We start from the raw sequence: 571,776 nt of genomic DNA, 5'->3' as shown, positions 1-571,776 counted from the left end.
ACTTCACCGTTTCATTCGAAATGAATTGACTTTCTACTGGATACATAAGTTTTATACCAATGTTGCCCCCCAAAAAAAATCGCACAAATAATTTCTTGCAGTGCGAGATACTGTGGATGACTTCTCACCGTTTCGACGGTATAATATGCATGAGATATACAGATTTTCGTTGTACAAAATGATATGTAAACGCTTTATTAAAAGTTACTCGAGTTTATAAGTTTTGTTTTTGTTTAATTTTTGAAGCATACAAATTTAAGTGCTACATTTCTCAGTTAGCTTAAGGCTTACACACATTGGCTGCATGAATAAATTGTTGTTAAATAATGCATATATGTATACACTTGTCCACATATATATGCGTTCGGAAAGGGTAAAAAGGTGTGTAAAACTCGAATATATATTCAACAACGACCACGCATGTTGATAATTTATTCTATAAACAAAAATTAACTGTGGACTAGTTTGGAATGTACACGCGCTTATGTAAGTTGAAGGTACACTTTTTCGTTAGTTGCATTCTGATAAAATTGCATAATAATGTGGACATGCGGCTGCACTATAGTGTGCGACCGGTTATTTCGAATCTTTGAATGTAAAAACAAATTATTTTAGATTTTATGTCGAATGTCGAGGTTCCAGAAGAGTTTATTTCAAATCAAATAATGTCCAGCTGAAAGTGAATAGTAAATGGTACAGTCGAAGTTTAGTTTTCGGGTTTTCCAAAGGTATTAATCTTATTTAACCCACACTTTATCCCACAAAAATGGAATCAATAATTAAAAACCAAGCGAAAATGTAGCCAAAACCAAAATTTAGTTTATCCACCCTATATCACATTTGGAAATCGTGACTGCAGCGCCGTCATTGTGACCGCTGTGTTAACTAAATTTAAATTTGTGGATTCCATAATTTGTGGGTTAAATAAGATTAATACCTTTGGAAAGCCCGAAAACTCAGTGCCGGACTAGCCCTATGGGTGTTCGGGCGATTCCCGAAGGGCCTTTTGATTTGTGTATGAAGAAATGGCAATGAAATGGCTTTTGAAAATGTTCTTCATACAACGCCCGAAGCGCTTTTTTGAGCCAGTCCGGCACTGCGAAAACTAAATTTCTTCGACTGTATGGTATAAATAAAAATCTTAGATAACTAGGCCTCCGCTACCAATTAGCATAAAATGGTCTGATTGTTTCATTAAAAAAAACTGCAGAATTTTCTCTACACTGACAAAACATCTCACCTGTTTTGAGTAACTTCGTCTCCAGGTAATCTAAAATGACTGTCACAGATATAGTGGTCCATACGAAAAGTACAGCTATGACTGACAGTCACTCTAGATTGATTACCTGGAGACAAAGTTACCCAAAACTGTAGAGTATTGGGAATAACGTTGACACCAGTCAACCCTAATAGCATTGTTGTGAGTTTACGATATCATTGAGTATTAAACGAGTATTCGAAGAGATCGCTTGTCTATTACCCGTACGTTCAATTACGAAACATTGCAAAAACATTTTTCTCATCTTTTTTTTTGTCAGTGTAGACCGAATTTCTTTGATTGCTCTATGGTCTGATCTGATCTAGACTCTGTACAAAAGGGTTGAGACCATATATAGATCTCATCGGTTTGCGAAACTGATGACAGCACAGCTCAGTGCAGTGGATTACTCTGACTATTTTGTGTGCATAGCCAACCTCGCAAAAGCGGAAAATTATTTAAATTCCTGCAAATGCAGCAACAAATTTTAGACATTTTTTCGAGCAATTCAACGCTTTTATTTTCCTTGACTTCAAATATAAACATTTCACTGTTTACTAAAAATGTTTCATTCAATTTTCCATCAGCATTTTCTATGGTAACTGTTTAACTAAAAAATATTTCAAAAACGTCCCCTGTTTGCCAATTCTGTCAACCCCAAAAGTCTATAGCCTTGCTCTTTGCGAAGTTGGCTGTGTTTAGTTTGCACACAATTTTTGGCATGCGATCGCACTGCCAGTCGTCAACCGAAGAGATCTATAAATAGGTTCTGCTATATTTTCACGTATAGGTTTGTTCCAAGGCTGTATGAATTGTCAAATTTGATGCATAGAACCATAACCTCAATAATATTTGTATGAAACATCTCGTAGGCGATGTTGCTATGGATCAAATCATCGTGGTTTGGGTTGTCAAAGTTCGTGTTTACAGCTATTTGGAACAAACCTATTGAGCGCTCTATGTTTTGATTTAAAATTTCTCTTTCTCATAAGTTTAGTTTTTAGATTTCTCTGATGATGCTTCTTTGAGTAGTCTAATTACCACCAAAAGCTGATTCTCATTCAACAAAGTTACTACTCGTTCCTCCTAGTGAGAGACTTCATTAGTGTCAAGGCATATAATATAGGGTAGATAAGTAATGTCAAAGTAACTTTATGCGGAAAGATCACATCGATATAATATAGGGTAGATAAGTAATGTCAAAGTAACTCTATGCGGAAAGATCATATGGATGTATGTGTAACTTAACTTACGTTTTGAGAAAGCGCGCGCAATAATGTCATACAAATATTTGAAAATAATTGAAACTCTGTATTTCTCAATTTCCTTTTTCTCTTCGTTTTGTGTTGTGATTCGTATTTTTTGCACTTGTATGTGTGCTATATTTCCGAAATTTCGTTCTTCGTGTCTCATTATCTACAGTAATGCTTGATTTCCTCTTACTCCGTTTACGCTTTGCACTCCGTTTACTCTTTAAACAATAAAAAAGAGGCGTGGTTTAGCTAAACGGAGCGTAAACGGCGTAAGAGAAAATCAAGCATAAGTATATTATATCGATGTGTCAAGGAGACTGTGTAATGATCTAGTGGACCAAGTGACGTTTTATCTACCGTCGGCAGGATATCAAATAAAGTGCCCCAGAAGTGACCTTTTACTATGCAACTATCTATACTTTTCGTAGATGTATTCTTTCAACGCACTGTGCGTTGATTCTTTAAATTATTTGTACATTTTCAACGCTAAAGTTGAAAAAAAATTAATCTACAATTCATTGTGATGAACAGGCATCAGCGAAGAAACGAAAGCTTTCAGTGGTTCCCGCAATGTCTGATTTGTTGCTAAGACTTTAGCCTCCAAGCATTTTCAAGTGTTTCCACTGTTCATAGAACAATGTACATTCAACTCCATTCAAAATTTGTATTTTAATCTACGAATAATTGATTTAAGTGGACTTAAAAAGAAAACCTTTTTTTATAATCCATTTTAATCCGAACACAACACATGAAACGCATGTAAATTGATCGTGAGTTGAATAGATAATTTTTATGTCATCTCTAAATGGAAAGAGGTTATTAAATTGCCTATTAACGCACGCTTCACCTCATCGTCTGATTTTTCAATAAAAAAAAATTATTCATCCGATCATTGTAGATCTCATTGAAGGCAATAACTACGATTTGAATGTTATTATCTCTTCGCAATTATAAGCCACTTGTTGTTAAAATCAGTCAAAAATTAATCCAGTCGACTCTGTACGTTACAAAATAAATAAAAGAAAAGATTTGTAATTCGCATGAGTAGCATCACATTAAAACGAAATTGCTAAAAATATAAATTAAAGTCAAACTTTCGTTCGATAACGATTAGTGCACTGGAAAAAAAATTGAAAGTAAAATTTGAAATTTCTTTAAATGAATGAATAATCAAATGCTTTTTTATTGCTATTTCTTTTTGCGCGCATATAACATTCAATAAATTTTAGTTAAAAGTGCATTCAGTTGAACACTTAAAATAAATGTGTTTCTTTTTGTATGTTTTAATTATCCGTTCCAGTGATGATGCTGTGTTATTTTATCGATTTGTGAATTTAAACCAACTTGCATTGAACATGATTTCATTTTTCGATTTGTGCAAATGTGATGTTATGAAGAAGGGTTTTTTTTGTGAGTAGCACGAAATCTAATATAAATGAATTAAATTTGTATTGCTTTTCATAGGCAGATTTTTTTTTAGATTAAATGGATTTTTGGTAATGTTTGACCGAGTGGACTTATATCTTTTGTTAATCTTTTGTTAATTGATCTTGCCTTAATGCTAGGTCCCACCTTATGGTCAGGTTCCTTGACTCAGGGACTAAAATAAGGATTTTTGTGCAGGTGGGAAATTCCACCAAGGGGCACTTAAAAATTCATATTTGGGGCGCCAAATTATCCAAAAATAAAAATGCGATTAAACGTTGATCTTAGTTTATCGTTACACTTACGATTAAAACAAAAAAAAACACACAAGAATAGGACTCTGAAAATATTTCCTACTATGGGTAGATTCGCGATTACGAAATGTATATCAAAATAATTTCGATATGAAAGTAGTTGGTGTAAGAAATTAAAATATCTTTATGCCAATTAGGATCGTAATATGCAAAATTTGCAAACTTTAGATGCATCTCTTGCATATGACATAAAAAAATATTTCAGAAAAGCCAAACCGTTTCGTTTTCGGAACCTGCAATTAGAAAATTAATCTCTTTTTCAATTATTAATTGAAATTCGCCTTTAAAACTTTTTCGACTTTAAGAGGTAAAAGCGACAAATGAAGATAAAAAACGGAAAATATGTTCGCATATACCGAACTAGGCCTCACCATTTCGGTGGGTCAGTTCCCCTGACTGACTGATTTTCAATAGATTTTCTTTTGTTACTGGCGACAGATGTTATGGTCACACTGTCCTTTTTTGCGTACTATTGGCGGATAGTAGGCAAAAGGAGGAATGTGTGACCATAAAATCTGTCGCCAGTAACAAAATTATCATCCAGCCAGATCAGCCACACAACATCGAAGGACATTCCACCTTTACTTCGAATCCATAATAGATTTTTGTAATTGTTACCAAAATATCATAAAATGGTCTTACTCAAAGCAGTTCTTTGTCTTGAATTTTTCAAAATTGTTCATTCCGTTTATTTTCTTAAAAACAAATTTTCAGAGTAAGGCGTTGAAAAGATGTCATAAATTTGGTCTGGCTGAAACGTTCATTCGTTGGAATTGTCTATATTCTAAGACCTTCCTAGCAAGTAAATTTCCTGAAAATTTGCCCCTGCAACTCGAGCGAAGCGACTTGTCGAAATTTCTTTTTTTTTATGAACACTACTGATGGCAGTAAATAGATGATAAAGAGGAGAGAGAGATATTCTGTTAGGAATATTTTTTAAATCGCGCGGTCCATAAAAGCACATCGTCCAACTCAACCCCAGGAATTACAAAAAATATAGGAAATTCGTTGAAAATGTCTCACGTTGTTTTCTAAAGCAACGACACCAAACTTCTTTTGCGAATATCTCTAAGGCCACCAAACTGTTATAGCCCATCTTCGAACGAAACCTCAGGAATTTGATTCTTTGTTGATTTAAAAAGGTTTTTGGAAATCCGTTGAGAATTACTTGAGTTATCGTGTTACGAGCGACAAACACATTTAAGGTTTTTGGTCTACACTCATGTATATTTTCAATCACAGGATAGGGAACATTTTATGTTACAAACATTTTCAAGTTTTATTATCATCCGAAAGACCCTGACTTTGAGTCAAAGAAATAAACGTAGTAGATGTTGGAAGCGCCGCAGGCAAATTTTTGATTGAATTTTTGTTTCTTTTGGATTACTTTAATTAAGGTCAACATGATTTTTATTGTGGGGAAATCTGGATTGACAGATGGGAATTCGGGGGGCGCAGGTGGGAAAATTGAGAATTGAGAATGTTAAATAAATCCACTAAATGTAATTCACGTCCTTTGTCACAAATGTCACAAACTACTCCCATAATGAAACACATCCATTGATATTAGACGGTGCGAATGTTTACGTGAAAACACCGATTTAGCAGTACCCCTAAGTCGTGTGCTTGTGTCGTAAATGTTCGCCAAAGTCCGATTTTCAAGAATTTTATGATACACTTTTTCCAAACTTTTCTTGTTATGGCTCACTTTATATGCATTTCAATAACATCATATAAAAGAATAGTGTCGAGAAGTAAACTTGCTGATGTCAGATGGATAGCAGTTACCGGGGCTATTACTATCATTGAAACAACAGTTTTCTCATCAAAATGTTGATATTTTTTCAAAATTTATCCAATATCCATCTATCGATGAAATGGACTGATTTTGTGGATTCAGTTTGATCGGCATTTTCGTCTTACTAGTGTCCAATGTGAATTTGAAATTCTTCACCATAGTGGCAACTGCAAACTTTACATTCACCAAAGCAAATCTATAAAACGATTACCGTTTCTGAATACTGATCAGCACTTCAATTCGCAATATTTAAATACCTCATTCCTATGCAATTGCGGGGGCCTTCTCCGAATGGCAAAAAGGCCAAGTTTGGTCGCTTAGCAATTTCTTCAGTCGTGAAGCGATCCGGGTTAAATGTGTATGGATCCTTCCAATATTGTTCATCATGGTGGATTTGATAAATGGGAATCATTAGTCCCTGTCCTTTCTTTAAGACATGTTTCGTACCAGGAATAGGATAGTCTTTAATACATTGTCTTAAAGTAGTGAACGCTGGTGGGAACCGTCTAAGACTCTCTAAAAATCGAACAAACAAATTGTTAAACGTGTCTTTGCTAAACAAGCATTAGTGGTTTCACATACCATTAATAACTTGATTTAAGTAAGGCATTTCATGAATATTTTCATAAGTAATCTCTCCGTTTGAACTCTCTGTTCTTTCCGAAACTTCCTGTCTTACTCTCTCTTGAATATCCGGATTGTAGGCTAATTCGGTCATCGTATAAGAAATTGCTGTGCTACTGGTGTCAGCTCCAGCAAAGAAGAATATAAATGCTTGTGCGATAGTTTCATCATAAGTTAACTTGCGCGGATCTCCTGTGGAGTCTCCATCGACAACACCTTTGTTTTTCAACTGTATAAGCATGTTCAAGAAATCGTTGCGAACAATATTGTTTGTTTCGCGATATTTGATATTTCCACCAACAACATTGAAAAAGAACTCATCTACGGATTTGTCAAACATGCGAATGCCAAAAAGTTTCGCCAATCTTGGAGCCATACCAAGCAAGAATGAGCTAGCAGCCGAGACACCTTCCTCACCAAAAATCTTTCGGAAAACATCGACAAATTCGGGGTGTTCGTTTATCAGTGTATTTGATTCCATACCGAATGCAGCTGAACTAACAACATCGATTGTGAATCTGTTTGCAATGTTTTTCATTTCGATGGATCCGTTCTTGTTCGATTCAGTTTCGATTGCTTTCACCAAACCAACACCCTTGTCTGACACCGTATGGTAAATCAATTTCATCTTTCCAGAAGTAAAAGTCGGGCTTAGTTTGCTCCGCATGAATTTCCATTTTTCTCCACCAATGGCAAACAAATGACCAGTTAATGGCTCATCTTCGCTCACATGAACTCCACGGTCAGTGAATGAACTGAAATCCTTCACCGTTATACGCTTGATTAAATCAAGATCGACGAATACCATGCCGGGTGAGAATAAAGCATAGAAACCAGCAATAACATCCTTTCCCTTAGCATTATCGTAAACTTTCTGCAACAAATCGTTCAAGTGAATAGTACGTCCGACACCGTTTAAGTTGCCTAATATCCATGATTCTGGTTTGATATGTGGAATGCCATGTCTCTCAAAGTAAGAGAATTTTCTCTTCAAAAAGAAGTAAACAGTCGCTACTACAACCACGAGAATTGAAATTAAAGCACTTGACACGTCCATTTTCAATGTTTTTCGGTTAGGTGAGTACAACTGGTCGAGCTCAACTTGCGTTATCAACTAATTTCGTTGACCCATCACGCGTCTTTTATAACAAAAGTCTTATCTTAAAGAAGAGTTAACGCTACACAACCAAAAAAAGAAGTTGTGACACGGTGAGAATTCAATTTTTTTGAAATAAAATCAATTATTGATTACAGACAATCCCCATATGTTGGTAAGTATTCGTATAGATGAGTCGAAACATTTCTTTATCTACATACACTATATTGAGCGTATCATTTTTGGTTAGTCACAAATCAGTATAATATTCAATATTTAGTACATGTGTTTATCACGTCATGACGTCTTCCCATGACAAAATTTAATTTTGAATTCAAACTTTGAAATACAATCTTCTTTTCAATTCATTTTTCATTATTCATTACCAATGTGGGAAAATAACCGTTCGAGATAAGCAAAACGTGCTTCAAAGCGTGCAAGAAATTCCACAATATTTATAATGAACAGCACATCGTAGTATGATGCTTGTAGTTTATTTATGGTGCACGGAATAAGACTCCTATAATTATTTTACAAATCATCAGCCGTTCGTAAAATAGAGTTTGAAAGGAAATTTTGAACACAAGTATTTTTGGCTAATCAAAGTCGAGTAAGCGATAAGTGGAATGTGGTCAGTATCAGTATAAAGATTAGACAGAAGAAAAAGCTTTGCAAGTTACAAGAAACATTCACTATCGGAATGTTGACCTGTTTGACCTGACAGTACTCGTGGCTACGATAATGATGTCCTCGGGTGTTCTTTGATGACCTACCTCAGGCTGCGGTGTTGTACCGTCATCTATAATGTGGTGAAACGGCGGGAGCCTGGTTTTCTCTACGAGAGGCTATTTGTCGGTAGCTCGATGCGCAGTCGGAATTACGTACTACCCAGACATTCTTCGGTTCAGTACAACCGCTCTTTTTTCGTTCGGTCAGTAGCCGATTATAACTCTATTCCGGTCCATATTAGGGGGCTACCATCGGCGGCGAAGTTTAATGACGCTAGTATGGCATATTTTACGTCGTTGTAGATTTCGATTGGGTGTTGCTTGGGCGTGCTGCCACCCATGTGATCAGAGTCTTTTGTCTCTTTTACGTTTCCTTTTTACTGTTTTATTTATAGGATTTTGCAAGCGAGTTTGTGTGACTATCCGGTGCGTGTTAATGTGAGTCAATTTAGTTTTTATTTAATTTTTGTTCTTTTTTTGTTTATTTTCTTCTACTGTAACCAAACTCTAACGTCTACTTTCCGTCTATATAGTTCGTTTTTGACACGACTTTTTCTCTTTTTATATATGTCGTTTATAATTAATTTGTAAATATGCTATTTTTTGAACGTTGAACGTTGAACTTTTGACATTTTTTGTATTTAGACTAAAAATGTAATTGTAAACAAAAAAATGTTCTACACTATTGCCGGATTTTCAAGTTTTATACTTTTAATTTATATTTCAATTACGATTACGACCCAAATTCAACCCAAAAGCAAACCTTTTTCGTGAGAGAATTAAGAAAAAATGACATGAGAAGAAAAGAGAGGCATATAGAGACGTATGTTTGACTGATCTTTGAAAATCAGAAAACAATTACAGTTTTCATGTGTCGGGGCCGAAAATGAGGGAGTTTCGAGATTTTTCTCGGGTTTTCGACCCCTTACATGAAAATTTTTTTGAGTATCTGTTTTGGACGATTGATTTTAGGCACTTTTGCATGTAACCCTCACTTCGTTCGGGCTACAACTCGCGAAATTGCCTAAAATGAATCGTCCAAAACAGATACACAAATAACTATTGTTCATTTCATTTGATACTTTCGCCCTCGAAATCCGGGGCGAAAGTAAAAAAATGCAAGTTATGTATTTGAGCGAAGAGAAAGAAAGAATACATAAAGCGAAAGTCAATATACATAATGCGAAAGTCGACTACATAATGTAATAGTCGACTCTTGTCAATAAGTGTACTGCGATCAAAATTGAAATAAAGCGTGCGCCAGTGCTCTTATTGAAATTAACATACGAAGTTGATACTTTTTGTTGCTGAATGATCTGTTAGTTATTTGTTAATTTTTGTGTGTGTTGTTGTTGTGATGGCTAAATAATTAAATTTTTGATATACCAAGGGGCTGCCGCCCCCTGGACCCTCGCATTTTCTGGCTAAATGCCTTCATATTTCACCAACGTTACAATAGTTCCACTTTTTTTAGTTTCACTTTTTTTTCAGCTAATTTAACCGAACAGGTCATGAGGTCAGGTCAGATATTTCAAGTGAAAAATGAAGTAGATTGGGCTAGGTCAGGTTAGGTCGACGATAACTCGGGTCGGGTAAAGTTCAAGTCAGGTTAAGTGAACCTGATCCTGACCTGAAGCTCTCCACATAAAGGGGCATAAAGCATGCAAAATGAGTTTTTGTTATTGAACACATAAATCCGAACTGAATTTCTCAGAGAGTGGCATATGCGGCCGAGAGGGTGACCAAAGATGAATTTTCATATATAATTTTTAGGACGTAATCAAGTGTCCTTGCTTTGTTGTTAAAATGGTTGAGTCATTTCTTTGTTTATGTTGTTTGACTAAAGACAAAATATAATACTATTTTGACTTCAGAGTAAATTCAGATCTATTAACAAGATATTTCAACTATACAATAGTGCTCCGTCAGGAATCGTCCTTGATTCCTGTATCACCATTGTATGGATTCCACCTCGTAGCCGTTGGAACTAATTGATACATTCGTCTCGCCTAACACTACAGTCTTACATTGTTTGTTATATATCGAGCACCGACTATATATAATGAAATGTGGGGAAAAAACATTCGCTTATACTCGTACAAATCGTAACAAATCTTATTCAGTCTAACCGAACCTTGTAAGAAAATTGAAAAATGGAACTATTGTAACCTTGCATATATGGAAGGTGAAGACAGTTTCACGTTCAAAAAGAAAGTGGGACTAAAAAAGTGGAACTATTGTAACTCTGCATATATGCAGTGTGAATATAGTTTCACTCTTTGGAATTGGCTGAAAAAAGTGAAACTAGAAAAAGTTAAACCATCTTCACGTTCCATATATGCAGTGTTACAATAGTTCCACTTTTTTAGGCTAGAAACTCTAGATATTTAGCATTCTGAAATCTAGAAAGCGGAACTATTGTAACGCTGCATATATGTAACGTGAAGATAGTTTCACTTTTTTTAGTTCCACAAAAAAAGTGAAACTAAAAAAAGTGGAACTATTGTAACGTTGGTCATATTTCAACATTTTGTTCTGCTGTTTGCGATCAACTTTCGATGTTGGTATCAAAAAAAATAGTATGAACGACTCGGGGCAAAAGTAAAAAAATTCAACCTGTGCGATTGAGGCCCTTGCCTTCGGCGCGGGCATCAACTCTCGCACACGGTTGAATTTTTTTACTTTCGCCCTTGTCATTCAATGTACTATTTTACTCAGTTTCTAAAGATTGTCGATATGTCAGAGTTTTTAATGTACCCAGTCAATTAAGTTCTTCCCAAATTGCGCAATATTTGAATTCGCGATAGAAATTTCAAATTTTGCGCCAAAAATTCATAATTTGGGAAGAACTTAATTGACTGGGTACATTTAAAACTCTGACATATCTAAAACTGTGTAAAAATGAAATGAACAAACTGTAATTAAAAATATAAATGTTTATAATTTTACGATAGTATAGAATCCGCCAAAAAACCCTAAAGGGTAAAAGTGTGACGCAAGTCCTTGTTTCTACTTACAAAATAACTGATATCGCTGAGGGTGACGCATTTTTCGCCTCAACGCAAAAGTGTTATCAACAAAAAATTGAACCAAAAAATTTAAGATAGAAAATTTTAGAAAAAAATTGCGTCACAAGTGGCAGATGATTCAGGACATTATTTTCTCTATTTGAACTATTTTCCTCAACATCTGCCACTTGTGACGCAATTTTCTTCTAAAATTTTCTATCTTAAATTTTTTGGTTCAATTTTTTGTTGATAACACTTTTGCGTTGAGGCGAAAAATGCGTCACCCTCAGCGATATCAGTTATTTTGTAAGTAGAAACAAGGACTTGCGTCACACTTTTACCCTTTAGGGTTTTTTGGCGGATATCAGTTCTTTTGGAAGTTTAGGTGTAAGGGTAACTAGTTTTGTAAGCAACTCATGTCGACAACAGCTGAAATCCAACAAAAAATCCGATGGAAGTTTGGAAGTGCCAGAGGAATCATCTTTCATCCCAAAATTTAGGAACCAACCTTGGAACACCTTACTTATATTGAAAATATCCCAAATTCATCGAAAAATCCGATGCAAGTTAGGAAGTGCCAGAGGAATCATATCTCATCCCAAAATTTAGAAGCCAACCTTGGAACACCTCACCTATATCGGAAATAACCCAAATCCATCGAAAAATACGATGGAAGTTAGGAAATGCCAGAGAAATCATCTGTCATTCCAAAATTTAGGAACCAACCTCGGAACACCTCACTTATATCGAAAATAACCCCAATCCATCGAAAAATCCGATGGAAGTTAGGAAGTGCCAGAGGAATCATCTGTCATCCCAAAATTTAGGAACCAACCTCGGAACACCTCACTTATATCGAAAATAACCCAAATCCATCGAAAAATCCAATGAAAGTTAGGAAGTGCCAGAGGAATCATCTGTCATCCCAAAATTTAGGAACCAACTTCGGAACACCTCACTTATATCGAAAATAACCCAAATCTATCGAAAAATCCGATGGAAGTTAAGAAGTGCCAGAGGAATCATCTCTCATCCCAAAATTTAGGAACCAACCTCGGAACACCTCACTTATATCTAAAATAACCCAAATCCATCGAAAAATCCGATGGAAGGTAAGAAGTGCCAGAGGAATCATCTGTCATCCCAAAATTTAGGAACCAACCTCGGAACACCTCACTTATATCGAAAATAACCCAAATCCATCGAAAAATCCGATGGAAGCTAAGAAGTGCCAGAGGAATCATCTGTCATCCCAAAATTTAGGAACCAACCTCGGAACACCTCACTTATATCGAAAATAACCCAAATCCATCGAAAAATCAGATGGAAGCTAGGTAGTGCCAGAGGAATCATCTCTCATCCCAAAATTTAGGAACCAACCTCGGAACAACTCACTTATATCGAAAATAACCCAAATCCATCGAAAAATCCAATGGAAGTTAGGAAGTGCCAGTGGAATCATCTGTCATCCCAAAATTTAGGAACCAACCTCGGAACACCCACTTATATCGAAAATAACCCAAATCTATCGAAAAATCCGATGGAAGTTAAGAAGTGCCAGAGGAATCATCTCTCATCCCAAAATTTAGGAACCAACCTCGGAACACCTCACTTATATCGAAAATAACCCAAATCCATCGAAAAATCCAATGGAAGTTAGGAAGTGCCAGAGGAATCATCTGTCATCCCAAAATTTAGGAACCAACCTCGGAACACCTCACTTATATCGAAAATAACCCAAATCCATCGAAAAATCCAATGGAAGTTAGGTAGTGCCAGAGGAATCATCTCTCATCCCAAAATTTAGGAACCAACCTCGGAACACCCACTTATATCAAAAATAACCCAAATCTATCGAAAAATCCGATGGAAGTTAAGAAGTGCCAGAGGAATCATCTCTCATCCCAAAATTTAGGAACCAACCTCGGAACACCTCACTTATATCGAAAATAACCCAAATCCATCGAAAAATCCAATGGAAGTTAGGAAGTGCCAGAGGAATCATCTGTCATCCTAAAATTTAGGAACCAACCTCGGAACACCTCACTTATATCGAAAATAACCCAAATCCATCGAAAAATCCAATGGAAGTTAGGTAGTGCCAGAGGAATCATCTCTCATCCCAAAATTTAGGAACCAACCTCGGAACACCTCAATTATAATTCATAATTACTAGCTGAAAAAAAATTATTTCTTTTCACACACACACAACACACGCTGTGATATGGCATTGTATGAAGACTTCCGGGAGTCCTAGCTCCCAAAAACGCTTGCATACCCCCATTTTTTAAAATCTTATTTTGATCTAGTGCCCGAGATTGACCTATAACCAAAATTTCAGGAAAATCGTAAGAAACGTTTAGAAGTTACGAAATCGTCCTTTTTCATAGGAACTAACTAACTAACTAACGTAGGCAATTTGAGTTATCTGAAAATACGAAATTTTGCTTATTTTCAAACAAACATCAATATTTCGAAGTTCAATATCTCGGCCAATTTTGAAGCTGCAGTAACGTGTGATAGCTCGTTGAACTCGTATGGATTCCAAGATTCCAGATATCCTAGTTTGAGGGTCGTTGGAGTTAAGGGGGAGAAGTCAAAAAGTTCCTGTAAATATGCTCCGCCGTCCTCAAAAAAATTTTGTTAAAACATTTTTGGTAGTGGACTTGCGTCACGCCCGCTAACTAACGTGCGGGCATGATAATTTTTTGCTTAAAATTATGTTGTCTATCGAAATTATTGAAACTTCAGTCCCCCATTGTAAGAGGTTAAGTATACATTGTATTGGTGATTTCGGTTGATTTCTTTTTTTTCTCGAAATTCAAGATCCCATTAGTTATTTTGAATGTAAAATTCGATTTATGGTTAAAATTTTACTTTTTAATAATAATATATTGCTCCGATGATCCTTTTTATTATCATAATTTTTCAATTCATTTTCTCATTTAAATCAGAGGACATTCTCCTTGATTTTGTAAACACCATTCGGGCTGTAATTGTTCCGAAGAAATACCATTCTGTACAAACCGTTGTCTCTGCAACAACATTTTCGGTTCGATAGCACGGTACGTCCGACTCGAATCTGACCATAATCGTTCAGCCAAAGCAATTCCACGAGGCCAAAGCCGTCCGTCTAGGGCGCTGTCATCCGCCTGTTCAGTCCATAAAAGAATTTCTCCACCTGCACGAAACATTTTGAAAGGAATGAAACCGACTACTATCTAACTCACAAGTTCCTTTACCTAAAATCTGCGATTTATATGCATCAAATGTTTTGAAATCGTTAGCATAAATTTCTTGCCAACCACTGTACGGCGAACACCAGTTATTTCCGGTAGCTGTCCACGACTCATATCCACAATCTAGATACATGACGTCGCTGTTCGAAACGATTATTTTAAAATTGTTCTCCAACAGATTTAACACACTAGGATCGTCCAAGTTCGACCAGACCTGTGATTGATTTCCTGTTAATCTTTTCTAAATTTAAATCTGATGTCGAAACACACTTGAATCACATATCTGCTGTTGTCTAAATAATGTAAGTATTTTGGTTCAGTCAATGTGCTGGTAAATAAAATGATATTTGTGTCATCTCGAGCCCATTTATCTAATCGTTCCAAGGCTTTATTTTGGAAATATGACCACAGTTGCATATAACCGTCATCGTCAAGATTCCATCCGCGATTGACCATCCAGGTCGTTAAGTTGGCACTGCTTTCCCAGCATTTGAAGTGAACCTCATCCCCTCCCATGTGAAAGAAATCGGGATAATTGAACATTTCATTCATTTCCCTGTATATGTCATCAAGTACATCATACAAGCGGTCTACGGTTGGATTGAATTGACCGCATGGTGGTTCGTAACAGAAATTTTGCCACGGCTGTATACCGAAGCAAGTTGTAAGTTCCGTAAATTGCCAACCTTCTCCGACGTGCGCTGGGGCATCCAATTCGGGAATGACTCTAACACCGCGATTGTATGCATAGTTCACTATCTGTTTGAAATGCGCTCTAAATGCAACCAATCCGATGAAAATAAATTTTATTTTACCTCTGCAATATCGTCTGCCGTGTACACTTTCGTCTCATCGTAAGCACCGTAATCAGACAGATAACTATGAGATTTAATTGACATGGGCCAACTGTGGGAATCTGTTATGTGCCAATGAAACACATTAAGTTTAACCATTGACATTGTATCTGAAAATAGATAAACTTCTGTAAATTGTCCATCAAGCAATGGGTCGATCTCACATATATATATATTCTGCAATAAGGTCATGGTTGACAAAACAAACAGATTCTATTAGGAAATGTAAGGACCAAGACCCTTTTAAAAAAACGGTTAGTCATCTGATGTCGACAACGATGACATGTGACTTTCTACGGTCAAACTCAGACGTTGCCAAATTAACTCAATCGCCCTGTAGACGTTCCGTTGCACATGCGAGTGCTTGAGTAGGGAACGAATTGAAGGTTAAATCTCCAGACTGACAGAGCGGCCGAATCCGCGACATCATCCTAATAAACCATTGAAACCGACTACAAATCATAGACTCTTGGACAATTTTCGAAAAAACAATCAAATTAATTTTGTAAGGCTTGAATTTCGCCTGTCCGGAACCTTACCTGAAAATTTCACTTACCTACCTATATTTCTTTTGATTGACTCTTTCGAAATGAAATTCCTTGATGTATCTAAAGATATTCCTCTATGTTTGTAGACTGGACCATCTGTAATTGTTATTCCGCAGTGAATCTTAAAGAAAACTATTTTTTAGGCCGAACTATCAAAAGATATCGTCCAATCGAACATACCACTAAAGTGTTTGAGAAATCGTCATAAAATATGATTTGAACAAGTGTCTCCAACGCATACCGAGCTCCGAATACTGTTTCACTTGAAATCATTATTCGAACACTTCCATTTTCTTCTGAAGTCTGCAAACTGTAACTCTCAGTCGTGTCCATGGTTAAGTTTGTGTTTTCCAAATCCGTAACATTTATATCAACAAACACATCAAAATCTCCCGGAGACAGTTCAGTGAGTTTCGATCTTTTATAATTTAGTTGCCGATAGAATCGATTGAAATTGTCGGTCCAAAAGTTATTTTTTACATTTCTGGAATTATTTTCTCGAAACCTTATCGAATTGATTTTGATGTATTTAGACGCGTCTAGACGCTGTTGCTGCACAGATGGCCATACGCTCGTTTCATTGGGGTCCATACAGGTTTGACGACACCAAGAAAAAGACATATTCTCAGCGGTATTTTCATCGTATTTTACTTTAACACATTTGTTGCTTTCACATTTGTATGCCCAAACTGGGCTGTAAATTGAATTAAAAGTAATATTGTTCGTTATCATTGTGAAGAGGCAGGAATGATGGGTAATCATTAAAATAAAAAACGGATGCAGTGAAAATCGTCATAGGATCAAAAGGAGCTAATTCATCAAATCAATTAAATAATGACTTAATGCAAAAATTGGACATAAATTTTAGTTGTCATAAGAAAATCTTTTCACTGCTAACACTTTAATACAGAGGAACAGGACCACACCCAAAGTAAGCTGCACCTTGCTCATGTTCAAATACTCACATTTTAATAGCGTAGTTTTTCGGCTCGGTCGTTGTCGAAACAATGACTATAACCGCAACAACTGCACCGATAAGCAAAGTACTCACAATGTAGCACAAAATGTTTTCAACAGAAAAAATCCTCTTCATTTTTAAAAAAACTGAATACCGGAATGCTAACTCGTTCAATGCTATCAAACCATTAACTATTCTCCGAAATTCAATCAATAAGTTTAAATTGTCTTTACAATCAAAAATCTTTATCGATGCGCTAGTCATATAAGGAAAATAAAGATTAAAATTCCAATAAAATTCGAAAAATGTGTTATTTAATGACGGACCAATAGAAAAGAAAATTAATTGGGTGTATAACCCTTAACGCACGGCAAGCAAATCAACGATAGGATAGTGGTAATTAAATCTATCAGTTGATATGATTTCAGTATTTATTATGGATTTAATCTTCCACTTCCTTTGCTCTAACATATAAAACAGGACGTTAGCTAGAGCTTATCATTAATTGTTATCGCTGTTGTCAGGCTATAATCTAATCATTATAGAAATGTTCATTGCTCTATTGTGAATTTACTTTATTTGCCCAACATATTAATCGCCCTCTGTAGGATATCGGAGAAATTAAACCGATAAAAGGTAACCCAGAAAAGCTATTGCTTCTGATTACAGTACTACCTGGTGTTTGTTTGTAAGCTTTAATATAAGACGATCGTAACAACAATAGCTCGCAGATCATTTCTGTTGTCGTTCTCATTGCATATTGATTTGATCATCCAGGGCAGATGCAGTTCCACCGGTTTTAAACAACAATAGACTGGCACACCACAAGTGATCGCAATTTGAACAGACAAAATAAATTTAGATGCTCTCTGCGGAATCGAATCGTTAAGTGTTAATATTTTCAATGCTTTACAAATTAGCCTTGATGCATTTCAGTCTGTTTTCCTTTTTGTAGAAGTCACTCAAATTTAGACATGGAAACCCGAGGGGTAACCGACTCGGGTAATTGACTACACACCCTCAAAGGAATTGCCGTAGTATCCGGTAAATAATTGGAATTGACCGGAATTGACTGGAATTGATCGGAATTGGCAGTAATTGATCGGAATTGATATGAATTGACTGGAAATATGTGGAATTGTAAGGAATTGAAAGTAAATGAGAGTAAATGCTGATAAGTGTGATTATTGGAAAGAAGGACCAGCGAATGCAAAACCACATTATTTCCTTTTTGTTTTAATTTTAAAAGCTCCCGCACAATAAATAACAGTGTACAGAGTTGATCAGTTCCATTTTAGAACAGGTCCAACGTCCTTTTATGTTCAAAAAATGCACACTGAAGGATTCTTCTTCAGAGGATTCTTGTGAGTCAGATACGGGAGAGTTTGAGCCGCAACAAACAAGTGAATATTCGTCGGGGAAATGTTAGGCTGGGGCATTGCCGTTGCGAAATGCTCCAGTTTCAAACCAAATTTACAAAAAAAATGCATCACAGACAATATCATCTATAATAGATGATCTATTCCATCAACTTTTCAAAAGTCTAAAATCTTACGATGTCGATCACTTGAACGAAACAAAAAATTCAGTGCTTTGGCTTTTGCTGACGTGTGCTGAACAAATCCATTTCCTGTCGAGCGAGGTACGAACAATGTTTTGTGCATCGGACAACTGAAATAGACAAAACACAGCAATTTACTTGAAAACAAACACACTTCACATTCACCATATTAATCAATCGTATAGTCATGGAAAAATTCATGTAATTTCTTTCCCGCACCATAAATCGTCAAGAAATGAAGTTTTTTTCATGCCTTGGGCATAAATTACGGAATGTTTCTCGTAACTTAGGCCCTCAGCATGAAAAGTTGTATACGCATCTGTTGTGGATGGTTTATTTTAGGCACTTTCGCTTGTCGCCCTCACTTCGTTCGCGCTACAATCCGCGAAATTGCCTAAAATATACCGTCCACAACATATACGTAAAAAACTATTCCTGCACGATATATAGTTCGGGAAAAACTGACATTTCCTAATGAAAAATCATGGCAAAATATGTCATATTTCAGTTGTCGGATGCACAAAAGTTTTTCGCCATTTCCTGGCTTTGTACGAAAAATACTATTTATCTAAAATAAACAATGATGTGCGATGTGAAATCATTTTAAACAAAACTGCAGTCAATTGGACGGTTTAATCTAAATTGAAATTGAAAAAGTATGAGTAAAAATTAAAGATTCTAACAAAATGAGTCACAAATGTAGGACAACATAGTTGTTCCAAATTTATATCTACAGCCTGGGACAGTCAAAAAAGTGCATTTTTATTCTATACGTGTGTCATCGATTTCAGCTGTTTTGCCATTGTAATTTGTATTGTTAAAACAGCTGAAATCGATATACACGAAAATCATAAAAATGCACTTTTTTGACTGTCCTTGGCTGTATTTGAAAATATCGAGCAATTATTTCGAAAATTCAAATTCGTGGAATTGAAGGAATTGATTGGAATTATAGGAATTGAAGGGCGAATCCGGCAAGTAGTGGTGTTAATCCGTTAATTAAAGAAATAAAAGGAATTAAGAGCAATTAAAAGGAATTGACAGGAAGTACCTTTAGAAATTGAAAGGGTATTGAAAGGGAGTTGAAAGGAATTGAACGGAATTGAACGGAATTGAAAGGAATTGAAAGGAAATAGAGCGAATCCGGCAATTAGACGAGTTGGTCCGGTAATTGAGGTAATTAAATGGAATTGAAAGGAATTAGAAATTGATTTGCCACCATTTTGGCCAGTCGGTTACCCCTCGTGGAAACCAGACATGTTAAAATAATGATCTCTATCGAGTCGACTCGTTTCTAGTGTAACTCTATGGGTTGGTCCCATCTGTTGGAAGGGAAATGCTATACGAAATGAAAAACAACGACTCCAGTATACTTGATTTACTAATAACAATTTTATTTAAAATTACTATTCTATTTACAAATTAAAAATGCAGTTGCTAACACAGCAACTGCACACTTTAAGTTCTACATTTTATTTTATGGTTTTACGATACATTTCAATCAAGCAACGTTGGAATTTTTCTATTTTATAGAATCTTGTGTTTGCTGAGTTTTGCTTACTGCTAAAGCGTTTTTTGGTAACTCTCGAAGTAAGTAATTGTGACTGTTGAACATTTTGTAAGCTTAAATATTGCAAGTGAATCGAGAATAAATTAACTTTTTGTTTCAGTAATAATATTCTCCAAATCAAGCTGAATTCACGCCGTAACTGCGGTCGAAATTCAAAATGGAAACTGCGGCGGTCTTTCTGACGTAGCGTCAATTTCATACAATGAAGCGTTGAAATGTATTTTTTGGTACACTTTTTCATCGAATCGTTCACTTAAAATTCAAATTTTAGGCACACTTACGGCGTGAATTTAGGAAGTATAAGACAGGGACCTGGGTCATGAAAAACGCTGCGACTGTTAGTGTGAGCTTAATAAAAACAGACAAACATCGAACCATTCCCATTAATCAATTGGATTTGGCTGGGTCTCAACGGTTTTTCAACGGAAAAAACAGAACCCGAAACCTCTATTTTTTGTATACGAAAATTAAGTACTTGGGCTGTTGGCTATCATCTACCAACAAGAGTTCCACTTATAAATTTAAAACGCTAATTTCACTTATATTAACATTACGACGATTTAAAAACTAAACATTTTTTCGTTGTCTTTTTACACTGACCACACTTATTGTTCTTGCTTCGTTTCATTTAAATTATTTTTCTCTATTTACAAATTAAAAACGGTTCCTAGGGATTAACTTAAAACGGTAAAACTTAAATATAAATTTTTTTGTATAATAATGTCGACCTATCCAGTAAAAGTACTCGCTAAAAAAAATGTTATTCACGGAATCCTCTCTCGTGAGGAATTGTGTGCACAAAAAGTATTTTCTGGGACGGTCATTTTACGGATGTAGGTATTCAATTGATTGACTAAATATCAGACATTAGTGTAAACCGAAAAGGTGCGACTTTGAAATTTAATTTCACTCTCTTTTTAATCCTCTGCACTAGAAGTTACATTAGAAGATGCTTTTATGTGTAGGGTAAATGAATACAATAATTATTTACGTATCTGTTGTGGACGGTATATTTTAGGCAATTTCGCGAGTTGTAGCCCGAACGAAGTGAGGGCGACATGCGAAAGTGCCTAAAATAAACCGTCCACAACAGATGCGTATACAACTTTTCATGCTGAGGGCCTAAACTACGAGAAAAATTCCGTAATTTATGCCCAAGACATGAAAAAAATGTAAAATCCAAAATTGTATTTCATAGTTCGTTACGATAAAAGCAAGATCTTACTGTGACTCTTCTTTCTCTCTCTATCACATACGTCTCACCATGCAATACGATTTGTTGCAAAAATGGTTTTTCATTTTTCAATTAATTCACTAAACGTTGCCATGTTCTGCTTAACTTAAGGTTCGAAGAAATCGTTCAGCGTCATGCTGTTTTCAGCGGCTGTTTTCAGCCATTAATTATTGCTGTGAGATATCATTGATGTTGGAGCAGATAATTTCGGAACAGATGACCTCAAAAAGTCAGATCGGCATTTTTACTTATAGTGTTCCAAATAATTGTTTGGAACACAAGAAGAGATATAAAAATGAAAACTACCAGTGTATTGGTGGATGTATTCGAACACTTGCTTATTTATTAAGAACAATTCAGAACATATTACACATTCCATTTAATCCGTGGAATTACCGGAACCAATTTTTTGTTAAAAGGTTTTGTTCCTCAGTCAATATAGTCAATCAAAAACGCCAACATCCGGTTGAAAGAGTGATTACTGATTACATAAATATTGATGTGATTGTTGTTGCACTAATGACTTAGTCTGTGTAAAGAATTTCTATCTTAGCCGAATGGTATATGGATGGTATCCGGATATCGAAAATATTGCAAAAAGTTTCAAATCAAATTGACTAAACTTATGGACGGATTGCTGTCTGATTTAAAATATTCTTCGATTTACATAATTCACATTCTCATCGAACTCAACATTAATTTGCAACAAAAAATGGCGCTACTTACAAAAATAAAGTAAAGGAAATATCCCTTTCGCTTTAGTTCTTCGGCTCTTTATTATAATCTACGTACACTCGTACAACCTCACCCGAATATTTCCGTTGTGACGGCATAAAATAGAAATCGGGCTGATCAATGCCAGCAGAAGAAGCACTATGTTGTGCACTACGATTTCTTCGATCTTGCGTATAGTATCCGGGATGACTCTTTTGTAGGTGTTGTTGTTGTTGGACGACGGTTCGCGGTAATGAGTACGTACGATCAGCATATGAAGATCTGGGTATATGTTCACCATTCTGGTATCCGCGTCCATCACCATTGTTGTGATGATTGCCATGATGACGATGGCTGTCGGCATTGTCGTGTCGGGACGTTCGACTTTCGTTGTAGTATTGTGGCTTTACCGGTGAATGGGACATTTGCAACGTTTGCTGGCTGCTTGAACTGCGGTTTCGTTTGTGTTTCTCTTCCGTTTCACCAAATGCATCAAAAGCGTAATTTGTGTTTGTGGAATAGTCTTTCCAGGCTGAATTGGGAATCAATTGATCCTGAAAATACGGAGATTGATTATTGTCAGTAGTCCTCTCATAAATCGGTTGTAGAGAAAAAAAAGGCACCAAGTCTGTGATCAATATTGCATTTGTGTAGAAGCATTCCAAAGCTGCAAAACGATCGAGGAATCAGTGATTTAAAATTGATATAGATAACGCCTGAGCGATCACGGAGAGAACAGTAAAAACAGTCCTCAATTCTGTTGTTTTCGGCGTTATGTTACAACTCTAAATCACTGAGGTCATTTTTCTTGAGAATTTTTTTAAAATCCATATGGTTCATAAATCCAAAAAACGTTTTCAAATGTCGAGCTTATAATAATTAAAAGCTCTGGCAAGAGATTTCACTCTCCAATGACAGACGAACATTCTTACTCTGTCGAACGCTGGTAAGAATCAAGAATCTTATAGTGAAGATGAAAGCAAGTAGCGCAGATAACTACTATCCCAACTTTGTACGATCTTCAAGGTTTTAAAATCCCATATAATGTAGGTAGATACTAATTATTTTGAACGAAATGTACATAGAAAATATGGAACAAAATGTGCTGTAAATTCCTAAAGCTTCAGCCTTTGTTAATCCCTTGTTAGTCTTTCTCTTTTTGTTAGATTTAACAGGATACCAATGAATTGATCCACATTATTCATCTAACAGCGGGATTAATCTTTTGAGTTTATTTTATAATTATATTATAGATTAGCGTCAGGGTTAAGAAGCGCTAATCTTCATTAAATGGGTTAAATTGCTAGCTGACCCTGAAACAATGCAGAGCTTCATCAGAGTTTTTCATTGATTTTTTGAGAATTTATTTTTCCGACATTAATCCCTTCACCGTCTACAACCAAACCATTCACTAAGAACCCACTACACAATGACCCACTACACAATGACCCACTAACGATCAGAATTTTACATTTTTTTTCGATTTGAATTTTTAACGTTTTTCAAAATTATGAACCAATTTATCGCAGCTTGAAATCAAAAAGCGTTTGAAAAAGTGAAATCATAGAAATAGAAATGGAGAAAAGATTAAATCGAATAAAGGAAAAGCATTTACCCAAAAGTTTATGTTAAAAATGAAGCCAAGCCAACACACTGTTCCAATTTTATTATTTAAAAGTAGAGATCAGCAAAGTATAATTTTGAAGGAAATTGTCAAACACGTCTACTTCCGTATAGTTTAAACGAAAATAATATTTAAAAAAAAAAACAAAAATTTAACAAAACAACAAAATAAAAACTAAAAACAAAATTCAACGTGAAAAATGTTCAACCGAAATAAAAATAAAATAAAACTTTTCGACTACAAGCTGCTTGATGGAGGATGATACATTCTGTACTCCATTGGTATAACATAAACCAGCTAGAAAAAGTCATCCGATGAATAAGTAACCGTTCATTGATCGTCGTTCGAATAAAATTTCTGTAAAATGAATTTTAAACTCAAAGTTATTTACCTTCTGATTTCGGCTGCTCCGCGATGTTTTGTAAATTGTACAAGTAGCTTGAAGCAAAGCCACAACAACCAGTGCAGCAATCAGTCCAAGAACGATATATAATCGAACCTCGGACAATTGGAAGAATGAAGTGGTCGGCTCCGATTCGTTCAACGAACTCTTATCTGCAAAGAAAAGTGTTGGAGAATACCGAGCAACATTTAAGACTTCCATCTAAATTACATTCGAGTGCTTCAAAGTCAAGATAATTCGGATCGACCGATAATGAGCCCACTTTGCCCGAGACAAGACTGTCCTTGAGGATCTTCTTCACAACTTTTCCATCTTTCTGGTCATTTCCATCTTCGCTAACAAGGTCATTTTCAACGTCGGTTTTAAGCGATCGACCCTTTTCATAAGCAGCCTTGTCGAATAGCACGTTCATTGATGCGATGACCGTATCCTTTTGCCTGCAAAAATCATTTTTTAGTTCCTTCCGTTCGACCACAAGTTAACTGAGAAACCACTCACTTCTCGAAGTTGGTGACGTCGACCTTGTAATAACCGGGGATGTTATGCAGAACACCGTTAAAACTATCCGCAATTTGTGAGGCTAAGCTGTCGAATTCCGGTGTTCCTTTCGAAGGTGACTCGAACGATTCAGCCAAATTCATTAGTTTAACCCCAACAGCGTACACCAATCGATTGGGCGCTGGCGTAGTAGCGGCAATCAATTCTTCCAATTCTTTTTCGCACGATTTGATACAAATTCGATTGGCGGTCACAATGGGAATTTGTTCGTGTTTCCTCGTTTTCTTGTTCACAGGATTGAAGCTTCCACCTTGTATGGGGAACATCATGTACAAGCAGTGGTCGTTTGTAAACGATAAATCTTGTGGATCGCTGGTGGTTCGTTTTCTGGTGAATTCCAAGATTGTTGCTCCATTTTTAATGCTTCCAGATGCATTGTAAATGTCTTGATGATCATCAAGCTTCGGTGGTGAATAACCGTTGATCCAGGTGTCCATCAAAAATGGTCGACCATTTCCATCCACCCATCCGATAACTGCAAGTGGAAATAAGACAAACTGGCTTTTATTTCTGTTCAGTGCCTAACTGGCGCAAATAAAAAAAGTTTTAAATTTCAAGCAATTCCTTACCAGCATCCGTCTGTGACATTTTTTCATCTTCACTGAAGCCAATGCCGGTCCAATATTGCGTATTCGTCGTTTGTATTGTGAATCGCATCTCGTCGCCTTTGCCAACCGTTTGCCAGGACACAAAGTATTCGCAGTTGAACTTTTCTGGCGAACAATCTCTGGGATGACGCCAGAAGCCCATACAATTGTTATCCAATTGATGACTTATCGTCACAACCGACTGTGTACCATTGGATACTGTTACGGGTTTAACTTCCTCTAAGAAGTTTATTTGAGTTGATCCACGCTGTGACCGGTGGCCATGGTACTTCAGTTCGTCTGGTTTGTAAAAGTCTGGCACAGAAGACTGTTCTTTTTCAACTCCAGACGCTGGGAAATGGACGTATTTATTCGGTTCTTGACCACGTGCCCAAATAACGTTCATTAAATCATCCTCAATGCTGTGATCGGTGGGTTCATGTGATTCGAGCGGACGACGGAAGACTATCGTTGTAACACCATCGATTTCGAAGCCACCAGTTGCGGTAAGGTCCGATTTTCCACCCCAGAATTCATCCGTTCGAGGCGTTGATCTATAGGAATTATACGAAAGCTTTAGATATTGTTTTCGAAATGGGGCTTTTCATAGTCGTTACCTATCTCGTGTATAATAATCCATGATTCTACTGCTTGTACCTCTGGCAGAACCAATGACAATGTCTGTACAATCCATAGGATTAAAATCGTGTTTCGGGGTGTATTTGCTGACAGGTCCTAGAAATTATAGAAGGTTGTCTTAGTTGCAACGATGCGAATAAAAAATCTATTGTTGAGTCTAGTTTTACTACTATTGATCATAGTCCGAATTGCTACCGAGTTTCTCCTTTCGGCGTGACTCAATTTGGATTCCAATTTACGGACTTTTTACAGTTCAGCAAATAAATCATGTTTTCAACCGATTTGCTAATGGTTTTTCTGTTCATATTTTTTGTTACGTATAATACAAAGGAAAATTAATTATGGACTTGATTTTACATGAAACGTGTAGAATGTGTTGACTCGTCACACATCAGCACCTTCGCATAAAATTTTGAAAATAATACATTTTAGGAAAAATCAATTTAATTTACCAAAACTACGTAATTCACTACCTTCTACTACCACTACTTTATCAAAACAAAAACGAAATGTCTTTAAGTGTATAGGTGTTAACATCGACTACCTTGGAATTAACGAATCTACAATTCTCAATTTACTTCACGATAAACAATAAAAAGATTAAAAAGACAATGTACCTGGCGTAGCTGATACTTTTGAAACATTTTTTTTCGTCTGTTCAGCTTCACTAGATGGTTCCGGTTCACTTTTAGGTTCTGGCTCACTTGATGGTTCTGGCTCACTTTTAGGTTCGGGTTCACTCGTTGGTTCTGGTTCACTTTTAGGTTCTGGCTCACTTGTTGGCTCTGGCTTACTGTTTGGTTCCGGTTCACTTGTTGGCTCTGGCTTACTGTTTGGTTCCGGTTCACTTTTAGGTTCAGGCTCACTCGATGGTTCTGGCTCACTTTTAGGTTCTGGTTCACTTTTAGGTTCCGGTTCACTTGCCGGTTCTGGCTCACTAGTTGGTTCCGGCTTACTTGTTGGCTCAGGCTCACTGGATGGTTCCGGTTCACTTGTTGGCTCTGGCTCACTTTTAGGTTCGGGCTCACTTTTAGGTTCGGGCTCACTAGAGGGTTCCGGTTCGGATGTTGGTATACCTATTTGTAATTATTTGTTAGTTGGTGCAATATTGCGTGATATGTATACATTGTGAATATTGTGAGTAGTTAAGTTCGAACAATTCATAGTATTAGTAGATAAAGCTACTCAATTAAATAAATTGTTATTGGACAATGTGCAAATCTGGTCATTAAAAAAGGTAACTTTAACAATATCCCTATCAATAGGACAATGTGAAAGACGCGAGTTCTATTTAAATATAAGAATCAGACATTCGAATCAGAGAAATATCGAAAAATTTACAAGTCTTTGAAAGGTGTTCAGCCACCACATGTCATATTCATTTTATAATGAAAATTTTATACTTCCAGTAGTTTAAATTAGTTTTGTGCTGCAAATAACCCATTTTAACATTTCTGATTTCGAAACTACTCAAAAAAAACTACTTTCTTCCGACTGCTGTATATTTTGTAAAGACTTACTTTCCGTTGTTACATCTCGCCGTTTTCGACCTGTTTTCGCACTAACACGATAAGAAACACTTGTGGCCACAGTAAGTCCATCTTTCGATGTTGTATCATCTGCAACCCGTTTCGACTTTGGTCGAAATCCGCGGGGAGCTGGTTCTATTCTTGGTTTTATTGTGGTCTTCGCAGGTTCAGGTTCTGGCTCGGCGGCTGTAAATTTAAAATGAATTTACAATTTTGAACCATTTTCTCCTGAAAGCCGAATGTGACTTAATCATGTCACTTCAGTAAACTAGCTAACTAATGTGCCATATCCACAAAATCACATTTAAGCCTTACTTGAACTGGGTTCTGGTTCCGACTTTGGCTCTGGTTCTGAAGAAGGTTCTGGTTCTGAGGCTATTCAAGAAAAGAATTAAAAAACAAATTTGAATGCGGGTTTACGTTAAACATTTTCTTACTGGGTTCGGATGTGGGCTCTGGTTCCGATGACGGCTCTGGCTCAGACGATGGCTCAGGCTCAGAGACTAATTTGGATTAAAACAATTTAGCAAATTGAGTAGTACAACATTTAGAATCTTTGATTACCAGGCTCCGGTTCAGCAACTGGATCTCCGGCATCACGAATAACCGGGAAGTTTCGGCAGCTTGCTGTTAACTTTCTTGGTCTCCAACCCAGACCCACCCACGATGTTCCATTTACGACCATAACAAACTCAATTTCCTTTTGCTCTTTTAATATTCTCCAATAAACTTTGTAGTCTGGTGACAATTGCTTACTTTTGTACAGCGAGTAGTCAATGTCGGTACTCTTAATTGGAGATTCTAGAAAATTGTGTATTCAAAAATTAGTAATGTGACCTTGCCAACAGAAATAATTAAATTTGGTGTGAAAATTTACGCGACTTTACTAACGTGAATTTGAAATCAAACGACAAAATAAAAAGATGTGAAACAAATATTTACTTTTATTGCAGCCAGGGCCGAACCATCCCAAATTACAGTAACATTGTTTCTTTGGCAACGACGTTCCATCGATATCGACGCATTTTCCTTGTATTCCACAGTCTTGATCAGCCTGGCATTCATCCCAATATTGGCACCGGTTTCCATAGTAATTTTTATCGCACTTGCATCGACTACCGAAGTGTTTTCCATGTCCCGAACAAGATTCCCGGAATTCCTTTCCTATAGTAAATTTGATCATTAGATTTTGCCGATGCATGCTCAGCTTCCAATTATTTAATCAAATTACTTGAAAGAACGTCGATATCAGCACATGACCAAAATCGGTAACCATTTGCCCATTCATCAGCTTGTCTTAGTAGACGCAATGTACAATTGTTGCAAGTAAAGTCTGAAGGTAATCTCACTTGAAATTGCTGGGCTCTGTATACAGTATTGAAAAATGCAGATGACTTAACGATCTCTAATACTAGTTTAATAAAAGGGTCTTACGTCGCATCGGTTCGAACGAAATCAGATCCACCCACAGACGGTGTGAGATCTAAGACTGGCCTTTCCAAATTGTCTAACAGTTGAAGTTTGAAGCCACCCTGTAATTAAGTAGAAATTATTATTTTACTTTTTGTGGAGAGAGCTTTAAAGCTAGTTGGTGTGAACCAATCTAAAAAGTCTAACAAAATTAAGAAATTCTTTTGATGTCTTGAAAATGACCCAATCGCGTATTTTAAACATGGACAAAAGGTCAGTTCTTCAAAAGTTCTTAACTCCTGTGATGTTTTGAACTGAATAGAGGTCAACAATAATTAGCCAAGGCATAACAACCGCGAAAGTAATAAAAGTGTCTAAAGGTTGCGTTGATTATTTCCACTTTTCCATGTTTCGATAACCGGTTCGTGCACACAACATAACAAAATATGCCATCAATGCAACATGCCTTCAATAAAATTCATAACAGTTTCTGTGCAAACAGTGTGTAATTATGATATCATCAAATTAAAAAAAAAAAATTTATAATTAGTCATGGGTAAAACAATGTTTGCATGAACACATTAGATAATTTAACAGAAAACCGAACACAAAAAGCGATGAAAGGTGCACTCTATGTATAGCACAACAGTATATTACACACATTAGACAATTACTTATTATAATAACTTGCATCATCTTCATCAACACAGTGGTCCATATCCACAAAGCAATGACACCATCGCCATGGCGGGAATTGTTTATGATAATGTGCTGTTTGTTTTCTCGTCAGAATTTCAGTGTTGCGCGGATCCCACATTTACGTTTCTACATTAAATGTGTATTCATGAAGATTAATCTCGGTATTTATACAATGTTTCATTTGATTGTTGCTTCAATACGTGAGATCATAAAACGACTAATAACTTTGATTCGAACTGTTCTCAGGTTAGAGTTTTTCCTTTTGATTTTATAGTCTTGATCTTTAACATCATTAACCTCTGCAAACGAAGTATGACATAGCGTGATTATTGTGGATGCTGTTGTGTTGGGTGGTAAACATTCAAAGCGTTACTATGTCTTTCGTTCTCAATTCGCACTCTATTTGAATATACGATCAAAATTCTCAATTTCCACGAATTCTTATAATCGCTTAGCTCCGCCAGTACCATCCCACAAATTCTTTTTATTCAATTGTTATACAATAAGTGATTTTATATATATATCTCTCTCATGTAATTACAAAATCTCAGCCGAATGCTTTCAACGAAAATGATAATATCCATTTTACGATTTTAAATTATGCGAACAGCATAATATATTTTCGTATTCGCCAATTATGGCACATGAAATGATCGTTCAATGAACGAAACGTTTAAGTAATATAATACACATGAACAGAACCAGCTATCGAATGCATTTTTCGCTGTAAAAGACATGGTATGATGGATATATAAATACACACCTGCGATTTAATAAAATATTTTTTTTCGATTTAAATTGGCACCCGTAACGTATCGTACTGAGTGTGTGTGTTAGGCTGGCGTAGACTCTAAGCTCATTATAATAGAAAAACTTACATTCCGAAACCGAACAGCTAAATTAATAATAAAACTGAACTGCATGGACGTTTTTTTTTCGTTACTAAATGAAATTACACATTACATGGAATTATTGTGTTGTTTTTAATGACGAAGCATATTAAGTAATTAAATTTAATCATTTCAAGAGCTTAACCACACGTCATTCGGTTTTCTTTTCTCTACTCTGGAAAATGTATTTTACTGTTTCGGTTTAAAGTTTGTGGATTGCATGTGATGTGCACAAAATCCTTGCCACAATCGTATTTTCAAAACAATTCGGGTAATTAGACGGCGATTTTGTAAAATATTTCTTTTATTTCGTTAAATATATTCAGTGTCACTTAGACACATTTCATTGATAAAACCACTTAACCTTAATGGCCACAACAAAATTTTTGTTTATTTTTATATTAAATCAATGTCTAAATTTGCACGAAGATGTACAATTGCTCCAAGTTCTGTAAAGGTTACAACACGTTTCTACGTCTGTGATTAAGAATTTCTTACAAAACGGACTTTGTTATGGCAATTTATGTTACGATGTGCCCCAAATACATACATTTTAGTTATTAAATTCGAAGAAGACAACTTTAAAAATTGAAAAAAAACCTGGGCCCATATTTGCATAATATAATCATGGAATGTAGACTCAAGATATCCTCATGCCATGGTAGTTTTTAACGGGTAAGACTTATCAGAACGTTTAGATAATTTTATTTTAAATTGCAACTGGACAAAGACCTGTTTGAGGAAAAATGATTTCCTGAATTTGGAAAAAAAATTCCCAAAATTGAGATTTTCCTTCGTCTAAAGGCAAATTTTAGAGAACTTATCAAAATCTTAACAAATTCAGAAAACTAATTCACTAAAAATAGGCTCTGCAACTGAATAAGTGCTGAATGACTACTGTTTTACCCTCATATCACCCACTAAATTGTACACTCCCAAACAATAAATATTTCAAGTGTAAATTGTGTGCAAATACAAAGATATCACCGCTCCACATCATTGAGATATTATTTTTTTCTAAATAAATTGTTGAAAGATAAACGAATTTTTTTACCTTTGTTTAGTGATTTTAATAATATAAAACCAACCACAAGGTAACACTGTCGACCATTCATTCCGTACTTTTCGATTGCATCAGAATTAATATGATGGATAAATTAAACAGCTTCGTAATTGCTACATTCTTTTTATATGTTTGTTACGTAACAAGTGCATCAGCAAGTTAGTATATCGAATGGTTCAGTTCAAATAATAAATTTATGGAAAAAAATTCTATTGCGAATTCGTTTCAGTAACGTGCTATAGTTGTAGTGATGAAATCGCATGCCAGAGGCCTTCTCAATATAATGTAACAAAGGACTGCACAGGTGCATGTGTGACTATTTTCAGTGGATGTAAAAAAAACTCAATCGAATTGAATTTGAATCAGATATTAATCTTCCACTGTTACAGTTCTTCCGATTAAAAAGTCATGCGTCTCAGATTTAACAGCAACTGAAACCGAATTGTGTAATGATGCATCAAATCCCTTGTGTTATAAGTGCACCCAAGGTAAAGGTTTCATCTCCGTGTAAATGATTTTACTAAAATTCCTTCCTGCAGCCAATTGTAACAATCTCGGAAGAATTGACCATACATGCTTAACGTGTTCAACAAACAATGGGGACACGAATTGTTTGCATGATCCAACGAAAATCGTCGGAACACGTTGCCCTGCTCCCACAACCGATGAAGCATATTGTTTCGTCACGTCTGCAGGAAGTGAGGCCACACGAGGATGTATAACTTCAACGCGTGAACTTCAAAGCTGTTCAGAGAATAGTTTAAATTGCAGTGCATGTCCTGTTAGTGGAACAAATGCCTGTAATTCGTATCCTGTCCCGACCGATCGAATAAAATGTGTACATTGCAGCGGAACCAATTGCAGTACAACGACAAGTGCATCGCGTTACTGTACCGACCCATATGATAGTTGTGTAGCGCTCAACAACTATGGCAATCAAATCCAGGGTTGTGCCGGAGACATGACGGTAAATAATGCTGATTTTTGTAAAAATCATAAACACAGTTGCAATACTTGCAACTCAAACGATTGCAATCGTGCTGTACCTAAATCTCCGACGGATTACAAAGGTTTGTAGTGGTAATAACACGGAAATAGTTTTCTTATTTTCAAACATTTTTTTCTCTTATTCAGTGTGCTTTAGCTGTGAAGGTATCACATGCCAACGATCTACATTGTATACTCAGACAACAGACTGTGAGAAAAGCGACACATGTGTGACCTTGTTTGAAAACTGTAAGTTGAAACATGTAAAGTGTTGTTGGCGTCTAAGCACAACATTTTTGTTTATCCAGACATTCCAACTAAGAAAACTTGTTATGCCGATCTATCTTCCGAAGAAAAAATCAAATGTGATACCACCAGCAATCCATTGTGTTACAAATGCACTGCTGATCGATGTAACAGTTTCGGACGTGTAGATCATAAATGTTTAACGTGCAGCACGTCTACAAACGCAAATTGCTTACAGAATCCGAAAAGTCTTCAAACTACCCGTTGCACAGCTCCAATTAGTGACGATGCTTACTGCTTCGTAAAATCTGTAAGAATTTACGGATTTGCTTTTCCATTACCTATAACACTATCATTCAACCTTACAGGCCGGTAATGTGGTAACTCGTGGATGTCTGAATACACCACACGAAATAGCCTCATGCGCCAATGATAACCAGCAATGTTCATTTTGCTCCGTAAACAGTAATTCAGCGTGCAATACGATTGAGTTCCCGTCTGGTCGACGACAATGCCATCACAGCAGAGGCGCAAATCCAAGTTCTCTATCTACATCTCAATCAAAATACTGTGCTTATGCCAGTGACACATGCCTAATAATTAAGTCCAACGGAACATTGTCTCAGATTTGTTCGAGGGAAATGAATTCGACCGAAATTAGAATTTGTGATAGTAATCGTGAGTGCTGCAGCACCTGTTTGTCTAACAATTGTAACACACAAATACCGAGTTATGCATGCAGCACCGATGAGAGCCACAACAGCAGCAACAGAAATTTCAACAGTCCATTGTTTGTTATTATTGTAGTGTCGCTTACAATTACCGTACTGATGAGCTTTTCTAGATGTGTTATCCGTTAAATGTTGGTGGTAAAATTAAATGAGTTCCCGTAATATAGAGAAGAATATGAAAAGTTTGAATTTTATTTGGCCTTTTTTTTGCTGAAATGATTGAATTCGTTTTCCTATATACAGTGGTTATACGAAGCTATTAGAGACAACAAAGTAAAGTTTTCTACAAGCCACCAGAGTAGTTTTTGGAATGTAAATCTACTTCCAATAATTTCAAAAATTACATCATCGACCGTAAAATCTTAAGTGGACAGATAAGGTAAGCACTTTCATGACTAGAGGTACTCAATTCGATTGGAATTCAATTTCGTAATGGTGATAAAATGTCTAGTGGAATATATCGCTGAGAATAATTTTACTTACCCGATGAGGGTACGCCAAATGCCATGTTACATTGAATGTAGATCCCGCTAGAAACGAAGTACGTGGTGACCCTGAAACAAACATTTGTCGTGATTACGTGATTACATATATCATGAGAAAAAGCATCAGTTTTATAATAATTGTTCAAAGTGAAATAAATGCGGTCACCGTCCTTCACATCCACTTAATAAAAACAATTACATTTTCAATCAAAACAAACATAACGAGACGGGAGAATAGATCATCGATATAGAGTTTTATTTGAGTTAATTACTTAAAACAAAAAATAAATAAAAATGATTGAACGGTATATCGGTTATTACATCTCGTTTATATTTCGTACATTTTGAATGTTTGTTATCCTTTCTATACAAACGCTTCTATCACACGTAATGTAATTACCTTTAATACGCTTTCACTTAAGGTTCATGGAATTAAAATTGCACATACTTGGCATCGAAATGTAAAAGATACCCATTTATACGAAAGCAGCAATTGAATATTACACATAAATTCTCCCATGAACGGTGTTCAAATATTTTGCTTATTTCAATTATTTTCAGGTACTTGAATTATGTATTATGGTGAGATGATAAAATATGTGTTGTGTAATGCACACATAGTCCATTTTGGTTCATATATAAATATGGATATGGAGACAGGTATAATGAAATTAAAAAAGTGTTTGATGCATGGATTCCGATGTAGTAATAGCACTGTGGAAAGGTCAGTGTATGTTCGTTGCGTGTGGGAACAACGATATTTGAAGAATTGAAAATTCTACCTGCATCCTTCTCATGTAAATATTGTTAAAGCTTTTAAAGAAAAAGCTTACGATCCCTTACGATTACAGATTATTACCAAGCAAGAGTCCCGATTTAAGCGGCCTCGCTACTAACATTTTGACAGTCGTAAAATTTCGAAACCAGGGTGTAGATTCTCATGCCGTTCGTAACTTTAAGAATTCAAAACTTGACAGTTCTTATGGGATTTTATACACGCCACTGTCAAGTTACGAATATTTAAAATTACGAAAATTTGAGAATTGTCGCCCAGTCTTCATTTCGGACTATAGCGATTTAAATAAAAAGTTTCACAAATGCTTTGCCGAAGTTTGAATCCATATAACGCTAAATTCAAATGTTTGCAAAACTACTGTCCGATCTGGCACTTTCTATGGGTCGGACAATTTAAATGACTTGCAAAACTAAAGTGGTCTCTTTCAATTTCCATTGCATTTAAACAATATACGCACCTTACAATGGAAATCTCTGACGGTCGATTTAAGACTTAATGAAATTTACATACTCAACATGACGCATTCGAAAGTCAGGTGCTGTATTCACGCAGAAATAATTTACGAATATTGTCTGATATTAAAAGTCCAAAAATGTTTGTTAATTGCAGATGCTTGAGCAACTATACATACAGTCTGCTATAGGAATCTGTATACGCGAACATAAATATTTATTTTTGACTGTTGATTGGATTATTGCAAAATTGCAACTATGCTAAAGACTTCATTTGAATTGACAACTATTTTTATGGAATCAATAAATAAGTAAATAAGAGTTCACCTTTACAAAGTCCTTCAAAGGTAAACCACATTTTAATATTCAAATAAATCAAAAAAATTCAAGTTACATAAAATGCAGCAAAATGATTTTGCTTTGTATAATGCCAATCGCTGCTTGGAATCATAACGTGTCACATGTTCATTGAATGTATTCGATGCAGAAACGAGCAGACACTATTGATATTTATGTTATAATAAACGATAATTTAGAAAATCAATATGAAACTCTCGGAAAAAATGTAGAAATTAAATGGTTTTGATCTAGATATTCCAACATTTTTACCAGTGGATCAAGTGACTGGCACACGTGTTAATGAAATTATTCGCATTTTTATTATATTGCAAACAACATTCCGCACATAAATCAAAACATAATTAAATCTGACCTCTGGCATGCAAGAATTTAACACCAAGACTTTTTGTCGCAATACAATTTAACGAACCTTCAGGCTGGTTCTTTTCGGCCAAACAATACAACATAATTATTGGACAAATTCAAGTCTCTATTATCTACAAGATTGTCGTCATTGATTACTTTTCAACTATTTGTTCTTTGTTTCACGGTTTATTTGCAAGTTTATTTATCTTGAATCAGATAAGTGAATTTTTTTTCGGATTTATTGACAATAAATGCCCATGACATTGAAAAGGTAAAAAAAATACAAAAGACGATTTTTTTAAACATTTCGAATAAATTGTACTTTGAACCTTTTTAGAAATGATGAGTCATCTGGTATCAACAGTTACAATAAAAATAACCGATGAGGTTTGACTAATATTCCCTCTTACTGCATATCAAAACTATCGAAGTAATAGATTTTGTATGAAAGGATAAAGAATGATTTAAACAATCGAAGTAAAAGATTCGATGATTATTCTGAGATACCAAAATCGAATTTACTTTTCGTGCAATTTAGCACAGATATCGCTGGAGTTTTTTTTGAAAACTTCTCAGAAACTTTACTCTCAATGACTACAACACACAAATTATACATCGTTTATCTTTACAAATAATTTGAATGAATATGAGCTTGTAGTGTTGCTACAAGATAAACAACAATTCTCGCCTTGATTTATAAGATTTTAACACAGTCCTCCAAAAAGAAACTCAACTCACCGAACATACAACACAGTAGCAGCATTGCATAAAGATTTTATGTTAAAATTATCAGATTTTAAATGTGAGAATTATGTGTGTAATTACACACATAAAACCATATTGCAGATCAAACAACGAGTGTAAAATTGATATATGATTATTGGTGTACCTTTACGAAATAGTCGATAATAAATAATCTCAAATTATATTTTCCCGCATACGTCTTACCAAAATTAGCACAATTATTATGAAAGCCAAAAAATTCAAAATAAAGTTATTCATCAAAGGTTTCGTCACATAGTCAGTTTTTAATGGACAAATAAATTCCAACTGATAAATTTGTTTCGGAAGCTAATTCTGTTTTTCCTCTAACTTTACATTAAATTACATTTCGCTTGACTGCATCCGATTTTTAATAACACGAGTTACAATCAACGCGGACACAGGTAAAGAGAGAGACACCTCAACATATTTCCATTTTGTTTTTGTTTTGATCATTACGGCCTAATGATTTAAACATCGCAATGACCTCTAATTTGCGTGAAATTTTGGTTAAATGTTCCTCATTGCTCATAAGTACGATTGTGCAATATGGCTTGGGTTAAATCGAATCTATTCAGTTAGTCTTGGTGTTTAAATTTGCGCATAATACAATTTTAAAGTTTTAAACACTTTGTCTGGTCAAGTGAAACGGTAAGTTTTATCAGTTCATTGACCGACAATAAATATCTTTTTACTAGAGACAAAAAAAACATGAACCCCTTCGTCACAGACTCCTTTTAGGTATCAGCTAGGTGGGTTTTTATTGTACAGTGACACGAAGTATCAATGTTTATTGCAATTTACCACGTAACTTACACCATATTGCTTACGAATCAGCATATCGATCTACCAATTTAGAGTTAATTTTATTGTTGATGGAACCCCGGGCAATCGTTTTCAATTCGGAGTGATCGAACAACTGCTAGTCTAATTAAATTAATTGAAAAAAAAATTCAACCAACTAAATAATTTAGTTCATACAATGTATGTGTTTAACAAGAAATCCCCGCCGAATCAATTGAAGTAAATGTTTGTGTTCCAATATTTCGTTTTCATTTCTTTTAAATGAAAAAGTGAAATTTTCAAATTCTATTATCTATTAAAAGCATCTGAAATCTCAACTTATAATACTTCTTTAAGTGAGCAATAGAAGTGTACCAGAAATTCGTTGAAAAGCACACGAATTACCAATGTCTATATACACAATAAAGTCTGCATGGGATATAACATGATGATGATGGTGGTATAATATATTGTAAATAAGTTAAAATTGTAATGAATAGAGAGGTTAGGTAACAGGTGAAATATTTGTTTATTCTCACTTTAAAATCTAAAATGACTATGGCTCTTTCAATTGAGTGGATTTAACGATAATAAATATACGCACACCATCAGCTATATCATAAATTATCCGATTCTCATTTTTTTTTTGGTTACATAAGTTCGAGTTAATATTCAGGTAAACACCTTTTGATATCAACACACAACTTTTTTATTTCTTTGATTTTTTCAAAGGACAGTGTTATTATGTCGCTGTTCAATTCGACTCTGTTTCATTTTGATTGATTTCGTATATTTAACGTTCAATTGAACTTTTGAATGTGATGTCTTTTGTACACTTGGACTGAAAGCTGGTGTTTTAGCCAACAGGTGATGGTGTAATTTTTGTAATTGATGAATTGCATAACAAATAACACTTTTTTGTGTGACGTCTAATGATCTGAGATAGGTGTTTTTTTTTTCGTTTGATTAATTATATTGGTAATTGGGCACACGAAGGAATGATAAGTACGAATAGTACACAGGAGTTGTGGATATATTGAAATAAATAATTGATACGCCATTGTTATGTGAACAGAAATTGCTCAACCTTTTGCCTCACAGTATCAATAATTGTTGTTTGTATAACAATTACAATCGGTTATTTTTATATCGAGCACGTGCAAATGGATTACAAGCCAATCATCCCATAAAAAGGGAGTGTTAAGTTAAACCCACACGCCCAATTTTTTCTTGGGCTCGTTTTTCTAAATTGAGTCCAAAAAAGGTCTTAAATTAAATTTAATTAAGCAAATCTTTCTATCAAATTTATTAGTTTGTCATGTCATAAGTACTTCAATTTTACTATCAGATCTATTACTTCATTTGATAGAAGTATTTTCAATCGTTTGTTCCCGGGTAAAAAAAAAAGTGGTCGTGAGACGTCTTTTCGATACAGCTTTTTTGTATGGAGGTGAGACGTCTCTTTTTTGACCTTTGAGACTGGTTTAGTTCTCATAATTCATCCGAAATTCATCATAATTCATCCGAAACTGTGGAGAAGTCTCGTTTTAAATATTTTTCAAAGATGTTTGAGACTTTATGAGATTGTCAGAGTAGTCTCGTTTTCAATATTTTTCGAGAATCTGGAAGACTGACAGAGAAGTCTCATTTGTAATAATTTTTTTGAACTTCGAGAGACTGACGAGTAGTCTCATTCAGACTTGTTTGACAGAGTAGTCTGCTTTTCGAGACGGTGTGAGACTGAATGAGTAGTCTCATTTCGACCTTTCGAGACGGTATGAGACTGAATGAGTAGTCTCATTTCGACTTTTCGAGACGGTATGAGACTGAATGAGTAGTCTCATTTCAACTTTCGGAGACGGTATGAGACTGAATAAGTAGTCTCATTTCAACTTTTGGAGACGGTATGAGACTGAATGAGTAGTCTCATTTCAACTTTCGGAGACGGTATGAGACCGGATGAGTAGTCTCATTTCGACTTTTTGAGACGGTGTGAGACTGAACGAGTAGTCTCATTTCGACTTTTTGAGACGGTATGAGACTGGATGAGTAGTCTCATTTCGACTTTTTGAGACGGTATTAGACTGAACGAGTAGTCTCATTTCGACTTTTTGAGATGGTATGAGACTGAACGAGTAGTCTCATTTCCACTTTCTGAGACGGTATGAGACTAGATGAGCAGTCTCATTTCGACTTTTTGAGACGGTGGTCTGATGATAATTTTAAAAAAAAGACTGTTTGAGACGTCTCACATTTCGAGTTTTTTTTTAACTTTTTGAGTTTTTTTATTCTTTTTGAGAGGTCTCACATTTTGAGTTTTTTTTTATTCTCTTTGAGACGTCTCACATTTTGAGTTTTTTTTATTCTCTCTGAGACGTCTCACATTTTGAGTTTTTTTTATTCTCTTTGAGACGTCTCACGTTTTGAGTTTTTTTTAATTCTCTTTGAGACGTCTCACATTTTGAGTTTTTTTTATTCTCTTTGAGACGTCTCACATTTTGAGTTTTTTTTATTCTCTCTGAGACGTCTCACATTTTGAGTTTTTTTTATTCTCTTTGAGACGTCTCACGTTTTGAGTTTTTTTAATTCTCTTTGAGACGTCTCACATTTTGAGTTTTTTTTATTCTCTTTGAGACGTCTCACATTTTGAGTTTTTTTATTCTTTTTGAGACGTCTCACATTTTGAGTATGTTAGACTGTTTTTGAGTCTCATATTCTCTGTCCCGTTTTTTGTCATTTGTTACTTCTCTGTTGAGTTCATAGATGGCCACAACTTTTCATTTCTCTTACAATTCACTAGATCCAATTTGTACAGAAAAAGTTGACTGAAATGATTGTAATAATGTTTAGTAATATTTTGATTTTTTTTACCTTTTTTTTATTTTGTGATGTATTTTGCGGTCACCCATCCAAGTACTAACCGCGACCAATGATGCTTAACTTCGGATCGGACCACCAACGACGTTACGCTTGCTGCTAAATCTGATATATCTATTGGCAGTTTTATTTTTGAACCGTTGTTACAATTTCCGAGACTAAACGAGTGGTCTCTTTTCGAATAATTTTTCTTTGCACCTTCCGAGACTGACCGAGTAGTCTCGTTTCGAATATTTTCCGAGAATGTTTGACGATGAACGAGAAGTCTTTTCGGATTTTTTTTTGTTAGACGTGATGAGGCTGACCGAGTGGTCTCCGATTTAATACTTTTCGAGACTGAACGAGTGGTCTCTTTTCGAATAATTTTTCTTTGCACCTTCCGAGACTGATCGAGTAGTCTCGTTTCAAATATTTTCCGAGAATGTTTGAGGATGAACGAGACTGAACGAGTGGTCTCTTTGCTAACATTTACGGGTGTGCGAGACTGGAAGAGTGGTCTTATTTGGCAAAAATATTTTCTTAGACTTTTGAGAACGGAAAAGTGTTCTCATTTCGACAAAATATTTTCTTGGACTTTTGAGAACGGAAAAGTGTTCTCATTTCGACAAAATGTTTTCTTGGACTTTTGAGAACCAAAAAGTGGTCTCATTTGGCAAAAATATATTCTTAGACTTTTGAGAACGGAAAAGTGTTCTCATTTGGAAAAAATGTTTTCTTGGACTTTTGAGAACGGAAAAGTGTTCTCATTTGGCAAAAATATTTTCTTGGACTTTTGAGAACGGAAAAGTGTTCTCATTTGGCAAAAATATTTTCTTGGACTTTTGAGAACCAAAAAGTGGTCTCATTTGGCAAAAATATTTTCTTAGACTTTTGAGAACGGAAAAGTGTTCTCATTTGGCAAAAATATTTTCTTGGACTTTTGAGAACCAAAAAGTGGTCTCATTTGGCAAAAATATTTTCTTAGACTTTTGAGAACGGAAAAGTGTTCTCATTTGGAAAAAATGTTTTCTTGGACTTTTGAGAACGGAAAAGTGTTCTAATTTGGCAAAAATATTTTCTTGGACTTTTGAGAACCAAAAAGTGGTCTCATTTGGCAAAAATATTTTCTTAGACTTTTGAGAACGGAAAAGTGTTCTCATTTGGAAAAAATATTTTCTTGGACTTTTGAGAACGGAAAAGTGTTCTCATTTCGACAAAATGTTTTCTTGGACTTTTGAGAACCAAAAAGTGGTCTCATTTGGCAAAAATATATTCTTAGACTTTTGAGAACGGAAAAGTGTTCTCATTTGGAAAAAATGTTTTCTTGGACTTTTGAGAACGGAAAAGTGTTCTCATTTGGCAAAAATATTTTCTTGGACTTTTGAGAACGGAAAAGTGTTCTCATTTGGAAAAAATGTTTTCTTGGACTTTTGAGAACGGAAAAGTGTTCTCATTTGGCAAAAATATTTTCTTGGACTTTTGAGAACGGAAAAGTGTTCTCATTTCGACAAAATGTTTTCTTGGACTTTTGAGAACCAAAAAGTGGTCTCATTTGGCAAAAATATTTTCTTAGACTTTTGAGAACCAAAAAGTGGTCTCATTTGGAAAAAATGTTTTCTTGGACTTTTGAGAACGGAAAAGTGTTCTCATTTGGCAAAAATATTTTCTTGGACCTTTGAGAACGGAAAAGTGGTCTCATTTCGAGAGCCTGAACTCTTTAACTCGATTTTATAACATTAGATTTTGAATGTGCGGCATAAAATTTGAACAATTACGAACGAAAGATTCATTTTAAATTTATTTTGTTTAGGCGGGTGATTTTAACATGTTATCTGGTAATACTGATAATATCATCTTTATCATACAGTCGTGCCAACTACCTATCAATAATAAGAAAATATTTTGTCGAAATAAGAACACTTTTCCGTTCTCAAAAGTCCAAGAAATTTTTTTGTCGAAATAAGAACACTTTTCCGTTCTCAAAAGTCCAAGAAATTTTTTTGTCGAAATGAGACCACATTTCCGTTCTCAAAAGTCCAAGAAATTTTTTTGTCGAAATGAGAACACTTTTCCGTTCTCAAAAGTCTAAGAAAATATTTTTGCCAAATGAGACCACTTTTTGGTTCTCAAAAGTCCAAGAAAACATTTTGTCGAAATGAGAACACTTTTCCGTTCTCAAAAGTCCAAGAAAATATTTTGTCGAAATGAGAACACTTTTCCGTTCTCAAAAGTCCAAGAAATTTTTTTGTCGAAATGATAACACTTTTCCGTTCTCAAAAGTCCAAGAAAATATTTTTGCCAAATGATAACACTTTTCCGTTCTCAAAAGTCCAAGAAAACATTTTGTCGAAATGAGAACACTTTTCCGTTCTCAAAATTGAAAGAAAATATTTTCTCGAATTGAGAACTCTTTTCCGTTCTCAAAATTGGAAGAAAATATTTTCTCGAAATGAGAACACTTTTCCGTTCTCAAAATTCGAATAAAATACTTTCTCGAAATGAGAACACTTTTCCGTTCTCAAAATTGGAAGAAAATATTTTCTCGAAATGAGAACACTTTTCCGTTCTCAAAATTCGAATAAAATATTTTCTCGAAATGAGAACACTTTTCCGTTCTCAAAATTCGAATAAAATATTTTCTCGAAATGAGAACACTTTTCCGTTCTCAAAATTCGAATAAAATATTTTCTCGAAATGAGAACACTTTTCCGTTCTCAAAATTGGAAGAAAATATTTTCTCGAAATGAGAACACTTTTCCGTTCTCAAAATTCGAATAAAATATTTTCTCGAAATGAGAACACTTTTCCGTTCTCAAAATTGGAAGAAAATATTTTCTCGAAATAAGAACACTTTTCCGTTCTCAAAATTCGAATAAAATATTTTCTCGAAATGAGAACACTTTTCCGTTCCCAAAATTTGAATATATTTTTTTTTTAAATGAGACTACTCGGTCAGTCTCGGAAAGTATTAAATCCGAGACCACTCGGACAGCCTCATCACGTCTAACAAATGAAAGTCTAAAAAGACTACTCATTCATCCTCAAACATTCTCGAAAAGTAGTCGAAACGAGACCACTCGGTCAGTCTCGGAAAGTGTAAGGAAAAATTATTCGAAAAGAGACCACTTGTCCAGTCTCGGAAAGTATTAAATCCGAGACCACTCGGACAGTCTCATCACGCCTAACAAATAAATGTCAAAAAAGACTACTCATTCATTCTCAAACATTCTCGAAAAGTAGTCGAAACGAGACCACTCAGCTTCTCTCGTTCATTCTTATTCATTTACATAAAATAAATTAAAATTGAGACTTCTCGCAAACTGAAAAAGTCAATGAGACCGAAATGAGACCCTTGAGACTACGTATTTTTCGGTCTCACTGAGACTGAAATTTTTACCCGGGTTTTTAAATCTTTTGTTTCATTTTGATGGAACAAAACACAGAAGAACAGACTAACTAAAAATTGTGATTGAATTACTCTGCGATGCTTAATGAGAGGTCATCGTGAGTTTGATTAAAACAGCGAGATCATTCGGTAGAGAAAGTAATCGTTGTTTTCGCACAAAAGAAAATAGAGAGAATTGACTTTGCGTCGATTTAATTGTTCATTTTTCAACACGATAATAAGCTTTTGGTTGCTAAGAAGATCATATGCAGTAGATTACATCGCTTAAATTAACAATGATCACGATCAAATTTATATGTCGTCAAAATCACTATGAATGGACATCAGTAGATAATATCCGTTGAGGCGTTGGGGATGAATAAGGTTTTTTAACAACTTAAGCTTATTTAAGACTCCAATGTTTCATGTTCCTTAATTTTAATTTCATTTAATATTCACCTCAAAATCGAGCGGCAAAATTATTTGATGTAAACGCATTAAAATTGAAGTGACGATATATCATATTCACAACATTTACTTTCAACATTCAATATATTATTATCAATACCATCGACATCATTGATATACAAATGAATTACTTCAGAAAACATATTCAACCGTATTTTACTGTACATATACATGGACGATGACGCGATGTTTTTTTTCTTCAGCGATTAACCAACGATTAACCATCAATTTACAATATATTACATGCATTACATGCGATTGCGATACAGACAATAATTCTGAGTACAACAGACCCGTACTTGAAAGACCAGTAACACTTGACACAGATTCATATGGATGTTGTTTGCTGGTATATAAGCTTTGCGTTTTGATATTTTTTTCTTCTTTAATTTTAAAGAGAAAAAAATTAAGGAAAAAGTCAAACTCATTGATTTGCGAAATTGTTGCATTTATGAGTTGTAATATTAAATAATCAACGGTACGTTACATAAACGGAAAACTTTAGCGGTTGGATTGGGGTAATATATGCTGATGTACACAGACACAGCGACTTGGTTCAATTTCGGAGAGATCGGTGATCATCAATTTACCGTAATTATGCAGAAGGGCAATGCTAAATTGAAGTCGTTGTATCGTTGCGAACCTGCTAAAAGGTTATATGTTGTCTTAAAATTATATTGATTCAGAAACGAGACATTCAGAGTCAGTGCAGAAAATAGTTTTAGGAGAAAATTACAAATATTGTGTCTTATAATACATATCTAAGACCACAAAATATTAAAACTGGCAACGATCTTTATGTTTGCCTATTGGTAATTCGTGATTCATTCATATAACCTGCATGAAAAAATAAATTTCAATTGATGAATGACTTAGAAATTAGTATTTATACCAGCCATTGATACAAATGAAAGAAAAAATAAAAAAAAAATATTCAAAGGCAACAAAAGAGAAACAATGCAGCATTTAAATTAGCATAAGTGTTTGTAAAGAAGGTGGTATACGTAATTAGAATATTCAATATTGTTTGGTTTGTTCATTACTGTAACTATTTATTGTCTGTTCAGTTGAGTTTACTTTCGAATATTTGATTGGAAATCATTTTTTTATTTACACAAAGTTATTCGGAATGGAGAAATTGGTATTGTATTATAATGCAACGATTCGACATACATATATGCCCAGTTTGATTGCAATGAATCGATTTTTTTTATTGCAGCGATACTTTTGTTTCTTCTTTGCTTTAAAAAAAAAACCATGCCCAGCAAGTGTTATCGAAAAGTGCATACGCGACGTTATTTATAGATTTAAGTGGCAATACTTTATTTGCAACGATCGAGGTGATGAACTTATGTTGGCCTATAAAACGAGAATGTACTTTTGTATGTGTGAGGTAAAGTTTCAGTAAAGTTTCAGTCAATCTCAAAATTTGTTAATTATAAGCATAAAATGGAAACGAAATAATGACGGAAAGATTCGCTCCACAATTCTGTGTGATTAGTCTTGATTTGAACGATTGTCAAAGAAGATCATTTCTAATGACATCGTTGATTTTCCGCCTCAGCAAATTTCAAGCAAATGAATTCAGTTTACTGTTGAAAAAGCTCACTTTCGCGTCTTATCTGATAGAAATATATTTTTTGGAGAAATGGTTAAGACAAACATTTCGGATTTAATTAATGTACAAAATTTAAAATTTTAATCATCTTGTCAACTCAATAAAGAAACACATTTAGTCTTTTATGTTTCGTAAATGAAAATAAAAAAAAACGAAGAAAAATAATCTTCGAAAACATTCAATTTTATACATAAAAAGAAGGTCAAGCAACTCAAAAATTGAAACTCTTTACTGTTGATTAAACTTGATTTGGCAGCAGGTTACACCTCATTCATAACAGAGATCTCAGTTAGTTTTCGTTTATTAAAACACATTTTCGTTTTACCTATATATTCCATATGAGGCTCTGATTATTATTATTTTTTTGAAAGCCAATGACATTCTTTGCAGCAAGTTAAGTTTAAGAGAAAAAACTTTTTAATGTGAATAAAATTTGGTTTTTTGTTTAAAATCAATAAAAATATTTTTGGAGGGAAATTTCGTGATTTATTGAGCGAATCGGCTGATCGTATCTTTTCCATTGCGTGAGAATTAGTTTATCGTTGTTCATTTTATTACCATTCGTACAGATATACAATTCAATTTAAAATTTAACTTTTTTTTGTGCCTTGTAACCATACTTTGAAAGTGACATAATGACTATGTGTAGTAAATGAAAATGTAGAAGCCAAATTAATTTCATTTATAAAATATCATTTAGATCAAATTACAATCGATGGAAGAAAAGATCAGAGTTTTGTGAATGAGACGATAATAAAAGTTGTGGAGAGATTAATTGTGGTGGGAACATTATAGCACACAGTTCCAAAGAAACACCTACCTATGAAAGAAGTATCATTATCATTATTACTCCTGTTGCAATTAACCAAACTACATAGACAAATAAGAGTTGAAGATCTCACCTGTTTTGGGTAACTTTGTCTCTAGGTAATCTAAGATGACTGTCACACCTGTAGCACCCCATACAAAAAGTACAGCTGTGGCAGTCACTGTAGATTACCTGGAGACAAAGTTACCCAAAACATGTGAGATCTTCTTCAACTCTGTTTTGTCAGTGTTCGATATAAACTTTGCTCATTTTTAACAAATTCCACAAGTTCCACATACCGTCATATATAGTTCCATTTTACATGCTTTTTATTTCCCTAGGGTCGAAAATTGCTTATTACATTGTTAGGGAGAACAAAGAATTGGTTTGGAAAATGTATAAAACGCGGGATAAAAATAAAAAAATAATCAGGATTTCGGTTTCGCCCCTTGATCAACAAATTTCACACGAAAACTGGACTCTTTATCTTTTTATGCCTTGTCATGAAAATAGCTAATGTGCGTTGGCTCACAACATTTACCTAATCTAGTACCTTCATGCTAATACAAATAAGTGGATAAGTGTGGGTGAAAAGAAAAATCGAATGAGCAAAAATTTTAAATTGTTGGGTGCACACACGTACATTGTACAGTCATCATAGCACCAAATTCATTATTTCATCTTTGATCATTCTGTGAATTTTAACCGATATTTATGTTAGAAAACAGAGGTTTTTAAAACTCTTTTTGCAGCCAAAAAATCGCGTTGCTAACTTGTGCCTTGTACCCATTTATCCTAATTTTACTAATTCGAAAAAAATTAAATTGAATTTCTAATCGTAAAAATTGTACCACTTATCATAGGTTTACTCGCATGTCTGTCTAAGCCTTAAATGGATTTTGTTTGGTCAATTTTCGACAATAGAATCTGTTTGCTGTGCAAATAAGGTATGACAATAATAGCACAAAAACTGTTAAATTCGTCAAACTTTTTGTGATATACTTCAAGACTAAGACTAAGTATACTTGAAACGTACGTTTTTAAGCAAAACAAAACTGTTATAAAATAAACATTTTGACGAAGAACAGCAAAAAAAATTTCGCACAAAAAAAAACTTATATTCAAAATTTCAACGTTGATTTTGTGGAATTGTTCGTGGCAATTGTTTCGATTTGTTTGTTCTTGAATTAATAAACATTCTTGCAACAGTTAATTCGCAAAGCTTGCAAAAACCCGATCTTGAGTTTGAGAGCGTACAAATTAAGTACTGAACTGAAGTGTCGTTAGATTCTAGCGTAATAAACAAGTCAGCGTCTATAATTGGCAGTAGATGAAAAGGTCATCAGCAGATATATCATTCTTCAACGGTTTACGTGTTTCTTCATCATATTCTGTATTTCCCTTAGCGTTTTTTTTTAATTATTAACAAATTATAGATGATCGCATCGCGTGAGTTAAGGAAGGATACACACAAATCTTCTCTGCTCACTGAATTTTCAGATAAAGTTTTTTTTTGATACTCCATAAATGTAGCATATTAGATTCTCTGTTATGTTTGGAACATTTATTTCCATTCTAATGGATGCATGGTACACACCGTCGACATTTATATCTTTCTGTCTTCGTGATTGTTATTAAAAAAAATCAAATTAAACATTTCTTTCCATAATATGTCAAGATGTTTCGAATTGACTGTTGTGTGTATTGTTTCCATTACGTGATTAAAGCCAATTGTTTCTTTTAAGTATTGTGTATCAGCATTAAACATTAAGTACTGTTAAAAATGAGTACATAAATAACATGCTATTGCGTTTAGTTGGGTAAAGAAAGAAAAAAAAATAAATAAAATTAAATACCAAATATATGGTGCAATTTCATTACGAAACAATGTGCGAAAATGTATTAAAATCTTTAGAAAAATAATTTTAATTTTTATGACACGGCTCTTCAAAATCTAAACCCACCATTCAAACGAAAAAAAATAATAATAAAAATTACATAATCGACCTTAAATACAGATGAGTACAGAGACGTAATTTTATTTTTGTAAATATATTTTTTTTTTATCTTCAGTTTTCCTTAGGTATCACAAAGAGTTCTTTTTTATAAATCAACGCACATTATAATCCATGATCCATCATCGACCTATTACTCATAAAGACATTTATTTACCATTCCTCGGTTTTGTGGTTGTTAATAACCGCACCTTCATCAAAAAAAAAATCTTTTTCTCTTCTCATAATTTTTTCTCCTTGGTGCTCATCATTCAAGTATGTAAATTTTATTTAATTTTTTTATTTTCATTTTTCAATTATGATAATTAGTTTCGAGGAGATGTTCACATTAGCCGACATTACCTCCGTGTATATATATATGCTTACAATTTCTATGGAACTACATTTATATTTTGCTGAATGTTATTCGTGTCTGTGCTTTTGTGAGGTCTAGCCCATCATAATTTTTCATCTAAATTCGAACCAATTTTATATTTCTACGCAAAACTGGCTTCTATAATTTTACAATAAAATTAAGTATTATCAGTAAACGTATATTGTCGTCGAAGGACTCATTTACTCACACCCACTCTCTAAATATTTTAATGACTAAAACGCCAAAAATATATATCGTCATTTAAATGTCTACATACAACCTGTTTTGTACGTAAGAGGTAATCCGGATCGAATGTTTTTACACTGGCAAAACATTACTATTTTATTAAACTAGGTGGTATCCAAACATTGCCTCAAATGTGTACATATATGTGTTCAAACATGTAGTGTAAGAAGAATGTTGCAAAGCCGCATTCCATATGCGAAAGTGTAGGCTTTTGCAAAGAAAAAAAAGCATTTTCTTATTTGTTTTTTGCGCATTTTATCCAACAATATCTCCAAAGCTCGATACACAAATATCGACTTATTTTATATTCGATTGATTCTCATCACATTATCTCTTACAGCTGGTGAATGAATGCAGATGAATTTGCAGAAAATACTTTACAAGATTAAGACACAATTTTGTAGCATAGTGAGTTGATTCCAGTCACATAAAAGTCAATTTAAGATCAGATTATTATATAATCGTCGCGATATTTACAAAATGTCGTAATTAGTCAACGATTTATGATATATTTTCTTATAATATAATAGTCATTTATGCCGAGTTATTGTTTCGGTGGTATCGGATTACATATTTTCATGTTGTACGAAATATAGACTCCATTCGCGCGTATATCTATACATAAAGTGAATGTGTAATAATATGCTTGCAATATAGCAGATCATACAATAATAATAATAATAATTTCAATATTCTCGTTCACATGGCTTTGAGTGATTAAAAATTTTCTTTGCAAGAGTTGTATACTACCTATACCTATTATTCGTACATATATGTAGCGACGGCGATCTACTTTATTTTATTGAAAACAATCAATTTTGATTTGATCGTGTGGATTTTGTATTTCATTATAAATTTGACGCGCAAACTATGTGTCCTTGAAATGGTTGTTATATCACACATTTTCATTTTAATAAAGTGTTTCTTTTTCTCTTATTTTTTTTTTTTTTTTGCTACTCTTGAGAACCTGTTTAGCTTTATAGTTTAGTGATCTGAATATGTTTCATCATAAAAATTAATTCGTTTATCATGACAACTTGCGTTTGAGAGTGTGTGACTTTGAATATAGTTTTGAAAGAGTCTCCAGAGATATGAATTTATTTGAACTGCTTGCTGCATGGCATTTTAGCAGGTAATGTCACTTGTTGTAGCATGGAAGTAGGGCTATATAACATGCGAAATTGTCTTAAATCAGTCGTCTACAATTTTCACAATTTTACATGCAAGGGGAATCGATAAAATTTTTGAAAATTATTCATTTACGTTGCAACAGTTGTAAATTACTGCTAAATCTTTGCTGATATGTCTGTGAAGTGAAGGCATCTAAAGTTTAGAATAGGCTCGTTGAGGATTCAACACCAACACGAATTGTAAGTAAGTAGTTTTGCAGACACTTAGCTTTGTTGCATGACGGGCCTAAAAGTAATTTATTCAAACATGCTATACGACAGAGTCTGCAATTTGTCACTTGGAGAAGAAGAAGTCAAGAAATTCGTGTGAAAAATGGATGTTAAGACATTTTTATAAACTCCTAATTTGACGTTTCACTTGATAACAACCTCTTATGAAAGTGATCATTCATAAATCCAATCTCAATTAGGTATTGACTCAAGGTACATGATCTGCCAATCATCTGTTATAGACAAAGAGGACAACATTAACCGATGAATCCCAGCTGATGCTCTTTTTTATAGCAAAATGTAAGTGGATACTAATGCAGTAAAAGATTTTGCATCAAACATAATCAAAAAGAGTAATAGATTCAATCATTTATTAATGACGATATAATGGCCGTTTGTAAGAGGTTAGTCGAAACAACAATTCAATGGTTTTTTTTATTTATATCTGCAACGCGGATATTAGACTTTACTAATATGACATCGAAATGTTCTACCATTCAAGAAAATACAACCAATACTTAGCTTACGATTTATGCGGTGTAGCCATTATTAATTGATTGTCATTCTCCATCGACATGACATACATGTACACCTAATGTAAGCTTAATCGTGTTGAATAATTTATTTGTTAAAATCTTGAACAGAGTAAGTAAGAATAGAGAAAAAAAAAGACTCGTAAAACACATCAATTAAATGCCAAAAAAAACCTTCACCTGATTTTTTATGTAAATTGAAAATGGCTCTGTTTTTTCGTTTGTTTATTAATAAAGCAATTCATTTTAAACCATTTTTGACAATAAAACTATAAGTAGGTATATCCTCCTCTTTATTAATTTTTATTTCCATTCATTTTTTAAATCATTAACCATTCAATCCACGCCGAACAATTAATACCCAACTTAGATGCTAAACGGAAGTTTCAGAGGAACGAAAATGTTTTTAAAATGTGTAATACATAACGACCTCCGTTTATTTGATTTCAATTTTTTTTTTTGGGTCGAACATGGTTAAGTTTTGTATACATAGAACATCGAAGCACAATCAATAAGTACTTCGCTTTGACTGAGCATATAAATAGATATGGTGTAGTGATACAGCCGGAGCCAAAGTGAATTATTAATATTGTTGCGGAAAATTCGCATTTAGGACGATAATTATTCTAGCACACGATGCAAAAATCAAATATGATTGCTAAATGAATACTAATAGTTATTAATATACGCTTCCGGGGTCGGTGTACTGAGATGGCGCATTTTGTAAATTTGATGAAAGTCAACGTAAGTCAATAAATTAATTTCAATTTGCAATTCAGTTAAAAACGGAAATAACATTAAGCTTTTATAGGCTGCAAGCATACGGGCCATTAGTATAATGAAGTTTGCTACTACGTTACAATTTGATCTAAATATTTTCAACTTATTGATGCAAAATCTTTTACTTCATTTGTTGTATCACAAATTTTTCTATAAAAGACCGCAATTTTACGTAGTTAATTGCTTATTTGTGCGCAGTGGTTGACAACAGATGACATAATCATACAATATATCTCGATCTCAATTCGAGAACATTATCAGGAACTGTAACAAAAATAAATTCATTGATAACAACAGCAGAAATTATAGCTGCAAAAATCTGTATTTAATTGAGCTATTCCGACAATCTGAATAATATTCAGTGAATATTAATTGATCAGCTCATAAAAAAATTGAGAACATAATCGTCCATTAAAGTATAATGTCGACTTCAGATTTTTAGCGTACTACTGAGAGAAAGTTAGGAAGAACGCATGAAATTTGACGTGCTAATAATTTTTGTATTTGGTTTTTGGTATACGAAAGATTTTTTGACGTATGATAATTTTTGACGCGTGAAATGTTTGGAGAAATGAGAAATGAGAAATGAGAAATGACTCGTGAAATTTGAATCAGAAAAATTACTGCCAAAACATTCAACTATTCCGTCTTTTTCTAAATTTCTTATTTCTCATACATATCTCATTTCTCTATATATTCGTTATGGATTATTTTTGGAAAGTAATGTTGTTGTTTTTTCAAAATATTCGACTTCAGAACTTATTCCGAATGCTAGCGAGATTTCTTGTTAAGTACTTTTTGACCGTGTATACTCCACCAGTTGAATCTAATTTATTAACTCATCAGTGATGGATCCAGACGTATCATTTAGAGACCTTTATTCTTCTACAAATATTCAAAATCTTTCGAATTGTATTTTACTCAGTGAATCAGTTGTGAATTAGTCATTCACTCTGTGCTTATTTTTCAAACAAATACAAAAGAATTTCCATTTATTAACATCGATTTCGTATGCGAAAGACTTTTATTTTTTGAGTAAATTGTAAATATTTAAAAGTTCATTTACGTAAGTAGACGTATAATGCAGATGAGGTCGATATTAAATCTGGTGGAAATGGATGGGTCCTTAAATAATTGTCCAATTCAAGCATCATCTACTCATCATTCCTCTTAGAAACTTACACTAAAAAATAAATTGAATAAAAAAAGCTTACCTGGCAAATTACTCGGCATGCCACACGGTCCCGGCGTTCGAGAATTATCCAAGAAATCCAAATCATATTTCCGTGCCGGCGGATAAGTGAGAGCGACATGGCCCCATGTCAAATTTATTAAAACACTAGATACAGCTAGCAGCACAATTTGTATCACAAAAAACTGTTGCGACGCCATGGTAATTTATGAAATATTTGCGATTTATTTACAAATTGTTTAACACTAAATTATTATTTATCTGAACATGATTTCACTAAATTTTCCGTTGTTGTTAGATTATCTCAGATCGCCGTCTTATTATTTAAATTTTATTTTTTTGATTTGATTTTTTTTTAGAAAACGCACATATCACGAACAAACGTTTGATTTGGATGTTTATGTTAAGTTAAACATATTTTTTCATCTTTCCAATATAATATTAAACTCGAAGCCAAATTATTATTTTTTGTTGATCCACTTAATTATTATGATAATTCTATTGAAATTTAATTCCGTTTTTGTGTGTGGTATGCGATGTCAAATTTATTATTAATATTTTTCGTCTATGTTTTTTAAATAATTTACTCTTATTGCGGCTGGTGTATGGTGAGATGATGCGATCGGACAGTGTGTATTTAGCGGGCCACTTTACTTTCTCGAATGAATGTTATTGATATTCAAATCTGCAAGAAAAAAAACAGCAATGAAAAAAAACGAAATTTTTAATGGAATTTTGACAAAATAATTGTTGAGTCAATGTATAATTGGTTAAAGCGCTTTTAATACGCTCTTATCTAACTGTAATTATCCGAAATTTTCGGAACGGAAATATTCTACTATTACTTGAATTTAAGTTTGCCTTTGAGTTTGCTTATGGTTCTGGTCGTTTTAATCAAACATGTTACACTTAGAGTGAAATTAAATTAGAGAAGAAAATTGGATAAGAAAACCCAGAAATAAAATAAGAGTCAACAAATGGGTGATGCCCGCTTGTGAAATGTTCGGTTTTTTGAACTTTTCTATCCTACTCGCTCTAACGACTTCGAATTATATTTGTTTCACTCGCACTTATGGCAATTCCAAGTGAATATGGATATTTCGATAAAAAAATGACTTTTCCCAACTCAGTGACAAAAAGTGAAACTTTCGTTGGCTTTCTGGAGAAAAACGTTGTGTGCAACTCGATGATAATAGTTATTTGTGAAACAAGCATCGCATGATGGTATTGCTAATTCAAGGCGAAGTCGAGGTTAGCAAAATATTGTGTGCCATAATATTAGTACAGTTCAGGCAAAAAAAGTTTCGAGTTATCTTGATTCACATCGTTTGATTTATTCATATGATCATTTCGAACAATTTTGTAGAAGAAACTATAAAAAAAATATTCACTCTCCGAGCGGCACGAAGTAGTTTCATTTTCTTATAATTCGCTAAAACTGTACGATGTTAGTGAATTATAAGAAAGTGAAACTTCTTTGCGCAGCTCGGAAGTGAATATTTTTTTAAAGTTTCTTCTACAAAATTGTTCGAAATGATCATATGAATAAATTAAACGATGTGCGTCGAGATAACTCGAAACTTTTTTTTTGTCTGAACTGTACTACATAATATACCAGCTGCATACAACGTTTTATGGAATGAGGAAAATCCAATAAATATCGGAGATAATTATATGTGTGGTCAGCAACATTAGTCCAGGCCTCCCACTAAATTTTGCCCTGTCCGAAATTCGGACATTTCGGACAATTTGTATAAAATTTCGGACATTTCCTGAAAAAATTTCGGACAAATGTTTTCCAGTTTTCACTAAAGAATCGCAATAGGAATAGTCTGTGAGACATTCCCTCACCAAATTTCAACGTTTTATATCAGCAGAATTTAGTGACAAATTCTAAGCTCAAAAATTTGTTTGGAGTATATTTTGACGTGACATGAATTGATCATTAACCGGTATATGACTTGAAAAATGTTTTACTAAAAGTATTGTTAAATTTGAGGAAGAGAAAAGTTTTAGAACGGTTTTATTCATATAAAACTAGTTGAACTTCCAGGCAACATACTTTTTTACCTCAGACGACCCTCAACTTCAATTCCAAAAATTTTGTACTAATGCTTAGAATAGTACATTACTATACCAGTGAAGTAATCTGATATCTCGTATCTCGCTGAAGCCCTCGGATACTTTTACTCATCGTGATGTATTTTACTTTACTAGTAAGGGAATGTAGCCTTTCTCTCACTAGTGAAAACCCTTTCCCTCGCTCGTAAAGTAAAACGTAATAATATACACTGGTATAGTAATGTACTATTGTTCGCTTGTTCGCACTTCAAATTTGTGCTTGATGCCTAATACGTTGACCTTCAAAACATCAGTCGTATTTTTACTTTTCGAAGTTCGATACGCCATGGCCATGTTCCAAAACGTTACTGCCACATTCATAAATCTATTTTTGACATCAGTACGTCACTTTGCGACCACTTTATGTACTTAATTACCCTACAGTAACAGTAGACTTTCGAAAAACCAAGAAAAATTTTTCTTGGTTTTTTTGGGTTTTGGAGCCCATTGAACCTTGAGGGATTTGTAAATTTTCCTTGTTAAATATAAAAATCCTAAGGACGTTGCAACTTCCATTGAGACACCTCAAGCATATTCCTTATGGTATTTTCTATGTTCCCGAACCAACCGAAAAAATTTGTCAATATGGGATGCAGAGTTTTTTGAATTTGACTGCCTTCAGAAGTTAAAGTTATCCTGAAGAAACCAGGAGAGCGTGTCTATCTCATCGATTATTAAAATATCTATGTGGAGGTTCGGATTGTGACGAGTGAAATGAAAGTAGTTTAAGTTAACAAATTCAGTAACGATTTAATCAAATTAAAATCGTTTTTAGTAAAACACTTATTTAATTAGCGAATGACTGTTGTTGACTGATCATCTATGTTGATATAAATTTTAAGACAAAGAATTGATACGCGGAAATTATAATTGAAAAATGTATCAAGCGCGCCGCAGGCGATTTTTTTTGTAGAGTCTTTTATAAGTTTCAATATTTAAATCCGGTCAGATCTTGAAGAAAATTTCGGACATTTCGGACAATTTCGGACAAATTGTAAAATTTCGGACATTTCGGACGTTTCGGACAAGTGGGACGCCTGCATTAGTCCTTTATCGTACTAGTGCGATAAAAACCCTTGCAAGTCCCTTAACAGGCGGCGTAAGTTGATAATAAATCACTGAATTGATTTTTCCTGTCTCGGTACAAACAATACCATTAACCCTTGATGTTATAAATAATTATTTCACTTCTAAGCTTTTTGTATCATGAGAGTCAAATCTATCAAATCAATCATTTAACATGATCATCATCGTCTTCTACAAAGTACAACTTTCTGCTTTCATCATAATTTTCCCACATTAGATGCACGTACATGACCTGATGTAAACAATGTTACGACGTTTGGGCTCGATTCAATGTAAATTGGAAACATCTAATTAATCTGTTGAACATTAAAACCGTCCTACCCCTTCGTCATTCAGACGTCTTCATTGAACCTGTTAATAAGTGCATGCACCGTCTAGTTGAAATGCGCTTACATAACACCGGAACTGCATCGTATAAAATGTTATATTATGTTGTAACCATAAAAAATTAATTCAAAGTTGTTTGCAGAAAACGAACTGTTTATAACCAGATTACGTTTCAACGCAGATATAATTAATCGAACGCTAACATTTATTACCTCTCCGCGTTTTGCGATGAAATAGCGTAGAGTTCATACTATAAACCGAAAAAAAACCGCGTTAGAGAAATATATTATAAGATGTTGTGTATTGAATGTGTATTCATGGAATTTTCAAACACTTTACTATGGTAACGAAATGCGGTCGTAATTAAACTTTTCAACATCTCTCAGGTATCGCATCATCAAATATTCATTGGTCGATTCGTTACACGAGAATATATGTGCGAATTTTTAATGAAAAAAAAAAACACAAAATAATAAATTCCTTGTTACGCCGTGATATTCGCATCATAGGCACACGGTGCACCTAATATATCGGAATAATTGTAAATTTGTAATGAACGAAATGGTGGAAAAAAAATTCTTGCATTAAATTTACCTGTATATACCTGTTGATTTGAGCGGTCATTATTACATATCTGATTATGAAGACGTTTAATTTACACCATACCAAAATTAGTATAGGCCGTGTTCATTACTCGAAAAAAATTGAGTATAAATAAATAAATTTCATTAAAAAAAAGCTTTCTCTTTTTAAAGAAATTTTTGGCGTAACTATAATAATTCCTTGGCCAAACATACTTTGTAAAACTTACATACACAACACATTGCGGTAAATTGCCTCTGGTAATAAAAACTCGTAGTATCGGTTGATTATTACTGGATAATGCGAATGAAATCAATTTACGGCAGACATACTGAAACGACGACGTGCGGATGATTTTGGAATTCATAAACAGATTTTTGATTTTAAAAGAAATCTAAACGTTACGAAAACTTCACGTGATTTTTTTGTACCTCGCCTTTTCATTGAAATTTGAAAATTTTTGCATTACTTTGTACCAAACCATTTCGACCAGCCAAAGTACACTTATTTATACACACGTTCTCCATTTGAAAACGTTCAATAATTGCAAATAATTGCGCAACAAAAAAGTAATTAGGAAAATTGCTGTAGTTTACGAATGAATTAATTTTCCTCATGGGGCGATTAACATCTTTGTGGTAATATCTCTTCATGGTTGGATGTTACTTTTAATATTTCTCTTTCTAAATTCAATTGCAATGTACAAAATTGAAATGTTGTTGCAATCTCGGCGAAATTTCCATATTTCACGTGCATTAAAAACTCATATTTAATTCTTGTGATTCTTTCAAATGTTTTTGTGCTAATTTTAAATTTAAATCTACTTTTATGGTTACAGCACGTTATACACTCCTTGGTTGAATCTCCATTTGCCATTAGATTTTTGAAATTTCGGTTTCGTACCAAGATTTCTAATTTTTGGATACAATCAACCTCTCTTCTGCATCAAAGAGGAAGCATTAGGAAATATTTTTTCCCATTCATAAGCTTCTTTTCGATATAAGGAAATTTAATGTTTTAATGACAATCTATAATCTAAATCTGAAAAAAAATCCATCGAGGTGTTCAGTTCAGTGTATTGGACCTGTTTTTTTTTTCCATGTTTTTACCCGTGTGGATAATATACCAGTAAAACCGGCTAGTTTTTATTCTTACATAAACACAAACTGTAACTGCCTTGCTTCAATGGGCACACGATTCACCTTACAACGTTGAAAAATGATCAAATTTAACCAAATCGGAAGTGAAGTGTACTTGTAAATTGGCTTCTTGCAGGTCTTGTTTTGCGCTCAAAGTACGCATTCATACAATAACCTCTTCTATTAGACCATAACAGGTAAATAGCTACTGTCTGCACAGCTTACAACCTCATCTAGTTTATTAAGTGAGGTCGTCAACCATAACACGAAACATACAACATTACGCACACATTGCAATTCAAGATGGTAATCGAAAACCTGTGTGTAACACTGTAGAAGAGTTTAATTCAAAGATTTTTTTTTACAAAATATCTCCAGGAAGAAACAACAAGAAAAAAAGCGAGTCGAAAAAAATCAATTTTTTTTCTGAGTCGGAATGAGAGACGCACAAAATTTACATACGAATGGTCCAAATGGTGGTATTATTCGAAAATATAAATATTCCATATGAATAAAACCGTCGTTCGTATGATATAAAAAAAAAACTTTCTAAGCGCGTGTTGTGTACGCAAAGGTCTGTTTTAATGTAATCGAAATATTTAACTTTGACTATAAATTAGATTTTATTATCGTTATTAATGATATGTGAAAGAAAAACGTATATATACGTGTAGTGTATAATATACTATTCTCATGTAAAAGCTTTATCTCCAATAAAAAATAAAATAAGAATATGGATGCTGCTTATATGCAACAAACAAAATACCAGTTTTAATATCAACATCGGACATCTAATGTTGGTATTATGAACCTGAGGATATCATGTTTTACTCATTAGGTTCCGCATTTATCTTTCATAATATCCATGTTTTTTTAACATTTAAAAGTAAGAAAAAGAAAAAACTGGGACCTGAGATAGGTGAAGAAGTTCTTTCTTATAATACAACATTATATTGCTGTAAAAAGATTCACTCAAGAAAAAGCTCACAAAATTGGCAGATCTTCATTAACCTTTGATGAATTTGCTATTCATCTGTAATCGACAACGCGACAAAAATAAGCGACGAACTCTGACTGTGTTTTCACTTGTATAGTAAACCGTATTGCTAAACGAATGATCTGAAGCTGATGCCATGAAGGTTAGCTTTTAGATTTTGTTTACTAGATTCTTAAATGTTATTGTGACGACGCGATTTATGAAAAAAAAAAAACATTCGCGGTGACTGAACATTCTAATTAATAAACGAACTGAACATACGGATAGGGGGTAGAAGGTAATTATTTTCTGGCCTGGTATGATATTTTAGGCTTCTCTGTTGTGAAAAGTATACAAGAGAGACGTGTTATGAATTTGTGCCACCGAGAATTGAAATACGACTCTTTTCAGCACTCATTTTAGTGTTGTAAAGTCACTTATTTCAGCAACCATTTGATGTGATATTACAACACTCAAAGCAGTGTTGATATGGAATTTGTATGAGTTGTTACAGCATTCGTTTGAGAAAATGCAAAGCAATGTGATCGATCAAATTTGAAGAGTGATTGTTTACAATGAAAATTATGATTTTTTGTGCTCTTGTCTATTTCAATTCTCGGTTGGCACAAAGCATGTTGTGTTACACGTATTGTAATGAGATTTTTTCAATCAAATCAACATTACAATACTTGTAACACAATATACTATTACAACTGCCTTCCTCACTTTTTCATGTCTTGGAGACGAACACTTTGTTCGGGCTACAACTCGCGAAATTGTTTAAAACAAATCTTCCAAGACAGACACGTAAATAACTAATATAATACTAACTATTTTGTGTTTGCAATGTTATTGTAACATTTGTTTCAAGAATGGCCAATATGTCGTTACATAAAACAGCTTCTTGCTTTGACTTATCTGGACCAGAATGTATTCGTTCCTTTAAGAATGTGAATGTGAATGTGTACACATTTAAACAAGGAATTTGCATATGGATATGAGGGTAAAAGTTCTGTAGAGTAGTGAATTTTTCTCATCAATATTAACAGATTATTGAATCTATTACTTCATTTGTGTTTGATAAAAAATCTATAACTTCAATATTTTTATCATACATTTCGCTATAAAAGAGAAGACTAAACAGGCAGAGCTCATTGATTTTTATTGATGTTGTAATTGTCGATAGCAGATGACTGTCCGTCCTTATCTTTTCAAGTCTTCATATAATTTTTTTCTGTGGAAACTTCTCTTTTTAGTTGATTGACTAGTTTTTCCTCAAGCTAGATGTAACTGTTACTATTTCGGAGAAAAAAAAAGTTTTTCTCCTACATAAATCCTGAACAACAAAAGATTGATCGGCCAATTATGAATAAAATCTTGATTTGCTGGAATTCAGAATCCACACACAAACTCATAATTAATAACTTTTGATGAAGTTACCCATTTCAAATACCTTTTTGAATTCCAACTAGCCATCATTGTAATTTGTAATTGTATGCTTCAAATTGGACGTTATTATTATTATTAGGTAATATGCTACAATATAAAAATATAATAAATTACTCTCGTCACTGTCAAGGTTAACGTTTTTTCATGTGTTTGATAGTTTAACAAATTATCATCCCAAACGAGCAAGAATGCAAAATCTGCATTTCAACCGAGAGACAAAGAGGAAGAAAAAAATACCCAACAGAAAAACTTTTAATTTGATCGATGATCTCACATCAATTCTTGCAAAGAAGCGAAGAAGTTACACCTTTATCTGATGATTGTGACTTGAATAGATGGTAAATAAAAAAATTATTTTAAATCCAAACAAGATGGAAAGATTTTATTTTTAACTCATCTAGGCTCTTATTGATGAATTATAAATGGATTTTAGATACCGTGGGGGTAATAATGTAACTGAAAAGATACGTTTCGTTTCGGTGGCATGCAAATATATGGAATTATATTTATTTGCACTACATACTACGTACACATTTTAAAATTCATTGTAAATTGCATTTGGTGTTCGAATAAAGTGATAATAACTTAGGACAATTATGCACGGCGTATTGTTTAAATTAATGACTACAATTATCTTCACATTTGAAAGTCTTGTAAAATTGAATTTGAGGTTGAAGAATTCGTGAATTTTAATATTCAGATCGAATAGCCAAGGCCAACATATGCTTATTGGTGGCATATAATCGTGGGATTTGTGCATAAATTGAAAAGATTTGTCATCACATTCTGTCGATGGTACAACGTCATAAAACATTGATCTAAATGAAGATGATTTATATTCGTAATTTTTCCAGTTTTGATCTTCCTGAAACTGGGCATTTTAAGATGGCATTGAAAAAAACAAAACAATTTTCATTAATCAACCTAAAGTCGAAATAATATATTAAGTCCGTAAAATAACTTACGTAATTGTTTGGAACTTTGTTTTTTGCCTTGGACGGTTCCATCCCTCGCGTTCGGCTCAAGCTGCAAACACCACACTCGGCAAAATAAAAAGTTCCAAACAAACATGTAAGTTATTTTACTCGCTCCCCCGGTAATAAGTTTTACGTGGTACTGCAATGTAAATGGCACTTCGCTCATATGAAATATCCATTTACATTTCCTAATCCCGTAAGGCACAGTACGCACGTGAGTCAAAAGTTTACTTTGACGAGTGGGAACGCTGCGCTCACCTTTGGGTCCCAACTCGTCAAAATAAAAATTGGGACCCACGAATGTAATGTACTATTAACGCTCATGTCAATGAAGTAATGGCTAATTTACCAGGAGGGCAATGAGTAAAATGACTTATGAGGTGTTAAAATGTTTGGTATTTTTGCGCGAAATAAAGGTAGGTGGTGAAATATCTGGCGAAGCAGTTTCTATCAATGAATGTCGTAAACCATACCGGCACACATTTCTTTCTTACTTAAAAGTGAAAATATTTGTTTGTTTTTTTAAAGTGCCAATCGTCGACGTCTGAAATGGCTAACTGCACTAATAGGTAAAAGCAAGTTTCCAATTTATCGATTTGTTTAAAGAAACATTTTATTATTAAAGGCTTAATTAATTATAATTTATTTCCTCTGCCTCGTAATGACATATTTCCTTAGGAATTTTGCTGTTTTGTGGGTTTCTTAAAAATTTTGAATTCATTTATGTAAGAGGTGGGGTTTTCTACACAGATGTTGTTGCCTCAAACGTTTTAATTCTGTGTGAACAGTCTGATTTGGCTGAACAAATACCATTCAGTCTGCAGATATCTGCAGATATTTTTGGAAAAAAATCGATCACTTCAAAAGTGTTGATGCGCAGTAGTTATATGTGGGACTAAGAATTATAAGCAGATAAATTTCATGCGCAAAAAACTCTTCTCCTCACATATGTAAATATTATACACAGACAAAAAGAATTAATTTAATGCAAAAAATAGCATTTCATGTGCAAAAAAAAAATTAAAGTCAACAAAAACAATCCGTTCTTGCATTTCATCACGCTTGCTTACGTCATATGACTTAAACCGCAACTTTTCCATATATAAATAAATAAAACATAGAAACATTTGAAAGACTACGAAAAAAAAATGTAAATAACTTACCTTTCAATAAGAAAATTCCCAAGCAAACGTTATCCAAATATCCGCTAATAGAAGTTAATCTGATCACTTTTTCTCACTGTTACACGAAAACTATAAATCACAAAACAAATTGGTCCACGACTAATAGTCGATTTAATAGAAAATCGATTTTTTGCAGCAATTTTTGTTCAAAAAATTAACACAAAAAAAAACAGATTTGAAACGCCACAGCAAGACTGTCTAGTAGACACAACGTAAAACGAACAAAGCGAATAGACGTGATCGCACCACGAACTCCGGAAAGTGACTAAACATTCCTCAGCCTCAACTTTTCAGCTAAAAGAATGTTGTTGTATTAACGATCCTAATGTTAATTTACCTTTACGAAAGCGAAGTCAATTTCGTTAGCCGATCGTTTCGTATATATATATGTTTATCATGGCTTTCAGAGACGCGATCGGAGAGAATTTATTGGTATCTTTTTAAATGGTTGAATATACGATGAAATTGCTGAGAGAATATATTTTTTTTAATTGCACGTTTCTTAAGCCTTTACTATTGCATACTACCATCATCAAAAAAGCAGTAAACATTGAGCAAAACACCTTGCACATGCTTTGTTTTTATTAGTACCTAAATTTTAATTCATAATGTGTGTCTTTTTAGTATTGTTTTGAGTCATTTATAGTTGTGGATCTCGGGGAAAATAAGTTGATTTGGTTGTATGTAAGGAAATAAGGAAATATGAAATTCTGTTGTTGATAGGGTTTGTTGCTTCACTCTTTATAGATGTCGCTGTTTAAAATCATTTTAGAAATGATGAAAAAATCTTAGAAACCGAAAACATAAACCGGAATTCATGGCTAATTATTGCCGCTAACTTCTGTTTTAGTTCAGTTTTTGCCAATGATTGTATTTATAGGGTAGAAAGTTGGTGGCAAGCCTGCAACAGCTAACGTTTTGAATCCAAAACTGGATCATTTCTATCTATATTTCTCTCAATTATTAAAATCACAGGACTGCTCGTAGCATGAGCACTAATTGACAATAACCCGAATAACCCATACAACAAAAACAAATCATCTACACTCGCGGAAAAAACAAACAGACATATTTTCTGTTGCTTGGTTTACTGGTTTTTTGTGAATTTTGCATGTATTTTTATATGGAGAAATGTAAAACACAGAAACAGAAAATGTGTCGGTTTTCAAAATTCCGTGTTTACGAAAGAAACGTAGTGTCTACCGTGATTTTATCAGCCTCATAGTATTTTATATGTTCATGCTAGGAGTAGTGCTGTGTTAAAATATAAAGCGTCGTTTATATCAATGAAAGTATACTCTACAGGTATGGTCTAATGTCAAAATTTGTATGGAGCGGAGGAAATAGCGTTTTCATATAAAGAAACTCACCTCTCAATGATTTTTATTGAAAGGTGAGTTTGTTTATATGAAATCGCTATTTCCTCCGGTTTGTATGGATAGACCATACCTGGTTTGTATATTCATTGGTTTATATTACTCTTCAGCAGGTAATTGTATGGGTGAAATTTTCTACTGCTATTTATATTAAGACATTAACTCGAGCATAAAGTTTGTATTTTGCCTTCGATACAATGCACTTCAAGCATGAGTGTTATTCTAACAAATTTTTGCGCTGTAAAAAAATCTGAAAACATTTTTATACAAAATCGTACTCTATTTGGCAGCTGGAAATTGAAGCACTTTTGCTTGAAGTGCGTTGCTACGTATAATATAACAACTAGTAGATTGATAAATAAACTTATCAAGGATTGGAAATCATGCTTAAATAGACATATCGACATCCGAGAAGGGCTCTGTTCGAATTCGAAGTTGTTGGTCCATTTTACATTCATTCGAAAAAAAGTGGAAGCCTGAAGCTATTTAAGGCTGACACTTGATGAATTTGACCTGTCACATACGGCTATTCATCTGTTATCGATAACGAAGACAAAAATAATGACACGCTCTGGGTAACATGGTCCTTTATATAGTAAAATACATGATAACAAATTGAAGTACAAGATTTGAAATCAACCGATTAAAAATACTTTGATCGCCGTCGATTGAAGTAATACACCCGATAATATAATACTGGCCATATGCTTGCCGCCTGGAACAGTTTTTCATGACTTGATCTTAAACTGCAAATACCAAATTGAAATTTTGAGATTTCAGTTTCAGACCTTAAGTAGACTTGAGCTGAAATGGGTCAGATCGCTCTTCCGAAATTTAATTTTTATGTGAGTTCTACTCACTGCAACTATCTACATTTCAATTTCGACTAATATTTAAGTCTAAAAATTGTCAGATCATTTTCAGATTCAATCAGAACTAAGATCAGAATCAGATCAGATCCAAATTTTCCGATCAGATTCATATATAGACTGTAAGCTATAAATTCCAGTTCAATCTGAAAATAAAACAGATCAACCTGATATTTTTCGACTCCAGAGCTCAATCAATCATTGTTTTAAAACGATAAATATTGGTTTATGGAAGACATTTTTGTGGAACTACTTAAATATTATAACATTTTGAGCGTTTTGTGATGCGACTACTCTCATTTATTTAAATCATTCTGTAATTTTGAAAAAATAATTCACAATGTACGGAGGCAACTTACGCCATCTCTGCAAGTATCTTGAAAATATCCGTAGGTGTCATAAAAAATTTCCACTTTTAAAGTCAACTCAGTCAATACACAGTCAACACAAGCACTGCTTAGAAAGAATCATACTAATTTCTGTTTATTTATTTTTATTTTGGTCTCAGCGCTCAGATATGTCTGAGTCACATGAGGATATTCTTGCCAGCTTTCAGGTAATGCTCATTTAAGCTGGACGCCAGTTTTTCGATTGATTAATTTAAAATTTCGATTCCCTGAGGTTATGTCTGACAATGACTGACAAAATTTAATTTCCCTTTCTTTATTCATCACAAGAACTAATTTTGTTGTTTTGTCGTTCGCAGAGCATTACGGGAATCGATCTTGCAGAGGCAATTTACCATTTGGAAGAATCTAACTGGAATTTGCTGGTATGTAAATTAAACTCACTTTTTTCTTTTTCTTTCTTTTGTTTCACAACATACACATACATGCGTTCGTAGTTACGCAGCGTTAAAAAAGAATTCACAAAAATTGAACATTTCTGTCACAATATTTGTTTGTTTGACTCCGATGGTTACTCTAAAAGACGCTAATTGTAATTCGGAAATGTTTCGTAATTCTTGCAGAACGCTATTCATCGAGTACTACCTCAAGATAATATCGAACAAGAATTTTCTACGTTAAGTGCGTCACACACGAATAGAAATGCTGTGGACGAGGGACTCAACAATCTCGATGTTGAATCCAACGTTGATGAAGTAATGACCGTACCCTCGTCTCCAGTATCCACATTTCGGAACATTTATCATTCAGGTAAAACAGCCACAATCAGCACTCTACACTCACAACGACTCAACGTGATTTCACTGTTTCAGAATCATCTACATCTTCCAACAACCATCACACAATTGGCGATCATAGTGAGAGTGGAAGCAGTAGTGGCATTAGCTCCAGTAGCAGTTCCAAATCACCAAGGGAATTATCGTTCAACATACACTTAAAGTATGAGATTCACAAAATTAAAATTCTGGATACGTCAACGGTTGCTGATCTCAAAGCGAAAATTATGTCTGCGACGTCCATTCCCATCTGTAGACAGATACTAACCGGATGGATACCGAATGAGGCCAATTGCACCGAGTCAACGATTCTACGTACATTGAATTTGGATCCGTCAAATGAATTGATATTGAAAGATGCCAATGATGAAGATTTTATGGACGAGGACGGTTTAGAGACTAATACGCGTGCAAACGAAATATTTACGGTGAACATTACACGGCAACCGGATGGGGATAAATTTTCGCTACAATTCCCCGGTCGGCAGAAATTTCTGGATGTGAAGACGGATGTTTATACGCTAACCACCATTCCCGTTCGACACCAAGTGTGGACGGGCTGGCCGGACAACATAACCAATCAAATGACATTGGCTCAATCCGGCATCGAACCAGTTGTCAATGTGGTATTGAGCCGGGCCACCGAAAATCCATCCGGTTCACAGCCATCATCGGCTACCAGTCGTTCGTCGGATGTTATTGAAGTGGACAATTCGGATGAAAATAGTTCGGACGATAACGATTTTCAGGATGCTAACGATGATTTCAATGAATATTACACCGACACGTCGGTAGCGGCACGACGTCCAATCGAAGATCTGAGTAAATTTTAATTGATCGGTCCGTGTTAAATGTGAATTTAATTGAGTTTTATTTCAGTAACGGACGAAACAAGTGATGAAATTACTGGTTCGGTTCAATTTGTTGAAAACTACATTGCAAGGTTCGTATCGAAAAGTGTTTGTCTTCTTATGTTACGATGCAACAATGAAAATTGCAATTGAAAGAAAGTAACGTAAAAGAGCAGCGACTGAATTCGACGTGCGTATTTCTCTGTTGTTTCGTTGTTTAGCACAATGACATCATTCCGTAATCTAAATTGAATTGCGTAGAAATAATTCGTATCTTAGTAGAACAATGCGAAGTTTACATTCCGCATCGTCAAGATAGTTCGATTTATATTTATCGTAACGCTTTTCAATTTTAGGTATGGCGATCCACATCCGGATTTCTATCGAGGTAGCCTACAAGACGCATTAAACGAAGCTTGCTACAAGCCCGCAAGAGATGTAATGTCCATTCTCTTACTCATTTTTTACCTAAACTAACCATTTCGTTGTGATTACAGCGCAAACTACTCGCCATTTATTTGCACCACGATGGCAGCGTACTTATTCACGTATTCTGTGAGGTGCTACTCAAATGCGACAGCATACAACAAACGTTACTTCACAACTTCATTCTGTACGGCTGGGACTTAACACACGAGAGCAACAAAAATATGTTTCTGTCCGCCCTATCCGCATGCAGTAATCCGACCGCAATGATTACAGTTCGTAACATACCTGTAAATCAGCTGCCCGCTATTGTGATAATTGGCAAAAGTCGGAGCACATGCGAAGTACTTTCTGTGATTCACGGCAACTGTGGCAAGGATGAAATGTTCAATAAGTTACTGGAAACGATCAACATGTATTCGGATCAGCGTGACATCGAAGTTCGCGAAGAGGACGAACGAGCCGCACGGGAAGCGGTCAAATTCGAGCAGGACGTAGCGTACAACGAAAGTCTGGAGGCTGACCGCCGAAAAGAGGAAGCAAAGTTACAGAAGGAGCGCGCTTTGGCTAATGAAAAGAAGCGTTTGGAATCGGAACGGCAAGAGATCGAAGCCGTTCGAGAAGCGAATCGTTTGGACGCCGAGCGTTGTGTTCCCGTTGAGCCACCAGCTGATGCAAAAGGAATAACCAAAATTCGCGTACGAAAGCCGACTGGTGAATTTATTCTGAGACGATTCACCGTCGACACAAAGCTTAGTATTCTGTTCAAATTCATCGAGTCACAAGGATTTCCCATGGACGAGTACAAAGTTATTTCCAGTTTTCCGCGTCGTGATGTGAGTACACCTAGTACACCTACAACATAGAGTCTTCTGTATTTGACCATATTTTCATGTTGTTTCAGCTAACCACCGTTGACGCAGCCGAGACACTGGAACACTACAAGCTATGTCCGCAAGAGACAGTGATCTTAGAATTACGATGATGGATTATTCTACAGAAAAAAGCCGATGCTTCATCTCTATCAAAACAAACTCTCTTCTGTTGATTAAAAACACATTTAAACTTAACTTTTAGTCATTTGTATCAACAAGAACAACCACAAAATTGAAATTTGTCAAAGTGGAAATTTGAAGTTTGGTTTTTGTTTTCAACGATTCGACTCGTTTACAAGTTCATTGGGATGATGTTTTTTATGCCCAAAATCAAACCGTGTAAATTTTACTTTGCTTTTTGGCCAACAGAAACGAATCATTTTGAGATAATGAGAAACTTCACACTTATAAATCTTCAGCGACTTAAAAAGTCTTTCCTCAATAAATGCTTTATCCATTTTTCGACAACGTCTTGGTGATTTTGCTTGACCTCAAGAGATTGTTGATCTATAATTATATGGACATGATCGTTATTTGTTTGAAATTTGTTGGATTTGTCAGGCTTTATCTACTGGTCTTGTCTCCCGTAGAATTGAACAATAGTGTAAATCTACAAGAAATATGCTCAGCCGTTTTCGAATTCCGAACGCAGAGGTAGAACAATTAGAAAATCTAAAATCCAATTACGAGAAGGGGTGCGACGAAGTTTAATAATCGATACATCAAACTAAACTGATTTCTCTATCTGTCCATCTCGCGAAACCAAAAAAATTCGTCATTTATGGCACAAGGACACAGCATTTTCATGCTTCGGGGCCGAAAATGAGGGCAATTTTTCGAATTTTCTCGGGTTTCCGGCCCTCTGCATGAAAACTCACATGTGCACCTGTTTGGGACGGTTGATTTAAGGCACTTTCGCTTGTAAGCCTCACTTCGTTCGGCCTACAATCCGCGAAATTGCCTAAAATCAATCGTCCAAAACAGGTACACAAATGACTATTTCATGTGACGTATTGAGTTTTTCAAGCTTGCTGAGGGAGCCGAAAGTAAAAAAATGTCAATTTTGGGAGCCGAAAGTTTTAATTGACATTCTTTTACTTTCGGTTCCCTTAACAAAATCATGAAAAACTTGATACGTCACGCGTAAGTGAACGGTCCGTGTGACGTAAATAACTATTTCATGCCTTGGGTCTATGCGGAATTTTTCTAGTAATTTAGGCCCTCAGCATGAAAAGTTGTATATGCATCTGTTGTGGACGGTTTATTTTAGGCACTTTCGCTTGTCGCCCTCACTTCGTTCGGGCTACAACTCGCGATATTGCCTAAAATATACCGTCCACAACAGATACGTAGGTAAATAACTATTTCATGCCTTGCTTGGGGAGAAAATAGCTACTTTTGTCCCACTAACCAATATAAATCAATTTTCGCCCAACCCAACCTCGGGCCTCGGCATGCACACTTTCCCTTTGTTATGTAAAAATTATTCATGTGGGTGGTTTGGACGGTTGATTTTAGGAAATTTCGCGAAAGTGCCTAACATCAATCGTCCAAGACTAGGTACATATGCAATTTTGCATGCAAAGGGGCGATAGCTCGAGTAAAAAAAATCCAAAGTTGACCTCATTTTCGTTGTCGAAGCATGAAAATAACTATTCAAGATGCAAAGGAGCAATGAATTGGCATCCGCTTGAAATGGGAAGCTACTGTAGGACCATTCTTGGCGCGGCACTGGCTTTAGTAAATAAAAACAAAATTCGATTTGAATAGTTTTTAACATAATCCGGCTTAAAAACTTTTCCATAGAGAGGCTGATAGGAGGGGTTTTTAGCCCCGTACGAAGTACAAGGGGCTAATAGGATTACGATGCCGTGTGTAATTGATGGAATTCGAAGCAGACGGTAAGGGCAAAGTGTTTGCCTATGTTCATAGATAACGAATCCGCAATAAAAATTTGGTCCGTCCGTCCGTCCGTCTGTCCGTCTGTCCGTCTGTCCGTCCGTCTGTCACGTCGATATCTTGAGTAAATCAAATCCGATTTCAAAATTTTTTTTTTCCCTGCAATATAGTCGAAATAGTGAGGCTAAGTTCGAAGATGGGCAATTTTGGGTCGACCCCTCCCGAGCTGGGGCCCCATAACTGATTTAACGTTTTCCGAAGATATCTGCGGCCATTCAAAGTGATACGTCAAATAAAAGGTATCAAACAATACCGATCGACAAAAAAAAAGTTTATGGAAATCAGATGATCGACTCGTTAGTTAGACCCCTTGGAGTGAACTAGGTACAGGGTGGCAAGCCGTTTTTGCTTGTAGGTTGGCCAAATTTCGATGGATTTTGCGTTAATAGATAGGTATTGACCGTACCAATCAGGGAAAAAAAAGTTCATGGAATTCGGTTTACAGAAGCGTGAGCTAGGTCTCTTGGAGTGAGCTTATATGTGGCTACTCGGCCGTACAGTGAACGTGGTGTTTTTTGTTAATATATCGAGTAAACTTTGACCGAATTTCATGATTTTTTTTTGTTTGAAAGGTATTATTGAATGAAAAGCAGCTGTACTAATTTCCACCTCCTAACAAAATGGCCGTCGGCCGCCATTTTGGATTTTTGTAAAAACAATAGAAATCGGTGAAAATGATACTTACAAAGTTACTGATCATGTGGGAAGTGATTGGTTATGTGTGTGGGGTGTTTCAAGCATCCCAAATATGGATATCTATTTATAAATATATACAGCTATATTGAGCTATATAACGGTGTAGATAGTTCTTCTGAGCTATATACTAGCATATTTATTAGTAAAATGTTTATTTATAGGTAAATATAGGTTAATATAAATTGTTGTAAAAATTTTTAAGTTTGGGTTACAGTTGAAAGGAACGTCGTACGGGGCTTCGTAATTGCGCTATGCGCAATTTTTAGGACGTGCACATTTCATAAGAATTTTAGGTTAGTAGGTTTAGGGTAAGAGTAGGGCGACCGACGAACTAGGGTCGCGTACGCAATAGATGTACGGGTTCGTACGGGGCTCAGTCGCAGCGAACGCTCCGACTGTTCTGACGGCTCGTTTTTCGTTTGAATTTCAGTGAAGGCACCTTTTTATACGTTGAGAAGAAAATACTTTTATTACTTCAACGCACTTTGTTATTTATTTGTGCCACACGTCACTGGAATTTTACTAATTAAACCCAATCATTGAATATCGACTTTATCGCGACGAAGAGAAGCCTTATTAACATCGTTTCCCCTCAATGGTTTCAAAAGCAGCATTTTTTGTGATAAAAATCAATGAGATTGAGTTATATTGTCATATTAATCTTAACTGTTGATCGTCTGTTTTATTGGTAACGTTTAGGCAGGATGAATATATTCAGGAGTAGATTTATTTCCAGGTCCAATGTTGTACTCTGAAAATGTCCATGCTCAGAACCGGAACCCGTACCGAGATTTAGACACCAAAAACTGATCGGTTTTCAAACACTTGAAATTTCAATGAATGCTTGAAAAGGGTAACATAAATTAGTGGAAGACCGCAGAAGCGATTATGTTGGTCTAAAACCAATTTCTACGCTTTTTGATATGTGATTCTTAAAGAAAAAAAATGAAATCCTCAAAATTGTCTGGAAACAATTTTTTTTCTATATTAATTCGATGCTACTTATCATTCTTAGAAAAAAATTGTTCTACAGCATGTATGAAAATGAATGCCGTTATTTTTAGAGGATGATGTAAAGGTCCAGTAAACTTCCTCATCTTCAATTTGTTTCATAAAAAAATCGTAAGTTTTGGAGCACAGCGGTAGAACAATTTTTTAGTTGGAATAAGCATGTCCACCGATTAGAAATTATATTTCGGTAAAATGTCAAAAATTGCATCGGGGAGGCAGCAGTTTAGCCACTTTATGAGCTTTATAAAAAAAACTATGTATTTTTGAGACATGTCGTAGAACAATTTTTCGTTTAGAATTATGAGCTGCATCGATTAAAAATATAAACATTTTTGCTGTTTCTTGACTAATTACAGTCAGAGTTGACTAATTGTGTGTCTAAGTCTGTGACAGCTGTTATACCAGCTGGTCCACGCAGAAAAAAAAACACAGTACTTAGACATGGTTACACAGTTTACATAGTTGATGCGACTATTAAACCCATATAAGGATGTAGTGGCCCGTAAACGAGGCACACACATACAAGTAAAGTCACGTCTCATATCAAACATATCAACGTAATTGTAATCAGCAGTTTTGGATTAGTCTACCACCAGCACTCGATCAAACAACATAAGAATAAATAAACGTAACCTAAAGTGCACCGACTCGTCTTATTATTTATAATATCTAAGGATATTATAAAGACATAGCGTGTGTTTAAATGACCACCAATGGCCACCAAGTAGGTGAATCAAATTCAGACACAAATTTGGTTGACTCTAACTGTATTCGAATTAAGGAAACAGGTCTGCAATTTCGTAGCATTTTTTTATTTCGATCGTAGTCGGACAGAAGAACTAAGTAAAAATCAAATTTCCATTGGATTTTTTAGAATTGGCTGAATCATTTCCTAAATTGGAACTCTACCTGTATATACGTAATTTTCAAAGCGGGCTCGGTAATTTGAATATATTTTTATTTTTTACAATGAATTCGGAACAATTACAACATTTAATTTAAATTCATTTTTGATTTGCAACATCATCTCTTTTTTTCTGCTATATAGTTTATTTAAATGAGTTTCTATGTGTATGAGATTATTGGGTTAGTTGGGTTAGATCACTTAAATTTATGGAAAAAATGATATTCAATCATCAGTACAATGATAAAATCATACAAATTCTTGTTGCGGGTTAGTCACAATATGAAGGAAATTATTAACCCATAAGTGGAAAATATAGCATGCAATCAATTTATATAATTAACAATAATAATAATAAAATCGGTATCATCGAATTGTCACCCCAAAATGACTGGAGTTCCATCGAAATTATAAATTCATATTTTCAAAATATTTTGGCAACAAAAAACGAAAAAAAAAAATTCCAGAGAGCCATGTTTCACAAAGCACAAATTCGATATTAAGATCCTAAATTTTACGTTGTTGCTTTTTGTGATGTTGGCAATGTAATGTGTGCATTTTAGTCACTTCCCGCAAGGCCATGAATCTGAAGATTATAGTTTCGATGCAATTGGGGCTGTATGTCATAGACCAAGTTCAACAATTCATCAATCAATTTCGGACGATTGGTCGACAGTGTTCGTCGCATTTCTTCGATTTTCAATCGAGTATCTTCATCAATTTTAGCGGCGACACCTTCTTTCGATCCCATATGCTAGTGTCACATGATATGAAAACAGAAAGCAAATACAAATTGTAATTAGACATTTATGCAAATTGAGTTTTAATTGTTTCGAAATAAATTACGTGATTTACTGATTAATACGAACCTTGGCTTCAAATTCTTTAAATTGACGTTCACGTTCGGCCCTGTACTTTTCGATTTCGTCTTGAGCCTCTTCTTTAGCCTGTTTCAATCGACGTTGTTTACCTACCGATATGCACGAAATGTTTTTATTGGTAAATTGAATCAGATTTATTATTAAGTGGTTCTGAAGGCCACAAATTGTCAATAGCACAGCAGTTTTTGACCATTCTTTTATTTCAGATGGTACACTCACGTTTTCTGGCTTCTTGAACCTTTTCTGCAGCTCGCTTTTCAGCTGCCAATAACTGTTGGATTCCTTGAGTCTGGCTTGCCATTTTTCGACAATTTTACGTGTACGTGTTAAGCGGATGTATCTGGTTTTGTGTAAATTACTTTACTGATTTTTCTTCGTTTGATGTTAACGTCAACCTTATCGATTTTTTTTGTTCACTTAATGTGTGCAGCGCCACCAACTGCGACATTCGATATCGATAGAGAAGACCCACACTAAAAAACTATTTGACAAGTAAGTATTGTGCATTGTGTGAGAAAATATATCGAAACAGAATGGGTAATAGTTATTTGTTCACTAAGGAGGAAACAGATTGGAAATATCATTTCGAGGGTCACAAATTCCCCGGGAAAATATAATTTCTTACTATTCCCGAGGTAGCACAACGCTTTTCACAACGAAGGCTGCGTTTCATCTGCGTTGTGAAAATTTACTTTTAAACGCCCTCGAAATACATATTCCAACTTTTTTCCTCGTTGAACAAATAATTCGTCACTGACGAAGTATTTCGCACTTGTTATACACAACAAAGTCTACGTGCTATATGTTCGCCTAAGGATCATTACAATACAATGACGCGTACAGAAATTGTTTTCCGTTAAGATACCACCGTTACCACTGTCAATGTTCACTATCCAATCCATCTCTATCTGCGATATAGGTATCATTGCTAAAACTGTCAGAAATTCGCTAGTGAATGTTGACGAATAATTACTGTACGTGTTTCAATAGGTCAAGTCCAAGGTTATTCGAAATGTCAAAAATCATTTTCAGGAATAACCTGAAAATATGTGCAGTGAAAATGAGCAGGCACTTTGTTCACGTTTGAAAACATAAACAAATGTTTGAATGTTTCCCATGTGCAGTATGCTATTTTATCTACCTAGGTGAAATAATAGCAGTGAAAAGGTGCTATTATTTCGCCGTCGGTAGATAAAATAGCGTATTCACCTCTGTCCAAATGTTTATTTAGACCTTGGGGTTATAACATTCGCCTTCGGCTCATGGAATAACAAGTGTCTAAATAAACATGTGGACAGAGGTGAATAATCTACTATTCCTTTACGAGCGAGGTAAGGGTAAGGGGTTTCCCTAGGAAGCGAATGGCCGTATTACCTCCCTAGTAAAGAAACAATTATAATTTCACCTTTTATACATTGGAAATCTATTAAATTTAACATTTTTGGTTGATCCAGACAAAACAGAAAATTGAACGGCAGCTCATTAATTTCAACTTTTTGCCGTGAGTTGAGGTTAGAGTTCTCTATGGATGACTGTGTAACTGTCAGTGTTCGGATTCGGACTCGATCTATAAAGTATTATGATGAAAGACGAAGAAATATTTTGATAAGTACCCCAACGAAAGTTATATTAAATGGTCTTACGTTTTCTCGCTCTGATCATAACACTCTATAGGTTTGCTCCAAATAACGAGAAACCCAAATACAAATATTGATAAAGTCATGTCACTGTCTATGGATGCAATTCGACAATTCATACGACCTTGGAGCAAATCTTTATTTTTGTTTTTAAATACAAATTATCTCATCATTCTTTTCGAAATGTTACCTGTAGCGATATGCTATTCAATTTTGACGGCTCTTCTATTTTTTTCTATTGAAATATCGGCTGGGTTGTTTAGTTATTGTTGAAGGGAAAGAGACAAAACGCAATAGTCAAAAAATCGCGGAAAAAAATGCCACTCTGTGTGTCTCAATAAAAGTGAATTATTTTACTGAAGAGCCAGCATTTATTCGTACTTTTTGCAATTAACATACAGTTGAGTAACACGCCGGTGACGAATGAAAAAAGATTGATCGAAACCGTCAAGTGCATACACATGAATTAAGTGAAAATAATTTTGGTTATCTTGAATGCGAAGAAAAATCCCTCCTCCCTTTATAGAACATGGCGTTCATGGCGTTGTCAAACTGTGTACATTAAGTTTTGATTTTTAAATTTCTGAGTCTCATAGTTTTTTTTTTAATTTTGACGAATAAATTTTGCGTTCAACATGTCTTGTTCAGTGTTTAAAGAATTTCCGGAATCCAACGATAGTCATCTTGTCGTTGTTATCAACAAAAACGGAAATGTTTCTGTCGACCAATCGGAATTGCATGATTTTTTAGGTATTTGTTTTGGATTTTGATGTTACCACCAACAAATATGTTAGCAAACCGCTTCATGAATCTAATTCCAGTGAATAACGATTCAAACAAATCCAATACAACGGTGAGCGTTGTTCGTCTGGCCTCACCAACGCCAAGTATTGAGGAAGAATTGAACGAACAGGAGGAACTCGAAAAGGAAATGGCAAAGGCTCTCTATGCAACGGATGACGAATCGGCGGACAATGGGGAAAAGGAGGAGGTCATCAAAATTCCAAACTTGAGCGTTGTGGTGGAAAAGTATTACAATGCCGATGAGGCTAAACAATTTGCATCGGAGATATTGAGTAAGTGGTTGTTGTTTTTAGTGTTGTGAGTTGTGCGGTTTCACAGTAATTATTTTCAGGTGCTGCTGGAATAACAGATCCTAAGCAAGTGGTCAAGGATCTAGCTCATCAGCGGCGAGCTGTCGTCAACGATCATTGTTACACACCTCTAACATCGCCCAGTCAACGGAAAAGTGAGTCACGTCGGAATACACCGGTTCAGGTCACCAAAAAGCCGGACGTCAAAGCGAAACCGATTCCATCCACAGTACAACCGAAGAAGGCTGAAGCGTCTGAAGAGGAGGAGGAAGTTAGTGATGAAGAAGGTGACGAAAGTGATTCGGAAAACACATACTACAGTCCGAGTGAAAGTGATCGTGATAGTGATTTAGACTTTAATGTTAGTGGTCGACCGACTCGGGTACGAAAAATAAAACCCACCAAAGTTTCGCGAATCAAACGGCTCAAAGGCACGGGAAAAGTTACAAAGAAACGGGCAAGTGTTGGCGACGATGATAAATCTGACGAAGCAACAACTTCGTCTGGCAAAAAGAAACCGGTTAAACGGCGGAGCCTATCAACGAATAAGACGACGACAACGCCAAGCACAAGCAGTGCCAAACCTGCCGCATCTATATCGAAGGGTACGCCAGTTGTTTCGGCTAGATCGGACGTCGACGTCGATCTTAAAAAGGATTCATCAATACCTTCTTCACCGTCATCTACAGTCGTCACTCCTGGTCCACCAGTTCCTGCATTAACACCAATTACGAACCCGAAAGCGTTGCCACAGAAGAAAGACAAAAAGCAACCCGCTCATGTTGACGCATACTTAAACAACATGTCGTCTCTGTTCTCCACACCGGATATAATTAAAAAGGTTGAAAACGAGATACGGGCAAGTCCTACAACCAGCATGCCTACAACCCCATCAACGCCAACGAATAAAACATATTTTATGCCATTGAATCCGAGCAGTATAAAAAATCCGCAGCAGCTTCCCGCCCAAATTTCTGTACAAACACACACCGCTACACCAGATCTGGAATTCGAGCAAGATAAACAGCTCGACTTAATCGACTTATTCGTCAGAGACATAGTGCAAGAAGAGCTAAAGCAAACTACAACACCCCATATACCGAATATAGTGAAAATGTTGGAGAATTCCGACGGTGTAAAGATGGTCGACGCTATCAATCCGACGCAATCCACATCGAATACATCAACAATTGTGAATGCATCAACAATCCGGGGAACGCTTCTCGATACGCCTGACATATTAGGAATAGGAAACGTTGACGACTTTTTACCCGACGATGTTCTTCAAGACGTTGCCAAATTGGTAGAAGACAAAAAAATTCAAGAGGTTATAGACAAACAGGTCCTCGAAGTGAAAGCAACCACATCTACGATACCATCTGCTGTCTTGCCACCATTAAGCACGAATATTACAAAACCTGACTCAACGCTGAAAGCTCCAACTCGAAGCGAAATTCCAAAATCTGATAAAAAGACGGATTCATTGAAGAGTAATTTGTCGCAATCAGCAACAACAACGCCAGTTCAGGCCAAGGAGCCAATAAAAATTGTTCGCAGTGACGGGCGAGTTATTCTGCTACCACCGTTAGAAGCACCAACAACACGAGCCAAACGACGAGCTTTAACTCAATCCTTTGACGCAGTGGCAAAAGAAGAGTCAGCAACGTCAACGCCGAAAAGCAAACCAACGCCAAAGGTCGTTGAAGAAGTGAAAGAAAAGGAAAAGACTCGTCGCTCTTCGACAACCAAAAAGGTAGCAGAACCACCGAAACCAAAAACCATTGTTCCCGAATCTACAACTGTTGAACAACCTGACGATGACGACTACGACGACGAGGATTCCGATGGCAGTCACAACGCAGAGGACGATCCTTATCGGTGTGTGAAAGACGTTTAATTTATTTATTTTTTGTGTGCAATAAAATGTTTTTAATCGAAACCATTCCATAAATTTTAGTTTGTGGTGCATTTGTCGACAGCCTCATAATAATCGATTTATGATTTGCTGCGATAAGTGTGAGGATTGGTTCCATGGGAAATGTGTTAATGTGACAAAAGCGATGGGTACGGAAATGGAGGAACAAGGGAAGGAGTGGGTTTGTCCGAACTGCATTAAAAAGCACCCTGGGAAGGTGAGTTTTTCACGAATTTTGTTTATTGGCGTGTGTCAAGCACAGTTTTCAATTGAAGCGATGTGTTTTTATGCGCCATAGTTGTCTACCTCCTTTTTTTGTTCCACTTACAACCTATCCTCTTATTCCTTGTCTTGATAAATAGCAGTTATTCCGTCACAGGTTATCGAGATCGAAATCGAGAGACAGTCAGATCAATTTGTTCTACTTTAGTTCACAACAATTTCGTTTTTGAGGGTAGTCACATCGTAGAAAATATCAAAATAAAATATGTTGGGAGGTTTACCATGCCAAGCAAGTCAAATTTTCCATATGTTTGGTACGACAAACCTTTCGATAAAAATTGTATTTTTACATTTCATTCATCGTTTGGTTACCAGCACCTTCATTTTGATACCAATTTGGATTTTCTATGAGAAAATGCACCAGGCATACCCTTGTTTAGGAGAAGTGTTTCGCTTCGGCTAGCAATACGAATTGCTTTTCTTATAGAATTCGAAAAAGGTTTCAAACCGTTCCCTTTGATGAGGAATCTAATACTCTTCAGTGGAATTGGGCATTATCTGAATGTTATTTTCGGGTCGCACTTTTCAATTAATAAAAACAATTCAAAGTCGATCTGATCTATCGCATATTACTCGTCTTGTTCAGTGTATAACTGAGAGAATCTGTCAGATTTTTATTTGACAATTTTACAGCACTCACCTGGCCAGGAACAAAGTCCACTTATTGACATAAGTCATGTCTCTTTTAAATATTTTCTGCGATATTGCGCCAAAATACACAAAAAATTACTAGTAGCCTCACATTTCGTCTACAGGACATTGTAAATATTTCATTTTACATTTTTTACTTTTGGCAACTTATAGAGTGTTATAATGAAAGGGAAGAAGATATTTTGACAAGTACCCTAAGGCATGTTAAAATAAACTGGTCTTCTGTCCTCTCGCTCTCAACGTATTAGGTTGAAAGAGAAGCAAACTTTGACAAGTACCCCAAGGCGAGTTATAATAACTAGTCTTCGGTTTTTTCGCTCTGATCATAACACGTTTGACTGACATTTCATCTGTCAAATCGAAATCAGATTTCAAAACATAATTTCGTGTTGACGCTCGGTGTGAAATGGGTCTCAACGTTCATTGTGTGAGCTTTACTTAGAAATAAACGACAAATCAATTTGCAATCCTTATCCCATTCCCATTCTTAACGAACTAAAACCAAACGATTGCCCATTATGAAGAGAGAAATCGTAGGCAGGCTAAACGAACAGATCCCACAAATTTTCCACTCTCCTTTTCACACGATTGTATTCGATTTGATTAATTAAATTCATCCAATTTGCTTGCAGAAACCTCCGGAACGAAAGTCGTCGACCAGTAAGAATTCCAGTCTAAACAGCTCCCTACTTTCGTGCATTGTATGCAAGAGCCAAGCCCGCCCGAACTCAATCTACTGCAGCGACGATTGTATCAGAAAGCATGCTCAGACTACAGCCACGAATGTTACATCGTCGTCACAAAGTGATTTGTCCAGTACATCGGATAGGTCAAAGAAATCGACACCAGCCAAATTCAATGCGAAGGCCGAATACACGATAACGAAAAACAATCGCGTCATTGTTTTCGAAAAGAAAAGCGGTCGCGTTTTAACTGGCAATACGGCTCCGACGCCAGATACATTAAAGCAGTGGCTGCTCGATAATCCCACGTTTGAACTTGTCAAGCCCGGAAGCAAACAGGCGCAATTCATTAGAGTGAAGCAGGAACAAATTAACCGCGAAAGGCAAGAGCAGAATAGTTTGTTGGTACAGGGGGATAAGCAGAAAAAAGGTAGTCAGCAGCAGCAGCAACCACAAAAGATTCAAACAACATTGAAAATTGGTCCCGCAAAAAATGTAATGATTGTGAATCCAAACCAGAAATCCAACGCAACAACAACGACTCCTACGTCGTTACCAGCTAAGGTAGTAACGAAAGCCCAGAAGCTTGGTCAACAGGCATCGCCTAAGCCAAACAGTCCAGTCAAACAGAGTCCGGTTCAGTCGAAAGTAGCATCGAAACCGACAACACCCAAAACTCCAGCACCTCGGGCGAATCAAAACAAGCGGAAATCCGATCCAAAATCTGATTCGAAACCTACTGACAACAAAAGTGAAACTTCTTCTGAAACCATACGTGTTACCGTTCACCGACTGCTAAATGAAGCAATTTCCCAACGAATGTCTGAAATCACCGATAGTAAACATCCCAAACTCACCGCTGAAGAAATTGATAGTTTTGCTGCGGACACGGAACGAGAGATTTACAATTTGTTCAGCAAGGACATAGGTGCCAAATATAGGGCCAAATACAGGTCATTAGTTTTCAACATTAAAGATCGGAAAAATGACAGCCTGTTTCTGAAGATATGCGAGAAAACTATCAAACCGAACCAGTTCGTACGCATGTCAGCTGAAGAGCTGGCTAGCCAACAGTTGGCACAGTGGCGAGAGAATGAAAATAAGCACCAGCTGGAGATGATAAAAAAATCTGAACTCGATCTACTGGCCGCCAGCAAATCATACGTTTTGAAAACGCATAAGGGCGAAGAAGTTATTGAGAGTAAGGTGACTGACCGGCTTACCTTGGATCCTTCCATATCCGTTGAAGACGTTGTGTCAGTGTTAAACAACTCAACTGTAAGTAGCACGAGCGAAACTGTTGGTCAGATAACTCCAACAAAAGATCAGCGAATCGACACTCGATTTGATAAGTACTTATCGGTGGACAGTAGCATCAGTGGCAGTAGCAAATTGGGATCGTCTTCATCAAAGAAAAAGGACGGACATCGAAGTCGAAGTAGAAGCAGAGACAGAATTCAAGACAAGCACGATCGTAAGTCGAGCTCGAATAAACACAAACGAAAACGGAGCCGAGATAGGCGCAGTGGCGAAAAGGACGACAAAAGTCGCGACAGAGACCGTGAACGCGACAGTAAGAAGAAAGATGACAAAGATAGGCGAGACAGAGAGAAACCGAAAACAACTGACTCGAAAACCGAGCATAAGAAATCAAGTGTGAAAGTGAAGGAACCACCAAAACCCGTCAAAAAGGAAGACAATTTTAATTTAATCGATAAAATATTGGAGGCTCAATCTACAATCGATCGAGTGTTGCGAGCAGAAGATACAAAAAAGACCGAAATTAAAAGTGCAAGCAAAGGTGTTCAGCCACAAGGTGACCAATTACTTGAACAGAAGCCGAAATTACCACCGAGCAGTGAATGTGACCAAGAACCAACCAGTACAGTTACCATACCAACTCCGCCGGAATATTTATTCGACAAGCAGTTAACCGATGTCGAATCGGCTCTTTGGAGTGGCATGATTACAATGGTCGACATCGCAACCTTTCAAATATCAGTTCATGGTGTCAGTGGTAACTGTGAAAGCGTTAGACATGAACTACCTACCGAATTAGACATCGTTGGTCGAATCATTCCAGATACAGTTTGGGAATACATTGATAAAATCAAGAAGAACAAAGAAATCTTGATCGTGCGACTATCAGCTGCCACCGAGGAGGATAATGACGCATATTGTGAACTGTACAAGTATTTGTACACGAAGAAGCGGCTGGGTGTGATAAAGACCACGTCGAGAGTCCTGAAGGATTTTTACATTTTTCCATTGGCGGCGCACAAGTCAATACCGTCGGTTTTACAACCTATCGACGGTCCAGAGTTTGAAAGTGGACGACCTGATTTGCTTCTGGGAATCATTGTCAAGACGACTCTGGCAGTCACGACAAAACGAACCATACCTACACCAAACGCACCAATTGCAACTAAGGTAATTAATCCTGAACTTTCTGTTGAGACCAGATGGGCAGAGAACGCTTTACCAATGACGATTTTCACTTAACCTTTTTTCAGGTTCCACGTCTGTCAGAATCTTTGATAGTGAAATCGAAAACTGTTGATGAAAGGTTCACTCCACCGTGCAGTCCAAAAACTCAACCGAAATCCCAGTTAGAAATTCCAATAGCGATGGAGGGTAAGCACAGCACAATTCTAAGGCATGTGACAACGAAAACCTATAAATTTCTCTTGATTTTCTTCTAGACGGTGACGAACCGTATTCGCCTGGCGGTAGCGATGACGAAATACCCTTTCAAAATGCAAAAGCCATTCCTGCAACTGCTCAGACATCATCCTTGTACGCTCAATTGGAACAAGAAGAGATCGAGAGAAAAATGGACGAATTGAATCGCCAAATCGAAGCACAAAAAATGGAAATCGCTATGCTTGACTCCGAGGTGGTCAGTGTGGATGAACCATATTCACCCTCATCGTCCCTGTCTACGAGTGCGGCACCTTCCAAAATACCAACACTAGCCAACATTTCGATTCCATCGAATCTGCAAGAGATCCTAAACAGCATCAAACACGTGTCGACTCTACCATCGACCGACCAAAGCATCGTGCCAAAATCGGGCGCATCAACTACATCAATCCCAGTCGCCGACGATGACGAATACACTCCAATACCAAGCGATGCAGAGTATAATACAGCAGATTACGTCCCAATGAAAACGTTGCACACGAAGCACTTTCAGCCCACATCCATGGACATAATGCAATCGACGTCAAAGGAGCCGAGCAAGCTGGCTCAACTCACCGACGAAGAACTGTTGAGCATGGTTCCCGACGATATTGATTTGCCGCCGGTTTCATCACTGAAGAAACCATCAAATGAATCTGTGACGAGAATGTCAAATTATGCTATGTTTGAACCACCACCTCCGGGCGAAGAAGAATATGTACCAATGGGATAAATGTTGGTAAATAGAATTAATGGTCACTAAGAAAAACATTTAATTTATGTACAATTAATGAACGCATAGCTTTATTTTTAAGGGCAGCAATATTATTTACTTCTATTGTTGAACAATCAAGTTTTAATATGTTTCTAAGTTGAAGTAAACTAAGTTAAAAAGGAAGAGTTCAATTCACACAATTTTTCATTTTCGATTTTCTGGTTTTTCGAAAATTACCTTTCGAGTTTCGGTAAAAAAATAATAATTTTATTTTTCATTGATTTTGATTGTAATGAAATATAAAATCTGGAAGCTCCGTAGGGTAGTCATTGTGTATATTAAACTACTTGATAAATATATAAATGTACGAAGATATGCATATAAGGTCAGGATAAGTTATTCTGACTTAACACACACACACAACAAAAAATTAAAAGAATTTAAGATTAAAGAAATCCAAACATCTCAACGACACGATTTTTCATTTCTAATGTTTTTAGCAATTCGGTAGTATTCGGTAGCGACGATCTTACACTTCATCGCTGTTCCTGTGGATTGAGCACATAGTATGTTCCCACATTTTTTTACGGGTTGAAAACCACCTTAGGTGGAAAAAGGTGACAAAAGATGCTTGTCTACTTCCAAAGTGATTCGAGGTACGATACGATCAGTTTCAGATTGACCTGTTTCATTTTAGGTTGACCTGAATTCAGGTCAGGAATTAAATCAGGTTTTTTCAATACAGGTTCAGGTCAGGTCAAACCTGACCTGTTCCGAACAGTTATTGGAGGTGATACGAAGGAGAGAACTCCTTCCATCCTTCCATCCTTTAGGAAAAAGTTTGAAATTTATCAACTTTGGTACAACTTCTAGTGCTTATTTATAGAAATTTTAGAATTTTGAAGAAGTATGTCTTAAGTCTTAAGTTTCCATAATGTCTACATAAGTTTTTCAAAATTAAATTTTTCTTTTGATTTTTTAGACAAATTTAGAAATTATTAGAAAATTGTTGAAATTTGTGGAGATTTTATAAAATTGTAGAAATTTCTAGAAGTTGTAGCGAATTCTAGCGAATTTTTGAAAATTAGCTCTGGAGCAGCTGGCAGATTTTATCAGCGGAAACATTTTCTTCTTCTATCCTAAGCTCCAACAGTAGACTTAGATATTAGCGTCACATTCTTACATTACATCACAGGAGATCGTAAATCTGTCTTGTTCACGCTCGACTATAGTTTTCCATTCGAAATAGTACAAAAGTATGGAAAATAGGAATCAGGGTTTTCCAAACGATTTTCTCTTTGCTCATGCTTCAATGATCTTTGAGGTTGAGGAGAAATATAATATATACTTATAACCAAAACCGTACCAATTAAAAAACCAAGAACTTTTGCTCTAAATTTTATTTTTTATTGGAACTTAGAATTTCACTTACAAAATCAGCCTTAAATGCGTTTCAACTTAAAAAAAAAACAATCCCAAATCCGTCTAATGAGAAACTGGCATATATTGTATCATTGAAAAGAAAAGCTTAAAAATAGCGGCGGTACATTGGTTTACATTGGTGCAGTTTATTTCTTTGGTACCTCAGCCTGCTCCTCCTCACTTAATTTGCCACTATCCTTGTTACCGCTGTTCAAACGAGCTGGACCGGTCTGTTGAATTTGCAGGACGCGTACATTTCCTTCATCGACTGCCTTCACCTCTGGCGGAGCTTTAATGGTTAGAATGCCATCGGACGACAATTGAGTGACCACGTCTTTGATGTTGAATCCTTTCGGAAGGGCATAACGACGCTTGAATTGACGTGAAATGTAGCCGTGTTCATCTTGGCGTTCCTCATGCTTCGCCTCAACCACGATGGTATTGTCGACAGTTTTCACGGAAATTTCATTCGGCGCGAATTGTTGGACATCCATGCACACTTGGAAACCGTCCTTTCCGATCGATGACTTGGGAACGTTAGCAGAATCACCGGAATTGCGGAGTCGGGGACATCGCTGATAGCCGGTGTAGTATTGGTTCAAAAGCGACGGGAACGAATCCAATTCGTGCGAATAGATTCCACGACCAAAGTTGTTCCAACGGCTAAATGATGGTTGGGACAATTCGTCGTTCAATTCAATCAACAGTGGTAGTAATGCCATTTTGGTATAATTATTTATCACTTTGAACAACTTATTATTTGTTGATTTTCAATTTTTATTTTTCACTGACTCTCTTAACAACTCAATTTGTTGATTTTCAATTTTTATTTTTCACTGACTTTAAGAACTTTTTGTCAAAAAAATTTCTTATTTCACTTGTGTATGAGTAGAGGTGGGTTGTTTTCACTTTGATTGCTTTTTTCAAACTATGCAGCCTCACTCTTGTATACGAACGTTTTTATACCAGTTTTCGGTATAACATGCACATTCAACAAATTTCTACGAGCTTCGAGAGTTTTCGTATGAAGATGAATGAAGTCGAGAGAGTTCAATGTTTACTGTAACAATATCATTCAGAATGTTATCGAATATACTGGAATTCATTCGCATATTGTATTTTCGAAGCCGCTAGAAATGTCATTATTGTTTTTATTATTGTTTGTTTCGTATCGTGCATTGTTACAAAAAGCATTGTCCGATTGACTATTATCAAAGAAATTAATTATGTTTAAAATGTGTACTGTGTACCACCTGAATGAAGTACCAAATTGCGACAGTTAAGTATTAAATTGATGGACATATTAATACATAATATGACTCTTCCTTTGGAGGTAAGATCGAAAGAAGCCAACCCCATTACCTTATAATTGATATCTCACGATTCACCGTGTTTTTGTAGACTCTCGCGCATATTTTCGACTATCTGGACAATTTGGATGATTTGAAATCGGCGACACTTGTATGCAAGCATTGGTTAAGAGCGACCCAAATTCCAAAGATTTTGAAAAACTACAAACTTTCATTCAATTATGTGACCATTGATTCTAACAATGATTCGGAGCAATCAACGCTGTTTGCTAACAGTTCACGGGTCTTTTCGAATATCTACTTTGGCAATGCGAAATTCGTATCGATTGACCCGGAATTTTGGTGTAATTGGAGCGACTTCATTACAGAAATTACGTTCGACTACAAATTTCGCTCTTCAGACCTTCCTGGCGGAAATTTCGTAGAGTTGCTGAAATTTACGCCACGACTGAAAACTTTGAATCTGGTCTGTGCATTGGGATTCTTCAACGGCTTCATGGATGGCTTGACATCATCAGTTCGGGACATTGTCCTCGGAAATATAAAAAATGTACAGGAGCTACAGCTGTACTTCAGCGAAGGTTGTCTGGTAGACTTAACATTTGGCTCGTGGATCGATCAATTGACGAATTTAAAAAACATTGACTTCGACGTTCATTCAAAGAAACGTCGGATAACCACTGAGGCGTACAGCGCAATTTTCAATTTTCTTGTAAAGTACAGCACCAAAGTTAAGGGTCTGCATATTTGTGACAATAATCGAGCGCTTTGCAAAGATATCGCCGAACAACTCTTTGCTATTAAGGACTTAAAACTCAAGGCACTGGACCTGACAATTAATTCTGTAATATCAACGAAATTCACAAACTTCTTGTGCACCCAATCTGAACTACAGTACCTCACCGTTAATGGTTCCTTCTCATTGAGCAGATCACTCCAACAAATGTCGAAATTAAAGGAAATAGCGATCTCGAATGGACCAGCATTAGATGGATTCAAGGTGTTCAACGGCATGGATAAATTGTCATCGATAGGCATTGCTGGATTAGAATTTTACGATGAAGATGAGCTGGATGACACCTACAAAATGAATGCAAATCCAAAGCTAAGTGAATTGTATCTCATTGACCCAACTATTGATTTTAACTGGATGTTTGCTAAACGGATGTGCCAGTGTTTTGCGAATGTTCGACTCTTGAATTTGGACGGTGCAATGATAGACGATAATAGTCTGGTATATGTGTTCCAATTAAAGAAATTGCAAGAACTGAAACTGAGCAAAACCGATATTACTGATCGAGGATTTGCAGGCAAAAATCAATCACGAAAAAAATTAAAAATTCTAAATGGGCAAGCAGTTCCGGTAGATGAATCAGTTGTTTCGATTTCATCTCTAAAAGATCTGGAAGTTCTCAATATCGATTTCTGCAAGCATCTCTCACCACATTCATTCAATACTATGAAACTGAACAAATTAAAACATTTTAGCGCCCAAGGAACTCAGTTCAACGGCAAACATATGCATACATTGGGAATGAATTGCCCGAACATTGAATCGTTAAATTTGTCGAACTGTAATCAATTGCGCGGAAATGGTATCGAGATGGCGGCAGTCTTGACGCTAAAATCATTGGAGACTCTAGAGCTGCAATCTTGCTTGCACACTGATTTAGCTTGTATCAAGCACATTATGAGGTCGGACAAATTGCAAACAATCAATATTTCCAAATGTGTGGCTATTGATACTCGGAGTATTGCTGAAGAAATGTTTAGCGAAATGAAATCGCTACGAAGAATAATATTACACAAGGAACGGTTGTATCGATGCAGTTTTGTAGCAGCAAAAAGTTGAACTGGGCAAACGTTATATCCGCAATGTATGAAAGTCTAAAGTTTTTATTTTCCCGTTGTAAAACTACGAATAAAAAAATCCAAACACCTCAAAGACAAGGATCTTATCATTTCAAGCAACGTGACTGAGGCGGTAAGTCTTTTTATTATTGATAGTGTGATTTTGGCAATTCGTGAAACGAAATGAAGATGGAATGGGTCAAGATCACACTTGAAATATGGCAAAAATTTCTTGTCTGCTTTCAAATCAATTGATAGCACTCACTCATTGCTGCTCGTGAAGCTATTTATTCTTTGTTAATAATAATGTCGGCTCCCTGAAGTAAGCGCCGTAACTTGAATAAAAAGACAAAAAGCTCGAGGAAAATCTTAACCTTAACAGATCTCAGTCTTCTTCGAGGCCTTCTTGCCCTTATGATGATTTTAAGAGAAAGGCAATCACACAATTCCATGTTATGGCGGCTGATGCGTAAAGGGAGCGAATTGGAAAATAGTGAATTGACTTTGTTCTCAATAGTCGGTTACAGTGGATGCTGCGGAAGTAATTCATTACGTGAATTAACAATTTTGTGATAAACGCAAACTCACAAGTGTCATCTTGATCAACAAGCTTCGGTAACTGTGTTTTCGACAAGTGTACACATGTAATGGATCATTTACTTAGTGGGCAAATTGCTATGTAATCGTCAACTTTCGCATTGGTTAGGTATTAAAGATTTTCAGGTGTTCAGGTTCAGGCAAATTTTGATAAAATTATGAGAAATCAATCATTGGCATTTTTGTTTAACGCTCGCAGTATTTAATTCCAAAATGTGTAAAATGTACAGAACGAATTCCAACAGAATTAAAAAACCAAGAACTTTTGCTTTAAATTTTATGTTTTATTGGAACTTAGAATTTCACTTACAATATCAGCCTTAAATGCGTATCAACTTAAAAAAAAAACAATCTCAAATCCTCCTAATGAGAAACTGGCATAAATTGTATCATTGAAAAGAAAAGCTTAAAAATAGCGGCGGTACATTGGTACAGTTTATTTCTTTGGTGCCTCAGCCGACTCCTTCTCACTTGATTTGCCACTATCCTTGTTACCGCTGTTCAATCGAGCTGGACCAGTTTGTTGAATTTGCAAGACGCGTACGTTTCCTTCATCAACTGCCTTCACCTCTGGCGGAGCTTTAATGGTTAGAATGCCATCGGACGACAATTGAGTGACCACGTCTTTGATGTTGAATCCTTTCGGAAGGGCATACCGACGCTTGAATTCACGTGAAATGTAGCCGTGTTCATCTTGGCGTTCTTCATGCTTCGCCTCAACCACGATGGTATTGTCGACAGTTTTCACGGAAATTTCATTCGGCGCGAATTGTTGGACATCCATACACACTTGGAAACCGTCCTTTCCGATCGACGACTTGGGAACGTTAGCAGAATCACCGGAATTGCGGAGTGCTTGGAATCGGGGACATCGCTGATAGCCGGTGTAGTATTGATTCAAAAGCGACGGGAACGAATCCAATTCGTGCGAATAGATCCCACGACCAAAGTTGTTCCAACGGCTAAATGATGGTTGGGACAATTCGTCGTTCAATTCAATCAACAGTGGTAGTAATGCCATTTTGGTATAATTATTTATCACTCTGAACAACTTATTATTTGTTGATTTTCAATTTTTATTTTTCACTGACTTTAGGAAGTTTTGTCGTTTGTTTTTCAAAAAAAATCCTTATTTCACTTGCGTATCAGTAGGTTGTTTTCACTTTGACTGTTTGTTTCAAACTATGTTGCTCGCACTTCTCTACAGACTTTTTATACCACTTTTCGATATAACATGCACATTCAATAATTTTCTAAGTGCTTCAAGAATTTTCCATAATTTTCTTTCATGTTCTACACTTCAAACTAGAATACAATCGAACATACCAGATTTCGTTTCGTGTCACATATGTGTTGATGTGAAGTTTGTGTTGTGTTGGTTCATAAACATACATAAACACGAATCGAATTCTGGTATGTTCGAGTGGTCTGTTTTGTAGTGGTGAGACATTATGAGAGAAAATTATAGAAAACCGGCGAAGCTCGTAGAAAATTGTTAAGTGTACATGTCATATCGAAAAGTGGTATAAAAACGTTCGTATGTAAGTGAAGGCAGCATAGTTTAAAACTAACAATCAAAGTGAAAACAGCACTCAAGTGAAGTAGGAAAGATTTCTTTTTGGAAAATTCAAACGATAAAGTCAGTGAGAAATTACAAATTGAAAATCAACAAATAATACGTTGTTAAGAGTGATACATAATCATACCAAAATGGCATTACTACCACTGTTGATCGAATTGAACGACGAATTGTCCCAACCATCATTCAGACACTGGAACAACTTTGGTCCTGGACTTTATTCGCATGAATTGGACTCGCTCCCGTCGCTTTTGAATCAGTACTACACCGGCTATCAGCGATGTCCCCGATTCCAAGCAGCACTACGCAATTCCACTGATTCTGCTGACGTTCCCAAGTCGTCGATCGGAAAGGACGGTTTCCAAGTGTGTATGGATGTCCAAGAATTTGCGCCAAATGAGATTTCCGTTAAAACGATCGACAATGCCATCGTTGTTGAGGCAAAGCATGAGGAGCGACGAGATGAACATGGTTACATTTCCCGACAATTCAAGCGTCGTTATGCCCTTCCGAAAGGATTCAATATCAAAGATGTGGTCACTCAACTGTCGTCCGATGGTATTCTAACTGTTAAAGCTCCGCCAGAGGTGAAGGTAGTCGATGAAGGAAATGTACGCGTCCTGCAAATTCAACAGACCGGTCCAGCTCGATTGAACAGCGGTAACAAAGAGAGTGTAAAATCGAAGGAAGATGAGATGGTCAAGGAGCAAAAGAAGGATGCACAACAATAACTGGCAAAGAGTTCATCATATAAGTTTAGTTTAACAACCAATTTCGTTTCGATTTTTCGTTGTTTTTGATTAATGTAACCCTGGAGTCTGAATTTTTGCTTAAGTAAATTAACTTTTGTGATTTAATGAATCAATAATAAACTTTAGATTGAAACGTACGAGAAGTTTTTTTTTCGTTGATGGATCAAAAAAAATCGATTTTTGTCTGACAACAGTTTATCGACTTTATCGATTATTCATTCTAATTACACAAACACATGTAGAAAATCTCCAATGAAACTTTGGACTTATAAACTTTGGTTTATTGTATCTCTTCATGCTAGAGTCGAAAATAGAACCATCAATGTATTTTAAACTTTTTCGATACGTTCTCGTCAACTAGCACTTCTGTATTACACTCCATCTCTTTCAGTCCAGTTATTTCGCTTTTCGCTACATACGTTCTGCGATGAATCCGCAACAGCTCCCTCGTATCAAAGCTTAACATGCACGTTTTGCACTGCCATCTCGGAGCATTCGATTCATTCGTGAATGGTTTTACATGACTGACCTTCGGGACCTTCTCAACTTTGATTTTTTCCACTTTTGCTACCATTGGCTTTTGTTGCCTCGATGCCATATGCAGATGATTGTGCTCGCGTAATAACTCCCTTGTCCGAAACCCAGCCGTACAAAGTCGGCACTTCCATTTACTGTTCGCATTGTTGTTATTTCCGGTTTCCGGTGAGTTTTGCGTCTCATCCAGCGGCATGAGCAGTGAATCGGTAAAATTGTTGATTTCAAGTGGGTCAAGGCTGTTTATTTGACTATGTTTCTCAATCAGATATAATCCCAGATCCACTTCAGGCTCCTGATCAATGTACGGAAATTCATTCTCATCAGTGTCGATGTTCAATTCTGTTTTAATCGTTGAAATGACCGAATCATTGTCCTCAATCAAGATCGCCGGCTCATGAAATGACAGATTGTCGGATGAATGTTCATCTCCTTCATGCTTCAACTTCAATGTGTTAGTACCAAACTCTGCGGGACAATAGTTACACTTCCAGCGAATCTGCTTGAAACTTTTATTTGTTGGTGAAGGTTCCGTATCATTGTTTATTTGAGATGTAATCGTCGTAGAGTGTAATCGTCTGTGTTCATAATACCGCGAACGAGTCGCAAAACTCGCTGAACATGAATTACACTTCCAGCGTAAATAGTTTGTCTCGGGAGATAACTTATTTTGCAAAATTTTGGTGCTTTCGTCGACATTTACTTTAACGTCAAATAAAGCTGCATAACTTGGTTCCTGTTCCTGTTCGGACTGGACAAGCATTTTGTGGAGCTTCCGTTCCGATTCAATATACTTCAAGCGGAATTTGTAAGATTTCAGTAGTTCGACTGCACACATTTTGCATATGTTCGACCCCAACTTATCGTCTTTTGTCAACTAAAACATTTGAACAGGGACAAAAGTAGTAGAATGTGATTTCATTTCAGTCAATCGTAATGTTAAGACACTTACGGTCAATCGGAATGTTGCCGTAATCAAACGGTGATACCAGATGTTCTTGTGACGTTCAAACAGTGGTACGATTCCAGACGAATCACCCAGCTCAGTTAAGCAACAACGGCACAAATGAGAAAACATTTTCTTCCCTATAGTTTTCAGTGATTTGTGTACAAAATCAAAAGATCAACAACAACAAGCCATTCAGACTTTTCACTGACAGTCTTGCTGCCACTTTTATTATAGGTCACGCAGGAAATGTCATTGAGATGCGAATTCGATTTCGAAAAATGGGTCGAAAAAAGTGCGGTGCTAACGGGCTTCAAAAAAAGAATAACAGGCGCGGATAACAAATAGACTTACACTCTAGAGATGGCATTCATTTCACTATCTTTATTTTTCTTACCCTTTCGCCATTATATCATTTTAAATGTAGTCCACGTTCTCGTGGCTGTTCATCAATTAGTTTTAGAGAAAATGCTTTAAAAAAAGGACTCACATCTATGTCATTTCGCAGTCGCTAATGTATTCAATGAATTGTTAGGATTTCTTTCCAATTCGAATCAATCTTTCCCGAATCTTTCTAAATCGGTAGTTGCAACACGAACAGGCCTAATTTGGTGTCATCTAAATACGTACAAAAAGGGCCTTGCGAAAGAAAACATGGATCGAGAATTCATTGGTGACCGTAACCGATCCCATTCAGATTTGATTTGACGATTCTGCCTAGTCCACGGTTTGCTTAATTTTGACAGACAAATGGTTATGACTGGCATTATTACGAATAGCAGTGCAGATGAACTGAAATGAAAAATGTAATTTGATTCGATTTTTCCCTTGAATGAAATAGTACCTATCATACCCATTTGTGTCCATTTCGATCAGGAAGTGCTCATATAGTAAATGATATTGAATGGAAAACCAGTTCCAGAACCGAAGGAGTAGTCTATGTGAAAAAAGAGGCCCTATAGAAGAGTTATGTATAGATATCAAAATATGGGTGAAATAAAACGCTTCGCTTTGCACAGCTTCAATGTCTCCGTCGGAGTCGGATTAGGACCTACTAGGTAACTCCTGTCAAAAGAACTTATCAACATAAGGACTCCGTATACTTGAATATTCTTCATTCAATTCGGTTCCATAAATTTCAACTCATTTTCGAAGTAGTATAGTAGTCGGTATGCCTCTGAAGACTCTTAAACTTTTGGTCTAGGCTCCTATGGATAGTCAAGTAATCAACCATAGAGATTTTGTAAACGCACTGATTTTCGCAGCAATTCGAAATGTATGAGTTCAACATAAATCGATCGAGTGGCAATACCGGCCTTAACGGATTTAACATGTAATTAAAATGAAAAGTCTTCTTTTCGTAAATTTATTGACCTTTGCGACGCCTCGAATCAACAAAATTTATACGAAAACGCAACTTTTCATCTTTTTATCATATAATTTGTAATGAGTACGTTACGTTAGTTCACAAACTTTAGAGTCTTGGCTTCACATGGCTTTTTGGTGTCTTTACCAAGGTATAATATAGTATGGAAGTAATGCGGCCTAGCACATAACTTCGATGCCAATGACATCTTTTTTTTAAATGGCTGACCATGATTTACTTGCGTTTTTTGCTATATCATTTGGCATTACCTTCACACTATATTTACCTTGGTACTCACGTCTTCTTTTAGTACCTTAAGTAACACTCACAAATTCAAAATTCGCAGTATTCTCTCGTCATAAATTCATTTGTAAGGTTTCATTGATAGGTTTCGATTGAAAAATTTAATGTCATTAGATATTCGAAAAGCTATGATGTTCTCAATTCATGTCAGTTTTGTGTATTGTTTTCATTGAATTTCGACCGACTACACGATTTGTATTAATTATTTTGAATCATCCGCATTATCCATTCAAAAGTTGTGAATGAATACTTGGCTTCGGCATATATTAAGACTATGAACTCACAAAAACATTGAACGACCCTAACATTTTTTTTGTTTGTTTCAGATGTTAGAGAAGAATGGCATCGACAACAAGAAAGTATACGAAAAGGAATGAATACAAATGTTTAATTCAAATATCATATAATCCTGTTGCTCTGTACATCTATACAACAATGGTCTTAGCTCAGTTTATGACTCTCAAGAAGAATTAGAAATTGAGAGATGTCATTATGTTGAGGATTCGGTTTTGATTTTGCTTTAAATTAATACTTGCCATTCCTATTACATTTTTATTATTATTCACTAGAATTTTACGCTTGGATAAACATGACTTGAGAATGAATAAAATTGAAATTTACCGGAGTGGTCACTTATAAGGAACGAGATAGTGGCAGCTAAACTCTCAATTTCTTCGTGGTTTAGTTTTGGCGGAAAAAACAAAACTACGAAGAAGGGGAGCTAGCCGCTCTGTTCTCTCGGGGTTCAGTTTGAAAATCGAGAGAACTTTTGTTCCTTATTTGTTTTTCCGAAACGTATTTATCAAATTAAAAAGTGGTTGTGGTGAGCTGCTGAATGAATTGTTATTGATGAAAATTCATAGCTGAACTGAACTGATTTAATCTGCACATTGTAATCGTAATCTATATGTTAGCTAAGGTCTACTTAAACTGGTCTCAATTTTGCAGCTTTGTTCTGACCTTGCCTTTATGAAGAATTTACCTTTCCTCTTTGTCTCAAAACCAAATTGCTTCGTTATTCGTATTATGAAGAACACACAAAAGTTCGGTCTAGGTATTTCTTCTACATGTCGTATTCTCCACAGCAGTGTGACTAAAGTCGAAAATATAAAGCTAAAAAATATCGAAAGAAATTTCAAATGTGACCATTATCGGTTTGGGGAAGGCCGAGCTATAAATCTTTCCAATATTTTTTGAGTAATCAAATTGAAAATATTTCAGTGTGAGGTACAAATAACTTATTTTTAGCTTTTTTCTCAAAGTCACTCACGGCAACGCACTGTTTAGCGACAGTGCTACGCTCACGGTCTATTGAAAAGTATTCATACAACAAGCAGTGGATCTGGGAATGGGTCTGATATTTATGATGACTGACTATATATATAGTTTACGCGCTAAATCATTCTGTTTTCATATTTGCCAAAGAGATAAACAAATCCTCTAACTCAGTGAGCTCACTTACTTCAATATCCTCTGGCTCGACGATTTATTTTCTTCCTCTGTTTGTCGGTTGTTTCTGAACGACACCAACTGGTTAATGTAGTCAGCAGGTTCACACTGATTGTAATGAGCAACTAGGTTTGTTGTCTGCTCCGTGGAGTCAGCTGATTCACATCGATTGTGACTAATTTGCATACTTTGAAATTTTCAAATTTAGATTTTGTAAACCAAAGAAAGGATTGAAATTCGAACTAATTGAAACAAAATGTCTGGTTACTGAGCTTCTTTTCAAAATTGATTATCAGAAATCCAGTTTCCAGTTATTTAGTGATAAGAGCTCTGTAATTGACAAGTAAAGGATTTAAGTCTGGTTTTCACTAAAACATGTTCGCCGTAAGAGAGTTCTCGTACGAGGAAATTTTGTAGAAATCAAACCTTACCCTAAACTTCGGTGCAGAATTTCCGAATAGACTGTTATGATCAGAGCGAGAAAACCGAAGGCCAGTTAGTTATAACTTGCCTTTGGGTACTTGTCATTGCATTTTTACAAAGAATTTTTTGACATATCCCCAAGCAACGCACTTCAAGCAAAAGTGGTACTCTAAATAGGGTACTGAAACTTGACAGTGCTCCATACAAAATTTTACGCTGTAAAAAGAGTGGGAATAAAATTTCATACAAAATAGTACTCTATTTGGCAGGTGTCATTAATAGCACTTTTGCTTGAAGTGCGTTGCCCCAAGGCAAGTTAAAATAACCGCTACTACTTGGTTTATTTTACTCTGCCGTGATTATACTCACAAGTCACAAAAAGATGACTTCTCGCATGCCAAGACAGCATCAAACATTACAAATAAATACTCATCATGCGAGTCATCATGCTAATGCACTTGGGGCACGTGCACTTGGGGTCTTGCAATATACTCTCAGCGCCGTTATTTTTTATGTTGCAGAATTAGTAAACAAGTCGGAAGTAAAAAGAGAAAATCCTAACATACCGTTGCTTATTCTAAATACATACCACCGCGCCTGACAGGGTGGTCGTCAAAGTAAGAATTTGGAGCCTCGAACGTAATGTAGAGTAAATATGTGAAGTACCTGTTTTCAATGAAACCTGTAATTACTGATGTCACTATAGAGAAGTGCAATTTCCAATAGCATTGATATGCTCGTGACCTTCGAGATAACAAATTGCAAATAAACGGAATAACTCAAATAAATAAAACATATTCACTCCTATCGCTTAATCTCCATTTTGCACATTATCATCTCGACAGATACAATATTTATTCTATCTTTGGTTGGTTAATAGAGATAGAGTATTTTTAACACAATTCAGTATAAAGCTTCTCTGAGCTGGTACGTGATTTCGGTTATCATATGTACCATAAAATGAATTTTTTCTAACAATCTCCTCTTCCAACTTATTCGAATGGATCCACGATTCGAGTGATTGAATGTTTGAAGGTGTGTTTCGTTAAGTTGAATTTATTTATTTTCAATGGACATCGGCTAATTCGTTGTCTGACGTGTTACAAGACATTTTGAAGATGTGTATGATGACACTATCACATTTATGATACCTCACAGCCGTGGACTGGATATACTTGATTGTTACAATACGAATCGTATCTCAAATAATAAAAGTCTAATCAAATTGAAATTTTTGATAAAGTGTACTTGTTAACATTGTGGATTACAATTATATGTTCAATAACGAGTCTTTGGATGTAAAGTGAACCTCTCGAACTGGTTGCTTGAAGTACCTCTACGTGAAAAAAAAAATGTTTTCTTGTTTGTCGAAACTATGGCTTCTCGGGGTCTTGTTAGCATCTACCAATTCAGTTAGTGCATGGGGTAGAGATGGTCACGCACTTATAGCTAACATTGCTCAAAGTTTGCTTACCACCGAAGCAACTGAATTCGTGCGTACGTACCTGCCTTCAGATAATGGAACCATGAGCAATGTGTCCTCTTGGGCTGACAATATTCTTTACGCTGATACGGAACCGAACTACTTGAACTGGCAATGGTCATCACCGTTACATTATGTCAACACGAGAGATTGGAGCTGCGTTTATGATCGACTAAACGATTGCAATTGGAATAGTACTCAAGGATGCGTTGACGGAGCTATACAGAACTATACGACAAGATTAGCAAATCCTGAACTAGGTCCTACACAACTGGAAGAAGCATTGAAGTTTATTATTCATTTCATTGGCGATGTGCATCAACCTTTGCATGGCGGTTTCGCTAGTGATCTGGGTGGAAATACCATTCGCGGTAGGTTTCAGTGTTGTTACATTTCACGATTGACTATAGTTCAATTAGAATTTCGTTAGGTGATTTTTTCGGTCGATCGGTAAATTTTCATTCCCTCTGGGACACCACCATGATTCAACACAGAATAAATCAAGATTTTCAGTCGCAAAGTTCGTTGTATCTTGAACATTTAATGAGTCAAATGAACGGACGATACGCACAAAATATTGCTGGATGGACGAATTGCACGTCAACGGATGACTCACAATATATGGCATGCTCGTCGATGTGGATCCAAGAAGATGCTGAATTATGTTGTGAAATCGTTTATCGGGATGAGTTATATCAACAGATAACATCCCAGACAGGTTTTAATATCAGCGAAACCTATTACAATACACGAATCGATACGATTGAATTACGGCTAATTCAGAGCGGAGTACGACTAGCTGCTACTATCAACGAAATTGTGCGGAAAAATTACACTGGTTCTGGAACGTTGCCACAGTTATCGCTTCTGTTAATTGCCTTTAGTTCGATTTTATTAAATTCTATGAATTAAATGAATTTAAAAAATATCGCGTAAGATTTGGAACAGGAAACATTTCTTTACTTTGATGTGAAAACCACTATTAAAACTAACATTACATTTTACTGCCTGCCCTTTGGGAAAGTTAACTATTACATAGCAATTCGCTCTTTGCGAAAATTATCCATTACATGGGTAATCAACAGGCAGTAAACCAGAATGGGTTGGGTGCTGGTTCGTAATTCGGTAACAACTTTGCGATACACATAAACTCTCTCATGTGTCTTTTTTAACGAGTATTTTCATCAACATTCTGATTTTAATCGGATTTAAAATTGAATCCAGTTATAATAACATTAATCACAACAATCACCACGACTAAACATACTCCAATGTTATTGCAAATGTTCGCACTGCGTTGCTCATCCACTTTATTCAGGTCGAAGATCAAACCAAGCACCAAACAGAGAACTGCTTGAAGTATCTTTTAACGCAAAGTTTGATTAAGATCATTAACGAAAATGTCAACATGAAACTTACTTGTAAGCACAACGACAGTAGCACAAGACTTAATAAAAGAGTATAAAATTGATGGTCCGGTCCAGCTGTCAGAATGTATTTCAGTTGTGCGGCATTTGACGAAATACTTCAAAAGATAGAAACAAAGTGTTGAGTTCAACACGAAGCCCAAAATATACTGCGACACGGTGACACTCAGAAATAATCTCATTACATACTTACAGTGCTAGATCAAGCATACCCTGCGCAAACGATTTTTTCGAGGCATAAGTGTTTGCATTCAGACCTTTGAACTACGAAAAAGAGAATGAACAGAAAATGTTAATTGATTTTTTTTTTTCAGATTGATCTGAAATTTCCCCGATCTGAATCTGATCTGATTCTGATCTGAAATCTGAAGACTTCTATCTGATCTGATCTGATCCAATCTGAAGAATAAAATTTGAAAATCCAAAACTTGCTACAGTCAGAGGCAGTGAAATTTCAGCATACATTTGCTTCAGCTGATTTTCAGCTGATCGACACATACAATCAAAACTCTTTATACTTGTTTATACAGTTGAAGATGCTACACGCATGCACGTGGTAGTGGTAACACCGTATAAAGACGTATAAACAGTTTTGATTGTATTCGTGGATCAGCTGAAAAACAGATGTAGCAAATTCAGGTTAAAATTTCACTGCCCTCTCACTGTACTATTATATAAATATTTTTGATTTTATTAGTTCCCCTGCACTCGCGGAGCCCAGCAGTTCAAGAATTTCTAATAAATTAGTATTTGTTTAGTCGTACTGATTTTCAGATTGATCCGAAAATTTCCAGATTCAAATTTTCAGTTTTCAGATCAGATCAAATCTGCTTCCAATTTTCAGATATCAGATCAGATCAGAGCAAACCGCCAGAGATCTAGGTCTGAATCTAAAATTTTCAGATCATTTTTTTCCAGATTCAAATCGAGTCAGAACAATCTGTTTCGTGCCCTAAATGCCATCAATGTTAAAAAATTTCGTGCAAATCGTATCGCTGATTTGGCGAAAAAATTAAACTCTCATACATCAAGTCATACATCTTCTGTCATACCCTCACTCCACTCAAGGGTATACAATAGGCTTAAGTAATGTTGGTGTAGCCTTGCTGTTATAGACTACCTCAATTAACTAACTAATTATAGAACTCAAATGTTTGTTTAAACTAGTCGACGCAATAAAGATGTGATAGGACAATGGTAATCAATTCAACAAGTACCACTACCTGTCTTGATGCTAAATTTAAAAACACTTAACTTAATCTATCCTTCATAACAGCATTATCTAATTTCGTACGTGATTCTCTAACATTAATCCATATCCATAGCACTGATTACTTCTTTTGTTTATCAAAGATGATATATTTTGCTATTCGAACTACTCCTCAGTTGAATTTCCTTCGAAAACATGAATGGCGTTACGCTAATATTTTTCTTATTTGCACCGGTATTCGGTAGCATAGTCGAAGTCGAAGACATTGATTGGGATACAGTGAAACCTATCCAATATTATCCAAAATTCTGGGATGATAAACCAACAGCAAATCGTCCATCAGAACAATTTTTCGATCAACAGCGAAATGGAATGAATCGGATAGTCGGCGGTCAAATCGCACAGTAAAACAGACGCATTGTTATTCTAGATTTGTTTCTGCTAATATTTCCTCTACTCTAGACCACATCAGTTTCCGTACCAAGCTGCTGTCCTTATGTTTCTACCATCAATTGGAGGAACAGCTCTGTGCGGTACATGTGATGTCTATTTATATGATTACACAAACACATATTGAATTCCGTTTACAAATCAGGAGGTTCTCTTGTAAGTCAGCAATCAATTTTAACTGCCGCCCATTGTGTCTTTGGAGCTACATCGGGTACAATTGTCTTGGGAGCGCATTTCCTCGCTAATGCGAACGAGCCGAATCAACGGCGCATAACCATTGCTCCTGAATCCATTATAATGCATCCATCTTTTAATCCACAATCATCACGGGATGATATCGCATTGGTTCGTTTACCAGCGCCCATCCAATTCATTCCCGGAATTATTCAACCCGTTGCCCTGCCGACTGCCGCACATGGCGGACAAAATTTTGCTGGATATTCAGGGCTTGTTAGTGGATGGGGAGTATTTAGCGACAGTCAAGGCGTAGAATCTGATGTTTTAAGATTTGTGTACGACAATATTATGACAAATGTAGCGTGTTCTCTTTTCTTTCCTGGTCTAATCCATAACACAATGATTTGTATGAGTGGAACAAATGGAAGGGGTGCTTGTTCTGGCGATAGTGGAGGGCCGATGACTACTCGGACAGCTGGAGGTCAAACGCTACTCGTTGGAGTTGTCAGGTAAAATCTTTGTAAAGAAGATTCTGAATATTTTTAAAGTATATTTTCGGCTTAGTTTCGGATTCACCCCGAGATGCGAATTATCTGTGCCGTCCATTTTTACCCGCACTACCAGCTATATTAATTGGCTTCAAGCTAACATCATTTGAAACTAATAAAAAATAAGCGAATGTTTTATTGCTCTGTTCACAAGGTCTTTTGTATACCACATGAAAGATTTGTAGTCGAAACGAAAGCTATCCTAATTTAATGGAGAAAATCTTTTCGGATTTAGATTTTCAAACAGCCATACTTTTCATAGCAAATTCAGACTGATGAAAGGAAAAAAAACGGAAAAATTTGTTGTTGAAAGAAAGCAGAGATGTCGTTATTACCAAGTTAATTTTCTTTATATTTCGTAAACTATGTTATATTGGCCCCTCTCAGAAGGTATAATACACCAATGTACGTGAATATAACACGAGAGTGATGAATGTTAATATCGTAATTATACTCACCAAATGATCGGTGTTCTCAGTTGGAACATTTCCAATTTGTTTAGGGTTATCTGGTTCTATGATCTCAACAGATCGACCTGAAGACAGTTCATCAAATATTTTAGCAGAATTACTGTGACCGGCCATTATTATTGATCATTTGTCGATTTTAAACTGATTTTTTTTTAGTGTTTTTTTGACTCAAGAGTGGAACGTTTACTAACTGAATATAAATGCGATTTAAAATTGATTGTATGTTGCACAACAAAAAGAAATAACAAAAATGATAAAAAAGAGTATAATAGAAAATGTTGTAACTCAATTTATTTTCGTTTTTATACAAATGATTCAACAATTAACAATCAATCGATGGGATGGGTTAAATGTGTGCGATATTATGAATGCTAAGTCTGGTCGCGCTCTTAAATATCAGATACATAAAGTTTTGTCACAAATAATATGAACTTACTTAGCAAAGTCAAAACAAAAGTATTTTTCCCCAGTAGTCTTTAAGATAAAACTTGTAAGATTTCTAACGTATTTCCAGCAATTCACATCAAGTTTATCCCTCACTTAGGTAATCGCTTTTATGAAACTAGCTCCACATAGGTCAAAAAATATTTTCGCCCAAACAGAGAAAGTCTTAATGCAATAAAGACTTGAGAACAATTTTATTGCGCTGTTCAGAGGTGTGAAAATTGTCATTTTCACGCCTCAGATATGTAACTTTTTTTTTGATATTTCATCGCTCTATCTACCTATATGGCAAGATAAAACGACAACTGCGATATTGGGCTAATAACAAATGTTTGCGATAGAGTAATGTAAGTTTTGTGTATGTTTCGATATCGCAAGTGTTCCGAATTATAAATAGATTTTAGTTATAGGTAAGTAGAGCGATTAATAAGAAGTATCCAAAAAATGAATTGTTGTTCTACCTTAGAGTGCACTGGCCCGTGGATTGTTATTTGATATACAACCATTTCGTCACAGCTGGTTTTGTAACAAAAAATTAGTCTGCGTTTGACTAAGTTCCCCAATTAATTTTGGCTGTCATGAGTGAGTCTCCATGGCTTGGTATAACATTACATTGCTCAGTAAAATAAAAGCGAGAAAAGTGAGAAGCTGTCGTTTGCATCTTAAGAATGAACATATAAAACTTAGACTTGATGTGCCTTTGAATTAAAGTGTTTTTTAAGGTGACAAATTTTCAAAAATGAAAAACCAAATTAATTAATGGATCATTTGAGGTGACGGGTATTTTCCTCCTGGACATGATTCCCAGAACTGATAAAAATTGAATTTATCACTCTGGTCTTCGTCCAGGAATTACTACCCCAACTATTTGCAGCCTGGGAACGACTCCATTAAATTTTTCCCTTTCACAAAATGTGACTCAAACGAACGACCCCATTGAATTTGTGCCAAAATTTTTGCTCCAAATGTTTTGACTGATTATTACCCGAAGTATAATTCTCGGCGATAATTACATTTTCAGTCTGGTGATAATTCACCGGTGTATTACACTTGTCTCCTTCTCCTTAAATCTCCCGCCTCTTCTTCAATAAAGCCTTTGTGACATTTTAGTTTATATCAAACGCGACCGGCAAAGTTAACAATTATGTCAGTAAAGCATCTCCGACGGGTCACTGACTATTCAAAATCATGTGACACCATCTGCGTGTTTCATCGATTTTTCGCTGAATATTTACAAGTGGCATTTTCTCGTAGAGTTGCGAAACCATTTCCTCGGGTCCACATTAGCAATTCGTACGATAAGCTGTGTTTTCGTTGCTGATGAAAAATACTCCCAATGACAGATGTTGGGACACGTTGTTATAAGGGATACATAGAGCTCCTCCTGGAAATTAGACTACTTATTACGACAAGTCTTTACAATTCACATTCACATGAACGTACCGACTCGAATTCATCCTCAACCTGCGTGCATGTTTACTGTATTTCAGGTAATACAATGAGATGATAGCGACTAGAAAACAAATAACGTAAATTACAACGGAAATCGTTCGGCTGGGCATATTGCACTTTGTAACGGCATAATTTTCTCCAGAGAACTCGACCTAAAAGGAATAAATCTTTACATTATCCGGCCAAAAAAAATCGTCTTCGGTATTAGCACCAACAGACTTTACTTGCAATGATAATTGAGTCCCAGTCAACTCACCAATAGAAAACTGGGGTTCCGCTTTTGTCGTCGGTTAAATGAAGCGGCCGTGTACTCCTCTATGCCCCACTTATTGTATGAACGACAATAGTGATGTGTATGTCCACAAAATACGACACTTGGATCCAATTGTTTACCCAGAAAGTCGGTTGCATTCACCGACAGAACATCCCATTTCTCTTTATTAATTTCCACCTCATACGAATCGTGCTCCTCGCATTCATCGTCCGACTTCCGGTACGTAGGGAAATGTTGCAAAAGAACCGGTTTCGAGTAGAAGGGCAACTTGTCTGGTATCATGCGACAATCGCTACTGTTGCGGTTCTGTTGTTTCGCACAGTTTAATCGTTTTGAAATTGCAGCAATATCTGCTTCGGCTTTTTCACAAAGGGAACATCCGTCCTGTTCCAGTGTCACCGAATTCAGTAGAACGAAATGAGTGTCTTTGATTGTAAACAATGTGTTAGCACTTTCGGTGAATGCGGTTTCGAAACGACGGAGAAAGTACGGAGTCAATCTGTAAATTGAACCAACCAATTTATGAACAATGTTTGAGTGAAAATCTAATCCAGTCAACTTACGAGTAGTGAAAGCCGATGTCATGATTTCCCACAGCGCTGAACACTTTAATGTGCTTTGGTGTCTGGAATGTCTGATGGAACCGTGTCAAATAGTTCCCTTGAAAGTATTTACCATCAACATATTCGCCGTCATCGAATAGGTCACCCAATATGAAAACGACGTCGGGTTGGTGCAATGAAATTGCTGTATTGTACGCTCGTCCCATTTGCCAATCACGCAATATCATATCGGGCCAGTAGCCACTGATTGGACCTACGAGATGTGTGTCGGCAATAATCATTGCTTTCAATGGATTTCTTAACTCCGATGGCCATTGACACTATAGAATGTGTAGATTAAACGGATACATACAGGAGAAGTCGGAAATTGTTATTGACAATGTTACCTGGGCGAATGTGTGGTGATTGAGGAAGAACTCGTTCAAAATCAACTCATTAAAAGTAACGACAACGAAGACAATTACAGCAATTATTGTGGTAAAAAGTATCAACAATCTAGTGTTACGCATGACTATAAATTTCAATAACAAAAACACTTGTTGGCAAATAAGTTGCTCTTGTCATTTATTTTGACATTTCGAGTGTAATGCGCTAATAGGGGGTTGGTGTTCTTAATAGATGGTGCTGTTTACTGGCTAAATGAAAACTGGCAACTATTTATTTGGAAAAGCATTTCAATTTATTTTAATTTGTGTTTGCTTGAAAATGTACCTGGCACTAACACATACGGCTATTCATCTGTTTTCGATAACGACGACAAAAATAATGACAAGATCTGGGTAATGTGGTCCATGACGCATGTTAAAAAGATTGAAGTACATGATTTGAAATCAACGGATTAAAATCCTTTGATCGATGGACGTAATAGACCGGATAGAAGAATGATGTTTAAAAACTAAGAATAAATGTAATAGAGTTTTTCCATATTTTAGTATGTACATTATGTCATAAAATTACTGCTGTCACTGCGCTTATTTTCATGTGAACCAACTTCATATGGTGACATTAGTTATGTAATGACAAACTTGAAGTTGGTTCACATGAAAATAAGTCGCAGAGAATGAAGTACTATGAAAAAAATGTGGCGCCTCTACAGGCCAACCCACTTGTCCCATAATAATACTGGTCATATGCTTGCCGTCTGTAACGGGTTGATTATTCAATGAAAATCATTTAATTCAGTGTTACATAGATAGATCTCTTCGTTTGGTGAAACTGATGATCAAACGAAACGATTAGCTTAAGCCAAAGACAATTATTGATAGCAACTAATTTGAATTCTGACGCAAGTCCCTACATTGTTCGTTCATACTTTGACTGATAACATTTTAGGGGATACATTATTCTCCGCATGAACGTGAAAAGCTAAAAAAAAAGTTAAATTTACGAAGGAAAACCTAAAGAAAATAAAGTGATACAAATACGTGCCAAGACAAACGATTCGTCAATAATTTTTTTTTTATAATATAAAATAAGTGGGTTGGCCTGTAGGGGCTCCACATTTTTTTCATATTACTTCATTCTCTGTTATCTATACTTATTTTCATGTGAACCAACTTCACATTTGTCATTACAGAACAAATGTCACCATATGAAGTTAGTTCACATGAAAAGCGCATTGAAAGCAGTAATTTTATGACAGATTGTACTAAAATATGGGAAAACTCTATTGCATTTCTTCTTAGTTTCTAACACGGCAGAGTAAAAGTAAACCTGGCAGGAGCGGTTCATTATGGAAACGTCAAATGAGGGACCTAATCCTTTGTATGAAAATGAACTCAAATGAACACAGACATAAGTTGAAAAATTTAATTCGCAAAAAACATAGGCCTACTAGATTATTCAGGTTCCTAGTCAAACAAGCGCTCCTGCCTGGGTTACTTTTACTCTGCCGTGGTTTCTAAACATCAGAACTTGCATAACGCTTGCTTGTTAATTGCGAGTATGATTCTAGTTGCATCTAGTTATCACATCACAAGTCACAGAATGCATGCGTGTAATATTTATACGAAATAATTTAGCAGTTCGATGACAAGAATGTCGATATTTAAAATATTGAGTAAAAAGGCGTAATTCTTTTGCAATTTCTTTATTATTTAGTAGTGGCACAAGGTCGTTAACTTTAGTTGATTCTGATATCAACGCAGTTTCTGAAGGTTTGAGCAGGATTTGGATTGAAGCACGCATCAGGAGCTGGATAGAAGGGTTAGAATTATTGAATATATTCGATTCGATCAATGCACTGTGTGACGTCTTACCTGGTGGGTATGATGTTCTGTAGGTGGCACGAAGTGTACATCTGGTACATCTAACATTAGCTGGTAGTTGGATACGAACGTTGAATGCTCCGTTTTGTTGATCGTTTCCTGTGCAAGCAGTATTTCCTCCTCGGACTCCTCTGTCTGCACCGGCAACAGCCAATCGGTGGGTGAAACAGGCGTTTGTTTCAGTTACTTGTGGGCAGAGCTCGAATTCAATGTGACCACGATGGTTGGCGTGCATCTGCACAACGGCGTTGATAATCTAAATTGAATCTTGCCTTTAGTTCTGAGCTTTTCCATAATTTTGTTGATAAAAGGGTTTGGTGCGCAAGAGCATAAATGCAGAATAAAATCTACCGCCCACGGTGTCACAATGACCGCATCCAAAAGTAGTCTCTCTGCAGCAGAGCTTCAATGTTTCAAAAATCAACACTTACTTGTCCAGCATTGTATGTTGCAGTGATGATGCCTTTGTCGTATCTTCCACCTTGAGCTGCATGTGAGTTTCCTTGAGCATCACCGCAACGTCCGCAAGTGGAATATTGAAGGTTTTGTTGAGCGTTTCCGCACCATACTCCAGTATGATCCCACCAAAATGGTTGTTGGGCTTGTGGGAAACGATCCAAACGGGTTTGAATCGAAGTTCTGGAAAGTGGTTCTCTCATGTAGAAATGAGGCTCGACCACGGCGAGTCCTGCGATGAATACGAGTAGAAGATACTTCATTTTTAGTTTAATTCACTTGTGAGTTTCAATAAATCTGATTCATTTCGAGCTGAATTTCTCTTCTTATAGTGAATGCAGGAGTATCATTTGATAAGATTATGCAGAATCAGAATGTTGATAAAGACTTTGATTGATTAATTTACTACGCACTATATATGAATGGTTGTTAAAAGTAAAAACGATACACTCAGATTCTGATTAGGTTTTCCCCTGCGCTAATCACGAAAATATTAAAAAGTATTATTCCATTCCTAGTCGCTGGTGCAAATGAAATTCTCAAAGACAGTTTACTTGAGACCGTGAATAAATATTTCAAGGACAACATCACTAAAGGGTATATCGGCTATATCTTTCAGGGAAAGAAAAGTTTATCAAAATCGGTTCAGTGGTTTCTGAGATTGAGATATAGGAGAAACGCCCTTACGTTATGTCGCCAACGATTTATTCGAACTTTTGAGACTTTTATGCTGTTGACGATCATATTAAACAAAAAAAACTTCTCATTGCTCATTAATGTTTTGAGGATTGTCTAGTGGTATTCTAAACAGACTAAAGGACATAAGGCTAGTTGTATAAGACCATAATAATCGTTGGTCACCGCTTAGTTTTGTCGTTGTTGTCGACTATCGTTCTACAGCCGAGTAGTACAAACCTTTGACATCAATATCATTATTTGCATTGACGATTGATGATGCAAAACATATGAAGACAAACACCTAAACCGTGAAAAATAACTCAAGCAAGACTTTCCTTCTCTTCATGTTTTCATGCGCCATCTAATTGTACTTTGTATAGAATTTGATGATTTCGAGTTTATGGTGGTTCAAGTGAAAGTACAACCAGTACACCAGTACAAATACGAATCTGTTACTTCTTTTGTTCAAAGCATTTTCAACGGATTTACGCAAAATATTTTACGTCTGCCGATAACAGAGCTGTGAAAGGTTAACGCTCAATAAAAGAAAATGTCAGGGAACGGTGCCATCATTCGTTGGATTGGGTTTTCCTGATCTAGAATCTCTTTTTTATATTTTATTCCAAGGATTTCAAGACAGAGTTCTTCTTACCGGGTGTTCTGTGATATGGTTCCTTGCTCGAAAAGATTATTTTACTTTAGACGTCTGAGTGTCGGTGGAAGAGTAATTAGACAATACCATACATATATGATCTCTATATGACAGAACTAAATTTTAAGATATTTCATGAACTACAAGGCCTAAACGTCATCAGCATTCATCAATTTTAACTCATGAACCAATGTCAGGACCCCAGTACAGGTGTAGCGACAATCTAAATAGAAATATCGTCAACTTTCCAAGCACTTCAAAAGTACTAACATTTCTGAGTGTAGCACCATGCGTTCACGTGATAAGTGATGTATAATCTTTGTTTTTGAATAATCTTAACATTTTATTAAGTGACATGAAAATTACAAATTTCGTATTAATCGCCACTAAGTGGTCTGATCTGATCAATTGAATGTCGTCGTTGGATATCAAAAATTATATCTCTGAAGTTCGTTAATTGCTAAAACTGTTCAATAGATGCATATCGCCAATGAACGAAAAATCATCTATTGATGTGTATAATTTCGCCGATTTTGAATCCATTGAATCGTGTTGATACAGTCGTTGTATAGGCCCCCATGTTCTCAAATGCCAAATAGTCACCGATTTCCATTTCCGGCATAATTTCATTTCCAACTATTTTATCCTTTGTATTGCACGTCTGACCCCAAATGGTTGATGCACGTTCAATGGGTGTACTCGATTTTATAGTTTTTCGAATGACACTGAATTTCAGTTTTGATTCGTAAATGAAAGCAATGCAAAATGAATGGTAGATGCTGTCATTGATGTAATAATGAACATGACCGTCGCTGGAGACTTTCTTCAGTATCACTTGAACCACCAAAGTGAGGGCAGACTCCGAGAAGTAGCGACCAGGTTCAGAGATAATGGTCAAAGACGGATCTGGAAAATAGAGATCGATGCCTCGATTTATATATTTGGCATAATTGGCAAGTAAACTCATGTCATTTCCCATGAATCCACCGCCTATATTGACCAGCTGTAATTTGAATCCATATGTATCAGCCACATCGAACAACTGTCGAACTGAGTGCAAGGCTTTTTCATAAATTTTAAAGTCGAGAGTTCCCGATCCAACGTGAAAACTAATTCCGATCAAATTCACTCCGAGTTCTTGACATTTTCTAATCAAATCCGGTGCTTCAGTCAATGGATCACAGCCAAATTTGATTCCCATGCAAATGATCGATTTCTCGGCATCGAATTTGATACGCAGCACAGCCTTCGCATTTGGATGTATATTTTTGATTTTAATCAGCTCACCCATACTGTCAAACGTTACCATATCTACTTGCTTATCAGCGGCATACTGTAAATGAGAAGCCTGTTTCACTGTGTGCGAATAAATTATTCGGTTTTGATTTATGCCCATCGTTAAGATTTGATCTAATTCGCTAATCGATGCACAGTCAAATCCAGTTCCTAGGTCTGCCAAAGTTTTTACAATCACCGCGTCATCGTTACACTTGATCGCATAGAATGGAACAACGCGAGGAATTTCTTTGGTCCAGTTTTCATATTTTAAACGAACATCGTTTACATCCAAAATATAAAACGAATTATCATCTCCGGCAGACAATCTTTCGTCAATTTTTGTACGAATCAAACGAATTAAATCCATCGAAATTGAGATATAATTGAGAACTGTTGAATACTCGGAAAAAGTTTCAATTTTTTAGTTCCGATAAGCGGAATTTTGGTGATAAGAACTATACATGCGTAATCGAATTACCCGGCGCTGTCTGTAGTTTCTTGGGAAAATGATTATTTTGAGTCGATGAGGCTAATGGATAGTTTTACTGTGATTTACCGATTACAAAATAGTCAAAGCATGGAAAGTCTGTTGTCTCGGTAAAATGAGGAATGACTCACAAAGTGCAATTTTCCTTACACAAGTTCTCTGGTTCTCCATCCTTATCCTATCCTGGTTTAGTTCCTATGTAATTCTAAATTTTTATATTCAGTCGTGAAGAGTAACTAACACAATTAGAAATGACGTGAAGTTTTTGTCTTGACTGAGATCTGAATTGCATTGTAATCTTGATACAAAAACAAGATGAGCGTATAATAATCAGATGACTTTCGAAAGCTAACTTCTTGTGAAGTTATTCAACCGAAAGTCTTGGCAACGATAACCGATAATTAAAGTGCTCGACAAGCCAACAACACTATCAGACACAATGGCCAAACGACTCAATTGGCGGCTTGAAGAGAGAAATTCATGGAAGTCAAGAACCGTAGCGGAGATAAGACGATATTGAATTAGGTGCTTTAAGCACCTTGCTTGTATTGTGCTTTTTTCGACACATATAATAGAGAACTTTAGCAAATCACACAATAATGACAAAACCAATAATTTCCAACAATAACGAAAACGATATTGACACGGAAAAATTTTATCATTGTGAATGAGGCGGGATGGGTAAATATGTTCACAAATGGTGTGTTATGTGGTGGCAGAATTCAAACTTCTTTCATTTTGTGTTTAAAATTTTTGAATCCGATTGATTTGACATTTTCAAATGAAAGTCACACAGAGGATTATAAGCGTTTCATGTGAAAATGATAAATTTAATATGAATCTCTCGATAAACCAGCGTTGCCAATAAGTGAATTTCGAATTTTGATAAATAAATTCTAGTTTTAGTCTTCACAAGTTGTCAAGGATTTACTTTGAATTAGCACCTCCAACTTGGGAGAACTTATAAATGTAAAATTGAATCCCTGTGAAATAAAATCGCTGATTTAGCCTGGTTCAATCAATGGGAATTTTTGAAAAAAAAAAAGAAAGAAAGACAAACGAGAGGAAACCGCACCAGTCTTCAGTTTTAGGACATGTGCTGAGAAAATCACTTTCCTGTTGAGGTAGAAACAACGATTTATGCACTGGACAACTGAAATAGACAAACGCCCAAATGAATCAAGACTCGAATTTATGCTCCAGTAGATCATGTAATCCAGTATAGCTCCAGCAATCCAGTATATTTGAGTTTATTCGAGTATATCCTATCCGCTATATTGTGTATAAATGTGTTGACAGAATCGTCAGATCGTTGATTGTTTGTTTAATTTAGAATTGTTGTTTACAACGTGTGTCTCTGAACATACATAGATTTATGGAAATCTGTAGACTAGAACATTCTGAAGCTAGTGGAAATGAGATGGAAAAATTAGCTTGCCTTTTGACGACACAATTTAGAGAACAAGTTGTGTTGTGGTGAGCATAACCTCACAAACAGCACGTGGAGCACATGCTCACCCGAAACACATTTTGAAATTCATTCACTGCTTTTCAGATTTTTTTTTCGGGTAACTCCCTGTACCATCCAAATAGACACGTTGTAGACAAAAATTCTAAATTTTAATTAAATAAGATTGTCCACATAACAGATTTTTATGTAAGTACACCCGCTACTCGTAAAATTCACCAGCAGTCACCAGCACTGCAAATGAGATATCAATGGAAAGCTTAGATAATGTAAGTTACAACTAGCATATTAGGTTCACATTAAGCGTCATCAGTACCAGCCCAGACCTGTCAAAAGTTCACACAGATTTTGAAAATTTTTGTTGTACATTTTTTCCAACATCTATCAATGAATCTAATCAAACTAGGCATGCCCCGAAAGTATTTGAACTCAGCTTTCCAATGAGCCCACTCTCACCCGGAACGATCTCCAAAAAATTAGGTTAAAAACACCCTTTTTCCATCTTCGGATATCTTCAACCAGGAACCAAGTGTAGCTCGAGACTGTGTGATGCATGTTTTGTGGTCTACTGGCAAAGACCTTTCAAACCATGCGTATATTCATCCCAGACGAAATAATAGCACTTTTTCACTGCTATTATTTCACCTAGGTTTAGATAAATATTTTAAAGATGAATATCTGCTGTTAAGAAAGTTGTCCGGTGCACAAATTATATTATTCTACTTCAATTTAATTTCTTTTAAAGTATTTCAGAAGAATTTTGAATTCTGCCACCACATAACACACCATGATTTGTGAACATATTTACCCATCTCGCTCCATTCACAATGATAAAATTTTTCCGTGTCAATATCGTTTTCGTTATTGTTGGAAATTATTGGTTTTGTCATTATTGTGTGATTTGCTAAAGTTCTCTAATATCGTTTTTTAGACGATACTATCGTCCAAAAAAACGATATTATCGTCCAAAAAATTTTCATCCAGGACGATAATATCGTCTAAATTGGAAAATTCTAAAATATTGTCTGGACGATACTATCGTTTTCTGGACGATATTACCGTTCTAGAAAATCTAATGGATCTGGTAGACCATGGTTGTATTGTTAATGCATTGATAATATCACAGAATTCACTATTAACACATCTCACTATTAAATGCTTCTAGTTGATTTGAATACGTTTTATTTCTTTTTCAAACGGAACACGTTTCTTTGAGATTTTGCTCAGCGTTCTTTTTCGGATATGGCCTTTTTGCGTTGTTTTCTGATTTGTCGAAATACGTCAGACGAATGGTTCGCGATTAGTATAATAGCTTCGCGCTGTGGGATAGTGCTAATGTTAGAAATAGTCCGTTGCGCAATTGTAACGTTAAAAAGCACTTCGCATATGTCAGAGTCACGGATGTTTGCAAAATTTATGCAATCAACCTTAATATGGTGAATCTGTTCATGATGTGTCTGAAATATTCTTAAAAATTATTTCGTTGAGACTATTTGTCAAACGTTAGACGCCCATTTAGATTTTGATTTTCAGTTATTGGAATCCACTTCCATGCTCCGAGAATAGAGAAACTAAGAACATATTCTTAGTTGGATGGACCTCTCTAATAGAACTCTGGCAAACTGCATTGGAATTCTTTTGGAACGGGGACTCTGCCTGCGGCGAGCATTCATTCTCTCATCTACAGACCACCTTCCTCAGACGGACAAGCATTACTGACCATTTAATTCGGAAAAAAAGAAAACACCGAGGAATTGCGCTGTGGGCCGTGCTAACACTTCTCCCAGTGTTAGTGGAGTGCTTAGGTGATCTTCTCTTTGGTTTTTGTTTTTCGTTAGTTTTAATGTTCCTTTTTGTTTTTTCAGATTAGTGGCCATGGCTTTTATTAGTGTTAGTGTCAGTATTTTCCGTTTGTTTAGTTTTCAGTTTCAATTTTAGTGAGAATGTTTGTGAAGTTTGCTGTTGTGAGTTTTTGTGCAAAAGTGAATGAATGGGTGAATGGATCTGTACGTGAGCCGATGGGTTGAGGTTTGAATTTGTTATTTCATTAAAATGTTGATTTTTGTTCTTCTTTTTGGTTTCATTTGTTTGCTTGATTTTTTACAAAAAGTTTACCCTCCCTACCGTAGAACGCATACAATAACAAAACTCTCGACACTGTCGTTCCTGACGAGTCCCCCAGTGTTCTGTTTCCACATAAAATTCACGGGAATTATATGGAAGTGAACTAGTGAGTTTTGAGATTAGCTGGACGAAACGGTGTCTCTAGGTACTTTAGGGATAACGCGACTTAGACAATTTGATTTTGATCGGTTTAACGTAATTTTGACTTAACGACGACAGAGATATGGCCTTTTTGCGTTGTTTTCTGATTTGTCGAAATACGTCAGACGAATGGTTCGCGATTAGTATAATAGCTTCGCGCTGTGGGATAGTGCTAATGTTAGAAATAGTCCGTTGCGCAATTGTAACGTTAAAAAGCACTTCGCATATGTCAGAGTCACGGATGTTTGCAAAATTTATGCAATCAACCTTAATATGGTGAATCTGTTCATGATGTGTCTGAAATATTCTGTGTTGGCTCCAAAATATATCGATCATCCTCTCATTCTTGTAAAGAAATAAATAAAAATGAAAATATTCGAGAGTTTTTTATATTTCATTTATATTTTCTTCATAATTATGTTACACTCTTGATTTTATCATTTTTTGTTAGATTTTCTTTTAATTTTATTACATTTAATTTCAGATTGAAGTAATATTCATCTTGTTTTTTTTTGTTCGTTCACTTAATTTACAGCAGGTTTTTAACTTGTTTATAACCATTTACATATAGATTTCTGTGTTAGATTTTTAACTTTAATTTAAAATTTTTATTTTTTCTTTAAATGTTTTTATTGTGTTATTCTTAAGTCGAAAGTTTGGTATTATATGATATGACTAAAAGCTATGAAAGCTAAATTTTCTTTGTTATTTAGTAAAATAGAAAATATTTTCTTGTAGGTTAGGTCAAAAAGTTGTACTGTTCGAATGAGAGATATATTGATTTTTGTTTAGTTCAGTTAATGTCGAGTTAATAAATATTTCGAAGACGTTTTTTTTTTCTTTAAATATAATTTAAGCAGTAGAAAACAATTGATAGAATAAACTTTTCATCTAAAAAAACCATAATTATAGTTTGTTTCATTTATGTAAATTTGATAAAATTTTAATTATTTTTTTTTCGTGCTATACGAAATGCGGATTAATGTTTAAAATACACGTTCCACTGTACTTCACAATTATTTTACGTTAAAAATAAGTGTTGGTGCATGACTACAATTCGGATTGTCGATTGGCATTCCTATCTAATGTTAACATTTTAGTTTATTGTTAATAATTTTCATTTAGTTGTAGGGAAATGTAAAACGAGAACTTAACCGTTTTACGTTGGTGATAGACTTGCAGTTTGTCAGAACAACGGAAGATACTAACACTTGCATGGAAATGTTATTTGCCTAATTTCCGAAAGTTTCTTCTGTATTTTCATGAAAGGAATAATTGATTACGTCCTGGTATGGACATTTTTATCTTGATGTTTGTCTAGAAATCCCACTAGTCAACATAACAATGCCGAAAAAAACATTTAGAAGTTAGTTTACTCGCGAATACCGTCAGGCAAAGAATAATTTTTGTGAGGTACTGAGAATAATAGTACTAGTTTGGATATAGTTTGTACATGTGTAGAGTTTGCAGCTCGAGATGAAGACGAGAGATGTAACCACCCCACTTATCATAATAAAAGTATCCATTCTTAGCATATTTTACTCGCCCCGGAAGCGAGTTTGAAACTCATGTTGTTGACAAAAAACGAATTTCCGGGAATAAAAGAATTTTTATCGAAAAATCATAAGTAAAATTCACTTAGTGAATTTGATTTGAAGTGAATTGTGAACTTTTATGAAAATTAGTGGAGCTTTCACTGAAGGAAGTTTGATCACCAGCATTATTATCAATACTATTACTTCTTTTGTTCTAACAAGAGAAAACTTTTATTCCTCTTTTTTAACATGCATTTTACTATTATATTAATGTCTTGTTGTTAATTTTTGTCGTTCTTATCGATAACACATGAATAGCCATCCGGAAAAGGCTATCCTGATGATACTACTGCCATAATTTGCATAATAAACTTAACTGAGAACCGTTAAATGGAATAATCCGCATAAGAAACTTAAGTCTAATAGACTGAATTCACGAGAAACTTAACTCTGAAAAAGTGATATCAAAAAAATTGCATAGAAAACCTAAGGTTTCTGAAAAATGAATTTTGAAATCATTATAAAAGACTTAACTCTGAAATGTGACTTTAAATAATTCGCAGTAGATACTTAAGTATTTTATGCAAATTACAGCAGACTAGAAGTCTCTTGGTGAACCAGGAATATGTTCATAATACGAAATTAAAACAAAGACTAAAACCGACCCTAATTAAAATTCGACTATTTTAGGTGGTCTGCAATTTATATAATCATAAGACTTTGTGCATAAATCTATCCAGAGTCAATTATAGGTCATATGTTATAGCATATTTTTTTAAAACCATCAACCTTTTGCATCGACGGAGAAGAAATTCTCCTTTAGAGATGTTTTTTGCTAAATTAATTTATTAAAATAATGGTCGGTGGTCGGGAAGTTTATATAAGTAAATATTATCATGTTATGTATGGGACATTAAGTCGCTAAGATATTTTTTTTGTCGATTGTTTTTATTTTGTTTCATTATTTTAATTTCCATCGTATTAAAGTTGGGATTGTCTCATCAGCATAATTCTTATCTTTTTCTTATCATCAAAAAAGATCAATAAAACATTCTTAACATAAAATTTAAATGACACAACAATTACAAGTTTGCGCTTAAATTTTTCTTTATATTTTATTTAAATTGACATTCACATACACATGTAGATTAGAGATAATATTTTTTTCTTTATTTTGAATATTTTTTAGTTTCTTTTCTACTTTATATTGTTGTTGAATATACGTTTGATTTTCAATTATATTTACAATTTTTTAAAAATATTTTCTTTTTACCTTTAATTTTATATATTTATAAGCATCCAAGATCATAAATTTTTTTAGACTTGAAGGATCATTTTTACCAATGGGAAACGCAATTGTATTTAGTAATAATTAGAATAGGATGCCGAAGACTTGTATGTTGTACATAATTTAATATTTCTTTTTGTCTTTCACGTCATTATAATCTCACATAACTTCGACAAAAAATGGTGTCAATTGTCTGATTCATATTACCATCGATATTTTCGTGGTGAATTGTTGGAAATCGATTATGTGTTTCAACAATTCCAGAACGAAGACTTTCAACAATATTCCATGAAGACTGTTATCGCAGGCAAAATTTACGAAGGATCCCATTGCAGTTCTTGAAGAAGTTTGAAAACATTTTGCAAACATTTTCATTGTTATAGCGTATTGTAACCATTTGTCTGCTTCAGCGCATAAGCGTTGTAGCGCAGAGTGCAAACACTGGTCATATAATAATAACTTTCTATCCAAGTATGTGTTAATAAAAGTTTGTGAGGATTTTGGAATATGTTGCTTTTTCAACAATAATTTACATAGATTGGAACATACAGAGTATGATTTTCACTGAGTATTGGAGATTACAGTATAAACGGACCTATTTAGATACTTAGGATTATAAATATGAAGAAATCAGCAATTCTGTAAGGCGGCAAATGGCCAAAAATTACAATTTCGTATAGGAAAATATTGCCACTTCAGGGGAGCCAGTACCACCTCTTGCATTCGCTAATTACGGCCCTGGTTTATCTAGGTTAAAGGCATCACTCGAATAGAATAGTGCACTATCATTTAACAGCGAAAACATCTAACAACAAATTATCAATGAAATAATGGGTTTGTCTGCACTCAGTACCACAGATATGTCGAGGTACATATGTACAACAATGTTTATGCACAACAATTCTCCTTTTTAAATTTTGCATCGATATAACCTTTGAAATGTGACAAACGAGAATGCCTGGAACGTTTGACATATAGAAAATGATATACCTTCGCATTTTATTCTCACCATTTGGAATTTGAACATAATCTGTTAACGCGACGTTACTCAGAATTTACTCTGATGATTGATGTTATTCTTATTATATAGGAATTTAAGTTGGTCGGTCCTTGGATTTCATAATTTCATACCGTAGAAAGTTAGCCTTTGATTCTAGAGATCAGGAAAGTATGCGTTAAAACTTTTTTTAAGAATATAGTGGTAAAAACGTAAAAAAATATGCAATTCTGATCTCACTATTTTCTTAAATAATTTATTTAAAATTTCGGACGCCATTTTCAAGTCCACTTTCTAAAATATTTTTATGTTTTAAATGTTGTGTACGTCAATCGGAACTACCTTCTCACGATGTATATAATTTATATTGAGCTAAAATTCAAATATTCTCTGTTTTTAATTTAATAAATATTTTTTCTTCAAAAATATGATTTTAAGTTTTCATTTTCATTAAGATATGTGGCAGCTTAAACAATTACAAAAAATGTACATTCATAAGACTAAATTTTTTTTGCTTTAAATTTTAATTTTCATAATTATTTTTCTTTCGTAAAATTTAAATTTAAAACACTTTCTGATGTGCATGTGTGTGCATCAAACGTTATTTTATGTGTATAAGTACGACCAGCGTACAAAATACTTTATTTTCCTAATAAAATATCTCTATGTTTTTGTTTAAATAATTCTTTTTGTTCTTACTTTTGAGTGGGAACCAGCCCAAATATTTTTTCTAATAAAACGTCTATACGACTATCATTCAATTTTCTACACTTAAAATACTGCTTGGTGTATTTTGTCATTAAGTTGGATTTTTTAGACAAGTGAAAAGATTGAAAAATTCAATTATTTTTTTTAACAGATGTATAAGTCTCAAAAATACAAAAAAGAGCTGAAAATCTTACCTGTCGCATGTATCTTTGTCTCCAGTTGCCACAGCTGTATCAGATAACATAGATTATCTGGAGACAAAGTTATCTGCAACAGGTAAGATTTTCAACTCTTTTTCGTCGATGTAGATCTGCGGGATAATTTAATAAATAAATAAACTTAGGCCGAATGGTTTAATTTATATAAAAATTCGATAAATTGTCAGAAAACCCCATCTCCTTATGGTCTTATTTACTTTAACTATAGTTAAAGAAGCTTTTGTGTATTTATCAGAATAGTTAATAGAAAAGGCTCATTAAATACGAACTGGTAACGCCCTCCCCCACTTTCTAATGATAAAGCTTTCGCGAACTAATTAAAAATGGGCCAAATTGAATTTTGAGCAAGTAACAAAAACACTTTAATTTCTTATGTTCCCAGACATGCAGGGGTATGTAAAAGTCAATATTTTTAAAAAAATTGGATGTCGGCATGGATAAAAATTGAGACACACACGTATTTCTCACCAATTTATATACTTTGAGTTGAAAGTTATTATTTGGTTTATTTTTTTATTTATACATGCTTAAGCCCGGTATACAACATTGAAATTTGTGAAGAATGCGTCGGTAACATTTCACGGATAGCAAGAACATCGACGTAATTATCGAATCTATTATTGTAATATCGATAGCAGTTGTCAGCTGTCCGTAAAAGATAGATTTTAATAGTGGATCGGTTGAACAAATGACTTATATAACTTATATAACTATAAGTCGTTCTTAAAAGTTAGAAATTATAAGAAGATTTATAAGAAGGACTCATAAATATTTTCATTGTTGAATATTCGACAAATATTCATTACCATCAGTACTTATTGTGGTTGTGATAATTAATGAGTACGATACCAGGTTAGAATTATATTGCAGATAGAGGCCATACATTTTTTTAAGTAAAAAGCGTCAAACTTACAGTCAGAGTGTTTCAGCATGAGTGTTTTTCAGCTGATCCACACATACAATCAAAACTGTTTATACGGTTGCAGCTGCTACACGCACGCTCATGTTAGTGGTAAAACCGTAAAAGCAGTTTCGATTGTTTATGTGGATCGCTGAAGCAAATGCATTCGGAAATTTCACTGCCTCTAACTGTATCAAAGTTTGATAAAAAATAGTCAAAACGGCGTTAAGACTTATAGGCCTAAAGAAATTTGTTTGAAAATAATTCGAAAATTCCATCTTTGTTTCTTTTTAACTCGTTTTGTTGTCTATACTTCGGCCATTCGGAGGAGACAAATATAAAAATTATTTTTCTGAAATAGAGGAAGAGGGCACAAAATTTTAAAAGAGTTTTGGTTTTTTGTTAAATTGTTTGGATACAGTGATCTTCTTAGGTTTTACATTATCATACCCTCAAGTGTTCCTCTAAAAACATTAATTTTGTTTGGGTTTCTGTTTATTAAGTTTAACATTGAAAATATTTAAGTTCATTTTATGTTGACATATTGATAATAATTTAATTTTTGTTTTGTTTTATAGATATATTTCTTTGATTTTGATTTTGGTCCATTTCAGTTTAAAGTGCATGCGCTGCGTGTGGTCGCAAATCATTATTGTTCTTTTACTTATGCATCGCTAACATTGTAATATTGCATTTATATTTTACTATCAAACTGGCGTGACAATTTAACATGATTAGACACACAGAAGGGTGCGAACTAAATTTAAGATCGACCGGAGAACAGCTGGTACTGCAAAAATGTCATGAAAGAAAAAATATTTTTTTTTACAAATTTTGTTAGATTTTTTTTACAAAATTGATACTACGAACTACCAACGACTAAGTTAAATACATTTGTACCAGCGTACCTACGTACAAATAAAAATTACAAACAAAAATAATCTAAAATAAAATCAGAACTACAAATAAAACGGATGACAGAAACGATATCCAAACCAAACAGAAGCGAATTCAAAAGCCCAGCCGAACGAACGAACATAAACTTTCTGTAACGGAATTAAGTTTATTAGCGTATGAGCTGTACGGAACACTGTCAGCAATAATTTCTGAATATCGAGACTGTCCTACTTTATATTATTCATAAACAGTTGACTTAAGTCGAACCCAGTCGGAATCGTGTTTTAGAAATCTTTTTATGTATTTGTTCTTAATAGAACAATTGTTTTGTCTATCCAGATTAAGCAATAGATTTTTAGAGATTTTTTTTATAATTTCTTCGTTAAGCCACGGGTTAAGCAGACTCAAAACTTGCTTTGCGTTTACCAAATATAAAGTTTAAAAGAATATACATGCTATGCTGGTCAATGCTGTTCTGGCAAGCTACGTACAATTTCTTGGAAATTTGTATTTCCACTAGTGGAATTATAACCTTTATACTGATTGCGACTCAGATAACAGAACCACACTTGTCGAAGTGAACAAGCTCTAAGCAAATACGGCCACCTGCTGCCATACACTGAGAAAAAAGATTACGTCTGACACGTATAAAGTGGGGTAAAGAAGTTATACACCAGACACGTATGGGTACTTCCACACGACACGTATTTCCATCCATAGTCATTGTATAATATTACGATGACTAAGGTAAGAAACATGCCACTCGTATTTTATACAAGACGTGTGTATAACAATACGTGTCGTACGTTAGCAAGCATACGTGTCTGGTGTATAATTTCCTTACCACACTTTATACGTGTCCGATGTAATCTTTTTTCTCAGTGTAGCACTCACTGGCAATGCCATAAAGTTTCCAATGTGTCAAGTAGAGGGCTAGAAAGGTTCAGTTTACCTTTTCAATTTCATAAAGAAAGTCTCACGTTCTCAAGTTTTTTTGTGTACATTTAAAGCAAAGGCCCATTTGAACTGTGGTATCATTTTCCGTCCAAACGCTTTTTTATTTGACACATCACTACCATCTCGTCACCGCTACACTTTTAAATCAATGAGAGATATATTGTTCTCCTTTAAGCTGTAATACGAAATCTCCGAAGCAAATGCAGCGAAAGTACCATAAATTTCCAATTTATCAGTTTCCGTGTACGTAAACAAAACGACATTCAAGCAATTTTTCATCGTTACAGTGCCGAATGATGAAAAAGCGGCAATGAGAGCGACTTTTTTTGGTGTTGTCTTGAGTCTTATACTGTTGAATCGGATGCGGATGTTATTTTGTCATGTATACGCTGTGATTTTTGTGCACGAAAGCAAGCTTCATTGTGTTCGGTTACAGCCAATTTTCTATTCAATGACTTAAACAAAAGCGACAATATGAACATTATTCCGTTTCCGCATTTCGGTTAATATACAATTATTTATTGATGTTAAATATATATGGCGGTTTAATGTGTTGAAAAAGCTTGTTATGTAATACACACATCAAAACAGTTTAAGCTTTTGTTACGATTTACTGTACTGCTGTAGGGTTGAAAGATGTTACATGCTCCTAAGAGTGAGGTTCTTTTTATGTAAAATAAGGAACAATGCTTCAACCTTTGTGTGAGATGTTGAAAATGACGTTTTTAGACAAGAAAAATCTCATTCAGTCTGCTAGTATTAACCCTAGTTCCTTGCTCCCAGTTAATATTTTTGAATAAATTATTGCCCAGCCAAAGTAAAGACTCGTTTGGGTTAAAAATTTATTTTGCTAAAACAGTCACCGTTGTTTCGTTGAAATCATTTTCATCTGCGCTGAACTTTCATAACGTATCATAATTCAACGATACTTGACTGCAAAATAAACAGCATCAAAGCGTGAAGTATAAGCACCACAAAACATCGAGTACACGTTAATGTGACGGTTATATGGCCAACAATAACCTTTTATTCTGCGAAAAGAACACACATCTTTTTAATGGAAACATTTTATATGTGATTATTGTTGACTTGATGTACTTGTTTACACGCTGCAAGGTCTCGTAAATTGCATTTTTTAATTATTGTAACTTGGTAGATGAAAGTTCTGTTTGTAAATTCAGTTTGAGCACTGAAAGTGTCAGAAGTAGATTGTAACACACGATAGTGTTTAGACGAGATGTGTACGCGAACATGAAGCCCTGGTACACTTACCAGTAAAGTTGAAAATGCTTTAAATGAAATATTTTTCAAATAAAAGTCCTTAACTGAAGTGAGTCAAAGTTTGTTTATTTTCTTTCCCATCGTTACACGTAGAGAATGCAGTGGGAGTCAAAGAAGAATTCATAAAAAATATTTTGGTTTTCTTTGGCTTGTTAAACAATTTCCGTCGGATTTGTCAGAGGCGAATTGTTAGTTATCTTTAGGCGTATAAAGTACCGAATAACTTTGCCATTACTTATACGACTCCCACAGTATTTCTTATGTCTATAATGGTAACGTAACAAAATGTAAACTTCGACTCATTTACGTTCTACCTCGTTCCACTCACGGGACTATTTCACAAGGAAATATGTTAATTAGTTCACACACACATTTCTTCCCGCAGAATTCGTATGTTGAACATTTATACCAGCAACAACAGCAAAAACTGTACTGAAGTGTGTTTGCTAATGCCTCGGCTAATACGAACAAAGATTCGATTCGATATACTTAAAGCTCGCAAAATTTATGTTAACAAAAGAAAATTGGAAAAGCTGTTAGCCAAGATGAATAATTTGTTTGTTTTTTTTTTTTATTTAATACAATTTTTAAACAAAATAACTTACTCTGTTTCGGAAATTTTGGTTAGATGACGATGAAGTTGACTTACACAAAAATCCAGGCATACAAAATGTTCGGCACTATTTCAAAGTTCAATAATTGCAGTTAATGTGGGTGGGTTAATTTGATTTTCAGTTTTTTTATGGATCCAGGACTTAGACTTAGCAATTATGTTGATTTTATTGTTTCTCCATTTTATTTTTGGGTTATTGCAAATGATAAAAAAAATAGATTTACAGAATGAGGGTGTACGAACACAAAACAAATAATTCTAAATAAACGATTTCAGCGACATCTATATGACGTGATATCTAAAGAATGTTAAGCATTTGATATTTTTTATGAATTAATTTTTTTCGATTTTTTTTTTTCGTTTTTTTAATGATAAAAATGCTAAAAAGCTAAGATGAAATGATAAAGTTTAAAAAAGTGTCAGTCGTTCAATATATATTTGAAATTTTTATTAGAATCTGTAATTGAAAATGTTTCTCGTTTATTCATTTCTCTCTCTTTTTTTTCTCAAATTAATTCCATTGAATTGTTTTAATGTTTTGTTCTAATGACTTGGGCAGATTTTTTTCTCGAAGGCTATTAATAGTCATAACATATACAACGAAAACATTAAATTTAACAAACACTGTGAATAATATATTTTGATCATATTTTTAAGCGAGTATGATAGAGCGCCATGTCGACATTATATTTATATTTCAAACAAAAAAAGAAATTATAGATTATAAAGTAACATCACACTTTGACACACACAAGAGATATAGAACAACATACACTTAATAATAGAAGTTATAAACGGTAGAGTAGAATATACATGGAAGGAAGAAATTTTGTGTAATAAGAAACAAAACGAAAAAATTGTGATAATAATAAGCACAAAGCATGTAATGGCTTCGCTTAAGGCAGAGCTTTAATTTACATAACCTCACAACCACAATCGACAATTAACATGTTCTGGTGGGTGGGAAAGTGTGGCATTAGATTTTATTTCCTGCATTATTTAACTGGGGACGAAAATTTCAAACTCTTGGTATTTCTGAAAGACAAGTTAACCTCAGTAAATTTGTATTCTACAGATTTACAAATACTGTTTTGCACACGTAAAAAATCCCACTTTCTTTTGTGTGCTGTTCGGAGTGATTTCTCTCATTTAAAATAGCATTATAAATTAGAAAAAAAAGAGAAACGGATACGAACAGCAGTAACGACATACAATGGGTTTTTTTTAAGTTCAGAACATATTTGAGATTTTTTAGAGTTTTCAAAGTCATCGATTTTCTCAATCAATGAAGTGTTTCCAGTTTATGATCTTCTGACGCAAAATTTGAAAACGACTCAGTGAATTCAAATTTCGCGCCAAAATATCATCAACTAAGAATCACTTAATTGACTGGGAACATTGAAGACTTTTAAACTCCAATAGATCTAAAATTGTGTTTTCTTAAGGTGACTGTGTGAAATGAAGCTCTACCTTAACTGAAGACTCGAATTATATCGTTTACTAGTTTATTACGAGAGAATAAAAAGCGTAAATTCATTGCCAATTTTTACTGTACTTAATTCACTTTACAATAATCTTATAATAAATTTTGTCTCAGATTAATTCTATAAATTTCGATTTAATTAGCTGATGAGCTTAGTATTATAAACAAAATTATTTCAATAAAATTCATCGTAATTTTGTTGACAGGGACGACAGTAACAATGTTTTTGGTCGAAACCATTCGTTTATCAATTATCAAAATGTTTTCAATTAAAAGTTTTCATAATAATTACTTGAAGGATTTATAAAAACTATAAACCGATGTCAAATTATTTATTAAAAGATTTGCAATCGATTTCTATAAGACTCGAATTGTATACCTTGTAGAAAACTGGAGATTCCGCATGACATTCGGTATAATATTTTCATTGTTAAATTTATGGAGAATCGATAATCAACAGCGTTATATACATCAATGTAGCTAAAACGCGAAGCAAAAATGTTACCCGGATTTTAATTGGATAAGGAAAAGTACCGAACGGAATAGCGATTATAGTCGTCAGATAAAAACAGCGTTGTGAATTTGTTTACACACTTCTATGCTATACTACAAGAAAATATTTAAAATTCCTAGAAATTTACCAGAATTTTGTTTGCTTCTTTGTGATATTTCTAGTTTGAAGTTTTGAACCTGACGAAATTTTTTTTACATTCTCAGTAAGACAATTTCTGCTGTAGCTTCAAAGAACTATCACAAACCGTTATTGAACAGCATTGAAAATTCATATTTCCTAAAAGAATCGAGAAATCCCAGAGAACTTAAAAGCTCTGTGAAGCTAGTGCAAAATTTGCCTTTACGTTGGTTCGACTTAATAATTTTGTATTTATACACAGACCCTCGTAACAATAAATTTCGTATGAAATAGATTCTCAATTCCTGTAAACTTTCTGAATATTTGAAAACAAAAAAAAACTTTCCTACTTTTAGTCACCATACCAATCTAGCTATAATTTTGAATTTGTGAACTTTGATTAAGAATTACACAATAAAATTCGTTAATTAGTTCCATAACTTCAAATTTAATTATTTTTTTGACAACTCCATAAAGGTAACGCGCGTTAAATCTTTTCATCTTTTAATAGTTCTTTAAGTTCTACGATAACATTTTGCATTTAATATAATTTCATTTTATGCTAACTATCGGCTATAATGTAGATTCAATCTGGATCTTAAAAGGTAATTTTCTCAAGAATTTCAACCATAAATTTTTATTGTTTAGTATCACACTTAATTTATTAATTTTATTCATTTCTTTCAATTTTAATTTTAAATCTTTTTTCAATCTTACTAAATATTAGCAAGTCGTAATTATGTCATAATTATGCTTAAAAAGAGATAGGTAAATGGTTGTCGACGTACGATGTAAATTTTTACAATAAAAATTTCTAAAATAAATTTTCCTTTTTTACTCTTTTATTTATTCTCATTTATTTACGTGATGTTGATATGATTTTGCAGAAAAATATTTTAGGTTCCGAAGATTTTCTCTTTCAAAGTTTAATTTTCGAGAATTAGTATTTAGTTTAACAAGCGGACAGAATAGGAAATTCCAACAAGAGCAAAGGCTGCAACTAGAGCGAAGCGAGGGTAATTCGTTCGAGTTGGTATTTTTTCCTATTTTCCCCCGAGATGAACACAACATTTGTCATGTGTGTATTTCGAAAAAATTCGATTTTGTCCTCGAAAAAAACATGCAAAATAAATATCAACAGAAAAAGTCCTCCCATTTTGAATTGCTAAAATACATCATCTTCTCAACGTATTTGAGTGGACAAAAAGAGAATTTTTGCGCGACACAAACGACAAATAATATTTCAATGTTATGTCTGAACGTTCACCTATTAACTACCCAATGATGGAAGAAACAGTGAAAATACCTTCGCTAATAAAACTATCTACATCTGTCAACACCAGCAACGACCAAAATAAGCGATAAACTCTAGCTGATGTTCTTTTATATGACAAAGTGGAAAGATTTATTTCTTATATGGCAAAATGCTTTCCGGTTAACTGGCATTTACTAAAGCAGCCAGACCTGTACCGATTTCTTCGTATGACGAGTATCAGATAGCATTAAACAGGAAGGAAGTGGACATATTGCATCAGTAAAGTTCATAATTAGTATAAAAAGGCACTGACGTTCTGTAGCGTAATTTGATGATTCGACCTGCAATAATAACAACCGCCTATAACGTGTTGCTAGTGGAAACCTGACTTGCAACAAAGAGAATCTAATTACCCCCTTAGATTCGCTTCTACGTTCACAAACAAATTCTTCGGGTACTGTAAACTGTATTCAGGCATTAATAAGCTATTTAAATTTTAACTATTTATAGTTGGTATGCGCTACCCGTAACTGTTAAGCATTTAATTAGGAAACGATATCAGCATTAAGCGACACATAAAATTCTACACATGAATCAGTAGTTCTCTCTTCCCACATTTTAATTGCATTAGAATGTATTTTATCGACAACAGCAAGTAAAATTGATGTCGAAAAAAAAACTTTCGAAATAATGGTCACTGGTCAGTAACTATAAATCGAAAATTCACCGTCGCTCATATGTGGACGACGTTAGATGGGAATTTGGTTTGTAACTAAATTGCATGTGATAGATGCAAGACTCACAAGTTTATGTAAATTCAAACTTTGCAAGAATGGTTCATAAAACTTAAAGTGATAACTATACAGTTTGTGTAATTCATGAACAAAGGGAATTGTTTATCAAGAAATTTTCTATTCAAAATTTTGATATAGTTTACGTTGTGTGGAACGATAGTCTTTAATTTAAACCAAAGTAATTACAACTAGTCGGTTTCTCATTCTCTGTTTTAGATGGATAAATTAAACATTTCCATCCTAGTGAAGACATGTGTGTTAATTTAATTGCGCTGAATAAGGGAACGTTCAGACTTTGACCTGCTGTCTCAACTATATTTTAAATATTTAAAGAATGCTCTCGTCTCGATTCTGCAGTAATAATAATTCCATCTATCATAATATGGGCGGAAATATCTGATTGATTTGAATGTTGATAAATAGTCTTAACAAAAATATTTAGAATTTTATTACACTGACATCCTTTTTTCCAATTTTTACACTATACATATAACATTTACTTACCGTATGATGAATACTATAAGGTAAATATTAAGAATTTTTAACAAATACTTTTTGATCGAGAATACTTTGGGTGATCCACTCATACAAAAGGAAATAATTTTTTTTTGATGAAAACAAAATTTTCATTTGAAAACTGTTTTTTTTTCTTTCGCTCCAATTTTAATTGATTTTTTTTCTATTCGATACAGTGGTAAATAATTTGAAATGTGCAGCGTTTTGGTACAGCTGAGTCCATCAGCTGATTCAACAACACACACGCCCTGTATAGATGACGTCAACTTAGCAAGGACTCAATGTGTAGCTTGTCTTCGTCTTGTTTACTATACAAATAGTCTGTGTTTGTGAACCAGCTGGTTAATTCAACGGGAACCAAAAATTGCACATGTCAAAATTGAAAAGACTGTATAAGTGTATGTCATTGATTGGGTAAACCATTGAAGGAGATAATTTAATGGAACATACATTTTCCTTTTTCCAATATTATTAACAGCATGAGTGCGTTGGTGAAGGCGCTTTCAAGATGAATTATGTACGAATGACTGTACTTATGAAAACTTATGAAAACTATTGACTGATGACATGACAAGAAATGATTTTGACTAGCACATAAAGCTTGACGACTTAAACGTATCGTCTTTTGAGAGATCTCATATTATGATGAATTGTTTTCATTTTTTATTAACTGAAATATGTGGCTAATAGACGTGAAAAGCTTTTATTTGCGAGCTTTCGCTCATATTAAGCTTCATCAGAGATGAAAAATAGCAAGAATCTGGTTTTGGTGTTTTTTAAAGAAATTATTTTGGTCGAAGAAGAACATTTACGAATTGAACTATTTTCCCTCAACCTCTATTAAATTAATCCAACAACGAACTGCTACGCCAAACCCATCATCTATTAAATTGTATCTTCGAATTTGCTAAAATATCTATGGTATTATCGATTCAAAAATACGATGGACCACTTACAGTCTCAGTAGAGAATAGAAATTCCGGAATGCAGAATATATTTAAGCTTGAATTCAATTATAGATTGCAGTTAATGAGTTGTTTCGGGTGCATTTCCACCGGTAATACCAATTTTGTATTCGAAATACTCCAGATAATTTCTCACGATGAAATGTTTTGATGGAATGGTTTACCCTCAATGCCTCTCGTACAATAATAATAATTTAGATTAGAACACCAAAATCTACTTACGAGTAGCTACTCTAAAAAATTACATTTAATTAAGCAACGGTGTTGAACGACTAAAATAGCGAAAAACAACTATGAAAAAGTAAATATAAATGTAAGTCGACAGCGCTGCGTCTATTTTATAATACTCGGAAGATCTAACGTAAATCCCATATTTGATTGTTTGATTTGATTTTTTCCTTGTAAATTGTAGATGACCTCTACCCAGGTCATTAAAATTTAATTTAAGTTAATCAACCTTACGACTAAGAATTCTGTCAATTTCAATTACTAAACGTAATATTGAGTGACGGACACTTTCGAACATAATTAAAACGACCGCCAACATGACCATTGTATGCATGATGTTGTATCGGACTCACACCACCAGAAGAAGCAGAAGTTAGTTGTCTTACCATGCCGGAACCGAGTTGCTGCAACAGACCACTGCCGGAGCCAAGCGGACCAGACGACAGAACGGTCGATTGACGGCGTGATCGTATCGATTGCATGCTGGACGACAACAGAAATGGTACGCTGCTCGATGTGTTCGGCATTGATCCACCCTAGATGGTCGATGTGGAGTAGAAAATTGTATTTCAGTATTGAATGGTCGCACAAGATTTAAAATAAATTTTTTTTAATGAAAATTAAAACGAAGGGAAAAAACATTTCTTTTTTAAAAAACAACGTTCAAGTTCAATGCAAGAAATCATTGATGGGAAAACAGTAAATTCTCGGGAAGAATCACTTCAAAACGATTAATATTCAAAAAGCATTTTCTCGACATTTTTATGAGATAAGTTAAGATGATGGTGTGAAACAATAACGAACATCCATTAAACAAACGAAAAGAAAAACATTTTAACGAAATCAAAATGAAATGGAAAAACAAAAATGATGCGTTGACTAGAATACTAGGGGGTTTGAGAGGTGTAATGTAATGGTTTTAGTAGCATGAAATGGAAATTTCTAAAAGTTTTATGGTGCTGGTTGCAGCTTCAAATAAAATAAATCTACAAAATTATCTACCTTACCTACGAATAAGTGAGTTTATGTGAAGTTCGGCTAATGAAATTTCAAGTTACAATAATTATTCTACACTTTTTTTTTCGTTGGGATCCGTTGAATATTTAAACATACGAATATCACAGAAAATTCCGTAAAAAAATACCCTCTGCATAAATAATGGTTTTGTGATGTTCTAAGTCTGTGCAAATTATTTTTCTTTTTAGCCCCACTTTGTTCTATTTTCATGTCTTGGCATTTTCTTTTCTAATTTTTCTTTTATTTCGTTTATTTAAAAGAATTACTGAAAAAAAATTCTCGGAAGGACAAATCCGCTCTTTTATCTATAACTTTTTTAGGATAAGCTAGACAATCAACAATCAGTTTTTCGATTAGTCAATGATGTTGGTAATTTTGGTGTATCAAATTAAACAGGCTTTAAACTTTATTTTTAACTTATATGAAATCAACCGATTCCGTATTTCATACTAAATACTTGTCTCGGACCCATCATGTTATGAAGACAGGCGAGAGATCAGGAATGCAAACTTTAATGTACAATACTGTTGGCTGTGGCTCTAGATCTGGTTTTTCGCAAACACTTTCTAAATCGTTAATAACCTTTTTCTAAGTCAATGACGACAAGAAAAAGAGACGAGTTGTGATAACGGAACATTTGTTCAAACTAATTAAGTAGAAGATTTTGTACAAACCATCTATATGTCCATTCATAATGTTACCACTAATATAGGTACGAAAAATCAACAGATGTAATGATTTTTTGGTAATGAGCTTCTTCTTAGTAAAAGATTGAAATTTACATGGACTGTCCACGTGTCCATGGTAGACGTACTACCAACAGTTTTTTTTCTTTGAAGTTAGGGCAATCCGTTTTCCGGAACATTTCTGGTATGATCGGACAGAAGTGTGTGAAAAATGATAAATTCTTAGGATAGAAATATCTCAAAAGCCTTTCAACAATACTTTTTCGAAATTTCGAAATATGGCTGCATGTCTTCCAAATGTTTCACTTCTTTTGTTTAACTATACTTTTCGTTATAAAAGAGAACACTTGCCAGTGCTCATCGTATATTCCTGTCGTCGTTGTCAATAGCAACTGACAAACCCTCGGACAAACCGTTCAATATACTTCCAACTGTTGAGGGACTGCCAATTCTGAATTAATTTCAATTATTCTAATCATCTTAAATAATTACTAGACCCCGAGACCCCACAACCTGGCATGAATTAAAATAGGAAATGAGGGAAAATACAAAAATAAAATAAAATTGTCCAAGCCGCATATTGACCACTATTATCAACCAAACTTTGACACAAAACAAAGCCTGTGCGTATAGTGATGGATGCATCTTGAATGAAACCACGAATCTTATTTGTACTCACGATCATGCTCCGTGCAAGCTGCGAGAAAGAAGTAGAAAAGCAGTTTGTTCAAATGGATTTAATGATTTCAGATGATTGATTGATTGATATAATAAAGTATCGATCGTCAGTGATTATAAGTAAGTGTTATTAATGGGCACTACAATTAGACAAAACACTTTACTCTATAAGTCAACATACATAATCAGAGGTTTAAGGAATTTAAGGTAAGTTAAAATGAAGGAAAGTGGAAACAAAATGATTAAAACATCAATTGCATTATATTACGCATTAACGAGACACAAAATTTATTTTCGATTAATGAAAAAGTGAACAATTAATCGTTATTATGTCTAGGATTTACATTTATTCTTTGGTTCCAGAAATACTTTCCATGTGAAGATATCGTATATGAAATGAAAATTTTTTTTTTGATTAGGTCAACAAAAATGAAATGATTTTATTGAAGATTCGTCGTTGATTCTATAATTCAATTGAAAATTCGAACAATGAACGATGAACTTATTACGTTTATCTACCTAGGTGAAATAATAGCAGTGAAAAGGTGCTATTATTTCGCCGTCGGTAGATAAAATAGCGTATGCACCTTCGTCCACATGTTCATTTAGACACTTGGGGTTATAACATTCGCCTTTGGCTCATGCCATAACTCCCCAAGTGTCTAAATAAACAAGTGGACAGAGTTGCATAATCTACTATTAATACACGTGACAGAAGTATATAAAATGTTATCTAACTTTGTATTATATACCTCTGAAATTTCTATAAATGTTTATGCAATGACGACTTCTTGAAACATATATTTACTTTAACGGATAAATAAACTTGAAATAAAAGATGCAATCAATTTTGATTCATTCGGGTTTTTTTGGTGTTACATATTTCCTGTAAGTATGATTTTCTTAAGTTTCTCTAGTATACAACAACAGTAGAAACGTCAATGAATGTTCGAACTGAATGACCGTTTTATTGTTGGTAAATTTTAGATTCTTGCCTATTCTTGCAAGGAGCTGGAATAAATTTGTTGAAATAAAAGTATTTAGTGAATTTACTCCAATAATTCCTGGGAGTATAAATGACGAAACAGTCATTTAGGGAAGAGACGTAAAATTAGTGGACCTGTTTTCGTGTGAATTTTGTTGATCTAAGCCGAAGCCAAAGTCAAGAAACACAAAGTCTTTAAATGGTAAAGGCGACGAAACAAGAAAAATGATATTGATGTAAAATATGTTGGGCGTTCTTTGAAAGGAACTCACTCAAAAAAAAGTGTTAAGACATAGTTTGATTTGTTCCAAATAATCGTTAAAATAAATAATAGACTAACAAGCAAGGTCGTGTGTATAGGTACTTTTCGCTTTAAAAATCAATATTGCGAAAATATTAAATTCACCAACATTCATCCTAAAACGGAAATATGACAATCCAATATTTCTCAACGTTGACGGCAGATCAATTTATTTCAAATTTGTTTTCCGATTTTTTTTTGTTGAAAAATTGCTAAATTTCAATAAGTTTTCAGTGTTGAGCAGGATAACCATCCAGCAAAAATAGGTGGTGCTTAAAGCTTTACACGTACACATAATTCAACGGTTACAGCAACACATTTTCGTATTAATATTGTAGGAAGAACACACTCGTAATATATTTCACCTGGGTAATAGCACAGTCACGTGAAAGAATCCACAATTCAACGACAAACGATATAGGATGACATTGAATAAACCAGCATAATCAATCATAAATGTTTCAATTTTATTTACACAAAAAAATAAAGAAAATAAAATTCAAAAAATTAAAAATCCAACAGAAAAGTATAACAACAAGTTCAACAACAGTCATCCAATATTTATGGTTTTATTATGCGTAATGATGCGGCTTTAATTTTGATTATCGCCATGTTTGCAATGCACTGTGAATATGCAAGATGAAAATGGTTTTTATATAAAAAATATTTTTGTTTTGTTTTGTTTTCATTATGTACAACACTGAATGTTTTTATGGTATATAGGACAGCACTGGATGGACGGCCACAATGTTATATAAAATTATGTAAAGTCAATAAATTAGTGTTGGTTGCCACAAGACAAAATGCATTCAAAAGTTGCTCCAAACATATCCACTTTGTATAAAATGCATGTCACACACAATTTTTCGTGATTGCTTTTGGGTATAAAGGCGCTTTCCAAACTTATATAAATTTATAGAAAATAGCACAAAATGTGAGGTCTTTTATGCGTGACTTACTACGTAGGCGGATGACGAAGGCACTGAAAGACTCGATCCAGAGCCTCCACGAGCACTGAAGCCATATCCCTAAATTATGTACATGTTTTTGTAAAATTTTAATTTCGTTTTTTTTCTTGTTTCTCTTCTGTTTATAATTCGGTTCAATCAATGTTTCAATTTTAATCTGTTGCAAGTCTAAAAGCTTTTAAGATCCAGTGCAGTTTCTTTTTATATCAAATCGGCACTAACGATAAAGAATGACAAATCAGAACCGAGCCTTCCACTACAGTCAGAGGCAGTGAAATTTCAGCATGAATGCTGATTCACACATCCAATCAACACTGTTTATACGTGTGTGCGGTTGAAGCTGATATACGCAGGCGCGTGGTTGTGGTAATTCCGTATATATACGTATAAAGAGTTTTGATTGTAAGTTTGGATCACCTGAAAAACAGCTGAAGCAAATTCTTGCTGAAATTTCAATGCCTCTATCTGTACTACAATCTCAGCACAAATTTGTCTTTCCTCATTTGTACAAATAAAATTTAAAAAAAAAAATCTTTGTAGGAAGTATGGGTGTTTGTTTGTTTATGCTATACATCGTTGTTTAAAATGAGATGCGTTTATTTTGCGTATGAAATTCTTATAAGTGATCACCGCTTTTTTTTTGTTACCAGCACTACTTTTCTGTTTATTGTGTTGTTCACGAAAATAACATCCATGTAATCCAATTCGGTGACAGTGTTGGAGAAAAAAAAGAAAATTTACACCGTAAACTTGATTACCCAGTTAAATATTGGATCGATTCGCTTTCACATTTAATTGGTAACAAAACTGTAAAATTGCAGGGGAAAACTAAGTTCATCAATTCAATTTGTTACCAACCACAAACTTTAAAACTGAGGCATAAGTTTGTGCTTTTTCTTCCACTAATTTTCCGCCCGCAAGGTATTTTATTATACACTTTAATGATTATCACAAGTAGCTTATTTTGCAGTTCAAATTACAATGGAAATACTTTTCAATTTGATTCTACCATGGTAGTTCGTAGACTCTTTAGTAATTCTTAATAAATAGAATAGTTTGAAATATGAAACGAACAGCTCGAATTTAAAAAGTATCTTTGTATCTCGAAAAATATTTTCCTTGAATTTAAATTCGTAATTTAAAAAATGAGAAAGAGAAAGCTAATCGAACTTTGATGAAGTACATTAGCAATCTATTCGTAGAGGAACGTTTGACAAAGTACTGTAAAGACTGTCATCATTCGATGACGAAAGCTTTTTGATGTTTGATCTGGACCTGGAAGATTCAGAGGTAGTCAGACATTTTTAGATAAACTGTCAGCTATCAGGTCAGGTTCGAAGTGATTACTATTCTCATGTTCCAGATAAATTGATTCAATTTCAGCTCAAAATTCTGGTATTTTCAGGTCAGATTAGGGAAAATTTCATTATTTACCTTTGCGCTTTTAAAATAAATGGAATAAAATACGAGCTGAATACATTCCTCATTAAAATATAATCGACGTCAATTGCACGACTTTGCACGTTTGTATGTTGTGTGATTTATTCTCGTTGCATAAAATGTGCACAACTTAACGATGTTTCAGTATAAAAAACCGGATTACATGGAGTATTACTCTGAACACCACAACTTAAATTATAAAAATGAAAACATTTACTTAAGGAACGAATAAATTTCCTTTGAACTAGGAACTACTTTGAAATATCTAAATTGTACAGATCGTTGCGCTCAATAAAATAAATTTTATTTGAAAAGATTAAAAGAAAACTCTCGAAAAGAAAACTCTAAAAAAAAATTCTTTTAATTGTTCCATTATAGTAAATTTTAGCTATCCACGTCTTCTAACCTATTTCCTGAATAATTAGATCAAAGCGACGGTATATTCAATACCACTGAAAAAAAAGTACATTTCAACTTACCGTTGGCGGTGATAAATTAATTGTTGAGCCGCGTCGTTCTTGTGGCCCAATACTTGAATGTCGTCGTATTGGCAAACCACTGCCAGGCGTTCCTCCGGGCGACGATGCACAAGATGGTGCTATGCGAATTTTCGGTGTCATCAATGTGTTGTCAGACAATCGACGATTAGGAAATGCATTTGCCACTCGTAGAAAATTTCGATCCGGTGACGATGGTGAACCACCGAACCACCAGCCACCCAACACACCCGAACCTGGATTGTGAAAATGCATATGGGGTGTTAGACAACGTTGGTTGTTGGAACGCATGGATGAAGTGGAAAATAAAATGCTTCGCTGGTTATATAAATGTAAATTCATATATTGCCACATGCATTTCGAATTGAAATATCACTCTATCATCCCAAATGAATACAGAAATAGTAACTACAGTTTGATGGGTTAATCGATTTCATCGAACGAATAATGTTTCCTGTGTTATAACATTGTACTATTCTGACTATATGTGTAGGCGAGGTCGTATATTTATTTTTATTTCAAGTATACGCGTTTAGGTCGTAGGTCGTATTGGTATTGTGCGGTTTAGGATTTGCGGCAGAAATGGTTATTTATTTTAAATTTCGTTTTGAACCGATGTGTATCGACTATTGTTTCGTTTAATGGTTTGGCATGCATCACAAAGACTATGATGTCGAAACTGTTCATTAAAAGTTCAAATTTCAAATAAAATTAACAGATAAAAATTTATCTTTAAAGCAGCAATCGATTTTTAGGTTGTTTTTAACGATCTGGATTCTCTATTATTATATAACGTTCAGCACATGATCCATTCTCAATATAATAGTCTACACAATAGTTGATACAAAAACGAAAACGTGAGTCCACTTTAGGACGAAACATTTTTAACATTCATTAAGCAAGCTCTAAAGCTGTAAATCCTTTGTACCTATATCGCTTATATTTAAAACAGATCGTGTCGCAAATATATACGTTGTTTCGGCACAGATCGACACGTGACGCAGTTCTTCATATAGTCTCATAAACGATTCAGTCCATAGAAAATATTTAGTCCACAAAGTGCGTCAACGCTTGTATTGATATTGTTTTCTGATGACGTACAATTTCACGCAATTGTAGAAATGTTTTAGAAAACGCACGCATTTTACGTTCAAACAACGTGTAAGCGACAGGTAGGCGCTTGACGTAAATATATTACGTAATCCCGAAAAAAGTAACTTTCACCCACACAGCTATTTATGTAAAACCAAGAAATGAAACCAAGAATGGTTCGCATTAACACCTTGCAGCATTTGGTACGTTCCTGCAACACGTACTCGTTCTAGCTTGTATAATTGACAAAACGTAAATTTCACAAGATTACATTCTATATCCATACACATTCCTTTCAACTTTGTAACAAATTTGTTATCTTCACATCTCGTCGTCTGATTTAAAATTCTCCATCCTAAAGCATCTAAATTTGGAACGCTATAAACCCAAATTAACTCAGTTCAGAGTTTCCATTTCAATGACACGCGTGGGATGCAAGAAAGCGAATATCTTTTGATTTGAAAATACGCCGAGAGAAGGCTGATTTAAACTTAAATACCCCCGAAATAATAACAAATTTCGAAAACTCCCAGACAGAAATTAAATTGTAAATTTGTGTCGCATTTAATGTCTGAAAAATAAATTTGCAATTTACCTGTTGAGTTCTTACGTGCCATGTCTTCGGCACTGGAAGTTTTTCGTTGGTCGATACGTAAGTTGGGTATATTGAATGGCGGCACATGCATATTGTCCGATGAAAATTGATGACGTAACGGGCGATGTCTTTCCGGCGAAGGTATCGATAGATTGTCCAATTTTAGTTTATTGCGTTGTTGTCGATCGATGTGATCCAACATTTCCTGTAGAACCTGGAAATGATTGACAATGTAATGACATCACCCATCGGAACAAACAAAATTGAATTTGACTAGCGACTGTGATAAAGTCACATTAATATCTGCGTGACATGAATATGGGAAGTGCGTGATGTGTACTTAATTGACCAAAGTGTGAAAAATGTTAAAACTTCATAATACATAGAAAATAGGGTGGCTCAATTAAGAAAAAAAAACTTTTCCGTCTAGTAACCTCAGAAATTATACCAGATGTCGTTACTACCGCCGGCGGCTACGATATCTGGTATCATTTTCATTTGTTTGGTTCCTTTGAATCCTTTGTTAGTCCAAAGAAAATCCTAAATTTGACTAAAGAAAATCCTCAAGAAAATCTGTGATCTTATATAAAATTCTTTAGAAGGCTCAAGAAAATCAGAAAAAAAGAAAAAATCCTTGGAAAACGATAGGAAAATCCTCAGAGGATCGTTTGTTGAAAATCCTTTTCCAGCGGTAAATATCTGCCCATCGAATGAATCATATAATATTCACATGTGTAAGCCCGTGGAATCTTAGTTCGTTGTACTCAACAGTCCATCATTCCTTATATAAAACGTTCGATGTATTTGGCTTGGTTTGGCTAAACAACACACTACGTTTTGATAAGACTCAAATGAAGTATTGAGCAAACATTGTAGAGCTACAGTTTGTTCATGTCATTTTTACACAGTTTTAGATATGTCAGAGTTTTAAATGTACCCGGTCAATTAAGTTCTTCCCAAATTATGAATTTTTGGCGCAAAATTTAAAATTTCTATCGCGAATTCAAATATTGCGCAATTTGGGAAGAACTTAATTGACTGGGCACATTTAAAACTCTGACATATCGACAATCTTTAGAAACTGTGTAAAAATGAAATGAACAAACTGTACGAAAATCTCATGAGTAATAAATTTTTTGTTCGAAAATGAACCACCATAAAATTCGTCGAAATTACCTCCAGCAATATTGTAAACTGTTCCAAATTCAATGATGGATTGACAGTTTGTGGCAGCAATGACGGCATTACACGAGTTGCCATTATACTAACAGAAAGTCCATATTTTTTATCACTCAACATGATCCGGTATATATCTGCGAATTACAATGAAAAATATGAAATACACAAAAAAAATGTTTACAAAATAAATTTTTTTGTTTATATTTTCAATGATGGAGACCGAAAAACCCTAATTAAATATTGAAAACGTTGCTTTTGCGCTACGATATAGGGCTTGAGGTATCCCCAATATGGGTTGGTGGAATGAGAGATCCAGAAAGGTGTTTCATAATTGATGAAAATCGGAATTTTTAATTTCTCTGATACTTTTTTCATGAGTTTTCGGGAACGAGGGATATTACTTAAAGTTATTAAAAGGTTTTTCTTAAAAAGTTCGTTTCATTTAAGCTAACAATTAATATGAAATTATCAAATTAAGGTCGTCAAACTGAATAACGAAAATGGACGGAAATAAATTTATAACGAACGTGGTATTTTTTAGGCTAAGATGAATACCAGGAAATTTGACTTTGGGCTAAGTTACAGGGAGAGAAATAGAGAAACATAAGAACTGACAATTTTATAGATATTCATGCAAACATAATGTTAGTCAAAATGTGGTAAATCATGTGGAATTTACCTTTTAATAATAATCGAATGGAAATGAAATCCTTTTGCTATCTTGGAGAACAATCGGACTTTTAAAAAAATTGATACTCATCTGTTACCAAAAAGGACGGACAAAAAAAATCGAAAGCTGTCTAAAAGTCTCTTATAGCGAAACGTATGTTAGAACATATGAAGTAACAGATTTTACATAATATCGAATATGCTTAGATGAAAAGAAGTAGGAGAGCTAAGACGACTTTGAACGTCCAGCACACTCAATAATTTAATCTAGTACAATTACAACTTTAGACAGTATGTCTGAGTCCCGTCTTTTAATGTACAATTATTTCAATAAACGTGTTCGATATACGTTCGACTATAATATTGAATCAGTGCATATTTATCAGAGAAACCATAACAGACAGCGCAGTTCCATCTGTTATCATTTCTTTGATACTTATTTACGCTCTTAATAATTTCATTCATCTGCTTAGAACAATAATTTCCCACTTATCCCTCTAGAGCATTTTTGCTTATCTCGGTATATAATGTTCTCGGCAGACAAAAAAGTGTATGTACCTCTTGCCAAAATTGTTATCTTGATTTGTGGTCATTACGGTTCTCGCCTTCGGCTCGACCAGCAATGCCTACACGTCACGATAACAAATTTGGCAAAAGGTGCATAATCTTATGTCTGAAGTGACAAAACGCATGAAAGGTTGTTTAAGTCAGAACGCTGTCATTATACTTAAGTTTCTGTACGCGTCATGTCATGCAGCAGTGAAACTGTTGCTAAACTGCATGGTGCGCCACCCTATATGATAAAAAAACGGCATTGCCAAAAGTTGTTCAGATTTTTTTCGATAATGACGTTACTTTTTCTTACAGAAATGATGGCGCCGCGCCATGGTGCAATTTTAGCATCAAACTTTATTCTGCCCCATTTGTATGGTATACCACCATACCATCCTAATTTTCGTTTAATGTAAAATTCAATGTTTCAATATTGTTAACAACATTTTTTGCAGTTATCATCAACTAAATGTATGGAATGTACATACACACTTTCCGAAAGCTTGTTAGAACTTTACTGTATTCAGCACCATTGACAAGCACTTCACCTGAAATCATTGAATCTACATATTACTCTTACAATGTCCTGAATATATTCAAAGTTTCTGTAATCACAATCATCAAAAGCGTTGGGCTTTTGACCTTGTATCAATCCCATTTTAATTAGCTGGATACTTTTTGGATGAATATTTGATGTGTGTTTGTTGTGCTCTACATATATATACATTCAGATTTGCTGAATACACACAAATTGAACTTGTTCTATATTTATGAACTTATATAAAATCCATTATATCCAGACAAATAGGAGCACGAAACACTTTAACTCTCTAACATACACACATAGAAACTCCGTAATATGACCCAAGATTTAACTCTAAAATTTACCATAAATTCGTAACCTTCGTCATATCCAGTTCCTTTGAAATCCCAAACCCCCATCCACATTATAGATCATTCAGCATTTTGATATTCAATTCCATAAAACCATATAACAACCCGAAAGGTAAAATTTATTAAGCCTCCTGGCTGTATCGCTTTATATATCGTATATATTCATTCTCTTCGCTCACATTTTGTATAACTCGAACTGTGATAGATATTTGGATATCGTAAGGCATCATATTCGCATTGTATATGGCACATTGGTATAAAAAGCTTATGACAATACAATGTGGATTCAAGAAGTAAATTGGTTTTCTCGCTATTAAAATTTACATAGGAATAGGATACACATCTCAGTCAGAATGTGGAAACGATACTACATATACCTATGATATAGCAACAGCAACACCATTCGATGGAATCATAATAGTTGTTAAGGTAAGATCTGCGATGTATAGATTACAAATCGGAATAAAGTGAGTGTAAGTGGTCGATGTTTCGTGACTTCTAATCTCAATTTCTTTCTTAAAAAGGGAATGTAAAGAAGCCGTTTATAAATTACGCATCGGGGTAAATGCGACTTTTGAACCTGTGTTCGCATATTATACATAAAAGCCGTAAATTTAGTATGGGACCAATGTACGTCGCTAAGTTCGTGGACAATCTCAAAACATCGTAATGCATCGACCAAACAATCGCCATCATATTGTCATTCACTCTGAAGAATTTATGGAACACTGTCAATGCGGGGAGTATACGATTTTGCCTTTTATCAAAAATCGCCCGCGTCAGATTGACAGATACAGTTCGAGCTAGAATCGTATTTCATGGACATTTCTTGTCGTATCGTTAAGAGGTGACTTATTCTCCATTTAATGCAAGCAAACTGTTCATACATTTAAAGTAATTCTACTTTCAATATTTCCGAAAGAGCTGTGCAGGTGTGTTCACATTTTTCATGCGATTAGATACTACGTTCATTCTGCTTCTTCAGCTCCTAAATAGAATTAACTTCCATCTCTAAAGTTCCTATTCTTATCGAAGTTTACACTTCACACTAACGCAGTGGCATATATAACAATGTCACTACATCGCTCCCATGATGCTATTTTAAACGATGATCGTATCGTCACACTCCGCGATAAAAATCATATTTCGCTCTAAGAACGGTTCACATTATAAATGCTATAAGCCCAATCTACCAAAAGTAAGTTGTTTGTACTCTATTCGTCTACATCACTCTATACCAAATTCTAATTCAATTAACAAGGAAAATTTTCAAACGGTGTAGTCAACAATGACAAAAAAACTTGTTGCTTATCAACCATTTGCCAATTTATAATAAAAACGAGGTTATTATCTATTTATAAAGGACGCCCAAAGTCAACCTACCCGCTCCAATTCCTGTACTTATATAAATTGAAAGTACGAGAGCATTTTGAATGTAATCTTTCCCAAAGTACTCCACTTTCACTACGTTGTGCTATGTGTTTATATTTAGTTATATTTCGTATAACGATTTACGCCTACTTCCCAGTGTTTATATATCAAGTTATAAGTCGGATGAAAATACAACAGAAAAACTCCAATTCTTCCTGCTTTCGTATGCAGGGTGGACCATTTTTGTGTAAAATAAAATGTAAAAATTTAATTTTTCAAACAGTTAACAAACTTTTTATCGAAATTTCCTTCCACCATCCGGTACACTTATACAAGCAAAAGAGATTTTCGTAAGATCACTATTAGTATGAGTGGACCGGCTGGTAAAACAGCTGAAGTAAATGTCAACATTAATTTGATTGACATTAACTGTTTCAATTTTCGTTTTAAAACCAAGGGATTACATGTGCATTATGATGAGAGCAAAATAAAATAATTTTGATGCACAGATAACCGAGAATTTCACTTCATAAAACAGTTCTTATCTATGACATAAAAATCATTGACGATCCACCCTCGCGTACGTACATTGTTTATGAATTTCTATTCGCAAGTCAGTATGGGAAGGTATTTAATATAAAAAAAATCGTAATTGAACAATAAGGAAACAAAAGACGCGCTAAGGCATAAGTAAAATTAGATATAATTTAATGCGGTTTTATTAACGACGAAGAAACACATTGAAAAGAATCTTTGAAACACATTAATCAATCAATACATTTCAAGCAGATAATGTAATTTGTTCAGCGTATTTATAATGTTCGTTCATGTGTTCATAGTCTCATTTTCGTGTAAACGGAACCATTTAAAGTCTTGAGTTGAAAAGGAACGTTTTGAGTAATTTTATGAATGCTAAAATATCGTTTCGGCAACAGGTTTGTGGTAGTGACATCACGTCAGGTATTCTTAAGTATCAACTTTACGAATAATCTTCTATTCTTATCAAATACTAAGCGTTTTTAAGAACTGGAAGCCAAGGGTATGAAAATCTTTGAAAATTCATTTTATAATCACTCCTCAGTTGTGGTTGATATAATATACTCGAACGATCTGTTTTTACATTTTAAAGAGAAACTGAGAAGTTGCTCAACAAGTTGTTGAACGAGTCAAAATAAAGATTGTCTAAAAATGTATTCAAATTAAACGCTTGAAAGTTAGTGAAACTTAAAAAGAACAAGTCAATTAGAGGGATTCTTTTGAATTTCGACTGACTGAAATCGGCGCTATTTTTTCCGGGACTTTTTTTATATATGTAGGAACGGGTACTATGCAGGTGGCATAGTGTTCCTTATTATTGTATCGAGTAGCTTACACACATCTCCTGATATAAGTCAGTCGTAATATAACCATTGCCATGAACTGAACTATTTTGTATTTTTCATCTGAATAAAGAAATTATTCTATTAATTGGCAATCAACGGAGTACTTTATTATTCTTTTGGTTTCCCATATGGGGGCTCAACCGGGATTACAAAGGCTATTGAGTGGACGATTTCTAATGATTTAGTGCAATGAAAGTGGGCGATTATGTGAATTACGACTCAAATAAGTGATACGATATCAGATGATACGACGGTCAGGCTGATATAAAGAGACGATAAGGCAAAGAGTTCAATTGAGAAAAGCTGATCAAGTTGGACAAATCGAAAAGTTGAAGACTGAGGTGCAATTGCTACGGGGTGCATCTGAAAGTTGTAAAGCGAAGAAAAATTGACACGAACCTTCGAGAAAGGCTGCACGCGGTCGATCATTCGAGAAGGGTTGCACGTGGTTGATCAAACGCATTTTGTGACAAGACAATGGAAAGTGGTCGTTGTGTAAATTGTGGAGGCAAAAAGCATCGTACGGCAGAATGTCCACATAAAGAGAAAGGCGCACGGTGTTTTATATGCAACGAATTCGGTCACATTGCAAAAGGGTGTAGCAGACTCACGAACAAAAACATAGTGGAAAAATCATCGGCTGACGGTACGCGAACGGAAACATCTGCGACGAAATGTTCTACAGAAGGGAAATTCTCACGAAGTGGTAGTCAAAACGAATTGCCACCAAACAATGCATTGCCAGTCGTTAAGGTTGATGCGTTACACAATTCATTGGAGAAGACACTACACGTCGGATTACAAATATCGAGCTGTAATATTAGAATGTTTCACGGCGACACCGAATTGAAAGCTATGCTGCATACCGGATTAACGAAATCTGTAATAAAATATGCCAGTATAATGCGATTGGATTACAGGCCAGAGTCAATCAGAGAAAGCCGAACGGTACGTTTGTGGGGCAGTGAGATAAAGTCGCCAGAGTTTATTACGCTACACATGTCAATTGAACGAATCGGTTATTACATAACATTCAACGTGGTACAAGACAATGAAATCCCACATGATGCGATTTTGGGAATGAATTTCATCAAGCAAGTTGATATAACAATAAGTAAGGGGAAAGTTCAAATCTCTAGGTCGGTGATAGACAACAAGGACGATACGAGAGACAGAGAGAATGAAAACGGTGAGTGGTGGAATGATATAAAGAAGTCGGACATTTGAGGACAAATGTTTAATTAAAGAAGGGCTGTGTAGGAACGGGTACTATGCAGGTGGCATAGTGTTCCTTATTATTGTATCGAGTAGCTTACACACATCTCCTGATATAAGTCAGTCGTAATATAACCATTGCCATGAACTGAACTATTTTGTATTTTTCATCTGAATAAAGAAATTATTCTATTAATTGGCAATCAACGGAGTACTTTATTATTCTTTTGGTTTCCCATATATATGCCTAGTTTGGCCTTGGTGCCTAGACCCCAAAACCAGACACAGATATATTCGATCTTCCATACCTGGCTGGTTTTAAGTGGCCAAAAGTCGAAAAATTAGGTTTCGTAGTCCGGATTTCATTTCCGTAAAGTCCCTCTTAGTCAATATCTTTGCGTTAAGAATAAAAAGCCGTAAATAGTTTGATGTCACTCTCAAGATATAAGTCACTATTTCTGGGAAAATGTTTTCCCTTATTTTTTCAAATTTTCACTAACTTTCTTAAATTTTGCCAAATTTTCTCAAAAATACATTTTGTGATAATTTAGGAAAATTTATTACCCTTGCAGGAAAATTTAAGAACTTTTTTGAGGTAAATTTGGAAGAAAATATTTTTTATACTGCATTTTATATGATGTGTGGCATACTTTTACCGGAAATAACCCTCATGCCAGGTTGAACCAGAAGAAAGTTTTTTGTATTACACACATGGAATTTTGAAAACCCAAAACATTTTCAATTTCTGTTTTTTACTTGAGTAATTAATTTCTTCATATAAAAATACATGCAAAAGACATAAAAAGCCAGTAAATCTCAAAACAGAAGTGTCGGTTTTCAAAATGGGACAACTGGGTTGGCCTGTAGAGGCGCCACATTTTTTTCATGGTACTTCATTTTCTGCAGCTTATTTTCATGTGAACCAACTTCACATTTGTCATTGTAGAACAAATGTCACCATATGAAGTTGGTTCACAATGAAGATAAGCGCAGTGACAGCAGTAATTTTATGACAGAAAGTACTAAAATATGGAAAGACTCTATTACATTTCTTTTTAGTTTCTAAACATCATTCTCTTATACCGTGCTTGTATAAAAAAAACGTTAAACTTTCAAATTCTTCGAAATTCTAATAAAACCTAATAAAAAAAAATTAAATTTCTTTAAAGAATATAAACAAAAAAAAAGCAAATGACAGTAACGATACATTTAAAATGTCATTATTCGTATACCCACTACAAAAACTTTCTTGAGATTTATGATATATTTTTCAACTTCCGGTGATGCACAAGGAATATTAAAAAGCTTCGCAATATGATATATATCTACAATCGCCATTGTGAGATTATTATAAATATAAACGTGTCTATCAACGCACATAGCCGCGAGAAAAGTCGACGACAAAGCAGAGAGAAAAGATTGCTGAAACCTAGCAGTCTACCTTCAAAACAAAAATGTAAATCATAATGTTAAAATTTTGCAGTTCACCACTTTCAAATTAAGTTTTCCGTTTTTTTCTGCTTTGTTCAGAATGAATCACTGCGATTTTTGTATGCGAGCAAGGCCAAACGAAAATTCAGCCATTTCGAAACACAAAAAATTGCCCGTAATTGATGCAGACGACGCCAAAACAACGGAATCAATTTGTAAACATCAGAAAGACTCGCAAATAAAAAGCTTACTGGCCCACATTGACAAAACGCCGATCAAGTGTCCGATATCAGAGTGTGGCCAGTTGATAGGAATTACGTCGATTATGAGACATTTTTTACGGGACCATCGAACGAGGATACCGGTTAATTTTCTTGAATGTTATGACGGCGAACGGATTTGTTTGAGTTTCAACGAAAGTGTGCTGAGTCACGGGGAGACGGTTTCTTTTGGCGTTCTAGCTTATGGTGGCAATAAATCGTAATGATAAATTGTTTTCACTTCTTTGAGTTCTGTGAGGCAAATGTTTTTAAGGAAAAAAAATAATAACGTTACAGTGACGTGTCGACAAGACCTGGTCAATCCGGACTATCATTGGTCAATTTTATGCTGCCTGACAATTATTCCGAATTGATCAATCACATGGCTGTAACAGTGCTAGGATGCAAATTAAGTTTGGCGAATTTATTTTCCGAAGATTCATATGTAGGTCGAACCCCACCCAAAGATGTTTCCGATAATTTGTAGAGTGAACTAAAATTTGTTGTCGAAAATATGAATCGGTTTCAGAAAAGTTTCATTGTAAATTAAGACTAAAACAATTTCTAGATCAGCAGAACGAAATCAGCGAACAGCCCGTTTGAAGATGTCGTGGCTATATGGCTGGCCGCCGCAGAAACAACAAAGAAGGTCCATTGTACGGTTACCGCATTCAACGTATCGTGCTCGAGGAGTGTTCTAATGGAGGTACGTTTGAGAATTTATTTCGAAATCCTTTAATTTTAATGCTGGGGCTATGTTGGCATAATATCCTAACATAGAAATCATTTGCACCGCTCTTTCAATATTTGAAGAAAATTCACTTTTCCAGATTCAAAACCTAAAACTAACAAACCGTAAGCAAATTTTTGAGGGAAAAACTGATCTTCTCATTTTAACTCGTGGTGATATGAACAATCTATCAAACAATCAACAAAATTCCATCGAATTGGAAGTCAGTATATTAGGGATAAAATCAGCTCCATGCGAAGGAAGCTAATTTTCGATTATTTCTTTTTCGTTGTTCACCTCTCTCACGAGTTCGTGCTAAAGAACATCAAAAGAACATTTTGTTGTGTAAATAATAGTTGTGCACTGGTTTTCTATTTAAATAAATGTTTTAAGAAACGATGAAAGTTGATTTAACTGGTGAGACTTTTGAATTTAACATGAAATATGTTACCGAGATTAACGTGTTTACAGGTTCCCTGAACTTTGAAAGACCAGTTCGACTCGTGTAGATGTTGGAAAAGCTTCGTGTTGTAGTTCTTTTCATTTTATGTCTAACTAGCCAACAAATGAGTTTATAACTCACTCCGGCAAGATAATTTACGTCGCAAAAAATAGGCCTCCAACACAAATTGCTTTTAAGGGGTCGTCTTATTTTCAGAGAGGAAACGTTACTATGTGACAATGTTCACAACATTCATCTAAGTTTTCTTTTATTTCCCGGACTTCTTCGTCGTCTATAAAAAATTGAATTCAGATCTTTGTCGAAAGTCAAAAAAGTCGTGAAAAACATAAAAACAAGAGAAATGTTCAACCACAAAATACAACCGATTCGCTCAGAAAAAACAAGTAATAAGTTAAACGATGTGGCAGCTGTTCAAGTTACAGCGTTTGAATGTTCATTTCAAAGTATAAAAAGTTACGTGATAAAACCAAACTTCGTGGATTACATATTTTCATATCACCAAGTAAAAAGTCTGTTAGCCTGTTGTAAGAAGGCTGTGTCATCTATTAAATATAGACAATCACGATTTGCTTTGGCTTCTACTCCCTTATAGTAAAATATATGGTAAAAATAATGAAGTACAAAAGACTTTGTATCTAGTGCTAGGAGGGATTCTTTTGAAAAACAGCCTACCGAAATCGGACGCATTTTCCAGTGGACTTTTTTCTATGTACCTAGAAAGGACTTCGACCCTAGAACCCAAAACCACTTTCAAAAAAATTCTTCGAAGCTTTTGTGACTGGTGAAAGGTGATCAAAAACCGAAAACTTGCACTTTTCTTACCAAAATTTCTCCGGGGACACGAGCCGTACAGGGTCGCATGGGGTGTCATTAGAAAGGTAATCACATGTACTATTGAGCCGAATAGAGACTTATGGGGTTTAAAATTCATCGACACTGAAATATGTGCAGTTGAAGTTTTCAACCGAAAACTTGCACTTCTCTTACCAATATTTCTCCAGTTACACGAGCCGTACATGGTGGTGTGGGGTATCATTTGAAAGGTAATTTTATGTGCTTTTGGGCCAAATAGGGTCTTATGGGGTTTGGATGCATATGCGATGAAATATGGGCACTTAAACATTTCAACTTTTCATATTTCATCGCATATGCATACAAACCCCATAAGACCCTATTTAACCCAAAAACACATAAAATTACCTTTCAAATGATACCCCACACCACCATGTACGGCTCGTGTAACTGGAGAAATATTGGTAAGAAAAGTGCAAGTTTTCGGTTGAAAACTTCAACTGCACATATTTCAGTGTGGATTAATTTTAAAACCAATGAGTCTCTATTCGGCTCAATAGTACATGTGATTACCTTTCTAATGACACCCCACACGACCATGTACGGCTTGTGTACCCGGAGAAATTTTGGTAAGAAAAGTGCAAATTTTCGGCTTTCGATCACCTTTCACCAGCCATAAAAGCTTCGACGAATTTTTTTGAAAGTGGTTTTGGCTTCTAGGGTCGAAGTCCTTTCTAGGTACGTATAAAAACTTCCACTAGAAAACACGCCCGATTTCGGTAGGCTGGTTTTCAAAAGAATCCCTCTAGGCGATACGTTTAACAATACAAGTGATAGATCTGATTAACTTTGCTTATATGCCTCTGTATCTTAAATCAACGTCACAAGTTGCAAGTATATCAATATAACCGCTGGAGCAATTGCTACAATTGTACCTGCTAAACAAACAATTCACTGCAAATATGTGAATTTCCCGTCGCAAAGGTAATAAGATTTCTTTGAAACACCGTTCATCCGTTCTCACATCATATAGATGTCTTTATAACATTGTGAGAGACATAAACTGTTTGTGAATCGGAATGCATGATCCAAATATCAAATGGGATATTTAACGTGAAACTGAAACAGGACTTTACCGTCGAGTCATCCTTTTATTTTATTTCATTCATCGTTTTCGTCTTGTCTGTTCGAGTCACGGCGAACGCATCACTCTGGTGTTATATTGTTAAAATGAGAAAAATATCGAAATGTTCGTTACGACACGTACCCATAAGTTTTGCTCCGACGATAACAAATATATTATAAGAAAAAAATATCACATTTTCATTATACAACAACAAAAGAGTGAAATTTTAATTAAATTTCGTCTGGGTTTTAATGTTTACCGTTATGTTTAAGTATACCCGATTACTTTATTATAATTAAAACTTTCGCAATTCTGTGATGCCTTTCGCTTTCTGTGTACTTTCTTTCATCATAATTGTCTTGGTGGCAAAAAAAAAATCATATTCGAAAAGACGAACGATCACACATTATCCACCATAAAAAAATCGGTTACTTACTAACAACTCGTAGTATGATCTCCGGATCGGACAAACGAACGTCCCATAGCAGCGGCAAGACATCGTCGATGATCTGAAATTTGGTTGAAAAAAATTAGTATTTTAATGCCGTTAAACTGTAGTAACTGTGTAAATAAGATCGCCAGTTTTGGAATGGTCTCGTTGGTTTTGGTTCTAATGTTTTGTTCATATTTGTTATATGCATACACATGTAAAACTGCATGTCAACAAAACACCACCCTATCATCGTATTTGAGTGGATGAAACTGAGTATTTTGTTTTTATTTTTAGTTTGTTGAATTAACCTGTTACAGACGGCAATCATATTAACAGTCTTACTATCTGATCTATTACTTCATTTAATCGAAGATTTTTAAAGATTGATTTCAGAAATCTTTTACTTCATTTGTTTTGACCACGCTGTTTGCTATATAAGACTTCATTTGTCAAAGCTTGTTGTTTATTATTGATGTCGTTGTCGATAGCAGATGACAGCTGTCTGTAACAGGTTAAGGTAGTCAATTGTGATTTGTAGTATCGTAGCACATTTTCATATCAAGGATCAATGGTCAAGTTTAGTGTGAACGAACATTGAACATTTGGCTTCGTAATTAGTCGATAATTAATTATTAATTAGTCGGTTTTTGAATTTAAATTTAATATTTTCATTGGATCGAGAATTATTCCGAATTCACAGTTATCCGTTTTCATTCCGTTTTGCCTCTGTGTTCATGACAGTTGGCATTTCATACAATAGAGTATATTGTTTGAAATGACAACTGACACGTACATGTAGACGAAACATGAGAACGGATGACTCTGAAGCCACCTTTACTTCATGGGTTTTGTGATTTGTGGTATTTTATATGGGTCGATAGGTAGATGTTCACTAGAGCTCCCAGACGTACTCTTTTTCGAAGTTGCAACTACTTTTATCGACTGCGGCTAGCGCGCTACTATTTCATTGATTTTGTACTCTTTTTCTACATTGAAATGAAATTCTCATCAAATTTTCCACACGAGCTAAAAATTCTGATAAATAGCCCGTTCATTTTGTGTCAAGAAAATGTAAAAAAAAAATCGCTGCGCGGCTATAACATCGATTTTCTACTAAAATCATTTTACGTGTTTCATTACGCAACATTTTTTTTAGCAAGATATGGAAGTGGCCAAAGAAAACTTTTTTTTCAAAATGTCGGTAACGCTTTGACGTTTTTGATGCAAAGTTTGTTTTGCAAACATATACAGCATAACAACGGCGTTAAGAGTAATGAACCCTCTGCAAATTTGTAGCCTTCAATTGGATTGTGTGAATTTGTGTAATCTGCACAGGTTTCTACAAGTGGGATAGGTTATCCACACCCATTTTTGCATGCATTAATGGTTTTACTTTTTTCAAAAAAAGATTTTGGTTCAAAGAAATCATTAAAAAACAAATATTTTTCCTCTCAAATGTACGCTACAAATTTGCGAAAGGTTCATTGCTCTTAATGTAGTTGTTGGAATAATGGCTTCAATTGAGAAAATTCGACTTTTAGTAATCAACATGTCGTTTTTGTGGCAGTTACAACACTTGAAACAGTGTTACAGTTAAGACGAATCATTTGAATGGTGCTAAATTGAAGCCTGACCTTGGTGGTAACTTTTCATTGAAAGGAGAAACGTTTGTGGTTATCCTCAAAAAATGCTAAGGCATTAAAGCATAAAACGATGGTTACACCTCGTCCAAAAAGAGTTAAAATACAAAGCTTTTACTGAAAAACCATTTTTAATCGTTTTTCCTGCTTTGGAAACCGTACTCTTTTGTACCCTTTTTCAAGTCAAAAATGTACTCTTTTTGAAATTTTCGATCTGGGAACCCTAAACTCCAAAACCGTACCCACGTATGAACGATGAATATGACTGCTATTCATATGTTACCGGCAGCAATGACAAAAATAAACAACAAGCTCTGATTAATGTGCTCCTATATGAGCTAACTGCGTTTAACAATAAATGAAGTGATAGATTTAGTGTCTGATTGTTAGAATCGGTATGCTTGCCGTACTAGAATCAATAAAATGATACGCTCACCGTGTGTTAATAGTTTAAATATTCGTCAAATTGTCCTGTAACTCTAGACTTTTCTAGTTAATCTATTAATGATGGCAGTCGTGATGAACTCATCTTGTTTCACTGCCTCTAATGAAATGTTGGATTTTTTGAGTGGATGGCATTTCAAACGTCCTTGAAGATGATTTATACAGGTTTCATGTAGTCAATATAGAAACCAACAAAAACATGAATTGTTTTGGCAGATTTTGAGCGTGTAAATCTTGTATCTTCTCTAGATAAGTTCATTGTCCTTGATTTTAATATAGTTATCATGTCGTTAATGTCGGCGTTATAGTAGTACATTGACAATGATGCTGGTGGAATTCTCCACTTCCCTCGCGAGCAAAAGCATTATAAGAATTATCAACTTGGGCGAGTCCAAATTTCCCGCAGTAAGAGTAGGTGTTTCCCACAAGCGATGATACCCGTAATATGTTGGAGCAAAAAAAAGAGATTTTCCTAAGAATCAAAATTTACCTGCGACTTATCCAACTTGTCTAACGTTCGTTCTATGCAGTTCAGAACATTCGCCATAATCTTAATATCACTTTGATTTTTTTCAAAAACTAATTTCAATTTCGGCAGCACCATCTTCCTGATGGATGTTTCATCTAACGTTTCATATACATTCGCAACAGCAACCAACGCTGCACTCTGCAAATAAAATCACCGACAATTTGAAATGTAATTTGGTCTCTGAATGAAAATCAATCTATACAGAGGCACACACACTCCCTTCTAAAGCTATATAGCGATTATATAGTTGATAGGTAATCTAATATTTGCCAAACACTTAAACAATTTACAATTATCCCGAAGCTTCGTGAAATCGCTTAATAATCCAATCGATACAAAACTCACCTGTACTTGAATGGTTGTACTTTCAAAGGCATTAAATAACAAGGGCAGAACTTCCGATCGAATATCATCTCGTGGTGTTTTCTCCAATATCACATGAAGGTTTTCCAATATGGTAACGGTGGCTTGAATGGATTTTGGTGCGGCAAACATGGCTCTATAAATTAATTATTGTAACTATGTGGTAAGTGTGGTGTACGAATTTAATTTGTAAAAACGAAAATTTAAATGATGAATAATGGGACTCGGTAATGTAGAAATTTCATGTAAAACGATGTAAATGAAAATGAATTAAGTCTGATTTAATAGCGTTGATGGGTTGGCAAAACCCATCATCTTCGTTTATAAAATAGAGGCGCAGAACAAACCGAAAAGTGGGTAAAATTATTGTTTCGTATTCGGTGGGTGTGGATTCGTGAACGAGTGCTAAAGCTGGTTGAAGAACGGCTGCTAATACTTCGGCGGTACGCATCTCTTGCTGAAGACATGGCCACACATGCTGCCACCATAATTTCTGGAAAGTAAGAATGGGAAGTTAATCGGTTGAAGTAGATGACTACATTTTATCAAAAACGTTATTGCTTAATTGAAAGCCTGTGCTGACTATGACATCCATGGTTGCATGGACTTCGCTAGTAAATGTGCAATCCACACTCTCTAATTTTATTCTAACAGACTCAAAAATGGAAAATAAACGTAACTTTGTTATAACATGTGGACTGAAGCCATCGGTCAAAATGTCTACGTGAAAATTTCAATGAGCTACTGTCCTGTTAGGCCAAAAAATGTACCGCATTCTGTGTGTGTGCTTTGGAGTGCTTCTGGAGTTTTTTTATTCCATAGGAAAAGTGGAATATAATTGAAGCTTAAAGCTCTGCAGCTCTTTGAACGCGAATACTACACGGCAGGTCTGTATCTTTTTTTATTATTAGAGCTCCTTATTTTTATATTCGTTGTCAATAAATTATGACTCTGTGTTGTCGAAAGCCATAATATGCATAATTACTTCACGAACACGTTTCGGTTCTTACCAATTATCAAGAAAAACGTTATGTTTTTAGCTTTGAATTATAACCGAATAAAGAGTTAAGATTGTGAAGAACTCTTCTCCGTTTAAAACAATAAACAAAGATCTGCATATCCATTAAACATTTAATACCAAAACAGAATCTTATACGAGCGATAAAGTGATACGTAGCGTATACTTTGTTCACTTTATGCATACAATATATACTCCATTTTAGGTTCATAATTTCGGGATTTTTTACGATTATATCGAGCTTTTTGCGACTGAAGCATTTAAATTAAAACGATTTTATTGCAAATTAGCGTCCAATGTTTTACGGCATCAATAAACATAAAAATGTGTTACATCAGCTATCAATACCCCATTATGTAAATATATGTTATAACCGATTCTTTTATGTTCATTTAGTCACTTTTCGATGTGGTGCTCATTGACGCATTTTCGTAACACCACCATTTTTACGTAACGGAACAGACGGAGCATTTGGATATAAAAAATTGTATATGTATGCAAGCGATGGGATAGATAGAAATGTTTTATGGTAATGATTAGGATATCAGAGGGTTTACAACGAAAAAAAAAAAACAATTCACTCACCCTAGGTATAAACGGTAAAACTTCTCGCAATGTATTCCGATAAAAGTGTGCTTTTTGTGTTGGATCCTTCATATTTATCACATCTAGAAATTGCAGAGCATGTACAGCTGGATCACTATAAATAGATGAGAGAAAAAAATTCGCTCATAAAATTAGAATTTTTTTTCCTTTTTTGTAAAACAGATAAGGTAATTTTCATCCCATCAGGGTTAAGTGCTAATTTATAACAGTCTGAAGTATCTAATAGGCACATGTTGTTGTATCTTGTACCTTTTTTTTATACAAACTAAACACTCAACCGATTCGTAAAATTTTCAGACGGTAAATATTGCCTAAAAATATGTACCGAAATATGCTGAGCTACATGGATTTATATGATTCGCGATGTTATATGTTGTTGGATTAAATTTCAATTATTTCCAGAATTTTTCTAAAAGATTAATTGGGGTGTTCTGAGCTTTTGAGACAAAAAGCTGACCAGAATTTGAAACTTTTTCGGCAGACGACTGTCCTGATCCGTTTTCGATTTTCAAGATAAGTTCCTTTTGATTTGAAAACTTTAGAAGAAATACCGACTTATTGATTTGAAACATTGAACGAGAATGGTTATGACAAGAGTATCACCAACACAATTATCGACTCTATTTTAGGGAAATCTACTACTTCGTTTGCTTCAGCATAAATTACATACAACGACTAAATCAACAGTGATTTTTGGAAGACAAGAATACTTTTCCCTTGAAATTTGAGGATTTAATTCAGAATTTTTTTTTTTTTTTTCAGTTAATCCAACAGCCTTTTACGGCCAATAAACCGTAGCATGAGTGGTATAAATGTTCTACTCTTATGTGATGATCACTGTTTTTTGTCGTTGCTTCCGATACCAGATACAACCATCCGTAAAAAGCTTACTTGTAAATCAAATTAATTGAATCTTTCCTCTCACCTGGGTAATATCGAAAAGTAATCCAACCGAACACTTCATCTACTTTTTATGATTTTCTTTGGCTTTCCACTTCATATTTTTTAAAATTCATTGTGGTTTTATTAAAAAACAAAGACTTACCTGAAGTATTTGATTAATTGCAAAAGCTGAGCGGTTGGTCTTGAGGCGGGCTCTTTACATGTCAGACGTGATGTCGCTTCTTGCAATGGAATGGGTACACGAGGCAGCATATTGTGTACTGCATCTTCAAGCTATTTACGTGAGGACGACGGTTTTTCGTTTTATTTACAATTTTTTTGTTATACTTTGTATGAGTAATTTGCCTCGTAATTTATGTATATTTATAGCGGTACACAAAGAATAGAGGAGACATGAATTATTCATACTGGTAAAGATAAATGCTTGTGGTTATGTATACAACAGAAGATGTTGAATGATGGAGTTGATGTGCAACAACGCGTTTTCAATTTAAAAGCATCACAACCAATTTAGTTGAGTGAAAATTGTTTTCTCTTTAGATTGACGTTGGCTGTAAAGAAGGACACTCTTACAATTTTATGGAGAAAATAATTCCAGTTTAACGGAACGTAGATAAAATTGCAGTTGAGAAAACCATTTATTTGCTTAGGCTAGGGTGCTAGAAGGAAATGCCTGAGAAATTGAAATTTATATTTATCAAAATCACCAAGTGGATTGATCTGTAGATGCGCCTTATTTTTTATCGTAGTACGTCATTTTCTGCACATATTTGCATGTATGCATGCTCTGATGTATTACAAAATGTACTAAAAAAAAAAATTGGAGAAAACTCTAATACATTTTACCTTTAGCTTCCAAACATCATTGTCTGGGGATATAAAAATAACTGACATCAAGATTCAAAAAATGCAGACCAGAGAGTACATAAGAACAAAGTTTCTGTTGTTAAAAATCAGATCCTTCACTCTATATGTATAAAACCAATCCAGAACGAGTGCTCAACGAGATTCAAAACGTAAAAACAATTCATTAAAAACTTCTCTTCTCTACTCCAAAACTTTCACATTTCCGTCCACTTCAACCTCATTCCAGAGAATAATAGTAATTTTCGAGGAAATAATTATTGCACATCAACCACATCAACAATTTTGCATCTCTCCGAAACATTTTCCAATTCATTAACTTACTCACCATTTCTAATTGCTTCAAATATGCAGAAGCTGAATTATTTGCCTGAATTAAGGGTCTACCTTGATTGAATATCGCACACATAACCAAACCAAGGGAAAACATATCACTTAAAATGCTGCAGTTGGAGTGAATTTGATTCTCGGGTGCTGTGAATATAGAAAAAGTTTTTTTCAGGAAGTTTTCCTCCCACTTTTCTCCTTTTTTTAAATTGAAAGTGGAAATGAGATATTGCAGCTGATAAATGAAAATGTTCTTCAATTATACAATTTTGTGCCGATGAAAGTTCAAGTTTACTATTAACGAGAAATTTCACGGTAATTATCAACTGTAATTTTGTTTAAAACTTTTTTTCATCTCTGTGTATTTTCACGAATTCGCATACTACACAGTACATACGTCACCATCGAGATGGAGGGTGTTTAGTCGACCGTATCATTTTGTTGTTCTTCCGAACCAATTGTGACATTAATTTTGAACGATAGATTCGCAGAAAAACTGGAGTTTTGGAAATTGGAGCATTAATTGTGTTACTCTTAAGCGTAAAAAATTGAGGAAAGTGCTTTTTGCATCATCGAATGATGAAGGATTTTCGTCATTCATAACACGTGAAACTCAGTGACACTAGCGCACGCGAAAAATGTCGAATTTTCGAACTTTTTTTAAGTGTGTGAAGTGCACTTTTTCCTATGATTTCCCTTCCTTCTCATGAGCGTGCATACTTTGCGAATAAACTCTTACTACATTCGATTTTTAAAGCGGAAATAAACGAGAACTTTCATTTTTGGCGATATTTTCCTTGTATTTGATTCTAATTATTGTTCTCAGAAATTCAAGCTCACTTAATATTCGACTCAACTTACAGCGATGTATTTCACTTACCCATAAAATCTAAATTCGGTTGTGTCATTTTCGAAGCTCGTGAACTCCACGGCTGACAAATAACTGGTTCCACTGCATCAGTCTCATTAACTCTTTCTGTCGGTGAATGGTAATCGAAAATTAAATTCCAATTCGATGCAAACTTATTAATTAAATGTTTTAAAAAAAGAACAGAAAAATATTGATCATCTCATTCAAAACCAATTATGGGTCACACACCACAACGGAATACATGTTCACATGAATTACCGTCGGACCGAAAGTCGACAAACAAAATTGTTTGTATGAACCAAGTATACATGAGATAAATTTGGTATTCATTATGAAAACATGGAAACATGAACAAAATTTACAAATTAAACAAAATAAACTAAAATGCCATTAATGTACATATTTTCGTCTGTTGTACATATCGTACATGCATAAATGGTTGACTCTATGAGAAATTACGTACCAATAAATTCTAGTCCAGCTAATTTCCATGTACCCTTTTTTGTCACCAAAATTGATGAGGGACAAACATTTCGGTGTATTACGTGACCAGAGTAATGTAGAAATGACAATGCTTCGGTTATCTGGTGAATAAAAACGAAATATTCCTTTGTACAATAAGAACGGAAAAAGTAGAGTTTTCTTTATGAGACAAGTGTAGTGTATAAATGGACTATGGAGTTTCCCTAATATTCAAATTATAGATAAATACTGAATACTATAATGCTCGAATTATTATTCGATTCACATACATAAACATAAAACATAAGAAACGCATATACCTCTCGAAAGTTTATACTTCGAACATACGATCAGAAATTAAGTTGACGAAAATGATAGTATTTTCGATTATCTGATTCTAGTTTCGGTGTTAATGAGATTTTTCACTTATCTGAATTAACACGATTCAAAGTACCTAAGATTGTTGATATTATCCAAAAATTTTATTGACATTGGTAATTTTGATGTATCATTTCTGAATGACTTCATGAATCAATCTACCATGTGTCATGATTCTCTAAAATCGTTGACGCCACCCTTGGCAAAGGGCTGTTGGTATTACAGATTTTATTTTATTTCGAGCCCCCAAACAGAGAATTTTCTACCACTAAATTTACTGCGCCCTAGGCAAATGTCCCGAGGATGTGGCGGCGCTGATTATCGCCGGCAAAATTTGGTGATAGCAGTGTTTTTCAAAAAATGTATGTCCAAACAAAAGAAACTAAAGAATTTTTGTAAGCACTAGAAGGACTTTAAACAAAAAGATTTTTCCGTTTTCGTCTCTGTTTATTGACAGATGCGTTTTAACAATTGCGCACATTTATATAAACAATAGAGCAAATGTAATAAAAGTACTGTTCCTGTTATAGTACATGTCTTCTTTTTTCGCCTAATTCTAGACTAGTGTCGGCAAGCTACGAATATTACTGGCCTCTCAAGTCGGAATATTCGTTCCACCCAAGTGTATAACTCCTAAATCAACTAAATTTTCATGTTGTTTTTCTTTTAAGAAATGGTGTAACAAATTGACGTGATTGTTTCGTGGATAAACTACCTGTGTTCACCTTGGGGAGAAATAGAAAATTCGCTCGCTACTAGTGGAATTTCATATTTTTCCCTTTACATAACGAGAAGAAAAGTAGAGTCTAAGTGAGAATTTTGTTAATCCGAGGCGTAGCCGAGGTTAATAAACACACGAAAATGAAACTTTTCGAAAGCAATGCTTGAAACATGAAAACTACTGTTTTCGACGCATGTAACTGTAGCATGTAATAGTACATTTCGTACCTAGGACTAAAAGTCTTTTTTAGCGTGTGAGAAGTTTCCAGACAGAGCCGAAGGCGAGGTCTGGAATCGAATACGCTAAAAACGACTAGTCCATGGTGCGAATAGTATTTTTCATATTGGACTGAGAAAAAGTGCCACGAAGTCGCACTTTTCGGGTCCTAGGTATGAAATAGTATTTTACATGACTAGGGATAAAAAGATGAAAAGTAGAGTTTTCGTGTGAATTTTGATGATCCGAGGCGAAGCCGAGGTCAATAAACACACGAAAACGAGACTTTTCATTTTTATTCCGAGCTATGTAATGCATTTTACATGCTGAGGGCGTCGAAAGAAGTGCTTAAAAGATGAAAAGTACGGTTTTCGACGCATGTAGCATGTAAAATAATATTGTTTCCCAAAAATATCGATCAAAAAAAAGTTGCAGATTCGATAATAAAGCCGATATGGGCCCGACTTTCTATTCTTAGTCAAACTCTGTCAATAAATTCCAATATATTTTTTTCCATTTTAATTGGATTGAGCTATCTTTGTGCTGATAAAACCGAAAAACATTATTCTTCGTTTGATACGACCAAATCTGCCATATTCACTTGCAAAAATCCGTCATCATCCAATCGATTATTCAAAAAATAAAAATCTTTTTCATCAAACTCATAGCTTTTCATTATATTGCCAATTCGAATGAATAAAATATTATTGTATACTGTACTGAATAAGAGAAGACGAAAAAAACACATACACACATTTTTCCATTCATAAACCATATTTCCTTTTCAACCAAAATAAATATAATTTATATTTTATTGAACTTCTCTTTTGCCTCTTCATCATATAATACCCACAACAACTCAAAATTCAATTTTGTTTTATTAGTTTAGGATATCTTTATATTTATACCTTTAACGTACTTACATACAGAGATACAAACAAATCAACTTCTAGAGCCCAGGCGCAACACACAAATCCCCCACCCACCGGACCAATAAATAAAATTTTTCACTGAAGAAGTATAAAAAAGAAAAAAAATTAAAAAAAAACGAAAATCTGTAAAGTTATGTTTTGGAAATTTTGTTTTCCTTTGATCAAATCTATATGAGTTTTCCATGATGAAAATAGGTTTTTAAGTGAATAAAAAAAGTTTTTTTTTCGAACTTTTACCGGTGAAATATATTGCAAATTGACAAAAGTTTCATGGCAGTCGGCTATTCTTTGCAGTAAATGCAGATTATTTATATTAGTGAACCAAATAAGGGTTAAGTAGCAACAAAATATTACTTTATGATTGAAGTAAAAAGGTTTTCTGAACACGATCTTTCAGAATCAGGATGCAAAGAAGCTGGCAACCATAACTTATAAAATTATGTACTTTTCGATTTGAATTTCAAATTCCCCATAATAGGAAGACTTATGAACTCCTTCACGAATACAGCAGACAGACGTAATATTGTAAAGTAAACCACTGTCAATAAAATAGTCAGATTCCTGTCAGAGTATTTGACACTAATGATATTTGACAAACTAATTAATTAACCAAAAATTAAGCAAACAATTTTTTTTTTCAACTATCTCTTTAGACTATACCATCCCAAACATGTAAATTCTAAAGATAGTAGCATCTGGCCTGGGCTCTGGGTTATTTTAATTCATGGAATTACCGATTTTTGTTTTTCTTCACAACATTATTTAAATAATTTCCGACAGAAAGAAAGGTAGAATGCCAATTGTCATCGAAGTAATGGTACACGTAGAACCCTTATTAGCTATCGGGTTTCTTTTATTGTGAATATCAAATTCGACATAAGAGCGAGATAAAATTGGTGCGTACATCGAGCCAGTTACATGACGAATATAAGACAGTTAATTGAATACAAAACGATAACGTGGAATACGAAACGTAACCTGTCTTCCACTGAAAAAGTTTTGGCGAAAATGTGCTAGTCACATGTAATCGATAACGATGACAAATATAAACGATGAGCTCTGGCTTTGTATTAGTGTGTGTTAAAACAAATGAAGTACATGATTTTGCATCAGAGGGTTCGCAATACCGTAAACAAGTGAAGAAACGGATTAAAGCACTGTGAGCACAGGACGATACGCTTGTCATTTCTTTATGGTTAAACACACAAATTTGCAGCAGGAAACCAAAATTATCGACAACTTGTTGAATTTGTTGATGAGCTATTGATTCGCGAAAAGAAAATTATTGGAATTCTATCGTTAAGCCCACTCCACATCTTCTAAATCTCGGTTTAAAATAAACATAAAATTTGCTTCATCGGTACTGGGTTCTTAGGTATCCAAATCACTTCGTATACAATCAGCAACGTCGTTACAAAGAAATGTTGCTCTAGTCGTTAAAGAAAATACGTAATCTAATTGAGTCGTTTGCTAAGCATATATGAGAGAATGTATTCCTTTTAAACTTCGTCACAACACAACAACATGATTTTTTTCATTTTATTTATTTAGGGTTTTCTCTCGTTGCATGTTTGAAAAGTATTTGTTCGAAAACAACTCGTCTGACGCTTATTTGGTAAACGAATATGTTAAGGAGAAAAAAATATAGGAAAAAAAATGGAAAACATTTTCCTTTTTGTTGCAAATTACGCGTCCCTTTGCGTACATTTTCATACATTTTCATCTCTCGCATTTTTGGTTGTTTATTTGTAGACGTAGATATATGAACCGTAGATTCAGCTGTATGTACAATGTACAGCTGTAGCTGTATGTACAATGTACAGCTATAGCTGTATGTATCAGTATGTACGATTCCTTAACTGGCTGGGTAACATTATTTTTCTTTTCATTTCTGAACAACAAATGATTTTGTTAAAGTTCCATATCCTCACCTCATACACTCATATAACATAGTATCCAGAGCGTATTGTGTTTGAATAATATTTCGCTTTTATTTTTCATAAACTGAAGGAAAATTGTGTGTATTTTCCATAAAAATACTGTGTTTATTAGGCCATGCGTTTACGATCTCGGTTATGGAATTGTTCAACATTGTTTGGGCCCAAACATAGAAAAAAGAAAACATAGGGAAAAAAATGATTTCGAAAGAATTTTACGAGCTAATGGTTAGGTGAACGCGTTCAGATAATGGGTGGATTTCTACCGAAAAGGTAGCTGGAAAAACAGTTTTCCGGTAGGCTGAGGGGGATTATGAATTTATGAATTCGGTCAGAAATATTATTATTTACGTTCTTTTGTTGTGCGCGTCTCGGGAGGAATGTTAATTACATTGTATGGGTGTAGGAAAGTTAATGTGTCGACGTAAATGAATGGAATGGCATGTAGGTACTGTACATTATACATGGTCATACATTTTTATCAAAATGCCAAATGTATTGTATCCATCGTGCGAGACATTTGTCTATAAATCTTTGGGTAGAAATACGTTAGCGTGGAGCAAAATGCTGGAAATGTGTGACCGGCTCATAAAATTGTACGTGGATGTAATATTGAGAATCATTTGTGCATGTGTAACTTTATGAGTGTTATATCAGACGAAGCGGTACAAAGATTTTTATTATTTAGAAAGTTTATCTTATATACTTCTAACAGTCCATCAGTTCAGTAATAGCTGTACAAACGCAACTATATAGTAAATTTTCAAAATGCTTTTTCTTGTTTTTCCGCAGCCCTTGAAAGTAATACTCGTTACGGTTTTACATTTTTAGCAATTGCTTTAGCAGTGAACCAAAATGAGTATTTAAAATCATGGACAATTTTGAGCTTTCCGAAAAGCTTTAGAGCTTTTTTGAAACATTGACGTTAAGCGATTCGAGTAACTCGACTGTTGATAATTTGTTGAAAATTGATATTTTTATACGATTAATAATTATTATTAAACATCACTTGACATGACATGAAAATCCATTTGTTTTACCATAACTGGCTTCGCTCGCAAATGCAAGAAATGTTGTGTGGACGTGCTGCGTTAAATTGTTTCGCTTTGAAAATTTATTGTTTTATGAAAAAAAATGTAAAAATTTATTGACAATTTAATTCAGAATCAATTTCATACTTTCATTTACAAAACAATTAATTTTCAAACAACAACAAAATGCAGCGCCCGCACAAAAGTCAAAGTACTGCACAAAAGTCCAAGTACCGCACAAAAGTCCAATTCAGCCGATACAATATGAGCTGTGTATACGTATAATGCGCACAAGCCATTTCATATGCACAATCAATGCTCAGAAGTAACTCATAAATAATGAAAGTGCAACTTTAGAGTGCATTGGGTGTCATGGTGTAGCTTCGCTACTATCCATAAAAGTTTCTGATAAATTGAATAGATTTATTCCGCACACAGCTAGGACACATCATACATTTATATATATATTCGTTATGCGAAGAATGTCGAGTCTGGTTATTTATCAGCATGCATCATTTGTTATATTTCAATATAACGAGAAAATAAAAGACCGTTGTATCATGCTTAGCATACGTCATACGAAAATATTTTAAGTTTCCACACTTTACGAGTGTACATTTTATTTGTTGTCTCACCTACTGTCCAAGTTGCTCAAGTGGGTCAGGCTTTCATAAAATTTTACATACCACAAAAGGTATGGCACTGACCTCAGCGGTTTTAACATTACTCGCCTAATAAAATGAAATGATTTCTTCATCTGAATGCCATTCAGCAGGACAATTCAACGTAATAAAATAACTGAATAACTGAATAAATAAACATTTTTATGTACAAACGGCAACAATACAATCTCTAATCTGGGATGTACAGCGTTAGAACGTATTTCAATGGTCTCGGTATGCATGAAACGAATCAAAGGACATTCGAAGTTTAATTGACCGTAAAGTTAAATCGACACGTTTTTGTTGAATGGGATTTAGGAAGTCTAGCCAACCGAATCCTAGTTGTCTCGTCTGAATTATTGCAATAAAATGCTTTAGACCGAAACTGTGCTTATTAACCACATATCTGACCCGTGGGGACAATAAAAAAGGAAAGAATTTAAAAAATGTTTCGCAATATCAGTCGTTGATATCAGACTCCATTTTCTTACTAAATTTAATTTCAATCTAAATGAATATTCTTAACTTATCAGAAACATATCCTTTACGATCGTCACTGATTGATTTAGTCTAATTTATTTTAAACAGAATGAAACACGACCTGCCGTGGAATGAAATAATTTGGTTGAACAGAGTACGTATTTCGATTGTCAGATTTTAATATCCGTGTGGTACGTGTTGGGGGAATTCGTGGAATGTGGAACGCACGTAGGAAATCTCTTTATGTTGCCATCAGTAAGAGTTTGTGATTAATGAGGAAGGGCAAGTGTCCCAACTAACTTCAATCGTCGAAGATACTTTTCAATAGACCACTCAGCTGTTATCGACAACAACAGCTTTGGTCCACGTTTTCTTATAGCAAAATATATATCAACAGATTAGGTAAAAAAATATGCCATATCTACGCTCCAGGGTCTGTCATGTGACCGCAAAAAATAAAAACTTTTCTTCTAAGTACCTAAGTACATTACCCCACTTTCACATTAATAAGTAGTGATTAGCTACTGGACAGGGAATCATTATAATGCACGTAACATAGTTACTTTATGTAAATGAAGCAATAGACTTGATAGCGCGTTAGGCTTGCTATTAAATAAATAGAAAAATTCTAAAGTCATGAAAAAAGCCAAAAAACCAAATTCTTGAAATATAAAAAGACAAGCATTTGATAAGGAAAGTATATTTCTGGATAATGTGTCATGAAATGTCTGGTCATAAATGAAAATCAGTTTACTAAAATGTATTCCTTGGCTAATTTGAATATAAATATTCTTGAAACAGGGTAGAACGCAAGAGATTGTATAACAAAAATGACAATTTACGATCCGAAATACGATTTCCTCATTATGCATAAACTGTAAACTGCTCCTTCCACACAAGCACCTAATTTTTCTGCTGCGAACATCTGAGCGTCTAAGAAAAAAAGAACTCTCCGTCCATAAATTAATAAAAATATCAAATTTCATTATTTGAAAGTCATCGTTCACATAATAAAATATATGAAACGGTAAAAGTTTTCAACTCTGGAAAATAAGCGCAGTCATACACGGATTAGGAAAGACTATAAAAATATGAAATTTACTTTATTCTGGCTTTTTGCCTGAACTTTTTTTTTCGCTCTCACAAAGTTTCGGGGAAAGTTTTTTTTTAGAATTTCATTTTTATTATCCTCCTAGAAGTTATGGTACATAAATCCAATATTAAGTACTCTTGTATATGGAATGTTGGAAATGTTTCTTTTCTGCTGAACCAGTCAAATAAAAGTCAGAACGAAAAAGAGAAAAATATTTTATATTCAAATGATGTCGTTTTCCCAGCTATACGTTCTACATGACGTGTAATTACACTTTTAGCGTCATACACGAGCGAAGCACATTATACTCGATTGTCATTGTACCATGTTATTAATATGAGAACATTTTGCATTTAATTTAACTCGAGGACTTATTCAGATTCGGTTTTGTATAAGCATACAACATACAGCAGATCAAAAAGGGGTTTGTAAAAGTGGCTCTATTTTTCTTAGCATGAAAGCGAACAAAATGTAATTACACACATGGCATCTTTCAAACAACATCCTCATTATTCACAATTTTCTTTCGGATAAACATTTAATTACAAATTTATTCAACGGCAAAAAAACGAAACATTTCACACAATAGAACGCATTAAAAACTGATCCGATGAGATTAAACATTAAATTAATTAGCGTCGTAGATACGGCTATAAATGAATACCAATTTGATACTTGATACGAAATCATAGCTGTGTTTCTATGTATGTCGGAGAAATTGGCTGTGTTAAGAATGTAGATTTTATAGCCTTTTGTCAACTACGGCGGGGGAAAAGGCATTAGGGTTTGTCGATGTTTCGCATTAGTGAGCTTGTGTGTACTCAGTACTCACATTCCAGAACATTGTCAAAAATTTTGACCCAAAATTTAACGAAATCACTGTCAACTGTCAGATAACGATAAGCATAAGAGTGTACCACAGTCATTAAATTTGTTACTTCTTCTGATTAGAATATCTCCTTTTACTTCATACAAAAATCTTTTACTTCATTAGCATAAGACCACAGAGCCCATCTTTCATTTTTGTTGGCGGTGAGCAATAATTCACATGTGATTTGAAAGGTCACTCCTTTATTTATATGTGTTCAAAATAAATTTTAAATCCTACGACAAGACCGCGCTTATTGTGTTTATTTGGCTGTCAGTAGAGTAAACCATCTGTTCCTTTTTACCGATATTCGCAACGTAAACAACACAAAATTTACCTGTAAAATTCCATATTTGAGTTCAATGTCCAGAAAATTATATTCTCTAGCATGTGCAGGTCGCGGAAGTGTTACTGGCGGTGGTGGTGACACTTGTGAATTTCCTGTGGGTGGTGGTCCCGTTGGTCCGCCAGATTCCTGTTGAACAGGTGATAAGAAAGTTAATTTATCGGTCGACTTTATTTGCTTTTTTTAAATAAGGTTCTAAAAGAACACATCTGAGTTGATAAAGTGGTACCTAAATTTTCTAGCAATATGGTACTAAAATTATATAAACATAATATCCACTAAACCATTCAAATATGGGTGACAGCTGCCTTCGTAGGTGTTTCAATCTGTTCTATCTTAAGTATTTATTATATCCTGTTTGTGCATTGTAGTGACCTAGAACAAATTCTAGCTTTTTTCCATGACCTAATAAACTCGTTTTCATATCATTAAATTAAATTTATTTAATTAAAATTTAATATTTTTGGACGCCACAAAAACGATTTGCAATAAAATGTTCATGAAATTAATTAAAGTGTCTATCATTGAACATGCCTCAAAAAAACCGCTACTCGCAACATTTTTAATTCAATTTAAAGGAAAACAATTTACATACCCAACGATCGACGGTGAAACAAATAACAAATTTATTCAAAAAATATTAAAGCGGAAAATGAAAAACGAAATAAAATTTCCCTGTCAATATAATTTAAGTCAACTCAAGTTTGGTACTCGTTTAGAAGATTTTCCTACCGTCATACTACACGTACAATTCAACTTCAACCGAGCATAATATTTTGAGTTCACTCTTGCGTAGCTCATCATTTTCCTTTTATTAAAATAAATAAAATAATAAGACTCTTCAGGACGTTTATTGTTTTATCATCGTTGCGCTGTGTTATATACACGTAACATACACCCAGCGTCAAGCGATTTGCAACTCTTATCTTTTTTTATTATTTTTTACAGTGCTATTTCGGGGAACTAATTTGAAAGTTGAATAAGATTTGGTTTTGTGAGACTTTTCCATTTTCAATTTCGTGTATAAGAGTGTGTATAAGACGTTAATCTCTAGGAATTACACTGAGGGTCCACGAATTTTTAAATATTTTTATGATTGTGTAAGAATGTGGTTTTAATTATTCACAATCCGTCGGGAAAGTCCAACATTTTTTATAATTTTATTGCATTCCTGTTGTAAAATAGGACCCTTCTGCGTTTACAGAAAATTTTCTACGCTAGTTAAAACATTTAAAAAAAATTGTTTTTGATTTTGCATGGTTAATTGCAATATTTGAAAACACTGTCAAGAGGCTGTCTGGGAGACTGTCAGACGGATTAATGTCAACTCAATTTGTGCCAATGTTTCGCTTCACTGTTCGCTCACACAAATACTCTGTTTGTATGACGCTACAAAGGCTTCATAGCCACATGCATGGTAATGATAAAAAAATATTTAAAGCATTTAGCCAGTGCACCAGCTGTAGGAAACTTAGTCACAAATTTGGTTGACATTAACTGTATCAAATTTGTATCGAATCTGAACGAATTACCTGAAATGCCAAAATATTTGCCAGGCTCGCGAATACTGGTTCCGTTGCAAAGGCTAATGTTTCTGTACATTCCTCTACTGGATGCATTATTTGTAGAATCTGAAAACCAAAAAATCTCTTATTCTGATTATCACGTAACAATTGCTACATAGTCGTAAAAAAGTTTCATCTGGCTGTTTGTTTCACTAATAAAGTTGTTCGTAGCATCGCAACAAAGATTGCGATAAATAGAGACTCTCTATAAGAGAGAGTACCCTAACAACTCGAACACACAAAATGTTCAGTATATAATTCACGATGTAAAATTGTCTTAAAAATAGAAATCTTCACACTAAAAATATCATTTTTCAGTGGATATCATGAAGGTTTTTTCAGACATTTTACACGAATTGTGTACTCATATTCAGTTGTCTTCGATTCATGTATCTGTACTTTAATTCCTTGAAAAATATCAACCAACACGATTGTAGTGTCGACATAATACCGAATACTTACGCTAACATATGCAACAAATGCATTAATTACAATACTGAACGTAAGATTGTCCAACAAATAAAAATGAAGCCATCAATTCCAACACCATTCAACAAAATCGAAATGTATTTCCAAACATGTATTCCAAACATAATTCCCCTCAAATGTTTCCGAAACATGTATTCGCCGTCAGCCATTAAAAATTACCTTCGGATGCCTGAATCGCTCTAATTGCTTAACAGATGCTCGTAATATCTCTGTAACAGCTTCTTTCCGTTTGGGTTTGTGTAATTTTTCCGCACACCTTTTCTCAAACAAGAAAATCGAACATTCCTGAAAATGGAAAAAAAAGCAGAAAATTTTAATTTTGCGTTTCAATTTTTGTTTTCCGGGACTAAAGCAAATAATGGATTTAATCATACGGAAGAGAAAAAAAGGAATTTAATTTGAGAAAACTGTGGGTTGTGAGAAAAACGATTCAAATTATGACGCCAAATTGCCGTAGACACAGCGAGAAAAAAACTATAATCCGATCATTTTTGAACGGTTCATCAACGAAGCATTATAATAACATTCAATCTGGACAGTCTCGCACGATTAATACCAATAAAAATGTTTTGCCACAGAAATCAATTAGCCGTGCATTTACCTTTCCTGATGTTATATTCGGAAAAGGAAAAAAAAACCGACATACAAATACAAAACCACTCAAGCATTTCCCTTTTGAGAACCAATTTGTTTTCTATATATACAACCACAAAATATCGATCCAGACGAAATTCCATTTCACAAAACATAATTTATATGACATTACGTTTATCGTGAATGGAAAGGCACAGAAGGTATGAACATGGACGTGTATAGCAAAATATGATACATAACACTTAAATGGTCGATACAACTTTCTTTCCGACGATACCAGTCCTCCGAGAGTTTACTTATCGCACGTGTAGGTTCTACACTGTAGGATAATTATACATTCAAGTATTCCGCGCCTCGTGTTTACATAACAAACGCCTGTTATGTAAACCAATCCAATTGTAGACTGTCCATGCGGTTGTGTGTATTTTTATATATACAAAAAACGATAATCGATATAAATTACGAATTTCAATGCAAAGAAAACTTTCAGAATCGACACCATTATTCCTCGTAAAAATGTTTTTCTTTTCGGTAGACCACACTGAACTACAAACGCCGCATGTTTAAAATAATATGGGAAACCAAAATCCCCACGTTCCTTCTTATGGTTTTCAAAGTGACAAAATGTCCTTTTTGTGTTAGGGATAAGTGCTACGAATTATATCCAAAACATTGGAGTTAAATGGAAATACACATTGACCGAACGGAATTACCTTTTTTTTATTTCTTTTCAAGTTTTTGTGGTCATATTTTTGAAATAATTCTCTGGTTTGGTTATGTTGACGGCAACAGTCGATATCCACACGCAATTTGCAATTTTATTTAATACAGTTAGAGGCAGTGAAATTCAACATGAATTTCCTTCAGCTGTTTTTTTATCTGATCTACACAAACAATCAAAACTGTTTATACGTCTTTATACGGTTTATACGGTGTAGCAGCCTCACCCGTATAAATTAGTATAAACAGTTTTGATTGTTTAATGTATATGTTGATCAGCTGAAAAATAGCTGAAGCAAATTCTTGCTGAAATTTCACTGCCTCTGACTGTAGGAACATTGTATGAACATTTTTTATTTCAATTGTTGAAGCAACAATAATCTAAGACATTTTGAATTTAGGCCCGAAACACACGAGCAATTTTGTGTTTTCCATTGTAATCAGATATTCACCACAGGCTAAACAATGGAAAACGTTGTTGATACCATCAACGGAAAATTGCTCTGGCCTAAGCTGAGAACAGAGGGGCAATTTTAAGTTTCTGAGGTAGACAATTATGCTTCATTTTCCATTGTATTCGGATTTTCCCTACAGGCCAAAGAATGCTGTTGTGACAATAGAAAGTGCAGCATAATTGTCCATCTCAGCAACTTAAAATTGCTCGTGTATTTTCACCATAGGACACTGAAACTTGACAGTGCTCCATACAAAATTTTACACTGGAGTGGGTAGAGTCATTTCATAAATCAACTTGGCAGTTTTGAAATTGACTTTGTGCCACCGAGAATTGAAATACGACTCTTTTCAGCACTCATTTTAGTGTTGCAAAGTGACTTATTTCAGCACCCGTTTGAGAAAATGCAAAGCAATGTGATCGATCAAATTTGAAGAGTGATTGTTTACAATGAAAATTATGATTTTTTGTGCTCTTGTCTATTTCAATTCTCGGTTGGCACAAAGCATAATGTGTTACACATGTTGTAATGAGATTTTGTCAGCACACTACCCAATTTTCCTTACTCGCTGCGCTCGTAGTGCTGAAAAAATCAACATTACAATACTTGTAACACAACATACTATTTCAATGTCTTTATTGTGATGCTGTTGCATGTTAAAAGGCCATATTTATTGCACTATTTCACATAAGAATGAAAGTTTTTATTTAAATATTTTTGTAGTCTCACAAATTTTGTGAAACAAAGTTTTATCTTGGATTCACCAAAGTTTATACACAATTTCTTTTGTCTGGGTCACTATATTTCTTCAAATTTCCTTAAAAATGCATTTCTTTGATAGAAAGAACTTACACATTCAGAGCTAAAATTTTCTGCTTGTTTTATTCGAAACTGAACTTGACACTATTTACCAGACATTAGTTTACAAACGAAAACTGTTTGTGTGTGAATTCCACACTATGGAAGCTTATTTTTTACTTGTGGAGATTTGTAGATTTGTAAAATTTTCATGGCCAATAACATTATACTTTAATTTAAATCAACTTCCGAAGGGGGTCATTCAAATAGTGCGCACGCCGTATTCGGTGTGGAGTTGTGTGTTTCAAATATTTGTAACTTTTCCCTTTTTTATCGGAAAATTGGTGTAAGAATCGTCGCTTTTAGCGTGTGCCCTATTTTAATGACTCCAAAATTACATTCAAAATGTTCTTTTAATGTTAATAGTGTGAAAGTAAGTATAATAATAATTAAATAAAAATTGCAGAAGACATATCGTCAGTAAAGATTTTGCAATATGTTTAGAAACAGCTATCTGTTAAAGACAGTAACAGTAACAGTAAGCTCATTTTAGCGTACCCTTATATAGCGAAATGTAAACTTAAACTAATGAAGTACAAGATTTGGTATCTTACGCTAAGTGATAAATTCATCAAAATAAGTAACAGTTTAATGGTTATATGGAGCTCATCGTTTATAAAAAGTTTATCACTAACATATTAGAGAAAATTTACTAAATATTTCATGACTACCATGCGCTTGCTATTGGTGTGAAATTAACAATTCTTTCTAAAATAAAATAATATGAAAAAACCGCCGATTTCAAATGCAAAATGCGATGCAATTTTTGTTAGCCATTTGAAGGGAAAAAAAATTACAAGCAAAAGAACCACCACTCCCATTGAGGAAAGGGTAACATATTTTCTGAACATACAAAAAAGTTACAGGAAAAAAGAAATTTCTTACAAAAAATTACATTAATCAGATTTCTCGACAAAAAAATATGAATGGTAGGTTATGTTACGAACAAGTGTGGGCTAGGTATGAATTGAGCCCATTTGTGAACACATAATAAAAAGAAATATGAAGTTTATATCGTGCACAATATGGCATCTACGGTATTTCATTATGTACATGTCTATGTATATTATTATGGAAAAAAACTCTTTAAATATATGAAAACGTTGAATCAGATAAAGAATACATTTTGAGGGTTGGAACAGGAAATCTGTTGGGACTGACTCTATGAGCAACAGGAAGGAAATATTTATGGAAAAACGTCAGAGAATTTTATGTATTTTAATATGTTTTTCCTGAATTTTCTTTTCCGTATCATTATTTCTTTCTTGATAGATTATATGTCACGATCGATGGATGAAATAATACCAGTTGCACTTGGGAATATGAGTTTCAAAATAAGACTCGATTCAATAGTTGCACTACTATTTGTCTTCACTAAACATTTTATTTATATTATGACTACGGCTATATGGCACAACATTGGCGTATATTCCCATTGTTTCCCGCTGTTCGTTTATCAATTTTGTGAAGCAATTTTATTTTTGTTTAGAAGTAGAGTTTCAATTTTATGAATTATATTGAAATATACGACACGACACAACACGCCGAATGCCAGCTCTTTTTATTATATATGTACAACCGAGGTAGAGTTAACTTCCATTTCTTTCGGAATAAACTTTCGATTATGTCTTGAGTTTGATGCAAGGTTGCTGCTGACATATAACATAAAAATGTATCGACGATTACATTGGAAAATTTCAATTCTAACTTCTATTCCCAGTAGCGGATGTCGAGTTGTTTTATATTGCGGTACAAGGTTATTTTTACGAAAGATTTATTAAACATTTCTAGTGATGTCTTTCTGTGTGGTGCAGTGCGGCAGGTATTGTTGAAAGAAGCCACTCAGAGAGACACACATATTGAGTTATGTAGAAAAAGTTTTTTTTGTGAGGCTTTTACGATTTCACAAGAAGTGAGGTAAAATTTATCCTCGTTTGATCTGCCCACCTGAACGGCAACAAAAATGAAACTGACTCAACATCGATTTCTCAACTGCATATTTACATGCAGTCTCAATGGTATCTTATTTGGACATATTCCTTACATTTCAAATCAATTTATGAATAGAGTTTGAACAGAAAGGAAACTTTGCCATCATTGATTGACCTCTACTGCACGGACAGATGATTTGAATTTTGCGAAATTGGTGCACTCAACCTTTCTAACGTTACATTCAGAGAGATAACAGCTCGTTTCATGTAACTTAATAAATTAATGCCAAAGAAAATTTGGAGACAAACAGCAACTTGTTTAAACTATGCCAATAAAAGCAATTGATTTAAAACTTTTAAAACGACGAAACCTGAATGCTTTAAATAAAATAAAATCTCTGCTCATCCAAGACATAAATGATTTAGAGCTTTTTAAAGCAACGTGATACCTTCACATCGGCAAACAATCCATTTGTGCTGGTTGAGTACCTTGAACTAAACGTTCTTATTTTGTGCGGTTCATAGACAACTAATGGTTTTTCTTTTGTTATTTTGTTTTTTTTTTCTTGTTGCGTTGTTGGTTAATTAAGTGGTTTATTATGTTCGTGTCTGTTGCCTGTTGTCGAGGTAAGCTGTAACTAAATTTTGATGCAATGTTTGTTGGTACTTAATTAAGGATAAAAGTTTTCCTTTGGTTTTCTTGTACTGATATAATAGTTCGGTAGGTGAAAATAACAGACCATCCAAATGGATCTGTTCAACCCTACTTGTAGACACCCAATAGCGACGTGTATTGGAAAATTCGAATAAACGGTACCACAATGGTACCCATTACCCATTTATGTTTTTTGGAGTTAGTATCCTTTAAGTTTGGGAATGCTCCAGGAACAATAGGGCTTAAAGTGAAGAGTTGTCGCTTGACACTATTTCAATCAAAGGAACCTTTTTTCACTAAGTAGTACAATGAATAGTCAAACTTTTATAAATAACGTATAGGTAGCACCGTACCCCGCGTATATGTAAAATCAGCATCAATGACTGATATTTTCAAACAATCAGCAACATCTGTCTCGGCCAATCATTCAAAAATTACCAGCAGTAAAACCAACGTAAAAATATTTGAATTACGTCCACCATTCGGCATTGACGACCAGTCCCAGATACTTGCTACATTCAAGGCTAGTCGCCTAAATTCTATTGTCGCTGTCAAACCTTCACTTTCATTTCGAAAGAGAAAACCAATTCCCAGAGAATATGAGGTGAATCCAAGTATGAAAACAATGTACCAGTATCAGTTTAACGATTCGGCCAACACAAAACTTGGATACTGTGCCAACAAGACGGTTGCGAGTCTTAACGAACAATTTAAGCGCTGCCAACAACAATCCAAAAATGCAATAGAACTTTTTAAGTTGAATATGCCAGAACTACCTCCTCGAAAGTACAGAAGCGACTATAACAGGAGGATATCCGAGTATGCGGCCGAAATAAGCTATGTAGGCACTAAGTTTATATTAAATAATATTCACGATCATTCTAAGTGTGGACGAGTACCGAAAAAATGTGTCCATTACATTGAATTTTGAATAAATTTGATGTTATGTGAAGTCCACCTAAGATTTTCAATTCCACAAAATGTTCCACACTCGAAGAAGTATCGAGTGAATTTTTTCCGGGAAAATGGTTACAATAACACTCATTCCTTCCACTCCCTCACTAAACCATCCCACAAATACTTTCTCATCAAAAAGTGCATATTAGAATGACTTGTTCCTCCACCCTATACTGTACAAAAATTAGATTAATTCATAAATGAATGTGTGCCCACTTGGCAAAAACTAATTTTTAGGAGTACAATCGGTACAATTACCACATTCTATGAGCATATATCATCACAATACCTGTCAAAACCACACTAAATTATTATAGTACCATTTTAGCGGCAGTTATAACAACGGTTGAGTCCTTTTTAATTTGAACACAGCGCACGTGGGCCATGCTTCATCTAAAAAAAAAACAATAAAATCGCAACGGGGCTACTCACTGCCAAAATGACGTGACAACATTCATATTGGATTTGTGACGCTAACATGTACCCAAGCCAGTTACCCTTCGTAAAATTCCTACCAATCCTCAATGTCAACATAACCCTCAACAAGTGGAATTTGAATTCATTCATTCATTCACGTTGCCACATTGACGCAGTGTAATTTTGTAGAGAGAAGAGCGTTTGTGTGTTGATTGGAATTATACTCCTCCGCATTCCTGAAATTGTATTATGTTTCATCATTATCGTCATCGCCGTTTTACACACGCACACACCGCTTCTCGTTTCTGTAAACGGACACGACCTTCCATTTATTCCCACTCCGTTAGCTTGTCGAGATCGTACATACAATTTAATTCTTCAAATTGATTTATTTTCTGTTTATTTTTATAATTAGAGAATCGCAATGGAATAGAAATCAGGTAAATGGTTCGTGGGCTGCAATGATTGGAGGCGTGTGTGCTTGACATTGACAATAGCTGATGCACTATGGTATCAATTGCACAAACACTGAATTAATTACTTCATTGTGTAGTTGTTGTGGGTGTGGGAATAGTATTAAGTATTCGGAGTCAGTGGGCCTGATGTTTCACAGTAATATTCGGGGCTGACGAAGATCTCACTTTTCAGCATGTATTATGCGACCTCACTCCATAATTTCAATTCTAACTCCAATTTCTTCTTCAGGAATTTAAAAAAAAATTCTAAAGCTGAAAATTACCGGGTTGTATCTACGTACCGCGGTGGCACTCATTTTGCGAGCTACGTACTCAAAACTCAACATACACCGCATTCTAAGCTACCGAAAATTTAAGGATAAAATATGTCGTCCCCCTTTTATGGACTTGTAAGATCTCTTTGAATTTCTCATAAATTGTTTCACACAATGTTCCAAGATCCATTTTGTGCAGACAAACCCTTTGATAACTTAAACTGTCCGGAACGACTTTTTCAAGGGTATACAGCTAATTTTAAACCAAAATAGTCGCAAATAAACTTTCGTTCTTAGACCCTTTTGTGCAGTCAAAACCAACACACTAATTCTGAATGAGCTGAAATATCTTTTTGTATTAAATTATTTAATTATCAAAATTTTATCGTTGGCTAATTTCCAGGCTAATTTGACATATTTCACAATTATTTCAGTTGTTTATCAATACGTAAATGTTTGTGTTCAGCAGCCCTCGCTTTATAGTGATTGAAAATGAATGAATGTTTCCCATTCACATTTTCGGATTTAATAATTAATTTCCATTTCCCCCCAATAAAATGTTTTCAGATAGTGAACTGCCAGCGAGAGCAGATTATGCGTGTGTATATACTATGTGTTACATCCAATGTTAGACTTTAATAAAATATTAATTTGATGTCGAATGTAATTTGTTGTCGATTTGATTTTCAATTTAGATAGAAAATTCGGATATGTTTAAATATTTAAATTTGTGGAAGTTCAAGGTTTAGTAGATGATTGATGGATCTATTTACTGCCGTTTATTTCGTATGTTACGTTATGTTACGAAACTAAAACGTAAGAAAATGTTGAAACGTTTTTCAATTTTTTAGTGTTTCTGATGTACTTCTCACCTTGATAGCAGGGCCTATTTTAGGGTAATTGAATTTCCGAAAATTCACTAGTTTTTCAGTCAAGTCAATAGAAGTTTATCGGTTGGTTTTATGACTTATATGTTTTTGAGAATTTTTGTAATTTTCGGCGATTTAATTCCCCTACAATAGACACTGCGCTGTACATTTATTCGTATCGAATCTAATACTTCTTTTGATGTTAAACTCATATAACAGATTGATACAAACTAATTTCTTAGATAAAGATATTTATTAATTACATTAGAATATGCTTGTTTGCGAATTCGGGAATCGTCAATCCCGTTGCGTTAAATAGGGATAAATTCAAAGAACTTACAATCCGATCGCAAAGGTTAGTCATTCGGAAGAGCCACAACGTTACTGTTAATTAAAAATCCTGTCTCGTCTATCGATCGGACATATTTTACAAGTTCTAACGAGCCACATTAATTGATTGTTTTTTGTAACGTCCGAACAGGCCAATGAAATCTTATAAAAAATGCTAAATACTTTCAGAAATAAACTTTATTAAAAAAAGGCTAATAATTTACTCAGACATTATTTGAATAAAATTCGGGGGGGAAATGGTCTTGAAGAAAGTTTTTGTATTTGCATGACTAGGCTGTCGCTTTGCTTATAAAAAAAAAGTTTAGCAACAAGTTTTAATTGGCGCACGAAATAAAAGCGATACAATCAACTGATCTCGAAAAATTTACACTACATAATTCAATTGCTCCCTCTTTCATTAGGTTTCTGGCTAGGGAATAAATCATCGAATGTAACAATGTTGGAACATAAAAATTATTTTATAATGTAAAGCTATCGTTACTGTTACGACATGCTAAAACGAAATATATTTATTTGTAAATCTATCAATATGAAATCATTAGAAAGTCAGTCCATACTGGAGAAAATGTCCTACTTTTTACTGCTGTAATTTGCATAAAAGAGACTTAGTGAAAACTTTAAACGATCACCAAGTTCCTCATGCAAATTATGGAATCTTTTATATTTTTTAATTTACTATACCACTTTAATGAGCTATCCCAAGTGAAGTTCCCAAATAATTTGGCCCAAATACACCATTTTTCTTATTGAAAATTCTGGAAAATCGGAAATCGAAGAAAATTATGACTCATGAAAACTCGACCAGCAAACTTTTTCAACACTTTTCTTCTGTTAATGTTAGAGTAGAACTCATAGAAGGATAAAAGATGGTAGGTAGACGTAGCCTTGGTTTGCCAATGCTTTAGAAATTTTTTCTTAATTTTCTCAAAATTTCTTGATTTTCTAAAATTTTCTTAATTTTTTCAAATCTTCTTTATTTTTATTCTGAATGTTGTATTGCTTCGCTGGTGTTCCGAACATTGTGATATTTTTTTATGCATGAAGATTGCAAGAATACTTGAAATGAAATTGAAATTTGGAAATAAAATTTGTGTAGTACACGCCCAGACGAGATTTGAACCCCAGACCTTTTGCGTATGAAGCAAGCGCTCTACGATCCAAACCACTGGCCTGGATTTTCTTTAATCTTCTTGATTCTCTCTAAAAGTTTTCTTAAACATAGGCAGTGGTCAGGTCATAAGAATAGTATAGGGTAAGGTAAGCCTAGTCGAAAATTTTCATAATTTGATTTTTCATACCTAGGACCCGTCGGATATGAAAAGTATTATTCGTACCACGGACTAAAAGTCTTTTTTAGCGTATTCGATTCGAGAACCCGCTCTCACCTACTTTTTGTCCTAGGTACGAAATATACTATTAAGCAATCGGAAGATGACTTGAAAACTTTTGATTGGTTTCTTGCTAACGTTAGGCGACTAGAAGTTTTTGTGATTTACCTTTGACCACCCCTAATTTACATACCATTAACCGATATGATTACTTTTTGCAGACACTGACATATTTGTGAGCTGAGCATTGTTATTATTCGGTCTATTACTTCTTTTGGTCTAATAAGTTTCGAGGTATTTATGCGAATTATTTTACTTCACTTTTTGCAACATGCAAATAAGTTCAACTTGTCATAATTCTTAGTTTATTTCTGTCGACACTATCGATACCAGATGAAATCTGTCCGTTATAAAGAGTGCCATGTCTCTTGATTCCGGATTCGATTCAAATTACATTATGTGAATGAAAGAAGATGTCCCGGTGTTATGGTAGGCATGATAGCGAAGAACTACAGACGTGACCAAATAAAAAATACCAAACATGTACATAGGTTGTATTAGAAAGCTTAAGTGCTCGTTAATCCTGTACCGAAATTTCTATTAATTCCATAAAAATCAACAGCAGCAACAACGCCGGTTAAATTTCATTTGTTCGCTATTACTTAAAATATATACAAAGGATGTACATGAGACTATATCTACAGTAAATATACGAGGAAAAAATACATAAAACCAATAAAATAAATTGCAGAGATTTCATTAATTTTCTTCCTTCGTTTTCTTTTGACGTAGATCCGTATCTTGTTCCACTCTGGAATTATAAGTACAATTTTTTTTTGTTACATCTTGAATTGTGGGTTTGATTTAGTTATTATCTTTTGTTGGGGTAGCGGGAAAGTTGACGGAATGAAACAAAGAAATTTACAAAGTTTTTTTCTCTCTTTCCTCCGTCTTCTTTCGCTGCTTTATTTTGTCTCTGAAGAAAAGTTTAAAAATAATGTCAAATTAAGAAAATATGTTGACATTGATCATTAAGCAAATAAATATAAAAAAAGTTTGAATTTACTTTTGTCATCAAAATTTATGTTAACCATTCCGAAATTTAGATACGTTCAGGCAAAGTCTCGTTTATATGAAATTGCCTAGGGTAACGTTCGAAAGCCTGCACTAAGTAAAGTAAATCACATCAAAAATTTTGCACCTTTATTTAATCCCCAAAACGATTTAAAGTCAGAGCCCAGACTTTTATCTGCGTATATAAAACAAAATGATAAACTAATCAACTACTAAAATGAAAAAGATACGTTCGTTTCGGTTTGAAAGCCAGGATTATTTTGTTTTCAAAAATCAGCAAAATCAACTTGTTGCTCTTATTTCCATGCGAAGAACTCAACTACAAAAATTTTACAAAATTTCAAATAACTTTCCATGTTCCATAAACCACCAATATTTGCACATCGCAAACTTTTCGTTTGTATTCGCTCGACGAATGCATCTGAAACTTTTAATTATTTTTAATTTAATGAGAAAAAATGCATTGCAAGTGTAAAAATTCCCAAATTGTAAATTGAATTTGTAGTTCGTGTTGAGCTGGGATTTGAATGAAAAATTGGAACAATGTGAGTATTAGCGTAACACCGTATTAACCTCTCCGTATAATCTCTTTTGTATTAAAGGAATAACGAATAATTTTTTTTCTGTTTACTGTTTGTGCTTCGGTATGTTGTGTTTCTCAACACTGAAACCGACATCATTTGGTAAGGTCGATAAGGTAGAGTAAAAATTACAAACGGAAGCTACAACCAGTTAAATTTATACTTAAACTTTCACTTACCGTCTGTGCATATCAGCAGTTTTACTCTCGGATCTATTACTTCATTTGATGAAGTATCAGTAGATTGATTCAATGTACTTCAAGGAAAAGTGATCATAATGGGTAGCTGTCCTATTTTGTACTATTTTGTATTAAATACTGTTTTTACAGTGTTGTACAGTGTTGTGTGACACACTGTCAAGTTTCCCCTATTTAAAGTTTCACTCATGCTTGAAGTGAGTTGTTTTCAAATCTTTTACTTAAATTCTTTGAAATGCTTGTTAATGTATAGGAACGAGTTAAGACCTTCTCGTTTATGCCTGAAGTCGTTATCGATAACTAGAGGACTGTCGATATTTACAAAGACTTACGTTGTTCACAATTTGTGGGCGATATTAATCTTAAATCGAACCAGTTTAGTGGAATCATAATGCGCCTGTTACACAAATAAAACTTAAACGATAAACCATAATGCCCCATTCGATGAAACGTTTATTAAATTACCAATTTATTTATATCGTAATTCTCTGAGAAATATACGGAAACAGAATGGAAATATCTTCGAATTAAAATCATAATCTGGATAAAATGCGCTCAACCATGTAAATGATTGAGGGAATATTATTCGGAAAGCCTATTAAGACTTCCGGTACTTTCATGAGGATTTTGTCGATTTTTTTTCTGTTTGAAATTATTTATTTGTATAACTCGCAGTAGTAATATTTTATGTCTTCCATCGTATTCAGTTAGCTAACTCCCATAAAATGCTACCAACAAGAAAACCAAAACTGAATTTCAGTTGATTACATTATTAGATTTGGTTTTGTAAATAAATTGATGAAATGTTTGCGTTTTCATTTAACAACATACAACCGAATTTATATGCGGAAAGACTGAAGAGCTTAACAACCTCATTCCGCAAGTTAGTAGAAAAAATCGTTTTATATCGGATATTTTTGGATAGCTACCGTTTGGATTCGTTCAAATTTTGATAGTTTTGAAAAATTCAATAAATGATAGGTGTTCGCTTATATCAATACATAATGTGTGCTAATATAAAGTAACATATTTCGTATCGAACAACATACAATTCTTTCAACAACTGAAGTAATAGATTTATCGATTATACTATATTAAGTTTTCAATTTATTATCTTTGGTGAGTTTGGATTCGATCAGTTATATTCTCATTTCATTTCAGCAAGGTGAAAGGTGCCAAAAATTGTAACACAGAAGCTAGATGAAGAAAATAAAAAGCGCAACAGAGACACATCCCGCAGCTGTAGTGCCATAGAATTAAACGAGTGTGCACAGTGTACGTATACGGTGTGTTTGAACGATGGCTATTTAAAAATGTAATGTAACTCAAATTTTATTGTAAATAAATGTTAGTCGATGTCCACTGATCATAAATCAGGGCAAGTGGTCTGAAAGTGTAACTTTTTGAAATATTTTTGAAAAACCATATTTTAAGGGGTAATGGGTCTCTCCTGCACAACAGTGTCATCATGCAGGTCGTACAATGCAGTTTAAATTAAAGGCGGCTCAATTACCTTTCGAACGATACCAAACTTTCTATATTTATGTTTATAAGCGTAATGTTAGAAGAATATTTTCATATGAGTAGGTACTTTAGATGTTGAGAGCTAATATGGATATGAGTCGTCATTCTTTGATGTTAATTTCGTATTCTAGGAACTGTTCTTGTTGTTCTTGACTAAAAGTGGCCAAATATCTCGAACATTTTTTAGTTTGTTTAATTTAATGTTTTTCAATAAATTGCTTACCACCGCGAACACTTTTGAGCATCTAGGCAACCACATGGTGCTTAGAAGGGTATTATTTTGTTTCAGGTGAATTGTCCTGGATCGCAGCTTTACGACGATACCAGATTTGCTATGTGTAGTGTGCCACAGCTATGCTGTACAGCTCGTTTTATATGCGAAAGTCGGTCTACTCGAAAGTACAGAGTTCGTAAGGTTTCGAAGATTTTTTAGTCAGTCTACTCTGGAATAATTAAACGTTTTAGCTTATATCATAAATAGAAACCAAACATTAACAATAAAAAGAGTTTTCAGTTCAGTCGAAAATCTTACGAACTCTGTACTTTAAGCAATTTATTGAAAAACATTGAATTAATCAAGCAAACTAAAAAATGTTCGAGATATTTGGCCATTTTTAGTCAAGAACAGTTCCTAGAATACGAAATTAATTATAAACACAAATATAGAAAGTGTGGTATCGTTCGAAAGGTAATTGAACAGCCTTCAATTTAAACCGCATGGTACGACCTGCATGCTGACACAGTTGTGCAGGAGAAACCCTTTACCCGTTAAAATATGGTTTTTCAAAAATATATTTAAAAAAGTTACCGTCCACTTTCAGACCACTCGCCCTGATTTATGATCAGTGGACATCGACTAACATTTATCTACAATAAAATTTGAGTTACATTACATTTCTAATTAGCCACCGTTCAAGCGCACCGTAGCGTACGATGTTCTGAGTACCATATCCACAAACGAATAAGGAAAGTGGAAATGTAATGCATTCATTGCATTTAAGATTATCTTTGTCAAAAGCGGAGGAATGCAAAATAAACATTTTATATCAAATGCCATCAAATGTACCGAAAGTAAAAGTATCAAAAGATGTAAATGTAATCCATGTAATATCTACACGAAAATATTTCGTGTCAAATTTAAAATTTATGTAAGAACTGGGAACGCTGTATACTTTGTATTTATACATAATATTTATATGGTGAGCCTTCAAAGAAAGTAACTGTACGAAAAATATACTCATGTGTAAGTACCATTTACTCTTTCAGCAATTTCCCCGGTAAAGATGTGTGAAATTCAGTTCAGTCAAGCAAATACAATGTTAAAGATTGAAAGGAAAGTATACGCAAAAAAAGCATCAAATATGTCAGAGCCAAAGCTCAAAGAGAATATATATACAGTTCCAGCATATGTGATGTCATTGTGTTTTCCTTCTAAAATATTTTATATTCGACAAAAAAGCTTTTCCCTTTGTAAGAATAAATATTTTATGCATGAGTTCGCACCATGTAAACGTGTATAATGTATATTCTATAACGCACAAGCTGAAGTTGTTTTGCTTCTGGTGGTTTGCTGTGTAATGTGCATCTATATGGATGTGTAATAGGTAGTACGATAAAGGACTCACAATTTAATTTTAGAGTGACATTAAGGGGATTTGCCTTTTCATTCAATTTCAAACTTGTGTGACATGTATCTCAATAAAGTGAACAAAAAAAAAAATTGATGTGGAGCTCTTTATTTTGATAGTATGAATAAGCAAAATTGTAATATCCATTTTCTAGTTCGACGTCTGGTTAAATATTTAAAGCGAGAAAAATTCAAATGTAAGCCCATGTTATCGGTAACGTTTTAACACATTTTTTTTTTATAGAATCCATCAGAAGCGTGCCATAACACACAGATTTAACGATAGAAACTATCGTCTGCATAATTTAATCTCTCGTATAGACATTGAACTTTGAGTGTCACCAAAATCCTATGTATACCAACAGTTGTGTTGATCCATTCAAGACCCATTCATAAAAGATTAGAATTCGATGAACCTCAACACAAGCAATAAGATTTTCAGAAGAATTGAAACAGGTTCTCACTTTGACGGACGGTTAAAACATCAACAACAGCAACGAAAGTTAATGATGACCTCCGACCTAACCTTCCCTTTATAAAGCAGAATGTATGCTAAAACAAATGAAGCGAAAGATTTTATTTCAGTGTTTCGAAAATACTTAGATTAAATCAAGTAATAGGATGACTGTTCTGATGACATTCTTGCCGTCTGTGAAAGGTTGAAATAAAAAATGAGGTTCTGTAGACACATCAGACTGAATACAACAAATTCTTCTTCATTACTAAGCTAAGTTCATATACACATTGATGTACACGTACAATCGCAACAAATCAAATTATTGGGAAGTTGAAGTAAATTTGAAACCTCAGACCATTTTGGATGCTAGTTTAACGTAATGTTATGTATAAACAGCTAAAAAAAACGAACACCTCTTGAACAAAATTACAAGGTTGTTTGCACATTACAAATGTAATAAACATCCCAAATCAGCGATCCTTTATTTATTACCGCAGACATACACCACATAATACCGAAATACCGAAAAGTCAAAATAATTGTATGTGCATAATTTTACGAGTTCGAGAGCAAGAAAAAAAAATCATGCCAGACGAACCAAACCCACATCAAGGGTATACTGGATAAGTTGAATTGGCTTTCAATCAAAGAAAATAATATTGAGTTGGACGTGATGTTGGTGTTTAAAATTCAGAACAATGCGCTACGTCTCAAGTCTATTGCGATATCTTGATTTTTATTTGCTGTTAAAAAGGCGTGACGTAGAATTTGGAAAACATGGGCATATTTTCATGCTGAACCTTCATGATGGCATTGAACAATATTATTTTACGAAAATGTCTCAAAGGCACAACTACAATTAAATTAAAGATAAATGCATCGTAGAACAAAGTCAACAAAATGTTGACATATTTTTTAACATTAACTCTCGTAGTGAATTCAATAATATATTAACCTTTTACAGGCGGCTTCAGATTGCCGATCTGTTATAGACAGCAATGGTGAAAAAGATGAGCAGTTTTGTACTTATAGACATATTATGTAATTTTGACGATTAATTTGTAGTCCTACTATCTGTACTAGTCAAAATTGCAATACGTCCACACAATGGGGGGTTGAAGTTTTGACCAATTCGACGCAGAACGTTATTCTAAGCAAAAAATTGTTCTATAATATGCCTCTAAAATGCTCAGATTTTTTATAAAATTAATTTTGTTTACAAAGTACGACCCTAAATCGACCCAAATTTGTCAGCCGCCTAAAATGTGCCGTAGAACGTTTCCAGTCTCGATGGAAATAAGTATGTGGAAGGTGTTATGCAAGAACTAAATGCGTATCGACGATTCTGATTAAAAGAATTTCTAAAAAGAGTGTAAAATCAAAAATATAGGGCCGTCATTTTGTAATTTTCTTACGGGCCGCTGTACGTTTCGAAGTTTTGACGAACTTATAAAAAGATCAGTGCATTTTAGAGACATACCGTTGAACAATTTTTTTGTTTAGAATAGTGTTTTACGTCGATAACTTATAAAAACTTCAATCCACCATTACGTAAGTTTCGAGTAAAAAATACCCCAAATCTCCTTTGGATACTTGAAGCTTGAATCCAATGTAATTATGAGAACGTCGTATGTTTAAAAAACGAAAATGATTTGTGAAGCCCACAAAACAGAGTTTCATTGTTTGCGAACTCATCGATATAAGATAGCTAAGAGAATTCTCTTATAATTTCCATCAATTTTTTTTCAGGATCTACTTCGTTAAAAACACAAAATGGATATTTACTTACATTGTCCAAGACATCAACGACATACAAACGCTGTAAATTATTTATGAACGGACAACTTAAAATGCTTCCCCGAACATGTCCCATGTCAGAGCCTATAAAAGGGATGAAAAAAATATGTTGGAAGAAGATGTCACAGATCATGTTCGTTTGTGGGACATTGACTTTTTTTTATTAAATCAATAAGAAAATCTCAAGGGTGACATTTAGATCTGTTCTCACGTGTAGATACATTTATAGAACGATATCCTATTTATAGATAAAGTTCTTTGTCGGATGTATCCGTTGAATGCTGATTATTGGTGAGCAAAATATATTGTGTATAATACCCATGAAATGATGCTAGTGTACCGTATGTGTCTCAGAAACTAAAAAGAAGTAAAACGAAATGTTTATCTACGAAGAAATGCCATTAATTCGTTGTACACATGGGTTACAACTAAATTTTAACAGTCCTTTAGTTTATACCGTTGCTTTCACCATTTTAACTTTATTTCGTTCGTGTGGTTGATGTGATGTTTGCTGGTTAGGTTACACAGTTGAACGTATTAAATGCATGGATAACATTGGGCGACAGCTGTATAACCGTCGTAAAAGAGGATTTATTTGCTAACCGTCAAAGTAAATCGAGATAAATGATCGATTCCAATTGTGGTAAAATTTAGTTGGTTTTCATTTTTAAAGAATGGATGCAAACGACAGAAGCTGTTCAGTTTAGGAAATGATAAATGAACCAAAGTTTCAATATTCCATTGGTGCTATACTTTTACGAAACTCATTTGCTTCAGCATTTTGTTTGTTCGTTTTCTGTTCGTCAGATCAATGGCTAAGTGTCATAAGTTAAATGCAAAAGATTGATGGAAAAATGTCTGGAAATTGTCTGATAACAAGTTCGAAAAAGAATTTGAATAAGAGTTGATGCACGTGTAATGACATTCATTGACCTTAAGCTTTACTGCTTATTATACGAATCGATCTGACTTTAGAAAATTGAGTCTAGATGTGATTTTTTAAAAGCAGTGCAGACCTTTTCATATATATTACATTACTATACCAGTGAAGTAATTTGATATCTCGTATCCAGATGAGTAAAAGTATCCGAGGGCTTCAGCCCGAGGTACTTTTACTCATCGTGATACGAGATATCAAATTATTTCACGTGTAAAGTAGGGCGTTTTACTTTACGAGCGAGGGAAAGGGTCTTCACTAGTGAAGGAAAGGCCACATTACCTCACTAGTAAAGTAAAAATTTTACTTCACTAGTCAGTGACTATTTTTAAGAACATATTATCGCGAATTTTCCCACACATTTCCCAGAATTTCAATGCATTTTCCTGAATTGTTTTATGTTTTTCCAAATTCTCACAAAAATATTTTTTGAGAAAATTAGGGAAAATATTTTCACAAAAATAGTCCCTGCTACAAGCTACTGATTTTCAGGACTTTTGAAACCCACCGACTCATAGATAATTTTCCAAAAGATATAACCTGGCGTCATCCCATACCCATCTCCCCTCAACATGCTAAGAACGACTTCATCTTGCTTAAAAAAATTATTGAAAAAAACTGCACTTTACAATCAACTTAAAAGATCATTTGTTGGACAATGTTGATTTCTGTGACGATGGAAATTTTTGTCGGAATACTTACAGAATATACAAAGACATCGTTATGCTTTTCAACTAACTAAATAATTACACGGAAATACGAACAACCAGCAAAAGTACTTTGTGATTTTACATTCAACTTACAAAATTCTTCAAAGGAAGGTTGAAATTTTTACATCATTCTTTACTTAAGCTCATAGTGGCTGCAAACGAAATCACTGCCATTTTATCAGAGAAATTAAGTTTCTTGTCGTTACCTCGTAAAGCGCATTAGCATAAAATTGTCCATTTCAAGAAATAAGGCAAAATTATCAAACTGACTACGTAATTGCTAGGCAACTCAAAAAGATTCCAAACTTTATCAATTTGGTTTTTAAGTTAATTAATTTCGTCATCGTTTAATTGCTCATTAACATAATAATAAAAAGATCCTCCAATTCACATAATGTAATTTGAATTTATCACAGCGTCGTTTTCCAAGAGAGTACAACAAAAAAAAGGAATTTATTTTACAATTCAAAATGATAATGTGAATTTCAATTTATACCTTCTATAAACATCAAAATTCCCATGCCTCGCCTCACCAAAACATCTGACACCTAACAACACACACCTCCTCACGCTAAATGCCTCTGGAGCAAAATAAGCGTACGTATAGATCCTTTTATAATATCTAACGTTTTGATAACGAACTCATAAATATTCAATCTTTCGTACAGTTTTCTGTTTCGCTATGTCCCGTATATAATATACCTTTTTGGCAAGGTAAGGATACTTTCCATCATAAGGGTATAGTCTATATAGAGCAGTGAAATAAGTATATATAAAAAAAAATAATCTCCCAGTCTTGTTCGAGAGATAAATTTATTATTGCTGTGAATAGCGCGATGTGTATAGCCTAAGCGAAATTTATTAAGACAATAAATGCACGAAACAAAAATGAGATAGAAATCACATTACAACTTTTTGATGACATTGTACAAAATATATTGAATTTGCAATTGTTCTACTCTTGTAAGGGCGACGCTCTTCTTGTTGACAATTTTTCGTTCAATGGAAAATTTATAATGCACAACAGATAATTATGTAGCGAAGCAATGATCATATGTGTATGATATAGAACTAACGTTGGTTTCTTAGATGATAGTAAAAAATGCAATCAAACTCGGTCTATTTAAGATGCTCACAAGCGAGGGGAAAACAACACGAGCGAATGGTGGGACAGTGTTAGGCGAATAAAGGCGAATAATGAGCGAATCAAGGCGAATAATTAGGAAATAATATTGTTGTTGTTGTTGTTTCCCCTCGCTAACAAGTATCTTTATTGCCTATCCACCCGGAATATTGTCGTTACACGTACATTTCACACCCGCGGAAAGCGATCGTTACATGTGGGAACTTTTTCATTGCAGCACAATTGAAGGAATATTCATATGAATAGTATATTACGTCCGAGGTTCCAAGTTGTGTATTTGATAAGTGGGGTGTTACAGCAGATTTTCATTACTTATCAGCAAACATGTATCACATGAAATATTCTTAAGCACTGAAATCGAAACAATACTCGCGATGTTATTTTAGTTTTGATATCACAAACTTTGTCACTTGAATTAAGTGCACACCAATCTAAGCAAACTCATTAAAAACTTTCGAAAAAAATAAATTTAAAAAAAATAATTTTGCCTATAGCCATAATATCAATTTTTTCAACTTCGACGAACACCCTGTCAAAAGTAAAGGGACCCAAAACGTCAAAATAAAGCAAAGTTGACGTTTTCGTGTTAGTGGTGTGTGTGATGTAATTTTTCAATGAATTTCGGGTCATAATTCCTCTAGGTAGTCTACCTCTATGCGAACACCTATGGCCAAACAATTTTAATTTTTGCATTTTTCACTTATTTTCAAAAACAATCAACACTTTTGTCTTTATTATCACTTCACTTCACAGCAAAATTTATTGTAACACCACCAAAATCGACAAATATTACGCAAAATATGAATCTAGCACTTCATAAAAACAAAACAGTCGAAGTAGTTTGTCAACATGTCATCAAAACAGCAGTGTTGCCAGTGACGATGCTTTCGGGATTAATGTTATGAAGAAGTGTGGGCCGATTTCATGAGCAGACTAGATTCGTTTATAAACGTTTCAATGCGACAATAGATTGTTTTGTTGGTTTTGTTGTATCGGTATTTTTTATGTTTATTATTAGTCTGGCAGTGAATGAAATAGCGCGACATAAATGTTGTGAAATCGTACATTAATTTAGAATATTCTTTTGGTATTCAAGTATCTGCTAGTGTCTTCTTGAACACTTTTGGTTTTGAACTGTCAGGTCCTTGGGTGGAAAAATGTACCCGTAACAACAATATTCCGGGTGGATAGGCAATAAAACAGCATACATTAGTAATGAACTACCTCCGCAGCATCCAATGTAATCTACTATTTCTTAGAAGTCCTTTTCAAATTAGTTCTTCTTAACGTAGCTTCCAATTTATGTTCACAACGGAAAATCACTGAAAAAAAAATCCTTGTTTCCATCAGAGTTTTCCATGATTCCTTTGAAATTCGATATTTTATTTTCGTTTATTTATTTTTACGATAATTTGGTTTGTAAAGGATATCTTTTTTGCAACAACTACAGTTAATATCAACCGAATTTGTGAGTAAGTTTTGTTCTAGCAAGTCGACTCGCACAATCACACGGTTCTACACGCGGGTTTGTGAATGTAAAACCTAACGTAGGCATATAGATACATGTATATAAGGTGTAGTGTATCTATGAATAAAATAGTTGAAGCAAACTGAGCCACAAATTCGGTTGACATTAACTGTACGTATACAAGAAAAAACGAATATCGGAAGAGTTAGGTCAGTTTGCATATTCGTTAATTTAAAATTTAAAGAAAGGAGACACTGGCTAACCAGGGCAGTGAAGGGCCGAAATATCGTCAATAACAGCTGATGGGTTTTAGATCCGTTCCGCGTACGCTTCGTATACTATTGATTATTGAATTGATAAATAACACACTAATACCATCGACATAACAAAGTTTCTAGACAAAAAATTGCCTTGTAGTCACATGGTCTCATGAATAAAAAAACAATCTTTGGAGTCGTGTGAGGTGTTGTCATGCCTTTTTTGGTTTCAATAAACAAGGGAATGGAAGAAATGAATAAAATATATTAAAGAAAGTCTGAGTGTATTAGCCAAAATTATCAGACAGATCCTCATATAAATTTTCTTTTTTTCGGTAGATATTTTCGATGTGTATCCTCATCACATTGCATACGGTATGTGTGATGTATCATCCCATACTTTCCGACGAGTTTTATGGTTAAAGTTCGTTCGTTTGTTGAATAAAAGAAATGATGAAGGTATTTGGTTAAAGCCAGTGTCGTATATTTTAATGTGAACAACGAAAAGAAAAAGTTTTATTTGAAATTTGAATATTTTTGTGATTACGACTCCAATAATGTAAAATGGATTCGATTTTGACCCCGAAAAAAGTTTTCAATTTATTTTTAGGCTTCAGTTTCAAGTATCTTCAACAATCCATTACTCTCAAAATATATAATCAACCCTCACTTCTTATCGCCTCATCAACAAAATGGTCGAATAAAATTTTCAGCAAACAGGAGAAAAAAAATAAACAAAAACGATTTCCAACCGAATTAAAACTTTGCCCGTGTACTTACCCGACCATCACTCTTCTTATATCCATCGTGAATTCGCCAAACTAATTCTGGTCCAGCACATGCTGTCTGTTTGCCAATTTCAAAGTGTTGAGAAATTGGATTACCATCGATTGGATTTTGTGGTGTTGCCGGGCCACTTTTGAATTTGGAAAACATCGTTGCAGCCGGCATACCATTGATTTATTCTTCAAGCTAATTAAAATGTTCTTGTCGGATTTGTTTGTTCTTTGTTTTTTTTTTCCTTTTTCAAATTAACATTTAGTCACGATCTGGCGATACAAGCTCGATTTTTAACTCATTAAACTCAATGATTTTCAACAAGCTTTTCCAATTCGATTAAAGTAATTTATCACAAAACAGATTTTAATTACACAACATAAATACCGATTTGCCGGCAAAATACGTTTCAGCTGGTATTACCATAATTGTAATTGAATCTCTGTGTGTAGTACCTGCAAAGGATAATAAAATTTTAATAATTTTTTGCATTTCATGTTATTTACATAAATTAAATCTGTAAATCATAATCATATGTGGTCGGTGCATTTTGTAACCGCTATTTTAATTAATGAACAATCAATCAAAGTTCTCAGTTGGTTAAATATTTAAAAAAAATAGATATTTTCCTAACTAGCATTGAAATATCGCGACTTCCTCGCGTATTTTCAACGTCGTTTAGGCAAAACATTGTTCCTAACTTATGCTAAAAGGATTTTTTAGCGAATGAGAGGTTTCCAGCACGAACAGGAAAATGACTAACGCCATAAGGACTGAAAAGTTTAAAAGTTCAATTTTCGCGTAAATTTTGTTAGTGCGAATCCGAGGTCAAAAACAACGCGAAGACGTGACTTTTCATTTTTCGTCCGAGTTACGTTTACGTACAATATTTTACAAGCTTAAATTCCAAAAAATCCATCAATGCCACAGATTTCATTCAATACTAAAAATTCATTTTTTTTTAATTCCACACCACCAAAAATTTGGTTCAATGCTAAAAAATTTTAGCCTTTTTTTTAAACAAATTTTTATTCATTTTTATAAACCTAAATTTGTTTCCGAAAATTCCAATTTAATTTTTTCGAGGGGTGACACACTTCTGGAATAATAGTATGTTACATACCAAGGACATACAAGGACTAAGGACGTTTTCACCACCGTGGTCTAAAACACACCTTTTTGATCCGTGGTTTGTATACTATTTTTCTTCCTGGAGTACCAAAGTCACATTCCGAACAAAACATAACAACAAAACTGAACAACATACCGGTGCAAAAGCATTCCATATTAATGCCGAAAGTAATCCGTATGAATGCCTAAAGAAGTCCGTTCCGTGTGCATGTATTCTCACAAATGTCGAAAAATAAGCAATCTGTAGGAATGCCGAAAGACATCCGAATGAATGCCGAAAGCAGTCCGTATGAATGCTGAAAGCAATCCTTATGAATGCATTGTCACAAAACACTAAAAACATTACATTCGCGTACATACAACAACTTGACACATTTGGGAAAGAATAAAGATAGGATCGAAAATGACATAAGCGGGAATGAAAATTGAGAGAAAATAGTAGGGGAGAATGTTGCTCTTTCGGTACTAAATTTGGTGAGTGAATGTGACGGTTTTGGTACTACAGGAAGAAAATGGATTTAATGGAATAAAAATTGGATTAAATGGATTAAAAAGGAAAAAAGTTCATTTTACCAACTACTTTAAAAGTCTTAAAAGGGCTTGATTTTGATCGAACCACGTACTACAACTCATAGTACAACGTTCAAAAGCGTAAAATTACACTTTTAGCAGTTTTTGGTTTAAAGTGGAATAAGTGGATCAAATCAATTTAATACCAAAAAAAACTTTTTATTTATCTCACGAGTACTTAAACTCACTGGGAATCGTGTCAATTTAATTTTCGTAATTAGTTCACCAATTTTTTTGGTGGGTAGTCTAAAAATTTCGGTAACACTAAAGATTTTCTTTGGATTAAATGGATTTAATGGATTAAATGAAAGTGCGTCACCCCTCGAATTAAAAAAAAATCTACTAAAAATCAAAGATTTCCAAAAGGTTCCATCAATTCCAAAAATTTCTTTCAATACCAAAAAATCGTTTCCATACCAAAATACCATTTATTTGCAAAATTCCAATAATTATAAAAAGTTCCAAAAATTCCAATACAATTGCTAAAAGTTTCTTATATGCAGAATGAGCACCAGCTGAATATCACCAGCTGGTGTACAAACAAAAACGCTTTGTATTGTTTACAATTCAAAGACAACCTACACACAGTGCATTTCTACGTTAAACGTCATCTACGCGCACATAACACGTATGAATGAAGTAAACACATTGTTAGGAATGTGTTTTGATTGTTTATCATACAAAAAGTGTGTGTTAGTAGATCCAGCTGGTAATATTCTGCATATATGAAACTTTTAACAATTGTAATTCCCCTCAATAGCAAAAATGCCAATATTTCCAAAAATTCCAATAATTCCCCTCAATACCAAAAATTCCATTTTGTTACAAAACTCTTTCAGTTTCTACCAACATTTTCGATAATGGTCAACCGCTCGCTAAAAGGTAATTTCAAGGTATTTCGTGATACCTCCGTAGTTTCAAATTCTTTTTATTCATTCCACATACAGTTAAAATATGTAAATATGTTGAATATCTGTTAAGATTTAACCGCAGTTTTCGGTCGTTTGCATATACTTCACTCCTAATTGGACTCTTGGCTTTTATATTTAAAGAATTTTTCAATTATAAACTTATGCTCGAATGTACAGTACAAAGGAAATTCACAATATTTTATTCGTTCATACAAACAAACTACTTTATATTAACATTGTTAATTGGATTATGCTAAAATAAAAATAAATTTAACGTGAAGGATCATCAAATGCAAACTAACAGAATTACCGCTTAATTGAACTTTCCATAATAAATATCGATTCACCCGGATACATGATCTAATTCGTACAAATTCAAACACGCAACGTACTACGTGCAAAAGGCAATAATTTTATTAAATCATTCCACTGGATGAACAAAACTTATCTTTCGCTAGTATAACTTAATCAACCACAAAAAAGTGCCTCACTCACATTACGATGCATGTATGAATATTACATACGCACCTGCCCGAGCCATACATAGAACACAGAATAGCTTGCTCCGAAATGTTGTTCAATAACACGCTTCAGCGGGTTACGTATTATACACACGGAAGCCGATCTCATGTTCATACATCCACAGGAACTTTGAGATGAATCGAACATACATCCAGACGTACCATTACACATCATCTTTTTATCGTTACATACATCTAATTAGAATTTTCCTTATTAAACCAAATTCTTATATGAGCTTAATTGCTTCCTGGCTGGATACTGAAGATTTATGTGCCTCTACTTTTGGTTCCCTTCATTCAATTCATTTTTTTTATTTTTCTCTTCCTAAGTACACATAATAGCGATGAGATAAAATCCCAACACAAATACACCCATGCAGCATTAAATGTGGGCTTATTTGTATGTTAATACGCACATATACAAAATTATATGTTATCATCAGTGGGATAAATTGCCCTGAAGGTAAATAAATCAACAAGTTTTCTATATTTCCACAGTATTTACCCATATTCCTCTCTTTTTTTTTCTTCGGTACACACACAACATGTAAGTAATAAAAGTAGGATAAACACACTGTAACGCCGTATATTCGGTATACACATTTTCTCTATAAATGATTGTGAGGTGAAGTGGAAATTCTTTTTGAAATTGTTCGGTGGAAAACTTTGACGAATTAAGTTTTTGATGTTGTATGGGCTATAGGCAATTACAAGTTTCGAAGTAATTTTCCTCAGTTTTGACAAGCGTCGAGGAAAAAGAAAACTCCGTGTTAATTGGATTGGAAGGTTTGTGGAATGTTATTAGCTACTTTTAAACATACAAAGGCCTGGACAATCGAAAATTGTGTAAATACAAAGTAGTAGTATAACGTGTCGACAAAAGCATATTTCTAGGAAATTGTGAAAACCTTCGGGAATAACTCCATGGGATAACTAAACAGCAATTAATACACAAATGTCTGCCAAGTACCACAGTTTACATACCACACACAACCGTCCATTTTTCTGTACTTAATATTCAGTCGGAACAATTTGGTTTACACAGGATGTAAGCAAAATTGGTACAAGCATAAAGTGGTTACATCTAGTCCGGATTCGAAAGCTTAATATCGTGAAATGTAAAAAGTTATTTATGCAGCGGGTTGCGAAATGAAGTGGTTTATGTCACTAGATGTGATCAGTGAACTTTTCATGAAAAGTACATTTTAGCACTCATTAATACGAGTATCAAGTCAAATAATAATAAAAGACTGGTCTTACGTTACCAAAACGTTTCACATTTCACAAACGAAAGTTGCATAAATTTATAAAAAGTATCGCAGCCAGCATTCAATGACAAAATTTGTCAGTTGAATTAAAACCTGTTGCAATAAATATTCATTTCATAAATTGTTATAGTAATTTTACAACCGCCACGACGTAAATCATAAATTATCAATAGGCCCAAGTGTTTCCGAATCTAATGCTGATATTCGCAGATAAAACATTGAACTCAAAAGTAAAACGTGAGAAGTGGAAGAACAAAAGATAACGTAAATTTCCTTAATTCTCTCAGTAGAACTCATGAACGTGTCGATGGAGGTAAAAAAAAATTACTTTTACACACACGAAAGCTTCTCATAAATTAAATAAAGCAAAATTCGTATCTATCAAGAGCTTTATTTCGGTAAGATTATTCGCAGTCTGTAATGCGTGTAGAAATTTATTTATTTGCACTACCCTTAAGCTAGGCAATTATTTTTTATTATCACCACAAAAGCATTTCGAGTTTTTTTCGTCCTAACATTTTTTCTCTTCGATCGAATCTCTTTTTTGTTTCTACTATCGTTTTATGTTTGAGCCAAACACTTGAACACATTCATGCCTTTCCCATTTCCAAACGAAAAAAAAAACGTTTTCGTGAATATTGAGAAAATCTGTCGGTAATCCCATGAGACACAAAAGTAAAATATTTGAATTACATATATGGCTTATGAACGGAATTTAAATGGTTGATTTTACTAACCCCAATCAATTTGTGGGTCGGTTATCGTTTGACATAAGGAAATAGTATTTGTTCTGTGCAATTTAGGAGTTTACTTACTCGATTTAATTCTGCAGGCTGGGACTAGAGTGTTAAACTTTTTGCTACCATGTCTTATCTTCGGAAGAATTTTAAAGATTTTTTCCCATAGAATTGTAGATAAACGAAAGAATTTTAGAATGTTTACCTTAGGAAAATTTTCAGATAAATTGTGTACTTACGGTATGTCTTCCCTAAGACAAAGAAACTTGAATATTTTATTGTACTTATTCCATCACGCGTCCCGAAAAGGTTAACTCATTTCCTTACTTTAAGTACCCAAGTTAGATACAAGAACACCACACTAAGAGTATTTTCGTATTACAGAAAGATTTCACAATAGTTTAAAGTTTAATTAATTGAAATACAAACTACAGTGAGATTCAACGTAATTTTTACACTTTTATGCTGTTGATTCAACAGCTCGACGTTTCGATGCGTTCTTAGACACGTATTGTCAGAGCCGTACTTAGAGGGATACTAGGAGCTCGCTCAGAGACTTGTAAAAAATTCGGGCAAAAACTGAATAAAAAACATAGCTAACGCCAACCCGTACGAAACACCTATTCGTACGCCTTTAGTGTGAAACTCTTTATATCTCTTACTTGATACTCTTCTCTACTGAAAAGCTATTCGCCCTTTAAAAGCACTTACATTATCCACTCTTTGCCTTGTTATTACATACAAACAAATTGCCAGAGACAATATCGACAGCCAAATTTCATACATTCCTATTTAAACAGCTATATAACGCCATAATTACCTATATTTTACTATAAATAAACATTTTACAGATGAATATGATATTATATAGCTCTATATGCCTGTATATATCTCAATATAGCGGTATATAATTATATATAGATGTCCATATATGGAATATGGAATATGGAAATAGCACCGACGCTTTACATTCGTTAATACCTTTCAAACAAAAAAAAATTCATGAAATTCGGTCAAAATTTACTCGAGATATTGACAAAATACTCCACGTTCACTGTACGGCCGAGTAGCCGGATAAGAGCTCACTTCAAGAGACCTAGATCACGCTCCGGTGAACCTAACTTCATAAACTTTTTTCCCCTGATTGGAACAGTCAATACCTATCTAATAAAGCAAAAATATAAGTAGACGAAATATGTTCGAATTTGGGCGCCCTACAAGCAAAAACTGCTTGGCGACCTGTACCTAGTTCACACCAAGGGGTCTAACTCACGAGTCGGTCATCCGATTTCCATAAACTTTTTTTTTGTCGAATGGTATTGCAAATACTTTTTATTTGACGTATCACTTACAAGTGTAGCGTTTAAATGTCTGGAGATGTCTTCGAAAAACCGTAAAGCACTTATTGGGCCCCAGCTCGGGAGGGGTCGATCCAAAATCACTCATCTTCGAACTTAGTTTTTTTTTGATATTACCAAAAAAAGAATTTTAGAAATCGGATGTGTTTTACTCAAGTTATCGTGCAGACAGACGGACATTTTTTTTCGCTGATTTGGCATCTATGTACAACCACAATAGATTTCCACTTACTCAGGGAGTCCAATTCGACATGTTACAAACGTATGCGTAAACCTATAAGACCCCAGTACTTCGTACGGGTCTAAAATTTCTGCCACTGAGCGGCCTCTGAATATCCTTGTCTGGCTATGTTCCTACATGGAAACGTGCTTCTCTCTCTCTCTCTCGAACATCTGAATCCGAAAAATAAAAGCCTATAATTTTGAATCTCAATGTAATCTAATTATTATTATAAAAATTAAAAAAAATTTGATACTCATGCATCAGCTCAATTAAAGTGTATGACGTATATGGATGGACATAAATTACATTTATTTATTTATTTATCGTATGTGAACCATAAATTACATTAAAACCCTAAGACCCACCAATCCCCTTGTACATATATTTGTACAAAATTTACAAGAAACTTCATGAATTTTTTCTGAATTTTACCATACGGTTGAAGTTTAGAATCATCTCAGAATCAACAATTTAGTTTTGAGGCTTACCACAGCATCTACTCTCACATTATCTATTGAAAATATGTAAATATGAAGGAAGCATAAAAATAACAATATCAGACCGTAAACACAGAACATTTTGCAGAAAATGTACTTTCAAAATTTCGTTTAATATATTAACCATGTGAATAATTCCTTTCCTACTTACCATCTACTTAAATTTTCCTTGCACTTTCAAAGAGTTCTGTCTAAGAACTTGCATATAATACACGGGTACTAAAATGTATTTTTTCATTTTTTACAGTTAGTTAAAAAATTCAAGGACTACAACAAAATCCGGTTTGAGAGAGTCAAGGCAAACCATAGAAATTTACTTAAAATAAAATCAAAAATTTACGATTTATTTATGGAATATTAATGTGCATAAAAGAAACCGTAAAGTAAGAACTTTAAGCTTTTTTCATCAGCTTTATGTAACATCGCTTTAATCCTGCGACATAAACTAGGAAATATTATAGCTATGAATGTGTTAGTGAGGATCACACTATTATATGTATAAAGATGATTTTGCGGAGTAAACGAAATAGCGTACGACGTTCAAATCCTTTTTGGTTTTTAAAGCTTACAATCTAAAAATTTATAAAATTGATCTTTTTCATGAGGACTTCATAACCTAGTTCATAGTTGTTGTGAATTTCAATTTTAAATATTTGGATTGGCTAGACTGGCAGTGCCCCGGCGCCAAAAAAACATGCACGAAAAAGACTGAAGTTTGCTAAAAACGACAAGAACCCAAATTTTAAAGTGCCCCTGGCGCGTAAAAGGTAAAAATTAAACTCATTTAAAAAATGAAAAGAAAATTGTGCGATTTTCGAACACATCTCGCAACATTACATTTTGATGACTTATGAAGAACAAGCTAACAAAAGCGCGAGTTATAGTTATACGCTCGACAAAAACAAGACTTATGATAAAAAACACAACAAGATTTGTTAGCTGTTTACATTGAACAAATTCATAATCTGTAGACTGATCTGTAATAAAACTTGAATGGTTTTCACCCAGAGCAGATTTACCTTTTCTTCAAACACAAATCATTTCCACCAAATGTACATTTCTATGGTGATGGAAATCCTATTACTAACCAATATATTTAAAATGGAATCTGAAACCTCTGTACATGCCGTAAAATAGATAGATCCATAGCAACACACTCAAGCAAACTAATAATAGTCACAGAAAATGTAGGATGTCGATTGACGAATTCGAAAATCAAATATTGTTCGATTCATATTATGATGATGATGATGATGATAATGCCACTTACCTCACGCTAGATAGGCTAGCAGAGATACTAGAGGCTTTCGAATTTAGATGTGGTAAGCAAGAACATGTAAATTTATTCATAAAATTCATTAAAATTAATCGATTTGAATACATTCTACGGAAATTTGCTTCTTAATTTGGTAGGTATATTTGTGGTTTGCTATTGTTGGAGAATTATGAACGGATCGTCGATTTGTTGTCGGTAGGGACAAGGTATTAACCGTAGCTTTACACGAGCGTTTCGTTCGGTATAATTGTTATCCCTTTTGTATTAAATATTCAATGGAAAGAAGAAAAAAACCGAATAGAAATCAATTTAAAAACCTAATTGACACCGTAAGTCTGCTGACAATTCAAAATGAAAAGTGACAAGGGGTGAACAAACGCAACGTTGAATCACTTTCATTCACTGTAGTCTTATTTCAGAAAATATGTTAAGATTATAGCGAAACTCATCTTTATACAAAGAAAATATGGGAAAAATCTATTTTGAGTACACAGTCTAATGTCTAACACACACAAGGTATTTACATGAATCGAGGCCAGACCCGATGGTAGCAGAATGTTGAATTCACGACTTATAAAACGAACTATGTACAGACAATGAACGTACGTTGTTTTACTCAAAAGACAAGGTAAAAGGATTCATTTACCGTATAACTAAGAAACCTCAACTCATGCTTCGAGCAAAATCTATTGTTTAAAGTATTACCTGGTATTCGATATACAATTATTAAACGTATAGCTTGTGCAGAATCCGCAACGCTGAACATCTCCAGCTGGTCGACAAAGACAATACCTTTGTATCGAAAACAATTCAAAGGCAAGCTACATACGTTAATGTCATCTATGTGCGCACATAACACGTATGACTGTAGTAAACTCGTTGTTTAGATTATGTTTTGATTGAGAGTACGTTTGTTGATCAGCTGGTGAAGTTTGGCTGTTGCTGATTCTGCACAAGATTTACGTTTAATAATTGTACAATATTGTTTTACTAATGAGGTATCCTTGGTGCCACAGAAAAACGAACGCCATTTAGAAACACCATGCAAACACCATGCTTCAGCGAAATCTGTTACTTCGTTCTTCAAACTAATTTGGTAAATTAGATAACGAATAGCTAATTACTAGTTGTCGTAGTTGTCGCTCACATTCGTTTCTAAAAAGGGAAACAAGTTGTGAACTTTTTGATCGATTGAATCGATGTTAAATGTGACAACCACGACAACAATACTTGCGTCACGTGACGCATCACGTGGTCATCGACAAAAATTTCGTCCACTGCTATTCAGAAACTATTTCGGTTTTTTCTTGTTTGCAATTATGAAGTAAATTAATTAATTTTGTTATGAAAATATTTTGCCTGAAAGTTTTTTTTATTTATTTTTGTTGGAGAAATTAATTTACCGAATGGATACACAGAAATCGATATAATAAATACGTATACACCCACCCAATACGTGTATAACATGTGGTGGTCATTTACACATACAAAAGTTCTAATTCACGAGCAATATATGCGATAAGGTTTGAATGTACATTTTTCAATTCATCCCTTTTTGATAAATATTCGCTTTTTGTCACATCAATTATTGTGGCATTGCATGGAATAAATTGGCTGTACCATAAATGATTAGCATTCAGAAAATATTCGATTGATTTCGGTATTCATATTACAATTTCGAACAGGGGTAATCAACATTTTTCAGAAAACAAATTAAAACTTGCTGAAAACGTCTTTCACCAACTAGAATCTATGCTGAAAGTATTCGTATAAAACGTTATTCTTGCGTGAAGAATTAATAGGTCGGATATAATGTAAATGCTTGTTACAAAATTGTAGGTATAAATGTTGAAATTCTAAGGGACTTATATGGTCGTTCAGACTTTATGAATAAGTCTGAAAGTGGGGCACAGCCTTATGTACATATTCAACCTGCATCACTTATAACGTTCTCTGTTTATAGGCGATTAAATTAATCTTGTAATTACTACATCCAGTTCAGATCTACTGTTCAGTTTTTGAAGTAACAACCTGAATGGATGTTTGTTTGTTTCGTTTTACTTTGAAGTGAACGCTGGAAACAACTCAAAAATCTGTCGTAGTACTTAACGACTGAAGTACTTGAGTTTATCGCATTACCATTTCAAAGCTCTCTCACACGAAAGTTGAATATAGTAACAAACTTATTGTGCACAAGTAGCATTTCAGAAAAAATAACTTATTCGTTAGAATAACGTTGTAGCAACGTTGTCACAACGGTTTTGCAACCGTTGTTGCCCGGTTATAGTTTAACCTAGGTCAATTAACCGTTGGATAACAGTTAAACAACGAAAAAGTTAAAAATTTAAGGTAGAGCAACTATAATTTTTAACTTTTTCGTTGTTTAACGGTTATCCAACGGTTAATTGACGTAGGTTGAACTATAACCGGGCAACAACGGTTGCACAACCGTTGTGGCAACGTTACTACAACGTTATTTTAACGAATAAGTTATTTTTTCTGAAATGCTACTTGGGAGACAGTTTGCGAGAATGACGTATAACTTATAAATCCGAATTTATAAGTCATTAGTTATAAGTGAAAGTTATAAGTTCATAAGTTTGTAGGTCCAAAGTATGAAATTCAAAGGTTATAGAGATGGGAAGATTGTAGATCATATTAAACTTAAGGAACCAACCTAATGTGACGTCAATAATCCCAAAAATGTAGAAGTCAACCCACAAAATCATGTAACATCCATAAAAATCTTGAAGTTCGTATGGGCTGAGAAGAGTAAGGAATAGTTAACGAGTGAAAATATTTTGCTCATTGTAATTTTTTTGACTTCATTCTGAAGAGCTACAACTGACGACAGAGTCAGGACCATCATTTTTTGATGGTATGTGCCAGACTTTTCACACGAGCTGTTAGGTTGAGATAGACATTATGATGCAAAAAATTTTCGTCCTCTGTCGCTCCTAACTCTTCTCAGCCCAAGAACTTCGAGAATTTGATGGATTTTACATGATTTTGTGGGTTGACTTCTATATTTTTGGGATTATTGACGTCACTGTAGATTGGTTCCTAGAGTTCAATTGCTCCATCTGATCCCTTATCTTCTCATCTCTATAACTTTCGACTTTCGACCTATAAACTTATGACTTTTACTTTATGGGTGGTTGACTTATAACCACCTGACTTATAACTTATAAATTCGGATTTATAAGTCGACGTATAGGTTATACGTCATTTGCGCAAACTCTCTAATAGCCTTAATAGCAGTTTTCATAAATTTTAGTTCACCTTTCACAAAGTATACGTATCGCCATCTGTTACTTCACTTCTTTAAACATTACCTAGTGTGTGATACTAAAACTTTTAGTTCGTATGTATTGCGCTTTCTCAGACAACAGTTTAGATGTTGCGGGATGGTCTGTCGAAACTAGGGTGTACCCTTCTAGATAATAGAATCAGTTTGACTTTCACAACATGTAGTATTAATATCCAAGCCATGATACGAGGAATTATGCAGATTGGCCAACTACGCGCTCAAAATTTGTATTAAAATAATAGTAAGTATCGGTGTGTCCTCCAGGCACTCCGATATATTCATTCATATTGGACGCAACGACTAAGGGAGTCTGAAATTCAATTTCTTCATGTTGCCTATGTGGTGCCAGAAATTTGCAAAATTCGAATAATATTGAATGTGGTAACGTGTTCCACTGTCAAACGAACAAAACAAATTTAAAAGGAAATGTCTCATCCTGCCATTAAGATATCGACTTATTTAAGACTACTTGACAATGATAAAAGGAATTTATATATTCTTGGTGATTGGTAATTGGTGATGAACGACCCTATTTGCTACTTCTTTTAAAAGTTGTACAAATGAACTCATTTTCTAACGCTTTAACCATAATATTTAAATAATAGCTACAAATCGTTACGTTCGTAATAGGTACAGAACAACCGGTTAAACGACTAATGACATAATCATTACATTGCGTTCCAGCAGAAATGTGTGTTTCAGTTTTCTCTTTTGTTTCATATAAAACGGTTTGGTCAAATAAACGACAGAAAAATTGTAATTTTTTCTCTTGTTTCAATATATTCGATAAGTATATTCAACACACAAATGACAAAAATTGATTACCTAGTCAGTCGACGATAATATGTTTGTGACATTACCATAATTGACTAAATTAAACATGACATGTGATGAACCGATGAACAATATTACTTTCCAAAGTGATCATAATCACGTTTTGATATTTATTTGGGTGGAGATTTTATTAGTTTCTTTTTTTCATGTAAAATTATTGACTTTGAAATTGATGTGGAATAAGAAATTGTTTGTCGGAATTTAAATTCCATCTCTAAATTAACATTTTTATCCAAATGCCGTTTTGTGACAAATTTTTTTTGATGTTTAACGTCTACTACTCACATACAATTTTCCCATAAAATAATTACTCATGTGTCCATGACGAAAACTGCTAACAAGTTGGAGAAGCAATAGTATCGTCATGCATAATGATCTTCCACTACGAACTGTATTTACTCACTTTACTTAATAACATTATAATTCAATGAGAAAGTTGCGGGAAACGATTCGTATGCATCATAGTTTTATTTATTAATTTTTTTCAATGATTTTTTATAAAATTGTCCAGATTTTTTCTCTCGAACGTTCCGAATATACAAGCCGCATTAGCTCGTTGTATAACAATTGATAGTTTTATGAATTAAAAGAGTCATTTCTTTGTGTAAACTTCGAAATTTTGTCCAGCTGAGATAAAAATATTGAGAAATTTGTAAAACTTTATTTCTAATAGATCGTACTAGAATCTAACGTTCTTTCGGCCTGGTTCTATAGAAACACTTTCGAAAAGTTGAATAATTTCTTTGGTTGATACTTTGTAAGTAATTCACAACTCTTTAATAATTCATAAGTCAATATTAGTACTGAAAGCTAAGTCAATATATACTGAGGAATATTTCATAATGTTCGGTCGTATTAGCTATAATTCATTTACATTTGCACACCTAATAACCGAGATGACAGCTCAATGTTCTAAGACATGTGTAATTATCATATCATATTCTTGTGGATTCACATTAAATGCAAAGACTGAAACGGCAACATCTTGCGTTTTCAATCGGGGGAGAGGGTTCAAAAATTGCAAGAAAATCCAATTGCAAATTCCAATTACAAATTACGTAACTCTTTAGGATTAAAAAATTCCTGAAAGAATAGTGAAATTCGACTTATTTTTTTATATTTTTTATAGGCACGCGATTGTGCGGTGTTCAGGAATTTCGCGCAGTGGACAACATTCGATCCACGAAATCAATCAAATCAGTTGATTTTATAATCGGGGCGACGATTCTTGTATTTTCGTAACTCAAAATATTTGTAACTTGACAGCTATGTGTATAAAATCCCATGAGAACTGTCAAGTTACGAGTTTTTAAAGTTACAAACGTATGAAAATTGATGCCCAGGAGGAGATAAAAATGGCAGTAGTGGTTTGTTTATTATCGTTAACAATACCACTAAAGAGTCTCACATGTGAGTCGAATGTGTCACTAACATCGTGCGAACATTATTGTTTCAATCCGAATTCTGTACATTAATTATATTATATAAATATTTATTAATTATATAATGCAAATCTTTAGATGATCTAGAAACTAAAATCATTTTAGACGTAGAGTAAAGTCTCATTAAAACAATTAAAATAATTTAGCTGCTGAGACTTCGGAATATCGCATTCGCATACAAAAATCTACGAGTACGTAAATATCAAAAATCGAAAATTTACTGTCACAATGCCTAAAGATGTGCTATGAAACAAGTGCTCTCGAAAACATCTGACCATAAAGAGTTGTTTATGTATTGTTAACAGATAATCGAATCATCGGAATATAAAGGAAAAGTAAGAACCAATGAGAAGTTCAATGACGCGAATGACATTGACTGCAATGGACATTAAGAGACTAGAAGGTAGATTCGAAACAAAAAATTTGAAAACTTTATTAGGTTCCACTATTCTGCTTAAATTAGAAAAAAAAAGTTTTCCAAAACAGGTTTTTCATACGGATTAAGTTTCCATGCGAAAAACGATGTCCAGGAGGAACAATATCTTATCATAGAAAGTTGTTATATAATTTTAAAATTTCAATTTTGAAATTTTGCGCCGTATTGACGTTACCTTGTACTATTTTATATCCATGGCATACAATGTCAACCAACGCATATATTTGCATTAAATAAAAAAAAACAATCTATTTAGTTGTATTTTTGACTATACAAAGCACACCCCTGTTGCCATTTTTATCTATTCTTGATTATATAACTTACTGACTTTATTTGTTGTGCTGAATCGAAATTGTGGGTTTCGTAATTGTTCAAACTTTTCTCATATATTTTAGAGGTGGAGTCTGAAGTATGTCGATTTTTACGTACGTACTTTGTGAATGGTCCCTCAATGATAACGAAATATGATAACGTCATTATGTTAAAAAAAACCGACAAAATCGTAAGACTTTCTTTGAATGAGGAAAATTTCATGTTTTATGCAGTTTCTATTGAACAACATTTCATTTTAAATTTTAGTTTACTTTTGACGCTGTTTTGTTAATTTCCCATTTGGAATTCACTGTCTCTTCCTACCTATACCTACACTAAAAATTGTGTTTGCTACCAGCTAAAAGTCAATGTTTGTAGTTGTGACAATACAGTGTAATTTATAGTCAGCGTTAAGGTACGTCTGAATACACAAGCATTTTTGTTATAGGTAACTTAGCGTTGCTGTGAACGAGAAATGGCAGATCAAATTGTAGCTAGATTTTCGGAAAAAGGAATTCGCTTCGTGAGAATAGCCCTCGTCGACTCATCGAATCTTGTACGGATACGTATTATTCCCATTGCAAAATTTTTAAAATGCATCAACTCAGCTGCTAGAGGATTTTGCATGGCGAACGCCGCATTGGGTATGATGAGACACGTGGATCAATTTCCTGCAGGACTGCCGCCAGCAATTTCTTGTCGCGGAGAAGTATGTATGGTACCGGATGTTACGAGTGGAATCGATAAACTGTGTAGATTGCCATATGGTTCCGGAGCACACGCACTATGTATGGTCGACTTGGAAGAAAAAGATAATCCAGGAGTTCCCTTCGGTGGATGTGCAAGATCAAGCTTGAAAAAGATATTGAGAACGGCAACAGATGAATTCGGGCTGTCATTCCTCGTTGGATTTGAAATTGAAGTTTTTTTCTTGGAAAAGTCACTCGATTCAATCACTCCAATTGATTATACAACTTATGCTTCAAGCGTGGCTTTGCGTTCTGAACGAACGGCCAAGATGATTGATGAAATCGCACAGTCGATTTCGGATCAAGGAATCGAAATCTTACATTTTCATGCGGAAAGTGGACCAGGACAGTTTGAGTTCGTTACTGATCCGTATGACCCATTAACTGCTGCAGATAATTTGGTTCGTACTCGCGAAACTATTTATAACATTGCTGAAAAGTACGGTATCAAGGCAACGTTGGCTCCGAAGGTTTTTGCTGATCATGGTAAGGATGTTCACATTTAAATTAGTCAAAGTTTTGCATTGAATCATAATTTCGTTTCAGCTGGATCAGGTGCCCATTGCAACATATCAATAGATAAGTTTCCGAAACTCAATGTTACCAACACAGGCCCTAATGCACCTGAAGGAATAAATTCATTCGAAGAAAGTTTCTTGGCCGGAATTTTGAAGCACCTTAGTTCAATTTGTGCGTTCACCCTTCCCAATGTTACATCCTACAGTCGTACGCAAGAACATTGCTGGGCCGGCTGTTATGTTTGTTGGGGAATCGATAACAGAGAGGCGACCCTGCGTTTGGCCTACATTCCCGGCGTGAATCGTAAATATCGATTTGAGGTGAAAAATGTTGATGGAACATCCAATCCGTATTTGGCGGTTAGTGCAATAATTGTAGCTGGACTGGACGGAATTCGTAGGAAATTGCACTTGGAGCAGAAAGAGGTGACTGGTGCTCCGAATCCACTTGAATTGAAGAGAATGCCGTGTTCAATTGAAGAGGCATTGAGTAATTTGGAGGAGCCCACCGAATATGAGCTGTTTTGCGAGGGAATGAATAAAACAATGGTCGACTTATTTATTGCGGTGCGAAAAGGTGAGGTGAAGCACGTGCGACAGTTGAGTGATGAAGAGCAATTGAAATTTGCGATAAAACATTTCTAATTTCTGTAAATTGTTCACTATCTTTGAATTTTACGTGAAAAGGTGAAATAAACAAGCGATTCACATGAAGTCTTTTCAGTACTAATTTTCTGAAATTCAGAATCTGAATGGAAACCTCCAGAGATGGTCGGATGTTTTGAAGTCAAAAATCAATTTGATAAAAATAACAAAAACATTGAAGGCCACAGGCAACACTAATCCAAAACTTATTGACTCGTTTCAACGTATCGTAACAAAATCAGCAGTTTATCTGTTTAATACCTACAGATTTGTAAGAATTACCTATATTGAAGAGTGTTTTATCAAATCCGTGCTCAGTCCACTACTATCTTCACTCTTTTAATATTTATAGTTGTCATATATCCGTCTAACTCACACTCACGGTATCAATGCGTACAGTGGACTTGGCTCGTTGTGATATTTTAGATGATATGATAATCAAAATGACAATGTCATACGTTGTCTCACGCTGACTGTAGTTACACACAGCATATCAACCATGACTTCATTTACATCAACTGCGGTGGTATATATACATCATACAATATCAGTTTCGGGCGAGAATTTTGATAACAGAAGCGAAATTAAATTAATTTGCTTTTGACACAAACATTCATACTGATGACAATGGTAATGAAAGGTAATGTACCCTAAACAAATTGTTTGGTAATATTATAATTGAGGTAACTTCAGACATCCTTCATTAACAGATTGATTAAGTTGTCTAATAATGGAAAAGGCATTCAATTTTTGGTTTGTTTAAGATTGAAATCTTCGTTCAAATTATGCTAAAGAAAGTCCTAGGTCAATGGTCGATTAGCAAGTAATTTAAATTAATTTTCTACTTAAATAAGGCTAATTGAAGTTAACTGCTCGGTAATCATCTTTTCAAGTATATAGTTCTTTCGAGGCATTTCTAATTTACCCAACTTAGATACGACGGTACAATAATTCATATTTCGCGGCTGTAATCTGCTATTGAACTGATTGGTTGATTTATTGAATTTGTGTTGAAAGATCACTTTCCGATACTGGTAAATTGGCGTGTTACTATTTATAACATAAACGAATATGACCAAAACAAAAGTTCTACTTATGTGGCCTACCCACATTCTACTATCGTATTCATCCAGTTCGGACATAACATATTAACCTAATATCAAGTTTATTTTCTCACTTTTCGGGTGTGTTATCGTTATTATTATCAAATAGTTTTCACACTCTCCGTCCGGTGGTATATAAATATTAGGATGTTTTGTTTATCTGATTTTCGTAAACTGCTATATTAGTGTATAAATACGACCTCTTTGTTGATTAATCGATTTAATCAGCTCAACACATGTCCGCACAAATATTTTATCAACGAAACAGGGACATCAATAAAATGACAATAGAGAAAGATTCAGGCCCGGACGGGGCACATGGGCAGAATGCGTTGAACTCTACACATTTTCTGACAAAATTTCTGATTTTTGGCGTTGTTTGGTTAGCCATGCCCAGTCATGGAAAGGTTAAAACTTTGCGACATTTTTGCAGTTTGCTAATACACTGTGCAGTTTAGTACTGTACTTAGAGTACTACTTTGCAACACATAAAAAAACTTAGCGTGAGAGAGATGTAAACTTTTGAGAGTTTATTCTCTCGTGCATCTCTTTTGCAATAAGTTTTTAAAATGTTTGAAAAGTTTGTTATTATGAATTTGAACTCGAATTAAAATTTCATAAGTGAGTGGACATTTTTTTTTGTTAGAACGAATTTTTGTTCCATATAACATTCCATAACTAATGTCATTCTAGTCAGACTAAGTAGATGCATATTGTGTGTCTTATCGGAAAAGTGAAACTCTACAAACTCTACACACTTTCATGTGCACTAGAACCATAATAGTATTTTGCATAACAAGGGGCGAAAGTAAAAAAATTCAAACGTGTGAAGTTTGCAGCCCGCGCCGCAGGCAAGGGCGGCAATTACACGATTTGCATTTTTTTACTTTTGCCCCGAGTGATGCATACTATTTTTTATGCCAAATACTGCGGAAGATTTGTATTTTCGGTCCGAAACAAAACATAATTTTAATTAAACTGTTGAGTTATCAACAAAATTTGCTGTAGAAACATCAAAATGCCGAAAAGCGCGGGGGTCCAGGGGGTATAAAAATAAAAACAATTTAACAAATGAAATTACTGTAAACATACATTCACTTGCTCACAAAACATTTGGCTATCGTCAACACAACACTACACTCAATGCGTACTTTCAATCAAGTGAACATGTGTTTTCGAGACATATGAGGACCGAAAGTAAAATGATGACAGTGACATTTACTTTCGGCCCGCAAATACGCAAGCCCACGGGGCGAAAGTAAAATGATGACAGTGACATTTACTTTCGGCCCAAGGCTTGAATTTTTTTTACTTTCGGTCACCATTTGAGGACCGAAAATACAAACTTTCGCAGTATTTGGCATAAAATAGTTATTTACGTATCGATTGAGTAGGCCGAAAGAGTTACGTATTAAGTTTTGTATGCTTGCTAAGAGGACCGAAAGTAAAGAAATGTCAATTCAAGGGGCGAAAGCGAAAGCTTTCGCCCCGCGAATTGACAGCTTTACTTTCGGTCCTCTTAGCAAGCATACAAAGAATCATGAAATTCGACTAACATTTTCTTACAAAAATTTCTACTTGTGGATGTATTTCGAGTGCTGTAACTTTCTTATTTCAGGGGGGTCGGAAAACACTGTGTTCACTCAATTTATTCGTGAATAATCCCACGACTTTCATGTCACTTACAGGAAAGTCACTTAAAGCAGCTAAATCTGCAATAGAACCATAAATAATCATGATAATCTCTGATGTGATCTCCTTTTCTGAAATTATTATCTCAACATTTTTATTTGTTTTATATCCAGCACCCATTTTTTATCTTTCTATGGCAAACCAAAAACCTATACCTAATACTATTTATTGAAGGGCGAATTCAGTTGCCGTCTATAACTTGGTCCTGTAAATTTAAATTGATTTGAGATCTTGGATGAAACTGAACCGAACTAAAAAAATTGTGGTCAGTCTAAATATTCGTGGTGGCACATATATTTGTATTACAACGAAAAACTGAACGAAAGTTCAAAAATTTTTGTGATAGGCCAAATAATTTGTGCTAGCACAAAAATTGTCAACATAAAAATTGTCACTATCTTAAACGGTTTTTTTTATTCATTTCTCTTATTTCTCCTACTCTCTGCTTTCGAGATGGATAGATAAGAGAAACAAGAAATTTAAAATAAAACGGGAATTTAAAATGTTAGAGACTGTAGATTGTCGAAAAAAAAACATTTTATTTCAGAACAATGTCCTTTTCAAAACTATTATAGAAAAGAATCCCGACCATATAAGGACAAACGACAATGTCAAAAAACTTGTATGAAGCCATCTAATTTTATTTCACGATAATAATTGTGGAGATCGTATCCTTTGTATCCTCTCACCTCCCATTTCAATTACACATATAATGTATTATCGTTTTACACTCGGTGTAGTATGTTTTATGGTATACGAGATGATGGATGAAAATAGGTAATAAATTCGTTCTGCACAGCCGTCTGTCTTACGTAATTGAACATCAATCATGAATATATTGATTTTCACTTTTCCGAACCAAAAATTTTCATCCACCAACTTTGCATCAACTCCAATTAAAACGAAACAAGAAAATTGAAAAACAATTCATTTTCCAAATCAATTACCACCTGCTTATTAATCCCACACCTTTTATCTCGAAATAGATCTAGAAGGTATTGTTGTACGGGGCTGCAATAACAATGAAATTGTATTGTATGTTTAGTGCGGTGTTCAGTTATACATAATATACTCGCTTCTCTTCTCACATTCGTCAAACAATGGGTTATAATAAATGTTATATATAAGCAAAGTAGATACATCAAATGTTCTTAAAGTTAGTGATTTTAATCAAGAAATGTTCTATTGTTTCGTTTATAATGCCATGAAATTGTTCGATAAACAAAATAAAAGCATTTTATACCTGAAATGAAAGAACAACAAAAAGTTATTATTAATATACAACCAACCCAAATGTTTAAAGAATATTTTGCAGGTTTTAACTTGAATATGAAAACAAATAAGAAATTTTTATGCTTCACGGGAAAAATTATGGCCTGTTCATATTAGTGCGTATAAAAGACGGGCGGATGTAGGTACCAACAAAATGGTTGATATTCTTCAAAGCTAACGAAGGCTTGTTGAGGCTAACAACAACGGAATGTGTAAAACTTTTCGAGATCAAAACAAAAATATTTTTTGTCTTAAAGCGTTGCATTCCTGTCAATACTTATTGTATAACTGTACCAATTTTTGTATGAAAAATTTCAATGAATCTTTTCTCATGCCATTCCTAATTTTTTGGCGACTGACACACGATATTATTTCGTTTTACCATCGCATCGAGTTTCTTTGAAAGCTCGATTATACTGAACTTATTAAGTTTAAGCTTCCGCATATAATAACTTAGGTATTAGGTTTTTTAACAGGAAAATGCTCCATTCAGCACTCGTTTTATTTTGGAAAGGTTTTTTTGAGAAAATATATGGCTTGTTTATGAGTTAGTTCAAAGTTGAGGGTTTTCTTTTTGGTCAAGTTTCGAAGGCAGGGTTCGAAAATTTTTGATTTTGTTTGGAAAAATATTTATCATCAACAAAATTTGATGATCAGATTATGGATGTTGATGATCAATGTCAATTTTTTTGATTTTTGTATTCTTTGTATATTCTTGAACATTCAAGAAGTGAGGGACAAGCTTAATATCGAACAAAAAGATTTTTTTTTTTTCAAAATTATGATGATTACTTCAAGAAAATCATCACGTTTTTTCCTTGATCATAAATTGATTTGATTTCAGAAATGTTGATTTGATTTTGATTTTTGAACCCTGTTCACCCTGAAATACATTCGAATTTTTTGAATTATTCAACTCAAAAAATAAACTAATTTTTACAGAAGTTTTGTAATGAATATTCGATGGAGCTGTGCTAAAATTGCCTGACATTTTTCCAAAACTTATTTCGTCACAAAACTACCCTTTCGGACATCCGCTGAGCTGTGATCGAATATATTATCATCATCAACAACAACAACATCTAATCATTTTGATTCTATTTATGGTCGACAATTTACGATTATGGCTAGTAGAGAGACTCGTATAACCTTGAAACAAGGTCGAAGCATTATAATTTGATCGATTCTATTCATTTTTAAATAATTGTAGTTTTTCAAGAAATCATTTCGAAAACATTACAGTATAAAAGCTTACACATGCGCATTAGAGCTGTTTATTCGCGGTATACCTGCGGGTAATCCGTTCAAATGCACGCTTCTAAGCTTGTATACTGTAATGCTTTCGAAATGATTTCTTCGAAAACTACAATTATTTAAAAATGAATTAAATGAGTAGAATCGATCAAATTATAATGCTCCGACTTTAATAGGCAGGTACGATCAATATTGCAGCTTTAAATACGTACTTATGTACTGACTGTTCTGAGTAATTGAAGATCCTAATGTTTTTGGTGCTTTCTGTCAATTATTGCTACGTAATTTCGTCTTCTTCGCTCAAAAATCCTTGTTTTTGTAAAAAAAAAAGTATTGCTTCAATCATGTATCGATATTATACGGTTGGGCTGAACACTTTTTTTTAAGTTAGTGAACTCGGGAAATTTCTGTCGGAAATCATAAGGGGATATGCTACGAGTAACATGATCATTTGAGTATTTTCGAACCGACTACAAAAACTTTACCTTGTCTTCATCGAATTACCTGTTTCGATGTGTGGTTTTTATCCGCAAGGGAAGTTTCAATTTTTTGTACGGTAAGTCATGGTCGGGAAAGGTGATCCCGATGCACAATGTGATAGTGGCATTTTGGAAGGTATACCATTCAGCTATTCTAAGACTAATCAGTAGAAATGTTTTAACCTTGCAGATGTCAGAGTAACTCAGCCTCACTCTACTACCGCTACATGGGAAAAATTAACTAATTTTTTAAACTTATCATTTATTATTGTAATATGTTTTTTAGGCTATTCTCTGTGCAACACGAGAGTCACCAGAGTCAGGCGTTTAGAAAAACAAAATCACATCTGTAATACGGTCCACCATAGACATTTTTAACAGATAAATGGCGTTTTATTGATCATACACACCCAGAAGATTTTGAATTTACATGCAAATTAATCTCGAAATTAATGGTTGCATATCCCTTTATGATTTCCCACAAAAATTGTCCAGGTTCACGAACTTCTAAAAAAACGTTGTTCAGCCCCACCGTGATTAGTGTTACTCTATTATAAAAAGATGTCCTTACTTTGAATTGAGGTATTTTATAGCGAATGTATTGTTTATTATGTTATGATTACTTGAATTTGAATAGTAATGATCCTAAATGACACAATCTCAAACTCTCCTAATTATATTAATTTGTCTTCCGGAAAAGTACCTCAAACTTTCATCCTCTTTTACGTAACACAGCCTTAAAGCGATTTTCCAATTCCATTTTTAGAATTTCCATTCGGAAAATCTATTTCTGTTTTTGTTATTTAAAAAAGAAACACCTTCAATTCAAACAGAAAAAAGTGTTTGAATAGAAAAGATAAACAAAATAAATATATGTGCAAACATAAACACACACAGAAAAAAAAACCAACAACAACAGCGAAACAACTGAAATGAAAGTTAAGTCTTTTGTTTGTTTCCTTTCACACAGAAAAATAAAAAGAAGAAAAAAAATCTGCCTGTGACGAACACTGATATAAACGCTCGACAAACAATCTATAGAATTTCCATATTTTTCCGATTTGAACGCACAGAAAGCTCTTTGCAATTTTAAAATCGTCTGTTATCGTCATAAAAGAGTTGGGAGAGATTTTCTTATTTTAAAATGCGAAAATCAAAAGAAAAGTCAATATGCTGCAACCAACATTAAATTAAATGATGCCCGACTGTTTGACTATTTATTAGACAAAACAATAAGAGTTTTTTTTTTGTTCATGTAAACACTTTAAGTGTATTCTTGTGATTCTTGTTGATATTAAAATAAAAGAAAACCTTTGCTCCAAAAATCCTTTTTTCAAATTAAATTAAATGTGATAATCACCCTTTTCTTCCGTTCTATTCTATTCTTTTCCCCCATTCAGTTATACTTGAAAGGCACTCTCTCGTTTATTTTCTATTTTCATTGAAATAAACGAACGAAAAACGTTCAACAAAAAGTAACTAATCCACTACAAAATTCTACAAATAACATGCTATATACGTCCAAAATTAGCCAACACGTAGTTATACATATATATAAGAATTCCAATGGTGAACTTTGCGTTGGAACGAGAAAACGTTTCGTTTCAGTCGTTTGAAATAAACGTAAATACAAAAGAAAACTTTTACTGGCCTGTTGCTCTCTATATTGTTGCGAAGTGGAAACAATTTTTTTAGAGACGTAGCAAGCAACCATCATATCCCAGCATCATCGGTCTTCTATATAAGTATATACAACCCAAAAATCTGATGATGCCAGAGAGATGTTATACAAAATATTAACTGCGTATACATCGTTTGAATGATTGAATATACACAGAAGAAAAGATGAATTGTGGAAGGGACTCATAAGCTCACCCAAAAATATATAAAAAAAAAATCGAACATTTTCAACTTGAGGTGGTTGACTAAAAAAGCTGACAAAAGTAAGGGATGATAATAAAGGATTTTTTTGTCGCATTTATGTGCGAGTTGTTCTATTGATGATGACCTACGGCTATTTAGTGCGTCACAAAGGTTTTCTTTATTTTATTTTTTAATTCTGATAAAAGAAAAATACGAAAAAAAAATTATATTTGAAAAATAAAAACGAGGAACCCCGGCCGTTTTGATATTAAAAGGGAGATAGGATACCCGTAGGACATTTTTTGGCTAACCGAACCCGATTTGACAATAAATTTTTTTGTACAAGTAACATCGTAACGAGTTGGCATTCATCGATGGCAGAAACTCCGCTTTTATAATGTAATTAAATTAGACAAAAGAAGTTGACTATTTCAAGGAATGTTCAGAGAATCAGTTTCTGTTTTCGATGTTAGATGAAAATTCAATCATGATGGTTTAAAGTCAATGAGCTAATTTATTAAGCCAAATGTTAGGGCAGGTCCGAATGCTGTGATAAACGTATGGATCTTCGTTAAAAATACAGAATTTTCAGAAATTCCATAGAATGTATGACAGCACAGCAACTATATGTACACAGCTGAAAATTTGATAGAGATGGCAGTTCGATTGTCTACATTTTGATGATAACCAAGGCAGCTCGCCTCCAAATTTCGTAAACAATCGGTGTGATATTGCTAGAGAGCTGCCTTGTGATAACACTCGGTCTAATTTGAATTTTATCGGCTTTATTCTCCAAAATATTATTTTTTACAGCAAAAAGTGTATTTCTTTTGAACATTTTACTGTAATATCAAGACAAACCGTTTCTGTCGACAACGATGCAGCTGGAAAAACTTCTACGCAACTCAAGCGCTACCCAACCGTTTAACTGTTTCCACAGACTGGAGCTTCAAAGTCCAACTTTTCAACTGGTAGTCGTATTGTAAATTGCTTTAAATTTACGTGAAACAAAAACTTTGTCGGTAAAATAATTGATTCAACAAAGGAAGAAAAGCTAAAATATTAAAGAAGTTTTCGTATCACTTTTTGTTGTTGTTTGCTACAAATTTAAGTAATTACAGGTGTGTCAGTGTGTGCCAGTTTCGCATTATTAACTTTTTTTTTGCCTTTTTCATTTAGCCAAGTCAGCCAATTTTCATCAGCACAGGTGTCACTGTTTAATATTGTATATTCCGAAAAAAAACCTGTAACTCCTAATATATTCACGAAACGAAAAAGCAACGACCGACAACAAAGAAATGTTATACCAGACAATGTTCCCAATAGTATTCACTATGCCGAGACATTTTTTGCGTTTATGAAAGATTTAGATTGATAACATTACCAAAATGGATTTTATTGTCGTATGAGCACAGAGGATTATTATTACACAAATTTGGATTTATTTTCCGTCTAGAAGTCTGCTGCTTTTACGATGATGTGGGTTGTGTTGGGTCGTCGATTTACTATTAGTGTACAAATTGGAGGTGATTTAAAACGCTGTGGACTGGTCTAGGATGGAAAGATGTTAGATGTGCACGTGAAGATGTGAAAAGTTTTCATTCTATTTTTACTTAGATCAACAAAAATTATTGCTAAGCAGATTGCTGTCATCCCTTTTTTTAATTCTTTTACTTCGTTTGTTTAAGCAAAGATTATGCTAATATATCGAGTGTATAAGCTAGAGATATTCATTAATTGTTGTCGATGTCGGCAATAACAGATATAGACAGTCTGACGTACGTTATTGCAATATTTAACAAAGTTGCGATATCAATTAGCTAACTTTTATCAGAAAGTTTTTGCATGCTTCGAGGCGTGGTTCAGAAGTCACGTTAGGCCTGTGTTTCATATTGCACTTGATAAGCCGTAAAGGGCTGTTAGTGGTCTCTGATAATTACTAAAAAAATCTTTTTTTTATTGATTAAACCCTAAATTTGTATCAAAACATGAAACAAATTCCACCCACTACTAAAAACAAGGCATCAGAACAGTCGGAGCGTTTGCTGCGACTTAGCCCCGTACGACCCGTAATCCTATTTCGTCCGTAACCATAATACGTCCGTAGCCGTAATACGCCCAGAACCCTAATACGTCTACAACCCTCTAATGCGTCTGTTACCAAAATGCAAGTCAAGTTGGGCATGGTCAAATTTACTGAAAGTGTTCATTTTTAAAATTGCGCATAGCGCAATTACGAAAGCCCGTACGAAGTACCTCTCAAAAAAAACCAACAATTTACGACATTATTTTAGAAACCCAAAATTTTTTGCCAACTTTCCATTGGGTATTCAATTATCTCTCAAATGAAACAAAAACTAGCAAAATCAGATGAGATTTATTCGATTGATGTGCAAAAAACACTTAGGGCCGAGTAGCGGCCTTAGCCCAAGGGCCCAAATTTGAAACTTTTTTGCTATCATTCTATTCGGCATTCAATTATCTCTCAAATGAAACAAAAACTAGCAAAATCGGATGAGATTTATTCGATTTATGTGCAAAAAACACTTAGGGCCGAGTAGCGGCCTTAGTCCAAGGGCCCAAATTTGAAACTTTTTTTGCCATCATTCTATTCGGCATTCAATTATCTCTCAAATGAAACAAAAACTAGCAAAATCAGATGAGATTTATTCGATTTATGTGCAAAAAACACTTAGGGCCGACTAACGACCTTTGAGCCCTCCCAACGAGTCCGCGTTGCATCTTACCCAAAAACAATGTTCAGCAACTTTGTTCTACTCGTCAATACCTTTCATTTGATATATAGGGCCCTAGATCTACCATGCCCTACCCTACCCTACCATGCCCATTTTCGAACTTGACCTTACTTTTGTCGATACCAATCGGGAAAAAAAAGAATTTTCAAAAAAGGTTGTGATTTACTCAAGCTAGAGGGGTCACGGACGGACGGACGGACGGACGGACGGACGGACATTTTTTTTATTGCGGATTCGTCATCTATTAACATAACCAAATGCTTTGGCCTTACTGTCTGCTTCCAATTCGACGTGTTACAAACGGCATATTAATCTTATAAGCCCCCAGTACTTCGTACGGGGCTAAAAATTCCATATCGTAACTCCTTCTTCTATCAATAATATCCATTTCAATTATGTGATATCCATAGAGGACGTCCGTGATTCAGTGTTGTTATGGAGTACTAAAATATTTAATATCTATAAATATGAATTTTTAAGGTGTCAATTGTATGACCAACCGACCTTCCCTCTAAATAAAACATAATTAATTTACAAATATGCGTATTTTTTGTGTTACAGCTCTGTCTAGCAACACTGAATTGGGAACGTCCTTTGTGGATTTACTTTATTTCGGTGGTTCCTAAATTGTCGCGTATTCTAACTCGAATACAACACAACACTAAAAATGGTTCAAAGCAGGGCCTTTTTAGCGAAATACATTCCCGAAAATTCCTCAATTCTGGTTTCTCTAAAATCTAATTAAATGCCATCCGAATGTAATAAATGTAGCTCAAAAACATAAAAAAACACTAATAAAAGGCCAAAAAAACTATGGGGGCGTTTTTAGAGAATCAGATAAAATGTGGCGGAAAAATTAGGTAATTTTCGGGAATGTAATTTACCTAAATTAGGCTCTCGCTCAAAGTCGATTTTGCTTTTAAAGATCGCAGATAATTTTCACAATATCGAGAACCGATTCGCTGCCATTACGTCTACCATGTGATAGCAACGACATACCCACTTACACCGGCTAATACTATGTGCACCTCTGCCCAAATGTTCATTTTGACGAGCGGGAGATTGTGATCCTAAGTCGACGGTGCAAACATGGACACGAATTCTCCATCCGATCTTATGCATAATGTAAGTTTTAACATTAAAAATATTGCGTAAATGCATTGTAGCGATGTCAGAAGAGGTTATAGAATTAGTCATTGTTCAGGAAGTTGAGAATTTAATTTTAAAAAGCGGAGACTACACGCCCTCCAAAAAATACTAAGGCTGACATACCCAAAATAGGAACTCTATTCATCGACATAAACATTAGTTTATCGCCAATTTTTGTTGTCATATTATTAAGTGTCTTCACAACATAAAAGTGGATAAAAGAAATTTGGGTAATACTTTACATTAACATATCAAACCGCTTGCCAAACAACATAGACTTTTGTAATCGCATCACAACTCTTTAAAAGGAAACACACACAATAATCGATATATTGTGGGAAATATCATTAACCTCTAACCCAACGAAACCGAATAAATAAATTCAATATCCGGGTCTCTTCACGACGAGAAAAGAAGAGTGTCCAACCAATCATGATATTATTCGTATTTATATCGATCGTACATTATTTTACACATCGATCATTGATTTTTTTGATTTTTCCTACAGTCTTTCTCAATTGAACAAACATTTTGATAACCTTCGCACATTGGATCATATTTCACTTGCTTCAAAACCGTAGGCAAATATTGTCATGAGAATGTTGTTGACTTAACCAATTACTGGCAGTACACGCACAGTGGAAATTATCATTAACTGCCACATCCAAACAAACATTAACCATTAAGCGTTAACATATTGCTAAGTAGATTTTAGATTTTTATCTTAATTACACAATCTGTGGTACAGCCCGATAAAACGCATTATGCAAAAGAAAAATTGTTATGCTTTTTCAAAAATGCTCAATACAACACTTCATCACTTCTCGTCATTGGCATAATGGTGTATTATACATCATATAAATACAAATCATTAGGAAAATCATATAGTTCGGTGTGGGGTATTATATCGAGGTGTATAAATAATACAAATTACAAATAAATAAAGGTGTAAATCAGCCAAACGATAGAGGTTCGGTATATTATGCTGTTAAATATATTATGTTTTCTTAACCAACACTAAAAATCGATGATGTTACCATTCATACGTTAAACCTGAACATTTTTATGAGATATTTTTATGTGACAATCATCTGCATATTTACGTAAGGATGGCTTGGGTCTTTATTATTTTATATATTTTTTTCAGCAATAAAAAGTGTAATAGTTTTTAGGTTCCATTATAGGGCTAGCACAGGGTGACCGAATTTTAACTAAAAAGAGAAAAGTAACTAAAATGAATCGACACAAAATATACAACGAGTATACAAATAGTCGTTGAATTAGGCAAGGGTTCTAATCTTTTACAATTTTCATTGATACTACTCGGACCCTTGCATAATTCATGAGTTACTTGAACTCTATTGGTCTCCCTCCTTCTGTACATTAAACTAACATGGAGATCAATCACGTTTATATTTCGACTCGCGGCACTCGGTTGACCAAATCCCGTCAGTTTAAATTTTTTTTATATGAAGTTGCTAGAGGCGTCATTGTGACAGAGATGCATTTCATACTCAATGCACCAAGCCCCGTTTTATCCACTCTGCCACAATCAGTGAATGAAATCCATGTTGGCTACAATCAACAATCGGTATCCTACTTCTAGTGTTTTTAAAATCGTTCGTAACGATTGACACTAGGCTAGAAAGACCATGGTAAAATTCAGGATTGTAGAATGAAAACTTTATTTGAAATTTGCCTTTTAGCAAGGACTATATTTAGAAATATTTCATTTTCCTTTCATTTTATTTATTTTTCAATAACATTTTTCCGTAACTGTTTCCCAATTTTCAAAAAAAAAAAAAATGTAATATTTGAAAATCTGAGAAATAGGAAAATATCTGGAAAATTTACGAAACTATGAGAACATCCTAGGGAAATATTGGAAAATCTAGGAAAATATGAATAATGTTTTATTACATTTTCCAAAATTTTCCTACAATTTTTCCAAATTTTCTAAATACTTTCCCAAAAATAGTCCTTGTTTAGTCATCTGTTAATAAGCAATATACTCTAGCCCATCAAACCTGGTAGACAAAAGGTATGTTAAAATTAATGAAGTCCGATAATTTGCGTATGGCGATAATCGATACTTTTAATCAATAACACAATCAATCATTACACCATGATACGCTTGCCGTTTGTAGAAGGCTAAAAAAACGTTTTCATTAATACAACTCTTGAAAAATTACAACTTCCAAAATTGGTGCTAAAAAAGTCTGGTTCACAATACCATTTCCCCTCTCAACATTCATTCATTCATTGCGCCAAGAAAACCTTAACCGAACAATGTGTCACGGTCAAAATGTGAAACATAATTGGTACTAACCAATTTTTGCATATTTGTTTTGTAGTCAGGTTTAGCCTGACTACAAAGCAAACATGCGGACGTTAGAATTCCATCAGTTTCACTTTTAGCATTAATTAGATACCGAACCAACAAGAGATGAGCTAATGTCGCGACAGAGATCTCAGGGATTTTACATAATCATATAAAAGTGTTAGCATCGCTGGCGTTGGCTATCAGTCTATCAATCGAATGCCGGTCTAATACACGTACCATGAAGGTAAACGTTCAGTTGAAAAAAGTGTTTGATTTTAAGTTTTTTTTTTTTTTTGAAAAATAATTATTTTCTGTGTGCTTTGCTTTACATCTTGTTGATTTATGCAAAGAATATTGGGTTTCCGTTCAATTTTATCGTTAATGTCCGTTGCGTTTGAAATGGTTGTTCAGAAATTATAGATTTATGTTTTGGATGAAAAGACGTTGATTAATGATTTTGTTCAGAAATTTTCATGGAAAGTAAATTGAAGTGCTGCAAGTTTCAATAAAAAAAAAATCGTCTCGAGTGTACTTTTAAAGATCACCGAATAAAAGTGATTCGAATTTTTCTCTGAAATTAATTCTACCTCTTAAAACTCAAGATTCTTAATTGGACAGAAATTTAGAAGAAAAATTCACAATTTTGAGGATATTTTTTGTATTTAAAATACGATGTTCTGCTATATAATCAGAATCACTTTTTAAAGGAAAACTTCAAGTGTCCTAAACAATTTTCTGAATTTAATGGATGTTTCGAATATTTAGAGAAATAATTTCATCGAAATTTGCAAAGTATTATGATTTGGCCAGCAAAATTTATTGAAAAAGTCTAAAAATCCTTTCCTTAAATTGTGTGATAACCGAAAAAGACTATTACAGCAAAATCAATGCTAACACTAATGAAAAGTTTGCTATAATTTTAGCGATAATTTTTACATGTTGACAGAAATCTGCTCATTCAGTTAGCTGTACTGAAAATCTTGTGTGTTGTCTTCATTGACATTCTTTTTTCAATATTTGACTATAAATAAACGTTAAAAGACTAGCAAACAAATCCAATTCAATATTGTCCCAGCGCAACCATAATTTAAAAAAATAGACCTACTGGTACATCTACACTTACACTTTCTAAAAGAGAACTAACCATTGACGACACACTTCATCCTTTTTACATTTTCACATTGTAACCTTTTTTTAAATGCCACGGAACCGTTTTCCTGCTTCCCTCCCTTTCTATATATAAAATTATCAAGCGATAAACGGTATACAACAGCAAAGCTATAAATAACCGTAGAATAATTAAGTGTGTAGGTAATAATCAAATCTATACATTGATTTATAAAACAGCATCAGTGAGGGTTTCTATGGATAAAAATTTCCTCAATAAACGTTTTAGTGGAATGGGCTCCTCGCATTATCCAATTAAATTTCCGATGTTTTCGATATTTGCGAGAGGAAAAAAAAACATTAATTTGATTTAGCTTTTGAAAGTGATATAAATACAAATGGAACGTTTCTAAACTTTTCGAATTTCAACTTTTAAAACTAAACGATTTCGATGAGATAAAGTGGTTAAAGAACTTTTGGTTTAATTTTTTTTATATTTGTGTTGATTATCGTTGAGTGGGAGCACAATATTTCGCTCAGACACTGTCATGTAACATAATTTATGTTATCGAGAATTAAATGTTTTGCGACATACCACGCAATCCACCAGAAGAATCAAAAGAATTAGAAAACGTTGCTTCTTGGAAAAACTTTTCACTAAATTTTCCTTTCCTTCACAAATAGGTCTTCATTCTGTGCATCGTTCTTTGTGTGTCCTACTCCGAGGCTTTCTTGAACAAAGGAGGCGGCGGTGGTGGTGGTGATCTATTCGGAGGATCAGGAGGTGGCGGCGGAGGTGGTCTTGGTAGTTTATTTGGAGGAGCAGGAGGAAGTGGCGGCGGTTTGAGTAGTTTGTTCAGTAAATTTAGTAAAGGAGGAAGCGGAGGAAGTGGAGGTGGTTTCGGTGGATTTGGAGGCTCTGGAGGCGGTGGCAGCAGTTATGGAGGTGGTAATGGCGGCGGAAGTGGAAAAGTTACAATTATCAAAATAATTGATAATGGTCGACCATCTGGACATCATGGAGGTGGAGGTTATTCATCCGGCGGTGGATATTCATCTGGTGGTGGATATTCCTCGGGAGGCGGATGGTCTAGTAATAACAATCAAGGATGGTCAGGAAACAGTAATCAAGGATGGTCAGGAAACAGTAATCAAGGAGGCTGGTCGGGCAATAACAATCAGGGATGGTCAGGCGGACAAGGAAGCTCCAGTCAATGGAGTAGTGGCGGTCCTGTAAGTGGATCATACAGTAGTTCGAGTGGCTATCACTATTAATTAATGCACAAAACCAAAAGTAAATTTTCTTTTGTTGTTCAATTAATTTAAAAATTTGTTTTATTCAACAATTGATTGTCCTCATTCAGAAAATGGTACCTATATTTGTTATTGTAGCATGTCTGTTTATAGATACAAACAGTAACACAGCATTATTCTTTTTCGCTACAAATTAGCTAGAGAAAAAGTTTGTTAATTAGGATAACATTTTCAAACAGATGCAAAAGAAACTTTAAAACACAATCTCCCCAACGAAAGTAATAAGAAAATAAAATCTTCAAAAGAACAAGTTACAATTCGAAAATGTTTGATTTCAATAAAATAAGTTCTAGCTGGTAATTCCAGTATGACAACGTCATCTGCCACTGACAATATTTGAATAAGTAAGGTGAGTATAACAGGAACACGGCTAGCGAATGTACGAAATTATGTCAAGGACAAACTTTTAATTCCTGAAATTTAAACGTACGAGACAAAAATTTTTCCACCACGCCTTTAAAGATAACTCGGGAAAAACATGAAAACTGGCCCTTTTATGAAATTGTTGATCTTGGTTTCACCTCGTATCAACAAATTTCAGATTAACTTTTCATATCAGATAGAACAGAGTCTTTTACTTTACTACACTAGTTTTGACGTACATTTTACATCCTTAATAAGGATTCCTTATTTCTGTCGTGATTGTGCCTATAAGATGTCAAAGCTGTCCGTCGTAATATTGACAAATAAAATTTAAAAATGCTTTCGAATGCTTCCATTTAGAATTTTTATGTTTCATATTTGATCATTAAGACGAACGTTAAAAACTTAATAAAATTTTGGACCAAAAATTTGAAAATTTTCATTTCATCACTACTGTCTAATGAAATTCTATATGCGTTAAATAGATGGAATTCGCTCCTACATTTTCGAAGTAAAATCTCCTTAAATATACTCTTCAACAAATTCTCAACAATCAACGGACGAAATAAGCGAAACCTTTTCAGAAATTTTAAGCTGTTTAAAATTTCAGTTTTAAAATCATAAAACTTTGAGGCGAATACTCAAAAACTGGAAAAAATCACCACAGAACATTTCCATTGGTTCAATCTTTAGAGGCGATAATGTGCGTAACAGAAAGATTTTTCAATGCCATTGACAATGACCTAGATTCGAGAGAAAACGCGAAGAAAACAAAACTCTAACGCGAAGTCACTCACTTAAATCACAAAAATAGGAGTTGTTCGACGGCACGTAAGCACAATACACAAATAACATTTTCCACCACAAGGTCATGAATCCTTTTTTGGTTTCAGAAAAAATTATGGTAATTGAATGATCAGGTTACGCGGATATAAAAATAAATTGAAATAAAATTAATGAGACCTTTGTCGTTGTCGCTATAAGAATTTTTAATTTTTTTCTTTTCAGTGGGGAATTAGATTTTGATTTTATAACGGTAATAAATCTTAGGAACAAAAATTCCCGACTTTAAAACCTATATTTACGAGAAAAAAAAATACTCGACACTCGAACCCCAATTTTGATTTTCTTAATTACATTGAATACAAATTCTATGCGAAACATAAATCTAGAAAATAGTTAACAAAAAAAAATAAATTTTTCTTACTTACACAAATATTTACATTCTTTGATTCCAATTCACTTGAACTAATTAAATAAATTATTCAAAACATCATCGCGTAACATAATAATATCCAATCAACTCTGAACCCCCCAGTTAATAACAAAATATCATCATTAGCTTTACTCCTTTTCGCATCTATCAACACTTAATGTACCCACAAAACAACATCATCAACCTGTTGCGAATGAAATATAATATCACACAGCGAAATACACATAGAGAACCGAATTGCAGAAGGAGCTGATTCAACTAGTTGGTTATAATAAATATACCGTTTACTTTGCCAGGAGAATGTGTTGTGTGAATTGTATGTTTTAACGTTAAACCCGAAAAGCAGACTGTCGATTTTGAATCGTACTAAAGTTTGGTATACGTTTCATATACTCCGTCTGATACGAGTCAACATTCTATACACACAATCCCTGGATGTTCAGGGGATGTTCAGGGGTAAAGATTTTTAGTACACAAACATTCACCGTGTCGTATATTTATCGTAACGACCTATACCTCTTCTGCCTATAATACATTTTGTATTGAGAATAACATTCAAAGTGAAAACGAGAAAAGCTTTCGATTTTACCCGAAAGCACCATGCAACGAAGGAAAAAAAACACCATAGAAAGAGGAAATTGAGAGGAAAAATAAAGCCGGAGAAATTTTTTTCTGCTTCGTCTCCTTCTACTTCTTCTTCATTTTTGAAACGATGTGCGTTTTGTTGATGATGCTTTTCGGATTCTGTCTGTTTAAGGCTTGAGACATAAATAAAAATAAATAAAATTTTGCTTACGTTTTCCACCTAGCGAAAAGTATTAGAAATTGAGGTAGAACGACAATAAGACGATCCGAAAATATACTTTACGAACGATGAAACGAAAAAAAAAAACATTTTCCTTCATTGAAAATCGTTTGCGTATGATGGAAAACGGGAGGGTTGGCTTTTTAAATATAGCATTCAATGTTATATATTTGCCTATTATTTGTTGTAACGACTATATATACACATACACATATCAGTCGATAGTATAGTATATGCTAAGATTATTTTTTTCCTACAAAATTTTTTTTTCATATCAACTTGAAAAAAAGAAGGAAAAGTTGAATGATTTCGAAATCGATTATCATGTAAAATAGGGGTTTTTTTTCTTTACATTTTCTTTTATACCTCTTTGAATAATTTATTTAGAGAACCAATTCAAAGGGAACAGAATATATGTATTTGAATAAAACGGATTGATATAATTTGGTGTGGTGAGAAAATGATTGTTTGGTTTACGTTATTGGGTACACATTATAAATAAGTGCTCACAAAACTGACGTAATTATTGTTTGTATACGAGCTGTGGACTGTGGATGAATTTAACAACTTGGAGATAAATAAACTATCAGCCAAATTATGAAAATTGAACTTTCGTTGGTGGAGAAGGATATACATTTTTAGTCCAGTTTTATAACAATTATGTCGAAAATTTCAAATTATTTACCTGTAATAGAGTATGATATATGGAAAAACCTTTTGCTAAAGGACGGTTTAACCGATTGTAAGTAGTTTCATCACTCATTCATATGTTATCGACATTGACGAAACGATCTCAGAAAAATGTGTTCTTATACAACAAAATGGTGTAAATTTTTTTGTGTCAACGTCCAAAAGTTGTTATATCAAAAGAAGTAATAGATCCGATAATTATAGTACTGATATGATTGAATTTTGTGAGTGGCTAACTTTTGCTAACTTTTCGGTGGATCAACTACACGGTGAGCTTGAATTTTTTTTTATTCGACCTCTCGTGGACATGAAAAGTTTCTAGTGGTTTTTGTAGAGGGCGGCACCACGAATAAGAATAACATAACAAGAAAATATTTCGATGGGAAAATTTTTAATTAGATCGATTTTTCATTTTTTTGGAACCTGCGGGAAGCTTTGAAGACTGTTCGGACTCCACTGGTGACTCGTTTGATCACAAAAATATAGTTGCTGTTTAGCCTGAGGTCTAAGCTTTACGGCGATACCAATCGCGATACCAACAAACATCTTTTATGAAGCAAAGTCATACAACTAGGTCGCTGCAAATTTGAAAGGCCTTATCACATGTAGATGATTTCTATTTTCTCTCAAAAAGTATGTTTAGTTATTTTACATAATTTGGAAGTTAATTAAGGTCGGAAAATAAATTTGTATTTCATTCTGATATAATCTTTGTTGTTAGACCTGAACGGCCATTAATTTGTCTTCGTATAATGTCTCATTTTTTAGTGGAAACAACTAAAATGTTGCAGAGTTAGCTTAGAATGGCTATTGGAGAAGGTTTTTTAATTTGTGACTTTATTAAAATATGTAAAATAACTAAACATACTTTTTGAGACAAAATAGAAATCATCCACATGTGATAGGGCCTTTCAAATTCTCAGCGACCTAGTTTAATGACTTTGCTTCATAAAAGAAGTTTGTTGGTAGTCATTTATATCATGATTGGTAACGCTGTAAAGCTTAGATCTCAGGCTAAAAACCAACTATATTTTTGTGATCAAACGAGTCACCAGAGGAGTCCGAACAGTCTTCGAAGCTTCCCGCAGGTCCCAAAAAAATGAAAAATCGAACTCATTAAAAATTTTCCCATCGAAATATTTTCTTGTTATGTTATTCTTACTCGTGGTGCCGCCCTCTACAAAAACCACTAAAAACATTTCATGTCCACGAGCGGTCGAATAAAAAAAAATTTCAAGCTCACCGTGACTAGTGTAACTTCTTATTTTTCGTACATTCTCCCAAAAGTAGTGAGCGTCCTCATAAATTAATAATATAACTGAGACATTTTGCAAATTTTCTGGCAATTTATCGTTAAGTGGATCAAGAATTTCGGTTGATATATTTGGTGTCGTAGATTGCATTTGGATTTGTAAATTTTTATGCCAGTCTCTATCAAATTTTCATTCTCGAAAAACTTTATACATTTTGATTCCGACATATAACATCACCATTCAGTGTTGTTGTGAATACAGTACCCCTTGAACTTGAACAAAAAATTCAACTAAAGAAAACAGAAATACAGTGATTATTATGAGATTTATAATGCATGAACGATGTATAGAATATATCTCTTAATGAAGGTATGGAAGTGTTGTAGGAGTATTGTTTTCTTCAGTTGAAATATCTTAGACAGGAATATCAACGGTGTTTGGTAATTGATACAAAAATGTCAACAATATTTTAAATAATGACGTCATTCAAAGAGAAAACAGATAATACAGCCGGCAATAAGTTTTAAAATTTTCCTTTAAATTTGTTCAAAATCATCATCCACATTTATATTTACTATTAACAAATAAACACCAACGTTTACACTATCTTTAATATTAACACTGCCAACTGCAGTATACTGTTATATCGTGTAGCTTTAAAACGAATATAACGAATATAATTGTATTTTTACATGTCCTTTTAGCATGAATCATATGTACAGGTATATGTACATTATGAGTCCGTTAACATCAGGGCCGTAGCTATGGGGAAGCTTTGACGGGCTCAGCCTCCCCTGAGGTTGTCACTTTTTGAAATATTCCCATAGAAAAAGAAAATTTGTAACTTAAAACCTAAACCCTCTTAGCCCCTACTGACAGCGTAGACTAGATACGGCACTGGTTAACATCAGGTGTGTATGTTCAACACTAATATTTGACTCTCATAAAAATTAAAAAACGAAAAGGAGCAACCGAAGTCATGCCAGTTCTGTATGGCACTGACTGTGTTACCATCGCACAAAATAAAATCGTCTGTGAACAGAAATGAAGACATATTTTACGTTAAACATCTCCATCAACAGTCTCATTAGCAGCGATTATGAAATATATTCATTCAAACGAAGAATGACGCTAATTGATGAAAACTGAAGACTAAAATTGATGTGAACTCAAAAAACTCAATGTTAATTTATGGTTCACTAATAAACATCAATGAACGTTCCTTTAAACTGTGCAAGCTCAGCTCTTATCGAAGAATAATAAAATCATAAGTTGAAATGGGTTTTTCATATAAGACGTCTTTGCACACAACCACACACAGTCAAAGTTGATGTATTGCCCACAAAAGCATATATAACAAGCATGTTAGTCTTTATGTTATACGTTAGACATATCACATATGTACGTTATGCTAGTGTAGCAGGAAAGTCTTATAATTTATTTAGAGGAATAAACGTACAGTCAACTTCAACAAAACTTTATCTAGGAAAATGCAAATTTATGAACGAAACTTAATTAATATTAATATGAAAATCACGTTTTCTTGTTGGTAATGAGAAACGATTAATTTGAATTAGCAACATTTGGCAATTACGAATGGTCATGTTAAATCCAATTAGCTTTGTATGTACTATATACATAATGCTTTGAAGAAGTCAATTTATTGAGCTTGTTATTGAATTCCAGAAAAAAAACATCTCAAGTTGCATTTGAAGTGAACAATTTCAATGAAAATCTCCACTTTATAGCAGTTGAACGAGTTCAGCTTTCCCAGAGTCTTCGTAGATATTCGAGACCGGAGCAGTATCGATGTGTCGGTATTAGAGGAAATGTCACAGGAAATATTGACTTTCCCTGGATAAAGTACCATGGGTGTCATCTCACACCCGCGCTTAGTTGCAACTGTGATTTACTTGAATATTAACTTATTATTTTGAAGACATAGCAAACTATTTTTTTCTTAAAAGGCTACATAATTATTGTTTTGGGTGGCAAAACGATTCAAGGTACAGCAAATTATTCAATACGTGAGGTTCTCCGTTGGAGCAGTAACCAAATTACCTAGGGTAAAACATCTTAATGCGAGCCTCTCACAATAGGAAGCTTTCGTTGCCCTCTTGAGGCCCCACACTATTTTTCAGTGCTTCATTCTTTGTGCGGTATATTGAAATATTTTATTTTTGAAATACTGATGACATGTCACTGCAGTGAAGTTGGTTCATAAAAAATAGATCGCTGACATTAGTAATTTCTCGAAACGTAATCACGAGCAATATACTAGTAACAAAAGATGACGTCGTCATTACCATTAGAAATAATAATGTTTCGATTACGAGCCTCCTGAACAAGGAATTTGGGACTCATAAAAAGTGCTATTCTTTGAATGTTTTACCCTATGTTCACTGGTCAAAACTAAATAGCTTCAATACGAACAACACACACGCTACGGATAATAGCGGCAGAGTCAAAATGACCCAAAATTATATCGGCTAAATTTGAAGTTTTTGGAGAAAATGATGTATGGACGACTGTATGGACGAAAATAAGGGTGTGTTGTTTGTATTGAGGCTATTTAGTCAAAACATGTTTAAATCCTGATTTAAAGTTATTTTCAGTAGCTCATAGTTGAAAAATTATTTCTTATTGTAATGATGACGTCATCTTTTGTTACTATTACTAGGCTTGTAATTTTGGAAGCGCGTGGCCTTACTGAAAATTCATGTATCAACAACGTGTATTCAATTTGTTTTGCTATACTCACATAGTGTTGAACTTTTCGATAATGACGTTACTTTTTCTTAGAGAAGTGGTGGCTCCACCCTGTGTTCTAGTATCAAATGTTAGGCTGCCCCAGTCGAACTATGACTAAAACTATCCTATTTTAATGTTAGTTGAAGAAACCGTAAAATTTAATATTAAGTTCCTATCTCGGCTACCTCCTTACAATTTTACAACTTTCACGTATAGTGAACACTGTATAAGAATTGTATAAATCAAAAAGAAACCCAATCTGAATCCTTTTTTCCCAATTAATCCAATAGAGTTGCTTACAAAAATAGATGAGCCCAGACCTACGAATAACAGTGAAAGGGTTTATCCCTTTCAAGTAAATCAGAACGTATATAATTGCTGGTTTAAAAAGAATAAAATATGGTTGGGGCAGAGCGCCATTTATCACACAGCCAATCCCTTATGCTCGCCATTCTTCAATATAATTTTTGTTTTCGATGTTTTGCTTTCGAACAATAATACGGAGCTGAATACTAGAGTAGGTACTTTGTTGTGGGAGTGTTTTATAGTACAAAACTATTGCGTTTATTTCATCGGAACAATAACACATAAAGTAGGAGCATCAAATCGCGCACGTGATCATAATATCGTCTCGATACGACGTGGACATGTATAGCATCCGATGGCAAAACATTCACGACATAAAACTCTCTGGTTTTGTTTCCACCTTTTCTGCGATATAATATAAATACATTTTGTCTATTTACATCGAATGATGAAATGTTTTATATTATATTCTTTTTACCGCACACCGGCATTGACCAGGTGACCTATTTTGTTATTTAGGTCATGGCTTTTCCACATTATAGAAACTGCTAAACAGAGTTAGAACAAAACCCTCGACTGTTTCACCTTGCACATATTATATTTATAAATTGAAGTTATATATTTTCTCGGGAAAGCGGAAAGGGATCATTACCTGTTGTGTTGTGTGACGGTGTTCAATATTGTGGTAAATATTTTGTTTAAAACCAATCATGTTCACATTGTTAATTTGTTGGGAATTATTGGAATGACATAAATATGGAAACAGAAATGCTCGCTAATTAATAAATTTTTGATGAGAGTAATTTAATAATATTAATTATACCAGCATGGAAGTCAGGTCCGTCATTTATGGGATGTTTTGTGTGTTATTCCTTTAATCCAAGCCATGGCTACTCTCATAGTTAGTATTTTGTATCTTGTCGCAACAAACATTCAGAAAATGCAAATCTTACCTTAATTGAGGATTAGACCACTACAGCTCCCACAAAACGTGACAGAAAATGCACCTTCAGGTGTATATGTCTTCGCGAGAATACCTTCTTATACGAGGGACACCCTAAAAGTTTCGGTAATCGGGTATTTCCGACGCATAAAAGTATTTAATTTGAACATATTCGTAAATTTCAACATTTTTTAAGGTAAATAGCCAACTCAGCTCGAAAAAAGGGTGTACTCAGACATTAGGGCTTATCATTAAAAATTGAACTAAAATTTCACGACTTTGGCAAGTTTAGACCAGGATTTCTGTTGTTTGGGTCGCAGTATCGATGTAATACCAGCATAGTTCGTTAAAAGAATCCTAAAAATATGTATCTAAGAAATCCTAACAGATTTCATCAGAAATTTCGGGAAAATTGAAAGAATTAGATTCACACGCAAAATCACTGCGAGAGCGGCCCTACAAAATGGATCAGTTTATTTCTAAAATTTGAGGTGCAACATGGCCTGTTTCCTAGTGAAACAATAGCTTATGTTTCAGTTATGAAAGTCCATCCCTTTCCAGGCAGAACGTTTTTCCGCTTCTGAGATATTGAGGCCGAGAAATTTAAATCACGAAAAAGCCTGATACTGAAGTCTCACTTTGAGATCACATTTTGCTTGCCTTAAGGCCTATATCGTGGCTGTTTCTTGGTTAATTTGCTTTGAGTAAAAGTGAGGAATTTATAATCGAAAAAAATACAGTAAAAATATAAGTTCTCGGAACGTTTTTAGCGAAATTGTTCTAGGACTACACAATTTGCCAAGGGACACTGACTAAGATCAAACTGGTTTTATCTGCGTATATCAAATTATTTCACTTGAATTATGACTTTTCTGATAGCTGAGAGTCCAATGCAACAGCAAAGTACTTTCAGTTATCGAAACCGGTTCTTGAGGCAGATCTGTGGAGCTCTGAATCCGTCAGCATTAGATGTTTTTAACTTATCGCATTACTACGAAGTGTCAACATTTGAAGGCCGCATATATGACTTATTACCATTAAGATGGACCATACTTTACATGTTAACATAAAAATACTTTAATAAAAAATAATTATTTAAGAAAAAATTAAAAACGAACAGCACTTCAGAAAATGAATTCTTCCATTTTCAAAAATGGCTGACAAGCCTTTTTATAAATGTTCCTCAACTCACAACAAAATCTTTTTTTTACGATGTTAAGACGTCATTTTACTTAAAAAATGTTGAAATTTACGAACATGTTCAAATTAAATACTTTTATGCGTCGGAAATACCCGATTCCCGAAACTTTTAGGGTGCCCCTCGTAGTACTTTACAGGGAGATAAAAGTGTTTCTTCCTACGATTATAAGAAAAGTGAAATTCAGCATGTTTTCTGATTTAGGATATGTTGTGGTTTTAAATGATTTGTTTAGAAAATTAAAATCTACATTTTTATTTGTTTAATGAAACTGTTGTGGAATCAATTTCACCCTGTAAACAACTAATACTTCAAATTCTAAATACAATATGAATCTAATACTTACATCATCAAATTTGTAATATGAAATCTTTTACTTCATAAGTTTAGGCAAAGCAAACTTTTAGTCAAATTTTACTAGATTTGAGATATTAATGTCTTGGACTGCAATAAATGTGTATTTAAAAAGAAAATGACGCAAGTCCGTTCACACTGAAAAATTTGACAAAATTTTTTTTCCGCAGGACTGAGGAACATATATATATAGGATCAGGCAAGGCCGTAGCCTAATAAAACATCCGACTTTTCTCAACGTAAACGAATCAAGTTTTTTGTTATAAATTTCTTCCTAAAATTTTTCTGGTAAGATTTTTGTTGATAAAACTTTCGCCTACTTTCCTCATCAGCTGCCATTTGTGACGCATATCTTTTTGCGTGTCGAATCTGTAAGCGTCACCTACACCGATATCAGTTCTTTTGTAAGTGGATAACAGGACTTGCGTCACACCTCCACTGTAAGTGGTTTTGGGCGAATACACTTTAGAAACCGTACCCAAACGCTCAAAAAAACGTTTATTTTAGAAATGGCTAATAACCTGTTACCAACAGCCACGCCAAAAATCAATAATGATCTGAGGTTATTGCGATCGTATTTCAAAAACGGCGGAAGTACAAGATTTTGTATTAAATATAATGTGAAATTTTCAGCAAAATGTGTAACAGATTTAATAAACATCCAACGTACTTCAAAAGCATGAGTGTTACTCTAAATAGAGTACTGAAACTGGACAGTCTCTCGAACAAAGCACTGTAAAAAACAATTTCATACAAAATAGTACTCTGTTAAGCTGTTGAATGATCCGCTTTGCTTGAAGTGCGTTGTTACATGACGATACTACAATTTTTCTAAAAGACCCAGCATAATAATAATAAGAGACGAAATGTCTGTTTAGTTTTACCTCAAGTTTTACTAGTTCAAAAGTTCAATTTCTTATCTAAGTGGAGCATTGTGTGTACATATTTAAGGAACAACATCTAATATACTTTCTTTGCCGCATCCTTTACCCGCATTCAAGCCCTACAGCAATATTCTTTTTATTGTTAGGATGAAAATTCAAATTCACTTTTTCCATCGCACATAAACAATGAACTAACATCGCGTATACAAAAATAAATATTTATTTGCAAACAATATAGCCTCGTTCCATTCTGGTACATCAGAAGGGAGGAGATGGATGTATTTCAAATATGTACACGAATTTCTGACTCAGTGAATTTGTTGTGCCTGAAAAAGGAAGAAAAAAAAAATATTACGAATGACACACAAACGAAATCCCGGAATAAATTTTATTTCCAAATTTATTTCTAGAAATAAGACCGGCAAAAGGGAAGAAAAAAAAATATTTTGAATGATGCGCGAATGGAACACATTCAATATTCTGATGTTTATATATAATATCAATGAAGTCAAGAGATTTTCATTTAACATCTCGATCGCAGAAAGTCAGATACTTCTCGCAGAAAGAGTGTGTTCGGATTTAACGTATCAATATTGTACCTTTTGTGATTTCACATTCTTTTATCAATAAATTTATATCGCGCATAGGAAAGCAAGCAGTAAAGGTTTTCAAGGTTTCTCCTACGCAGAGACGAATTTTTTTACAAGATTTTTACCGTAATATATTCGCTCTTATCATCAACTTTCTTTTGAAGATATTAATCCATATATCCATTCTTCACGGCGAAAGTGATATTAATGGCATTAATGGAAGGATGACCTTTTAACTTATCACTAAAAAGTATCCACATTTCCACATACATTTCGTTCAACAAATTAAAATCTAGATTCTATTATACTCTAGTACTTCTTTGCACGTTGCAAACGTCGCGTACCTAAACAAAACATCCAAAAATTAAAATCTACATAGAATTTCCATTTGTTAAACGAAATTTTCGTGTAAACAATTTCAAATCACAACATCTCGCATATCAGAGATTGTGTTGGTATTCACTGCCAGTGTATCCTAAGTTGTATTAAGTTAATAACACTTCACATATTTCGTACTTGAGATAAGATCTCACCTCATCGACTCTCGTATACTAATCACCGCAGAGTTTGCTGCGTTGTTCGCTATCAACGTATCAACATTATTGACATCAAAGCAAATGTTTCGTGAAAACACTTGCATTTTCAGTATGTTCGTTCGCAACGGAATCCAATTACATTAAATTTCAAGGTTCAGCTCGTTCAGCTCTTTACAAAACAAACTTTTGATGTAATTGAAAGTTACACCACGGAATAGTTGGCTCTAATGAATTATTCAAAGAGTTCACTTTGGAATAGTTCGATGATATTAGAGACACACTGTCTATGTGCTCGTTCGATTGTACCGTTGTATGTCATTAAAACTTTTCTTTTTGGCAAGTCGTTCACAATCAAACTCCATTCAATCAAACGAATTCCATCAGAATAAAACTTTGCAAAAACTTTACACTTTCTGCGAAAATTAATTGACCTAATTATACCGAAAAAAAGAAGCAACGAAAACAAAAAAAAAATGAAAGAAAGAAAATATAAAATGGATGTGTATCATCTCGACTGAACAGCTCAATTAAAAGTGAAATGTTCGCAAAGCTTGCGTGTGATATTCTCAGGCAAATTGGATGACTTTGACGATTTTCTTGTCACAGTTTCCAAATGGTGAAAAAAAAACTTTTTCTGAAGATTTCGGATTATATTTTATATTGATACATAAGGCTTTCTGGATTGTTTCATGTAATAGCAGATTGAGATGGGCGGGCTTACTATGAAAAATTTGTATTTTCTTAGAAGTAATTTCACGCTCCGCTTCTAAATGAAACGTAAAATTATTTAACTAACAAAGAGTAAATTAATCGCTCTTGGTAAAATTATTACAAACTTCACACAATATTGACCACAATAAAAACGATTATGAACTCTATTTTCATAGTGGCCCTAAATGAGAAAAAGTTTTATGAAAGGTTACCCAAAAAACTAAAGGGACCCTAGAGGATACAAAAAAAACGTACACCGCAATATCTGAACGGATCGATTCTCATACAAATTTTTTGAATTTTGTTTTTTTTCCCTAATTTTGAATGGATTTTCACAGCAGTCATCAAAGAAAAAAAAAATTGAAAGTGTTTTTAAAAAAGGGTTCTGTTAGGAGTGCGGACTCAGAGGACTCATCAGTATACCATGCTAACACATGCGCGATGAGGCTACTAAAAAAAGAAGTACAAGATTAACTAATGACAAGATCATGTGAGGTGTCTAGTTCTAACAAAACAAAATCGAAATGATATGTTGACGTACTTGTAGACATAAAATGCAGAAAGTCGTTAAAAATTGGAATGATCCCATCTAATTTATTATTGTTACAGCTTACAGCGTAACACACGAATATCATGTTTTCAACATTATACCTACGGAGATGTATTCGTACACACATTCATCATAATTACAATTTCTTGTTTTTAGAGACTATGAGATTCTAACAATAAACTTCAAAAGAATATTATGAATGCGAAATGTAATTTTTATTACGTTTATTTTAATGGAAATGGAAACAGCGCACATACCTGAATTTATGATTTTTCAAATCACGGAGCGTCTCTCATCGACGGGCCCCATAATGTACATTAAAAAGCCTTCGCTCTCATAAAACCGTCTCGCAGTTTCATTTAAAATATATGAGTCTGTAAAAAAACCATGTTCGTCACTCGCATAAACATTACATCTGTAGACGTACCAATTAACGCGAAACAAAAAAAATGTCGAAAAGAAAACTAATTTATGAACAAGCAATATCTTATAACACCACAATGAAAACACATCCCTCCCACCATATCATATACTGTGTGTACATATCCCTCATGTCTATATCTAGATGTATATACATTATTTCTGTCGTCACCCTAGTCCATAAAAATATTTTTACATCAATATAACCTGTTGCAAGGTTCAAAAGCTTGTTATTTCACAATTTCCATCCAATGTTCTACAACCAAACATTTATACAAGCCGAACATCAACAAGTTCATCGTCATATTCGTGGAATGTATGTATATATCCATATCCATCCATCCATCCACCATTAGAGACTTGCCTAACGCAAGCACAATGAATTCTTGTTGAATATATTATATATCGCGTAGCGTGCGTTCGGAAAGACCAAATAAAAAAACCTGGAGCTAAACATTCAGTGTATTATATGCATAGTATATTAATATTAGTGTATACAGTAAACAACACCATAACTGTCCTTGACTAGATATAAGAAGCAATAAAAACCATGGACTGTTATGATACATCTCAAACGCACACGTTACTCCAAATCCAAACGATGTACTAAAAACACAATCAACGGAATTATGGTAGGGATATGGAAAACCCCAAGGTAATAGTAATACGCATGCGTTTTTACCTGCCGATAATGTGTTCGCCCAGGTATATATTCGATTCAATTTTGGATAGAACGGTGTGCATGGTTCGGGATAAAAGTACTTTAACGAAAAGCTTTTGTAATGAATCGATAACATTACAGATTTTCCGCTTTCGGATGTAAAGCAATATTAATTGGATGTTATAGCGTACATCCGATTCGTTTGTAGACTTGGCTTTAACAAATCCTTGGCTGGGGTGTACCTGTAATAAACTGATTGAATTTCAGAAATTTTTCCTTCCTTCCTTTTGAACCACTAGCTATTTTTAATATTTGACATTGTCTAGTCTAATAGACGACCGGTCGCTATAGAGTGATATCGCGAAATCATCGAACAGCTTTGGGACAAGGGGTCACGGATATTATTGAGTTATATCTCCTTCGATTCGTTGAACTATTGCGAGTAAAACGTAGTACTACGTTTGATGAAATTTATTTTGTTGTTGACGATCGAGGTCATGAAGTAAGGGTCTGCCAAAAGAGCCCCAAAATCATTTTCTTGCTATTAATCTAGGGAAACAATGTTGAAATTTTTTAGCTAGCCTTGTAGGCCTTAAAGGGACGCACATTTTGAGTATACACACCACCAGGTCCATGTTGACCTGTTGGTGATATCAATGATTTTAGGTGAAAAAATAGGTGATTTTCCCGAATCCCTGACCGCCTGCAGTGACACAAGTTCATAACATGGTATGTATGGCAAGATAGCCTAGCCTCAGTAGTGCCATGCTACGGAAAAACATATTTTGATAAGTCTCACTGCAGAGAATTTACTATTTTAGTTTTTTTAGTTGATTTATGGCGGCAGATGAGCCCTTAGAAGTTCTCCGACGTAGACAAATTTTCTCAATTTCCTGTCACAACCTTGGACAGCGACGGCCAACGGCTTCCATAGTATCGTTGGACTCCTAGTGGACTACTCTCTACTATCCATTGTCAACCTTGTTTGGTCGCTGCTGTCCAAGAGATTCCGAAACCGAAAACCATATACTGATTTGTTTTGGTGATGTTGTATTGCTGGTCGAATAACACCAACAACTCCGTCGCTACAACCATCGCCGCACCCAAATATTGTTCCGTCACCTATGTCCCCAAAGTATCAGAAACTTTACGTCAGCAAGTCAAATACTTCATGCCAGAAGTCGTTTTTGCCAACAAACCAGAAAACAAATTAGGAAAATTCTATTCCAAGAATAAGGACAAATTGGACCCAATGGAAAATTCAGGTGTAGTGTATCAGATAGACTGTTTCATCTGCACATCAAGGTACATAGGTGAAACGAACCAAAAATGTGGCACACGAAAAAAACAGCATCGAAATTCATGTTCGGAAACCAATTTGGAAAAACCGAAATTAGCATCGGCACTAGCTTACCACACAAAATCAACTGGACACCAATTCAATTTTGACTCGATGAAGATTGTTGACAAAAATTCAAACAAGAAAAAGCTACAAATATCCGAAGTTAACCACATCATCATGAACGGCGACCGAGCATGTAATTATAAAACGGATTCCGCACATACAGCCCCTACATATTCGGCGGTCCTTAAACACTACGCTGGTAACAGTGTTAGGCACACACACACGAATTCGACCAGTCATACAACGACGATCAACTGACAGTATACGACAAGTGTTATTCGAGTTTAATTGTTGAAACATTTTCGATTTTCACGTTAATTTTCGGTCTGTTTTGTTTTGGATTTTCCGGAAAATTGTTTTTAACTAAGATTCTAAGGTATGTCTTATTAGAACGAAGCAAATTTGTAAACAAAAATGTTTTTCATGTGACTAAAGTTCAATGTCTTTTTTAACCAAATAGAGGCCCTGAAGATGACCTGGATACAGGTCGAAACGTCGGCAACGTAAAACAAAAAAATTTTCGTTTTTATTGGCTTTGAATCCCTCAGCGATACAACACTTCACATATACTGATTTCGACATATCGAAGCGTTTTTCTATTGATAAGGTAAAAGAATAGTAGACGATAAAAAAAGACTGCCGTAGTACCGTTCCAGATGCTGTTCCAGCTGAAGAGCCCTCAGAAAAAAAAGAAAAAATCTGCATTTTGGCACCAACTTTTTTTTCAAGACATCTGTGGGCTTGTAGCACAAAAGTACTGGGTTCATTTATATGTGCAACGATAGTGGGTGAGGCCAGCTACAACACCCCATACTCAGTTCCGTGGAACAAAGAAGCTGCAGAGAATCCGGACTCTCCGAACATTCACCATAATTTTAGTCATAAGTCTCGTGGATGTACTCGCACCAAGCAGTGCGTATACTCTACCTGTAGGTCTTTCCAAGGCCGACATTTGTACAACATTACAACAATTTAAAATAATTTTTTCTTGAGTTATTGCCGAAAAACTGTTTTCGGTACTCTCTGACATGTCTTTACTTTTGAGAGCTTTTGACAGAAAATAATTTTTTTTTTGAGAAAAAGTGAAAGATACGTGTTTCCTAGAATTACAAGACGAATCCAACGAGCTATCACTCATTAAAATCGGAGACCGCTTGTTCCCCAATCGCCTGAAGTCTTGGCTCTTAACCTCTCACAGACCGCAAACATGTCGTAATACCATTGGAACATTTAATTGGATCTTTTACTTGGAATTTTTAGATAGATTGAAAGAAAATCTTTCACTTCATTTGATTCAACATGATTTTTGCTATATAATTAGAGGACGTTAGCAGAGCTCACTATTTATTTTTGTCGTCGTAGTCAGTAACAGGTGTACAAAAATTTTTCTGTCATTTTTTTGTAATCCGTCAGGAAAATCAAAAATTTTTATTAATTTTTTTGATTCATTCGATTCGTTGACTTATTTTAAGACAAAAGTTGTTCAACGATATATGGAAAAAACGCATTTTTAGGTGGCTAAAAGTGAAATCAAAACTCACAACATTTTCTGTTTTAATAAACGCCGAAACACTGTGTCAACAAAATGTACCGACTTTTTTTTAGTACGGCTATGGTATCGCTTTATATTCATGACATTTCAATTTGTATTTGTATACGTGTATTGGTGTTAGCAACTTACTGCCTGCTGACAGTCTGCTGACAGTTTCCTAGACAGCATTAACAAAAATGTCGTTTCGTTTGGTTCGAGAGTGAGAAATAATTTAGAAATGAATTTATAAAAAAATTCGTTCGTTTTAAATTCTTTCTAATGATGCGAATATTTTTTATTTTGGTTGTAGAACCAAAATAAATTATAAAAAAAATTTCATTTTCCCGACGGATTTTCTACTCGGGATGCTGCTATACTAATAAATTACAAAATATTTTGCTGCATGTAAAGTTTCAAGGCTAAATGCATAAATATCTGCATGGTAACATTTAAATTAGGTAAATGAAGTAAATGGAATTCGAAAGCTAAAATGCATTGGATGCTTTTAACTGGATTACAGATTTCCTCTGATTTTTCCATTGACAGAGCAACGTTTTTGTTCACAAACATTTCTACCTCTATGCAGGTAGTGAAACCCATAAAAACTTTCGATAATTAAGTTTTTGATTCGAATTGAATTAAAGTGGTAAAAGGTTAAAAAACATACATCAAAAATAATGATAAAATTCATCCCCTATTTACCTTTCGCACAATAATCCAATAAAACCATACCCACAACATAGAAAATGAACATCCGGCAACCATCAAACCATACGTATATATTCTTTGTTAACTTTTTTTCTTCTTCTTCTTTCCACATTCCACACACAAAATGGTAATGCTACAATATGAGTGTCTCATCTCAGACTTAATATGAATATAAATGGTTTTGATGTAAGTTAGTCTCTAAACATACGGAATTTACATAGTTGTTACATAGCTTGCGGTATAATTTTAGTAACTTTCGGTTGAATTTGATGCGAAAGGGTTTTAATGTCTTGCTTCAGGTGAAGAGAACATGAGGTTTTCGTGGTTAATTTAAATATAGACGATATTAATATCATGAAAGCGTGTGTGTGTATGACTTTGTTTTAGTGAGTGCTTGACAAAAAAAGGGGCACATCATCCAACTCATTGACCCAGTTATATATGAATGTTATCATTTAGCTGTAGAGAAAGTGTCACTTTTGTTTGTATTTTTCTTTTTGAAAAACGTTATAAACAGATTCAAGACAACGGAATATAGACATTTTTGAATATTTTCTTTGGCAAATTCTAACCCAGGGTACCGCCACAATGTTCAGAGAATCATCAGCACGCATTGCTATCACAAGTCATTTAACATAAGAACAGTTCTGCATATATAATTGTAGTTAAAAACATAGCTAACGCCGACCCGTACGAAAGACCTATTTGTATCAAAAGACTTTACTGTGAAACTCTTCATTTCTTTTACTTCATTCTCTACTGAAAAGCTATTCGCGCTTTAAAATCACTTGCATTATCCACTCTTTGCCTTGTTATCATATACAAATAAATTGCCGGAGGCAATATAGACAGCCCCGTACGAAGTCAACTTTCATAAATTCCTATTTAAACAGCTATATACCGCTATATTTACCTATATTTTCCTATAAATAAACATTTCACAGATGAATATAGCTCTATATGCCTGTATATAGCTCAATATAGGTGAATATAGATATATGTAGATGTCCATATATGGAATGCCTGAAACACCCCACACACATAACAAATTGTTTCCATGTTAACAGAAACTCTCTAAGTACCATTTTTCCCAAGATATATCACTTTTATTAAAATCCAATATGGCCCCCGGCAGCCATTTTGTTAGGAGATCGGAAATTTTACCGACGCTTTACATTCGTTAATACCTTTCAAACAAAAAAAAATTCATGAAATTCGGTCAAAATTTACTCGAGATATTGACAAAATACTCCACGTTCACTGTACGGCCGAGTAGCCAGATAAGAGCTCACTCCAAGAGACCTTGCTCACGCTCCGGAGAATATAATTTCAAAAACGTTTTTTTTCTTGATTGGTACGGTCAATACCTATCTAATAAAGCTAAAACAGACGAAATATGTTCAAATGTGGCCGACCTACAAGCTAAAACTGCTTGCCGCCCTGTGCCTGTTTCACACCAAGGGGTCTAACTCACGAGTCGGTCATCCGATTTCCATAAACTTTTTTTTGTCGATCGGTATTGTAAATACCTTATATTTGACGTATCATTTACAAGTGTAATGTTTAAATGTCCGGAGATATCTTCGAAAAGCCGTAAAGCACTTATTGGGCCACAGCTCGGGAGGGGTCGATCCAAAATCACTCATCTTCGAACTTAGCCTGTCTTTTGACATTACCAAACGGGAAAAAAAAGAATTTTCAAAATCGGATGCGTTTTACTCAAGTTATCGTGCAGACAGACGGACATTTTTTTTCTTCACTGATTTGGCATCTCTAGACAACCACAATAGGTTTCCCCTTACTCAGGGAGTCCAATTCGACGTGTTTCAAAGGTATGCGTAAACCTATAAGACCCCAGTACTTCGTACGGGTCTAAAAAATCATATTCAAATGAGAGTTAATGTAAAATGGGTTTTACAAATTTATAGTTTTTTGAAAAAATCATTCCTCTCCTTTCTTACCGGATCCAGACTGCTACAGAAACACTCTGCGCTTATAAATGGAAAATGTGTTTAACTCCGTTACTAACATCAGTAAATGAATATCCGAAAAATCATTAAGTATTTCACAATGTAACTAAATTGTATTGAACTTAATTGCATTATAATACTCCCATTAATAGGTCTTCTGCAGGAAATTATTTCATGTACGAGATTCCATCATGTCATAAATTAACGATTAGAGTTTACAATATAGTTTACAAAGTAAAAATTTAGCATATTCATGATCGATATTTCCATAAATTATTCGTTTAATGAGTGAAACAAAGAAAATAATAATTTAAGGGGTTTACAATAAAAAGTAAACAAGTACGTTCCCCAATAAATTCGATGGTTCCCACATGATGCAGTGTTCCCACACGTTGCCATTAGATCATTACATATAATTTAGATTGAAAAATATTCTCTTGTCAATTATTACAGTTAATTATTGATACGACGTTTCCGACATTTAACCTGTCACAGACAGCAAGGATATTAACAGTTTTACTTAAGGTTCTGAAAGAACAGGTTAAGATCACGAAGGCGATGATACCAACATTTCTCTGTGGCGCCGTCTACGTTTAAGAAAATTTATATGACGACTTCAAGTTAACAAAAATAAAAAAATAAAAATTATTTTATTCCAGTTGAATTTTCACACAATTTGTAATGAGTGCGATTAACAAAGTTGGTGTCACGTCACCCGCCTTTTTTTGGTGTCTTAACCTGTTCTTTCAGAACCTTGGTTTTACTATCTGATTTATTAATCCATTTGATCGAAGATTTTCTTAGATTGACTTCAGAAATCTTTTACTTCATTTGTTTTGAACATGCTTCCTGCTATATAATACCTCATTAGTCAGAGCTTTTCGTTTATTTTCGCAGTCGTTTTCGATAATAGATGACAGCCTTCTGTGACATTTAAAAAAATGAAATCACGAGTGTCCCTATTTTTGAACCTTGTAGCGTAAACTCAAAATGATTTCAAATAATTTTTGCAGAAGTTTTCTTTTATTGTATTCTCTGTTAAAATACCTTTCGAAAGGTATGTCACATTAAGGCGACTCACATCAGCCTTCTATTTGTCGCAGAGCCCTTCGATTCGTTGCAAATCACTAACGCAATGGAGTAAGGTGGATCGATTTTAAAAATTTGATTTTTATCCAAATCTCATATAGTGTTCCATAACTGTCAAAGCGAAGCCGTTGAAAAGCTGAGTTCAACCTCTTTTAGGACGAACTATTTACCATAGTGCGAAAGTTCATAAAGATTTTCAGATCTGACTTGCACTATCAATAAAATCCACATTTTCATGACATTTTCCACCCAATCTTCAAAAACTCTTTTGTTGTAAATTCCTCATGAAATTTTGAGTGAAAAAACGATAAATTCGATCAAGCGTAAGATGCATCTTCTGTCCGAGATTTCACTTCGAAGTTGAGCAATTCTTCGTTGGGACCAAATTTCTGCTCTGCAGGGCCGAAAATTTTATATGGAAGTGGTTTTTTGACCTTAGAAAATTTTAGAAAACTCGACCTCTGCGACTTATTGCTATATTAAAAGTTTTAATTAAGAACCGCATTTACAACAAAGATTACATTAAAGGTTTTCCGATAAATCATTTCTCGTGGTGCCAGTGCCAGGTGGGTTAGACATTTAAATAAAAAAAATGTCGAAATTGCAACACCCCACAAACTAGTGTCAAGTCTAGAATCGAAACTGTTTGTACGTATCAGATAAAACGATTCACTCTACTCGGGAAAGTCACTGAAATCTACCCAAAATAGACAGTCAGTGGAAGTGCTCATTTTTTACTGAGTTATTTCGAATTCTATGTGCTATCTACCTTCAATTCCTCAACATTTTCTACAAATATGACCTGTAAGTCAACACTCTTCAGTAGTAATATCGGCAGGCTTTTAAGTGATAACAAATTGATTTGGATTTCAAACAATTTTTTTTAAATTTTGCTACTTAGTTTTATTTTTGGTCATTTCTGCTACATTATATCCCTTATCGTAACAAAAAATTTTGTGAAGGTATCTGCAAATTTCAGTTAATCAGTCAGGAAATTGGATAATAGATTGCTGTAGAACTTACAAATCAATGACATGATTCATTCATCACATCTATGTGTTTTCACTGAAATACGTGTAGTAAGTGTAAGCACAGATGTGTAAGCCACATTGAAATAGTATATGAAATAGTTTATTATGCACCTCCTCTCTAAAATGTTTTCATGCCTTGGGACAGAATAACAGAATTTTTCTCGTAATTTGGTGAATTTGGTGCATGAAAAGTTGTATGAGTATCTGTTTTGGACGGTAGATCTTTGGCACTTTCGCTTGTCATAAGTCATAATAATATTAAGCACCAAGTTGCCAAAAGTATTTCATTTTTTAACTAGATGTGACGATAAACTAGAAAAACACATTTCAGGGCCCGTGCGTGTTTTACTTGTTAAAAAACAGCTTCTAGGTTTTATCTTTCGTTGTGGAAAATACTTTTCTAATCAGCAGTCAAGTATTATGACGCTTTATAACGCTCTCGTCCGAAACAGATTGGAGTATTGCTCATCAGTATGGAATCCATTCTATCGCAACTCAATCAACCACATAGAGCGAGTCCAGAGGATATTTTCGAGAAAGTTTTTCTTCAAATTCAACATCGAGAAACAATCGTATGACAAAAGGCTCACAGTTCTCAAGCTGAACTCGTCAGAATCCAGGCGATTGGAGAACGACGAACTGACTCTTTTCAAATTGGTTCATCACCGCGTCGATTCGCAGCTTTGCCAACAGCTTACGTTTGATAGTCGTTGCATATCTACCCGGCAAAAGAAACTGTTTTATCTTCCAAACTTTAAGACCAATATACAACGTAATTCTCCTTTATACCGCCTTCAAGAACACCACGACACTTATTTTTCGCAGTTAAATTTGATGGATGATCGGTTTTCGGTTTTCAAGAGTCTCGTCAAGGAACGTTTTGATTTAACGTTGTTATTGATCATTCCTGATTGTACTTTTACATCGTATGAATTTGCTATGTTTTTTGGTTTATGATTTTCTTAATGCTTCATTGTAATTTGCCTATTGACATATTATTGGGCTTCGGCCTGTCTGTCGATCGTTAAACTGATACAAATAAAATAAAACGGCTGCTTTTAAGAAAAAAGAAAAACACATCGTGCGACAAAAAACCTACTTTCCCAACGTGTTACAATCCACTGTAGATCTTTACATCACAGATAACCTTAATACTTTAAATTCTGGCAACACTCATCGCTAACGCATTAATATATGGCAATCAACGCAGTTCGAATTCGAACCATTAGCATTCGACATAAACACAAACATAGTGACAGCTAACATTTTAGAATGAAAAATCAAAAGAAATCACTCATTAAAATTGCTGCGAATAACAGAAGAAAAATGAGCGAATCCGACAGGCTCAAGGTATTATAACGAAACGTAGGTATATCAACAATATAACTAATTGCTGTCAACCTAAAAAAGCCGCTTTGATATTCGACCACTTTGATGTAAACAAATTTTCTATATTTGCTTGTTCGTAGGAAAGTGGCCGCAAGGCGTTCGAATTTCCGTACAAGGTGTTCTATGGGCCGGTATCGGCAATACCATACACATTCGATCGAGATTTGCAACACAGTCTGCTAGATTCCATAGAGTTTGTTTGCAACACAATTGGTAACTCGGCCAAAGAAATAGCAAGGGTAAGTGCGATGAGTCCACTATCAAATTCAGAAAATGTTTTATGACCTGGCCGTTAACGCTTTTCTTTGCCGTTTCAGAACGTTGAGATATCGACAATTCTAAAACAGCTGTTCTCCACTTCAATTATCCTACCGGTCGGCCAGACAGCGAATCTGCCTGATCTAGAAGATGTGAACGTACTTGAGGCGCAACAAAAACTACTGTTGGATTTGACGATCACGTGTGCGAACAAAGATTACCACTTCAGCTTGCCAATTGTTGGTTACGGTTTGTCGATTTCATCAGGAAATGAGGTCTGTCAAGAGGATTTGTAAGCAGTTCACCAACATTCAAGCTCTTAAAAGTGTTTACTTTGCTCACGTTCGTTCGTACTTGGAATATGCTTCAGTCGTTTGGCACCCTCATCAAATGTCTCATATGATGAAGACGGAGTCAATCCAAAAAAAAATTCTAATGTTCGTCTACCAAGTTATCTAGATCGTTGTGCTTCCATCAACATCGAACCACTATGGCGTAGAAGAATTAACTTGAACGATCTATTCGTTTTTGATCTGCTAAGCGGACGTCTACGTGCATCGTCATTAGCTTTGAAATTGAGAATTAATCATCCGAACAGGACTTTTCGGAGGCATGAGTTCCTTATTGTTGAGTACCACCGAACGGATTATGGTCAGCATGAGCCTATAAACAGTATTGTGAGGATGTTCAACTGCTTCTCCCAGGCGTACAACCGTTCGATGTCAAGGGACGTGTTTCGTAACTGTGTTAGATCAGTGATGCTGCCATCTGTGCCGCTGGATCAATTCAATCTACACCCGCTTGCCTCATCGCTCGATCTTGGTTGATGTCGTTAACTTCGCTGTGTGTTTTCATTTTCATTTAATTTTCGTTTTGGACTTATGCTTGATTTCCTTACGCCGTTTACGCTCCGTTTGCACTCCGTTTACTCCTGAAACAATAAAAAGAGGCGTGGTTTACGCGTACACGGCGTAAGAGGAAATCAGGCATTATTTTTGTTATTGTATTGTGTTGCTTGGGATGTTTGGTTATTAAAAGAAGAAGAGAAAAAAAAGTGATGTTGTAGTCAGATAGCTTATTCCGGTTGACGTAAGAATAAATAAATAAAAGTAAATAAATGTTAAACTTCAAATCGACGATATACTCGTCTACAAAAGTTTCGTTTTGCATTTTTTAGACAATGGAGTCGAACCATCTTTAGTCAAATGAAAACTAGATGAGGAAAAACACTTCAGATTCGTTATTGAAATCGGATTTTAGACCCTTGCTCAACTGGATGTAGTAGATACCTCGAAAATGAAAAATCGTTTGTTGATTTCCTTAAATTTGTCTTTATAATTTCATCTTTAATTAAAATACTTTCATGTTAAATAAAATGAGATCATCTGCCAAGGACAGTGGTGTCCGCTAAAATGCTAGCAATGAGTTGTTTGTCGTGTAGCGCCGACATCACCTCGGTTTCGTCCCATTGCAGCTGAATTTTTCTAAGTTTTGGTTCCTTGTTTTTAATGACCTTGATAATGCCACGATTCTCAATCAACGCACACATGCCAGCAAACTCGGATTGATCCAACGGAGCGATGCTCCGTTTCGAGCAGATTTTCGAGTAAACAGCATGCGATCGACCGACGGTGATGTCCTTGTTCTTATCGTTCTTCAATATGATCAACAACGTTCCAACGATGATTTTTTGCTGCAACGGAAAATGGGTGCTTTCGTCGTCGAACGTTTTCGAAGCACTGCCATAAGTGGCATTCACTACGGCCAAGACGTCTTGAAGTTTAATTTTATCTTCGGGCCTGTCCAGAAATTCGACTCCCAGATCGTTCAAATCAATGTTCTGACCTTCCTTTTTGTTGGCCGCTACTTCGATCACCCGTCTCCCAATATCCAACGCACGACGGACGTCTCCCGACACTGCTGAAACTTTGGCTGCCAAAAATTGAATCGTATTCGGAGCGAATATTTCCATCGCACCGGCGTCCTCAAGACGTGACTTAAATATGTCAATGATCTGTTCTTTGGTGTAGGACGGAAAGTGCAGAAGCTTCGGTTTCAGCTCACATTTTGTGTTCAGTCGAGTTAGTAATCGATCAGTCAAATCCAGTGCATTTGCAATGCCAATTAGGACTATTTTCGCATTGGTCATCGCCGGCCATTCGAATATCGAATAGAGGACGGACTGTTTGTTTCCAGCCAATTGGTCGATTTCGTCCAGAAGGAGCAGAACCATTTTTTTCTGATTCTTTCTGGTTATGTATTCGGTGATACTGGTGATGTTCTCCTTTTCCGTGGAACATTTCAATTTTAACTGCTCGCAGATCTTCTTATAAATATTTCCTATCGATGAGATGCCCGTACAGTTGACGGAAATTGCATTGAATTTGTCTGGAAATGATTCGTGTAGCAGTTTGTTAACGCACGACGTTTTCCCTGTACCCGGCGGTCCACTAATGTAAATGCTGGCCGACTTCTGGCTGGTTAAACAGTTCTCTAAAAATTCCGATAGCTTTGCCAACTCATCTTCTCTACCTGGCAGTTTCGTTGTTTCATTGCTGTTGAGCAGTTTTCTTGCACTTGCGTATTTTGATTGAGGCTTCCGTTCATTGGCTTCCTGTAACGGTTCGTCTAGACTCAACCGTTCAAAGAGTCTGGTAGGCGAACCCTTTGTAGCTGCTGGCTTTCTCTGCTTCGGTGGAGAGTGTTTCGGTGGCTCAGTCTCGTGGATTTCCTCAATTACACTGTTCGCTGTTGTTCGCTTTTGTGTCGTTTTTGGCTTTGTTACGTGGCCAGTATTTTCGTCATTTTCTTTCAATTGGACGTTTTCCTTCAGTGATATTCGTGTTGATCGACGTGTCGCTCTGACTTCGGACATAATTTGAACCAATGTAGTTAAAATGTAGGCTTGTACAGTGGCGATAAAATTGCAAATTCTAAGACGTTAAAACAAAAACAAATTTGATGGCGCGATAAATGATTTTTAGGGTTATGAACATACGAACTGTCATTCTGACAGATGGAGAGATGATGACCCTGACGACGCTGACGACCGAACAGATGGAAACAGATTTTCTACAAAATCAGCGTTGCCAGCAGCATCGACATGTCTACACAGTTTACCTAAAAACCAAACAACACCGATGTTACGACGAGAACACTGACACAACACGAAATCGTTCTGACAAGCGAAAAACAAACATTTTTACGAAAACAGATTAATTACACAAGCGGCATAATGGTAACAATTCCCATTAAATTGGTTAAATTCTGTTAAATTAATTGATTACATCCCTCAGCTTTTCTACTCATTTTTCAAGTCATTGGTCGGCAAGGATGTTGTTGTGGAACTGAAAAACGATTTAAGGTATAAACCACTAACCTCCAAAAATCAACACAAACAGTAAACATCCGACTAAACGTTTTCCACAAATTACTTTCAGTATCTGCGGCGCCCTACATTCTGTGGATCAATATCTGAACATTAAACTGACCGACATCAGTGTAACCGATCCGGAAAAGTATCCTCATATGCTGTCAGTGAAGAATTGTTTCATTCGTGGCTCGGTTGTGCGATACGTTCAATTGCCCGGCGATGAAGTTGATACACAGTTGCTGCAGGATGCTGCCAGAAAAGAAGCGGTCACAACGCGATAAGTCTGTGTAGTGGTGGCGGTATTGAAGCGATTAATTTAAGGAATTTGATTTTTGGTGAAGAATACATTCTAATTTTTGGATCAAATTTCTGGTATTTTGATGTGCCTGGTCGTGAAAGTTGATTGTCTGATGTAGCAAAGAAATCCTGCTTGTCTTATTTGAACTTTGAGGAACTATGTAAAGGGGCCAGAAGATAAGTTTTTCGTTTTTCATTCGTGTTGATCCTTCCATTTGTTACATGTGCATCTATCACTCACATAACCATTATCGACTCTTCAGATTACTACCACTCCACCCACAACGAGTGTGTGAGTGCGACTCTCTTTACGTATACTTTGTTGACAGCAAATAAGACTGTACGCACAGGACTGGTTTAAAATGTGCATCATAGTCGCGTCCGATTAATGTAGAACATGCAACTACATGTAGCCTGTAGGAGTTATTCATAAAGACCAGGAAAGTTAATTAGAAAATTCATCGAAAAGTGATTCAATCAAGTGTTTTCGAACAGTTCTAATATGCTCTACCCCCCATTTTCAATGGTACATCATTATCGCATTGAATAATTTCTCCAGGTTTGTTGTTTAAACATTAAATGAATCTTAGTTGTCTTAACGCGTGTAAATACCGCTTATTACAGCCAGGGTCAATCAAAAAATGCATTTTTATGCTTTTCGTGTTTATCGATTTCAGCTGTTTTAACAATACGAATTACAATGGCGAAACAGCTGACATCGATGAAACACGTATAGCGTAAAATTGTACTTTGTTGACTGTTCCAGGCTGCAAGTGGATTCTGTTCAAATCTTGAACTTCAAGACCCACTTAATAAAAAAATTTCTTCGGTTGTCCAAGAATTTCTGTGAATTATGGTCGTCGATTGAAGTCCCATCTCTCATTCTATTTACATATCAATCGATGAATTTTTTGAATTTTAGCTAAATCGAAGGAAGACACATAGTGCAACGTAGAGGTGTGAACCAATTAAGCTACCTCGTACTGTGTAGCGGCGGTTATTATCAATTTTTGCGCTAGTATGGGGCCGTTCATAAATTAGCGTTACAGACCCGGGGGGGGGGGTCTGAAAAATGTTGATTTTTGCGTTACGTAATTTATGAACGGCCCCTATCTACTTTTGTTGAAAAAAGGCGTTGCATGTTTAACCCCGTAACATTTCATTAGGAATAAATTAAATCAATTCAGGGCCCCTAAAACAATCGAAAATTGTTCCAATTTTTTAGGTTGCTCCTTTTTGTTTTACATTTTCGCATTACATCTAAAGGCAGGAGACTAATTTGCCTAAGTAAACTTCAGTTGACTGAGAATAGTCACTTCGTCCTTGTTCGGAACTTCTCATGTTTTTTTTGCCAAGTGTGGCGTTTGCAGCTCAAAGCGTGCATAGAGCATTCTGATTTAAATGCATTGATTCTGCTGCTGCTCCTAAACTATTGCACACAAAATTCAGGGATAGTATATTCACAAGCCTTTCCGGATGGTATTACGAATGTGAAAATGCCGCAGGCTAAGAAATCATTGTATCGAAAGCAACGGTGGTGTTATTGTGATGAGTTAATGGTAAATTACGAATGAAAAACTCCGAATGTTCAAATGGATCAACTTTACAATTTCTCAATTTTATTTCGTTTCATTTCATGATACTTGTATGCTATTCCAAATTCTATTTTAATTGTACCTTCCTATCTAATCGAATGAAACAACAAAAATCATAATTGGGAAAAATTAATGAAAAACTTAAGTTACGAAAATGATCCAATGGAATGATGCAATGACTAGCTAGATTTTAGTCTTCTTATTGACTGGTTCATCGCAATCGGGAACCTGTTGGGGTGGCGAGTCCACTGTTTCCGTTGAGCTTACGTCTGATATCTCGGACGGTTCGAAAAGACTCGTATCAACAGATTCCAATTTGAATTTAACATCACGGGATCTGACAGAACAATTTTTGTTTTTATATGAAAATCGAATCGGAATAACCGAGACGGTGAGTCTTACATGGTTTTATTAATTGATCGCTCAATCATAGGAACAATTAAGTCACCCATGTGTTCCGGAGTCGGATTTCCTGTCAGTTCAATAGAGTTGTAGTTCGTGTTTCTGTATTCGTCGGGCAGCAACGCTTCCAGCAACGCAACGACGGCCAAATATTCCCTTGAAAGAAGTCAACAAAAAATGTTTGGTGAATGATAAGCACCGTTTTCATTTTTCCCATGGAAAAAGGTTTTCGTTTGAAACTTACTGCGGAATTATCAATTGGTTGTGACTGAATTTGATCCTGTTGAATTGTCTGACGAACGCGATCAGTCTATTAATTCGATCCACTTCCGATCGCAATATTTTCAATCTTTTTTTCAAAAAAACTTTAATCAAACCCGAATCTTTTGTTTTCATTTCTATTATATCAAGTTGCAACTTTTTGGGATGTCATCAGTGTCATCGAGTGTCATTGAGAGCTTAATCGATTCACAATACATCGGGCGCAAAAATTTCGAATTTACACTTTTGAATGGAGACGAATGTATTTGTTGATAAAATAGAATTAATGTACGCAATTATCAAGTTTTGTGTTTATTTGTGATTCCCCAATAAATAAATACGAACAAAAACAATCAAATGACAGAATTGTCTATTCGAATCGCAACTCCACAACTAAACTGGTGTTGTCCATACGTCCTGCCACAGGAAACACTGAACTCATTTCTAACATTAATTACGTAGTGTCAAATCGCCGCTATTGTCCGCGAACTGAGCATTGAGGCTTTGGAGAACAGTCACCACTAAGTTAAATTAATTAAACGACAACAAACAAGCAAACACCATGGGTTACATACCGCTGAAAATTCAGCTAAAGACAGCAAACCACTAATAAATTCAATTAATTATGTCCATTCAATGCGGGCATGTAATTCTTTTTTTAAGTGTTATTGGGAATGCCTCAGACCTAAACAATCATACAAAAAAGAAAAGAAAAATCTAGTGGTCTCGCTTAATTGTATAGCCAAATCGAAGAAAGATTACGTAGTGCGGCGCAGAGGTGTGAAGATTCTCGGCGATGCGCCATCCAGTTGGTTAAAGGCTTCAAATAAGTTTTTCACTTCGTTCGGCCCAAGGATTTCTTTTACTGGTGGAGGTCTCCAGAGAAAATTTTAAAAACTGTCCTCAATACATTTTTGCGTGCAAGTAAGGAGTGGGTCTACAATTCGTTATTTTCCGCGAGCGCATTTTGTGAATGGACCCTTGAGGTGTAAACACCAAGGCTGTATACTTGTGGAGGTCACGCAGATGCGCGGGTTACACCCCACACTTGATGATAAAATGGCGAATAGTAATTTATGCAACTAGTTGCGAAAAGTGGTTGTTTTTGTCACTAGATGTGATGTTATCAAACGAGTGAAGCGAGTTTGATAACCACATCGTTAATATACATACGCAACGTACATTGTATGCTATAACGTCGTATACAAAACTCACCCTAGTTCAACAGTTATAAGCAGTTAATCAAAATAAAAAGCGAAATAAAATTATTAGAATGTGACCTTAATTTTTGTTAGTTGTACAGAAGCAATACGTTCTTCGTTAAATAACAGGCAGGAGCGCTTGTTTGACTAGGGACCTGAATAATCTAGTATGCCTATGTTTTTTGCGAATTAAATTTTTCAACTTATGTCAGTGTTCATTTGAGTTCATTTTCATACAAGGGATTAGGTCCCTCATTTGACGTTTCCATAATGAACCGCTCCTGCCAGGTTTACTTTTACTCTGCCGTGATAATTATAATAACAATTTGAAACTAGCATAAGCAGTTCAAAAACATAGATTTGTTTTCAGGTATTAAATGAGCGTGAGATTTCTTAGGTTTAGGTTTAGGTTTAGGTTTAGGCAAACCAGGACTACAATTTTAGATTGCCGGTTGTCGGATACGGCGTGTCGAGCTCTTCGGGCAACGAGGTATATTACACTTTAAATCGACAATATACTCGTCTACAAAAGTTTCGTTTTGCATTTTCAGACGACGACATAGTCAAACCCAATTTTTCCGAATGCTGCCTGAATAGAAACAGTCACAACTGGCGGTGTTGAACTGATTAATTTAAGGAATTTGATTTTTGGTGAAGAATACATTCTAATTTTTTGATCAAATTTCGGGCATTTTGCTTTGACTGGTCGTGGAAGATGATTGTCTGACGTCATAAAGAAATCATTTTGGCCTTATTTGAAGGAACTACGTAAAGGGGCCCGAAGATGATGTTTTACTTTTTCCTTCGTGTTTATCCTTCCATTCGTTCCATGTGCATCTATCACGTAAGAGTTATATACTCTTCACATTTCTTCCACTCCCACACACAACGACTCTCTTTACGTATATTTTGTTGACAGCAAATAATACTGTACGCACAGCAATCTATAAATCTATGTTCATGCTAGGAACAGTGCTGTGCTGTACGACATCAAACACATAAGAAGTTTAATTGCGATTACATTAGTCGAGGAGGAAACTATTCGAATAATTGATGGAGTATCCGGTAATTAACAGGAATTGAAGGAAATACAAGGAATTGACTCGAAATATGACAAATTGACCGTAAATGAAAGGAAATACGGATAAATAAGATGAACGAAAGAACTAAGCGAATGCCAAAAAAACTTGATCTTCTCATTCTCTGCAGGTTTCCGGTCTTGGCTATTCGGTTTGTAAATTCAGATCATTTGCTGATTGTTTACTTTCATTTACTTTTAATTTCTCGTATTTCCAGTAATTACTGGATACTTCGGCACCTACGAAACTGCAGTAATTTCGATGGTTTTCGTTCGTTTTCTTTAAATCTGAAGGAAAATTGTAACAGAAAATATCGTGGAATTATTAGAAATTAATTATAGGAAATAAATGGAATTAAAGTGCAAATCTGCTAAAACGGAATTAATCAAGAATTAGGAATTAATCCGGTAATTGAAGGAATTGAAAGGAATTCGAAATTGATTTGCCACCCGTTTGGCCAGTGGTTTTTTTTGATACCAACATTGAAAAATGATACTTTCGCCCCGCATATGAGGGCCGAAAGTAAAAAAATGCATCCCACGGGGAGAAAGTACTTAACGAAGAGCGAACGCAACTGAACGAACAGCGAAAGTGACTGACGTCACAGAAAATGAGAGAAATGAGTCGAGTTGTCAACAAAATCCGCTCATATTATGCAGAATACTTTGATCAAAATTGTAAAACACTGTGCGCCAGTGTTCTTATTGAAATTAGCATACAAAGTTGATACTTTTTGTTACTGAATGATTTGTTAGTTATATCTTAATTTTTGTGTGTGTTATTGTTGTGATGGCTAAATTATTAAATTTTTCATATACCAGGGGGCTGCCGCCCCCTGGACCCCTGCATTTTCTGGCTAAATGCCTTTTTATTTCAACATTTTGTTGCGATGTTTGCGATACGTATCAATTTTCAATGTTGGCATCAAAAAAAATAGTATGAACGACTCGGGGCAAAAATAAAAAAATTCAACCTGTGCGATTAGAGCCCTTGCCTTCGGCGCGGGCTCCAACTCTCGCACACGGTTGAATTTTTTTACTTTCGCCCCTTGTCATTCAATGTACTATTCCCCTCGACGTTAAGTCAACAATCTTCTGTAAATTATTGACGAAATTTCTTCATTCTGTCGTGCAAAGTGCATAGCGCGGACACTCCTTGAATGCAGTGTAATTTGGACAGGAATTTTATCCATTTAAATATATTGAAACTCAGCGTGAAAGTTCTCAACCTTTCCGTTTAATTTTCCCTTCTCTCTTCTGTTTCCCCATCACAATTAACTTCTTGTCAGTTTTTGATTTTTTTAAATTAAATTTCGGTTTCAGCAACCCAGGTACAGTTTCCTTTTCCTTTGGACTTTTCGTTGGTTTGACCAAAAACCGATTTGCATCAACCGACTTAAATCGTTCGTCGTCCACTGCCATAGTTTCGGCTTTGTTAGCTTTCTGTTCGGCTCTTCGTTTCTTAAAACCTTGACTCCGTTTCTTCTCATTATCTTTTTGCTGCTTCTTCCACCTAAAAATTAGATTTAGGTTTTTGTCATTTTTAACGTTGGAAACTAACATTCAAAGATCGTCGACTTACTTGGACTCCATTTCGTCCGGATCAAGTCCATCTTCAATCCACTTTTTTCGACGATAATTGTGTGTTCGCTCATCAATGTCCTTATTGTCCAACGCAATTTCGGCTTCACGTTTCGACACGCTCACTTGCATAAAAATTCGCTCCACCAGACGTTCTGTATTTGGACGAAAAAAAGAGAGTTATTTTTCACAGCAGATTTTTATCGAACAACAAGCCCTACGGTCGATGGGATGCTCGGTTAATTTCGTGTTTATAGCTTCTTCGATTGCAGCCAGAAATTCCAGATCCTTAGGAAAACGAAATATTGAGATCGCCAGACCCTTCCGTCCAGCCCGTGCTGTTCGTCCGACTCGATGAATATATTCCGTTGGCATTTTTGGCAATCGATGATTGATTACTAGCTGAACGCTTGGAATATCCAACCCACGACTGGCCACGTCCGTTGCGATGATAGTACGTACATGATTGGATTTGAATTTGTTCAGAGCTGCTACACGTTCTTTTTGTCGCATGAACCCGTGCAAGCAAACATTTTCCAGACCGACTGCATTCAGCGTCATGGACAGTAATTGGCAGCATCTAAATAAATAAAAATTGAGAAAATTGAGGCAATCCGTTTCGGATAGAAACTGATTTGAATTGACAGTCGAATTCGGTACTCACTTCTTTGTGTTCGTAAAGATCATAACATTCGCCGATTCGTTGTCTTCGCGATACTTTCGTAACGCTTCAATCAGAACTTGATCTCGGTCATATTCTGCACATAAAATGTATCGTTGATCCAAAGTGTTGACGGTAGCAATAGCTGACTGTTCTGACCATTCGAACGGATCATCGGCGATTGGAAAAATGCTTGATTCCTTCAGGAAATCCTTCATGGTAGCCGAAAAAAATAGATTTTGCCTTTGCTTAGGTAGGCAACGGTTTATCACGTCCAGACTCTCATCAAAACTTCCATTCAACATTCGATCGGCTTCGTCAACAACCAGGAATTTCAAATTATCAAAGGAAAACGTATCGCAGCCGGTAAGATGATCTGCCAATCTTCCGGGCATGGCTACTATTATGTGCGGTCGATTTTGCAACCTTTGACTTTCGATCATTTGATCCGTTCCACCAGCAACGACACAAACTCGCACATTCATCGGTTGACCGGCAACGGAAAATTGTTCAGAAATTTGGTAGGCGAGTTCGTGTGTCGGTGTTAGGATCAAGGCGAAATAACCAACGGGATCTTCGCTGAGTTTCTGTAGTATGGGTAGCGCGAAAGCGAATGTCTTGCCGGATCCGGTTTTTGCTGCACCAATTACATCTTTGCCGGAGAGAATTTCAGGAATACAGTTCGCCTGAATTGGTGTAGGAGCTTTGAGACCTTGAATGAGTTTGAGTTTTTATTGTATCCCATTTTGTAGAGAACACTGAAGGTATTACCTAATTTCCCAGTTTGTTTTACTACCCATTTTGCCAGGCCTATTTGTTCGAACGATGACATCTCATTAATTTATTGAAATATAAAAACTTTCCCAAATAAACAGACTCGCACGTGTGTTATTATTTCAAGACGAAAGACATTTGGAAATGACAGTTAGACGGTGTTGCCAGTTTCAAGAACGTGGTGGTGTCAGTGATGTCAGATCGTTGTATGCGCTATTTTACTCACAGACTACATTCCAGTAAAATGCTAATTTAGCGTATCGAAATTGAAATAAATTCAATTTCCACTCCGTTTGCGTGACAGTTCTTTTGTTCTATTTTACAACTGTCATGTAGACGGAGGCTAAACGGAGTGCTCTTTTTAAGTGGAAACTATACTTTAAACTTTAGCTGTTGTGACGCAAATATGTAAGTTGTTCGACGCAATAGTACATTGAATGACAAGGGGCGAAAGTAAAAAAATTCAACCGTGTGCGAGAGTTGGAGCCCGCGCCGAAGGCAAGGGCTCTAATCGCACAGGTTGAATATTTTTACTTTTGCCCCGAGTCGTTCATACTATTTTTTTTGATACCAACATTGAAAATTGATACGTATCGCAAACATCGCAACAAAATGTTGAAATAAAAAGGCATTTAGCCAGAAAATGCGGGGGTCCAGGGGGCGGCAGCCCCCTGGTATATGAAAAATTTAATAATTTAGCCATCACAACAATAACACACACAAAAATTAAGATATAACTAACAAATCATTCAGTAACAAAAAGTATCAACTTTGTATGCTAATTTCAATAAGAACACTGGCGCACAGTGTTTTACAATTTTGATCGAAGTATTCTGCATAATATGAGCGGATTTTGTTGACAACTCGACTCATTTCTCTCATTTTCTGTGACGTCAGTCACTTTCGCTGTTCGTTCAGTTGCGTTCGCTCTTCGTTAAGTACTTTCTCCCCGTGGGATGCATTTTTTTACTTTCGCCCCTCATATGCGGGGCGAAAGTATCATTTTTCAATGTTGGTATCAAAAAATAGTACATTGAATGACAAGGGGCGAAAGTAAAAAAATTCAACCGTGTGCGAGAGTTGATGCCCGCGCCGAAGGCAAGGGCCTCAATCGCACAGGTTGAATTTTTTTACTTTTGCCCCGAGTCGTTCATACTATTTTTTTTGATACCAACATCGAAAGTTGATACGTATCGCAAACAGCAGAACAAAATGTTGAAATATGAAGGCATTTAGCCACAATATGCGGGGGTCCAGGGGGCGGCAGCCTCCTGGTATATAAAAAATTTAATTATTTAGCCATCACAACAATAACACACACAAATTAACAAATAACTAACAAATCATTCAGCAACAAAAAGTATCAACTTCGTATGTTAATTTCAATAATAGCACTGGCGCACGCTTTATTTCAATTTTGATCGCAGTACACTTATTGACAAGAGTCCACAATGGGTCCACAAGAGGCCTACGTGCATATCTGTTTAAGCAATTGAACAGATGCCCTGTTTAATAAATAATAATATTGACAAGAGTCGACTATTACATTATGTAGTCGACTTTCGCATTATGTATATTGACTTTCGCTTTATGTATTCTTTCTTTCTCCCCGCTCAAACACATAACTTGCATTTTTTTACTTTCGCCCCGGATTTCGAGGGCGAAAGTATCAACTTTCGATGTTGGTATCAAAAAAAAACAAATGAGGTCCGTGTATACTTTGGCGATTATCGCAATTTTAATTTCGTTCAGCGTTGTCAAGTTCCTCAAGTTGCAATTTACTTCGGTTCGAAAGGATCATATATTGAAAATTAAAACTTTGATTTACGTGATTCATTTATTTTAATTCCTTTTTTGAGTGACCGGTATTTTCCTTATCTTGAGATAGACGTTAGCAGTTGTGCACTTAATTAAAAAAAAAAATTATGCTCACGAAAGTCTAAGATTCCGTTTTAAACAATTTCTTTTGGTTTTACTTTATCTCAACAGCCAAATTAACTTAACAATTAGGTGTTGGATGGTGCAAGCAACAGACGGCCGAACACCATCTATGTTTTTGTCGATTACACCTGGGAATAGCACAATCTCGTCTACAAATAACCATGCAGCGAACCCAATCTCCATAGCGTCGATTTGTGGCCACAAAATTTTCGACCGATCCTTCCCCATTCAAATGACCTATGACGGAATAAAATACGATAATAACGATAGGTAACAGCAAAACTAATTTCATGACGGCAGTATGTTGTGAAACGGAAACGGGTAGAGAAGGAAACTTTCAACCTTTTACAAATGTCTCAAATTATAGTTTAAGAGTAAACAGTACTCTTACACTTTCAATGCGTGAAAGCGAATGATTGACTGCGTTCAAAAGTTGTAAATGCGAAAAGTCTTATCAATTAAACAAAAAAGGTTGCAGAAAAAGTCTTGTATTTTATCGCTTTCATTAAAGATGAGTACACACTTCATGCAAAATATTTAAAAATCGACACTCTGCAAAATGATTCTAAAATTCGTAGTGAAGTTTAAAATGAGCGACTCAAATTTTCGGCTTTATGTGAAATAATTTTTTTTCCGTTGTATGATGCAAAATATTGAGCTTCAAATCATTTTACACAGTGTCGATTTTTCAGATATTTTTCACAAACTGTGTACTAGCCTTAATCGCAAAAAAAACTAGCAGCTGATATACACTGAACGAAATCTCATGTTAGCCGCATCATATATTTCACATTACAATAGTTATTTGTGTATCTGTTTTGGACGATTGTTTTTAGGCAATTTCATGTGTCGGGGCCGAAAATGAGGGAGTTTTGAGATTTTTCTCTAGTTTTCGACCCCTTACATGAACATTTTTTTGAGTATCTGTTTTAGACGATTGATTTTAGGCACTTTCGCATGTAGCCCAGCCCTTACTTCGTTCGGGCTACAACTCGCGAAATTGCCTAAAAACAATCGTCCAAAACAGATACACAAATAACTATTGAACGTTAACACATTTTTTTCTGAGGAGGCTTGTTCATTTTATTCATATTATACAACGCTTTTCAAGCAAAAGAGATTCTAATGACAGCTGCCAAATACAGTACTCTTTTGTATAAAAAACAGTACCAAAATTTGTTTCAGTAAACAGCCTCGATGAAGTGGGTAACAGTGGCAGAGACCCAAATAAATCAGTAATAAAATTACAATGAAGGGGATGACATTAGTGTTGTTATGTCTGTTAGAGCAAAATATATTCCTACTGCTCGACTAAAAAAAAAGACTTACAAAAGAACTACTTTTACTTTTCTAAGTCCCGACTGGCCTTACCCTCGATTAAAGACTAATCATAATTTTTTGTGTGTAAGAAAATTACGAAAAATTGAAAGGTTCATAAAATGTAAAAAAATACACCAACGTTAATTCATTAATCACTTAAACCGACATATTTTGACTAAAATGGTACATTTATAGATAAGAACATTCTTTTCGAAATGGGACTTTTATATTAGTAGTATATATTTTGCATACTATATGCATGACTACATGACTGCAAATGTGAAATCAGTGATTTAAAGCGCATGTGGTTTATCTGACAAGTCTAAATAACTAAGCGGAAGTAGTTATCTATGCAATTCCGTAGCAAAATGTTCACTTTTCATCCGTCATTTCGATGATTTCAATATAAATTTTTTTCGCTAGTGATTAAAAAATGTTGAGATGATGCCTAAAAAGTGAACTTTGCGACGAAATTGCAAAAAACGTACATCTCGTGACAAAAAGAACTACTTTCGGCAACTTGGTGCTTCATTTACTATTACGTCACCTAGTGATAAATGTTCATTTTGACGATTTGAATTATGTACCACGCCTTCTGTTCGATACATAAATTCCAAATCGTCAAAGTTGAAGACAAAGTAAAGTGATTTCGATCTCTATTTAGGTCCCAGAACTCAGATCTGAAGTCATTTTGTGGGTACATTTTCAAGAAACTTTATCTTCGTTGAGGACAGCCGTGTCAGACGTTGATGATTTTTTGTTAGGCGACAGTCTCTTTCAACCTATTGATAAGGGTAGCGTATATACATACCTTTTTATTTCGCATTTTTCGAATTCTTAGGTGAGATAAATTTTATCACATGCCTTGCACAAAATGGTTTTTGCGTTGCTAGAGTTTTGACAGGACCATCAACCTAGTTCCATTCCACCTATTCGACTGAACTGTTCTCACCGGAATAAAATCTATTATTAAAATTCATATTACCATCGAACAATTATGAATTTCATTTCTTTCTGTATATTGATTTATTTGAGTGTGTCACGCAAAGTCCTTTCAGTGAGGTATGAGCATATCAATGACTGTGAGTTCAGAAATAAAAGTATAATTGCTGGTTTCGATGAAATAACTTTTATTTGTGGTGCAAATGATCGTGAAGACAGTGTTTTCTCTAAATCGAACGAGACCGATTGTTCGAATATCCATTCATGGTACGATACACGGTACTATTGGCATGGGATTATTGACTTTCGAAATTGTAGTTTCCCACAGATTAAGAGGAACTATTTTGAAATGTTCGAAAATATGCACACCTTTAACATTTCAAATGTCGAATTGGAAACACTGCAATTTAACATATTTCGGGATGCAAAAAATGTGACGATTCTTGATCTGTCCAGAAATAAATTGGTCGAAATTCCTTCCCATATTTTCTTCAATGCTAAAAAATTGAAATTTGTTGATTTTTCTAATAATGCGATCAGTTGCATTGATCCAACGGCTTTTGAAGGTGCTACAAATTTGGAAGAATTAAATCTATCGCGTAATAACATCAATGAACTGGAAGATGCACGCACCATAAGCTTACCGAAACTGTTGAAATTAGACGTATCGTACAACAATTTCACCAAATTAACCGAGCACATCTTCGATAAATTGAGCAATCTGGAGCTATTGAATTTATCCTGCAATGCCATTGGAAAAATAGACATTAAAACATTTTCCTATTTGATCAACCTGAAGCACCTCAATTTAAAACGAACGAATCTGTCGAATATTCAATTTGGAACATTTTCCCAGCAACGCAAATTGGTTTTCCTCGATTTATCCGAAAATCAATTGACCAAACTGGACTTCAAACTATTTTCACCGGTACTTCCTGATTTGCAGACACTGAGTCTGGCGTATAACCAGCTGAAAAATTTAAACGGTTTTCGGAGCGAGATTTTCCCAAAACTAAGTTCATTGCAAATACAAGGCAATCAGCTAAGCTGCTCATATTTGGCCGATTTTTTCGATGTAATAAACTGGGAAAAAATCCATCCGAGTCCGGAAGTGAATTCGACAATTTTGTACAAATCGAATATTCTCGGCATTGGTTGTAATGAGACGACGGCTGAGATGGGACTCGAAGCAGAAAATATTTTTTTTGACGGATGGAATACAGTTAGACAAAACGATGATACTGCAATCATAAAAATATCATTAACATACATCTGTGTTGCCTTGACATTATTTCTCATTTTGTTTACTGTGGCCAATTCATACCAAATCTACGATCACTTCCGAAGGATAATCGCAAGTTGTAAGCGAATCAGAGCGTATTCATCTAATGGAAAAGTTGTCGAATTTACTAATGAACATATATTGATAACATAGATTTGTTTAAAGTTAGAGCTGACGGAAATAACATTAACTTTTTGACATTAAATTACGCTGTACTTGAACTATTCGAATTTCATTTAAGTTGTCCACATGCGCATTTCGGCTTATCGAACAAAATATTAATTCCAACAGGAGAGGAACATCAGAGCTGTTATAGCAATTAATCTCTCCAGCAAGTTTTTCAATATTCAGAAAAATGGTCAACAGAGCCCACAAGAAGTGAGAGTGAAAATGGACTCCATTTTTTGTTTAAACTCAACAAACTGCAAACCAAGCCCCAGAACCAAATTTAAAATTCGAATTTCTCATATAAATTAAGTTTGTAAGATTGGTGTAATGCTACTGCGCCGCAAATGAAAATAGGGAACGATTTTCCGTTAAAAATATGTTTTAGTGCTTGGCTCACTAGCCAGTCAGAAATTTCCCCATAATCTTTAGTTTTAACGTGCTACGCATATAGCTATACACAAAAACAGCACACAATTATTTGATTTGAAGAAACGAAAAACATTTTACTAAAATAAAAAATTTGCTATGAAAATTGGATAAGAATTTTAACGTAAGTAAACGATTGAAAAAAAGGTAATGCATTCCATTGTAACGATTAAAACACAATCCCAATTGTCTATGTGTGTGAAGTATCTGCGAAAAAAAACTGCGAATTTTAAATATCCAAAATGTGTTTCCTTGTACAAAGGCTTTTCCGAAACTTTTTGTAAAAGGAGAATGGTTTTTGGAATACATACGGAGATGTAAACCATTTTTCCTTTTACAAAAAGTTGCGGGAAAGCCTTTGTACAAGGAAACAAATTTTGGATATTTAAAATTCGCAGGTTTTTTTCGCAGATACTTCACACACATCAATAGTCTCCGTTCTTCAGTGTAATTTTCACAGAATTATCGCAAACGTTTTTATGTGTGTATGCGGATGTGGCGGTCGAAACACTTGTCTACCATTGTCATCTCTATAATCCTCATATGCCAATGAGCCAATACAGTCCATATGCAATTTCTCGGCCATCCGAATAGAATAAACACTAGAACAATCGGCACACAACAACGGATATCCCAATTTCCTCCCATTCTCCATGCATTTTTCCATCATTCTCCGACCGATAGATTGTCCACGAGTTCGACTGTGTACAGCTAAGGCATGCACGTGAAGCGCACGATTGACATTGTAACGTTCGTAAATATTCGCCTGTATGTCCAGATGTGCCAGCAAATACAAAATTTCTGACCACTTTTTGTCTTTGCATGATTTTGCTTCGTCGAGCATATCATCAGCTTCGGTTGGTTCAACAGGTCCGGCAAGTACAGCCCCAACAATTTGGCCATTACGATCAGTGTCAATTGCTACAATTGACGCACCAATTGATAACAGTGAGATGTGAAAGTCCTCATCTTCGGGCGATTGCTGTTTCGGGTCATTGCCCAAAGTAATGGGTTCTTCGGTGAAATAGTATTTTCGAAGGAATTTCAGGGTGTCTTCGGCGTCATTTTCATTTGCAACGCGAATAATTATGTTATCTTTGGTGATATTCATTTTGTATTCTTCCGTACTTTCGTCCGGTGTTCACTTTCTCGATGGAATTTACTGATTGCAGATAGCTGGTGGGATGAAAATATTTCAATATTTATCTGTTGGAATGATTCAACGTATTTCTTCGAAAGTCGTGTGCGATCTTAACGGATTGAATATCTTTTGAAACGCAGATAAGGAAAAAACAAGATAATTTAGGAAATAAGTCTGTGCAAGTGATCGACTATTGTCTCAAAACTTAAAGTGATAATAACATGAATCGATATAAGAGGTTCCGATATACAATTAATTGTTTCTGTTGTTTCTGTTTACCTTATCTTGTTTTCGCCAGAGTCGATTGAACTTATTTATAATTTTTTAGAGAGACTTCAATTTCAGTTTTAAACTTGTTAAACGTGTTCCGTTATGCGCAAATGAGCAATTAATGATGGAGTTCAAAAACACACCGACAAGAATTTACACTTTGGAAAATATTGTTGAATCGTTTGTCCTACGTTATGCATCTGTTCGTCCCGATACTCATTCATTGACTGAAATTTAAAAAACCATTTAAAAACACTTAGTGAAGTAAAACCGATATTTGTAAGTAAAAGACAAAATATTAATGCGAGACAACAGACAACATTGTTTGATAATACGAACATATTGTGAGTGGAGTGATGTATAGAGATGTTGAATAATATATACGAGTGAGTGAGATTGAATGAAATGCAAAACTATTCGGAAATTAATTCATTTCATTAACTATGGATCATTTTTGTGCATAGGAATTATATGCATGGAACTTGTTGGCAGGTCTGATTTGCAATTAAAACTATGTAGCCACCAATGAACGCGATACGGTTGCCTTTGTTTCCAATATACTGAGTTTATTTTACCATCCGCCACGGCAGAGTAAAATAAACCAGGCAGTAGCGGCTCATTTTTGAAACTTCAAATAAGGGTCACTACATGAAAATGAACTCAAATGACCACGTACATATATCGAATAATTTTATTCGCAAAATTATAAGGCTACTAGATAATTCAGGTCCCAAGTCAAATCAAGTACTACTGCCTGGTTTACTTTACATTGCCGTGAATCCGCTCGTGCTCAATAGTACATTGAATGACTAGGGGCGAAAGTAAAAAAAATTCAGCCCGGTGCGAAAGTTGCTGCCCGCGCCGAAGGCATTTTTTTACTTTCGCCCATCATATGCGGGACGAAGGTATCAACTTTCGATGTTGGTATAAAAAAAATCTACCCTGTGGATACTCGTTAATTTCGCTTACATTCTTCTATATCCTGCAACAAATCAATGAATTTCTTCATTTGTGAGGAAATAGATGTTTTAGTTTCACTTTCGGGATGAGTGAATCTTTGAATAATTCCAGGCTAGCGTCCTCAGTTAAAGACACAAGCTGAAGAAAGATCAACAAGCAAACAGTGAATGTTTTGACCTAACATCTTATTAACCAAACAGCATCAGCAACTACAGGCTTCATTGTTTTATCTTCAAACATTGGTAATATAATAATAATAGCAATGTTCCAGTCGTTTAGATCTAATTTTGCAAAAGATACACGAGATATGAAGCAACTCAAGCATACAATTGCTCGGTTTTGTATTGTTCTTAACTGATAATCGTGACAGTTAACTATGAATGGCTAACGATTAAATACTTACACTCTTTATCTTCAAACACAGAATCATACAGAATAGTTTCAGAGTACGGAGGTTGTGGCTGTCTAAATTTCACAAGTCCAACTTCTTAGATTGCTGCTATAAGATTTAATTCCTCGTACATTTTGATGATAAATGATTTACCAAAAATAACCAAAGTTATACTTGCAAATATCGACACTAAGTCCCGCAAAATACTTATAAATGAATCAGCTTAAAAGACTCAGAATTTATTTTATTTGAACCGCTTATCCATCACATACATTTAACATTGAGGCGAAGTATACTCTTTGCAGCAGACGCGGGTACACCATTGATTGCAATTTGGTATTGCACAACCAGGTGTACAAATAGCCATGCAACCCGCCCAATCTGTATAACGGCGTACTCTTACTCGTGCTGGAGATAAATTTTCCACTGGCTCTTCACCATTCGAGCAGTATGCACCATCAAACAGTAGGATAACGACAACGGTGAACAGTAAAACGAATTTCATAGCGGCAATCTGATACGAAATTGTAAAAATGAAACTTTGTCTGTCAGAAGTTATATCACCTTTTCCTTACAGAGGACACTTCTCTTATACTTTCAGAATGTTTTAGAACGAATGATTGAATGGACTGCAGTCAAACGCTTTATATAGAAAACATCTTATCAGTTGTTTATTGCAATAATGTTATTCTTTACTTGTGAAGAGCTGGGAAAACAAGAACGGTGAGTAGGGTGACCATTAGTAAAATTAACAAAGTGGTAGAGAAGCGACATCGACGTCGAATCGATTTTCCACACGAGTGTTTTACATGTATATGCCTAAGTAGGATAGGTCACTACTCCTAGTTCTCAAAACAGCCATCAGAGGTGTCTAAAAACAAAAATTATTTGTCTGCAGTCCGCAAAAAGAAAGCTTTAGATTTTTCGGAGCAATGTTGTGTTGATGATATCCAGCCTACAAATTTTTCAATTGACAAATCTTTGTCACCCTAATGCTGTGAATCAACTCCGTTAAAATTTTTATTAATTCAAGTTCAACATAAACAACAACATTTTCTGTCTAAGAGATACCAGTTCTTAGAATTGCTGTGTGCTCGAATTTTACTTCTATCAAAAAGATCACTTAGATCAATTTCGTTTTCAGTGACGATTATAAAATCAAATTAAATGTTGACAAATCATAATTCAATCCATCACAATGTTGTCCATTGTCGGGTCCACCTTAACACTATCTTCATATTGGTACTGTGCCAAGACGAAAGTGAAATAAAGTCGCAACATTTATAGTCTTAAAAAAAGTTTATTCAATTCAGTCGAACCTAGTGTGTATTATCTTCAAATTCTTTTCCAATCAGTATATCTTGCGATTGTTGTCTTTCACTACGCAAAGATGTTCGTAACGATAGAAATATTGCGACAGCAACACCAGCTATGATTACCATTAAAACGAATACTAATATCCATGTTTGTAGATGTTTTTTATCGAATATTGTGCACTTATCTTCGACGTCTTTGCTGTTGTTGTTTGACCGAATACCTGTAAAAGATTATGTTTTGCTTGTAAAAATGATGGTATTTTATAGTAGAGGATCTATTTGAAATTCGATCACATGAATTAAACTTTCAACAGTAGCAAACAGTTAGAATTTACATTAAATATGGAATCTATTAGTTGTACCAATCTACAATCTATGAATACTGCGTCAAGAGGAGATAATCGCGTATTGCGCCATTGTTGTCGATAACAAATGTATGTAAGAACCTAATGTTTATGTTTACCTGCAACTTTTGGCTCAATCAATCATTCAAAAACGAAACGAACAATACCTTCATTTCCATTCGCACTCGGTGAATAAAATTTGGAATTTGCATGACGTCTTTTAGTTGCCTTTCCAGACCGGTCTCTCATTAACAATTTCATTTCAAAACTTTTAAAGTTTTTTTGTCATCACAACACAACAAAATGTTTTTCTCTCGATAAAATGTTCACTAAGGAAACGTATACACAAGCTTGACGATGAAGCGGAACACTGTGAACGAAATGATGACTCAACATTTGCGTAATAATGGTGATAAGACCAGTGAGTGATTTAGAAGCAAAACTAGAGAGGAGAGACACCTTTACTGCACATATAATATAAACTCAAATTTATTGCTGATGTTCACACGCTCAGGTGTTACATAGGTATACTACCATATCTTTATGATGTTCGTACTCGCAGAAATTTTTTATTATTTATTTACTAAGTTCTTTCACGTAGCCTATACTCTTTATTGTTCTTCGAGTCAGGTTCAGTTTTGCGAATTAATTCAATTTGATTTTGATTTAAAATTTTACACCGAAGAAAGTGCCGTTATTAGGAATTGGTGAAACTACAGCCATCAAATTATTTTTCATTGCAAATGTCTAGAAAATCTATGACCGAGACTTTTCCATTTATACATACCGCATAACAAAAAGTCAATAATCAATATTTGATGAAAACTTAAAACAATTTATTCGCTTGAATCTCGACTTTAGACGGAAATCTGGAAATTCATTTTTAATGTGAATTGTGGACAATAAAACCATTTCTGCTGGGTGAGCAAGACTAAAAGATTTTTTGTTCAAAATATTCTGCGAATACGATAAGTTTACAATCTCGTTCCATATGAAAACCAAAATAATTAAACTCGCATGCGCAGAATGTTTTACAGCAAATTTAACTAAATCGCAAATGGTAAGTAGTGAGTGTGACTGGTTACAACTTCTACAAAAACTATACTATTGTTTCCTTCCAACTCGTACGAATGTTTATATTTGCAACGGATTCGTAATCACTCTTAGTCATCGTTGAGGTTGACGAGTCGAACCTCGCAATGTGTTGTATCGAAAGTAATTAATTGGCATATTGATTTGTATTGTTTCAAAAATCTAGTTTTGATCACTGCTAAATGGTGAATGTGATTAGCAGTAGAACAACTATAATAAAAGGAAATATATCCCACTATGACTTCGGACGAAATGTAAGTGTTTCGCGAATCCTTTATCAAAGTTTAATAAATGATTCGAAGGTTTCATTGGTTGAATCTCTTATAAGTTCACACCCCCCTCAACCATTGAACTTATTTATCAAACTTGTCATTTTTTTGTTGAGTGAATTGAACAAGCGGACGAATGTCAATTTCAAGTCGTACAGTTGTTTACATGCATTTCATGGTTTGCACACTCCATTCATAATACTTTGTAGGCCCCTGTGTAATAATACGTAGATTATTAACCTGTTTGGTAAAATCGGTATAACTACGTCTTTTTTGAGTTTGCGAGCTGGAGAATGTATACTACGTCACCTCATTTCATAATTTCTATATCGTTAAAGTACAAATTTGGATAATGTTGCATTATTACCACAACACGTACACGAGTTCAATAAATGACTAGAAATTTTTTAATTATTTTTAATTTTCAATATTTTTACTGTCCTTTTTTATTCCGGGTGCGTTGTCATATTGTCGTATTGAAGGTAAACGAAGAACTTAAATAATTTGTTTGAAAGGCGTGCAAAATAGGACAATAGAAAAAACATTTTACGAATTGACAATCCAGAGGAAGTCTTCTGAGAGGGTAATCAGTATGAAAGATTTAAAAAAAGCGGACATTCTTGGTGTATATATCACCAAAACCTCATTACATTGATCCATTAGGGTCAAATAAACGTGCACGATATACTATATACACAATTTCAATTTTAGAAATCATCCCAGTATCAGGAAGTCTCGGACTAAACTTCAGAGTCTTTTAGCCGAAGGCATTTTGCAATCGATATCAAAGGGTTTTCTGTTGTGTAATGCATGTAAAAGTAAAATTAAAGTTTCAACAAATGGTGATTTTTGTCTGAATCAACATCTGAAGACTAAAAAACATCTGTTCATTCTTCGAGAGAGTTCCACAGACTGGCCGGAAATACTTAAGAAAACAGGTGATCCCGACGACAGATTCCATGCTCAACGAGAGAAATATGAACGAAAACTAATTTTGGCGAGAGTTCCGGGTCCATACAAAGAGTGGATAGATGTCAAATATAACGAATTCGCCTACAGATTTTATTGTCAAATCTGTAGCACATGTACTATGAGCAACGTGAAACGTGATCTCGAGAAGCATATGCTATCAGAAAGTCATCAACAAAATCTTCATAAATACTTGAACAAAGTAAAATGTGGAAAAGGTGAGAGAGTACCCAGTCAATCTAACTCTTTCGAGGCAACTAAATTTATTTTTTAATTTCATTCAAAGGTAGCATTACGCTGGAAACTTTTGTTGATAGATACATTGGCACGCCAAAGAAATCGCTAGAAACTAAAGATGTACCGACTCCGAGGACTACCCCTGCATCCACCATTAAAAACAGCAAGAAATTACAGATACCAAAGATTCCACATATGAAAAGAGATCCTCAGTCAACGCAAATCAGTAAAGTGGCAAGGAAAGACTCCATTCGAATTTATTACCAGAACGTGCAAAGTATTCGTGGAAATCGAAAGAAGAGTCAATTCAATCGAAATTTGGCTAAAAATTACGATGTAATTGTTTTTACCGAAACATGGCTAGAGCAGGCTTCAAATTTGCAGATATTTGATGAAGGTTTCGACGTCTATCGTTGCGATCGATCGACTGATAATACGTACAAGCTGGGATACGGCGGAGTATTAGTTGCTGTTTCATCGAAACTTTACAGCGATTTAGTGATTGTTCAAGGATTTGATTTCTTGGAATACGTCTGTCTCAAATTACTGCATAATGATCACTTCGTGTACATTTATTGTCTGTATATACCTGGCGAACTGAAAAAAGATATTGCTCCACAGCATATTAAGGCAATCGAAGCTATAAATTGTGATAAGGGTGACACGTTCATCGTTGTGGGAGACTTTAATATGCCAGGTATTGAATGGAAATCAAGCGCTGACAATACATTTTTCCAGCCAGATAAACTAGATCCTATTTTTCAATTGCTACAGAATAAAAAATTGTATCAATTGAACAATATCAAAAATATCCGGGGCAATGTACTTGATTTGATATTTGTGAACAATCCGAATACTTCTAAACTTTCGCCAGTAAATGAGCAGCAGTCATTGATGCCTATCATCGACGTTCATCCTCCATTTGAAATTGTAATTGATAGTTTAAATTTTCCATCAAATTTAACCGAAGCTGCAAAGAAGAAAGCCTACTCGATTAGGAAGGCTTACATTCAACATATGGAAAAGTTTTTTGACGATCTGGATTGGGATTATTTTGAGCGGAATATGGATCACTTGCTTAGTAATTTTGTATCTGATACGCATACGCAGGACAGCAGCCAGACAGAATTTGCAAGGCACGCTCAGGGCGGGCTTTGGACTGGAATAAAAAATTTGTTTGGTGAAAACAAAGAAAAACCGGTTATGTAGACATCTTAGGGTTCACTTCGCCCTAGCTAGTTACGACACAGCGTATATGTGCGTATATGTAGACTGTAGAGATTAGTTTTTCACACAAAAATTAAAATGACAAATGAAAAGGCTGTGAAAAATCTAATGCGATGGAAAGAACCCATTCCGTTAATATTCTGGAACACAATATCAGAGGAGAGAAGTAGGGTCTAACATGTCTAACCGTGAGTCAAGTACTTAATCCTCTTGTTAAATATTATAACCAACGTGAGGTCGAGGAACTTTGTGGCCGTTGATGGTATTATGTTCAATGAACCAAATAAATATGTAGTGAGAAAAGCCAACTAAACGTTTTCCGTAATTGCATCAATCTACATATTAAGAGTCTTAAAGTTAATTCTGTCTTCCTTTTTTTTGTTAATCTTTCTTATCTGTAAAGAAAGACACACTTACACTTTAATAAGACACACATATTCACTTACAGTCATATAATTGCATGCCTTAGTAAGAGAAAGCAAGCATACGAGCATACGATTAATAAACATTGTATACGAGACGAGTCGGTTTATAAAACTTTGTGTAAACAATTAATTGTGATTTGCAAATTCTTTCCATTTACAATGTGCCTCAAAACACATCTAACACAACAGTTTGTTCAAATAGTTTAATATGCGGCTGATATCACACATTCACACACCAGTCAAACTTGTTTTAATCTGGCAAATTTTTGTTGATTGGAATAATATTTGGGTAAGTCAATTAAATCATGAATACCTTGACTAGTACTACACGAATTTCCAGTCGTTGTGAAAAAGTTGGCGTTCTCATTGCGCCTTTTCGTAGTCCGGCCAGAATGTTCTCTCATTAACAATTTCATCTCGGTGTAGCAAATTAGGTATTTTGACTGTGTTCAGTGCAAACACTTTTCTCAAGCAAATAATCTTAGGATGGTGTCCATCAACGTTACACTCTCGTCATTACATAAACAAATCGGCTCTTTTACGAAAATAAATAAACACAAAAAAACAGTTCACGCTAACGAAACATATAAATGCAATAATGCTAAGCAAATCACACAGCGTCAAGATAATAACCAGACTAACGAAAACTGGAAAAGAAAACGCTCTGTGTATATCCGCTGTTACTGATCACGACTTTTACTACTGTGCAAAATACGCTATACATGTACATAACAATGTCAAATTATTTTGGTTATATATACAATCGCCTGCCCACTTCATTTCTTACAATAAAGTGATTCTTCAATATGAATTTAAACCAATTGGAGTAATTGACGTTTGAATTTCTGACGAAATTTAATAAATTATGTTTATTGGAGTGGGCAGTGGACGTGCAAAGATTCTTTTCGTCGTTTGGTGACGCAAAGTAAATGAAAAACCAATAGGTCATCCTACATAACTTATCCAGAAATTTCTTATCATACAATCCAAGTCAAAATCTTAGAGGTCTGGTAAGCTCAAACGCAAAGTTTTTTTTTGTCAAGACAATGACCCGCCTGGAAATATGATACAGATGCATCATTCATTTTATCTATACATGGTTACAAATTTTGGTGAATGGGGAGTCAGAAAGTGTATAATTTATGAGTGCCACAAATTTAAATAGGTTACATGAAGTAGTAGATTACGTCACGAGTGCTTGTTTGCAAATTTTGATTATGACTAGTAGAAGTTGTCGGCCGAAGGAACGGCACCAATCCCTTTGACATTTCTAACTCGCCCTTTGACAGTACTTTTGCTCATACGGTGTGTTGTCAATCTCGGGTTTGCCTCAGATTGACAATTTTCAGATTACACATTTAAACACTTGTTAGAAAAATAGCTATATACCAATGGCCTAACATAACTTTTCTTGCTTTACGATTTTTACGTATAAATTGTATGGCATACACTGTATGCGTAAAACATCTGGTGCAAGAGTTGAAGTAAATATTTCGATTCTATTTTTGAAAATCTTACGGAATCAATAACTTCGAGTGCAGCAATAATAATTTATATAACCTCCAGAAAATGTATTGTATATATAGATCACTTTTTGCAATCTTTACGAATGTAAGCACAATAGCAGTGCATCATTCTCCATATGGGAACTTCAACCTTTTACAAGCAGCAATATAGCCATTGAATCTATATTGCACCTCATTTATTTTGCTAAAGAAGACGAAAATCTTTCACAGACCACAAGCATCAGTGCTACTATTGCATCTATTACTTCATTTGATCTAACTATTTTCAAGAGATTGCTAAAGAATATGGCACCAGTCAGAGCTTGTCGTTTATTCCTGAAGTCTGTATCGATAACAAATGATATAACCACCGAGGTTCAGTGTCGAGGCAAGCCACCGAGGTACAGCGTCGAGGCAAGCCACCGAGGTACAGCGTCGAGGCACTACACAAAAATTTGTATTTGGTACAAACACATCATACTCTATAAGATTCTGCTGTTTTTTGCACATTAATAATAAGAAATCATTAGATTTATCCAAAGTAATACAAACAATTTCACACTCTTCCGATAAATATTAAGTTAAATAAGGTGTTGACGCTATATTACGTAGATGTAATTTATACCCGTTGCTAAATCGAAAAGTGTTACTTTTGAAGAAAAAAAAATTACTCACCCGGACCAATAGTACCATTAGGCATACGACCGATTGAAGCTTCTACTGTGGCATCCATATACTGGTAAATAGTAACAGCTCCCTGATACTGGGTCATTGGACCGATACAAACATCATTGGAATGCGATAAATTAATGACACTAGCTGGCCGAAATGCCGGATCATTAAGGCTAGTGCCAGTTTGACTTGGCAACGATGCCGAATTGCTGTTGTTGGTGTTTGGCAATCGTTGATTTATTGGCCGCATTAAATAATTATCCGCCGTGATTGGTGCGGATGGCATTGTGTGATGTGGATTTTGCATTTTGAATGAGTTAATTGTAATTCAGTACACGGAACTTCGACTATTTTTGTGACAATGAACCAGTCACGTAGCTATCCTCTAAACTGACTGAAGACAAAGCTTGTTCATGGTTGAAAATTGTTGCACTTAGATAGTGTCGCTTCAGGTGCATTGGATTTTATAATAGTATACAGGTTTTGTTATCGAAAAGACTACGAAAGACAAGAGAATCATTACTGTAGATGGTAATGAACAATTTAAACCATTAAGTAACATAATTGACCTCTACAAGGAGATTAACGTGAAATTTCTTTAACAACAGCTTGAAATAACGATGTAGCTACGTTTGTACATAGAAGTAATCTCTTTTCAAGTCTTTATTGGAAGCTTGCTCCATGCTGTGAATATTTCAATGAATTTTTAATCGACTCCATACTCTATGATACTTGTTATGGTTTACAAAAACTGATCCTTTATTTTGTAACACTTACTCTATACAAAAATAAATAGCAACGTCACGCACAAATCAGCATGCGTTATACAAACGTAAATACCTGGATTGGTTGGGGTTTTTCCGGTTAATTAATTATAGTTATACCGGCAACCGAAGAAACAAGAATAAATCACATATTTCATGAACACCTCGAACGGCACAGCTCAGACGTAAGCGTGCTGTGAAATCAGAAACGGTTCACACAACATTTCCACCAATCCAAAACTATTAAAAGCTCGATGCATTAAAATGGTAATTTATCGTTTCAAAGTTGATTAAACATTTCATCACATCGAGATGACCCTGCTTCCATACTAGCTAAAAAATATTTAAAAAAAAGTTTGAAAAACAAGTTAAATTTGTCGCCAATTATCACCTTTTGCCACAAAATAAAAACTCGCTCTCGCATCTTGTTTGGATTTTAAAAATTCGAAATTTTTCTATTCCAGTCATACTCGAATAATCATAGGGTGCACTGGCAATAGCTTACAACTAAATGCTTGGTAAAAGTGAATTTTAACCATGAAACATGATACGTAGATCCAATAAGGCAAGTGCAGAGATCAAAAGTGAATAATCCAATCAAACAACGTCACTTTCCTTACAGTAGAGAGTCTTAGCCAATTAGGTGATTATATTTGCCTTATGGTAGAGAAAAATTTCCCGTTATTTCTACTGCCTTACAGAGAAAGTGCATTGAGGAAGGAAGTTTTCATCTGTAAAGCAAAATTTCGTATACCGACACAACAATTGTATTCTTGTGTTGGTTTGCCTAACAGATGAAAAAATGGAAATACAATGACAACGGCGCTCTCTGCACTTGCTTTATACATCGAGCATTCCGGAACAAAGAGTCGAGATGTTGTTTTCTCGAATTAAAAAGGTTCTTTTCTAAAAAGCTTTTTTTGGATTTCCGAAGCTTTCAACTTTATTCGTCATACTACGAACGGATGATCCATTTAGTAGGGCTTGATTATTGTGTAATATATGACAACGTCTAGTAGAATGAAAAATGAAAATAACCAAACGGTTTCCTCAATTCCTTAATTTAGCTGTGCCTTTAGCCGGTACCCTAATCTCCCATCCGTTTGATATACGAGTTTTCAACCAAGACGTCAAAAATCGCTTAATACAGTCGGCTACACCCTGTTACCGATACATTATACACATTTTCCAGCTTCTCATTCGAATAAAAATATAAATAATTTTTAGAAATGTCTTTGTGAAGTGAATCGAGACTCGAGTATACACGGTATATTGTGGCATATTAACAAACTATAATCCAACGATAATATTAGCAACACACTTGTTCAACTTAAAAATTGAATTGAACATCCATACTCAGTTGTCGACGCGATGAACTTTACGATGGTCGTTTATATGTCGTATCCGTGTCTGTCCAGTAAATAAACTTGTTCGTTAACATTATCAGCATCGCAAATAAAATATTGTGCGAGCTTTAACATAAAAAAAAATTGTTATTCAAAAATCGTCTCTCAACAACAGCAGTGATAATATATTGAAAGTCGATAGGTACATACAAACAGTAAACATATTGAGTATAATACCTAATACCTGCGATACTTTATTCAAATATCAATCTACCTGTTCCATGCTTAGTGTTGTTGTTTTTGTTAAAATTCGTCTGGTCATTACAGTCTTGTCTAATTGCTTCAGTGTATAGATTGTGATTTAAGACCTTGAACTGTATCGCGATGTGAATGCGTGTAATGTTGCGATGTTGACTTTGTTGAGTTACACAGTTTGCAGCGCTGAAAAAAATAAAGAACAAGAGACTGTTCCACATAAGCATACTTTGCAATCAAACCGAAGTAAACAATCAGACAGGAAGTGATAAGATCTAATGTAGTTAATCGAGCTCTTTTTTAATTGACTTGTAAGATTGCAACAATTATATAAATACATTGTTGTGGTCGGAAAAGCTGGTTTTCAAGTTTATAGTGAAAATAGGACCAAAAAATGCACTTCATTTTAGAGGAACATCTAAATAGCACTTTAAGTCAAGAAGTGAACACCGACCGGATCAGTTAGTCGATCTGCACTAAGTACACCTACTACTAATTTGCATTATTTCTCTTTCTTTACCACGCATATTATGTTCTCTATTAGTTTGATACACTGTTTCTCTATGAGAGTTTCTCTATGCATGCATAGTATTTGCTGCGATGGGTGGGGTAATCACTAATTGATTGTCCGGAGAATTTTTAGAATTACATGAATAATAGCGACCTCTCAATGGATTAATTAGGACAGTTAATAGTTATTTACGTATCTTTGGTGGACTGGTGGACGGTAAATGTTGGCAATTTCGCGAGAAGTGCCTAATATCAACCGTCCACAACAGATGCCACAGATATGACTTTTCATGCTGAGGGCCTAAATTACGAGAAACTAATGAATTAAAAAATAAATTTCAACGCATTGTGATTGCAGCGGTCTTACGGTGTGAATACATACGCTTCCGCAAAGTAAAATTGTCAGTGTCGTTTACCTTGAGGACTTCTCTGTTTTCCTTAAGTATCGTATTTGTGTTATTGCTTGGTTTGTGCGGCTCGCTTATCCGATTGCACTCTCACTTGCTGAAAAAAGTAATTATGTAATTATTACTTTATTACTAAATACTCTATAAATTCAATAAAATACTTTTGTCTAAAAAATGATCGACGATAACAGTTCAATGAACATACATTCAACGGCTCGGGCAACTCCCATAAAAACGACCACATTAATAAAGCTAACGAAACCGGGCTAGAAACGTTTATCTTTTTTTAAAGTAAACTCCCCAAGTTCCAGCCACATTCACCTCTTTGTTTCTTACACTTCAAAACACTAGCTTCGTCATTTACTTAGAACAACATGCACAATCACTCCTGAGATTACTATGTCAAGTGGATACTTGTTTTTGGGTTAAAGTTTGTTATCAGTAAATACAATAATTCAAAAACTTAATACGTCTTTTCGAGGAATCGCCTATTACAACAAACTGAAGCTTATCTGCGAGGTTATCTGAATGAACTTATTTTAAGAGCGAATTCAGATCAATTAATTTTCAGCCTCCAGAGAAATCGAGTACATTTTCAGTTAGTGAAAAACGACCTAGCTTGAAGTAAAGCTATTAAGGCCAGCTTGGGTAGCCTGGGTTTTTTAAGTAATTTATCAAACGTTGACCTGTTGTAAAAATTTTATAGTAGCAAGGAGATATTTACAACATTTATCGGTAGAAATTGAAGTACCAGCGAAAACATACATTCAATACTTTGTATATTCATGTGTTGTCACTATTTTCACTTTATTTACTTTCGGTTGAAAACTCTATAGTTCACTTTAACAGACTCGAAAACAAGTTATATAAAATAAACTGGAAGTAGAGCCTAAAAATATCGTTTGACCCTGGGTACCAGGTACACCATATATCAGTCAACTTCTTAAAACCAATATATTTAAAAAAAATCGTTTTGATGAATAAATTTAAAAGAAACAACGTATTACTTTTTCATCCTTAGATCGGAAACAGATGGGGGTATTTTTATCTTTCGATTTACTTGCTTGAAAAACACTCGATTGTCGATTATACAAAAAAGAAAGAATACAAAAAGTGCTACGTTGATAAAAAAAATTCTCAGAATTAAACATTCAAGAGATTAGCTTTTGATATGAAAGTGCGAAAAACAAGTAAGCTTTGTGGATACAAATTAAAATTTAGATTAACTCTCAACATTTTTGAGTTTTTTTTATCGAAGTCCATTTTTGTTGATGTTAATCCTGAAGTGCCACGTATTCTCACAAGTGTTCTTAGTGATAAAGGAGTAGTAAACTTGTTCGTTGAATAATAAATTAAAGTGGCAGTAAAAGAGATCTTTTAACACTCAACACACTCACATGATATGACCATGTGCTTTACCTCTCCAATTTATCGAATCCCTCATGCCTCATAGATCTTAAACACTAAATAGTTTCTTGCATACTGCGACACGTTATTAACTTAATTCTTAGAAGTTGCTTGCTAATGAAAAACAATGAAGAGTGATGAATTACGAACAGTGAATTGTGAATAAAAAAGACGAAAAGTGCAAAATGTCCATTGATCAGGTGCAGAATATTACAACGGACAATGTGAATTCTTCTACGCAACCCAAACTAAACAGTTTAAGCAAGCCTGACCAGTTGCCGAACATTACAACGGACAGTGTGATTTCTTATAAATTACCGACACTGAACGACTTAAACGGGCCTAGTGATAGTAAATTTGATTGCCATAGCTTAAGTCCTAGCATTAACAATGTTACCATTGAATCATTGAGCGATGGTGACAGTTCCGTCATCGACAGTGATTCTGATATCGATGAAATTCCAAAGACAGCATCTGAGTTTTTCAGAAACAGAGTTGTCTGCACTACGAACGGTAGTCATGACCAGAATCAAGGAGTTATTGTGATAAATGAAACCAATTCCAGTGATAAGAATAACGTAGCTAAGCAGCCACAAATTGGCAGTATTGCCGTCCAGAATTCATCAGATATAACATTCGGCAATAAAACGTTCTACCAAGGACCAGTGACGATTAAGCAATTTTTATTAGAAAAGAACCAATGGCGACCGACTGAATCCGGTGAAGAAAACAGAGGCTTCGAGGCATCAAATAGAGATATCTCAGCAGACAACGGTAAGCTCTTTAATTGCAAAACAGTTAAAGAAGTAAAAGATTCAAACACTTCAGACGATACTTGAAACGAAATTAGATCTCGTTAACATATTATAATGGCGATATGTTTGTTCATAAGATGTTAAAAGCCAGTATGTTAAGCACACTACGTTGCAATTTACTCACAAGGATTGTGAACGCAATTCATGTAATTCACCAGTAATTCGTTTAAGAACGGTAGAGCAATGAGATGTTTTATTAGCCACGCCTTATTGGGTCGAAAGTCCTCACAAATGGCAGACATCTCATGATATTATCCTTAAATCTGTTTCTTCATTTGTTAAAAAAAAAATCGTTAGCAAAAATGTTTGTATTTACAGTATTTCTCCTATACAGTTTCATTGCATTTGTATTCTTGAGCCACAAGTTTCCGAACTCAGTAAAATGGAGCAACTCAAAACTGTTTTTTTTTTAGATAAACCGACGAACACCAATCAAAACAGCTCGAAGAAGAAAAAGTTAAGAGAAAAAATACTCCATGGAAATAGGCCGATCCTTATTGCAATTGGAATCACTGGAATCGCTGTAGTCATCGGAGCTCTAGTATTCTCCAAATTATACATATCAACGGTCGACGACGGGGACGTAAATCCAGGTGATGGAGATGATTGGAGGAAAAATATTCCAATTAACTCAAGCATAGGTATTTCGTAGTAATATGTCAAAGTCCATTTTAGCAACCAGACTACGCTTTCAAATCCAGTAAATTCTCAGTTGATTTTCCTAAGTTGACAATTTTAATGACTAAAAAAACAGGCTCAACAATGGATCACATCTGTATTTTATTTCGAATTATGATTTGTTGAAACGGGACACGGGACATGCACAAAAAGAAATTAGTGGAATCTTTGGATTATTGCCGCTACCACTTCTATTGCACTTGTTTTACAGACCAATTCAGAATCAAAATTCTTGCATGACCTATGCGGATACTGTAACATGAAATAGAATTTAAACTCATCTTTTAGCACTAACTATAATTCGATAGTTTTTACCGCTCAATATTTTCATTTATAAATTTGTAAATGCTAGACCTATTTCTAGAAAATGACATAAAAACATCAGAATACGGATCATCGCTTCGTTATGTGACCAGATCCGAGTGGCTGGCGCAGCCACCAAATTCAAACCTGAATAACTTGGAACTTCCATCACAACGTGTAATTATTGCTCACACTGCGACAGAGAACTGTACAAATCAGGTATACGTTACAAACACTCAGGTTTCACTTCAAATTCATATATTGATTGCATTTCCAGGCAACTTGTACATTCCGCGTTCGTTACATTCAGACGTTTCACATGGAGTCCCAGGGATGGGATGACATTGGATATAACTTTTTAGTCGGAGGAGATGGTGCCGTTTATGAAGGACGTGGCTGGGACAAAGAAGGCGCTCACACGAAAGGATTTAACAAACGTAGCATTTGCATTGCGTTTATCGGAACGTTCAACAAAATGGTGCCACCGAAACGACAATTGACTGCTGCTGAATTTTTGATTGATCGAGGAGTCAAATTGAACAAACTGATTCCAGATTATCAATTGTATGGTCACAGGCAATTAATACCTTCGGAGAGTCCGGGGCCAGCTCTGTATGAAGTAATTAAGACATGGCCGCATTGGTCGGAGAAATACATTCCATGATAAACACAATCAATCCGAACTTAGACTTAAATTGGAGAAAAATACTTAAACTTGAATGTTGTTGATTTGTAAATATTTATTGAGTAAACAGAACACGTTTTGTACTACTTGAAAATTGAGATAATATTTTGATTCGAAGAAGAACCATACAAAAAAAATCCAACTGCTCCTGCTTAAGATAACGATGAAAGAATATTTATAAATATTGTGATATTATTTAGCAAAGTATTCTTCAGTACCGTACAAGTTACCTGAGAAGTGTTAAGTTACGGTGTGCTGCAAATGAGAGATTGAGGTATATAAGTGCCAGTAGTGCCTTGTCTAACATAAACGATTTGTTGATTTGATCCCATGAAGTACCGCCAAAATACTTGTAACAATGTGTGAGATGTTCCTTATACGAAATGCGACAGGAAGTCATAGGATAATCTTCCTGTTACAAAAGACCGTTGGTAGATGAAAAAAAAAATTGCACGATATTTCACGGTTCATTTAATTTTAAGGGGAATAACCTGACGGGATCGAACATTTTCACCAGATGCTTCTTTATCTTATCACGTCTCTTCTTATTTTTGTTTCGTTTTTTTTAACATCTTGTTCTGGGTGTATGATTTAGACTGGATGTTGGATTTGACTTATTTTTGTAAGCCAGTTTTGGAATATGGACTTTTTATTTGTGGGTCCTCTTGTAGGACAGCATTTATTAATTAGAATATTGGAAATTAAAGATAAAATTTCTGGTTTTACGGATGGCTATGCCATCTGTGATCGAAGAGCTGTGCCTGATGTGGTTATATATAGAAAAAATTACGTTGAAACAAATGAGGTAATAATATATTTTTGTTGATAATATTTAGATCAAAGGAAGTATCAGACTCGGAAATTGTACGGTGACACACTTAACGTCAAAGAGTACTGAAATTTAGGAACCAAAGCCAAAATGTCGATGGATGCATTTCTTTGCTTTAAACTTGGCTAATTAAAGGACTAAGTTGAGAACTTCAGACGAAAACTACTCTCAGAGAAATAGAGGAATTCTTTTGAAAAACAGCCTACCGAAATTGGACGCATTTTCCAGTGGACTTTTTTGTATGTGCCGATAAAGGACTTCGACCCTAGATACCAAAACCACTTTCAAAAAAATTCTTCGAAGCTTATACGGCTGGTTAAAGGTGATCAAAAACCGAAAACTTGCACTTTCCTTACAAAAATGTATATAAAATTACCTTTTAAATGATACCTCACACAACCATGTACGTTTTGTGTACCTCGAGAAATTTTTGTAAGAACAGTGCAAGTCTTCGGTTGAAAACTTTAACTGCACATATTTCAGTGTGAATTTTAAAACCAGTACATGTGATTACCATTCAAATGACACCTAACACTACCTTATGCGGCTCGTGGAGAAATTGTTGTAAGAAAAGAGTAAGTTTTCGGTTTTTGATCACCTTTCACCAGCCACATAAGCTTCGAAGAATTTTTTTGAAAGTGGTTTTGGTATCTAGGGTCGAAGTCCTTTCTAGGCACATACAAAAAAGTCCACTGTAAAATGCGTCCGATTTCGATAGGTTGTTTTTCAAAAGAATCCCTGATTAACCTGTTACAGACGGTAAGCATATGAGCAGTATTATTATAGGTAATGTCAAAAGGTTTCATTTGCGATATTTTCGAACTGTTAACGTATGCAACTGTAACGTACATAAGCAATATGGTACCGTGTGATATATGTAATATATGAGTGGAACGAAACTAGGTTACCAGGGGTAGCCACAATATACACGACAGTCTGGAAATATGTCCAGAATTTGCTGCATACTATCGTCACTTCCGTTACGTATTCCCTTGACATAGAAAATAAAATGCAGATGTTACTAAATCTTCTACTCTTCTTACTTCTAAGTATAATATTTTTAGCATCCTTATGTGGATCTGACTAATAATAATGATATCAGATAAAAGGCGAGATATCAACCGGCTAAACCATTGATTCAATTTAAATACACTTGCGATCGACTTACTAAGTGTGAGATGAACTAATGCTCTGTATATTTTCAGTTGTCGATGCCTAAGGACATATTTATATTATATTCGAATTTTGTAAGACTTCGTAATATCGCGGATCTGTATCAAAGAAGGAATTGCATGTTCTATTTGCTTGTAAAATGTTGAGAGTTAGATATAATAAATTAAAACACAAAAACAGTGTTCTTTCTCTTTTTGGCTGAAAATACTTCGATAAGCGCGATAAGACATTATGTGTCATTTTCTCATTGATAATGTTCTTAGACCGATACGATGTTCTTCTGAACACGATCTGACGAATTAATTTAGAACAAAATTACTGGTTTTACCGAACTGCAGCCGCTAATGCCAAATGAAGAATAGTACAATCGTGTCGTAATTCTTAGGGGCTTACGTGTTATGTCATAATCGAATTGAATGACATTTATTACACAGCAACATTGTAAGGTATTTATCTGTCTAGGACGATAATCTCGAGCTTATCCCTCTAGGGAGTTTTTGTTTATCTCGATATATCTGTTATCGACAGATAAAATATGATATGCACCTATTGCCAGACTGTTATGTTGACGTGTAGGCATTATGGCCCACGCCTTCGGCTAGGGCAATAATGTCCTACACGTCAAAGTACCAATCTTGGCAACAGGTGCATAATATGCATATATTATTCCATTAATGATTCAGACGGGTCACATCACATCCACCACATATTGTTATAAGTAAATCAATCTCTTCAATATACTCACATTTTGATATAGTAAAATGTGAATTACTTTCTCGATTAATTGATTCATGCATAAAAGTGGTTCCCCTGCCAAGGGGAAAAACCAATTGAAGTAACTTAAAAAAATGTCTTCATTTTTGTAAGAACTGCGATTTCTTTCTATCGTCTTTCTATATAAAGATCACTTATCTGGAAGAAACTTTAGTCTTGCAAAAATTGTTGAAGTGTTCAAAGTAAAATGAAGTCAAACAAAATGTGTACGTCGGTTTTTGTAGTTGTCCTTGTGGTAAAAACTTTTGGCTACTTAATACAGTTCAGCTCTGTTAATATTTTTGATTACTTACAGATATTAAAAAGCTCGTTAATTCAGTCTCATGAAGTGGGTTAGTACATTTCCAAAACTTGTGATATTCTACTCATAAACCAGCACCTGAATGTTCATTTCTTAATTATTACAGTACCTCTTCATCGGTTGCTGAACTCCAAATCAGGGAACCATTTCTACACAACGTCGACTGATGAAGCAACGAATGCAGTGACGGCATTACATTTTACGTACCAAAGTATAGCTGGCTCCGTAGCGACCAGTCCATTGGATTGCCAATTGCAGCCGGTATACAGGCTGTACAGATCAGGAAAGAAGGACGACCATTTCTATACTACAAATGATTTTGAAGCAGTTACTGCCGCTTCAAAGTTTGGCTACATACGCGAGGGTGTTGCATTTTACTGTGCATCTGCGATAAATCAATGCGGTGCAACGCTGGCCTTCAACAGATACTTACAAGGCAGTGATCATTTATATACGGCAGACTTAACTGAGGGTCACCGAATAGCAGCTGGTGGTGGCTCATTTGAAGGAATTATGTGCTACATTTGGCCATAATGTGGAATGTTGCCGTAGTAAACAAATAAATCTAATTCAAGAAAAAAGATCTTTAATTTGAGAATCGATTGTGGAAATTCTATACATCGTCTTCCTAAGCTTTTTTGCACAAACTATTTGCACTTACCCATGTACTCTAATGTTAAAAATATCGAATGTCCTATTGTAAAAACAACGAAATCCAATCCCATTATTTGAAAATTGCTCGTGTGCTTTCTGAATTATAGATTCAGATTTTTCGGGTGACCAACGAATCCACAGAGCCACAGCACTGCTGTAGCAATGCTGTGACAGAGCAATTGTACATACGGATCGTAACACCTTTCCATTTCAATTTGTTGAAAATTTCTCAAATTCACTCTCAACTCTTAAATTGACTCTTCGTGATGCAGAACTTTTTTTAACTGAAAGTGTTACCCTCACTGTCTTTTATAGCGAAAGTTTGTCGAAGACTCGCTTCTTATGCAAATCTTGGGTATGAATTCAAGACTTCGTCTCATCAAATCGATAAATATAACTCGAATATTGATATTTCGTTCGCATACATTAGATAATTTTCGAACTGCGTAATGTTTCGGCGAATAATTGTGTAGACACAGGTTTTATGGAAATCAAAGATGACGACAAATGCATCGTTAATCATGATCCACTATTTATCGATTCGGCTATATAAAGTTTAGTTTAACTTCATCCAGATCAGATGTAAAGTATAAGCCGTTCGAAGATGTCGAAGATACTACTGTTGATTGTAGGATTTATAAGCTTTGTTCAGGTAAGGAAAATTTATGAAGAATTTCTGTGTCTACTCTATCACTGAACGACCGGAATATACACAGGCCGCACCAAGTGCCGATCCATGTATTATCATATTACCTCCACCAAGACCTTCAGCAACTGTTCCACCAGCAACATCTGTCACACCAGAAGCACCTAGCTCTACAGAGCCAACACTGGCACCAGTAACACCTATAGCAACAACTGCACCTACTCCAGTTCCAGCAGGACCGCCAGCGCTCACTCCTGAACAATTAGCAACATTGATGGAGCTGTACAACATGTACTTGGAATTCCTCAAATCTCAACAACAAACAGGACCGGCACCAGTTCCGTTCCCACCACCCGCATAAATGTCTTTAGTTTTAATCAAAAATGTTGCCCACTTTTCGAATTTACTAGAGTAGAGAATAAATAATCTACTAAAATATGACCCCTATAATTGTAAAATAATGATCTTTCGGTGTGAGCAGTAAATTTGAAGCAGAAATGTTGGAAGAGATAATAATTAATTGACGGAAAAGTAGAATTGCATTTTTGTAAAAATTTACAGAGGGATATATAGATCGAAAAATTATGGATGCTGGATGCCACGGGCGACGAAATTTTCGTTTCAAAGTCTGAGTATGTCGTTCCAGAATTTAAATGCATGTTGCTTCTTTGCAAAAGTAAAGCAATGACGTCTCTATCCTATTTTCAAAAAAGAATCCACTTAGTCTTCTGCAATAGGTAAAAGCCTATGCTTAAGGTTCGTCAGGTTTAATAAAATTTGAAAAGAAGTACTGTTAACTGTTTACAGTTTACAACATTTTCAATTTGCGATTTCTTCGTTTTCCTAATGTACTTATTGTATTTCATATCGTATCATATCGCAACTTTTTGATATACGTTTTTCGCAGTTTTGAGACTTTTATTTTTGGAAGAGACTATTGGCACAGGGTGCCATTAGCCACATATTATAAAGAGACTATTGGCACCCGCTGCCGATAGCATATTCGTTTATTTTTACCCGCAAAGTCCTGAGATCATGCTCATTATGTCAAAAAAGTAATTATTTCTTAAATGACAGTCCACCACTCATGCATGGTTAGCGTTATAAGTATTACCGTCTTTGCATGCGAAAAATCTGATGATACGATAAGAAATAGTTGCGATATTAGTTTTCGCCCTAACAAACATCACGATTACATGAATGAATATTGGAATGTAGAATCGAAAAGTTGAGAAAAAGAACAATCAACATAAGGTAAAACCAGACTCGATCATTTTATTTTGCTTTCATTTTATTCCTTTTACGATCAGGAAAACTACCAGAAGTGTTGCTGCTGGTTAACATTTATATAAACCCGATCAAAGGTAAATTATTAGTGCTAAACTTTGTATAAATTTGGTGTAATTGTTACAAAGAGTACATAAAATTGAAAAGTAAAGTTTTTCAGTCAATTTTCTTGATTGGTCCATGGTTAATGGTTATTCATATGCTGATATAGCCATAAATATATATATAAACATCCGTCCGCTAGCTGTACAAATCTTATAGAAGCACAAAAATACTAAATATATGTAAAATGTATAAAACGAAATCTTTTTTATTCCACACTTCAGTTACATCTTTTCATGGCATATAATACTTATACGAAGCTCATAATTCACACTTCACCAATGCAATATTTTAAAATCAAAAATAACAATCGCAATACGTTGCAATTATATTATCTAAAATTATCTTAAATTATGCATTCACTTGTCTCATCTCCGAACGACCTTGAAAGATTTTTATTTGCATTTATTATTTACGAGCAATTCTATCGATGCGTCCTTGCAAATCGGCTATTGTTTCACTGGGTAAATGTTGTGCCAATATTTCTTGTAGCGAAATCCGTTCAGAAGCGGGAATATTTTCACGAGCATATACCTCGATGCTAGGTTTCATCTGCTCCAAGAAATTAAAAAAAAGAATTTCATCCAGATCTCTTTCCTCAATTATTTGTAACAACTCACATCAATAACAACCGCGTCTGATTCGAATTTCTGTTCACTTTGTGCTTGTCTGATTGCTTCATCCAGATATTGGAAGCCTATTTGCTGAGGCATAGCAGAAGCAACCGCAATTATAGCGAGATATATTAAACACTTCATAGCGGCAAACAAATTTGAGAATATATTAGATAATTCAAATGAAACTGAAATCACTGTGTTAGACGCCGCACCTGATCACATCTATTTATATGTAAAAACAGACAATACCCCTACTTCCCGTCCTGTGTTGATAGTTATTGTTGTATGTCTAATGTAGTCGTGAACAATTTTTTATTTCCATTTTCTATCTTGGTCTTGGCACAAGTACAGCATCTTTTTATTGGCTTATTTATTAAATCGAATCCATGTCAAGTATTGTAAATTTAAGCACCTTTGCAATTGATAGGACTTGGACGAGATTACGTATTTTTCGAGGGAATCCTGTAGGTTTCATATTTCGGTGATTTAGTAGAACTCTGAGACGTTACAGATTTCCGTCTTTTTCTCGGGAATTGAAGAATTTTTGAACATTCCAGGGATTGTTACATTTGGAGTTCCCATATCCCAGATTAATCAAATATGAGCTAATCTCGGATGAATCTGTTACAAGGTAAATTTTAGCATTTTTGGATTCCGAAAATATCATCCTATATTTCTTTTTTTACATTTTTTTTATAAATCAGACAGAATGAATAGTTTCAACTCCCTCTCAACATACTCAGTAAATACCCTAACGTTTGGAACCTCTTAGGTAATCAGAATATTTAGAAAATTGTCAAAGAGTAATCTTGGAGCCGCGACCGTGACTTGTTAATTCACTCGTATAATAATCAGCACTTCAATTGCCAAATACTTAGCATCATTGGAATTGGAATCAAAGTTAAGTTATTCAAAAACCAACAAATTTACACAGAAATAAAAAAATTTCCAACAATTACATTGGCTTATTTACCCAAATTTGTTTTTATGTTTAGCTCTCCATCGGCATGATGATGGTTATAAGATTGTTGCAATGAACATAAACTCTAATTATTTACACATGGGATCTATTACCTAGAAAATTAGCATCATAACTAAGATCTAACCGCTAAGTACATACAACAAATAATAAATTGGTAAATAACGATTTGATCGTTGAACATGATACTTTAAATTGTTCAGATTTTTGGCTGATATAGAATAACACATTGTTACAGAAGCAGCAAACGTTTATTTTGGAAACGAGGACTTTCAGTAAAGAAAAGCTAATTTGTCGGTGAGTTAGGCCTTCGAATGTTCCGACTATACCTACAGTTCAACATCAACAAAAAAAAAGTTGCAGTGAGATATGCGATTATGTATAAAAAACGATTAATGTTTGCTCAACAACCAGAAAAAAGTTTAATTGAAAAATTAAAGTGCTTCAATCTCAATAGAATTTCCATAGTTGGTCTAGTGGGTAGTGGATATAAAGTTACATGCGCTGAAGATGACATATGACCCTCGATACTTTTAAGTACACTAACATTCGAGTAGTGTTGACTATATAAGTCGATAAACTTGTTTCAAGTTTTTCAAAACAAATCACTATAAAACCGCTAAATCGTTTTCTGACGATTTGACGATTGATTTGATGACTAAGTGATTCTTGGCATGACACTGAAGATTTATTAAAACAAAAATAAAGAATAATTGTGGTAATGGCACCCATTATTGCATGTTTAGCCGCGGTTTTTTTTTTTTTTTGTATTATTTGAATCCACAAGAACATAAAAAAAATTGACATTTTGAAACAATTTTAGATTTAAATACAAAATTGCTGGCAATTACCAAATTATCGATAGACAAAATTATTTATTTGTTCTTGATGAAATTGATTGACTAATCATTAATTTTGGATTAATTTTAGATGTTTTCATTTTCAATGATTCCATTTCGGTTTAATGAAAACAATTATATGCGAAAGGTCTTTCGTTCCAGCGAATGAATGTTATGGACGGCATATCGTTATATTATAACCGTTTTGCATTGTATATAATGTTTGAAGGTGTTAAAGATGAATTTTACAAAGAGATAATTGAAATACAAATTTCGAACGAAGTAAGATTTACCAGAAACACAGTTTAAATTTTAATTATTTTTCTGAGACGTAGAAGAGAGTAAATTTGCAATTTTGTTTGTGATTTACTAATTAGTCGAAATACAAAATTTCCAAGGCTGGATTTCGTTTCCAAAAAATATATGCAGCGAAAGCATATCAACCGATCACCACTATCGAATGTGTTACTCGATCCACAAGTTATTTTCGACAGATTGAAGTAAAATCATTTGTTTTACCATCCACATTATCAAATACTACGCAACGTCACAGCGAAAGATCATTATTTTTGTCATTGTTGGCCATAAACAATTTCACTTCAGCACATTTCGATAACAGATTGGCAATTAAAACCAATACTTATTGTTCTTTATGACCTTTATAAGAAATTGACTTTCAGCTTTCAACTATACATATTTTGAGTTAAAAAGAGTAGTCGGTAAACCAACCCAACGTTATAGTATCTCAAGATAAGCACAGCGATTTTCCTTAAGTTACCTTAGTGAAGAACGAGCAGATGAAGTTTCTATATTTTTCCAGCTAAAATCTCATTGAATCAAAATCGAAGTGGTATCGAAATTCATTCTGCGTATCCACCGCCCCTTAGTATTGTTAGTTGGTTCACGCTCTTCTAACTGAAACTTTTGTTATCTAAAATTGTCAGAATGAGGAAAACAGGACCTTAACCTGTCACACACGGCTATTCATCTCTTATCGATAACGACGATAAAAATAATGACAAGCTCTGGGTAACATGGACCTTTATATAGTAAAATACATGATAAAAAATGGAAGTACAAGATCTGAAATCAACCGATTAAAAATACTTTGATCGATGGTAGTAATAGACCCGATAGTATTACTGGAAATGTGCTTGTCGTCAGTAGCAGGTTAACTATTCTAGCGAATAGATGACAACGTAAGTTAAAATTGATTCTCAAATACATTTGGTTCTCTTCAAGGCTCTCTTATCCTCATAAATCTCCAACTAAAATTTTCCGCTATTCATCAGGGCGTATGAAGGTCGTATATTACCGGAAGTTTGTGACATAGTCTAAAGTGCTCGTTAATAGTAGATTACGTGCCTATATTTTGTCCTGTGTGATTGCAGTCTGCACACTTGGCAAAACGAATCCACACAAATTAAGTAAGTTATTTTTCTCACCAAGCCCCCGGTAAGTGAGTTTCAACGCTCGTGCCATTGGGGTAATGTTTCGATTCCCGGGGATGCAGTTACATATGACAGATGTGGCAAAGTGTCGGCTTAAACTAATGAATTAAAGTTTTTGTTTCTCAGCGGTTCAACCGTTCAACAAAGAATATTGGATTATTTTTTGGGTGTCTTCAATAATCCTCAATACAACAATCTGATACCATTTATCAAACGATTCATAATTATGAAACAACAACTAACACTTATGCTTGGTGGGGTAGTTCTAGGATAGGTTTTCCGAAGTCTCTAGATCCCAAGTATAATCCAGCATTAAAAGAATTTTTAGCCATCTTTTGGAAGTACTTAGATCGAAAGGAGTAATAAGTCCCATAATTATACAAGTGGATTCTTTAGTCGTCTATGATAGTGCAATGGAAGATACGAAAATGCCACTAAAGAGCTGATCTGAGCGAAATAATCCTGTACTGGCATTACCGCGCTAAATAAATGAACTCTCTTACCTCGGTTTCTTGAATTCTCTGTAGCACAGGTTACAAAGTCACTTCTGTTTTGCCACATTTCTTTTTTGAATAAATTTAACATCTCGACATTGTCTTTGAAATAAATTTATTTTTCCACGATAATTAGCGGATGATGCAGTAGTTGTATGGCTGCCATCATCATCGAAATCACTCCCAATGTTCAATGTTAAAAACAATCCCAAAATCCAATTATCTTCGATCACTTTTAACATTGCTCCTAGTCTGATTTCCACGCCCTCCTCTTTGATTACTTTTTCCAGTATTCGCACCGGAGGACGACGACGATGAACTGCCAGTTTTTTGTGTATCTCTGCCTGGAAATGTTCCGACTCCACTCTTCGTCTGAACATTCCCAACGGTACTCGGTTGACTGACTGACACAGGCGGACCACCACGCATTGGACCACCATTATTGTTACTATTTCCCTGTGTGCCATTGTTCATTGTCATCCCCGGCCCCATTGGATTTATTTGTAAATTGACGTTCGGCTCACTCATGTTCAGTTGTTCGTTGAAATTCATACAAAAATCACCAATTCGGTGAATGTCACCATTCTTTCCCGAATATAACGTCAAACAAGATCTCCAGACTGATGCATAGCCTTTGGTTAGACGAACAATATCTCCGGGTACCAGCAGCTTTCCCGGTTCATCCCATACGCTCACATTGATTGAAGCGGTAGGGTCGCCGACTTTAAATGTGCGTACTTCACGGTTCTCTTTGGTTACAGTTGCAGGACCTACTTCTAATACGATGAAGACTACGTTGATGTTCTTCAGACCGTTTCGAATATCTTTGATGGCAATATTTTCGTTACTGGAAATGTTTCGAAAGATTATTAATTAAGTTGATCAATTCGACGCTTCAATTATTTTTAACACACCACAATTGGGCCATAATTTGTTTGCATTAAATTGAAGTCCTGAATTTTCAAATTGTTTGATACAGTCACGGTTGTAAAAGTAAAATGTTGTGAAATTGACAGCTGTCAGACGTGCAACAGTGTTGCCATTTATTAGTTATTCTAGCGGAGATCGTCGGTGATAGTGGTAATATGATAGATATACGCACCCAAAAAAAGTATCATATCATGTCATCTGTTTTTTAGTTTTGAAAAAATATTACAAGCAAAAATAAAAAAAAATAAGTTTTTAATGGATTTGAACCGGATTTGATCTCATCAGATCAAAGTTATGAATTCTTGATGTGGCTGCCCTCTGCGTAATTTCCAATCAAACCCGCGTCAGATTATTTTTTTAACATTTTCATTTAATTTTTAATTCAACCAACAAAAATTATTGTTGTCTAAGAAAATAATTGAAAAAAAGATATCTGAGGAGCGGAATGAGGTCAAATTGGTTGAAAAATAGAAATCACAATTGCAACTGTGACAGTTGAACTGTCACATAATAAGTACGGATTAAATGTACAACAATGTACGTATAAAGTGTACATCAACGTACGGATAAAACCACCAAAAACGCGATAAGACGAATGGTTTACTCATCCGTAAATTATACATACAAAACGTACTTTCTACTGGTTACTCGTAGAAATTGGGCGATTTTAATGTACATCCAAAATTTCATTTTTTTGGGTGAGTGAAGCTTAAGAACATGACATTATTCATAATAATGTATAAAATGCTCAAATAAGACCATAACACAGACTGGCTAGATTGATTGCTTCAAAGTTTATAAAATTATCTAAAACTCAACAAATTGTCGAATTTCGATGTTATTCGTCCTCGTGAGCATCGTCAGCAGTTGATTGAAACCATGTTTTTGGGTAGTTAAATGTGAAAATGTACTTGCAATAGAATATAGATTTCAAGTAAGCCAAGTTCCATGCTCACAAACCGACAGACTTTTTCTATAGTTTTATAGGTTTCAAAGGCTTGATTTCTACTTACAAAAAAAAACACTCCGTTTTGCCTCTGTTTAGCTAAACCAAAACCACGCTTCTTTTCTATTGTTCAAAGTGCAAACGGAGAGAAAACGAAGTGGAAATGAGACTAACTGACATACAATTTTCTAACTATCTCACAAAAGGATAGTCTGAAGTATGGTTTCCACTCAAAAAAAGTACTCCGTGTGAGAGCCGTGAGAGAGCGAACTGTCAAGTAAACAAAGCAAAAATTTAAAAAATTCAAATTGCGGAGTGGAAATCAAGACTTAAGTTATCCAGTGTTTATTAGAACCGCTAAAATGGTTAATAATCTCTAGTTTGAGATAAAATATTCTTGAAAACTATAGATTGTGGATTTGAGCACTATTTCACAGGACTCTCTACGATTGATGCTGTCGGCAAGTCGGTCACTTCTGTCACTACACAACAATATTTTAATGGACGATCGAAGGTCAAAATTTCTTAACAAGTGATTGTTTTTGTTTATTTGGAAGCTCAAATAACCGATGTTGATAACGTTGATATATGACAATTTTCACAATCTATTTACTCTACTCCGTAAAACCGCCAACATATTTAAATTCGTGGACAGTTCAAATCAAAATTTTCATTCATCTATTTTATGTCAGCGCTGCCAACCTACGACTGTGAAAAAAGTGACGGACGATTCTAAACAGCTGATTGATGTGTTTGTTTTGATTAATCTTTATTTAATAATTTGCATAAAAATCGAGAAAAGACCTTCAACGAATCAGCCATGCAACTAAGCAGGTAAGTCAACTGAATGAACAGAAATAGAAATTACGTTTGAGTGTTCAGTCGATGGAGTAAAATTGATAAAATTGTGCAGAATAGTCGGAATGTTTCCGGGAATGTCAAACTAACTAATAACAAAGATGGCCACTTTTGAGGGAGCATGATCATTTTAATTCCTTCAAGTGCTCAAGAAGTAGTTCGTGTTAAAAAGATTACAACGACTATACGTGGCCCAGTTTGGTCGTTAGGCAAAATATGAAGTTAATGTTGAGACGGCGGTGCTAGTAAATTTTGTGATAAAAGTGTTAACCTGTGAGTGAAAAAAAAACACATCATACGGAAACATGGGTTCAACAACGGCCTTGATAGAAAATAATGACATTGCAGCGAATAATCAAATAATTTATTTCAAAAAAGTTGGAAGTGCTGTGTTTTATGGTGTCGCATCGTTTATGATTACGGTTGTCAATAAAACCGTTCTCACCAGTTATCACTTTCCATCATTTTTGATGCTCAGCATTGGTCAAATGACAGCCTGCATCGTATTGCTGTACTTTGCGAAACGTTTCGGAATTGTGTCGTTTCCAGATCTCGGACGGGACACGGCCCGCAAAATATTCCCGTTACCATTGATCTACTTGGGTAACATGATGTTCGGATTGGGTGGAACACAGGCGCTCAGTTTACCAATGTTTGCCGCATTACGACGATTCTCCATTCTGATGACAATGATTTTGGAATTGAAAGTATTGGGCGTACGACCGTCGACACCTGTACAGATTAGCGTTTATTCAATGATTGGCGGAGCACTATTGGCAGCCAGTGACGATTTAACTTTCAACATGGAAGGCTACACTTATGTGATGATAACGAATGCCCTGACAGCTGCCAATGGAGTGTTTGTGAAGAAAAAATTGGACAGCATTGACATGGGAAAGTATGGTCTCATGTACTACAATTCTCTATTCATGATACTACCATCCGTGTTGGGAGCCTACGTTCTTGGTGATATTGATAAGGTGTACGCTTTTGACTCGTGGCACGACCCACTGTTTCTAATTCAATTTCTGATGAGTTGTGTCATGGGCTTCATTCTGTCGTACAGCACAATTTTATGCACGCAGTACAATTCTGCATTGACTACAACGATCGTGGGCTGTTTGAAGAACATTTGCGTGACATATCTGGGAATGTTCATTGGCGGTGATTACGTATTTTCCTGGTTGAACAGCATCGGAATCAATATCAGTGTATTCGGTAGTTTGCTGTACACATATGTGACTTTTCGGCGGAAAGACTCGTCGCGAAAAAGTAATGCACCGGAAAAGGTGGACGTTGTATAGCAATAAGTTTGACAATCGATTCGACAACAGATTTCGGAACTAAAAAAACTTTAGAGTATTTGCCATGCCAAAGCCAAGACAAAAGAAACGAATGTTGTTTTAAGTTAAATATTAATGTTAACAACACGCCCGCAATTTGAAGGGATGCATTGATGCCATTGCTTGACTACTATAGCGGTGTGTAAAATGAATTGTAAATACTAAGCGTAACCTTCTTTTTAATAATATCATCTCAAGACTCATTACTATTTTAAGTGTAATAAATCGGAAGTATATTTTGTAACAAAAAAAAAATCGTGCCATTTTTGTGCTCGTCGTTATCAGCTTGTTACAGTTTCAGTTACACGACTCGATAAGGCCATTTGTTGTACGACAATATTTTCTATTATCGCTTGAAAACATTTTTTCTCTCTCCATAGATTCGAAATCAAATCACTGTTCGAGTGGAGAATGAAAAATCAGTAGAATACCGAGAGACAATTTGATAAACATGAATGCAAGTCACATGGTTGAACTGAACGTAGACACATAGTTTCGATACCTTTTTCAAGATCAAATCGATGAATTTCAATTCAGTAGAAAATTCCATATGTTACAAATTCACAACCAGAATCAAGTCATGACAATCGACAATCAATGTTCTGCAGGTAGATTTTACCCAGGTAGTCGATTTTAATTCGAAATTAATTTGCTCGTAGAAAATCACCTCAATAACTCTTAGCCCAAACGATACATAAATATTCATCCAAACACTAGATACTTATGCCCCAATTTTATCGTCTCCTCATGAACCACTGACTAACGATTATAATTCTACTATTTCCTGTATGTAGCTATGTGCAAGCGATTTTAAATTTTGAGCTTAGTCTTCGAACCTGTTTATTCTGAAGCAAAAGATAGAATTTTAACGCTTAGCTGTGGCGAAGAGTTTATGTTCCTTGTTGCATCGTTCCAGCTCCGACTGAATGCGAAATATGATGACAGTTGCTTAAGCCGTTGAGAACTATAAAGTCTGGGTCTTATTCAGGGCCTATTGTTAGGAATTTTATTCTTAAAAATTCCACAAAATTCTTAAAAAATTCCTAAAATCTCCTTCAGAAATTTTAGGATTTTTAAGGAATTTTGCAGTATTTGTAGATAAAATTGTATGTAAGTTTTAATAATTAAATTCCCAGATATAAGCCCTGGACTTAGTTAGTTCTCGTTAAGTGTTACAGTAAGTATATTAAAATCATTTTTTTTGAAAAAGGAAAACTGAGTTGTGTTAAGTCCTAAGATCAGATGATTTTGTATTGTAAGGGTGTAGCAATGGAAAACTAAAGAAATATTCAGGTGATCAATACATGCCTATTGTTCCACTTAAGTTTCGTTTTCCAAAAGAAGTTAATTATCATCTGTAAAAAAGGTATGCACAATGTCAATTCTTATAGTACACCGCAAATGCAGAACTGCATCTTATTAATTACGAATCGCATTGGAATGTTCAGAATATTCGTCTGTATATTGACATCATCGGTAAGGAAAGGTATTTTTCATCGAAGCATAAAAAAATCTTAATTAACCGATCACAGTGAATAAAGAAGACCGTGAAAAAAATATCATCATCACATTAATCGACCTTCAGTGATACAGTGTTTCGATGTTTCTTCATTGCTCAGTCGTCAATATTTTAATGCTGAATTTACGAATATTTACGTATGAGACGAAGATTGTACAAAAACATTTTTTGATGATGTACGAGTTGTATAATGGTTTTGAGTTTCATTAGTTCCTTCCTCCGTTTACGTTTTTGACTGTATGCTTTGCTTATTTGTTTTATATCTTTTATTCATATATGATAGTTGAATGAAGCAGTAGTTATTGTCAAGTAAATTAAAACGAATGAAGATATTTTGATTATTTAAACTAGATCGTTTAAGAATTTGGGAAGTTTCTCGGTTATATGTGAACGTAATTTGACTTTATTTCAAATCATTGATCCGTCGAAAAACCAATATATCTTCTTACACTTATTCATTTTTGAATAAAAAACAATACTTCTTTGGTACACCATTTGTTTAATGAATAAATAACCTTTCTAAAGATGAGAAGCTTTTCAACCATCAACGCTTGACGAACATTATTTTCTGTAAAAAATTGGTCATGGATCTTATAAAAAAGGTACACACTCATTCTATCAAAGAAATATTCTCTCGACAAATAAAAAAAACCGGAATTTAAAGGTAACTTCACGGAAATTTGTTTTTAAGGCCGACGAAATTAAATTGTGTTTTCAAATCGAACATTGAAGGAATTCCTAGACTCGTTAGCTTGATGAGATAGAAGTTTACTTTTTTCCGTGTGAATACATTTGGAAGAATACCCTGGGAGTCCATGGTATGACTACTTTGCCTTCTACATTATGTTTGTTGTGTAGAACGATTGAAACTTTAGGTCGATTGGGAATGGATCTGATCTAACATTTAAGGAACAACATGAAGCAATCATACCATCATGCCACTTAATCTAATATGTCTACAGCATTCCCAGCAATTTAATATCATCACTCCGAAAATATTGTAAGGACGACTTAAGAGTAACATTTTTCAATGTTTTCTTTAATTTTTAACCGTTTTGAAACGGCTAGAGCCGAGCATCGCCACAATAACATACAGTCTAGTACTTCTCTAGTTTAAACTTTTACTTCAAGTGTTTTGACAACATATTTTATTATAAAACCTTATTGAATGGGGATTATCTTCATTTTCGCCTTTCCTGTCGATAGCAGATGATTAGCCAATTCGTCTTTCACTACATTAACTCTGATTTCTTTGAACTATATCTGGGGTAGGTCTTCTAGACTTTGGTATGGGTATCCGTTTCAAGAAAAAATACGGGATCTCGGTTAGAAATTAAAGATCCCTCAGGGATCCACCAAAATTTCTCAAAAATTTTGGGGGCCACTATACAAATATTGTAGATCTTCTAAATTGAATCTTTATATTTTTCAGAACCTTATCTGCTGCTGTGGTTTTATCGAAAGTTCAGAGAACATGCCGACCACTAATTCATCTCAACCGTTTTTCAACCACCACAACCGCAGACGACGCTCAAGAACCACTCATTGAACCAGATAAATTTACAAAAGAATTTTTATCAAATCGAATTCCGGCTTCGCAATTTCAAAAAATACTTTTAAGTGCCGGAGCATCATTGGCATCGTTGATCGATCCACACAGGTTGGGTTAATTTTAAAACGATGAAAAGCTTTGGTCTTTTACAGTTCGCATAATTTCCAGGCATGACATGATAGCATGTTTGGGCGAAACAACCGGAACTGATGCCTTGTATCGTATTTTAGATCAAATGAAAAGTTGCGATGAAGGTCAACGAATATTGGCAGAAAAACCTCGGATCAATTCTAATGACATCGATTTGGAATCTCTAGGTAAATTGCCGGAAGATACCTTCGGATTTCATTACAAACAATTTTTGGATGACAATGTAAGTTGGAGACAAATCGCATTTGCAAGCGAAAGAATTGATTTGAAAACCATTTTATTGACAGCACGTAACACCTGACTCACGAATGCCCGTACGTTTTATGGACGATCCGGAATTAGCCTACGTAATGACAAGATATCGAGAGTGTCACGATTTGGTGCACACCATTTTGGGCATGCCGACAAACATGTTGGGAGAAGTGAGTGTTAAATGGGTGGAGGCTTTAAATACAGGACTACCGATGTGTTATGGAGGAGCAGTTTTTGGAGCAATGCGACTGCGACCAAAGTACGTCCAATCGTTAAACAATTGAAGTCATTTGAATTATTTTGTAATTTTACTCACAGACAACGACAGTCCTACACTAAATATTATTTGCCATGGGCTCTAGAATGCGGGAGGAAAGCCAAACCGTTACTGACCGTGTATTGGGAACAACGATGGACGCAACGAATCGATGAGTTGAGAAGCGAGTTGAATATTAGTCTGTTAAATGTTCCTACTGCGACTGTACAGAAATAAAGAATTGGCGGAAGTACAGGTCCTGGTCTAGAGAAACTTTGTTTAATTTTGATCGATTGCAGTTTTCTCACAGCTGGACGGTAGCTGGTAAGTATAAAATAGTTAATGTCATGTGAGTCTCATGTCTCACCATTTTCAAACGCCAGAAAATCTGAACGAGGCAGAAAGTTTCTAGAGTAATTGAAAAACGGATGACAGAGTCCTGTAACATATGCGAAATTAGACTTGTTTTGCAGAACGATGGAGGAAAGACCTACACGGGTTGGAAGGAAAGGTCGAAATGTTACGATGATGAATCTCTGTCTATGTGAGATATGTAGGTCTTTTCTTGGCGATTCAGTTTCTCCACTCCGTGTAGTTTTGAACTCAGTTCCTGCGCGAATGTGTACACCAGGCGAGATCTCAACAACAGCTAGTATGGTTACAGTTATAAATAGACTTTGAATGACCAAGCCAGGGATATCGATTCGATGAAAACTGTGTCAGTCGATAAACAATGGGTTTTGGCATGATGCAGTTAATACAACTTTTAGTCACAAAATTAAAACTTTTTAATAATAAATAATGCACCAGCCGGTATTACATACGTAAAATAATGATAAAAGTATAGGCAAGAACAGATAGGAGATATTGAGTAGATATTGAGTTAGTAAAGATCGTTATCAACAGCTGAACTGGCTGTCCTTTCCTCCTGGCAAGAACGTCACTGTTATAAATATCGCCTAAATTTTAAATTGCACAATTTATCAGTTTCCATTCATTGTTTGTTGATCAACAGTACAATCAGGAACTGCTGCGGTCACCGTTTCACCAAGCGGTGTCAAACCGACCTTTTCCATCAGTTCGGACAACTTTTTCGCTTTTCTGTCCTCGTTATTCGAAATGATTATGTTCAAGTGCTCAGCCAAGAGCTCTTTCTTCTCGCGAGCCTTAAATAAATTCGTCTTGGCGATTAAAAATGCCGTCTCGATTTGCTCGTAGCTTTTTCTGTCATATGAAACAAAAGATGGGAATTATTCTTACGGACAAATTTTATTCGAAATCAATCACAATGATTCAAACTTTGATCTTAGACGAATGAATGAATAGGAAAACATAGAATCTTGGTACAAGTATGTTTAACTCACTCAGCATTCATGTATTTAACGCTAGCATCTTCGATTTGCTTTCGTAACACCGAAACATCAGCTGCTAGCTCTGATTCCAATTTTTGTAATTCTTTTCTGATTTCTTGCAATTTCTTAGCTTCAGCAGCGGTTCGCTCGGAGCTAAAAATTGATGAAAAATTTAGTTGTACCAAACAAATGTACAAAATTTCAAATCTGTTAGAAATTGTCAATTATAAGACAGTGTCTTGAAGTGATGCTATCAAAAGGATTCGTGCAGAGCCACACGAACTTTGTCAATTATTCTATTCAACATTTCTTGCTCTTACTCATACTCAATTGACTAATGTTATATTAATAACCTGATACTCACTGTTGCTCAATCGCCCTGTATAAAATTTCCTTTTTCTGCTTATTTTGCTCTTCGACCATGCGTCGTTGGCTTTCATAATCCTTGAGTGAAATGCCCTTAAATGCAACAACATTTTTGGATGAGTCATCCGACTTCTTAATTTCTTGTGCTGATTCCACAATTTCGTCAATCGACACCGATTTCGGTGGTGGTAATGGCTTGAAATGTAGTGCATCCTGCAGGTGATTGTTCGACAAATCCTGGCTAGTTTCGTCTGCGTCATCAACAGGTTTATTTGTTGTCGGTGTTTTCGCAATCATTTGTTGTTGTGACTTTATTGTTGTCACTTTTGCCGGTGGATGTGATTTTGTCCTTTCGGGTATGTTTGGTTTATCTGTTTGAATGGAAGGGTTGGTGGTGAAATGTTATTTGGTACTGTTAAACTTGTTGCTCTTTATCTCACTATTCTCTTTATTTGTTTTCGGATTGGATTTCAGTTTTTCGATGTAGTCTTGAGAGAAACCGTGAAATTTGCCGGACATTTTATTCGAATAATTTGGAAAATTGAATTATAGTATGAACCCAGACACGAAAGTTGATGAATTTAAACGAATTTGAAGAAAAACATTTAATTACAATTTTTACAATAAACAAAACAGAAGAAAATTTATGATTCTTTGACACGACAGACACGAAACAACAAATTGGAAGATTGGTTTGCATTCCTATACACACTCGACACTCTCTTGCACTATTGTAAACGCGCGCATATTAAAGGTCGGTAAATGTAGATTCAATTTTTGTTAGTCTGCAGACGAAATAAAACTAGAAATCATTGAATAATATACTAAGAGACATCTATCTACTAGATAGTAAGGAATCTCAACTCACCTAAATCTTTAGGTTTTAAAATGTTAAGACTTTAGTAGATATCATAACAGCAGGGTGTTATGTAAAGGTAGACCAATATAAAAACATATGTTGCATTCTGGTAAAACATCTTACCAACATCCAAATAGTCTTTAAACTTTAAGAAACTGCCAAACGAGAATTTAGTCATCTTCATTTCCTCCAATCATTTGCCTAACAATAATCAAATAAGCAGGAATATCTCAAGTCTCAAGAGCACAACCTACACAGTGGAGCCAGTGTAGGGTTTTTTACCGATTTTCTTTAATAATTTACGATCACGGCAGAGTAAAATAAACCAGGCAGGAGCGGTTCATTTTCGAAACGTCAAATAAGGGACCTAATACACTGGATGAAAATGAACTCAAATGAACACTGACATAAATTGAAAAATTTTGTTCGCAAAAAATATAGGGCTACTAGATTATTCAGGTCCCTAGTCAAATCAGCGCTCCTGCCTGGTTAGCTTTACTCTGTCGTGTTAACGATAGAATCGCAGAGTCTTAGAATCGAGATAAATTCTAGACATTACATCAATTTACAATCATGCAATACCCACATCTATATCCAATCATTAAATCTGTTTACTTCTTTTGATTAAATCTTTTACTTCATAAGTTGACGCATAAAATTCAATATAAAAGAGAAAGTAAACAGAAGTAAAGCTTTCATCGTTCGCAGTCGATAACAGATGATTAGCGGTTTTTGCATGGTTCATTTGTAATAAAATTTGAACTTGGAAAAATTAAAATTAACTTTCTGTTGTTACCGACACTAACACTTTAATAACACCCTGCTCTCACTGTTTTCTCTCACATGAAAAGTGACAGCTATCAGCTGAATTCGGAGAATTAAAGGCAGTGTTTTGTTTTTACTTACCTGTGCATTACACCTGCGCAATGATTTAATTCAATATTAATTTAAGTGAAATTGGCACCTACGAAAACAGTTTGAAAATCGTTATGGAGCATTCTTATCAGCAATTGCCGTCAGATGTAAGGAAATGGAATTGCACCAAAATTTTTCTTCTCTTGATAAATATTTTATATTTGGTGAGTTTTCCTTTATTTTATAGTTTTCATCTCTCTAAAGGGCAACAGAAAGATTTTTTTTATTTTGGATGTGTGTGGGTGGTTAAATATTTGAATATTATGAAATTTTGTGTATCATACGTCTCATATCACGTTGCTGTAAAAAGCAGACGGCTATCATCATATTGTTGTGCGATGACCTGTTGCTTATCTATTTTTATAATGGAAATTGTATGTCACAACAAACGAAGTAAAAGATTTTGTCTCCTACTGTAGTAAATATTTGGGTTGAAGCAGCATAATTAAGTCGATAATTATACTGATATGCCTGCCATGTCAGAACAGTAACGAAATGATTGATCTGGCTTAAGTTGTTCTTAGAACTACCAAACATTGTTATTTTCCAGATTTACGGAATTTATTTACAAAAATTATAGGGATACAACTTCGCCGCTTGACGACCGTTTTGATAATTTCTAATTCTTTTTCAGGCTATTTCGCTGACCGCAATAATTATAGGTGTTCTGGCTCATATATATTTGTTCTTTAGTGCATCGTTCCTTCTGTCGTTCGGCTTCAGTTACAGTCAATATTCGTATTACTTGTACATTTACGGATTAATTTTGATGCCCGTTGCCTGCATCGGAATAGCTGTAACATTTCGACATAGCTACAGACTCACCAAATTTGTAAGAGAAAATACTGAGACGGAAGTGAAAAGGCGCTTTCGACTTTAATTCTCTTCGAAAATTTTGTAGTATACACATCTGTTATCAACTTTGACTGTTATCGAAATTATTGGCATTATCATATCGGCCGCTTTTTATCCGTTCCTGGAACGTCATATTCGAAATATTCTGCAGGATACCATAAACGACTGCGATGTTACAAGCATTGCCCATTACGCCATTGTTCATGTTCAGATGATTGTAAGTAGAAAATTTGATCTTCTAATTGGGGGACAACCGTTTCTTTAAGACGACAATTACATGAAGAATTTTGCGCTTTCTTCAAACGAAAAATATTTAATTTAAAGTTTAAATGCTGTGGCTTAAATCATCCCGATTCCATGACAAACGACACGAGGATACAAACGAGCTGCTATTCTCACGACAAATACACCGTTTACGATTCTTACTGCTATCCAGAAAGATTTTACGAGGTCAACTGCTTCACTCGAGTTTACAATGATTGTCTAGAGACATTGTTCATAATTCTAGTGTATGCAGCAATTACGATCATTACGCAGGTGAGTGACAGTGTAGTTATTCAATTAGTCCTTCTTATCGTTTTGGTAATAATATCGCAGGGAATTACGATTTACTTTGCTGCACTACATGGACTACATATTCAACGAGAAAGGAATAATGCTATTGAGTTAGCCACAACAGCAGACGATGTAGTTATGAGTCGGTTTAACAGGAAATATGATTTTTCTTAAGAATGAGAGTACAGATTACGGAATGACGAAAGTTTTTCATAAAAGTTATGTTTTATTTGAAATTTTTCTCCATCTCAAGGCCCAGGCTTGTCAAGTCCTTATTTGATTAGTTGAATTTCTGATCAATTTAAAATGAATTTTACCGTTCTTGTTGTTTGGAAATTGGACACATTTTTGACGCAATAATTTACAAACTAACTTATCAATAAAAAGTTACTATGAAATAGGATTCTTTAGAAAACGGAATCGGAAAACGGTTCTTTGATGTCGAAAACGTGAGTCAGCAGTCTTCAATCCTCGAAATATTTTTGGATCACATTTTTTACGTGTTCGTAGAACCTACTCTCAAATTTACACCACGGTACATTCATAGCGTCACCTCATGCATGTTTGTTGTAGTTGGAAAACTGAGGCTGATGCCAGTCAGGTCCCTATTTTAAACTGCTCATATGTCAGTATATTTGAATTTTAAACCAAGAAGACCCCATCTGCCCCGAAAGTACTTGCAATTACCTTTCCAACGACACCTTGTATGACTACATAGCTTTTCCTATAGAAAGAAAAGGTTTCGGTCCTGGAATCGAATTCACTGAAAAATCCTTTTATCAAAAATTAAAAATACGCCCTTCCAATTTCGATAGGTACGTTTTCAAGTGAATCCCTCGAAGCAACCTTCCATTTAAAATAACAGATCCATTCACATAATTATAGCTTTAACATATTTTACAAGAATCTGACTTGATTGAAGTATTTTTGAGACGAGATAAAATCTTTTACTTAATTAGTTTCATCAACATAAATTTCACTTATTTTTGTCTTTGCTGTTGATATAACGTTGATTAAGGCGTGCGACCAATAATTTGTAATAATAATGAGGCTGAGGCAACTGTTATTTTTACTCAACTCGTGTTATATGCCAAAAATGTCTTTCTGATCCCGATTTTCCACTGTATATGTAATAATCCTCTTACGTCTTTTCCTTGCAGCGATGAAACTGATCTCGGTGTGAGAATCTAAGTCTAAGATTACTTTTGGGAACGTAACGTATCACTAAAAGTCGCTTCGTCGTAGAATTAAAATCTTTCAATTCATCTGTTATCGATAACGACGACAAAAATAATGACAAGCTCTGGGTAATATTGTCCTTTAGAGCTCGTTCAGGAACGATTTTTTCTTCACTGAGTTTCGTTCAGTTAACGATGACAGGTGTAACTGTGAGGTTAGATTTCTCACGATGTATTTTGGTCGTGAAATGTTACCCAAATGTCATGAAACTTCGGTGAAGTGAATTTACAATGGATGTGTTGTGGTCTGCGGATATAAATCATTTCGATTTCTGTGGACCATTTGATGATACGATATGCCAGCGTCGACAGTTCAAGAACAGAGATTTTCCGATGTCAAATCGATCTGACACCGACCTAACAGAACTTTTTCGTAGAACGGATTTACATATAAACGGATGTTGTGCTAAAAGTAATCCTGTACGAGCTGGGGGCTGCAAGTAACCACAGTACAGACAGTATATTGCTGTCGAGTACATCAGAACCACCAAGTTTCATGTTGCCGAAACGGAAGGGGAGCGTATTTGGGAAATCTTGGATACGCGCAATTATATACGAACAAGATATCTTCTCGTCGACTATTTGGATCATGCACTGGAAATGTTGCTCGGTTTTTTTCAGACGGGGAGTAAGTACAGTTAGCCCGGTCTCATCGATCCGAAAGATTATTAGGACGCAATGACAGCGTGTCGGTACATTGAAGGAAGTGAAGATCATGCCCAGGAAACCATTCAATACTATTACGAGGCATATGAGGAGACGCCTGATGCAATTCAGATGATCAAAGAAATGGTCGAACTGGATGGTCGATCTTAGAAAAGCGCACTGTAGACTGTGCGAAAATATTTTTTTCTGACTTTTCATTGCGTCGAATGAATTCTGAATGAGTGATGTTCGTCATGGTCAAATAAATTTCTAAGAAACAAAATAGTTCTGTTGTCAGTTGTTTTTGGCACCTCCTTCCTCTTCATTTTGTATATAAGTTCCGTTCCCCTCCACTTTCGGTCTAGTAAGTTGGTCCGTTAAGACAAGTTAAGGACGCAAGTGAGTATCACTGTAAAGTTGAGGTCCTCCACATTCATAATAAATAATAATTTAATCAAATAATTGCATTAGTGAGGTGGAGGTCACAGCCCTCGTCAAAGTTCACCTACGTTCCATCGATTTTGAGAAATTTTTCGGAAGTCATTCGGCCGTTTGTCATACAATTTTTTGAAATTAATATTTTCCCCGAGAATACTCGACCTCAGCTTTCCAACGAACCCATACACGCTCGTATCCTCGCCACCTTACGGAAATGAAATCCGGACTACGAAACCCCATTTTTCGACTTTTTCGGAAGATCAAAAAAATCTTAGACTTGTTTTGGGGCCTAGGCACCAAGGCCTAACTAGGCATATATAAAGAAGTCCCAGAAAAAATAGCGCCGATTTCGGTCAGTCGAAATTCAAAAGAATCCCTCTGTGGGAATGTAAACATAAACAGAAAATTAACTCGTAACTTTCACTAACGTATCTGAACGGCAAACGTCAGACAACTGTTAGTGTAACATTAAACGAATCGTCAAATCTTCACTGAGTGAAGAAAAAATCGTTCCTGAACGAGCTCTTATATAGTGAAATTCATGTTTAAAAAAATGAAGTACGAGATTCGAAATCAATCACCTCTATCTGCTATGTCTGCACCTGTAAATTTTTTTACTAAAAAGCTTATTACTTATTTTTGTTGTCGTTATCGATTACTATCGATTATTCAACTGGACTAATGAGCATCTCTTTCGTAGGAGTAATCCAAGAGTTTTCAATGTATTTTTATCAGTTTTTCAAACTAAAACACTCACTGCTAACGCACAGTGCTAACAACATTCGCATCTATACTACACTACACACAGACATAATATTTCTTTGGTGAATATTAACGCTCAGTTGTTCGTTCCATGTCGTGCATACATTCACGTTACGTATACATTTTATATTATTAATGTATAACCGAACACGCAAATATATGTGCTATCGAATGTGGTGTCTGTTATTACTTGTAATGTGGTTCTGCTTCAGTGCGATTTTGTTCGTGGTCAAGGAGGTGCACGTTGTAAATACGTACCGATCGGCATTTTAACAACCGAACAACAACAAATCTAAAAAAAAAAGTTATAAAAAAATTCACTTTATCGTTATTCTGTTTGCGGGTCTCTGATCTTGGGTGAATATAAAGTTGAATTTTGTTTTGAATACAATAAAATAAGGTGCATTACCTGCAGGTCTGCCTTTTGTTGTGCAAGAGGAAAATATTGTTCATTGTGAAGTTTGTTGTTTGTGAAATTTTAAATTAAATCGGCCGGCATAGAGAACCAGAAAATGTTTTTATAAAAAAAGTCGTGATTTTGAAAACTGTGTAACGCAATCGATTTGTATCGCCAATTTAATTGCTTTAGTACGCTGAATAACGTCGGTTTTGAAAACAACAATAATATAATCGGACAGTGAATAGAACTACTACAGCGCGGGTAGAATAAGTGATTTCATTTTGAAAAGAAAATCAGAACAATTGAATAAGTTGTGAATTAAGTGCATCGTTTACGCATTATTGTCTTGGGAGTAATTGATGCTTGGTGTTATATTCTCAAAAAACATCGTCTTTCTCTTACACGTGCGGTAACAAGTAAGTTGAATAAATTATTATAACATATCCGCTTTTAATTTGTTTTAATTCAAAGCTGTGAATCGCATTTGTTTTCCCATGAAGGAAGAAGCGATCAAGCGGAAATTTTTTAGTCATTTTTACAGAATTTTAAACAATGCCACTGTTGACTATCGTATTTCACTTAACATTTTCAACAAACAAAAAGTTTTTTTTTTAATTTAAATTCAAACAACTTAATGTTCTGAGGGAATAGGCAGGAAGCAAGGGCGTTTCAAGAAATAAGAAAAAATGGGGGTTGAAGTATAAATTTGTAGTTCGACTAGGCTTTGAACGTTTGTTCTGGTCCTTAAATTTGAATAATTGTGGTTGAGCTAGGTCGATGATATAAACTTTGCAGAACATTTTAAAAAGGACAGCTGGGTCAGTCTTTATTACTTCAACAGAACTCGACACCTTAGATGAACAGTTGAATTTCGATTCAATGATGTGATAAAAATGCTAGGGTCCAAGAGGATGTTTGCCTCGAATTTTGTGTACGCCTATGCATTTGTGCATATAGGTACAGTGCTCGTTGATACCGGAAAGCAAATAAACGTTGCACAAAGAAAAGTACAAGGAGAAGACGAAAAAGGGACGAACAAAGAAAAGTTTTTTTTTTACAAAAAACATTACATACATGCATTGGTATATGCTGCACATATTCATACGTATGTGTGTACAGATTGAAGATTCTAAAGTTAGAGAATTATTGCAGGATCTTTCCAAGAATTACCTTTTAGTGGAACAGTTTCTTTTGTTCAATTAGAACAGCATGTTTCAAGTTCTGTTTCTCATTTTCAATATTACAAGTGAAAGGTTCCACTTTTTAGAGATTAAATTTCATTTCAAATTCACTAGTATTGATCTTTGGCAGAACAGACTAGTATTAAAATGGTTGGGCCCTTTTACAAGAGCAGTTTTTTGGTCGCTGACATGAGATACTACAGAGACGATCTTCTAGTGAATGATTGAACTGCAAAAACAAAATATTGCAGATTCCCAGCAACAATTACATTTGAGGCTCATAAACCAACTCGACACTAGTTCAACACTTGCACAAAATAGGAAAACGTTTTATTTCGACAATAGATAGTGAAAAGTCTAAATATTTTCCATTTAATGAGAGCGTAATATTTCTGTGTTAAGTAAGTTATACAGACACGTACTACTTTATAACAAATCATTTGCGTCACACAATTTGACTTTGACTTTGTCGATAAATTCCTTCTTAACATGAAATACGAAAAAACAGAGCATTTTCCGTACGTAGCAAATCATTGAAAACGATTGAAATAGTTTTATGTAAATGGCATGCAAAATAATTAGCTTTTCTGTGTTGTTGAGTTATAATATTTTTTGTTGTTATCAAACCATTAGTGATTTAACGACCCAAGAAAAACCTTAAACGTTGCATGACTCGAAATATAATATACAAATTTGAAAAAATGAAGTATTTTCGAACAATTTACCGAACCACTGTTTGGCAACGTTGAAAGCAATTCAAACGAAACTATTTTCAGTTTTGATTATTTGTTTTACTTAGAGACAGGTACAATATATACAAATCGATAATACAAATAGGATTGCTCTGTGAAAACAGTAGTTGAATGTTCGCAATAATTCAAGTCAAGATCTTATGCCAGACCCAATCGGGTGTGTGTTTGTTGTGTTGTAATGTCGAAACTTAGAACTTTGTAAATAAACAAGGCGTTTAGTTGGATTGTTTATTTATCTCACTCATTGAAATTATGAAATGAAATTTTGTGCTGTGATATTATGCATCATGCTACTGGCGGCGCTTAAAAAGTATTCAAATTTACTGATGAAGAACAAAAAAAAAAAATTAAATGAAGGTACCGCCCGTTCTAGTAAATAAACGTTGCCTTTATACACAGTGATCAATCGATCTTCAATTCACTGATTTAAAATCATTTTGTGATTAAATGAGATGCCGATGTTCACAAAGTTTTAAATTTTATTGAATTATGCGTGGACGTAAAATTATGACTCCATATTATTCCCAATCCACCAGGGCCTATTTTACGGAAACATGTTTCTCAAGTTTTTGAAAGTTTTGAAAATGTTTCTGAAGTTTCTCAAAGTTTCTAGAAAACTTTAAGAAACTTTAAGAAACTTTAAGAAACATTTCGGAAACTTTAAGAAACATTTTGGAAACTTTCAGAAACTTGAGAAACATGTTTCCGTAAAATAGGCCCTGCAATCCACAGTCATCTTTTTATAGCAATCAAAGATTATTCTCATTGTACCATTTGATGTAGGGTAATGTCATTCGAGTCTAAGTAAGAGTATCTAACGAAAAGTGATCCAACGCGTAATCTTCGTCGGTTTCGAAGTCAAAATTCTCATTCATCAAAGTTCAATTCTCGCTCATTGCAATTTCAGTTCAAGTGAATTAATTAACCTTCATTCATTTTATATGAATTACACAAATGAATTGTAAACATCTTTTAAAAACAGAGACAAGGCGCATACAATATACTACGATATTTTGAGGATTTCTATTGTATGCTATTGAACAATGAGTTGAGACACGTTACGATCATCTCTGGCTTTAATAGTTAATACCATTTTAGTGTTTACTTTTATCTAAGCAAAAACAAATAACAAAACTGAACATTATACCACACACGAGAGACATGTGAAAATTTAGCATAAATAGACGGGCTCATACACTCCATAATGTATGCTGAGTTACAAAGAAATAATTTATTTAAAAAAAAATTAAATTGAATTAAAGCAACTAGAGTCGGTATAATACTTAAATAATGAATGACTGTGTGTGCCAAACATTTGAATTGTTATACATTTCATATAGTTTTATCTAATCCATTCAATACATTAGGCTGGTAGATTCCACAACAGATCATGAAAGTAATTTTTTCTAAAAAAAAAATTTTTTTTCTGTTGCAGAAAAGCACTTAAGATCTGGTGCAATTATTCATCTAATATTTTATGAAACAAACGTGGATATATATAACAAAACTACATGGTGATGATAGTGAATACTGTGAAATAAAAGTTTTAATTCAATTAAAAATGAAATGAAGTCACACGACCCCATAAGGTGTAGCTAATTACTTGGGTAAAGCATTCTATTGAGTTTTCCAAATTAATTAAAAATTATTCAACAAAAAAATGATATAAAAGTAGAAAGTGAAATTCTCAATCTCAACAAGCAGCACCAACAACAATAACAACCATCAACCAAAAATTCTTCTATGTGAAAAAAGTGTAACATCGATTGATTGATAGCAACACAAGATGCGGTGGAAAAATAGTAAAACCAGTGCCGAAAAGCGGAGCTATGACGATCCACCGAATAAACTTGATGAAAAGAAACAATCGGTGAGTACTACTACACAATTACTTTTATATCGACGCTATCAGATAAAACAAAGTTCTCAACATCAACAACACTTTGATTTTTTTTATCTCGTTTACCGTAATAGAAATTATAATGAAAGCTATAATCAGGTTATTGAAGGTGTAAAGAGAATGATTTCTTTAGCACGTCTATGTTACGTTACTGACATGGTAAATATGTAGCCAGTAACATGAAAACTAGAAATGGTCTTTTAATCAAATTGGCTAGAGAGGAGTCTTTAGGGGTGACCCACGGCAATTCCTTTACACTTCAATGCTGTGAAACGTTTTCCAACCCACTGACAGTTCATACTTTGTATTTTTCTAGTTACGTATAATAGTTCTGATAGGTCGTTTGCTTTACATCTTAATTAAATTTCTGCAAAAAAAAATGTATCTCGTCAAGTGTGATCCATTATGGAAAATTGTAGTAGAATGGTCTAAAAATCTCATAGTGGACGTCATTGATGGACAGCCCCAAAGTTTTTCCATGGAACTGGATTTCGGAACCTCAATAATTTTATGAATGAGACAAAATAGTGATGAAAGACATTTTATCCAATATAGTCTACCAATTCAAAAACATATTTCCTTCTCTAAAATTTTGAGTACTTTTTTAGAATTCTGGAAATTTACCTTACAGATAGGTCTTGTAACTTACAGAGCCACAACTAATGCACTCCTCAATTTTATAGCCAATTTTTTTCTGTGTAATCGACGTATGATAATGATCACCTAACACACAACTTATTATCAATTCGAATTTCTCTTTATTCCAGTTACGATTTACCACTCGAGTATATCGAGTTTATTTGCGTGTATTGAGTATAAAATTGGAATAATTGTCAAATCTGATTTATTTATCTGAAATATTTTTATAATTTTTGAAGAATTCTTAGCATTTAGTTTTAAAAAATAGTCCCTGAAGTACACAGCTTTCTGGCTTTCAGTGTATATACAAACTCTGGGTACACACACCTACATATTTTCAGTTGAATTCGTGGATCTAATGTTTGCAGAGCTACCAAAAGTCAACAAAAAATTACTTCGCCTTTTTAAAGCGTTATTTACAGTGAATTTGCAAACATGAGAACCTTGATGTTCTGTTTGAAATTGAAACATCAGATCTGTAGATTAGAATTAAAATTTTTAAGCCCAGCCTCAATCTGCAATACATAATCATAATCAAAAAATTTGTTGAGTAATTGAAGATAGTTTCATACTCGAGTTTAAATGTGGTACTGGAAATACCTTTACTACAGTACTTGAATACAATGCGTTTAACGAATTCATTTTTTTTGGTACATTGAAATGTTGAAGAAACATTTCAAATCTATTACTTCATGTGTATACAAACTTAACACGAAAAACGTACAACTTGTGTGACTTCGGGTGCCAATGATTAAATTTTTCTTCGCTCGCGTGGCAATGATTTATTATTCCAAAATTATGTACCAATAAAAAAAAATTGACCTCTAGTTTTACTATGGTTACGATTTCAAAGAACCAACAAACATATCAGACCTGACGAGCATTAAAATATTATTGTATTATACATCAAATTCGTGTTCATTATCAATTTTAAATCATTAATTTTTGTTTGTAACAATCACTGGAAGATCCTCAATCATTAATAATTCTCGTTCTTTTTGTGTGAATTTAAAATATTGGACGTCGATTCTTCAAATTGGCCATTTGTGAAAAACATCACGTTGAATCGTATGCATGCGCTTATTATATAAAAACAATACAATATAATACTCAAGGTTAATGAATATTAATTACGTAATTTATAGGTTTTCGTTTTATATTTCATTAAAAAAAATATTTTTGTATCGTTAAACTGTTGTTTGCAATTGATACACAATGCGCTAACCACTGGTTCACATTAATTGTCGGGTGTATTCGGTGTGCGTGATTTTAGCTCTATTCCTATTAGCTTGCAATTATTGTGTTAAACCGTTGAACGAAAGTCAGATGCATTTTCTAACGCTAGAGAAGGGGAAAACCATTTTTCGAACAACCATCCAGAGATGAACAGATCGCTACAATTCTCCTTTTCTTATAAATTTAGGTTTATGAATTATTCCGTTTTCTTTTGTTGTTACAAACTATATTCAAAATTCTAATACAGCTTTAAAACATGATTCTATCAAAAGTTCTATACTCAAAATGTGTTTGTATAACAATGGAGAATGTACCTAGTCATTGCAGTAATGATGATGGAATTGAAAGTAGTTTTGAGATTCGATTACTACATCAATGTTTCAATTATAGATAATTTTACTTTCTTATTGCAAATCGATGATAATCCAACAGAATATAATTACTCGGAGATCCAATCTATAATACTGAGAGCACACGTGTTTTTCGTTGGTCCAGGGATTATGTCCAGGGATTATCTTTAGATTTATTAAAATGAAAAATGTATGGAGTTAGTAATGTTCTGAAAGGTGTCATGGAATGTTCTTTTACAACCTTGGCCAAGCCATCACATTAATATATAATTCTTTATGGGTATCAAACACTGTCTACCATTGAGACAATTATTCCTTTTCTTTTATGAGTGTTTTCCAGTCACCCAACGAGCTATCGAAATGTTCAAGATTTCTGTTACCTTTCGTTAAGAAAGAACTGAGCTACATCGACTTTTCCTAACGAAAAGTAAGAGAAACCTTGGACAAAATTATTCAATAAAAACGAGAAAATTTTATGAAAATTCGGGAAATTCGAAGCTTAGAAAATTTTGGAATTTTGGATCGGTTTTCTCGAATTTTCTACATTTCGAAACAGTTCACGAAATTAATTTAAATGAAAAAAATTATGGAAAATGTGAAAAATTTCAGAAAACTTTTTTCAGAGATAGGCAATGTTACTCAACATCGTAACGGACAAATATTTAAACCAAAAAAGCTCGAGTCTGACATTATTCAAACTTTGCTGACGACATCTTAAACAAATATATTTCTAATCAGATAAATCGAAACAATTCAATTAACAAAATTAACATTTGAGTTCAATGTGATGACATTCATTCTTTTATGGTTTGTCGTAGCATTAAAAATTTTATCTGCAACACTCAAAATGTGAAGGTATCACACAATGTTAAAGAATTTAAAATTAGCGTAATATTTTATGAATATCTGCCAATAAAAGAAACAGATTCAATGCAAACAACAATATAGGAAAACTGGAGTTCCATTTGTTTATTATTATCGCGAATTCTCGTTCACAATACCTCAATCTATAGACCACAGTAACAGAATCTAATTCAATTATCGAATTGTATTGATTCTGTATTGAAAATGCAAATAAAATTCGAATAAATAAAGAAATATTTTTTCTTCTTGATATTCTGATAACGGATCAGTTTAAAATGTTGATCTTCTTTGCAGACAAAACAGTTATTTATGGGATTGATTTCTTCGTATCTTCTTTCGTTTTTAAATAACAACAACAGCAGAACCGAATAATGACTTCTATCTATGTTATCAATCAGCATAATGTGATGGATAAAATATCACTTTACTCTACATTGCTGTACGTCGTAGATTATATGCTTTTTTCGTGTATTATTGAGTATTTTTATTCAATATTTTTCGTTCTGTTATGTTATTGTGAATCTAAAAGTGGATTTAACAGTTGGCTTGCTTTTGTGTCCGAATGAATAATTTGATTATAATAATGTTCGTATAATGTGTGTAGTATATACCTTACTTGTTACGGCTGGATACATCATTTAAATATATTTTCCATCAGAACGTAATAATAATTCAGTCGGTTTTCATATTCATAAACTGTTATGATGGTAAAATTTGATTTCGATATCGAAACATTTAAATTGTTTTAAATTACTCAAGTCGGCGACAATGCCGCGCAGTGTAATTTTTATTTGTTGAAACTTTCATTGTATCCTCTGGTGACGAAAGAAGATGACTTTATTAATTTTAAACGACACAGCTGGTATAGGTCGTATTTTGTACTAGTTGTCAACCGAAGGTGACTGGCCCGCAGAACCTATTTTCGGAAATTATTTACAATTTACAATTTACAATACGTTACACATGATAAGTATAACCGTCGTCATTTGTTTTGAGCGCTGTAGCCGGAGCTTCGTAATAAAATAATTGTCAGATGAAATTCAAAACATGCGTCCCTTCAAAATGTAGTAGGAATTCAATATCACTTGTGACTTACCTCTTACAGAAACGTTTGGTAAATTTTGCAATTTTCAGACTTTGTTTTCACTAATCACTAAAATAGGGAGAATTGGATTTATTACACATGCAGTTACAATTTCTAAGTTGACTTTGCGTAATCCAGGGAAACTCCCATTTCAGGAGAAGAATAAAGTTATTCTAGTGTTGTGTTAAAAAAATACTTTGTGGTGGTGAAGGAAAGTACATCTAGAACATATATCTTTCATTTGATGGTTTGTCGCGGAGCAGCAGCATCCTTCAAAATTGACGATACCACGAAAATTTGTTCAAAAGCTGTACAGTACTCACAGTACTCAGTGGGAATAATGATGATGCAGCTAGATAAGTCTTGGTAAGCTAGGGCGGGGCTGGGTGTGGATTTACAAACTGTTAAAATCGATCTACTCTAGTGGTGGTACAGGTACATACAACTCTATCCTTCGGTTTATTTCAATCAATCATTTTTTTTTTCGAAAAAACTTCAATCTTTTGCGGCTATTAATTAATTTAATTATTTATTTATTTGATTACAAGCGATCGTTTACATTATTACAAAAAACAAATCAGAAAAAATTAGAAAAGAAAGTAAAAAAAAAATAACAAATTTCCGTCAAAACTCAAAACTCATCAATGTTTCATCACAGACCGAAAGTTCCATTAAAATTGTAAATATCGGACATGATTAACGTTTTACAAGAAACATTTTGCAAATAGCATTAGGAAATCTATTAGAACAAGAACAAGGAAGTTGAGTCAGAAACCAGCCGGGTGAAAAAGGAAATGTTTTTTAATTTGACGAAACACTAAACACTCAACATCCTTGTCAGCATCCTAGATTTATTAAATTTGTTGTGTTCGCATGCGTCAATTTACTATGAAATCTATCATTTCTGCTGTCCAAACTAGTCTTTAATGTTTTATACAAAAATTTTTACTTCGATTGTGCTACCATTAATGTTCATCTTGCTGAGTAATAAGGCGACAGCCAGGGCTCATGGTCTATGGTTGTTCTCGTTGCCGATAGCAGAGATGACAGGCCCTTTGTGAAAAGAACTTTTGTTGATAACTAGAGCATTTTGAGTAAGAGATACATTTTTCTACGGGACAAATGATGGAAACTGCTTCTGGTGTGACTATTGACCAGAAGCAAGTTACCAAGAATAGAGAGTAAATCACACAATAATAATCAGTTTTGACGTGTCTAAGCTCACACGTCTTTTTAAATATTTACCGTCTAGAGGATGACTAAAGGAATTTCTGAAAGAACGAGAAAAATAATCTAAAAACAAGAAACAAACAAAATGTTTTAATCGATTTTCATCCGTCTAGTGTTATGATGTTAACAACAAAAAAAAATTTATAAGTTTTACCATTAAAAGCCATGATTAGCATGATAACTTCTTGTGAAAACGTATAATGAATTTCCTAAAAATAATTCCATAGAATTATATTATCTTGTATTTAATAAACATAATAAAATTACCGTGATCACGGTTTCAATACGGGTATAACGAAACATTCATTCAATACTGAATCATTAACAGACGGACTTCGGAAATAACCTTCATTAACATTGATTTGCAGAATGATGATGACTCTTGAATTGAATAATATATTTGTTTGGATTTGTATATGTGTATAATATAGATGTTAGTGGCTTTCAAACGCAACAAGTGTATTTTGAAATTCTGGTCACCGTTATAATGTAATTTATATCCATCCAATGCCAACGTTCATATTTTTATGCATCAAATTTTCAATCAGAAAATCATTGAAAAGAATGTAAGAAATAAAATGGAAACTGATAATAGCGAAACGAAATATCGGCTTAACAATATATGATAGATATTCAATGAAAAATATTAAACTTTTAGAATTTAGATTGATTCGAATTGAGGAAATTGGGTTATTTGAGGCAATTGGTTGCGTGTATTTATAATCCTACTTACGAAAAAACCAGCTACTTATCTTGTAAGAATTAGTGAAATAGATACACGTCGCTTTGACCGCAACATTATTAAATCTCTGTGGTTCATAACTTGATTTGAAACTACTTTCAGCAATCAGAATCTGTATTTTTATGCGGGTTCGACTCACATCTCAGAATTTAGTTGCTTAACCTGTTACAGACTGTTCCATCGATCAAAGTATTTTAATCGGTCGATTTTAAATCTTGTACTTCAATTTTTTTAACATGCATTTTGCTGTTGTGAACCATATATAGTACCATATTACCCAGAGCTTGTAAATTTATGTAGCCATAACACACTCTGCTGAATCTAATTCTAGCATTTTCTAGCATTTTAACCATTAATGTCATTCAAATCGCAAAGTTCGTGTGGGTCATTTAGCTTAAATCAGGGGCGTCGCTCTTTAAGTACAAGCGAGGCTCGGGCACATCTACTCGAAGGTGTGTTGATACTGTCAGATAGTTCTTTTACAGCACGATGAATAAAAGGTTTCTCGTGGGCATCGCTTGCCATTAATATAAGTCAGCTCCTCTCCCTGACACAACTCAATTTTCTCACAATTTCACAGAATCACACAGAATCAGCAGCAGTTGGTTGTCTTTCGGCTGGTGTATGTAACATTGTTACACGGCACACTCACAAGCAATACAAAACCAGCTGTTGCAACTTCTGCATAAGATTTTTTTTACCGATTTGTACTAACGTGGATTCATCACCCTCAAATTAAGAAATTCATGTCGATTCACTCATACTTTCTGTCACAGCAAAAAAAAACAACTCTTTAGAATGAGGTCATGGTCACGAGGTAATGAGGTAGCTATCAGCTTTTTTTAAATAATTTATCCAGAAGTTTATATCATTCTCTATGTTGTTGTTACGATCAGATCAGCATGCATAAGTGTGAATAGGAATTCCAATTTAATTTGATTAACTGAATTTTGTTTCGTTTTTTTTGCCGCTTTACGTAAGAACTGAATAAAAAATCGTATTTTTACACATAATTATAGCTGCGACAAAATGAATTAAATAAATTGCACATTATATTCACTTTTTATATCATTTTTCTTTTGCTGTTACCTCTACACTATGAACGATCTCGTCCCACATAATTTTTTCTATGCAATCCGTCCATGATGTAATTCTCATTTTCACACCATTTCTTGCAATCCATTCAATTAAAAACCATTACAGTTGACAAGAAATTCACTCTCTGAAAGTAATTAAAGCAAACAAAACCCGATTAACGATCTCAACTTCTGTTACAGATATCCAGCAACACATCTATGCCATTCCTGCGAGACGACATAACATTTCATCGTTTTGCCACCGATGTATCGTTGGACAGCCGACGTCCGTCGGAAGAGAAAATTTCATCGGGCACGGCAGGTCGTGACAGACTTGCTAATGAACCGAATTTCACACCGTCTGTGTGGACGACGAACTATAAGAATAATTATTCGAGTGCAACAAACGATTTCCATTACATACCAACGAACGATATTAACAGTACATCGAGGAGCACCATCCATCACAATGGCAGCACAGCTAAATTGATTTTACCGGCGGATGATGAGAAAAATAAACAGGTGAGTTGAGATTCGATCGGCGTATATTTTGTACATTTTTTCACTCGGAATTTTACTAATATGGACAAATGTGGCCATGAAGAAGACAAAAGCCTTAAAACAAAAAAGTATTGCTTTACACAGTCCGGAAATCTGGGCCTATTGTGAAGAATTATTCCTAAAAATTCCCGAAAATTCGTCAATTTTGTTTGCTCGTAAATCTTAAGAAATTTTGTTTGGGACTAATTGGCTGGCTCACCGAAGATCAAAAACATTCTATAGGTTTTTCATTATTTGACCTTACGTGAATTAGCCAAAAAAAGCCTTAAAAGTTAAGTAATTTTAGGGAATTTAATTCACTTAAAATATGCCCTGCCTTGTAGTGACCTGCAACTAAATGATGTGAAGGCACCAAATCCATCTAGATCTAGCAAATAAAAGCTTTGTTATTTTGATCACCCTTTCTGTCGGCGCTCACTAATTCAGACTATACATGCTGCAGTACCACCTATTTTTCATAAGTTTAGTCACTGAACCTTGTGTAGTATTGAAGCGTATCTCAGGTTTCTGTTTATTCGACAAAACGTTTCTCTTCGCGCTAAACTTAGTTTTTCTAAATAGTAACGCGGTCATGTCATTCTATGTAGGAAAACCAAATTAGCCGGTCTGTATGTGACATCTTATATTCCAACTGAAATTCTCCATTGAGGGACCATCACACCAAGAACTATTCCATTGAGAGTGTTGTGAAAAGACCCACAAAATTTTGTGTGCAGAGAATATTATCACTCCCGAGAGCACATAATAAAGCGATAAGGTAGAAAAACGACCTTATTGTTAAAATATGTATAGACGCCGCGCCAGTCTACATATTATTGTGTGTAAATAAACGATTAAAGAAATGATTTTTTTTATTCGTAAAAAATATATCAAAATTTCAATCACATCATAAGTAATAATGCATTTAGCACGACCCAATAAATTCAAACAATGCAAACGAAAATAAACAAATTATTCGTGATGTTGCATAACCCAACAATTTTAGTTTTATTTATTTTATTTTTTTTTTCGTTAAATCAACAAATTAATCATTACAATTCTATTCAATTTCAATTCCGATTTTAAAATTGTTTCTCATTTTATTTAAATTTGAATTTGAACAAAATAAAATCAAGAGAACACACATCAATAAACCGGAAAATTAATCCACTTAATTCCATTACATAAAGTGAGTATTTAGCAAAGTTAATTAAGTCCAATGTACCGAAAGGTTCTCATTTGAACTCATGGAAAACGTTTATTCAGAACGGAACTGTTATCCTACACACAACCATGAAAAGAAAAATGAATGTACCCTATGACTGTACCGTTTATTAATACAACCTCCTCCTAATCGACATCTTTATGAATGATGTCTAAATCTCTCTACCCACAACATTGAAAATTATAAAATTGCCGAGCCTACAAAATTTAATTACTGAAACTGTAGACATAATTGAAAAATAGTAAACAAATTTAAGTGAAAACAAAACGAGACATGCAGGTCGTAACCCAAATAACAAAGAGGAAAAAAAGACCAAACTTAAAAAATTAAAATATTTTTTTTTATTAATTGAAATTCTGTGTTTGTGATTGAAAAATAGTGGTATTGTCGCGCAAAAAGCGATACATTTTCTTTGATTGCCAATAAACAAATAGAGTGTGGAAAAGACAAGGCTAACTTTTTATCGATCAATTCGAAATTGACATCGAAATGTGCTTAATTTGTTATCAATTTGAAATTGCAATAAAACCTTATTCATATCTTGACTACACACGGCATATATACATTTAACATATAGTATCTGGTAGGATAGTTATTTGAATTGAAATACTTCTTTTACGTTGACAATGGTAATTGATTTATTCATTTTTATTCTAATTCGAACGTAACACACTCAAACTATGTGACTCACAATTTTAGACAGAAATATTAGAGAATTTGTCATCTCAAAAGAGTAAACGGACTCAGTTATAGTAGTCGAAGGTAACAAGCCTGTGAATAGACTGAGAGCTACTTTACCTAAGAGGAACAATTTTTGATCTGTCAATTTTGCTTTTGATTATTAATTATAGGGCCTCAATAAGAGTAAATACCTAGTTAATATCTGAGTCAACTTGGAACGTGGACAAAATTAAATTGGTCTCCAGGTAAGGCTCGGAACAGGTTTACCTGAACCTGACCTGAAAATACCTGAAATCTGATCTGACCTGAACCTGATTTGATAAATTTTGACCCGACCAGAAATGACCTGAAACCTGAAAAACCTGAATCTCGAAAACCTGACCTGACCTGATATTTCAAGTGAACCTTATTTTTGACCGTGGTTGACCGAGGTTGACCTATTCCGAGCCTTATCTCCAGGGCACTATGAGCCTCATTGTATGAGGAGCTCTCGCCCTATAGAAAATTTCAGGAAGTCCATTTTAACTGTTCGTTTCTTTACGTGGACGCATAAACAAGAGAAAAACAAATTTGTTTGCAATATTTCGCTCTTCTTATTCAGAGCTTCTTCAGGCAATTATTCTAACAAAACTAACAAAAAATAAAACAAAAATTTGTGCCTGATTTATGCCGCGATAGTCCACGTAAAAAAAACATTTTGATCAACCGGCAAAGAAACTTACCAAATCTGTCCATTTTAACATTTTACAAACGAAAAGTGTGACGTGACAAAATCATTATATATATTCTAACGTTTGGTGCAAAATCTATTACTTTATTTTCTTTTTCTTTACACTTGTCTATTAGATTGAAAAACATTACTTAGTGCTATTTGCTTATTGGAGTTGTCGTTGTAGGCTAAAAGATGGATAGTCCCATCCCCTCGATCGATCCATATTCAATGAAAATTTCGTTTTGATATGTTACAATATTTATCACATACTCGCGGTGTTCGGATGTCAAAATTACTTAACTAGAAGAATAATTCAAAAATTACACTTCAGGTTTATGTTGATGTCTCGTTTTCGCTTATGTGATAATATATATTACACATTTGTCACGAAGAGATCGAGGCTCGACTTCTTCGTGACAAGTGTGTAATATATATTGCTATAGTCCGCTGTTTACATGCGCTTATAGGGTGTCGGGGAATCTCGCACACGCGATCATAGTATGCGTCCGTTTACGACATGTAACGAAAAGTCACGACTGTGCGAGATTCACCACTTAGAGGTGAATCTCGCACACCATGAATTTGTGTGGTGTGCGAGATTACCCTACCCCGCTTATAGGTATACAGAAGATTAGACAAGGTAACGTATCCTTTAAGTAAAATCTGTCATTAAGTCTTGCATATTCTTCTCTTGGTTGGTCCATGAAGGAGACGTCTTTCTAAATACTCGTCCAACAAGAACGACTTGTCTTGTTATGAAGGTGAATATTTTCTAGGAAAGTTGGAAAGTTAAACTGAGTTTCGCATTTACAACATCGAATTATCATTTTTTAATTAAAATTGTATCGAATCGTCTTGTTCACCGAATTCGATATATTTCCGACGAAATTTTAATTACAATCAAATTTAATTAGAAGCTACCATTCGGAGTAATGTATCGGGTAACAGTTACAAAACCAATAAATTTCAAAATTATACACAGAAACCTACGTCATATCTGCAATTTACCAATTTATTAATAAATTTCGTTTGTTTCATTAAATCACTTTTTAGCATTCTTGCCTCATTCGTGTATACATTTATAATTTGTAAGGTGTGTAGAGTAAGACTGGAGACGTAGAAAATAAGATGTTTTTATTAATTACATCGATAATTTGTGGTGTATTACTCATCATTATTTATGCAAACCTAAATTTAAATTCAACACTTGGTATGGTACATGGTACAGTGTGTGTTCCAGGATAGACATTTGTTTTAATAATTTCGCTTGCGCGGGTACCAGCTGTTAGCATAGGTGTAGTATACACACAAAGGCGTGAATGAATGCGTAATGAGTATTTGTCATCGTTTCACTGACTACTCAGGAAGAAGCAAAAATGATTCCATTGGGTCACTCCGAGAATTTATGAGATTAAAGGGTTACTAAATAGTAATAATAATTTTTGCAATCTATAAGCCAGTTAACTTTCTTTGAAGATCAAATCAATCGAAACTCGTACAAATATAAAAATATGACGCAAGTATCAAAACATCTGGTATCGCTGACGATATCAGTTTCTATAGTGGCAGCAGATGTTTCAGGTATTCTCAACGTTTTCTTACGATATTCCAAGGTTTAGTTTCTATTACACAACAAAAAGGATGTTGTTTGAGAAGTTTCTTTGAGTAGAAAATTTCCTAATCGAACCACTCTGCAGATCATAGTCGATTAGAAAGTAGGACCAGAACTATGACTAGCATCAGTATTTTAATTGTATTCATTTGATGTGCATTTTTAATATCTGATTACTTCACAACCAAAATTTCTGGTTAGTAAATACATTCGTCTTATAGAATTTAAATTTACATCTAAAGTTTACTGGACCTAACTGACTAATTTTTAACCTTTCTAAAGCTGCAAGCTTATCACAATTTATTCAATAAATCTAGTACTTCTTTTGTTTGACGCAAAATCTTTTACTTCATTTGTTTATTGAATAAATTTTGGTATATAAGAGAACTTCGGCCAGAGCTCATCGTTTTTTTTTGTCATTCATGGTGATAACAGATGACTTTCCATTTCTAAAACAGAATGGGTTTGCCGCTGCATCTGCACAAATTGTAAGAGTTACAGTAAAACATTGTTGGTAAAATAAAATTTGTATTAGTTTTTGTAATCTTATTTGCTTGACGATATGGATCTGGCCAGGTCCTTCTGAGTTCTAACATGCAGTATTATTATATGAAGTGTAAAGGGCGTCGACACACATCTTCTAGTTAATTGATATATTTACAATACACGCACGCACATGTTCAGCGATAGACCTATGCAGAAATATTGTTTATTTTCAAAATTATTGCCACAAATTTAGTGTTATTGTTATCCATTTGTTATGGACGGCTTAGGAACTAATGACTCAAAATTATTAATACGTCAACGTATGGCAAACTGTAAGACAGTTTTTTTTTATTTCTATATTTTACATTTCTCTTCACTCGTCATATTTATATCATTTTATTTAAAGCCATATTGCCTGCAATTAGAGCGTGATGGATGCATGAAATTTTTATTATTTTAATAAATATGAGTTATGAAAACCGAAGTAAAAATAATTAAAGTATAAAATTGTAGGCATATGAAGCAGAATGTGTGTAAATATGGATTTTATTTTATTGTTCTTTATATATTTGCACAGACCACATTTTGCTGTATTTGTATACAAAACTTTATTCATCATTAAACAGACAAACGTATGGTTTGGTTTTGTCTGTACATTTATACGGCGAGAAATGAGTAAAATCGTGATGTAGTCTACCTGCCTTAATAAAAGAATATTGAAATCTTTTTTTCAGTTACAGTGGAGCGTCGTTCGTATCGATTTTCTGAACAGTTCCATCTGAAAAATCTTAGCATTAAGAAACATTGATTTACTTGCTTACGGGCGACGGGCCCATAGCATTAAAAATCTCGGGACACAAGGTTTAAAACTCTCGTTTTCTTGTGTTTATTGACCTCGACTTCGGCTCGGATCCACAAAATTCACGAAAAAGTATACTTTCAACTGTTTTTTTCTTGTCATCAATTGTTGCATGCGTTTTGAATACATAACGAAAAACCACCTACCAACGTGTATATCTTCACCATGTCTATTACTAGGTTTTCTAACTCTCTACAAATGTAAAGCTTTACATATGAATTTCACACAGAACAAGGAAATTGAAATCTGTCATATTATATACGAAGGCTAACAATTATAGATGATAAATGTATAAAAAAAAAATGAAAACAATGTAAGCCACATTCACCACCTACATCTGTGGCCAACATCGATTGAGCACACTGTAAATATAGCTGATCGATTTATGACGATCTTCAGTTGAAAACAAATTGTTATGATCGCTTTTATTACAACAAACTCACCAAGGTTTAAGGTCAATAGAGACCTCAAGTTTTATGTAACTTGTTGCGGTTTGTTGCATACAAAAATCATTTGTATACTGGAGAATTGGATTACTCTTTTTTATGAATTGCAAACATCGAAGTTGCATTTTATTTGAATTGTGCTCATAGTTGAATGGCAATTTACCTACATTTTCAATAAATAAATGCTTTACAGCCGAGAAACTAGATTTTCTAAGAAAATTGTATAATTGTATGCAATTACTTTGTAGAAGTGGAGTTTTTAACTCGTTCTAGCTATTTAATTCAAACACCGTCGAGAGGTGTTATTAAAGTCGAATACAAAACTTTCTTAGCACAAATTAGAAGATCATAACTCTAATAAGAGAGGATTTCTACGGTACCATTAAGTGTAGAGAGCAGCAGAAATGCAAAGTATAATTATTATTCATACAACGAACTCGTGACATTGGTCTCCAATAACAATCAATGTCAATCAACGTGTTCTCTACAAAGCAGGTGTAACGTAAGTTCAGTTGCATCTTACATCTCAAAAGTTACAAATAAGTCATCAAAAATTAATGCTGGTGCCCACGTCTGAAAATTTGGCCTTTAATGTGTTCCTGGATTAGTAGAAGTAGAAATCGTATTTCAGTTCAACACAATTGCCGCAGAAAGCACAAGGTAGTTATTTGGTTTTATAACTATTTATGTTTGGTGTGTAGTTTTGAGGGTTACACATAACGAATTTAGATAATGTCTAGTTGTTTCACCTTTGACAGACAGCAAGTTCACAGACCAGTATAATTATTGAATCTACTACTTCATATGGCTCAGAAATTTTTAAAGGATTTAATCAAAATCTTTTGCTTATCTTTTCTTTGTTGGCGATAGCAAAAGACATAGGTACTGTATAAACGTACGGCTTTAGGATTCAGTCGCGTGTCTTATTATTGGAATTGAGGTTTTGATTCTGAAAATTTCTACCAATTCTAAAAGAAATTAAAACATTTTGTTAGGAAGTTTTTCAGAATTTGAAATTCGAAATTAAAGTTCCCGATTCCCATCAACATACTTAAAACATTTCGAAAATCTTTTTGAGATTTAATAATGGGATTCCAAGATACGAGGTTTCACTTTTGCATTCGTTTTGTTCTATTCGTTCCGCGTGTATTTTATCACTTCAGAATCATCGACTCTCTTTACATTTATTCCATTCCTCATATTGGAGTGGGTGCAACGACTATCTTTAAATTTCTTTTTTTTTTGTTGAAAACATGTGGATCGATGTGGAACAAATAAGACTTGAAACAAATAAGAAGTTTAATTGCTAAGATTGGCTGGATAAACGAAGCTTTCAAGTCTAAATGTATAGACCGCACTACCGTACCTTTACGCCTTTCCACAATCTTTTCTGAAAAGCGTGAGCATTATTTGAATACAAAAATAATATTCGATGCCTGCATAGTTCTGTCACGCCTTACACTAAATATCTGCGAAACGGCAAAAGTTTTATACTTTTCCCTCCCACGTCACACAGAACCTTTTTTCCATAGCTTTAAGGGTTCGTGCTTGTGGTATTACCACATCATCCATTAATTTATTTTCAACAACAAGAATCTAATTTTCTTTGCTTCATACGTTCTTCGTAAATTTAAATTATATTTTCAGCATTTGTGTCTTCCATTCGTGTATTCGTTACCATACTGAGTATGTGTATGATATGGAATTCAAATTGTAATTGCCGGTTGAATAATATTTTTTTAGAAAAATTCAATCGGCTACGATTATGTATACGAACCCGACCAGTATTTTCTATGGAAGAAAAAGTAAAGTCGGAAGAATAAAAAAAGAAGAATAAGCGATCCCATATCTTGATCGTATATATACTACGAATGCACTCTCGAAAACCGCCTTTTAGATAGAACCACATCGCTATTTCGTTATGCATTTATATTTGTAATAAAATTGAATAAACTTGAATATTAAAAGATACTGTTAAAGGTAATCGGATGACACAACATATCACGTTTGCGTGTAAATATACAAACCATCATCCACTGCGCCCATCATTCGTTCGGTAATAGTGAAGTGGTTCGGTTTGTAAATGGTTCGGCCTCAACATTTGAGCGAAGAAATCTTTTTGAATAGTTTATACATCCAAAAATGTTCTATAAGTGACTTAACGGTTGTCTGTTCCGGAAATTTGATTCTGAATTTAGATCGTGCGTGTGATGGATTTTTAATTGTATACAAAATAGAAACAAGTGACAATATAAAATATAGTCAGAGTAAAAGAGACTTTAAAGAAGACGTACCTATTCCTATGTTCTTCCTGTGTACTCTGTGCCTTTGTGAACTGTGGCACATTTACGGTTTTCCTTTTAGTATGAAAATAGTTCATTTTCTCGAGTCAGAGTACAAGTGACTTGAAAGAAGATGTAGCTATGTGCTTCCTGTGTACTCTGTGTCTTTGTGAACTGTTGCACATTTAGGTTCTTCCTTTTAGTATGGAAAAAGTTTATTTCCTCGAGTCGATTCGATTACATAGCTTTTTACTGACTGTATGATCGACGCTGCATTAAATTATGAAGATGTAAAGGTAGAGGTTACAATGATTGAGCCTATTTTATCGTCTGATACCAGATCTGAGTACTTCACTAATATTTATAGGTAGACTTGACTTCGATGTTAAATGAAGGCTAACTTACGCAGCCTTTTTATTAAATTTTCTTAGAAACAATCCGGTTGCGGAGGGTTGTGACCTTGCCTATCTGTAACTGACTTTTTTGACATACCAAAATGAACGTAATTATCTCATCGCTGGTAATGCTATCGTAGAAACATTGAAAAATTTTGGGGGTAGGCCTGCGTATAACTTTCGGATGATGGACTTCAATTCTATTAAAATTTGCATTTTAATGTTGATGTTATAAGAAACGGTTGAGTATGTTGCTTGTAAATTGCGAATTGTGGCTGTGACGTACCTAGAAAATGAATCCATGTGTAAAACGCAGGTCCGTTAATGGTAATTGAGTATATAAGTTTTTGACCTCGACCATGAATTCACGTCATCGTGATTCTTTGAGTTCTTCGTTTGCATTTTCTAGTTTCATTTAGGTGAATTATAATATGTAACTGACCTCTCCGCCTCCCACTACCCCCCATTGAATATAAAAGTGTTATTGCTAGTACGATCAGTTAAACAATTTATCAGATTTCTATTTATATTTGTACATGATTGCGTTTTCAATAAAAAATTTTTGTAACAACAGAGTATAACATAATCGTTATCAAAATCAAGATCTCACTTTTTAATAATTTTCCATAATTTTTCTTGCTTATTAATTTCTATTTTATTTACATGAAAATATCCACAATTTTCGCGCGTTATACTAACAAGCGCATGAAGCAATTTAATATTATATAAGTGAAGTAAAGCAAGCTGCAAAATAGATTAATATTTATCCCTTCAGTTAAATATGAAATGTAATTTTTTTTCTTTCGTTCATGAATATATTCATAACATTACATCCCAATTCCATGCTGTATGCATTTGCCCATATCACATTGCTTACAATACAATAACTTACCGTGTGTCTTGCTACTCTGGACTTCACGGTTTACCACAGTCGAATAAATCTACCTACGATTTCAGTTTCTTATTATAACTCTTTTTTTTCGTTTTTGCTTCGAATGGAAACCTATAGCTGGCTTTGCCATTTTTTCTTTATTGTTTTTTCATGTTTAGTCTTCGATGGTTATTTGTACCGCGCACGTAATGCACTAAAATTTTTCATCTAATCCCATTATTTTAAAAGAGGCATCGCACGCGTATTATTACATCTTGTGATGAATCACTTTTGTTGGTAATGTTGAAAGCACAACAAATGACCTTACAATAAGTTGAAGACGAAGTCAATGATTTGTTTATGACGTTTTTTTTTACTTGTTTTGTTTCTGTTAAAGTGAATTTTGTTGTTGGAAATTTAATTCTTTTTGTGTTGTTATCCATATGCCTTGTTGTTGAACAGCATAGGTATGTACATAATGCATGTGTAACAAAAGTGAATATCGTTGAACTACACAAACTATACTCCGATATTACATGATCGTTCTTTTGGACATAATTGATTTTTGAATGCTTCCATCAACAAACAAACAAATAAATAAACAAAATTGGAAACATTTCAACCACAACAATTTTGGCGGCAGTTTTTTTTTTCTTCGAGTGGAGATAATGTATCTCAAGTGGCTTTTTTAATGAAAAAACTGTGCACATGCGACTTGAAATTTTAATGTTTATTTAGAAAAAAAAAACTGAAGAGAATAAGACATTTTGTGTGTTCCCACAACTTAATCTATGTTATTATGTACTTTGCTTGCTTCGCATTTAAGTAACTTTATGTTGAGCACCTTCATAAGCCAAATGTAAATACCTAAGTGCAGGATGTGTACGTGAAGATAAACACTAATCAAATTTTGTTATTTTCGTAATGACAACATTAGCATTCGGGCGAAAACCATTCATTTTCAACACTGACGATAAAAGCTATTGCTCGAGTCTCCTAGATATTAGAGAAAACGTCTCTGCAATTCTAACGACAGTCTAAATTCAAAGTAAAATTTCTGAATCTGTTACTTCTTTAGTTCTGAGTATTTCAACTGATTGATGCTAGCAGTAGATTAATATAAAATCTATTACTTCATTTGTTGTTAGCATACACTTTGTAAAATATAAAGGCAAGTTAGCAGAAATTGTTTGTGTCGTTTACGATAACAGATGATCTGTATATGATCTGCTTCTCTATTAAATCACTTGATCCATTAAAGAAAATCAGTCAGCCGCCTAGTCTACGATCTTAAACCTACAAAACCTATTCCAAATTCATTTAATTATTATAGATATACCGATAAACCAATTGTTGATACAGATCTCAATATGCAATTTAATATCTAATTTTATTGAACGCATTTCCAACTCTTCATCAAACCAGTTAACAATTCTTACTCTCTAACAATTATATCCGGATATATTGGTCTCTGCGCCTTAATTGCATTGAATCAACAACATTTCCAATTTAACAAACTCCTTTACATACAATAATCAACGATTTATATTAACTGTTTAAACCAGATATCAATTTTTCATCAATTATTTTCTCCCCAACGCTAACTACACTTACCGTACTACTCTGCCAGAAGTACATTAACACACTACAATCAAGCAAAGGTGTCAGGCATAAATAATTTATTTCAAGAAAAAATCAAACCACTTTATCAAATTCCGATAATAATTTAGCCATAAACAGAACCAGTTACAACATTTTTGTATTCTCTGTACCGATTTTGTCTAAATAAACATTTTATAGTGGCTTGTGCGTATGAGCCATAACGAGGAAGTTGCAGATTCTTTTTTTCTTTTCTCACTTTAATCTGAAATTTAATCTCGGCGGTAAATCATGTCTATGTAACGAAACCGAGTGTAAACAAAATGAATCGAAATAATAACAAAATACGATTTTAGTGAACATATAAACATACCACGGTGTTACGTAATAAAATCTGACTCGATTACGGACAGTGTTTATGATATCTGATAGGGCAGAATCAATTCGGAACACATTTTTAGCATTTCTGGTCAGCGTTAAAGCGTGTCTGATCTGGGTACAGATTCCAAATGCTATATCACAAAAGCTAAAATGATTATTTGTAGATACGTTTTCGTTGCCATTCAGATATTGTATCCGAACTAATTACCTTAGTGTAATTAGGAAAACGTGCCTGGAAAGGTGTGATTGATTTTCGTAATTGATTTTCACAAGCGAGTTTGTTGAATTAAATTTAATTAAATAGTGGAGGCAACTTGTCTGCGTTTCCTTCGTGTTATAGACGTTACATAGAAAGTATAAGATTGGATAATCCATCCGTACATATGACAAAGCAATTTTAACCATTTGTACTCGACAATCATATTTTCATATCACGATCAAATCTGCTACTTCTTTTGTTTCAAGTAACTCTTGATGTAGTATATCAAATCGAATACTTCCTAATGAAGGTCATCAAACAAAAGATGACATGCCAACCACAAAAACCTATACGAATCAAAAGAGAAACCATTCTTTCATGATTACGGTGCAATTTGTTTTACCAATTGACTTATACAGATAAGTCAGTGCTTTTGCTTTCCGTTCAGAATTGAAATAAATTTTCCTAATTATATCCGTCCCGACTGTAATTAAAATGGTTTATTGCAATTTTACCGTTGTTGCCGAAGATGTAAAATCTAATCATCATGTTACATCACCAGCAAACCGTCGTTTTTTTACAATATTTCTTTGTCATTTTCTCCATTGACTGGGGAGTATGTTTTTAGACCCGTACGAAGTACTGGGGTCTTATAGGTTTACGCATACGTTTGTAACACGTCGAATTGGACTCCCTGAGTAAGGGGAAACCTATTGTGGTTGTCTAGAGATGCCAAATCCGCGAAAAAAAAAATGTCCGTCTGTCCGTCTGTCTGTCTGCACGATAACTTGAGTAAAACGCATCCGATTTTGAAAATTCTTTTTTTTCCCGTTTGGTAATGTCAAAAGACAGGCTAAGTTCGAAGATGAGTGATTTTGGATCGACCCCTCCCGAGCTGTGGCCCAATAAGTGCTTTACGGTTTTTCGAAGATATCTCCGGACATTTAAACGTAAAACTTGTAAGTGATACGTCAAATAAAAGGTATTTACAATACCGATCGACAAAAAAAAAATTTATGGAAATCGGATGACCGACTCGTGAGTTAGACCCCTTGGTGTGGAACAGGCACAGGGCGGCAAGCAGTTTTTGCTTGTAGGTCGGCCACATTTGAACATATTTCGTCTGTTTTAGCTTTGTTAGATAGGTATTGACCGTACCAATCAGGGAAATTTTTTTTATGAAATTATGTTCTCCGGAGCGTGAGCTAGGTCTTTTGGAGTGATCTCTTATCTGGCTACTCGGAAGTACAGTGAACGTGGTGTATTTTGACAATATCTCGAGTAAATTTTGACCGAATTTCATGAATTTTTTTTTGTTTGAAAGGTATTAACGAATGTAAAGCGTCGGTACTATTTCCGGTCTCCTAACAAAATGGCTGCCGGCGGCCATATTGGATTTTAGTAAAATAGAAATATCTTGGGAAAAATGATACTTAGAGAGTTTCTGTTAACATGGAAATAATTTGTTATGTGTGTGGGGTTTCAGGGATTCCATATACGGACATCTATATATACCTATATACAGCTATATTGAGCTATATATAGGCATATAGAGCTATATAATAGCATATATTTATCTGTTAAATGTTTATTTATAGTGAAATATAGTTAAATATAGCGGTATATAGCTGTTTAAATAGGAATTTATGAAATTTGTCTTCGTACGGGGCTGTCTATATTGCCTCCGGCAATTTAGTTGTATATGATAACAAGGCAAAGAGTGGATAATGTAAGTGATTTTAAAGGGAGAATAGTTTTTCAGCAGAGAAGAAAATGAAGTAAGAGAAATGAAGAGTTTCACATTAAAGGCTTTTGATACGAATAGGTGTTTCGTACGGGTCGGCGTTAGCTATGTTTTGTTATAATTTCACGCCGAGTGTAACCAAATAAATTAAGTATTTTCGTACCTAATTAGCACTTAGCAAATAGAGTTACGCTGAGTGAAATACATAAATGAAGATGTGAAGATCTCTTCGTGTATAATACATGCTGTTTGGTTCAGTCACTGATTTTAACAGAATTTTTATGTGAACAAGCATTGATGATTAATATAATAATAAACATTAGATACCATGTTATATCGTAAAAGATTTCCAGAGACAGATAGCTAACAACGTATAGAAGTGAATCAGTATTGTCATTATTGTTAGTTGAGTTAAAATGGATGAGAAAATGTTCATAAATTAATGTGTGTGTCCGTACATCATCTATCATGGGATTAAAGTAACATTTTTGAATGGCTTACGACTGAATAATGCTAAAGGAAGTTAATGTGTCGCACAATGATTCCGTTGATGAGCGCCGATAAAACGAATATAATACACAAGCGATTCGTTAGCGATAATGGATCCGTCGATGACCCGATATGCATTGAATTACTTGTATTTTGCTAGAGATGAGCTTCCGTTGTGGTATTATCGTAAAGTGAGTAAACACTGTAACTTTTCAGTATCAGTGACATTAATTACGCCTTATACTTAACTAATACCCGCAGAATGTGTGTCTAATAATTTATTTTTAGATTTTCTCTCGGAATGAACAAAATTCCAATTTTAATTTGATTGAGAGATGTTGTATCTCTGACCTCCCGAAAATATTTTATTTTATTAAACTTCTGCTTCTTACCTTCAAGAATATATTTAATTTTTCATCGAAATATCTTTTATAAATTGTGGGTTTAACCATAAATCAAATAAGCATGCAACTCTCAACAATAGCCCATCAAATCAAATTAAAATTTCTATTTATTTTCTGTGCTAATGAACTAAGAAATTAATTTTTTATTTTTTTTTTTATTTACAGTCAAAATGTTCAATATTCCGTGGCATCATATTGTGTCTGTGTTTGAACATCACCTATGCCAATGTCGTGCGATTCCCACGCGAATTAGAACGTCATGGTACTGCATTTTTGATACCATATTTCACCATATTGTTGCTGATTGGATTGCCGATTGTGCTGTTCGAGATAGCGATTGGCCAGTTTCTCGGCCAAGGATCAGCGCACTCATGGAGAGCTTCACCCATATTCAAAGGTAAGAATATAAAAATCGCAGTATTGTCATTAGGAGGGATGCGTACAACAATCAAATAAATTGAAGTTTTGTAGAGGGCAGGCGCATAGGCACGCGATATGACATTATCATTAAGTCTGTTACTTCTTTCGTTTAACTCTTGGAGCAGTAATGATCTGAGTTTGATAATTTATAATCAAAACATATACAAACTAGAAATAAACTTAATGGATACAAGGCGGTAAAAATTAAATGTAGCTTAAGTGATCACCAACATCACTAAATGGTATAACTTCTATATCTCTGGAACTACCCAACTCAGCTTTTTTCCCTGAAAGCTGAAGTTATTTGGGATTTTTTGAGTCTCGTACAAGTCAATCCTAACAATGCAATAGTTCGGAAGATATGGTCAAAAATTAGAAAAATTTCGACTAACTTTGAGGACACCCAATGCCATTGGGTCAATGGTCGCAATTTAAATAAAATGAAGAAGGATTTTTTTTGTTCGAAGTGGGTCGTAACGAGTCCTTTTTCAAAAATTTCAAAATATGGGACATCTAAGCTATTGATTTGGACTCAGGAATTGTATTGAAACATTTCAGATTACCTGATTTTTAAATTTGAAAACTCCATCGTGAAATGCTTTAATTAGATAGATACGAACAAGCATACCGTTCTTCTCATTGAATGCAAACAAATCTTGGTTGAATTTGTGTGAGTTAGCCAACATGTGTCACACTGAAATATATTTTTCTTAAAAAGATTTTCCTGAAAATTTCATATGCTTCATTCATTACTAAAGAATCTTTAGATCCACACATTTTTCACTGATTTTTTTTATTATCGTCATTTCATTGTCAACAAATTAACAATAAGAGAAGCCTCTATCGACAGCTTCTTGCATTGTGCAAGCTGCAATGAAGCAATAACAACCTAATTGGGTTTCAAAATGATGGGAAAAGCTATCATAATAAATCGACTAATAAGTCTCTCTACAAATTTATTACTAATTATTCGTGTCATCACACTATTTACCATCAAAATATATAACAATAAGCTCATTACACATTTGATCCAAATCAAAACATCAAAAAGAAAAATCCTAAGACAATAATTATAACATCCAAAGGTTTGACGCGAGAGAAAAAGACAATTAAAACTTAAAGGAAATGAATAAATTTATTTGACTGGCAAGTAAAAGTGTGTAAATTTATACTGTTGTCAATGGAGTAGATTTACATTTTCATCTATATAATACAGAAATAAGTAAGTTAAACAGATACAATCCGAATTTATTTACATTACAAGTGGAAATGACACCATGGAGAAAGGAATTCCGCAACAAGTAAAACAATACAATCGGAAACATAGTTCATGTTTATTCGAAAATGCAACGTCGCGTCGTATTTATATATTAAGTTTGAGCTGTAGGTCGCTTACGACATAATCTTTTACTGTTCAAGAAGAAAGAACGAAATATTGTTTATTTGAGTCTCGCAGGAAAAAATATGGAAAATACAACAAAGTCTTTTTATTGTGGGTAAGAGAAGAAATTATCGCCAATATTCTTTCTGAGGAATTTTTATCGTTTTGACTAATAACATTGAATGCCAAGCAACAATTACTCGTATAGAACGGAATTCTTTACCTACCATTTACTAACAAAACGCTATTAGATCATTCAGAACCAATCGGTCTGCTGTTGTCCGTTCAACATTTGACAAGAAATGCAACGTTGAAATGAGTGTAGGTAGAATACTCAGTTCTGATGATGATATACATGGAGAGTGGATATGTTCTAATTTGGACTAGTTACGTCTTAGAAACTGCTATCATCTTGTACGATAAAATCTTCTTCTTTTTTGTTAAAAGGATCATCCGAGTGATCATCTAGTGTTTGATGTATAATCTTTTACTTCATTTGTTATGACATACATTCCACTACACATGACAACGTTTGCTAGAGGTTATCGCTTATTTTTGTCGTTGTGGTTTGATAACAGATGGAAATTTTATCTTGAAATCCTAATTGTTGGATTGGACAAAGGCTATTCAAAAATGTTTAGTGTGCTTCATAAAGAGGGCTTTAGAAGATTTTATGGCGCCATTACGTAAATGAAACGTAATTTAACTTTCTAAAAACTACTTCAATTCCAATGGAATCAAGAGTTAATATTGTTCTATTCTGGCTGTTGTTTCAAAGCTACTTGCATTACCTTGAGTATCTAACCTTTCACGAACGGCAAAATTTTTTTTTTTTTTTATTTCTTAAAAAAAAAAAAAAATTTCTTTTAATTTGATGAAAATGATTACAACAGTCTTGATAATTATACTTGGATTTTGATTGTCGTCTGTGAAAGACAACCACTCAGGTCGCGAAAATTATAGATTTTAAGGAAATCTAACGGAAGCGAATAATTCCTTTCTAATAAAAATGGTTATGTTTTCAGGTGCAAGCGTCGTTGGACGATTGTCTTCATGGCTTACCACAATTTGGACATCGCTGCAGGCAGTTGTAGCCGTGGTGTATGTAGGTGAATTAATATTTAGGTCAGTGCCATTTAGCCAATGTGCGTCCAAAGTTAGATTAGAAGCAGACGTGAGTATTGCAATCAATAATACTGAAAATTACACGAACTGACTGTGCAACAAAAATCGAATTCATTTCAGACTGGCTACGTAATCATAGCGAAAAGTGGCCAGGAATGCTTGAAGTAAGTCGATTTGACGTCGAAGTTAAAATTGTCATTAACTTTTGCCTATTCGCAGACAAACATTTCTCACGCCTGTGTGGGAGCATACTCTCTATTTTGCACTTCTTACGATGAGCCTGATCGTTTTGTGGATCGTGTCAATGATATGGTAGGTCATTGAGATTATTATTAAAGTGAAAAACTATCATCGTGAAGCACTAATTGATCGTTTTATTGTAAAGCACGTACAGCAGCAAAACGCTACGTCGATCGATAGTTCTAATCGGACTATGTACGCTTATGTTGCTGGTATTCCAAACTGGATGGAGCGTGACACATTTCATTAGCAAAACAATTCTGATTGAAGTGTTGCCATTCCGAGTATCGAGTTTAATGGACAGCGCTCTGTGGTTCAGTGCGTTGCTGCAAGTTATTTATTCAACGAGCATAGGGTTTGTCGACTTAGTCATGTTATCTGAACTGCTTAACTGATCCTGTTTTTCGGTTATAGGTTCGGAGTGTGGCCAGTGGTGACGGGAAAGTTTTTGTACAAAGGCGATGCCGTTCGGTAAGTTTTATTTCGGAGAAAGATTTCAGATGCTAGTGATCAAAAGGTATAACTTTCTCTCTTCCATTGTTTTGCAGAACATCAGTGGTGTACCTGTGCTTCAACCTATTTGTAATTACGTTGTCAGTCACATTTTTCGTTACCCAGTACAACAATCCGATTACACAAAATTCAACGATCAACATCCCTGAATTGAAGCCGCTAACTTCGATCTATGATACAGCTCTATCCGATCCAGATCCGTTATTGTCAAGGTTGATTCCCGGTCTGGCATATATCATTATAGTCCTTACATCGGTGATAACAATTTCAATCAACATCTACACCGCGTCACGTCTCAGTCGTCGTCATCCAAATTACATTCTTAGTCTCACCGGCCTAGTTACATCAATTACAGCACTCATTTATCCGGACTTCTTCATTTCACGCTTATTGGATGGACGGATCGTCGGTGTGCTGGTAATATGTGCATTAATTGTTGAAAAGTTTATTTTTTGTGGCATATACGGCGTGCGAAACATTTACACTGATTTGGAGTTTTCCATTGGTCGCCCCATCATGAAATTGTGGGTGTTTCTGTGGTGCACAATTCCATTTATTCTCAGTGGACTGTTGATTTGGTGGTCTATATCGTACAGTCCAGACGATCTGGCAATAACATATTTGCCACGATGGGCACCAGTCGTTTTGAGCACGATCATCATTTTAGTACTGGCCTGCGTTGAAGTGTACAAACAAGTTGACTACAATTGTTGCAGCATGATTCAAGAAGCTGCTCAACCATCAAAAGATTGGGGTCCTGCTGATCCTATCGTACGCCATGCATGGAAACAGTGGAGAGCTGTATGCGAAGATACGGGTCAAAAGGATTTCACATTGAGACGGCGTGGCACAAGGGACTACACACATTCGATCAAAAAAGGCCAGTATTCGCGGGGCAAATACGGTACACAACAAAACGTTCGACACGGCTCAACGCCCGGCAGCAATTCACCGAATTACAGTGGATCGATCTTCGAAGATTCAGCGATCGAAGAGGATGTGAGCAGTGACAAATATCATGGATATCAGGGACAAATGAATGGATTCGCTAACGGTACGAAGCCGTTTCGCACTTCAAACGGATCGAGAAATACGTTGACCAGTAATAATAGTCGCCGGAATACAAACACCAGCGCCGACAAAGCACCAGTTCCAACGGAACAGCAAAAACAATTCTTTTACATTCGTTCTGCCAATGATAATGACTACAACAATGTTTCGAAAGTGGAAATTGTTTCGGCACCGCCCGCTACCAATCACACAACCCACAATTATCGTAAATCAGCTGCAAAAAATCCATTGGCGAGGGTAGATTCGAATCCAAATTACTCGTCCAAAGTGACCGTACCGGATGCGGGCTACGGTAATTTTAAGAAAGATTCGCATAAGGATGGCAACAACGTTGACCATATTTGTTGGAGAAAGTTTTCGATCAATTCCGAGGAGTTTAGCACGGAACTGTAGTTATTAATCGCGTAAGTTCCATTCTGATTTTCCTTTTTTTCGTTTGCAAGGAAAATGTTTTTTCTCCGTAGGATTAGGTTAGATATGCAGCCAAATAAATTCAATTTTATTTATGTAAATATACGATACATTTATACGATAATTTGTAATCTATCACAATTCATCAAAACGAAAAAAAAAAATGACGAATGGACAGTGGTCAGTTTGTCCCTTATATCAACATCGAGCTTGATCACCACAAAAAGTTGGGGTTGTACAAAAAGTCGGCACTGCTGCCTCCATGCATCACGGTTAGACCGTCTCGCTGAATTATATCATGATTGTCGAGAAGTTTCGGAAGTGGAGAATCGGTCCTGATAGCCGCCAAAAAATCTGTTACGTACGACAGAGGAACTTTTTCTGCTTGCAATGTTTTTTGCCAATCAATCGGAGCGTTGAATTCTATTTCCACAATTCTTCCGAATTCGGGATCGGCAGTGCTAGCTGTTGCAATTAAACCATCAATATCATCATATAATCGTTTTTTAAATATCCTTGGAAATGCCACCTGTCTAATCCGAACATGAGTATATTCGTGAATTGTTACAGTTATTATGTCAATCAGAACTGCATCTTCTCTCTGTGGTGTAGTGAGTTTTCGACTTTGCTGCAACATTCGCACGGCGAAATGATTTGAATTTATGTGAACACAATTCACACCGGAAAACCCTCTCAATTCGATTGCATCCGAATCAAAAATTTGGACGCTAACAGCAATTGGTTCGGTACCGCTGATTCTCTTTGCGAATGTACGTTCCATCATTTGGTTTATTGTTTTGTTCACCTGTAAGTTATGAACATATATTTCTAGAACTAATGTTCTCAGGCCGCCGAATGCTGATAAGCCCTTATTTCTGGTATAAAACTCATATTTTTCCTTTTACAATGGCTATCACCACAGCTCTGCTATGCTAATACTGACAAGTCTCTACTATTTGTAACATCATTTGATGTCCTGAAAATGAAAAGCGCCGCAGGCTAAATTTTTGTGTTTATTTACTCATCAATTTATTGTATTTATCTTGAACCTGATTTATAGAAGTTTATTTAGACTTTCGAAGTCTCATTTTAGGAGATTTAGAAGATTTTAGGAGGTATGGGAGGCCTGTTAAGTACTCTGAATGTGGAGGGTAAAATAGAAAGCATGGAATCTTGGATCTTGGATACGAATCAGGTGGAAATTTCTTTTTGAATCTTTTTAGGTAGGACAATGTCAATTCTTAATGAAACTTACTTCCGAATTTTGTATAGCCCATCAAGGCTGTATCCTTCCACATGATCACTTGATGCGTGATCTCGACGTCGGTCGTCATATTCTCGATAGATATGTATATACCTGGCAGGTTATCTTTCGGCAATTTCATTTTCGTCATGTGGACAAGCAACACCAGTTGCATTTTTGTATCTTCTTCGGCGCTGTCTTTTGTCACAATACGTTTGATCGTGTTCAAAATTTCCATCCGGCAATATCCTCCAATGCTGTATTTGCAGAGATTACTGATAATCGTTTCAGGCAAATAACTAAAATTCAATTGAATTATTCGTCAATCAAGAGCGGTTACATTACTTATAATAGCACAGCTCTGCTTTTAGCATGAACATAAGAAATATTCGGAAACTTATACAATCAAAATAGGCCGTGCATTTGTTGGTGTGAAAAATGAGTTTCCGTGCTAGAAGCAGTGCTATGATTATAGTAAAATTATGGAAATATACTCGTAATATGTCAAAATAGACGGAGTGCACAGATTTATCTCCTCTTGCAATGATACAATGCTAATGTCGGAATTAGCAAATTTGATTCTGTCTTGATCGATAGAATTAAGAAATTTATTTAAAATTTCGGACATTTCGGATGGTTCACTTATACCACATTTTATCAAAATAACCCACAAGTACTTAAAAAAGGCAGATGTAAATAAACAAACAAATGTCAGAAATGAGCCACTGCCACAACTACTGTAGACCATTGAGTCCCATTATCGAAACTTTTTTTAAATTTAGGCTCATAAAGATTGAAGATATAGTTGAATTTAAATTTAAAAAAATAGAAACTGAAATCATTAAATTGTTAAATTAAAAAAGGCTGAACCATAACTCGCTCTTTAATTCATTTCTGGGTAATCAAAACCTTTGACGGTAAAAAATCTCTCTCTTATACAAGAAATCTTCGCTGAATAGAGAAATGATAAGTACCAAATATCACACATATGCAGATTCTAGCACTAGCGCAGTTGGTAAGTAGTTGAGTAGGTAGTGTTTCATTTCGTGGAACACCAAAACACCATTGCTCTATTATAATATTATCCCAAAGGACACATTCTAGAAAAGTCATTGAAGGTATTCTTTTGAAAACGTACCCTGAAAGGTATTTGTCGTAAGAAGCCAGGACTACCGTAAAAAAAAATCCTCGACATTTGTGTGGCTAGTGGAAGGAGGAGTTCAATTCCTGGAGTTGTGGAGTTCGTCTCAATACATGAAAGGTACACAGTCGTGCGAGTGTAGTTGAAAATGTAATTTCGAGGGGCAGATATTGTCTTATTCGTTGATAATTCACCTATAGGTGCAGTTGTAAATGATGAGAATTTTCCTACTTCGTCGAACCTAACGGAACCGTTACAATTTCGCCGAAGTATCCAAATTTTTCCCATATTTTCAACTGCACATGAGACATGTAGGTGAATTGGAAACTCAATAAGACCCTACGTGCAAATTTGTTTGATACACTCTCCAGTTGCAGTACCCTATTTAGGGTACCACTCATGCTTGAAGTGTTTATTTGTCAAGCATAAACTTTGTGTAGAATATATATAAAATGAACTCGAATCTTTTTGTAAAATGAGGAGCATACAAGATGTCACTAATTCCGTCATAAGTACAATTTTACATTTTTCTTCTCACTATTTTTGGACAAGGTTGTATGAACATATCAAGCGTATACAGATAACAATGTGGAACCGTTTATTTGGATGTAACTTCTTCTATGCATTACAGACTACCCGGATCCGAGTGAGACAAAAGATCAAGATAATTGGATTTTCCTTTTATAAATAAAAAATGAGGAAAATTTGTGTAAACTATCTGTGCAATGGTGTCTAGTGTCTTATTGTATGTAAAGTAGGACCACAAAAAAAAATAGTGGTGACGCTTCAAACCACATCAAGAATAATCGCCTAAGAATATTAGTCAGTCATTGTAGAAAAAATGATTTTTCTGCCACCGAGTTGAAATACGACATTTTGTGTAACTTATTTGAGTGCGGAAATGAGAGATATTTCCGCACTGGCTTTTTTGTAAAAATAACACGCAGGTTTGAGTGCGTGTCAAATATCTAGCTTAACTCTTGAATAATACCTATTTTATACTTGCTACATGCTTCAACGCCCTCAGTATGTTAGTTATTTTCCTAACGCATGCTTTTATTCATTACACTCGGGATAAAAATGAAAAATCTCGTTTTTGTGTGCTTATTGACCTCGGCTTCGCCTGATCAACAAAATTCATACCAAAAGTAGAGTTTTCATCGTTAGGCACATCGGAAAGTCTAAGGGAGTCAAGGAATACCTCCAAATAAATTTCTAAAAATCAAAAATTTGACTTTTGATTTTTAGAAATTTATTTGGAAGTATTCCTCGACCCCCTTAGCACTTTCCGGCGGGCCTCAAATACGTGCTCGAGCATTATCCCCTACGTGTCAAGTAAAATGCTTACTATTCTTAAACTGATGTGAACACTGGAGTGAAAAAGCGCCAGAAAGGCATACAAAGTAAGATCAACGCTTACACTCTCTAATTTCATTTATTTAATAATTTAGTTATTCATCCTAATTTCCACTATCAATTCTTAAACTAATTTTACTACTGAAAACTTTTTAAGATGTTGAACATGCTGTAGGCTGAATTCAAAATCTGAAAGAAAATTCGTTCCAAATAGGACAAATAAACATAAAATTGAACCAATAATACCCTTGTGAATGTCTCCAAAGTCAATGGATACAATTTGCCAATAACAAACACTTGTGGTTGCTTTAAATATTCACCAAAAATAATGATATTCTTCTTGGTTGACTGCGGCTGATTGTACCAATCCGACTCGAATAAGCAGTAGGAAAGACAATCGCTTGATAGCATAATTTCATTGCCAAAGTACGTGATCATAAATAGATCGGCAATAAGGTAAATAAAAACTAAGAGGAACATTATTCGTTCTAATAGACTTTCACCAATATCCTAAAAAAATTGTGAAAATTAAAACCTAATCTGTGCGACATGAGTTTTCACTTGCAAATGCCAGGCAGTAAATTGATAGGCAGATGGACACACCGCTAGTAGCAAACTGCATGAAAAAGAGGCCTGAGAAGAAATACTCCACTTCGGTTATCAATCTGAAAATTGTAATTCATTATCGAGTGGTCGATTACAGTGCAAAGCAATCAGAAACTCTTTTAAATGTAAATGAGCGCCAATTAATGTGATTAGGCTTTTCAGAAAGTTGTTATCCACTTCCTCTTCCCTTATCTTCTTATTGTTATTTTCGCTAATTCGTCCCATATTTTTCAAATCGTTTCCCAGCAATTTATATCTCAGGGAACAAATCAAAAGGAAATACCAAATTATTGTGGTGAAAATGAAAGCGAATATTGTTAATAAAAATTCAGTAAAAATAAAAGTAGTTGCAATCCAAAATGCAATTTCATTGTGTTTATAATCCAAGGGAAATGCAATTTCCATGTATAACGTTTTCTCACTTCCAAGTAACGATAAAACCAAGGTCGATAAAGAACCATCAAAAGTTACAATGACTATGAATGTAAACGCAAATTGTACAAATCCTTTAAGTTTGTCGTCGAAAAATTTATAGTCATTATCATCTTGAATCGAAAACACACAAACTCGATTCAATAAATGGAGAATGTTCTTTTGATTCCACATTAACATCCACAGTTTTACTGACAAAACTGCAACCCCGATTGCCACATCCGCTAGGAATATAGATTTATCCCTTCTGTCGTTCGTAATTGCTCCAAATAGTAATGCCAGAGCGAAGAGTGCGTGAAAACCGCTGTAAAAAAATTTTATCCGTATCTCCTTGACTGTAGGTTGATCTCCTCGATGCCAAATGCCCATACGATAAAATAGAGAGATTACCAGACAAACAACTTTATGGATTTTTATGAAATGCATCCTGTGGCTGTTGTAAATGTGTCGCTTTGAAATTGGAAACTACACTAAACTGACGTGGTTAAAATTCTGTGCATAGTCTTATTGTCCCGATGTGTCATATATGTAAAATGTAAATTACAGGTCTCGTGCCTCAATCGACAAGCTATTCACACATGTAAGCCGTTGATCGATAGTTTATCCAATATTTCCACGTGCGTTTGTGTCACGGTCATCTCGGTCATTCAGTCCACTCCATAGCAATTAATATGTCAATATACAATGCATGGAAATATCGTCTGATTAGAATTAGAAACAGGTGCTTCTCTTTGATTTTACATTTGAAGTCAATTAGTAAAAATTAATCATGTAATGTGTGGTGTACTGTGACCAATTTTAGATTGTTTTTCAATGGATTTTTTTTTTTTGTATATGTGCGCACGGAATTTGCTCTTTGAATTGCTCATTGCGATAAAATACCTTCATCTGATTCTTGTTACATAAATAACTATTTCGGCTTGATTTCATTATCGAGCCCCATAAATTAAGCAATTTTTTTTTTAAATTGATGCTGCATTTTCCTATAAGAGTATACAAAAATTCCCGAAAATTATGGTCTATACTTTATACACGTGTTTTCTTCGAGCTGTACCGCCGTTCTCTCATCAAGAGGACGTGTGGTTGGAGATGTTGAATCATTTCAGCCACACTGCTACACAAAGGTAAAGTGAAATATCATCAAAGGTAATGTGCATAGAATTTGTCTTAGACAGTTTGCGCAAATGACGTGTAAGTCCTAAGTCAACAAGTTTTCCACGCATCAAAAATAAATTTTCCAAACAAATTTTTACACGCGTCATAGGAAAATTTTTCTTTCAAAAATATTTTCACGTGTCAAATAAAAATTTGTCACAAAAATCTTCGTCAAAAATTTTCACGCGTTACAAAAATGTTTCCACTTTGAAGAAACGCATACACGACTCCACGACGTTAACAGGTAAAAAAAATCGTGCGTCAAATAACGCATGAAAATTACATTCTTTTCTACAACTTTTCCTTATTAGTCGGTATGCCAAGTCTGGTCTCCTATAGAGAGATAAACAAACCAACAAACAAACATTAAACTTTATATTATAGAAGATGTGACTTATAATTTCCATCTTATAAGTTGACTTATAAATTATACGTCATTTGCGCAAACTGACTATTTCTGTTGTCGTGTTGGGTGTTGATGACACGCATTGGATATTTATAACAAATGAAATGTGCTCTAAAACTTAAAAGTGATTGCTTTGTGAACGCCTTCCTACCACTGTTACAGTGTTACAGCCATGAACTGATTCAAGTACTCGCTACCTTTCCAAAGACACCCCGCACGACCACGTAGCTTTCATGTCTCTGGAAATAATGGAACCAATACCTTCCAGGGTACGTGAAGACGAAAGTTAGTCGTGGACATCCGATATGGATAGTCTTATCTTATTAAGCGCGTTCAAGGCATTTGATAACATAGAAGGTAGTTCTATTATACAGGAAAGCATACGAAGTAAAATAATTTGTTCCATTCATACAGTACCAGACATTTGTTGATATTTAAACAACAGATGGAATATATTTATCACGATTGCAGTCCCTGATGGATCATTCAACTTCAATATAATCAAGTTAATTGCTATTCTCCTGAATTAGAATTATTATACAATTACCCTGCTGCATTGAAGAATAAGATTGAAATTTTGATCAGTTATGTGATTGTGGTAGTTCTTGACATTTAAAATTTGCTTGGTACATACGAAAGGGAAAGGGCATGAAATCAGTCAACATAAAAATTTTGGTCAAAATATCTAGAATTTTCGTTTTGATTAACCTCATTAATTAGTAATTATCATGAATGTTGTATCCAAATATCCTGCAACGATTGAATCTTTGTTTTTCAGAACGATCAGTTTCACAGTTCTTAGTTATACATCTAATTAAGCGAGAAGATTTCTTCTAATTTTTAATCTAATCCAAATTACATTTTAATTACAAAAATTATAAAATTAATTATTAATTATGTTTTTGGATACAGAGTTTTTGTACTAATTAAAAGGTCTTCACTTCATTGCTTGAAAACTTGTATAAATTCTTATCACATACGTTTCGTTTTGAATTCTAGAAATTTGCTTGCTACAAAAGGTAAATGACTTGTATAACTTATACCTGCATAATATAGGGTCAATTAACGACAAAAATTTAAACCGATAATTCTGAGAAATCAATATTGATTTAATAATAAAAATATTGATTTATCTATCCACCAAAGACTCATTACAATTAATTATCTGTGAAAGTAAATTCAATAAAACGTGACCTAAAACTGGAAGGTAAGGCAAAGAATTCTGAAAAAATGCGTGTTGAAACTTTTAACAAAAGGTCACACAAGGTCAAGATCCACATTTTTTGATTGCTGTTTCGCTCGGTCACCCTTTCGAAAGTGTTTTCTGGACAAAAAAAATTGTGCCAATGCCGAGGCTTCCGATCTGTTTGTAGGACAACGCTATAGTAGTAGATCCACTTTCTCTATTAATTGAAAGAGAGGATTTTCGAGAATGTCACAATCGTTTTAATAATTTTAATATTTATATGAGTTCTTATACTTAACATCATTTTAACCTTTCCCGGACAGCATGAAATTCAATAATATTCGAACTGAATTGATCGAACCTGTTACTTCCTTTAATCGAATTTATTTGCAACAGTTTGCAATAAAATCTTTTACTTCATCAGTTTTAACATTTGATTTACTATGAAAGACATATAGAGGACGTCGCTTATTTTCGTCTTCTATATCTGTAGCAGGTTAAAAAAGAAAATTGAAATTACATTACATGTTCTGACCCATAGTTTGAGAAAGGTTAAAACTTCACATTCGTTTTACTCCTCTTTCAATGGAATTGACTGCTTATAAGCAAAATAATTATCCGGATCGATTCGTTTTTTGATTTCCGTCAATCTTTCTAAATTATCACCGTAATACCTCTGCAAAAAATCGTTTTTCAATTCACCATCCACATAATTCTGGTATGATTCTCCGTTATCCAACACTTTCGCTACATTTTCGAATTCTTTCAACCATATTTGTTGTTTTAATTCATTTTCTGGTTGTTGATCTGGTGGTGAAATTCCAACTTGAATCAAATATAGAGAATCTCGGTGAACAAAACTGGTTTCGTTTTTCGAAATTCGATTAACAGCCCCACCAAACGAACCAAATTGTAGGAAAATTCCAGACGGCACACTGCTCATTGATGGTTTAAGCTGAGCTATTTCTTTACGAGTTAAAATTTTGCTCGAGAAATAAGATTTTGCTTTATATCCATGTTTTGATGTGCTCATCCGTGACACTTTGCTTAAGTCATCAGGTGTTTTTGCTTCTGGAGAAGAGTTTTCCAATGTTAAATCAATAAGATTCATCGATTTGATAGAAACTGGTTTTAGCATCTGTTTGGGAAATCTGGCGATAATTTTCCTAACATCAGCATCTGTCAGATCAGTATCAATGACTTTAACACTTATGTCTGTTTGGGTGATTGTCATTCCAATATATGGCGTCCCATTTCTATAATCATAATTTAAAGATTGAAATTCGCTGAATATTTGATCAAACATATTGACATCGAATTTGAACGCAATCCGCTTCACATTCAACGAAGCTGCGTCAAAAAGTTTGAATTCAAAATTTGTAACTATTCCAAAGTTACCCAAACCACCACCACGTAAAGCCCAGAACAGGTCTTTATTATTGTCACAATTCACCTTCAAGTGCTTGCCCTGCGGATCAACAAAATCCATACCAATAATATTATCGAGAGTCAATCCGAATCGTTTCGACCAAAAACCATATCCACCCCCTAGAGCTGCACCTCCAATGCCAACACCCGTACAACTAGTGGATGGAAGTCCATACTTGCCATTCGTCCAAAGAGTAAAATAAATTTTGGAAAGCAATGCCCCAGAGCCAATCTGAACAGTTTTGTCCTTTTTATTGATTCGAATTTCTGACAAATTCGTCAAGTCCAAAACAACGGAATTAGAATCACCGAATGAATATTTCTGATAAGAATGTCCACCACTTTTCGGAAACATTCGAACTTTTGTAGCTCTTCCACAGCGAATCGCATTTTGAACATCTTTTGTCGAATTTGGAATGATGTAGGCCAATGGGAATATATTAGAAATTGTGTTCCATTGATAGTTTACTGAATTGTATCTCTCGGCGTGAGTGTTTCGAACCACAAATATAGATGTTGTATTTGATCCGTGTCCTTCGAGGCATGACTTTAAATTGTTAGTTACTTTGGTCGATGCATTAGACAAATCAATAAGAATAATTGTAAATATAAGAGGTAGAAATAGTTTTTGAAGCGAAAGGAACTGCATTTTCATTAATTGGTTTCCCTTATGTAAGTGATGAAAATTACCACAATTTACTGAACTAAAAGTTAGACTTCTTTTTATTAAACCGAACAACTTCAAGAATGCCAATCGACTGAATTGTATTAATGAAAAGATCATCAATAAACAATTATTTACCTGTAGAGTAGAAACAGCTTGTTATCAACAAACATATAAAAATTAGATCACACGCCTTACCTTCATTCAATTGTAAGGAGACATGGTCAAAAATAATAAGATTGTGTACATACGTGTTATATACACACTGATAAAAATAATATTACGTGCTGGATGTGATCACACGTGCCGGAAGTATGAGCACATTATTATATGTGTGTAGCACGAAAGTATTTGCTTCTGACAGGTATAACAGATAATGTCTAGTTTTCTCTTACCAAAAAAGTAACTGTGAGAGACAAAATTGAATTTTTTCAATCTTTTCTTTGTTTATTTTACAGTTCACTCTCTAACGGCTCTCTCACGGGGTACTTTTTGTTGAGTGGAATGGGCACTTAGCTCAAGAAAGGATTAGTTACTTCACAGCAACTTCCAAGAACACACATAAGAACAGATTTTTTAACGTTCAAAAACCCTCTTATTTTGGTCCCCGCAGTGGGATGTCGAGTAGGCCACTTATTTTAAATCTGTTCTCGTGCCCACAAGGCAAGACAGTGTGCAATGTTTGACGTCGTACTGAAAAAAGCATAGATTTTAGAAATGGTGACTTGCATCACAGCACTGCTACTAGCATAAACACTGAATATTGACAAGTGTCAAATTGGGAGGCTTTAGTGATACGAGCTACGAGTATGATACGAGTATGAGTTAAAACATACAATGCAAACAATCCTAAGCGGTAGCGCCTATCACTAAAGCCTCCAAATTTGACACTTGTCAATTCAGTGTTCATGCTAGTAGCAGTGCTGTGACATTACTTATCTACCTAATATAGGGTAAGACAAAAAAAAGTTATAAATTTCTCTTTAATCTTTCAAGAGCTTTTTTAATTTGTAAGTGAAGGAAGCTTAAAGTTCATACAATGTTCGTAGTTATTCATAAATATGATCACTTTTAAGTGCAGCAGCAAACGTTTTAAGTCCTAGACTTTCAAGAATGTAGAAAATATATTTCATCACTTTGTGACGATGTAAAACATTTTCCATTAAATGGTTTTACCCAACTTACTACTGAAATAAATTGTTTCTTGTCGACTGGTCGAATTATATTACTAGTAAGAAAACTGCAGCACTTTCTCTCAAGTGAGGAGAAAATAGAACTTTTTTCATTCGAACTGTCACTTTGTTTATGTTTTCGAAAATTGCATGGCGTTTCGTGAAAAAAATGGCAAAACACGACATGCGAAATTACATCGCTCTCGTTAGAAATAACTATTGTTTATCAGAGGGAAAAAGTTGGAAATTTCATTTTGAGGGTGTTGTTGTGGCCACAAGTCACCCGACATAATTACATTTCCTACTTTTTTCCATCATAAACACAACCACGGCAGAGTAAAGTTAACCAGGCAGGAGCACTTGTTTGACTAGTAATCTAGTAATCTTTGCGAATAAAATTTTTCAATTTATGTCAGTGTTCATTTGAGTTCATTTTCATACAGTGTATTAGGTTCCTTATTTGACGTTTCGAAAATGAACCGCTCCTGCCTGGTTTATTTTACTCTGCCGTGACACAAACGTCTTTCACAACAAAGGCTACAGAAGTTTCAGCTGAGGTGAGAAAATGATTATTTTCTCGCCCGGGTTGTGAAATAGTAATTTGCTTGTCAGTCTTGGCCAGCGGGTTTATTGAAATTCTAACGAATAGCGACTGTTACTGAGGAAGAATGATTCTTTCAGCTGTGTTGACACTGCTAACTCCTTTTTGTAAAAATTGAAACACAATGCAGTGCAGATCTTAGTAATAAAAATATTTTTATTGCCAATAAACTTAAGAGATTTATGTGGATTAAATATAAATGGAGGTATAAGAGTAAATTATGTTGTCATAATATTTATAATATACCTATCGTTGTTGTTTAACATTCAGTTGGATAAAAAAAAAAAACTGGGATGAGGGGGTAACAAAAACACCTGTACCGTTGATTTGCAATTCTCTTTTTTTCATTTTTGTTTCGTCATTCAAAACAATTCTGTCGTTTTAGCAAAGTTTCTATCAAAAATGTTTTTAAATAAATAAAAGAAGGCACAACATGCAATCTTAATGCTGTTAAATATAAAAATAATAAATTCCAATTTGTTTGTAAGTTTTCGTTTCTAAAAATATTTGTTGTTTGTCGTTTTTCAATTGTAAACTTCAGGCATAAGTGGTAGAGATTAAATTAATCAAAGAAAATAAATTAATTTGGAAAGTTGGCTATTCACATTTCAATAGCATTTACATTTACCTAAAAGTGATGTGTGGTTTGCAAAAGCAAGCATCCGATTGAAAATTTACAAAGATGTTACAATATTTCACTAACGATAATTTCCATGTTTTGAATATGTGGTTTCACATGTCGGAAGAAAAATTTAGTCTCTTCTAAATAGAGTCTCAATAAAACACCAGACACTCGCTACGAATAATAGTCCACACCCTACGGATTATCGTGTTGTCTACATTGAGACCATTAAGTTGTAATTCACTTACTTTCTTAATTCCTTTCGAAATTTATGGCAAGTTTTAGGACTTTTTATATCGAAGACGTTATTCAATGAACATCGGACATATAAAATGGACAAGGACATGAGAACGGTATGTATTTTTCCCATTTCGAAACCGAGTGAAATTACATTTTACAGATCGTTAGAGTTGGGTTTTGGGTGGCAAAACCAGTTTTAAAATGTGTTAGTGTACGGATTAAAGTGGCTAACAAGTGTTACACACGAAATCTTAGCATTTGCGTTAAGCTTCCAGTCTAACATTGGATAAGTAAAATTGAAAGCACATCAAAGCGAACCAATACCTTAACGAGAATGGTAGAATCAGATCGAAGAATTTCATTACAGCGTCGCTTGAAAAATCATCAGAAACACTGTGTATAGAGATGAAAGCTTGAATCTTCAAATTTGAACATATTTTTATTGCATTCAAAGTTACATTCTTGGACCTCTCTGGCCTCTCTCTATCAATCATTGTCTTGGAATCAATTTCCTACTTCAATTGACATGGAATATGATCGAAGATCCTTCAATAATGTGCTTCACTGTAACTACATTTGTTATGTAATAACACCGAACATGTATACACAAACGAAAGAGTTTCTTTTCTGCCTTACGGGTACTTAGTTAGATCAATTTGTTTTTAGTTTAGAACACAACACTAGTTTTTCACATCAATTCGAAACCAAAATAAAAATTAATAAATTTCATCAGACCGATTCTTCAATAATATACCACCAGCCATCATAGAGATTACGTTTTTCCTGTTTAAAAGCAAATTATTTTTGTTTTTTGTTTAGTTTAGGCAATCGCATATGGGATGCGATAATTTTTTTTTCCGTTATTTTGTTGAGGACATGCGTTTGAGAGGACAGGTTTTTTGATGATGGAATTCAATTCAATTTTTGTTCGCATTTCTATCGTCGATGTCGTCCCAGATATGCCTTGCAATTGGGACATGTATGATGAACGTCCATACATTCGTCAATACAACATGGAATCAAACAGCATCCTAACCAACATCTGTTAACGGAAAATTTATTAGATTTCTCGATTCAATTTATTTATACTTACGACAGCGCCTTACCCTAGCCTGAAAAAAAAAAACAGAAAAAAGGTATTAATTTTAGGTAAGATTGTGTTTGGAAAAAACTACTAAAATAAAAAAAAAATTGAAGCGCTTAGTAGATTAGAAAGCACTTGAAGTCATTGATCCAAGAAACTCGGTCGTAGTGGTAGCTAACAGTCGCTATTGAAATGGTTAAAATTTCGTTTTGAAATAACTCAATCCGTGATACTTCCCTTTATGGCAACAAGGCTCGAGCACCACTACTCGAAAATTAATCGATTCCCTAGTATACCTCAACAACATGACTAATTAAATTTCTTGGATGGAACAACACGATTAATGAAACTAATGAACACTACTCATAAATACAACTCGACGCCTCTGCTTCATGGAAGTTTATCTTATCTACTGGTGAACCAAATTCCGAAGAATTCCAGATTCCCCAAAAAAGTCTGATAAATTTCGATCACTTTTGGGTTGAAGTTTCATCAGTCGCGGGACAAATCATGGATGCTCAGTGAATTTCTTATTCTAATCTATTCGGTCCTTCGCGACGAATTATTTGCTAGCTGAGTTTATGGTTCAAGAAAAACTGCATAGAATAGTGTCGACTACGACGAGCTATTATTAAAATTAATACAATTTACGCATTTCATAGATTTTGTCGATGGGAACGCTGACTCTAAACAGACGAAGGTTCATACGACGATTAAAGTTGTGGTATGTTTCTTAAGTGAAGTGCTAAACTATCATATCTCGTCGAAGACGAGTTGATCCAATCTGAGTTGATGCTGGATTAGCAGATTTAATTAATTTTCAATTAATATTTCATGAGTACATTTCGACTCGATCAGGTTCTATCGCGTCTCACGATCTCGTAATTATTGATGTTTTTCTTCATGCAAACAAAAAATTTCTGGAAAAAAAACCCAGTGACACTTACATAGCAATAACAAAACCGGAAACATAGGCAATCACACCGGGTTCCGTTCGGGTGTTCGTGTCTACTTCAGCATGACAACTCGGACATATCATGTGCGTTGGATGCGGTCCAATAGGCACAACTGTGGTTACAATTCGTGTGGGACCGAATTGATGTTGAGGTTGGAACGGGCTCGTTGGTGGCACACCGCCAACTGCCTGACTGTAACTGGGTGGAGCTGATGGTGGCGGCACGAAACCATATGGTGGTGGTTCACTACTTTTACTCATCTGTAAGTAAGGAAAAGAGTTTATTCATACATTTGTTTGAGATTAAATATCGGCTTTGGTGCATGCGAGGGACAAAATTACAGGGAAGTATAAGATAAGGAAATCAGGTCAGACTTTTTTGGACACAAAAGGCATACAACGAAGTTGAGCCTACAGTAACAAAATCCTATTTGCTCCTTCGAATCTTCGGGACGACTTCACTTGGCACACAAACATCATATTGCCATCATATAATAATTGAATCGTTGGAACATATTTGTCACTCCATAAGACCACGTTAACCAGCATTCATGGCTTGTTTTTGTCATTGCTGTCGATAGCAGATGATAAACCGTTTCAGAAATGTTAATATTGTTCAGGCGATTCATACCAGCGTTGAATATGAGTTATTATTAGAAAGTATTATTCTGTATGCTACACAAAATTCGGTGTCATTTTATGATCTCATTACAGTGGTATGAATGGGGGCATGCTCCGTGTTTTGAAGTCATTGAATGTGAGAACTGCTGCAATTACATACGTGTAGCACCTACACGTGCAAACGAAAATCCATTAAATTTTGTTATTTTGTGTAGTAGATAAAAGTAGTCATTCGACTAATTATTAGAAATGATCGATAGTCGTTTTTCGACATTTTTCCACGAGATACGAGATAGCAAAAAACATTGAACACACACACACTGCTAATGTTTCGTTCATCATCAGTTTTCTTTTTTCATCATCGTTCGACGCCTAATGAACTATTTTCGGAGGACATTTACATTATTACAAAATACGGTGACCTTCACGTAGTAAAACAGAATTTTACGATGGGAAAATGAGATTTGTGTGTATTTCAAGATGTGGATTTTGACATGCAGTGAAAAGTCAATTGTGCGAAGAAGAAAATTTGAGGAGAAAATAAAAAAAAATCAGAGTCACGTCTTCTTCTGCAGAACGGTCACTTTATTAGGTGGTTGTTGTGAAGTACCCAGGACAAAAAATTTGGTTGGATGGCCGGCCATGTACATTCAAATTTACAACAAACAACAATGAAAAGTAGCAAAGCGATCAGAACAACGAAATCATTCACAGTTTATACTACAACGACCTCACTTTCAGAGGCAGTCCGACGAATTCGACAACTAGTTTAACTAGAATTTCACTTTTCATTTATGTACTGGGTAACTCCAGGGTTAGTTGCGTTACAAATTTTGTCATTTCTGAGGAATAAAGTGAGCTGTGTTGGCTATGTTTTTCTGTAACAAATCAGTCTTTTAATTTTCTAATACTCAGGAGACCTAGTGCTTTCATGCCAACAAGAATTGGAATTTTTAGCCTGCGAAGTGTGACTTGTGTGATCGAAGTCGGCGGTTACTTGCGTTACACGTTTGTGACTTTTCGAAATATTTTCACCAAATGTAAACTGATTTCTGTAAACTATTATAGGGCCTAGTTGAAAAATCTTGGAAATGTTGGAAATTATCGGAAATATTGGATATTTTTGAATACTTTGGAAATTTAGAAAATATTAGGGAAATTTACAGTCATTATAGGGTTGCATGGTAATATTGTATAAATCATTTATGACTTTTCGAAACTATGAGGTGCTATAATTTCAAAGTCGAAAATATTTACATGCTTTGGGAGACGAAAGCAATGAAATTTCTTAACTTTCATCAGAGGGATTTTTTTGAAAGTGGACCAGGCTCCGTCGGAGCTATTTTTTCGCGGCGGTTTGTTCATATGCCCAGATAGCCCATAGCCCCAATAGTCCAAAACCGCTGTCGTTTAATTTTCATATTTGCGTCTTGGCTGGTGGTGAAGGTGCAAAAGTCGAAAAAAGGGTGTTTTTATACGTGATTTACTGCCGCTACAGACAATGGGCACACATGTGTGGCGGCTCGTTGGATAGGTACTGTCCAGGAAAACCGGGGCAAGCATAGATATCTTACATGTTCTGTGCCATTGTTCGAAAATAACAAAAATATTGTGTCAGTCAAAGGCCCTAAATTTTGATGAACTTCAAAAGGTGATATCTCGCACCTGGAGAATGTTTATGGTTAGATCATTGGATGCAGACATCGAAAACAGCATAATTCGTGTATTTTTCTAAAATCAATATTTTGCTTTCGAGTGAAGAAAGACATTTGCTTTATACCCAAAAAAGTATCCTGAAACCTTTCACTTCTATGGCAATTGAGGTATAATTGTAGAGCTGGGTTAAGCCTCTATCAGGGCAACCACTGATCTGTACAACAACAGTCAACAGGTACAAAATATCACCTCCTAAAGCTCATCAAAATTTCTGGCCTTTGACTGATACATACTTTTTGTTATTTTTGAATAGTGCTTGAGTACACATTTGATATCTGTCTTTGCCCCGGGTCTCCTGGACAGTACCTATCCAACGAGCCGCCACACATGTGTCTCCATCGTCTGCAGCGGCAGTAAATCACGTATAAAAAACACCCTTTTTCGACTTTTGCACCTTCACCACCAGCCAAGACGCAAACATGAAAATTAAACGACAGCGGTTTTGGACTATTGGGACCAAGGGCTATCTGGGCATATGAACAAACCGTCGCAAAAAAATAGCTCCGACGGAGCCTGGTCCACTTTCAAAAAAATCCCTCTCAGTATTTCGTTCCCTTGAATGTAAAATTGTCTTTTTATGACGGTCGCTTTAATGTCATTTGGCATGAACAACAAGCGAAAATGCCTAAAATCAACCGTTGAAAATGTCCACTGCTGGCATGCCTTTCATAGGTTACCTATATAATTAACCAATGCGCTTAGTGCAATGTCGTGCGAAGCTATTGATTCTATAGTGATGGCATCAACGGCACACATGTTTTTTATTGCTTCGACTTCCAGTATTCGTCATGTTTTTTAACGATTAAAGTTTCATTAAACATGTCCAACACTTTTACAAAAAAAAACATGAAACAAATTGTAAAAGATTTTATTTTTATACACAAGGCCCGGTCAGCAATAATTTTAACAGCTATTAATGTAGCGTCCTAACGAAGGATTATAGGAAAGTATTGAACATGAGTGCCGAAAGTATTCAGTTGAGATCAATTTTGGTTGTAGATCAACATTTTGAGCGACTTTTGATGGTTACCACGATAAATCGGTATACGCAACCTTTGGCTTTTAGTTTTTAAATTTTCGAATATGAAACTAACAAAGGTCTTTAAAGCTCAAAGTTTGAATGCAGTCAGTATACAGTCTTAAAAATATCGGAAATGTTTGAAAACATAGGAAATTCTTAGAAATTATGGAAAAAATTTCATTGACATCGAGATTGACATCAACTTTCACCGTAACGATACTAGGAACCAATTTGGTTTCAAACTATGCAAGATATTTAGCCATTTAGTTTAATGATTAAAATGTGATGTGAATTTGTATCGACGAAAATGCATCGGCAATTTCAAAATTATTTTTCCATCTGAAACTCACTCTACCCGAAATAGTTTGATTGTGCCATTCAACCCATTCAATGCGCAAGTAAAGAAACAAGTAAATTTTTCCAATGACTCGAATTGTGTGTTTGCTTATTGCGTTGATGCTATTTATCTAATTACATTTAAACTGAAGAAAAGATCTTAATCCATGCACTGACCCAATTAATTAAAATATTCTAATTGAAAGTCTCACTGATGAAGCAAAGTGTGAGCAATATAAAGCACTGTATAGCGATCAAGTGTCTACTATAGTGTAAACACTTACTGTAAAGTGATGGAAAACGTTTTTTTTCTAGTATTTTTTACGAAATCAACGCATATTCAAGTATGCAAAGCAAATTACAAAATTTAATGATTTTAACCTTCAAATTGAGTAAGTTATGAATAGCTTCAATAATTTATTGATTAAGTTGTTTCTATTATACTTGTAATAAGCGTGCCGTGCCGGTAATATCGTTTGTTGGTAATTTCTTTTTTTATATATTTTCAATAAAAATTGCTCTTTTGCATCATAGAACCGTCTGTGATTATGAAGTAACTCCGTTTCCGTTGATCACCCACATATGAAAACATAAATTTAATTTAAACAAAACACCTCTCATTACTCCACATCTACTCGAACGATTTCAAGAGCATAGAAAAACGGAATTTATGTAAATATGGGCGATCCATAATAACAATCATATAGTTGAACACATGAAAATTCTATAAATAAATTCATAAAATCAGCGAGAGAAGAAAAAAGTTGTTGCGTGCCCAACAACATCATAGTATACACACAATCATCACTGACTTGTAACCTTAATTATCTCCTAGAACCATGACCATCGTCAACTGAAGTGATTTTTCACAATAAAATGTAATCCATAACATTCATTCGACGCGAACGTCTGCGGTGGACTCAAAATCCATAGATCAATTGGTTAATACATGGTTAATTGAACGGAATGATGTAATTTCATTAATGTAATTTTTACAACACGCCAACAATCTTTTTGCTTAAGTTCTATTTAGTTGTGCACGTATAAAAATAGACGAAATGAAAATCTGTCCCGAGAACATTTTCAATTCATTTTTCTTTACAAACTATTCTGGGGGCTTTGCTGAAGTTTTCTTGCCTTTTTTCACGATTACGTTTCACACTTACTTTTTGGAATAAATGTTTTACAATAGACTAAAGGCGATTGGAACTGGATTCCTTTATTTCACCAGAAAAAAACTTATTTCGCACTAAAAAAAAAACACTGTACAAAGATTTCTTTGAAAGAAATGACGAAATATCAAAGGAAGTTAGCTACTAATGATGATTGTGTTTGAGCAAATTTGACATTTGATGCAGTGTTGTTAGTGGAATACGATTTGCTCGAAATGAATGTTAGTCTCGCTAAAGTCGTGGGATAACGGCTAACATTTTTCTTGTGCATTGGGTATCCAAGGCTGTAAACCTCTTTGGCTGTTTGGGGAGGTCTCGTAGGTAACGAACCACACTCAACGTAACGTTTATATGACGGATTATCATACAAAAAATTCACATATCGATCGTAATGATTATCGTCGCCGTTATGATATGGTGAAATCCCGGAAATCTCCAAAGTTTAGTCTTGATAGTATCAATATTACGCATGGATTGACGCGAGATTTATGGTAGACTCATTTCTGATTTGCATGTTTTACGAATATTTTTATAACTTATTTGCTCGTATGTTTGGTTTATTTAACTTTGTTTACATCTAACAAAATACACATGTCCATCATGAAAATTATTACATACTTACCAGGTATTAAGCATGGTTTCCACTCAACAAAAAGTACTCCGTGTGAGAGTTATGAGAGCTGTCAAATCAAAAATTGAAGAAAAAAAATCAATTTTGTCTTTTGGCGCGGAGGACTTTTTTGCTAAGTGGAAATCAAGCCTTACTTTACTTTCATTTAATTTAATCACAATAAGGATAAGCTTAGGGTTAATTTTCACTCAGTTTTGCCTCCGTTTAGCTGTATCACGCCACTTTTCTATTGTTTAAAGAGTAAACGGAGTGGAAATCAAGCTTATTCTATCATAATTTCGACGAATATTCCATTTTTTTAACAGTCAAGTAATCAATTACGATTGCAAGAGCAAGGTGCTATTCCGCCGTAACAGTTACCACTTGGATATCCCATTTTTTGACAGTACTCATCACAATATTCTTTGCACGTAGTAAAACCATCTACGTAAAAATTGCTCGAATCAGTTTTATTCTTTTTTCAAAAAAAAACTCAGAAAGTAATTCATTTCTTATTCTCACCAGCTACCATAGCCCAAACGATCAGCGCAAATGCAACGAAAATAAAAAATGTTTTATAGTTCATTTTAAGCTCGATTTTAAGTATTATTAGATTATCTAATGCAGCTTCAACAAACTGTCTAAAGATTTTCTTCATATTGACTAGAGTCAGAATTGAAAGTTGTATTTTCTTATCTCTTCCATTGCAATCATTTACGTAATATCAAAAACTGCTTAGGGTGGTTCAGTTTTGTTAGTTATTCTAACGTAGAATAACGTATCATACTTGTATCTTTGCTAACTAAGAGCTTTTGTGAGCTTTCGAAAGCGTTTAGCTTCTTTCGTGTTCCTATAGAATCCAAAAGAAGCTCAAAGCTCTTGAAAATTGTCAAAACCTCATGGAAAGCAAGGCTCTGAAAGAACAGACTTCTGAGTTGATCACGAAGGCGGGACACACAAATTTTGACAAATAGAAACTCTTTATTGAACATACTCATTACAGATTGTTTGAAATATCAACTTGATAAAAACTATTTTTTTTTTTAAATTACATTTCAAACAATCTATAATGAGTGTGTTCAACAAAATGTATCAATTTGTCAAAATTTCTGTGTCACCCGCCTTCGTGAGTGTCCCAACCTGTTCTTTCAGAACCTTGCACAGAAGCACAAATACAATGCGATACGATGTTTTGGCTTAACACAGCAGTTGACTGTAACACATTTATATAACACAAAGGCGTGTAGCGAATCACTAAAATTTTTGATATCTCCGCTGGAAGTCAAACTTTTGTTTTCAGAGAACTATATGGCATAGGCATACAGTGTATGCAACTCGCAAGCAAATGCTTTCTTAGGCTCACAATGTATATTGTCACACTCGACCTGCGGCTTAGTGGAGTACAATATAAATATCTAGTTCTCTGCTTCTATAAGAGCATTTATGCAACTCAGAATCGTAATGTGCGATGTTGCATACGTATTGTGCATACGTCTGCGGAGACGCCTAGCTACGGCGTCTGCAGAAGTCACACCATACCAGCCATACCAGTACGAGTTTAATTTTTTTCAACGATCTGACAGCACTGCTGACGTTTGTTTACATTTTTTATGTTGATGTTTACTATTTTGTTGTTTTGTTAAATTAATAATGGAAGAGGTGATGGTTACTTCAAAGATCAATTCTGTGGACGATTTAAGCGATGAACAGTAAGTGAATCAAAAAGAAACGTATACGACAGCAAAGTATACCCTTCTCGACATTGCAGATTCCTGGAAATCTTCAAAATACCGCGAACAGTTTTCATGTTCCTGTTCGGCGAAATAAAACGCCACTTCAAGCCGCCTCGTTTGAAGGCTGTGACACCGATGACCCGACTAGCTTGTTGCCTTCAAATACTTTCCAACAAAAAGCTCAACCAAAATGTTCTGCGACAAAATGTTTCGATATGTCCATCGTTGTCAGTGTCCCAGCCAGTTGTTTCGCGATCCGTCGACATGGTGCTAACCGTCTTTGAGAAGAAAATATGCCCCAAGTGGATTAAGTTTCCCACAGCTGACGCAGACATTGCGAAGTGTAAAGGACGATTTTTCGACGAGACTGGACTGACAAATGTCATTGGTTGTGTGGCGTGCTTGAACATTAGTGTGCTGCCTTTCATCAACAATCAGGAACGGTTCGGCAATTCAGATGGAGTTCAATCAATAAATGTTCAGGTGGTGAGTAAATTCAATATTTTGTAGATGTTTTATCGACGTCTATCGTAACATCCTCGAAACGAATTTCTCTTCTCTCAAATGACAATTGATTCGGAGTCGTTACAGTGTCATAATCATCTCCATACTAGTATTTGATCGATCGTATTTGACTTTTCTCTGTCATTGTGTTTAATTAATTGATGAGACGTAACATAGGAGTGAGTAGAAAAATTCATCAATGTTAAAACAATTCCGCACACGTTCCAATCTGATGTTAATCATCAATTCTGTCAATATTTATTTCATCAGCGTAAATTAGAATTTCCGAGATGAATTTTACTTTGATCCCTACGGGGTTATCAGACGGTATGAAAATCTTTTCTATGAATTTATTTTGTTTTTCCCGCACAATAAAAGCGACTACGAATCTCTATTGCTTTAGTAGTCAATTAAGCGTCGAAACGCTGTGACATTCGACAATTTTAGAAATGCATTTCCAAGTAAAATTTGCCTTCGTCTGTATTGCAATTTGTGCAGCTCTGAGTTCGGTAGTAGCAAATAATAGTATACGGGAAGGAGAAGCCTGTTTAGTGCAATATTTGCGAGCCAAAGGAAAACTGAGTGAAAACTTCCATTCATCCCAACCACCTTCATCACAATGTCGTCTTATAACACCACTGACTGTTCAGATCATTAAGGGGACAGTAGACGACACAATTACTACAGAAATTCCAGATGCGGCTGACTGCTTAATCGAAGAATTTGGCAATAAAGAGTCTGTCGATTATCTTATTAAGATAAGTGTGGTGGAAATGAGTGGAGTAATAAGCGAAGCTTACCGAAGAGCACTACTTAGGACGACCAGAAACGATTTTCGAAAGGAATTGAAAGAAATTTCGAACTATTGTGAGACGGACAAGAATGATTTTATCAGTGTTTTCAACGAAGTTTTGGGAATCAAAAACGAATCGTTGGCAGTAGCTCAACAAGAATATTGCTTGGCTAAGTATGTGGCGGACAACAACATCATAGATTTTGGTAATGCGGATATCAATCCTGAACGCATCGATGCGAATAGTGTCGATTGTGACGGAATTGTTGAAGCTGATAAACGTTACAATGAGAAAGAGTTAACTGATAAAATTACGGCCGCTGGGAAAGGAGGGGCGACTTTGAGTTGTGTTATAAATTACTACCGAAATAACAATATCTATGATTCGATCGTTGGATTAAAAGTTATTACGAAGTCGAGCGCATCCAGACAAAAGAAAGAAATAGAAACAAATAGACTTACAGAAAATGTTGGACAATTTGCTATAGCAATGTTCAGTTGTTCAATATAAGTTTCCCAAAATGATCAAATTCAATTCACTTGTCATCTATTTCTAGATTTTGAAATACATTTTTTTTGTGCATTAAATTTTGTGGTTTTTTATACATGTTTATGGTAGCAAGACGTAGTCATTCCTAGAAGACTGGGAATACGATCTGATGTTATATTAAATATTGAGCGGACATTCAAATAGTTTACACGCCTAAAAATTGGAATTTTATACCTCTCTCCCACTCTGCACGCCTATGTCCAAACGTTAACATGCACGTTTTTGTCCAGATCCCCTTCTCCCTTAAAAATTTGAGCTCCTTCGATGATGTAAATCACAGATTTTTGTAAACACACACTCCATTTTACTGTCTGACTACCTGATCTTTGAAAATGTGGACGTAAATTTCCACTAGCCAAGTATAGAGATTTTTAGCTGTTCCGTGTTGATTTAACATGATAACTGTTACGCAATGTTTGACCACCTTCTTAATCTAAGTGGTTTTCCCCTCGCTTTTAGGAACCTGAAGAAAACAGCAAGCAATTTCCTTAAAGTGTGATCTCATATTGAGAAACTTTACTGTTACTCTTCGCAGTAAATTTGTAAGAATGTTAGCGAACCTACAATGAAGCCACTTACTTTATTTTCATTAATCCCAAATGCGAAATTAAACTGCAATTTAAATAGAATTCAAATATTTAAATTTTCAGGTATGTGATTACGATATGAAAATACTCTCAGTCGATCCTCGATATCCCGGCGGTGTACCTGCAACAGATATCTGGTCCGTCTCCGCCGAAAAAGATGAACTGGAACGCTGCTATCGGAATGGCAACAAACACATTTTACTGGGCGGACCGGATTACACGTTAGAACCGTGGCTTATGACGCCATTCTTACCGGACGCTCTTTTGACGAAAGAAAGAATCAACTTCAATCAGAAACATGCACAGGCCCACAAAAGGATATTGAAATGTTTATCCATTTTGCAAGATAAATTCGAAATTTTGCTGAGTACTCGTTACCCTGCCGAAAAGATGACGAAGATTGTGAATGCGTGTTGTGCATTGTATAACATTTTCTTGGAACACGGCTGTTTCAATGACCAAATCGATGTGGATGACTCCGGCGTGGTAAACAATAAAGATATCAGTGATTCATTGAACGGTCAAGTTGATGGTCCAGATAGAAATCCTTATTACAATTTTGGCTGCGAGATACGCGATGAAATGATGCTGCATTTGTCCGAATAAAAACTAAATCGAAACGAAGCTCCATGCCAGAAGATTGTTTTTATTACTTACAACGTGTTTAGAAAGGAGTCATATCTCAATTTATCACAACATTTTCCGATAAGAATGCTATGATGACTTTAAAAAGAAAGTTCCCTTGATGGGTTTTCAGTCTCTTCTTATTGGTACCTACGACTAGCAGCGTATTTTATTCGAAAAATTAAGTTACTTCTACCTCTCTTACTGCGATGTCAAGCGCTACCATTTAAAATTCAAAGATTCAAGTTCCTTCTTGGTCGCTCGCTTGGTCGTAGAATTCTTAGCGTAACCTCTATGAGCGTAACAGTAAGAGAATTATTTCGCTTGAAAGTAAACGCGGGGTTTATTTTGTAGAAAAAAATCGTTTTATATTTCTTTTGATTTGAAAACATTTTCCTATGACAAAGTAACAAAAATTATAATTTCTTACGATGGATTCTTAAAGGTTTTCTCATTTTACAAAAATAATGAAAATTATCATTTTTTCCTTCTTTTTTTTAAATAATTTTTAGTACCCACATCGAATGGGCCATTGTTTTAACAAATTGGTTGTTTTCTTTACTTTGCTCACAACTAAAACTCGTAAAATAAATATTTTCAAATGCTAGTCATTGTCGTTGTTTAATAATTTAAATGCAACTTGACTTACTTATTATGGTTTTGTCATTTTTTATTACCCGCAGGACCAGTAGGTTAGTTTCAGAATTTTGGCTGTCAGTTTGCGCAAAGGATTGGATACGTGCAGAGCAACGGAAAAACATAACCGGTTGCAAGAATTTTATGTTCAGAAAGAGTGGACGGTGTTCTTTAGACTCAGAATCTCGTCCAGAATAATAGAGTAAGCCGAAATAGATGCTGCTAAAGATTAGAATTTTGAAACTAAAAAAAGGAATAAACTTTGTACAGCATGACAGAGTTTAAAAATTACGTACGGAACGCTAAGCGTAACTTTTTCGGTTAAACATATTTTAGGACTTTAGTGGAAACATTTTGGTCGTTATAATTCCGAAAAGAAAGTAATCTTTCGTCCGAAGTTTTCTTAAAAAAGTCTTCCTAAAATGCGATTAGCGCAGAATAAATACGACTGCAAAAATACCATTTAGTCAGTTCTACGGGTAAGGGTTTTTTCAGCTCAATAACTTTAACAATATTTTCTAAATCTCATAATAATCACTCTTCTCTTCATGACCTTACATTCTACAGTTTTAATCAACTAATTAAATTGTAAATATTTTCAATAATTTAAAAAAACAAAAATTCACATCAAGTTCCTTTCCATTTACACTACAAGCTGTGTTAAGCTTATCCGTCATAGCAAAAATATTTTCACTTTTTTATTTCTTAGAATGCGAGTGCCTATGTCTGCACACTTTACTGTTTCTTTACCTTGGTAATTGGTTGCTTTTTTACAGTTTGGAACAATCAATCGGTTAATGGTACGTTCGAAATGGTGATTATGAACCCAACCCCATTAATCTTCCACAAACGACAAACAAGTCACCAGTATTAGTATAGAGTCTGTTATGTTTCTTTTAAAGCTTATGCGACAGATTGAAGCAAATTCTTGTACTTCATTTGGTTTAACTTAAATTTTACCATCAAAGACGGCAATAACCAGATCTCATCATTTCCTTTTTACGTCGTTTCCGATGATAGACAAGCGTCTGCTCATATGTTACTAATATATATTAACGAAGGCGCTCCCATTTTATGGCTTACATAACAATATCAAATTTCTGCGTCTCAGACAATAGTAGCCATTGTCTATTTTTGGTATGCGCTATTTTTAGCAAATAAAATGGATTTCAGTCGCTTGATTGTGAACCAATAAATGCTATGGAAAATTCTGTTAAAGAGCGAAGGAAATTTTATAGGAGGTGCGTTTTAATATATTATGGATGCGATGACGGTCCTATTCTATTCTGTCAGCAACTAAATTTAGAGGTATTCTGCACGAAAAATGAATGTTAAAATTAAATGAAGTAAAAGATTTCGTATCAATATTTTGAAAATATTTAAACCGAAGTAGTTATAGATAACCATACTGGTGACCTACTCGTGGTCTGTGAAAATGGTAATGTTTAATTAGATCCACACTTCAAACTTTTCTTATACCAAATTCGTATCGTTGCTCCAGATAAACAATAGACACCAAAATTAGAATGATTTCACATTTTATTTTTTTCGAGAAAAAACAAATCGGAAATAAAATTGACAAAAAAATTTCGGCCTACATGACAGTGGACGTCAATTTTCACTTTTTTTTAAATTACTTATTCGTTTTGACTTAGAGCACATCTTAAATAATTTTCTCTTTCAAAATTAAATTAAAAATTTGCATTTGTCTGCACACATTGGCAGTACCTTACACACATGAAATGAAAAAAAAAGAAAAGAGAAAAAACACAGCAGCAGAAAATAACAATAAAGTTTCTCTTCGCAAAATGTTCGTTTGTTCGCGCTTAAATAAAAAAATAATTAAAAAAATCTAGCTAACTGATCTTATAGGAAGGAAATGAATCTCAGTCGTAAAACATTCTCAGCGAAGACACACGCCACAAGTCAAATGTTAGATCTATTTTGGTATCTAATTTGTGACTTTGTCGATTCAGCTTATGGTTTGAACCCTCGCCAGAGAAAAATTAACTAACAGACGAACCATACTCCTAATTCTCATCCATCCAACCTTCCCATCAATTTACACATGGATGCTGTACACTTTGTTGCCGTAAAGCTTTCATCGCATTCAAAAGTCGATTCAAACGATTGCCGTTTTCACCAGACACGCTTGCGAGTTATTACCAACACTCGAACCATCGTCCAAGCTATCCAAATCTAATGCCGTATCGATCATTGTCGTGTCGTGTAGCAAACGCATACGACTCGGACTGCAAAACGATGCATTTGCGGTCGTTGTTGCACTACTGCCATTTACAGCGTTCGACGACTGATCGACTATGGCCACTTGAGGTATCACATTTTTCATTTCCATTGAACTGGACTTAGGCATTCGTTTATTGTTTAAACTAGACCGATCTACTTTCGTTGATTTGATCATCTTTTCGTTTACCAATTTACTGCTATCCTTCGGTTTAGCCATACCGAACGTTGCGACCGCCAGCGCTGGATCATCCAAATCCAAATCGTTGGCAATCATCGTTGACGATCCGTCAGTTAATGTTGCATCGACATTTCCACTCGTTGATTTATTTAAATTTTCCGACGATGATGTTCCTGCCGTTGTCTCTACAATATTTGAGTAGACATGCAAATTTGGATCGGATTTTTCACTATTGTCACCAGCTGGTATCGACGTCGTCGACGGTATATTGGAGTAGACATTTTCGCTCAAATCTTTCTGGTGAACTTTTTGTTCGGTGCTATTCAGCTTACAGTCATCATCATCCAGTATGTCGCGAAATAAGTTCGAATAACTGCCGCTCAAATTATTGCGATTGCTTAAATTCTCCAATCCATCATCGTCGTCGACATCGTTGTCATCTGTCGGCGTCAGATTCATTGGATCAGCTGGACTGTGTAGCGTCGAAATGGGAAGTTCATTGTCAACCAGATGAGCGTTACTAGTCGAGTGACCTGCAACAATAAAATAAAGGTTAGACTCGGATATTTTCCAATTCATTGATGGGATGAAAGAACAGAGATAAAAAAAAAATGTTGATGATGATAACAGATGGATGACAATAACAATTTTGTTGAGTGTAATGTGTTAACGTGTTATTCCAATTGGTATAATGATTCATTTATGAGTGTTAGCGGCGTAAACGAAGCTGGCAATTTTTCAAGCCTGCTATTCTTATCACCGCCATAAAGCAGAAGCCGTATTTAGCAAAAAGCAAGTAATGAGATGACAAATCTAACAACAAAATACTGAATATAAACTTAACAATGTAACCGAACGCATGCAGATCTTGTTAATTACCAGGAAAATTGAAATAGGAGTTTGCAGATCGTAAATAGGCTCTAATGACTGAACGCCAGTTCGTGTTCAGAGCAAGAATTTAAAGGAAATAAATTCCTTGAGAGGTAAAACTTCATGGTCGACAATGAAAACCGTCGATAGTTTATTATGAAATCCTTCAAAGGCTATTCTCGAATGAATTGAAACTATAGAAAGTGGTAGACCCATCCAGAGATGTGAGATCACCTGAGAAAATTGTAATTTTAGTTAAGAATACTTTCTGAACTCTGTCATTACCGGATTGAGTTATGTTAGTTCCTTTCAGGTCAATTTTTTTAGCTCTTTTAGTCCCATTTGCTCAAAAGTGTCCTAAACAATCTGAATGTCTCGATTTGGATCAAGATAAATCAATGAAAGTGCAAAATATAGCAAAATGAATGTAAAAACATTTGAAGTAAAAGATTTCGTATCAAACACTAGACGATACCTTGAACCGAATGAAGAAGTAGCACATTTAACGACTACACGTCATAATACTCATGTCGTTTGTAACACATCAACAAATTCGGGTGCATAACGATTACTATCGACATAAATACAACGAAAGGATTGATTTAAATTTAACAAAAAAAAAGTTATTTCGAATAGTTCGCCATTGAAAAACGTCCAACTGTGGTAACACAACAATAAACGAAACAGAAATTCTAAGAACAGAAATAAAAATCGAACTAAGAAAACTAAAACAAAATAGCTTCAATAGAACAGCCTTCTGTTTAAACTAATGTTATGCAATTGAGAACATAAAACATAATTCTTTGTCAATCAACTCACCCCCAAAACAAATTGGCTCAATTGCAAAAGGCTCAAAATGATTTTTCATTTTCACACAAACAAACGAAACGTTTTGCCAATGAAAGCATTAAAAAATGGAAAATTTACAAATTTTTGTTTTTAGAAATTAAAATTGTTTTTCTTTTAGTTAAGATTATATCGCAGGCTTTGTTGTTTGGTTTTTCTTCTATTTTTGCTTGTATTTTCTTTATAATAATAAATTTCCATCATTTTCATTTAAATAACTGGTTTTGTTACTGTTGTTGTATTAGTGTGTGGTTGTATATGAATATAACTATAATTTTACTTATAATTCCCTTTTATTTATTATGTTTACGTTTGTGTATGTAGTATATATTGGCTAAATTAATTATTTATTGTGATTTTTAAATATTTTTTCCTCTTTGTCTTAATTTAATATTCATAAGGACGCCATGACCTAGGAGTATATTTTTATGTTGGGTACATTTGTGTTGCTATTTCAAACGATTTGTAAGTATTTTACGTCTGTAGTTACTCGAATCGTATATTTAAAGGGGAACATCTCAACTATTATTTAATCAGATAGGAAATGAAATGCACATACATCTGGTCATTCTAATTGGAGTTAAGTTATATTTATGTGAATCAAGAAGAATTGAAGTAACACTTGTGATCTTTGTCCTTCGAATCTGGATTCCTGGTTTAAGCAGTATATTTTAGGTCTTGAAACACATCAGATGGCATGCGGTACGACCTTTCTTTTGTGATTTAAACATTTCTAAGATTTCTGACAGAAAAATGATGGTTCATCCGAACTACGTGTTTTCACCTATGGGATAATTCATCAATTTCGTAACGCAAAAATCGGGATTATCGAGAAACACCATACCATAATAGACTGTATGCGGCTATCAAACAAAACTACTTGATAAAGGGTGAGTATGGTTTTGTCGTCTTAAGTGTACAAAGTAAAATCATGAGGAAACTGTAGAACAGTTGGTTTTGATTGGTTTATAGATTATGATGATACAGGCTGATGTTATTGCTATTATTTCTGGAGGAAGTTATTTCGAGTATTTTATGATTATTTAGGCGCCATTTCGATGTCATTTTCTTTACTTATCAAGCTACCAATGGTTTCAGATCTTATTGTCACCAATCGCGCAACTAATGGTAAATAAAACGCATGATCAAGAATAAAGAACTTGCATTTTATACATGATCCATCTAGACGGATTCATAGTAATAGATCTGTTAGAGACAAACACGACAAAGTGATGAGGTCTAGCTAACGTTGCTTTAAATAGCAAAATGTGCGTTATACCATTCGAAGTAAAAGACTTTTTATCAATAATTAGAAGATACTTTTAACAAATGAAGTAGCAGATTTAACGAAATTGTCGAACTTGTTCGTTTGAGGTTTGTTAAATGTTCATACTGATTTAGTGAATTTAGGTGATTTAGGTGATCTAGATGCTGATAATATCGAGTTTGACCATGTAGAAGATAACCTTATCTAACTGTGTCGATGCATGACACGAAGAGACTGTTCCTCTTTACAAAAATGTTCTAAATCAATTTCTACGCTTTCTCTGAAGCTTTTCATATTCTATGGAAACCAATGTACCCGAACACAATTACCTACGCTTATTAGTAATCTAAGTACAAAATAGAGAGTAAGAGAGACTGTGTTTTTTAAAGCTTTTGTTTTTTTAAGTTTGATTAAATTTTTATCCGGATTTTTATTTAGTTGAGCGAATATCGCTTGCATTTAGCCAGCTACGTAGCCCTCCACACGCACGAAAAAAAAAAGTAAAATCGAAAACGAATTACAAAATAAAACGCAACGATTTAGGAACTCTCCTCCTCACTGCTCGACGTTTCGACTATGGAATTTAAACCGCGTCCCATACCGCCGAGACCGTAGCTCATCGTCGAATATTCATACACATTTGAGTAGCGTTGCTTCCGTTTCGCCGGACTCGGAACATAGTGATTCGAATAACGTTTATTTTTGTAGTAATGATCACGTTCGCGTACCCGTAACATTGGATCGATTTCACTCGGATCGTTAAAATCTAATATATCAAAGATATCGGGCAGACCGGGACTCTTCAAGTCGACAATGACTTGCCGGTCCCAGATGTTATTCCGATTGATTGGGTCCCATGGTCGTTGACGCGGCACGGCCCGATTTTTATGGTACGGATATCGTGGCATTATGTTCGGATCGCTGCATTTCCGTTGCGGCGAAAAATATTTGAAATGTGTAGGCACTGGCACGTTACTAATTTGGTTCGTTAGAGTTTCGTGTACGAATGATAGACCAACCGTATAGTCGCTGGCCGACCGCGATCGGTTGCGATAGAATGTGGTTGGCCGTAGTGGCAACGGAGACTTACCATTTTGTAAATTATCGTAGCTTCGCTGTCGATAGATACCGGAATTGATCAGATTGGGATGCAGCTGAAAAACGAACATCGATTAAAGAATTGACCTTAAACGGTGAAAGACGTTGGAGTACCTCTTTGTCGTAGTATTTGTTATCGTTGCTCCCAATTGATTGACTGACTAAATGTGCCGTTTGCATTGCATTGTTATAGCGTTCGGGTTGTTGCATTTGTACGCGATATTCGTCAGTGACAACGCCACGACTAGAAAAAAGTTTTTTTTTAAACAATTCGGTTGTCCAAAACGAGCTCTCCTCATTTTTAAAGAAAAATATTTACCGATCAATCAAGGATGGAGTCATGGGGCCACATATGATGTAGAAACAATTCATGCAAATGTTTCCGTGAGAGTAGGGGTTTATGTTGTGTTGTGCACCCTTCGAGGAAAACGACCCTTTTATCTGAAAACGTAAAAAAAACGATTAAAATCAGTGATCGATAATGGCCCGGTACAGTGAGCATATCAATTGTAACACAAAATGGAAACTTACATCTTCATTAGTTGTTTGATCACTTGTCGTTAAATATGTGTGGAAGCCAGCTAATCCTATCACAGACCATATTGAGAAGAAGCAAATGAAAATAATAACAACACTCGCCGGTGACATTTTGATGATTTCTACAAATTCTTTGTTTGTTGCTTTTGCTACTACAATTGGTGAAGAAAACAAAAAAATATTATCGTAAAGCAGTCACGTCGAACGAATGTCTCCGGCACTTACATAAAATTAAATGTGTCAAGGAACAGGCGAATATAAAAACGGTTAGAAATGCTAGAGAGACGATGAACATGTAGAAAAATCTATAGTTACGCTTCCCCACACAATTGCCGACCTGCAAGAAAATCGGGAAATTAAATGAGAAACGCCGAACCGGAAATCCATTCCACGTCCTCCATACCCATGGACAGTGATGATCAAATCGGTCCACACAATTGTCGCATAAACTACAATGCGATGCTCGTGGCGGACGAAATATTTTACACGTAAAACAATATTTCAATTTGACTGTTTGACCTTTTACCAAAACTTCTTTTGTGCGCGGTGGTGGACGATATGTTGGGCTATTTAACGAATTTGGCACTTCTGCAAATTGAGATGTTGTCAATTTTGTATCCGTGAACAAGAAAGACACATTCACTCAAAGAAACTGGATTTAAGATTCTTGTGACTTTTCGTTTCTTTGACTTACCAATTTGTTTCTCAATATATGCAGCCTCGTCATGGGAAGCTCTAGGAATAATACCAGGATCTGTGAATGTGGTTCTGAACAATGCACCTGTGAAGAAGATAATTGTTGAGAAGTGAGAAATATGAACAAAAATAAGTGAAGAGCTTTGGCGGATATCGAGGACTCCTGATTAGCTTTCGTGATAACATTGTGTGAAGACAATCACTTACCCATTGTGAAGAAATACAATAAACCACCCACAATCGGTATGGCTGGATTTATTTCCAGTGTTAAGTAAGGGCAACTGCAAAGTAAAATTCCATTAGTCTCTTAGTGTATGTCTGGCAATCTATACTGGCGAGGACTTACTCAAATGCAAAAAACAAAACACTAGTCACGGTAATTAAAACCACGGTTAGATAAAAGACTCCAGTATTCGGTGCAGACATCAAATATCCGTCACAGTAGAATTTATTTCGTCCAGCAAATACTTCCCATTTTCGTGTTACACGTGTGTTTGGCGCCATGGTCCAGCAAATTAAATTCATTTATTTCCTTGTTCAGTGAGAGTTGGTATGCTAAGTGGTATTTAGCAGTTCACGTATCGGTGTATCTGGTAGTTTGATGTTGTTGGGGGTAATTGAAGGGTAAATTTGATCCGTTTAATTTGAAGTCATGGCGGTGCTGTTTAGTTCTGCAAATTGAACAGAGAAGGAAAAGGTTTATTGTGTGGAGTGGACACGAAATTTCCTTTTTATTAAAGAAAGTCTAGGTGCTCGAAAAATTGCTTATTGACAGCGGATGTTCTAATTCGATGAACGAAAAGACAAAAGACAGTAAATGATCAGTCCGTTCTGTTGAACACCAATCAGTTTCTGAGGCAAGTTTAAGGAATAAGCAAAGACGTTTCACCTGCTCATTTTGCGATCGAATGAATACGAGAAAAAGGTATGAGACAAACTCATTGAAGAGAAAAACCGGCGCATGCCCAAACATCAATTTGTTCAATCTTATGTCTCAAATCTGAAATTTTCCATAAAATTTTGTTCTCAGAAACAGAAATTAAAATCGTGATTGGTTTCAAAGAACAATTTTCATAGAACTAGTCACAGAAATATAACATTCTCGTCACAAACAGTCTCTTGTCAATGTTACAGGGGCTGTTTGAATGTGGCTGCTATAACGCTCCTGTTTAATTGCAAACGCATATACAGCTTATACAGGTGTTAGTGGGACTCCAATGTTGATCTTTGAACCCATCATCGGTAAGACAGATAAGACCACATATGGTGTTGTGCGTAACAGATGGTCGGAACGCGATGTTAGTAAATGAAAATCAAAGAAAATTATTAGAACATAAAACGATGATTGTTATGCAAAAATAATTGTTATGCAAAAATTGTAGAAATCGACAAGTAAATTGAACCTCTTCGCCTAATTAAGTTGATGTGTAATTACAGCTAATCGTACACCCAAAACTTTCGTTTTCCCTTTGACGCAATGAAGTCACCTCAAAAACTCAAGTGCACAACTATAATCGATAAACACATTTATAGTTTAAGTTACGTATTCTGTTACCTTACCTCGTTAATACGAAAGAACAACAACAAACGACAAAGAAGAAATCCAAAGAAAAGACTTTCAATTGTGTGACAAATAAATGTAATTGAAAATGCTGATTGGATTTAATGTGCAGTGCAATGTGCACATAATCAAATTTTTGCTGCTGAATTCGCTGGTGAATACGACAAGATTCGAACTTGAATCATAACAACAACATTTAGTGACTCATTACACACACACACAGCGGGATACGTTTTGGAGATAACTAATGTGTTGCTTGTCACAAAAGAACATATAAGCCTGTCGGCATTAATTTTGTTGACTTACATTTACCATTGGTTTCATGCGATTTTTTTTTAATTTTTTTTGATAACGTAAGTTCTGTGTGATAAGAGGTGTAATACGGATGCGTGTGTGATAGAAAAAAAAGAAAGAGAAAATGACGGATGTAAATTTTGTTCAGCTGATTATTTTCTTGACAAACTTTCCCAATGGGTCGCATATTTTGTAGGGATTACTATTGAAAGGGAAACTACATCGTTGCTTCATTTAAATATCTTAGTATAAAATCAATGTACATCAGTCGAAAGCCTTCAAGATGGAATGTATGTGTATGTAATCGTTAAGAATGCAATCAACCCGAACAAACCATAAAAGTGTGAGTTCCTTGCCGACACAATAAAATGTTGAATGTTTGAAACACTACTCAATGTTCGAATATTAAAAATTTAGATACATAAAAGAACAGAACTTTTAGTTTTTTTTTGTATGTTTAAATGTATAATAATGTCCGTATGACATACATTCAACGATTTTTTGATTATTCGTGCTAGTTGACGATTGACCTAATCGTGAACGACAGAAATAAAACCACTCTTTTATTGTAATTAAGTGGAACGTCGTAAACGAATTGAAATAAGAATTCGTAATACTATCGAACGTAAATAAAGAAAGAAATGAATTATACAAAAGGATTCAATTCTTATTTTAGATCGTCAGCGAAAGTGAATAATTACATTCGGTTTTCGCCTAATAATAAATTATCGATCAAAAAAGGAGTAACTTCATTATATGAAAACGTTGAAATGTGCACTGTAGCACATATAGAGGTTGTCGTGCGTCTCAAGGATCTGAGGTGAAGACAAATTAACATTTGTTTCGTTAAGTTGTACTGTAATATTAAGACAAGGTCTTCAGAAATTAGTTTCTCCTGGTCGGGAGATTTTCTCCGTAATTTAGTCTATTCAAACATAAAAAACATTGTAAAGTTTGATAGAGACGTCTTACTACTGTTGACCACTGCGTTCCATAAATGGAAAACCTTTGCACAGGTTGATACAATCAGAAGGAATGCGTGTAATTGTTACTAAAATAGATTGTACAATGAAACCTGAAAAATTTTCCATGCATTGAAAACAAGAAACTTTGCGTTGATGGGATTGACAATTATGTTGGATATTCACCACAGGCTAAGCAACGGAAAATCCAGTATTGTAATCGACCAATGGTATACAAAAATTTATTTTACATGGAAAACATACTAATTCCAGTGGTGGCGTTATCTAATATGCAGAACAATCACCAAAACAAACAAACAGAGCATAATTACTCTTCCCTTTCCCATGGATCGCGTGAAGCGAAAGTGGAGATAAAATGCTGTTTCGACCTCCGGAACCAGTGGTGGTCAGAGGTTAGCGTGGTCTAACCATCTTCAGTCTTGTAATCGACCATTGGTACAAAACTTTATTTTACTTGGAAAACATACCATTGTAATCGACCGATGGTGCAAAACTTTATTTTACCTTTTATTGGTCGATTACAAAGTCGATCATCAACGAGAAATTGCTAGTGTGTTCGTGTTTTCTGCCATACAAAATGCGACGTGGAGTTTAACTTTTCGTAAAAACCAAATGATCTTTGGGCTCTGAAGTCAGTGGAAGAAAAATATCCATTGTAAAAGAAATACGTCAACCAATTTGTCTGTAGTAGAAGGTAGTGGTAGGGCCTTTGGTATTCAGATCTCAAACCGTTAATAAGAAGTATTATCACTGTGACCGCTATTGACTGTGATTGTAACTGATTGTCCACTACTTTTCTCGTATCTCCGAGAAAAACAAACATTGTTGATACAATTCTTCGCTGGAATTAAATTGAGGAAGTGTTTGAATGAATTACGAAAAGTATGTACCGTCGCGAGTCCCAAAAAATACAAAATATAGCCATCCAGAATCAAGGCACAGAAGAGCACGACGAAAATAGTGAAAGTAAATCCCTATCAAGCCACAAGGCACTCTGTGACACTTACAACTAATTACGACAGCCGTCTCGTTCCGCAATGTATACGGTATCAATGGTACTTTGTAAATCAACAGAATGAATTCACTACCAAAAAGGTTACAGATCAATTACCATACATTAACATTAAACGAACATCTTTTTTCTCCCAAACACTCATTGACTTTGTTGAAAGAAATATGCATAACAAGTCCAACACTGAGTAGACAGTAGACGTACAACAGAACGAGGACTCATTTGTGAATAAATACACACAATTAATTTACAAAGCAAAGTCAACATCAGAGATAGGGTACGGACCCCAGTATTCGGCATAGTTTAGAATATCGGCCACAACAATGGGTTTCATTGGGTTTCATTGTTCTAAACAATAGATGGCCGATATTCTAAACTATGCCGAATACTGGGGTCCGTACCCTAGCACCCGACGAAATTATAATTAATTAATTATAATGTTCACAAATTCACTTCGACGAGATAAGCTCGAACGTGATGAACGTATTATAGGGAGCGATAAGAAGCAAAGTGTATATTGATAAAGGCAAATATAATCACTGAAGTGAAGTCACACCTTACCCACTTATAATATTACAAGAACGAAAAACAGACAACAATCAAAATAGCAAATGGGGAGCTCGATTAAGGAATACGTCCATGTTCCGGGTATTTATCAATTCGTTGCATTCCAACTTTAGGATATTTGTCTTTATTTTACTTACCAATCCTTTTTGTTATTTCTACTTCTTGCTTTCAATCAATCACATCACCACACATTTTCATTCATTTTGTTTCGCTAGTTTTTTTTTTGTTGCTATCACATTTTCCATTCAATTGATTTTTAACCTCACCGAAATACAGTTCAAATTAGAATTCTTATTGATCTTTATTAAAAATGCACAATCGCGTCGAACATAAATTTATTATGACAATCAAAATCGTGTTATAGAAATTGGAGAAATGAATTACACGAATTTATTTTAGAGTGAAGAGTAAGTGTTGTGTGTGTCATGATGAAATTCTGTTTGTCAAACTGTTCGAATTTTCGAAAATATTATTTCGATGTAGGAATGGTTCTCGGGCTGGCCGATAGAAGGCCAAAGTGGTTCTGATCCAACTGATTCAACTGAACAGATTGTTTTAACGGAAAATAGACCCCTCTTCTCAGATTTACTGTAGAAATAAGCATACTATCTGATTTTTCTGGCTTATCCATCTGTCGGGTTTTATGCGGATGTGTTGAGAAGGTGTTAGGGAATCTCGCGCCGCGTCATTCACAATAACTCACAAAGTGACATCTTCCTTATACAAAATGTGTCAAAATGTGAATTATTGTGAATGACGCGGCGCGAGATTCCTAGCAACCGTTGAGAGTTAGTTTGTAGTCGGACGTCGGAGTAATTCATATTAGAGTAGAGAGCTCTAGCTTCTCTGCGTGTAACTGTTAACTCGGTTTATATGGACAAAATATTTCAACGTTGGAAGCCTCCAAGTCATTGGAGCACCTCTAGTGCTCTTAAAACCCTGAAATTAGGTTCATTTATTCTTTTCAGTTTATTAAATAATTATGTGTCTGCAATCTGCATAGTTCCAGTTTGATATAAACAATTCGAAGGAGGCTTGTGTACTAGTTATTTATGCAATCGAGGTGCAAAGTACTTTGTTAGACTCTAGGTGTGTAAAAGTAATACACATCGTGAACCTACTAAAATACTTTGAGTCGAGTTGCATACAAAGTTTTATACCACAGAGGCATCTAAAGTCAATGAAATTAGATAATTAACCATTTAACTTTCATCGTCTAAAGTTTGCAAATTTTGCACATTATGATGCTGAGTGGCATAAAATATATATTATTTGCGTAAATCAATCATCCATAGCTACGCAAAAAATGTGCAAGCAATTACACGAAACACGCGACAAATTCTAAAAAAGATTTCGTCCTCGAAACATTTGAAAAATCTTTCGAAGATTTTCCCGCGGATTTTCATTTCAATTGTTTTCGAACCAACAATTGCGAATTTCGAGACGACCGCGACGGAAAAACCAAACAAAAAAATTTCATTTATTAATATGACGTCGTCATCCCGACGCGCCGTCATCGTACAGAAAAACTTATATATTATATCGGTTGACAGGTGTTTTTCGGTTAAGTTATAGTACTTTTTCTCTTAATTTTAATTACATAAAATGATTAGACTAGACGGTCAATAACAGATAAATAAGAACGTAAATTGTGTAATATAACGTCACATTATAAACAAGCGAATGTAAATTGATTTCGAAACATTTTCCTAGTGGACAAATTGTTGTTGATCATGTGAGTGAGAAATAAGTAATAAATAAAAAGTTTTTCATCAGTTCTTTCATTGTGTGAACGAGTTGCTGTGTATAAGAGAAAATAATGTTCAGGTAAGAAAACTTCTTCCGAATTCGATTTTTCACACGATATAAGTATATAAAGTTCTATAATTGAATCTAATTCGATTGTAATATTAATTGATTGCTGCAGATTCGTTCAATTGTTATCAACTAACATTATGGTGCCATTATGGGCTCAATTCATCGTAATTGTGGACGATCTCAACTTTACTATAAAATGACAATATATCAACTATCGCCTTATGATTAAAAGACTTCCTGAATCTCTCAACTATAATATAAAACTAACTAAAGAAATGATTAAACTAAACCAAAAATGGATTCAAAAAAATAATTGTTGTGATATTTACTAAGTATAAGTAAAAGTAAGTTAAAAACGCGAGCTTAAAACGCAATAAATCAAAGTGAAAAACGTAAAATATTTACAAATTTAATAAATTATGAACCGTGACAAAGACAAAACAAATCCTAAACGTAAATCACTGTTAAACATCCTATCCAGACGGTCCACCAAAGTAGAACCACACAATGATTCCGTTCAAACAAATCCCGAGGAAAAAAGTGTTTCCGTACAGTCGACGCCAATAAAACAGTACCATCAATCTAGCGTTTTAAGGCGTCATAACTCGAGTCAAACATTGACAACAGATCCAGCCAAAAGTAGTAACCGATTCAGTCATCAATTCAACCTTTGTTGCTCTATTGAATCAGCCACCTCGCTATCTCCGAATTTACACAAAAGTTCCGAAACGAAACCCTCGCAAGATACGTACCATTGCAATGGAAATGTCGTCAAAGATGAACCAGTTGTCATCGTGCATAAATCGCCCGACAATCCAAACGAGATTAATGTGCTCGTTCAACAGCAGCAGGGTCCTGTCGTTGATGCGGAAGTGAAAAAAGAGGCGCCGAAACCAGTGTTCAATGAATATCAGTCTTCGATTGCTATGTCTGCTTGTCGATCACGATTCAGGCAAAAATTGTTACCTCCAGGCATTTCGATCGATCTGGCGTCGAATGAACAGCATTTTTCGTCGCCGAACATTTCGGAGAAGCCATCCGATGAAGCGATACCGAACAATAATCGGTCCATGTCCTACGATGTTTTAACTGGTCGTCCATCGACTGCTAGCGCTGATTCGCTGGCCAAACAGTCGCTGATAGCTGCACAATTACTACATTTGATACCAGTTGAACGGGCTAGGGAAAGGTAAGCGAATTGATACCTTTGTGATCAAAATTTAGTCCACGGCATTTTTACGGACCTCATTCAATCACACAGAGCTTGAAATACTGAAAGTGATGTGAAATACTGCTATCCATTCACTTCCTGTGCAAGTTTTCGGTTTTTGATTACCTTTCACCAGCGACACAAATTTCGAAGAATTTTTTTGAAAGTGTTTTTGGCTTCTAGGGTCGAATACCTTTCTAGGCCCATATAAAAAAGTCCACTGGAAAATGCGTCCGATTTCGGTAGGCTGTTTTTCAAAAGAATCCATCACTACCATTTGCAGTGTACCGAAGATTTCCTTACAGCATAAGTTACAAACCGAACTCCATATTTTGGAGTGTAACATTAGATATTGTACGAGAATTGTTCCTAACCAGAGTTATTAGATGGGAGGAGTCTGTCGGATCATACTTAGTCCCGATCGTTGGAACACTCAAGATCATTAAAATTAAAATTAAATTAAAATCTAACAAAATCTTAAATTCCATTTGCAGAAATTACCTAGCTGGATGCCTGGCAATAAACTCATTATTCGGTCCGGCTGAATTGGACAGAGTTCTACCGACACGAGAAGTGAAGATTTTTGTTGGAACCTGGAATATGAACGAACACAACCCACCGAAGTAAGTTCCGTGGTTTACTTGCACCGTTTGAATTCTGCCATTTTAAAGCTGCACAATCCCCAAAAATCTAGACGAAACCTCTCTAGAGAATTCAGTTCAATATTCACTGTCGACATTCATTGCATATCACTGAGCGAACTTGTCATCACTTAATGTAGCGAGCAAAAAGAAAGTGTGTACGTAGGATGGTTGCATGTAAAATTACAATTTAAGTTTACAAACATGACTAACCATCGTGACTAACATTAGTGATTAGTGACTATGACGTAGGAAATAACATAGAGGTAGAAGAACTAACATCTTGTTACTGCATTTTCAAGTCATCATGTTTAATGAATTAAAAGATTGAAGGTCTACAAGATAAATGGAGTACAGACCGAATCTTTCGCTTTGCATGCGCACAACAAAATTGTATCTGCAAATTACAGTTCAGTAGAGAAGCTTTGAAAAGATTGGGTAAAATATTACTCGACCGACCGCATGTTCAGTATCCCACTATTAATTCATTGAACCGAATGTAATCGTTTAATACCAAACAAAATGTTCACAGATTGATGAATGATTTTGTGCTACCCAGTGGCATTGATCACATACCCGATCTAGTGGCTATTGGAACACAAGAATCATGCTCCGAACGCTTCGAATGGGAAGTTTCGCTGCAAGAAACCCTGGGTCCAACACACATCTTACTCCATTCGGCTGGTTTGGGGACACTGCACCTTGCTGTTTTTATACGACGCGATTTGATTTGGTTCTGCTCAGTGCCGGAAGACGACAGTCTATCAGTTCGACCTGGAACCGCGTTTCGAACGAAGGGAGCTGTTGCCATATCCTTTTGCTTATTCGGTACAACAATGCTATTCGTAACTTCCCATTTGACCGCCCATCAACAGAAAGTGAAAGAACGGGTTTCAGACGTAAAACGGATCATTCATTCGTTGGATTTGCCGCGAAATTTGAACATAAAGAACAAGAACCGAGACGTAACGCAGAATTTCGATTGTGTGTACTGGTCGGGTGATTTGAATTTTCGTTTAGGCGAACCAAGAGAAAAAGTGCTCAAGTGGATCGAAACCACAAAATTTCCATTGCCAGCCCATTTGCCAAACGGTTATATGCACACGGATCAACTGAAATCGGTATTGTCGAATGGCGCTGCGTTCAAAGACTTCAAGGAGGCTAATATTACATTTCCACCGACATACAAAGTAAGTTTGGGTTGTTTTTGGGATGTTACTAGTTTAGAAACTCCTATAAAAAAGTGTTCATGTCCATTTCGAAACGTCTATTATTTTTTGATGAAAAGATTGCACCTGACTTGTCTATTAGTAAGTAATGCATGACTTCATTACGTCGTCGAAACGACTACATAAATTGCAGGATTTTTAAATGAAAATATTTTTGGTAATTTTCGCTAATCCCTGATTATGAACTGAAAGGGCCATCCTGATTTCCTGATCTTCCAACTCAGATGAAACAGTTATTCGACCTCTAACTGAATTTTATTCGTTGACATTGAATTTTGCAGTACGATCCCGGAACGCAACAATTCGATACCAGCAGCAAACAACGGGCACCAGCGTACACTGACCGAATTTTATTCAAATACAAATCAATGCCGATTGGCATTCGTCGCGGCAGCAATTTAGCGAGCTTGTTACATCCTAGTCAAGTGGAATGTCTAGCTTACGATTCCGTGCCGAGTATTGTGACATCCGATCACAAGCCGGTTTGGGCGCTTTTTCGAAATCCGATTCGACCAGGCATTGATACGTAAGTGAATGGAAATGTGCTGAGAATTTATTGCTGAAGAGTAAAGTTATTTCCTTTTTTTGTTTGTAAAGTGTTCCGCTAGCTGCTGGACTTTTCAATCGGGGTATGATGATGAAAAAATAATTTTTTTCTTTCTCTTAATTCTAATCGTTTAAATTTTGTGCACAGATGTTTATTTGGAGGGAATGAAACGTAGACTGAACAACTCAAGTGCAGACTCATCGGCCGTTTGTACGATACAGTAGAAGGAAATCTTTCGAACAAACCAAAAAAATGGAAAAATTTAAATTTTAAAATCTTCAACCAATTAAGATGTTCAACTCATATTTAACTCTTAAAAATTTGATTAATTATTGTTATTCGGGTAGATAATTTCAATTAAGTAAAAGGAAATTCAAATTCAAATGAACCCCATATAATCAACATATCAACTCCCCGTGTATCGTAAAATTGGACGTTGTGCGACTGTTGTTACAATTAAAGTGTCATCTTCATCAACATTAAAAACAAGCTCTATAAGCATCCCAATAAGATCTGTCTATTTTGTAATTTTGGGTTAAATTCTAATCCTTAACGCCTTAACAAACCAGCTTTCACTTTCTTCTGTTTCTCTGAAACTCTGTGATATTTTGAATGAAGTGGAAGTGGTAGAGCTGCCGTGAAGGTGATATTTTAGGACATCAAACGTAAAGACCTGGATAATTCACGCGTATTGAGAAATCAAAGTGGTTAGGCTTACGACTAATTAGGCTATAAATGTTCCTAATTTTTGTATTGGAATTACGTCGGTGCATTTAGACCGAAAAATTGACTTCTGCATTCTGTGCCTTTTCGAGTGTCCAATTTGTTTAGTAATATAATGAAAAGGCCAATTTTTACTTTAGCAAAGCAACTCAAACGTAAAAGCTCTTCAAAGATTATAAGAGAATAATCGGGTTGTATTTCCCTAGCACGGGAGCACTGTGATTCAATGTGAGATTGGTTGACGGGCAATGCTTAAATTTAACATCCAGTCCATTTAACACCGTGAATAGGGTCTTAATTAGTAGCGACATAAATATCAGGCTTTCTTGCACACCGAAGATTTTACATTTCTCGTCCAAAAAATTGACGTCGCGACTCGTCAGTTGTATTCATATGTTTTAGGAAAATTTAGATCAATTTGTGTTTCAGCTGTATTGCTTGTATTTCATGACCGTACTTCGGGGTGCAAACCTCTTCGAGGCTCTTTGTGTAAACTACGTCGTTCGAAGAAATCAAAAAGTGTAGTTTTAAAAGAAAAACAAAATCAGTAGAGCGATGTGAGATTTAAAAAAATCTTAAAATATTTAATTTGGAAATTTTTATTTCCTTTGTGGATACATTCTAACATTTCGGCCGTGACGACCATCATTGAATACTTTCTGAACGTTCGAAAAGGCTCCCTATTACAAATTTCCTATTTTGTTTTAGACATCCACAACTCATTATACGTAAGTTTTAAATTCTCAGACCTTTTTTTTCCTTTCGTTCCTAGATCATTTCCTAAACATACCAGCATAGAAGTCATAATCACACAGAGCATATCATAAATTTTGTTAAAGTGAAATTTAAGAATTTTTCCAATTGAATTCTACAAAAATAATTAAGTGTCCAATTAACAAAATTTTTGTATTTAAATGTTAATTGAAAAATTATAGAAAATATATAAATGTTTGCAGTCAGACGATGGTTTTATTAAAGTTTCCATTTTTAATCGGAACTTAATTTTCAGCAGAAAAATTAACCGGAAAAGCGCGAGTTGTTGGCACTAAATTGGAAGTTATGAAAAAAATAGTAAGATTTATCAAGTACACAATTTTCTCACAAAGCCATTGCGAAGATCGGAAACACTTCATTTCATTTATTAAAACCAATCCCCACCTTTTGGATGGGTCAGGTCGCTTGACTGACTATTTTCTCAATAGATTTTTGCAATTGTTACAAACATATCATCAAACTGCCTTGCTTTCTCATAAATTACGAATTCGTTTTCAGTAAATTATTATAATAATCAAAGCGAACCATGTCTTAAATTTTCAAACGAGCGATGCTTAAGTCACGGCAGAGAAAGTAAACCTGGCAGGAGCGCTTGCCTTTACTAGGGACCTGAATTATCTAGTGGCTCTTTTTTGTAAATAAAATTATTAAATTTATGTCAGTGTTCATTTGAGTTCATTTTCATACAGTGCACTATAGGTCCCTTATTTGACATTTCAAAAATGAGTCGCTCCTGTCTGGTCTTTTTTACTCTGCCATAGAGCCATAAAGTTATACTCGAGAGGTGTCAAGAGTATAAAGTGCCGATTCCACTTAAAAAAAGTACGCCGTGAGAGAGCCGTTAGAGCGCCGTGAGAGAGCAAACTGTCAAATAAACAAAGAAAAATTGAAAAAATTCAATTTTGTCTCTCACACGGAGTACTTTTTTTGGTAAGAGGAAACTAAGGCTGCGAGCGCACTTACGCCGTTTAGCACTCCGTTTACGAGTGAACAATGGAAGCTCCTCCCACTTTCCATTGTTAAAACGTAAACGGAGAGCTAAACGGTGTAAGTGCGCTCGCAGCTTAAGCATAATGCTTAGTTTCCTCTTACCAAAAAAAGTACTCCGTGTGAGAGACAAAATTGAATTTTTCCAATTTTTCTTTGTTTATTTGACAGTTTGCTCTCTCACGGCGCTCTAACGGCTCTCTCACGGCGTACTTTTTTTAAGTGGAATGGGCACTTAACTCTAAGGTCTAAGCCTTGAACAGAAATGAAACTCGTACGGCCCTCACTTCGAAATTTTCTACTTTATAAGCCTATTTCAGTTAAAATGCTGTGACATTTGACGTTTCGCTCTGGTCGTGACCATAACACTCAGTATTTCTCACGTTATCGTGTTATCAAGAAATCACCAAACAAACAGATAAATGCTCAAATTTGATCATCAAACTCTGCGTGCAAACCGTGCAAAATTTAAAATCAAAACCTAACTTTGAGATTTTACCGTTGCGGCGCTAAAACGAATATTGTTTCAGGTTCGAATGTCAAAATTGTCATCGTCAAAATCCTAACCTGCCTTGTAAACAATAGCGGTGCGTTAGAGTTTTATTCCGTAAAACATTAGGTGAAAATATTTAATTGACGCAAGTCTTTCGGAGTAAAGGCTGACGAATACAAAAATTTTCTTTAAACGGTCAAACTCGGTCATTAAAAATGAATTGCAGTGATCCATTCAACAAGTAAGACCGCAAAGATATTTTTCGCGCCAATCAAAAAAAAAACATTCTTTTATGTATACACAGCAGTCTACCGGCATCGTCGTCACCATTGGCTTCTTCATCGTACAGGCAACATTCTCCGTATCATAAAAGTGAAATCGTTTCCCGTGGTCTAGAATTAAACTTTTCCGCGAAAGTTAGGTGAGCTCAATCACTACCATTGACAAGGGAAGATTTCGTCGGGTAACCTTTTTCTACATTTCATTTCAGTCGACATTCGTTGAAATGGGGAACAATCAACGTTTGTCTCCTTTCTGTGTTACTGTTCGATATTTCCAATCAAGAACCGTATGCGCTATCCAAATGGTATTATGTTGAATGTGTTGGAGCCATTCTAACTGCCCTGAGCGTTGCCTATTACTTTGGCAAATATTTCTATTTGTTATTCACCGTACAACCGCTGCAGGGAACCGTTCAACAAAGGGAGTTGCTTCAGTTTAAGGATGGAGGTAAGTGTCTTTGTTTAACATTGCTAGTACGGCAAGTCAATTTTCTATTCATCGACATTAACAATCAATCCGCACAGTAAAAGATTTCAGCTTAAGTTTGCAAATAATTCTAGATTCCTCGTTTATAACGTCTCCACCGACGGGACCAACGCCCCGAAAAGATGCGAATGCAGTAAATGTAACGTCCCTGAGTTGGCATTCATCCATGAACGATTCGAATCGCAATTTGACATCGTCCTGTTGGACCGTCAATCAACTGTCTCCGCAGAGATTGAGCATGAACAGTTTTGGTCCAAACACATCGTGGCAGACTACCCGAGCGAATAATTCGATGAATGTTAGCGGTAATTTTAGTCAGCCCAATTCGCCACCGTTATCATTTTCATCGCCATACAAGTACAGTAACGACAGAGGAGAAATTATTTCCGATGAGAAAGACATGCAGCAGTATTTGAGGTTAGTATTTGAGTACAAGTTGATGGTCTGGTTGGTTCGGCTAATCTTTGCTTTTGTTCTCTAGGAAAATTGAGCGGCAAGAGAAGAGTATGTCTCAAGTCGTCGAGCATTGGAATGAGGAGAATGATCGAAATTCCAAAAATTTCTTATGGAACTACTGTAATAATGCGGCCAACCTGCTGAAGACGTCAATCTACCAGCTAGCACCCACACAAAGTAAAATTTCCAAAATTCAAAAATTATGAGAAAAATTCAAATTTCTATTTTCACAGCATTACAAGCCAATTCATCAACAAAGGATGAACTAGGAATGTTTCGAAGTGCCTGTGGTGACAATGACGGCAATTCAGATATCATCAAAACTTTCGGCTCGTCCGAATTGACGCAAAGCGTTTACAATTTGCGCATGTGGATCGCCTGCACTGTGCTGCATCGCTTGGAAGCCGAAATTGTGAAAACGAATAAGGCGTTTGAGTGTCGCGGATTTGTCGATTTGAAAATCGGCAGTGTCGGATTGGATCGATTAAAGAAAACTGCTGAAAATCATCAACTGGTGTGCATGGCTCCGGTTCTGCCAATGATCGTTCCGTTTTTGGAAATGTCTACGAATCAGGAATATCTGGTTCGGCGCATCAACGATTTGGCAAAAGGTTGCGTCTTGTCGGAGTATCGATGGAATTCGGGCGGAAATTACAATTCGCTGAATTGGGATGAACATTTACCGACAGATTCGGCAGTATGTGCAGTAGAATCATTTGCATCGGAGCAGAAAATTTTATTTTTCCGTTCTATTTTTTCAGGTAATCTTCCACATGTTCTGCACGTATTTGGACAGTCAATTACCTCCGTTGCCGCAACCGGGTGGACGAGCTTTCTTTAATCGATATGTCGTTTCGGGTGATAAAAAGTCGCCGAAAGAAATTATAGCTGAAGTGAAAAATAAGACGAAATGTGCCATACTCTGCACGAACGTAATGAAACCGAAGCTGAATTTTATCAGCGACGGTAAAATTCACAACAGCGTTCACGTAAGTTGATACGATACCAGTACAGGAAAAGTCTGTAATATTTTCCCGTCTAAAGTGTCATCTTTCTGGTTCCATTAGAGTGGCTGATGTTTCAATTTTCATTTCAGGACCGGAACAACGTTTTTTATGTTATCATCGAGTTCTTGATGTACATGAAATCAAATAACGCTGGACTATTGGAAGGAGTCAATCTTGGTCGGAGTGGAATCAACATACTCAGAGTTATCGATGAACAACCGATGCAAAATTAGCTAGCATTTGACTTTTAGTATTTTATTGAAGAAAAAGCGAAAGAATGGAAATAAAACATGACGGAGGCTGTTACAAATTGAGTTTGTTTTATCGGTAAGATCTGTTTGCGGCGATGTGTGCTAACATCTATTTACTGACATTTCAATCAATAAAATGACCAACGTTTTACTGTTAATGGTCCTGTTTACTGTGGGTAATTTTAGATGGACACAGCTGACTATAAAAGTCAGAGTCTCAACATCTTTCTGGTTGTATTCTACATTTTTCTCAATTTGACCAAAAATGAGCCATCATGGCTTCATGGTAAAAAATCGATTTGAAGAATGTCTTGGCCAGAAATATGTTTATAAGTTTTATGATTCAGCCATTCAGCCGTCTCCTGTGTATTGAGCTTTGCAAGTAAATTTCGGCAGTGCCGCCTAACCAGTAGCGCCCAAACGAACTGGCACCGGGATCAACAAAAAAAAAAGTTTTTGAGTCAACTAAGTCATGTTCGGCGCCGAGACTGAACATTTGCCGCCCTTGGCTCTAAAAAGCCAAAGGCGGCACTCTATTTCGGTGTTTATATATTTTTGAATTGATTTTTGGTGGGAACTTGGTTGTAGTTGTGTCGTCGTAAATGGATTTTGGGTCAGGGACTATTTATGAGAAAATATTTTCTCACACTTTTGGAAAATGTGTCCCTATTAGCTGCAGTACACTGTCATATCTGGACTTTGTTTATAATATCTTAGTTTGGCAGTTCTTAAAATTTTCCCAATGAAAGTCAAGTGACTTGCATTCTAGCGATGTGTTGTCCTCGGTGTCCTGCTAAGGTTTAAATATGAATTATATTCGTTTTTTAATCTTCTATTTGCTACAGAACGGATTACAATGTTCGTTATTTCGCATTGTCCTCCACAGACATGAATCGTACAGATTCAGGTCAACGCCCGCATATCCCCTAGCCTGCAGTCCAGTGACTTTGTATAAATATCCAGATCCTTCCGGTTGTTTTCCGTCTTTATTTGCTGTGGTAACGTATAAAATGTCTAAATTTGGTCCGCCGAATGCAACTGATGTGATCTGTGTAGCTGGCAGCACGATTTCCATTAGAATCTGCCTCGTTCTGCAATTCGAATTGAGACCATGCGATGTTTGCAATAATATTTACTTTTTGCATACCTAGGATTGATTTTAATGATTTTACTGCCACCGAAAGTAGCAACGTATAGATTTCCATTCCGGTCATTGGTCATTCCATCCAAAACGTAATTAGGTTTCACCCCATTTTGTACAAGCGAAATGAGTTGGTGCTCATTTGCTGGAAAGGGAAAATTTCAATGATGAGACCTCGCATTATTTGTTCTAAAACCTTTCACAGACAGCAAGCATATCACTTCTATAAACTTCAACAAATTGACAGTAAATCTTCTACTTCATTAGTCTTAGCACTGAATACTGAATTATGCCAAAACTCGTAACTTAATCCGGTTGTCAGTAAGAAATGGCATTGCCGTTAGTAAAAGGTTAAACCTACATATGTCGCCTGTCCAAGGGTTGTAATCAAACTCTTTGATATCATAAGTGCACGAGTCAACGTAATAAAATTTCTTTGTATGGCGTACCCAAGTCAATCCGTTCGAAATGAACACATTTTCAAAAAACTTTCTCAGACATTTCCCTTTTTCGTAGCCATAAAAAGCGCCAGTTGCTCGCTGATTTGTATCGCACGATTCAACGCATTTGGTTCCACCATAGAATCTGCCAAGTTGGTCTGTTTTGATGTCGTTGATAACGTTCGATGTTCCACAATCCAATTCAAATAGTGCTTGATTGATCGTAACTGTCGGAGATCGTCCATCCCATTGAGCAATTACAGCAGTTCGATCAATGCCAATTAAAAATTGATCTGTCGTACATTTGATCGGTAAAAGGAATAGCAGCGTTCGGGCACCGTCAATGGTGGCAGTATAGACTCGATTCTCAATGTAATCGTAACGGTGGAGTGATGAATTGTAGTCGTGAATGTTGATATAATATAAACTACGAGTTTTTGGATTCCAATGCGGTACTTCACCAACGGTTGATCGTGGGGATGGTAATTTCTCGACTTTATAATCGATCTATAAATGAAGTGAAGTGTTCTGCGAAAAAAACTTTTTAAATCGTTATTTAATACTCACAACCGGATAATTTAAGAGGCAACCACCCCAAGTAAACAAAGCGACGAGGTAAATAGTTTGAATTGTTACTCTCATAATGTTTCTCTGCTTAATGTTTCGATTCAAATTTGATATCTGAATTTTACCTGTTCTGTAACTGACCTAGTTAAGAATTGAAAGCAATGGAAAAATTATCAACGAATAACATATGAACAAATATTTGGCTGCACTGTTTATTTGGTCACGAGAAATAGGTATTTCCGACGCTAATCGAATTCCACCGAACAATTTTATTAGAAATTATTATCAAAAAAAAATGAGGTAGTAGAACTTTCAACGGTTTCTTATCTACATTCATTCCCTACAAAAAGGTTATGGAACAAAAGTTCAGGTAATATTCGGTTGTGATGTAAGTCCGGTTCAGCCGCTGACCCTTCAGAAGCAGACATGAGTCGGTTATCCGAAAAACCGAAAATTTCGGTTCGGTCAAGTTCGGATTTGACCGAACCGAATTGTTTGGTTCGGATCAGACCGAACCGAATTTTCCGGTTCGGACTTGATCGAACCGAAATTTTCGGTTTTTCGGATAACTGACTCATGTCTGTTCGAAAGTGGGTCAGAGGGCTACATGCGAAAGTGCATAAAATCAATCGTCCAAAACAGATACACAAATAACAATTGCATAACAAGGGGCGAAAGTAAAAAAAAAAAATCAAACTTGTGGAGTTTGCAGGCTTAGTCCCAAAAACACCACTACGATTACTCTTTTTGACTTGCATGTAGCGACTTTCATATCACCCAGATGAGACAGTCGTTATTTATGCCACCGAGCGAGCATACAAGGTTTTTCTCAATAGAGGCGAGGAAAGCGATTGTACTTTGGATTGCGCTTGTTCATTTTACATTTCGTGTTCACTCAACAAACTTAGGTAATTAGGCACGAAATGAATTTTACATAGACACGACAAATCGTGATTCTATTGACTGGAACCGTTTTACAAGTTGCGAGAATCACCTGCACAAATTTTGCCAGAAATAAGCTCTCACAAAGACTGTTTTGAAAGCGATTTCTAAACAAAACGACCGATTGCATCCAAATACTACGATTTCATGTGATAGAATATTAACATTAACATTCGTACAATTTACTTAAAATTAGAACGCTGGCAGATTATGAACGATTTCCCAACTTACTCAAAATTCAAAATTTCAACAGCAACGATGTTATCAACATTGAAATTCAAATCTAACTGAATCTTGAATTATAGATTTGAATATCTCTGATGATGAAACCGTAGGTGTTGAAAAGAAAAGCACATTTGAATAAATTAAACTGTAGAATCTTAAAAGTATAAAAGATAATTGCTACTAATCTGACTCGTATATACATACCTACCGTTCCAATTTTGGCAATTCAATAAGATCTACGGAGGTCATTCAACCATAGTATTTAACACCAATAGCAAAATTGGTTTACTACGGCCGATACAGAAGGTATTGGTAACGTTACTATATTGCTCCACTCTCTGTGGGTGTTGACTCGTGAAGAGTTTTCTGCGAAACCACAATGTGCGCCTGGTCTATGACCTAATTTTTGTCTGCATGCAGTGTTGTAGAATGTTGCTTGAAAATTCAACACTACCACTATCATTCCCCTGCGTAATATTATCCTATCATAGCCACCCAAGCAGTATCAAATATTAAACTTTCTGTTCCGTCAAAATAGTCTGGACAAATTAAAATTCGCAATTAAAATCCGAACAGACATGGCTAAAATATTTCAATTGGAATTATTCATAAAGGAAATGTCCTTATGGACATTACCGCAAGGCTCCGAGGACCATGACGAGACTCTTGTTGAAGTAACCGTGTTTGATATGGAAAATGTTCCAATCAACGGTTACGTGTTCGGAAAAAACAGTACCATGAACCGAGGACAAAATTTCCTGTTCACATTAGGGGGAATGCCCGCCGACAATAATAAAGTTTTTTTCAACGTTTTTAAGAAGGCGTACAATAGAGAGAAGAATTTTTTAGGAAATGGAAATATTCCAATTGACCAAATTTTTGGTGATTTATTTTCTCAAATTTTCAAAGATGCCACTGCAGCAAAAACGTCACAAGTCCTATTCCAAAATAATTCGCAAAATTTGAGCGCTCCCATCGTTGGACTCCAACCCAATTCTCAGGGTGTGAAACAAAGTCCTTCACAAACTAAAGCAAATGCAGCTTCAAATAATCCCAAAAACGACCCACAAGTTCCGAATCAAACACAAAATCAAGCTGCGAAACAGAGTTCAATTCCTGCGAAGCAGAGCCTTTCAAAAACTAAAGCACGTACAAAGGCTAATCCCCAGAAAGATAAACAAGCTCCAAATCAACCACAAAATGAAGCTACGAAGCAGGGTCCATCACAGACCAAAGGCAATCCAAAGAAGGATTCTAAAACAAGTGCACAAGATCCAAATCACGGCGATGCCAATGTTGCTTCCACAAACGATCCACAAGACCCAAAGGACGCCGCTAAAAATGATCCACAAGCTAGCATACCTGCGATAAAAAATCTGAAAGCCGTTAACATATCGGGTAAGTAACGAACAAAAAGAATCGAATTGAAACTGAGCAAGTTTTAATATGAATTTTTAGCTACGACTCAGGGTTCTCCAACTTCCGGCCTATCCAAAGATGTTTATCCGATTATTGGTTGTGATTCGAAGCAGTGGGGAACGATTTGCATTTTAATGAGGCTCACCTGTTTCGGTCAATCTAATGCGCATCCAATACTGATCCATCAAAACCACAAAGAAATCATTTTGCAAAATACTCCCAAATCAGCAACGTACAAATGTGTACCACTTCAACGACAGTCGCACGGTCGTAACGGTAATTTGATAATTTCCGATACTATGAAGTCAGTAATGTTAGCAATGGACTGATAAGAAAAATGATCTTTAGAATATTTCTGATTTTCTAAAGCCAAATTCTTTGTTGTTGATTTGTAATTTCCATTTAATATATTAGACCTTCGCAAGACAAAGCAGGGAATGAACTACAATACTGCAACGAATATGTCTAGTAGCAGTACCAGTAGTTCTAGTACCACAACCACCAACGATCCAACCAGCAGAACAACTGCAGTTAAATCACATTTCCGCAGACCGAATGCTGCGAAATCAAAGATTACTAGTAGCACTTCCAGTAGTGGTAGTTCCAGCAGCAGCAGCAGTGCTACAATTAATCCGTGTCCTGGTCCTCCAGGTTCACCTAGTAAGTTGCGTTACTTATTTTTTTATTATTAAAATGCAAGAGAATTAAACTTATTTTGCAGGTGAACAATACGAAGAATTTACAGCTGAAATCAATGGCAATGCTTTATGTGTTCGAGTGCCAAAGAATGTTGGAACTGTAAAGAGAATATACGACAATCCAACTTCTTCCAAGAAAATGGACAGCATTCAAAATGTAATTTCATTTTGGTGTAGTCTTACCCCAGTCATCGACCTAAACTACTAAATTTTGATTAGACATATCCCGATCGTCGAAAAATTCCGATTATTCGCGGAAATCGAAAGTATCCTGCCCATTATGGTACAATGTCGTCACTTCCAAGTCCTCGAAACAGTGCGAGTTACAACAGCATCACCGAAAATCGCATTTGCAGAAGTGATGACATCAGTTGTCCATCGAACGTTCAAGTAATTTGTCTTGCATTTGACTGTAAACCTGTCGATCAGTCCTCAAAAACGTATGTCTCAACGAACCTAGATTATTAGAAGAAATACCGACCCGGCGAGAGACGTTTTTCTGCTGAACATTGGTAGAGACGCTCGAAATGGAAAGGGTATTCAACTGGAAATGAAAACTCCAAAAAATCCGATGAATGGAAGCATAAATAATAAGCAGACGACGTCAGTGCAGACTTATGAAGATGAATTTGTGGGCGGTGGCAAAAAGGGTGGCAAAGGGGGCAAAAAAGGCGGAAAGAAGGGTAAGAAATAAAAACAAATGTGAATGAAATTCAATAAGTTGTTGAATAGAGATTACAACATTGAGAATTCGTTGATGTTGGTAGTATAGCTTTTGTATTGAACAAATCTATTCTCTCGTAAATGAAAACGGACCTCCGCTGTATACTATTGTACTAATTGGCCAGAACGAATGCGATGATCGACCTGATTGAACTAAAGCTACCGGTTGTTCTCCTAACCGTTAGCTTTAGAAAGAATAGGCTTAAAAGACTAGACTTCAACATCATGAAATCTGACATTAGAAATACAGTTGGGCCACTAATGTCCCAGTGAACACTGTCTGAAACAGAATCCTTCTAACAATTTCAATTCATTCGAGCAATTTAAATGACAATGAAAAGAGGTAGCCGACGAACCGATCGATCGGAAAACAAATTTTAAAAATTAGCGGGCATTGACATCCGTCTCCATTTATCTGACTTTTTCGACTACCGCAGTGTCATATTGATCCTATTGATCACATAATCATCATGTTAAGACTGACAGTGATACCTCCACCGTCAAAAATAAGTCCAATGTTTTTTTGCGACAAAAGTAAAATTAAAAATTGAAAATAATGTCACCGAATGTGAGAAAAGGTGTCTTATTGTTCGGTGCTGTAATAACATTGCACTTGGGATTCACATTCATCAAACCAATGGTTTCGCCACCGAAAGATGCTCAACACGAAGAGGAGTTTTTGAACAAATTGAAGAAAATTTGAAATTGTCAAAGTTGTTAGTGGTGGACGGCGTGTATATTGTATAAATTAAAGAAATTAGTTATGAAGCGGTAACAGAGTTAACAGGCTTTTGCTTTCAACAAATCCAACCTTGACTTAAACGGTCACTCATACAACTTCTTTATTCGTTTCTCCTCTCCTCCTCCTCCATAACGTTTCCATACATTTCGTTAAATGATACGTGGCCTAGGGCCTACAAGTCTGCATGGTTAATATCCTGAAGATTTTTTTTGTTTTTTAATGATGACCTTAAAATTTCCTGGACCCCAGAGTCAACAGAAATTGTATCTCAAAGAATGGTTTGATTGGATACATTATATTCATCATTGAAAATGATGGGATGTTCGATGGGAGAAGACAATACTACGTCCCAGATCGTAATCGTTATTAAAATTTAAAGATTAGACCTTGTCTCGTGGACACATGAAATAAATCGAAGCCCAAGTGACTTGCTGATTCCGTACTCATAATTAGTCATATCTTCCAAAATGCTAATACCTGGACATGCCTAATACGTTCTAGCTGCGGGATTGAAAGAAAAAGTGGTTAGAAATGGTCTTTGGACTTTGGTTTCTATGAGGACATCGACAACAACTTCTAAAAGGTAATGATAGCTCTGGATAGTTACTGATGCCACAACGTACAAGTAAATTGATTTTACATGCTTAGCTTATGCACGGTAAAGTGCACTTTACATTTGTTTGTGACAGGGAAAATGCACTTACCGTCCACAAACATGTAAAAAGTGTTACGTCACGGTTACGTCTGTTACGTGCCTAGTGATTACACCACTCGCCTTCGGCTCGTTCCGCAAACCTCACACTTGCCTAAACCAATATTTACAAACAGTGACGTAACATACTAATGACGAAACAAATACCAAAAGTTCATTTATCAAAACACTAATTGATTGAAGTAGCATATTGAGTAAATGATCAGAACTTGATCATCAAAACATACTCACCAACAACAACTTCATCCATTAAAGAATTTCTTTTCGCCGAATCAGCACTATGTGTCTTTCTGTATTTTAGCTTAAGAGCGACCATTTTTTGCTCAACTTGGATCAGGTAGTGCTCCTCATATAATGTGCAATGTTTCACCACTGGCGACGTCGATTTCTTTTCATGGCTACACTACGGACTCATTTACAACTAACCTCGTAATCCATCCATTCAATTAAAAATTTAGAATTATTTTGATGACTCCCCATAACGTAGATCCTTTACAGCCAAATAACAAATTGCCTGACTGTTCAACTAGTAAGTTCAATGAAATTTCTCCAAATGATATTCTTTTGCTTGTTTTACTTTTGCTTATCTTGTTTATTCAGTTAAACAATAATTTCTAAACAAAATGTAGCTGTCATTGACAACGCTAAATTCGAAATTACAAAACTAACTGGTAAACTTGAACAGAAAATGAGCCTTAAATCGCTAAGTTACAACATTTTTTTCTCCATCTTTTCTTTTCTTATTAAATTATTTCCTTACAGTTACATATATCAGTCAACGCAAACAGAATGCCCACTATATAATTCCACCATCATTTCGCCACCGAAGCACAATTTCATTTTTTTTTTGTCAATTTAAAAAAAAATCCTTATTGGTTGTGTGATTTTCTACCGTTCCGGCAATTTAATTTTCAAACTTTAGTCCACTGTTATTCATGTCCATTAAATTTTCATCAATTAATTTTTGTTTTTCTCTCGCTGGTTGCCCGTTCCTTTTTGTTTCATCTGTTCGTTCGATTCAATGACCTAACGATGAAGATGTCGATTGCTTGTTATTATCATCCACGTCCATTGTATTATCGTCCAAATTACTATCCACATAATTACACTGTGTTCGACTGCTTTCGCCTTCACTGTCGTCATCATCATCATCTTCTTCTTCGATTAATTGTCTTGCTCGGCGAACGGCATCGAATTCATTGTAGTGGATCTTTCGTCGTTTCTCGAATTCGTTTCGTTTCACTGAAAAGGGAAATTAGAATCAAGGAAAATTGCACCGGTAAAGTTTAGTCCAAAGTTTCAAATGTCCAATTGAAAATACTCCGCATTTGAAGGATGTGTGAAAATTAGTTTTCCAATGAACATTCATCGGAAATATTTATGAAACACAAGACAAGCTCCCATACAAACTGTCCACTTTTCACGTTGATAAAAATCGGTCTGCTGGCTTCATCATGTAATCAATAGGTTAAACCAAATCGATAGCTTTTCGTTGAATATCCAGAGAAATCCAAATCACCTTTGCCATTTTTAATCAGCCACGGTAACTACAACTAACACTACAATTGTGTACCGTTCTTACCTTTTTGTTCGGGGCTTTCTTCCTCGTCGTCAGAACTGGATAATTCTTGTGATCGGCAATCCTCCAACCTACAGACGAAATTTGAATGAAGGGAAATTATAAGAAAAACGAAATCCTAGGACAGGAATTAAGCTCTTACTTCTTTGCTAGCAGTTCAAAATCCAATTGATCAATGCTGTCCTCATCTCCTTCAGCAACACCTGCAATGAGAATAGTTGACATTTTTTAGATTCTTCTCAGATCAAAATGGGTATTCTGACGTTAGGGAAACAGAGAGCAAAAATTGGGGCTGATTGTGCTTTTTCGAGTTCAATTAATTCTGATAACAATGAGTACTTAGGCCAACGGAATCTGATTCATCAAACTTGATGGTACGCAAAGCCTATGCGAGCAAATATTCCAGTAGAGCAAACTTGTACCATTTCTCCATGATACTAACGGACTGAATGTCTTCAAATTTAAATGCAAAAAACTTACGGTACGGAGTTTTCGGCTCTTCAATCTTCATGTGACCGTAGTCTTTATCGGGCGGATGGTATGTTTGCAGCACATTTATTTCATCGAATTTTGCACTTTTCCTATTCCTGCAACAAACAATAAAATCATCAATACCAATTCCAACAAAGAGGAAAAAAACGAAAAGAATGGGAAAATTGTTCTCATTACCCAGCAACAGTATGCTTGTCAAAAGAACTGGAAGGTTTCAAAATTCCTTTGCACGGTTTCTTAGAATCGGGTGGTCCTCCTGTTGATGATGCCATTTGGTTGACTTGTTGTTGTTCTCTTTTATTCGAATTAATGCAACGATGAGCAATCTTTAGTTTGAATGACAACCGAATTGATTCATGTGTGGTACAATTTTCGCTATTGCTGTCGTTTAGAAATCGATTTGATCGAAAACGGTATGTCCACTCGCAGGTCTACGAAATTGGAAGCACAACATACAAAAGCAAACAAATCGCCTTTTTTTGCAATTTTGCGAATTTTTAATGTCAAATGTGTCAATTGCAGACTGCAGACATTTTTTTGACCTCTCTTCCCTCTCTTTCAACTGGATTTTCGTGACTGTCACTAAACGTCAAAAAATACGAAACTGTGTGAGTGTTCACTTTTTATTTATTCAGTCGTTCGAAAAGCGAAACCAACGATTAAATTGTTGCTAAATAATTACAACATAATAGACTGATTTAAACGTGACTCACCGTTTAAATAACAATGTACCAACAATTGTTGGTTGGATTGCACCGAGTTTCGATGAACTTAGTCGAGATGTCCGTTTTTGCGTTGAAGGAAAAATTGAACTTAAAGTATTTAACAATATACATTGTTATAGCGTGAACGGTGGGTAAACCGAGGATAGTGCGATTTACTGTGAATTCAACTTTATGATCAGGGTCAATCTCCCTCGAAAATGACGTAAATTTTTGTACAAAAGTGAGATGAGGGACAACTCCAAGGGACCAATTAATTATAACTTGCCTTGCAGGACATTTCATTGCTTTTTTCAATCCTATTTTGACACATCTCGCAAGGAAAGTATGTTAGTGATCTAAATTATATTATATTTATCATAACAATCTATAGTTAACATGGATCTGGTCCAGAGATTACATGAACTGTAAAATCACACAGCGCCAGTAACGCTGTAAATACTTGAAGTCAAAAAACTTCTTAATCTTAATTCCTCTTGAGTTATAGTTCGTATAATACTAAAAGTAACATTTCCATCATGGAAAGTTCATGGTAACGTAAATTCCGATCCAGAAAAATCTATATTGTCCCATAATCCCATAATCCCATAATATATTTTTGTGGTTTCTTTTCATTGACAGCGCCACCATACCAACTCTCGAGTATACCTCTATGGTATAGAATGTTATGATGAAAGGTAAGAAATATTTTGACAAGTACCCCAAGCCACTTATAATAGACTGGTCTTCGGTCCTCTCGAACGTAACATGTTGAAAGAGAAAGCAATATTTTGACAAGTACCCCAAGGAAAGTTATAATTAACTAGTCTTCGGTTCTCTCGCTCTGATCATAACAGTCTATATACGCCGCGATTGTGAAATAAAAAGGTTTTCTCGATTCCTATCGATTCCTATCTCGATAAAAAAAGTTCACTTTGAAAAATCGTTTTTTTAAGCTGGGATGACAGGAATATATGACATTTTAGCGCTCAGTGTTGGCTCAGTTTAAGTTCAGTGGTCAGGCGGCCATTATTTTTAATTTTCAATTGTAACTGCCGGATTCAGTTGTATATTTTCGGTGTTCTGTAGTATTTTTTTGTAATTCTGTGTGGTAAATGGTAAATTTGAAGGATAAAGGTGTTAATTGTTAAATACAGTACACAAGATGAATGCAATGAAGTCAAGGTATGTGTAAAATTATATTTATGTCACTAATATTCAGTGGTTGATAGTTAAGTTTGTGCAAAATTTTAAGGCCGAAAACACACGGGCAATTTTGCGTTGATCATCGACAGTTATGTTGCGTTTTCCATTGTAATCAGAAACTCACCACAGGCTAAACAATGGAAAACGCAACATAACTGTCGATCATCAACGCAAAATTGCTGAACGCTATTTTTCTATTTTGATATTTCAACAAACTCTCTGTTTTCCTTCTTAAGCAACAATAGAATACGCACACCAGCTAAAGTTATTCCGAAAACTCCACTTCGACTTCCACGCCAAATATCTAACGCTTCTTCAAAAGATTCCGTCCAAGTTTTCTGCCGTATTCGGCCGGTGAATACTGAAAATGAAGAATCATGCGTGAAGGTCATTTCACCGACGACAGTCGTTCTTACACCACCCGAAATAGCAGTCAATTACAAATCGGCTTGTCTGCGCGAAACGCATTACATATTCAAAAACGTTTTCGATCCGCAATCACGACAACGGGAGGTGTACAATGTAGTCGCACAACCGCTCGTAGAGGGATTGATTCGAGGCAGAAATGGACTTTTGTTTACTTATGGCGTAACGGGCAGTGGGAAAACTTTCACAATGACTGGAAACTCAAACGATCAAGGCATCATGCCCCGTTGCTTGGACGTTTTATTTAAGACGATCAATGATTACCAAACGAAAAAGTTTGTCTTCAAGCCGGACCGCATGAATGGATTCGAAATATTGTCGGAAGCGGACGCTATGCTCGAACGACAAGCGGAAATGAATACACGATTCGGTAAATTTCGTGGGCGTGTTGATTCTGATCCAGAAATTGCGTCGCGTGCATCCAAAGACCCGTCGGCACTGGATGGCATCAATGAAGACAACATGTATGCGGTATTCATCACTTACATTGAGGTCTACAATAACAGCGTCTACGACTTGTTGGAAGACACTCCTGTGCAACGGACTTTGCAAAGCAAAATCATCCGCGAGGATTCCAGTCACAATATGTACGTCCATTTGGCCACAGAAGTTGAGGTGAAGAGCTTGCCGGAAGCCATCGAAGCATTCCAGAAAGGTCAAAAGAGAAAACGAATGGGTCACACCATTCTGAATGCTGAATCAAGTCGGAGTCATTCGGTGTTCACCATTCGTTTGGTACAGGCGCCGACGGATAGCCAGGGCGAGACCGTTTTACAAGATCGTCGAACGGTTACAGTGAGTCAATTGTCTCTGGTAGATTTGGCTGGAAGTGAACGGACGAGCCGTACGAACAATACCGGACAACGGCTACGAGAGGCCGGCAACATCAACAATTCGCTAATGACTTTGCGCACTTGTTTGGAGATTTTGCGCGAAAATCAGTTGAATGGATCCAATAAAAAGGTTCCGTACAGAGATTCGAAGGTGTCACATCTGTTCAAGAACTATTTCGAAGGCGAAGGCAGTGTCAAGATGATCGTTTGTATCAACCCAAGAAACGAGGACTATGATGAATCGGTGGTAAGTACAATTGTTCCAGCACTACACATTGCCATCGACTTCTATTTTTCTGTAAAAGTTCACCGAAATTTATTTTCCTCAACTTAGCAAGTCATCAAATTCGCCGAAATGACCCAAGAAGTTCAGGTTCAACGTGCAACGCCGATACGTCTTGACGTTGGTCTGACACCAGGTCGTCGCAAGGCCAATCAATTGTTCAAAATGGCCGTAAACAATTTGGATGCAATGGGCAGACCGGAAGCGAAAAAACTTGATGTTGATGTTGGCCTCGTGTATAGTCTCGGACCGAAATTCCCCGAATATCGAATCAATAGTCCGGAGGCAGAACATACAATTGCGCATCTGATGAAGCACTTGGAACAGCGTATTCAGAAGCGACAGATTCTGTTGAACGATTACACCGCCAAAGGTAACGAATCACGGACGTTCCAAAGAATTACGACGGTAATTTCGATTTTCATTTCAGGCGATGCCTTTCGTGCCGCTTTGGTGCAAATGGAACGTGACTCGTACAATTTGAAAAGTGAAAATGCTTCCTTGACGGCTATGCTGCAAAACGAGCGACAGAAGGTGATCGCCTACGAGGAGAAATTGGCTCAGTACGAAGACACAGTCAGCGATCTGAGTCGTCAGGTTAAGGATCGTGAATCGATGATTCGTGAAATGAAAGGTCAACTGAACCAGAAACAACAAGTCATTTGCCAGAAGGAATTGGAGAAGGAGAAACAAAAACGGAAATACGATAATCGCTTGGCCAGTGAAACTGGCAAACTCACAAAGGAAATGGAACAGAAGTACCAAGAACAACAGCTAAAGATGAAGGTAAATTTGAAATGTTTGTCGGTTCAATAGTTCCGAGTGTCTTATACCGTTAAATATCTCATCTAGGAGGAGTTGCGTGACAAGGAAAATCGTTTAAAATTGGCGCACGATGTGCTGTCATCGGATTATTTGCCAGACAGATACGTTTCGAGTAAATCAACACGACCCGCTACTTCAAATATCGAAGAAGCTAGTGTCACCTCTGATTATCATTCTGCTACGTTTATGCGATCACAAACACCACGAGCGCCACGGGTAAGCAATTTTAATATTAGACATTCCCTCGAACCCGAACAAACATTTACCATTCCACAGGGCATTGCTGCTTCCAATATCCGCCATCGTCGATCACGTTCCACCGGTGAGCGCTGGTTAGAGCATCGCGCGGCGAATCCAGTTCCGCTAGACACAATACTTCAACCGTTTTACAAAAATCGCAAATCGATCACAAAGCTAACGGACATCAAAGACGTTACCAATCCGAAAACATCAAAATATTGCCTGGTATCACAATCGGCCGACACGGATGGCGAAGTGGAAACTCGATTGTACAAAGGAAATGTAATACCGACATGTGGCGGTGGTGCACAGGTAGTATTCGATGATGTTGAATGCTTGAAGCAACGATCGCCGGAAGCACCCATTCGCAAACGATCGAGCCGTGGCGAATGCTTCAGTCCGGTAAAGGAAACGCCGTCGAATTACAGCGTTGGAATGGGAAGTCACAGCACCAAGAAGAGCAAGCGCTAAATTGTCATCGCAATTGCCGTTGGATTTGAATTATTTTTCTTTATTTTTTCTACGTTTTGAATTTACCTTCTCCACTTCAGGAACCTCTGAGGTAAAAGTAATGGTTTGAACCATCGGACATCATGCGATACATTTATTTATATTTTCATTTTGTTCTCTTCGGGTATATGTTCGGAGCATAAAATGTCTGTGTTTTCTATAAAGAATTTTCCAATGGGAAATTCGTTAGCATATAAGCGGATCAGATATCAAATATAATGGTTGAGTCAGAGATAACGCTTTTTATTCACTCGATGAACGATAACAGTCCGGTACAATTACAATCGCTAGCGTCCAGGAACTTGTTGAGAATTATAGGAACGCGAAAGGAAATTCGTAAGGTGATGCAGTCAAGAGTTATACTCGTAGATCTGTAACATCCATTGGTGAGTAGTTTATGATGTTCCGTAAGAAACATTGATTTTATTTCTCACAACATACATCAGCAGCATCAGCAGGGATTATCATTCCTCTGTCTCACTGGGGATGATGTAGTCATTGTTATATTTTGACCAATTTTCTTCAATTCGACATTCATAATTCGCATCACATCCACAGTTCTTTGGCTTCCATCCTATTTTTCAGTTGCACATTCCTGTTACAGAGTAAATATTTACACTTACAGAGCGTAGACTCTGATTTTGGCCGACTATTTTCACGTTAAGTGAGTGTTTTTAGTTCGACTATCAAATGAAAGTGTAGTTTCATTAGAGCTCGATAGCAGCCCTAAAGACAATAAAGGACTGTCTAGTCTATATCGTCTGTTGCTACACCCGCTTCTGCAGAATCCAGCAAATAATGTTATAAGTACAACGAGTGGTGAGTCTGAAAAATGTGTGCTCGTTGTAATGGCCTGAAATTGCAAGTTCGTTGACACCCCGGTTAAAAGTCAATATGAAATGCTAGTCTAAATGAGAATTAGTAGAAAGATATTAAATTCAAATACAGAATTAACGCGCGAAAAAGGCATTAACCATTCACAACCGGCAAGTATTTCAAAAGTATCGATGTATAAGATCTCATAAGCGAAGCCAGAGTTCATCGATCGTTTATTTTTTCCGTCTTCGACAATTTCTTGCAAAATTTAACTTTTACCCTAAAAGCGAAGTGTGTAAAATTGAATGCTAAGCGTAGGACTAGGACCTACAATAGGTGAACAAATCTGATTCAATTTGATTTCGCTCAGCACTTTATAATACAAAAACCATTTTTATAAGGTTTCCTGTACAAACGGCAACAAAATCCTTTGAATTTGTTTTTACAGGTAATAGTAGATAGCCATTGACGAAAGATAAATGCTCGGCGATATACTCATTGAATTTCTTTTGTTTAAACTATTGTCCAGTGATTTATATATTCTTTGCAACATTCATTTTGATACATAAGTAGACACGTGCCAAGGCTCGTCGTTGCTTATATTATTGTCGTCTTTATTCGATAACAAATGAAAGGTAAGTGTAAGGACGTAACTTCTGACTTTATGTTCTTTAAATTCTGAATAAAACTTATAAACAAATGGCGGAATAAAGCTGATTGTAAAAATCACTAGATAGGCGAGATAGTGAACTTGAAATGAGCTTGCAAATTATCAACTATAGGTACGTGTCATTACATGACAATGAATTTTCAGTAAAAATTAGAGTGGCTTTAAGATGCGGAACATGAAATCATTTATTATCATTAAATCAATAATTACTTTAATCTAGCCGCCCGATGCATATCTGTCCGGTTTTATATTTCTATAGTAGCCAGTATCATGTTCGACTCGATGATAGAAATGATACGCACGTCAAATAGTTATTTGTGCAACGAGGGAAGAAAAGTTTGAAATTACATTTTGAGGGTGTTACTCACCCGAGAAATAATTATTTGTTCAATGAGGGAAGAAAAGTTGGAAATAGAATTTTGATGGTGTTGTTCGATCGCTACGGTCTGGAAAACCGTAGAAAAGGAAATTTCCAACTTTTTTCCCGAGGTAGACACAACGTTTTTCACAAGAAAGTCTTCAGAAATTTCAGCGTAGGCGAGGAAATGACTATTGTCAACGCACTTCAAGCATGAGTGGTACTCTAAATAGGGTACTGAAGCTGGACAGTGTATCGAATTATTTTGACACTGTAAAAAAATTCGGACGCTTTTTTCATACAAAGTAGTACTCTATTTGACAGCTGTCATTAATAGCACTTTTGCTTGAAGTGCGTTGCTATTGTGAAAAATAAGTTCAAGCAACACCCTTCAATTTAATATCGACAAAGCGTTGATGTAATAGTATTTGACATGACTAGGGATAAAAAGATGAAAAGATGAATTTTGTTGATCCGAGGCGTAGCCGAGGTCAATAAACACACGAAAACGAGACTTTTCATGTTTATCCCGACTTATGTAATGGATTTTACATGCTGAGGGCGTCAAAAGTAGTGCTTGAAACATGAAAAGTACGGTTTTCGACACATGTAGCATGTAAAATGTATTTATTTTCCTCCATACTTTGTAACGTCTTGTGGTCTGTATTTTACTAGAAAAAGATATAAAAAGTGCAGCTAAAATTTGCGATGATTTCAACTAAGATACTGCCCGGGGAGAGAAACTGTTTTTTTACATCACTAGGACGCAGAGATGCAACAACAGGAAATTATTGACTTTGAATTTTGATTTGGTCGTCGGGAAGAAAGTATTGTTTTCATGTCCCCCACACGCTATAAATTTGGTGCTCGTTATCTATACGTTCGACAAGCACGCCGAATATTTTTTCCGTGTAATGACAAATTTATCTTCACACTGATATAGCGATATAGACACAATAAAAATTTTCAATTATCATTCAACAGTCTTTATAGTGAAACCAGTCAAACCGATAAGTCCGACTCTCGTGCAACACATAGTAACAAAATTGTGGTCCAGTTTTTCTCTGTGAACCGAACCAAAGAAAATATTTGAGAAAAATGGACATCGAGGAAAATCTATTCGGTTGGATCGACTATTCGGTATTCGTTGGGATGCTGTTGATATCAGCCGTTATCGGAGTTTTCTATGCGTGCAAAGGGAAACAATCCGCTGACGATATATTAATCGGTGGAAAATCGATGGGTGTAATACCTGTGGCGGCCAGTATAATGGCCACATTTATGTCAGCCACTGGCCTTCTCGGTGTTCCCGCCGAAATGTTTCTGTATGGAACACAATTGATTTTATCTTATGTGATAATCGTCATGCCTATTATGACATTCATGTCGGCGTATTTGATTGTACCAGTTTTCTACAATTTGGGTAGTTGTTCGGCTAACGAATATTTGGAGAGACGATTCGGGAAGCCAATTAGAGCATTTTCATGTCTTCTGTATATACTTACAATGGTATGCCAGATTCTGTGAATCTAATTCCAAGTGATTTTTTTCAAATATCGGACAGTTCCACTTCTTAATTCTCAATTTTAAAGTTCCCTATCGATGGGACCACTGACCTTTTGAGAGTTGAAATTTCTCTGTCCGATTTCCATGATTTTCGTTTTTATGATGACTGGAAACTTTCGTTTTTGTTTCGCAGACATTTTTCATGGGTATTGCATTATATGCTCCGGCTATGGCATTAACACAAGGTTAACATAGTGTAACGATAAGATCGAATATTACAGACGAAAAACTAATATGATTACTCTTTACAGTCACGGGATTGCACGTGTGGATTACAGTATGGATAACAGGTAAAAGAAGGATAGCGTAAAATATCCAAAAGCAGTACCTGTTTTGTGTCTGTGGTCGCTTCACTCATACAACTTCGTTCATACAACTTCCCATCTAACCGAACGCACTATTGTATCTTATCTTATCCACGAATTTAATCACCGCATACATTCGATTACAGGGTTGGTGTGTACATTTTACACAACCATTGTAAGTCCAATCAAAAGTTTTGATAAATTGATAATTTGTTCACTAAAGCTCTGATTCATACCATATATAGGGCGGTATGAAAGCGGTGGTCTGGACGGATACATTTCAAACGCTTATAATGTTTGGAGCCATGATTTGGATCGTTGTACAGGGTATAATGGATTCGGGCGGTCTCGATCAAGTATGGGCAGATAATTGGGAAACCGATCGTTTAAACTTGTTCGAGTAAGAAAACTGGGATATTGTTAGAGGTGAATCGTTGGGTAATGTGTCTGTTTCATCCAGTTTTGATCCGAGTCCCTACACGCGAGTCTCATTTTGGAATGCCGTACTCGGTGGATCTGTCGCGATGCTAGGTGCCTACGCTACAAACCAAGCAACTATTCAGCGATATCTTTCGCTTCCAACGCTAAGCGATGCAAAAAGGTGAGCGTATGTATGTAAAGGTCCAATATATTCCTCATCTTCAATTTGTTTTATAAAAAAATCGTTAAGTTTTCGAGTACTGCTGTAGAACAACTTTTTAGTTAGAATGAGCATGTTTAAAAATTGTATTTTAGTAAAATGTCAAAAAAATGCATCGGGGAGCAGCAATTTAGCCGCTTTATGACCTTATGAGCTTTATAGAAAAACAATGCATTTTTGAGCCATTTGAGGAACTATGAGCTGCATCGATTAAAAATATACTTTTTTTGCTGTTTCTTGACTAATTGGGCATGTTTGATGGGAAAAAAATTGCAGGGCTGTTTGGATGGCATTGCCGATGTTTACAATAATCCACCTTCTGGTCCTACTCGTTGGAATGGTTGTGATCAGTAAATACCGTTATTGTGATCCAATCAAAACGCAGCGAATCATGACAGCCGATCAGCTATTTCCACTGTTCGTTATGGACACAATGGGCAGCATTCCGGGCATTCCGGGAATATTCGTTGCAGGAATCTTCTCAGCTTCGTTATCAACCGTCTCGTCGGGTATCAATTCGCTAACAGCTGTGGTTCACGAGGATATAATCAAACCATACATTTGGAAAAACCTTACCGACGTACAAACGCTAAGACTTCTTAAGATTATGTCCATTGTCGGCGGACTTCTGTGCATTGGTGCAGCCATGGTATCTGGATTTATGGGAAATATTATACAGGCAACAATGGTCGCCTTTGGGCTGCTAGGCGCTCCTATGTTTGGTACTTTTATGCTCGGTTTGTTCGTACCGCATGCAACTAATAAGGTAACAGACAACAAAGATAACATTTTGCATGCAAACTAATGATATTGTACCAATTTTCGAATTAAGGGTGCGATCATTGGACTCGTTACTGGTTTTGTATTCAATCTATGGATGGGAATGGGTTCCTTGTTCAATTTTCCGTATTATCCAAAACTGGAAAAGGACTACGTAGATAAATGTCCCGAGCGATATTTCAATGTAACTGGACATGCATTTAACAGAACGTTAAACGATGAACTCATTCAGGCCGAAATTGACCGAACGTAAGTTGATTCGACCAAAATTGCTAAACGTCTCCCCTTCGAAACTACCAAGAGTCATTTAGTGTCCTTCTTTGATACATAACAGTTATTCGCATTTGTAAATTTTGTCTCAACAATCCAAAAATTTCGTTCAAGTTTCAGTATACATTTACAGTACATTTGTATCAAAAAATTGTACAAAGCTGCGCACAAAAAATTCCGCTAACGATTTCATTCTAAAAATTCTGCTTTTTCACTTGAACGTAGATCATCGTCAACATTTTTAGCTAATTTAATTTCGTCAATATCAATCTATCCTCCAATTGACTTTTCAATTTAGTTCATTACCTCGAAATCAGGTCGCCGAAATTTTTCAGTAATTTAATTCAGTCAATATCAATCCAATTGACCTTTCCACGTATAGTGTTCTGTGTTCTAATGGTTCTATTATTCATCATTTCTATCTTCTTTTTTCTTCTAGCGAGTCTATCTTTCCCGTATACCGGATATCGTTCATGTATTACATATTGATTGGTGTGATAATTGTGATGAGCGTGGGGACAGCTTCCAGTTATATATTTGGAAAGTCTGACATTCACGATTTAGATACTAGATTATTTGTGCCACCAATAGCAAGAATATTAGAGAAGAAACAGCGATCGAAGAAATCGTTGAAGAAAGGTAAAAACGACGAAAAAGCAGAAGAAATTGGAATGTTAAAAAAGTGATCATGGTTCTTCGTATACAAAATAAAGAATTTTATATTTTTAATAATCGAATTTGATTGATTTGATTCTTTCTATTGGTTGAACGAGACTGATTTGAGAGTTTGGACAGGTAAGGGATATCTGAAAGTGAGAACACAAAAAAAAACTTTTCAAATTATTCCCTTGACTGAAAGTCAGGGTTCTATTCCCTTCACTGTTAATTCAAGGGTCTTGCGTCAGAAAATATGTTAGCAAAAAACGGAAAAAGATCCCGTAGTGATTTATAAAAGAATTTTTCTAGATTGAATGATAACTTGGGTATTGATGAAGAGATTTTCAATTTTTTTGTTTCCATCATTAATGAAACAAATTCATGAGGTTTGGTTTACAGATCAACAAAGTAGATCTGATGTTCTGGGAGTTGTTTCTCGGAAGACCTTTTTTCCTGAATTTATGTAATGGTCGATAGCTACAGTAATAACTCGATTTTAAAAAACTTTGTTCCAATCGACGACGAATGCAATAATCCGATTGATGATTGCCCGCAGTCTAGTATAACTAGGCCTAAGGTAGCTCTTTAACATCGGCACACACATTGTGTACATAATATACTACTTGCACTAGTTTTCAAAACTTTTTTATTCGGATTATTCAGGTCCTAAAAGCCATGAATACAAATTTTGTTCGCCCAATTACGTTAATTGGTATTTTAAATCAGCATTTCAAATTTTTTGACGTCGACGATGTCATAACTTTCATTTAGCAGTAGTTGTTTATATCAGGATATGCCAGAACAACTAGTGACGTCAGAGGTGTTTTACAAGGGTATGAGTGTATATATTACATATAAACGATCTCACTAGTCTGACATCAGACTTTGTCTTAAAATAATTTTCTTAATTAATTTTTAAAAAAACGAAGGGATATTTTGATAATGTTTAATGGTAAACGTTGTTTATTTTTACATCAACTTTCATTCTAAAATTGTTCAAACTGATTTCATGATTTTGCAGGTAGTCGATTCAAAAATCGGAGAAGCATTGATGAGCAAATTTCAGTCAAGGGACCTGTCCAGACAAGTGGTGGGACCTAGTTTGTCACACGAAATGAAATTAATCGAAGTTACTTATACCTCGAACTTTTATATTAATTTATCTCGATCGCTATAACAGAACATTGTTAAATTCCAGCCTTTCGTTCAACATATGAATGTGTATTTGTAAAAAAATTGTGTAAGGAAGAGGGTCGCATGGCCTCCGTGGCGCAATTGGTTAGCGCGTTCGGCTGTTAACCGAAAGGTTGGTGGTTCGAGTCCACCCGGGGGCGGTTTAATTTTTTTTTACTTGAAGAAAATAGATTTTTGTATTTTTTTTTCATGTTTCTTGTTTCGGAAAATTTGTTATTTGCTTTTCAAAAAAAAAAAAAAAAAATTAATTCGCCCCCGGGTGGACTCGAACCACCAACCTTTCGGTTAACAGCCGAACGCGCTAACCAATTGCGCCACGGAGGCCATGCGACCCACTTCCTTACACTATTTTTTTAGAAACACAACTAACATTCATGTAGTGGTACCATGTTCTACGTATTGTAAGCGGACTGCTGCTTATCGTAGGTATAGTTATATGCTTCTTCTAATCGTTATACAAGTTGTAATAATTCAGCTATTTCAGTAACTATGACTTAACATGTGTTCAAGATAAATCATGTTTATTTACTGAAATACAGTCGCTGTTATCTGCCGTTGAAATTATTATTATTATACGCACACCAAATCGACTATTGAATGGATTGATGAGTTGATTATAATTATATTGTGATATATAGGATCGATATAGGTATTTTATAATATGATAGGTAGGTTGGAAGCAGAAGCTAATACAAATAATTTTTTCCCACATTATCAGTATTGTTGCTTCTGATGAAATGTGTTGTATTGTTATATGCAATGCATGTCAAAAAATTATCGCTTTTCGTCATAAATACATTTAAATATCGTAAACATTGACGAGAGTGGGTTTGTTCACTGATTAGTAAATGTAATTTGCGCTGAAAGTCGGTTAGTATGAGAATTTGTTTGTAATGTAGATTGAGAAGAGAAGTTCATTGATAATTTTTGTTTACTAATTTGACACATGTGCAAGCAGATTTGTAACGGATTTCTTTAAATATTTATTTTATAAGAAAAGAGACTGTTCACTGAACAGTGTTCAGGCATTTCTGTTTATCAGTTTTAAATAATATAAGACCACTCAGTACCTAGAACCTAAACTTCATACTTGTTTTGTTGATAATGAACAAAAGAAGTTTCTTAGAATACGGTATTTAACTGCATGCTCAGAGAGCTCACACTTCTACATTTTTGTTTGATAGATATGGTCTCTTTGACGAATGAGTGAAATAAGGAGGTATATGCAAATACAGTGATTCACAAACAAATGTTACACTTTTCAGTTTCAGCTGATCGTTTGTTCTGTTTTCATGTGTGTTCGCGCGATTTCTCATTCAATCGTACGGATAAAAAAATAGAGATTTTTGTATGTATGATAACATGGATAACAGCAAGACGATCAGCAGAAGCAACCAGATGAAAGCGGAATCTCTTAAGTGAATTTGATAGTATGGATCAAGCTGTTTATAGTAAAAGACCATTTTTTAACATTTATAAATTTATTTAAACATTTTTGTGCACATTTAGGGGGTTGTAAATAGAAATTTTCATAAAATAAGACAGACAATTTTTCCTTTTTTTTTGTTGGCGACACTCTACAGAACTACAACAAGAGATACAATAAATCTGATTCTTATTACAAAAATATTTTTTTCTAATTTTTTTTGTTGGTTGGTTGGGGCCCGGAAAATTGCGAGACTGATCAATGATCAGTGATCGTTCATGCGAAAATGAATCTTATCTCGATTTTTAAAGCGATTAAGTATCTATATTTTATAAAATCGGCTTCCATCGATGATAATTCGTCTCTGCATCCTCTGGACCAATGTTTTCTAACAATTTATCTGCAAGCTTTGATTCAATAAAAATTTTAAAACAATGAAGAAACTTAATTGGCTACATTGACACACATTGCCGTAATAATTGAATCAGTTCTTCACCATTACCATTCATTAGCAGTGAACGCAATTCTTAATTAAATTCGTTGTTTTCTTACGTATACTACAAACACAAAACTACAAAAGGTGCACAAAAAATACCCTCGGCTCAAAATAATTATGAAGATTTTGCGATTTGCTTTATGTTGTTTAATGTTGCACATCGCCACTTTCTACATAATGTATACATCTCCTTCGTAGTTATTTTAAGCTAAGTTAACAAAAATCGTTACAGCAAAGGATTTAGTGACTGAGCGGAAGATAACTGTAGACTTTAAGAGAACTTTGCATGGTCTAGCAGAAGGAAATGCATAATAAATAATCCAAGATTTGTTGCCGTTGCATGGAGCGATATGTAATTGGAGCAAAAAATCTAAGAAAACTTAAATTCAATTTGTGTTTTATAGTGGTTACACTATAATTTTGGTTTAATAACACAATTAAAAGTTCCATCTTCTTTTGGTCAAATTTACGTTTCGATGCTCTCTATTGCAATAGAAAATTTTACACTCAACCCACTGGAAAGATATTTATTTTTGATGGATGCAACCGTTCGGCTCACAGACGTCTAACAAGTAAAAAAGTGGAATAATATAAAACGGAAAATGACTTTGGTCACCAGTTCTAGAATCTGAGACTTTCATTCCATTACAAAAGTCGAACGAATGAAATCAATTTCGATTTTAGTTTTTCGTGAAACTCATTGCATGCTTCAACTTTTTACGTATCATCGGTGAATTCCATCGTGTATTTTGTGGAATACAAGCGACCGACGGCTTAAATTCATTCGGCGAAACGCCTTCATCCACATCATCAGCCTCGGTTTTGATTTCCATTTTCTGAATGATAAGTCTGAGCAACTGATGCTGACTGTCCAATACGTTGCCGATGTCTCGCAATTTCTTTTTCTGTTTTTCCATTTCTTCGGTGAGATAGTCCTCATTGCTTTCCATCATCATGTCAACTGTGGCTAAGTAAATTCAATTTTCAAAAACGTTTCCATTAAAACACAAAAAATGTTTCCGAAGGTCTCACCATCGTCAGTGAAGGGATTACAGAACCATTTTCTCAAGATGAAATCAAAGAATCCCAGTTTACATTTCAGAGTGTTTGGGTATTCGATTAATTCCATTTTATCGACCCGTTCCAGCCACATTTGGGGCAATTTTTGTTCGAGCTCAGTGTGCAACACCACCTGTGGGTAAAGATCGTAAAAATGGAAAATAATTAGGTTTTTACATTTTTATAGGAAGCACTAAGTGATGGGTGCAATAAGTTCCCCAAAATAGTTTTCGAATCTATTACTTCTATTATTTAACATTACTGAAAAAGTATGCCTTGTTTCATCGTTTATGATGATACTGTCAGCTGTAAGAAAGTAATTAACTATTTATGTAGACAAAAAAACCTAATCAATTTGGTACAGTCAAAGGCAGTCAATTTTCAGCATAAATTAACTTCAGCTGTTTTTCAGCTGATCCATACAAACAATCACAACCGTTTATACGTCTTTATACGGTTTTACCACTATCATGCGCGTGCGTGTAGCAGCTTCAACCGTATGAACAAGGAAAACCAGTTTTGATTGTATGTGAGGATCAGCTGAAAAACAGCTGAAGCAAATTTATGATGAAAATTGACTGCCTTTGACTGTAAGCCTATAATTAATAACTTTTTACAGGCTCACTATCGACGTCTAATGATTAGACTCTAATCTACGTCTCTTTTCTATATCTTCTATTTTATCATCAATTATCACCATATGAGGACTCCTCATTGAGGAGTACGTAGGTGGATGTGTGGTGGTGTGGTGACTCCGATTTCGCATGTGGAATTCGTAATATGAATTGGATTGGCCTTTAATTATACGGTTGACCTGGGTTACTTTTTGCAGATTAACTAGTTTCATCGTTTAAGATCACCATTGCTATACGGTGTTAAAGAGCCTTCGTTTTATTGCCTCGACTAATAGATTCTCCCATGCCTATTAGGTTATATAAAATGGCATACTGATATCTAAACACGAACTATTCTTGAGAAATAATTTTCCACATTCTCCTAAATTTTACGAAAGATTTTGAAAAATTAAGAAAAATCGAGAAAAATTCAAGAAAATATAGAAACATAATTTCATAAACTTTTACCCATTACACTAATGCAGTTGAACAACCTTTAACCCTTATTTTTCAAAAAATCATCTTTTTCCGCTGAGCTATGTAAATGTAAACGACTGTTATGTGATCGACATTCTACTCTTGCTCTCATTTCGATGCATCGTTTTTTTGAGAAATCAACTGACAAAAGTAGAGTGTGGTGTCGTGGTGTGATAATGTTCAGTGGCTTCGGCAGTGTTCAGAGGAGTGGACTAAAATTTATAAGGCTATGACGGCAATATATTTCAGCGAAAAACTTTGTTAGATCTACATCCACTTGGTAAACCCCTCGCCACATTGTACAAGTTTTTTTGTAATTTTCCCCTGAATCCATTGATGTTTGTGTATCAACCCAACAAAATAGAATAACATCGAGAGAGCGCCATTTTTCGTCGGCTGTGTGATTCATTTTTTATGTAAGAAATTTGTCAATTGGCCGGAAAGAACATTCCACAACTGAAATTTCCCTTGCTTATCATTTCAGATTCAATAAAATCGAATCTCGCCTTCCATAACAATTATGGATTATAAAGATCTATGGCGAAAAGAAAGCGCAAATAAAAATGCATTGTACTGCGATTTGCTGGAAAACGTCGAGAAAAACTATCCAGAAGTGAAGAAATTCAATATAGTAGGACTGTCGAAAGTTGTCTTCGAAGAAAAGAATAATGAAACCGCCGACCGTCACCGCCAAGAGGGGAACACACACTGTTACAACATGAACTACGAATTGGCAATAAAATACTACAACGAAAGTCTATGTCTAGCTGAAACAGGAACGAAATGCCTTGGAATGGCATATGGGAATCGTTCTTCGTGTTTTCTCAGAATGAAAAAGTATGGCAATTGTATTGTCGATGTAGATTTAGCTCTGAATGAGCCCATTTGTCCCAGGCTAGTAAAAAGGGCACTAGAGAACAGAAAAATTGAATGCCTTAAAATAATGTCGACGGAAGAGCCTACTAAATTGCACGAAGTCCAGCTAAGCTATAAACCACACGACAATTTTCCATTTATAGCGAATGTGTTGGAGATTCAAAAGAATGCGGAATTTGGTCGTCACGTAATTGCAAAGTGTAACATTCCAGCTGGCAAAATGATTATGATTGAAGACGATTTTATTCCGTACACGAAAGCCACCAATTACATCTCCAAAAAACACTTTCCAATGAAATGCAACACTTGTAACCGAAATGCCACGAATCCAATACCGTGTTCGTCATGTACGGTGGTCATGTTTTGCAACATGCAATGCAAAAACGAAAATGAAATTCATAAAATCGACTGTGGTGCTATTTACTACAGGTACGACAACACCAACAGCAAATATATCATTCAATCAGTTCTACACGCTATCAACCTTTTCCCGACCATCTTTGCATTAAGGAAATTCGTTGAAGACGCTGTGAAGGCCGATAAAATGGAAATACCGGCAAGTGTTCTCGATGAGGAATCGAAATATCGAATGTTCCTGAAACTTTGGAGGCCACCAATGATGAAAGACTTTATACCGTCCACATACAACTACTTCCATACAATTATGTGCATCAGCGTAATTAGAATGAAATTCAATACAGAGGTGAAGCGTAGATTTCTAATGCACTTGGTTGGACATCATGCAGTCATCATGCTATTCAATTCATGGCAAGGTCAATTAAGTCTGTTCACATCATTATTAAGTCACTCCTGCGCACCGAACATTCAAGAGGTGTATTTCGACAGTCGCACAGCTTTAATTACGATCCGACCGATTAAAAGGGGCGACCAAATCTACAGTGCCTATAAGACTGAGACATCTATGGCAGCCCAACGCTTGAACCGTAAAGAAGAAATTGAAAGAAAATTTGGTTTTAGATGTAAGTGTCTGAAATGCGAAGGTAAGATGGTCGAGATGAGGTCCATCGAAGAGGATCCCATCTATAAGCGAATCAGCGAGACGCATCTTCTAGGTTGCAACAGAGTTATGCTGGAAGATTATATTTCCACTTGCATCGGACTGTTAAACAAGTACAAACGCTTGCCATTATGGTCAAGACAGCTGGATAACGTTTCCACGAGGGTGGGATTTTGCCTGGCATTACTTTACTATACTATGACGGAAGTGAAATGAAATTTTTTGTTTTATGTTTTCCATTTTTTGTCCAAACGTTTTGTCTCAACTGTTTTGTCTTAGAAAACTAACTTTACCGAATTAAAGTTATCATTTGTGCAATTGGAGCTTTTTTTAGAAATATTTTCTTCGCAGCGGTTCCTCATACATAATCCGCGGAAAGAGCTTGGAACCTCGAATTACAGTACTTTCTTAGAATCTGTTACTTCCCTTCAAGTACTTTTATCAGATTGAGCAAACCACACTAATAGAGTTGCTTGAGTTCGTCGTTTACTGTTGTTTCTATGGTTTCTATAGTTCCTAAAGAAACTTTCTAAAAAAACACTATCCACTAAGTCCCCTCTTACCTGCATAGCCAATCGTTTCAGCTGGGCGTTCCGACGCACTGACTCAATATCTCCAACGGCCAAACCAATAAGCAGATTCATCAACAGAATCGGCATAAGAATCATGAAGAGACCTGCCGAAGAGAGATTAAAAATTTCAGTTCTACTCCAGTTTGAATTGCAAGGCTCTTACAAAGCAAAAGAAAAGTGGGTATGGGAAACGTGAGCTCGTTCGTGTAAAACGGTTGAACGTAAGTTCCGACAAAGTCCATTTCTCCCAACATCATGGAGAATGTACGAAGAAGCGACATTGGAATCGAAGAAAATGATAAATGGTTCGCTGACTGATTGCTAGATGTCTGTTGGGGGAAATGAAGCAAATATTTTATCATATCGAATGGATGTATGTATACTTCATTCACGGTTAGTGTATAGAACAAGATTCACTCTTACATTCCTTACCTTTGACATCAATATAAAGAACGCTAAGCCAAAGGCAATGATTAAAATCGAAAACACCATCAACACCTTCATCAGGGTTTGCAAAATCTCCAAAAACATTACCACGTAGATGCCAACCTGTGAATTAATCGGTTAAAGTCTATCGGTGTTCTTGGTCATCCACAGTCATAATATAAACCTGGTCGAACCGTTGCAAGAATAACAGTAAATTGAACCACGACAAAAAGACTGTTACCGATGCTGCTGAGAAGCTGGCGTCGCTTACGCTACCCTTACAAAACACTGGCATCACCATTATCAAAGATGAAATGTACAGCAGCCAAGATATGCAATGGCTGGGATCCAATAGATAGTTCAACTTCTGCTGGTAAATGTGAACGACCTCTCGCACGGAGCTCAAAACGGCATAAATGGATATGGCAATAGCAGATACAATCATAATATTTGTTACTTCGATCTGATTGAATGTCGGTGGCGTTGATTTACTGGCGGAGCCAATGTACTGGGTCTGATGGCGAGAGTGTAAAGGGGCTGGTGTTATTGCTTCTTCATGGATCAGATCAGGCAGCTGCAACGAACTCTGTTTGTAATCATTTGGTCATTTGAAATTGATGTGTCTTTAGTACCTCTGTCCCATTTCCTAATTTCGGATTCTCGTCAATGACATTGCTCATTAATTGTGATGAGTACAATGTCACAAACATTAAAAACACGCTATAAATGAACAAATTGGTCACATGAAAATATTTTCCGTAGCTATTCCACTTCATTTGCAAATATTTCTGACTTAATGGATGGGCTAGAAGTTCGACTCTTCCATGGCTTACCATGGCCTAAATAATAAAAAATAAAATTCATGAAAAAATCTCGTCAGATTTACTTAAGTCTAACATCAACGACATAAAATTCCCAACAATAATCGTGCATTGAAGACAAATATAGGATTAAAATTGTGCAAGAAGCAACAGAGAAAGAGATGTCGTCAAGAGAAACGTACTATTATCTGCGACGACAGAAAAGATAGAATAATGCTCCTACATGACTGATGGCTATATTCTAATATTCAAACTCACATTCACAACATGCAATGGTTTTGGTCTCCAATTTGGGTCGTTCATTTTTTTCTGGACCAAACGAATGTCTTGTGGTGATTTTTGATAAGCTCGAAAAGAATATTTCATCTAAAAAATCAAAAATCATAGTTACATCAACAAACAAAAGAAAAATGCACGAATACACTGCGGATGATCAGGTATTAGTTGATATGGGACAGTATAAAACCGTTGCAATGAAGATAACTTAACAGAGATATTGAACTTTGAAATTTGAAGCAAATGAAAAGTAGGAAAGGAATAAGTATCCAATATTCTCTGACATGTAATTGTAACTTTAAGAAATGAGTTCTGGGGCAACTGTGAGTATCTAGTCTTGATCCATTGTCAATTTTCGACTATAACATTATCGAAAGTCGTAAATACATTTTGTCTCACAAGCGATTTCTAGTAGAAATTTTCTACAGAAGCCGATGCTTCAAGTACACTAACAAGGGGTTTTCTCATGGTTCATAAACGAACTCCATATCACTAGAATTTACTCGAAGTTGCTTTGCAACGCAAACTTAAACATCTACTAGTCTAGCCCTGGACTGGCTACCAAAGGGCGCATAGGGCATTTAGACTTAGAAGAAAATATTTCAGATAGGCGCCAATATATATGAATTCGAATGTAACGAAACGTTGTCTTGCTAAATTCGACCTTCGGTTGGTATTGGAAATATGGCATCAAACTCGAATAACAATCTCACTTCGTTATTTGTATCGAAAGTAGCTGATTCCCAGTAATCTTTACACCAAATTTGATCTAGCGGCTAGGCCTATCAATTGGCCTAAAATATGTAAACTCTTTAGAACAGTAAAGAAATTGTGAAGGAGGCAAACCATCCAGAGTCCATAGCTAAATAACAATAATCACTAGATTTATCGGTGGTTCAGTGTGTAAAGTATTAGGAAAGGGCTCCATTCATGGAAAGGTTGTCTTACACAACACATATATATTTCTTGTGGTATTGTCCACTACTTCTCCTAAAATACATCTTTAATAAAAACCAATTCTCATGTACTTCAGACTTCTTAAACCACCAACTATTCAAACTTTCTGAAATCATAAATTATCCTTTCATAAACGGTACGCGTATCGTCTTAACCATCCAGACTAAATCGGACGTTTCTTTTGAAGCCTAGTGTTTGATCACCAAGTTCCTAAATACGTTTCATTGTAAAGGGATAAGCCTGAAGTTATCGTTCATTTTATCGTCGTTATCCATAACCAATGACCAGCTGTTTCCAAATGGTTAAGAAGCAACATAATTTCCAATTCCGGATGCATAATTTTGAGGAGCAAATAGATTCAAAAACAAACGTTCCACACCATTAAAATACAAACAAAATTGAATATCAACCGAATGAAGAGAGAATCTTCTTACGTTTAACGCGGGTAGGGGTATCGGTTTTGTTATCTGTAATGTCTCCCCAGTTTTTTCGTCAACATCTGCATACATAGTTGGACATTGTAAACAGGAGAACGAATAATTTATCTAAGATCCGACACGACGGTTTTGTGAAAGAAAAAATTGAATCAATTCGCACTGTAAACTACAGGTGACGGTCTACGACGAATTCGGAAACATTGACCGTAATACTTACGTAAAAGCTCTTAGAGTCCTTCTTACAATTCGCTTTTGTGATACACTTGTCCTGCACAGCTTCGAAAACTCTAGGCATTGATGAGATCAGAGCCAATGTAACGCATGGATGTTTATCAGAGCGTAAAGCCATCACTTCATCCGCTCGCGTGTCATGCGTTACCATTGCCAGAGCGGCTTCCTGATACTTGTAATGAATGGCATAATCGATAGCACTCATATCGGTGTAGTTGTAAGTGAGTTTACAGCTCATTGAGAGCAGTAAGGAAATAGCACTTGGTCGGTTTTCCATTGTAGCGAGATGGAGTGGAGTGTTCTGAAAATGTGCGATGATTCATCATGAAATCAAACTAGTTCGTCAAACTCGGTTTATTAATTCGTTTTCTTTTTACCCCGTCTTTGTCAACTTGATCTAGTAAATGAGAGTGAACAGAATGCAGAAGTTCTATGGTTTGAGTGTATCCAGACATTGCAGCTAAATGCAGGGGATTCCGTCCGTTGTGATCTCTGTGCAGCAACGCTCCTCTATTTAGAAGTAGCTGTACCACCTGAAATTCGGGAACGTTAGCGGAAGGCAGTCTTTCTTGTCTGAAGAGGTTTTTTTTAATTCAACAGACAAGTGCCGTCGTGGCAGTCAATTCTAAATATGTAAGAGAAAAATGACTGACCCTAGCATGTCCTTGTTGAGAAGATATGTGCAGTGGGGTAAGTCCTTCGCCATCGCTCTCGTTTATAATAAACGTTCCCTTCTCCGAGTCCAACAATTGCCGTACGGTGTTGAATCTGCCATATCTAGCAGCGAAATGCAGCGGACTCTCATTGTTGTTGTTTTTCAAATTGATACACGCTCCAAGTCGAATCAAATTTTCCAACGATCTTATATGACCTTCTCGGCTGGCATAGTGCAGTGGCGAGCATCCTGTGTGATCTTTTTCGTTCAACAACTGCAGCAACAACGATTTTGACTGAGCTTTGGAAACTTCAGAGGCAAATTCATCTAACCGGCCGCCGTTCATGATAACCAGATGAAGAACGTTTCTAGAATTCACATCCTTAATGGCAATATTTGCACCCATCCGAATTAGCAGATGCACCGTTTTCCAGCCGCCACGTGAGGCAGCCAGAAGTAATGGTGACCGACGTTCTTTGTCCAAAGTATTGATGTCAGCCCCTTCGGCGACTAAATATTCACAAATATCGGGATGGTCAAACATCGATGCACAGTGTAACGGTGTCATTTTCTGTGCGTCTACACAAGCTAGGCAAACTTTCTTTTCTATGGGTTGCATGTTAAACATAAGCTTGACTATATCAAGGGCACCTTGAGCACAAGCCAGATGAACGGGTGTTGACAAATCATGCTGCTGTGTTGATATCTTGGCTCCCGAATTTATGCATAGTTCTACTGCCTTGATATCACCTCCGTGGACAGCCGAATGCAAAGGTACATTACCTTCAGAATCATAGAATGAAATCATTTCCTCTCGCGTACATCCCCTAGATTCACCCCACTACAAGAAAATGTTGATAAAGATTTGTTTTATGAAGATGAACCAGCAACCTGTGGTCACAGGGACCATATGTACCTGAAAGAAAACTTCCATCGTCTTCGAGCTGGCATTTTTTGCGGCTTCATGAATTGGATAATATCCGTTGTTGCAAGGTTTCCGTGGACAAGCTCCAAATTCTGTAATCTGTTTCGAAGAATCTCTTTTGTACTCGTTTTTAAATGCAAGAATGTATATGAGTGCACACATTTTGCTAACAAATTCGCTTGCTCAGGGATCTAGTATTGTCCTTGATTGTGCATTTTTAATTTGACGAGGGAAAAGTGAGAAGGTAAAATAGAAATGTCCAAGCAATTACGTATATGTTAATTTACTCGCATAGTCACACCAAAATGGAACTATCGCAAATATCATCAATTAATGAATGACTTCCCATTGGACAGTGCGGGTAAGGATAAATACTATCGTCAGCTGGTTAGATATTAGTCTCATACAAACATAGCATTACTTGTTTTAGAATTTGAACATTTTTAATAATAAAATGGAAAAATGGGAACATGTAAAGGAATTTTCAAGTAACCTCTTACGGTCGACTATGTCATCTGTTATCGACAGCGATGACAAAAATAAGAGTTGAGCTCTGGCTATTACAGGCTTTTCATTGTAAAATGTATGTTAAATCTAATGAAGTAGGAGATGTTGTTACATTCTGCCGAAAATACTTCGATCAAAAGTAGTAACAGATTTGCTAATAATATTGGATAACAAGACTCGAACTTCCACACATGACATCAATTTTAGTGGGATACAATCGTGAGTTCCATTACTTCTTTCGTTTAAAGTATCGCTTAATAGGATGCAAAATCTATTACTTCCATTATTATTTCAAATATAATTTCAATTATGACGTTGTCGATAACACATAATCAGCATGTTAATCATGCCGCACATAATAATTTCAGTGAAGGGTTCATCTAATGCAAGCTCTTCATTTACAATAAGTGTTCAAAACGACGATGATTGAGATGATTGGATGATTGATCAAAATTAGCCAATCTTATTCAACTAAAAATCTTAAAGAATTTTTTTCGAATAAAAATGTGCCATGAAAAAACCAAAAAATGACTTTACCAAACCTACCAGAATGCGAGCACACTCCTCATGATCATAAATCGCAGCTAAATGCAATGCTATAGATGGAAAAAAAAGTGTGAGAAAAGAAAATCTAAACACAGTTGTTATTAATACGCTGCTAGCATAAATTTACCGGTTCGTCCATGTTCACCACCTTTTTGTATATCGATGATTTTCCGGTACTGTCCCATAACCTTGAGAGCATTCACTTTGTTCAATTCGGTTGCCAAGTGGACCGGTGCTTGTTTCTTTTCATTCAGGAGGCCTGTGTTGACGGAACTACAGAAGAAAGTGATCAGGCAAAATCATACGAAGATCTGAGAAATTCTTACACCGAAAGCAAGTATTCCAAGGCTTCTAAGGAGTCATTTTCTACAGCCAAATGCAAAGGAGTATTGCCAGCCAGATCTTGTGCATCCAAATCTGATAGCAGAAAACATTTTAGTTACAATATGCGGTCGCACCATTTTAAACTATTTTACGCACTTCCGTGTTGCTCCTTAACGAATTGCAAAATATTAACTCGATTTCGTGCAGCTGCTTGATGCGCGGCCGTTCTACCCTTAGCATCCTGAACTGATAGGCGGTTGTTGTTACTTTGAAACAAACGAATAAAATCTTCCAAATTTCCCGCTTCAGCAGCCTGTGAAAATTAGAGTAATTTTCGAAGGGATTAACTCCATCCCATTAACTCCAAATTCTAAATTGATACAAATTCCTAAAAATGAACTGTAACATCGGCCGTAACTGGAATATATCGGTATTAGAGCCGATGCTGTGAGATGTTTAAAGATGTAATATAAATGCTCAAGGAATAAATGTGGTCTGCAACCCAAAAGCCACACAACCACTTAATATCTTCTTTGTTGATTTTGGCCATATAGAACCAGAAGGAAAACTTCATTTTCAATTTCAGTAGAAGAAAAATACCAACAAATTCACAAACAAGAGTTAGTTCTTATTTGATTCCGGATATGGTTATCTTGGATATAACACTGGAGGGCATTTGGTAGATTCTGCAAACTAAATTGGACCCTACATTCTGCTGTGAAAGCATTAATGCCATCGAAAAGAAATCAATAAAAACAAATACAATTTGTCATGTGATTGAATTTAATATCACATTGAAGAAGAGAAGTACGAAGGGATAGCCATAAGTGAAATTATGGTGTTAAAGAAAAGGTTTCGTTCTGAAATGTTTTGACCAATCTTGTTTTTAACAACATACATAACAAGCGAGAAATATTGTCCAGAGTATGTTCATTCAGTATACAACTTTTTTTTGTGTCTGATAATCGTTGGTGTGTTTAAACCCATGGTGAACGCCACGAAAACATTTGTAAAAATGTGTCATGCAGCGTAGAGTAGGGTGGCTCACCTTTACAACTTTTCGCCTTAATGTAGCCTCAGATGTAGTGTAGAAAGAATTATTCTGAAAAAGTATAAAACTGGGAAATTTTCCACTCCGTACAAACACAAAACTTCTGTCAGTAAAAACTGATAAACTGACTTGAGCCAGAGACTATATTCTAATATGTTCTTGGTACTAAAATCAAATCAGTTCCAACCACCCTATAAATGTTGGCAACATATCAAATATACGACAATATTAAACATCCTTTATGTGTTTTTATTTTGGCAAAGAATTTTAACCCGACAAGCGGTAGATAAGAATTTATGGAAGGAAAACCATTAAAAAAGATTATGCGTAGACTTTTGTGAGAAACAATCTATCCTTTCCACTGCATGCTCAAATTTCAGACATCTTAGATTTTTACAAATAATGGCTTCAGATCGGCATTATTTGCATGTTATTAAGTAATGTGATGAGATTATAAAATTGCCGAAATATTTTGTAGATCAAGTGAGCTTCGCTATTTCTTAGAATATTACATTACAGATTTGAAGTAGAAACATCAACTTAACACAATTATTGATCTTTTGTAAACGATAAGTAAACGATACGATTATAATCGGTTCCTTCTTGAATTTTTTAATTTCAATTTCAAGTGTTGCGTGTTTGATTTATAACCGTTTATTAACCGTCTTTAACTTTACTATCAGGGCTTTTATTATTCGAAACTTCATTCTCAAATTCTTAAAAATTTTAAACAATTCTTTCAAATCTTGAAATTTGAGGAATTTCAAAGAATTCTAAGAACTTAAGAGTGAAATCCCGAAACCTTCAAACAATCGGCTAGCCGTGCCATCCGGACTTTTGAAGTGTATAGTACCCACGAAATCCTTGCTTCATTACGAGTTCAACGAAGTATATTATGCCTCTAGTCGTTCTCGCGGCAGAGCTGTTTGAAAAATCGGTGGTTATGCCTCTAGTCGTTCTCTAAGGTGGAAATTTTTTCACCCTGATTACCAAATTTTAGTGGCTTGTAGTGCTAGACAAGGCCGATCACACAAGATATCAAATATGTCGGACCGTTTGTTGTACTAGCTCCAGTGACTGTATTAAGAAAAGTGTTTCTCTGACCAGTGACGCCTGTGCGCATCAACGAACCTGGTGGTTGAGGGATCCACGTGAAGGCATACGGAGTCTACTTCCGAAAAGTATAAAAACTTGGGCTGAAGGGTCTATTGACAATAATTGACAGGGCAATTTCTAAAATGTCAGTACTCCAAAGAAATTTCGACCGGTTGCCGACCATTTTCATTTTTTTACCTTAAATTTAATGTACAGAGTTTCTCGATACCTCAGCTTTCCAATGATAATTTTCCGACTTTACTCCTTACATAAAATACCATTTTGGTTTACTTTTATGAAGCAGCCGAGTTTGTGGTTGGTTGGATGCGTGTGATAAATGATAAATGCTTCTAAGACCTTGGGCTACATTATACAACAGTTTGCTGTACAAAGAAAACTAAATTCACATGAGCGCGGGTCACCAAAGTACCCGATGGTCACTGTTTACCGGAAATTTTCGTTTTCTCTTTGTATAAATGGAGAATTAAAATGAAAAATATTGTTGGAGCTACCAATTTACTACGTATTTCTTAATTTTCCATACAAAGTCGGAATCGTCATCATTCGTAATCGTAATTTTGATTGCGAATCCAATTTTGCACGGAAAATTACGAAATTCGTAATAGTTTATGTGATAGGTAAGAGATTTAATTATGAAACCTATCTCATGAAATCTCGTGTAATTTTGTACGTGAAATTATTTGGATCGTCAGTATTTTGCTTATCAATTAAGAATATTGAGATCATATACGCAAATACAAAATTTTAAAACGTCATTCATCATCCTGATACCTGATACTTTTCACCGTAATTTTAATGAAACGAAATTTTGATATTTAATTGGAATAATCCTCTAATGAGCACGAGTTCAACTCCTGTTGTATATAAAATACTTCTTTATATCTTCAAGTAGTCGCTGTTTAAGAAATTTAATATAACAGAAGTATAAGTGAACGCTTAAGACGAAGAAGTGCTGGTATTAATAATAAACAAAGGCAAGATAGTTCGCAATTATGTAGTCAAGTAAATTTATTTTTAATTTCTTTCAAGAGACAAGAATGGATAATCTTCTCGTAACAGTACCATTTGTTTGTTTATAATGTATCAGATTTTATGAACAGAAAAAGCAGAAATCAGATTATCTAATTTTGAAGAAAAATAAAATTCTCTTCCATTTCGAGTCGGTTTTTGGTGCATTTGGCATGGTTGAATAATGTTTGTTTTGGTGCTTTCTTTCCGCTACAACTTGAAATAAAAGCGAAAGCACTCACACGGTGATTAACTTTTTACAAAAATTTTCCAACTCTTTTGAAAAATGTAGGTTTTGGATTTACACTCGCGGGAAAGTGAAATTCAACATGATTTGAGATTTGGGAGTTATCCTGGTTTGTAATTATTTCCACATAAATTTTGTTAACCAAATGAAAATCTGGGATTTTAAATTTTTGGCCCAGAGAGAACGAAATACTGAAATAAAGAATCTAAGCTTTCATTTTTTAGACAAAATACGGCACCACCCAAATCAGAATATTTGTTGCGTTGTACTTTTCTGTAAGTGTATACAGTTTGTCTGCCAGTTTTTGTCCTCCACTTGCTATCCTCGACTTCGTTTTCGCTCATTATTTTGACGATTCCTGATGACTATTGGCGTCACCACTTTTCGCAGAATTTATTTGTGTTTAATTAATTTTGTTTATTTCGGCAATGATATTTTGAATCAATCAAATTTTTTAGAAGTGACAAACGCATCATAGAACTATAAAATTGTTTACTACTTTTGTTTAAAATATCGCTAAGTCGTTGATGTAAGATCTACAACTTCGTTAGTCCTAGTATACGTTTCAGAATATAAAAACACATTAATCAGGAGTCAACATGATGTTGTGGACATTGCATGCCTTTAACAGCTTTATACACGTCGTTCGTCGCATTTCACCAAATCTACTAACAACTGAGGACCTAATATTACCTAATAAATGAATTACACTATCTCAATCCCATATGAACCTGTAAGCCGCTATTAAGGGGAACTTTTTTAGATAATAAATAATGTTCTTAAGATCGTGCTGCAGTTCAAAGATCAAACAGCGAAGAAAGTGTGATAACAAAGTTTTGCACAAGAAATATTGTTTTGAGTTTGATATCGACAGTGAACTAGAAGAAGCTGTTATTGACGATTGTGTTGAATTGAATATATTTACATTTTTCTTGAACATTTAGATCAGTCAAAATTTGGTATTGATACCATCAGAACGGTTTACGGGAAGCAAAAATGAATCAGACATTGTTAATTGTACTGTTTGTTACCATCTTTTCTTTCTCCGTAGTCACCACTTTAGGGGTAATGTTATGCATTTATTGCACATATATTGTCCCAGCATCTAAATTTGTCGTTACTTTTATTTAAGATTCATCCCGTAGTTACTGGGGGTTGTGATGGAGTTCGAAGAGCGACGTGTCATATTCAGTGTATACAGCAGTTAAAGGCATGCAATGTTCATACCTGCAAATGCTACGACAACGAGAGTAGTTTCTCGATAGCCGCCACAGCTACCAGTGGTTGCGATGGAGTTCGAAGAGCTACGTGTCACATTCAGTGTATACAACAGTTAAAAGCATGCAATGTCCACACTTGCAAGTGCTATGACAACTTAAGCAATTCTTCTTTGTTATAAACGTGTAATTGAAGAAACAATTATGGACATTTTAAGTTCGTTATGAGTTCTTAAATTAATAAAATTGCTTGAAAATTTGATACGGTTGATTTCTCATCTGATATCATTTCGATTAATATATTTCGAGTAATAATTGAAATAAATGTAATGTGTTCATCACTCTCCTCATTATTCCGAAAGGAATTCAAGTCAAAGGTAATAGTTGATATGCCATACGATTTTTCAACATCTATCAGTTGATCGATCATGGGCTCGGCTTATGTAGACTTATAACGGATCACATCATGTCCGGAGCGATAGCGGAGGACTTGACGCAGTCTAACTCCCAAAAAAATAACGAAGAAATTTTTTTGAGACGCGTCAACTATGTATAGCCGAACATCTCAGTTTTTACCCTTTGGTCTATATCATCACAAAACCTATTTCATAACATTCTCGCTTTAAATACGAACAAAACGAGCTATTACTCGACTGTGTAGGTTTAAAATTACCGGAGATACATCGTTTTGAAATTGGTCACTTTTCATACTAAATACACCAAATTGGCTTTTTCCAAACAATCAAAATCTTTCAGCTTACTCTGTATGTTTCTATCTATCTATCTATCAATCATGTCCGGAGCGATAGCGGAGGACTTGACGCAGTCTATCTTCCAAAAAAAAGAACGAAGAATTTTTTTTGAGACGCGGCAACTATGTATAGCCGAACATTTCAGTTTCTGCCCTTTAGACTATATTCATACAATACAAAACCTATTCTATCATATTCTCGTAGTGTAGTTAATAAGGACCAAAAAAAGGCCGAACATTTACAGATCGGGTAGAGACAAACCAGTGATTGGATATTGTTTGGGATGTAAAAAAATGAAGTTTTGGAAGTGTAGCACAAAAATCCCTTCCATACTTCCCCCCCCCCTTTCAGCCCTTCAAATGCAGAGGCTTCTTCTATGAATTATTGTGAAGCGACGAATGAGCGTACAACATTGAGTGGGTACTCAAATGAAAGCTAAAAGATCAAAGTTTTTCTACGAAAAATTTTCCAGAATTTTCCGATTTTCTTGCAGTTTTTCCAACTTTTCTTAAAAACGAAGCTTTAAATTTGAGGTTAAAGTTAAATATTTTTTTTAAATTTGTTCACAACAATATTTTTTCTTCGCCATTATCGTTTAGCATCTCATTACCAAACTTTTTATCGTAAATTTTGGGTAGGCTCAGAGTGCCTCAAAAACGAAAGAAAACAAGTTTTTAGATTTTCAACAATGATTCCGGTCTCGAATTCGGCTAAAATATTGAAATTTTCCACCCTCGGCGAACTTTGTCGAATACTACAACCAGCAAAATCGACTCAGACACCATAAGATTACGCCTACAATGCTACGACTCTCAGCTTTCAAACGATACCAAACACTCCATATTCAATTTAAAAAAATTATGATTTAGCATGTGAAATATGTGGTGGGACCCCATTTCTTGCAAATTTTGAAATATGTGAGAGCTGACTAAAAAATGCAAAATAAACCAGTTTACAACTTCTTTAGTGGCATATATGCATATTGTGAAAGACCTTCAATCGAAATTGTCCATTCACCCTCTTTTAGGTAAGTTTATTTGGCATTTTCTGTTGACGTTTTACTTGTTTTGTCGTAGTAATCGCGTTGAGGTTGAAAAAAGTGTTTGTGGGGTCGCGACAAAATTTTGTTTTGCCGGCAGTAGGCAATGTTAACGGTAAATTTAAAAAATAATTGACAAAAACGAGTCATTTCCAACCCTAAAAGTTGTGCTCCTAAAACCTTGGGTTTTATTTATGAAGCTGACGTGAAGTACTGTATTGTGTCAAAACTAAGTTGGTGGTATAAATAAAATAAAAAAAGACTTGAGAGGCATACCGTAGATCGATTTTTTACCTAGAGTCATGTACGTTGTTTAAAAACAAAGAGACACTCCTATACAACAATGTTTTTTCATCGTTGTCTGAACAATTTCAAAAATGTATCGAGATGACTTGCTTTTGTCAATTAATGTTAAACAAAAAAGGGTTGCCTCGACCCCGAAAACACTTTCGCTCAGTCAAACTCAAATGCAATTTAAACTTTTTTCAAGCTCACCGTGGTACGAGTATTACTTAGTTCCATTAAACAATACCACTTCTATGGAAGAAAATAGAACAACCACGGTGAGCTTGAAAATGTCCGTAACTCATATGGCGTGCACAAGAAATCTTTTTACTGATATTAGTAGAGGGCAGTCCCGTGATTAAGAATCACATAATATTAAAATCGAGTGTACGGCAAAATTTTGAGATAGATAAATTTTTCTTTGTTTGGGACTTGGGTCATTTTTTTGCTTTAAATACCCTATCCAACGATACCAAACAAGTCAAGTCAGACGGGACTGCCCTCTACTAATATCAATAAAAAAAATTCTTCTGAACGACGTATCAGGTATGGACATTTTCAAGCTGACTGTGCACCCGTTAGTCATTACAGCTGCAATTTCAACGTAGTTTCAAATTATTTACTGATTATAAATAATTTCGACAAATTAATTTAAAAAAGTATGTTTATCGTGAACGCAATGGTGTCAAGGAATCTATTCAACACGTAAAAGCTTAGATTTTGTGGTGGAACGTGTCAGTTTGATTTTTACCGTACGTAAATCGATCGCGTTCAAATTTTGTAGATTTTGCAGATACACTTTTTTTTAGCAAATTTGTAAAATGTGGCGGTTTTGTGGAACGATTTATATCTTTTTAGCTGTTGGTGTGTCGACTCTATTAGGATCGAAGGTATTCAAAAATTGAAGTGAACATTGGGTTTCTGCATAGCACTTTAATGTCACAAGTAAATTGGAAAATTTTGAAGATAAAACTAAATCACAATCCGCGGGGCTTGTGCTCCTCGAAGCTTGCGACAATTCTTATTACTAAAACCTCCGAAAAACGACATCTGTCAAACTAGTGTTTGTGCTTGGAACACTAACGTGCTATGGTTTCTGTTATAAAATCTGGGAAAGGCGAAGTTTCTGCTGTCAGCCTACAATTATTAGACCGAATTCAATTTACTCATTTCAGTACAATGATCTTTCCTTTAAGACCTTAACGTACTTCCTCTATCATTATAAAAATATTTATTCTTTTGCATCCTCTATGTTTCCGCTTTGTCTGTATTTTGATAAGGCTTACAAATAGTGAGGGGAAACGCGAAGACCGAGGGAAGCCCTTTTTAGCATGACAGAGTACAGAGGAGCGCGGAAAGGCTTTTAACCAATGGTGCTCATTAAAATAAATAATAATCAGCTCAAAATTTATTGCACTATCAGCTATCGGAAGACCAAAAATTGTATGTGGATGAGCATAATACTTATAGATCCGGAGCCAATCCATCAGCCTCCAATATGAAACAAATGGAGTGGAATTCGACGCTGGCATCTTTAGCTAAAGAATGGGCATCAAGATGTGTATTTGAACATGGGCATCCTGAAAATAATATAAATGAGTGGATAGGGCAAAACTTGTTTTGGAGCTCATACCCCGACAACATAATAGTAAATGCTATAAGAGCGTGGCACTTCGAAGCAAGTGATTATGACTTCAACAGCAATACCTGTGCATCAGATAAGGTTTGTGGTCATTACACTCAAGTTATGTGGGCTAATAGTTATAAGATTGGATGTGCGTTATCACCACCAGAATGTGAAAATGGTAAGAAGAATGCGTAGGAAAGTATAAGGTATGTCTTCTAATTTACGTTATTTATATAGGTTACATTCTCGTTTGTAATTATTTACCGGGTGGAAATTATGCAGGCGAAAAACCCTACAAAAAAGGAGCTTCGTGCACTCAATGTGAGATGGGTTGGCAGGGAGGTTGCGATAAAAATTTATGTACCAGGTAAAGAAATCTTAACTTTATTAGAATTCTCGCTACAAGTGTTATAAAGGTAACTTAGGGAATCAACGGAATTAGTTACCGTTAAATGATAGTGACAAACAAGCTGGCAATAATTATGTTTTTTTCTATTTTACGTTTCACAGAGGTGACCGACCAATGTCAAACCCAATAGAAGAAATATCAAAGGTCTTTGCAGACAGTTTACAGGAAATGTTCAAACCGAAATAGGTTCAAAACGAAGGCACGAAAGGATCGTAAAATTATTTATTTTTATTGGAAATTAAATTATCTAAAATTTTAAAACTCTAAAATTGATTAGACTTTCCTTAGCTTGGACTCGCTTCGAAAGTATGTTAAAAATTATGAAGTAAAAGATTTTCACATCATTACGTTATTAACTCACGGAGAGAAATCTGGCGTTTATCACAAACGTAATTTAGGGATAACAGAGAAAGTCTTTTGTGAAAAACGATTTACATTTGTACAAAACGACCGACGTACGATTCGAAAGAATATTCTTTTTATTTGAGGTCATTCATGTACATACGGGTTTTGTTTACAAAATTCATAAATAGAAAATCTGATTAAGGCTCGCGGACTGAGGAATCGTGCCCAAAACATAAAGAAACATTGGCTCTCTGAATGGCGAGGGAGATGCGCTGCACTAAATAACTGTGGGAAAACATCATTGTTGGCAGTCGTATATCGGAACATAATACTCAAAATTATGTGTATATTATAGTACACGATAGTTTCTGGCTTGTAAATTTCTGTTATTCGGTTAGAGTTGTACATTTTACACACCCGCACGCGTCATTGTAAAAACAAACGTATCTTCTTCTCGAGTCAAAACTGTAGCAAAATGGATAAAAATAATGACTGAAGTACCTTCCATCATAATATTAGTGTTGTATGCCGAGGAACAGGGCGTGGAAAAGAGGAAGCAATTCAATAGATGAATATAGGAGGTAAGGCTAACAGTAATGGAACGGCACTTCAATGGAGGGGAGGTCACATGCCTAAGTAGTTAAATTTTTGTGAGACGAAAATCTGAAATTTTCAAATGAACTAAAAGAGAATGTTCCTCCAGTTAACTGATAATGAAATTTCATGGGAATTGGCAAGTCATTTGTTAGCGATAACAGCGACAAAAATTAGCGGCACACTTCAGGTATAGTTGTATTTTATAGCAGAATTTATGTTAAATCAAATGAAGTACAAGATTTTCTATTATTCGACGCTTTCATCAAATGGTTTACTTGCTGCAACAACTTAGTTATAACAGTGTGTAGCCTAGATTCTCAATTGTTACACGAAATAGAAAAAAATTGTTTTCCGTCGATTTCAAAATATTTGTATTTGATGATACATTAGGTACAAAACCGATTATTTCGTCTATAAATTCTGAAATTCTACGACCTTTCATTCAAATTTTATTTCCTCAAAAATCGATACAAAATAAAGGCACAACAATTGGCTGTTACTACTAATCAGTCAAAAAACCCTTAAAGGGTAAATGTGACGCAAGTCCTTTATTTTACTTATAAAATAACTGATATCGCTGAGGGTTACGCATTGTGCGCCTTACGCAAAAGTTTTATCAACAAAAATTGACCCAAAAAATTTGTGAAAGAAAATTTTACAAAAATAAATTTGCGTCACAAGTGACGATTCGAAATTCGAAAATTTGACGAAAATCGAAAATTTGACGAAATTCGAAAGTTTGACGAAATTCTAAAATTTGACGAAAATCCCCTCTGTGCCCCTCTGTGCTACTAGTAAAACTCTGAGACTTTGCCGAAGAAAGTAACTCTCTCTCTCTCATAAGCCAAAAAATATTAGTCCTTTCATCCTACGCTCGAGTAGCTCAAAATTTGGTCACTCTGACCACTATAGCTCAACCGAATCTGCACCAATTTTTCTAATTGTTTTTTTTTTGTTCGATTCGTGTGGCGAATACCTATCATTTGATGGGTCACACGCCTCTGTAGGTTTCAATACAGCTGAGCTACAGCCGAAAACACGTTCCCGACCTTCAAAAACTACACTCAGAAGCCACTTCGAGGCCAATAAAACAAAATTCTGATTTTTCCTGTGGTAATGGCTTATCACATTTTCATTTTTATGCCCACCCTGAGGCTCCTGCAAAATTTCATGGAGATTGGCTGACTAGTTTCCGAGATCGACCGTCGATAGATAGATAGATAGATAGATAGAAACATACAGAGTAAGTTGAAAGATTCTGATTGTTTGGAAAAAGTCAATTTGGTGTAACATAGTCGAGTGATAGCTCGTTTTGCTCGTATTTGAAGCGAGAATATTATGAAATAGGTTTTGTGATGATAAAGACCAAAGGGTAGAAACTGAAATGTTCGGCTATACATAGTTGACGCGTCTCAAAAAATTTTCTTCGTTCTTTTTTCGGGAGTTAGACTGCGTATGTAGACTTATAACGGATCACATTTTTAATTAGCATCAGAAGCCAAGAATAAATAAATAATTTTCCTTTGGCAATAGCAATTGTTTGGTAAACCTTAATAAGGGTTTCTCCTTTACAGCTGGCAGATTAGATGAATTTACATAATTGTAATCCTCTGCACCATAACTTCGCGAAGCTGAACATAATTAATTCAGAAAGTTCCAGTAGGACAACGGAATATATTTATTGACGTAGCTATCTAAAAAGGTTGGAAAATTCATTCATGCATGCACAGTTGATGTACTTGTAAATAACAGATGCTTGTGTAATAGATTTGTAATCCATTGGCAGAGACAAAACAAAGCAATTATGCGTAGGAGCGGAAAATATTTCTTAATTCTGTGTGCGAAGACATCCCGCATATTTTATTGAAGATTAACGTTAGCGTCACACCAAAAAGTAAAAGTACGAAAGTAAGTACGTAATGGCTCTGAAGATTGTTATTCTGACTTTGGTGGTTGCATCGCTCACGTTCCACTCGAGCTGCAAACGCCTCACTCGTCAAAATAAAAATCTCCAAACCAGGACGTAATCTACTATTCTACCTGTATTTGATATTTTTGTAAGTTGAAGAAGATTCTAACTGTTTCACCTGTAGGTATACGTACAGGATGCAGATGCTAAATGGGCATTGCCTACTAACCAAAGTACTATCATATTTTTCTATAGCTAATTGGCAATCTTTTTGAAACTAAAGCAAGCGATTCAATGCTCACATAAAAAATGATTTTATTTTTACAAAATATGAAGAATGAATGAAAACCAAATGGTTATCGGCTCGGTAATCGTTACATGTAAGAGGATAATTGACCAAATGACGTGCTTACAAGTCAATTAATTTCCCCGAACGAAGCAATGGTTAATTTTTGGAAAACATTTAATTAACGAACAGAAAATAGAGACACAATGAACCGAATTACTCAATTAGTACGATTAATTTCTACCTAAAATAATGAAAAATTGTGCTGTTAAGGATTATTAATAGTGAAGATAATTAAGTTTATATTGAACATAACAACACCCGTCGAATTATCATATCTGATTAAATAATTACGAAACACGCAATGGTACAAATGAATCGTAAATGGTAATACGTTGATGAAATTTAATATTCAATTTTGATGGATTGTAGGATGTTAATGAACTTTAAGTTTTGCTTAATTGTCCAAATAACACATAGCAATACAGTTACGATGGTACATCTTTGTAATTTGCTCTTTAGTATAAAGTTTGCAAGTTTTGCACATTTATTTAGACGGGCGGATTTCGTTTTTACATGAAAGTTGGAAACTTGCACATTTTAAGTCGATAATTACGTATGCAGTACACCTCGTACATATTCATTGTCGTCGACTTCCTAGCCTCAAAGGAGGTCGAACAAACTACGCAAAAAAGAAAGTCAAATAATTACCCTACGACGAGTAAAACCGATATCGGCAACAGTGCACACCTTACAATATTCAGGCGACAGCTTACACAATATGGTCTTCCTATGATGACGTTGCAATTGACACCAACAAATGATGTAATTTAAAACATATTTACTGGTTGGAATTTCGCCAGGTGGTTTATATTGCAACGTTAAACTTTCGTGCATTCCACAAGAAACGTATTATGTGTGGGTATATTGGCTTCCTTATTGAAGCTTCCTTGACCATTTAACTAAGCTTAACAAAATTAAGTTGCAGAGAGATTTATGTTACTAGATGAAGATATCTATGTCACAAGGACGAAAAAGTAGAAATGTCGAGTTTTCGAGTGAAGTTTGTTAATCCGAGGCGAAGCCGAGCAACGTACAATATTTTACATGCTGAAGCACCGATCTTTTTGTTTTACACTAGTTTTCAACAAATCCATCATTAATATCAGTTTTCAGTTCACAATCAATTTTTGTTTTCCTAACTTAAGCTAAATGGCTTTTTAAACGAATTCGATTCCAGAACTCGCCTCTGGCTCGTGCTGGAAACCTCTCATTCGCTAAAAAAGCCAGTTAGCATGCGTTAGGAAAAGTACTATTAAACGTCTACTAAGAAGGAATAAAAACATTATTTTCATTTTCCAAGTACAACGAAGTTTCTAATAACAACTACCATCTTCGTAACAGATGATCAAATACATCAAGTTGTACATGCCGTAGCTATTTATATTTCTCAGTCACATAATATTCAATGTTGTTACTGCTAACAATAGATTCAATTATATTTTCGTTCAAGTTAGAACTTTGAAACTTGACAAATGATTTGAATAAGAAAAACACTGATGGAGCTTTTAATAAGAAAAGCAAAAACTTTTCTCAAGCAACTATCTGTCGCCTTTGTACGTTTTACAGAGATAATTTCCCATTTTTGAAGGGTGACAACATTTACTATGTATCAACCCAGTCAACACATGTCATAATCTGTTTATATTATTCCATTTACCGAGATTTTTTGTGATGACACATTGTAACAGAAATCCAAAAACAAGATTGGATTGCAGATTACAAGCAAGTGAGGTAAATTTGTAGTGACATAATCTCATGCATACGTTTCACATTTTATGTAATTATAATGGGAAATCTTTTTTTGTCAGCAAAATTATTCTTTTTTTGCAGCAAAATTATTTTTTTTATCAGCAAATTTATTCTTTTAGTTCAGCAAATTTATTGCTATTGTGACCAAATTTAATTCTTCGTCTGCAAATTTATTTTTTTGAAGCAGCAAATTTAATCTTATTTTGTCAGCACATTTATTTTTTTGCAATCTGCAAAATTAAATATTTTTTTAGCTATTTTTTAGCAGCAAATTTATTTATTTCTATCAGCATAGTTAATACTTTTGTCAACAAATTTATTTATTCGTCATCAGCAAAATTAATTGTTTATTTTAGCTATTTTTTAACAGCAATTCTATTGATTTGTAACAGCAAATTTATTCTACTTTTGTCAGCAGATTTATTTCTTGTCATAAGCAAAATTAATTGTTTATTTTAGCCATTTTTTATCTATTTTTGGTGAAATGGATTTTCATATATTCTTTTCGTCACTAGTGGTGAAATGGACACCAAAACCCAATGCTTATCGAGCAACACCTCTAACCATTCGGCTATTGAGATATATAATCGCAGTGTAACATTTTTCAAAAGTTCATTTTTCGCAACTGGTTGCAGAAAACGTTGTATGCAACACGTTGTGAAAGTGGTAGTTTTTGTCACATGCTTCGCTCGCTTCGCACGTTTGATAACATTACATCTAGTGACACAAACTACCACTTTTCGCAACTAGCTGCAGAAATTACTATTTCACGTCTTACGTCAACGTAAATAGTTATTGACACTACACGGACAATTCATTTCTTTTTACGAAATGGATACCAATTTTCATTGCACTTAAAAAGCGTTTTAACACGCCGAGCGATCCGGCCCATTGCCCCGGAGCGAAGCGGAGGGCCGCAATGCGAGCCGGGCGCCTGAACGGTGTCGGTAACTTAGGAGTAAATTTTTTTTCTCTCGCATCGTCTAATAATTAGTCTGTGTAATTCATTGCCCATAAAGAGCGTTTTAACACGCCGAGCCATCCGTAAACTTAGTTAAAGTGAAATTATTATGAAAGGTGTGCATCCTAGAAATTACGCATAGCGAAATTACGAAGCCCCATTCAAATCGAGGGATAAATGCTTTTTTAGGCACTAGGTGTGTAGATTGTCACTCGATACCGCAGGTCGAGCGTTACAATACACATCGTGTGCCTAAAAGATCTATCACCGAGTTGTGTACAACGTTTTTCGCAATAAAGGCAACGGAAAGTTCTACTTTTCGTCGCTTGTTGAGTTGACGTTTTCGTGTTAGTGGTGTTAGTGATATAATTTTATATGTCCTACTGCGGGACATATGCTGATTGAAGATAGTAATTTTCCTACTTATAAAAAAATAAATTTGCAATTGAAACACTAATAAATTTGCTGACAAAAAGCAATAACTTCGAGGTATTAATTTTGCTGTTCGAAGGCATTAAAAGTGCATATTACAAAACAATAAATTTGCTGACTACAAAGTAATAAATTTGCTGCCAGGGATTTGCTGCAAAAGAATTATTTTTGCTGCTTAAAGTCAGTAATATTGCTGCTCAGAAAGCAATAAATATGCTGTTCGAGTACTAATAAGTTTGCTGAAAATAAGACTAATTTTGCTGATACAAAACACTAAATTTGCTGATAAAAAAGATTAAATTTGCTGCTAAAAAAAATAAATTTGCAGAAAAAAAGAATAAATTTGCTGATGAAATAAATAATTTTGCTACTAAAAGAATAAATTTGCTGACAAAAAAATAGATGCCTAATTATAATTACTTTATGAGCTTGATATCGTATCTAGTAACTAGTACTAGTAACGATTGGTGGAGAGATTTGTGTCCATGGGGACCGATATATATTTAAATGGAAACGAACCGGTTATGCACAACACTTTAATCACTCAGAATTGTACAAGAAAATGGTCGATATGTACAGTGTAAAGAGGGTAGAGAGTATAACGTATAGGTACATTCGAAGAAAATTTGATACCGTTGTCATTATTGAATTAGGAGCTTATGTGGTTTATATTTTGTTTACTATATTTTTCGTTTAACCGAAGTACTAGATCTTTAATTTTTGCCTCTATGTTTAGTGGACACGTACATGCGATACGGCATTACATGGAGACAGTACATTGTCTGCATCAGAATCGCAGATATGTTATGAGACATCATATATACAAGTAATAATCCTCTAGCTTGTACTACCTCAATCGTTGTAAGTACGTCGTTGTTTAACAAAACTATACAGTATACTTGAACATTTGGTACTGTCCCTCTACGTACACTTCAAGTGACTTGGAACGTTCTCAAAAACTCCATACGGCTGTATGTTCAATTTTCAATAAGCCAAAACTTAAAGCGTACGAAAACATGATAAAGTCGATGTCTTGTATATTCTCACTGCTTAGGTAGATTTACTAACAATATAAGAGTTGAGTTACGTGTAGTACACATAGTGATAACCACTGCCTACCATTGAGAAATTTTTTATTGGTTTTCTCTAATTTTCTTAAAATTCTTGAAAGATTTTCTCAATTTTCTTGAAAAACTTTTTCACAAAAATAAAGAAAATCGAGAAAGTCGAGAAAATTTTTTCTTAAAGTGGTGATAACAGTCGACAAACTTGAAATATTAGTGAAAACATTTTCCAGAATTTTTCGAAAAATGTCTACATTTTTGAGGAACAACAAAACAAAAAACGAGAGAAAATCCTGAAAATTCTCAAAAATTCTTTAAAATCTACAATACCTCTAAAAGATCATCGGGTCGAAATTTCAATCCGGGAGTGAATCGTAATACTTTAGACAAATGACTTTGCAATTTCAAATTGCCGTCATCGACTTTTCCCGCACAATTTCCAATCAATTGTCTAATTGACTGTTTCGGTTGCAGTTTGCTGATCATATCTTCGATTAACGAGCACTTTACACAAAAACAAGTAGACCATTAATGCGACAATTACACAAACAATTGAGCAAATTAGATTAAAAATAGACGAAATTCGGTTAAATTTAATTAAATTAAAAGTTAAAAAAGTATTTGAGACGTGTTTGAAACGAAAGATTTCACATCTTTTTCAAAATAATTTTACGTTACTTTCGCCAACATTGGTTGAAATGTAAGATAAAAACTCTACAAGCGTGTCATAAGACCATAATTAAAATTTGAAGTTTGTTTTATACCTCAGTCAAAGGTAAAACCGAAAAAAACAATTTTATTTCTTAATTTTTTTCTTTTTATTTCAATAACTTAACAATTTGCCTTCTATTTTTGAAACCTTTTGAACTGAAATTATCCAATTGCCGGAAGTATATATAACCGTCACCTAACAAGTTAAAGAGACGAACGACAACTGAAATAATGATGGGGTATGTTGTATAATTTATAAGCTTCTCTCTCAAAACGCAATAAGGCCAAAAACTTTGCTCACGTTTTCGATTTGTGTTGTATTTTCCAGTTGCAGTTAACGTTATACTGTGTTTCTTCATACAAAACAAAAAAACCATTGACTTTGATGCTGTTTTTCATTTAAGGAGTTTTTTCCAAAGGATTCATTGAGAGCAATATTGAGAGAACAGTTCTTAGATGAGTGGTTCAGAGTACAGGGTGATTTACTTTTTGACAACTTACGGACGTCACTTGGTAATTTAATTGAATAAAATTTGTGGAAATGATTTGGGCTGGACATTGATATTAAATAAATTTTTGTTAATTTTTGTTATCATCGAAAAATACTGCCCATTTATGCTCTGATTTGTAGCACAGCATGTTAAGAGATTCAAAAGATCCAAAGGTAAGATCTTTTAGAACTAATCAGGCTATTCAATATTATCGAGAACTTATTATTCACAGAAATTAATTAAAGAAAGATCTTAAGATTTGTATGTTCTGAAAAATGACTTGAACAAAAGGTATACATTCAGTATACACCCGTTGCTCATTATTTACACTAATTAAATAAGATGTAAGCGAAACGCCTTTAACTAATGGGTTTAGAGAAAGACAATACATTTTGCAATAAATTCTTACAATGACCGAAGGTTTTCAAAACAATTTTTTTTTAATTGATCTTTCCGATTCGGAGTTGTCTGGAGATATAAAATTTACAAAACATTGGTCCGAGCGCGTGACTTGAGTAAATCTTAACCGATTACGAAAATGCTTTTTCTTGGAAAGATACTTAAAATCGACAACAGTCAAAATAAAAGATTTAATTCCTAATTTCACGAGCTAGAACAATCGGACTGACGGTTTGTGCATACGTTTCCAGCTGGTTTCTATTGCAAGTTTCGTCGTTTGTTTGAAACCGAATACAACGAGTAACGCAAGGTGATGGTGGTAAATTCTGAAGGTCTGAATCGTATGCCCTCATTAATTAAATATTACTTAGGAACATGAATGATAATGATGTGCTTATTGGCATTGGAAACAATGATCAGAACCCTTTCTGGAAGTAACTATTAGGGTAGACCCAGTCAATTAAACTTCTTCGTACTTCATTCCTTTATAAAACGAATGTCCTCTGTACAGGAAAATTAATTAAAAATTGTTTTGATACATTGCAACAGACCTATAATTGCATTTAAATGTTCTAAAAGTGTAACATTCGTATTTGCTGCAACGTGATGCAAGTTCAATTAAATATTTCACTGAAATGTTTTTGTTACCTTCCAAAGGCTCTAAGAGACAATAGGCAACAAGTCATGGTGGCTTCTATCACCGCCCTCTTATGACAATTACTCATTGCTAAGTTTGTCTGCCTAGAACGATAGTCTCGCGCTCATTTCACTCTAGTGAAAAACGGTTCATCTCTATATATCTGTTATCGGCAGATAAAATAGCGTATGTACCACTGTACCTCTGTACCACGTATTTGGCCCGGTACACAACTTCCAAGTCGTCAAAATAAACATTTTGGACAAAGGTGCATAATCTACCATTTTCCGCCGCTTTCGATAACAAATTGTATAGCCGTGTGTGAGACTCATTTTACATAAGGTGACAATAGACCAATTTACTATTGCCATTGTTTTCCTCATTTCATGAATTTTACCTTTTCATTTCATTTTTTTACTAAGTGCTTACCCTAAGTATTCGAAACGGACTATCCCGTAACAGGCAAATTCCCACATTGTTCATCTGTTGCTGAGACAAAATCGCTTGCAGTTCACCATTGTCGATTGACTGATTAGTTTTGTCTCTGTCAACTGTTGTTATAAACGCTGTTGCTGCTCGAGGTAGCTTAAACTTCGGCATTGTCCAGGTCTATAAATGAAAGAGTAGGGTATGTAAAAATGCAAAATTTAGAATTGTTCACTAATGTCGTCAAGCGAAAGTTTTTCATTTTCGAACTCACTTCAACTTTTCAATCAATATCCTGTCAAATACGGCTATTCATCTCTTATCGGTTATCGATAAAGCTTGATTTCCACTTACCGAAAAAGTACTCAGTGTGAGAGCCAAAATTGAGTTTTTTCAATTATTGCTTTGTTATTGCTCACGGCTCTCACACGGAGTACTTTTTGTTGAAGGGAAACCATACTTAACCAAAGTATATAACGTATATAAACACTGAAGGTACATGCGGATCTCCACTTTCGGGTGAATATAATTTTCATAGCGTTGGAAACAAGTGAAATGGAGTAAAATTCACTTTGTTCGGTTGCATCTCAATACTCAACACAGAAAATTTTATACTGAACAACGCAGTTCTGACAACATTATTACACCAAACACCACAGATGCAACATTATAAATCTTATATTCACCTGAAAGTCAGGATACGTTTTTCTTGCTATTCCCTGAGGGACGTACCGCAGTGTTTATATACTTTGTACTTAACGACGACAAAAGTAATGACAAACTCTGGGTCCTTTATATAGTAAAATGCATGTTAAAAAAATTGAAGTACAAGATTTGAAATCAACCGGTTAAAAATACTTTTATTGATGGGAGTAATAGACTCGATAATAATACTGGTCATATGCTTGCCGTCTGTAACAGGATATATTCCGAATCACGTCATGCTAATGTTTTTTCGACATGACTTTATGACTGGTTATAGCTTCGACAGATAATTAACATTTGAAACTGTTGAACAAGTTGATTTAACGTAATACTTCCTGCTTTCCGAGATATGAACAAAGTGGTTATTTAGGATGAACTTAACCAAAACCATACCTTATTGCGTTGTGCTGTTGTTGGCTTAACCATATCCGGTAAGTCTGAGCCAACCGTAATGAGTGTTGGTTCCGGTGTGACCGAACATTTCATTTTTGACAATGTGTTAATTACCGTGGTATGTAAAGCTTTTCTAAAACGAAACAAAGTGAAAATTATTGTAAAACACCTGGAGCATAGGAAATATATTTTTTTTTTAAATATAGTTTGTTCTTCATTTAAGTTAAAACGGCAACGAAACGCTAAGCATCCGTATTACGGATTCCGTAAACCATTATACAGATATTAAGTTTTTATTTAATTTCCACACAAATTGTTTGAACGCTTCAGATCTCTGATTGTGCAGGGCATGAATAAATGTTTTCTGCTTACACAGTTCTCGACTAATATTTTTTTTCTACATGAATGTTTGGAAACTTCCCATTTCAACGAAGAACAGCCAGAACAGAGAGCTCTGAAAATTAATTCAAAAAAATAAGCCAGCAAAGAAACGACGACAAAACAGCAAATAGCTAGTTTCATAACATGTAGGGTAGGGTAAAGAAGAAAGCCCAAGGAGAAACAAATTAGCAACAAAACAAGATTTAATGATTTTAAGGAATCGCGTCGGTGTCATAATTACACATCTAGAGCCTAATACTAATACAGTACTTTGCACTCGATGCCATACATACCAGGAGTTGGGTTCTTATTTTCACAATCGTCTCTTTTACCGGTGCTTAAATAAATATATGAAAATCCATTTACTTAAGGATGTAAAATATGAAGATTTACATCATCCAACGATCGATCTCAAAATCTCCTATAAATTTTATCGAATTTCTCGGAACAAATTTTCCGGAAAATTCGCCAAAGTTCAAGTCAACGAAACATAAATAGGCCCTGCTATATCTCACGGTTCATGAATCACAGAAGTACCGAATGATGAATGTAATAACGGTTAAAATTATACAGTAAAACAACAATCAGTTGACTCAGTTGTACTTGACTTTCCTTTTGAAACACGAAAATAGCACATATCTTATCACATGATATACGCGATGTTGACGGAAGGAAGGATAAATGTTGCCAATGAAAAATATTGTTCAAGAACTTTCTGTTTAAATCGCAACTTAACCAAATAAAGATATCTGTAGACATTAGAGACGTAAATAATTGTTAAAATTATAGAATCTAGAATTAATAGTATACTCACACATAATGGAAATGGATCAGGTCGTTATCTATACTGTGAATGACTGTATCTTTCGTTTTTAATTTAAATGATATTCAAATCGTAATTACTCATAGATATGCTAAGCTAAGCTGTGCGTTATACAACATTTGTGATGCAATGTTGTGCAATAATTCGAGAAATCACCTTCACATCAATGGCAATATCGTCAAAGGGTAAACTATAGATGGAAAGTAATTATTATTTACCATACGTTCTCTGATATAATAATAATAATAAAAATTCAGTGCGCACTAACGGAATGAATACTGAACGAGTATCCTCGCTGTCCGCAGCAAATATACTACCGCAGCGCAAGATAGTAACCGAATAGATTGAAAATTAATTAAAATTTTGACCTATGATGTAGTGTGGAAAGGCGATATTTTAATTGCTCGGAAACAAACTGGCAATACGAGCAAGTCTTCCAGTTCACGAAATTTTATTTGGTTCACTCGAAATTTTGTTTATTTTCTACAGTTAGAATAAGGTTCGAGGAGTACAAACCAATCAATGTTATTCACTCCACATTCGATAATAACTTTGTAATACAGACGCAATGGGACATTGAACTTTTGACATTTTTTGTATTTAGATTAAGAATGTTATTGTAAACAAAAAATTGTTCTACACTATTGCCGAAATTTCAAGTTTTTTACTTTTAATTTATATTTCAATTACGACTACGACCCAAATTCAACCCAAAAGCATACCTTTTTCGTGAGAGAATTAAGAAAAAATGACATGAGAAGAAAAGAGAGGCATATAGAGACGTATAGTCTTTTTTATGTTTGACTGATCTTTGAAAATCAGAAAACAATTAATTAAAAATATAAATGTTTATAATTTTACGATAGTGTAGAATAATTTTTTGCTTAGAATAATGTTGTCTATCGAAATTATTGAAACTTCAGTCCCCCATTGACATTGGTCATGCATGTGGATTGTGGAATGAATTGATTGTAATTGTTGAATATATCGAAACTTATTTTTCTCCGACTGTACTAATTTTTGTGAGGTCATCGGAATGTCTGTTAAATTAAACATAATATAAACCAGAGACCAGAGCCCATAAATCGCTTAATGCATCGTTTTGACACATAATTTAAGTACAGTATCTTCCACATTTTATCGTATGTAACCAAATTTTGCCATGAATAAAGTGTTCGAGAAATATCTATTTAAATGTGTGGCTACCTACACACTAATACTAGATCCTGAAACTATTACATTTCGTCAGAAATCCAATTTAATTTCCTAGCAAGTACGAAATGGAAATGATGTTCAACGAAATTATGTTTACCTTTAGTATTTACCTAACTCAATGTTTTTCCCTAATTAAATTAAATAAATGAAAATTATTGTAATTGAACCCATTGATCCCATGGGCCCATGCTAATCACGCTAAAGAGAACAATTTTCCATCAAATTTCGTTTGTATTTAATGCGAAATGGATTGTGCAATCGATAAAATTATTTTGAATTATATTTCTACGTCGACATGAGTAATAATGTAAATAATAATCACGTGGACGTGGTATGCTCAAAGCAGCATGGAAAAACATAAAGTTAGGAGTTGTAAACGGTTTCTGCGAATTTTCATTTATGACGGTTTTACTGCAGGACGGCGATTAGGAACTCCCTTTTATTTCGGTGTTTTGTGGATTACCATCCAAAATTAGACAGCAGTCGCAAATTTTTTAATAATCAAAGGTTACAGTTTTGGTAGTGTTGATAAGATAATAAGGTACACATCTCTAAAATGTTGCACTTTATAGGAGTTAAAGTCAAGTATCGATAAATTGTAACTTAGCCGGATTGACTAATTTGCGTGGAGTGTTGTTACAAGTGAATTAATATAAATTTTAATTGCCTAGCAATATAATCAAATTGTTTTTCGATAGCATTTCACGATTCATTTCGTTCTTGCGTGGTTAACTGTTGTAAAAATATATTCACTCAACCCCTAATCAATCATCGTCGGTCTCAACGTTCAATTCAAGGATGGGTTTGTTTATTAACCGTCAACATTATTTTAGTAGCAATATTGTCTGTATTTATTTATATGAAAACATATGTATTGGATAAACAACAAGTCGTTCATGCGTTCGATAACACAATATTAAAATGCGTGCTTTGCATTAATTCAGATAGGACTGCCATTTTTCAATTTCCAGAAGGTTGTTTGATGTAAATTTTAATGTGATTCAATAAGGAAGAAATACGAGCATTTTCAAAGTAGACCGGTAATAGCTAATGAGTCTTTTACTTCCATCGATCGAAGAATCTCAACAGATTGATACAAAATCTTGAACTTTACTAGTTTTAACATCTATAGATCTTCATAACACTAAATTAGGTACAGCTCATCGCCGTCGATGATAGATAAAATAGACGTAAGAATTTCTTAAAATAGTTTTGAAGCGGACGTAGTGTTTGATGTTAATAAACGAACGTTATTAGTTTATGGTTGAGCGTTAAAAATAATTCCTTTACTACTGTTTTCATGTAATTTATTACCAATTTGATGAGTATAAAAGTAACGAAATGGCAACCCTAAATTTAGTCTCGGTTAGGTCAGGTGTTAATGTTAAAGCATTCAACAATTATCGCCCACTAATTGCCTAATTTTGAGTGGGTTTCTGAATAAACTGATAAGCAAATGCAAAATGAACGCCTTTCAAACTGAGAATTAAAAATAGTGCAATGACTAGAGGGCATTTCTATATTTGTCTTGAAAGGGAAGACACCGATTGGATACGAATTGTATCTACATTCGCTTCACAGAAGAGAGCCAAACTCAAACAACGTTTTATCCGATTTTGCTAGACCACGACAGAGTAAAGTTAACCAGGCAGGAGCGCTCGTTTGACTAGGGACCTGAATAATCTAGTAGCCCTTGATATTTTGCGAATAAAATTTTTCAATTTATGTCAGTGTTCATTTGAGTTCATTTTCATACAGTGTATTAGGTCCCTTATTTGACGTTTCGAAAATGAACCGCTCCTGCCTGGTTTATTTTACTCTGCCGTGGCTACACGGTATATCATGGTGAATACTCGGTTAGTTGAATGTAGTTAAATGTGGGTAAACACCATCGGGTAAATGTAAGTGGATAGGATTATGTCTGGTTCTATTTATTCCCTTACCGTAGGCTCTTTAAGGTAGAATGCCCTAATACACCTGCCTGCCGTTTTAAGAATTTGAAGAAATTTCAAGTATATTTAAGAACTTCAATCAGAAATTGGTCCTACTTGTGGCTATAGTCTATTTAACCATCGCAAAGGAAAGAAAAATCTATAATTATAGTTCACCGATCAACATTAGTTCTAGTTGAGTAAAAAACAGCAAAACAACAACAGTTTTTATGCAATGAAAGAAGTCATTACAACATATAATGGGCGTTTAAAATCAAGAAAAAGTAACGATGGATCTTTTGTGGTGGCAATACAATGTTAAAACTGCGGTCAATGTCATTGAGTAATTGGAGTCATCGTCAATTTTCTACTTAGTGTCCTGTAAAAATGCAAGTGTACTTGAGTCAGCTTACCTATTTAATGTAATCAGCAGGAAAATTGTTTCTTGATTTATTTGAAATTCTCGGGATAAAATATGGAATTTGTTTTTAGTAAAAAGAAATATCTACTCATCATCTAATGCGAACGTCCATCATAAAAGTAAGGTGAAAAAACTGTATAATTCGACGCAATATTTCGTGTTTTTTTATGTTTCGAGACTAAGAATTTTATTTTTATAAAAACTGATGCTGTTGAGTGATGATTGTTTTATGCGGTGGAAAAATATTTATCTCAAAAAACTATTGGAATTTAAAAATCACCCACAGCTTTGCAAAACAATTCCAGGCATGCCGACGAGATTAGTAATAGCAGAATTTTAAGAAATTATTATAATACATGACTTCTGTTACCTTCAGAAATTCCTTTCATCCTTGTTCCTCATTAAATTGACAACATAATGGTAAATATTATTGACTAAATTTCACAGAACAATATCGAACCCTCCAAAATATATTGCACAAACTCTACTGAAACCCTTCATATTTTAATTACTCCTACGATGTGAGATAAGTAATTGTGGACAAAGCTGTTGTTAATATGATTCCTGATAATTTGGAGTTAATAGAGAAATCGAAATCATATTGCATCATCAAGATACTGATAACGATTGAATTTCGGTTATTGAGACATCAGATGTTAACTTTTTATAGTCGAAGACAATTATCATATGTTGATCACAGCGACGACAAAATATGAGATGAGTTCTTGATTTTCTTCTGATGTAGAAAAACTTATGGTAAAACTAATGGTAAAACTTATGTTAAAACTTATGAAGTAAAATAATTCTTGAAAAAAAGATTGAGTAAAAACTAATTTATCAGTCGATAAAGTTATGTCCGATTTACAAGCAGAGTCCAATTTTCTGGTAATTCTCAGCAGAATAACAGATGAATTATGCACGAAAACTACTCAAGCACGACGAGTGAGCACATGTGAATATTCGAAATAAATTATGTCAATCTGGACATTAAAATGTCGCGGCTCGCATATAGTCTACCAATTATTTAACTGAATTATTTATTTCGAAAAAAACTGAAGCTATTTTCGGATAGCAACGCCATTCTCGGCATGTGCATTCATTTGATGCAATTGAGGTAAAATTATTCACGACGACATAAACAACCGATAAAATCCGTCTGATGTTCTCTTATATGTAAAAATGAATGGTAAAACTAATGAAGTACTAGATTTTTTCTTCAAACCAAATTCTAACACTTGAAATTTTTTAGAAGAAATGAAGTAACAGTTTTAATGACTACAATGGCCGTTTGTAAGAGATTAGGTGGTACAAGAATGAAAATGCTTTAATAGTATATTACTTCCGAGGTTCCAAGTTGTGTATTTGAAAAGTGGGGTGTTACAGCCCGACCCGAAGGGGAGTCAAATAACAACTTGGAACCTAGTAATTACAATGCTTTACGTGATTAGGCAATGTAAATGAAAATGAAACATGCCGTAACACGTAAAATCTTAAATTAATTCAACGACTGAAATTTACAGTATACCTCGTTGAGTGATCTAACATTTTTTATTACACAGAAAGTGTATGCATCACGAACTGTTTGTGTAGTTTATTTTATAAAAATTAAAATTAAAAGAATTGTCAAAATTCAATTCGTTCCGAGTTCTGAAGGATTGATCTGAAGGAAACTCAAAGCTTCTTTAAAGCAAAAAATGGTTGAAGTTTCATTTTAACACGAGTAGTAATTGCTGTGCTACTCCAAAGAGGAAATTGTCTAAAAATATTAGAATTTGCTACTCACTAAATTATTAACGGTAAAGTGATGATAGATCGCCCGTATTCCGTATGGCGTATTTTCTGCGATGAATCTGATTTTCACTGTTTTCTTTACACTTGCAAGAAATAAAAGATCAGTCGAATTCACTAAAAAAATTATTTGTGTTTGCAAGTAAATTGATTATCGGACAATTATTTATTTTCTCCAAGCAAATTTTCTTTCAATTTTTTTTTGTTTTGTTTGTCTGTCTGTCTTCTAATTTATTTATTTTTCAAACTAAACCCGTATCGTACAACGGTTATCCAGCGACTAAGTGGTCGAACACTGACAATGTTTCACCCATCCAAAAAGAATGGAAAAAGCGAATCAACAGTGTCTATAGTAGAAGTATTCATTTCTAACACTCTCCCGTATACTAATGTTTAGGTTACACATGAGTGAAATAGTGTGATAAAAAATGACGCTAGCTTGTTAATTATTAGATACACGAATTAAAGCAGAAAACGAAATGAAAAGAAAATAACATGGAAAGCGATCGGGAAATGCGAACGATTTTTGGTTTTTATTTCAAGTTCATTGTTCATTTATTTTTCTCTCATAATTACATGGATTGAGGGGAAGTGTACTAATATGTTTGTTCAGTTACTTGAATTGGGCAATTTTTATCAGAAGGCTTGTCGCATAAAACAATGTTGCACACGAGTTTAGAACAGAACGCTTTTGAGATGTATTGGAACACTCCTCACTCCGTGGCTACAGATTTAAATTACAATTTTTACAATTCTAATCATCAAATTCAATATTACAATTCATATCCCCAACAAGATATTCTGATATATGACTGACAATTTTGATTAAAAATTTCAACTAAAGAGAAAATAGTGTCCGGAAGTAGTGTGTCCAAATTCATGTCTTCCGCTATTACGTGTTTGCATACTTTTTCACGTTACATTATTCCATCGTCTTACTTTTGTGACTTTACACGCTATTGCAATGACCTTTTAAAAGTCATCTCCCTTACTCTAGTAGATGCAAGATGAACTCAAAAGGTTCAAGAATTCAATTGATATTATTTGTAATAACGGTCGGGACCGATGGCAATCGTGCTTATTTCGTTTCTTTTGTTCAGAATATTGCATAGTGTTTTATAAGGAATCTTGTACTTCGTTCGTGTTAACTTCCACTTCCGTATATAGGAAGATTTGTCAAAGATCATCGCGTAATTTCTGCTATTGCTGTCGATAATAGATAATTAGTCGTTAAAGGCTCAAATGTAAAACTTTTATTCGAGTACCATCAGGATATTTAAGTAAAGTCCAGGCTGCCGAAAAATGGCAAGTCAAAATTAATTTCAATGTGTTAAAAAATGAACTAAAATGCAGAAATTCATTTTTATTTTTTACTCGACCATTTCCGTATTTCTTCTACTCTTATGTTTATGTCAAAAGGTTTAATCCTCAATCGCTTTTATGGTTTGTATAATCCATTTTCATGTTAGTGAAGATGTTAGCCTTTTCTGCTTAAAGATTATAAATAGAAAAAGCTTAAAAGGAAAAAGTTGTAACTTTTTGAAATTGACCCAGTGACACTACCAGTGATTTCAGTTAGTTTGTGACTCTCAGAGTTGTCAAGATTATAGGACGCACTTAGGATTGTCAGTGATATTGCTAATTCTCGCTGAGCATTTAGCCATTTTGACGAGAAAAGGAATCTTTACGAATGAAAAGATTGGAATGACATAACTAGCCCCTTCTAATGGCGAGACTAATAATGTACGCATAAACGATTGTCTAAACAACATAAATATTATGGACATTAGACACTTATTGTAGAAAATATCAAAACATAAGGATAATATGCTAGCACGAACATTGTTTAAACGGAACGGATGGAGGTGTTGACAACCATGTTGACGATGACGATGACGAAAAAGTTCTTTTTTTCCGGAATAAATATTTTTCTCTGCCAGCGGAATCAATTAAAATTCTAATTTATTCATTTGTTTTTGCAATTCATTTTAATAACGTGACGATGTATTGATTCATTTGACACGTTTCGCAACGTTTAACAATAATAATCGCTGGCATTACTTATTTTTGGAATGTGTTAAAAGATGGGATCATTTAGTTTGATTGTTGTTGATTAGGTGGGTGGCTTTTCCTGTTAAATTCCCAGTATTCGCTTAATGAATCTGTTTTCTATGTAGAGTAGAGTGGATGTAAACGTGGACTTTTCACAAGAAATGAAACAAGTGTATCTCCGACATTGTGTGAGTGAATCTGTGGTCTTAAGTTAACAGAAATGTTTAGACTGTTGGTCGTGCCATACAAATATGTTGATATTGTTGAGACGTAGACTTCTTTTGGTTTTGGAGGTTGTCATTAAATATCAAACTGTTGAGGCAATGCAGATGAAAGCGTGGTGTGAGTATAATGATTGCAATTTGTACAGTACAGTACAGTGTGCGTAATTTATCGTGTTAAGCATCTTAACCTCGTTTGTACTAAACCTGTGCACTAGTCGACGAGGCTCTGAAAGTCTTGTAGTACATGATCTAATCTAATGGTATCTAATGCATAACGAAAGAAGTAGCAGATTCAGAAAATTTATAGTAATACGTTTAATGAATCAAATTTATTGTGAGATAAATGGAAATATAAAATCGCGTGTCCAGATAGAAATTACCTTCCAAAGTTAACTTTTAGTGCTTAACTTTTACGAACGGATATGACAAGCATAGTGATATAATCAAGAAATTTTGTTCAAAATTGAATTGTTGTCCTATTTTCCGCTGTCTAATGTTAACCAATAACCCTATTATTACATCGAGAAGGCAACATTAAATCAAGAATTTTTAGACCCGTACGAAGTACTGGGGTCTTATAGGTTTACGCATACGTTTGTAACACGTCGAATTGGACTCCCTGAGTAAGGGGAAACCTATTGTGGTTGTCTAGAGATGCCAAATCCGCGAAAAAAAAATGTCCGTCTGTCTGTCCGTCTGTCTGTCCGTCTGTCCGTCTGCACGATAACTTGAGTAAAACGCATCCGATTTTGAAAATTCTTTTTTTTCCCGTTTGGTAATGTCAAAAGACAGGCTAAGTTCGAAGATGAGTGATTTTGGATCGACCCCTCCCGAGCTGTGGCCCAATAAGTGCTTTACGGTTTTTCGAAGATATCTCCGGACATTTAAACGTTAAACTTGTAAGTGATACGTCAAATAAAAGGTATTTACAATACCGATCGACAAAAAAAACGTTTATGGCAATCGGATGACCGACTCGTGAGTTAGACCCCTTGGTGTGGAACAGGCACAGGGCGGCAAGCAATTTTTTTTATGAAATTATGTTCTCCGGAGCGTGAGCTAGGTCTCTTGGAGTGAGCTTTTATCTGGCTACTCGGAAGTACAGTGAACGTGGTGTATTTTGACAATATCTCGAGTAAATTTTTACCGAATTTCATGAATTTTTTTTTGTTTGAAAGGTATTAACGAATGTAAAGCGTCGGTACTATTTCCGGTCTCCTAACAAAATGGCTGCCGGCGGCCATATTGGATTTTAGTAAAACGATATAAAGTGGGAAAAATGATGCTTAGAGAGTTTCTGTTAACATGGAAATAATGTGTTAAGTGTGAGGGGTTTCAGGGATTCCATATATGGACATCTATATATACAGCTATATTGAGCTATATACAGGCATATAGAGCTATATAATAGCATATTCCTCTGTGAAATGTTTATTTACAGTGAAATATAGGTAAATATAGCGGTATATAGCTGTTTAAATAGGAATTTATGAAATTTGACTTCGTACGGGGCTGTCTATATTGCCTCCGGCAATTTAATTGTATATGATAACAAGGCAAAGAGTGGATAATGTAAGTGATTTAAAAGGAAGAATAGTTTTTCAGCAGAGAAGAAAATGAAGTAAGAGAAATGAAGAGTTTCACATTAAAGGCTTTTGATACGAATAGGTGTTTCGTACGGGTCGGCGTTAGCTATGTTTTTTTTGCTTTTTGGTAGAAGTAGCAGCTTTAAATAATTGTAATCCACTTCGGATCGATTGTGGGAAACACGCTCTGATTCCCGAATATGCTGGTACCGTCGAGAAAAGTACTTATTTTACGAAAAGTATGGTTTTCGACATACGCAACATGCAACCGACATTATCGTTTAGTAAGTCTAACCAGACCAAAGAATTATGATTAAAAGTATCTGCTATAGATAACAAAACCACTGCTGATAACGACACCCATTAGTTAGTGATATGAAATACAAGTTCATTGCATTCCATAGTCATTATAGCACCATCAGTCACATCGAAAGCCAGGTTTTGTGCAAACTCAATTCACTTTGGTCGCGAGCAACAAGTGAGAATAATAGTAGAGTCTGTGCGAGTTACAGTTTAATATTTAAAAAAAAATATATTCCAGTTTCAATATGTCTATTAATATCCAAGAATGGGAAAGTAAGCTTATTGGCAAGACAATCATTCCGATTGGGGGACAAGTCACAAATCCTGAAAATGAGGTAAAATTGAATTGAGGATAAAAGTTGATATTCTAACACATACGTTGACATTGACAACGACCTAATTTTCCAGTTTTCTGAGGAAGCTATAAAGGCAGGAGTTCCTGCATATCGGATTTTAAAGCCGGACAGTATGGTTACCATGGATTATAGAGAGGATAGGATCAATGTTTATGTTGACGATGCTAACAATAATGCTGAACGAGTTACTATTGGATAATATTTGCATCTTACCTTTCTGTGCATTTCATTTTCATGTATCAGTTATAACTTTTTTGCCTTTGTTCCAATTATTCATTAAACACACAAAGTTATCAATGATATGAATAATCCCCAGCATTTTTGTCAAGGTATCGATTTTTTGTTGCAATTTAATATTTTGTCACCTTCTGTAAGGTAAGGTAAGAGTGTTAAAGTCTTAAGGTGTTGAAGATAAGATTGCTGAGCTCCAGTTTTGATATGAATTTATGTACGAAAAGTTTCAAGTTTCCCAATTTTTGGTAACAGAAAGCAAAGCTAGCTATTTCTAAGTTAAAATTGGTGCGATCACAATTCATTTGAAAACGTGACACTTTGAAAGAATTCCAAATTCTAAATTAAAGCTAACAATCTCGACAACTATGCATTAACCTGTCACATACGGGTATTCATCTGTTATCAATAACAGCGACAAAAATAATGATAAACTCTGGGTAATATGGTTCTTCATACAGTCTTCGACATTTCAAATGTCTCACTGTCAAATTTTTCTGAGAATTTCAATGACATTCTTTGAAAAAAATGACAGTGAGACATTTGAAATGTCGAAGACTGTATAGGAAATTTCTGTAAAAAAAGTTGAAGTACAAGATTTGAAATCAGCCGATTAAAAATACTTTGATCAATGGAAGTAATAATATGTTTGCCGTCTGTAACAGGTTAAAATATAAAACGTACAACTGACTCGAGACCCCCTGGCAATATGTGGAAAATTTTAAATATTTTTCCATTTAGGATTTTAAATACTTGAGGTTGAGGTTCTAAAAGAGGGTTGAGTACTAGTTGAATGGCAGCTTCAAATGTAAATTCCTCAATTCCTCAAATTTCAATTAAAAAAGTGTGAAAGGCGATTGGAAAATAAAACATTTTTAGTCGGTAAATAGTCAATCTTATTCAAACACGTGCGTCGCACAAAGAATCTGTATCGTCTAGCTATTCATTTTGATATTCGAAATGTTTTATTAAATTGTTATAATATTGAATAGCAAATATTTATCTTCTCTTGTTCATATTTAAAATAAACTGTCGGAACTGCCAGTCTCTTATTTCAGCACAAGCATCTTTTCGCGTAGACGTCGTTGGCGTGTGTAGATTTAACAAATCGGTTGAAAGAAACAGTTGAATGAAACTTAAAATGTCTTGTTTAATGCTCTAAAAATATATACATTTGAACTCAGTGCAATTGTATTGATAGTATCTAGACAGTGAAATTTCGACAATCTCGCAAAGCTGCACAGCTGACCTCTCAACCGTTCAAATATTTACTATAACTTAAAGAAACGTTGAAAATATCAGTCCGTCCATTCACTATATTTGTCATTTCGCCTCCATCTGCCAAAATGGAATGTATTACTTGGTAGGATATAGAACAGCAATGCCAATATCACAATTCCAATTAAAATCGAACATCCATAACGAATATATTTCGTTAATTTCCCAGTCATGTATTTTACCAAACGAAATGGATTCGTTAGAAAATTGAAGGACGAGTCGGGACGACTGAAAATGGATGAAAAAAGAAACATTGAAACGAAAGTCAGTATTTATTATGTACTAAGCATTAAGGTATATGGTGAGTTAGGAATTAATTACATTTTGTAGATAAAGTCTGCAACGTACGAAGGATTCTAAGATAAAATTATAAGGAATTATTGCTTGCTGAGAACTCTGTATATTAACCATGTTCATGTTCCCAGTCATTTATTTTAATTATAAAAACATACACAGAAACCCTATCAACTGAGACAAATTTATATACACATAAAGAATCCATTTAAGTGATAATTCGAAAATTATGTGCCATTGATTGACCGACGACGACGCAGCGGATTGAATTGAATTCAACGTGTTAGCGGGGATGATAATAAAGTACCAGAACGCTACATTTTCATAAAACAATCACATGACTGGCTGGACCACAAGGGTCTACAAGAGAAATGGTAAACATATTCTTTCAATCTTCTTGTGAAATTCCGTCAAATTCCGTCAAATTCGCTGTATGAACTGCTCTCAGCTTACTGTAAACCGGATAAGACCATTCCGAAATAAAAACTTAGCATACCCTCCTATCTGACAATGTAAGCCGAAGGAGGTGTGTCTGTAGTTATGTATTACTGAAACACAATAAGTATTCCAATTGAATGGTGACAAGCCCCCTGCGATGACGGAAACAAAGCTCTGACCTCTTCAATTGATTGCGTATAATAATCATTGGATGTTCTAATAAATGAACGATTCCAACATCTGACGACAGAAGTTATTTAGCTTTACCCGATTTTTTTTCCTGTCATATGATTTTTGGGGGTTCGATTTTTAGCCTTTCGGAAATGTCAAGTCTATCGAGGTGATATCAGAAGGTGCTGGGAAGATAAGACCATTGCAATACAATTAATGTGCGAAAACTCCAGCAAAGTAAAGTTCTATGCGTGCATTAGATAAGTAAACCTAAATATGACAAGTAGTTGTACTTCAACGTGAATAATGATTCGCGAGGATCGTAATTCCATAAGATCAGTATTCCGGGTCAAATAGAAACATGCAAAGACAGACACTTACATTTACGAGCCCTTTCTGTACAAGTCCACTTTTTATTTTCTGATTATGTGATTGTGTTCGAAAGAACTAAAGAAACGACAAGGGAGGACTCGTATTATAGCAGAAGCTCCTACTTGGTAATTTTACCTAATGAGTCATAGAAATTAAATTGATAAAATTAAGTAAAATTTTAAATTACTCAGAGGGGACTCAATAAACGAGAATTGCTGAATCTTTCTTGATTAAAATGTTAATCAAAGTCATAAAATCTTACTTGGGTGTCGGTAAAGCGTGCGGATCTTCTCTTCCTTTTCCAACTGGATCAGCTGCAGCTACATCAGCCAATAAAACTTCCAATTCCAATTCAATTTTCCCCTAAGTAATTCAAATTGAACCCAAATTCTCTATAATACATTTTCAGTCGAAGTCTTACGGTCTGCCCCATTTTACCATCCTTCGTTATTCCTTTGGCCGGAAACCATCCCCTGACTTTCTCAACTTCGAATAAATTAACAAATTCACTTTGCTGTTTCTTCAGTCCGCATGCAGCTGCTGTTTTGGCTGGCACAGGAATATTTGAAATGTTAATTGCGAGCACACCTGTCGATGATTTGTAATTGAACGAGTGGTTCGTAAGAATCGAAATTTTAAAAATTACCTAAAAAGTCATCGGCTGAGATGGCATCATTATCCCATAATTCAATTTGTAAATTTGTTGGTAGCTTTGACTCCGTATCGAATTTATCGTAGAAACCCAACTTCTTGCGCACTACCATCTATCATTTCATTATGGAATTAATTAAAAGAACACACGTATCAACCAACTTTCCAGACTCATTAAATTTTGGTTGTAATTCAATACGAAAAGAATAAAGAAAATCAAGAGATGTGCTCATCCTACCACGTCCTCCGAATCCGAATATAATAACGGGAAAATCATTCGCCAATTAAAATTTCCTTCACCTGTCATAGATCGATAGTGGGTGTCAGTGTATTGAGCATCTTCCACGTCGGTTAGCCACCTTTAACAAATCTTAATTTTGGCAAAAAAGAATCAACTTATCAACAGCCTCACACTACCCCTTAACGTAGATATCGCTCATATACTTTCCAAACACATTTTTCTCATCCAATATCACATCGGAAGTATTCCAAACGATAACACGTAATTCGTAGGCTCGTGGTGGTAGGGGTGTTAAATCAATCGGTTCTGGTACATGTTCCGGTTCAAATATTTCGATCCATAATTGAAGTTTACCCTTTGAAAATGTAAGATTCAGAACAAAGAAATCGTTTGCGCTACTTGAACACCATATCTGTATATCGCACACCTGTTCAATGCCAGGTCTGTCACTTCGGTATAGTGACCTAGTTTCAACATGTTCGGGACAGAGTTTAAATCCAATTTCTGGTATTCGATCCAATTCCTTTAACACTGATAGACTTAGTCGTTCTTGCTTTGATTCACCTTGAACGAAATTAAATTTCACAAACATGGTGATTCTGAATAGGTACATGTGTCCTTTCAAATATGTTCAATTCTATTATTCAACTCTGTGTTTGACCCATAAACCGTTAAAAATCATTGACATCAAGTATAGCACCAGATTGTTATCAAGTCTTTTAATTATTTTAATCGAAACGTTTTCAAGAGTTTTCTGCAAAATCTTTTACTTCACTATCTTTAACATACATATTTACAACATAATATGAAATACCATTTAACAGAGGTGATTGTTTCTTTTTTCGCTGTCGATAACAGATGAGATGGACGTTAAAAAGTTTCATTTAAATATCCTTTAGCATTTTAAACTCTTTTATAAAGTTGAAGAAAATATAGAATGGGTCATATAATAGCGCACAACTGCTGTACTTAATGAAGCGACGTAACAAACAAAGTGATTAAAAATAGGAAAATGTACAAACAGCCTTCCAAGAAAACAAAGCGAAACTAAAGTTTCCATCGGAGAAATTTCGAGAAGAAAATTAATTAACATCCACGAACGTTTGATTAATTTTTATTGTTGAAGCAATTGCGTTTTTAGTTATGACATTGTAAAAGAACGAAAGACGCTCGTGGCACATTCTTTCATTAACCTTGACGCATTTGCTTTGAAAAGACAAATTCTTTGAGAAGCAAACTTTTTGTTAATGAACAAAATCAGACATTTCGCATTTTCCACTGAAAGTTCAAATGTCTAGTCGCTTAACACTTACTTGATGGAAGTATCGTTGTATCATCGAAAGTTATTCCGGCCAAGTTAATCTTGTTTCCAACATAATTTGGTTCTCCCAAATCGTATTTATGGCAAAGTTGTTTTAAAATCTGAGACGGTTTATAATGGTCTCGCCACATATTGTAGCCATAACTGAATTGCAAATGAATCTTTAGTAAATTAACTACTCTCGTAAATACATTCACTTATTTGACAGTCAGACCTACTATATTCTTCGGCCAATCCACAATAGGCTCGATGTTTCGATCGTAGTCGATCCTCTACATCAATCACAGTTGACCCAATCAAATCGTCATTTAGCCTACACTCATCATAATCGTAGACCGATATTTTTAATTGAGTGTCTCTGAAAGGTAGGAAAGGTATTGGAGCTGTAATTTGAACGTCTACACATTGCTGACAAAAATTACTTGGGAAGAATTCCAGTGACTTGAAATCGTTTTCCAAATATGGGATTCGCCTGATTCGTAATATAGTGCGCTCGATCACTTACTTTGTTTGTTCCGTATTCGATTCTCGAATAATGTTTACAAATAAAAAATACGAAAACCTCTGACAGTCAAAAATGCGGTCCATTTTCGGGACTTTGTGATTAGAACCTACCTCAAATATGGATCGGAATTCCCAGCAGAGTCTTTTGAGCGTAAATTTATTCCCTGGACCACATAAATTCGAACCACAATTTTCGTTTCCGTTATCAGACTTGACAGCTCCACACTTCTGAAAGTTGAAAGTTTAAACTTCGGATTGTGGAAGAGAACGATTTTAAAAATTTCAGTATTTTGTTACGAGTACATTTCAAATTGAAAGTTTCAATCAAATGCAACATGAGTCTGACCTACCGATTGCCTCTCATGTCCACTACTGCCTCATTGTTGTTACCTTCGCTAGTTTTAATAACGCGAATGTTACATTTCAACATTCCATAGATCACGTCCTTTGGCCCACTTAATTTCTTCGAGTTGGTTCCCTTCATCAGATTCATCGGTTCTGCCCAATCCGTCAAATTGCTGTACTCGTCAATCTTTTCCAATTCACAGTCGAATACTCGAAGACGATGCTTCTCAATTCCACCTTTATCGTCACAGTTCAAGGAATTGTAAAATTTCGTGTACCACGTGAACTTGTTTTCGACGACCCGTTGCTTACTGGCTTTCGAAACGGATTTTCCACTCTCGCGTGCTTTAATTTTTGGAAAATGCAAAAATTTATGTAACTTGTTCATTGGCTGTTTGACCAACAGTTCGGTTCGGTTGCGGCGAGTCTTATTTGACTCAACACCGGTCTGCTCATTAGAACGATCAACGGGCTTCGTCAAGAATTTCCCCGTGTTAGAAAACATTGCCGCACCAATGGCGGTTTCTTTTTTGTTAGAGCAATCCACGTGCTTGATGACAATTGGTGGCCAGTACTTAGTTTCCTCGGGCAGACTCTAAATGAATAGAAATAAATCGAACGTCCATTTCTTGACTTCCGTACTTACAACATAGCCAGCCCGAAATGGGTCTAAAAAATTGACAGAATTTCCGTGTTTTTTACCGGATAGTCCACTTTTCATACTTAATTCAGCAAAAGACATCTCAATTTTGTAACGACCCATTGTACGAGTCGGTAAATTCTTGCAATGCCGCAGACCAGCAAACGTAACTTCAACTCTGTAAAAGGTGCATTTGATGCAGCCAATTCTTATATCGATCGGGAAACCCAATTCAATACTAATTCAACGATTTAGTGCGGAATAAGCTGTTTCAAGAGTAGATGAGTTCGTAGGTTTGAAAACAGTTTTCACAAATAGCTGAAGGTTACTTAGTAGTCAGTATACCTCAAGAAGCTCGAGAATCATTTTAAAAAAAGGTATTAAAACTCTGCTTACTACTTCCGCTTCTACTCGCAAATGCGACATTAAAAAAACTTATTCTCACCTATAGTTTGCCACATGCGGACAAATAACTGGAGGAATTCCTATTTGATTCGAGACAGGCTCAGTTGCAACTGTCTTGTCTGGAAGCTGTTTCCGAAAATTAATTCAAAAATTCAACCTATAAAATCAAACGTTCACCTGGATAAATTCGGCTGAACACAAAATCTCAGCACAAACTTCACCGTCTCTGACCGCTTCGATCCACTGTAGTGGAATAGGAAAGGCAATCGATGCGAAATCGGGCAGTTTTCTTTTGGATCTTCTATTTTCTATTTTTTCAATGATGTGTTTCAGTGTTGGTCGTTTCAATTGTGGCTTCGATGGTGGTTCGGACTGTGTCTCCGATTCACCATTTGAGTCGATTGGTTTCGAACATACATTAGGAATTTCCGGTGTTGGACTAATTGATGCGATAGCCTCAAGCATTCTTGTTAAAGGTCTTAAAATTGCTGTGCATAGGAATTCTTTAGATAGTTTCTGAAAATGTTTTATTGTATGTACTGACCATAGATGTCTCCTATTCGTTTCGTACCTTTTTTACATCGATGTCGTATATATCCAAAAGAATAATAGCTGGCTCTTGTAGATACGAGAGAGGACTTCCCACCATCTTGATGCAATTGAATGTAATCACTTCGTTCCATAGCGGCGATAATGAATTATGTATGACTCCCGTGGATCCTTGTGTATCATTCAGAGTTGCGGTGATTAATGCATCAGCCAGGCCACTTTTATCCGCACCGGGACGAATTTTTGCTTGATGTATGTAGACGTTACATTTAAATAAGGAGTCTGTGACACTTGCTACAAGACCATTTTCCGATTGGACAGAATCAACTGGCAGTACTGAAGCATTGTCCTGATTGGTTCCAAGCCAGACACTCAAATTTGCCGATCCCGCGTAGCAGCCACAATGCGTACAAGTATGTGAGCACCCAATTGGCTTGAAAAGTGAAATGTTAGTGCAACTGAGTGACTTAATTTTTCAACATTTTCAGTTCCTTTTACTTTTAAAATTACATCATGCCGGTTGCCGCAATATTTTCCGGTACTGCTTTTATTCTGCGAAAATGTGTAGATCCTGGAATCAGACCGATAGTAAATGATGTCATTGTTGCCATGCATTTCTATTATCAGATCTGGCCATTTGTCTTGAAGACTATTCGCTAATATGTTGGAAATGCTCGCAATAAATTTATTGATAACGTCCTCGAAGACTGATAAGTTGTGCTTAGTGTCGTTGGGTCGACAATCCAGCGATTCTTTTGTTTCTTCCAATTTTGTGATGCTTTCTTCCTGTCGAACGATTACAGATTTATTGTTCATAGTCTCTCCTCGCTTATCTTCTCTTCATACGTCTCACAGACTCGATACTCACAATAAAAGCTTGCAGAAATGCCACACGATTTTTATCCCATTGCGTTAGCCTTTTGAATATCTTGAAATATAAATTTCCGCAAAAGCTCGTCATCATTTCTGTCAATTCGTGAACTATTTTCCGAGCAAATTGAAGATGTTCATGAGTAGCTTTTGGATTAGACAACACCCAGAGCTTAAATCGTTTCATCTGAATTTGCTAGGAATTTATTTTAATGCGAAAAAATCGCTTTGGATAAAAATTGCAATTTACCATTTCGTCCAAGATGGCATCGAGGGAAAATTGAATTTGGAATTTTAACCGATTATCTGGCAATTGTATGCTTACGTACATCACTTGATAAGTCGTTGGTCGAATGCTAAAGAAATTCTTTGATCCTTTATCGTACTCGCACAGTGGGTATTCAACAATATTCGAACTTTGTGTCCCCAAATGAAATTGAATTTTTAATTTAGTCGCCGGTATCAGACATCGGGACACATTGTAGACAATTACTCGAACATCGAACGATTCCGTTGACCAATATTCACTCTGAATTTCCTAACACTTTAAAGGGAATCGAGAATTTTTATTGGCTAAAATTACCTCTATAAGCGACGGAACGATGCTCGTTTTCGGTTTCTTCAGTGTGTCCATATCCACTGGATCCGTTTCGATCGATAGAAGAAGCCGTCCCATATATTTATTTTTATTTGTGGCGTCGTACAGTTGAAAGTAGGTGGGTCCAATCGTAGGATAGTGTACTGTAACAGAAAGTAATTGCTGGCTTGTAGAAGAAATCTAATTCTAAGAACTTGGTAATTCGATTAATTCTTCCTGAGAGTTTCAGAACAAAATCTGGGACATGCCACAGCGCTACTTCTCTTTTTTAATGTTCCCGAAGTTAATCATTAAAATGATGAACACAACAAACCCAGTTCAAATCCGTCATCGCAAATTTCATCCAAATAAATTTCGGCCATAGCATAATAGCTCGACGATTTCATCACTTGAATGGTCATTGTTTGACAGAGTGAGGGATAATTTCCAGGAAAACAAAACTGTTCGTTCCACTCTGGCGTTTGAGTATTTCGTATCATTTTCGTTCGAAGCTGAAACATTCCAATACTAGGAAAATCACAACGATTGCAACCAAAATCATATAATACCACATTGGCAGCGAAGCAAACTTGAACCGCATAATTTCCGTTCCGTGAGAAATCACAGCCGCGATAGATATTCACAACATACTTCACTTTGTGATAAACATCGGTCGTTGTAAGTGGTTGCAATAAATTGCTGAAAGAAAAGTGTTCTGCTGAGGCTATGCATTTTTTAATGTCTCGTAAATGAAGCAAGAAAATTTATTCTATTTCAAGAACTTCTTGAATAATTCTAGTCAGGAATGCAATGACGTGCCTATATAAAACGTAATTGTGAAATCGATCGATGAACCTACCTCTCGACATTGTCGTAATCTCTAATCTGAAAGACTGCTGGCGCAGGCTTATCGTCTTTGGATATAATAGCCAAATCAAATTGTAGATAAGATTTACCACCATCCGCAGTTCCTTGCGCATCGGTGTTCTCCAAGACACCCCACTTCTTGTGAAACGCATGATCTTAAAAAATGTTTCCGATAAATTTCCCTAATGAAATAGAGTTGCATTTTCACTCACTTTCTAAATTCCAGACCATATTCAGGTCGACCACAATTTCCCCTAAACGAACATCCTTCTTAACGCAGCCCCGTTTCTGAAACACGACCAGTGAAACATTCAGGCGTAACAGATCGGTCAAACTGCAGTAATGTTCGAATACAAAGTATTCGTTGAAATATGGACAGTCTGAGTTCTTAAACGTAGCGGTTTGTTTTAATTTTTTGTCCAACGTTACAGTAACATATGTGTCAGCGTTTAGAGTTTGCAGATCTTTAACTTTGTGCACGGTCAGGCAAACAAGAAAATGTTGAGGCAAGTTAACGAAACATTGATCTTTCGGGCAGCTCATTGCTCCTAATATTTTCTTTTACTGGTGAACTTATGATTGATATTTACACGCGCTTGCTACGCTTGCTAATGCTATATAATAAATATGTATACGTAGGTTCATCATAAGTCCATGTTTATTACGTCATCTGTTCTCGACAGCAGTGACAAAAGTAAGTGATTAACTTCGTTTATCGAGGCCATTTTTATACTCAAAATGTATATTGAAACGAAGGAAGAAATAGATTTTGTTCCAAACACTATGTGATTACTTTAAGTAATACTTTGAACAAAACAAGTAGTAGATTATAATTGATACAGTCTCTTCACTGCGGTGCCACCGTAAAGAACCGACGTATTAGGTATTGACCACATGCTAGATGATTACGAGTATCTAATCTCATAAACTATTTTTGCAATATTATCACACGCTGGCCAAATATATCTTATCGATGCGGACACAGTAGTCCACAATAAATATTAGAAGACCTGCACCATACCTTTGCCCGCTTTAGGCAAATTAGATTGTGTTTGAATTTTAGCTCTCCGCTTTATAAAGAAGATAAAAAATGAGGAAAACTTTAATCTTCCTGGCAGCGTTCGTGTTTGTAAACAATGCAGCTGCTCAGAGACTGCGTAATTCGTTCACAAAATGGTAAAATATCGGAATTTTATCTCACTTTTCTTTGTATTCAGAGCGCTACAATGTTGATCCATCTTCGATCACTGTTTCTGGAATATCTTCTGGTGCTGCAATGGCCACTCAATTCCATTTCTCGCATTCAACTCAAATCGTTGGTGCAGGAATTGTGGCTGGAGGTTTTTATACTTTGATCTCTTTGTTGATCAAGTTTTAAAATGTAAAATCTTACAGTGCCCAACTATTGCGGTATAGGTGGTCTAGCTGCCGCAAATCTTTGTATGTCTAATCCTAGTTCAGTCAACGTTAATTTTCTTATCACGCAAACTAACGGTCTGGCTGCAAGTAACCTAATTGATCCGGTAGCAAATATACGCGGCGATAGAGTTTTCATTTTCCATGGGACACAAGATTCAACAATTCTCCCAGGTTTGTGTATACTTTGAATGGAGTCTTAGGTGCCACATTCATCTTATTTTGGTGATCTTTTTAAGCTTCTGGACGAAACGTGCAGACTATGTACAATCATTATGGCGCAAACATTCTCACTGAATTTTCAATTCCTGCTGAACACGGTTGGGTATGAAGACAAGCATTAACAGTCACATCAGTCTCAAAATAAATACAACAAACTAATTCCTCTTTCAGCCAACTCACAACTTCGGTGCACCATGTAGCGCGTCATCAGCCAACAATGCGTTCATGAACAACTGTGGATATCGGGGTGCTTTCAATATGTTGAATTACTTGTACGGTGGATTAACATCGCCAGCAGACAATGCAGGAAATTTGGGAAATCTACTCAACTTCGATCAGGCGGAATTTTTCGCGCTCGATCCAAGTCTATCTAGCATGAGCCGGAGCGGATTTATTTATGTACCAACAGCATGTCAAGGTGGTGGAAGATGTAGGCTTCATATATCGTTCCATGGATGTATGCAAAGCAGGTAGTTAGGAAGAGCCTCTTTTCTAATTTACTTTTATTAACTAACCTTTCTATGGTAGAACGTTTTTTCCAATTAATTATTTTGCACAAACAATTTTACCTCTAATCGGTTAACCGTTACAAAATCATAAGAAAACAATTTTTTGGAAAATTTTAGCGGCAACATTGGAAATATTTATGCGACAAGAGCCGGATTTATGGAAGTAGCTGAAGTAAATAACATCATTGTACTGTTCCCACAAATTTCTGCTATTGCTGTCAATCCAGCTGCATGCTGGGACTGGTTCGGTTACCTGAACACTTTGTTTGGTAAGTGTTCACCGTTTCGGTTGTCGAACGGTATTCAAGTAGACATTTTGCGACTTTAAATACTGAACATCGGGAAATGACTTACTATTATTATTGTATTTTGTAGCTACACGACAAGGTAATCAAGTTCTTGCTACTCATCGTATGATGACACGGATCGTACATGGATAAATTTTTAAGATAGAATGACGCATCTAAATCTACTATTCTAAATACATTTTAAATTTGAAAAGTGGTGAGCTCGTTTAATTTTTGTGTATTGTAAAGTAAGTATTACGGAGCCATAAACTCACGAGACCTCTGCGTAAGCAATCGATAACAACTCGCAAAAAATACACGGTGAGCTTTAAAAAAATTTTATTCGACCTCTCGTGCACATGGGATATTTTTATGGGAATGTGCTCAGGATGACGAAATGACTATTCCCAAAATATTTCGATGGGAAAATTTTTAATTAGATCGATTTTTCGTTTTTTTGGGACCTGCGGGAAGCTTCGAAGACTGTTTGGACCTTATTGGTGACTCGTTTGAACACAAAAATATAGTTGCTGTTTAGCCTGAGATGTAAGCTTTACAGCGATACCAATCATGACATTCATGACTACCAACAAACATTTTTTATTGAGGCATAGTCATTCAACTAGATGCCTGCGAATTTCAAAGGCTGTATCACACGTGGATGATTTCTATTTTGTCTCAAAAAGTATGTTTAGTTATTTTACATAATTTAAGGGGTTAATAAAGGTCGAAAGAAGATTTTTGACTCGAAATAAAAAAAATTATAAATTTAAACCCATGAGCAAATTGCACTAGCTCGAGTCAAAAATTAACAAACCTTGGTTGTATTTTCTTTTGTTTCGTATGTAGTTTCTCCAATAGCTATTCTAAGCTAATTCTGAAACATTTTAGTTGTTTCCACTAAAAAATGAGACATTATACGAAGAAAATGGGATGGTTGTTCAGGTTTAACAACAAAGATTATATCAGAATGAAATACAAACTCATTTTTCGACCTTTATTCACCTCTTAAATTATGTAAAATAACTAAACATACTTTTTGAGACAAAATAGAAATCATCCACGTGTGATACAGCCTTTGAAATTCGCAGGTATCTAGTTGAATGACTATACCTCATACAAGATGTTTGTTGGTAGTCATGAATGTCATGATTGGCATCGCTGTAAAGCTTACATCTCAGGCTAAACAGCAACTATATTTTTGTGTTCAAACAAGTCACCAGTAAGGTCCAAACAGTCTTCGAAGCTTCCCGCAGGTCCCAAAAAAACGAAAAATCGATCTAATTAAAAATTTTCCCATCGAAATATTTTGGGAATAGTCATTTCGTCATCCTGGGAGGCCCCTGAGCACATTCCCATAAAAATATTCCATGTGCACGAGAGGTCGAATAAAAAATATTTAAAGCTCACCGTGAATACTAAGAATAAAATGCGAGGTGAAGCATCAAATCGCGGAGTATAAATCTTCCACAATTATATCCTATGACCATCCTATGTCCAAATTTTTACTTGATCTAAGTATTTTCGACAGACTTCGTTAAGTGAAATTCTTTTGTTTTTCTTTGGTGATGTGAGGGAGCTTTCGTGATGTGTCACAGCTTTCGTGATGTCTGACGTTTCAAACCGCATTGAACATGTTGTATATAGGACAGCGTTTTTATTTCTTTTCCGTCGTTTTATCTATAACTTCAAACATGAGTGGTAGGGTGGGTCGATTTTAACAACTTGAAAATCCACAGCCAGTGGCATGTGTAGCTTGCTAAAACTAGTCAAACTGCATCATTAGTTTTTCTTTTCCGACTACTTTTGAGTACCGCACAATTGATTGAATGGGTTTGTTAGGCTACTCGTATTTCCTTTCAAAATTTCATAGACAATTTTCTTAAAAAAGCTTTTATAAGCCTTGCAGAGGCTGTAATAGACTGAAACAAACATAATACAACTTAATTTGAAAAAATCGGTGCATTCGACGTGAAAATATTTACATTTTCTATGTAATATTGGGGGTCACCAAATGAGCGATAAACTTCCTCAAATTTGGTTTGTCCTTTCTGTTAGAGTTAGAATAGGTAAAAGCGACAAAGATGTCGAATTGTCGGAATTTCTCAGATTGATTATTACCATAGCACTGCAACTGCTACTAGCATTTTTTCCGAGCTCTCGCAAAACAAACAGTTTTCGTCGTCAGGGAATGAAATATGAATGAAAAGCTTGCTAAGTGTGATCAGTGAAGTCTGATATTTTTGGAATTATTGGAGCCCCTGCTCGACTTAAAACTAAACCTTTGTCCACGTTCATTAAATTGCCGTTGTATAGTTGAATTGTCAAACCTTCTTTAATGCTTCGTAGGTGATAATTACTTTCTCTTATTATTATTTATAGGCTTTACTGATAAGAGCTACCGCTTAAGATTGTTTGTATTGTACGTTTTAACTCATAGTACGAAACAAGTCGTCTATTTTCACAAAAGTAACGCGATGCCTACTATGATTTCAACAGCCTACGAATATTTTCTATGTTCATGCTAGAAGCAGTGCTGTGTTATTACAGATGTATTAGTTTCAGAGGTCGAGCTACTCTATTAGAAAAAACAGTCCGTGTTAGAAACGTCATTTTTCGAAGTAGTTTCTGATGGAACGAAATACGTTCCTTCTACAGTAAAATTATGAATGTGCTACTACTTCATGACAATAGAATGGCAATTAACGTCTCGGGGAACGTTATCATCAACGTGTTTAAATGTAAAACATTCTACAGATTCGATTCCTGTAGAAATCTGGAAATCTTTTGTAAATCTGTAGAAATTTCCGTTTTTGGCTCAAATAGTTCGCCATTAGTAAACAGCCTCGATGAAGCGGGTAACAGTGGCAGAGACAGAAATATGCGACATGAGAAAATGCGACAAAGTGGATCTGTCGTAAAATTTGGATTTTTTTAGCGCAACATTTTTGAATGTTAATTTTCAAGAATTCGACTCTGCCACTGTTACCCGCTTCATCGAGGCTGTTTAGCCATTAGCGCATTTGCAACAATTTCTGGCACATTTCAGTTTTTCGCCATCGTCATAGAATACTTTAAAGCGGCGTCGATTCTTGTATATATTATTTTTCTTGTAATCCTCAATCATATTTTTAATTTTTAATGTGACGCCTTTCTCCGGCAATATCGGAATTGTGTCTTTTTCCAAATTCCAAATTCTCATGTAACAACATCAAGAACATGTAACTCCAACAGTACGCTTTTGTTTTCATCTGCAAGTTTGTCGTCGCAGACCAGACATACTCTCCTTATGATGTCAAGTTTTGTCGGCGGGCGTTCCTCACTTAAAACACTTGGCTAGATAAAGTCAAATCGGCCTTGGCAAATATCAAACTAAACTGAAATGTATTTATGTAGCATCTGAATAGTAGGAGATTCATAATTCTACGGTAGAAGGAACGTATTTCGTTCCATCAAAATCTACTACTTCGAAAAAATGACGTTTTTAACAACATCGGTAATAATCAATCTCAGATTGAATCTGAGAAATACCGAAAATTCGACATCTTTGTCGTTTTTACCTATTCTAACCCTAACATAAAGGACTAACCAAATTTGAGGAAGTTTATCGCTCAGTTGGTGGTTCAAAGTTCACAGACCCCCAATATTACATAGAAAATGTAAATATTTTCACGTCGAATGCACCGATTTTTCCAAATTAAGTTGTATTATGTTTGTTTCAGTCTATTACAGCCTCTGTAAGGCTTATAAAAGCTTTTTTAAGAAAATTGTCTATGAAATTTTGAAAGGAAATACGAGTAGCCTGACAACACCATTCAATCAATTGTGCGGTACTCAAAAGTATTTGGAAAAGAAAAACTAATGATGCAGTTTGACTACTTTTGGCAGGCTACGCATGCCACTGGCTGTGGATTTTCAAGTTGTTAAAATCGACCCACCCTAATGAGTGGTATACTCTAAATAGCATACTGAAACTGGACAGTACATCAAACAGATTTGTGAACTTTAATAAAATGTGGGAAAATTACTCATACAAAACGGTGCTCCATTTGGTATAACAGATGATTATTGCTGAATTTTATAGCGCTTTTTGAACGACATCAACTTATGAATGTTAACACCTCAACGAACTCAACCATCTTTTGAATATTTTTTTGTTCGAGATCCGAATGAAATTAGCCGAAACAAAACGTTCGATTCAAAGTTAATTTTTGGACAAATCGTTGGATATCGTTGGAAGAAGATAAACTTGCACATACAATCTTTCCATTCTGATAAGTTGTCCACTTAAAGTAATTTACTCGAATTTTGAGTGGAGACCCGTAAGAATGTATTTTATTTTACGCACAACGTGACTCACTTGAGGTAACGTATAAGCTGTTTCAATCCTAAGAAAGTTTGCTTTACTTTCTTTCTATATGATAGATTGATGGTCTATTGACCTTGTTTGATGTTTACAAGTTCCAGTCTTACCTGACTCAATGTATAAAATGCTAAACTTATAAGACTTTTTGTACGGCTGACGTAGGGGTATAACAATGTCGTTCAATGACAAGTGGCACGCACTTGAATATCGGATTATCTTAAAAAATTGACTATTGTGGTAGTTGAAAGTGTACCTCCAACATGATTAGACAGGTGCTAATTTTCTACATATTTATATCAATTGCATATTCTGCGACAATTAATGTGCATCTTGACCAACCAGCACACGAAATTAGTCCAGAACTTTTTGGAATATTTGTAGAAGAAATCAATCATGGATTAGACGGGGGTATGTGTACACTGTCGAAAATTGTGGTTTTAATTTTAGACCTTCAAGTGGATTCGGAAATTTTTCACAGATGTTACCTTTACATTTTCAAAAATTGTATATTTTCTAAATGTCACATTTTAGGTCTCCACGCTGAACTAATTAAAAACCGAGCTCTTAATCCCAAAGGATGGGATAATCTCGAGGGTTACGATGTTGTGTCTTCTGGTAATGCTCAAGGAACTATCACCATTTCCTACGACAATCCTTTAAATGATGTTCTCACAACTAGCTTAAGACTACAGGTGAACACCCAACTAGCACTTGGAGAGCGTGTCGGTATTCGGAACAGTGGCTATTGGGGAATTCCAATCCGACCTGATTACACCTATTACAATGCATCATTTTATGCGAAAGCAACTACGAATTTTGCTGGTCCACTGACAGTCAGTATTGAATCTACTGATGGAAGCATCGTTTACGCCTCAGCTGCAATTCCTGGCATCACCTCATCTTTCCAAAAATTTGAGGTTACATTAACGCCAATTCGTGCTCTAATACAAAGTCCCACGCTGGATGTTGTGTTCGTTATTGCATTAGATGGTTCTGACTCCGTAGATTCAGGAACAGAAGTATTCTTCCAACTAGTTTCCCTATATCCACCGACTTGGCGTAATAAACGCAATGGATTAAGAATCGACCTGGCGGAAAAATTGGTTGCAGCAAAGCCGTCTATTGTGAGATTTCCTGGTGGATCGTTTCTTGAAGGATATGAATACAATGGTGAGATCCGTCGTTATATTTGGGAAGAAACTATCGGTCCGATTGATCAACGTCCTGGTCATCCGGGTCTTTGGGACTATTATGCAAGCAACGGAATCGGTATGCTGGAGTATTTAGAGCTTGCAGAAGAGTTAAACGCTACTGCTGTAATGGGTGTCTATGCTGGGCGATCATTAGGCAATTTCAGTTATCCTATAGATGAAATGGAACCATTTGTTCAGAGTGCATTAAATGCAATTGAATACGCTATTGGTGATGCTAGCACAACATGGGGATCTGTTAGAGCAGCTACTGGGCATCCGGAACCGTTTCCACTGCCTTATGTTGAAATTGGAAATGAAGATTATTTTTCAGTTGATTACAACGCTAGATACCCTTTGTTCTATGATGCTATTACAGTAAAATTCCCTCAAATAACTATCGTAGGTACTGACTACGTTGATAATCGTCCGGTTCCTGTGCGAGATGATCATTTCTTTGTAAGCTTAGGAGGACTACCTACTTTACACAATCATTATGACACTATGGCACGCAATGATTCGAAAGTTTGTAAGTGGAACCTTCCGTCAAAATATTTCTGACCACTCCAAGAACAGACACAAGAACAAATTTGTTTAACGGTCAAAAGGCCTCTTATTTTGGTCCCCGGAGTGCTATTTTACCAACATAAAAATCTAAATTTACATGAAAAATTCTGATTACTGCATCGACTTGGCCCCTTATTCTAAATCTGTTCTTGTGCCTCTTTTGGAGTGCGTTAGTCAAAGTTATTGCAGGTCTAACCAAAACTTATTTTCACCAGACATTGGAGAGTACGCTACTCGGGACGGACCGATTGGTGAACTTGTTGTTGCACATGTTGGAGCAGCAATCGAAGATGCGTCCTTTTTAATCAGTATGGAACGAAACTCGGACTTAATTATAATGTCAAGCTATGCCCCGCTTCTCTGTAATGTCAACGATTTACGTTGGACACCGAATGCCATTTACTTTGATGGTCTTTCAAGTTATGCAACTCCGGCATGGTGGGTTCAACATCTGTTCAGCACTAAACGCGGAAATATTTATATTCCCACTGATTCTGATGGAAACACCGAATCATTTTTCCATTCTGCTGTTGTAAATACGGCTACCAATACTACCATAATCAAGGTTGTTAATAATGCACCAGCTGCTGTAAACGTAGACGTAAATTTGATGGGTATATGTGGTACTTTTGGTGGAAAAGTTAGTGTACTAACAGGCGCAAGATTCGATAGCAACAGTTTAGAAGAACCAATGAAAATTGCGCCTACAGAACAACCATTCTTAACGACAACCAACACATTTGCTTTTACTGCACCAGCTTATTCGCTATCAATTTATGAAATTCAATTTGACGATGATTTGTGCAACACTGGCAGTAGTGGTTCAAGGTTGAACGAATATCTACAGTTCATCAGTGTGTACCTTTGCGCACTTATTTACGTAGTGTTTTAGGTTTTTAATAATTTGCTGCGATACACGAGAAAAGCTTCGAAATGACGAAAATAAAGTTTCATTATGCTAGAAGGAAACTAATATCTTAAACATTTCTCGGTTAACATCGATCAGGCTTAGTATACATTTCAACTACTTCGAATGCTGAATAAGGAAGCTTCTCCATATAAAATAAAGAAGAAGAAGTTTCTCGTAATTTTTTTTTGTTTATTTATTATAAATAGTACATTACCATGCACCGTGGTTTTTTTTCGAGACATGTACGTATACGAGCCTTCGACTACACTCGTTCCACGAACATTCACTCAGTTTGTTTTTCCAAACTCATCTTTGTCATTCTGTCTTCTTATCTTCGACGCATGAATTTGAGGTATATGCGAGAAAGAGAGGGTAGAATGCCAACGATGAGTTTTGAAACAAATCGTTACTTACTCTTGCACATTAAAACTCGTTCTGTTTTGACTCACTTACTTTAGCCAAGTATGTAAGATACTATTATTCTTCTACTTTTCATCGATAACAGATGAGTAACCACCTGTATGACGTATGTTCTTGTAAAGGGAGCACCTCATTTCCGTACACTGTTTACAGTCTAGGTCGTCTAGGTTGAGTAAATAATTTTATAAAACTGAAATAGCGAACACAAAAAGACAAACTCGTTCGTTTATCATTATACAATTGTAGACTGACCGAAACAATCGATATCAGAAAGACTAAATAATGAATAAATTGATCTGGTTGTTCGCCATGATGGTGCTAGTTCTAGGAGATAACACATTCAAGCTAAACATCGAACAATTGGCGAATATATCGCGATTTTATCGCTTTGCCCAAATTTGTGAACATGAATGCGATATCAAAACTCGTTATGAGTATGATGGCAGGATAATTATTTCATTCAAAACCAATATTAAACCCAAAGAATGTGACGGTAATTTCATAGTTTAATTAAAATCTGAAAAATGCTAAGAACTTATTGTTTTAGATGTACTATGCAAATGCATGTGGAAGTATCTAAATCAGCGATGCTGGCTCACCGATGTTGAACGCAAATGTATTGTGAAAGGTGGCCAACTGACGATATACCTAATCGGACCTCCAAATCCAAATTATGATCCGCTAGAACCGCTACCGACAGTTACTGCACCGATCGCAACCCTGGGTGATGTTCTCAAATACTATCCAGAATTGGAAATATCTAATCACAAATGCAACCCGACCACTAATACTACTGCTAGTGGACTAACTTGCATGTCAATTGAATGTAAATTAAGAGCCGAATCACCCTGTTTTGAAACAGTATGTGAAAATATTTTGGAAACCATGAATCAATGTAAGTGGCTGGGAGATTTTGAAAACACGTGTTCAACTAGAGCTGGGAAAGTTATTTTCGAAATGACTGGCAAGTGAGGGGTTATTTTATGAGTTCGGACATCTATAATAACGAAAATTGGCAATGAAATGTACTCAAAATGGTTATGTTAAAAGTAAAAATATTTTCTATGAATTTATCCAGTTCCTACCAGGTCACTTCACCGCGCCATTAAGACCATTATACAATATTCAGATTCAGGGACGCCAGAGTTTAATATTTATTTATCAGTATAGTGTCACAACCTCACACAAAATCTGCGGTCTCATCACAAAATCTATGTACATCTATTTTGTCAAAAATATTTGTGATGTTATGGTGACAACAACAGGTTTAATGGATAGATGTTAAAAATTGACATCAGTGCCAGCTCTTCACCTCTCATGGTAACTTTAGCGAGTCGTTTGTGAAAGACCATCGTTTGCTCTGAAAGCAACAGAAATCACCAACCGAAAGGAACTCCTAATCTAAAGATCCTATCATTATCAACCTAACGATTTCTATTTTTGTTCTTAGATGTCTATATAAAAACATAGCTAACGCCGACCCGTACGAAACACCTATTTGTATCAAAAGCCTTTACTGCGAAACTCTTCATTTCTTTTACTTCATTCTCTACTGAAAAGCTATTCGCGCTTTAAAATCACTTGCATTATCCACTCTTTGCCTTGTTATCATATACAAATAAATTGCCGGAGGCAATATATACAGCCCCGTACGAAGTCAACTTTCATAAATTCCTATTTAAACAGCTATATACTGCTATATTTACCTATATTTTCCTATAAATAAACATTTCACAGATGAATATGCTATTATATAGCTCTATATGCCTGTATATAGCTCAATATAGCTGTATATAGGTATATATAGATGTTAGGGTGGGTCGATTTTAACAACTTGAAAATCCACAGCCAGTGGCATGTGTAGCTTGCCAAAACTAGTCAAACTGCATCATTAGTTTTTGTTTTCCGAATACTTTTGAGTACCGCACAATTGAATGGGTTTGTCAGGCTACTCGTATTTCCTTTAAAAATTTAATAGACAATTCTCTTAAAAAAGTTTTTATAAGCCTTGCAGAGGCTGTAATAGACTGAAACAAACATAATACAACTTAATTTGGAAAAATCGTTGCATTCGACGCGAAAATATTTACATTTTCTATGTAATATTGGGGTCTGTGAACTTTGAACCACCAAATGAGCGATAAACTTCCTCAAATTTGGTTAGTCCTTTCTGTTACGGCAAGATTAGGTAAAAATGACAAAGATGTCGAATTGTCGGAATTTCTCAGACTCAATCTGAGATTGATTATTACTGACGTTGTTAAAAACGTTATTTTTTCGAAGTAGTAGATTCTGATGGAACGAAATACGTTCCTTCTACCGTAGAATTATGAATCTCCTACTATTCAGATGCTACATAAATGCATTTCAGTTTAGCTGTTGAAGTTACTTGTTCTTGATGTTGTACATGAGAATTTGGAATTTGGAAAAAGACACGAATACCGATATTGCCGGAAAAAGGCGTGACATTGAAAATTAAAAATATGATTGAGGATTGCAAGAAAAATAAAAGAAACAAGAATCGCCTATGACGATAGCGAAAAACTATTTGATATTGCTCGTTGTAAATGTGTCAGAAATTGTCGCAAATGCGCTGATGGCGAACTATTTGAGCCAAAAACGGAAATTTCTACAGATTTCCTTGCGACAACTGAAACTGAATTAGAAATAACTGATAGTGAATACATTCCAGGAATAGAATCTGTAGAATGTTTTACATTTGAAGACGCTCTGAAACGTTTGTATAACCGTCAACGGCCTATGCCGCAATTTGGCGACTGAATGTGATCGGTACGGTGTATTCAATCGAGCCGGCTAGATAAAACCAAATTGGACTTCAGATGATAACGTTCCCCGAGACGTTAATTGCTCGCTTTGTTGCCATTCTATTACGTGGTCGGTCATGAAGTAGTAGCACATTCATAATTCTACATAGAAGGAACGTATTTCGTTCCATCAGGATCTAAAACTTCGAAAAATAACGTTTCTAACACAGACTATTTTTTCTAATGGAGTAGCTCGACCTCTGGAACTATTACATCTGTAATAACACAGCACTGCTTCTAGCATGAACATAGAAAATATTCGTAGGCTGTTGAAATCATAATGGGCATCGCGTTACTTTTGTGAAGATAGACGACTTGTTTCATTGTATGAGTTAAAACATACAATACAAACAATCTTAAGCGGTTGCTCTTATCACTAAAGCCTATAAATAATAATAAAAGTAAGTAATTATCACCTACGAAGCATTAAAGAAGGTTTGACAATTCAACAATACAACGGCAATTTAATGAATGTATGGACAAAGGTTTAGTTTAGCAGTGGCTCCAATAATTCCAAAAATGTCAGACTTCACTGATTACACTTAGCAAACTTTTCATTCATATTTCATTTCCTGACGACGAAAACTGTTTGTTTTGCGAAAGCTAGGAAAAAATAAAAAGTATTTAAAATAATAACCATGCATCCAATTATTAACAATGAAAATCACTAAAAACTCCAAACTCGACACTTTTGTCAATTCAGTGTTCATGCTAGTAGCAGTGCTATGGTAATAATCAATCTGAGAAATTCCGACAATTCGACATCTTTGTCATTTTTACCTAATCTAGCCGTAACAGAAAGGACTAACCAAATTTGAGGAAGTTTATCGCTCATTTGGTGGTTCAAAGTTCACAGACCCCAATATTACACAGAAAAAGTACATATTTTCACTTCGACTGCACCGATTTTTCCAAATTAAGTTGTATTATGTTTGTTTCAGTCTATTACAGCCTCTGCAAGGCTTATAAAAACTTTTTTAAGAAAATTGTCTATTAAATTTTTAAAGGAAATACGAGTAGCCTGACAAACCCATTCAATCAATTGTGCGGTACTCAAAAGTATTCGGAAAACAAAAACTAATGATGCAGTTTGACTAGTTTTGGCAAGCTACACATGCCACTGGCTGTGGATTTTCAAGTTGTTAAAATCGACCCACCCTAATAGATGTCCATATATGGAATGCCTGAAACACCTCACACATAAAACAAATTATTTCCATGCTAACAGAAACTCTCTAAGTATCATTTTTTCCAAGATATATTACTTTTATTAAAATCCAATATGGCCACCGGCAGCCATTTTGTTAGGAGACCGGAAATTTTACCGACGCTTTACATTCGTTAATACCTTTCAAACAAAAAAAATTCATGAAATTCGGTAAAAATTTACTCGAGATATTGACGAAAGACTCCACGTTCACTGTACGGCCGAGTAGCCAGATAAGAGCTCACTCCAAGAGACCTAGCTCACGCTCCGGAGAACATAATTTCAAAAACTTTTTTCCCTGATTGGTACGGTCAATACCTATCTAATAAAGCTAAAACAGACGAAATATGTTCAAATGTGGCCGACCTACAAGCAAAAACTGCTTGCCGCCCTGTGCCTGTTTCACACCAAGGGGTCTAACTCACGAGTCGGTCATCCGATTTCCATAAACTTTTTTTTTGTCGATCGGTATTGTAAAAACCTTTCATTTGACGTATCTCTTACAAGTGTAACGTTTAAATGTCCGGAGATATCTTCGAAAAACACTTATTGGGCCACAGCTCGGGAGGGGTCGATCCAAAATCATTCATCTTCGAACTTAGCCTTTCTTTTGACATTACCAAACGGGAAAAAAAGAATTTTCAAAATCGGATGCGTTTTCCTCAAGTTATCGTGCAGACAGACGGACAGACGGACATTTTTTTTTCACTGATTTGGCATCTTTAGACAACCACAATAGGTTTCCCCTTACTCAGGGAGTCCAATTCGACGTGTTACAAACGTATGCGTAAACCTATAAGACCCCAGTACTTCATACGGGTCTAAAAATGACATCGAAAATATGTACCTTCAAATGGTATACAGCTGCATGAGGTGCACATGCGGGTCGGTCTTTTGAGCTTTAAAATATAAAAAACAATAATTTCTTAACAAGTTGATGTTTTTGATCATGAAAATATTCTTCCTATAAAGTGACAGAAAACCGACTTGACGACAGAGTAAATCAGTACTCAGTACAGTGACAGTACTAAGAGAAATATTATTGCTCGATTCAACGCTCTATTGACGGTAAACATTTCGTTCGTAAGTCTTACAAGACCGACGGCTTCATTTTTCTCTGATATTTTACCATATTCAGACCATCATGTGTCATACCTCTACACTTTACTTGTGAGGAGCCAACTTGATTTCTGCTCGTCGGTTTGGAACCGTGCTATGCGGATATAGAGGTAGGTAGAGAAAAAGAAAAGAAGTTTACCTGGATGTTTTACTTCTGCTTTCCCAATGGCAAAGACATTTGTTATCGACAACAATAAACGATGAGCTCTGACTAGCATTCCACTTATATATTAAAATTTATAGTAAAGCTATAGAAGTACTAGATTTGATCGAAACACTAAGTGCCACTTGAAACAAAAGAGCGATTGCCGTTTATGAAAGCAAACATGTTGAATATTCGTTGAAGATCGTTAATTGAAATACGTAATAAATCTAACTATTTAAACTACTTTCCAATTTCCTTTTAAAAATTCGTTACCAAAAGTTGGTTGAGGTTAGAACTGAGCGCCGAAACAAGATTTTCGTAGTAAAAGTCATTGGTGATTTAAACAACTAGTTTTTATTCATAACGTCGATAAACATTCAGATCTTTCTTTCAATAAATTGTGTTTCTTTTCACCCTAAGCAAAAGAAAAATGAAATGAAATTCAAGACTGCTTCTTATTTTTGTTGTTAATGAAACAGGTACGTTTGTCGTTCAGTACGTTAAACAAAACAAAAAAAGGTGAGACATTAAATGATTCGGTAACAATAAATGTTCGTTCGATATGAAAGTAGAAAAAAAAGAAAATATTACACCATCGATCCACCAAAAACCATCGGTGGCATTATTACACACAAATGTACATCAATCAATTCTTAGAGTCGCATCACCCGGTATTTGTCTATCGATTTACATAGGCAGCAGGTGAAAAATATGAGCAACAGTTCAATGATTCCGATGCCAATTGTGACCATTATGATGAGATTTCTATTGGACAGTATCCATGTTATAAGAGCCTCGTAACATCCCTGTAATAGAAAATGTTGTGTTAGATCGTATTTTCATTAGGAACCGATTTTGGTGCAGTGCTGGTTTGATGGAATCTTTTATCTGAATCACAAGCCATACAATTTGTTTGATTTTTGGTCATGCCTTGCGTTTCACAGCCACCCAAACATCATGTGAAAGACACAAGTCACCCCAACATTTTGTGCGAAACATTTCCATCACACCATCACCAGCATCACTCACCTGTTTGTAAAAACTATTCGTCTCCGATGGTGATGTTGTGCAAGTATCGTCTCTTGGCCGGCTCACTCCATCCCGGATCACTTGATGACAACAAGCCTCCGGTATGGTTTTATTGCCACGGTTTAAATTCCAGCTGTCCGATTTGCTGAAGTCGGTATAGTCATTCACTCCGCAACATTTCATTTCGACCATCAAATGGTTCCACATTAAACTGACTGCATCGGTTCGTTGTGAGGTCGAGTAGTATCGAGTAATGGTCGACTGTAGAAATTCTTTCGTTTCAACGCGAGCCTAAAATTGATTGGTTTGTTTGGCTTAGCGAGAAGTTGGATTGTAATTTCATTTTTTATTTTGTACAATTACCTTGTCTCGGTACGCTGCAGCTAGACCACCGAGAACGATCTGCGCGACAATGATTAGGATCATCAAAATGGCGTACTAAAACGAGATAAGACAAATTAGATTCTCAAGTCGACAATCAGCTAAGATAGCTAGATAAGTTACATCAAAATTTCGTAAATCTCGAAAGCATAAACAGAACTGACTACGAATTTTGTGAGTGCAGATTGTAATTAATGCGTTTGAAATTGCAGCTTTTAATACGATAATTTTGCACAGTTGTATTAAGCAGCATCAAGACATTCTTAAATAGATGCAGAGATCTCGAAGAGTGTATGTTGTTGATAAAGTTGTTGCGCAACCTCCTAATATGCCACATATAATTTAGTATTCCTGTTTCACAGGAGTTCTTTTTATCATCCATAGTCGAGGTGTACACAAGAGTATAATATCGCTGTGGTCAACCAACAGAATCGAGACGAAGGAACCATTCCCCCAACTATGTCTGCTCCAACTCTAACAACCAACGATGGTCTCGTTGAAGTAACTAACGCATAATGAAACCTGACCAGCGTTGATCAATATCTATTAGAATGTATCCTACACCTAATGCATATGGATTATTGTTTACTATGTAACGCGTTAAGTACTTCTTATTGTAGGTAAATCTAAACTAGCTAAACGTTGCCATTTAGAAATCATTATTTTCGAACAAAGGTTGATTGTTTAGCCATCAGTCACGTTTTAACTTTATTTTTATTGCATCTCATCTCAATTTATTATTCTACACTTTTCGATACTTCGGATACAAATATTTCTTGGTGGGTTTTATGCTCGGAGATGTTGAAACAGCCTCATTTCATTGCATTATAAATATTCGCTTTCAATGCGTTGCTAATGGGTCTACATTGAAATGTTTAGGTGTTTTTCTTGTAAGTTCGGTTTTTTTTTTGTATTTCTCTCTCGCTTTTTTGCTTTATTTGATTATGATGATGATGAATGATAATCGACGATCAGTGAGTGAGTGGAACATTAGTTTTTCAATATTTCATATGAGATACAGTTAGTAATGGATGTTGTCTGGAAAAAGGTGTTTATTGTACAAGATTAATGGAAATATGAATTTTAAAGGCAGTTATAGGACAGATGAATACATCAAAGAACTGAAAATTGTGAAAATGTAATTTGTGTTGATTGGGGAGAGTTTGTTTGAAGCGTTCAAATGATTTAGGTAATTTAGCGTAGCTGATGTCACTAAAAACGGTCTATTTTCTTGTTGAACGAAAAGTAAAGAAAAGGCACGGTATAAATTGCACTCTCTCGCGAAGCGAGAATGTTCAAGTTTCAAGTTTACTATTATTAGTTTTGCAACGAATTGAAGAGAGTAGATTAAGTCCTTGTTTGGAAGTAAGTAAAAAGATGGCATTCAAAATAAGTTAAGTTGGGATGAAGAACGAAGTGCAGCAGTGTCAAGATCGACGACTTAAAGTCTGTAGGTCCTGGGTTCAAATCTCGTCAGATAAATTAGATAAATATTTCCAATACTCTCTTTAGGAACGTAACTATATTCAATAAGGAGGTAAAAATGCAATACAGCCTTTGCATTTTAAAAGTAAAATTAGAAATTAGTCAATAGTGCTTGATTCTACGAACAAAGAAATTAGGTGGCATTTTGACAAAGTCAAAACGAAGTTTGTTTGCTTGAGAGAGTATTTATATTTCTCGTCTCACAACATCTGACAATTTTTTTGGATTTTGAACGAGGGTCTCGAAATATTTAAACGTAAATCACTTCAGGACCTAGTGATTTGTAGTTGAGTGGAGGTAATTCCATAGAAAATTAAATTTTTATTCCAAATAAAAGATTAAGATCTAGGTCCATATTGTATCTATGAATATGTAATCTGCAACCAAACCACGACATAAGGAATTTTGTGGCCATTTTCGTATGTAACAAATGGCAAGGTCTAAATTGCACTTTGTTTTAATCGTATGGCGACAAAAAACATATTTTTCTGAGAGTCAAATGTGAAATGTAAGTCTTTCCCCCAGCTATAGTCGGTCTACACAGCCATGTTATACGCATATGAGTGTTGTTTTAATTCGTTTCCGGTGTATCAAATTGAATCATTTTTTTATTATAATTCTCTGTACGTAAAATACACCAAGTGATTTTTAATTATTTTTCGTTACAAAAAATTGTAAGGTTAATTGAAACACTTGTATGATCTGATCGTATTCGCGGATAATATTACAACACTTCCATATAATATCCGAAAAGCAAAACAAAAATTTCTAATTTTTTTACTGAAACAAAAGAATTCAAATCATTTTCATAAATTCAGTTGAACTCTGTGTGATGACTGGGTGTTTCTTTTTCGATTTAAATTACAGCTGCTTGTTCAATTAAAGCCAACGCATTGTTAAAACAAACTCTACGTAGTACGTACGAAAGGGCACAAAGCAAAAATGGTGCCGACGTTGAGAAATTATTCAACAGTTGAATTTCGAAAGAGATTCACTGTTTAATGGAACAACGAGTCTGGATAGAGAAACGTCCCGATAAGGCTCGCTAAATATTCACTCTGTTTATTTAGAGAATTTCAAATTTGTAATTTAGACCCAAAGTTATTATCAGACGCTATTTCCCGAACTAATTTCGAGTTGTTAATTAATCGAATTGTTAATAATTCGAAGAAGAACAAAATCTTAGCAATATTCTGGGAATCAGCCAAGGAAGTAAAAAGTGTAATTACGAACTGATCCCGCCAGCAATAAATCAAATTTTACTAACAATCACGTAACAATCAAAACAATTGCAATTTCATTCATAAGCCATATTGTTAAGTGACTGTACAACAATGTTCAGCTAATTAATGATCAGAACTCCGTGGAGAGAGAGTGATTTTGATACACTTCGGTGATTTTTTTTATAAACAAAATTGGAATTTTTTATACGTTAATATGCGCACAAGTAGTTGCTGTTATAGATTTTCTTGCGTTACATCATTCGCGCAGACATTATAAATCTGGGATGTTAAACAATATTTAAAAAAAGTTAAACTTTCGATTTTCCAGTATTATGTAGATGATGATTTTTACTGTATTTCGGTTCGAATTTCGTATAGAAACAAGTTTTTAATTACAATCATCTTTAAGTCAGAATAATGAATTTAACAGAAGAGAACTCTTAATTTATTTTTTAATTAATCTTAATTTTGTATCTTTAGATTCAAACATTTCTAATTCGACTGTCTTTCGACCGCATTTACAATATGCGACAAACACTTAATCACCAATTTGATTTTTTTCCTTCATTAATTTCCAATTTCAGTGATTTTAGCACCGAAACATTTTAAAAACAAATAAAGCCAAATGTGTGAACAAATATTAAAATCAAATACTCTATCGAGGTTCAAAAAAACTAACATTAGTTATTGACGCCAAAAGCAATCTTCGTTTTGTTGACTCTGGATTCTCTATTTTTCGTATTAATCGATGAAGGTTTCATCTTGCTAATTATACAGTTTCAAATTTCCTGCACTAAAATTTTTGTGGCGTACGTCTAAAACATTGCAAAAAAAGTTTACTTTTTGGAAAATATTCACCCTCGTGGCACTTTGGAACTTGAATTAGTCTTTTTTAGAAGTCGGCTAGTTATCGACAGCAAAAATCAAAAGATAAATTCTGGTAGCGTTGTATTGCTGGGGTGATATGCCAATTGGCATATCAACGCTACAACGCTACCAGAATTATGATAACACATGCCAGCAATACAACAACCTGTTAATCAAAAGATAAACGTTGAAGCCTTGTGAACGTGATATCATTTATAGAAAAATGTTTAATAAAACTATTGAAGCAAATGATTTTGTGTCGAACGTCAGAGCCAAGGTCACGTCATACTTTCAAAGATGTCACAGATTTTATAATGATTATATCGTGATATGCTTCCCGCACGGCTCGTCGTTTGTTAAAATTTAATAAGCGAAATTAGGAGCGCCACAAACGAAAGTATTTTTCTTATTGGAGAGAACCTTCCTTCATTGATTAACATTGACGTTTTTTACAGTAAAATTCTGTATAATTCATAAACCAAAACTAAATAACAATAGCCTAAAAGCTATTCCAACTTTAATTGCTGTCTTAAGAATATGGATAAAATTTCCAATTCTTCCAACATTTTGTTTAAGCTCGGAATCGGTCGACTGAGGTCGAAAAGTGGACTCTACCTGAAACACCAAACAAATCAACCCTCATCTGAATTGAATTTCTGAAAGATGTCAGTTTTCAGCTTGACCTGAAATTTTAATATTTCATGTGTTCATGTCAGTCCGGTTTCAGGCAGGTCTGACCTGATCACTCACTATATTCAGGTTTCAGATCAATTCAGGTCAGGTGAATTTTTTTAGAATCAGGTTTCAGGTCCAGGTCATAGCAGGTTATAGGTAAATCCCTTTCAGATTCAGTTAAACCTAACTTTTTTTTTTCTTTTTAACAAATAACACCTTTCAATAAGTTTCTCCATAAATTTAAACGAAATCATTACTAGTCTCCTGACTTGAATAAATTATAGGGATGTATGGCAATCACCTGTTCACACAGTTAATAACAGGCAACTTGCCGTCATGACTATGTGTAATTTATTCAATTGAACGTCAAAAGTGATACTTTTGTGCATTACTTGACAACTTTCAAAATTGCTATCTATCATGATTGTTGGCAGCGTTAGCCGACGTGCGTCTACATTATTCTAAAATCCATATCATTTTAGTCTGAGCCGGCAGAGAAAATTTATTAAAATATTTCATGGTGATCTGCCGCCCATTAACAAGTGCAGCAAGTGCGATAGGTTCACTATCTAATTAAAATAAAGAGCCCCTTGAGGTTGAAACACACTTTCGTCTTTGAGAGACTTTTTTTATAAAATTGTAAAAAGTTATCACATCTAATAACTGATATTCTAAGTCGCTACATTATTTCGAAGTCAATGTTTATCACATTGAACAAATAAAATGTTCGAAGTAGCAATATTATCTCGAATCCGTAACTGAAGGCATCAAATAAGCAATATTAACAATTTTTACTGTAACGAAACTTCGCTTAATTATAATATATAAAGCAGTGCATTCAGTTTTGATACTTTTTTATTTTTTGTTAAAAATCTCAGGTCGATTACGTGAACTCTGAAAGCAAAGAAAAAACTTTCATTTGTTTGCAATTCGACCACAATAATTCTTCACATTTTGCCAATATAATATGTACTTTAAAGAGCTTGTCAATTTCTCTACATTTAAAATATCGTGAAAACACTTGTTCAAAGAAATTTATGTATACAATAATATCTCACCGATCGAGACCGTGTTCGTTTTGTTAAGTTGCGGAAAAAACTCTTATTTTACATTCACGTAGCCACGCAAAAAAGACCGATTTGTTTCATTTTCATAAAAATTCGAACTTTCGATTATTATTTTACTTACAATGAAATTTAAGAAAAATAAAAGAATTTTAAATTGTTTATGTAATTCAATAGATATGTTGGATGGTGAACACATATAGGAGATGTGTGTACAAGTTATCGTTGGTTACACCAGTTGATTAGATTTTCTGTTATATTTCGTTCAACCTTAGCCAAATTATAGCTTTTTCTACTCGTTTTTCTATCGGTTTCCGCTTTAAGTGAATCGAACTACCTCAGTGAAGGCTGAGAAAGACTCGGACGGAGAGAATATTTCATTTAAGATAAGAAATGCTAAAAAATTTAAAAAAAGAAACATTTTACAAAACTTTTGAGTTTAAAATGGAGTGGTAACGGAGACCCAGCAGAGACATTGTAATTTCGAAGATAACAGTTAATAATTTGAATTTTGATCGTAGACAGGTCCAGGGTAACCTGCGATGTCGAATTTCGAGCCAACACTACACACAAAAATCAGGCATAACAACCTTTTGTGACTTTTTTTGAAAAAGCTTTTAGTCTTGGATAAATAAGTGCGTCCAATGTATTTTCTTTAGAAAAGGCTAGTCGTTCGTTGTCGCAGAAACTACGACAAACGAAAGCTATGGTGTTCTTTTATAAGAAAATGTTTGTTAAAACGAATGAAGTACAAGATTTTGCTTCTTACATAGTAAGCAATACTTTAAATAAAAGAAGTAAAAGATTTTATGATTGCAGTTAAATCTGTTACTCACAAACCCAAAATGATGACAATAGAATGGTAAACACAAATGGACAAAAGATACCACACAACCCATTCATAGCATGCTGAACGACTAAAAGTTTGTTGACACTAAACGCTATTTGCTTATGAATGCACGGCATCCACATCCCATAAAACGGTAAGATCTAAATAGTATGCTCGATTTCACGTATATATACACACGTAGGATGTGATAGAAAAAAAAAACAATAATTAGACAAACAATGCCATAACTTACCGTTGTTAGCATACATTGGCTCTCTCTAATGGCACCACAATAGCCTAAGAAACTTAGGAAAAACATCAATGCACCACAAGCTATCAAAACATATGCCATTTGTTCGATAACGGCCGGTTGTGTAAATTGCTGCAAAGGAAAATAAACAAAAATTTTCGTTTTAGTTATAATTCATTTGTTGGAAGAAAGTAATACGCCGATATGTATTTTATGTCTTATTCATAAGTGCAGTGTAATGTGCATGATGCATTTTATATTATACAAACATTCACATTGTACAATGTACAGCACACCATACACACAGCGCATATATCTGAATTTAAAATGAGAAATCTTTGAACACTCAGTCTCAAAGGGCATGGTATGGTGAATGGGTAAAAAAGGTTTCCCACTTTTTATTTTAAAATATGCAAAACATTAATGTGAAAACATACTGGCCTCTTGTTTAGATTATCATTGTCTTGTTCAGCAATTATATATCTTGCTACATTATGTATTATATTTCCAGTGCTTTCCAACATAAAATGACCCCAAGCAATTTAAATTTCATTTTATATCAAAAAGTCAAAAGACAAATAATTTGAACGAAACATTTATTCCATTTATGATTTTATATATTTGTCAGTCTGTTGTTCGAAGAAAAGAATTGAAGAGCAACAAAAAAAAAGATCGTCAAAAGTCTCTTCAGAGTCAGTTTTGTGATGAGTGAATTTCGTTTTATATCAATTGACTTCTTTGAATGCGGACACATACCATTGCATCTTTGCCTAATGTACAAGAAAAAACATATAATTGGAATTATAAGTCATTCATAACGTTAATCATCTCAAGTGCTTAACCTTTTGCTGATATTATATTAACACAAAGTCGTTATATATGATGTGTATAAATGAGCGTGTGCTTGGAAATGATTTTCTTTTTATTTTGAATAAATAATTTTTTTTCTTACTCATATAGAATCTGTGTCATCTTTATTGTGGATTCAGAATGCGTGCGATACTGATATTCATGTTTACTGTTCATAAATATGCGTTTAGGGCTGTCTGCAGTGAAAGCTTGAATTGAATAGTCGTAGATGACGGTTATATGAGGAATGCAACGATGTCTGCCACATATTGGTTGGTTGGTTTATTTAGTAATTTAATTGCATTTCTTAGCCTAGATACTTTGGCTTCAAGCCTTTTTTCTGAGTCTTAGCAAGGTATATTGAAACTTTCACGTCGACAATTTCATTCGTTTGATATTCATATTGAACCCTTTAGTGTACACTGGGAAGATATTTCCCATTCTGGCATCATCTGCATCTTCGGTGCATCATCATTGCATCATCCAATGATGCCTGCATCATCGGGTATTAAAAAGATTGCATAATCTATATCTACGATATCGCTGTACATAGTCAAACTACCATACAGTCGCTACCATACACGATAAAACGTAAAATCTAATCATATACGAAAGGGTTAACAGAATTTTCTGAGTCAGAGTCTCGTTCGTTTTTCAAGTGCTTATGCTTTCGCGTTAAGTGCTTAACTCGTAGCACATGAAAACAGTTAAAGTTCAGATTGAAATCAAATTTGTATCGTTAATTTAACAAAATTCAAGTGCACCGCTTCAAGGTACAAACAAAACACAATTAAATCTATAAGATCATAGAGCTACACTAAACTGTCTCACTCTCTGGAAACAACTGTTTTTGGTTTTGTAGTTGACAGAGTTAGATTTTGCTTTCATCCTCATAACCCTGAAGCAGAAACTATTTGAAATAATATCTATGACGAGGCTGCTCGTCAATTTATTAAGAGACCACCGTTGAAACAGGTTGGCGTCCCTCTATAAATGAAGTTCTACATACTACATACTACATACTGAAATTCAGTAAACATTCAATATTCCGAAGGTACAAAACTTTATGAACATTTCGTCTCTTACTTGCTACCCGTGAAAATTTACTGAAGATGGTTAGACCACGCTAACCTCTGACCGCCACTGTATCCGGAGATCGAAACAGCATTTCATCTCCACTTTCGCTTCACGCGATCCATGGGAAAGGGAAGAGCAATTATGCTCTGTTTGTTTGTTCTGGTGTATTCGTTTGAACTTGATTTTTTCTGCGTATTAGATAACACCACCCCTGGAATTAGTGTGTTTTCCAGGTAAAATAAAGTTTTGTACCTTCGGAATATTGAACCGTCAAAATTCTTTATGATATTCTGAAATCGGTCAATTGATTATTGATGGGAGTTTCCGACGAAGGATGCACAGTAAAGGATCGGTGAAAGCTCCCTTGACTCATCTATCGCATGTCCATGCCAGCTATGCCCACACGCTCAGTTAATTTATTAACAGAATCTCATAAAAATTACGTCTGTCTCATTTTCCTAGTGAAACTTGAGTCATACTTCATACAAACAAAACATTTTAACGTGGAAACCGAAAGTGATGATGTTAACACGGTCATTCATTAAATATTTTCAAAAATAATTGTACTACAAATGTTTACACAAATGTGCTACTCTTGCAGTTACCGTTCAAATATTTAATTAACCGAATCGTTTGACCATTCTGTCTTAACATCCGCTGAAGTAATATTTCGTCATTCTATTCACACTTCGACCAACGAATTAAAAAAAAGTTTTTAATTAAAATTTTTATCGAGCAAGAGTTTTAGTTGTTTGGCTTTTTCTTGCCTTCTTTGTAAAGTAAAAAAAAACAAATTTTAATGTGGACCTCTGCACTATTTCAATGTGACAAAATGTATATTAAAGAATGCTGACAACGTTACTGAAACATGCAATCTGCAAAAATCGGTTTTCAGATGACAATATATTCGGTAAATTATCCGTAAACGTATGGTTTTGTAATTGTACCAATGCGTGATTGCCAAATGGAAACGTTGTCGAAATGTTCAACATTGAGCACTAATAAGAAAATAATTCAAAAGCGACTGGGTCTGATGGATCACTTGATTTAACCCACATTAGTTGTTCATAAATTAAATGGATATACGCTACACATAATACAGCCCGGCACAGGTTGTAATTAAATTTCAATATGCAATTCGATTTTGAATTTAATTACCTTGACTATTGCATCATTGTGCAGGCAGTATATGTACATGACTTAATCAAAATTACTTCACGTAAGGCTACACCTTTAATTGGAAAATAGTTTCTGTTTTTCCTATCACCTCTGTAGTTCAGCATTTGTTTTCTTTTCTTTTTCGTTTGTTTGAGCAAAATCAAAACAATTGAACGCAATTGATTAAAATCTTGAACTACGAATCGGCTTTGTGCTGTAGTGAAATCAAGACCGATGTGTACGTATGCAAATAGGTTTATCGTTTATGGATCATTTTTCGACCTTGAAATAATTTTTATTTATGAAACGTTACCTGGTGCGATACGTGGGAGCATTGAAGTTATTGTTCTGAATTCTATATTGGTACGTTACAGAACGTGATCGTGATCGGTAATGAAACCTTTTTAGGTTCTTGTTTGTTTGATGTAATTATTGCTAACAGATTTGACTACGTATTTAACAAGACTCGAGTCTTCCAGAAAATGCATCTTACAGACTTACGTCACAGCTAGCTTCGTGGGTATGGAGACAGCATTGGTATAACGTCTGAGTGCTAAAATAGGTCTTATTGGAAAAGTTAGACGTCTTAGACACTGCTCCACAGTTTTATACTTAATGATCGGCAAGAAGTCGAGCATACTTCATTATGGAGAGTTATTCATCTGTTATCGACTACGTCGACCAAAAAAATTATTGCTCTGTCGTTAGCGCTACCTTATTTCAGGCATGTTCAATAAAAAATATCATCAATCGATGATAAAATTTCCAAAGAATCGATACAATAGAATGTTTTATCGACAAACGATAAATATCGACTGATAATCGAATTATCAGTCAATTTTTATCGATTTATCAGTCGATGGTTGTCGATTATCAATCAATATTTATATTACCAAGTCGATATTTATCGATTATCGATAAAATATTCGATTGATTTTTTTTTAAATATCGATAATAGATTCTAATCAAATAATCGATAATATCAATCGAATCAATTATCGAACATGCCACAAATAAACTGCACGTTTTCACAAATATTTCGCATCAACATCAACAGAAGTAGATACCTGGTTTTAATGCAAGGTTTTGTGCGTTAAAACATATTAGAAACTGGGCATAAAAAACAAATTAAGAAACATTTACAGCGAGTTGAGTCTTTTCCCATATTGTTTAACACAGAACCAGAGCCAAACTGTCTCCCTGACGAACTATCGGGCGATCTCTGAAGTTTCAGCCAAAACTATTTTTACCGGCCACCGGCTGCATGAAATACCGCCAATACAGCCAGTCCGGGCTTACCGATAACCTACCCGAAATCGAAACTTTCTATACTCCAAAATTACTTCTATCACAGGATGTGTTTCAAAAGTCGTTCGTGCAAAAAAAACCTTTCTTTTAGTTCCATTGGTTCACGTTACGTGCATCTATAACAGTAAATCACGCTATAAGTGCGCAGGCACTTTAAAACTAGCTTAGGGTAAGATTTGAGTTCTAAAGCTGTGTTACAACATATTGTGATCAAAAATAGTTTCGGAATTTATTTAGAAAAATGGATTTTTCTACTGGAACTTTCAGTCTGAAAGGGACAACAGTTTCTAATACAAAGCAATTATTTTGTTACAAAAATTGTGTTAACTCAACTAAAATCACTGCAGACTCACTTTCAAGACCGAATCGATTTTTATAGCCAACAATTTAATTGATTGCTTCTTATAACAACAAACAATCTCAAGTGATTTTCGAGGTAATTTCTATTTTTATTAAGCCACGAACTTATTACCTTGTTACAATGTACAATACAGAACAGCATAATGTACGGAGAAGAGCATACAATTTTGTGTCTTATAGAGATGTGGGCCAAACATATTTTTTCGAATTATTTTTTTTTAACAATGATAATTTGTAGCGTTGTAGGTACAATGACCTGCAATGAGTAACAATGTCGAATTCTTTTGTTTCAATTTTTTTAGCTTAACGAGTGGAGACATGGTTTTGTTTCATTATGTTCTTGGTAGGGTTTTATATGTTGGCAAAATATCACCGTGATACGGTCGACCAAACATGAATTCATCTTTTTTTTTTGAAGAAAAGACATTGATGGAAATATTTTGTGTAACATACAGAGAGTCGCTGCGATCAATTTAGGTTAAGTTTTTGATACAAATATTCATGTTTGGACTTGGGAAAGATACATTTTCAACCAGGAAAAATTTTCTTAATCCTATGTTAAGGCGAATGAAGTAAAAGATTTTGAATCAAATGTTTGATACGTTATGCAAGTAGGTTTAATGATAATATCGCATTACCTATAGACATCTGTTATCGACAATGCTGAAAAAGTAAGAGGTGAACTCTGGCTAGCGTTTTCTTATAAAGCAAAAGTTTTGTAAATCGAAAATTTTGCATCAAATACTAAACGAAACAAAACAAAAGACGTGGCAGATTTTAAGGGCCCTATCGCAGAGTTTGTACAAGTATACAAGTTGAATAGTTACAAACGAAATTACTTGAACAACCTGAAATCCGATAGTACATTACAATTACAACACTCATCTTCATTGCTTGTCACAATTCATTTGTGAACATTTTAGGTTTATACGCATGTTTAAAGCTCGTATCCACAAAATGTAATTGAAATACAAGTCACATTTTTAATCACCTCGAGCAAAATTGAAGGTTAAGTCACGTATTTGAAGCATAACAACCGCTTTATTCGTTAAATAGAAAAAAAGACCCTAATCGGTATTCCTCTGCCATTCGAATTCCAATCACAAAAATTTCTCTTCATTGTGAAACGATGCACCAGAAATAAATTTATTGTCCGCATAAGTAAGTGGAATTTCGGTAACATAAAATTTTCTAGTTCGAAAGTAAACTTACATCAACAAATTCATCCATCCAACCAATGACAACGCAACGGTACGGTACATTTTAAATCATTGTTGACAGTCAAAAAAATGTCGTTTTTAAATGTACACCTTTTTCTTTGCGCAAATAAACTTTTAATTAAAATTTCAATAGAAAGTGAAGTGCATTTAAAATGCGTAAATATTTTCCGAATAAATAACAATTTACGAACAAGGTCATGCATAGCAACTGTTGATGGTAGTTAAATGGACTTGAAATGGACTCGAAATTAGACAATGAGACGTTTTTGCGAAAATCAAACAAAATCTTTCAAATAAAGCATGCACCTTTTACCACCTAATTTTTTAAACAAAACATTTTGTCTACAACCATTTTTTTGTCAATAATTTATGTTTTGTTCAATAAGTCAATGCACGATGAGCCGCCACATAATGTAGTCATTGACTCCATAATTTTGAGGAAATAAATAACTACTCCATGTTGAACCTTTGAATTATTGACACGCTGACCATTGTCGATGTTGAAAGTCATTATAAACATGGAAAATATTTTTCATTAAATCCATTGCATGACTGCAATAAAAATCACGTAAAGATAAAAAACAACTGAAATTACAGTGCCCTAGGTATACCGATTCACATTTCAATAAAATGAAATTTTGAATTGATTTCTATCAAAGAATCGGTTCGAGTAAGTAATTCTATTAACTGAGTCAGTAATGTTATCACAAAAGAACAAATCAATTTTACTTAATACATAAAGTTTTCGCCAAATTAATGTCGCTTCGGTTAATTGTACGTTTCAGAGATACTCGAATCTTAACACTATTTTATGCAATTGTCGAATGTCTTACCTCCAAATTTTCATTTTCTACCATTTTAAGTAGAGCAATGAATGATGACTTATCAGCCGCCACCCATATTCCAACACTCAGCACTATGGTTCCTAATATCTGAAAAGAAATTTAGCATTAAATTAGCATTGGGTAATGGTTGGTTGCAGTCTCTAACGACTAACGATATAGGCAGCCTAGCTTATGTTATTACCTCACACTTTATTATCATAATTATTCAATTGATTTAGTGTGAGACAGATGTTGTAGATATTTCGCGAACATTTATGTCATCTTGACCGCGTTTTATAAGATTTGGCATAATCTTACCTTTTCCTAACATCATATAAAAAGTCTGAGATTAAAAAAATTTAATGCAATCTGTTTGAGTATACGTTTCATCTATTGATGTTTTTTAATTTATGCAAATTAAGTTTGCAAAAAAAGATGATTTATATCTACGTAGCTCACCTCGAGGCTTTATTGCACTTGTGCTTAACTTATTTAGTAGGAAAAAAAAATAAAAGAAACCTGCTGTCGTATAGGATTTATAACTATACCACGCTTCAAAGATTAATTTAAAGATTTACAAGCTCCGCCAAAATAAGGTTACTTTTGCGTCATTTTGTGGAAAGATACGAACAACAGGATGATAGATTGAGATGTTTTCTTCGACACTTACTCTTGTATGTTGTTTGGGTTAACATCTCTAAAACAACAATCATATCACCAAATTTATATTTAAACAAAATCTTGTACTTCTTTAGTTTAACCGCACTGTGCTATGTATGAGAGAAGTTACCCTTTCGGAAACCTGTTATCGGCATCGATGACAACAATAAGCGATGACCTCAGGTTAATGTGACCTCATACATTGAAATACATGTAAAGGCGAATGAAATAAAAAGTTAGGTAACAAACACTGTGACTTTACAACTTAACAATTTAAGTAATAGATTTCTTGATTTTTTGCAATTTGTTGTATGGTCTACTTTATGATGTCGTGGAAGTAATATTGATCTCTCAAACAAAGATCGTACTAAGTTTATTGCGCTACTCCATCACTTAGCAAAAACACCGTTTAACTGCTTAAGTGTTGTAATATTTTCAATTGCTGATATTGACTCTAACTATCAATGAATCCAGTAATGAGTTCCAATGTATTGATATATCTTTCAATGAATTCTCTACACTATAATGATCGATTCGTTTCAAAATCTAACAAATTTTATTTTATAAAACTTACAAAAAATGTAAAGTTGAAAATGCATAGCAAATACTTTGCAATCGTTGATCCACAATCGACTGACATTATTGTAAATGATGGTATTCAAATGGGTTGTTGTTTAAATCTGCAAAAAAAGAGAAAAAAAAACAAATTATTTTAATGAACAGAAAAAAGCAGACATGATTTTCTACGTTGTTGATTGTTGGTCAATTTTCGTTACAGACTATTAGTCACACCATTGTTCGTTTCGTAGTTTGTGATATCAAAGTCTCATTGTATTGAATGCTGCGAGGACGGAAAAGAAAAATTTCAAATCGAAAACAAAAAAGACTTAAGAAAATGGATCGTTCCATGGCAATGTACGGAATGTCTATTTTATGCGTTGGAATAAAGGTAGCAAACCAGAGGTAATTATTGTCTTTAGAAAAATCTTGCATAAAGCTGTGTCACAGCGATGTAGTAACGAATAACATACCTACGGTAGGCAACCTATCACACTGACTTTAATTGCGACATGACTTTCTATTCAATAATTTATTATTAGAGGAAACAGCTGCAATTTTGTACTTAATATTTTCTTTCATTCTGCGACTGATTTAATAACTGTTATCTGGTGATGGTTGCTATTACATTAAAAATTAGTCAAACTCTCTTCGAATTTTGTTCAACGATTTACGATGACTTATAAGAAGATGAACGATCAGATTGATTATTAAATCTAATGAAATGTCACGCATTCAACCATAGCGAATTAGAATTGTTTTCATTTTAATTTAAATAAATATTGCCAACAATGCTAATCGGCAGTTATTGCCTGTTAGCAAAGTTTTGATTTGGTGAGTGTTTTTTTTTGGCTCTCAGTTAAGCGATCTTAAAGTAACGGCAAATCCTTTACGATCATTTAAGAAAGAAATTGCGAATTTTTCAAACGATGGGGTAGTGTTCAAATCCCGAATTTTGAGTTAAATGAGCTATAACTCACCTCTCTCGTTCTATTAGTAGAGACGTATAGTTGTTTGACAACATAGGTGTCCCTGGTAGATTTGTCTTAATTTTTATCGTATATCTGCGGTCATAAATGGTAGATTTTTTTTGAGGATTGTAGTGTTAGACCAGACATATTAGAATCACACAAGACAGCACATAGGCCGAACTCATGGTTGTACTAATTTCTATGGCTGTACAAAGTAAAATGTTTCTCTATATCAGAAACGAGCCATCAGAACAGTCGGAGCGTTTGCTGCGACTGAGCCCCGTACAAACCCGTATATCTATTGCGTACGTGACCCTAGTGCGTCTGTCACCCTACTTTGACCGTAAGCCTATTGCGCCGGTTAAAGTAGTTAAAGTTAAATTATTATGTAATGTGTACATCTTAGAAATTGCGCATAGCGCAATTACGAAGCCCCGTACGACGTTCCTTTCAAATAAAACAAAAATTTCAAATAGCCCTAAAATTTTAATTTATTGAGTATAAATACACATAGGGCCTAGTATCGGCCTCAGTCCGAGGATCCAAATTTAATTTTTTTTTCAACTACATTCTATTCGGCCTTTGATTACCAAATGAAACAAAAATTACGAAAAACGGATGAAATTTGCTCGAGTTATATGTAAAATACACATATAGCCCTAGTAGCGGCCTTAGTCCGAGGACCCAAATTTAATTTTTTTCAACAACATTCTATTCGGCCTTTGATTACCTTCCAAATGAAACAAAAATTACGAAAAACGGATGAAATTTGCTCGAGTTATATATAAAATACACATAGGGCCCTAGTAACGGCCTTAGTCCGAGGACCCAAATTTATTTTTTTTTCAACAACATTCTATTCGGTGTTCGATTATCTTTCAAATGAAACAAAAATTACGAAAAACGGATGAAATTTGCTCGAGTTATATGTAAAATACACATAGGGCCCTAGTAGCGGCCTTAGTCCAGGGACCCAAATTTATTTTTTTTTTCAACAACATTCTATTCGGTGTTCGATTATCTTTCAAATGAAACAAAAATTACGAAAAACGGATGAAACTTACTCGAGTTGTATGTAAAATACGCATAGGGCCCTAGTAGCGGCCTTAGTCCGAGGACCCAAATTTAATTTTTTTTCAACAACATTCTATTCGGCCTTTGATTACCTTCCAAATGACACAAAAATTACGAAAAACGAATGAAATTTACTCGAGTTCAATGTAAAATACACATAGGGCCCTAGTAGTGGCCTTAGTCCAAGGACCCAAATTTAATAATTTTTCAACAACTTTCTATTCGGCGTTCGATTACCTTCCAAATGAAACAAAAATTACGAAAAACGGACCCGAATATGCCCATCTTCGAACTTAGCCTCACTATTTTGACTATCTTTCAGGGAAAAAAAAATTTTTTGATATCGGATTTGATTTACTCAAGATATCGACGTGACGGACAGACAGACGGCCCAAATTTTTATTGCGGATTCGTCATCTATGAACATAGGCAAACACTTTGCCCTTACCGTCTGCTTCGAATTCCATCAATTACACACGGCATCGTAATCCTATAAGCCCCTTTGTACTTCGTACGGGGCTAAAAACAGATCTTCCGCTTTTTAGTGAATTTCTAAAATGTCAAGAGAAAATCTCCAACAAATTTTAGGCTGCTCGTCGACCACATTTATTTTTTTACGTTAAAGTTCCATGTCAGCCTTCCAACAACAATGTTCCCTTCATTTTAAGAAATTCGATTTTGGGTTACTTTGCTGCGGATTTTTAAAATTTTAATCAAATGATTTCGTGACTTTTGCTGCTGAATGGTGTTTGGAGTACCACTACCTAGCTCTTTAGTAGCACTGCGTATCAAAATCAACCTAAGAATAATAGTCGAAAATTTTCCCATAATCCACCTTCCAGCAGACACTTTGCATCAACATATGTGTATGACTTCATTATTTAATCAGTCACTTTTAAATTGTGAAAAATGTTGCTTCAACAACACGAAAAAAGGATATGTAGAGTCCCGTATCCTTATCAAAACATAAAATCACAACCAAAATAGCAGACTGTTATTAACAATAACCAATTCGTTAAGTTCATCTAACAATCAGAACTCATCACATGAAACACTGCGTTCGATCAGTGAATCAGAAGTATATTTTATCAGAAATAATGTAACCACATCCAACACTTTGCTGTCTGTGAGAATACTCTGTGTTCACGCACACGAATAAAACGGTACATGAGACAATATATAGCTTAATTTAATAAAAACATGTACAAGTGATCGGCGATCATAATAATACACATATGAATACATCGGAAATACAGAGATCACATTTCTGCATCGTCGATTTAACTGTGTTTGTGCGACACACCTGTTTCTGGCGTATATCATGGAAAATATGAATGACTTTGTCAACCACACGATTTTTTCATTTAAATTCAGATGGTTTCTGCTAGGTCAACAAAGTGACTATCGACAATTCCGGACGACCATATGTCATGAGATATCTATCGACAATGTGCCACTGTTTGGCTAATGAAGTAAAAGATTTCATTTAAATTCGAATAAAATTCGCAAAAAAAGAGAAGCGAGACCTCGATTATTAACTGGTGATATACTTGTCGTCTATCGAAGGTTAACTAGGTTCCATCTGTTGGGTGGGTCAGATCCCTTGACTGTCTGAACTTCTCGATAGCTTTTGTATTGGTAATGATTTATTCAACGAAATGTAATTTTGATGGTCACAAAAACATAATTAGAAGAAGAACTACAAGAACGGTCTTAATCTCTCATTACTAATTTAATTCTGTTTAGTTTCACTTCGAAACGTTGTCTATAAAATGCACCGCGGGTGCACACTTAAACTCGTGTGAACTGCGGCCCTCGCTTCGCTCTATAAAAATATATTGAAATAGTTAGACAAATTCGTTTAGCAACAGAAGCTGGATCGTTACAACAACATAATCTATCTTGGAAACTTGTCTCAGGTATTCCATTCTTCACCAAACAATTTTTTGTGAGAATAACTCCAGTTATCGTGTTAACAAAGGGCAGAAAACTGTTACATTTAACGTTTTAACATAGTGATCGTGTTACGTATGGTGTATTTTCTGTTGTAAGTAAGACCCATGACTAACAGTCGAGGGAATAAACACATTAATCAATCAAAACTAATCACACAGTCACATTAACGAATTTCGATTGGAGTGAAATTTGTCTTGGGGTATTAGTAATGTGGTGGAGACAAGATTTTCCAATTACCAATTTGTGTAGTAGATGACCTGATAAAACACTATAATAGGATTGGATAATCGAATAAGTATTATTGTTAATCGAGAGACGACAAATTATAGTCCATTTTCTTATGTAATGTAATGTATCGCTACAATGGCTTTAGCACCGAACCGGAGTGCATTGTGTGTTTTTTACCTTAAAATTAGGAAGCCTCTTTTGTACATTTTTCTCCTACTGAGATCAAATTCTATTTTCCTTTCGATCAATTCAAATGAAAGTGTGGAACAGGTATGGTCTATCGTTCGCCTGGAGGACATGCTAATTTGATTTGCGTATTCAAACACACCCATTTCAATACTATTATGACATAAATTATGATTACGTTTAAGATGAATTACCCGTTCTGCAATTTTTGATGAATTCATCTTTTTCTTGCAATCAGTTTGAATGTATGTCGTTTTTAATTGTATCAGAGGTAGTTCTTTTGTCGTCGTCGTAGTCAGCGAGATTATATGGAGCAACTTATTCTAAGACACTAGAAACGAAAACCAACTTCATCACACAACAGTATAAAAACGTGCTACCTCTGCTGTTAAATAATCGTATTCAAAGTAATCGATAAAAATAGGATGCTCTAGCTCTTATTTTTGTAGGTCAGTTGTAGTTTTTATAAAATTAGAACATTAAACTGTTCGTTGATTTTACTACAGTTCACGCAAACTAAACAGTCCAATCGACTATTTTACTTTTACCTTTGATAATAAAACAAAATCAACGAATTGGATGACTCAAACGTGCATGCATGTACACAACGATCTTAACGTTTATTCTATGAATAGCATCCTTGAATAGAAATCAACGTTTTAAGAGTTGTTAAAAGATCAGACGTTGATATCATCAATATATTCGATGATTGTTAAACTACTTCTCCTAACGATCGATGAATATATATGTTGATATGTAACCAGTATCAGTCTTTCGCAATTATAGTCAAACTTAAGCGTCATCCACGTTTTATCGTTTGTGTCTACAAAAGAAAAAAACAAACAAACTCGTTTTTAGAAAGAAGTCGGGTCTAGTGATTTCGGCAAAGGCCATTTTTAGAGTAATACCAATTTTCGTAGTATTGAAGTAACTTTGGTCGTAGGCGAAAAAAAAAACTGTAGATAACTTAAAGAAAGGTTAAATTATGATAATAGCTGGCAAGGTAGTTGCTTTTATTTACATAAGACAAAAGTTTACTGCTTAATGAAGTCAATTAGAAAGTGCGCAATAACTAGAGAGAACTTTTGATGAGCGTTAAAAATAATTTATTTTACCAATATTTTCATCAAATTGGTGCATATTTAATGATATAACGATAGATTGCGTGAAAATATATGTAAAAGGAGGAATTTTAATGGCCATCAAAAAAAAGTCCATCGACTATAATTTCCCCAAATTGAAAGCCGAAGTCGACCTAACATATCTGCCAATTACACAATTCGGCTATTCATTTATCATTTTCCTGTCATATACATTCATATGTTATCGATAACGGCGACAAAAATAATGTGTCTTCTTAACCTGTTCTTTTAGAACCTTGATTAAAAATACTTTGATCGATGGAAGTAATAGACCGATAATAATACTGGTCATATGCTTGCCGTCTGTATCAGGTTAAAAGTGTAGAAAGTAGGGTTCAAACATTTCAAAATCTTTTCTTACAGTTTCGAAGCATTTGTAACACTTTACACACCTAAAACACATTGACAATTGTGAACTATATACGCTCTGACAGTATTTTAGAAAGCATTCGTCTTTATTAGCCTAATTGGAAAGTAACTTGTAGAATTTATGACTCCAGACAACTTCACTCGAATTCGCTATGGAAAAAATGGCTTGAGAAAGTCGGTTCTTGCATATCAACGGTTGACCCTGCAAAGTGATCTATTGTCGAAGTATTGACAACGCTACCGTAAGGATGTTAATGAACTCTGCATTCCCAATTCAGTCTACACAAAGATAAAATATTTGGGAAAATATGGGTCCAACAAATATTTTTTTACCGAGCAATTCCATGTAATGCAATTATTTCCAGCCTAATCAAAATAAGAACGTTGTAACCCTTTGTATTTGATCGAAAAATAGCATCAACATCACCAATTGGCTATTCCTTCTATGTAAACCATGAAATGTGACATGTATGGCGCGTAGCCATACCAGACCCGACTACAGCACACACAACCGTTTATACCGATATTATGCGACAGGTTTTTTTTATTGTTTTTATTTTATTATACAAGATTTTGGTATTGCCTTTCGTTATTTAACTCTAGATTTGACTTAAATTGGTTATGTCTTACCTGTTGAGTGGAAAAAAAATTATTTTCTTTTCCTTGACAAAATATCCATTCGTTAATTGAGATGCGATTGTTAACACTAATTATTTTGCAATTACTACAATCGCCGCACTTTAACACTTTACGATCGAATTAACACTTTTGCTCATTCAATAAAAACTAATCCAACGTTTTTATTATTGAATGATGCACACAACACTCGATCATATAAATAAATTGTACCATAAAGGGCTAACACCAGACACAATAATTTTTTATTTCTTAAACAACGAAATCAAAATACACAAAAGTGTGAATTAATATTGAACAGCTCGAATTCATGGACAATAAATTAAAGCACTTTTTCCATACGCATCGATGCGTATATTACGATGATTTAAGAGAAGCTATTAAACGATTTTGTATCTAAACTCACGACAATTTTTTATTTTACAAAATTCAAAAACAGAATTTTTCGGGCTTTTTTTTCAAGAAAATGTGAGCACAAGTGCATTCGGCAAATTCTTTTCACAAACTGGAATTACTACTTTATATTACCAGCTAACGGAAACTAAAATTTACGCACACACAGTTGAGTGTTGTGTTTTGTCTTTATGTATATATGTATGTTATAGCGGGCTGGGAATTTAATGTGATTCAGTTTATATAAAAAAAATAGTTTCGTATTGATGTTTGGAGCTGTTAGTTTTACAATAAAAAAAATAGTTGAGCCAGAAACACATGAGCCATTTTGCGTTGCTGAAATTGAGTTCCAAACAACGATTTTATTTCGATAAAGAACATTATTATGAGCAAAAAATTATTCTAGACCATAACAAAGAAGTTTTTTTTTATAAAGCTGATTTTGTGTTCATAACATGTACAACCCGATGGAGAAGGGTCATTTGCCAAATGACGAAGGTCATTTCGTTTACATCTTTGCTAAATATCCCGATTGTTTTATACGTAAATTTTCGCAATTTCGACTGAATAAAAAGATGGCGCGCTGCACGCATGTCGACGAAGGTTTCTGACTTTGCTTATTTTCTTAATTTTTCACGATACTTTACTGAATTAAAAATTAATTATGCAAAATTTCCATGCATAATCAAGTGCATAATATAATGCCAAAATACCTCAAATAACTTTCGGCATCGAAATAAAATATAAAAATGTTTTGTTTGAAACTTAATTGAGCTACTTTTTCTATTGCTTAATATGATGCACGACAAATCGGATTACACTGGATCTCAAAAACTCAAAATTTGATGTCTCTAATCTTTCACAGATTTCAAGCATATCTTTACCTGTCTGAAACTTCCAAATTGAAATATTTACCTGTTTGAAACTTCCAAATTGAAGAGCCAAACCGAAGGAAAGGCCTGCTATTACTAGTCAAAATAAAAATTTGGAAGCAAGTAAGTACTGTATTTTAAGTGATTGAGCAAATGCATATTGTGTATGAACAAAATCTTCGTCTTCCATTGTTCAGAAAAAGTGCGACACAAAGAAGCTTAATGTTTGATGGTATGAAAATGTATAAGCGAGTTCCGACTCGGAACTTTCGATCGAAGTCAGGAAAAGAGAGAATGTAAAACATTTTAAAACTTATTGTGATCAATTTGTAAAGATGAATTATGATTAATTGTTTGTTGTAAACGATGTATATTGAGATTATGAATAGTTTTTATAACTAATGAAATAAATAAATTAATAAACCAACAATAGTTATTTACATGACGAGAAGTAAAAAGTTGAAAAATCCCGTTTTCGTGTGGAGTTTTTTGATCCGCACTGAGAATTACAGCTGACACGTATAAAGTGTGGTAAGGAAGTTATACACCAGACACGTATGCGTATTTATTCGCGACACGAATTTCCATACATAGTTCTTGTATAATATACGACGACTAAGGTAAGAAACATGCCACTCATATTTTATACAAGACGTACCACACTTTATACGCGTCAGACGTAATCCTTTTTCTCAGTGCGAGGCGAAATCGAGGTCAACAATCACACGAAAACGTGACCTTTTAAACCAATTCTCCTGTTTTCTTTAGTGATGTTTGCCACTTTCGAATTTCAAAAAGAAGCATTTCTAGCCAAAACTACTAAAGCTCCTAAAATAAAACTTCGAAAATCTCATTCAATTCCTAAGTCAGAATCAAGATCAATACAGTGAGTGGATGAGTAAAATATAGCATACGAAACTTCGCCTGCGGCGGATTGATTTTGCTAATTACTAATATAAGTCATTGATTTTAAATAACATTCTCAAAGATGAGTTCCGGATTGAGATACTGCCAATCCACATGATTTTTGTAAAATAATTTTCTTATAAAAACAATTTCGAACAGACTCACCATTTTTGAACTAAATCTTTTTTTTATTTAGTCCTATACATTTTCGGTCAGTATCGAAGTGATAGCTGAATCAAATTGTAAAATATGTTGGAAATCATTCTGGTCCTGAGCTATATTTGGAATTACCTTTTAAATTAGCTGTCACAATCACATGCTTTTAGTCTGTTTTTATCAAAGTTCTAATTTTTGTATGACGAGACGAACACCGTTAACTTTTGACTCGATCTGAAAATCAGATAATCCCTATTAACCGCCACTTGTTGACGCAATTTTTTTAAATAAAATTTTTCTTTTAACATTTTTGTTGATAAAACTTTCGCGTGCTTTCCTCATCAGCCGCCATTTGTGACGCATATCTTTTTGCGTGTCGAATCTTTAAGCGTCACCTACACCGATGTCAGTTCTTTTGTAAGTGGATAACAGGACTTGCGTCACACCTCCACTGTAAGTGGTTTTGGGCGATACACTGAAACGAAAGCTCCTAAACAACTCGTAACACGTAAGTATAAAAGCCTTCTAAACCTCCTAAAATAAAAGGATTTTTAAAGCGTGGGAGACCTGTATTTTGGGTACTTTAAGGAAACGTTTTTTTTGGAATTATTTACAGATATTCATTGTTAATAATTGGATGCGTGGTTATTATTTGAAATATTTTTTATTTTTATCTCCTGCAAGCTGATATTTCATACATTACGCGTTTCTGCATATAAACACAAACACATACATAACCACAGCCTATACGATTGGATAATTCACACATAACCCACCTAGGGTAAATTTACTTTCCATCTACATTTTTGAAAAAAAAAAATCGCCGAACGACGGAAGCGAACACGGGACCAGCAGCATATCAACCAAACATGCTGACCACTACGCCAACAAATCACATAACGCGATGCAATTGGTGTCGGTAGTGGTTCATTAGTCACTTCTACATCGATCAAATAATCAGAGTAGTCGGAATGATGTGATTTGAACGAAATGTTGAGGTGGATAGTATATGTGTGTGAGTAAGTAAATAAAGGATTCTCTGTATGATGTTTTTTTTGTTGTGAATGCGTTTTAAAACAACATGCTTAATTAATTAATTTTAAATCCAAATTTTTGTGGTTATTTCGCTAATGTATGAAATATCAGCTTGCAGGAGATAAAACATTGTTCTACCTTGGTGTATATTTCTCGAATCACTTCTTATGTACAATTGTATATACACTCGCTGGCGCTCGTTATATACAATTGTACATACGAAGTTATTCGAGAAATATACACCAAGGTAGAAAATGTACTATTATTGCATTCGCGGTGTGATTACCCGAAAAATTACTTATCTAGAGCGCTAATTCATACATTAATAGTTTGCTGTCAAAACAGTCATATGTTGTTGTCTCGTTTTCGCTCATGCAATAAAGCATTGTATTTCATATGGAGTAGGATTCTCGCTGTCGCTCGAGGATCCTACTCCATATGAAATAAAGTACTATTTCCGAGCGTTCGTAAAACAAACAGTTTTCGTCGTCAGGGAATGAAATATGAATGAAAAGCTTGCTAAGTGTAATCAGTTAGATCAGAAAATTATTGACAGAAAATCAAAACTCCCAAATGAGAAAAAATTAGGTGGGATTTCACTTTTTTCTGAGTGTAATTTAATTTGATTCGTTTGTGGTCATCCCCTTTATCTTTGCAATTTCTATATTTGGAACAATTTAGTGTAGTGTAATTTCCAACGTGTTCCTACATTTAAAATTTGTTTTGTAAATGCTTCGGGCACACTGTGCCCGGCACAGCCCTGCTTCAAGTAGTGCTATGGCTTCGGGACAAACTGCGAGTCCTTCAGCAATCTATCTAACAATTTCTAATATTTGATAATTGCATTGTTCTATTCTAATTGTACGATCGACCTACAATGGCGTCATTGCGCTCAATTAATTACTCGGTATAATCTACTCTTTGTCTACCTTTGTGTTTACACAGGTTGCGCTTTAAGAACATATTAAAGAAGACATGTGTAACACATGCCACAGCAGCGTAACCCAATTTTAAATTAGTTCTATGTTACTAGCCGTTCGTGTTGGTATAAAAAGCCATGCCGCTGTTAAACAACTATCAGTCAACTTTCAGGGCACCTCAAGCAAAGTAATGAAACTTCCAGGAAAAGTACTTCTTTTGATACTTGGGGTATGCGGTACTTTATCGTATGCAAATGTTCAATGTGTATGTGTACAACCGAATTGTTTCGATTGTAATACATGTAACAAGGATTGCACCGATACAGCTCTCAGACAGAACTGTGACACCGACTGTGTAGTACCGCAAGAAGATTTTTATGCCAATTGGAAAATGATAACTATGTCAAAGCGCATGGCTCCGATAAACCAGAAAACCTGATTTCCGTCACAATTTATCCTGCTGCACACTATGACGAATCACAGACAGCGTGGATATAACAAACTATTCAAGCCCGTAAGAATTGCTGCTATAAGTTAACTGGACTTTATGACAACACACTTAGTGAATTGAAGAACAATGAAGCATGTGTTCAACTTTTTGATGGTTGTGACTGCACCGGAGCGAGTCTTACTGTTGATTCCACATGGTCAGCAGATTGTTTGAAATGGATTGATTGTCCTTCACGTTTAAGCGAAGGCGGAACGCGCGAACGACAAGGCGTCATCGTTTAAGCTTTGCTGAGATGTTATGGTCGAGTGTGGTGAATACAGTTTTAAGTTTTTGTAATTGTTGCAAGTAATAAAAATTAAATTGACTTAAATTGCGATTAGAAAAATATTTTGTGTTCACTACTTTTCCCAAAGAGTTCTCGTAAGTCGGCTGTTTTACTTGTTAACGACAGCACATTAACAGATAACATAAGCATGCACACTGGCCAATATCGTGTTATCCGACTCCCAAGTAGCATTTCAGAAAAAATAACTTATTCGTTAAATTAACGTTGTAGCAACGTTGCCACAACGGTTGTGCAACCGTTGTTGCCCGGTTATAGTTTAACCTAGGTCAATTAACCGTTGGATAACCGTTAAACAACGAAAAAGTTAAAAATTATAGTTGCTCTACCTTCAATTTTTAACTTTTTCGTTGTTTAACTGTTATCCAACGGTTAATTGACCTAGGTTAAACTATAACCGGGCAACAACGGTTGCACAACCGCTGTGCCAACGTTGCTACAACGTTATTTTAACGAATAAGTTATTTTTTCTGAAATGCTACTTGGGACATTATCACAGCGGGCAATTTATTTCAATCGCTATACTTTCCAGGTTAATGCAGTGTTACACAGCGAAATGAAGGTTACTTATGAGGTAGTACCAAAAAAAAAGCTTTGATCAAAAGAAGTAATAGATTCGCTAATAACATTGATGGTGATGAAAAACGCAATATGTGAAAGATCTGCACGGTTTTTCGCTAAACATTTGAAACATTTTAGCTATTGTATACTAATTTTGAGTAGAAAATCCCAGTAAAATCATTATTACTCAATTACAACTCGTATCACCTTATTAAGATGTGTATCGGGCTAATAACGCGAGATTAGACAATTTACTATTTTATAGCCAAATGATTTATTAACTTTTTTCTCTAATCTAATCATTTTTTTCAGTTCTTGAAGAAAAGAGAGACCACAGAACGGTGTTTTAGTGCAGTAAGTTTTCGGTTGTTTTACTGGAAGGTAGCTAGACGGAGGCAACTAATTTAAGAAAAAAATAATTTAACATTAAACTTAACTGATCACGATTTTCAATCATGTACATTAGTGAAGTGGCGAGGAAATTTCTGTATAACGTGACTAAGTTACTCACAACACAACAATATAGAGCTTCCAAAATTTGACAAAAAAATTGTAGATTCTCAGAGGTTTCTTCGAGTTATTGAAAAAAAATCGTCTTCCTTTAATTAGTTTAATTAATTATAAATAAATATACAAAAGCTTCTAAACAAAAAGCACCGTTCAGCATTGCCAGAAATAGTCGTCAAATGAAATGTTCACTTTTGGGTATCTATTAGAAAAGGAACTGATACATAAAGCAGAAAAGTCGAGCGTTCCATTTGATATCAATTTCTCAGCTATGAAAATTTACTAGAAGCAGGAAAAATTCATTATTAGTGTAATTAACACTAGTATCGAACATTAACATACAAAGCGGTTGTACTATTTTTTACAGGATGAAGGATCTCGTAAAGATAGCGCTGGTGCTATCACTAATATATTCAGGTAAGATTCATCGACAAAATCGGAATTTAAGTTGTGATTTTTAACATGAAAAGATTAAATTGCCATATACGTTGTCGGTCACGTAAAGCTTGAGTGGACATTGTTTCGTATCAGTTAAAAAAACCACTTAGATAGCCTATCGGCCTTCACCTTCTTAAGTTTTATTATCGATATAGTGTGAAATTCCTGAATTCAAATTCAAGAGCCTCTAATTTTTATACCTCGGGGGTCTAATGGTCAACGCAATGACTTTATCTTAGACAATTTTCATTTACAGTTTTTGGACAAAGCTGTGTTCCCGAAAAAGACAGGATCGATTGCTACCCATTCGATGGCGTAACAGAAAGTGCTTGTGTTGAAAAGGGATGCATTTATTGCAGTTCAACCACGGCGCCATCATGCCACCTTCCACAAAATTACGGCTATATTAGCGATGGACAAATTTTGCAAATTCCTGGTGGATACAGAGTCAATTTACGACGAGCCACAAATATTTCTTACGTAGGCGGTGACGCTGACGAGATATCGATTTTCTTCTACACCGAATACAATGAACGACTCAGAATTAAGGTGAAAATAAATGACAATTGGGATTCTGTTGCACATTCAAGAAAATTTGGTAAACAGGTTACAGATAACACCGATCGCTTTGAAGTACCATTGGACATAAATCCTCCATTCAGCACAGTATCTGGCGATCCACTTTACAGACTCGAATATTCAAACGATCCGGTTTTCTCGTTCAAAGTAATTCGTGTATCTAGTGGTGTTGCCGTATTCGACACATCTCTTGGAGGACTAACGTTCGCCGACCAATTCATACAAATTGTTAATAAGGTTCCTTCTACTAATGGTTATGGCATAGGTGAAAATGAACAACTCACATACAGACATGATTTCAGTAAATGGCAGGTCTTTGGTTTATATACGAGAGATAATACACCTGAAGTACGAAAATAATCTGAAAACAACTGCTATGTAACCTTGATAATCAATCGTATTTCTAGGGCAATACTAACATTTACGGTGCACATCCGACGTACACCATGGTCGAAAACGATGGAAATACACACACTGTACTATTTCTGAACAGCAATGCTCAAGGTTTGTCTTAAAAATTTGGTTCACAATGAAGACTAACACAATTTCTCATATGGTTTCATTAAAGAGTTCATTTTGACTCCGGCTCCTTCCTACACCTACAGAACTATCGGAGGGTTGCTTGACATTTACATTTTTATGGGACCCACACCCGAACAAGCAGTTGCACAATATCATCAAGCCATTGGACCACAGCCCATTCCTGCTTATTGGTCGTTGGGCTTTAATCTTTGTCGTTGGAGTTATAATTCAGTTGCGAATATGAGAGCCACCATAGACAGACTTGCAGCTGCAGGCATTCCACAGGTTCGAATTATTCTTTAGCAGAATTTTCAAAATTTTCAACTAATGTTGACCCTACTGGCAGGATGTACAATTTGGCGATTTGGATGTAATGTACGACTGGCTTACTTTCACCTACGACGAAAACAACACTTACAACAGCTACTCAGACTTGCCTGCATTTATCCGCGAGTTGAAAGCAAGAGGAATCCATTTCATTCAGAGTGTGGTACGTATGAAATTTCGTGCTGCAACAGAGAATACACTTCTGACACAATCTTATCACACTGTAGAATGCTCAGATATCTTCCGAAGAGAGAAGATTACCTTCCTATGATCCGTTACGACTCGGAAATGAAATGGATGTTTGGGTCAAACGTACGGATGGAACTATATCTACTGGTACTCTTTGGCCAGGCGGTGAAGGAAGTGGATGGACGAAGGTATAAATTGCGTCGACTTTTGACGGTGCAAAATTAATCCATGTCTTTCAGCAAGCTGGTCCAGGTTACGGAGGTCCCGTATATTTCGCTGACTTCTCGCGTCCTTCAACCATAGATTGGTGGTATACACTTTGTAGAAATTACAGAGAACAACTGGAATGGGATGGTCTTTGGCTGGTAATTTTAATCAGGTCATTTGTTTATGGAAAATTAAAAGTCTAACAAAATTCTAGGATATGAACGAACCTGCTAGCTGGGTCGATGGGGATGTAAATGGTTGTGCAGATACATTAATAAATCGACCTCCATACACGCCAGGTATTAGAAATAACATTTCGGACTTGACAATATGTCCGGATCATGTTCAAGACTATGGAAAACTCTACGATACTCACAGTCTGTATGGTTGGAGCGAAGCTCGTGGCTCATTTGAGTAAGCTTTTGAAACAATCGAAATTGATGACTGTACCAGCATCTGACTCATAGGGCCATTCAGCGTATCTTCGGAACAAATCGTACTTTCCAACTCTCTCGATCAACCTATCCCGGATCTGGGCGATGGGCGGCACATTGGTTGGGTGACAATTTTTCAACATGGAGCAATTATGGAGCTTCGTTGATTGGTATCATGGGATTCAATCTGTTTGGTATACCACAATCTGGTGTCGGTAATTGAATTTGAAAAACCATTTGAGTCGAATGCCGAAATTCCTATGCAATCATTTATAGATATCTGCGGATTCTATGGACGTCCCTCTGAGGAATTATGTACCAGATGGTTGCAGGCGGGTGCTTTCTTCCCTTACTCTCGTAACCACAATGTACGATCGGAATCCAGCCAAGATCAAGATCCAGGAATTTGGTCAGAATGGTCACGAAACTCTACACGAGATGCCTTAATGATCCGGTACACATTACTGCCTTACATGTACCACCTATTCTACATCCATCGAGTAAACGGAGGAACAGTAATGCGTGGCCTTTGGCACGAGTTCCCGTCTGATTATAATGCACTTAGATGCGATACACAATTCTTAATTGGACCAGCGTTCCTAGTAAATCCCGTTATGATAGAAGGAGATACATTTGTCAACGCTTACTTCCCCAAAGCAAGATGGTATGCCTACCGTACCGGTGAAGAGGTAAAAACATAATTAAAGTAAATTCACATCGGGCTCAATATTACAAAATTACTTAGCAATCATCTGGTCACGTTTATCTAAATGCCCCGATCGACTTTATCAATTTGCACGTTCGCGGAGGATATGTACTTCCAACACAGGAACCTGCTTTAAATACCATGCTATCGCGTAAGAATCCATTTGGGCTGATTGTGGCTTTGGACGAGACATTTGCAGCTAAGGGAGACATGTACTATGACGATGGCATCACTCAAGGTAAAACACAGAAAGAAATGAAACTCTTTTTGTTCTGACCTCACTATTTTCCTTCCATTTGTAGAGGTTCAACAAACGGGCGTCTTCTTCTTATCGACCATTACCTACAGTGACGGCATACTAAAGCAAACGGTGATCAATAACCGTTATGCGGATATATCAACGCTGAACTTGGAAACCATCCGCATATTTGGTGCTCCTGGCACAATTAATAATATTTTGGTGAATGGTGTCGCTCATACCGATTACGAAATTCTGGATAGCAATGAGATTCAAGTGAAGAATTTGAAAATTCCGGTCAATACCGAGTACACCGTTACATTTACATATTCGAATAGCAGTAGCCGCGCCCATTCGCAGTTCGGATATAATTTCGTTTTTTATGTTTCGATCTTGTATGCTCTGATCCGATTTGTAATGTAACTGTGAGTTGTGCGAATTAAATAAGAATTTTAGGAAAAGTTTAATTGGTTGAGTTTATTGTGCTCCGTATACTCATGTGTACACAAGAGAGAGAGAGAGAGAGAGAGAGAGAGATACCCATAATACTAACGAAAGCTTCGGGAAAACGATCATTGCGCTGTGTTGTTTACTAATCCAATTATTCTCATCATGTAAGACGGTAGATCTGCATGTATTACATCAACAGAAAGAAGATCCCTTGATCTGCAACGTTAAAGAGCACCCCGGTCACACTTCTTATGCCAAATAACAAACACGTAATTACATAACTTCTATCAATTATCGATAATTAATTGGTTTAATTATTTGACGTGTTTCAAGTGGCTATTTGTCCACCAATTCATGTTCCAGTACACGTAAACTGTGGTTATCTACTTTGCTGGAGATGCTACTGATAAATTATTGAATTATTCTGATGATAATTTTGTCAAAATATTTCGTATTTATGTGCTTCGCGAAACAACAGCCACTGGATGGACAGCCATAAATTGGAGATTCCATCCTGTGCCGGCGAAATTCGAAGTTTTCTTGAATCGAATGGATACTAAGTTACGATTGCTCTTGTATGCACTAGGTACATCTTCTCCGCAGTATTGACGGGCAATTGTCTCTTTCCCTTCATAGTCCGATTCAATAATCTGTACATAATTGTCGGCACAGTGGACGGACGAGCCCATGTCGAAGACTAAAATTTATTGAGGGAAGCGACGCAATTAGTCTGTGGGCAAAAGTATTCACTCCCCTTCAATGAACTCACCCGTAAACGTTAGGGAAACTACTAAATTTGGCGGCACACTAATATCCCATCGGCAATCCGACGCATTTCGATCGTTAGCTGGATACATAGGACTGGAAAATTGTCCCGCATAATTGAATATCTGGCCACCGCAACCCAATCCGGTGTTCGTTGCCAAGTAAGTTATGTCATAAGCTCCATTCGTGTCTACCCATGACACATCCATTTTCTTGGTTTTGATCTTAAGACTACTGGAATTAGCGAATATTGGATTTGGGACTGAGCCCGGGCAGACGTGTTGAAGCAATTGGTTACGACGATTATCGAAGACCTGATGATGGAAGAACCGAAATAAAATTGAGGCTGAGAAACGACGTCGACGAACCGTACTTTAATCGGGGCGGTTTCATCGGTGCATTGGAAGGTGAAATCCGACAGGTATAAACACTCCAAAGTATAGGGAAATTGTATAGTTTTCCGGTACCGTTATGTATGTCTCGCAATCGCCTAATTGTTTCGTATATAGTCGTCCTTGAAGGCTCGTGTAATTTCGGTGGCACGCTGCAATCGTATCAGTCTTTAATATTCAAATTAGAAGAAAAACGTTTTCTAACTTCCATTACCTGGCGTCATTCTGGCAATAAACTGGAATCCGGATTTCTGATTAGATTCGTTACTACGGAATCGAACTTTCACTCTTTTCGAACTTGATACGAAATCGTTTGGAATGCCAGCACCACAGTAATCATGGGGTGCTGTAGGGAAACTTCGTCCCTACAATATCAACATACTACTTAACCTTCACAGTTCCAACGGATTATTGCAACAACCTACCCAATAGAAGTATGGTTTCAAAACTCTTGACTTGCCTCCAGAAAAAATGAATTGAGAACCCAGTCCTTCGGAGTTGAAAAGATTTGCCTGAAAATCGTAGATGGTAAAAACTTGAATTAAATAACTTGAATCGAATGACCTACATCGTCGTCAGTCAATCTTAGGTAGTCAAGACTGCATTGGCCACCTGAATCAGCGTCCTCCAAGTCGAATTTCTCGAAATGAATATCGATCTGTTCCGTGTCAGGAGCTTCAATTACCCAATCACATTGTGAATTTGGCCTATAATTGGACGAGCCAATCGGCCAGGTAAGGGTGTGTTCAGGTGTTGTTGAATTCAGATGAATTAGAGTCTTTCCACATTCAGCTGCTTCCATTTTTATGTTAGCCGAAAATCCTGAACTACTTACGATGGAGTCTGAAGTTTAAAAGGAAAAACACGAAATCTTAGCAGTAGACAGTATGGAACATATAAACGACGGCATACTTACCAGTTACATATCGAATGAACAATGATCGTCCACTGGATATAATATTTTGCGGCAAGCTGTGTCCGCACAAATTCTTTTGAATTGGTTCTGCAAAAGCATCTGATCCGTCCAAAACAGCCACAAAATCACAAGTGCACGAAGAGTTATCCCTATGACAAGGAGCGAGATGGAATTGTTCGAATTCGACTTTTACGACGAATCCCTCCGGCACTGTAACCACGTATTGACAATCCAAAAGTGGTGGATAGGCCGCGCCGGTTTTATCGAGATTATAGCTGGGAGATCTGTCATTCAGTTCAATGGTTTTGTCGCAATTTTCACCGAACAATATCAGCGCACTAAAACCGCCATCGTTAATATTTCCGTCCGAGCGGAATTTGACCACGGCTTTGTTCGATGCAATGTTGATAATTGGGGCATGTTGCGTTAAATTGCCACATAGCAGAGCTTTACGATGCGTATCGTCAGTTTTTAGACCTTGGTAAACCTCCACCGCATCCAGATAGCACTGATCATTGTGCTCAATGTCGAAATATTCGAAACGAATTGTGATTTTCTTCTCTGGCGGTGCTGTGATAAGCCAGACACAATTTAAGAATGCGGCGTACTTGCCCGATTCTTTTCGGGGCACTTCAATCATTGAACTGTCGGTGACGTTGCCTCCACAATTGTCCAGATAATACTTGGACGAGAAGCCTTTTTTCTCAATCATATCATCGCTGGAAAATATCAAATTCAGTTTGTGTTTGTGGCGGATGTGAGTCAACGACTGTTTCCAACAATAAACGCCGACTAGCATTGGTGAATTAGGTGGGAAGGCCCACTCTTCATACTTGTAAATGGTTAAATTGTCGTAGGCACAAGATCGGTACGTATCTTCCAGCTCAAATTCATCGAAATCCACATTGATGTAATCGTTTTTACCAGCCAACAACGTGTAGTTACACCTAAAATCTCTTGGATAGCGGTTCGGGAAATTCGGACTCGTCAAAAACTTCGTAGCTTTGGTTACCGCGAATACGCCGCCACAGTTCTCTTCCCACTTGATCGTAAATCCTTCACCAACTGTATTCTCGTTGGTGCGGAAAATTACTCTCATTTTATTACCCGTTGAATTCAACGGCTTCGGAGTGGACCGTCCACAAACGCGAGCCATTCTTTGCCAATTATCGTCCACATAGTCCTGGATTTCGATGTAATCTTTTGTACAATCAGTGCTGTCTTCCAAGAAGAATCTATTTATAAACGATAATCCAATGTGGTAGCCTGAAACAAAAAGAATTTGTAACATTTGCATTGGAATTCGGAATGGTAGTGGATGTACCGATGCTGCTCGTTATGTCCCAGATGCATTCAATATTGTTGGGATATTGGGAGCCATTCAATGGGCTAGAGAATTCGAATAGCGGATGTTCAATCGTTCCGCCGCATACGCTGTAGTTGGCTTTGATGTGCAGCTCAAATGTGGTATTCGGATGGTAGTTTGTTGAATGATATTCGATGAACACGGCAGAAGCTGATAGAGGTAATGTGAAATTGAAGTTCTTTGCTGATGCGCCGCAGTACTTTTGTTGAATTCTCGGCATGAGAGGCGACGAATTAATGATAATGTACTCGGTCGTACAGTCGATGTTTGCATAGCTTCCAAATACCTGGAATAATAAAACGTTGAAGAGAAACAAATTTGAATAGTAAAATCTAACCCTACCGCAATGGGTGCACTTTCAACCTTAGTGTAATGCCATGCACACGCTACACGGCCATAATTCTGCGGAAATGTGGGTTGTCGAACGGTGACATCCTGCGTATTCTTTATCAGCTTTCCGCAATTATGAACTTTGTAATTAATTGTGTACGGAGAAACATCTGCATCGTCTTCATCTTTCTTGGCGATAATTTTGACTTCAGCAAAAGGAGAAGCGATTGGCGGAAAGTCGTTCGTGCCGTTGCATTTCTTCGTGAACTTTGTATTGCGTGTAAATGGTTGAAATTGTACGACTATCGGTGACATCATAGGGCAACGAGAAGATTGTGTCTCTGATTCCGTTATATATATGCCCATCGTACCAGCATTACTTTCACCTCTAATGAACGGTACGTTCTGGTCACGTTGATATTCGCAATAGTAGGAAGAGACATTTTTCGGTGATTCAATGGTTCCCTCGTCTGAATTCAAATTACCACTGCAAATGGTTGGCTCTTCTGAACTATACTTAAGCCTGAATCCACGATGGCCAGCATTGTTCTTCAGCCATAAACTAATCAGCATTCGATTGTCGGATGAATAGACCGCTTCACTGGTTTCGTTTTGCCACAGTCGTTCTATTCCAATGGTATACGTGAAATCATTGTAAAATATCAGAGTTGGTGGACCGAAAAAATCAAAATCCAAGATTTCGGCTTTCACTCGCCGGCCTTTCGGGACGGTAATTCTCCACTCACAGTATTGTCGGAATGGACGACCGTTGGGATAACCTGGACTCGTAATATAACCACTCTCGGCTGAAACTTCATTACCACAGTTTTCCACCGAATCTGTGAATGATATGCGAAAACCTCGATACATGTTGTTGCCATTCATCGTAACAAATCGTACCAGAACCTCCGAGCTGGTTAGAATTGACTCGGGAAGGTCATCATTTCCACAATATGTGCCAATTTGGTCGGTCGTTGAATCATTCGTATTCCTTGGTCCTTGAACGATGCTGTAAATTTCTATGTGATCGGTTGTGCTACAATTGTAAGCGCTGGGTAGATTCAAGTCAACGAAAGTCAAATTCAAGGCAGATCCAGTAGGCCCACTGATGTGATATTCGCAAACTGAATTTTTTTCATAGCCACCGAGACCGGGATAGTTGCTGGACTGAATCGTTCCCCTCGAGCTGCGATAGAATCCACCACACTTGGCTAACGTTATATTAGCCTTGAAACCATTCATTGGCACAGGAATATCCGTGTAGTATTTGATCCTAACCATATTGGACGTAGAATACTGACTCGGTGGCATTTTACCACAGAATTTGCCGATTACATTTCCGCTCGTAGTTCCGCCGTTTCGAATCTCAACGTACTCTTGATCACAGTCTTTGGCATTGGTCACATCGAATCGTTCGATAAAATCGACTTGAATCAGTTCTCCACTTGGCACGATGACAGTCCACACGCATTCAATGTGAGGATGAGGTATGTTGGGAAAATTGGGCGAATGGATAATGCTGGAATTTTCACCGTTGAAAATTATCGTACCACCGCAATCGAATGTAACCTCTTCGTAGCGAAGTGCGAACGAGGAGACTCTAGCCAGACTAGCGTCTTCCTTGAACACTACAAAAAACATTAGATAATTTCCTGCTGAGGGCTATAAACGTTAAATAATTTCCTCACCTACAAGGGCCCGATTACTCGATGTCTTGTCCACTGTTGGTATTGACGTTCCGCAGAATTTACCTTGGCCCAGGAATGGCGATTCCATACTTGCTCCATTCTTCAGTATCACATAGCTGCGACACTTCGAATTGTCATTAGTTGGAACATCGAAATTGAGAAATTCAAATTTAATCGTTCGTCCGCGGCGAACAGTTATGCTCCTAATGATGAAAGCAATAATGAAAATCTCTTTCTATATCAGTCAAATCAGTTCGGGTTACCAACCATTCACAGTCAAATTCTATGTAATTCTGTAATTTTCTGTAAACTGTAATTACACCACTAGGACCAGTCATGGGAGCACCACATTGGGCTTTTGCCATGCCAAGAAATCCTGTGCGATTGGCATAATAGTCCGAAATGAAATTAAGTTGCAAATACGGATTCCCGTGCAATTGTAGTACTACATTTGGAGTCTCTTGGCATGTCCTATTCAGCAACTTATAGTTCGATAAATCACTACTGGACGATACTTTCACATAGTCACTAAGGCAGTTAAACGAATCTTCCAAATCAATTTCGAGAAACTGGAACGTTGCATGGTAGCCGGCCTGTTCCGGTTTCAGGGTCCACGTGCAATTACGATTGGCATCGTAGCCGTACGGATATCCCGGTGAGCTGATATTCACGGCAGTTACATTATTCAGATAGATTATGGAATTTTCGGTGCAGTTAGTTGTTTGGGTCTCGTTCTTGACTTCTACCCGTTTCTCGCTGACCTCATTCCATTCCAATTTAAACGAAAACTCGCTGAAGAAATCAGTTGAACTTGTGACAAACACAATGTTAGACGATGACACAATAGGATTTGTAGTCGTTGCATCAATTTCCTCAGCTGGTGCTGAATAATCATAGCCATCGTGAATCTGGTAAAATAAGAGGTAAACAAGGAAGTTACTGAAAGTTACCACGAAAAGGGGGAATTAGAAAATCTTACAGAAACCCCACTGCCGCTCTTCAACAAAAACTCCTTAACGACAATCGAAATGTAATATCCAAATCTGACCGTGATGCGGTGCGTGTACACTTGTGATACACGTTGAAAAGCAATCGGATACAATGGCGAGGTGATGACACCACTAGAACCAGTGATTTCAACGGAGGTGGCTATATGAAATTTTAATTTTACTTAATGGGAAAAGGAAAACGTGAAAGGTGATCGTATACCATAAGTGTATTGCGCCAAAAATCCAGTACCCACTTCATCGGAATTGCTTTTAAATTTCAGCCAAAAGCGCTCCGCTTGCGGTAAATCAGATGGTACATCGTTTCCGCAATATACACCTGGAAGGAAGTAATGAAAACAATGCGTGCCCAATGCGATTAAAAGCAACGAATCTAACCAACAAGGTTGCCTGAAATGCTATTCTCACGAATTTCCAGATAATCTTCGTTACATTTATCGGATAGCTCAATGTCCATTTTTTCAATGGTAAGAATCAAACGATTTCCCGGCGACGCGCTCAATTCCCAGACGCATTCCACGTCAGTCGGGTAGCTTCTGGGGTATGATGGTGGCGCTATCTGACCAGTCAGGTCTGAGAATTTACCACCGCATGCTGTAAAGAAATGTTGAGCATTTTGATTCTTTGTATATAATGTAAAATGCAAGGACAGTGTCCTTAGGACACAGGGATTATTTTTGGGAAAACGTTTTCGCACTTTTGTTCAAAATTTTAAATATTTTAAAAGTCCTCGATGTTTTTGGAGTTTTGGGAGCTTTCGCTCGCTGGGAAGAATACATTTTTTAACAAGATTTATTTATCCTTTATGATCATCTATTTCTTGAAACGTTGAAACATCCTTCGATTTCCTACGTGCAAAGTATTCTTCTTAGTATTAGCTTGTTCGTTGTAGCACATTCTTAGATTAGGTATGTACTTAGGGGTGGTCGATTTTACGGGATCGGAAATGGATCTATCCAGAGAAGTTGAGTTTTGGTCATTTGCTTTAAAGTTCTATTTTTGAGGGTCTACAGCATTTAAAAAGTCGAAAAAGTTGGCTTGTCCGGTTTTGAGATGTTAATAATGTTTGCCTTGTCATACAAAAATTAAAATTTTGATAAAATGTGACTAAAAGTATGTCGATATGTGATTCCGATAGCGTATTTAAAAGGCAATTTCATGGAATTGAGTACAGGAAAGTTTTCCGAGCTATTACTGACCGAAAATGTTTAAAACTAAATAAAATGCATTTTTAGTTTAAAGATGAGAGTGAAACACTAGTTGGTGAAAAATGTTTTTGAATCAGACACACCATTTTTGTTTCTGGTGCTATCGATAGGGAATTTCAATCATAGCCTGAGACCGCACCTTTCCAAAAATACCCATCTTGCCCGATTCGCTATATGGCTTGTATTCATTACGATGCCAAATATATGGGTAAGATATCTATTTATTTATTCAAAGCGAAAAAAAAGACTGCTCGCATACGGCGCAGTCAATAAAAAAACGATTTTTTCAATCAACAAATATTACAATAAATAAAAATCATCCGCTCTATTACTTCCTAAAGTTCCAAGAATACATGCCGCATTGCCTCTTTGTATAGCAATAGAAATTTTCTGCAACAGATAATCTTTGGAACGTGGCTCCCCTGATGCTCTCTTCATCAACGATCCCAACTTGTCAATAAATTTCTTTGTTTCTGGACCCATGCAACCTAATGATTCAAAGGCAAGGGGGGTAAATAAATAGTTTTCTTTAAGACGTATATATTGATTATGCTTAAATCTCTCCGCTTTATCTGCAATAGACCCTGCTTTCTTAGAGGATTCACTGATGTATGAAGGAGCCAAAGTATCACGTATTGTTACATCCCATAAAAGTGATTTTCCATGACTCCACGGAACTACTGTCATACCATCAGGTCTTTTAGCGTCGTCTCTAGAAATACCAGGTGGTTGCAAAATATTGGGAAATCCTGCAGAGGAAAATGCATGACCAAAAACATTATTGACAGAATCGTGTTTAGCAATAATCCCTATCTTTAATTTGCACGATAAACCATGCAAACCGTCCTTCTTAACCACAGCACCACAATTACACTTGTACTCTTCACACAACTGGGATCCTAAACGAAGACCAACAGCAATTCTCGCTGCATTGTTATCTAATAGTAAACCTAGTTGACTCGATGGGACAACCTGCAGCCACTTTGAAGATTCTTTTGTAGATGACGCAAGTAGTCTAGCACGAGTAACAGGTTCACTAGAATCTAACATCTCGCTAAAACTGCTCCTAATCACCGGTAGGTCCCAGTTTCGTTGCACCTTTCTCATTTCATCATTATCTGGAATAAAATCGTTAGGAATGGTATCTACTATGCTTGAAATGTCATCATCAATTATTCGCAAATTAAATTTACTCAAAATTTCATTCGACAAATCAGATGATGAATACACAGATGACAGATAGGCAGGCATTGCCAAGTCTTCAACTTTCCGAATCCCCAATCCACCAAAAACTAAAGGAAGAGAAGCTTGATCCCAAGCAAAATCTGACAACCTAACATTCGTAATCGCCTCAAGCGTAGAACGGAAAATCTCGTCAACACTTTTCAAACGATCGCGCAGCGAAAAAGTCCTGCAAGTACGCAACAAATAACTAAACCTACAGCTCCCTAAAGACTTCCTAAAAATGCACAAAGCCGGATGAACATCCATTAATTTCAAACGGTCGCACATTATTCTCAACGATTCAACCTTGGAAGAAAAAACCCTCTCTAAACCTGACTCAAAAATCGGAGACCCTAATATCTCAAGAAAAGACTCATCAACTCTCCTGATACCTGGCAACAATGCTGATATATCAGCATACATCCTAGCTTCGTCTTCACTCGAAGCATTAACAAAAAAAACCTCACATTTCTTTGTATTCAGCGGTAAACCAGACAAAACACAAAAATCTAAAACTCTCCTAATATCGGCAAGTATCACTGATAATTTATCAGCAATCGTTCCGTCATCTAAATACCAACCATTAAGCCTAGAAGAAAGAGAGTGCGTCATTCTCATAATACCAATACAAAGTAGAACTACTCGAAAGATTTTTGAGACAATTTTTTTATTTCCAATTTTATTCGAATTAAAGTTACAAATTATGCCTTATAAGATGTTTATGGACTCATCTAATGAAGTTCACATGCAAGGTGATTTATTTTAACATTTCTTGATAATACAGGTCCGTAGTACTTCTGGTCACCGAATGACTACTGAAAGTGTTAAGAAACATCAGAATGTATCACCTTGCATATGACCTTCATTAAATGAGTCCATAAACATCTTAGAAGACATAATTTGTAACATTATTTCGGTTAAAATTGGAAATAAGAACTTGCCTCAAAAATGTTTCGAGTAAAGAATAAAAGCCAGATAGCGAATAGGGAAAGTTTGGTATTGTTGGAAAGGTGCGGTCTCAGGCTATGAGATATAGTAGCAACTGAAGATATACCCAGCAGTGGATGAGCTAGACATGACCAGCAAGCTTCCTGATAGTGAAAGTTGTTCACATTCTCAAAGCAAAAATGTAAGATTTCTTGTTAGTGCAAAAAATTGTTCGGTAGACCAGAGTCAACCAGTACATATCAATTAATTCCATTTTTAGTCCAACTTTCCATACATTTCCATTACAACTTCTCAGGAATGTTGGTACCAATAAGAAAGTTTTTTAACACTTTTTGATAAAATTGAAGAACCCCCTCCCAATTTTTTCATATGTTGGATGGGATGTGCTAGCCTTTATTTTAAGCCAATAAAATGAAAAGTCGGTTGGGGTGCTCATTGACAAAACCATTAAATTGGACTTTGATGCCTCACCCTGAGTCACAGCTACAACCTTTCGACCCGACGATAATTTTATTAGAATCGTCTGTCAGTTCTCTACAAACTACCATTAGATCAAAACCGATCGGATCGCTTCCGCTTCCGGGATAAAATTTTCTGAAAAAGTCATGATTTTAAAATTTTCAAACTTTCTTAGAGTCACCCCGAGCCGGAGGGGTCATTTAAAACAAAAAAAAACTTCTTCTACGAAATGATCACCTTGAAATTCTAGTTTTAATTTTAGTAGATTTTAGGAAGTGTGGGAGCACCGAAAATAGTCAGTTGAACTTACTATTTTCCATTGTAGAATAAAATGCAATAAATCTGAAACTCAACAATTGATCATCTGAGAGCGACAGTGTAAGTGAGTTTCCAGTGCTCACAATTGGTGGAGGATGACCTTGCTCACAAACTTCTGTGATCAGAGGAGCTGTAGTGCTTGGTCCATCGTAAACCTTTCGGTAAATAGAAATTATTTGATTAGCCTGCTACTGAAACTTAAAAAATTCTGAAAATATTTGTGACAAAATTGCTGGCTTGGAATAGTTCCCCTAAGAATTAATGTTTATTGTACAAACATGTGACCAATCAATTCCACTTACCAGGACCTTCAGGAAGCATCCATCAGGAAACTTCAAGGTAACAAGACTTGCAATTGTCACAGTAACATGTTGCTCTAAAAAGAGTATAAAAAGGCTTTTTCAAACCAAGCGAATAATGGGTAACATTTTACCTCGTTTCGGTGCTATTAATGTCCAGTTACAATTTTTCTCTTCCATTCCATGAAATGAATCCAATTCGATTGTACCACTTTCGTTAACCATAATATTACCACCACATGCCTACACAATGCAGAGCAGACAGTTCCAATAAATCGCAAAGAGAAACTAAAGATTTTTCAAAGCCATTACCGTCCTAAAGTTAGCCCTAAAACCCTTATATTCTACGGAAGCGTCGGTTTGCATCACAACCAACATTTTATTGTCTGTAGAATTGTAAATTGTCTTTGGAATTTCATTGCCGCAAAGAGTGGCCATTAGTTTGTCATCAGTCTTCTCGTATCCGTTGTAAACCTATTGTACAGAACATTATCGACAAAGTCGTGTGTATTTTAGTACAGGTCATCAATCGTTATACCTTAACCGAATCGTGTTTGCAGCTGTCTTCTGTGCTAAAGTCTATGAAACTCAAAGCCAACCGATGATTGTCCTCAACTTCGAGGAACCATTCACAATAGATATTTGAATCGTAATTGTTAGGATACTTTGGCGAAGTAAACGATGACGATCGGGTTTTGAACACACCACCACATTCTGTTAACGACAGCATGTCAGAAAATTAAAAAAAAAATCTCTTTCGAGTTTCACACTTACGTATTGTCTTGGTTGTAAAGAATGCGCTAAATCCCTTTCCAGTGTCCGAAAAATCGGTTGTGAATCTCACAAATAATTCATTACCGTGCGACGTCACTACGACTGGTTTATCGATTTTGTGGCAAAATTGGTTCATGGGATGCGAGAAGTTTTTCTCGTTGGATACCTGCAAATGTTTGATTTTGTTTCAAATTGGAGAACGTAGAACTTAGCACTAACAGAAGAAGATAAGTTATGATTTAGGGAAATCTTTTTTTGTCAGCAAAATTATTCTTTTTTCGCAGCAAAATTATTTTTTTTATCAGCAAATTTATTCTTTTAGTTCAGCAAATTTATTGCTATTGTGACCAAATTTAATTCTTCGTCTGCAAATTTATTTTTTTGAAGCAGCAAATTTAATCTTATTTTGTCAGCACATTTATTTTTTTGCAATCTGCAAAATTAAATATTTTTTTAGCTATTTTTTAGCAGCAAATTTATTTATTTCTATCAGCAAAGTTAATACTTTTGTCAACAAATTTATTTATTCGTCATCAGCAAAATTAATTGTTTATTTTAGCTATTTTTTGACAGCAATTCTATTGATTTGCAACAGCAAATTTATTCTACTTTTGTCAGCAGATTTATTTCTTGTCATAAGCAAAATTAATTGTTTATTTTAGCTATTTTTTATCTATTTTTGGTGAAATGGATTTTCATATATTCTTTTCGTCACTAGTGGTGAAATGGACACCAAAACCCAATGCTTATCGAGCAACACCTCTAACCATTCGGCTATTGAGATATATAATCGCAGTGTAACAATTTTCAAAAGTTCATTTTTCGCAGCTGGTTGCAGAAAACGTTGTATGCAACACGTTGTGAAAGTGGTAGTTTTTGTCACATGCTTCGCTCGCTTCGCACGTTTGATAACATTACATCTAGTGACACAAACTACCACTTTTCGCAACTAGCTGCAGAAATTACTATTTCACGTCTTACGTCAACGTAAATAGTTATTGACACTACACGGACAATTCATTTCTTTTTACGAAATGGATACCAATTTTCATTGCAGTTAAAAAGCGTTTTAACACGCCGAGCGATCCGGCCCATTGCCCCGGAGCGAAGCGGAGGGCCGCAATGCGAGCCGGGCGCCGGAACGGTGTCGGTAACTTAGGAGTTAATTTTTTTTCTCTCGCATCGTCTAATAATTAGTCTGTGTAATGAATTAGCCCATAAAGAGCGTTTTAACACGCCGAGCGATCCGTAAACTTAGTTACAGTCGAGGAAATTTAGTTTTCGGGTTTTCCAAAGGTATTAATCTTATTTAACCCACACTTTATCCCACAACAATGGAATCCACAAATTTAAATTTAGTTAACACAACGGTCACAATGACGGCGCTGCAGTCACGATTTCAAAATGTGATACAGGGTGGCTAATTAAATTTTGGTTTTAGCTACATTTTCTCAGGTTTTTAATTATTATATTAGGCTTCTAAATAAAGAGTACCTTTATGCAATATAAACCGTTTGAGTTTGAAAAAAGATGTTTTGTATCAGTGAACGATATAGGAAAGCGTTCAGTACGTCTCAACATACAAAAGAACGTAAAATATAATTGTACATTTAGCCACCCTACGTCCATCATCGCTTCTATTGGCTTCAAAAACATATTGTGTGCTTGTCATGATTTGTATCAGACGTTTGTTTATTGATGTGTCTCATCTAGAATGCTGGCCAGCAAAATTTTGATCATTAAATTCAACGGCCAAATTGATCTAAATGTTAAAATAATTGTGAATAATAGTGAAGTTAACGCGGTTTTGTTTTTTCTTCATAAAGGAATTTGCATCAGTTCGATGTAAAGTGCGGAGCACCATTAGAAAAAAAACTTGTCGCTGAAGAATGATCAAAAAGTTGCTGGACGCAATAGCTTCAACTAATGCTTTGCAGGATATAGAGTCAAAATTAGAGAAACACCAAGAGCCGTCCATTTGAAATCTTCATCATCATCATTTCAACTAAAGGTTTTTTTTAACGAAACGGAAGTTCGCTCGCAGATTCGGTTCGGAACATCTCATTCGTTTTCGCTAAAGCTCGTAGCCGTCATTAATCACGATTCCCATGAAGAATCGCAAAAAAAAAATTGGCAAGGGATGAAGAAACGCCGGCAAAAACAAAGAATGATAAATTTGTCTTTGTTGCGTTTCTTCACACTTTGGCGATTCTTCGTGGTGATTAAACAAATCATTTGAAATTTATCCTTTTACGAAATTTATCTAAAAGGCGTTATTTGTTCGAAGCTAGTGAATCTATCCTTTTATAAAAGTTACGAAATGCTGCCTGGTTCGATCCTAAGGAAACTCTTATTTTACGTCAGGTAACGGCATCTTGTTTCCTCACACTCTGGCGATTTTTCTCTTCACACTCTATCGATTTTTCTTGGCAATTCATCATTATGGTTGATTTGTTAAATCAACAAGAAAAATCGCCATAATGTGAAGAAAAACCAAGAAATATCGCCAAAGAGTAAAGAAACTCCAAGGATCATAGAGAATTGAAAATTTGTCTTTATGGCGTTTCTTCACATTTCTGAGACTTTTCTTGATGATTTAACAAATCAACTAAATATGATGAATTGTCAAGAAAAATCGCCAAAGTGTGAAGAAACTCCAAAATATGACAAATCGCCAAATAATACAATATTGTCGATTTGACTATAACTTTTATTTAGAAAAAGATTGTACGGGACAGTATGCACTGCATATCATATAATTCCTCTCTCTTGTTTTTATCTGTGTTCTACGAAGCCAAAATATAATTTCGGACTACAAGTAAACCGTCTCGACTGCCCAGTAGTTATTTTCCTAAGTTCCTAATGAGTGCAAAAAGGCTATTTCAACATTAGTTAGGAAAGCATAATTTTTATGTGAATGTTTCTGAGGTTTTCCATCTTAATATTTTCATGAAGTTACAAATAATTAACAGAAAATTATATTACCCTAGAACGAGGTCGGAAATACATCAAATAAATCAAATAGAAAACAGACTTGGAAATTGTTATTTTGTCTAAAAGTTGATATTAAAATTCTTTGGAAATCGTAAATCGCATAATTGCATGAGCAGGCATCTCAGGATTATAAATCAGGAACTTTGAAGTTCGTCATATATTCATATTCTTATCTTATTCCTGACCAGACTCTGTTTTCATGATTGAGCTCAATCATGAGCTTCACTTATACAAAGAGTTGAATTTATTTCCTATGCCAAATTGTAATTGGCGAAAAAGAATGTTCCGAATCTGCGTTTCGTTTAAAAAAAAGCCTTTAGTTGAAATGATGATAGTTGAAATGGTGTTTCTCTAATTTTTATTCTATATCCTGCAAAGCATTAATTGTAGCTACTGCGTCCAGCAACTTTTTGATCATTCTTCAGCGACAAGTTTTTTTTTCTAATGGTGCTCCGCACTTTACATCGAACTGATGCAAATTCCTTTATGAAGAGAAAACAAAACCACATTAACTTCACTATTATTCACAACTATTTCAACATTTAGATCAATTTTGCCGTTGAATTTAATGATCAAAATTTTGCTGGCCAGCATTTTAGATGAGACACATAAATAAACAAACGTCTGATACATATCATGACAAGCACACAATATGTTTTTGAAGACAATAGAAGCGATGATGGACGTAGGGTGGCTAAATGTACAATTATATTTTACGTTCTTTTGTATGTTGAGACGTACTGAACGCTTTCCTATATCGTTCACTGATACAAAACATCTTTTTTCAAACTCAAACGGTTTATATTGCATAAAGGTACTCTTAATTTAGAAGCCGGATGTAATAATTAAAAACCAAGAGAAAATGTAACCAAAACCAAAATTTAGTTTATCCACCCTATATCACATTTTGAAATCGTGACTGCAGCGCCGTCATTGCGACCGCTGAGTTAACTAAATTTAAATTTGTGGATTCCATTGTTGTGGGATAAAGTGTGGGTTAAATAAGATTAATACCTTTGGAAAACCCGAAAACTAAATTTCTTCGACTGTAAAGTGAAATTATTATGAAAGGTGTGCATCCCAGAAATTACGCATAGCGAAATTACGAAGCCCCATTCAAATCGAGGGATAAATGCTTTTTGCAGGTCGAGCGTGACAATACACATCGTGTGCCTAAAAGATCTATCACCGAGTTGTGTACAACGTTTTTCGCAATAAAGGCAACGGAAAGTTCTACTTTTCGTCGCTTGTTGAGTTGACGTTTTCGTGTTAGTGGTGTTAGTGATATAATTTTATATGTCCTACTGCGGGACATATGCTGATTGAAGATAGTAATTTTCCTACTTATAAAAAAATAAATTTGCAATTGAAACACTAATAAATTTGCTGACAAAAAGCAATAACTTCGAGGTATTAATTTTGCTGTTCGAAGGCATTAAAAGTGCATATTACAAAACAATAAATTTGCTGACTACAAAGTAATAAATTTGCTGCCAGGGATTTGCTGCAAAAGAATTATTTTTGCTGCTTAAAGTCAGTAATATTGCTGCTCAGAAAGCAATAAAGATGCTGTTCGAGTACTAATAAGTTTGCTGAAAATAAGACTAATTTTGCTGATACAAAACACTAAATTTGCTGATAAAAAAGATTAAATTTGCTGCTAAAAAAAATAAATTTGCAGAAAAAAAGAATAAATTTGCTGATGAAATAAATAATTTTGCTACTAAAAGAATAAATTTGCTGACAAAAAAATAGATGCCTTATGATTTATGGCATACATTAATGAGATAAAGACTATCCAATGCCAGATAATAGATCCCCCTAATAATATAATCGCTTCTAATGAGCTCACAACTCACCTCCAACTTATCGTAACAACCGCCACTCATTTCAATGTCTAGATCATTTATAGTGAGCTCAATTACGTTACCATAATCTGTCACAATAGACCATTCACATGTGACGCCGTGAGGGTACTCGTTCGGATAGTTTGGACTTGTAAAATTACCGCTTGGTCTTGTAAACATATTACCGCATCCTAGAATTTACAGAATGATTTTCTGAGTTTGTAAACAAAATGTTATTTGGATGTGGCTAGTCAATTTACCTTGAACTTCAAATTCCAAATGGAATCCACCAGCTGAAAAGCTAGCGTCGGTTTTGAATCTAAAATGCAACTTAAATGTTATGATTCGCCAAAATTTCTTTTAAACAAAAATACCTGACAACCACTGTGTCGCCAATGGAAGTGAAATCCTTGGGCATTTCTTTACAGTACTTCTCTGATTGTGACACTTCCTTGTCCTCACTTTTTTTCTGAACGATCTCCAAGTAGTCAAATGTACATTCTTTCGTTTCGTCGCTGTCATCGTAACTTGCTTCGATTTCGAACTGCGAAAAGGCGATTAATATTTTGTTTCCCTGTGGTGCAATGATCGTCCAATCACATTGAACATTATCGGGATATTTGTCAGGGAAATTCGGTGACTCGATAACGCCACGGTGCAACTTCATCTCGTGCGTGCACACTTATTAGTTGAATTGTTTTTTTATTTCAATTAGACTCATTGCCACATAATATCAGTTTGACGGAATTACCTGTGTTAAACCTCAAATCAAATCCCCTTCCCTGATTATTAACATCAGAGATCATTCGGATGAATATTTCGTTTGACGTGGACAAAATTGGAATCGGCACAAGATTGAGCGCACAGTATTTTCCCAAACTTTTTGCAGCTGAACTGCGTCCATCGAATATTTCAATGTAATCAAAGTAGCATTCGTAATGCTCTTCCAGTTCCAAATCAGTGAACAACAATTGTACCAACGATCCCTTACTCACAGTAATACGCCAATCGCACTGCGAATTGATGCCGTACGGATTCGGATAATTCGGTGAATGTATCGAACCGCGCTCAGCATTGTATATGTTTCCGCCACAACCGGACATTGTCAAATCCCATGTGATGTTGAATCCTTTAAAATTGCGCGACGAATCGCTTTTGAATTCGATGTGCAATTGGTTGGTGAATGATCGAATTACTTTCGGGATTACAGTTCCACAGTATTTTCCGAGGATTGGTGATTGCATGGTGCCACCATTTCTGGTTAAAATTAATTTTATTAAGGCAAGTGAAATATGGTTCATGACTTTATGTTCCTATAACTAATCGCCTAAGTGTAGACAATATTCTCTGTGGCGTGTTGGTCGATGCATTGTCGGCGTTCTCCAACTAAACGGATAATTTGCATTTTTGCTTTTTTCAAATTTTGTGGGTCTTTTTACAAAATTTCCCGAAGTGCCTCCTGGTAGCCAGTGCGGCCCTGGGTCGATGGTAACTCAAGGGTTATCATGAAACACCAAATGACCTACCTTATTTCAAGTGAGTCAAATGCACAGCCGTCGTCTTCTTCCAATTCAAAAGAATCAATTAGTAGTTCAATTTGTCGTCCTGTTGGTGCATTCAGTTTCCACACGCAATTCTTGTTTTCCGAATATTCTCGTGGCCATCCTGCAAAAATAGTGCTATTATCGTATTTTACGTGTTACGGCATGTTTCATTTTCATTTACATTGCCTTATCACGTAAAGCATTGTACTTACGAGGTTCCAAGTTGTGTGTCCCCTTCGGGTCGGGCTGTAACACCCCACTCATCAAATACACAACTTGGAACCTCGGAAGTAATATACTATGAATTATCATACACGGTGCGGTTTAGACATACATTTAAAATATTTTACTTTTGCACCTTTTTAAGAAAGTGGATTTTAGTGGTTGTACTGTATTGGAGTTTCGTGTTTTGCAAAAGGTATTTTTATTTGTAATAAAAAACATGAAAACCGAGTTTTCGGTACTAGTTGGCATTTTTGGGTCTTAAAAATTAAAAAAACTTTTTGCAAAATACTACATCCCAATACAGTACGACCACAAAAATCCACTTTCTTCGAAAGGTGTAAAGTAAAATATTTTAATTTATGTCAAAACTACTTGTGGAAATCCCCTCTAGTGATTTCATGCAGAAATTGCGATGGTGGAAAGTAAAGTTGTTCAGCCGCACCGTGTCATATTTGCTACAAAGAGTGGGAAAATCAAAACAAAGCCGTAACACTAGAACAAAAGATGAACGCAACTATCTGATGGGAAAACAAACCTGGAGAATTCAATCTTCCAGTTGGTGCAAAAAAGGATCCACCGCAAACTAAAATGAAAGAGAAAACAACTGTACCGCCGATCGACTCGTCTACGTGAAACTAGTAAACCTCCTGTAGCGTCGATAAACATGTATTGCAACCTAAAACCATCTGCCGAAACCGACGAATCCGAAACGAATCTGATTCCCAATACATTGCCACTGGACTGCGTCACAGGCGGTATATTCGTGCCGCAGTATGAATGTATATTGTTTCCATTATGAGGAAATCCTTCCGAAATAGCAACATAGTCGACTGAACAATCTGACTCTTCCAAATGAAATGCCAAAAAGGTTAATTGAACAACAAAACCCGGCGGTGCCATAATAATCCAGCTGCAATTGGCATCGTGTTCATATGTTTGTGAACCCGATTGTTTTGGTGGCTGAATGTCGTGTCCAAGAGTTTTAATTACTCCTCCACACTTAATATCGATAAATGAATAGGCTGCCCTGAAACCTTTTCCGCTGATCGACGCATCGCTCTGGAAGAGCACCATCATAATGTTCATTGTTGATATCGCAGTAGGTGGAAGTGTGTTCCCGCAAAACTTTCTGATATCAGTGGCATTTGTCTCAAAGCCGTCATAGACTTTAACAAAGTCGAAGTCACAATCGGGGTATGATGTATCCTCGATATCAAAGTCATCGAAGACTAATGTTATGGCTTTGCCAGGCGGAGCAAGAATTTCATACAAACAAGAACGACTGTGCTCGTATGGATTCGGATAGAATGGTGACGTGATGACGCCAGTTGCATTTTCAAACAATCCACCACAAACTGTAAATTGCATTTAGTAAATGATAGATGGAGCTCGTGCGCAACGACTAAGAATTCTTACCGATTTCGTAGCTGATCCTAAAGCCTTCAAAATTAGATGACCAATCCGATTTGAATACGACCAGTAAAACGTTACCCAGTGATGTGTATGATGGCGGTATACTGTTTCCACAATATTTACTCACTTTCGGGTCTTTGTCGGATGAACCTTCGAAAATCTTAAACGAGGAAATAGATGAAAACTCAACGAATCAATTCACTGATTTTCATCATCGTACTCACCTCGATGTAATCATAACCACAGTCTCTACTCTCTTCCAATTCGAATGATTTGAATTTGATTTCTATACGGGATCCTACAGGCATTCGAATCAAATATTCGCACAGCATATTTCGTTGATAAGCTCCATTCTGTGTGGGTGGACCAAATTCACCATTACTAGCTGTGAAAACTCCACCACAACCAGGTATACCTAAAATAATAACTACCTTAACGCTCTGTCGATTAAGAAACAGAGAACAAAGATGTGGCACTGGATGCCTTCTTAGTGCCAGTCCCTCGCGTCACAAAACGTAATATCTTCCAATATAACTATAATTCACCTTCAACAACGGTGTAGTGAATTTGAAATCCTGCATCGGTTCCAGCTTCATCCGAATGAAATGTCACCACTACATGATTTTCGGGTGTAGTCAACGGTTCTGGATGCGATGTGTTACAATATTTGTTCAACAGTGTGCCAGATGTACTTGACCCACTGTAGATCTGATGAGACAATAGAAACTTCAGTGTGACTTCTGTTAGTTAGACCATAAAATTTTCTAGATTGATACTTTAGAACGACCTTGATCATTCAGAGACGACAAGTTTATCAACAAAATTTCTCCATTTTCAAACAACATGCAATTCCCTGATGCCATTAAATGACATAAACCGAACCTGTTACTTTAGTGAATTATAATAAAAACGAAATTGAGCACCGTTTCGAATGGGATTACGATGTTTCTTGTTTTAAATTTATATTAACATCATCTGCCCATTTGAAATGGAGCCAAATCAACGAAATTTCATTTCTCCAATAATTCGCTAATGTGACATGTCCCATCTCTTCATTTAATTATTCAGATACAATCTTGCGTTAGACAAGTCTACTCCTTTCTATGTCGTCGTTATCCATATAAGAGATGAATTATCCGTCCGTGAAAGGTTTGAGCAATCATTTCAATCATGTCAGTTCTAAAGTAACAAACTTGAAAATTCAACGGTTAGTTGAGATATTCAATTTACAGCGATATAGTCGTATTTACACGTTTCATGCGCTTCTAACTGCATGGTGAAAAAATGGAACTGAATGCGCTTTCCGAATGGTGCTGTTAAATCCCACTCGCAATCACGATTCGGTGGATAGTTTCCTGGCGAACTGTAAAATTGTAATTTAAATCAGAAGGGTTCTACAATCAACGCATTTAAGTTTTACAAACAGAACCACCGTCGAAAGATACTTACCCAGGTGATGCGATTGTTCCATGCGAATCTACTTCAAACGTTCCTCCACAAATGGGATCTGTAGTAAAAAAAAATGATTAATGATGTGATGGCTCTGCACGCGATCCGAATCACAGCAAAAATCTTCTTTTTTTTTGCTTCTTAACAACGGATTTGCACATCAAATAGTTTTCCTACCTATACTGTTCCAATTAAGCTCAAATCCGTCGTGCGAGGATGAATTATCGGATCGAAACCATAGGTACAAAGTGTTGGTAGTCGAAGCAAAATTGCCGTCCTTGGGCAGTCTTATGCCACAAAATCTACCAATCAGGTGAGAAGAAGACGTCCGGCCGTCATGTATCTTTTTGTATCAACAAGATTAGCATCTATGATGGAAACTACATTCAATTAAAACGAAAAGTACCTGCAACCAGTCGAACCGACATGGTGGCCCGGACGGCTCTACAGCAAATTTGGTGAATGTTATGTTCAAAACTTGGCTAGCATTGGTTCGAATTACCCAAGCACATCGTGAATTGTGCGGATATGTATCGCTTAATGGATATTTAAGGGTTCCACTTTGACCGCTTAGCACACCACCGCATTCACTTCTTTCCGTTTCACATAGATTTCCAGTGAACGACGGTGAACACGAACACCGATAATTGAATCCACGAAGCCTGACACATGATCCTCCGTTCCGACACGGATTTGGTGCACATGGATCGAATGCATATGCACACACAGGTGGATTAAATCCTGCAGGACAGGTACATGTAAATAATGTTCCATTGGATGAGCATGTGCCGCCGTTCTAAAATTTTGATTTACTTAGATGCACGCACCCATTGACTGCAACCAGTCGTTTTACACTTACAATACATGGATTACTTGAGCATGGATGACGTAGAATTTCGCCAGGAGAACATCCCATAGAACCGAAACCCGATCCCACGTATCCAGCGGGACATATACAAATTGGTCCAGTCGGTGTCTCCGAACATATGGCTAATGGATGGCAAAAATTTTGCCGAGAACAAATTCCATTGATAAAACCGCTCCCTGTTGCACTGCCTGAAGATCCAGCATCTGCCGGTATTGCTCGTATACAATATCTCCCATCTCCCCGCCAACCTGGCGGACATGATCCGCAACGATATGAACCCTAAACAAGTTCAGTTTTTACTGATGTCCGATGCAAAATAATTTTACTCACTCTAGTGTTTATGCATTCCACAGACGGTGCTGTACTACATCCTCCATTGTTCACTTCACATTCATTAATATCACTGCAGTAGTGTCCATTTCCAGTAAATCCTAAATACGGCAGTTATTGATCTCTCAAGCAATAAAAGCTCTTAAAACATTTTAGTTGGCTTACCTGCAGGACACTGACCGCACATAAACGTTCCAGGCAGATTAATACATTGTACCGGTGGATCCCTACACAGTAAAGACTGTAGAAAGAAATCGACGTCATATCGCAGACATTTCAAAAAGCTTACTTCGAACAGTACGGCTTCATTTCGCTGCACTCGTCAATATCAACTGAACAAGCCAATGAGATGCCATTTGACTTCCATCCTTGATCACAAATGCATTTATATCCAACCTGATCGGCAGAGGATATACAGCTACCATGTCCACAGAACTCACTTCCGGCAGATACACAATCAACTGTACGTTTAGCGCAGTGAATGCCTTGCCAGCCGGGTGTACAGGCACAACTAAATATTAGAAAATTTTCATTTTGCTACAAACAGTAAATCAGTATCAGCGAACCTATAACTTCCCGGTGAATTAACACAACTTGCTCCATTTTGACAACCTAACTCTGTGCCAGCAAACATTGCACATTCATTCACATCGTTTGCACACGTTTTTCCCTCCCAATTCGAGGGGCATTTGCAGGTAAAATCGGTGTACATATCGATACACGTTCCTCCGTTCTGACATGGATTGCTTCTACAGTCATCTTCGCTTAAATTGTTGAGTATGCGCTCCACTTTTGTTTCTAAAGTCAAAATTCGCCGTTGAAAATTCCGTAGTCGCGTGTTGACGATTGGTGTCATTCTCCCTGAATTTCTGTTTCTACAAAATGACTGTAAGTAATCGTTGACGTGAAAAGATTTTCTTGTCTCGATTCTCCTCACCCATTTTCAAGACGTACTAATCTGATGCCATGACTCAGATCAGTAGCTTTCAGATCAACTATGTTCTCTTCGACTGACTTTATGCGGTCGATAACATTCCTCGGTGAGGCTACGTGATCAGCAGCTCCTTCAATTATTTTAAGAATATTGATATCGTTGATGTTCAGACATCCAATTCCTTGTAAACGAAACGATATGTTGCGATCTTTTGCTGATTCCACAATAAGATTACCATCGCTGGCTAATATTCTTGGTCTGAAATTTGTGAAAAATCTCACCGTGAATCGTGATTCGTAAGTGTGTAACTGTGGTTGCTACGTATCCCGAATATATTGTTATTGAACAAAATATTTAAGTTGAATAACGGTCCGACCTAAAATGTGGTATTTTATTTTGTTCCAACTATCATGGCCCTAATATTATATGCTGGCATACAACAAAATGTTCTGTAGAACATGACCTTGTCTATTTCATTTACGACTTTCACTAAATTTTTCATGTTACCAATGAAAGCACAATCCTCCAGAGAATTTAACTTTAATTTTATCGTAACAATTCAGCGATGAGGTCATAATGTGTTATCGAATTAATTTAATACGCCTAACCGCTAGTGCTAAACGTTGTTATCATTAAAAAAATGGGTTTCAAGCAATTGTCCGCTGGAGAAAATGCATATCTTCGAAGTGTTAAAATTGTAGAAATTAAATGATGAATGGAAATCTAAGTAACCTAGTATCACGTCCGGAACGAAGCTCATTATGCAGATCTTGCTTCATAGTATGGCAATCAAAATGAATTTTTCCTAACACCACTTCGTCGCGTATTTCCGACGACGCTTAGGAAAAATGTCATGCGTTAGGAAAACAACTATCACGCACTTTGTTTTGCGTCGAGACAATTTTGTTTGTTCAAGTCAATAAACCTATGACATGCACTCGGGGCTCAATCTTGACCCAAAAATCCATTAAAGAAATTGTAATTTTTGGATTAAAATATTTACTGATCTTTTTGTCTTTTCCATCGTCCCCAACTTTAAGAGTCGGAGTATCGTCTCCAACTTTAAGAGTCGCAGTATCATCTAAAGCAATGAATTGTTACTTACTGTCCATCAAAGTAAAAACCATGACATTGGCTTATTAGAGCCAAGACAAAGCTTAAATATAATTGAGCCATTTCAATTTCACAATTTTAAATCATCAGTTTGTCATTATGAAACCACGAAACACGCTTTTAACTTTCAATTTAGATCTTTGATCTGCACAGTCGAATATTCCAGTACACAGTTCACACAATGAATAGCAGCCACAATGTAACACAATACATTCTTTAGTTGGTATGCATCCAACAAGTTTTTATTTTCACTGGAATCCTTTTCCTGGTGGTCTTCGGCTGTAGGCTATACTTTGCAATTCTAATTGCAAATCACTGAACAAACTAACGTTAGTGCGGCATTTGCAACTGGCATTTATACTACGGGAATAGGGGCGGTTAAAACGCAATCTCTGGACAACACCCACTTTTTTCCGTAATTAGAGAATAGAAATGGGTTATGGAGGCCATGGTATTTTTATCGAATAAAGCATAGTTAGTAGTGACTTAGTTCACTATTAGAAAGTTATAAAAGTTAAATTTCGAATTTTAATTAAATTAAAACTGTCGCGAAAAAAATTCAAATTTTTGCCGCTTTTAAATTCGTTCAGTTTTTTTCCCAGTCGTTGTGTTGTGTGAAAAAAAAATCCTGACCTAAGCTGTCACATTTTTTGTGTATAAAATAAAAACATAAACAAACAACATGAGTTCAGAAAAAAATCAAAATAAACGCGTTAAAGCAAATAAAAAATCTGATAGAGGACAAGTACAAATTGAAGTGCCCGTGGTTCCCAACGTGCCAAGCGCTGTATTAGGAAGAGGTCTTGGAAGAGGAACGCAAATTCAAGTGCCTCGCGTTAACAATGTGATAAGGTCTGCAGTAGGAACCGGTCGTGGAAAAGCTGTAGCGCTTGGTAGAGGAAAAAGACGTGCAAGCGTTTTGAATACTGCGGATGTCACTACAGACAACAGATACGAACAAGCCACATCGACGAGCTTGCCCGTCATCTCATATCGTAATGTCGCAGACCTCTGGTAGCATAGCTTCTTGGAGCACAATAAAAAAAAATTCTATTCGGCCCACCATCAACATTCGTGCATCCTTGAATCGCACATTTTTTAAGTTCTTCTCGGTTCATTTTTTTGGTTTAGTTTAATTTAATTAAAGAAATTTATTTGATAACTAGGATAACTTGTTGTTATGTTTGGATATTTCATACAAATCGAGCAACGTCGCCTACGCGATTTACACAGAGATATTATTGAGGTTATGGTTCTATGGATGAAATTTGACAATTCATATGGCCTTGGAACAAACCTATTAAAATGATAAATGTCATGAAATGTCAACAGTTCTCAATTTTTCCCTTTCAGTGTTGCGATAAAAATTTGACCGAAAATAACGAAACAAAGAATGAACGTGCAAAATAAGAAATGAATATTTAATGAGAAAAAATTGCTGTTATCAGTATCAGTAATGAGTATCATTGTTCGTACATTTATAATTTACTTTTCGGAATCTTATACAATAATTTTATGAATGGAAAACTTAGTTTCAACTACACTAAAAAAAATTAAAGTCGAACTCAACGATCTAGCAGCTTTACAACCAAATCCTTCGATAAAGAGTAGTGTTATGTTGAAAAAAAATATCTGATGCAACAGTTGTGTTTTTAAAATTTAATTAATTTAATTTTAAATAAAATTCGCACATTTGGGGCATTTAAAGTACACAAAGTCATACTCATATCTACAACTTCTTTCGAAACCCCCCAACTCTATTTAAAAGTATTGGCACATCACTGTAACGAAGTGTTCTGCTGATATGCTTAAGTATTTTCGATTAAAAATTTGGTAATCCGTAAGAAAATAGATCAATAGAGAGTGCAAGTGATCTTAATAACACTTACATGCTACATAACTCGGGATAAAAATGAAAAGTCTAGTTTTCGTGTGCTTATTGACCTCGGCTATGCCACGGATCAACAAAATTCACACGAAAACTCTAATTTCGCAAGTTCACGTTTCACAGCTGCTTGCAGAAAACGTTGTATGCAACACTTTGGTAAAGGAGACAGTTTTCGTCACACGATGTGGTTATCGAACTCGCTCGCTCGTTTGATAACATCACATCTAGTGACAAAAACAACATCTTTTCACAAATTGTTCAACAAGCGCGAAAAGTGAACTTTTGAAATGCAAAACTTTACTCAACCTTCAGCATACCTGCTTTCGTTGGCATAATGGTATAATGTAATTATTTCACAACAAGTTGCATAATAATCACTCAAATGAGTGACATAATGAAAAATCTTGCCAGTGACTACTCAGTGAAAAAAGACCCATCAAGCGTCACCCAAACGACGCATTGATTTTATATTCTCATGTTCTGATGAAATTTGCGTTGGGTCGAACTATAAGTTCTATGGCCCTCCCTGTAATAACTTCAACTTTTTATACTTTTCAATTGCATCGTATAATAATTATTTGATCGACCTACATCACGTTCCATTAATTACATCGTGTTGTTTACTGTTAAGAATTATATGTTTACCTTTGTGTTTACACAGGCTGTACTTCTAGACCGTATTAAAGAAGACATTGTGTAACACATGCTACAGCTGCGTAACCCAATTTAAAATTGAATTCGATTCACTAATGTCAATTATTTCCGTGGTACTGGCTGTTCATGCTGGTATAAAAGACCATTTCACTTTTGAATAATTATCAGTTGAAAGTAAACTTTCAAGCCACTTCAAGCAAAGAAATGAAACTTCAAGGTAAATTGATTCTTTTGGCACTTGGGATATGCGGTACATTATCGTATGCAAGTGCTCAGTGTGTACAACCGAATTGTTTCGATTGTAATACATGTAATAAGGATTGCACCGATACCGCCCTCCGACAGAGCTGCGACTCCGATTGCGTAGTAAGCGCGAGAAGATTCTTATGCCAATTGGAAAATGAAAACTGTGTCAGTGCGTATGGCTGCAACATTCCACCCGTTTCCGTCACAATTTATCCCTCTGCAAACTATGACGAATCACAGACAGCATGGAAATCACAAACTATTCAAGCCCGTAAGAATTGCTGTTATAAGTTAACTGGACTTTATGACAACACACTCAGTGGATTGAAGAACAATGCAGCATGTGTTCGACTTTTCGATGGTTCTGACTGCACCGGAGAAAGTCTTCTCGTTGATTTCACATGGTCGTCAGATTGTTTGAAATGGATTGATTGTCCTGCACGTTTAAGTGCAGGCGGAACTGCGTATAACGACAAGGCGTCATCGTTTAAGCTTTGCTAAACCCTAAAGGTGCTTTCAGTCTAAAAAAAAATTCATCCGTTTAGAAGAAAAATTCATCCGTTTACAACAAATGTTCATCCGTTTACGTAAACTCCGCCTACATTCTATTGTTTGAACACATCTGTCAAGTACACGGATGAACTAAACGGACGACTCTGAATTGGGCTTAAATAACTAATGATCGAGTGTGTGTGGTGAATACAGTTTTAAATTTTTGTGAATTTTTCAAGTAAAATAAAAATTGAATTGAAGTAAGTTGAACGTGGCTTTTTGTTGCGAGATGTATCGGACGCAAGCTTATTGCAATTAGAAATAGTATTTTACATGACTAGGGATAAAAAGATGAAAAGTAGAGTCAACAAACACATGAAAGCGAGACTTTTCATTTTTATCCCGAGTTATGTGATGGACTTGGTGTTAGGGAATCTCGCGCCGCGTCATTCACATTAACTCACAAAGTGACATCTTCCTTACACGAAAGTCAAAATGTGAATTATTGTGAATGACGCGGTGCGAGATTCCTAGCAACCACTTTACATGCTGAGTGCTTGAAACATGAAAAGCACTGTTTTCGACGCATGTTGCATGTTATAGTACATTGAATGACAAGGGGCGAAAGTAAAAAAATTCAACCGTGTGCGAGAGTTGGAGCCCGCGCCGAAGGCAAGGGCTCTAAGCGCACAGGTTGAATTTTTTTACTTTTGCCCCGAGTCGTTCATACTATTTTTTTTGATACCAACATTGAAAATTGATACGTATCGCAAACATCGCAACAAAATGTTGAAATAAAAAGGCATTTAGCCTGAAAATGCGGGGGTCCAGGGGGCGGCAGCCTCCTGGTATATGAAAAATTTAATAATTTAGCTATCACAACAATAACACACACAAAAATTAAGATATAACTAACAAATCATTCAGTAACAAAAAGTATCAACTTTGTATGCTAATTTCAATAAGAACACTGGCGCACAGTGTTTTACAATTTTGATCAAAGTATTCTGCATAATATGAGCGGATTTTGTTGACAACTCGACTCATTTCTCTCATTTTCTGTGACGTCAGTCACTTTCGCTGTTCGTTCAGTTGCGTTCGCTCTTCGTTAAGTACTTTCTCCCCGTGGGATGCATTTTTTTACTTTCGCCCCTCATATGCGGGGCGAAAGTATCATTTTTCAATGTTGGTATAAAAAAAAATATTATGCACGTACGACAAAGCGGTTGAGGCTTGTCGAGACGGCTTGTTATACGTGCATATTCTTTTTTATCGCATACGCGGTGTGATTCCCCGAAAAAATTTATTCACCTAGGATATATAAACAAACATTATACTTCTGTAAATTGTCAAAGTGTAACTCGCATATCTTGTTGTCTCGTTTTCGCTTATGCGATAATATATATTACGCACTTGTCACGAAGAAGTCGAGGCTTGCCGAGACTGATAGGGACAAGTGTGTACTCTATTTTATCACATAAGCGAAAATGAGACAACAACATAGACCTGAAGTGTAATTTTTGAATTATCCTCCTAGGTAAGTAATTTTGACATCCGAACACCGCGCGTATGTGATAAAATTTAGAAATCGTCTAGGGCTACTAGATTGTTCAGGTCTCTTGTCAAACGTCCACTTCTGCCTGGTTAACTTTACTCTGCCGTGGTACTGAAACTTAACACCTGTAAAACACTGTAAAATTGTTTTCATATAAAGTACTTTCTGCAGCTGACCACTATGATCACTTTTGCTTGAATTGTGTTGGTTCATCTCAAAAATTCCTTCATTCGCTTTCTATGTTACACTTACTCATAGATATTCTAATAGTCCGTTGCCAATTCACAACGTTAAACATATCGAATGTCCAATTTATGTTCCTACTTTTCTCACATATTTCTCGTTTGCGAATTTTCTTTATCAAAAGAAGTACAAGATTCCATAATTACATCGGTGATTATATTGTATGTGAAAGGTTTGCTTAGCGTTCCTCTAAATATAGAAGATTTCGATTGTCGTCGGTGTGAATATCTTTGCCTTTTCAGAAAATAAAATCATTAATTGTACCAACGAACTTCAAGCAAAAGTGGTACTCTGAATAGGGTACTGAAACTCCATACAAAATTTTACACTGTAAAACAATGGGGATAAAATTTCATGCAAAAAGTAGCTGTCATCAATAGCACTTTTGCTTGAAGTAAGTTGATTGTACAGTAAAACATTGTTATTAAACAGCTCACCATTTCATGGCAAAATGATTTATTAACATTTTCTTTAGTAATCATAATCGTATTCCTGAATTCTTTAAGTAAATAGAGTCTAAGAATCGGTTTTTTTTAATTTCATCAAAATATTTCGTGTTTATGTGCTTCACGAAACAACAGCCACTGGATGGACAGCCATAAATTGGAGATTCCATCCTGTGCCGGCGAAATTCGAAGTTTTCTTGAATCGAATGGATACTAAGTTACGATTGCTCTTGTATGCACTAGGTACATCTTCTCCGCAGTATTGACGGGCAATTGTCTCTTTCCCTTCATAGTCCGATTCAATAATCTGTACATAATTGTCGGCACAGTGGACGGACGAGCCCATGTCGAAGACTAAAATTTAGTGAGGGAAGCGACGCAATTAGTCTGTGGGATAAAGTATTCACTCCCCTTCAATAAACTCACCCGTAAACGTTAGGGAAACTACTAAATTTGGCGGCACACTAATATCCCATCGGCAATCCGACGCATTTCGATCGTTAGCTGGATACATAGGGCTGGAAAATTGTCCCGCATAATTGAATATCTGGCCACCGCAACCCAATCCGGTGTTCGTTGCCAAGTAAGTTATGTCATAAGCTCCATTCGTGTCTACCCATGACACATCCATTTTCTTGGTTTTGATCTTAAGACTGCTGGAATTAGCGAATATTGGATTTGGGACTGAGCCCGGGCAGACGTGTTGAAGCAATTGGTTACGACGATTATCGAAGACCTGATGATGGAAGAACCGAAATAAAATTGAGGCTGAGAAACGACGTCGACGAACCGTACTTTAATCGGGGCGGTTTCATCGGTGCATTGGAAGGTGAAATCCGACAGGTATACGTTGAACATTCCAAAGTATAGGGAAATTGTATAGTTTTCCGGTACCGTTATGTATGTCTCGCAATCGCCTAATTGTTTCGTATATAGTCGTCCTTGAAGGCTCGTGTAATTTCGGTGGCACGCTGCAATCGTATCAGTCTTTAATATTCAAATTAGAAGAAAAACGTTTTCTAACTTCCATTACCTGGCGTCATTCTGGCAATAAACTGGAATCCGGATTTCTGATTAGATTCGTTACTACGGAATCGAACTTTCACTCTTTTCGAACTTGATACGAAATCGTTTGGAATGCCAGCACCACAGTAATCATGGGGTGCTGTTGGGAAACTTCGTCCCTACAATATCAACATACTACTTAACCTTCACAGTTCCAACGGATTATTGCAACAACCTACCCAATAGAAGTATGGTTTCAAAACTCTTGACTTGCCTCCCGAAAAAATGAATTGAGAACCCAGTCCTTCGGAGTTGAAAAGATTTGCCTGAAAATCGTAGATGGTAAAAACTTGAATCTAATAACTTGAATCGAATGACCTACATCGTCATCAGTCAATCTCAGGTAGTCAAGACTGCATTGGCCACCTGAATCAGCATCCTCCAAGTCGAATTTCTCGAAATGAATATCGATCTGTTCCGTGTCAGGAGCTTCAATTATCCAATCACATTGTGAATTTGGCCTATAATTGGACGAGCCAATCGGCCAGGTAAGGGTGTGTTCAGGTGTTGTTGAATTCAGATGAATTAGAGTCTTTCCACATTCAGCTGCTTCCATTTTTATGTTAGCCGAAAATCCTGAACTGCTTGCGACGGAGTCTGAAGTTTAAAAGGAAAAACACGAAATCTTAGCAGTAGACAGTATGGAATCTATAAACGACGGCACACTTACCAGTTACATATCGAATGAACAATGATCGTCCACTGGATATAATATTTTGCGGCAAGCTGTGTCCGCACAAATTCTTTTGAATCGGTTCTGCAAAAGCATCTGATCCGTCCAAAACAGCCACAAAATCACAAGTGCACGAAGAGTTATCCCTATGACAAGGAGCGAGATGGAATTGTTCGAATTCGACTTTTACGACGAATCCCTCCGGCACTGTAACCACGTATTGACAATCCAAAAGTGGTGGATAGGCCGCGCCGGTTTTATCGAGATTATAGCTGGGAGATCTGTCATTCAGTTCAATGGTTTTGTCGCAATTTTCACCGAACAATATCAGCGCACTAAATCCGCCATCGTTAATATTTCCGTCCGAGCGGAATTTGACCACGGCTTTGTTCGATGCGATGTTGATAATTGGGGCATGTTGTGTTAAATTGCCACATAGCAGAGCTTTACGATGCGTATCGTCAGTTTTTAGACCTTGGTAAACCTCCACCGCATCCAGATAGCACTGATCATTGTGCTCAATGTCGAAATATTCGAAACGAATTGTGATTTTCTTCTCTGGCGGTGCTGTGATAAGCCACACACAATTTAAGAATGCGGCGTACTTGCCCGATTCTTTTTTGGGCACTTCAATCATTGAACTGTCGGTGACGTTGCCGCCACAATTGTCCAGATAATACTTGGACGAGAAGCCTTTCTTCTCAATGAAAGCATCGCTGGAAAATATCAAATTCAGTTTGTGTTTGTGGCGGATGTGAGTCAACGACTGTTTCCAACAGTAAACCCCGACTAGCGATGGTGAATTGGGTGGGAAGCTCCACTCCTCATACTTGTAAATGGTTAAATTGTCATACACACAAGATCGGGACGTGTCTTCCAGCTCAAACTCATCGAAATCCACATTGATGTAATCGTTTTTGCCAGCCAACAATGTGTAATTACATCTCAAATTTCTTGGATAGCGGTTCGGGAAATTTGGACTCGTCAAAAACTGCGTAGCTTTGGTTACCGCAAATACGCCGCCACAATTCTCTTCCCACTTGATCGTAAATCCTTCACCAACTGTATTCTCGTTGGTGCGGAAAATTACTCTCATTTTATTACCCGTTGAATTCAACGGCTTCGGAGTGGACCGTCCACAAACGCGAGCCATTCTTTGCCAATTATCGTCCACATAATCCTGGATTTCGATATAATCTTTCGTACAATCAGTGCTGTCTTCCAAGAAGAATCTATTTATAAACGATAATCCAATGTGGTAGCCTGAAACAAAAAGAATTTGTAACGTTTGCATTGGAATTCGGAATGGTAGTGGATGTACCGATACTGGTCGATATGTCCCAGATGCATTCAATATTGTTGGGATATTGGGAGCCATTCAATGGGCTAGAGAATTCGAATAGCGGATGTTCAATCGTTCCGCCGCATACGCTGTAATTGGCTTTGATGTGCAGTTCAAATGTGGTGTTGGGATTGTAGTTCCTTGAATGATATTCGATGAACACGGCAGAAGCGGATCGAGGTAATGCATAATTGAGGTTCTTTGTTGATTCGCCGCAGTACTTTTCCTTTCCAATACCCGGCGGGGAAGTACTCGAATAAATGGTAATGGATTCAGTGGCACAGTCGATGTTTGCATAGCTTCCAAATACCTGGAATTAGAGAACATTGAAACATTGTTGAATTTGAGTAGTAAAATCTAAACCTACCGCAATGGGAGCGCTTTCAACTGTAGTGTATTGCCATGCACATGCTACACGGCCATAATTTTGTGGAAATGTGGGTTGTCGAACGGTGACATCCTGCGTATTCTTTATCAGCTTTCCGCAATTATGAACTTTGTAATTAATTGTGTACGGAGAAACATCTGCATGGTATCCACCTTTCTTGGCGCTAATTTTGACTTCAGCAAATGGAGAAGCAACCGGCGGAAATTCGTTCGTTCCGTTGCAATTTTTCGTGAACATTCTATTGCGTGTAAATGGTAAATATTGTACGACTATTGGCGACAAAACAGGGCAAAACGAAGATGTTGTCGCTAATTCTGTTATGTAGATGCCCATCGTACCAACGTTGCTTTCACCTCTAATGAACGGTTCGTTCTGGTCACGTTGATATTCGCAATAGTAGGAAGAGACATTTTTCGGCGATTCAATGGTTCCCTCACCTGAATTCAAATTGCCACTACAAATGGTTGGTTCATCTGAACTATACTTCAGCCTGAATCCACGATGACCGGCATTGTTCCTCAGCCATAAACTAATAAGCATTCGATTGTCGGATGAATAGACCGCTTCATTGGTTTCGTTTTGCCACAATCGTTTTATTCGACTGGTATACGTGAAATCATTGTAAAATGTCAGGCTTTGCGGAACAATAATTCGGGTTTGTAATCTTGACGGAACTTGAATCATGGGAGTGCCGACAAAATCAAAATCCAAGATTTCAGCTTTCACTCGCCGCCCTTTCGGAACGGTAATTCTCCACTCACAGTATTGTCGGAATGGACGACCGTTTGGATAACCTGGACTCGTAATATAACCACTTTCGGCCGAAATTTCACCACCACATTTTTCCACCGAATTTGTGAATGATATGCGAAAACCTCGATACATGTTGTTGCCATTCATCGTAACAAATCGTACCAGCACCTCCGAGCTAGTTAGAATTGACTCGGGAAGGTCATCATTTCCACAATATGTGCCAATTTGGTCGGTCGTTGAATCATTCGTATTCCTTGGTCCTTGAACGATGCTGTAAATTTCTATGTGATCGGTTGTGCTACAATTGTAAGCGCTGGGTAGATTCAAGTCAACGAAAGTCAAATTCAAGGCAGATCCAGTAGGCCCACTGATGTGATATTCGCAAACTGAATTTTTTTCATAGCCACCGAGACCGGGATAGTTGCTGGACTGAATCGTTCCCCTCGAGCTGCGATAGAATCCACCACACTTGGCTAACGTTATATTAGCCTTGAAACCATTCATTGGCACAGGAATATCCGTGTAGTATTTGATCCTAACCATATTGGACGTAGAATACTGACTCGGTGGCATTTTACCGCAGAATTTGCCGATTACATTTCCGCTCGTAGTTCCGCCGTCTCGAATCTCAACGTACTCTTGATCACAGTCTTTGGCATTGGTCACATCGAATCGTTCGATAAAATCGACTTGAATCAGTTCTCCACTTGGCACGATGACAGTCCACACGCATTCAATGTGAGGATGAGGTATGTTGGGAAAATTGGGCGAATGGATAATGCTGGAATTTTCACCGTTGAAAATTATCGTACCACCGCAATCGAATGTAACCTCTTCGTAGCGAAGTGCGAACGAGGAGACTCTAGCCAGACTAGCGTCTTCCTTGAACACTACAAAAAACATTAGATAATTTCTTGCTGAGGGTTATGACCGTTAAATAATTTCCTCACCTACAAGGGCCCGATTACTCGATGTCTTATCCACTGTTGGTATTGACGCTCCGCAGAATTTGCCTTGTCCCAGGAATGGCGATTCCATACTTGCTCCATTTTTCAGTATCACGTAGCTGCGACACTCCGAATTGCCATTAGTTGGAATATCGAATTGAAGAAATTCAAATTTGATCGTTCGGCCGCGGCGAACAGTTATGCTCCTAATGAAGAAAGCAATAATGAAAATCACTTTCAATATCAGTCAAATCAGTTCGGGTTACCAACCATTCACAGTCATATTCTCTATAAACTGTAATGACACCACTAGGACCAGTCATGGGAGCACCACATTGGGCTTTTGCCATGCCAAGAAATCCTGTGCGATTGGCATAATAGTCCGAAATGAAATTAAGTTGCAAATACGGATTCCCGTGCAATTGTAGTACTACATTTGGAGTCTCTTGGCATGTCCTATTCAGCAACTTATAGTTCGACAAATCATTACTGGACGATACTTTCACATAGTCACTAAGGCAGTTAAACGAATCTTCCAAATCAATTTCGAGAAATTGGAACGCTGCATGGTAGCCGGCCTGTTCCGGTTTCAGGGTCCACGTGCAATTACGATTGGCCTCGTAGCCGTACGGATATCCCGGTGAGCTGATATTCACGGCAGTTACATTATTCAGATAGATTATGGAATTTTCGGTGCAGTTAGTTGTTTGGGTCTCGTTCTTGACTTCCACCCGTTTCTCGCTGACCTCGTTCCATTCCAATTTAAACGAAATCTCACTGAAGAAATCAGTTGAACTTGTGACAAAGACAATGTTAGACGATGACACAATAGGATTTGTAGTCGTTGCATCAATTTCCTCAACTGGTGCTGAATCATCATAGCCATCGTGAATCTGGTAAAGTAAGGGGCAAACAAGGAAATTACCACAGGTTATCCAGAAAAGCGGAGTTAGAAAATCTTACAGAAAACCCATTTCCGCTCTTCGACAAAAACTCCTTAACGACAATCGAAATGTAGTATCCAAATCTGACCGTGATGCGGTGTGTATACACTTGTGATACACGTTCGAAAGCAGTCGGATACAAAGGCGAGGTGATGATACCACTAGAACCAGTGATTTCAACGGAAGTGGCTATATGAAATTTTAATTTTACTTAAGGGGAAAAGGGAAGCGTGAAAAGGTGATCGTATACCATAAGTGTATTGCGCCAAAAATCCAGTACCCACTCCATCGGAATTGCTTTTAAATTTCAGCCAAAAGCGCTCCGCTTGCGGTAAATCAGATGGTACATCGTTTCCGCAATATACACCTGGAAGGAAATTTTTAGTAATAAACACAATGCGTACCCAATGCGCTTAAAAGCAACGACTCTAACCAACAAGGTTGCCTGAAATGCTGTTCTCACGAATTTCCAGATAATCTTCGTTACATTTATCAGATAGCTCAATGTCCATTTTTTCAATGGTAAGAATCAAACGATTTCCCGGCGACGCACTCAATTCCCAGACGCATTCCACGTCAGTCGGGTAGCTTCTTGGGTATGATGGTGACGCTATCTGACCAGTCAGGTCTGAGAATTTACCACCGCATGCTGTAAAGAAATGTTGAGCATTTTGATTCGTTGCATGTATCGTGAACTGGCGCGTACCACCGGAAATTGAACTTACTATTTTCCATTGTAGAATAAAATGCAACGAATCTGAAACTCAACATGTGATCTTCTGTAAGCGACAATGTAAGTGAGTTTCCACTGCTCACGATTGGCGGAGGATGACCTTGCTCACAAACTTCTTTGGCTAGAGGAGATGTCGTGTTTGATCCATCGTAAATCTTTGGTAAATAAAAATTATTATTCAATTCCTGCTAGCGGCGAATAAATAAAAACCAAGGTTCCACCCTCAAGTTTCTAAATGTAAAAAAAAAATCTGAGAATATTTTTGTAAAAATTTCTGGGTGGGAATACTTCCTCTAAGAATTAAGTTTATTCACAAGAATCATGTCTCTTCTGACTTTTCTAATCAATCCACTCACCAAGACTTTCAGGAAGCATCCACCTTCAGGTAACGATAAGGTAACTAGACTTGCAATTGTCAGAGTAACGTGTTGCTCTATAAAGAATAAAATATAAAAATTCATTTCAAAAGAAACGAATTGGTAAAAGTTTACCTGGTTTCGGTGCTATTAATGTCCAGTTACAATTTTTCTGTTCCATTCCATGGAATGAATCCATTTCGATTGTACCACTTTCGTTAACCATAATAGTACCACCACAAGCCTATACACAATGCAGAACATGCTGTTCCAATAAATCACAAACAATTGAAGATGTTTCAAAACCATTACCGTCACAAAGTTAGCTCTAAAGCCCTTATATTCTATGGAACCGTCGGTTTGCATCACAACCAACATTTTATTGTCCGTAGAATTGTAAATTGTCTTTGGAATTTCATTGCCGCAAAGAGTGGCCATCAGTTTGTCGTCCGTTTTCTCGTATCCGTTGTAAATCTATTGAACACAACATTGAAATCCTTGTGTATTTAGGTCTCTGTTCAAAAGAATAAATCGTTATACCTTAACCGAATCGTGCATGCAGCTGTCTTCTGTGCTAAAGTCTATGAAGCTCAAAGACAACCGATGATTGTCCTCAACTTCGAGGAACCATTCACAATACATATTTGAATCGTAATTGTTAGGATACTTTGGTGAAGTAAACGATGACGATCGGGTTTTGAACATACCACCGCACTCTGTAAACGACAGCGTGTGAGAACTTAAAAAAAAACCTTTCACAGTGCTACACTTACGTATTGTCTTGGTAGTGTAGAATGCACTAAATCCTTTTCCAGAGTACGAAAAATCGGTGGTGAATCTTACAAATAATTCATTACCGTGCGACGTCACTACGTTTGGTTTATCGAATTTGTGGCAAAATTGGTTCATGGGATGCGAGAAGTTTTTCTCGTTGGATAACTGAAAATTTTGTTTTTTCATTTAAGTTTGATTTTGTTTGAGGTTGGAGAGCATAGAACGTATTCATTGGATACTTAAATAACAATTTTAATTGCATGTTTTAGTGCAACGTAAGAAAATCTGTTCTCGAGAACTAATAGAGAACGTCAGATTTTACGTCGCTAAACGCAAAGACGTTATGCTAATTGAATTGAACCAAATTTAATGTCACTGTGCAGCGCATGATCTCAGAACTCCGGTAAATTAATTTGTTTTCTAATCGAACGTATATCTGCTGTGAGATTTTTTAAATTTATTTGAAGTCTACGTCATCAATGAGAAAACAAATAAATTTTCAAATTCTTACAATAGAGACATTTTCCTTTATAATTAAATGTCGTCTCTAAATTTTTTACATCGTCGTAATCTCCTCAATAATAGAGTTTACTCTATAATGAGAACGGTCGCTTCGAAATTTCTTGTTGTAATTAAATTAAATCCAGCAGCTTAACACTCACCTCCAACTTATCGTAACAAGTGCCACCCATTTCAATGTCTAGATCATTTATAGTGAGCTCAATTACGTTACCATAATCTGTCACAATAGACCATTCACATGTGACGCCGTGAGGGTACTCGTTCGGATAGTTTGGACTTGTAAAATTACCGCTTGGTCTTGTAAACATATTACCGCATCCTAGAATTTACAGAATGATTTTCTGAGTTTGTGATCAAAAAGTTATTTGGATGTAGCTAGTAGGGTGGGTCGTATTTTCATTTTGTTTTTATTTTAAAAGGCCTGGCCCCAGGCTGTGCTCAGAATTGGCCAAGGAATCCGAAACAGCAAAAAAAAAAATTTAAAATTCATTTTTCCCTTGCCTCTAGGCTGATTTTTGGGGTAGTAGCATGAAATTGCACACAATGTTGACAGATATCTCGGGCAGTTGGGAACAGAAGACATTGCTGCTAACTGTAGTGAATAGCTGAGGAGTCCAGCTATAAAATACCATAAGAACGTTGTTCTTCTTCGCCTTCACTCGGGCAGGATAACTCTGTCAGTGTTCCCAACTAAGACTTTTCAACCAAAAATTTCAACTGTATTTGCAAACAAAATCGGCAAATGACGACATAATGCATCGTGTGAGGTATGTCTGAACAGGTAATCTCATAGAATCCATTGCAGAGAAGTTTTATGATTACAAGTTGAAAAAACTCACAGGAGCTTTGTTTTTGAAGCCAAAAGTTGGCAATTTTTTGTTAGAATGAAAAAGTTAAATGAACGTTCTTATGGTATTTCATAGCTGAACTTCTCAGCTATTCACTACAGTTAGCAGCAATGTCTTCTGTTCCCAACTGCCCGAGATATCTGTCAACATTGTGTGCAATTTCATGCTACTACCCCAAAAATCAAAAATCAGCCTAGGCAAGGGAAAAATGATTTTTTTTTTTTTTTTTTCTGTTTCGGATTCCTTGGTCAATTCTGAGTACAGCCTGGGGCCAGGCCTTTGAAAATAAAAACAAAATGAAAATTCGACCCACCCTACTAGCTAGCGCGTGTGCAAATTATGTGTATCCGCGGTTCCAGGATACCGGGAAATTTTTAGGAAAACAAATTGGATACCGGGAAATTGAATGATACTTGAACAAACCAGCGGGAAATGTATGTGCGGGAAGTAAATTTTATGTTTTTGGATACCGGGAAATTTCGAAAATTTCGACTTGGATACCGGGAAGAAAACATAATTTGCATACGCGGCAGCTAGTCAATTTACCTTGAACTTCAAATTCCAAATGGAATCCACCAGCTGAAAAGCTAGCGTCGGTTTTGAATCTAAAACGCAACTTAAATGTTGTGATTCGCCAAAATTTCTTTCAAACAAAAATACCTGACAACCACTGTGTCGCCAATGGAAGTGAAATCCTTGGGCATTTCTTTACAGTACTTCTCTGATTGTGACACTTCCTTGTCTTCACTTTTTTTCTGAACGATCTCCAAGTAGTCAAATGTACATTCTTTCGTTTCGTCGCTGTCATCGTAACTTTCTTCGGTTTCGAACTGTGAAAAGGCAACGAATATTTTGTTTCCTCGAGGTGCAATGATCGTCCAATCACATTGCAAATTATCTGGATATCTGTCAGGGAAATTCGGTGACTCGATGACGCCACGGTGCAACTTCATCTCGTGCGTGCACACTTATTAGTTGAATTGTTTTTTATTTCAATTAGACTCATTGCCACATAATATCAGTTTGACGGAGTTACCTGTGTTAAACCTCAAATCAAATCCCCTTCCCTGATTATTAACATCAGAGATCATTCGGATGAATATTTCGTTTGACGTGGACAAAATTGGAATCGGCACAAGATTGAGCGCACAGTATTTTCCCAAACTTTTTGCAGCTGAACTGCGTCCATCGAATATTTCAATGTAATCAAAGTAACATTCGTAATGCTCTTCCAGTTCCAAATCAGTGAACAACAATTGTACCAACGATCCCTTACTCACAGTAATACGCCAATCGCACTGCGAATTGATGCCGTACGGATTCGGATAATTCGGTGAATGTATCGAACCGCGCACAGCATTGTGTATGTTTCCGCCACAACCGGACATTGTCGAATCCCATGTGATGTTGAATCCTTTAAAATTGCGCGACGAATCGGTTTTGAATTCAATGTGCAGTTGGTTGGTGAACGATCGAATTACTTTCGGGATTACAGTTCCACAGTATTTTCCGAAGATTGGTGATTGCATGGTGCCACCATTTCTGGTTAAAATTAATTTAGCGGTTTGGTGATCCATTATTCGATTAAACTTCGTGTTTGCGCATGGTCGATGGTAATTAAAGGATAATTATACAACAACTAATGACCTACCTTATTGTAAGCGAATCGAACGCACAGTCTTCGCGTTCTTCTAATTCGAAAGACTCTATTTGTAGCTCAATTTGTTGGCCTGTTGGGGCATTCAATATCCAAACACAATCTTTGTTTTCCGAGTATTTTTGTGGCCATCCTGCAAAAGCAGCAGTGCTATTATCTTATTTGAATTATCATATTTGGCTATAGTGGACCTGCTTAGGCTGAAAAATGGGCTTAATCGTGCATCTTAGAAAATCGTTATAACGATGATTGTAGGTTGTTCCGTATCGATTACTGATTCTAAATTGATGTGGGGCCAAGACGGCAGCTCAATGGTTCTCTGGTGAGCGGCCGTTATGTCCCTTTTTTTCTATGATTTTTCATTCGTAAGCGAGAAGAGATGTCAATCCACTTCCAAAGGATAAGTTATAGAGAAAAGTCTAAATTTTTTTTTGGTGAAATTTATTTTTTGACATTTGAATCCAAAATGGCGGAAAAAATTGGTCAAAGTCGAAAAATATTTTTTTCTCAAAGGAAAATCTCTGAAACCGATAGAAAGACTGTAAATTCGCAAAAAATTTCTTCTAAAGGTTTATAGCGACTTTAAAGAGCTACGTTTTCGTTTTTTATTTATTGAAATCGGGCAGCTCGTTCCAGAGATATGTCCGTAACAGTGAAGTCACCACATGCTCTTCATGTAAAAATACATCGAAATTATTATTTCTTTAGAGTAAATAATCATACGTATTTCCATGACAATCGACCTAAAGTTGTATTTTCTGTAAATTTTAGTAACTCAAGGCGTAACCGAGTTTCATATTTTCACGAAAACATGCTCCCTGTTCTAGAATTTAAGGATTTTGAAGGATCTCTGGGTTTTTTGGATTCTCTTCAGGATTTATTGAACTGTTGAGGTGGTCAGTTCCTAAAATTATGTCACTGCTCATGCACAATATGTTTCCAGCTCTAGAACGTAAGTATTATGAAGGATATCTGAGATTTTATTGGGTTCCCTTCTGGACTTTTGGGATTGTTGAGGTTATATTATGTTAGTTCCTAAAATTCCACCACCTTACATGGTATACCATGCTATCAGTTCAAGAATTTGAGTAATTTGAAGGATTTGTCAAGTTTTTCTGGGTTTCCTTCTGGTCTTCTGGTGTTAATGAGATGGTAGTATTTTGGTTCTCAAAATTCCTCCATCCAACATGGTCTACTATCTTCCCAGTTCTAGAGTTTTGAGGTTTCTTAGGATATCGTTTGAACTTACGGGATTGTTAAGATGACTCTCAATAATCCTGAATATCCAGATGATGTACCATAATGGTTAAATTTTAGGATCTGACCAGTTCTATAATCCAAAAAGTCCAGAAGGAAACCCAGAAAAACTTGACAAATCCTTCAAATTACTCAAATTCTAGAACTGATAGCATGGTATACTATGTAAGGTGGTGGAATTTTAGGAACTAACATAATATAACCTCAACAATCCCAAAAGTCCAGAAGGGAACTCAATAAAATCTCAGATATCCTTCATAATACTTACGTTCTAGAGCTGGGAACATGTTGTGCATGTGCAGTGACATAATTTTAGGAACTGACCCATTACCACCTCAACAGTTCAATAAATCCTGAAGAGAATCCAAAAAACCCAAAGATCCTTCAAAATCCTTAAATTCTAGAACAGGGAGCATGCTTTCGTGAAAATATGAAACTCGGTTACGCCTTGCGTTACTAAAATTTACAGAAAATACAACTTTAGGTCGATTGTCATGGAAATACGTATGATTATTTACTCTAACGAAAAAAATAATAATTTCGATGTATTTTTCCATGAAGAGCATATGGTGACTTCACTGTTACGGATATATCTCCGGAACGAGCTGCCCGATTTCAATCAATAAAAAACGAAAACGTAGCTCTTTAAATTCTCTAAAACCTTTTGAAGAAAATTTTTGCGAATTTACAGTCTTTCTATCAGTTTCAGAGATTTTCCTTTGAGAAAAAAATAGAGCTGTCGTCTTGGCCCCACATCAATTTATAATCAGGAATTGATACGGAACAACAACAATCATCGTAATAACGATTTTCAAAGATGCACGATTTTTTGCCTAAGCAGGTCCACTACTACATAGAATACGAAGAAAGAGAGGAGGTTCAATGAAGGAGCTTTTTTTAGCCGTTGGCTAGTAATTAAAAAAAAAATAATAAAAAAAAATAAAGACCAAGCACTAGAAGAAAGGATGAACGCAACTATCTGATGTACCAAGAAATGTGGAATACAAACCTGGAGAATTCAATCTTCCAGTTGGTGCGTAAAATGATCCACCGCAAACTAAAATGAAATAGAAAGCAACTGTACCGGTGATCGATTCGTGTACGTGAAACTAGCAAACCTCTTTTTGCGTCTATGAACATGTATTGCACTCTGAAACCATCTGCCGAAACCGACGAATCCGTAACGAATTTAATTCCTAGTACATTACTACTGGATTGTGTTACAGGCGGCATATTCGTGCCACAGTATTTTTGTATTTTGGTTCCATTATGTACATATCCTTCGAAAATTTCAACGTAATCCAAGGAACAATCTGAACTGTCTTCCAAATGAAATGCGAAAAACGTCAATTGAATGACAAAGCCTGGCGGTGCCATAATAATCCAGCTGCAATCGGCATCGTGCGCATATGTTTGTGAAACCAAATGTTTCGGTGGCTGAATGTCGTGTCCAAGAGTTTTAATTACTCCTCCACACTTAATATCGATAAATGAATACGCTGCCCTGAAACCTTTTCCGCTGATCGACGCATCGCTCTGGAAGAGCACCATCATAACGTTCATTGTTGATATCGCAGTAGGTGGAAGTGTGGTCCCGCAAAATTTTCTGATATCAGTGGCATTTGACTCAAAGCCGTCATAGATCTTAACAAAGTCGAAGTCACAATCGGGGTATGATGTATCCTCGATGTCAAAGTCATCGAAGACTAATGTTATTGCTTTGCCAGGCGGAGCAAGAATTTCATACAAACAAGAACGACTGTGCTCGTATGGATTCGGATAGAATGGTGAAGTGATGACGCCAGTTGCATTTTCAAACAATCCACCACAAACTGTAAATTGCATTTAGTAAATGGTAGATGGAGCTGGTGCGCAACGACTAAGAATTCTTACCGATTTCGTAGCTGATCCTAAAGCCTTCAAAATTAGCTGACCAATCCGATTTGAATACGACCAGTAAAACGTTACCCAGTGATGTGTATGATGGCGGTATACTGTTTCCACAATATTTACTCACTTTCGGGTCTTTGTCGGATGAACCTTCGAAAATCTTATACGAGGAAATAGATGAAAACTCAACTCACTGATTTTCTCATCATCGAACTCACCTCGATGTAATCATAATCACAGTCTCTACTCTCTTCCAATTCGAATGACTTGAATTTGATTTCTATACGGGATCCTACAGGCATTCGAATCAAATATTCGCACAGCATATTTCGTTGATAAGCTCCATTCTGTGTGGGTGGACCAAATTCACCATTACTAGCTGTGAAAACTCCACCACAACCAGGTATACCTAAAATAATAACTACTTTAACGCTCTGTCGATTAAGAAACAGAGAACAAAGATGTGGCACTGGATAACTTCTTAGTGCCAGTCCCTCGCGTCACAAAACGTAATATCTTCCAATATAACTATAATTCACCTTCAACAACGGTGTAGTGAATTTGAAATCCTGCATCGGTTCCAGCTTCATCCGAATGAAATGTCACCACTGCATGATTTTCGGGTGTAGTCAACGGTTCTGGATGCGATGTGTTACAATATTTGTTCAACAGTGTGCCAGATGTACTTGACCCACTGTAGATCTGATGAGACGATAGAAACTTCAGTATGACGTCCATTAGGTAGACCATACAATTTTCTAGATTGATACTTTAGAACGACCTTGATCGTTCAGAGACGACAAGTTTATCAACAAAATTTCTACATTTTCAAACAACATGCAATTCCCTGATGCCATTAAATGACATAAACCGAACCTGTTACTTTAGTGAATTATAATAAAAACGAAATTGAGCACCGTTTCGAATGGGATTACGATGTTTCTTGTTTTAAATTTATATTAACATCATCTGCCTATTTGAAATGGAGCTAATCAACGAAATTTCATTTCTTCAATAATTCACTAACGTGACATGTCCCATCTCTTCATTTAATTATTCAGATATAATCTTGCGTTAGACAAGTCTTCTCCTTTCTATGTCGTCGTTATCTATAACAGATGAAGTATCCGTCCGTGAAAGGTTTGAGCATGGTTCTCAATCATGTCAGTTCTAAAGTAACAAACTTGAAAATTCAGCGGTTAGTTGAGATATTCAATTTACAGCGATATAGTCGTATTGACACGTTTCGTGGGCTTCTAACTGCAAGGTGAAAAATTGGAATTGAAAGCGCTTTCCGAATGGTGCTGTTAAATCCCACTCGCAATCACGATTCGGTGGATAGTTTCCTGGCGAACTGTAAAATTGTAATTTAAATCAGAAGGGTTCTACAATCAACGCATTTAAGTTTTACAAACAGAACCACCGTCGAAAGATACTTACCCAGGTGATGCGATTGTTCCATGCGAATCTACTTCAAACGTTCCTCCACAAATGGGATCTGTAGTAAAAGAATGATTAATTAAAGCGCTGCATACAACATACATCAAATAGTTTTCCTACCTATACTGTTCCAATTAAGCTCAAATCCGTCATGCGAGGATGAATTATCGGATCGAAACCATAGGTACAAAGTGTGGGTAGTCGAAGCAAAATTGCCGTCCTTGGGCAGTTTTATGCCACAAAATCTACCAATCATGTGAGAAGAAGACGTCCGGCCGTCATGTATCTTTTTGTATCAACAAGATTAGCATCTATGATGGAAACTACATTCAATTAAAGCGAAAAGTACCTGCAACCAGTCGAACCGACATGGTGGCCCGGACGGCTCTACAGCAAATTTGGTGAATGTTATGTTCAAAACTTGGCTAGCATTGGTTCGAATTACCCAAGCACATCGTGAATTGTGCGGATATGTATCGCTTAATGGATATTTAAGGGTTCCACTTTGACCGCTTAGCACACCACCGCATTCACTTCTTTGCGTTTCACATAGATTTCCAGTGAACGACGGTGAACACGAACACCGATAATTGAATCCACGAAGCCTGACACATGATCCTCCGTTCCGACACGGATTTGGTGCACATGGATCGAATGCATATGCACACACTGGTGGATTAAATCCTGCAGGACAGGTACATGTAAATGATGTTCCATTGGATGAGCATGTGCCGCCGTTCTAAAATTTTGATTTACTTAGATGCACGCACCCATTGACTGCAACCAGTCGTTTTACACTTACAATACATGGATTACTTGAGCATGGATGACGAAGAATTTCGCCAGGGGAACATCCCATAGAACCGAAACCCGATCCCACGTATCCAGCGGGACAAATACAAATTGGTCCAGTCGGTGTCTCCGAACATGTGGCTAATGGATGGCAAAAATTTTGCCGAGAACAAATTCCATTGATAAAACCGCCCCCTGTTGCACTGCCTGAAGATCCAGCATCTGCCGGTATTGCTCGTATACAATATCTCCCATCTCCCTGCCAACCTGGCGGACATGATCCGCAACGATATGAACCCTAAACAAGTTCAGTTTTTACTGATGTCCGATGCAAAATAATTTTACTCACTCTAGTGTTTATGCATTCCACAGACGGTGCTGTACTACATCCTCCATTGTTCACTTCACATTCATTAATATCACTGCAGTAGTGTCCATTTCCAGTAAATCCTAAATACGGCAGTTATTGATCTCTCAAGCAATAAAAGCTCTTAAAACATTTTAGTTGGCTTACCTGCAGGACACTGACCGCACATAAACGTTCCAGGCAGATTAATACATTGTACCGGTGGATCCCTACACAGTAAAGACTGTAGAAAGAAATCGACGTCATATCGCAGACATTTCAAAAAGCTTACTTCGAACAGTATGGCTTCATTTCGCTGCACTCGTCAATATCAACTGAACAAGCCAATGAGATGCCATTTGACTTCCATCCTTGATCACAAATGCATTTATATCCAACCTGATCGGCAGAGGATATACAGCTACCATGTCCACAGAACTCACTTCCGGCAGATACACAATCAACTGTACGTTTAGCGCAGTGAATGCCTTGCCAGCCGGGTGTACAGGCACAACTAAATATTAGAAAATTGTCATTTTGCTACAAACAGTAAATCAGTATCATCGTACCTATAACTTCCCGGTGAATTAACACAGCTTGCTCCATTTTGACAACCTAACTCTGTGCCAGCAAACATAGCACATTCATTCACATCGTTTGCACACGTTTTACCCTCCCAATTCAAGGGACATTTGCAGGTGAAATCAGTGTACATATCGACACACGTTCCTCCGTTCTGACATGGATTGCTTCTACAGTCATCTTCGCTTAAATTGTTGAGTATGCGCTCCACTTTTGTTTCTAAAGTCAAAATTCGCCGTTGAAAATTCCGTAGTCGCGTGTTGACGATTGGTGTCATTCTTACTGAATTTCTGTTAGTTCTGCAAAATGACTGTCAGTAACCGTTGGCGTGAAAAGATTTTCTTGTCTCAATTCTACTCACCCATTTTCAAGACGTACTAATCTGATGCCATGACTCAGATCAGTAGCTTTCAGATCAACTATGTTCTCTTCGACTGACTTTATGCGGTCGATAACATTCCTCGGTGAGCCTACGTGATCAGCAGCTCCTTCAATTATTTTAAGAATATTGATATCGTTGATGTTCAGACATCCAATTCCTTGTAAGCGAAACGATATGTTGCGATCTTTTGCTGATTCCACAATAAGATTACCATCGCTGGCTAATATTCTTGGCCTGAAATTTGTGAAATTTGTGCATGTGTCACTGTAGTTGGTACGTACAGCGAACTCATTGCTATTCAACATAATAAGTAGAATAATGGTCCGACTTCAAATATGATTCCCTGCAGATATTTTATATATGTTGGAATGACCATGATATAAAATGTGACACTATTGTATTGTAAAACATGACTCTGTCTAGTTCATCTACTAGTTCCACTGCATTTTTCATGTTACCAATAAAACCGAAATTCTCCAGAGAATTTTAACTATAATTTTATCGTAATGATTGAGCTATGAGGTCATACGTGTTATCGAATTAATTTAATACGCTTGACTCTCTGGTGCTAAACGTCCTTATCATTAAATGTTAAAAAAAGGTTTCCATTAATGGTCGACTTCCAGGACCTATTTTTAGGAATTTAAGTCGTAGAAATTAAGGAATTTAGGAATTTTTAAGAATTTACATTCCTAATATTTGGCGCTTGACTTCGCATTGTAAAAGTTTCAGTTTAGATCAATAGAAAATCGCAGAAAAGAAATTCTGAATAGAAAACTAACTGGCATAGTAACACATTGGCAACGAAGCTTATTTATGCAGATCTTGCACAGGACATACCCCAAATTTTTTTTATAAAAATCTAAAATTTTATCTTTGATTTTTAGAATTTTTCTGAGGTGTTCCCTGACTCCTAATCAAAAATTTTGCTAGCCGAAATCCGACTAGCCGCAATTGTCGGCACTGTGTTGTGCACATTCTAACTCACTAATTACTGTAACAAAATGTGGGCGTGTAAATTATAATACACCCACTTTCAGTCTATGCTATATGCTATATGAAATCTCTTCATTAGTTTATAAATTTTTGGGCATAAAATGTGAATGTGGTCTTTCTGTCTTTTCCATCGTTCCCACTTTCAACAGTCGCAGTATCTAGTTACAATCCTAAGTAATGAATTTTAACTTACTGTCCATCAAAGTAAAACCCATGACATTGGCTTATTAGAGCCCAGATAAAGCACAAATATAGTTCAGCCATTTCAATTTCACAATTTCAAACCATCAGTTTTTCATTATGGAACCACTTCTAACGAAACACGTTCTCAACTTTCAATTTAGATTTATGATCACTCAGCACTGTCTAACATTCAAGTACACAGTTTATACAATGAAAAGCAGCCACAATGTAGCACAGTATATTCTTTAGTTGGTATTCATCTAACAATTTTTAATTTTTAATAAATTTATTTTCACTGGTAATCCTTTAGCTGTAGACACTTTTCACAATTTTAATTAAAAATCACCGAACAAACTAACGGTAGTCCAGCATTTGCAAGTGGTATTTATACTAAGGGAATAGGGGCGGTTAAAACGCAATCTCTGGACAACACCCACTTTTCCACTAATATTAGTTATCATCGCAGCAGATTAAAGAATTTTTTTGAACAGCATTGGCCTATCATTTTAATGACGTACTCTATTGATATAAATATTTGAATAAAAAATTTGTTAATCCGTCAGAAAGAAGATAAATAGAGCGCGCAAGTGATACGGTTATCAATAATATTCTAATATATATGTTTCAAGTGCAGGAAGCATTGGTGAAATTGACATGATTTTATTTTCTTTTTTGAATTTTTAGTAATAACAGTAAAGGGACCATAAACCATGTGTTTTATTTGTTCCATTCACTCTATTCGTCACACATATATGTAAGATCAGCGACTCGCTTTGCATTTGCTCATTCTATTTTATAGTAACTTTACAGTCACAGATACCTGTGACGGTAAAGTACTGCAACATCACAGTCAGAATGATGATGTAGAGATGTTGCTATACCATACCACACTTCATTTTTATTGTCCGATGACTTTAAAAATATTTCCAACACATTTAAGAGCAAAGGATTCTTTGCAAATTTGTAGCCTACATTTATGCGGAAAAATATTCGTTTTTTGATGATTTCTCTGAACCAATTTTTTTTAGTAAAATCACTTGGAGTCAGATTACATTAATTTACACAATCTGCAAAGTTTCCTCCAAGTGGGATAAGTTATCACCCACAAACCAATCTTTCCTTTAAAATACACACATTTTTGAGTGCTTTAATGGTTTTAATTTTCAAAAAAAAAAATGTTCGGGAAATCATCAAAAAATGAATATTTTTCCGCCTAAATGTAGACTACAAATTTGCAAAGGGTCCATTGCTCTTAAGAGGCATCAGTACTTTTCCCTTCCACAAGACCCGAAAAAACGACCCGAAAACTGTCTTAGGAAGTCATATAAAATGATTCGAATATGCTTCAGAAAGGTAACATGGACTTTCGCCGTTGGAATTGCGGTCTTACATTTTCCAGAAATTAATAAAATTTTAATAAAATAATGAAATTAAAGTACCTCTGTTTTGAGCTAAAATTTTCACAAAACTGCTTACTTTCCTGACAACACCAAAAATATCACAACACAAGAGCGTATTATATGGAAAACTGCCACTGATTCTTTTGGAATTGCGGTCACAAATTTTTAAAATAAATCTTTAAATTTCACAAATGTTAAAAAACAAACTGCAATAGGTTTAAGCATTATCAAAATATAATAAAATGGCGTCATGTTAACATTCCATGATAAGCGAATTACCCAAATTGAATTGTTTTAGTACGGGCTATTTTGACCGGGGGTTATTTTGTTCGGAAATTTCTTTGTCTGAACACCAAATTAATTACACAGTCTTGTTGCCCGTTAATTGTATGTCTACATTTGTATTTGCACAAGTTTTAAGAAGACAGGCTTGCTTACTGGTAAAATTTATATGTCTACCTGCTTGCTTACACAGGCTGTACTTCAAGAATACAGAATACATTAAAAAGGCACGTGTTACACATGCAACGGCTGAATTCGATTCACTAAGGCCAATTAGTTCCTGTTACTGGCTGTTCATCTTGGTATAAAAGGCCATTTCGTTGTTGATTAATTATCAGTCAACTTTCAAGCCATCTCAAGCAAAGAAATGAAACTTCAAGGTATAATAGCTTTTTTGTTACTTGCGATATGCAGTACATTATCGCATGCAAATACTCAGTGTGGATGTATACAACCGAATTGTTTCGATTGTAATACATGTAACATGGATTGCAGCTCTACCGCCCTCAGACAAAATTGCGATACCGATTGCATAGTAAGCGCGAGAACATCTTTATGTCATTTAATAAGAGATAACTGTGTAAAAGCTTATGGCTGCGATAAAAAACCCGTTTCCGTCACAATTTATCCTGCTGCATACTATTACGAATCACCATTAGAGCCAGAATTTAATTCACAAACTATAAAACTGCGCAAGAATTGTTGTTATCAGTTAACTGGAATTTATGACAACACACTAAGTGGACTGAAGAACAATGGAGCATGTGTTCAACTTTTTGATGAGCCTGACTGCACCGGAGCGAGTCTTATTATTGATTCCACGTGGGATGCAGATTGTTTGGAATGGATTGATTGTCCTTTACGTTTAAGTTTAGGCGGATCTGAGTTTAATGACTTAGCGTCATCGATTAAGCTTTGCTAAGATTTATCGTCGAGTATGACAAGTTTTAAGTTTTTGTAATTTTTTGAAATAATTAAAATGAATAAATACAATTGGACTCAAACTCAATTCTATCGTATGACTACACGGCTCTTATATACATCCTTATAGCAGTAATGTACTATTATGTTCACTACTTTCTCCAACGGCTTCTCAAAAAGATAATTCGTCCAACTAATCTCAAAAATCGCTAGTTCACTTCCATTGAATTTCCGTGAATTTAAGAAGGAAGCACACTCATCGGGGACAGTAATGTGGGGAGCTTTAGGATATGCGGAGGTAAACTTTCATCATCAATTTTTTTTTAAAGAAATTTATCAATGAGATATGTGTTGCTTTGGCTGAAAGTCAGGGTCTTACGCCAGAAAATACTGTAAAATGTTTGTTACTATGAAATGTTATGAAAAACGTAATAGATTAAGATTCGCTCGTTTTGTACGTAGATGGAAGCACGATGTTTTGGTGGGTTTTGAAATTAAGTTTCTCTACGTTGCCCACATTGTAATGTCCAACATATGTCCATAAGTTGCTCTTTTTATATTTCCTTATAAATGATTTTGATTTTTAAATTTCATATCTCTAAAGACCGACTCGAACACAGTGTCATCGCTGATTTTTGCGGTAGTGACAAGAAAATTTCCACAATCTATTACCATTTGCTTGGGATCCTTGACATATTATTGTGCAAAATTTAACAATTTTTTAGGAATACAACATACGAAAAAATAAGTTGGAATTTGGAAGCAATGTCTTTGTATCACTGATTTGTGATGCTTCGAAAGATCAACAATGAAAAATAAATTGAAATTCATTCAAAATAAATTGAGATAAGTGTTAGTCATGGGACCTGACGTGACCCACCCAAAAGGTGGGCCTAGTTGTAGTAAAATCGATAAAAGTCTGACCTCATTTCACGTGCACAATGCCCTTGCAACTCAGTTTCCCGCAATTTTTACACATTTTCAAAACAAAAATCAAAAGTAAACCTTTAAATAAAGCTTAAAAACTGACATCAACACAATCAATAATTTAAATAGGAAACGTGCTACTTGCGTCACGAGCCGTACTACAGTGGTGATAAAAAAAATGGTATAGTCTTTATATTTAGGTGAAATATGGAGATGCCATCGGCTCGTATGGTTATAATATAAGCTTACGTACACCGCTGTACGTTTCAATTTTAACGTTGTCATTTTACAAAAAAACGCTTTAGGAAATTAGAGCGCAATACATTTGTTGGTACAATTAAGAAATATCGATAGCTTTCAAAGATTATTGAACGCTTGTAAGTAGATTGACTAAGTTCAATCATTTTATTGTCAATAAAATATTAGCATTTTGTGTGCCAGCGTTTCAAGCAATTTTTTTTATGTCACTCAGTGATTGGGTTGTCGTACCAGTCTCCCAACATGTACCATTGATCGGCCACCTATTGATCCTTCAATGATAAACTTTTACAATTCGTCACTAACTTAGGAAATAGTAATGTTTTTAGACATTTTTTTCTTGCATTTGTAACAAGTGACAATGGTTATTTATGACATCAAATGCATGAAAACCTTAAAATTTTGTGACGGAATTGCATGTTACTCTTGTTTTAAACCTCTACTGCTACTATAGTTCAATAATGACAATTCTAATTATTTAAACTCAATGTGGGTTGTACTAAAGTAGATCATGGATATAGTTAGACCAAAAAAATACTAAAGTCGTTTTTCCAATTTCTTTTCTTAGTTGCATACTTTCACTGAAAATATATGGACTCAGGTGACAAAAAATATTTTTTAATTTTGAAATTTATTTTCATTTCGTCTGATATGAATCAAGCCATCAGAATGTACAATGTACATTGTACATACAGCGAACTGTTGCACAAAAAACCCAATTCAGAATGTTTTACCTTCCTATCGACGCAATAATGTAATACACAAAAACCCCTTCAGTCACGTCTAATGTGTTTTATTGGTTGAAGTTTATTTGTTCATTTTTTCCTGTTACTAGTCCAGGAAGCAAAATAAATTCAGATTTTTTTTTTTTCACAAGAAGGACTCAATTAGAAAAATCTATTACTAAACACTAAGGCATGTAGCTGTAACAGTAGCTGTGGCTTAGCGCGACATTATTTTCTTGGTCACTGCTTCAGTACATAAGTTCAGTATTACCAACCCCACCCACAATAATTAATCTAAATGTAATCTTTATGATTATGACTGAAATCGATTATGTGTAGCTGGATTTCTATCTCATATTTTTGCAGTGTATAAAATCATTTTTTACGTAGAACCAGAACCTGATGTTCACATCATACATTCGTAGGGGGTAATTGGCTTATCGAGTCTGTCATGACCTTCTCAACTATTTTTGATGCAAAATCTTTTCCTTCATTTGCTTGAACAGATATCGCTGAATGAAATAAACCCACTGATAACGACATATTTTGATTTAGGAATTCAAAGTAAGTAATTCTAAAAAATAAATAAATCATAGTCTTCATTCCCAGCCTATGAGACTGAGTCTGGTTAAAGCAATACCTCAATGGCAACTTATATATGTACAGCATGAAAATGTTAATTTATGCTATTGTGGAAATTTATATGCAAATTCATAATCGATCTAAGTATCACAAGGAACGTAATACATAATAGTATGATGATATGATGCACAAAATGCCGTAAGAATATTTATTCGAGTTTAGTACATGCAAATGGAAAGCGATATATATCCGATCAAATGGAAAATGAGAAAATGTTTCATTTCCTACCACATTTCTTCCATATAGAATAATGCTTTCGCTCAGTGACATTTTCCAATTTATTGATGTCGTTTGTAACCCTAATGTAGCAATAATATGCCTTTGAGGTGGCTTTAGATATATATATAGAAACAACGGCATAACAAGGTGCTTTTTAAAACGATTGCACATCAACTATAGAACGTTCGTGTGACGAAAAAAAAAAGTTATTTGATAAAAGCTGTAATTTACACAGTAAAAATAATGTGAGACTAGTTGGTCTGACAGGGTTTTTGTTTTTCAACGTTGTTTAAGCATTGTTATACTAAATATCCAGTGAACGTGACATATAATTACAGCACACATTTCTCAAGGCTATTTTTATCTAGAAACATGTAGCTACTTCTACAGTGATAGAAGTAAAAGAACAAAGAGAAAGAGGCATCGTTTTTGATTTTTAACGATGATTAATTTTGACTAGGACGGAATAAAAGCAAAAAGGACTTTTCGGCACTAGTTAGATAATAAATATTTATTTTTACGGCCAAAAATATCCATTCCATTTAAACTTTCTATTTAGAAAATTTCTTACGGGTACTAGTAAGAGAATCTGACTTGCATGCAATGTCTGGTGAATAACACCTAGGTTCTGAAACAGAGAATTGCATAGAAAATTGGGTCTATTCTTGCCCATAGGACACAACTGTCGATCACATGCGCATTCTTACCGGAACTTCAAACACCGGAATCGAACAAACCTTTCGACTTCCGTTAAATTTGCCGTAATCCGAGGAAATCACACCTAGTAAACTTTGTGCTGTGCACACATTAAAAGTTATAGTATTTCCACTTCAATTATATTTTATTTAGTTGGTTAGTTGCCAAATTGACCACCACTTGCACCGAATTGTGGTGTATGTACCTGGGAATTACGTTCTTGTTGTGTTCTGTTCAATTCGTTGAAATGCTTTTGTAATAATGAATGCAAAACATTTTGATTCTGTTTTTGACTGAACAAATTCGTTTCATACGTAGACAATGAATGGCACTCGGAGTTCAAATGTTTCTCACAAATTAATGCCGGATTGTAAAACTTGTTGTTAAACTGTCTGAACATTTGATGAAAATGGATAATTTATGGTTTCTAAGTGAGGTGGATGTAGGTGTGTAGTGACTTTAGAGAAAATTCCAAAATTGAGTGCTTGGTAAGTTTTAAAGAATACGTGAACGCTTGCATAACAATAAAATTCAAAAAGTTGAATAGTGTAATTCTCTTAAAATAACAGCTTTAGGAATCGCTATGTTAGGTAGTAAACAACAGTGAGCGAATAGTATTTTTCGCATCAAGACAGGAAATGATGATTTTTTCAGCACCAGTCCTAAGTTTTCCTTACGAGCGAAGCCTACTTTGATAAGCGTAATGTGGGTCTTTTTTTCACTCGAAAGTCTTTTCGCACCTAGTGGTGAAAAGTACTAGAAATTAAAAATTTAGTAAAAACAATGTTTATTAGGTTTGCATTTCAAAAGTTAACTTTTCGCGCTTGTTGCAGTGGTTGTTTTCGTCACACGATAACTATTATGGAAACAAATATGAGTCACTGAGTTGTGAAATTACAAACTTATGCAATAAAACTTCTTCGTTTTTCGGGATATTTATTCTAGAGCCTTCGTCGAGACATAGCACAACGCACAGAATTACAACTCACCGGCCTAAAGAATATATTTGTAATTACAGGACACTATCAATCAAATACATATAACGTTAACGACCTAAATTGGTTGTACAAGAGTTTCAAAATAATACGAAATAATTAAATAACTATCACATCGGTCAAATAGCACAGCCAGGAGCAATTATTCATACATTTGAATGGACATTTGATTATAGCAAAAAAAAAAAACAGTTTTTTCCACCATCAACCGTAACGCAATCAGGAAATGCGTGTTTGATTCAGTTGTATGGCTATATTCTAGTCCACAGTATGATGTCCAGTCCATTCAGTTCATTTCACGCTATTATTATTACAACATTTAGAAATCGCTCGTTGACTACTTTATTTTTTAGACCCGTACGAAGTACTGGGGTCTTATAGGTTTACGCATACGTTTGTAACACGTCGAATTGGACTCCCTGAGTAAGGGGAAACATATTGTGGTTGTCTAGAGATGCCAAATCCGCGAAAAAAAAATGTCCGTCTGTCCGTCTGTCCGTCTGTCTGTCTGCACGATAACTTGAGTAAAACGCATCCGATTTTGAAAATTCTTTTTTTTCCCGTTTGGTAATGTCAAAAGACAGGCTAAGTTCGAAGATGAGTGATTTTGGATCGACCCCTCCCGAGCTGTGGCCCAATAAGTGCTTTACGGTTTTTCGAAGATATCTCCGGACATTTAAACGTTAAACTTGTAAGTGATACGTCAAATAAAAGGTATTTACAATACCGATCGACAAAAAAAAAGTTTATGGAAATCGGATGACCGAGCTGTTTAAATAGGAATTTATGAAATTTGTCTTCGTACGGGGCTGTCTATATTGCCTCCGGCAATTTAGTTGTATATGATAACAAGGCAAAAAGTGGATAATGTAAGTGATTTTAAAGGGAGAATAGTTTTTCAGCAGAGAAGAAAATGAAGTAAGAGAAATGAAGAGTTTCACATTAAAGGCTTTTGATACGAATAGGTGTTTCGTACGGGTCGGCGTTAGCTATGTTTATCTAATGAAATCTAGTAACATTGGGGATGTAATGTAATGTGGACGAAACACAAAATTATTTGAATTTTCAGGCTTTAGCATTCATCAAAATTGATGTAAATAAATCTGTATATCGAAGCGAATTAATTCGCGTTTCATTTTCAAATTAAAGGTATCTTTATGGTGTAATTAACCCTTTAAGCCTATCACTATAGTATAATTATTGAGTCTACTACTTCCTTCAATTGATGTAAGCATTTTCATCAGAATGTAACATAATCCTTTACTTCATTAGTGGCAACAGAAAACTTTCTGATCAAACCTTAAAAGCCAGAGCTCGTCGTCTTTTTTTAAAGTCGATATCGATAACAGACAACATAGCCAACCAAGAAATGTTACGTATGTGTAGTTCATAGTTACAATTGAATCGCAATGGTCCATGTCATTTTCCATCATGAGTACACTAAATGTTATTTATGCACTAAAAGACTCAAATGGTGATGGTGCATCTGGTGTATGTTTTCAACATTTGTTAGAAACGAAAGTACTTTCAACAACAAAATTCCGACCCTACATGTCACTGGTACTTTCACTCCAACATATCGACACTTTTATGCCAATACAATTTTTAATCGGAAGAACATTTTAAACTCAATGAATGTTCTGGTCATTCACATAAAAAAAGATCGGCGCACAAGTCCACCCATACATACCTACATCCGCATTACTAAACTGAAATATATACCCAAATTCGCTTAAACGAAAATATTTGAATCGGGCGCACAGAAGCTTTCACAATGATAACAATCATTGTGCATCCCGCCATCCAACACGTTCCCGTCAACGAATGGAGAGCATATTTTCGGTTGAAAACAAGCGTGCTACGTTCGTATACCATCATCATACATTATACACGCATTTACAGAAACACTCTCCGCACACCAACCATTTACACAACCGCTTTTTTGCCCACATTTTTATTCGGAGCAAAGAAAAAGCTTTCCCTTAACATTTTCCTTATTTTCTATTTCAGTTGAAATGCGATCGTTGTCACATAAACATCAATTACGTGCTTTTGTCGTGTGTTGTTCACAGGTTTCATGTAGTAGAACGTACATTATTATTGCGTTTGTGGTGTAGAACGAAAGGATTTTCGACAAAAAAGAAACGTCGGCAGTACACAGAGTTTCGGTTGGTTTATATTATATGCATAGTAGATTCCTCTTTGCGAGGAAGTTTGGTTTGAAGAAAAAAAACGAGAAGAGGAAAACAACAATGTAGACTGTGAGACACTATAAATAATAATTATTATCGTAAGCGTGCGGTTGAGTGATTTTGCTGTGCTATCCCATTATATGATTTTTCGCAGATTTTTCAGTTGAAACGGGAATATTGTTTGAGCAAATTGTTTTTTTTTTGGTCAAACGTTTGAATACATTTCATCTTACCATTTTTAGTGAAATTAATATTGTTCCTTTGATGTACCAACCTCCCGAATATGCGACATTTAATAAATGAAAATCTTTTTCCGAAATAATTCCATTTTTCCGGGAAACGCTTTTTCGTTGTGGATTTTGTAACCGAAAATAAATGAATTACGATTCGTGAGTGTATTTCGTAAATGAATAAGTGACTTGATATCCCCCTTTTTTCGAAGAAATGTTCTATCATGTGAAATGTTTGACATAGTTGGTTGGGAGTCTACATGAAAATTGGATTTGTTTTTTCTTCGTACCAAATGTATATACAATATTAACGGACCATAAGCACATATCGAAGAACACATCAGCATCGTAGACAAACAAAATTTCAGATATTTTACTCAACGAAAACGAAGGTATTACGGATGATTGAATTTTTTACATTACTTAACTTTCGTATACCCATAAAGGTAATAGCACACATATCGCAAGTTTTTTCTTGGCTCGTCCGTTCGTATAATAATCCACCTTCATTCTATTCACTTAAATTTCCAACTGATTCCAGTTTAGATTAGAACAACCTCTACTCTGAAGCGACGTTGAATCTGATAGTTTGAGTAAATCAAAAAAAAAAAAATTGGCACTCGAAATTCAGATCTGATTTTAATGCCAAAGCGAGACACACACGATACCTTTTTCAATGTTTGAACTTCATTTCCTTTCAAATGTATGATTGAGATAGGTGTCCCGGTAACGGGATAATTTTCCTAAGTGAATTCCTTTCATTTGAAATATATACTGAATATACTGAGTATATTGCGTTTATCGAGTATCTTATACGCATGACAACTTGTCAGCTGAAAAACAATTAGATTCTGACTCTTCTAGATTCTCTCCTAGATTCTGTTAGGCTATGACCCATAGCACTCTAGCTCCAAACACTACCACTGAAGTGTGAGACCTGTCAAAGGATTGTGGTCACGCGAAAATTGGTCATTTTTCGTTTCGTTTTATTTTGGAAATAAAACTCGAATTGTGTTGCAAAACGTAAAATGAGAAATTCTGCATTGACCATCCACCACCCCTTTGAAAATCTCAAAAATCTTGAGTCTATATTCCGAATACATGTTTTGTGTGTTTTAACTCACACAAAGAAAACATGCCTCCTGCCTGTACGAAAGAAGAGCAGA

The 571,776-nt window shown here is 35.2% G+C and overlaps 59 protein-coding genes, 5 long non-coding RNA genes and 2 other non-coding genes across 94 annotated transcripts in view; 33 read left to right on the top strand and 33 right to left on the bottom strand.

Moving 5' to 3' along the window:
* LOC119080893 overlaps positions 1–27 on the bottom strand; it is an 8,099-nt gene extending 8,072 nt beyond the window's left edge. The window contains exon 1 of the mRNA XM_037189473.1: positions 1–27. This exon is cut by the window's left edge and continues 312 nt beyond it. The gene's annotated coding sequence lies outside the window, so the exon portion shown is untranslated.
* A 6,048-nt stretch (positions 28–6,075) lies between these two features.
* Positions 6,076–7,801, bottom strand: LOC119080884 (probable cytochrome P450 6a13). The gene is made up of 3 exons (XM_037189462.1): positions 6,631–7,801; positions 6,306–6,564; positions 6,076–6,244 (listed from the first exon to the last, which is right to left on the bottom strand). The coding sequence occupies exons 1-3, from the start codon at positions 7,727–7,729 to the stop codon at positions 6,076–6,078; spliced, it is 1,527 nt and encodes a 508-aa protein (XP_037045357.1). The 5' UTR covers positions 7,730–7,801.
* Positions 7,802–14,385: 6,584 nt separating this feature from the next.
* LOC119080878 (chitooligosaccharidolytic beta-N-acetylglucosaminidase-like) lies at positions 14,386–17,298 on the bottom strand. The gene is made up of 7 exons (XM_037189456.1): positions 17,111–17,298; positions 16,326–16,839; positions 16,158–16,266; positions 15,559–15,707; positions 15,014–15,502; positions 14,747–14,957; positions 14,386–14,685 (listed from the first exon to the last, which is right to left on the bottom strand). The coding sequence occupies exons 1-7, from the start codon at positions 17,236–17,238 to the stop codon at positions 14,450–14,452; spliced, it is 1,836 nt and encodes a 611-aa protein (XP_037045351.1). The 5' UTR covers positions 17,239–17,298; the 3' UTR covers positions 14,386–14,449.
* A 4,062-nt stretch (positions 17,299–21,360) lies between these two features.
* LOC119080876 lies at positions 21,361–63,319 on the bottom strand. 3 transcript variants are annotated; one of them, XM_037189452.1, is made up of 17 exons: positions 63,008–63,313; positions 53,210–53,872; positions 34,032–34,102; positions 28,957–29,054; positions 28,754–28,887; positions 28,465–28,686; positions 28,087–28,323; positions 27,960–28,025; positions 27,838–27,897; positions 27,514–27,708; positions 26,611–27,069; positions 25,972–26,089; positions 25,337–25,908; positions 24,708–25,242; positions 24,420–24,646; positions 24,198–24,361; positions 21,361–22,736 (listed from the first exon to the last, which is right to left on the bottom strand). In XM_037189452.1, exons 2-17 carry the CDS (start codon positions 53,385–53,387, stop codon positions 22,227–22,229), a joined length of 3,846 nt encoding a protein of 1,281 aa, XP_037045347.1. In that variant the 5' UTR covers positions 53,388–53,872; positions 63,008–63,313; the 3' UTR covers positions 21,361–22,226. The 3 variants fall into 3 exon arrangements, with proteins under 3 accessions (XP_037045347.1, XP_037045349.1, XP_037045348.1); XM_037189453.1 differs by lacking the exon at positions 21,361–22,736 and adding an exon at positions 23,811–24,103 and having other exon boundaries at positions 63,008–63,319; XM_037189454.1 differs by lacking the exon at positions 26,611–27,069 and having other exon boundaries at positions 63,008–63,314.
* Positions 31,593–33,742, top strand: LOC119080880 (prestalk protein-like). The gene is made up of 7 exons (XM_037189458.1): positions 31,593–31,742; positions 31,814–31,915; positions 31,974–32,072; positions 32,124–32,654; positions 32,719–32,820; positions 32,880–33,127; positions 33,186–33,742. The coding sequence occupies exons 1-7, from the start codon at positions 31,667–31,669 to the stop codon at positions 33,675–33,677; spliced, it is 1,650 nt and encodes a 549-aa protein (XP_037045353.1). The 5' UTR covers positions 31,593–31,666; the 3' UTR covers positions 33,678–33,742.
* A 2,352-nt stretch (positions 63,320–65,671) lies between the features above and the next one.
* Positions 65,672–68,868, top strand: LOC119080877 (FAS-associated factor 1). The gene is made up of 8 exons (XM_037189455.1): positions 65,672–65,829; positions 65,980–66,045; positions 66,244–66,430; positions 66,493–67,278; positions 67,336–67,399; positions 67,664–67,745; positions 67,805–68,569; positions 68,638–68,868. Exons 1-8 carry the CDS (start codon positions 65,791–65,793, stop codon positions 68,716–68,718), a joined length of 2,070 nt encoding a protein of 689 aa, XP_037045350.1. The 5' UTR covers positions 65,672–65,790; the 3' UTR covers positions 68,719–68,868.
* Positions 68,869–73,215: 4,347 nt separating this feature from the next.
* On the bottom strand, positions 73,216–74,480 carry LOC119080901 (V-type proton ATPase subunit G-like). Its single transcript, XM_037189485.1, has 3 exons — positions 74,279–74,480; positions 74,048–74,148; positions 73,216–73,932 (listed from the first exon to the last, which is right to left on the bottom strand). The coding sequence occupies exons 1-3, from the start codon at positions 74,358–74,360 to the stop codon at positions 73,738–73,740; spliced, it is 378 nt and encodes a 125-aa protein (XP_037045380.1). The 5' UTR covers positions 74,361–74,480; the 3' UTR covers positions 73,216–73,737.
* Positions 74,481–75,905: 1,425 nt separating this feature from the next.
* LOC119080875 lies at positions 75,906–84,187 on the top strand. Its single transcript, XM_037189450.1, has 7 exons — positions 75,906–76,446; positions 76,518–76,772; positions 76,832–78,668; positions 78,748–78,922; positions 80,271–82,751; positions 82,835–82,955; positions 83,024–84,187. Exons 1-7 carry the CDS (start codon positions 76,332–76,334, stop codon positions 83,734–83,736), a joined length of 5,697 nt encoding a protein of 1,898 aa, XP_037045345.1. The 5' UTR covers positions 75,906–76,331; the 3' UTR covers positions 83,737–84,187.
* A 1,094-nt stretch (positions 84,188–85,281) lies between these two features.
* Positions 85,282–86,050, bottom strand: LOC119080899 (heat shock protein 27-like). 4 transcript variants are annotated; one of them, XM_037189482.1, is made up of 2 exons: positions 85,948–86,050; positions 85,282–85,896 (listed from the first exon to the last, which is right to left on the bottom strand). In XM_037189482.1, exon 2 carries the CDS (start codon positions 85,860–85,862, stop codon positions 85,287–85,289), a length of 576 nt encoding a protein of 191 aa, XP_037045377.1. In that variant the 5' UTR covers positions 85,863–85,896; positions 85,948–86,050; the 3' UTR covers positions 85,282–85,286. The 4 variants fall into 4 exon arrangements, with proteins under 4 accessions (XP_037045377.1, XP_037045378.1, XP_037045375.1 ...); XM_037189483.1 differs by having other exon boundaries at positions 85,282–85,882; positions 85,934–86,045; XM_037189480.1 differs by having other exon boundaries at positions 85,282–85,929; positions 85,983–86,033.
* Positions 86,051–86,224: 174 nt separating this feature from the next.
* Positions 86,225–88,410, top strand: LOC119080879. The gene is made up of 2 exons (XM_037189457.1): positions 86,225–86,473; positions 86,542–88,410. Exons 1-2 carry the CDS (start codon positions 86,435–86,437, stop codon positions 88,300–88,302), a joined length of 1,800 nt encoding a protein of 599 aa, XP_037045352.1. The 5' UTR covers positions 86,225–86,434; the 3' UTR covers positions 88,303–88,410.
* A 751-nt stretch (positions 88,411–89,161) lies between these two features.
* LOC119080898 (heat shock protein 27-like) lies at positions 89,162–90,079 on the bottom strand. The gene has a single exon (XM_037189479.1). The coding sequence runs from the start codon at positions 89,917–89,919 to the stop codon at positions 89,335–89,337; it is 585 nt and encodes a 194-aa protein (XP_037045374.1). The 5' UTR covers positions 89,920–90,079; the 3' UTR covers positions 89,162–89,334.
* A 369-nt stretch (positions 90,080–90,448) lies between these two features.
* Positions 90,449–91,363, top strand: LOC119080897 (heat shock protein 23-like). The gene has a single exon (XM_037189477.1). It carries the CDS (start codon positions 90,609–90,611, stop codon positions 91,206–91,208), a length of 600 nt encoding a protein of 199 aa, XP_037045372.1. The 5' UTR covers positions 90,449–90,608; the 3' UTR covers positions 91,209–91,363.
* LOC119080886 (zinc finger protein 260-like) lies at positions 91,068–92,935 on the bottom strand. The gene is made up of 2 exons (XM_037189465.1): positions 92,716–92,935; positions 91,068–92,640 (listed from the first exon to the last, which is right to left on the bottom strand). Exons 1-2 carry the CDS (start codon positions 92,839–92,841, stop codon positions 91,549–91,551), a joined length of 1,218 nt encoding a protein of 405 aa, XP_037045360.1. The 5' UTR covers positions 92,842–92,935; the 3' UTR covers positions 91,068–91,548.
* A 238-nt stretch (positions 92,936–93,173) lies between these two features.
* Positions 93,174–96,108, bottom strand: LOC119080903. The gene is made up of 3 exons (XR_005088397.1): positions 95,841–96,108; positions 93,563–93,646; positions 93,174–93,501 (listed from the first exon to the last, which is right to left on the bottom strand). It is a non-coding gene; the product is annotated as an uncharacterized LOC119080903 (long non-coding RNA).
* Positions 96,109–97,173: 1,065 nt separating this feature from the next.
* On the top strand, positions 97,174–98,665 carry LOC119080891 (endonuclease 4-like). The gene is made up of 2 exons (XM_037189471.1): positions 97,174–98,104; positions 98,164–98,665. Exons 1-2 carry the CDS (start codon positions 97,603–97,605, stop codon positions 98,643–98,645), a joined length of 984 nt encoding a protein of 327 aa, XP_037045366.1. The 5' UTR covers positions 97,174–97,602; the 3' UTR covers positions 98,646–98,665.
* LOC119080900 (ninjurin-2-like) lies at positions 98,352–102,251 on the bottom strand. Its single transcript, XM_037189484.1, has 4 exons — positions 102,004–102,251; positions 99,354–99,424; positions 99,153–99,258; positions 98,352–99,096 (listed from the first exon to the last, which is right to left on the bottom strand). The coding sequence occupies exons 1-4, from the start codon at positions 102,127–102,129 to the stop codon at positions 98,932–98,934; spliced, it is 468 nt and encodes a 155-aa protein (XP_037045379.1). The 5' UTR covers positions 102,130–102,251; the 3' UTR covers positions 98,352–98,931.
* LOC119080892 (brachyurin-like) lies at positions 100,344–101,661 on the top strand. The gene is made up of 4 exons (XM_037189472.1): positions 100,344–100,774; positions 100,833–100,903; positions 100,966–101,506; positions 101,562–101,661. Exons 1-4 carry the CDS (start codon positions 100,566–100,568, stop codon positions 101,653–101,655), a joined length of 915 nt encoding a protein of 304 aa, XP_037045367.1. The 5' UTR covers positions 100,344–100,565; the 3' UTR covers positions 101,656–101,661.
* A 30-nt stretch (positions 102,252–102,281) lies between the features above and the next one.
* LOC119080888 (metallophosphoesterase 1 homolog) lies at positions 102,282–105,298 on the bottom strand. The gene is made up of 5 exons (XM_037189467.1): positions 105,135–105,298; positions 104,749–105,068; positions 104,168–104,684; positions 103,903–104,063; positions 102,282–103,843 (listed from the first exon to the last, which is right to left on the bottom strand). The coding sequence occupies exons 1-5, from the start codon at positions 105,255–105,257 to the stop codon at positions 103,819–103,821; spliced, it is 1,146 nt and encodes a 381-aa protein (XP_037045362.1). The 5' UTR covers positions 105,258–105,298; the 3' UTR covers positions 102,282–103,818.
* A 1,523-nt stretch (positions 105,299–106,821) lies between these two features.
* LOC119080895 lies at positions 106,822–107,781 on the bottom strand. Its single transcript, XM_037189475.1, has 3 exons — positions 107,447–107,781; positions 107,007–107,271; positions 106,822–106,941 (listed from the first exon to the last, which is right to left on the bottom strand). Exons 1-3 carry the CDS (start codon positions 107,732–107,734, stop codon positions 106,871–106,873), a joined length of 624 nt encoding a protein of 207 aa, XP_037045370.1. The 5' UTR covers positions 107,735–107,781; the 3' UTR covers positions 106,822–106,870.
* Positions 107,782–109,134: 1,353 nt separating this feature from the next.
* Positions 109,135–110,538, bottom strand: LOC119080889 (ornithine decarboxylase-like). The gene is made up of 2 exons (XM_037189468.1): positions 109,931–110,538; positions 109,135–109,864 (listed from the first exon to the last, which is right to left on the bottom strand). Exons 1-2 carry the CDS (start codon positions 110,444–110,446, stop codon positions 109,304–109,306), a joined length of 1,077 nt encoding a protein of 358 aa, XP_037045363.1. The 5' UTR covers positions 110,447–110,538; the 3' UTR covers positions 109,135–109,303.
* Positions 110,539–120,103: 9,565 nt separating this feature from the next.
* Positions 120,104–226,437, bottom strand: LOC119080834 (SCY1-like protein 2). Its single transcript, XM_037189391.1, has 20 exons — positions 226,107–226,437; positions 191,486–191,937; positions 169,227–169,352; positions 168,546–168,644; positions 167,005–167,142; positions 158,351–158,471; positions 157,897–157,992; positions 157,018–157,163; positions 155,968–156,098; positions 154,902–155,016; positions 153,646–153,791; positions 153,281–153,434; positions 152,897–153,073; positions 150,326–150,398; positions 139,002–139,138; positions 137,826–138,039; positions 136,121–136,374; positions 134,193–134,261; positions 129,953–130,102; positions 120,104–120,736 (listed from the first exon to the last, which is right to left on the bottom strand). Exons 2-20 carry the CDS (start codon positions 191,654–191,656, stop codon positions 120,710–120,712), a joined length of 2,544 nt encoding a protein of 847 aa, XP_037045286.1. The 5' UTR covers positions 191,657–191,937; positions 226,107–226,437; the 3' UTR covers positions 120,104–120,709.
* On the top strand, positions 151,689–172,183 carry LOC119080874. The gene is made up of 4 exons (XR_005088396.1): positions 151,689–151,817; positions 159,883–159,894; positions 165,456–165,466; positions 172,174–172,183. It is a non-coding gene; the product is annotated as an uncharacterized LOC119080874 (long non-coding RNA).
* On the top strand, positions 204,002–208,290 carry LOC119080848 (protein fluG-like). Of its 3 annotated transcripts, none has more exons than XM_037189413.1 (3): positions 204,002–204,040; positions 206,757–207,543; positions 207,604–208,290. In XM_037189413.1, exons 2-3 carry the CDS (start codon positions 206,784–206,786, stop codon positions 208,218–208,220), a joined length of 1,377 nt encoding a protein of 458 aa, XP_037045308.1. In that variant the 5' UTR covers positions 204,002–204,040; positions 206,757–206,783; the 3' UTR covers positions 208,221–208,290. The 3 variants fall into 3 exon arrangements, with proteins under 3 accessions (XP_037045308.1, XP_037045306.1, XP_037045305.1); XM_037189411.1 differs by lacking the exon at positions 204,002–204,040 and adding an exon at positions 204,826–204,882 and having other exon boundaries at positions 206,758–207,543; XM_037189410.1 differs by lacking the exon at positions 204,002–204,040 and having other exon boundaries at positions 206,579–207,543.
* Positions 222,258–224,791, top strand: LOC119080861 (ctenidin-1-like). The gene is made up of 2 exons (XM_037189437.1): positions 222,258–222,355; positions 223,903–224,791. Exons 1-2 carry the CDS (start codon positions 222,350–222,352, stop codon positions 224,491–224,493), a joined length of 597 nt encoding a protein of 198 aa, XP_037045332.1. The 5' UTR covers positions 222,258–222,349; the 3' UTR covers positions 224,494–224,791.
* Positions 226,438–247,762: 21,325 nt separating the features above from the next.
* LOC119080865 lies at positions 247,763–249,271 on the top strand. The gene is made up of 3 exons (XM_037189443.1): positions 247,763–247,847; positions 247,967–248,125; positions 248,204–249,271. Exons 1-3 carry the CDS (start codon positions 247,770–247,772, stop codon positions 248,438–248,440), a joined length of 474 nt encoding a protein of 157 aa, XP_037045338.1. The 5' UTR covers positions 247,763–247,769; the 3' UTR covers positions 248,441–249,271.
* On the top strand, positions 248,226–274,653 carry LOC119080844. 2 transcript variants are annotated; one of them, XM_037189406.1, is made up of 5 exons: positions 248,226–248,235; positions 261,788–261,792; positions 271,184–271,215; positions 271,942–272,417; positions 272,486–274,653. In XM_037189406.1, exons 3-5 carry the CDS (start codon positions 271,199–271,201, stop codon positions 273,643–273,645), a joined length of 1,653 nt encoding a protein of 550 aa, XP_037045301.1. In that variant the 5' UTR covers positions 248,226–248,235; positions 261,788–261,792; positions 271,184–271,198; the 3' UTR covers positions 273,646–274,653. The 2 variants fall into 2 exon arrangements, with proteins under 2 accessions (XP_037045301.1, XP_037045300.1); XM_037189405.1 differs by lacking the exons at positions 248,226–248,235; positions 261,788–261,792 and having other exon boundaries at positions 270,994–271,215.
* On the bottom strand, positions 249,459–251,153 carry LOC119080846 (cell division control protein 6 homolog). The gene has a single exon (XM_037189408.1). It carries the CDS (start codon positions 251,017–251,019, stop codon positions 249,526–249,528), a length of 1,494 nt encoding a protein of 497 aa, XP_037045303.1. The 5' UTR covers positions 251,020–251,153; the 3' UTR covers positions 249,459–249,525.
* On the top strand, positions 251,232–251,883 carry LOC119080869 (U6 snRNA-associated Sm-like protein LSm2). Its single transcript, XM_037189449.1, has 3 exons — positions 251,232–251,382; positions 251,441–251,508; positions 251,585–251,883. The coding sequence occupies exons 1-3, from the start codon at positions 251,380–251,382 to the stop codon at positions 251,796–251,798; spliced, it is 285 nt and encodes a 94-aa protein (XP_037045344.1). The 5' UTR covers positions 251,232–251,379; the 3' UTR covers positions 251,799–251,883.
* On the bottom strand, positions 253,412–254,230 carry LOC119080866. Its single transcript, XM_037189444.1, has 3 exons — positions 254,056–254,230; positions 253,812–253,967; positions 253,412–253,746 (listed from the first exon to the last, which is right to left on the bottom strand). Exons 1-3 carry the CDS (start codon positions 254,205–254,207, stop codon positions 253,593–253,595), a joined length of 462 nt encoding a protein of 153 aa, XP_037045339.1. The 5' UTR covers positions 254,208–254,230; the 3' UTR covers positions 253,412–253,592.
* Positions 257,570–259,525, bottom strand: LOC119080845 (probable ATP-dependent RNA helicase Dbp45A). The gene is made up of 5 exons (XM_037189407.1): positions 259,366–259,525; positions 258,598–259,306; positions 258,155–258,513; positions 257,935–258,088; positions 257,570–257,865 (listed from the first exon to the last, which is right to left on the bottom strand). The coding sequence occupies exons 1-5, from the start codon at positions 259,424–259,426 to the stop codon at positions 257,577–257,579; spliced, it is 1,572 nt and encodes a 523-aa protein (XP_037045302.1). The 5' UTR covers positions 259,427–259,525; the 3' UTR covers positions 257,570–257,576.
* On the top strand, positions 263,605–265,153 carry LOC119080847 (toll-like receptor 3). Its single transcript, XM_037189409.1, has one exon. The coding sequence runs from the start codon at positions 263,627–263,629 to the stop codon at positions 265,004–265,006; it is 1,380 nt and encodes a 459-aa protein (XP_037045304.1). The 5' UTR covers positions 263,605–263,626; the 3' UTR covers positions 265,007–265,153.
* LOC119080858 lies at positions 265,800–267,282 on the bottom strand. Of its 2 annotated transcripts, none has more exons than XM_037189433.1 (2): positions 266,868–267,282; positions 265,800–266,714 (listed from the first exon to the last, which is right to left on the bottom strand). In XM_037189433.1, exon 2 carries the CDS (start codon positions 266,556–266,558, stop codon positions 265,902–265,904), a length of 657 nt encoding a protein of 218 aa, XP_037045328.1. In that variant the 5' UTR covers positions 266,559–266,714; positions 266,868–267,282; the 3' UTR covers positions 265,800–265,901. The 2 variants fall into 2 exon arrangements, with proteins under 2 accessions (XP_037045328.1, XP_037045329.1); XM_037189434.1 differs by having other exon boundaries at positions 265,800–266,623.
* On the bottom strand, positions 268,428–268,862 carry LOC119080870. The gene is made up of 2 exons (XR_005088392.1): positions 268,785–268,862; positions 268,428–268,723 (listed from the first exon to the last, which is right to left on the bottom strand). It is a non-coding gene; the product is annotated as an uncharacterized LOC119080870 (long non-coding RNA).
* Positions 269,490–277,588, bottom strand: LOC119080863 (peptidoglycan-recognition protein LA-like). Of its 4 annotated transcripts, XM_037189441.1 has the most exons (4): positions 277,106–277,588; positions 277,039–277,041; positions 276,269–276,763; positions 269,490–269,746 (listed from the first exon to the last, which is right to left on the bottom strand). In XM_037189441.1, the coding sequence occupies exons 3-4, from the start codon at positions 276,570–276,572 to the stop codon at positions 269,529–269,531; spliced, it is 522 nt and encodes a 173-aa protein (XP_037045336.1). In that variant the 5' UTR covers positions 276,573–276,763; positions 277,039–277,041; positions 277,106–277,588; the 3' UTR covers positions 269,490–269,528. The 4 variants fall into 4 exon arrangements, 2 of the variants coding, with proteins under 2 accessions (XP_037045336.1, XP_037045335.1); XM_037189440.1 differs by having other exon boundaries at positions 276,269–277,588; XR_005088391.1 differs by lacking the exons at positions 276,269–276,763; positions 277,039–277,041; positions 277,106–277,588 and adding an exon at positions 274,402–274,539 and having other exon boundaries at positions 269,611–269,746.
* A 733-nt stretch (positions 277,589–278,321) lies between these two features.
* Positions 278,322–283,529, top strand: LOC119080849 (peptidoglycan-recognition protein LC-like). 6 transcript variants are annotated; one of them, XM_037189417.1, is made up of 5 exons: positions 278,322–278,577; positions 280,862–281,728; positions 282,183–282,362; positions 282,812–282,969; positions 283,028–283,529. In XM_037189417.1, the coding sequence occupies exons 2-5, from the start codon at positions 281,140–281,142 to the stop codon at positions 283,412–283,414; spliced, it is 1,314 nt and encodes a 437-aa protein (XP_037045312.1). In that variant the 5' UTR covers positions 278,322–278,577; positions 280,862–281,139; the 3' UTR covers positions 283,415–283,529. The 6 variants fall into 6 exon arrangements, with proteins under 6 accessions (XP_037045312.1, XP_037045314.1, XP_037045310.1 ...); XM_037189419.1 differs by having other exon boundaries at positions 278,323–278,577; positions 282,833–282,969; XM_037189415.1 differs by having other exon boundaries at positions 278,324–278,577; positions 281,059–281,728; positions 282,183–282,410.
* Positions 283,530–286,296: 2,767 nt separating this feature from the next.
* On the top strand, positions 286,297–287,077 carry LOC119080864. The gene is made up of 3 exons (XM_037189442.1): positions 286,297–286,446; positions 286,507–286,543; positions 286,619–287,077. The coding sequence occupies exons 1-3, from the start codon at positions 286,399–286,401 to the stop codon at positions 287,044–287,046; spliced, it is 513 nt and encodes a 170-aa protein (XP_037045337.1). The 5' UTR covers positions 286,297–286,398; the 3' UTR covers positions 287,047–287,077.
* Positions 287,078–287,689: 612 nt separating this feature from the next.
* LOC119080868 (proline-rich receptor-like protein kinase PERK2) lies at positions 287,690–288,253 on the top strand. The gene is made up of 2 exons (XM_037189448.1): positions 287,690–287,818; positions 287,883–288,253. The coding sequence occupies exons 1-2, from the start codon at positions 287,771–287,773 to the stop codon at positions 288,171–288,173; spliced, it is 339 nt and encodes a 112-aa protein (XP_037045343.1). The 5' UTR covers positions 287,690–287,770; the 3' UTR covers positions 288,174–288,253.
* A 1,131-nt stretch (positions 288,254–289,384) lies between these two features.
* Positions 289,385–290,034, bottom strand: LOC119080872. The gene is made up of 2 exons (XR_005088393.1): positions 289,822–290,034; positions 289,385–289,753 (listed from the first exon to the last, which is right to left on the bottom strand). It is a non-coding gene; the product is annotated as an uncharacterized LOC119080872 (long non-coding RNA).
* Positions 290,035–293,668: 3,634 nt separating this feature from the next.
* LOC119080859 (SOSS complex subunit B homolog) lies at positions 293,669–294,623 on the bottom strand. Its single transcript, XM_037189435.1, has 2 exons — positions 294,496–294,623; positions 293,669–294,428 (listed from the first exon to the last, which is right to left on the bottom strand). The coding sequence occupies exons 1-2, from the start codon at positions 294,507–294,509 to the stop codon at positions 293,801–293,803; spliced, it is 642 nt and encodes a 213-aa protein (XP_037045330.1). The 5' UTR covers positions 294,510–294,623; the 3' UTR covers positions 293,669–293,800.
* Positions 294,624–296,338: 1,715 nt separating this feature from the next.
* On the top strand, positions 296,339–306,507 carry LOC119081127. Its single transcript, XM_037189871.1, has 10 exons — positions 296,339–297,618; positions 300,100–300,177; positions 300,610–300,837; positions 300,898–301,102; positions 301,167–301,390; positions 301,450–301,704; positions 305,514–305,711; positions 305,781–305,951; positions 306,059–306,271; positions 306,332–306,507. Exons 1-6 carry the CDS (start codon positions 296,621–296,623, stop codon positions 301,622–301,624), a joined length of 1,908 nt encoding a protein of 635 aa, XP_037045766.1. The 5' UTR covers positions 296,339–296,620; the 3' UTR covers positions 301,625–301,704; positions 305,514–305,711; positions 305,781–305,951; positions 306,059–306,271; positions 306,332–306,507.
* Positions 302,152–303,823, bottom strand: LOC119080855. Its single transcript, XM_037189429.1, has 4 exons — positions 303,546–303,823; positions 303,104–303,476; positions 302,752–302,892; positions 302,152–302,611 (listed from the first exon to the last, which is right to left on the bottom strand). The coding sequence occupies exons 1-4, from the start codon at positions 303,622–303,624 to the stop codon at positions 302,371–302,373; spliced, it is 834 nt and encodes a 277-aa protein (XP_037045324.1). The 5' UTR covers positions 303,625–303,823; the 3' UTR covers positions 302,152–302,370.
* A 3,065-nt stretch (positions 306,508–309,572) lies between the features above and the next one.
* LOC119080835 (sodium- and chloride-dependent GABA transporter 1) lies at positions 309,573–341,036 on the top strand. Of its 3 annotated transcripts, none has more exons than XM_037189393.1 (10): positions 309,573–310,181; positions 313,141–313,575; positions 321,028–321,348; positions 335,917–336,148; positions 338,578–338,726; positions 338,798–338,841; positions 338,897–338,989; positions 339,063–339,272; positions 339,332–339,388; positions 339,466–341,036. In XM_037189393.1, the coding sequence occupies exons 2-10, from the start codon at positions 313,492–313,494 to the stop codon at positions 340,892–340,894; spliced, it is 2,619 nt and encodes an 872-aa protein (XP_037045288.1). In that variant the 5' UTR covers positions 309,573–310,181; positions 313,141–313,491; the 3' UTR covers positions 340,895–341,036. The 3 variants fall into 3 exon arrangements, with proteins under 3 accessions (XP_037045288.1, XP_037045289.1, XP_037045290.1); XM_037189394.1 differs by having other exon boundaries at positions 309,573–310,188; XM_037189395.1 differs by lacking the exons at positions 309,573–310,181; positions 313,141–313,575; positions 321,028–321,348 and adding an exon at positions 335,230–335,538.
* Positions 341,037–344,780: 3,744 nt separating this feature from the next.
* LOC119080851 (odorant receptor 4-like) lies at positions 344,781–346,156 on the bottom strand. Of its 3 annotated transcripts, XM_037189423.1 has the most exons (5): positions 345,980–346,156; positions 345,374–345,949; positions 345,218–345,317; positions 344,899–345,162; positions 344,781–344,841 (listed from the first exon to the last, which is right to left on the bottom strand). In XM_037189423.1, exons 1-5 carry the CDS (start codon positions 346,114–346,116, stop codon positions 344,791–344,793), a joined length of 1,128 nt encoding a protein of 375 aa, XP_037045318.1. In that variant the 5' UTR covers positions 346,117–346,156; the 3' UTR covers positions 344,781–344,790. The 3 variants fall into 3 exon arrangements, with proteins under 3 accessions (XP_037045318.1, XP_037045319.1, XP_037045316.1); XM_037189424.1 differs by having other exon boundaries at positions 344,899–345,078; positions 345,191–345,317; positions 345,374–346,156; XM_037189421.1 differs by having other exon boundaries at positions 345,374–346,156.
* A 6,551-nt stretch (positions 346,157–352,707) lies between these two features.
* On the bottom strand, positions 352,708–360,225 carry LOC119080867 (LITAF domain-containing protein). 2 transcript variants are annotated; one of them, XM_037189445.1, is made up of 4 exons: positions 360,064–360,225; positions 355,196–355,464; positions 354,271–354,276; positions 352,708–354,206 (listed from the first exon to the last, which is right to left on the bottom strand). In XM_037189445.1, exons 2-4 carry the CDS (start codon positions 355,462–355,464, stop codon positions 354,101–354,103), a joined length of 381 nt encoding a protein of 126 aa, XP_037045340.1. In that variant the 5' UTR covers positions 360,064–360,225; the 3' UTR covers positions 352,708–354,100. The 2 variants fall into 2 exon arrangements, with proteins under 2 accessions (XP_037045340.1, XP_037045342.1); XM_037189447.1 differs by lacking the exon at positions 360,064–360,225 and adding an exon at positions 359,717–359,862.
* Positions 360,226–362,237: 2,012 nt separating this feature from the next.
* On the top strand, positions 362,238–365,476 carry LOC119080853 (putative nuclease HARBI1). Its single transcript, XM_037189427.1, has 3 exons — positions 362,238–362,388; positions 362,448–362,898; positions 364,910–365,476. The coding sequence occupies exons 1-3, from the start codon at positions 362,330–362,332 to the stop codon at positions 365,450–365,452; spliced, it is 1,053 nt and encodes a 350-aa protein (XP_037045322.1). The 5' UTR covers positions 362,238–362,329; the 3' UTR covers positions 365,453–365,476.
* A 550-nt stretch (positions 365,477–366,026) lies between these two features.
* LOC119080838 (palmitoyltransferase app) lies at positions 366,027–378,710 on the bottom strand. 2 transcript variants are annotated; one of them, XM_037189398.1, is made up of 11 exons: positions 378,400–378,710; positions 374,192–374,516; positions 374,053–374,126; positions 373,844–373,930; positions 373,553–373,737; positions 373,375–373,486; positions 373,144–373,301; positions 372,932–373,053; positions 372,727–372,856; positions 372,605–372,668; positions 366,027–369,064 (listed from the first exon to the last, which is right to left on the bottom strand). In XM_037189398.1, the coding sequence occupies exons 2-11, from the start codon at positions 374,368–374,370 to the stop codon at positions 368,229–368,231; spliced, it is 1,947 nt and encodes a 648-aa protein (XP_037045293.1). In that variant the 5' UTR covers positions 374,371–374,516; positions 378,400–378,710; the 3' UTR covers positions 366,027–368,228. The 2 variants fall into 2 exon arrangements, with proteins under 2 accessions (XP_037045293.1, XP_037045294.1); XM_037189399.1 differs by lacking the exon at positions 378,400–378,710 and adding an exon at positions 375,406–375,623.
* Positions 378,711–379,759: 1,049 nt separating this feature from the next.
* LOC119080839 (inositol polyphosphate 5-phosphatase E) lies at positions 379,760–384,354 on the top strand. The gene is made up of 7 exons (XM_037189400.1): positions 379,760–380,089; positions 380,190–381,269; positions 381,785–381,913; positions 382,464–383,121; positions 383,442–383,686; positions 383,758–383,789; positions 383,855–384,354. The coding sequence occupies exons 2-7, from the start codon at positions 380,500–380,502 to the stop codon at positions 383,929–383,931; spliced, it is 1,911 nt and encodes a 636-aa protein (XP_037045295.1). The 5' UTR covers positions 379,760–380,089; positions 380,190–380,499; the 3' UTR covers positions 383,932–384,354.
* Positions 384,355–386,733: 2,379 nt separating this feature from the next.
* Positions 386,734–389,225, top strand: LOC119080843 (transmembrane protein 209). The gene is made up of 8 exons (XM_037189403.1): positions 386,734–386,925; positions 386,989–387,105; positions 387,175–387,413; positions 387,527–387,869; positions 387,934–388,085; positions 388,142–388,605; positions 388,670–388,897; positions 389,005–389,225. The coding sequence occupies exons 1-8, from the start codon at positions 386,900–386,902 to the stop codon at positions 389,146–389,148; spliced, it is 1,713 nt and encodes a 570-aa protein (XP_037045298.1). The 5' UTR covers positions 386,734–386,899; the 3' UTR covers positions 389,149–389,225.
* Positions 389,226–389,987: 762 nt separating this feature from the next.
* On the bottom strand, positions 389,988–391,595 carry LOC119080852 (regucalcin-like). Of its 2 annotated transcripts, XM_037189426.1 has the most exons (5): positions 391,456–391,595; positions 391,315–391,398; positions 390,669–391,254; positions 390,314–390,452; positions 389,988–390,257 (listed from the first exon to the last, which is right to left on the bottom strand). In XM_037189426.1, the coding sequence occupies exons 2-5, from the start codon at positions 391,387–391,389 to the stop codon at positions 389,999–390,001; spliced, it is 1,059 nt and encodes a 352-aa protein (XP_037045321.1). In that variant the 5' UTR covers positions 391,390–391,398; positions 391,456–391,595; the 3' UTR covers positions 389,988–389,998. The 2 variants fall into 2 exon arrangements, with proteins under 2 accessions (XP_037045321.1, XP_037045320.1); XM_037189425.1 differs by having other exon boundaries at positions 391,315–391,595.
* Positions 391,596–392,973: 1,378 nt separating this feature from the next.
* LOC119080841 (uncharacterized protein DDB_G0271670-like) lies at positions 392,974–395,362 on the top strand. The gene is made up of 6 exons (XM_037189401.1): positions 392,974–393,879; positions 393,940–394,176; positions 394,315–394,560; positions 394,622–394,755; positions 394,818–394,988; positions 395,059–395,362. The coding sequence occupies exons 1-6, from the start codon at positions 393,060–393,062 to the stop codon at positions 395,290–395,292; spliced, it is 1,842 nt and encodes a 613-aa protein (XP_037045296.1). The 5' UTR covers positions 392,974–393,059; the 3' UTR covers positions 395,293–395,362.
* Positions 395,363–397,515: 2,153 nt separating this feature from the next.
* LOC119080862 (protein phosphatase inhibitor 2-like) lies at positions 397,516–399,422 on the bottom strand. The gene is made up of 5 exons (XM_037189439.1): positions 399,024–399,422; positions 398,835–398,941; positions 398,497–398,557; positions 398,358–398,425; positions 397,516–398,017 (listed from the first exon to the last, which is right to left on the bottom strand). The coding sequence occupies exons 1-5, from the start codon at positions 399,116–399,118 to the stop codon at positions 397,794–397,796; spliced, it is 555 nt and encodes a 184-aa protein (XP_037045334.1). The 5' UTR covers positions 399,119–399,422; the 3' UTR covers positions 397,516–397,793.
* A 1,151-nt stretch (positions 399,423–400,573) lies between these two features.
* On the top strand, positions 400,574–404,102 carry LOC119080836 (kinesin-like protein KIF23). The gene is made up of 6 exons (XM_037189396.1): positions 400,574–400,732; positions 400,990–402,259; positions 402,347–402,668; positions 402,726–403,081; positions 403,148–403,336; positions 403,397–404,102. The coding sequence occupies exons 1-6, from the start codon at positions 400,713–400,715 to the stop codon at positions 403,829–403,831; spliced, it is 2,592 nt and encodes an 863-aa protein (XP_037045291.1). The 5' UTR covers positions 400,574–400,712; the 3' UTR covers positions 403,832–404,102.
* A 2,588-nt stretch (positions 404,103–406,690) lies between these two features.
* LOC119080842 (putative sodium-dependent multivitamin transporter) lies at positions 406,691–410,000 on the top strand. The gene is made up of 9 exons (XM_037189402.1): positions 406,691–407,223; positions 407,414–407,465; positions 407,532–407,570; positions 407,732–407,760; positions 407,831–407,985; positions 408,046–408,186; positions 408,502–408,991; positions 409,058–409,254; positions 409,715–410,000. The coding sequence occupies exons 1-9, from the start codon at positions 406,813–406,815 to the stop codon at positions 409,959–409,961; spliced, it is 1,761 nt and encodes a 586-aa protein (XP_037045297.1). The 5' UTR covers positions 406,691–406,812; the 3' UTR covers positions 409,962–410,000.
* A 1,192-nt stretch (positions 410,001–411,192) lies between these two features.
* Trnan-guu lies at positions 411,193–411,266 on the top strand. The gene has a single exon. It is a non-coding gene; the product is annotated as a tRNA-Asn (tRNA).
* Positions 411,267–411,376: 110 nt separating this feature from the next.
* Trnan-guu lies at positions 411,377–411,450 on the bottom strand. The gene has a single exon. It is a non-coding gene; the product is annotated as a tRNA-Asn (tRNA).
* A 1,881-nt stretch (positions 411,451–413,331) lies between these two features.
* LOC119080833 (transient receptor potential cation channel subfamily A member 1) lies at positions 413,332–450,601 on the bottom strand. Of its 3 annotated transcripts, none has more exons than XM_037189388.1 (19): positions 450,243–450,601; positions 443,689–443,821; positions 442,594–442,773; positions 423,926–424,082; positions 423,772–423,862; positions 423,573–423,718; positions 423,437–423,495; positions 422,384–422,491; positions 421,466–422,308; positions 421,190–421,345; positions 420,799–421,113; positions 420,579–420,689; positions 418,723–418,929; positions 418,275–418,664; positions 418,097–418,213; positions 417,828–417,993; positions 417,656–417,768; positions 414,081–414,240; positions 413,332–414,015 (listed from the first exon to the last, which is right to left on the bottom strand). In XM_037189388.1, the coding sequence occupies exons 2-19, from the start codon at positions 443,779–443,781 to the stop codon at positions 413,729–413,731; spliced, it is 3,699 nt and encodes a 1,232-aa protein (XP_037045283.1). In that variant the 5' UTR covers positions 443,782–443,821; positions 450,243–450,601; the 3' UTR covers positions 413,332–413,728. The 3 variants fall into 3 exon arrangements, with proteins under 3 accessions (XP_037045283.1, XP_037045284.1, XP_037045285.1); XM_037189389.1 differs by having other exon boundaries at positions 413,333–414,015; positions 423,446–423,495; XM_037189390.1 differs by lacking the exon at positions 420,579–420,689 and having other exon boundaries at positions 413,333–414,015; positions 423,446–423,495.
* Positions 415,266–417,450, top strand: LOC119080850. Its single transcript, XM_037189420.1, has 2 exons — positions 415,266–415,614; positions 415,683–417,450. The coding sequence occupies exon 2, from the start codon at positions 415,719–415,721 to the stop codon at positions 417,306–417,308; it is 1,590 nt and encodes a 529-aa protein (XP_037045315.1). The 5' UTR covers positions 415,266–415,614; positions 415,683–415,718; the 3' UTR covers positions 417,309–417,450.
* On the top strand, positions 431,242–432,718 carry LOC119080857 (pathogenesis-related protein PR-1 type-like). The gene is made up of 4 exons (XM_037189432.1): positions 431,242–431,374; positions 431,908–432,289; positions 432,349–432,478; positions 432,622–432,718. Exons 1-4 carry the CDS (start codon positions 431,306–431,308, stop codon positions 432,704–432,706), a joined length of 666 nt encoding a protein of 221 aa, XP_037045327.1. The 5' UTR covers positions 431,242–431,305; the 3' UTR covers positions 432,707–432,718.
* A 3,841-nt stretch (positions 450,602–454,442) lies between the features above and the next one.
* On the top strand, positions 454,443–455,083 carry LOC119080873. Of its 2 annotated transcripts, XR_005088395.1 has the most exons (3): positions 454,443–454,587; positions 454,651–454,747; positions 454,821–455,083. It is a non-coding gene; the product is annotated as an uncharacterized LOC119080873 (long non-coding RNA). The 2 variants fall into 2 exon arrangements; XR_005088394.1 differs by having other exon boundaries at positions 454,501–454,747.
* A 1,041-nt stretch (positions 455,084–456,124) lies between these two features.
* Positions 456,125–465,094, bottom strand: LOC119081126 (otoferlin). Its single transcript, XM_037189870.1, has 24 exons — positions 464,735–465,094; positions 464,515–464,677; positions 464,225–464,354; positions 463,990–464,167; positions 463,662–463,819; positions 463,329–463,607; positions 463,077–463,274; positions 462,707–462,994; positions 462,231–462,641; positions 461,837–462,175; positions 461,700–461,785; positions 461,261–461,432; positions 460,620–461,209; positions 460,381–460,497; positions 460,188–460,292; positions 459,980–460,123; positions 459,758–459,909; positions 458,872–459,008; positions 458,621–458,799; positions 458,442–458,562; positions 458,199–458,316; positions 457,974–458,140; positions 457,815–457,915; positions 456,125–456,505 (listed from the first exon to the last, which is right to left on the bottom strand). Exons 1-24 carry the CDS (start codon positions 465,063–465,065, stop codon positions 456,298–456,300), a joined length of 4,872 nt encoding a protein of 1,623 aa, XP_037045765.1. The 5' UTR covers positions 465,066–465,094; the 3' UTR covers positions 456,125–456,297.
* Positions 465,095–465,502: 408 nt separating this feature from the next.
* Positions 465,503–467,172, top strand: LOC119080854. Its single transcript, XM_037189428.1, has 7 exons — positions 465,503–465,679; positions 465,740–465,862; positions 465,918–466,112; positions 466,178–466,263; positions 466,332–466,630; positions 466,787–466,938; positions 467,045–467,172. Exons 1-7 carry the CDS (start codon positions 465,613–465,615, stop codon positions 467,107–467,109), a joined length of 987 nt encoding a protein of 328 aa, XP_037045323.1. The 5' UTR covers positions 465,503–465,612; the 3' UTR covers positions 467,110–467,172.
* Positions 467,173–471,576: 4,404 nt separating this feature from the next.
* On the top strand, positions 471,577–474,111 carry LOC119080837 (probable alpha-L-arabinofuranosidase A). The gene is made up of 3 exons (XM_037189397.1): positions 471,577–471,730; positions 471,854–473,041; positions 473,295–474,111. Exons 1-3 carry the CDS (start codon positions 471,583–471,585, stop codon positions 473,969–473,971), a joined length of 2,013 nt encoding a protein of 670 aa, XP_037045292.1. The 5' UTR covers positions 471,577–471,582; the 3' UTR covers positions 473,972–474,111.
* A 523-nt stretch (positions 474,112–474,634) lies between these two features.
* On the top strand, positions 474,635–475,472 carry LOC119080860. The gene is made up of 2 exons (XM_037189436.1): positions 474,635–474,902; positions 474,957–475,472. Exons 1-2 carry the CDS (start codon positions 474,692–474,694, stop codon positions 475,379–475,381), a joined length of 636 nt encoding a protein of 211 aa, XP_037045331.1. The 5' UTR covers positions 474,635–474,691; the 3' UTR covers positions 475,382–475,472.
* A 4,568-nt stretch (positions 475,473–480,040) lies between these two features.
* Positions 480,041–502,595, bottom strand: LOC119080856 (tetraspanin-18). The gene is made up of 7 exons (XM_037189431.1): positions 502,079–502,595; positions 495,539–495,644; positions 494,314–494,412; positions 487,512–487,640; positions 481,098–481,172; positions 480,735–481,025; positions 480,041–480,511 (listed from the first exon to the last, which is right to left on the bottom strand). The coding sequence occupies exons 2-7, from the start codon at positions 495,602–495,604 to the stop codon at positions 480,359–480,361; spliced, it is 813 nt and encodes a 270-aa protein (XP_037045326.1). The 5' UTR covers positions 495,605–495,644; positions 502,079–502,595; the 3' UTR covers positions 480,041–480,358.
* A 5,436-nt stretch (positions 502,596–508,031) lies between these two features.
* On the top strand, positions 508,032–512,335 carry LOC119080831 (sucrase-isomaltase, intestinal-like). 2 transcript variants are annotated; one of them, XM_037189387.1, is made up of 14 exons: positions 508,032–508,075; positions 508,596–508,645; positions 508,923–509,215; positions 509,273–509,593; positions 509,653–509,749; positions 509,814–510,052; positions 510,114–510,257; positions 510,322–510,471; positions 510,523–510,648; positions 510,705–510,904; positions 510,958–511,139; positions 511,201–511,613; positions 511,670–511,868; positions 511,933–512,335. In XM_037189387.1, exons 2-14 carry the CDS (start codon positions 508,597–508,599, stop codon positions 512,289–512,291), a joined length of 2,772 nt encoding a protein of 923 aa, XP_037045282.1. In that variant the 5' UTR covers positions 508,032–508,075; position 508,596; the 3' UTR covers positions 512,292–512,335. The 2 variants fall into 2 exon arrangements, with proteins under 2 accessions (XP_037045282.1, XP_037045281.1); XM_037189386.1 differs by having other exon boundaries at positions 508,070–508,135; positions 511,933–512,333.
* A 559-nt stretch (positions 512,336–512,894) lies between these two features.
* On the bottom strand, positions 512,895–561,297 carry LOC119081125. The gene is made up of 81 exons (XM_037189869.1): positions 561,134–561,297; positions 559,924–560,178; positions 559,550–559,861; positions 559,273–559,494; positions 559,149–559,210; positions 558,984–559,084; positions 558,645–558,932; positions 558,192–558,581; positions 557,963–558,128; positions 557,843–557,900; positions 557,624–557,756; positions 556,942–557,104; positions 556,621–556,811; positions 556,406–556,562; positions 555,631–556,344; positions 555,522–555,569; positions 553,250–553,388; positions 552,635–553,140; positions 552,259–552,565; positions 552,145–552,203; positions 550,891–551,069; positions 550,228–550,393; positions 549,995–550,170; positions 549,767–549,928; positions 549,590–549,698; positions 549,455–549,531; positions 549,091–549,253; positions 548,799–549,014; positions 548,616–548,732; positions 548,385–548,554; positions 547,692–548,314; positions 547,425–547,627; positions 545,701–547,364; positions 545,313–545,643; positions 543,989–545,254; positions 543,641–543,915; positions 543,498–543,584; positions 543,287–543,437; positions 543,049–543,224; positions 542,680–542,989; positions 542,378–542,607; positions 535,620–535,933; positions 535,249–535,557; positions 534,972–535,193; positions 534,848–534,909; positions 534,683–534,783; positions 534,344–534,631; positions 533,891–534,280; positions 533,662–533,827; positions 533,485–533,542; positions 533,266–533,398; positions 532,581–532,743; positions 532,260–532,450; positions 532,039–532,195; positions 531,252–531,977; positions 531,158–531,205; positions 530,380–530,518; positions 529,605–530,110; positions 529,228–529,534; positions 529,114–529,172; positions 528,866–529,044; positions 524,013–524,178; positions 523,777–523,952; positions 523,551–523,712; positions 523,373–523,481; positions 523,242–523,315; positions 522,932–523,094; positions 519,161–519,376; positions 518,985–519,101; positions 518,755–518,924; positions 518,043–518,683; positions 517,776–517,978; positions 516,100–517,715; positions 515,716–516,043; positions 514,392–515,657; positions 514,044–514,318; positions 513,901–513,987; positions 513,690–513,840; positions 513,457–513,627; positions 513,088–513,397; positions 512,895–513,015 (listed from the first exon to the last, which is right to left on the bottom strand). Exons 1-79 carry the CDS (start codon positions 561,202–561,204, stop codon positions 513,473–513,475), a joined length of 21,786 nt encoding a protein of 7,261 aa, XP_037045764.1. The 5' UTR covers positions 561,205–561,297; the 3' UTR covers positions 512,895–513,015; positions 513,088–513,397; positions 513,457–513,472.
* Between the last annotated feature and the right edge of the window lie 10,479 nt (positions 561,298–571,776).

Source organism: Bradysia coprophila, unplaced genomic scaffold (assembly GCF_014529535.1).
Source record: "Bradysia coprophila strain Holo2 unplaced genomic scaffold, BU_Bcop_v1 contig_350, whole genome shotgun sequence".
Lineage (NCBI taxonomy): Eukaryota > Metazoa > Arthropoda > Insecta > Diptera > Sciaridae > Bradysia > Bradysia coprophila.
This window is presented reverse-complemented; position numbering and strand designations above follow the sequence as displayed.

What these genes read in the sequence shown, in the direction of transcription:
- LOC119080884 (XM_037189462.1), bottom strand. Translation starts at nt 7,729, where the DNA reads ATGGACGTGTCAAGTGCTTTAATTTCAATTCTCGTGGTTGTAGTAGCG. An exon ending in CTTAAATCAAGTTATTAATG is followed by an intron (nt 6,565 to 6,630) that starts GTATGTGAAACC and finishes TTCGATTTTTAG; the next exon opens with AGAGTCTTAGACGGTTCCCA. An exon ending in CGCAATTGCATAGGAATGAG is followed by an intron (nt 6,245 to 6,305) that starts GTATTTAAATAT and finishes ATCGTTTTATAG; the next exon opens with ATTTGCTTTGGTGAATGTAA.
- LOC119080878 (XM_037189456.1), bottom strand. Translation starts at nt 17,238, where the DNA reads ATGAAGAGGATTTTTTCTGTTGAAAACATTTTGTGCTACATTGTGAGT. An exon ending in AAAAACTACGCTATTAAAAT is followed by an intron (nt 16,840 to 17,110) that starts GTGAGTATTTGA and finishes TTCAATTTACAG; the next exon opens with CCCAGTTTGGGCATACAAAT. An exon ending in ATTTCTCAAACACTTTAGTG is followed by an intron (nt 16,267 to 16,325) that starts GTATGTTCGATT and finishes GTTTTCTTTAAG; the next exon opens with ATTCACTGCGGAATAACAAT.
- LOC119080880 (XM_037189458.1), top strand. Translation starts at nt 31,667, where the DNA reads ATGATGGATAAATTAAACAGCTTCGTAATTGCTACATTCTTTTTATAT. An exon ending in ATCTCCGACGGATTACAAAG is followed by an intron (nt 32,655 to 32,718) that starts GTTTGTAGTGGT and finishes TCTCTTATTCAG; the next exon opens with TGTGCTTTAGCTGTGAAGGT. An exon ending in CTTACTGCTTCGTAAAATCT is followed by an intron (nt 33,128 to 33,185) that starts GTAAGAATTTAC and finishes TCAACCTTACAG; the next exon opens with GCCGGTAATGTGGTAACTCG.
- LOC119080876 (XM_037189452.1), bottom strand. Translation starts at nt 53,387, where the DNA reads ATGGCGTCGCAACAGTTTTTTGTGATACAAATTGTGCTGCTAGCTGTA. An exon ending in CGGCCCTGGCTGCAATAAAA is followed by an intron (nt 28,324 to 28,464) that starts GTAAATATTTGT and finishes ACAATTTTCTAG; the next exon opens with AATCTCCAATTAAGAGTACC. An exon ending in TGACTTTGAAGCACTCGAAT is followed by an intron (nt 24,362 to 24,419) that starts GTAATTTAGATG and finishes TTTTCTTTGCAG; the next exon opens with ATAAGAGTTCGTTGAACGAA.
- LOC119080877 (XM_037189455.1), top strand. Translation starts at nt 65,791, where the DNA reads ATGTCTGAGTCACATGAGGATATTCTTGCCAGCTTTCAG. An exon ending in GTTGAAAACTACATTGCAAG is followed by an intron (nt 67,400 to 67,663) that starts GTTCGTATCGAA and finishes TTTCAATTTTAG; the next exon opens with GTATGGCGATCCACATCCGG. An exon ending in CCAGTTTTCCGCGTCGTGAT is followed by an intron (nt 68,570 to 68,637) that starts GTGAGTACACCT and finishes ATGTTGTTTCAG; the next exon opens with CTAACCACCGTTGACGCAGC.
- LOC119080901 (XM_037189485.1), bottom strand. Translation starts at nt 74,360, where the DNA reads ATGGCAAGCCAGACTCAAGGAATCCAACAGTTATTGGCAGCTGAAAAG. An exon ending in GGTTCAAGAAGCCAGAAAAC is followed by an intron (nt 74,149 to 74,278) that starts GTGAGTGTACCA and finishes GCATATCGGTAG; the next exon opens with GTAAACAACGTCGATTGAAA. An exon ending in TTAAAGAATTTGAAGCCAAG is followed by an intron (nt 73,933 to 74,047) that starts GTTCGTATTAAT and finishes ATGTGACACTAG; the next exon opens with CATATGGGATCGAAAGAAGG.
- LOC119080875 (XM_037189450.1), top strand. Translation starts at nt 76,332, where the DNA reads ATGTCTTGTTCAGTGTTTAAAGAATTTCCGGAATCCAACGATAGTCAT. An exon ending in TTAAAAAGCACCCTGGGAAG is followed by an intron (nt 78,923 to 80,270) that starts GTGAGTTTTTCA and finishes ATTTGCTTGCAG; the next exon opens with AAACCTCCGGAACGAAAGTC. An exon ending in ACGCACCAATTGCAACTAAG is followed by an intron (nt 82,752 to 82,834) that starts GTAATTAATCCT and finishes ACCTTTTTTCAG; the next exon opens with GTTCCACGTCTGTCAGAATC.
- LOC119080899 (XM_037189482.1), bottom strand. Translation starts at nt 85,862, where the DNA reads ATGGCATTACTACCACTGTTGATTGAATTGAACGACGAATTGTCCCAA.
- LOC119080879 (XM_037189457.1), top strand. Translation starts at nt 86,435, where the DNA reads ATGGACATATTAATACATAATATGACTCTTCCTTTGGAG. An exon ending in ATATGACTCTTCCTTTGGAG is followed by an intron (nt 86,474 to 86,541) that starts GTAAGATCGAAA and finishes GTGTTTTTGTAG; the next exon opens with ACTCTCGCGCATATTTTCGA.
- LOC119080898 (XM_037189479.1), bottom strand. Translation starts at nt 89,919, where the DNA reads ATGGCATTACTACCACTGTTGATTGAATTGAACGACGAATTGTCCCAA.
- LOC119080897 (XM_037189477.1), top strand. Translation starts at nt 90,609, where the DNA reads ATGGCATTACTACCACTGTTGATCGAATTGAACGACGAATTGTCCCAA.
- LOC119080886 (XM_037189465.1), bottom strand. Translation starts at nt 92,841, where the DNA reads ATGTTTTCTCATTTGTGCCGTTGTTGCTTAACTGAGCTGGGTGATTCG. An exon ending in CGGCAACATTCCGATTGACC is followed by an intron (nt 92,641 to 92,715) that starts GTAAGTGTCTTA and finishes CAAATGTTTTAG; the next exon opens with TTGACAAAAGACGATAAGTT.
- LOC119080891 (XM_037189471.1), top strand. Translation starts at nt 97,603, where the DNA reads ATGTTTTCTTGTTTGTCGAAACTATGGCTTCTCGGGGTCTTGTTAGCA. An exon ending in GGGTGGAAATACCATTCGCG is followed by an intron (nt 98,105 to 98,163) that starts GTAGGTTTCAGT and finishes GAATTTCGTTAG; the next exon opens with GTGATTTTTTCGGTCGATCG.
- LOC119080892 (XM_037189472.1), top strand. Translation starts at nt 100,566, where the DNA reads ATGAATGGCGTTACGCTAATATTTTTCTTATTTGCACCGGTATTCGGT. An exon ending in GTCGGCGGTCAAATCGCACA is followed by an intron (nt 100,775 to 100,832) that starts GTAAAACAGACG and finishes CCTCTACTCTAG; the next exon opens with ACCACATCAGTTTCCGTACC. An exon ending in TGGAGGAACAGCTCTGTGCG is followed by an intron (nt 100,904 to 100,965) that starts GTACATGTGATG and finishes TTTACAAATCAG; the next exon opens with GAGGTTCTCTTGTAAGTCAG.
- LOC119080900 (XM_037189484.1), bottom strand. Translation starts at nt 102,129, where the DNA reads ATGGCCGGTCACAGTAATTCTGCTAAAATATTTGATGAACTGTCTTCA. An exon ending in CTGAGAACACCGATCATTTG is followed by an intron (nt 99,425 to 102,003) that starts GTGAGTATAATT and finishes TCTTTTTCGTAG; the next exon opens with TTCAAAGGTCTGAATGCAAA. An exon ending in TACTGTCGTTGTGCTTACAA is followed by an intron (nt 99,097 to 99,152) that starts GTAAGTTTCATG and finishes TTGCGTTAAAAG; the next exon opens with ATACTTCAAGCAGTTCTCTG.
- LOC119080888 (XM_037189467.1), bottom strand. Translation starts at nt 105,257, where the DNA reads ATGCGTAACACTAGATTGTTGATACTTTTTACCACAATAATTGCTGTA. An exon ending in ATCACCACACATTCGCCCAG is followed by an intron (nt 105,069 to 105,134) that starts GTAACATTGTCA and finishes CACATTCTATAG; the next exon opens with TGTCAATGGCCATCGGAGTT. An exon ending in GGAACCCCAGTTTTCTATTG is followed by an intron (nt 104,064 to 104,167) that starts GTGAGTTGACTG and finishes TATTCCTTTTAG; the next exon opens with GTCGAGTTCTCTGGAGAAAA.
- LOC119080895 (XM_037189475.1), bottom strand. Translation starts at nt 107,734, where the DNA reads ATGAAGTATCTTCTACTCGTATTCATCGCAGGACTCGCCGTGGTCGAG. An exon ending in CAACATACAATGCTGGACAA is followed by an intron (nt 107,272 to 107,446) that starts GTAAGTGTTGAT and finishes GATTCAATTTAG; the next exon opens with ATTATCAACGCCGTTGTGCA. An exon ending in CAGAACATCATACCCACCAG is followed by an intron (nt 106,942 to 107,006) that starts GTAAGACGTCAC and finishes CCTTCTATCCAG; the next exon opens with CTCCTGATGCGTGCTTCAAT.
- LOC119080889 (XM_037189468.1), bottom strand. Translation starts at nt 110,446, where the DNA reads ATGGATTTAATTCGTTTGATTCGTACAAAAATTGACGAAAGATTGTCT. An exon ending in GAAAATGTCAAGAACTCGGA is followed by an intron (nt 109,865 to 109,930) that starts GTGAATTTGATC and finishes ATTTATGAAAAA; the next exon opens with GCCTTGCACTCAGTTCGACA.
- LOC119080834 (XM_037189391.1), bottom strand. Translation starts at nt 191,656, where the DNA reads ATGCCGGCTGCAACGATGTTTTCCAAATTCAAAAGTGGCCCGGCAACA. An exon ending in ATTTGAAGCAATTAGAAATG is followed by an intron (nt 156,099 to 157,017) that starts GTGAGTAAGTTA and finishes TCACGTAAATAG; the next exon opens with CTTGAAGATGCAGTACACAA. An exon ending in CTTCGTCATCCGCCTACGTA is followed by an intron (nt 130,103 to 134,192) that starts GTAAGTCACGCA and finishes TCGACCATCTAG; the next exon opens with GGTGGATCAATGCCGAACAC.
- LOC119080848 (XM_037189413.1), top strand. Translation starts at nt 206,784, where the DNA reads ATGGCAGATCAAATTGTAGCTAGATTTTCGGAAAAAGGAATTCGCTTC. An exon ending in GAAGGTTTTTGCTGATCATG is followed by an intron (nt 207,544 to 207,603) that starts GTAAGGATGTTC and finishes ATTTCGTTTCAG; the next exon opens with CTGGATCAGGTGCCCATTGC.
- LOC119080865 (XM_037189443.1), top strand. Translation starts at nt 247,770, where the DNA reads ATGAAAAATCAAAAGAAATCACTCATTAAAATTGCTGCGAATAACAGA. An exon ending in GCGAATCCGACAGGCTCAAG is followed by an intron (nt 247,848 to 247,966) that starts GTATTATAACGA and finishes GCTTGTTCGTAG; the next exon opens with GAAAGTGGCCGCAAGGCGTT. An exon ending in CGGCCAAAGAAATAGCAAGG is followed by an intron (nt 248,126 to 248,203) that starts GTAAGTGCGATG and finishes TTGCCGTTTCAG; the next exon opens with AACGTTGAGATATCGACAAT.
- LOC119080846 (XM_037189408.1), bottom strand. Translation starts at nt 251,019, where the DNA reads ATGTCCGAAGTCAGAGCGACACGTCGATCAACACGAATATCACTGAAG.
- LOC119080869 (XM_037189449.1), top strand. An exon ending in GAACTGAAAAACGATTTAAG is followed by an intron (nt 251,509 to 251,584) that starts GTATAAACCACT and finishes AATTACTTTCAG; the next exon opens with TATCTGCGGCGCCCTACATT.
- LOC119080866 (XM_037189444.1), bottom strand. Translation starts at nt 254,207, where the DNA reads ATGAAAACAAAAGATTCGGGTTTGATTAAAGTTTTTTTGAAAAAAAGA. An exon ending in AACCAATTGATAATTCCGCA is followed by an intron (nt 253,968 to 254,055) that starts GTAAGTTTCAAA and finishes ACTTCTTTCAAG; the next exon opens with GGAATATTTGGCCGTCGTTG. An exon ending in CGATCAATTAATAAAACCAT is followed by an intron (nt 253,747 to 253,811) that starts GTAAGACTCACC and finishes TTGTTCTGTCAG; the next exon opens with ATCCCGTGATGTTAAATTCA.
- LOC119080845 (XM_037189407.1), bottom strand. Translation starts at nt 259,426, where the DNA reads ATGTCATCGTTCGAACAAATAGGCCTGGCAAAATGGGTAGTAAAACAA. An exon ending in ATCTTTACGAACACAAAGAA is followed by an intron (nt 258,514 to 258,597) that starts GTGAGTACCGAA and finishes TTATTTATTTAG; the next exon opens with ATGCTGCCAATTACTGTCCA. An exon ending in AACCGAGCATCCCATCGACC is followed by an intron (nt 258,089 to 258,154) that starts GTAGGGCTTGTT and finishes GTCCAAATACAG; the next exon opens with AACGTCTGGTGGAGCGAATT.
- LOC119080847 (XM_037189409.1), top strand. Translation starts at nt 263,627, where the DNA reads ATGAATTTCATTTCTTTCTGTATATTGATTTATTTGAGTGTGTCACGC.
- LOC119080858 (XM_037189433.1), bottom strand. Translation starts at nt 266,558, where the DNA reads ATGAATATCACCAAAGATAACATAATTATTCGCGTTGCAAATGAAAAT.
- LOC119080844 (XM_037189406.1), top strand. An exon ending in CAAAGTAAAATGTGGAAAAG is followed by an intron (nt 272,418 to 272,485) that starts GTGAGAGAGTAC and finishes TTTCATTCAAAG; the next exon opens with GTAGCATTACGCTGGAAACT.
- LOC119080863 (XM_037189440.1), bottom strand. Translation starts at nt 276,572, where the DNA reads ATGCAAAATCCACATCACACAATGCCATCCGCACCAATCACGGCGGAT. An exon ending in TAATGGTACTATTGGTCCGG is followed by an intron (nt 269,747 to 276,268) that starts GTGAGTAATTTT and finishes AATCTTTTACAG; the next exon opens with GTATTCGGTCAAACAACAAC.
- LOC119080849 (XM_037189415.1), top strand. Translation starts at nt 281,140, where the DNA reads ATGTCCATTGATCAGGTGCAGAATATTACAACGGACAATGTGAATTCT. An exon ending in TCCAATTAACTCAAGCATAG is followed by an intron (nt 282,411 to 282,811) that starts GTATTTCGTAGT and finishes ACCTATTTCTAG; the next exon opens with AAAATGACATAAAAACATCA. An exon ending in CAGAGAACTGTACAAATCAG is followed by an intron (nt 282,970 to 283,027) that starts GTATACGTTACA and finishes TTGCATTTCCAG; the next exon opens with GCAACTTGTACATTCCGCGT.
- LOC119080864 (XM_037189442.1), top strand. Translation starts at nt 286,399, where the DNA reads ATGAAGTCAAACAAAATGTGTACGTCGGTTTTTGTAGTTGTCCTTGTG. An exon ending in TTTTTGTAGTTGTCCTTGTG is followed by an intron (nt 286,447 to 286,506) that starts GTAAAAACTTTT and finishes GATTACTTACAG; the next exon opens with ATATTAAAAAGCTCGTTAAT. An exon ending in AATTCAGTCTCATGAAGTGG is followed by an intron (nt 286,544 to 286,618) that starts GTTAGTACATTT and finishes TAATTATTACAG; the next exon opens with TACCTCTTCATCGGTTGCTG.
- LOC119080868 (XM_037189448.1), top strand. Translation starts at nt 287,771, where the DNA reads ATGTCGAAGATACTACTGTTGATTGTAGGATTTATAAGCTTTGTTCAG. An exon ending in GATTTATAAGCTTTGTTCAG is followed by an intron (nt 287,819 to 287,882) that starts GTAAGGAAAATT and finishes GAATATACACAG; the next exon opens with GCCGCACCAAGTGCCGATCC.
- LOC119081127 (XM_037189871.1), top strand. Translation starts at nt 296,621, where the DNA reads ATGGGTTCAACAACGGCCTTGATAGAAAATAATGACATTGCAGCGAAT. An exon ending in ATCATCACTCCGAAAATATT is followed by an intron (nt 300,178 to 300,609) that starts GTAAGGACGACT and finishes TATATTTTTCAG; the next exon opens with AACCTTATCTGCTGCTGTGG. An exon ending in GCAATGCGACTGCGACCAAA is followed by an intron (nt 301,391 to 301,449) that starts GTACGTCCAATC and finishes TTTTACTCACAG; the next exon opens with ACAACGACAGTCCTACACTA.
- LOC119080855 (XM_037189429.1), bottom strand. Translation starts at nt 303,624, where the DNA reads ATGTCCGGCAAATTTCACGGTTTCTCTCAAGACTACATCGAAAAACTG. An exon ending in TACAGGGCGATTGAGCAACA is followed by an intron (nt 302,893 to 303,103) that starts GTGAGTATCAGG and finishes ATCAATTTTTAG; the next exon opens with CTCCGAGCGAACCGCTGCTG. An exon ending in GTTAAATACATGAATGCTGA is followed by an intron (nt 302,612 to 302,751) that starts GTGAGTTAAACA and finishes TTCATATGACAG; the next exon opens with AAAAAGCTACGAGCAAATCG.
- LOC119080835 (XM_037189393.1), top strand. Translation starts at nt 313,492, where the DNA reads ATGCGGTGGAAAAATAGTAAAACCAGTGCCGAAAAGCGGAGCTATGAC. An exon ending in AGCTTCACCCATATTCAAAG is followed by an intron (nt 336,149 to 338,577) that starts GTAAGAATATAA and finishes TTATGTTTTCAG; the next exon opens with GTGCAAGCGTCGTTGGACGA. An exon ending in ATTTATTCAACGAGCATAGG is followed by an intron (nt 339,273 to 339,331) that starts GTTTGTCGACTT and finishes TTTCGGTTATAG; the next exon opens with GTTCGGAGTGTGGCCAGTGG.
- LOC119080851 (XM_037189421.1), bottom strand. Translation starts at nt 346,116, where the DNA reads ATGCATTTCATAAAAATCCATAAAGTTGTTTGTCTGGTAATCTCTCTA. An exon ending in GCTCATTTACATTTAAAAGA is followed by an intron (nt 345,318 to 345,373) that starts GTTTCTGATTGC and finishes TACAATTTTCAG; the next exon opens with ATTGATAACCGAAGTGGAGT. An exon ending in CTTTGGAGACATTCACAAGG is followed by an intron (nt 344,842 to 344,898) that starts GTATTATTGGTT and finishes ATTTTCTTTCAG; the next exon opens with ATTTTGAATTCAGCCTACAG.
- LOC119080867 (XM_037189445.1), bottom strand. Translation starts at nt 355,464, where the DNA reads ATGAGTAAAAGTAGTGAACCACCACCATATGGTTTCGTGCCGCCACCA.
- LOC119080853 (XM_037189427.1), top strand. Translation starts at nt 362,330, where the DNA reads ATGGAAGAGGTGATGGTTACTTCAAAGATCAATTCTGTGGACGATTTA. An exon ending in GACGATTTAAGCGATGAACA is followed by an intron (nt 362,389 to 362,447) that starts GTAAGTGAATCA and finishes TCGACATTGCAG; the next exon opens with ATTCCTGGAAATCTTCAAAA. An exon ending in AATCAATAAATGTTCAGGTG is followed by an intron (nt 362,899 to 364,909) that starts GTGAGTAAATTC and finishes TTAAATTTTCAG; the next exon opens with GTATGTGATTACGATATGAA.
- LOC119080838 (XM_037189398.1), bottom strand. Translation starts at nt 374,370, where the DNA reads ATGAATTTAATTTGCTGGACCATGGCGCCAAACACACGTGTAACACGA. An exon ending in ACTCCATCCTTGATTGATCG is followed by an intron (nt 372,857 to 372,931) that starts GTAAATATTTTT and finishes ACTTTTTTCTAG; the next exon opens with TCGTGGCGTTGTCACTGACG. An exon ending in CTACGATAATTTACAAAATG is followed by an intron (nt 369,065 to 372,604) that starts GTAAGTCTCCGT and finishes TTATTGTTGCAG; the next exon opens with GTCACTCGACTAGTAACGCT.
- LOC119080839 (XM_037189400.1), top strand. Translation starts at nt 380,500, where the DNA reads ATGAACCGTGACAAAGACAAAACAAATCCTAAACGTAAATCACTGTTA. An exon ending in GTTGAACGGGCTAGGGAAAG is followed by an intron (nt 381,270 to 381,784) that starts GTAAGCGAATTG and finishes TTCCATTTGCAG; the next exon opens with AAATTACCTAGCTGGATGCC. An exon ending in AACGAACACAACCCACCGAA is followed by an intron (nt 381,914 to 382,463) that starts GTAAGTTCCGTG and finishes AAATGTTCACAG; the next exon opens with ATTGATGAATGATTTTGTGC.
- LOC119080843 (XM_037189403.1), top strand. Translation starts at nt 386,900, where the DNA reads ATGAATTGCAGTGATCCATTCAACAA. An exon ending in CCAGCTAGCACCCACACAAA is followed by an intron (nt 388,086 to 388,141) that starts GTAAAATTTCCA and finishes CTATTTTCACAG; the next exon opens with CATTACAAGCCAATTCATCA. An exon ending in AAATTCACAACAGCGTTCAC is followed by an intron (nt 388,898 to 389,004) that starts GTAAGTTGATAC and finishes TTTTCATTTCAG; the next exon opens with GACCGGAACAACGTTTTTTA.
- LOC119080852 (XM_037189425.1), bottom strand. Translation starts at nt 391,389, where the DNA reads ATGAGAGTAACAATTCAAACTATTTACCTCGTCGCTTTGTTTACTTGG. An exon ending in GCCTCTTAAATTATCCGGTT is followed by an intron (nt 391,255 to 391,314) that starts GTGAGTATTAAA and finishes CTTCATTTATAG; the next exon opens with ATCGATTATAAAGTCGAGAA. An exon ending in ATCATTAAAATCAATCCTAG is followed by an intron (nt 390,258 to 390,313) that starts GTATGCAAAAAG and finishes TTCGAATTGCAG; the next exon opens with AACGAGGCAGATTCTAATGG.
- LOC119080841 (XM_037189401.1), top strand. Translation starts at nt 393,060, where the DNA reads ATGGCTAAAATATTTCAATTGGAATTATTCATAAAGGAAATGTCCTTA. An exon ending in TGGTCCTCCAGGTTCACCTA is followed by an intron (nt 394,561 to 394,621) that starts GTAAGTTGCGTT and finishes CTTATTTTGCAG; the next exon opens with GTGAACAATACGAAGAATTT. An exon ending in GTTGTCCATCGAACGTTCAA is followed by an intron (nt 394,989 to 395,058) that starts GTAATTTGTCTT and finishes CAACGAACCTAG; the next exon opens with ATTATTAGAAGAAATACCGA.
- LOC119080862 (XM_037189439.1), bottom strand. Translation starts at nt 399,118, where the DNA reads ATGGCATCATCAACAGGAGGACCACCCGATTCTAAGAAACCGTGCAAA. An exon ending in AGAGCCGAAAACTCCGTACC is followed by an intron (nt 398,558 to 398,834) that starts GTAAGTTTTTTG and finishes TTCTCATTGCAG; the next exon opens with GTGTTGCTGAAGGAGATGAG. An exon ending in AGAAAGCCCCGAACAAAAAG is followed by an intron (nt 398,018 to 398,357) that starts GTAAGAACGGTA and finishes TTCCCTTTTCAG; the next exon opens with TGAAACGAAACGAATTCGAG.
- LOC119080836 (XM_037189396.1), top strand. Translation starts at nt 400,713, where the DNA reads ATGAATGCAATGAAGTCAAG. An exon ending in ATGAATGCAATGAAGTCAAG is followed by an intron (nt 400,733 to 400,989) that starts GTATGTGTAAAA and finishes TTCCTTCTTAAG; the next exon opens with CAACAATAGAATACGCACAC. An exon ending in AGGACTATGATGAATCGGTG is followed by an intron (nt 402,260 to 402,346) that starts GTAAGTACAATT and finishes TCCTCAACTTAG; the next exon opens with CAAGTCATCAAATTCGCCGA.
- LOC119080842 (XM_037189402.1), top strand. Translation starts at nt 406,813, where the DNA reads ATGGACATCGAGGAAAATCTATTCGGTTGGATCGACTATTCGGTATTC. An exon ending in GTACATTTTACACAACCATT is followed by an intron (nt 407,761 to 407,830) that starts GTAAGTCCAATC and finishes TACCATATATAG; the next exon opens with GGCGGTATGAAAGCGGTGGT. An exon ending in GATCGTTTAAACTTGTTCGA is followed by an intron (nt 407,986 to 408,045) that starts GTAAGAAAACTG and finishes TGTTTCATCCAG; the next exon opens with TTTTGATCCGAGTCCCTACA.
- LOC119080850 (XM_037189420.1), top strand. Translation starts at nt 415,719, where the DNA reads ATGGATTATAAAGATCTATGGCGAAAAGAAAGCGCAAATAAAAATGCA.
- LOC119080857 (XM_037189432.1), top strand. Translation starts at nt 431,306, where the DNA reads ATGTGGCGGTTTTGTGGAACGATTTATATCTTTTTAGCTGTTGGTGTG. An exon ending in ACCACCAGAATGTGAAAATG is followed by an intron (nt 432,290 to 432,348) that starts GTAAGAAGAATG and finishes TTATTTATATAG; the next exon opens with GTTACATTCTCGTTTGTAAT. An exon ending in GATAAAAATTTATGTACCAG is followed by an intron (nt 432,479 to 432,621) that starts GTAAAGAAATCT and finishes TACGTTTCACAG; the next exon opens with AGGTGACCGACCAATGTCAA.
- LOC119080833 (XM_037189388.1), bottom strand. Translation starts at nt 443,781, where the DNA reads ATGAAATGTTCGGTCACACCGGAACCAACACTCATTACGGTTGGCTCA. An exon ending in ACCCACTTTTCTTTTGCTTT is followed by an intron (nt 417,769 to 417,827) that starts GTAAGAGCCTTG and finishes TCTCTTCGGCAG; the next exon opens with GTCTCTTCATGATTCTTATG. An exon ending in TAATCCCTTCACTGACGATG is followed by an intron (nt 414,016 to 414,080) that starts GTGAGACCTTCG and finishes GAATTTACTTAG; the next exon opens with CCACAGTTGACATGATGATG.
- LOC119081126 (XM_037189870.1), bottom strand. Translation starts at nt 465,065, where the DNA reads ATGAGCTGCCCGAAAGATCAATGTTTCGTTAACTTGCCTCAACATTTT. An exon ending in GTCACTGGAATTCTTCCCAA is followed by an intron (nt 460,124 to 460,187) that starts GTAATTTTTGTC and finishes CCTACCTTTCAG; the next exon opens with AGACACTCAATTAAAAATAT. An exon ending in CTCAGCCGATGACTTTTTAG is followed by an intron (nt 458,141 to 458,198) that starts GTAATTTTTAAA and finishes AATCATCGACAG; the next exon opens with GTGTGCTCGCAATTAACATT.
- LOC119080854 (XM_037189428.1), top strand. Translation starts at nt 465,613, where the DNA reads ATGAGGAAAACTTTAATCTTCCTGGCAGCGTTCGTGTTTGTAAACAAT. An exon ending in CATGGATGTATGCAAAGCAG is followed by an intron (nt 466,631 to 466,786) that starts GTAGTTAGGAAG and finishes GGAAAATTTTAG; the next exon opens with CGGCAACATTGGAAATATTT. An exon ending in TTACCTGAACACTTTGTTTG is followed by an intron (nt 466,939 to 467,044) that starts GTAAGTGTTCAC and finishes TGTATTTTGTAG; the next exon opens with CTACACGACAAGGTAATCAA.
- LOC119080837 (XM_037189397.1), top strand. Translation starts at nt 471,583, where the DNA reads ATGATTAGACAGGTGCTAATTTTCTACATATTTATATCAATTGCATAT. An exon ending in CAATCATGGATTAGACGGGG is followed by an intron (nt 471,731 to 471,853) that starts GTATGTGTACAC and finishes GTCACATTTTAG; the next exon opens with GTCTCCACGCTGAACTAATT. An exon ending in ACGCAATGATTCGAAAGTTT is followed by an intron (nt 473,042 to 473,294) that starts GTAAGTGGAACC and finishes TATTTTCACCAG; the next exon opens with ACATTGGAGAGTACGCTACT.
- LOC119080860 (XM_037189436.1), top strand. Translation starts at nt 474,692, where the DNA reads ATGAATAAATTGATCTGGTTGTTCGCCATGATGGTGCTAGTTCTAGGA. An exon ending in TAAACCCAAAGAATGTGACG is followed by an intron (nt 474,903 to 474,956) that starts GTAATTTCATAG and finishes TTATTGTTTTAG; the next exon opens with ATGTACTATGCAAATGCATG.
- LOC119080856 (XM_037189431.1), bottom strand. Translation starts at nt 495,604, where the DNA reads ATGTCAGTCGATTGTGGATCAACGATTGCAAAGTATTTGCTATGCATT. An exon ending in TTTTCAACTTTACATTTTTT is followed by an intron (nt 494,413 to 495,538) that starts GTAAGTTTTATA and finishes ATTTCTTTTCAG; the next exon opens with ATATTAGGAACCATAGTGCT. An exon ending in TAGAAAATGAAAATTTGGAG is followed by an intron (nt 487,641 to 494,313) that starts GTAAGACATTCG and finishes TTTCCTTTGCAG; the next exon opens with CAATTTACACAACCGGCCGT.
- LOC119080831 (XM_037189387.1), top strand. Translation starts at nt 508,597, where the DNA reads ATGAAGGATCTCGTAAAGATAGCGCTGGTGCTATCACTAATATATTCA. An exon ending in CAGCTGCAGGCATTCCACAG is followed by an intron (nt 510,053 to 510,113) that starts GTTCGAATTATT and finishes CCCTACTGGCAG; the next exon opens with GATGTACAATTTGGCGATTT. An exon ending in TCCATTTCATTCAGAGTGTG is followed by an intron (nt 510,258 to 510,321) that starts GTACGTATGAAA and finishes ATCACACTGTAG; the next exon opens with AATGCTCAGATATCTTCCGA.
- LOC119081125 (XM_037189869.1), bottom strand. Translation starts at nt 561,204, where the DNA reads ATGGCTGAACTATATTTGTGCTTTATCTGGGCTCTAATAAGCCAATGT. An exon ending in TTTGGAATTTGAAGTTCAAG is followed by an intron (nt 551,070 to 552,144) that starts GTAAATTGACTA and finishes TGTAAATTCTAG; the next exon opens with GATGCGGTAATATGTTTACA. An exon ending in TAGGATCAGCTACGAAATCG is followed by an intron (nt 531,978 to 532,038) that starts GTAAGAATTCTT and finishes TGCAATTTACAG; the next exon opens with TTTGTGGTGGATTGTTTGAA.